The sequence below is a fragment of the Passer domesticus genome, chromosome 5 (assembly GCF_036417665.1).
Source record: "Passer domesticus isolate bPasDom1 chromosome 5, bPasDom1.hap1, whole genome shotgun sequence".
NCBI classification, from domain to species: domain Eukaryota; kingdom Metazoa; phylum Chordata; class Aves; order Passeriformes; family Passeridae; genus Passer; species Passer domesticus.
In genome coordinates, this window is record NC_087478.1 from 19,071,008 (window position 1) to 19,629,322 (window position 558,315).

General features: G+C 36.8%; 2 protein-coding genes and 8 long non-coding RNA genes across 26 annotated transcripts; 4 read left to right on the forward strand and 6 right to left on the reverse strand.

The window, feature by feature from the left end:
• The first annotated feature begins 12,520 nt into the window (after positions 1-12,520).
• LOC135301777 (uncharacterized) lies at positions 12,521-28,763 on the forward strand. Of its 3 annotated transcripts, none has more exons than XR_010363511.1 (7): positions 12,521-12,846; positions 14,328-16,259; positions 17,158-17,284; positions 21,194-21,339; positions 22,167-22,485; positions 22,571-22,725; positions 25,479-28,763. It is a non-coding gene; the product is annotated as an uncharacterized LOC135301777 (long non-coding RNA). The 3 variants fall into 3 exon arrangements; XR_010363512.1 differs by having other exon boundaries at positions 14,328-14,444; positions 16,027-16,259; positions 21,194-22,485; XR_010363510.1 differs by having other exon boundaries at positions 21,194-22,485.
• On the reverse strand, positions 23,728-45,622 carry LOC135301778 (uncharacterized). 2 transcript variants are annotated; one of them, XR_010363514.1, is made up of 4 exons: positions 45,447-45,622; positions 34,437-34,884; positions 24,234-24,371; positions 23,728-23,851 (listed from the first exon to the last, which is right to left on the reverse strand). It is a non-coding gene; the product is annotated as an uncharacterized LOC135301778 (long non-coding RNA). The 2 variants fall into 2 exon arrangements; XR_010363513.1 differs by lacking the exon at positions 45,447-45,622 and adding an exon at positions 44,703-44,826.
• Positions 45,623-54,911: 9,289 nt separating this feature from the next.
• Positions 54,912-98,144, reverse strand: LOC135301274 (uncharacterized). Of its 2 annotated transcripts, none has more exons than XR_010363013.1 (4): positions 97,667-98,144; positions 77,472-77,572; positions 75,114-75,265; positions 54,912-55,287 (listed from the first exon to the last, which is right to left on the reverse strand). It is a non-coding gene; the product is annotated as an uncharacterized LOC135301274 (long non-coding RNA). The 2 variants fall into 2 exon arrangements; XR_010363012.1 differs by lacking the exon at positions 54,912-55,287 and adding an exon at positions 66,276-68,524.
• On the forward strand, positions 71,687-73,730 carry LOC135301273 (uncharacterized). Its single transcript, XR_010363011.1, has 3 exons — positions 71,687-72,310; positions 73,080-73,207; positions 73,294-73,730. It is a non-coding gene; the product is annotated as an uncharacterized LOC135301273 (long non-coding RNA).
• On the reverse strand, positions 80,392-93,335 carry LOC135301779 (uncharacterized). The gene is made up of 3 exons (XR_010363515.1): positions 88,482-93,335; positions 86,206-86,344; positions 80,392-82,733 (listed from the first exon to the last, which is right to left on the reverse strand). It is a non-coding gene; the product is annotated as an uncharacterized LOC135301779 (long non-coding RNA).
• Positions 98,145-100,257: 2,113 nt separating the features above from the next.
• On the forward strand, positions 100,258-150,624 carry ZNF800 (zinc finger protein 800). Of its 8 annotated transcripts, none has more exons than XM_064422223.1 (8): positions 100,258-100,393; positions 100,974-101,084; positions 103,699-103,794; positions 107,040-107,183; positions 109,561-111,316; positions 129,496-129,539; positions 130,436-130,593; positions 150,496-150,624. In XM_064422223.1, exons 2-8 carry the CDS (start codon positions 101,024-101,026, stop codon positions 150,538-150,540), a joined length of 2,304 nt encoding a protein of 767 aa, XP_064278293.1. In that variant the 5' UTR covers positions 100,258-100,393; positions 100,974-101,023; the 3' UTR covers positions 150,541-150,624. The 8 variants fall into 8 exon arrangements, with proteins under 8 accessions (XP_064278293.1, XP_064278287.1, XP_064278291.1 ...); XM_064422217.1 differs by lacking the exon at positions 150,496-150,624 and adding an exon at positions 133,372-142,400; XM_064422221.1 differs by lacking the exon at positions 150,496-150,624 and adding an exon at positions 131,124-133,512.
• LOC135301782 (uncharacterized) lies at positions 114,381-117,935 on the reverse strand. Its single transcript, XR_010363516.1, has 2 exons — positions 117,686-117,935; positions 114,381-114,975 (listed from the first exon to the last, which is right to left on the reverse strand). It is a non-coding gene; the product is annotated as an uncharacterized LOC135301782 (long non-coding RNA).
• Positions 150,625-150,833: 209 nt separating the features above from the next.
• Positions 150,834-454,096, forward strand: GRM8 (glutamate metabotropic receptor 8). 4 transcript variants are annotated; one of them, XM_064422214.1, is made up of 10 exons: positions 150,834-151,345; positions 204,818-205,034; positions 282,769-282,904; positions 283,380-283,534; positions 284,464-284,601; positions 333,535-333,735; positions 388,241-388,377; positions 410,762-411,697; positions 448,204-448,499; positions 453,530-454,096. In XM_064422214.1, exons 1-9 carry the CDS (start codon positions 150,836-150,838, stop codon positions 448,492-448,494), a joined length of 2,721 nt encoding a protein of 906 aa, XP_064278284.1. In that variant the 5' UTR covers positions 150,834-150,835; the 3' UTR covers positions 448,495-448,499; positions 453,530-454,096. The 4 variants fall into 4 exon arrangements, with proteins under 4 accessions (XP_064278284.1, XP_064278283.1, XP_064278285.1 ...); XM_064422213.1 differs by having other exon boundaries at positions 448,204-448,450; XM_064422215.1 differs by lacking the exons at positions 448,204-448,499; positions 453,530-454,096 and adding an exon at positions 411,989-412,541.
• LOC135301784 (uncharacterized) lies at positions 241,514-258,779 on the reverse strand. Of its 3 annotated transcripts, XR_010363519.1 has the most exons (6): positions 258,544-258,779; positions 249,062-249,187; positions 244,948-245,052; positions 244,560-244,614; positions 244,340-244,396; positions 241,514-243,517 (listed from the first exon to the last, which is right to left on the reverse strand). It is a non-coding gene; the product is annotated as an uncharacterized LOC135301784 (long non-coding RNA). The 3 variants fall into 3 exon arrangements; XR_010363518.1 differs by lacking the exon at positions 244,560-244,614; XR_010363520.1 differs by lacking the exons at positions 249,062-249,187; positions 258,544-258,779 and adding an exon at positions 246,410-246,525.
• Positions 453,561-460,806, reverse strand: LOC135301783 (uncharacterized). Its single transcript, XR_010363517.1, has 4 exons — positions 460,206-460,806; positions 459,669-459,761; positions 458,002-458,058; positions 453,561-453,699 (listed from the first exon to the last, which is right to left on the reverse strand). It is a non-coding gene; the product is annotated as an uncharacterized LOC135301783 (long non-coding RNA).
• Between the last annotated feature and the right edge of the window lie 97,509 nt (positions 460,807-558,315).

Below are 558,315 nucleotides of genomic sequence, written 5' to 3' on the forward strand. Positions count from 1 at the left end.
AGAGGAGCTAAAAAAATTGCTTAGTTTAGAAAAAATTGTTAGACTGTAACTCTAAAAGAACTGCTTTCTGCTACTGACAAAAGATTTTAGGTGCTAAGATGTAATTGTATGCTAAGAGCCTAATGATATATTGATACCAGTAGATCGTTACACAAACAAAAAAACAATAAGAATTTTCAGATTTTTGCTGAGTGCAAGGCAAGTACTAGTTAATTTTATTTTTGTCAGAAAGACTCAGTTATATAGCAAGGATTTTTTGTTTTTAATTTGCAGTCTTATTTTTTGCTACAGATGTTACAGAATATCTGGTCTTGGAAGGGACCCAAAAGGATCATTAAATCCAACTCTACAGTGAATGGCCAGTATGGGGATTGAATCTACAGCCCTGGCCTTACTAGCATCATGCTCTCAATAGACCAGAACTGGCTGTGGGGAGGTTGTAGAATTGGGGTTGTCAAGGAATTAAAGAGTCAATTTGAACATTCTGTCAAGAATGTTCAAATTACTGTTAGTCCTGCATCAGTGTAAGGGAATAGACTGAAAACATGCCTGGGGTGTGATGAACACCTGAACCACCTGGATGTGTCTCTTCACAGAAAGTGAAGAGAGGCACTATTATGCAGTGCACAGATTCCAATTTAGCTCCTCCAGAGTAAAGTGGGAAGACATTTTTAGGCATCTGACTCTAGTTTATCATCAAGATCTTTGCATTGCTATTGCTCTCTTATGCCCAGTTTATCATGTTCCCCATTTCATGTTTGTGAGGATCATTTGGCACAGCCCCTCAGCCTATGTGCAGGTCTGCTATGAGCATGGTGCTGCCTGCCTTTTTCTCTAAAGCAAAGGCAGCTGCAGGAGAGCTTGCTTTCATTCTACTCTGCCCTTATCTGCAACATCTTGCTCTCAGATGTATCACCAGGGAAACTATCCTAGGTCAAAAGTAAGAGGATTTTGTTATTGGTATTATTTAGGAATTCTTGCTATTCACTTGTCTTTTGCATGCTCCAGCAACCTTCATTTTTGGGCAGCATAGAGAAGGATCCTTGTACGTGTGAGTTTCTGATGTAAGTGCACTGCCAAGAGTGTAACACAAAATCCTTCTCTTTGCTGGTCAGCTTGGGTCACTAAAGCCTACAAGAGCTTTTTCTTACCAAAGACTTCATCTGACTTTATAGGAAGATATCCATACATTCCCAGTGTCTAGTAGGATGTCATAATGTTCTGTTCTTGTTGGTGTCCAGTGCAGCCTTGGGTTAACACAGTGTTTTGAGTGTGTTAGAAAGAAGGCAGTGTAACAAAATGTGGTGAAGGATCCTCTGGTTGGCTACTCACCAGTTTGCTGTCCAGATATGGATGCCTCTTTTCTGTGCTCCCTTCGGAGCCACTCTGAGAGCTGCAGTGCTCCAGGGAGACCCGGCTTCCATTTCTAATGCTAACATTCAGTAGACCTGCAGGATACCTGAGCAAACCAGTTTTGCACGATATTTCCAGGCCTATTTTCACTCGGGGGGTCCAGGAGAGATCCCAGCCCACCTCCACCACGCCAGGAGCCCCCGCAGCCGGGAGCCGGGAGGGCTCATTCACGCCCAGTCACCAGAGGGCAAATGTGGCACCTCTTCAGTCCTCTCCGGTGTGGAGGACCCCTGCCAGGTGACTTCCGACCAAAATCAACTTTTCTTTGCTCTCTGAAGCAGGAGCTGGTTTATTTCAGATGGTGATTACATTTCAGTGGGAGAGCACTTAAGCTAATTGCTCGGCATTGTTAGCTCTGTGCCAACATTCCTCTGAAGCTTTAGTTCAAAGACTTGTGTTGCAATCAAAATACTTTGCTGTTTGACATAGATATACCCGGGATTCATCAGCTGAAAGAGAATGACTTCATTGTGTGGACAGTGTGAACAGATATTGTGAAGGGAGCAGGTAACTAAGACTAAAATCTGAGGGTGAGATTTCCTGTCTGGGTTCCTGAGGATGAGCAACTGAGGAGCCCTTTTCCTTCAGCTGGTGCTGTACCGAAATCTACCTTCTCATCAGCAAGATTTACTTTATTGCTCAATTTCACATCTTGATAAAAGCAGTGGAGATACTTCTATACAGTTCATTTGTTCAGCTTGATATGACATACAGAAGCAGTGAGGCTGTTTCATTTGATAGAATTCCCACTGTAGTATAAAAAGCAAAATATCTGCAAAACCGGGTCATTTTGCTATTTACAACACATGCTGAGGCTTTTTGCTGCGAAATATTTTGACACCTATCAACAAAGGTTAGTGCAGACAATTTCTTGGGAAAATGTGTGAGGAGTATGAAATTCCCAGAGCACATACAGAGGCAGTATGGGTGGAATAGTGGCTTTCTAGAGAGACCATAGTCCATGAATCCATGAGTCCATAGAAACAGTGAGAAAATAGTCAAAAGTGTATGTTTTTCTGATTTTCTCTCCTCGTTTAAAATACAATTTACTTATTGTGGTGGACTTTTTTCCCCTAAAACATAGCTTTCCTGTGGACCATGCCTTGTAAGTGCATTTTGTGAGTTCTGTACATGTGCATTTAAACACAGATGTTTCAGCATACAGCACATCTTTGGTTAGTGACTTCCTTTTCCACCCAGGTAAAATCTGAAGTGCTTTCCAAACTTTAAAATGGGTTGGGGAGCCTTTTTGCTGACATGTGTAATTACTTTGCCCATTTTTACAGGGAAGCTGTTAGCATACAGCTATGCTGCGCAGTAGTTGAGAACACTAGAGCCAAATGAAATTATGGTGGGAGTTTTTAGCAGACAGGCTGTAATTATTCAGTTTGTAATTTGATCAAAGTGAAATAGAAGCTTGCCTACCAATAAACATATTTGAAGTACCATGTTTTTGAAGCTTTTAAACAAAGAAGCTTGCTTAAATGGTGTAAGTGCAGGATGGGAGTCAGAAAATCTGTGCTGCTGTGGCATACATTTAGGACCTATACTGGGAATTATTTAAGCTTTCCCTCACCCTTTTATGTTTTTTTCCCATCAGAAAGCAACAACAGAACAGGCCCTTGCCACCTCTTGTTCTCTTCATTTTTGCCCTGTATTACCTTGGAAATGATGATGAATTGACAGGAGTATCTTTTAGCTTTTTTTTTCTGGTGCTTACTGGATTCTCACCTGTGACTCCAGAGTGGCCTTGCCTCTATTAATTCTTTACTATGGCAAGGACAATTGTGTGAGTGTTTGCCTGGCGTGGCTCCGCCCTGTGCAATTGTCTATAATTTCAGCAATTATTTCATTTTCAAAGCAGGATTGACATTACTTTTTTATTTCAACATAGTATTTTCCCATGATAGGTTAGTCTATGGTGGCTGTGAGCTGCTCTGTGCAGACACCTTCTTTGCTTAGGATTTTCCCATTGTTCTGCAGATCTGCTTGCAAACCTCTAGGAAGAACAAACTATGCAAGCAGCTAACTGTGGAACAGCAATCCAAACCAATGTTTCAACTTCAAAAAGATATGTGAAAGTGAGGTTTTGTTTTCCTGTTGAAGTTTTGCCCATAATTTTCATGCCAGTATATGCTTCACGTGATTTTTGAAGCTTTCAGATTTTGCTGTCCACTAGTTTTGGCTCATGCAAGAGAAGGACAGAGCTTTAGCAATGCACAGGATGAACCAATGTACATACATATCTTGTAGTGAGGCAGGGCAGAAGGGACAAAAGATTGATTTGCTCACAGCTGACCTCAATTATTGGTGTGCTGCAAGGCATATTATAGGGCTAATTTTGCCATAAGTGTCATGGCATGTGAAAATGGCAATACAGGACGGTTGAAGTGACATCATGATATGCAGATATGGATAACTAATGGGAAGATATGCAAGCAAGAAGAGTGTATAGAGGCAAACCCTGTAGCCACTCAGGCTCAGCTTCTGGATACACTTGAAGAAACCTACCTCTGGAATTCAGTAAAGGTGAAGCACTTGAATCTATACTCAGCAAAATTAAAGTTTTGTGACAAAAATCAAATGCTTTTCTAAATTAAAGGTATTTATTGCAAATTATACCAAGTTAGAAGGATTGGATCTTTACTGGTATTGTCTTCAGTCAAGAATCTCCCAGGACACAGGAAACAGCTCTCTATCCATGCATTGTGCTGCAGCCAGGCTTAGCACAGGACCTCCCTCTGATTCTATCTTCACTGTGACAGAAGCCTTTTGAATTATCTAGAGAAAAGTATAAATTCTAGCCATGGACTTTGTGTAAATGAGTCAAAAACAGTTCTGACAAGATGGAGCAGATTTATAACTTTGTGAAGTGGAACAATCTTGTGATGTTGGAGCTACACAGCTAAAAACACACTTGAATTCTTGTAGTCACCCTGAGAACATACCATACATACTTTCACACAAACAAAAATCTAGACATATAACCTTTTCTCCTTGAATTTCTTCATTTTCCCTACTATTTCACAAACTAACTCTGTTTTCATTAAGGACAAAGTATGTTATGAATTTATCGCTCAGCTCAGCACACTGTCATTCTTGTGTTGCTTTCAACTTAGTACTTTTGGTTTTTTTATTTTAATAGGACATTATGTAAGGTTGGATTCTGGTCTTGGTTACTGTGGTAGTCCCAAAGGCTTGCCAGTGGCTGTAACTTGCCTTCAGAGATAATTAGGCAGCATTGTGCTTCTAAATTTTAAATCTGACCACCCATATTCAGATGTCTGATTCTATCAGTTAGAGAAACTAGTTCACGTTTGCTGTCAAAGTGGTAACAAAAGTAGCTCCCCAAAGTATTGGCTGAGGGAAGACTTCACACAGCTGAGCACTAATTTACATTGCCACATATCCCACTATCCTCTTGGACTGTATAACAGTGGTTAGCCACCATGTCTGGTTTGAAAGCTTTTCTAGATCTGTGTTGCTGGTATTAATTCTGTTTATATTTACAGCACAACTGAGTCTTCTATTTGCTTAAAGCAGTAAGAAAGCAATAGTCTATCTGTTAAAAAGGAACACACAGTACAAAAAGCTCAGCTGCTGCTTGAAACATTCCAATCATCAGAAGTGCTGCTAATTTAGGTAGGCAATAAATACCATTGAGAATATTTATGAAGACTTGTTTGTGCAGATGGACAGGACAATGAGAGAATTCCTTACTACACGAGGAGCTGGTGTTTATCACATGCTAGTTTGGCAGGTATTTACAATGTTTCCTTTCAGCATCTACATTTAATCTCTAAGTTAGGGGCCTAAACCTGGTTTTGTCTCATCTGACTTAAGCATTTAACTAATGTGGGTTCATTAAATCAGATCTGTCCTGGTTCAATTAAGCAATCAAAGTGAGAGTGGGGAATGGGGGGGTGAGTGGGGGAGAGGGGGAGGGAAAGAGAGAAAGAGAAGAGGAGAGGAGAGGTTGCAGGAGAGGAAGAGAAACACTTCTGAGAAAAAGCTTTTGAAACCCTGCAATCCAAGCTGCATTCTGGAGAAAAGATACTTAATTCTCCACTGATCAGAGTGATTTAGTTAAGTAAGTGCCTGAAGTAATGTGGAGCATACTTACATCACCTGTTAGAGTAGCCCTCTCAGTCTACTTACTACACGTGTAAAATGGCCTCCTTAGTAATTTAGAGTCTGATGATTAAAGTAAGTTGCATGAATAGTCCTATCCAGACTAGAACTGGTAGGAGGGAAATGGTTGTGTGGGTTATCCTTACCTCTAGGCTGTTTGGCCTAGGGGAAGTAAAATGTGGTAGATTTTGGACTGTTTGGTCCCAATCCTGTTCTTTCATTAAAAGAACCTTCATATGACTTAGGAGAAGTATTTATAAGAAAAGCACTCTTAAACCACGTGTGTGTGATTCAGGTTCATCTTCTTAGAGAGGCTTTCCCACTGTGACCCACTACAGCCAGAGGAATGTGCAGAGAGCTAGAAAACACGTTTTCTGCTGCTTCATCATTACCTACATGGGATGCCCTCAAGGACAAGAAGTTTAAGGAAGTTTTGTGTGTCTGATCATCCTGCCATTAATTTATTTCCAAAATGGTGTGTCTCATTGCAAAATATCATTGGGCATAAGAAAAGCTGAATCAGGCCACAGGACCCTCAGCACTATGTTATTCCTAATATATCAAATGCTCTTTTATAGGAGTTGGGTGGCAAGCGAACTTTCAGTGCTGCAGGGTTTAAAATCCAAGCATATTTAAATAATTTTGAGATTTCATTATGGCCCTTTGTAGATACACTGAATGTGACTAAAATGGTTCTATCCTTCCATCACCATATATTTTCTGGAAAATCATCCATATTCTGCCTGTGATTTTTCATTTTCCAGGCAAATCTGGTGTTGTCCAGCATTCCCATTCTTCATCAACCACCCTCATGATAGCTGTATCAACCAGCTGTACAACACGGTATATTTCCCATTCTGACCGCTGTTTTGGAAGGCTGCAGCTACTCAATGGCAGAACAATATATACACACTGTTCTGCCATTAAATACAATTTTATTCTTTCTTTCTCACATGGGTTTTCTAAATAAAAGATCACTTTCACTTAACCTGGAAAAATGTCATGAAGAGATTATTTATAATTTAATTTATAAGTGTTTATTACATTCTGCTTTTAGTACTCAGGGGAACAGTACAGCTCATTTACTGCACTCTAGCTGATGGTCTACAGTCCAGATTTGGTCTGTGGTGTACTTCCATCTGAGCAGAGAAGATGGAAATGAACTGTTCTTTTTTCTTTAAGGCCAAATTTTATGTTTTCAGTCCTCTACTTTTTTTTCTCAGATTTGGGGAAAAACCTACCCTATAATGCACAGGTTTCACTCAAGTTGTTAATAATATTTATCCCGAGGATAAAATAAACCTAAACCTTAAAAAGTCTGGCAAATTATTTTTCTCTCTTCCTCATTACTCATGTGATGGGCTGAAACTGAAGTTGAAGGAAATGGAAGTGAAAGTCAGGATTATGCAGAAATTGAGTGCAGTGAGTGATTCAAAAAGAAAATTGATTAGGCTCAGATTTTGTTTTGACAGTATTTTAGGTAAAATTTTGCTTTGATGGGGATTGTAAGAAGGTTGACTTTCTGTTCCTTGTGCTGTCTTAACACAGCATCAAAGAAAGCAATTACATACAAAGTTACCTCCTGAACAAAGGCTGATATAAAATGCAGAAGTCATCATTTGTTCAAGTGAAAGTTAATTCAGAAATTATTTCTGGCCTTTTTACTTCTCTCTTGGGCAGTGGTTAGCAAGATGTCAGAAATGGAGGAGGAATCATTCTCCAGCTACGCTAAAAAGAGACAACAACCAGTGCAGTTCAAGGCAAACTACATTCAGTGCCATGCGGGCCGAGGCATCTTTAACCTCCCTTATTGTTCCTGACAATACATACATGTTCACAATCATATTAAAACACAATAGCATCAAGAACGCACACATATCTGCAACCTAATTTCTCTAAATCACTTTATGAATCTGTTATTACTAGATTTTTTCCACCCAGTAATAATTTTCTGGATATCATTTCAATGCATTCTTTGTCCCAGTAAATAAAAGTAATTGTTGTAAAAGCCTCTATTTGTTAATGTTTAGTGAAAGATACAGGTCTGGTTGTTCTAAAAATTAAATATTGTTTATCTCTGAGAAAGAATAGCAGAAAATGAGAGTGTTTTGACTTACCAAACTATGCAGACCCTGACCTAAAAGGAAGTTGAGACTCATTCCCCTATGAGATTTTTTTGACTGATTTCCAGCTGGCAAATATGGGGAGTGTTTTTTTTTAAATGCAGACCCCTGTAAAGAGTAAATGGCTTGAGACTACTCCTTTACTTCACCTAAGCTGCTACTCAGAATCTCCTCAAATTCATGCATTAAATAACGTTAATGAGTTGCAACAGAGTAGATGCCCTAGCATGCACTGCAAAACCACATCAGAGATAAAAATTAAGTATCAACACCAACCATCAGGTACGCATCAATTTCACCAAAAAAAAAAAAAAAAAGTTAAAGTATCATACACTGAAATGTAGAATAATAGAATTGTAAAATGGAAGGGAACTTAAGGATCATTTAGCTCCAATTCCTCTGCCATAGGACACTTTCGTCTAGACCAGGTTGCTCAAAGCTCCATCCAGCCTGGTCTTGAATGTGGTGTTAAACCACACCACCTTTTACACTGTGACTTCTTTTTGAATAATAGGAATAATGTTCTTGCTCTTTGGCTTTCCTTGCACTAAATGGATTAGTGGTTACAAAACAGAGGAATCATCTACCAGACAAGTAGTTGAAGGAATGGATCAGATCTGAACATAGAGATTCTATCTTTTTTTTCCACTCAGGATCTCATAGAATTCCAGACTCTTATCAAGACTCTGCTTATATACTCCTAGGAATAGTGATCTGAAACTGGAATAATGCTTAAGCCAAAACACCAGTGTGAATATTGTCATTAAAATTACTTGTCATCCTTGGTGTTAATTGCTAGGTGAATGCTACAGTGCCAATCCACCCCTCAGACAAAGAGTGCTGCTTATTACAGAAAGACAGTAGGCTAATTGTGCTTTATGGCTCTTTCTGTTGAGCATGTAATGTCTGATGTACTTACTGGTTACTTATTGTTTGTGTTACCTAGATTGGATGGTACACACAGTACACACAGCCACCATGCTCCAGGCAGCACTCTGTACAAACATTGAATTGTCATAACCAAATCATGCTCAGCCTTCTCTTCAATGCCAGAGTGTGGTGTTCTTCCAGATGGCACATTCTTTGACAAAGAACTCCCTGTGCCAACCAACAGTGGGAGGGAAACTTTGTAAGTAAGGGCTGTGGGACCAAGCCAACAGCACTCACAGGCTAGTAATCTGGAGAGGTGTGTGGATACCTTGAACCAGCTGGAAATGTGCTGCCTTTCACTGGTTAGCATGGCTGCACACTCACTGCTTCAGTCTCTTTGAGTCTCACCTTCCCACAGCCCACTCTTCTTTGAGTGACCTGTTGCTCAGTCATCCTGGGCTGTCCTTCCTTTCCCATTTTCAGCTGTGGGATGATATGTATATTTTTAATTTCTTTCCTGGCACCCAGTTTTGTCTGTTACTGACTGCTCTGCCCAGCCTTTCGCTGGATTGTGTCGTTCCTTGCAGATCCCTGGTTTGCCATTATGCTTTGTCTAGTTTACACACTCTTAGTTTTATCACTTCCTTGCTCAAACTGAAAAAATCAAACACAGAGATGCAAAGAAATCAACAATTATAGCTTATTATTTATTTCTGTTTGTGTTTCTGTAATCTTTGTTTATGTCTTCTATTTTTTAGCACAAGGGAAGAATGACATTGAAGATACATAAAATATTTTGGCATTAAATGACTCACAAAAATTATTTATTGCTCTGTATAGTCTTCTGACATTCATAGAATCTTAAACAAAATTTCCCACTCCTTTCCATCTTACATTATATCTGCTTACTTCCCAAGCAAACAAATCATGTTTCCAGTGGATGAAGGTCCTAAGTGAATAACATTTTGTCAAGAACAAGGGGTAACTAAAAAAGTACAAAATTACAGTAGATGAGACTATAAGAAGAGGGAATAATTCAGGGAAATAAGGAGAAGTAGAAAAAGATGCATAAACAAGGTGGCTGCATACTGTGTTAGAACAAGCTCCTCTAAACGTACAGGTCTCTAAATGTACAAGTCTGTTTCTAGAGGTAAAATTTTTGCTTGGTTTTCCCAACCCCCCAAACCCCAATCCCAAAATGTTGGGTGTTTTAGAAAAGCTACTTTATGAATAGACTAAAAATAAAAGAACATACTATTTCAGTGAATTTTTCACTGAATTATTTTCCCCTTATACGTGGTGAAGGCTGTTATAGGAAAAGAGAAAAATTGAAATATTTTATTCAGCCCAGGAAGAATTAATGGTTTAAACTAAAGCAGAAGATTATTTCTTACAAATCTTTATCTTATGAAATGCTCAACTTTAATATGGGCAACTTTTCACAAAAGTCAGAGCTTCTCTTAAGCTGACATGTCCTTACATGCATTTGAAGCTGCAATTGCAGTAGGTGAATGGAAAAAATGAATCAGTAAAATATGGCACAACCTTTGCTTTCCAGAATGGTGTCATATTGCTGAGACCTCTGACTTTCAGAGCTGCCTCTTCTCACCTTAGCTGTGAGCCTGAGTCTGTTTTTAACTCAAGCAAAACCTTCACAGATGTCAAGAAAGGCAATGAATTTTGAACTTGATGATTTTTCAAGGTTTTCTAGTTTGTGTCTTTATAATCAACTTTCCCCCCACTGTAACACGCTGGTAATTTCTACAGGAAATAAGAAAAAAAAAGCATAAAGCCCCTAATGCTTTTAAGGGTATAGAGAACCAAGTCTACTGATATGTTGAGTAGCATCACCTCATACCGTAAACTTAGATGATTAGGAAAGATTTGGCAAAAAATGAAATTAGATTGTCAAACTGATTTCATAGACAGGAAATAAAAGTGCAAATACATTAAGTGAGGTTATTTTTGCCTGCTTTCAACAATCCATAGAAAAGCAAATGTGTTGTCAGTGATTTGATTTACTGACCTACTTTGCAAGATTTTATGGGAAGCTGTCTGTAGATGCTGATCATATTCTTTCAGATGAAATGTTGCTTTTTTGCTGTGTACATAAATATCAAAGTATTGTAATCATCTACACACACAAATGCTGAATCAACTCCAATCTAGGCATAACTTAGTAATGCAATCTCTGGGCTTTGGCTATTGGCAGAAATGTCTGCAGTGAAGGTGTTACAAGAAAAAGGCAGCAAAATCTTTGGCAGTGTCCAATACAATAGCTGTTCTTATTCTTCTCCTTCTAAAGCTTATATGCATTCCTGTCCTGGGTTGGAAAATGCTGCCCCTTACACCTACCTAAAATCTGATAGTTCCAACCTTCATGCCTAGCTATCCTTTAGCTTTAGTGATATGATTTTCCATCAGATTACTACTGAGGGAGAAGGACTCGTCATTTTACTGAAGAAAAGTGAACTACAGAGAATTTGAGTAGCTTCTTCATGGGTCCATAGGGAGTTTATTTTAGGGCAGGTGTTTGAAGCTAGGCTAGTGCTTTAAATATTAGGTCACTGCTGGATTTCTGCTTGCCACGTATCCACAACTATGTGGGTTGAAGAAATCACTATGTTTTCCCCCTGAAGCAGTGTACAGCAGTAATATTCAGGCTTACACATGAGGTAGGAAGTAAAATAAAAATCTACCAAAGCCATAGCGTAACAGGCAAAATTCATAATTAAAAGAGGGGAACATCTCTTACATTTGTGTCTATTATAATAATGTAAGGTACTGCTTAGAGCAAGAATTAACACTGGATATGACAGGAATGAAAGATAGCATTGGAAATGCAATTTGCAAGTAGATTGTGTACCCTTCATCATGCCAGTACTCTTCCACCTTTCCAATGGTCCTTTCTAGGAAGTATCTGCATAAATCAGTGCTTTTTTACTCAGCAGTCTGTTTAGGAAAAATTTCATAGGCTGTCTTTCTGTCAAACACCTCAACAGCTCCAATGTAAGGACCTTGTAATCTATTTTTAATCTCAAAAGAACAAGAAATAAACAAAGCCTTCTTTCACACCACTCAGCTCTTCAGAGTGAAGTCCTTATCCTTCTTGGCAAAGCCAGAAGTTGTCTGTCTCCCCTGTTACTGATGCAGAAGTCTAGAATTCAGAAGCTTGAACTTGGTTGTCTGGGCTGTGTCCTGATCCCTGTATGTAGTTTCTTTAAGAAGGACCCTGTGTTCCTCTAGACCTATGTAAGGTTGATGGACTCTGATATGTCACCTGGGTTATCATATAAACTCTTCTGCAAACACAGTTTTCTTTGTTCCATTTGTCTAATCCATCACCACAAAGTGCATACCAGTGCACTACAACAAATTTGAAAAAAAAAAAAAACCAACAAAAAAATTAAAGCAAATTGTTCAAGTGCTGCAACAAGGGATCAGATACAGAACATTAAGTTTTTTCTAAACTGGAAAGGTAAGCTGTGTGGTTTTGTTACTTGACAGTTGACTCTGCTATATTTTACTTGGTTTTTTTTTTGTTCTGTAAATAGAAGTATGCTACTAACATATAACTCATTCTGGTTTATGACCTAGCAGGGAAAGTCAGCTCTAACACTTTATAGCTCCAAAGCAGAATATTTTTTGTGTGTGGTTCTGTTGTGTTGGCTTTCTGCGGTGTAAGAACTATAAATCTATATCTAGTAAAGCTTTAAATATTTCAATTTTATCAATTAAACATTATTTCCCTCTTCAAGAAACCAAAATATGTCAGAAATTGCTCTGTATCTGATCTGCAAGGCATTCAAGTTTAACATCAATAAACATAGAGGAATGTCCTCAGTTTAGGCATTCTGATTTGTATAGCTTTGTGTACATGCGTGCATATGTGTTTGCAAATATATATATATATATATTCAAAAATTAAATACAGTCTCATTTTACTTTACTGGCATCTATAAAGGAAGATAATTGCTGGGGAAAAGGATAAGGTAACAGTGTGAAACAAAATATAAAGTCTATAATCTTTGAATATATATAACTTCTGCTATATATAACTTCTCTTCTAGAAGAGACAGTCCGTGTTCCCAAACACTCCTGAGGCTCAACGTAAAACAAATAATTCCCATGAATTAAAAAGGCAATTAACACCTCCACAATGTCATCTCTTCAACATGGTTATGTGTGTGAAGTCTGAATGCATTTACAGCACAGTCATGAAGATGAGACCACATTGGCCACTGGTGTGATAGGAGCAAAGACAGTTACCAGTTCATGTCCAGGCTATTGAAGCAAGCTCTCAGAGCAGGTCAGATGTTAGACATATCTTGCAGTGTCTTCTAGGACATCACTTTTTGTTTTGCTTGCCCCAGAGTGTAAAGAGCTTGACATCACATGTAAATGATAGGTTACTTATTATTTAAGCATATACCTAGGTGAGTGTGTGTGAGATAAAAAATCAATTTGGCAATTGATTTTATGTTTCAAAATATATTTAGCTTTTATAAGGAGAAATAAGGTTTCTTGGAAGACAAGCAAATGTGTAATTTTTGTAATAAATTCTACATTCTTTACCCAGAAAGAATCCAGAGGCTTGCAGAACTGGTCATAGTTCAGCAATGGCTCTTAATGGACAAGAAGGCTGAAATAATATGCTTATGAGGAGGGTGGCTGTCACTTCCATCTATTTACCTCTTTGCTAGCCTGGAAAATAACATTTTTCTTTTTCAGGCTTTCTTGGCTTTTACAAATGCTCTAGTAAGCACTGAATGACAACTTCAAGCTGTTTACCAAGAATAGCCAAATGGTTGGCATAATGGTAGCTGTCACAACAGTGGGAAACACTGTATTCCCTTATTAAGTTATAATTTCTGTTAATAAACTCATGTCCTCTTAACAGAAAACAGCAGTACAAGAAGAGAAATCAGCAGAAAAATGTTGAAAATAATACATGTTATTACCTAAAAAAGGCTAACACCAAACTGTGAAAACCATGCAGTTAATCAGGTGATTGAATGTGAGCAAAGTTATAAAATATAAGAACAAACAAACAAAAAAACCAAAAGAATTAAATCAACATCAGCATTTTGTAGAAACATTTCTGATGACCTGAAGAAGTGTTGTCTCTATGGAGTGAGTTGCTACAGACTAGGAAGAAAAAAGTGCTGTGTTGGTACTGTGGAAATATTCCCATGTTACTTGTATACTCACTAGTCTGAAAAAAATAAAGAAATTAATATTATCTGTAAGATATTCTACAAGGAAAGAATGCTCATTTTCAATGTGTGTGTGAGCCATTACCAAAGCTTTTTAAGAGAAGGTATTGATAGAAAGATGGGCATTGATCACAGGTATAAACCTCATGAAGAAACACATGGAAACATTCCAGTTTTGTGGAGAACTAAGCAAGAAAATGTGTTAGGATTTGTTAGGACTATCTTAATATCTCCAGTTTTGCTTCTGAGGACAGCTAACAAGCCATGTACAACAGCCATGGCAATGTTGTCTCTATGAGAGACAGAGAACTTTAGGCTTAGTTCTTGATCAGTCTGGAGAGCCCGCATATGAAATTGAGGAGAGAGAGAATAGTGTAGAGCACTACAGCCTCAGATATTCAACTAACAGCAGGAGATTTTGGAAGCCTGCTAATATTAGAAGATAAATTATATAAATTACAAGGAAGTTGCAATCCTGTGATGATGGTGTATATTTTTTTTCACTACAAAGCTGAGATAAGCTCTAATACATTACCATATTTCAGATTCTAATAAAAGGTTTCTGTGGTTTCAGATCTCTTGGTTCCACTTCCCCATTTCTAAATCATTTTGAACATATTCTGGATTTCCTGAAAAGTAGGATATGCCTACCACAGTAAAGCTTGCAAAGAGATAGGTAGAAGAGAGGAAGGTATGCTTGTATTAAGCAGCACTCACAACATTTGAGGCATCGGGGAGAAAGCAAGCACTCATGTTCTGGGAAGAGGTGAAGAGGAAGGTCTCAGCATTATTCAGTACAGGAAGAAACAAGTCTGGTAAAATTCCTTGGTAAAGGGAATCATTACAGATTTGGGAAGTCTCAGCTTCCCAGGCCTGAGCCATATCCCTGCCTCAAGTTGGGGCAATGATGTTCTTGTTAGCCATCAATGTCTGACAGGGAACTGCAGGGAACTCCTTACCCAGTCCCTGATCTGGGCAGCTGGAGGAGCATTATTCAAAAAGACAGGAGTGTGTCCCAGCTGGTCATCTAGACACAGTTTGAAATGCCAGGCAACAGTTACAGCAGAATGAGCTCTCTGTCTGGCAATATCAGGAGTGCTCTGCTGATATCCCAAAAATATTTCAATCATCCTTCTTGGAAGAGAGATTTTCAGCATTACAAAATTACATTAAAATACAGTTTGATTGACAAACGTCAGAATTCAACTCGGAGATGCAAACTTCATAAACTGACTATGCCACCAGAAAAATGTCCTTGTATCCCAAGCCACTGTTTTTGCAGATGGAGATCAAGAGAGACTGCATATATATGTGTATGCCTCACCTACACATTTACAGGCATTTCAATATTATACTGAAACCTCATGTGTAAGAGCAACAAAGAGGGGAAATCCATATGAGAAGCAGCAACAGATGTATGGCAGGATTTATCTCACCTATCTTTAGACATCCAGAGTGTAGGCGTCTCCATCTGAGCTAGCCAGCCTGTGCTCCATTTATAGTCAGTGGAGAGAAATAGGCACTTTCAGGGTCTGATTTGTCTGCTTTATTTTAGATCACATCCACATTACAAGAGATGAGATGACATGCATCCTGGAAATGCCATTTTCTTTCTATAGATTATGAAAGGACTTTGAAGTATCTAATTTAAACATAAATTTGAATGCTGGCTAAACTAAGAACTAAAAAACTCTTCCTTTTTTTCCCTTTTTTTTTCCCCCAGGGATTTTTTTAGTGTTAGCCTTGTTTCCTGTTCAGTTATCACATGGTGCCATTAAAAAATGTCTATAAGCAAGTGATGAGGCCTATGAGGCCAGAACTCTCTTAAACCATGTTGCTACAGATCTCTTCTGTTCCTGAAACTGAATAATGTTAATCTCACACAGGGATATTAAACCTTTAGAAATTGAAGATTGACCAGAAAAGCCAATCAAAAAAAGCAAAGCTTTATTTAGCTCAATATGCACAGATCTGGTCATCCTGCACCACAGTTAGCTGTGATATGGAGTGGTTAACCAAGTTACCAGCAGATCCAAGGACCCAGTATCTGGCATGGTTATTAGGTTTTCATGGCCAGATTTTTGCAGCAGGGGGGCTGCAGCAGTGGTTTCTGTGAGAAGCTGCCTGATGCTTCCTTCATGTCTGGCACAGCCAGTCCCTGGCGGCTCCAAAGATGGACATGCCACTGGCCAAGGCTGGGCCAACGGGAAGTGGTGGCAATGCCTCTGTGGTAATGTATTTTAAAAGAGTTTAAAAAAAATGTTGTTGCACAGTTGTAATTGCAGCCAGTGAAGAGTGGAGTGAGAGCCCATGACATGAACAGCCATGCATACACAAAGATCAGTGGAGAAGGAGGGGGATCAGGTTCTCCAGACACCAGAGCTGAGATTCCTCTGCAGGCTGTGATGAGACCATGGTGAAGCATCTGTGCCCCTGCAGCCCATGGAGGACCATGGGCATACAGAGATCCACCTGCAGCCCATGGAGGAACCCCACATTGGAGCAGGTGGGTGTGTAGAGGAGGCTAAGGTCCTCTGGGAGACCCATGGAAAGAAGACCCCCTGTTAGAGCAGCCTGTTCTTGGAGGACTGCACCCCATGGGAGAGTGACCCACACCGCAGCAGTCTGCGGGGTGCTGCTGCCCCTGGGATGAACTCATGTAGCAGCAGTTTGCAGGGAGCTGCTGCTCGTGAGATGGAGCCACATCGGAGGAGTTCATGGAGAGCTCTCTCCCGTGGGAGGGTCCCCACAGTGCAGGAAAGGAATGATTCTTCTCCCTGAGCAGCAGGAGAAAGAGTGACTCTTTGGAAGTCTTCCCTCATGGAAGATGGGACTTCCATTCCCATCTCCCTGTGTTGCTGGGGTAGGCAGTATAGCTGGGAAGGAGGGAGGAGTGGGGGTAAGGTGTTTTTAGATCTCATTTTACTTCTCCTTATCCTGCTCTGATTTTGTTAATAATACATTCAATTAATATCTCTGTCTCAAGCCATGAACCCTTTATTATACGTTCTCTCCCCTGTCCAGCTGTAGGGGGAGCGAGAATGAGAGTGAGAGGAGGCTTTAGTGGGTGTCTGGCATCCAGCCAGTGTCAACTCACTACACCTGGTTTGGAATGGGTATATATCTGGCTAATATATACATTGGCTCTTAATGACCAAATTTCTAATATTGATAGTTATGGGTGTAAAACATCTGAAAATAAAAGGATAAAAATCTTAACCCTAATAACTCTGATTTTTAAGACAGAACAGTGTGACTCTTCCCACATCCATATATTATAAGAGATGACTATGAGTAACTTCCTGTAACTTTCAATGTGTCCTTAGAAAACTTTTGCTGTAGAAGGATTAAACTCTATTTGATCACCTTCAGCTTTCTTTTTTTTTGTGTGTTTTTGTCCTCAGGAAGAGTTTTGGTACACTTTCTCATTCAGACAGGCAAAGTACATGCACCTACTGAATGCCCTTCCTGCCCTGCTCATGCAGCCCCATCCATCAGCTGATCTGAGACACCTGGAGCAGTACAAAGTTGGTATGCTGCAGTATGAGCCTCATGGCTCTTCACTTACAATCTCTATTGTGAGACAGATACAGGAGCTAATTTCCTTTAGCTTCTTACTTTAGCTGATTTACTAATCTGATTTCTAAATTAAATATATGACAAGGTGCATGCTGTAGCAATCTAATTGCAGAACTAGAGAACACCAGAAAATCCTCATTATTCAATACTTTGTTTCACATTCTCACACACTAAAATCTACTTTCCCATTAATACTTTTTCTGCCTTTCATTATCAGAAATTCAATGCCCAAGACAGTTATAGAATTATGGAATGTTTTGGGTTCAAAAGAGCCTTTAAAGATCATCTGGTTTCAATCTCTGTGAGAGAAAGACCAGGGTCTGAGCCTAAAGCAGAGAAAGAATGTATTTTGGACTGAGGATATGTAATATCTGTTGATGGCAAGTAATTTTAAGAGGACCATTTTTTTCTGTTTTCTCTCTGCTTTTTCTCCTCTTTCTTTTAGTAGGAGTTGATGCCCCAGCAGTTGGGCACATTTTTTAACATGACTTCCCTGTAAAACAGGCTTCTGAAAAGACTAATCTTAAAAGCATAATTTACCCTGCTCTCCCTACAACCTTATCCTGGATCTGCTGTAATAACACTATGTAAGTCCAGCCTGATTTTCCAGGTCCATGATTAGCAAGGCCAAAGTCCTCCTAGTAAACCCAGCCAGCCATCATTTTACCTATAAACTCAACACAGAACTGAATGCAGAGAAATAAATGATGGACAGTAACTGCAGGTTCCTACAATGTTGTTTTACAAAATCATTTTACTGTCTACCAAATCTGAAATAGTTTTTGTTTTAACAGCATAATTTAAAGCTTGCTTGAGATTGATCAAGTAAATAATAGTCTGGCAGCCAAAATATGCCAAAGGTACTAAAATTTACATTAAACAGAGATTTGCAGGAAGCTCTGGACTATAAAATCTTTCTGATTAAAGTGAGATTCTTGCTGAAAAGTGTGCATGAGAAAATGAAATCCAGCACCTGTTTGATGTTTACTCTAGAGATTTAGAATTTTCACTGTAACCTTATTCTTGTTTCTGCTGCAAAGCTTTCTCAGGTACAGAGGAGTTGTTCGGTTTTCTTTGCATTCCTTTACCCTATTATTAATTCAGTGTAAAATGAAGGGATTGTTCTGTTATCTGAATTTTTGTTGATGTTTGTGTGTACTATTTACAAGTATGATATACCTATTAGCACCTTGGTTAGGTGCTAATAATCAAGGATCAGGATTAATTGTTCCAGTCTCTGCCTGGGAGACCTCAGATTTAAACAGACAATATAGATGTGGTGAAATCAGAAACATAAGAAAATGAAATAATTTTCCTAATGTCTGGCAAGTGGGGGCAAAAGGACCAGAGCAGGAATAATAATCAGTAAATCTGACTCCAGCTCCAAGATTCATTCAATGAAAAAAATTATCTTCTGAGTTTATTTAACAAGAAATAGCCCCTGATCAAAACAGTTAAATCTAAGCACAATGTGGAAAAAAACCTTGCAGGCTGTATGGAAAAAAGAAGGCGGCAGTGTTATGCATTGACCAGAAATTTGCTCAAGGTGGTCTTTCCTGCTATATCCTATAAGCTCTTGTTCTATTCTCTTCCCACATCCCGTCCACCTGGTGGCACAGTCTCCTCCCTCCCCCCCAGGAGGGCAGAGCTCTGTTTTCCATGGACACCTTGCAGGCAGGAGGGCAAAAGAACTGCCTCATTGAGGGGCAGAGATGGTGCAAGAGATGTGGGTAAAATACACCTTCAGCTGAAGAGCCTAGAAAGACTGGCTGTTAGAGCAACTCTGTCTTCCCTGTCAAACAGCGCCCAAATGATGACATTAATTAATTTTTACTTCTCCAGTATTACTATTATTAATGAAGATTGCTATTGCCACTACTCAGGAGAGCAATGAGAATGCCCAGAAATCCTTTCCAACATCTATCATCAGTCTTGCAGAAATCCCCTTCTTGCAAAGAATTGTTACTGCTAGTGATGTTGTGAGCAAGAAAAATACCAGACTTTATTTTCCAGTCCCAGGTGAGCTTTGCAGAGATGCAAGATCATTGAATCACCCTGTGAATGGAGTATATTTGATTCCAAAGTCATTCATATAAGCTGTCATTAAACCATAAAGTATGATTGGCATAATTTTTCAAAGTTTAGTATTTCTATAGATAGCTGCATCTATTATGAAGGATTCTGTTTAGAGGGAAACTCATGCTCAGAACAATGGACATTTACTAGTTTGGATAATTATCAGTGTTGCTGTTGTGCTCAGATTTAACTTGTTGCTCCAAGAAAGTAAGAGTAAAAACTGTCCTGCTTAGAAGGTAACTGAGAAACTTTATCGAAGTGACAAACTGTGACAGCTGAGGAAATAGGCTTTTATGCACAGGGAAACAAGTGTTAAAGTCAAAACCACACAAGGCTTATTAAAACCATGTTGAGTGTTGGCAGTGAATAAGTGCAGATGGCTTTCTGAAAGCAGCTTCCTGATGGTTAAAAGAATAGGAAATAAAAACAAAACAAAAAAAAACAATTAACAAATTGCCCTTGTTGAGGTAAAGATGGGGGAAAATGGACAAAAAAATTACTGAGTGTCAGGGCAAATTCGCTAGTTGGTAATAATACTGCTTAAAAATTAATAGGTAAATGTACAAGTTCTCAGCTGTCAGCTGCCAAGAATGAAAGTTTCACATCTGGCTAATAAATTGGATTTGTTCTTGATTGCTCAGTTTCCAGTGGTGTTAGCTAAAGATGAAATATTCAAGAAGAAAGAAAAAGAAGGTCTTATCCCTAAGGACTCTTTTCTGAAACCCAGAGAAATATGAATCTTCCTCTGTCTATGCAATATCCCTTGGTATTTCCCTGTACATTTCATTGCATCCACAGGAGGGCTAGAATGCCTGTTTAGAAGCCTTCAGTTTTCCTGTGTTTTGGTTCTTGTGCTATCATCCAGGGAGATTTTTGATATACTCTATTGCCCCAGCCAATGGGGAACCTGCTGTTCATGTACGTGCTGAATGTCCTTGCTGCCCTGCCCTCCTGGCACCTTCCAGCAGCTGATCTGTGATACCTGGAACAGGAGAAAGCTGACATTCTCTGTCCTTCCAGATAAAGTGGAGGGGTGGGACAGGCCTGGGAGGATAAGGAGACAGGGTTGAGAAGGTAAGGTAAAGGGTGGAAAGAGAAGAAAAAAAGGGCTGAGATTCTAAGAATCTAACACTGGGGTGAAGGTTAAAATTGAAGGATGTGTGGTAAAGAAATATAGATAGATGACATTGTCTATCAGAGGTTTTGATAATCCCTATTCCAATTTATGATTCACATTATATAACATTTAAAAGCTTATGACAGGTCATGTGATTCTTCTTTCAGTTACATGAAATAGCCCCCTGCCCCCCCAGTGTTGGCATATTCTTTATTCTTTTGTGCCCAAACAGTTCACTCTGACAGCCTATTTATCACTGCTCAGTCTCTGAAGTCAGGGTATTGCAAGTCCCAGAGTTGTCAATAAACTCACTCATGTGTCTATGAACTACTTTTTGTTTCTTCTCACAGGCTCAGGCATTCACTATTGACTTAATACCATTTTGACAGTACTTTTTAGTGAGGTTAGAAGTTGAACAGTTTTACTGCTGTTGGGCTGCAGCCAATGATGCTTCCATCTCAGCTGGGAGGAAAAAAACCCCCAGAAAGTATAATAAATGTGTTTTTACTTAATTTTTCTATGTCAATCACAGCTGCTACATTTACAGAATAGCACAAGGCCTCACAGCCTTCTGGGCCACATGTGACTCACAAAGAGCTCCAGTATGACTCCCAGGCTGGGGATGCATTTCATAACCAAAGGTTATACTCATGTAATCTCTGTCTCAGGCAGGAAGAGAGTTGAAGGAAGTGCTGAAAGCGAGAGAGAAGGTTGCCCTGGGATTCACTTCAGTGTCCAACCCAGGTGAATCATGGAATGGAAAAGTGGGAACTGTGACTACTCCATGTATGTGATGCATTTTATGTGGCTGTTGGTATGTACTTTGATAAAAGTTCAGTATGAAACTTTACTAAAGTTTTTAGTGTGCAGCTCACGAGTTCAGGGACGTTTGTAGTTGCAGCTTGGATGGGAGCAGCAGTTGTGATGCAAATGTGCTTTATAGGGAGTCCAGGGCAGCAGTGCAGAATTTATCTTGATTTGGGCCTGGATTCATCATCCTTCTTGGCTTAGAGCTTTGTAAGTGAAGAAGATGTTGCTGTACCTCACCTACTTGCTGGAGAAAGGCAGGGACCATTTATGTTCAGGATTGCCATCTGAATTATTGCTTAATAAGGTGACTATAGATACAAGCCTGAGCCTGAGCAGATATGAATCATGACAGCTTTAAGGGGTCACTTTTACCTTCAATTATTAGACATGTTTAGTTATGAAGAATGCTGTGATAAAACCCAGTGAAAGTAAAGACTTCAGCGTGTCAAGGAAGCATTTAGCATACCATGGTGTCTCACAATACAACACAAATAATAGAAGGATTTTTTGTAACATGTTGACCATCAAAGTTGTAATTAGTAAACATTGCCAGCTTCAGGGCGGTCTTTCACAGTCCCACTTCTGAGCTGCAAATTGTTGATGTAACAGCCATTTCAGTAAAGCTGGACAAGCCATCGAGGCTGTAAGGATCAGTGTGCATGTAGAAAGAGGAAATAAATAAGACCCTCACAGACTATTAGGTCTTTAATCTTTTCTCCACATTACAGTACTCTTACACCCAGTTGGTTCAGTCACAGGAAATTAATTTCTGTACACAATCTGGAAGGTCGGTGGTTTGATGTTCTTGAAAAACAAGGGATATGCTGTTAGCAGATGCAAGTGGATGGGGAAAAGGCTGGCCTGAGAATCTCCAAAGAGTCCTGATGAGCAGAGGATATCCTTCTGCAAGATGTTGGAAGCTAGAGAAACTGAAGGACAAAACTGTGTCAGAGTGCCCAACTGTGTCAAGACACCCCTTGCACAGAAGTCTGCACAGAGTAAAGCAAAGTGGTGAATGAACCTCAGCAAGCTTGCTGTCAAAGTCAAGGTAGTGACAAGACTGGGCACTACCCAGAGAATGCCAGGAAGAGTGAAAGCAGGAGGAATGGCAAACAAATGTGACCACACAACAGCAGCCTAAGGCAGATAAGTAAGTGAGGAGTTCCCTGCTTGCTAACATATCTATCAGTCACTTCAGCTGGCATATGAACTCCTCTGGTGTCAATGTTTTTAAGGTCTGGCCCCCACTTGGAGATTTCTGAGGCTGCTTTTTAGGGAGGAGTGGGACTGTGACAGAGCCCACCTGCATTCAGGCACTGGTGAGAGGCTATGTCACAGCAGTGGAATGATGCTTTGGAAGTATCCAGCTACAGGCCAACAAGTAGGCCAGGTAAGTATTAAGGAGACTGTAGCTCTGTGAGCACTGCTTTATACAGCACAGAAGAGGTGAATAATGTGATATGGTTGTATCCACACAACTATGCATCCTTGTTTTCCACATTAGGCCCTCTAGTCTCATTGAGTCTTGATTTATTACCCATTGTTCCCACACACTAGTGTTTGTCACATTTTCCTTTTCCTTGTGATAAATCTCTGTGGTTTAACATCTTGGATCAAGTGTGTGAGACATGTCAGATATGGCTCAAGAGTTCTTAGACCACAAGGTTGTTTTCTAGATTTGTGTGTGAGAACTGAAGCTAGTTTTGCCTAAGCTTTGAGAAGCCCTTATTCTCAATAAGTAATCGTCTTCCCTGCTTAGCCGTTTCTTGCAGAAGAATTACATAAACATGCCTTGAGAATCTGCCAGGTGTAATATCTCTTTTGTTGTGCTTCTTGAGATAACAGAATTAAGCAGGAATATCATCAATTTCTTATTTAATATTCTATTACACCTCATAAAAACAATACCGTCTTGGGTATAACAGGAACAGCAACTTTCAAATTTTATTAAGTTGTTTGGCAGCTAAGGAGCCAACAACTCTCCTTAGATTTTAGATGCAGTGCTGGAAGAGAATCCAGATAAATATCCTTTATGATTTGCCAGAAGGGGCAGAATGGGTGCTACATAGCAATGATGAAAATGCTACTAGCTTAATCATTAGCTACTACAATTCACATCTGGTTTAGGTACATAACCTAAAGTCAATGGCAGTTTAAGTTAATTCACTGGCTGTAAACTGCAGCAGTTAAAAAACCTGATTCATGATCCCTGGTGGATTATGCTGTGACAGCTACTGCTCCAGCTGTGGGAGGAGGTCACCTCTCTAGCCTACTGAAACAAAATGTCACAAAGAAAATGAATCAGAGCTGTAAGGCATTTTCCTCTGATTTGGGGAGAGCTTTTTCATAAGGCTTTTTATTATACAGTAAACTTTGTGCATACCTTGCAGCAGTTTGCTAGGCTCCATTCAGTATCAACCACTCATTATTCAATGTTTCTTTTGCATCCTGCTGATCAAATTTGAGTGTTACAAAAGTTTTGTCCAACTCCATGTAGTTGTATATGGCTTGTGTTCCTAGAAAATGAAATTGTCTGTGGCTTTCATGCATGCCTGTCTACCTTGTTGAGTTCCATTATTGCTCAAAACATGTGACTTACTTCTGAAGACACAGTTTATTAAAAGAAAATTGGCAGAGCTATTTGGAGTATACTTGCTGTGTATTTTGGTCTTGGTATGCATATAGTATTTTCCACCACTGATATCTGTACTAATTAATATACATTCAAATAGCTAAGACAACAAGCTCTAAGGTGAGCGTATCTCTTGATAGCAAGACTGCATCTGTGCTGTCTGAATAACCAGAATACAGATGTTTTCCTCCCAAACACAGCTTCCCCTTCTCTTCCTTCTTTGAAGCATTCTAATTCAGTCTTACCAGTTTTAATGACTGACTTACTTTTACCACATAGAATTTCCATTTCTAGATAAATCTTGCAAATGTCACTGGTATCTGTGATCTGAAAGTTGTAGACATCGGGTCCCTCCATTATGTCCACATTTCTCAAAGACTGATGGTGTATATTCCCTGGCCCAGCTGGGAAAAAAAAAGAGCATAAGAAAACCCTTGGCATTTGTTAAGTTTAATTGCATAATTTGCTCTGAGACTTTTTTGCTGAAACTGAAATATATATTTAAGTTTAGGTCTTCCTGTGCTTTTGTAATGCACAAGCACCTGCCATGTTGCTCTTATTCATTGCTTCAGGCCAGAGTACCTGGGAGGGCAGTACAGTTCATCTGACCTAATCCTTGGAGTAATTCATCCAGGTTCTCTTAAAGTCAGTTTTGAGAAAAACACTTCCAATGTATGATTCATTTCATCCTAATATAGATATCCAAAATAGGTCAAGTGTATGCATTCTAGAAATGCCTGAAGTTAGAAAAGCTGAATCTCTTCCCAAGTGTCCCAAGAACTGCAGTCAACTGCAATTCTGCCAGAGAGATTTATTTCCCTGGTGTTGCTGATTGTAACACTTGGTGTCATTGCTATCTGTTGCAAATTCCTCAAAGCTGTCTCCACATTAATACACTGGAATCCTAGGCATCCATTTGGATTTCCTTGAATTTTAACAGTCCCTATTACTGGTTAAACTGATATTCTTCCTTTGTAAATTGATTCCTAGTCATGCTCCCAAGCATCTATAACTACTCAATGCTATGCAATATTAAGCAATGTACCCATTCACTTCTGTAATTCTTGGCTTTGGCAACAATAGTACAGAGCAGGCGGGTCATGTTTAATTTAGCTGAAAGCACATGAGAACAATGCTTAAGTATATGTAAATATGCACTGTAACTAAGTGCAGTTTAACCAAGTTTGGCAGTAATACCTCCTTTTCCCACTCACTTCATTATTTCTATGTATTTTTCCTCACAACAGAATGACAGGTATGCGACAACAGTGTGGTTGGTGAATTGTTTTTAACTATTTCCAAGCAAATTATATTCAGGAGATATCCTAGCCTTCATATGGAACTTGCTACAAGAATGCTGCAGTATATTGACAGGGTTTATTTTCTATTTATGTATGTAGTGTATGAATTACTTGTTCCCCATATAGTTTAAATATGTTAATAATTAATATATTTCTGTATCTCTAATATTAAGTATTCTTCTTCTCCTTGGGACTGTCTCCCTGCTGTAGGCTGTTTTAAATCTGTGTAGCCATGTAGCAAGCACAGGACCTGCAGCCTCCCTGGTGGTCAGCAGTCTGAGATAAGAAATGCCTAGTCATGATGACTGGACCTAAGAAGCCTCTCTTCCACCTTTGGACCCTTGTTACCTCTCCGTAAGATGATAGATCACTTTCCCTCGACCCTTAATACTGGACTATTTCCTAAAACTCCTGTACCCTATATAAACCCTGCTTCTGCTCAGTTTGGCAGAAGAGCTGTCACCAGGACCCTTTACAGAAGACACCAATAAAGGCATCTCTGTGGAACCTCACACAGCCTTCTCCTCTCTCTCCCAGTCTGCCAAAGGCGCTTAGCAAGCTAAGAGCTGAAATCCCTAATGAGCTGATAATCACAAAGACCTGATCTCATTTAAGAGCTGAGCTTGCTAAGACTGCCTGTGGCTCTGGAGCCTGCCTTGAGGGGCCTGGACAGGTCGTGCTTAGCTGGACTTCTCTGTCCTGGACACCCACAGCAGCTGGGGTCGGGGAGACCCCCAAAGCCCCAAAAGCTGCATTATATAGCCATGGCCTGTTATGGTCCAAACAGGGAACTCCTGTTGGAAGCTCCATCAGAAAAGTGCCAGTTTCCCCTTCCCTGAACTATTCTGGTGAATGTACAGCCACGTTCTCTGGAAGATATTTATACCTCTATGAAAAAGCACTGACTAACCTTACCCTGCAATGATTCTTAGGCTGTAACTTACTACCAACTTCTTGTGCTCCTCTCAGAGAGGAGCACAAGAAATGCTCCAGACCCCACTGAATGGGTCAAGAATGTTGGACTGAATTTAAAATTCTGCTGACAATTTGCAATATCCAAGCAGTGGTGCATATAAGTTTAATTAGTCTTTGCTGTTTGCTGTTCCATTTTGAAATCTGTAATGCTGTGGAAGTCTTTGTAACCTGCTGGCATATTCACTGATACCCCATTGCCTATTCATTATTTAGTTTTTGGTTTGCTCAGTGCTTCTGCCTTGTCTTTGCATTTCTGATAGAGCATTCAGGCATTATTTTTTTCCTCCACTGATAGTGTGCTCTCTCATCAAACCTTTCCCAGAAGTATTTTTTCTATATTTAATCTTGCAGCAGCTGCCATCCTCTCTTTCCCTTTTTGTGTATTTGTAATATAGACAGCAATACCAAAACAATGCTTACTATTCATGATGCAGTGGTGTGTGGCATTGAGCAAGAGCTGCTTCATGTTTTGTAGGTATATGGTCACAGCTTGATAACTCTGGGCATACATTTAGATTTCTTGCATAGCTCTGACAGGGGAAGACGGGGACTTTTTATTTCTCCTTTGTAAAAGAAAACTCATATTTACAGTGTATTCAGATTATTTCCCTTATTAAGGTAATATATATTTTTTCCTTCCTATTTTCTTTTTATGTTTATGTATTTTAAAAAACTGAAGGAGAAAATAAAGGCTAGGTTTCTCTATTTAAATTAACATTTTGGTTTGCAGTGGTACAACAGTTCTGAAGTGAAATGTCTGATCACCATGACTTGCTGCACTGGTTTAGTTTGCAAAGCCATGCTGGTGTGTGTCAGCTAGAGCACTTTTAGAGAAAACTAACCAAGAAAGTCTACTTGAGATCTGTATCTAAGGGAGTCAGCACAGTAATGGGAACCCAAAGAACCAAACTGATGAATAGGTCTTAGGACAGCCTTAACTCACAGGGGTGTTTGGAACATTTGGTTATGAATGTAGTCATCTCTATCCAAAATCTTGTAACATGTAGATGTGATCGTTACTGAACTAACTGCTTTGATCTACTAATCTTCTTCTATTGTGATAAATTATTTGGTAATGCAGATAAATCTCAGGCTGTTTAGAAAGATAATTAAAAAAATATGATCAACATGGCCTCAAATTCATTTGTACTATGTTAGTATTGGTACTTAGTAGCAAACAACTTTAAAAAATCCATTAGAAACAATCTACTCCAGCTGTGGTCTGAGAATATTGATTTTGAAACTAGAAAGTTTTAAATCAGATGGTTGCGTATGGGCTTCCCACAAAAATGTTCTAACTTTTAGGACTGATGTGATCAATTTCACTCGAAATGCTCTTGGTTATTACAGCTAGCAGCACATATCCTAGTAAAGCTAATCAATAAGCACTAACATGCAGATTGATACCATCCTCTGTCAGGCAGTTAGGAATTTAATGTATTTGCAGAACAGGACTCTGGGAGTGAAAAATAAAAGAAAAGTACTAGTTTATTGATTGTGCTCCTGTGACCCATTTCCTATACTTTTTATCTCCATTTGTCACAATGCAGCTGGGGTGCATATGCCTGCACACCATTCCATAGCAAACTAACAACTCTGAACTTAATAAATTTGACTTAATAAAACATTAACACCAGAAGCTTGTAGCCTCATCAGATATAATACCAATATTTAGAGAGATACTCAAGGATACTTTGTCAACAAGGGCTATCCACAAGCCAGATTGGAATGCTCTGCCTTTAGTGACTGCAATGGCAAATGTGTTCCATTAGAGAATTTTTGGAATGGAAAAAGAATTTGTTTTCTTTACTGTTCTCATGGTTTAAGGAGATAAAATCATTTTTTACTGAAAATGAAAACAAATGGACCTTTGACAGGCTATTTTTATTACCACTGGAAGTTCTCTGGAAAAATGAAAGAGTTTCACCTTAGCTTCACATGAAATGAATTCCAGTGGTATGGGAAAAATATAAATAGAAAGTAGTCTTTTTTCTGACAGTAGAAGCCTTTAATGCACTTTATGTCCTTGATGACTCTTATTTAACTCAAGCAAAGGAGATTGATTCTGACCCTTTACTGAAATACAGACAATATGAAACTAAAAACACAAGAAATGTCTTTTCAAAGAAATGGTACAAGAAGTAAATGAAATTAAAGAAGAATGTGAATACTGACATCTTAAGTGGATCTCTGAGAAACTAACAGAATTCCTGAGGAATTTAAGAAAGCTTGTCATCTACAGTGAACACATAAACTGTGAAACACATAACACATAAACTGTGAAACAAAAACACATAAACATAGGTCAATCAAATGAACTCTCTTGACAGCAAGGAAAAAAATGACCTCTCAGGAGAAACTGATTTGTTTGTGTTGTCTAAGGAAGAATTCTGCTCATTCTAAGTCACATATACTCCTTCTAAAGGGATATTATAATTGTGCAAGTGCAGCTTTGCACTAGATATGATAACTGGATAAGGAGTTATGCTTATTAATGCTCTCTCTCCCAGACGTAGTAGATTGGACATATTAAAGACTGTAAATAGGTATGGCATTTGGATTTCAACCTCTGATCCTTAATCTCTATTATTTCCAGTACGACTGGCTAATGCTGTCCAGATTCATAACCTGTGAACCACAGTTTGCCTACTGCAGGTATTGTGTTTAATATAAAGATAAGATTTAGAATTCTTGCAGCTTTTGAAGACGATGTAAGAAGTGTTTGGGATTCACAGAAGAAAGAGCAGACAGCAAAAGTTGAAGAAATGTACTGTCTCTAAGATCAGCTGTTACAATACTAGGAATACGTTGCATGCACATCTCTGATAGCAGTCCATGGCTGCAGGCAGTATGTGAGGTTTTTCTGAGGCCATAACGGGCTACCTCTGAAATGAAGTCAATACCTTCTCCACCTTCCATAACAGGGCAAATAAGGTGCCTAACATTGCTTGTTTGTACCAGAAAGCTTGTTATCTGGCCACAACTGGAATGAGTAAAGCTGATTTTGCCCCAAAATGTAACAGGTTAAATAAACCAGGACACAGCCAGGTCAGACATTCATGACTTGTGGGACAGAGTCAACTGGCAAAAATTAGGCATATGGTGCTGTGTGTGTGTCCTCCCCTGCCACCAGTGAAGGACTCCTTTTGGACCCGTCATGCTGTCAGTATGACAGAATAGAATAGAACAGAATAGAATAGAATCATTTCAGTTGGAGGGGCCTGCAATTATCATCTGGTTCACTGACACATCTTGGTTGTCTTAGGGAATCTCAGATGGCATGATGTGAGTGAGTTTGCCTAAGCAACAGATTCCTGAGCCTAGTAGCCAAACAGCACAAGGCACTCCTGAAGTTAACTAATTAGTTTTGGTATGTTAAGCCAGTAAGGTGTCTACAGTTCCAAACCCAAAATGGTGCTTTGGTTTGTTCAGTGTAAATTATGTCTGGGAGTAAAGATGTGATATTTGGAACTTTCACATGCAACAGCTTAACTTTGAAGACAGAAGGATGGATTGAAGAACTTGATGTTCTGTTATGTGCTTATAAATGTCTGAATAAAAGCTATCTTTTCTCAGACTGTTTGGCCTACTTGCAATTTTTATACTAACTAAATTGAAAAGAAAAGGCAGCGCTTCACAAAATAATGGGATGGAGAAGAAAAGATGAGTGAAGATTCTCAGGAAAATGAAATACAAAGAATGATCATGACTAGCCTTTGTTCAGAAACACTTCATTAGTTGGTAATAGAAAACTGGAAACTAATTTTTAAGGCTTTACTTGGGCTAGCTGCTTTCCTATCTCGAACCATTAGAGTTATGTACAAACATGGTGATTCCTCAGATCCAAGGAGAGCATTGACAGAAAGCACAAACATGGAGGGTCCTGTGATGAATACCGGAGTCAGGAAACCAGACTTTAAAGTGATATCAGCATTACCCCATTAAGCCCTAGACTGTGTGAGTTCTTAGAACAGACTCTTACTTTCCATGTTGACATATTTGTCTGCAAAGCTATTCCTGGCATTATAAAAATATAGAATCATTTACATAGGAAAAGACTATTAAGATCACTGAGTTGACCTGGAGAACTAATACTGCCAAGTCCACCATGAAACTGTGTCCCTAAATGCCACATCTACATGGCTTTTAATTATATCCAGGGATGACTCAACCACTTCACTAGGCAGCCTGTTCTTATGCTCAATAACTATTCGGTGCAGAAATTTTTTGTAATATTCAATCTAAACTTCTCCTGGTGGAACTTGAGGTCATTTCTTTTTTTCTTTCTTTTTGCTTGTTACTTGGGAAAAGAGATTGACACCAACCTGGCTTCAACCTCTTTTTGGGTAGTTGTGAAGAGTGAATAAAGTATTCCCTGGACCTCATTTTCACCAGGCTCCCAGCTCCCTCAGCTCCTTACAGGACTTGTGCTCCAGACTATTCTCCACCTTGCTGCTCTTTTTTTGGATGCATAATAATCTAAATAACAATGTATCTGAGTGATATCAAGGCTACTGTAGGATGTTCTCTAGTGGAAACAAGATATGGATAGATTTCATCTGGTATCTATACTCGTGCTCCTCTCAAGATGAATTAATTTTACTCACTTTGGTTTCTTTGTCAGTAGATGTATTTATCTAGCCACTTATCTGATATAAAAAACTGTGGTGTCCATCGCTGTGCAAACGTGACTCATAGTATGGATTTTTAATTTTGACTTGATGTTGCTATTTAATTTTTTACTTATTCATGCTCCTATCTTTTGAAGTCTGACTTGCACCATAAAAGAGCTTCACATGACAGAAGTGCTGAATCAACAGACGTTCCTCCCTCATCCCAATCTTGTTAGAAACTGGCGGTTTCTAGTAATAAGTTGTTAGAAGTATAGTAATACTTTCCATTTTCCCATTTAAATCCTCACTTTCCTAAGTAAAAGATTTCCCATCATACTCCATAGAATTTTTACAGCTTGCTGATTTTTATTCAATTTACACTATTTCTTCTCTGTTTGCTGTTTTTATACTAGAATAAGAAAACACCTTCTACTTACTTTAAAAGAAAGTAGAAAGTGCAAAATGAGAGCCGCATCAGCAAGTACAAAATAAGATCATGTTGGCATGGCTGGCTTGTGGTTTTGACTTTTCTGCAGGTCTATCTGCTGAGGACACAGGGAAAACAACAACCTTAAAATCTATCTGCATAAAACACAGGTGACTAATTTTTCTAAGTCGGAAGCAGCACCGGATCTGTTGAAATCAGTGGGAGGCTGGGTCCTGAAATATCCTCATGCATATGGTACTTAACGATATATTTAGACAGCATGAGTTCTACCTATATCCAAATGTCTTGTCAGCAGAGGAATGTTTCAAATTCACTCACATGACATTATGAGAATTAGACCAATTGATATGGAACTTTAGACAGAAGAACTTAGAATTTAGGCTCATGAACTGTGGAAACCCTGATATTTCCATGGCAGAGATACCTATAGGGTATTAATTTTCAGGGACTCAATTACCTATCTTCTCATAAAGCAGCAGTCTTTGGACACTATCAGCTGAAGGAGATCTATATTACAATTCTGTTAGAGGGAAGTGTGTTTTAAAGTAGAGCTGAGTTGAATCTGCAATCCCAGAAAGAAGGCTCCAGGAATTAAAAACCTGCAGAGAGATTTGAAATGCTAGTGCTGGGAGGTCTGGTAAGGGAAGCTATGAAATCCCCGGAACTCAAGTAACACAAAATGACTCAATGCAAGTTGAGTCAATTAAGATAAGGCTTGAGAAAAAAGCTGAAACCAGTGGCTCTAAGACTGTTCCAGATACCCCTTGGGGGCCCTCATCCTCAAAAGGGCAAAATGTATGTGTGGAACCTCCACAGCTTGAACACAGAAACTAAGTATTTTCCAGGTTTTAGCCAGCTACCCAAACCCTCATGATGTATTTGTCCTCTTGCTCACAGTGTATTCTGAGACAAGGTCTGTAATGACATGGGCTCAAACACAGTACTACAGTACATGGGGATTCTCCCTAAATCAGATGTTTAATTAGCTGGTTTATAGGCAAAAAAGGGTATTGATAGGCAAAATTGTATAGATGTTTAAAAAAATGGAGAATCTTCCTATTTTCTCTCTGAGAGATGAACATTCTGTTTTCAGCTTTGTATGCACAGTCTGTGGGAAATAAATGATGTGTCAGTACTCAAATGTGCCAAGAGAATGCTGATATATTGTGTACTTCACTCTTAATTATCCATGGACTCTTTATTCATGTTGCCAATTAACCATGCCATGGATGTAAAAAAATGAAACTGGCTCTCTGCACAGCTGGTTTGTTTTGGCTTGGATTACTCAGGTGCAGTTGAAGCATTCAATCAGTTTTCATGTGGTATAGACCTGAGACCAGCAACTCACATAAACCTGATCTGCTACTTGGTGTGGGTGTCTCTCTTTTTCCAGTCATCTGTGAAGTGACAGTTCTGGATGGCTTTGGTCAACTTTGAATTCTTAGCTCCTGTTCAGAGCTGATACTGCTGGACCTAAGGGTGGTATTGCAACATCTTACAGCCTCAGATTTTGAGAGGCCTTCTGTGAACAAAGAAGCATGACAGTGGTGGGGCAAATCTGATGTTGTGCTGTGTCTGAGTTGAGAAGCCTCCCTGAGCCAGTAGCACTGGAGGGTGGAGTTCACACATACTGTGTGAATAGTCTGAGTAGGTCTGGTCCTGCCTGGTAGAGCCACCAGAACACCTCTGCTTAATGCTTCCCAGGTTGCATGATCTGGGGTTACCCCAGACCCTGCTTCTCTGACAGAAAGTTTTTACAAGCTTAATTAGTAACAGAGCTACCAAACAAAGTCCTTATTTCATGGAAAACATTAGAGCCACAGTATAAATTAACATGAGTCATTTCAGCCTGTCTTGAGATAAGTCTGCTTGACTCCTCTCATTTTTCATTGCTCTCTGTTTGTTGTTTATATAAGACAAATAAGTTCAATTTTGCTACTATATCAGCAAAACTGTCAATTCTCTCTGTGTTCTAGTAACCCAGTCAGCTAAAATAAGCTTCTTACTTCTCAGCCTTCTGTCCTCTCTTCAGCTGGGGAACATGGGACAGATTTATTTCCAGGGTCATGGACTGCCCATTGGCACTGTATGTGAGGCATACACTCAGCAGCATAGTTGTTACTATATCATGTGTGATGAGTATATTCTCTCTCTCTCCCTAGCAGGTGGCTGTTTCAGGCTGTCCATTCTCATGCCTACACAGTAGTGCTTTCTCCCTCATTTGAAATCAAAGACTCAGTGACAGCAGGGCTGAGTCTTGAAGTTTATGTTCATTAGAATGAACCCTTTCAGTCCTTCTTCTGTGCTGTAACAGGCTGGTGCCACAGTGTGCTATGAGCAGAGCTGCTGAGGTGAATGCATGGAATATATTATTTCGACGGAAGAATGAGACAACTGCAAGTTTCTGTAGAGCTGGAGCAATTGCATAGATCCTTTTTTTTTGGTTTTCAGTTAGCTTAATTTGAAGAAAATTCCATAGAAAAAGGTACTAAATGCAAGATCAGGAAATTATCCCATAATCTTTTTCTATTTTGTAGAAAGAATGGAAGCTCCAGTCCTCCATTTTATAAAACAAGGTAAAATTTCCATGAATTACTTTGAGAGACTGACTAGAGTCCTACCAGCTGTTGGAAAACTACCAAGAGGATAGCTTGGAGGCTAGCTCTTCCTCACGGATTCTTTCCTCTGTCCCCTCCCTCAGCAAGGGGAGGCATGCCCACAGGAAAATTGATCAGGTCTAGTCTGCCTGGATCTGGACTCTTCAGGGAATTTTTATGGCAGCAATCAACTTCTCCTCTGCAATCAGTCAAATGTCTTCTGTCCAGAGCTGGAAGACATTACTTTTGATTGCAGAGTCATTTAGCCAATTTATGTGACTGAAATTATTGATGGCTGACAAAGGAAAAAACGGATGAGTATGACCACATAGGAAATTTCACAACCATGATGATTCTACAGAGAATGTGGGCCAAGGCATCACACATTTGTACTTAAACTATTCAGCTCAAATCTCCAAAACCTTGTCTCTTGACAGATTTCCTGCATAGAAGGAGAACTGACTAACTTTTAGGAGAACATATAAACGTTTAGGACTCAGGCTTCCAGACAAAATACTGTGTTTCAATAGCTTACCGTGCTGAAGTGAGCTGTGGTGACTGTGGGAATGCAGCTGATGCTGTATGGCTTCACGTAACACCTTGGCAATGCAGGCTGACAATCTCTGTATTCCAGCTGAGCAGAAGTCGTCAGGCCACAGAAACTTGATTGGGAGTAACTTGGTGCAATTATTACTAAGTTTTCAGTTGACATTATGGCTCAGATTTTTTCTGTTTTTTGAAGTGAAAATGTGAAATTGTTGTGGTACACAACATCTGACATGAGGAAGAGAAGGCAGAAAGGACAGAGTGTCTTCTCTGAACTGAGCTGGTCTAAAGTTCAAGCCTGAGGAACTATTTGTGGCACAGATGCTGTCAGGACTGACTGTTTTTCATCAAAAACTGTTGGAGATTTGGAGAGTTATAAATAGCACCTACTTCATTAGCTGAGACCTCAAAGACTTCAAGCACAGGTGCAGGGATTTCTACAGGAATGAGAGAGGGAAGATGACTCTCGGTGGAACTGCTGTGTCCTTGAGAGTGAAAAATCACAGGTCTTTCTTTTTTTTTGCTGTTGAGTAGAATATAATACATAAGCTGACATAGGCCACAGAGAAAGAATTAAAATAGATCAAATGTTGATTCTAGTACTACATCCTTGGATTACACTTATTTTTGAAATAATTTGAATAGAAGCTACTGTTAAATTGATAACATCTTGTGAAAAATATGTGATCACTGGCTCCCATAAACAGTGAGAAAAATGGATTAATGGGAAACATGAGCATGGTAATTGATCAGAATGTTAATAATCTCCATGCCTTGTACATTAGACCACAAGACAGTTAAAAAAATTATCTCTTCCATGAACATCTGTTACCAGTCAAGCAAATGCTAACAGCAGTAAGCAGCCTTTCTTTCATCCTGTGCACAGGTTCATCATTACACATCTCCAAGTTCAAAATGAAGGTCAGACTGGAAAGGTGAGAAACAAGAGTTCTACAGCACATACTCCAAAAAACCCCCAAGGTTATAGCTCTGAGCTCTCCTCCTGAGTATCATTCTGATCCACAGCTTGCAGAGATGTCATCTTTGTGGTACAAGCAGGAAGAGACAGCATAGCAACAAAAACATAACAGTGTCTGAGCAATAGTTTTAATGAAGAAGAGGGCAATAAGAAGACTTTACCTATTGGCAACAGAAGAGTGAAATAGTACAGTCAAGGAGCTTCTTAGCTTTGAGAATTTGAACTTTCTTTTTTTCTGTCTGAACTGAAACTTCTAAACACCTATTGAAGCCTATCAGTATGTCATAAGTTACTAAAAATAAGTCTGTCATTGAAACCTATAATAAATGAAATGTTTTTATTAAGGATAGTGGATTTGAAGACTGGGACCTATGCAAAAATAGGTCAAGATTCTTATAGTACTAAATAGGCTGAGATTTTTACAGCACTAAGATGTAATTAAGTATTCTAATTATTTTATAATTGCACAGCTGTATCCAGATCCCTTAAAATTTGTGACACAAGGGCTATGCTATTTTTATGTTTATACATTTTTTCCTCTATTTGTGGTCAAAAAAGCTAAACAAAAGAAATCTCTTTAACACATTGATCTGAAATTAAGATTATTTCTTAAAATTCTTCACATCAAGACTCTCAGCCTTAGATCTCTTATCAATAAAACCTAGTTTATGGTGATAGTACTATAAGTTTAATTTATAATATTTTGTTTGTTTTTGCTTTTTACCTGCATTACTATTTCATACTCCTTTGAGATTTCCATTGTATGGGTCAGAATACTTCAACACTTTGAAAATTGACTAACTTATAAAAATTGGAAAGCTGCAGGGTCAGTTCTGTAAATTCCATTAGAATCCACTTAAAACTAAGATATATTTTTGTCAGAAAAAAAAAAAGAGGAAAGGGGAAAGGAATTTGAGAGGTTACATTCTATCAGGCACTTTTGGATAGTTGCATAATGTAATTAAATTCAAATGCTATGTAAAACCAAGTAGGATTTAATTTGTCCCTTGCTAAACTTCTGAAAGTTAGGTCATCAACACATATACACACACACATATATATATATATATATATATATATATATATATACTGCCCAATGCAAGTCCCTCTTGTAGCTGTATTTATAGCTCTGTTTCTAAGATCTGCAGCAGCTTGGTGGGATTTTTCTCACACTATGAGCTTGTCATTCTGCAACACAGTTGATCAGTGCTGTACACAGTACTCAAAGTCATGAAATTCATTTGGTGACCTTAAGATTTTTCTATTTATTCTTCTGGAAGTACTTCCTGTTATGTTAGGTTCTTAGCCCTCTTTCTGCTAACAAATCAGAGGCCTCAGCTGATTAGTTAGGCATCTCAGTTCATTTCCTCCCAATCACTAAGTTCTTCCCATTTATAGCAGAAAAATTTTGTTATCGCTCTGTAGCAGCAGTATTTTGAAAGACCAGCTGCTATTCAATTACTGTTTTAAAAAAGTCTTCAAGGTTGTATGATATTGCATGAAAAAAAGATACTTCTCTGTATGGAAGAGGCTTCCAAATTTTGCATCATTAATCAAGTTCTTAGAGAAGAAAGCTCCTACCTTTTTTTTTCCCTTGAACTTCTATAAGAAATTATACCTTTCATTTTACATTCTGAACTATTGTCATTAATGAAAACTGATAATACTTCATGTAGTTTTCATAGTTTTCTAAGAAACTGAGGTGGTCATGGCTAAATGGTTTCTTTGTTTTTTTTTTTTCTTTTCCTTGTAGTTTGCCAAGACTTACTCTGTCTCATTCTCACTTTACACTAAATGTCCTGTGTTTGAAGACATCATTTTACTCTAATACTCCTCCCTCTGTCACCACAGTTCTGCATTCCTTGTGGACTCTTCTTCCTTCAGATCTTTTCCATAACACTTGCTATCTTATATTTTCCTTCTACTTCCTGATCTTGCCATGCTTTTGCTTTTTTTTTCATATGGACTTGAAAACTTCAGTAACTACCATGAATTTGAAATTACTGAATGTATTCTTCAACCAAGAGACCCATCTAATGGGACACTTGTGTCACTTGCTCCAGCATGAAAGATATTAATTCATTCTTCTGGCTTTACCAGAAGTGTCTATAACCTTACAGTTTCATCTAATTTGTATTCTTACTAAATGCATCCTGACAAGCAATGCATCTTCTGCTGGATCTGCTCAAATGACAAATCTACAATTTCTTAGCCAGGACTCTTGACTAATGAAAACCTTCATCTCCATGATTTTAAGAGGCTTCAGTTCTTTATTCTCTCTCTTCTGTCTAAGAGTCACGTTTCATTCTCCTCCTCAACATTTTGAAAATCATTTATGTTTCCCTTGGCCTCTCAGTTCTGGCCTTTTTCATTTTAGTGAAAACAGTTTTTCTTTTTTCATTGCCATCTTGCCTTTTCTATTCATTTTCTCATGGAGCAAGTCTGTGTCTAAAATGCTCTTGCCTCATCTCCCCCTGTCCCCATGGTCTTATGTTACCTCCTTCACTTATTTCTGTACTTCAGATTTTGCCAAATATAGGTTTGAAAATCTGAAGTTGTTTGTCCTTTTGGGATTTTTTCTCCAGCCAAACTCACATATGTGTTGATCACTGCCTACACTGGAGCACTGAGGTCCTCTCTCATGAGTCCTGTCTGTCCATACTTCATGAATTAACAGACTCTGTGAAGCATTCACTAATAGACAATTTATATGCTAAAACCTCTGCATCCAGTAATCCTGATGGTCTCAGCAAAACTTAAAAATTTTCTGGCTAAATGCTTAGCCACCATTACTGTATTTTCCTACAAGTTCACAGCTTTAAAGAAATAAACTTCTTCTGGCTTAGCTTTCATGCTTCTATCTTCATGCCTCTGTAAGCTTTTGTCTGGATCAATGCTGCCAGCTCACTGAAGCTCAACAGTTAGCTATTTTTCAGCTGTGATCAGTCAAAAGTTGGAAGATCATTTAACACCATTAGTTGCAATGCCTAATTCTTCCTCATGAAAGAAAGCTGTGATTTGAGAAGCTGGGTATATTCCAAAAAAACCCCAACAACCAAACAACAAACAAAGAAAAAAAAACCCCAGCGCAATAGAAAAGAGAGCTTTAAGCATATTACCTGAGAGGGACAAAAGCCAGTAAGTGAATAAAAAGCAAAATATTCTACTAACTCAATCCTAACATTCCTAAAACTGTCTAACAGTGAATAATCTTTCCTAAATCAATGAGAACAATAGAGTGTGGGTTTTTTTGGTACAAGGTTTTTTGTATATTTTTTCTTTTTTTTTAGTTAGTAAATTTAAAGTTCCAGTTCCCATACAATTATTTTGTGGTGGTAGATCGGTGAGTTTTTAGGTGGAAGCTGAAGCTTTGGTTGGATTATAATGACTGCTGTTTGCCTTAAGTAAGCAAACATACAAATACATTTCTGTAAAGGCAAAAGTACTTTACTCACCAATGCAACTAACCTATTGCTGAATTCCAGAGATTTTATTACTCTATCATTTTTCTGCTATGATATATATCAAAAGAGCTCTGGGCATCCTCCTACAGAACAACTACATGGATCATTTTCATTGTTCTTATTCCTTTTATGCCCCAACTCCCTAATCCCCTCTTTTGCATCATCTCCACAACTTGCATCTCCTTTGGCAAGAGAGGAAACTAAGGAATCTCCATATACTTACTTCAGAATTGATTTTTTTTCAGAGCAGGACTTTTCTTTCCTTTTCTAAGGACTCTCCCATCTGCCTGTCTCCTATTTTCCTCTTAAATGGAAGATCATTATCTCCAGTTACTTTAAATATTATGTGTGGATGTGCTTTCTCAAAATGCAAGGGAATTTTTGGTTTTAACCCAAACTGAAAAGTAAGAGGACAGACAATTTCCCTCTTCTGTACAGAGCCCTCCTGAAATGTTCTGGCATGTTTTCAACTTTTTGTCTTTAGCTAGACAAAAAATTACCTTAAATGATATTGCTAGTTTGTCTTTTCATCTTTATCAACTTGTTGGCTTTTTGCTTATAGGAATAGAAGTATTCCTTCCTCCTTCCTCCCAAGAGTTTTGGTTTTTACAGCTCAAGACAAATACAAGCTTAGGATTATGAAATCCCTCAGAGGAGTAAGATGACTACAACAAATGTCATGAAAGAAGATGAATAACAAAACCAAATAAATGGATTCAACCATTTCAAAAGGCGCTTTCAGCATGATTTCAGGAAGGGATGGTAACATATTGTTTTTTCAAGAAAACTACCAGTAGTCATAGTAGGTCTAGGGATAAATCATTAACTGGGTGCAATTTGGGATTCATTATTTAAATGAAATTAAACCAGTGTATGTAACTGGAAGAATCAGTCCATTTGAGTCTCTTTCAAATAGTAGTTTAATAGAACTGGAAATATTATGTGGAGAGAGGACAGGAGGAATCAAAGCCATGACATCTGATTTATTTCATTAATTGCTCCTTTTGGTTTGCTTTGTTTTGGGGTTTTGTTTGTTTGCTTGTTTTAATTTTGTTTTGTTTGGGTTTTTTGTGTGTGGTAGAATCTCAGCAAAACCAGTTAGAGGGTTAGAGGATTCACATTATATTGCTGTTTTCTGGATGTAAACTGTACATCCAGAAAGAAATAAGAATTGAAGGGCAGAATGACCAGTATTTGCAACCAAGACATGCTACAAAAAGGTGCTGCAGATTTTTACTTTACACATGAAGGGATGACCAATGAGTTTTGCAACTGCAAAGGGACACAATCATTCATTTGGCTCTAAGCTCAAATGTTCATGCTGGGCTTACTGCACTCCTGTTAAATGCCCTCAGGCACATGGTGTAGCTGTTGGGGTTGTCCTTTGCAGTATGGGGAGTTTGATAATCCTTGGGAATCCCTTCCAACTAAGGATATTCTATGATTCTGTGCTGAAACTGGGCATACACCTGGAAATGGATTTTAGAGGTATAAAATTCCTTTGGGTATTCCATCTCTCCAAAGAAGTTCAAGGAATAGGTACTGTTGCAAAGCAAAAAACACAAGAGTTACAAAGTGCCTTCTTTCTTCAGCAGAATGTCCAGGAAGCCATGCTCAGCATGTACAACTGCATTTAACTGGAGTATAAATCCCTGTAATGGATAAGTGCTGTAAAAATCCTGTAAAAGTCTTACATCATTGATACCAGAAGGTACAATTCAGCTAGACTGATTATAGCTCAGAAAGCAAAGGCTCAGTCTGCAACAAGTCAGAGGGGTTACTGTCATCAAAATGAATAGATATTCAAAGAAAGTACTGGATAAAAAGCTGCTCATATGCTCTGTATGATGGAGTTTCCATGGCAGAGTATGCATATTTCTTTCAGGTACTTTTACACACGCACTGTTGATGCTCAGTTTTTTTCTGCATAGCTACTTGGAAATGTCCCATGCTGTTTGATAAAACCCAGATGGTAACCAGATGGCTACATGTGACTCTTTGGAAATGCTGCTACAGACAAGGACTAAGAAACTGAAGTAAGTCTTACAAATACCTTCTTCTTTTTTTTTTTTTTTGTGACTTCCATTAATAGGGAGAGAAGATTACAATACTATATCTCCTCTGGTAAATAGTGTCAGATGTTGTGGGCATTTGCAGATCATTTTTCCATTTTAGGAAAAGTAAAAAAAATAGGCTAACCCAGATTCAAGGCATTTGCCAATGATGACTATTTTATTTACTTGATCTATCCTACACTGGCAAACTTGGGACAGTTTAAAAGTTGAAATTACTATGAAAATCCATAAATATTACACTATCTTCAATAATACAACAAAATCTGCTCTAGCTACTTCCTTTCTAAGAGCTCTCCCTTAGACCAGTTTAGCAGCCACCCCTCTGTTTCCTGAAGGGAGAGGTACACGCTCACATCAGTAAGAGATGACATACAGCCTGTACTCTTCTGTAAATCACCATACTGTTTTCCAAACATAACAGAAAACTATCTTATTTTACAGATTAACATAACCTGTAACACTATACATCTTTCTCTGTCTCTCACACATTGTTCTAGTTTGCTGTCAGTGAAAATATGCTGATGTGAAGATTTAAAAATACAAACGGGGCCTGGAGTATTTAAACGTTGTTAGTCTAATATTGCTGCAATGTCAGGGAGAGTTAACATATCCCAGTTTCTACCTTCATGGAAGTAGTATGCTTTTGCATTAATTTATTTTGGAAAATTCTTTATAAGGATTTATTTGACTCCAGATGGATTGTGTCTGCTCAGTCTGTTAATATTTCCCAATGTTGGTCAGTGATTTACTGTCAAGTTTCTGGTTTAGTCTAATTTTTCCAATTCTGTTTTACCCTAGTACAATCTTCTGTGTGATAAAACACAATAACACACCTTCATAATGATACCTGACAAGAACTTTTCAATGCATCATAGTTCATGGTACCAAAGCTTCTTGGCACCAAACTCTATATAATCTATGAGTACTAAATTAAGTAATTTTCATCTCTATAGGCAAAGGACACACTATGTTGGTTTGTAGCTAAGCACATTAAATATTTATTAGGAAAAGAAAATTAGATAATGCATGTGCATCGGTAGGAAAATGTACATGCATAACTCATGAGACAGAGGAGCAAAGGGATAGAGGGGATACATCTGTGGTGGGGAATACATTTAAATGCAGGAAAATATTGCCACTCAGACTAAGAACAAAGATGTTCTTTTAAAATATCATAGTTGTCATTTTGATGGGAGAAGCCAGTAATCACAATTACATTCATTGCAGCTGAAAGATTTGGTAGGAATTCACCAGGATCTGGTTTATGCTAATATTTTTCTGATTTGGTATTTTTAACTGTTAATGAACTACTTCAGGGGGTTCATTATTTCACCATTACTCTATTTTTAATAACACAAATTTTAATGAGTTTTTCCCTCTTGAATATTTACTCTCTGGGTGTTCTTCATTGCCCACCGTTCTGTGCTTCAAACTGTTCAGTCTTATTGAACAGAATGCAATAAAATGAACAAGGAAGAGCCAGTGGCACTCTGGAAAATTGCCACTGAAGCATTTGTTTTGTGTTTTTGTGCTGCCATCTTGAGTACAAGTGTAAAAACTACAGTTATTATGCACCCAAGCAACCAGGCCTTTGCATGCTTGAATGTGGTTTCAAATATGGCCAAATTAAATCAACTGTGCACTTTATATACAGGGATGTAAGGGAGTAAAGGTAACCAGGTAATCTATGATGATTATTCAACACTACCAAAACATCATGTTCAATAAACAGAAACCGGTATCAGAAATTAAGATGATTATTTGCCATGTTTTTTTTTCTACCAAAACCCAGGAAATACATTTAAGAATTATTTGTTTTCTTTTTAATCATGAAAATATTTTTGTAGGTCTCTGATCTCCAGGAATGTGATGAGAGAATTCTGGTTGGCAAGTACTGAACATTCATTCCCCCTTATTTTCATATTCCATGTTTTATATAACTCTCTGTTCTGGTCTTTTTCTGTCCTTTTCTTCAAGAATTAAGGATTAACCCCACAATATCTAGCTTCCATTGTCCAAACTGGTTCATGATTTTGAGACTAACATGACCCGATTCTCTGGAAGTTTTTAGCCACTTGCTCTGCCCTCATGCTACCTTCAGGATAGCGAGGCTGCTGGCTGGGGAGGCTGAGATGGTGGCTTAGTTAATTAATGCTTATCATTTGAATCTTGCTGCTCATAAGGGCCCATTGAAATGGTTGATCCTGCGTTTACAAGGACTCTTTCAGTGTAGGATGATAATGGCTGTTCATTGATAGATGTATATAAGCATAAAGGCTTACAGTTCTTATTTCTCAAAGCCCTGGCTGATGGTGTATCACCTGACATACATGAATCAAGATCTTCAGAGATTTCCAGATATAAAATGGGAATAAGCCCTCTATTCTCTATAGTTATAGTGATTTGATAAAGTTTTTTGCCCTTCAAGAAGCAGTACTCATAAACAGATAATCCCTTTCAGGAAAAAACAAAACCCAAACAACTTAGCTATATTAAAGGAAAGGCTTGTGTACAAGGAAAAGGCATATTTTAGGACTGAAAAGATTAAAAGATTTCACCTGGCAAGTTCCCCATTTTTCTCCCAGTCAAATATAATGACAGCTTTTAGAGAATGATTGGGATTTTTGTGGTCATTCTGACTTTGTAATAAAGAATAGATGAACAGATATATTTTCTTAATCAGTCCTCCTTTGCTTAAGTGACACATAGAACTCAAATTATATTCCTGTCTGCCTATTTTACTTCTGATTGTACTTAAGGCAGGTACAAAATTATGATTAGACTTTACACATATAATCAGACAATACTTGACTGAGTGGGCAGAAGAGATAGATAGATAGATTATATTATTATATCCTTATCACCAAAAAGAAAAGAAGAATGGAAAACTAATTTGATTACAGGTACATTTGGGACCACTGAAAAAGCTTCCCAAAAGAAGATAACAGGCATTGTCCTAAAAACACATGGTGTCAGGTTCACAGCCATGGGTCAGATTTAGGCACATTTCACTGTACCTTAGAATCTGTTGCACACCTTCAAATGTTCTTATCATTAATACTCTCATTTCAAAACCACCTATCTTGTTTTTGTTTACCTTCCTTTTTTTTCTGTTAAAAGTTTACTTGAAAATAAACCAATTTTCTCAATAGTCTGTATTTGAGAGTCCAAAGAAGAATAAGATAAAGATGCTTCGAAACAGAATGTGAAGTGGTATATTTAAATCTAAGGCAAAAAAATCAAATGGACCAAATGAAGACTTTCAAAATAGTCTTCCACTGTGTAAAACAGGTTTTACTAGAGAATATGATTATAAAATTAAGAAAATAATTTTTATTCTACTGACATAACTGTCTAATTAGGATAATAAAGCACAGAAGCCAAAGAATGCTATGAAATCTCCCGCATCTGCATAAAAGAATCCCTCCTTACCTTTTCTCTTGTCTAATTCTGTGATGTCTAGTAGAAGACACACTGAACTCTCAGTAATTTTCAGACCATTTGATTTACTACTTAGCAATTTAAATTTGGACAAAACGATAAGTTGTCCGTATATAAACACATCTCATTTGCACATGGCAGGTTTTGGCAGTGGGGGGGAGCTATAGGTATGAGAAGCTTCTAGAACCTTCCCACATATCCAGCAGAACCAATGTCAACTGGCTCCAAGACACCCCTCCTGCTGGACAAGGCTGAGGCCTTCAGCGCCTCACAGCTAAGAGAGGGAAAAACCCCACCTGCTCAACTACAGCTGGAGAGAGGAGTGAGAATATGTGAGAGGAACAGCCGTGCAGACACCAAAGTCAGTGAAGGAAGATGGGGAGGGAGGAGGTGCTCCAGGCCCCAGAGCTGGGATTCCCCTGCAGCCTGTGGTGCAGGCCATGGGAGGCGGCTGTGCCCCTGCAGTCCATGGGGATCCATGGGGGAGCAGAGATCCACCTGCAGCCCCTGGGGATCCATGGGGGAGCAGAGATCCACCTGCAGCCCATGGGGATCCATGGGGGAGCAGAGATCCACCTGCAGCCCATGGGGATCCATGGGGGAGCAGAGATCCACCTGCAGCCCCTGGGGATCCATGGGGGAGCAGAGATCCACCTGCAGCCCATGGGGATCCATGGGGGAGCAGAGATCCACCTGCAGCCCATGGGGATCCACGGGGAGCAGAGATCCACCTGCAGCCCCTGGGGATCCATGGGGGAGCAGAGATCCACCTGCAGCCCCTGGAGGACCCCACACCAGAGCAGGTGGATGTCCAAAGGAGTTTGTGACACCCGAGAAAAGCCTGAGATGGAGCAGGCTCCTGTCGAGGTCTCCGGACCAATGGAGAGAGGAGCCCACAATGGAGCAGGTTTGCCGGCAGGACTTGTGATCCCAAGGCAGGGGCTGACACTGGAGCAGTCTGTTCCTGAAGGACTGCACCTTGTGGAAAGGACCCACACTGGAGCAGTTCAGGAATAACCACAACCCGTAGAAGGACTCACGTTGGGGAAGATCGTGGAGTCTGTCTCCCCCCGGAGGAGAAAAAGAAGGTGAAGCATCCTCCCCCAGAGCAGGCAGGAGCAGCAGGGACAGCGTGTGATGAGCTGACCACAGTTCACATTCCCTTGTTGCCTTGGGCTTCAAGAGAGGAGACAGACAACTCAGGAATAAAATTAAACCTGGGAAGTAGGGAGGGGTGGAAATTAAATGTTTTGGTTTTATTTCTTATTATCCTATTCTGATTTGCTTGGTAAGAGATTAATTTTCTCCAAGTCTGTTTTGCTCACGATGGTAATTGATGAGTGATCTTTTCCTGTTCTAACCTCGACCCATAAACCTTTCACTATTTTTTCTCTCCCCATTTAGCTGAGGAGGCAAATGACAGAGCAGCTTTGATGGACAGCTGGCAACAAGCAAGGGCCAACCCTGAGCAATAAGGAACCTTAAAATGAAGGGAGGAGGTACAATTCAAGAAGAAGCTTAGAGATGTACATTTAAGCATTCTATAAATCTGTTTTCACCATGTGCTACATATTCAAACCAGAACATTAAGGTCAAATTAGTGAAACATCAGGAGGAGTGTGTAAACTACACTGAAAATGGTGGCAATTTCCCCTCTGCTGAGAGTTGGTGAGAAACAGAATCCAGCTAACCCCTAAGAAAACTGCCAGGCTGTGTAGGATAAGGTCAAGTCCTAGATTTCTATTCACATTTATTGACTCTTTAAGTGACACAATAAAGTCGCTACATAGATTCTTTCATAGTATTTTTCCCCTGTGGAAAGACAGAGGCTAGGAAGTTTTGGAAAGGGAAGTCACACTAACATATGCTGTCTGAAATGCTTTGAATTACTTTGCTCAGTACTATTAATTTCCAAGCGTGAAAAACCAGTATGACAGGTTACCAAGCAAAAAGGAAAATGGAGCTAAGAAAACCCAAACACTAAGGAGTATCCAATCCTCTTCAAACAAATGGAGGAAGGGAATAATTTTCTACAGAGCACCAATGGGTAGACTTCCACAGAAAAAAATGTAGACAAATGTTCAGGCCATAGTTCTCTGGAAAATGAAAGAAATGAAGGAGATCATGGAAAGGTCAATAGTGAAAATACAGGTTGTCATGATTTCAGACTGCATAATCTGCTCTTTATTTATACACTCTTAACTTTCATTTTTAATGTGGAAAATAGATCTAGATAATGGAGGAAGTGAAAAAGAACAATAATTTTAAAAATCACCTGTCTAATTAGGCTATGTACAACTCAAATATTAAATTTTATATGAAACTACTACTAATGTAGTTTTATATGAAACTACTAATGAAATTTAATTACATGTAGTTACCTTTCTTTACAAAGTTTTTGTGGTGTTTTTGATCAAAGAACAATGTTTGTGGACACTATCATAGGAGAGGAGCTGTTAAACACAAATGCTTTCTTAAGGTAAAGTCTCATCTGAAGTTTAAGAGACATTCGATTCCTGGAAAACTCTATTCCCGTTTTGGAAGGGATGCGGGGCAGCCATCCTGCTGTGCTGTGGTGCAGAGACACTTGATGGTGCTGTTGCACTGCCAGAAGCAGCAGCCCCGGGAAGCTGCTCCAGCTCCTGCTTTGCAGCCAGAGCATCTGAGTGACCGCAAGTCCCAGGACTCCTGCACCTCAGGGCTAGCGCTGCCGTCTAATTAATACACTGAGCAACTCATATGCTCAACATATGGTTCATATATGGTTCCTGCAGACCTTGCTGGAACAAGGAACAGTTTAGGCTTAGTTTGAAGTCATTTAAACAAATCCACTACCATGAGTGCAATCTCAGCAGCTGAACATCGCTTCAAATTAAGGTGTCCCAGGTATCACAATGCACTGGTAATGGATGCTCAAAAATGTGCAGCTCCTGGAACCAGCAGGTCCTGTAAAATCTCACTGGAAATTACTTAATCTCCGCGTCTATTCTGCCAGATGACAAGACCCATAATTTTTCTAAGTCATCGCTACCCTCTTATGTTTTTTTCATACTGGTTGGTAAAAAAAGTGAGCAGAGGTTTAAAGCAGAACACACAGGGACCCAACCAGCCAGCTCTGATGTTTTGGGTAATATCTGTTAGATATTATTGTGTTGCAATCCCAGTCTGCACATGCACAAAGATCAGACACAGCTGTCTGAACATTTTTGGATACTCTGTCTTCCACTGAACTGATCTCTATTCCCCACAAGTCATCATTAATATGTAAATGTCTATGAGCAAAAAGGTACCTGGTTTACTTCACCAGCTGTTCAGTTGCTAGCCTGTTCCTCCTAACCAGAGCTCTAGACCTGAGCAGGTCTGAAGACCTCCTTCTGCATTTAATAACTAATTGATGGTAAAGCCTGGATTATGGTTGCCAGACTAAAGCTTAATCCAGATAAAAGTCAAGATAATGCGAGATTGTGACAAGATAATGGAAAATCTGTAAAGAATTTTTTATGACTTTATGATATAGTACATTATTTGACATCTATGTAGCTGCTTGGTCATTCTTAGATGGCCTTAGATGACAAGAGTTTCTCTAAACATCTCTTTCTAATTTTGTGGCTACTTTTGGAATAAATTATGTTCCATAATATGTTATGATTAAAGCAAACACAAGAAATTTTGTGGATCATTTAGTCAGAAAGTCTGTGATTTTCTAAAACTGGATCCTTTGTTTGAGGGCACATTTAGATTACTTTAAATACTTTTCCATACCAAAAACTGCAGTTGTGAGGTAGAGCTAGCACCAGATTTGTTTGCAGGTCAGACTTATAACCTTTTTCTGCCCTAGCTAAACACAGAGTTTATTCGCCCCATCGGTTTTAATCTGCCATTCCTGCAGTGGTGTGTGTTGTATAGCATGTCTGTATTGTAAAACACAGCTCTTGTGAATGGTCTGGTTTACACTTTCAATCTTAAACTGCAGCCAGATAAATTTTCACACATTGTCAAAAGAAGCCACCACAATGGAAATAAATTCCCAGCAGTAGCACCCTACATAGACACTATTGCCTTTGCTGCTTTAAGCACAAATACACTTCCATAGTAGACACTTTAATTTACTGGAGTCCAATATCTAATTCTAGCAGCAGCCACTAGGAGATATTTCAACGCATCAGGAATCCCGTAGTCTGTGTGAATTACTGCAGGGAAAGAAAGTAAACTTGCAGTCCAAATTATTTTAGGGACTTTCCTTCAGAAAATGCTTTATTGTCCAGAGGGCAGTCAGGGAATTGAACAATCAAACTAAAAACCACAGAGCACCCAAAGGAGGCAGAAAGGGAACACACCCTTTCTAAGCCCCCTTCCTCTTTCTTTTATAATCTATCCCCCAGCTATTAGGACAGACCACTGGGTCCTAGTAACCCTCTACTAATTGAATGTTGTTATCCACTATGCTGCCCAGAGAGGAAGTTTCAATGGTAAAGATTTTTTACAGTCATAAACTCAGTTTTTCTATAATTCTATCATCCGATTTTAATAAAAATATTTTCTTCATTTAAATCTAATGAGCATAAAATGCTCATTTTCCCCAGTTTGCCTTCTTTCTGTTCACATCACTAAACCTTTTTTTCAGGCTTGACTTGATCCCACCTGACCCTCTTCCTACCTTTCCTTTAAATCCCTTCCTGAGCAGAGCTTTGCAATGAAGACAGAAAATAAGTAATGGATATTAAAAACCCTCTGATAAGTTACATAAATGCTGAGTTTTACAGCTTATAAGGAAAGGGTTCCATATACTACAAAGTTTGTATGGAAATATTTGCATCATCAGTGGTGTTGGTGATTTTACAGATTGCTGGGGAAAAAAAACAACTGCAGCAAACTTTTTCTTTAATTTGACATAGCTGTGTGTACAGCCTTATTGTATACTTGGAAAGAAAAGTTCTTTTTTATTAAAAAATATAGAAAAATATCAAAAAATGTAAAACATCCTCAATTTATTAGCATAGAGTTTTTTTTCATTACTAGCTAAGTATATATTAAGTATATAAGTACAGGGGCAGGACTTCTGTCCTCATGTTAAAAAGGTTTTCAGTTCTATTGCTACAAAATGAACTGAAATTCTTCTGACAATAAACCACAAATGTACGAATACTACTTAATAATTACCATAAGTGTAGTTTAATATCATAATAATGAAATGCATAAACCACAGCTATCAAGACTGTAATAAGTGAAATGTTCCTTTGGTGTGTTTTCTCATGCCATTGCCCTGGTTGAGCCTCAGGTTAGGCTCCAAATGGATTTCTCTAGCTCTCCTTTGCTTTCTGTTATATTGGATTTTTCCCTTGCCTCCATCTGTGGATGAAAAGCAGTCTCAGAATAATGGCTGCTTAGCCCCAGGTTAGAGCTGCAGCTCTCCTCTGCAGAAACAGAAATCCCTCAAAAGACACTGCCAGGAAATTGGAGCCATTATCAGTGCTGAGGTTTCACTGCCCCAGATGTACAGCTTGCTGGTGGCTGTTTCCTCCAGCTGCTGACTGGAGGCTGGACACCTACCAGGGCTTAGAAGGAGCATATTACACAGAATCGTATGACACACATCATATAACACAGAATTCTGTGATTTACAATCCATCTGACTTTGCTGATGGGTTTAGATTTGGTCAAGAAACATCTGTGTACACTACCTGAAAGATTTTAATGATTAATTAAATTTAGTGCTTTAAATGTGCTGGCAGCTGTGGTGAGCTAATCAACCAGATGACATTGTGATACCTTTGCCAACAACCATTTCCTCAATAAGTTGGCTGCCTGTTTTTGGGTGGTGGGCTCCTTAGGAGCGTCAACTGCAGTTTCCCCAGTCCCCAGTCTCAGCTAACTTTTAAACCACCTTGTGTCAACCATTTCCTTGGTCTCCTCACCTTTCTTGTGTTCTTTACTGGGGTGGACACAGCTCCTTAGAGCCCCTGAGCAGGGCCAGTAAAGCTGCATCCCTTAAGACCCCTACAGCTCTATGGTGTGAGACAGAGGCAGCAGCAGCTGACTTTGCTCACATCAGTCTCTTGGACAGAGCAAGAAAGACACAAAGAGAGGAAAGGGCAAAACTCTCATGATTTCAACTCTCCCAGAGGTGCAGAAAGATGGCTGCTCTTTTGTGTAAAGGAGTTTGTAGAATGGAGGCCAGGACCAGGTCACAAGGGCTGTCCACATGCCCTGGTGGTATCAGCCTCAGTGCAAACTGTGGGCTGTTGCTACCTCATAAATACTTTACCAGGCAGTTGAATTAAAGAGAAGTAAACAGCAGTAGTGACAAGGAAAGGCAAGTTTTCATTCCCTGTAGACACCTAGTTAGAATATTTTAATTTCTTAAATGACAACCCTCCCACAGCAACTTTACCTTTGTTACAATCCATTGCAGTATTGGGGAGCATGGCTACACCTCCCTTTCCAAAGTCTGTTTGAGTTTATGCTTTAGGCTGGCTTTTGAAAAACAAAAAGATAGATTTCAAAAAGTGTTTAGGTCTTCTTTCATTTAATTACAAAAAAACCCCTCAAACCAAACAAAAACAAAAAACCAATCCCAAAACCCCAGCAAAAGAAACAACTAATGTTCTTAGAAGGAAGATTTATCACAGATTTCAAGAGAAAGCAGAGGCAGATCAAGTGCTTCTGGAAATAATGTATGAATATTTTGGTACTTGCTGTATGTATCTGCCCTGCACCATTCAGGGGATGTTCACACAGGGCTGCTGTATCTATAAGAAAAGTGAGAATTAATGGGAGCACCCAAATCTATATTGGTGCAGTGACAAAGCAGGGAGTATCATTTCCATGTGCCTGAGATCAGTCAGCCAGAACTGCAGCTGGGGAAAGATCTGTTATCCAATCTTATACAATGAAATCCAATTTCACTTTGGAAATTGCTCCATTTTAGGAAGCTTGGAGAAAGGATTTTTATTATATGCCTGCAACAGCTGTGTGTTTTTTCCCAAATTACCCTGGCATGTAGAAAATGGTACTGAATGTGTGTGCAGGGTAAGTCATATGTGTCCAGTGTTGACACACCAGACCTTCTGAGTCTGTATTTGATGGGTGCCTATGCAGATTGAATCAGCACCATGAACACAGACTCTGACTGGAATGGCTCATTGCTGACACACGTATCAGGAAAGAATTCTGCATATACTTTTCAACAGGTGTGGTTGAGAGTTCTTTAAACTTACATAGGGAAACCCAGTGGGCTCTCCAAATCTGCTCAGTAGGCACAAACTGGTGTCTTCATAGTGTTACAGATACTATTTGCTGCTATCTGTTTCATTCTGCCTAAATAAATGGCTTCCTTTGTGAGGCTTTTATAGGCTAGAGGTTTAAGGATGACAAAGATCTGGAAACCAAAATACTATGTAGGTTAGGCTGTTGCTAGTTGAAGGTGGGAGGGACATGGAGGAGTTAATTCATTTTCGTGGGAGCACAGTAATCTTAAATTATGCTGGATATTTCTAGAACCCTAGGTAAAGGGAAAAAAATAAAATGCAAGACTTTGCATTTACAATCCTTTTCTCCGCTCTGTTATAATGCAAGAGTGCAGCTATAATCTCTCAGTATATTTAGCTCTGCTATTTTTCCTCATATTCCTTTTTCTACTTAACTGATGCAGTGATTTTTTGATTCAGCCAAAGCACTGTCCATTCTCTGCTCATCCTCTTTTTACCTTATCAGCTTGCCTTGTGTAGGATATATTTGCAGGAGAACCCATATGGCATCTGCCAACTCCCAGGCTGACTGAACACATTTGTCTCAGGCCATTTTAACATAACAGTCAAGAAAGACAAGGAAGGACCAGAGAGTCCATCAGAGGGCTGGCTCCTTCCCAGGTCAGCGTAAGGGGGTGTGACCAAGAATTGAGTTATTCATTGCCACCTTACATAATTGCCAGAGGTGGGGAAAAGGGACTCCCACTCTCACTTCCAGGAAGAAGAAAGAAGGGAATCCTTTTCCAGTGGAGCAAAGCATGGTGGGGTGGAGAACCCGTCAGCCATATTTCATTATCTCAGGGTCATGAACTGTGGGGTCAGGCCTAGTGAGCATTTTGCATGTAAATCACCCTCTATCTGTACACTTTTTGAGTTAATACTGATGGTCTTTACTGTTTGTTTTCTTATCTCATTGCTGTTTCCAGTAAACTGTTTTTATCTCAGTCTGTGATCTGTTTTTGTTTCCCATTAGAGGGGGGAGGGGAACAGCCTATAGTTTTCTTTTTAATGGGAGTACTAAACTGTACTAAATACAATTTCTAAATCATGACCTTAGGGGACTGAAGCACCTCTCTTATGAGGAAAAACTGAGGGAATTGGGTCTGTTTAGCCTGGGGTAGAAACAACTGAGAGGGAAACTTACCACTGTACACAAATATCTTCAGGACAAGTGTCAAGAGGATGGAGCCAGGCTCTTTTCAGTGGTGCTCAGTGACAGTATGAGGGGGAAGAGGCACAAATTGAAACACAGGAAATTCCATTGGAATATGAGGAAGAGATTACTTACTTTGAGAGCAACAATGTGCTGGAAGACGCTGCCCAGATGGTGAAATCTCTTTCTCTGGAGTTACTCAAAACCCACCTGCACAAACTGCTCTAGGTAAACCTGCTTCAGCAGAGAGCTTGGACTATAGGGTCTCCACAGGTCCTTCCCAAGCCCAAGCATTCTGTGATTCTGTTGTCTTCTTTGGATATTCCTTTCTACAGCTCTGAGTCAGAAGCTTCTTTCTGAAATCTTCTGAATAATTTGGTAAACATACAAATGGTGAAATCAAAACAAGATTTGGAAGTGGACATGAGTGTTCAGTGATAAAAATTTGGTGTCTGTTAATAAGATTACTGACAATTACTGATTTCTTACATCAAAAGGTTTGTTTATAAAACTGAAAGATGGTGCCAACCCTTATTTTTCTGCTGCATGTTTATCTGAAAAAAATAAAGCCTTCTTATAACTTAATTTCTGCTAGAAGAAGGATTAATTTCTGATTGTTAATACTGAAGAAAACTGTATAATGCTATTACAAATCTTGAACTGACAGGGATTTCACTAATGAGTGACTTATGAAGACTCAGTCTAAAGAAATAAAAGCCCTTAGAAACCTTGAAATCTAATGTTTTTACACTGACAATAGCAAAAGAAAGAAAAACTAAAGTTCATCTACAGGACAGATACCGAGTGTCTCAAACTCAGACTGAGTTTAATGCTTAGAGGCTTTGGATCTTGGAAGAGTGTGAAACAACTGTGAAAACTATTTGGTCTGAGCCATTTTTTTCCTGTATGACATTTTAATTCCACAGATTTTGATGAAGCTATTCCAGATTTGCATGCACGTGATGTTAGAACATGGCCTATCATTATCCTTTCTTCAGTATTCTGTTATACAGTTTGAATATGGCATTTTAAACTTCGTTGAACTGATTAGAACTGTAACTCATATGAATGAGAGTGAATTAGGTCGAAACTTGAAACTGCTGACATCAGTGAAGTCCTGGTTGACTTCAGTCTGTTCTAAGCACACACAACAGAAACAATTTCAGTGTGCAAGAAAAATGCACCTTTGTGGAAGATTCATTGGTTTGCTAGTAAAGGCTAGCCAAGACTGGATTTCAGCATGGACACACTCATGTTGCAACAAGGGGTTTTTAGAGAATGTCGAAGGTAATGATCTCTACAGGTGATCTAACTAGGGGCTGTGTTTTTCTTCCAGCCTCCTCTGGGAATACCTACAGCCTGATTCAGTTAACAGGACTTATTTGTTGGGAATGGAGGAGTGATTAGGCATTTCCAGGACTAGGCAAAAACTCCTAAGCATGTGCTTGAAGATCTTTATGTTTAAAATAGATGTTTTTGTAGAAAATTGGACACCTAAAAGTGTTTTTGGATCTAGTCATGAGTACCCGATGTTACAAATCTAGTGTAATAATCCATCTCTTACAGTAAAGATATATCTGGGACAAATATTAATTGAAGTTATTTTTTGAGGACAAGGCCACTTTACTTAAAGTACCTTTCTGTATACTACTCTGTATAAAACCAAACTTCCAACAAAGTCCCAAACCCCTAATTTTGACTGATTCTGGCACTTATTTGTATTGAATAAGTGGAATGACATGCAAATGTTTAGATCTGACAGATTTGTAAAAGCTCTAACTGTGTCTCTAATTGTATATATATTATTTTGCAGTCCAACTGCATCCTTTTTAAAAAAAAGTTCACTCTTAAAATACATTACTAATTTCACATTATTTTTTATCTTTTCTTTTTCCTAATATTACAAATAATGGCTTTCATAATTATGAATTAAAACAAGGTTTGTATGCTAAAAATTAATAATATTTACAAATATATATTTACTACATAGATTGTCAAGGCCTTTGTCTCAGTGGGAGCTATTTCTCTCTCCACAGGAACACTTTCTTGCTACACAGTATTTATTATTGACACTACACAAACATCACATAAAATATGAGGAGAAAACAAATACAACAGCTATATTTAAAGGGTACTGTTCAAAAATCTAAACCCTATTGGAAGTGGCAAACAAAAGCATCCAGTCAGCTCCATCCTACAGCAGATGAGTATAATATTAGTTGCAGGTGCTCAGCTTTTCAGTGTCTCTCTCTCAGCCTGATGTGTCCTTTAAGAGGCAATGGCACATACTGCTGCACATGTTCAGTTGCTCTACCTTTGTGCTGCAGTTTTTTGCTCTATAAAATGTTCTTCTCAGTACACAAAAGCAGCTGCTGAAGAAACTGCTTCAGACAGAGGGTGAGAGAACTGATGGCAGGATCACTAAGCAAACTCCAGTAGAGACTGAGAGAACGAGACGGTGCAGAGACACCGAAGGATCTTCTGTGAAAAACAAAAATATCAACAATATTGCCTGTCATCAAACCCCAGGTGAGATTGAAAAGCCACTAGAGCCTTTTTGGCTGTAGAGCTACGGACCTGAATTATGCTTGACTCAAAATGGTTCACCTTAGATTAAGAAAAAAGGATATTTTGCAGAAGTGATACCAAAAGCTTTTTCTATTTTCTTTGCTTCATCACTGATGATTTTTTTACCCTAGAGAAAAAAAAAAGTCACGGGGGACTTATCTATATATTTTGAAAATTTCATTGCTTAATGTTTAATTAATTAATTGAAAATTCCAATTGACAGAGACTTCAGGAATGTCTATGGCTGGCTAAATTATCCAAGCACTACATCTGTGCCTCCTGAAAATCGTGGCACAAAGCCAAATAGACAAAAATAGATGCTTGGCTACTTAATTTACTTATGTTAAAATATATTTTATTGGAATCATTTGTAGTGAGAGATTTATCCTGGAAGAGCCCCAAAAGCTTCATGTGAAACACGCACAGCTATTTCTGTTAGTGCTTTATTTCAGGCAAGGGTTTTTTGCATTGCTCTAGCCATGCAGCGATCTGTAAAGGGAACCTACTCTGATACAGTTTGAAAAGTGCATTTTGTACTTGGCTCTCCCTTTGATCGAATTAATCTGGTCTTTTTTGTAGTTCTAAATGAGGCCTATGGGCTGACAATGTAGCTGTTTAAAGGGGATTTTAGGGGATAATAGCCAATGCAAATAGTGCCATGAGAATGGCAACTTGCTTTTGCACTTTCAATCACATAATAACAGCAAAGAAAGCTTTTAAAATGAATTGAAATTTTGTGGCTTGCCATCTGGGATTATTTGGGGAAACAGTTCTGAATACTATGGTTGTGTAAAAGAATGGTACTATGGGACACTCTTAAGCTGACATGTTTCAGATGGCACCCTTATGCTAACTGCTGCAAAGTTGGCTAGCATTTTTTTTTTATTATTTTCTTTCTTCTGGATTATCTGCAAAAAATTCTCTTTGCTGGTATTTGGGGCTGAAAAACTTTTCTATTGTTAAAGAATTCAATTCAAACCCCTTGCAGCTGCTGATCCCTTTATTGTTCCAAACGTTATGTATATGCGTCTCAGATGAATGTAGCCAAGCCTTTTAGTGCCTTAATAGGTGTCTGTATAAAGGTCATTTATTCTGCAGTACTTGTTTTAACAAAAGTTTATACACAAACAACAACCACAGCTAAAACATTCACATTAATCAATGCTCTCTGCAGTGTAAAATGCAGAGAGAAAAAGCCTAAGTAGAGGAAGTATGTCCAAACATGAGAACTCTTTCTGTGTTTACCTCTGAAGCAGCATATATTTTAGACTCCATCATCAAAAACCAAAGGGAAAATTGTTACAAAGCCATTCTGAGCAAGTATTGGTAATTCCAGACTTTTCCAGGACAAGTGTAGTTTTGACGAGGTCACTAAAAATTATAATACACAAGAATCCGTGGATATGTGGTAAAGGTGTATATATATATATATATATATATATATATATATTTGTATAGACTTCTCCATTCCAATTAGTTTGGAACTGAGCTTTAGGCTAGCCAGCACCTTGACATTTCAGTTGGCATAGTTGCCTTTTTTTCCTCTTCCTTTTGTCTTAGCTCCAACTGGCTGCCCTTATAAATGGTCCTTGAGGAATTAGGGTGGATATCAGATGTTTCAGATGAGAAGAGTACACTTCTCTGGCACACAAGATTTTTCTTTTTATAGAAATATTAAAATACCATCTGTAAGTTTTAGGAATGTAGGTCATGTCCATGGAGAGTTTCAATTTGAGGTTATGACAGATGTTGGATGGTAAATTAAATATTTGGCTCCAAGTCTGTAAATCAACTTGGTTCCATTTACTTCCCTGGAGTTAGTTCTGCTGACACACATGTAATGAGATCAGATTTTGACTATCTAACTACTTAGTTGAGCTCAGCAGAATATAAATCCATCAGTGATATGAGGGATGAGGCTTGTCAGGAAAATAATGTGCAAGCTATGGTGGGGACACATAAAGAGCAGGACCAGAGAAGCCCAACTGCTTGATCTCTGATAGAAGAAAATAGAGAAAATAAAAAATAGAGAAAGCTGTACTTCCTTGTTTGCTGTTTAGTATTTTTTCATCATTCTTGGGAATTATAGATTGTGCTCTGATCTCTACATATGTGATTTTTTAAATGTATAAGAATGAACTAATTAGTGCTTCTGCTAGGGGCATTAGTGTATACCACTCCACAAGTCTGTGTCAAGAATTATACATGGATTGCAGTTACTCTGTACTTAAAACCTAAAAATCAATTGTTAAAGCAGAGGTTTGTGAAAAATTGATATGGATTCCACTGTGTTGACCATTTGATCTACTGCTGTGGGCTCTGGCAGGTAGGTGAGGACTGTTCTGCCAAGGATTGCAGTGAGACTGCCCTATGTCTCCAGTCTCAGATTCCAAGCTAGCACAGCTCAGTTGCTCTAAAATGCTGCCTCTGCCACAGAGGCAGGCTGCCTGCAGCTGCCTCACGCTTCCACTTTGCAGCCATATGAAACTAGGTGGAAAGTTCAGTGCTGGGAAAGTTGTACTGTGTGTCTCAGAGCCAACACTATTAATCTTATGGATAACTACATACTGCTCTAGCTGAAGCTTCCAGGTGGTCTTCAAACCAGCCACACGTAGAATGAATTGTAATAATCTCATTTGGCAACAGCACAGACACAGCTAGCTGTGGCTAGGTCCTCATCCAAGCAAAATGACTGCAATTTTGCCAGAGAAGACAAGGTGCCAATGCATTGACTAGTGTGGTCAAAATTCCACGTCAGAAAATGCAAATCTTTCTTGCTTTGTCAGGTAAATCCTCTTGCTATAAATACTCTAATTATTTAATAATAACAGCACAGTGATTCTGGGGGAGAGATACAGAGTAGCCATGGCATGGCACTGCAGAATCCACTACAAGAATAGCAGGAAGGATAGGGAATGCCATTATCAGAAGTGGAGAAAAAAATTTCCTCCTCACAGAAATTATAGCCTTAATTAGACTAATAAAGCACAAGGAACTAATCAAACCCAAGCAGAATGTGCTGTCAGTCACAGAGGCATGTTTCCTATATGAGGAACAGAATTTTCTGCGAAGTTCATTCCTCCCTGGAAGGTGAGGAGCAGTAGGCAGTGTCAGTGCTCTGACCTGGCCAGCAAAGCTGCTGCTGTGTGCAGAAACTCTGGGAAGGCAGCACCTGGCACCAGCTTCTTGAGGATATTCTGAATGAGCTGTCTTTTCTGAGAACAGGAGGAAATCCAGCACTATGCTTTAGGTTGTTGTGATCATGCCATTTTTTAAGTCAGACAAAGGCTCCATCAACACTGTTAAATATATTCATTGTTCTGGACAGTTTAATATAAGAGAATTCACAAAATAATTTGATTTTTCAGAAAAAGTGAAGTGCCCACTATTATGTCCATATCAGGTCCAATTTAATAAAATGAGGAATCAGTCAAACATCTAAATGGTTTTTGCAATTCATCTGCAGCCAAGTCTTTAGCTGGTTAATATCCTTTTATCTTGCATTTAAATTGCAGACCTGATCTCATGAATCTCAGATAATCACTCTTTAGTGTCTTTTTATTTCCTGCTTTTTAAGAAATTCTGTTGCTTCAATTTCTGCTGTATTAATGATGCAAAGTATGTGCAAAATAGGTATTTGCATCAAATTAGTGTTCACTATTGCATGATGCAGCAGGTGTAAGGGCAAAATGCATCTCTATTATCTCTGAGCAACACCTATAGTCCTTCAACTTGCTTCATCACTAAATCAGCTGTAAAAGGCTTTATAGCAACAACAAACTAATAGTAACATTTCATATTATATTCTGAAATGATGATTCTGACTTAAAGGCTGGAGTGACCACTAACAAAAAAAACACCAAAACAACAAAACAAAAACATGGATCATGAAGAAAGCTGGTCATTTGATCAGAGGTTTAAAACAAGTAAGGTTGCCAAGTGCTCATCAAGTGCTCAGAAACATGAGTCTACTGATTGGCGGCAGGAAACTTTTTGATTTGCTGGATGATCTACAGCAAGAAAGTTACATTCTTGTGTATCAACTCACACAATATTCTTAATCTTTGTGAGCACTCTATTCTTCCTGATGCAGCAAAGCTAGTAATTATAATATAAAAATAGCTAAATAGCCAGGATATATATAATTATTTTGTCACTCACATCTCAATTATTTTAGTTCAGTATGAACTGTGCATTTTGCCTTTAATACAGTACTTGCATAATGCCTTTACTAAAAATCCATAAACTCAAACTCAAAACCCTGTGGCAGTAAATGTGGTGAAAGTTTTTACATAAAAGACTTACACCAATTAGTTTGTGTATTGGAGGAGTTGGCAGGCTGGGCAAGAACTGCAGAAGTGCTGGGACTTAATATTTTCACAGTTTAATCTCCAGATTCTCTGATTAGATTTGTAGATAAATGATGATTGCAGCTGTTTCAGAAACATGTAGGAATACATGGTCTCTGCACTGATGTGTGTAAAACTGCCAATGTTGTCAGTGTGTGTGAGTGTGTTTTTTCAGCACATAGTTCACTAGTGCTTTTCATGGGAGATATTGCCAGTTGGGTGGAGGTTTTTTTCAGTCTTTCCCCAGTTTCATTTGAAATGTTTAATCTCCCATAAATAAAGCTTTTTTTTTTTTTTTTTTTTTTAATGGGCAAGGTGAGAGTAATAGGTTTAAAGTTACTGGTTCCTGTGATTTGGTGCAGGAATGCACCAATGTTCCTTTGTGACTTACAGCATCATGTTGGATCCATATTAACCAGAATGTACTTCCAGTAAAGAAATTAAAAAATAAAAGTGGTTATGCCATTTCTCTCTCACCCTTCTGTCTAATAAAACTCAGTATTTTCTTTGTCTGGTACCATTCACAGATACTATACTCCAGAGCTCTGAAACAGACTGAACCACAACAAAGAAAATCTTGCTTGATGTCTTAATCCCCTTGAATTCGGGTGAATCTTAACCATTTTGTACTTCCTATCTTAGATACAAATGACTGACACAGACAATAACCTCAGAATAAATCATGACATAGCTGGGAGGGGAAGAGCCCTGTGAGAGTCAAATTTAGATCTTACACTGAACACAGTTCAATTTGTCTAATCAAGGTCTGCCAATCTAACTTGCTTTCTGCAGATTTGAATATCTAGGCTGATCCTATCTCTTGTTTTATTTCCTGTAAATACTGGCATCACAGTAGTGCATAAAGCACATCTAGGAGTTAGTAATGTGTTGAGGAGATGTAGTAATGTTCTTTGATCAAGACACCATTCCTCTGAGCAAAGAAGGGCACACAGCTCTCAGGGAGAGTGCTGAAGCCCATACATGACACAAACTGGGAACTGGAACGTTTCTTGAACTCTCATTTACATTGAAAGAGGAAATGTTTTTTAATGTGCTGAAGGCTGAATTAGTTTATTTAACTGTTGAAAAGGAGCCTACCAATCACCAGACAAGTAAAGACAAGACTATTGTAACCTTGAATGACTACAGGATTTGCTGCCAGTTCAATTTAGCATTCAATTTGTTGCTGATGTTGCTTCTTTCCAAAAGTGCTGGAGCCATACAGTAGAAAACACAGGCACATACTGAAACATTGCTTCCTGGGTCAGCAAGAGTTTATTTAGATGGCTGTTACTAATGTGTCACTTTGCTTTGCTAAATACACTCTGGAAGAGGGTCAGGAAAGTTGGCTTTGTCATTAGGTGCTGAACTTGGAAAGCCTCAGTTCTCAAATCACGCATCTTTGTTCTGGAGAGTAATTATAGTAACTGATTAGAGAAGTAAGTCTTTATGATCTGTGAGGGCAACCAGTAGGGCAGTAGAGAAGCTTGTTGTTATGCTAAAAAGCAAGCAGATCCTGTTGCCTCTTTATCTGTTTTTCTGTAAAGCTTAGCTCCTCTTCTATCAATTTCTCATATAAAAGCTCAGCCCACTGCCAGGATAGGAGGAATGCTGCAGTACAACTTCACTCTGCACTCATCTCACTTTTTTGTAGGAAGGGAGCAATGGAAAAGATACCACATTGCTAGCTTGTTCTTAGACAGCTTTCATTTTAAGCTGCTGTTGTCCTGAAGAGTGATATTTTATTTCCAGGTTCCATCTTACCCTTAAAGCCATCCAGATGGAAAAGCTTTTGTGTTTAAGTTAAACTGCATCTTTCAGTGCTTTGCAGGATGCATTGCTTGCTCCAGTTGACATGCAGATCTCAGGAAGCAGCCTCTAGACATGCAATATGTGCTGGTGTGTATTTATTTTTTAGAACTGTTAGACACCAGCTGCACATGGATGTCAGCAGAAATGAATACCTACTTCCAGAAAGACTGGACATCAAGTCTTCACTTTTTGTCTCGCATTTAGTTCTTCATATCCGGGTGACTTACACATGGAGGTGTAGGTGTATTAATTTAGATTGAACTCTTGCATATTCTGAAAATGTAGGATTGTAAAGATGCTGTCTCAGTTTGGCACATTTGTTACCAACAGGTGTCAGTGTTGTAGTGTGGTTTTATTGCCCAGGGTCTGCTCCTGCTCTGCTTTGCCAGAGAAGCTTTGCTTCAGATGCTTCAGTAGCACACCACACACACTGAAGCACATATGGCTTTGGCACATCCTGTCCTCAAGAACTGCTACAAAAAGAAGCACTTTTTTTCGTGGTCATGCATGGTAATGAAGGCTATTTGGAGAATGTTTCATATTGAAGACTCCTAAATTAAACAAAGCTCATCTAGTGATACAGTAATAGACAATGACAGCGTTTGGGAAGTGAAAGAGAGGATATAAAACACTGTAAGTCTAGCTGATGGCAAAGAAACTTGCAGTACTGGCAGCTTAAATAAGTCCTAAATTTGTCTGTAGTTTCTTGGTTTGATTCATCAAAGGAAAATGTTTAAGTATGTTGCTTTAAGATGTTTATGGAAAAAAAAAATCTTTATTTTCTGTTCAGCAATCAGTAAATATATATATTTTTCTTTTATTCATAGTGACAAGAAGAATCTAGCCATAGAGACTTTTAAGTGAAATTGAGTCTACATGTGACAGTAGACTGGATCATTGCTGGATCGTTTTCAAACGTCAAAGCCAAAATATTTTAACAGTGCTGTCTAAACTAAAGATCTGCATTCACAATTAAGCCCATAAATAACAAATTTATAAAGAGTCTTCATCTTTTCCTTACAAATATTTGCCTTACTGAGTCTTCATACAACTCATAGAGCCTATGATTTGTAGGAGAAACCTGGTGTGGTATCTATATTTCTAAAAGATAAGAGCAGGTAAATTCACGTATTAGCTAAGCAGAACAGCTCAGCATCTATTTCTGTCTAGAGGCCTTCAGAATTCACGCACTGGGTGTCTGTATGCCACCCTGCCTGAAAGGGATGTTCTGAGCATATCTAGCCCACAGTGGCATCACTGAAAGAAAAAGATAAGGACATCTCCATTTCACATATTTCATATATGCAAGAGCAAAGAGATTTCTGTTTTATCTTTTTTTCATTTTCAGGGCCAAAAGAATTTTCTCTTTACTTCAGCATCATATTGAGACAACTCTTCTCATTCTCAATCCCATCTGCTATGACCTGTCAAGCATTTAACAATCTTCTGTCTGGATGAGTCAGGGTACTATTAATTTTTAAAGTTTTATTACTTGCTGAGGGTACTGTTCTGAGAAAAACCATAGGGACAGGTTTCTTTAAGATATTAAAGACTGACTGGAAAATCCTAGGTGGTGGTAAAAAATGGGAAGTTTCACTGGGTGTTGGGCTTAAAGGCAAGGTTTTTTTTTGTGCTATAATTTTGTCAGCCTGAGAAGTGTGAAAGCTATATCTAAGAAAGTGCCTGACTCAGAAAAACGGTTCATGTGTAATAGATTATAATCTGAGAAATTATTCATTTGTCACTAAGTGTTCCTTATTTATGCAGTTGTGTGATGCAGGACTGTCAGTCTCAGTTGTTCAATACTAGAAGCTGAACTCCCAAAGCCTTGTCTTAAAAAAGTGATTTAAAACATAATGGGTTTGTTGTCGTTTTAAGCCCAGCTGGAGATGAAACGCCCTGCAGCTGCTCACTCACTCCCCCTTTACCTCCCACCCTGGTGGAATAGGGAGGAGAATCAAAGTAAAACTTGTATGCTGTGATAAGAACAATTTCATAATTGAAAATAAAGTAAAATACAGCAATAAATGTAAATAACATTGATAATAAAAAGGAAAAAAATCCAAGTGATGCCCAGTGCAATTGCTCAAGACCCACTGACTGATTCCAGACCCCCTTCCTGAACCCAGATTTTTAACTCTTCAGGGTAACAGGGTAATATTCTGGGCATGATGGTGTAGGGTGTTGAATATTGTTTTGGTCAGTTAGGGTCACATGTCCTGCAGTCCCTGCTATGCTTCCTCCCAGGCTGGTTTTTTTATTTGCATATCTACTCACTGGCAGAGCATGAGACAAGGGGAAAAAAAGTGCTTGACTTAGAATAAACATGAATTAGCAAAACCCCAAAAGATCAGGGTGATATCAGCACCATTCTCACTATAAATCCAAAATATAGCACTGTAACAGCTTGTGAAAATAAATTAACTCTACCCTAGCTGAAGCCAGGACAGGGTTATATTTGCTAACTTATTAAAGCTTTTCTTTGTTCCTTTGAAAAACAAGATTAAAACAGCACACTGCAAAGCAGAAAAGATACCTTATTTCCCTCCAGAAGTGGATAAACACACAAGAGTAAGATGGTGGACATGTAGTTAAAATTGCCTTTTTCAGGAAAACTGTTGAATTTGGGAACTAAGTAATCACTACTGCCCAAGAGTTACCTGCTGCAATGTGCTGACTAGGTGCTGTATACAATAATTATAAGGAAGTAAAAAGCACCTGATACTTAAATGTAGCAAAACATATAAATGCTACATGTGCACAGTGCTCTATTGCATTGGCTCCTTGGAAAGGAAAGGTAGCCTGTTTCAAGTTTGTGTAAAGTAAATGAATAAATATCTTTGATTCAGTCCTACAGAACACGTGAAAAAGCTGAACTTGAGAGCAGAAGTTGATAGTAAAGGATTTTTATTGCATTGTGCAGTGTAGATGTTTGTGAAGAAGTAGGTGAAATAAGTAGGTCTATATTGCTACTGCTGCTGCAGAGCATATTTGCATTGCACACTTTAAAGAAACCATTCAACAGAAGTTAACTCATGAGAGTCTAACACTGTTGCTAAGTTTAGCAAGAAACCAGTCCAGAAATGTTGGCTTTGTGACACACCTGCAAGTGTCTTACTGAGCTTATATAATGGCAGCTGTTGCTGTTTTGTATTGTTGATAGAAACAAAGCCAGGGTTGAACTGAAGCCCAGTATCAGAGCTGCTCTGACTTAGATGAAAATCATAAAGATGATGCAGTGGGTTGACCCTAGCCAGCAGCTCAGAACTCGCCTGCTTGTTCATTCCCATATCCCCCTAGTATGAGGAGAAATTAGACAGTGAAAATATTCATATATCGAGATCAAAACAATATAATTGTTGAAGCAAAAGCTGAATATGCAAGGAAAGAAAAAAATAAGGCATTTATACATTGCTTTTCAGCACTTGGAAAGCAGAACCTCTGCATGTGTAATACTACAAATACAAACACCACCTCTTAGTCTTTCTTTCTTTGAGATTTTGTTGCTGAAAACAATTTAATGTGGTATGGAATATCCCTTTGGCCAGCTGTCCTGGCTTAGTCCCTTCTCAGTTTCTCACCTACCAGTAGCCTACTCACTGTGCAGGAGATGTTCAGCCAAAAGTGGAACACTGTTGTGTCATCAACACTGCTTTAGTCAGAGACCCAAAATGCACCAGCATATAGGTGTCTATAGGTGCCTATTAGAAGCTTAGGCTTCTAAGAAGACAGATAACTCTATCACTGCCAGACCAAATACAAATCATCAGGACAGAAAATGTGGGGCATGAAGGATTAATTAGAAATTTGTGCCTTCATTTCTCCCCTTGCCTGCCCCTCCCTCCCCTTACTGTCTGCTGCTTAAAAAAGTATTATCCTGGAAAAAAAAAGCAAGGTCCTCATCAATACCTGTCACACTTCTCTGACGGAAAGTGACAGAGGGTTGTATATTGGTTTGTTGTGGCAAGACATCCTGTTTGCAGACATCTAAATTCTTTCTGCAATATCATGTCACAGCTCTTCTGAAGAAGAATAGTAATTCCATAGGACATGCTGAAGCAAATTAAGCAGGAGTGTAGGTTCAACTTTAATAAAAAAGATGGCAACAGTGCTTGTAATGTGTCACACTTTATATGGCGTATGAAAGAAAATCAAATACCATCTATAACCTCAGTCTCATTCATGTCACTAGAAGTTACAGACACAAAACTGCAAATGCTCAGCAAAAGTAAAATGCATCAGTTATTTACTATATTAGTATAAAAGATGATTGGCATGGTATTGTTATTACAGATGATTCATATTAATATAAAGGATGATAAAGCATAAGATTTATGATTTAGCAGTGAGCTTATTTTAAGGTTCCAAATACTATCTAAATAGTTGCACAGTCTATTGGGGCATAATGCACCTCATGTCTGTAGGGACACACCTGAGTGTAAATAGGAAAATCATTGATATCAGAAGCATTTAACACTTTTTAGATAACTCTGCTGGGAAATGGAATATTATGTTATTACCAATGTAACTTGAGGGACTGAATTTTCTTTCTTAGAGCTGGCTGTGCCACCTAGGGCTTCCCTGAGCACAGTGCTCAACATAGCCTTGCCCTGTTCCTAAAGTCTACCACTGAGCCTTACAAGTATACATTCCTCTGAGGCTTCAAAATACATCCTCCAAACAGAAACAGAGCTGATCCCCTGAAATTCACATTCTAGAAATGTGAATGTTTCTCAAATTAGCAATTAACTAGTTAAAATTCATGTGAAGACACAAGATCACAGGGCAAATTGCTGGTTGATAGTCCCTTGTCTGTTCCTGGAGCTCTGTGAAGTGATGCTTCTTAAGGCAGGGATCACCTCACTCACAACAACCCTCAAGAGTGCAAAGAGTGTCTCCTGAAAGCAGAACTCTCTGGATATGAGTAGCCAGGATCTTTGTGCTTTCACAGACACCTCCTTCAAGGCACCAGCCATGAGAGTTAGACTGGCTCTGTGGGAATTTCCTTTGGGATCAGTGCAATGCATTCCTGTTCTGTCGTGTCCACATGCTGGCCTTGAATCATGTCAAGTAGAGACCCTGATCTGTCCCATTCATCTAGTTCTGTTTGAAAAGTTGCCAGGTGACAGCATTGTTTCTGGTCAGCAATCTGTTAATGTGGACTAGTTTAATTATTCCTTCTGGTTTTAGCTATCTTAAAAGGGTTGTAATCAGCCACTTTGACCAGGTAAAAATTAAATGAAACACTGAGGTGAAGACGATAGATCGAAGGCAAAATGAGCTGGCTGCAGAGAAATACAAGGGAGAAGGCAAGAAATTAACTTCAAATGTCAAGAGCAATACCGTGAAAAAAGGATTTTAAAGTCTTTCGGGATAGCAGTTTAAATAACCAAGAATCATTGCTAGTGAGGGGCAGGAAGCAGTTGTCTAGATAATTCCTCTAACTCCAGCACTGGGCACAGAAACCATGGCTTAACCCCAGATCATTTGCAGAGTCTACCTCCCTTCCAGCCCCCAAAGCACCCAGCAACAACAACATTTTTCTTCTTCACCTGCTGGCATTGAATCTAAATATTATTAATGGGTAGGCTGCTAAACCTGCAGTGTCAGTAGTGGTCCTCCAAAGTCAGTACCAAACATGCAGCCCCCAGAACCCGCACAGCTCACCTGCTAACTGGGAGAATGCAAAGGATCATTGAATGAGCGTTGTATGAACCAGAGTGACGTGGAACATGAAGTCAAGGTGCTAGGAAATGAGCTATATTCTGAACAGCCTATACTGAAATTTGTACTGGCACAAATTCAAGCAAGTAGAGTTAATGCAACAGAAGAAATAACTGTTCATTCTCCAGTAAGTTACTTCTCTTTACAATTCACTGACCATGAGCTCTTAGTCTATTACAGTGGCAAGAAAAACGGTTTATTTAAACTTAAATGCAACCTTTATAGATTAAACTGTCACCTGAATAGGTCACAGCCTTAAGAGACTTTCATCAGATGAGATATATTTTAAAGATTAATTTTCTTGCTGAAAGAAGGTAACTGTTTTTAAAACCTAGTTATAATTGAGATAGTTTATTTCCTATGCATCTTGGTTAATATAGTTTTCTTAACAAGTCTTTTCATCTTTACTATTTTTAGAGTGTATAATCCTTCATAAGTCATGCAATAACTTCTTTTCATGGCTAAAAATGTGACATGACAAACTTGATACTGTGCTCTATTAATGTCTGTAATCTGATGAAGCATATGCTTTGAAGCATACTAATCAAAAATGCAGAATACAAAAAAATTAACCTGAGAACAAAAAAACCTTTTCACTGATAAAGAAATAATTCTTTTTTCTACAATAATAAAATATTTTTAAAATGAGGAAAGCCAGGAGGCAGACATAACAATTTCCCAGACAAAAAGTGTTGAAGCTCACCAGATGTCACCATAGCTTTTCTTGAGACTTTAATTTCTTTTCCTGATGGAATTAGAATACAGGATTTTCCCTTTATTTTTGTTGGGCATGCATTTTAGCGTAAAGAACAGAATCTGAAGGGAAATCAGTCTTGAAGTACATAAAAGATAAATTGTAAGAGAGGTGAGGAGGAAAGGAAAAAAGCATTCTCCATATTCACTGGAGACAAGAAATAGCCATAAATGCTAGCAAGGGAAATTTGAGTTTAATATGGAGAAATTTTTAACAGTCAGAACAAATAAACCCTCAGAAAGGTGGCCAAAGGCACTTGTGTTCAGAATTTTTAAGTGTGGGCTAGATAAGAAGTTTAAAGAAGTTAGACAAGATTTTAAAGATGAGGTTAAACAACTGTAAGAAATTATTTGGATACAGTTGATTCTGCTGAAAGAACTAGGTTGGGTAGGTGGCCAATTTGAGTCTAAATTATTTGTTGAAAACACTTCCAGACAGGCCTGTTGCTGTGCCCTTCATCAGAAGCTCCTTCTCTCCAGCCTTAGGACTGGCCCTGGAAACTCCCGTCTCCCTAAAGGAAAGCAAAATGTGGATATTTTTGCACTGTCTTTGACCCAAGAGAGCTCAGCAAAATATAAACCAGAAATACATTTAACCTATAATGTATTATAGGTTAAATATACCAGAGTTAAATATGTTTAATCTACACATTATTTCTTTGACTCCGAGATTTTGCATTGTGGGAAAGAAAATAGTCTCTGTCCCTCACCTTTCATTCTGCACAACATTGTGCATGTTTACTTTTAAGAAAGAGAGTCACTCATAATGTGGAAATTTTCAGCATCAAAATTTTGTTTTACTTTTTTGTTGATGTGAATTTTAGAGAAATTTGACATCTTGGGGCCTGGTAGCTCAAGAGCTGAACATTTGGGGTTTTTTCTGAACTTTTGTGTACTCATGGTGAGGAACAGAAAGTCCAGTGAACCAAAACTCCTGTCTGCTCCTTCTGAGGATATTTTTTTAGCAAATGAAGATGAAAGCTACAGCATTTGAACATTCCTTGACTGAAATGACTTCCTTTTCTCCAGGCTGAGATTTGCTGCTTGTGCATTTACTCTTCCTTGGCAGGTGAAGTGATCGCACAGTGTAGAAGAAATCATACCACAGGTGTGTTAACCCCAATTTCATCTTTTCTGTGATGCTGCCAACAGTTTCATTTTAGCAATGATCTTGCCAATGGTAGATGACTAAGCTGAAGCACATTTCCAGAATTTTTCTGGAGAATATGGAAGTTATGTCAATTCTACTTTTTTGTACTATTTTTTCTTGGTGTTCTAAAGTTAACTGTTCATTTGTTGGTAGCTTGGTGCTGAATTTATTTTTCTTTTCCTAATGACATTATTCTAGGTATTACCCCTACTCTTACCTTACAAGGATAATTCTGAAAAAGGAAATGAAAAAAGGAAAAGGTTAAATGAAGAAAAAATTATCCTCATAGATTAGGGATTTTTCCTTATCATATAATAATAATAATATTAAGTCTGGTTCCTTTCTTGGGCTTCATCTACATTTCTGATTTTCTTTGATTAAGACCTAACATCTGGCTTGCTTTAAGGAGGAAGGGTTTGCATTTTAAATTCAAATATTAAACTTTGAAAATAATGCAACCTTAAAAAACACACATTTTCCTGCTTTCAGAAATTTTACAAATTTTCCATTCCTAAATGTAGGGTACACCATGTATTCTTGAAGAAAATGGCACCTAAAAGCTTAAAAAAATTGTGTAGGAGGGAAAAACTATATAATTTTAATTGTCAAAGCACTGCATTTGTGTGCTTCAGGATTTAACTGTCTCTACAATGTACAGAAAGTAAGTGCAGGGAAAACAGATATTTTCTCAGATATTTTCACATTATTTATATGCTTTTTTCACTTAAAATTTAGCATTTGATGTCAACAAATATTTCACATCTAATCCATAAATATATGCTGAAACTAACAGGTGGAAATAATTAAGACATTTTTGTTGCTGGTGCCTTGGGATATTCTCTGTAGTCTTTTGTAAAGGCAGGAGTGTCCACAGAAATGTTGCTGGAGAACATCTGATCAATCTATGATTTAAATTTCAAGTAAATCTTCACATCACATTCTGGATTCCAAGGGCAATACTCATACTGGCACGAGTCAGATCCAATCACACATGACCTACATGAGCAATGAAATCTAACTGAAACTTTTAAAGTTGTAGATGTTGGTATGAGCTGCTTGCGTGAACCTTCAGAGCGAATCTTGTTCATCTAATTATCCACTGTGTGACTCTGAGCAACAAATATAATTATATAATTAAAGAAACTGTAAGCTACTCTTCAACAGCTCTTGAAGAGAAGCAAGATTGATCCGTCCGGTTATTTGCAATGTATTTGTTCAGATGTAATAGAAGTGTTATCTGCAGAGGTTCCCTGCAGCAAATTATATCACTACTACTATGATGGCCCCTTGCCTGCTAACTTGATTCCTATAAAACTTCTACTAATATTTAGTATGTCTAGAGAAGGGCAGCAAAGCCAGTGAAGGGTCTAGAGAGTGTCATGTGAGGTGTGGCTGAGGGAGATGTGGGTGTTTAGCCTGGAGAAAAGGAGGCTGAAGGGAGACCTTATAGCTCTCTACAACTGCCCTAAAAGAAATTGTAGGAAGGGGCATGTTGGTCTGTTCTCCCAGGAAACAAGTGACAGGACAAGAGGAAACGGCCTCAAGCTGTGCCAGAGAAGGTTCAGATCGGACATCAGGAAGACTTTCTTCACTGAAAGGATGGTCTGCCATTGGAATAGGCTGCTCAGGGAGGTGGTGGAATCACCATCCCTGGTAACCATGACGGGACATGTCATTTAATGCTATGGCTTAGCTGACATGGTGGTGTTTGGTCAAAGGCTGAACTAAATGATCTTGAATTTTTTTCCAACCTAAATGATGCTATGATTCTATGACCTCCTAATGTCTACAGAATGTTGAAGCCAAGGCTGGGGCTGCAGGTGTGGCTGTGATGGAGGTGTACAGACAAGTTTGCAATGTCTATTGCTGCACAGCTTTTTAAGCCATGAACACAAATGCAATTAGTGTTCAGTGACATTATCAGGCCTTTCTACAGTGTGCATTTCACCATTACACAGAGTACAAAGGTTCTTCTCCTTGCAGTGTATCCATATTTCCTTTTTGATTCTTTAATTATGTCATATATTTAGCACAGGCATATTGGAAGTTCTTGTGCTTTTCACAGGTGATGTATGAGCGATGAGCTCAGTCTTTGCATTCCTCAGGCCCAGATGTCATGCTCAGCACACCTGGGCCACGTGGACCCACTTGTGTACCTGCTCTGTGGGGTCTGTGTGTAGGATGTTTCATTCTTGGTTCCTGACTGTTGTTCTAGGTCTGTCAGCAGGCGTAAATCTGTTTCAACTCCAAATGATGGAATTTGGTATGGGCCCTATCAACTTTCTGCTGTTTTCCATCACATCAGAGATGCATTTCACACTTTCATATTTCACTCTAATGGTATTCATTCTGGTTGATAAATGTTTAGATCATGTAAACATATAATTTTCTTATCGTTTCAAGATAACATACATCAACTTGTTTTCTCATTAGTCTCCTTGGTTATTTTGTCTGGCATCATGATCTGAAGCCTGGTATTTATCTTCATTATTCCTGTTCTTAAATTCCCAATTGTTTTAATTGTGCCACCAATTGAATGAAAGTTGCATTACCCTGAGAAGACAAGAAGTGACTCATGTTGGCAGCAGAAGACATTGCTAATTCTGGAAACTCTAAGTTGTCCTAGGTGCAGGTGCCCAGGCCCAGGCCATAGGGGCTGTGGAGGGGTGTCTGTGGCTGTGGAGAGGCTGTGGCTGTACTGTGATGGACATGAACAGCTCCAGGTGCCTCCAACTGATTCACACATGGCACAGCTGAGCCTCTCAGCCATGCTGGCAGTGCCTCTAGGAAAATGTATTTTAAAAAGGGGAAAACATTTTGTGGCAACGAGGAGTGAGGAAAAAGTGTGATGAGCAGCCCTGTGATGTCATGGTCAAACAAGGAGGAGGGAAAGAAGTGCTTCAGGTGCTGGAGCAGAGACTTTGCAGCCTGTGGAGGACCACTGTGGAGCAGATGGATATTTCCTGAAAGACTGCATCTTCTGGAGAGCCCACCTGGGAGCAGATATTTCTGAAGGAGTGCAGCCTCTTGGAAGGACCCACATAGAAACCGGGGAAAAGTGTGAGAAGTTAGGATTGGCAAAAAGGAGCTGTTCTGTGTTGACCATGACCACAGCCCACAGTTCTCCATCTCTCTGTGCAGCTTGAAGGTTAGGATGGGTGGAAGAATTGGGACTAAAGGAATGAAGCTGGATCTAGGAAAAGGGTATGGGTGGAGGGAAGGTGCTGTTTTAATTTTTTTCTATTCAAATCTAATTTAATTGGGAATAAACTAAATTTTCCCCAGGTGAAATGTGTTGGTCCTGTGATGGTACTTGGTAAGTGATCTCCCTGTCCTTATATAGACTCATCAGGTTTCTTTTTTCCACTTATTTTCTTCCCTTGTCCTGCTAAGGAAGAGGAGGGTGAGAGCACCCAGATGGGTGTCTGTTAGGCAGCCAAAGTCAGCTCATCATACATGTAACGTCATGATGCCAAAGTAATTTCAACTATTAATATATAATTTAAGCATTTTCCTATAAGTAACACTGAAAGTAAAGTTATGACTGCTATTTTTGAAATATAAAAAAATCTGCATACACTTAGGATCTCCTGTGGATTGGATGGATCTTCCATGTTTTCTCTTTCCACTATATTCTCCCTCTTGAGTTATCAAACTTTTTCAAGTTTATAATGCTACTTGTGAAAAATTGCAAATTGTCACTGTATGAATCCTCCTCCCTTGGTCCTATTAATGATTATGTGAAGACCTGCTTTCAAATAAAAAAACAGTTGGCAAACAAGGGCATGCCTTTCCACTATAAAACCAACATGATGTCATGCATTGAATAATGCAACATGCAGTATAGGGTTTGCTGCATTCTACTGACAAGAAAATTTCCATGTTGAAAATCTCTCTATGATATCAACAAAAGCAAGAACTGTGAAGAAAGATCTGCTTTCCTGGTGCAGGAAATAAGAAGAAAGCAGGAACAAGAGACCAGGTCCATTAATTCTGAATACTGAGTCAAGGTATTTTAAGAACTACTTTTGGACTAATTCATGAGGTAGGTGGTCCATTCTTTAATCTGTATATAAATTTTATTTTTTAATGTTTGTAATTCTTGATTTCTATTTCTGTTTCTCTCTTTAGACACCTTTTGTAATAAAGAAAAAAAGAATGGGAAAGCGAGGAGATGCATGACTGCCCTGTGAAAAATACATTTGGGAAGGGAGGAAGAGAAATCCTGAGCCTGCTGGAGACTTGAACATATATAATATGAATATATAATTTCATATGATTTATGCCAACTAAGCGACAATTAGTAAGATATTCTCTTTATATAGCAAAAAGCTTGATAAACTGGCCAAAACCCATCTCTCTGAAACACCATTGACTTTTAAAATATGCTACAGGACTACCACAGAAATATGTAACTTATGTAACAATATGCAGTCCTCACAAAGACTGATTTTAACAACAGTTTTACAAATCTATTATTCTGCTGGTATAAGTATTATAATTGCAAGTATAAATAATGCAGGTATTGGCCTTGAAACTTTTATTTCAAAGCCTTATTGTTCTTTTGGATATGGAATCTTTCATTAAAAAATTAAATCCTACCTGACTGACTTCCTTTTCTTTTGCACCAAGGCCATTTTTTGGATATAATTACAAATGGTACTGGATTTTCTGTGCAGTTTATTAATTAAAGGGCTGGAGGATATTAGATGAAAGACTTGCTTTATGAACAACTGTTTGTATTCAGAAGTATAAACTATGATATAGTATCAGCTTATTGCAAAAAATGCAAAATACCACCGAATCTTTCCCTCTGGAGTTTGAAAAATGCAATGGTTTAATAAAAAGCTCATCAGTTGAGAAGGTGGGGTACAGGATTTTATGCATAATGTAATTCTGATATTTCACTCAGCCTGTGAACTCCTTAGTGTGTCACCAATACTGGCTTTGTTCATATTAAACTAGAGCTATTTATACATTAAGGAAGAATTCTTACCTCTGGTGAGCTGCTGCAGACACCTCTGCAGCACCTACTGCAGCTAGTGAAACTGATCAGAATTGCACACATGGTGTACCTAGCTCCTAGTCTGATTTTCCATGACAAAGCATTTCATTTGGTTTTACTCATGTGAGTGGTGTTTAAGCTTCTAAACAGTAAAGCCAACGAATGATATTAAAAAAATGCTTACACTTTGGAAGAAAGGTTTTACTCAAAATATACACATTGTTTGAGGGGTATCATCAATGAACTCCCACCCCACCTTTCTCTGGTAACACCAAAGCATTCTTGTCACTTAGGTTTGGGAAACAGGCTGGATGGAGTCCTGAGAGGCATCACAGTCCTTAGATTTGTAATGATTATCATCAATAGCACTGAGGTAAAATTTGTGTCAAAGCAGTTGAGTGATGCTGTAGCTATACCTTTGTGCTACTGTATAAACGGCAAGGCTGTCAAGAGATGTGCTTATTGCTTTATATACTGTAGATGCTGTCTGTGCACATTTGAAAAGTATTTATAATAAATATTGGCATTTAATAGTCCCTGACACTTCCTTATTTGGTTCTTTTTCTGTTTAAATTCAGAAATGTAGTGTACATCTCTATATTGCTGAATTAAACAGGATTCAGAGTATCTTAACTGTGGTATGTTTATTTACAGATGTGCTCTCTAAAGCTATCAGCTCCCCCCGTATTTTTTCATTAAAGAAATCCCATAGTGCAAGAGCAAATTGGACTTAACGGTGGAAATGTCTCATATGTTTAAAAAAATAATAGAAATTTTCTTCATATTCAGGCTAAGGGATAGCAATGTGGACATTGTTCAGGATTAATTTCTGTAAATCTATTGCAATAGTGGCAAATGGCATCCTTTTTAAAGGATGTCGACATTTTTCAAAAATTAAAGATGATACAGTCCAAGGAGATCTAAGGCTTTATGAAACCTTTCTTACCTGGTTGTTGAGTAGAGGTTAAACTAGACCAGGAACCCAACAGTGAAATATCTATTGTGCACAGTACACCGCAACAAACTTCTTTAGGAGCTGCATGTTTTTCAGAAACATAGCACCAAATCAGAAAATAATCTTTAAAAAATTGCATGATCCTGTCAAAGAAAAATAAAAAAAAAATCATTTTGTACATATGACTGGCTTAAATTCAGATGGGAAGTTAAATATGGGAAGAGAACATAAAACTTAGCCAGAATTCAGCATAAGAATGCATTACATAATTTTGAAGAGCTGCAATATCTTGTATCTTTCAAAATGTTACTGTTCCATTTGCACAGAATAAAAGCACAGAGGTTTATAAACTTTATGTGTGTTTATTTTATGCAAACATTTTGGGAACAGCATTTCTGTGTTAAACTGACCTTAAAAATTAGACACGACTATCTACAGATAGACCTGAGATGTAGGTGCTAGTAACTCAAAAGACTGTACTGTTGAGGACAGTCATTTTGGGTTTTTCTCGGGTAAAATCAGTAAAGAGCTTTTCAGTAAAGAGCTGCTAAGAAAAGCCTTTAAAGCTACTAAAGGTACTTTCCTTAATGAGGGCAGCAGGCATGTGTGCTGGTTTTGTCTGGGATAGAGTTAATTTTCTTCTAGCAGGTAGTGTGAGGCTGTAGTTTGGATTTATTCTGGAAACAGTGTTGATAATACAGGGATGATTTTATGGTTTTGTTATTGCTGAGCTGAGCTTACACAGAGTCAAGGCCTTTTCTGCTGCTCACCCACCCCTACCAGCAAGGAGGCTGGGGATGCAGAAGGAGCTGGGAAGGGGCACAGCCAGGCTGGGTGACCCCAATTGACCCAAGATATTTTCCAGACCATATGGTGTCATGCTCAGAATATAGAGCTGGGGGGAGAAGAAAGGAGAGGATATTTGGAGTGATGTTATTTGTCTTCCCAAGTAACGACTAGGTGTTAAGGAGCTGTGCTTTCCTGGGAATGGCCTGCCCATGGGAAGCAGTGAATGAATTCCTTGTTTTGCTTTGTGTGCAGCTTTTGCTTCACCTGTTAAATTGTCTTTATCTCAACACATGAGCTTCCTCACTTTCACTCTTCTGATTCAGTTCCCCATCCCACTGAGGGGTGAGAGAGGGGCTGTGTGGGGCTGAGCTGCCAGCTGGGGTTAAACCACACCACCATGGAATGCATCAACACCTGGCTCCTGGCAATGCCACATGTAAGAGTTTATGCTCCATCAATTTCATATTATGCTTAACTTCTCAGTCCTGATTCATGGACTGTTATGGAAGGTGTCCTTTAGGCTTCCACCACAGAATGAGTTTGGCTCCTGCAGTGGATATATACAAAAATGTGGCCAGCTGGCCTGGAGCTGTGTTGTGTCTCATATCGTCTGAGTCCTGCACGTTGCACGTTGTGGTAGGGGAAAAGAGGCTGCTTGTAGACAGAAACAATCAGTGGATTGCCCTTGAACTTCAGGCCCTTTCTTGCAGAATGGAAAACATTTTTTGATTCTTTTTTCAATTAGAAAGCATTGAAGGAACTCAGCAGCTCACACAGTGTATTATGAGAAATTGCAAGGGAATTTTTATAAATGAAAATAGTAAACCAGAAGGTAACATGTTCATATTGCCAATGAACATGGAGAATATTTCTCAGGTACCTCCTGTGGATAATCTGGTCTCTTTCTGCCAGTCTCAAGGTTTGCCTGGATTCCAGGTTCTTCCCTCTATTAAAGCCTTTGCCAGAAGCCATCCAGGCCAATGTATCCTCTCCCCTGCACATTTTGCTGCCATTTTTTTTGTCCACTGTCCTTGTATGAATCAGGATACCAGATGTGTCTGTGGTAATATTTCTCCTCCGACTAAGGAAATTCCAGGGTCTAAACAAATCCCTACAACTGTAGCTATATATTAATATACCAGGTTGCAGCAAAAGATAACAATTTTTATTAGATCAATAAATAAAAATTAGCACAAACTCATTGGAAATGCCCAGGCATTTTTTCAAAATCAAAGAAGGATGACACTTCACCCTACACTTTAGAGACTCATTTTTATCTTCTGGATGTCACAACTACTGTTTCTGCTTCTTGCTTACTACAATAATGTCTTTTACATTTGAAATAGTCTTAACATGACCTGTTTATGATCTAAACTGATCTTAAAAAGATGACACAGGATTCAAATGGTACATATATGTTGTGCTAATTCATGATATTAGATAAATTTAATGAGATATTCATTACATTTGTTTGAAAACCTCAAGAGACTCTAAAAACAGCCACAAAGGGGCAGCAGACATTTGCATTCAAATGTTATGATGCTTGTATGCTTTCCTCACCTGTTCTCTTTGCTGTTTAACAAAAATCTCCCAACAATCTGGAAAAATTATGAGGCTAGGCTTTTCTTTTGGGGAAACACAATCTCCTCTTCACCTTCTTCCTGAAAATATCATAAAAAGATTCATACTAGCTAGAAAAAACTTTTATAATTATTTTTTCCATGGAGGTACAGTGCCTAATATTCAAGTCTAGGTCTATTATGTTACCCTCCTATCTTTTGATTTTCAGAGATAAGGTCAAAAGAACACACAAGAAATTACTGATCTTTCTCTGGAAGAGAAATTACTAGCTTTTGTTGTTTCTGCACTAAAAGCATCAAACAAGAGCTCTGAAAACTCCTGGAACAAGCAATTTCCTCTATAGCAGACAATTTTTACTATTGATAATATTGAATGTCAGTACTAATATAAGCCTTCTACAACGTAAGACAAACAAATCACATTTATGAACAACACTGCTTATTCGCTGATTTTCAGGACAGAAACTTGCAGATATTTTGGTAAACACCTTGCACACAGATGCACATAAAATTAAATTTTTATTATGTGCTTTCTGTCATTTTCATTATTATTACTGTGTTTTACTGTAAAACCTACTATTTTCATTAGTGGTCATGCAACTAAGGTTATTTAAAAGAATTTCAGAGAATTGCAACTCCATTTAAAAACAGTAGCCCATGTACACTTGTATATGGAAGTGTATATGGAAGCCGATGGACTTGCATATCAGTAGTCTAACTTGATAGGATCTTATAATAAACTTCAAGTAGTATAGCAGCTTGCATATCCTTTTCTGAAACAGAACCACTTGAAATAGCAGACATGCAACATTTTTGCATGTCATTTATTGCAAAGTTTGTGTTGCAGTAACAGGCCTCTGAATAAAAGCACCCTGAAATTTTAGTCTTTCATTTTCAGCAATTTAATTTTTCCAGAATGTGACTATAGAAGCTAAAATTCTCACATTTATTCCCTCAGTTATGCATATTTTTCCAAAGTTAAAAGAAAATACATTCAGTTTATTTTTAATGATCTCAGTATTATAAATACCTCGTATTTTTCATATTTACAGAAAATTGTTCAGTTCTTTTTTTCCTCCTGGATAACTCAGAAATGTGTTAAATGTAATTCTTAAAAATTTTGATGAAGAAAATTACTGAGCTGAAATATGAACCTGAAGTATGAAGTAAATATAATATGAATATTTACTAAATTTAAACTGATGTGGCAAACCCCTTCAAACTCTGTGTCTCCAATATCTGTATCTAACACATTCCACACACTCAGTATGTAGTTTGCTACTAGTATCTTCAGATTTTCGTTCTGCAAACACTGATACCTACATATTGATGCATGACAGAGTCATAACTGTGCACACAGAGGCAAAGAGTAAACTTATTACTGTGCCTGAGCAGCTCGGCTGCTGGAGTTCTTGTAGGAGGTACTGCTCTTCTCTTAGCAACAAAATTACACCATAGGTGTTTCCCCAGTCCAACAGCTTGAGCTGCCCTCATTTTTGTGCTACCCATGTAGACTCTGTCCAAGCCGGAAGAAAGGAAAGACTTGCTAAGAAGGACTTTCACTTTGTTTAAATTCTGAGGATGCTGACAAAGATATTGATAAAAGGAAGTAAAGATTCCTTTTTCAATATAAAAAAGAGTCAGCTGTGCTGAAGGTAGAACATGTTTCTGACGTTTTCCCCTCTATTTTTTAATAAAAAAATCACACTACTCTCTAAATGTGATATTGTACCACAAATTAAAAGACAGGTGAAGAAATCAAGTCATGTATTTCTCCTGACCTGCTTCAAAAGGTTTGTTTCAAGATTTATCTTTACTGAAAGAGTAAGTTCAGATAAATTTAAGTTAACTTTCTTCCTCCAGGCAGCTTACCTACTATGAGAAAGGAGCAGTGACCTACAGCAGCTTTGTTAGAGTCACCACATTTTGTGATGATGCAACTAAAAGGAATAATCTGATTAGCAGACCAAAATCATAGCAGGCTGATTCAACTAGGCCCTGTTGGTACTACTGCAATATGTGCATTCATATGGACTTAGTGTACACCTATTCCTCTGCAGTACATCTATGAAATGATTTCCCATCCCCTGTTGGTTTCTCACTTGTGCTGTGACTCAGATTTTTTGGTTCTCATGGTAAACTGGACTAGCGTATTGAGTAGTTGTTCTTCCTGCTAAATTGTATTTCAGTTACATCAGTGAACCAGTGCAGCTTTCCACACAGCCTTACAAAACATTGGGTCAGCACAATGAAGACGGTAAATAAATGTCTAAGGCTGGTGAAGATGATTCTGCAAGGCTGCATTGCTGCAAGATAAAGGTGCATGGGGTCACAGTCTAAATGAGCATTAAGAACATCAAAAAGCTGCCAGTCAAACCTCATAAAGGTTATGGCACTCATGGACACATACATGATGGCTTGATGTATGAAAATGGAGCAAATCACATTTGTGGCAGCTGTTTACAAAAAAGCTGTGCATCTGAAAGCATGAGAAATAAACTGGTTGTTTATTTATAGGCATACAATTAAAATGTGACAGAATTACCTCTGATTTATCCAAAGGCAAATTTGTCGCTCCTAGAGCAGGGCCATATTGCTTCTAGAGGTTGAATCTTGTTTGTGGTATTTAAAAATTTGGGCAGCTAAAAATACTAGTTAACCCATCCACGTGTTCATGTCTTCTGCTGGATCTGTGGATGCTGCATTCACTGCAGGAATACTAAACTACTGCTAAGTTGGCCTAGCCCAGGTACTTTCAGTTATCAAGGCATTCAACCAGTGATTCTGTGAAAGTTACCCAAATAAATGCATATCCAGCAATTGCAGCTATTGTTGTTCATAAATGAATAAGCATCAAACAAAAGGAAAAGTTGCTTGCAGCTAAAAGTAAATGGGGGAGAAGAGGCCCTCAGAAATGGAGGATAAAGGAAATATTACAGTAAACTACGCAGGATGTACATGTGACTCCATTTATTATGACTTGTGAAGCAACATTAATATTCACTTAAAAGATTTCCAATTAAGAAATTCAGTCCAAAGCCCTCAGTTTTTATGTATCAATATTCAGAATGTCTAGAAGCAGAGGAGAGGTTTGCAGAGACAGAAAAAATAGTAATAGAGAATCTCACATGCCTATAAAGATTTTTGGAGCATGTTATCCACAAATACATATTGGTCATGACTAGCGCATGCAAGTGGGTTCAGTAGTTTGGGGATCTCTGCTGAATCAGAAATGGTAAAAAAAGTGCTACTGTAAATGATGTGCATTTGTTCCTCAATCATTTGCCAACTTTTCAATTAATATATACATGTTGTTTACCAAATGGCTTAGATGACAAGTTTTTATTGTATCTTGTTAATAACCTACCCAAACATTTGTTGTTAATTCCTTCATGTTTATGAAAATCAAGTTTCTTCATTACTTTGCCACAAGATAACAGTAACTGTTTATTTTTATGCTAGAGTATCAATTGTTGTAGAAACTTTTTTGCCTATAACAAGTTCTTACCAGGAACAGCAATTTCTCAAACACTGCCATGAACAAAACTCCCTTTCTATAGATGCTAAGAAAAAGTTAATAACAGGGGTCACTAAAAGCATCACAAACCCCAAATGTTTGGAATTTAGATGAAGACTCATGAATACTGCCTTACTAAATGCCATGCCACATTTATGACTTCAGGGCAAAATATATGAGCAACCAGACAATGTGAACATATTAATTAATGCTAATTACATCTCTGCAGTACAGATGGGTTCTATTCTCTTGACATGAGTATGTAATATGTTTGGCATAAATGTCAGTTAACATATTTATGCAGAAAAAAAAATCTGTAGTTTGCAAATACACAATCAGCTGTCTTTTAATTGTGAAGACACTATGTACTACAGCCCGTACACGTTGACCTGCAGTGTCAATGGTGCAGATCTTCACCATCATATGAGCTCTGTTACAATGGCTCCTGTGAATCCTTTTTTGCTGCTCCTGCTATGTGACTACTAGTACAGCATGGATGCTCATGCAGTAAAGGCAAGGGTTGCAGAGCCTGCTCTGTGTCACTCCCTCCTTGGATTTTCTCCTTCAAAATCCACTCTGAAATCCACCCCTGGTGCACATACTGAGAGTAACTCAGAACTACTTCATTGATCCCAGTGTACATTCCTATACTATAGGCACAGCTCTTTGTGCCAGCTGGTTATACCAACTAGTGTGGGTAGGAGGTAGGATTTCTGCCTCCATTCCTCCATCCCTCTGGAGTTCTGAGTATCACCATTACTATCCTCCAACAAGTATTCTGTTCATTCAGAATCAAAGAAACATAGAACCATAGAATCATACTGTGGTTTGGGTTGGAAGAATCCTTTGAAGGTCCTCTAGTCTAACACCTCATGCTGTAAGCCATCTTACAGCATCTTCAGATAGGTCAAGTCATTCAGAGCTCTGTCCAACCTGACCTTGAATGTTTCTAGGAATGGGGCCTCTACCATCTCTCTGGGCAACCTGTTCCAGTGCTTCATCGTATAAAGTATCTGAATAAACCCTCTTTTAGTCTAAAACAATTTCCCCTTGTCCAATTGCCGCAGGCCATACTTAAAAGTCTGTCTCCGTTTTTCTTTCAAGCCACCTTTTAGTACTAAAAGGCTCCAATAATATCTTCCCAGAATCTTCTCTCCAGGCAGAATAACCTCCATTCCCTCAGCCTTCCAGCAGGTGTTCCCTGATGCTCTTCCTGATGTCCTTCATTGTAGCAGAGTTGTTCCATCCCTCTGTTCAGTTTTATAGCCTCCTCTGGCCTCCCTCCCACAAGTCCATATCTTCCCATGCACAGCTGGATGCAGCCCTGCAGGTGTGGTGTCACCAGAGCAGAGGGACAGAATCACTTCCCTCTCCCTGCTGGCCATGCTGCTTTTGATGCAGCCCAGGACCCAGCTGGCTTTCTGTGCTGCAAGTGCACACGGCCAGGTCATGTCTGGCCTCTCATCCACCAGCACCCCCAGGTTCTTCTCAGCAGGGTTGTTCTCAATCCTTCCACCCCCAGCCTGTATTGATAAAGAGGTTTTCCCTGACCTACATGCAGGACCTTCCACTTGCCCTTGTTCAGTCTTGTAAGGTTCACATGGACTCATTTCTGGAGCTTGCCCAGGTCTCTCTGGATGGCATCCCATCCTTCAGGAGTGTCAACTGCATCACTCAGCTAAATGTCATCTGTTCAGTGGATCTGTCTGTTCAGTGGATCAAGACCTGCAGATTTTTGCAGCAGATACAGTCATTTGCATGCAGATATAGTCCAGTACCCAAGTCTTGGTACCCAAGAATGAATTTAAATAAAGGTCAAGCAAAACAAAGACAATTTTTACAGTTTACTCTTATATTTTCTAAGGTTTGGGATTAGATGGCTTATTATCCATGTAACTGAGGGAACCGACCTTCATCTTTCTTCCAACTCCTGCCATAAGACCATATTCTAACTATCCAAGCTAGTTCATACCAAAGTGAAACACCTTGATTGTGAGACAGAGCAACCAGTCCTTGTCCCTCACACACCTCACACTGAACTCCTCAGTTCCTTACTAGGTCACTTCAAAATTCTTGCATAGTCCTGGAATTTGTCTAAAGCTTTTCAGTGGGAAAACACCACTTTCCAGCTCAGTGAAAGAAGAAAAGGAGGCAAAACCTGATGGGATTAGGGAAGTTCCTTCCTCTGTAATGAAATATCCAGGTTTTATTTCTCTATCACATTACAAGTATGAACTGTTTGGGCTTAAATTCTCAAATTTTGTTGCCTTAGACTGACTAATAAAAATTTTACATTATCAGAGGAAGAAACCTTTTCTTACAGGTCCTTGGTCCGGTGAGAAACAAAATCAGGATAACTATTGCCGTAACCTAACTCAGACCCATCCTGCAATGACTAATAGGATGATTAGAATGCTGTTATTATGTCTTGCCTGTCAGTCATCCTAGAGTCCTAAAGGTATTGTTACTCAACCACTGTTGGCATTCACTTTAAGGAATCCAAAGACTGGGTTATTCTTGCAGTAAATGGTAGAGAATAAGCAATCAGCAGTGGGAAACAGTGCAGGAAAGAGAAAGAAGGAAACACTGGACTGGTCTGATGGGACAATCTTAGGAAGTTATTTTACTTTCTGTCTCTGTCACATAATTAAACATTATCCGAGGCTTCTCTTATGAGATGATCATAAGAGAACATGATCATCAATTTTGCATTTGTTTTCTGGATATTGGACTTGAAGAACTGCAATTTCATTTGAGAGAGTGCTCATAGCAACCTCTGAAGTTAACAGATGCACTTAAAGATTAATGAAGTCAGTATTCTGCTGTTTACACTAAAAAATCACATCAGGAGAGTCTCAAAATGACTAGTGAAAATTAGTAAGCACCTTCAGCCTTAATGTCTCTGTGTGTTTAATAGTTGTAAAAGAAGGAGAGTAGTAATCTCTAATATAATTTGTGAAAAAAATGCTTATGAAGTATTTAACTCTTATACTGATGTTATTATGGAAAAAAGACAATTATTAATTCAGAACAGGAGTTAAATTGTGTTCAATAAATAGGGCATAAACTACACAGCACAAGGAGGAGAAAACTGTTTATTGGAGAATTGGTTGTTAAAAGAGCTCAGTGCATTACAAGTACTGGGTGCACATGAGCTTTGCAACTTCACTGTTCTCCTAATGCAGTTTTTATGTTTAATCCTGTAAAACCAATTTCTGAAATCCTTCTTATTGTCTATATATATTTTAGAGTTTTGTGATCTGTGTAGAAAACCAAAGGTATTCCTTTATCTTTAAAATAATTTTCTGAAAATTTTCTTAGTTTCAGCTACAGAGACTCATAAATGGAATTATAATAAGTGAGAAAAAATTAAGCAGTCACAAAGCAAAGGAGGATTTTTGTTTCTATTTGTTTCTCTTAGGTTATCTCCGATTTTCTTCTGTGAAAGAAGTCAGGAGATGCATTTCCTCCTCAGACAAAATATAGGGCTTCCTTCTGCTGCTGGACTTTTATACTCTCACATCTGCTGATAGAAATAATAGGAAGTAGACTCTCCTGGTGCATCCTGTGTGCTCTGCTCTAGTGATCCATAATCCACAAAAAATTCTGCCTGTTCCAGTGTGCAGATGTGGGTATACAGAACATCAGGAATACCAGCTTGCTGAATTCTCAAGACCCATTAGGTGTTTTTTTTTACAAGTAGGCATTTAGTTAAGTGTGAACTCAGGTTTTAGAGCTTTCTGGAAGAAGAAATCTGGTACCTGTTCAGGACCTCCTTGCCTGCTCAAGCTCTGCCTGCACAGGCTGGTTCAGCCCCAGGCAGAGAAGAATGTGCCCCTGTGGAAGAACCGTGCCAAGAGAGTGCAGGGTTTGCTGTGGTGGCAGCTGTCAGTGTCAGGGATAAAGAAACACATATAAATCTTTGTCACCTTGGCTCCTTGTTCCTTGCCTCATCCTCAACTCTAACCTTAGAGTACAAATGCTGCCAACACCTAGTACTAAATTTATAGCAAAAAAGCATTTCTCCCCCAAGCATGATTAAGCAAAATATGTGGGCATCTTGACCTGAGCTTTTAACCAAAGGAATAAATATTTGCTGAGAGAATATATTGAATCAGGGGATGGTATTTATCTTAGTATAGCATGCTTAATTTTTACATATCATGCTTTTAAAGATAAATAAGTAACAAGAAATTTGAAATTGTTCTTATAAAAATGAGAACAAATTACCACTGGCTGTTTGAAAAATGAGTTAGGAGAATGACAAAACACAGGGAATAACACTAAACAGTGAGTGTCAAGCCAATGGAGAGGAATTTGACTGTGAGAAACAGTCGCCGAGCATGTAAATGAAATTATAGATGATTAGAGATGGAGTGAGAAATAAAATAAATATACACAAAGACAGCATGAATAGCTGCATGCCAGCATGCAGTCAAAATAATATGAATTGATCACACACATTTCAGACAAGCCATTCCTCAAATGTCAGAAAAAAATAGAACTATAATGAATGTAGAACACATATAGCCCACTTACTGCACTCAAACTGTAAAGATATGGGTCTAACCAATGTCTTAAAACCCAAGGATGATAGAGATTCTACACTTCCTCAGGCAATCTTCATCAGTATTTGAAATATTCCTGTTAAAAAATCCTCTCTGTGGTCTAGCTTAAATCTGCTTTGCCATAGCTTTCTGCATTTTATTCTTTATTCTTATAATCTACTACACATTTTTTCTTTCTTCTTTGATTTTACCTAAAGTTTTCAGAATACATTAAAGATTTACAATGCTTTTCATGTTTCTTATAGGTCATATTCCTTGGACTATTTTTATGCTTATAGATTTTTTTTCTGGATAATTTTTCTTGAAACACAATGCCAAAACCTGGCCAGTTTTCCAGCTAGTGATTTACCAGAGTTAAACATGAAGAGAAATATTCCTTCAAATTCATGTCTTTACTTCACCATTTGATGCTTTCCATTTTCTCTCTGACATATCTGACACTTGCTCTGCTTGGCATATACTATAACCCCAAGAACCCTTTTTGCAGAACTTCTGTGTAGAATATCACAAGCATTTCACAAGACTCTGTGGTCTTTTCTGCTTGTCTGAAAGGCAGTGCAACCCAGAACCACATTCAAAGCTGAATCCAGAATGCAAAGCTGCCAAGAAAAGCATAACAGTGGTCCTACCTGTTATGTCTTCTCAGTCAAAGTGCTTCCTGGACTGAAGGCCATAATATTTTAGAGCTACAAATGGATTTTGCTGCATCCTTTATCTACCAATCCGTCACTTTTGGAACTCATTTGTTCTTTTAGTTTCCAAAGTATTCTGTGACAATGAGACCCATAACTTATTTATGTAATATATTAAGATTTTGTAGTGTTGATATTGCTCCCTGATAATTTCCTTAAGAGCTTGATAGTTTTTGTGAGCTTAGAAATAACGAATAAACACTCCTTATTCATCTTATTCAAACCATTTACAATTTTCTAGCTCTATATCATACCCCTCTCTAGATTCTCCAAGCATGGAAAGTCTTAGCACATTTTCTTGTCCCTTGTACAGAAGCTGCTGCACTTCTCAGTGACTGTCCCTGTTTTTTAGTATTTAAAAAAAATTCTCTACCACCTCTTTTCAAAACAGCTTATTAGGTATGAAGTGTTCAAAAGAAGGAACAGGATGAGTTGACAGTGATAAATTGGATTGTCTGTTTTGGTCTCCTTATACCTAGTAATTTCTAACACTCTCTTTATTGTTTTTCCCCCATCTCCAATGGTTTCAGATCTCTGAAAGATAATAGATGCCACACTTTGAGACAGATGTTATATATTTATAATTATGGTATTTTTACCTCATGTGCATGTCATTATAGTTGTCACAATTTCATTTGGATGGTTTTACTGAACAGACCTTCAGTATCTTGAGATTTCTGTGGATTTGTTTGCATTCAGTTTTATGTTTCTCTAGCATGGATAATACATCATCATCTGAAAATTTTGTTCTTTCACAATTCCCTCCTTTTCCATATGGTTATGACTATTTACACACCAAATATTCTAACTCAGATTCTTAGGGGGATCTCCTCTCATAGTTTCTTCTCATTTTAAAATCTAATTTTTTAACTTTATTATTATTATTATGTCTTATGTATAACAATGTAAGTTATTTAGGCACCCTGGATAAGGATATCTATGAAAAAAATATTAAACAGATGAAAGGTATTTCCTTCAGAGATCTCTAACAGATGGTAAAGCATTACTCCCAAACAGAAGTTCTGTTGGTTGTCTGTCAGTACACTGCATTTATCTATGTATCTACTTGTGTAATATTTAATTAAATAGAAAGAAAACGGATTGAAAATATTTATGAGCCAGCAGTATTCAGAATTTCTCTTGGAGCCAGTTTTAAGCTTGGTGTAGCATTTTTTAATGTCCAGACAACTGGCACTGAGAGGCTGATTTACACCACAGGTTATATATATCACTACTACTCCTCCTTTCATGTTTGAATTTCTTTACAACTCTGGGTTGATCACCATCTTGTCCTTGTTACTCAGGGTGGTTCATTTAAGTAGTTTGTTCTAAATACATTTTTGTTAATATTTAAATTGAGACAGTTCCTCAAATTAATCACTCATAAAGAGGGGTGCTAAGAATTGATGTGACCTTCTCTTCGGTGAAAACTGATGCAAAGAACTAGCTTAGCTTTTTCTGACATTGTTTATGTTTGTTGAGTGCTGCTTGTGATCACAGATCTGTTGCACTAATGGTCTGGTCAGCTGCTTCTTTTCAGTGTGGTTAAGATGGCTGTGAACATTTATCTAGGGCTTCAAAATAGTCTATTTGGACTTTTCTGTGATTATGCCTTTAGCATCATAGAGATTCTTCATCCTTTTTTTCCCCTCTCTTTTGGACATGACTCCATTTTTATAAAAGTTATTTCTGTATTTTAGTATTTTTTTATAGTTGAAACACACCAATGTTATTTTGGTTTCAAATGCTTTTAATGCTTTTGATGCCTTCCTAGTAGAGGATATTTATTGACATCTGGCATATAGTATGATGTTTTTATAGTTCCCAATCCAAAGTAATTTTTTTTAACTTCTTCTTTCAAATTTTTCTTTTCTTCTAAAATTAGAAGTCTTGTCTCATTTTTGCCATAGCCTTCACAATCTCATGATGGGCTATTCACTCCTGATTGCTGGAAATCTTAACAGCATGACAGCAGATAATTGAAGACTGTCATTATTATAATTTTTGACCTCACGAATTTCTTCATCAGTTTGTAGTAATTGTTACCATTCTGGTAATATGATACTCTGCAGCACTAATATCATACTTCTTTTTGGGAATATAATTCACAGAGGTTCATATACACACATACTCTGTAGCATCCTTACTTAATTTCTCAGCATTTTTTAAAATTACTAATACCTGCATGCCATTCACACCGTGTCTATTCTTACCTTAGAGCAGAATTTCATATTTCCAAACTTGAAATATGCCTAGTGACAAGAGGACAGAGCCAGGTTCTTCTGAATGGTGCCAAGCAATAAAACAGGCAACGGGCAGGGACTGATGCACAGGAATTCCACCTGAACATGAGGAACAACTTATCTACTGTGTGGTGATATTGACCACTGTCACCACTGGAACAGATTGCCCTGAGAGGTTGTGGAGTCTCCCCTCACTGAATATATTCAAGAACTGTCTGAACACAATCCTGTGCTAATCTGGGATGAGCTGCTTGACCAGGGAGGTTGGACCAGATGAGCCACTGTGGTCCCTTCATACATGACCCATTCAATGATTCTGTGGTCCTTCTTGTGGACTGCTCTTTGAATTAATAATATTAATTTTCAATTCTCATGCTGGCCTTCTGTATGCTTGCAGATCCTTCAACTTGAAATAATCTATAAATTGAATAAACATACCTAGTTATGAATAAACATATTTAATGGTATTCAATGCTTTAAGAATTTTTATTCAATGCTTTCTAGTTTGATAGCAAACCACTGATAAATTCTCTTTGCACTTGGTTTTCTAATCACATTATCTTGCCTATGAATGAGAATCCCACATAGAAAAACACCAAAAGCCTTCCTGAAATCCTGCTAGACTCCACTTCTTGGTTTCTTGAGGCCTATTGCTCATTTAGAAGGAAATTAGGTGACCTGTTAATATTAGTACTCAGGAGGTATAAGTTGGCTTTTACATATCCCCTTTATCTTTTAAATGCTTAATAATGGTGTCTTTCACTGCTTGCTTAATTATCTGCGGGGACCAAAGGTAAACTGTCAGGCTTGTAAATTTTTCTCTTGCTCTTTTCCTCTTTTAAAAAATATAAATAGTGAGTTTACCCTATCGCAATGCTTATAGCACAGAATGAGTTAACATCAATAATGAATTAACAGAATCCAACTATTCTTTTGCTGTGCAATAGCCCAGGGCTACCACAATCCTGTATGGGCTGTACATCATTCCTTTGCACATAACACACTGAACTCACTAGCTGTCTGATGAAGTCTGTGCTACATAGTCTATGGAACAGTAAAAACTGTAAGACAAAAATGTTTACCAGACTAGTCATAAGACCAAATTCATATGGTTTTCAGAACCATTCTCTAATATTTATACTGCTTAATACTGTATGACTATTAACTCTGCAGTAGTTCAAGGACATATGTTATAGGCAAAGTAAATGACCGAATTAATTCACCTGAGAGGCAGCTGGCATGGTGCTTGGACAATATCCTTTGAGTGGCCAATTAAATATCACATACAAAGTTAGCTTGAAGGAAATAACAGAAAAGATTGCCAAGCTGATGAATGTAAAATTATGATTTGCTCACCAACTTTTTCTTTAACACATTAAAAAATACAATTTGTAGAACTTGTGGGATAAGAAGTTTTAACAAGAGTCATGTTTGACAAAATATCCTGTGCAAAAATATCCTCTGCCAACCTCAGTTCAGTTCAGTTTCATTAGCAAAAATTTCATTCACTCAAGTACTGTCAAAATCTGGAAAAGAAACCCAGTAGGTCAGCGTCAGAGCAGATCAGTCCTGCTCATTACAGGGATTTATTCTCTGTTTGAGGTTTGATCCCTTGGGATTATTTGTCATTGCCATCCATATTCAACTTGTATGGAGGTTGCTGAAATGTATTTACATGGATATAACTGCTCTCTTTTATTGCTGGATAGTATTTATGGGAGCACACTGAATAATATACTGAATACTATTTATGTAATCACTTATTAATCTTCTGATTCCTGATCTTTTAATGCATATCTTCCTTAAACATTTGTGGATTTTGAGCACTGAAATAGGAGCAGCCTTCTGTCACAATCTTGTCTGTCGCATTTACTGCACATTTTCTTTTACCCAGAACTGTGTTGTGCTTTGTATCTCCCAATTTGTACCTTTAGTTAATTGTGTTGTGCATTGGACTTCCCATTTGTACCTTTAGGTTACTGTCATTGACTTTATTTTGATGAATGTGTCCTTTATTTCGGACTTATAGTCCAAATTAGGCAAGTCATGTTCTGCCATCCAAAAAGCAAATCTAATTTGCAGCACAAATGTAAACTGCATTTAGCTTTAATCTAGTGGCAATCAACAGGCTATCTATCTCTTTTTGCTTTTCTGCAGGTTTTGCCTCCCTTCCTAAGGAAGCAAAATTTACTCTGTTGCACATTCTGTCAGTATAAATCTTGCAATAAGCTTTGGAACCTTCTTTAAAATTTCAACTGATTTTGACAGTGCTCAAGGTCTCAGTGTTACAACATTCCCACAAACTGAGTAGAGCCAGGCAGAGTGTAAGAAACCCAATCAGTCTCCCACTGAGGCCAGAGCAGCACCACAATTCATTTACATGGATTTTCTCTGCCTTAGACACTGTAGACTGGTTCATTACCTGCCTATCACCAGTTTTCCTTAGGCCATAAAACTTTCATTTTTCTTTCAGTTCATTCTGTGATTTATCATCTGCAGTCCTTCTTTATATGAAACAGTAATCTTATGCTGATTGGGTTAATTGTAGATTGCATTTCTACAAATACTTGTTCTGTGTACTTTTGAGATAGTATTGTTTCTGGAATTCAGCAATTGTTTTGTTTTGTTTTCATGGCTTGTCTTCAGACATCTTGAAATATTTGCATATGTTCCTTGATGTTGAGTAATATCTTGCAAGTTTGCTGCTGGAATCACAATATCTCAAAATTTGAAAGGTTCCTACTGCCCTGCATTATAGGACTCACTTTACATACAGATACATATATAAAAGAACATACAAAAATAGTTGCTTCCTTTTGAGTAGAAATGTTCTTATTTCAGTATTTTCTAAGCACTTTTGCTCTGATTAGACCCAGGATCTAGATGTTTATGTTTATGTTTATGCTTCCTTGCTTTTAATACAATACCTAAGAAAATGGTCAGCAAACAGGAGATAATCTCATTGCAAGTCATAGAACCCAAAGAAACCTGGCTTAATGAATTCTACTGCTTGTTCTTTCTTGACTTCCTACTTCCTCCTCTCCTTTTCTGCTATGCTTCTTGCTCTCAATCTTGCCTGCATTGCTTTTAAGCTACTGCGCCTTACTGCATCCTTTCATTCTGAATCTTTCCTGCACCTTCTTTGTCCCCTCTTCTCTTGAATCTCATTCTCCCTTTCCTTGTCCAAGTCTCATTCCAGATATATTTCTCTCACTTTCCTATTTCTCTCACTTACCTCTCTCAATCTACTACTTCCCATCCCTCCCCATGCTACATCCACACAATTGTGTGTGGACATACACCACACATGTACAAACAGAGAAACAGAAGTCCTTGTCCACTTTTCTGCAGGACTTTCCCCTCACCCATACATTTTGAGGTAAGTTTAGGAACATAGTCCTTTGTATTTTCCTCTGAAAGACTTAGAAATCCTTACATCTTCTCTTTACGCTCCTCCCTTCAGTCTTCAATAGTCTAGATCCTTTGCCACCTCCTTCATAAGAAAAAGACAGCTGGAAACACTTGATTTTAAAACTCAGTAGATTCATAATTAGGAATAGGTTTTAAATACATTATTTGGTAGAGAACATGATCACCTTGTGAATCAGCATGCTAGACCAGGTCTGCATTTGGCCTTAATTTGCTTATCCAGATGCATTATCCTCCATTTACCAGTGCACATCACAAAGCCTTAGAATATATATGCCTCAATTCAATGATTTCTGAAAGCATGAAGCTCATTTTGTTGCATATCTGTGTGTGTTTTGTATTAATCAGATTAATCAGGGATGAGAACATTAATTAAATTAACTTTATGTTCACTCTACAGGAAGAGTGTACAGGAAAAAAAAAAGCACTGGACTGGAAGAAAACTGAATGTGGTAAGAAGATGCAAATTCATTATATAATACTGTAAGTAAGTTCTTCATTTTTCCTAATATATTTTACTAGATTAATTCTTTTGTTAAGTAAAATACCTGTCCTGTGAGAACATACTTTTTTTTTTTTTTTTTTACCCAGCCAGGCAGGTAAGCAAAAAGGTGAGAATATTTACACAGAATAATGCCTTTCTTAAGAAAAGGTAAGACAAATTATTTTAAAGTGGCAAGTCATGTAGTACTTGTTAGTGATCTGTGAGGAGGAAAGAAGAATACTTGAACTTCTTGAAGTTGAGATCCCAACAGCACAAGTGCCCAAGTCCCACATAAAACACCCAAACTGTATCATCAATTCATTTAGACCTTTTCTTCCCTGTCTCTTGTAGGACTGGGTTACTGACTGCACTGATCTGATGATGCAGCATGTCTTCTTGGGGCATTCCAATGGTCACCTCTTGTCACCTCAGTTGCTACCAGCTGCACAGACTTTTTCTCAAACAGAGGATCTGCTCTGTACGCTCTCTAACTCTCCTGCCAGAACCCGCTGTCAGAAGGTGCAGCACTGAAATGGGTAGGCTAGATTCCAGCCCCCAAGAAGCCTTGCTGATGGCTGACACCAGCTCATTCTTTCCACAGAACTGCTGTAATCACAAGCTAAATTCTTTTAGGCCAGAAATTTTTTCCTGCCTCTGTGTGAAGCTGTGTCACTGTGCAACCAGGAATCAAAGCTGAAGGGTGTAAAGGGAAAACAACAGAATAGGTTGAATCCATGATCAAATGATGACAAGGACCTCCAGGGGAGAGATGCAATGCAAATTGTTCCCCCTGCTAAATTTTATAGTCATGCACCAGAAAGCACAGAAGGGAATTAGACCTCATGAGAAGTCTAATTAATTATGAGTTTTAATAACTTTGTAAATAAATGAATTGTGGGTAAGACAATACACATAGCAGGGCTTTTTTTTATCCCAAAAGGGTAATGAAGCTTTATGTTAATTGGGGAACAGAGCATGAAGATGCAGCTCTTTGTTAGATTGGAATACACATTGACTAAGATTCAGAATTATTCTAGCCCAGGGATTTTCTGTAAGATACTGTCAAGACTAAGGTATAAGAATAGTGTAAACATTGCAATTATGCAAATGTAGACTTGATGCAAATATAACTGAAATTAATTTTAAGATTTCACCAAAAACATGAGGTATGTAAGTATGCACAGTTTAAATACTGTAAGCAAATTGCATTGGATTATAAAATCATATAATGGTAATCAGCTCATATAATTTCATTTGTAGTACACTATAAGAAAACTTATACTTTTTTGGGGGTGACTGATAAAGGAATAAGCAACATAGAATTGTCTGAGTGATCTCACCTTTATCTCAAAGTTAACATATTTGTGCTCTAAAGACTAGTTTATTCATCTCCCATTAATACATCTTTGGATAGAAATAAATAAACAACATTGGGCATTGCAACCAGAACTCAATATTGTTTTCCCCTTCCTCAAGTTAAGCTCACTCGCAACAGAATCAAAGTGTCTTTATTAATTGTCTCTACAGACCCCAGCTCTTGAATTCCTGATTTAACTGTGCCTTGTGCTTAAAAGGGGTCTCTAACTTGTAGTATAGGATTTTGAAATCAAGATATTCTACTTCCTTGGCAAGTGTTCTATCCATTTGGCCATCATGCTCAGAGGCTCTAACAAAGGAATCTTAATATGCCCAAATCATAGAATATGCTGAGTTGGAAGGGATCCATCAGGTCGACTGAGTCTAAATCCTATCTCTGCATATGATACCCCAAGAATCACACCATCTGCATGAGAGTGTTGGCCAAACACTTCCTGAACTGCCAGTCTTGATGCTGTGACCACTTCCTGAGGGAGCTTGTTAGAGTGTCTGACCACCCTCTTGGTGAAAAACTTTCCTGATATCCAACTGAAATCTCCTCCAACTCAGCTTCATGCCATTCTCTCAAGTCCTGTTCACTACTTACAAGAGTGAAGAGATCAGTATCTGTCCCTCCCCTTCCCCTTGTGAGGTTGTTGAAGACCACAATGAGGACTCACCTCAGTCTCCTCCAAGGTGAACAGCCCAAGAGATCTCATCAGCTCCTCATCTGGATTCCCTCTAAGGACCTTCACCATCCTCGTGGCCCCCCTCTGGATGCTTTCTGATAACTCAGCATATTTTTTAAAACATGGTGCCCAAAACTGTCCCCAGCCCTGGAGATGAGGCTGTCCCAGCTCAGAGCAGAGCAGGACAATCCCCTCCCTTGCCTGGCTGCCAATGCTGTGTCTGATGCCCCCAGGACAGGGGTGGCCCTCCTGGCTTCCAGGGCACTGCTGATTCATCCAACTTGCATTGATATCAGGCCCCTTTCTGTGGTGCTGCTTTCCAGCCTCCTGCTCCCCAGCCCGTACATACAACCAGAATTGCCCTGTCTCAGGTGCAGATTCCAGCACTTGTGCTTAAACTTCATACAGTTGGTGATTATCCATCTTTCTAATTTGTTGAGGTCTCTCTACAGGGTCTCTCTGCCCTTGAAGGAGTCTGAATTTCTCTCAGGCTTCTATGTTTAACTTGTTGCAACTTTTAATAATTAATTTGTTTAATATGGAGTTTCTGAATACACAGTTTTCATTAGATGCTTTCAGCAAGGAAATTACATGAAGCCACATCAAATGAGTAAATAGACTAAAAGTGATACATTAAGGAATGCTGGAATGTCTGTATTTGCAGTGAAACACTTTATGACTATGAATTGTGATACTTCTTGATTAGCACATATTATACGTGAGGTCCTTCAGGGTTAATGCAAATTTACCTTCACCTCTGCAAAAAATGAACTCTGTTCAGTGCAGCATCACAGCATTAATTCACTCCGACTTACAATTATTTTCTCCTAGGAAAAATGACTGTGAAGCCAGGTGCTTCATCCAAAATGCATTCCAAATACAGAAAAAATGTTAGTGGTCATAGCATATGAGGAAAAGTTCAGTAATCAAATCTTACAGCTCTTAGATGTATAAACAGATGGCAAGGCATCTCAGCAGGTGTTACTGCCAGCCCTTTGGCAAGACAAAAACCTCTCAGTGGATACTAAACCTACTATCACAACTGTTTGAGATAAAACTTCAATATCCTCTACCAAAAATATACCTCCCTTGCTAGAATACTTCATATATTTTGAAAGCACAGTCCAGTCACTAAGAGAAACTGTTCTGAATTTTGCATTTTTAAAAGCCATATTCACAATCCAGAAACAATTAAAAAATAATTTGATCATCAAGTTGTAACAGAAGACTTACTTCAAACTTCTCACCATCTCCACATCATCTAAGAGACAATGAATAAATAAAGATTCTGCTCCAAAATCTGCTGGTTATGTTCAGAACATTAGCCAGAGAATGAAAGCTAAACTCAAACCCCCTCCCCTAATAATATATTTTATGCCTAGAATTTACATGAAATGCATTAAAAATATTTTCATCCTTACCTTTGTTGTATGCAAATGCATCCTGTACATTTTACACTGTATCCAGTTTCATTGTGAATTTCCATGTTCCCTGGATACAAGCTAATTATGGATTGTATGAAGAATTATGTATTGTTCTAAAAATCTTTTTCCTTTTAATTGAATCTTATCTACATATGACAAAAAGAAAGTTATTATAAATTTCAATTATTGTTCATAGTTTACAGAGGAATATTCTATTTTTCAAAGTCAGGCAACATCATATGCTTGCTCTTTTTACACACAATGAAACTCAAATTGGATTCAAGTTCCAGTTTAACCTCTTGGATGAACAACTGCAGCACTGTATTGTGAAGTGAGCTGTACTAGAATCTTTCCTAGCCTGATCCAAAATTCTCTTATTCAATGGCTGAAAGGACTCCACCCTGCAAGCACCCTCATGAAGGCACCTTCTGCTAGGTCAGGTGGAACTACCTGATCTGAGCTGGCAGCTTTTATCAGTCCCAGAGACGCCTTGCACATAACTGGCTGACTGGTCAAAATTTGGGTGTGGTTGCTTGCCCATGTTACTAATTAGTTACACTGTAAACTACCTGAGAAGTTAAACAGCAATGTATAGATTAGGGTCTCCCACCCACAACGAGGTTACAAGGTCAACTACATTACTAAGATTTACACATTCATGCAACAGTGCACATTTAAGGTCTTCCTTAAGTTATGAACACAAAGTTCACACAAAGTTATGGAACAGAAAAGTTATGAACATTTCTTTAAGATAGAATAAGATTTCAGTTGCTGTTTGGCCATCTTCCAAAAATATGCACTTTCACCTCCCAAAAAATACAGTAACAGAGACCCTGACCTTAGCTGGAATTTCTAAAATTGGAGAGGGCACATTTTGTATAACCCATGTCATTGTCTTTTATGATGAAATGAGTGGCTAAAACTAGCAAATGTCTGACATACTGGAGGACAGGGTTGCTCTGTGAGGACACCTTCAGCAAGCTGGAGAATGTCCTGACAGGACAAAGCTTTGCACCTAGGGCAAAAACCCCCTGGCACTGGTATAGGCTGAGGACTGACTAGTGAGACAGCAGCTCTGCAAATAGAACCTGTGGGTCCCAGTTAAAAACTGAAATGAGGATCAACACTGCAACTTCGGGTAATTAGCACTAACCACGACACCGTGCCCCGACAACAACACAGCGGGTGAAGGGAGATGGTAGATGGTTATTCTCTAGTTGCCATTTGTGAAGCCATATCTGCAACACTGTGTCCAGTTTGGGCTCCCAAGTATACAAGTAATACTTAGAATATCAAAAGTATCTAGAAGAATGTAACCAACGTGATTCCAGGTGTTGGAGCATGGGACCGAGGGAGAGGCTAAATGAACTTGTCTTCATCTTGAAGAGAACATTGAGAGGACACAATCTCAATGCTTCACTGAATGGGGGGCTATTAAGAAGAAGGAATTTTTCACTTTTTTGGAGGTGAATGGGAAAAGGGCAAGAAAAAACGGCCATTGGCATTGTCTGGATGCCAGTTGCCCTCCAAAGCTGCTCTATCCTTTCCCTCCTCAGCTGTACAGGGGAGGGAAAAAATAACAAAATCTCACGAGTTGAGGTAAGGATGGGGAGAGATCTGTCAGTGTCATGGGCAAAACAGACCCAGCCTGGAGAAATCAATTGAACACAATCAAAATTAGAGTAGGACAATGAGGAGTAAAACGAATTTTAAAAACACATTTTCCCCACTTCTCCCTCCTCCCAGGGATTAACTTTATTCCCAAATCTTTACCTCCTCCCCAGCAGTGGTGCACAGGGACAGGTGGTTATTATTGTTATGGTCAGTTCATCACATAATTTCTGCTGCTGCTTCTTTCTCAGGGACAGGAGTCCTTCCCATAGGCTGCAGTTCTTCATTAACTGCTTCATCGTAGGTCCTTTCTTTCAACAGAGGGGAAATCCTTCAGGAACAAACTGTTCCAGCATGGGTCCCCCATAGGATCACAAGTCCTGAGAGCAAACCTCCTCTAGCGTGGGCTCATTTCTCCACAGGTCCTTCCAGGAACCTGCCAGGGTGAGCTTCCCACAGGGTCACAGCCTCCTTTGGACATCCACCTGCTCCGGTGTGGGGTCCTCCAGGGGCTGCAGGTGGATCTCTGCTCTCCCATGGACCTCCAGGGGCTGCCGGTGGATCTCTGCTCTCCCATGGACCTCCAGGGGCTGCAGGTGGATCTCTGCTCCCCCATGGATCCCCAGGGGCTGCAGGTGGATCTCTGCTCCCCCATGGATCCCCATGGGCTGCAGGGGCACAGCTGCCTCCCATGGCCTGCACCACAGGCTGCAGGGAAATTCCAGCTCTGGGGCCTGAGCACCTCCTCTCTCCCCATCTTCCTTCACTGACCTTGGTGCCTGCAGGGCTGTTTCTCTAACATATTCTCACTCCTCTCTTCTCTGGCCACAGTTACTTCTGTGCAGTAACTTTTTTTCTTAAACATGTTATCACAGAGGCTTTACCACTGTCAATGACTAACTCAGCCTTGACCAGTGGTGGGTCCATCTTGGAGCTGGCATTAGCTCTGCAACATGAGGGAAGCTTCCAGAAGCTTCTGTCACTAGCAAAATCTTGACATGCAAGCATAATATAGGGCACAAGCTGCAAAAAGAGAAACTTTCATTGGATTAGAAGAAGGAAAAAAGTCCTGTTGAGAGTGGCTAAACACAGAAACCCGAATACAGCCAAAAGATTCTAAATTTCCATTGCTGGCTTATGATTTGCGTGTTGATTTTTCCTTTCCTACTTTTTGATCACTGAGTAAGATTGTATTGGTGACACAGCTACTCATGCTCATAGTAAATGTCCAAGATGCAAAGTTAAACTGCTATAACCCTGTTGTTTCAATATTCATTCAATATGATTCAGTGTCATCAGTGAGAATGTAAGATCATCTTTGAGCCTGATTCCCATGTCTCCTGGGAGGTGGGGAATGTTAATTCTCTAAGTTCAGTACTTCTCAGGCTAGTATAACAGTCAGTAGGCTGTTGTGCAGAACTAGAGCTGGCAGCTCTGTTCATTGCACTGTTACCCACGAGCTTTACAGCTTTATCCAAGTGTCCTCTACATAGGCTGAACACAGCTGCAGGGCTGGCAGAGACTATGCCTCTTCCACTGTGTGTCTAAAGCACAGCAGAGCTCAGGATGTAGCTAAACTCAAGGGGAAAGCACCTCTGGACATACACAATGACTTGTGTTTGGTTGTCTGACACAAAGGTTTCAATTGAGTTCTGCTGTTCCTCAGAGTTAAGATGCTATTTGGCACTCAGCTGTTTGAACTGTTCTGTGTCACTTAAGGGGTTTCCAGTTTATTAACCAAAATCCAAATGCAACTGATGGTTTGAATTTAGTCTCATGTTGCTTTGGAAAAAGAAGACTTATTGATAACATCAATGTCTGTATTTTAAAAGAAGACATTTTTGTGTACAAGTTGATGGTCACAGATGGTAAGGTCTCTCCATGTCTGATTTGAGCAAGTGTGAGACATCTAACTGTTGCACAGACTGTGACTTAGAATTTCGTCTCAAACCATCAGTCCTATCTCCATTAAGTGATGCTATTACAAGCCAAAGCTTCACAGATTGTTTTTGTGTTAGTGCCATCACTACACATTTTTTCCTGTGATGATGTACTTACTCCTGACATTACCTTACAGATTTTTCTTTAACAGCAGAAGCCGTTCCTTAAGTCTATAAAGACTTAATCTTACCCTTTCCTTTGGCAAAGGAACCTATTCAACAACCCGAGGTGCCTACAGAAACGCACTAAGACAGCACAGGACTGAACAGGACCCTGTGGAAACGTATCTGGAGACACCGGCTGCCCTGCCACTCACTGCACTACAGCGACGTCCTGTAGCCCGTATTTGGCAAAGACATCACACAATTCTCTCTCAGAACACGAGTTTTTCCTCCAAGTGTTCAAAACAGTAATCTACGCTTTTCCTTGGTAGGTCTATTAGAACAGCCAGTGGTTTGGTTCATAGTTTTTCACACTGTAGTAGCGCAGACCAGGCTGAAAGGGGGCAGAGATGCCAGCCCCAGGGATGTTGGCTGCTCCCACGCGCGTCCTGGCACCGGTGCCCCGGGCAGCGCTGCGCTCCACCGGCGTGCGCGGCGGTCAGCGCGGGCCTTTCTCCCCGCCGGGACAAAGACGGCGCCGGTTCCCGCGCTCTCGGCCCGCGGGTCGGTCCCGTGGCGGGCGCTGCGCCCCAGCCCGCGGGCCGGGGCTGCGGCCGCGTCCCGCACAGCCCCGCGGGCCGCGCCGGGCCACGGCGGCCGCCGCCCGGCACCTGTGCGGCCAGGCCGGGGAGCGGCGCCTGCGCACTGCGCGGGCTCGCGCCGCCAGGACCGCAGTCACTTCCTGCCCCCGTGCCCATCCGGCTCCGGGGTCAGCGGCCGCCGCTCTGGCGGGACAGGGGCGAATAAAGTTTAATTCGGGGAGGGGGAAGCCGCCCGTCCTCTCCAGGTAGGGCCGGCCCGCGCACCCGCCCGTCGCGCCCGCCCCGTCCCGGCGCCGGCGCCCGCTGTCACCTGCGGCCGCGCGCCCCTCCCGCCCGGCCGCGCGTGGCGGGCGCGCCCCGCTCCGGCTGCGGCAGCGCCGCGGAGCGCCCGGCCCGGCGGCGGGCGCGCTGCTGCCCCGGGCTGTCGGGAGCGCGGCTTTCCCCACGGGACCCCGGGGACGCCGTCCCATCGGAGGGGCTGCGGGACGAGGCTGCGAGGTGGGGACGGAACGCGGCGGGGCCGTCACGGAGGGGGCGCGGGGCCGTGCGGCCGGGCCGGGCCGGGCCGGGCTCGGCGGGGAGGGCGGCGGCCTGGGGCTCGCCCCGGCGGCCGAGGCGCAGGTGGCGGCGGGGCGGGAGCGGGGCCGTGCTCGCCGCGGCCGCTGCAGAGGGCGTCGTGGGACCTGCCGACAACAATGGGACTCTCTCCTGCGCCAGGGGTGCCGCTGCCTCCGGCCTGCCCGGCCGTGGGAAGTGGGTGTGCGGGGTTGGCGCGCTCCTGAGCCGCTTGTGCTTCGGCGGTGACTGCTAGTTTGCTTATTTTAGCAGAAACGGGCTGCTGGATGTAGAAGGAAAGTAAGTCGTGCGCACGGAAAATGCCTCTAAGGGACAAGTGTTGTCAGACTGACCACCATCACCATGGATGCTGTGAACCAGGTACAGTGGCGTGTGGTGCTTCGGCTGTTTTGCATGTCTCCTTCTTTGAAAGCTTGCAGGAACTTCTGTGAGGATGCGAATGTATATCATTAGTGTCAGCTCTAAGTATAAAAAGTCTCTGCATTTTGTTTGGAAATAGGTTTTTTTTTTCTATCCTTAAACTGTCACCTTGAAATCATTTCAGGAAGAGAGTATTTTAGTTCCTGCATGTGGGATAATGCTCAGGCCACCACATGGGTGTTGTATGAAATGAGCAGAGGAATGCAAGAGCTCATATAAAACAACTGATCGTTTTGTTTCCAAAAAGTGCAGTGTTCTCATGGTTTTTTTGTAAAATGGTGTTTCTGGCAATTATTTGCATTTGTTGTTTATATTTTTACTCTGTCTTCTCTGTTGAACTCTGGTGACATTGAAAATCTTAGTCTCAGAGGAGAAAAATCCCACCTGGAACATCTTTACATTCCATGCCTGAGTGATGTGAAAGATGCCATCAGTAGAAACTGTGATGAATATTCTGAACGTTCAGCCAACCCGTCAGATGCTTTTGTAATTAATCTGCTTATTATTATAATTAGGATTTTAAAAGACTATTTTGTTTCTTTTTGCCTTGTTGTGGAGTTTATTTGGATGCTTTCACTTGTGTTTTTGAAAGAAAGGTGCTATTTGGATGCTTTCACTTCTGTTTTGAGAAGAAAGTCATCAGTTTGGGGAATTAACAGATGAAAATGTGACACAGTGACTTTGATTATGCCCCTTTAGTAAAATGTAATTTGAGAGTAGATATTGTTCAGTTAGTAGAAACATTTCTTTGTGTTGACGATGAAATGGCTTTGAGTTGTTCTAGTGCTTTAAAAACACTAAAGTATTTTTCTTGCCTGACAAATTAAACAGTGATGTGTTAGGTCTGCTTCACCTGTGTTACTCCTGTTGCTGTCACTTAGTGTTGTACATGCATATTAGAGGCTGTATACAAACCAAAATGTTTTGTTTTGAAGTGTAGGGATTAGGGTAGTAGAATACAATATGCCATTGTGTTAGAGATCCCCAACTGATTAGCTAATTCGTCATGGTTGTTATGTGTTTGTATTTATAATAATATATTATGGGACCAGGATAGTTGGGTGGAATGTTCATTCTGTTGTCCTTTTTTACAGTGCTTTGTTTTCTGATGTTCTTTTCAGTTAGAATTTATTTATAACCTTTTAGCTCAACATTCCTGTCAAAATTTGTTTAGTCTTTTTGCACTTATTATCTCTAAATAGTTTTATACTGTGCCTCAACTGGCCTTTATAAAAAAAAATTTGTTAGAGATCTACATTTGGAAAATAAAACCTTACAGTGGGGTTAAAATCAAACCAAATGGTTAAGGTAGGAGCCAGTTTATGAAGTGCAAGGCTGGCTGTTTAGTCAATAAGAAATATAAAATAAGAACTAACTAATGATTTTGCAAACACATGCTTCAAGAAGTGTTCTTATTCTTGTAAATTTGGGTTCCCTCTGGGCCATATCTATATACAGCAATGGAATGCTATTAATTTTCACGTGCATACATACTGAATATTGGAATTGCTAAAAATTCTGATTAATATATGTATTAGTTTCAATAGCTTTTGCAAAGAATGTGTGCTGGTGGTGGAGAGAGATGGGGAAGACTGATTTGGTGATCAGAATCCAGTTTTATTGGGTGATGCAAATGCTTATATACTGTTTAAGGGAGACTAGTAACGTGTACTACAGTGATTAGGTTAAAGTCACATACACAAACTTTTGCATATAACAACATCTCTTGCTTGCAGAGTTTAGTGGGGTTTCCTTTTTCTGGTAAGCCTGTTTGATTAAATTTTCTTGCAATCTATGTCTAATTTTCAAAGTTCTGTTTGCTTTTGCCAAGGCATCCTGTTACCAAATCTCTTATGTTAGCCAGGTCGAAAGTCCATCATCTGTCTTGTGTCCCCCAACACTCCAACAAATATGATATGGAAAGAAACATCAGAAATAAAGTATTCCCTCAGCAGTTTTATTTGAGCATGAAGAGTTTATTGAATGTAGCTTTTGTGGTTAAAAATACTGTGATAGGTTTTTTTGGTATATGCTATGTAGCTATGCTTGTGCTTTTTTCTGATCATTGCTACTTTAAATTTGGCTTCTTTGTTCAGGTGCATACTGGCAATATTGAAGTCATGTAGTGTGCTGTGAAGTATTTGGTAATGGTAGTAATACAGTATTTGGTAATGCTGTTTTGTACATGTTATTTGGTTTTAGCAATGGAAGTCAAGTGGATTGTTCTGGGGAATTACTTTAATTGATGGACATTTCTAGCGAGTTAATTTGGTGTTATATATTTATATGTTTCTATGGTTTTTTACATGTAGCTTTGAATACAGACATAAAAAGTTACCAAAAGGACAGCAAACTCTCAGAAGGTGTCATAGCTGGGAAATTCAGTGTTGACTTTTTTAAAATTCAATATAAGTGAAAAGTTTAGAGTAAGGCTACTTTTACTGTAGTCCTGGCTGTTCATTGTAGCTAGTTTACTGTATGTATGGAAGATTCCTAAATTACGAAAATTTCCTGAGTGTTTTCTAATGGCTTATTATCCTTTTATATATTTCAGTGCGTCTGTTGGAACCTGGTGATCCTCCGTTATTGCAGCAGCCTCTGCAAACATCAAAATCTGGTATTCAACAAATCATTGAGTGTTTTCGATCAGGTAGGAGACCATGCCTGACCCCGAGGAAGCTCAGCTTGTTAAAAGAGTTATGTTTATTCAGTGTATAAAATAACAGCACCTGACTTTATGCATATTTGCAAAATATTTGTACAATTTTGGAATCAGGTATTCCTCTAATAAGGGTTTTCACAGAAAGTAATGAAGATACAGATCTTGCTGTATAGTTACACTTCAAAAACCTTAAAAATTAAGTTTGTTGTTCTGCCTTGTGTCATTTCTGCTGCTAATACAATGAGTTTATCATAAAACTCCTGAGGTGAAGAAAAAACTTAATCTTGAATATCTTAAATTGCTTAATCATATTACTTTTAAGGTGTTCTTTGGTTGATTTTGGGAGTTGCAATACATAGCAATGAACAGCTAAGCATTTGGGGAGGCATGCTGGGGAAGATTGAAACCTTCAATGTTTTCAAACTGTTTCTACACTTCTGATGTGGCAAGAAGTGCCACATTTTACTTTCATTTTACTTTACAAACATTTTACTTTCACAACTCTTGGTCTTTAGTGCTACTATCTATGCATTTCTAGATTTTTTTTTCCCGTAGATCTTTTAAGTATGTGAAATGTGCCATGTATAAAACACTGCTGCTGTGCAATAAGATGCATGTCTGGTCTGACTCTTGTAAATGGGCACAGTATTTAAGTTGTCCACTAGCGTTTCAATAACTTAATACAAAAACAGGATTTGTGATTATTCATTAGTAACCCTTTTAAGTTTGCTTGAGGCCTCAGAGATGTGTGACAGGCTTCTTTTGCTTGAAGCAGATTAATGGAATATCTACTGGTACTAGCACAAACTAGTTGCAGGTGCTTTGTCTCTGAGATACTTCCAGATCGTCCTCACTGGCAGGTGTTAAATTGATAGCTTACTTTGATATCATCAGTCACCTGCATCAGGGAGGTTGGACAGAAGGCAGGAGGACTTAGACAAAGATTTTAATGGCTAGTTTTGAACAAGCAACATTTCATTATGGAAAGAGAGTATTTGATTCTTGTGGTAAAGGAATAGAAATTTAAGACGGAGTATTGTACATAACTGTTTAAGGAATTTTATCAAAAGCTTCTGTAATTCAAAGCATTAAGAATAAAAAGTGAATTTTTTTTTTTCTAAAAAAGAAACTGGTTGCAAAAGGCATAAATTTTGGAATTTCTGATAGAGGTATTTATGATTGGTGTTCTCTACCAATTTATTGTGACTTTGATGTTATTCTAGCATCAACATTTAAAAATGTTAACAGAGTTCGACAAGATATCACCTGCATTACCATCACAATATACAATTAGATGTAACTACAAAATAGAGAAGACTTCAGTAAGTTAAATTTTTTTGCTGTTTTGAGAAGTTTCTGAATGTCTGCAGTTTATTTCAAAAGGACGAGTTATTTTTTTCACTCTCATCTGTGAAAAGTTTCGCAGATGCATAAGGATGATTTGAAGCCAGAAGGACTACCATGTCATATAGTATGATTTCCAATGTGTCATAAATCCTTTAATCTCATCCAGTAATTCTTAAATCCAGTAATTTGTATTGGAAAAAAAATATTTCAGTCCTGAACAGGGACTCAATATAACAGGGAATGAGGAACCTGTATGTCCCTTGGCTGGGTAGTAATGGAGAATTTTTTTTTTTTGAGAATCAGGCTTGTGGCTAGGGCATGCATGAACAGCATGGAATTTTATCTACATGGAGCATCTTCATTTTTGTTCAGCTGGATTTTCTTTATATGCAGAAATTCAAATGTTGGTGAGATCAGAGTAAACAACTTGCCTTTGGGGGGAACTCTGTACAATTTTTATTTGTTGCTATATCTAAATATAGTAGTATATATAGTAGTAAATCTAGTTTGGTAGTCTGTAAAAATGCAGGTCAAGTGAGGGTGAAGTTAGTAACACTCAAAGAAAGAGCAGTGGATATGGCTTGGGAAGGCATAGGAGGGGACAGAAACTGGTAGCCTCAGATGGCCAAGTTTGGATACCACTTTTAAGGAACTGTTGAAGAAGACACTGCTGTGCTGAAACTCAGATTTAGAAAGCTTTATTGCACCAAGAAATAAGTTTTCACGGTAAGACCCATTTCTACTGAAGAACTATTGCCTATTATGAATTTTTTAATATTTGAAAATTTTAATTTAGAAAATAGCTCTGCAGTGTGTTTGAACTTTGAAAGGAATTCTTAACAGAAGTGTGATGAGATGACAGAACACTTGACCTTGTAGTTCAGCTTGAAGAACGTCTTGCTGCTGCTTTTCCGTAGGTGTTTGATATTATTTATTGATGGTCCAGGTCATTATATTTTTCCTTGTTTGATTAGTTTTGAATATTTAAATTCTAAGAAAAATAAAGATAGGTAAAATAGCTGAATTTGGGTAGTTAGTGCTCCTTTTCTAATTTGGAGTGGGTAAGCATCATTTAGTAATCTCTTGGTAATTTTAGTCCTTACATTCATAATTTTCATGAAATGAGAAATTAAGGACTAAAAGTAAAAAAAGAGCAGGAGCTGGAATACTTCAACAGTGCTAGATCTAACTATCTTTATATACAATGCATAATAGTCTGGAAAGCTGGCACATTTTATCACATTCTATGTTTTAATAGAGATCTTTCAGATTTAAATTGTATCTATTTTCCTTTATTCAGGCTGAAAATATGCCTACATTTCTACTATCTCGTCTAAGTATCATCATCTTAGACTTGGGTCAGATATCTAAGTGTAGTAACATTTCTTGACCTGTTAGTTATTCTCTTTGATCTATTCAGTCCTTTAGCTTTTTGCTTTACCAGGTGCCATTTCTATACGAAATAGCTGTGTGTGTCTTGTTTTGATAGCACTGTAGGATAACCCTAAAGAAAAAAATACTACAGGCTTCTTTAAATGCTCTAGGTGCTTATTCTTTCCTAATGGGCAATTGTATTACAACAACCAAATATCGTAGTAAGAACTCTTCCCTAATGTTAGATGTTAGTTCTCATTGTAAATCATTGTACTTTCTCTGTAAACTGTGATGTGTGTAATCCTTGAGGGTTTTTTTCATCCCAGTCTTGTCTTCATAGTGAAACTTGGAACATGTGTCATAAACTTCCAGTACAAATGAAGTAGCACTACCAAAAGATAAAATGCTGTTGTAATTATTCATGGTCTAAAATGTTTCCACTTTCATGGGATGATGTGAATTAAGAAATGAACAGAAAGCCTTTCATAAGTGTAATATTTATTTTATTACAGGAACGAAACAACTTAAACATATCTTGTTAAGAGATGTGGACACCATTTTTGAGTGTAAATTGTGCCGGAGTCTCTTCAGAGGATTACCAAATTTAATTACTCATAAAAAGTTTTATTGTCCTCCAAGTCTTCAGATGGATGATAGTAAGTCTTATTAATTTCAATGTTTAATTAAGCTATGTGAAGTTGAAAAATTTGTCTTTCATTACTATTTACACAAATATACCTGAAACAAAATGCAAAAATCCAAGATGGATCTAAATTTCTGTAGTAATGTATGTAGATCACTTTTATGTTATTGAAGGAGCTACAGTAATGACAGTAATGACTTCATATGAACTAACAACCAAGAGCCATGCCAATATCATAAATAGATAGCTAGTTTATACATCTAGCCTTTAATTAAATGTCACTCTTTAACACTTTTTATTCCTTCTTCCCCTTTTTGTTTCCCATCTGTCCTTTATTGTGAAAGATACCAAAAGCATGTCAAAGGACTGGGAAGTGAATCTCACAGAAGACAGTGACTCTAACAGGCTGTTTCAGTTTTAGGCCATCATATCTCTGATGAATTTTGGCTGCTCCTGTGAAGTGACCTGGGTCAATCCTTAATATTCTCCTGTACTGAGAGAATACAGTGCTTGTGTCATGGACGCAGTCATTTGGTTTTAGTCAGTATGAAACACAGACTAAAAGTTTACCCTTTTTTTTAAGGATCTGTGCTTGAATAATGCTGTCTCTTCTCCCCTGCTTCACTTCACTGTATGCTGCATTAGCATATCCTATGTGATCATGCCTAGCCCAACATCTTTGTTGTGGAAAATGAGCTTTATTACTAAAAGAAGTTACTTAAATGATGAGAAAAAAGCTAAGAACTATATTTTTTGTGGAAAAAAAAAGTTATTACAGTCTCATTACAGTGATGATTTTTTGTTAATCTGAGTAAAGTTGATTAATTTGGAAATGTGTCAGCATTCAAAAGTGTTTGTAAAGCTAATTATCTTGATCTCTTCTCTAGATCAGTATAGGTGCAATGAGGATTTTTCTTTCCTAATTAATGCCTTCCTGCCTCAATATTTCAGAATTAGGAACAGAGATATGCTTTGATTGTTTTTGCACATGGTGTCAGCTGAAAGGAGAAGGTGAAAAGGCTGGTACTTAAATGAGCTTGCTTGGCCAGTTAGAGAGTCACAGAGCTTCCCTGTGACACGGGGTGACTTGTAGTTTCAAAGCAAGGTTAGAAGTGCATGTGACTTTAGATGTAATAGTTTCTAAACAAAGTAAGATTACCCTGAGCAAAGACTTAATATCCAGCTCCTGGCATTCTAGCCTTCATTTAACTTTCTGATTAACTGTCTTATGTTAATATGAAATAACATGCAACTGACATACAAATAAAATAACTTCCACTGTTCACTATGAGAAGAGCAAATAAAAGGAATAATACTACACAATCTGAATAAAACTGTTTAAGTACTTGTGCTGTATATAAAATTGAGTATAGTTATTGAACTAAGTGGGAGTTTTTTCAATAAATAAAAGATAGTGAACAAAAGGCGGGAATCAAAGTTCAGCACACCATGGTGAAAAATTTATGCACTCAATATCCTAATGAAGCAGTCTTAAAAGGTGCTATAAAATCGAAAGGAATTTTTACTCTTGGTAAAAACTGTATAGATAGGCTCATTTGAAACTGACTGTAAAAGCTGTTAAGAATTCAGTGTTAAAAAAATGGGTTTGGAGCAACAAAACAGCTTATTTTTTGTACTGACACTTTCCATGTATTGTTGGGTGTGTGGAAGGAATAACTCTCACTGTGGGTTTTTAATTAGCTGTTACCAGGACTCACATCTTTAAAATTATCCACAATAATTTGAACTGTGTCATCTCAGTGCCTCACCTTTTTGGTGTAGGACCCCAGCTTCCTGGTTTTGCCATTGCGGATGCTTCGACTGTCACACTGGGAACTAGAGCACTGAACTAATTTGGCATTAAAGAGAGAATATTACTGAGACCTGTAAAATATTATCTACTTATATCTTTATGCAATGCTCAGGTTACACAGATGTTTCATCTTTGGTAAGGATTGTTCAGAATTCACAGAGAAGAGCTTATTTCCAGAATTAGGTTCCTTTATTGAGAGTGCCTATATCCCACAGTAGGAAAATCGGTTTTTAATGATGCTTCAGGCTTAGTTGCACACCTGCAGAAGAAGCTTAGTTGAATGATGTTATTCTTGCAATTGATACAGTTTTTTAAAGACCAGCTTAATTCCAGTCATACAAATTTTTAGTTCAGGTGGCTTTCACATTAGCACGCCAGGAGGGTTATTTCCGATGCTGGCTTTTAATGAACAGGCAACTTGCAATGATTACTCAAAGCTGTTGAGTGGTCAGAGAGTACAAAAGAGGATTTGTGGAAATTTGTGGACTTAATTCACGTACTGGTTAAAAGCTACTTTGAAATTTAAATAATTGGAAATTACCAAATCATTAAAAAATACCCTTTCCTCTTTTCACAGACCTCCCAGATACGAAAGATAAGCAGAGTCAAGCCATAAATGACCTTCTTGAAGCAATCTATCCAAGGGTAGATAAGCAAGAATATATAATTACGTTGGAACCTATAGAAACTAATCAAAATGCTGTATTTCAATATGTGTCAAGGACTGCTAGCCCAGATGAGAACATAGAAAGTAGCCATACCCCTGATCAAGCTCCAGTACAGATCCAGGAACCCAGCACTGAGCAACCCAAGACTGTTTCAGCTCCAGCCCCAGTCCCAGCTGGGGATACTGTAGAATTACCTCCTGCTGATCCTGTTACAAACAAGGTGATACCTACTCCCGAAGAACAGCCACCAGCAGTAAATCCTGACTTGGACTCTCTGGATAATTCTGATTATGGCCACCAGTTGATTTGTTGCCTCTGTAGGAAGGAGTTTCATTCAAGACGCAGTGTACGCCGGCACATTCGAAAAGTACACAAAAAAAAGATGGAAGAACTAAAGAAGTATATAGAAACAAAAAAGAAACCAAACCAGTGCTCTGCAAGAGGACGAAATAAGAATGTTCTTGTCACATTAGGTAGAAGTTGTCCTGTGTGTTATAAATCATTTGCCACAAAAGCCAATGTAAGGAGGCATTTTGATGAAGTTCATAGAGGATTAAGAAGGGATTCCATTACTCCTGATATAGCTACAAAGCCTGGGCAACCTTTGTTCTTGGATACAGTTTCTGCTAAAAAATCTCTTAAGACCAGAAAACAAAAGTCGTCTTCAAAGGCTGAATACAATTTAAGTGCATGCAAATGCCTTCTGTGCAAGAGAAAATATAGTTCACAGATAATGCTGAAAAGGCATATGCAAATTGTTCACAAGATAACTCTTTCTGGAAAGAACTCTAAAAGAGAGAAAGGACCCAACAATACTACCAATGGCACAGAAATACAAGTTGAACCAGCAGATTCTGTAGAACCTTCACCCCCTTCCATTGTGCTTTCTCCACAGAATGAATTAAAGGGAACAAATCATTCAAATGAGAAAAAAAACACACCGTCAGCACAAAAAAATAAGGTTAAACAGGACCCTGAAACCCCTAAATCAACTTCTAAATCAACCACTAAATCAACCTGCAAATCAACCACTAAATCAACCCCTAAATCAACCAATGCATCTGCTGCAGGTGGCCAGCAAAAGGCCAGGAAGCCAAAACTTTCAGCTGGCTTTGACTTCAAGCAGCTTTACTGTAAACTCTGTAAGCGCCAATTTACGTCTAAACAGAATTTAACAAAACACATTGAATTACACACAGATGGAAATAATATTTATGTTAAATACTACAGGTGTCCGCTCTGCTCTTACGAAACGCGTCGCAAGCGCGATGTGATCCGACACATAACTGTGGTTCATAAAAAGTCACCGCGCTACCTTGGGAAAATAACGGCAAGTTTAGAAATAAGAGCAATAAAGAAGCCAATTGATCTTGTTCTGAATAAGGTGACAAAAAGAGGCTCTCAGAAGGATGAAGCAAAACAGATTGGTTCAAAACAGGATGTCACCTCTAATTCTCCCAATAAAAAGTATGAAGGAGCTGATGTTGGCATTGAAGTAAAAGTAACAAAAAACTTTTCTCTGCACCGATGCAATAAATGTGGGAAAGCATTTGCCAGAAAGGCTTTTCTAGAACATCATAAGAAAACCCACAAAGCAAACGTATCTCATTCACCTGAAGAAAGTAAAACCAAAGGCAGAAGTACAAGATCTAAAGCTGTTGTCTGGTGAGGAAAAAGAGAGATTGTTTTGTCCTTTTTTTTTTAAAAAAAAAAAAAAAAACAACAAAAAAACCCAACAATGCTACTGCATTTCTTTTGCTGTTGTTGATTTATTGCTGGCAACCTATTTTTTCCCATAGATTTTATGGTTTAGTGATTTAAATGCAAAAGTAGATGTCAAATTTGTTTCTTTTTTTTTTAGCATTTTGGAAAAGAGTTAAAATCTAAATTTGTCATTGTAGAAAGATGGAATTTAGATTAAACTGTACTAAGTCAACTCTTTAAACTGTCTTAAGACATCTGCTGTAATAAGGCTAATATAAGTACATTTTTAAAATAGTAATTTTTTAAGATTAACAGTAATTTTGTTTGGTTTGAATAACTTAACTCATTTAATTAACTTTGCTGTGACCACTTGAAGAAGTACTAAAAGTACTAAAGTAAAAGCTGATAACAGAAAAAATCTCTATGAATTTACTGGAATTAGCATTAGTAAATTTAAATTTTTATTTTAATGTGCATTGCCAACACACTGTCAAGAAAAGTGCACAGAACAGTTTTTTAAAATGTAATTTGGTTGCTTAGTTGTTTTGATTTAAAATCATTATGAGTTAGGTGTCTGCAAATACCTTTGAAGTCATCAAATTTAGAATTCCATTCTTTTAATGCTTATTTATATAAGCCCAGATTTGGAGACTTGTGGTCATTTAGTTTTTTTAAATTGTTCAAATCTTATCAAGGTTTTTGCTTTAAGCATTGATGTGTATTGATGTCTGCCCTAGAATTTTCTAAACTTTTGCTTATGTGGTGCTCTCGGAATTTTTTACACTTGGAGAGGTTGTATTTGTAGCTACTCAGTTTTCCATAGGCCTTGCCATGGCCTATTTTTAGAGGACCTTTTAAAAAAGAAAATATTTGTGTGCAGTCACTTTGTATTTCACACTGACCAACTGATGGCTGAAGGTTGGGGATTGTACAAAAGTATGATGAAGAGAGACTAGTGATAATTTGAGGAGTTTTTAACATCCTTATGCAGCATCATCTTTCTAGCATATTTGGCAAAAAGAAAGCAAAGTATATGTGCCTTGTCCTATGTTTCAACTCTGAAACTCTGTTTTCTGGGAGGTGATTCAATTTGAGTTCAGCTTTCACAGTGACTAACCACCTGGTTATATTAAATTGTGATGTGGTGCTTTCGTGACCATCTAATAAATCCTGACCAAATTAGGCAGAACTTCAAAAATTAACTGAGTTGAACCCTGAATTATGCTGAATTCTAGAGGGGGAGTGACTTCTACATTTTGTCTACGAAGTAAAAATGTAACCTTGTAAATTATTTATGTTGTGTAGTTTAAAAGATAATTATATGGGTGAACTCAAAGTATTAATTTATTCCCATTTCTCTTCAGATAGGCTCAAGTGATGTTCGGAAAGTTTGAAGTTCATTTGAATGAAAAAGACTTTAGTTTGTTGGTGGAACTTCTAATTCTTGATAATGGTACTATAAGGAGAAAATATTTTCATAAGCTCTTTTTTTTTCCTTACAATATTAATAATCATTCTGACTGCTTGTAGGACAATACCACTTCCCAAAACTGAAGTAGTTGAAGTGAAATGCACATGCCCCTAAATTAGCAGTTATCTCTATGTAGTTGTAGTTTGACCCAGTATAGAACAAACTTCCTGAAATTGAAAAAGAGTATACCAGAGACAAGTTAATGAGCAGCAGCGTTGGAAGAAGGTGGATTTTCCTCATTTAGGAAGTCTTCAGAAAACTCATGGTGCATGCTGGTCCTCCCTGGCAGTGCTAATTGATGGACAGCTCAAACTTTGATGTGATATCCTACTTTGGGAAATGTTGTATTATACACTGTTTTAAATTTATTACAAATGAATGTATAAGAGCAAACAATGTAGTGTTTATTGGCTGAATTCTACTAATTTTTAGTATTTGCCATAAATTCAGTTTGTTCATATTGACTAATTTCCCAGTTTAGGGACATCCTGAATTTCACTGTGCTGAAGTTGCTTCAAAGACCTCCATTTTGTTTCCATATGTGGTTCACAGGAAAACTTTGTAAACATCTAAAAAGTTTACAAGAATATCCACATTCCTCTATTCTTTAACTTTTTAAAAAATTATACACAAGCACTTTAATGATAGTTGCAGTTTATTTTTTCAGTTTATTTTTTGAAAGATCAACACACTAATGTTAATATGAAGGTAGTGAATATTTGCTGATGTATTATAGACAATCTGTGCACAACCACTTATAATGTTAGCTTATTTCATTAAATATTAATAAAAAGGGAGGATAGTTTGGGAGAAACTCAAAATATATTTTCTCTCAAAATCATAAATTACCAGTATGGGTAGCACTTGACTTTGTGTAATTGGAAAATGCTTAGGATACCTTTTTTAACCTTTTAATCAAGATTGTAGTAAAACAGGTGCATGCCTACCATTATGAAGTTCTTGGCAGGTTTCATGCAATCGTGGGTTTTGTTTCAGTTTTTTTTTTTTTAATTGTTGTTTGGGTTTTTTTGTTTGGGTTTTTTTGTTTATTTTTTACCTTTTAGAAAATATTTTGTTTAGTGATTTGTGTCAAATTGCTACAATTTGAAGAGTATTGTACATCAGAAGAAATACCGTGTTTTTTATATCGGTTCACTCCCTTACTTAGGGAGGTGCCTCATGTTCATATATACTTTTTTGTATAAAATATATCTAAATGTTGATCAGAAGATCAGGAGTAAAAATGCTTTTATGGATAGAGAATTATTTGGCCCTGTTAGTGCATTGCACTAAAAATACTGTGAATGGGAACTAAGATTGTAGCTTTGCTCAACATGTTCTATATTGAATGTACATGCTTTTGTTTGGATAAATGTACTGTATTTGATGGAAAATAAAGCAGACTGGAAATGATTTTTAAGTGGGCATAAACAAAAGATGTTGTATTTGTAAAATTGGGATATCTGTCACTCCACAGTCAGAAACTACTTTGTTTGCATTTTGTAAAGTTTTATTTGTTGATCATTGAAGCTAGTTCTTTGTAATATTCTGTTGTAATAAATGTTTTTTTGTTTTTTTTTTTTTTAATTAAAAATTTGGCACTTGTGGAGTGAACACTTCACACTGGTGGTCAGCCCTTGCTGTATTTTTGACAAACACTGCTCATACTGGCATTTTGTTCCATTTTTTAACTGAGGAACTCTTGTTATTGTTACCCTTTTAGAACAAAATACTGAAGAAGATAGGCTATGATAATACTGGTACTTTTTGTTTTGGTGCTTTCTTGCCGTTTCAGTCTAAGGCAGCTTGGATGTATGTGGTCTGTGTTTGCAGCACAAGACTTTCCAGTGCTAGCTGGTTCAGCTCTCTTGCCTGAGCTGGATTTGCTCTTTCACGTTACTTATATGCTTTGAGCCTGACAGTCTGCTCCTTTATTAGGGACAAACAATCTGCTTTGATGATCTTCCATGGCTGTTGATGTTATCTGAAAGAGCTGAGTGGGCTCAGTGGCAGAGCAGAGACCGAAAAGCGCAGTCCAGCGTTTGCAGCAGATCTTATCTGTACACGTGCTTACATTTTTTTCACTCTGTTGCTCAGATGTTTTCTTCTTCAGGATGTTGTGGTTTTGTAGTTCTCAGCTTGTGACTTTCTGCAGCAAACAAAGGGATTTTTTGAAGTTACTGTCTTGTGGCAAGGCAGGTGTGGTGAGTCTTAGACTGAAATGGATGTGTAAATTTTAATCAGCTTCCTTCACAATGTACATCTAAATTTCAACTCCTACTCTCTGAAGAAACAGCTACCTAAGAATGAACAAGCCTAAAATGGGTACATCATCCTTTAAGTGTGTAAAGCTGCATTTTCTATCAAAAATACATTCATGGTATTGACAGATAAGGAAATTAATAATCTGTCTCTGGTATAAAAGTGGCAATGGCTTTCCAAATTCAATGAGACATTTCTCTGCATGGTGTCAAACTGGTAGTACATTAGGTGGTGGCTGGGTTGACAAGGCTTATATCTGTGCTGTTTCAGAGTACTTGTTCCCATTAGTGTAAGCGAGGAAAACAAGGGCCATGACTTTGTTGACCTGCTCAGAGCTGAACAGATCGTGATTCTAGTCTCTGTACATAAATATTGCCATTTGCTTCCTCAAGGATCACTTGCATATGTGAACAAATTAGGCATTGGATCACTTGCATATGTGAACAAATTAGGCATTGTAAAAATGGTGTTTGACACTGAAAAGACTGAAGGGACTGTTTACTTAAGTGTCAGTAATGTCCTGATGCTTGGTCTGGAATCCGTTCAGTTTGTGCAGGTCATTGTTTTTGCAGTACAATAATATGCAAATGCCTCATAAATTGTACTTCATCTGGCATTTGCTATTCTGAGTTACTGTTTAATTATCATTATTTCATGATTTTAACTCCAGAATTTGTGTTTCTGCTATTCAAGATACTGGAGATATTCCACTTTGAAGAGTTATTTTCAGCAAGCTGTCTTTCAGTTTACAGTTACCTTATCTGGGTGCAGTGGTAGGATGTTTGCTTTCCTTGTTTTCTCTCTGTCAATGTAAGTAACTGATCACAGCAATGCAGAGTCAGGTACTCGGTTATCTTTTCACTGTGACTTTCAGAAAGAAATTTTGTCTTGGAGAAATGTACTGAGAAGTGTGGAGGATGCCTTTGAAACTGAGTGCCTGCACAGCTGTGGACTGACCCACAGCTGTGGGGTGATGATTGGAAATGGCCAGCAAACTATTAGCATTCTTGGCTTAAACACAAGACTGGTAACAGACTAACATACTTTTCCATCTTGAAAAGCAGAAAAAAAAAAGTTTTTGTGTCCTAGAGCTAATTTTCTCATCTTAGTAGATTGTTTGCCTACAGCAGTATAACGCCGGGCAATATAATGCAAAAGTAGTAGAATTCCTAATAGATTTTTAAACATTTTTGAGGGGGTAAGGCTCATATGTGAGTTAAGTTCTATTAAAGAAGGAACGGATATAACAATGTCACTTTGATAAGTACATTTGCACAGCTACAAGACAATTATCTTATTCTTTCATAAAAAGTCTCTTCCATTGTGGAAGGTGCTTGCTGTCATTTTTATATTTCCATTACTCACCTGTGTAGTTCCCAGTTCAATTTTTAGTATTTTACTGTTTGGCTGTGGTTGAATTTTCCTGAATTATCTATCTATCTATCTATCTATCTATCTATCTATCTATCTATCATGTTAGCTTCTTTAAACTCCTAATTTTTTGAAGTAGAATTTTTTATTTCTGTTTTGAAAGCTGCTTTAAAAATGCTTGGCGTTTGATAGTGTTGGGTCAGTGGTTTTTTTTTTTTTTCTGGAGGATGAGGTGATCCAAACACCACTGATTTGGGCGTTCAGAGTTTGGTTATGGAGTCTTCTAGAGAGTGATTTTGAAAAAGACAAGAAGAGATCTAGGCAGGAAGAGTGTGGACCCTCTTATATTTATGCCTTTAAAAATAGATTAGAGAAAACTGCCAGAAGTAATATTTCTTTCCCTACACTAGGCACCTGATAAATGGCTCAAGATTTTCAGGCCCCGTCCAGCTCTATTTTCTCACTATTTCTGTGTTCCTGAATTAGAAGTGAAGTGTTTATTTTTCTCTTGTGTTGTGGCTGTTTTTATTCTTTTTCATTTGCAGTTTGGTGCTCTTGGATTGTTTTCTACTTAGTTATTAAACTGTTTGGAGAGGTTGAAGGTAGCATGTAACTAAATTCAAATCATTACCAAATCCTGGTTTCTCTTCTTCAAAGGGGCTTGCTGCCTTTGGAGCTGCACTTTCTAATTTTGGAGCAAAAAATATTGAATCAATAAATAAAATTAATAAGAGTAACAAGGTAACTATGGCAAGACTCATGAAAGCACTTGGTGCTGGTGCTTTTGTTTTGAGCTGCCTTATTCTAGGCGCATGTGAGAAGAAGAGGGTAATTCCTACATCATTCACTGCCTTAAAAAGCAGTTCTAGTCTTTGCCTTGGTCTGAGGAGTGACAGGCGTTGTGCTGGTGTTTTGTTTGTGGGCAGGAGGGGCAGTAGGGCTGTAGTTACCATTGGGCCGTGGCTGTACCCTGCCATAATGCCACATCCTCTTCCCTGGACCACGGAGACTTTGGAAGAGGAGTCAGAAGACCTTGAGCCTGGAAGAAATCTCATTTTTGGAGTGGTGGATGCAAGCAGATGAACAGAAAGAAAATCTTTCTGTGGGAGCAGCTCAAGGTTGGTGAGGAATAAGGTTTTTCAGGTTTGCACTGGCCTTTGAGGAAAGGAGCCCAAGTGTCGGTGGGGAGTCAGTGCCAAGGAAGCCCAACAACACCTGGAGCACACCTCGGTCCTTTTCTGGGATGGAAAGGGTGAGCTGGGCAGTCACCCTGCGCCGCCTGAGCTGCTGCTCTGGCTGTCGGAGAATGGAAGGCAGATAATGGTTTCGGGCTGTGTGGTGGCTGTTCTCGGGGAAGGCCTCTGCGGCGCTCCCGGGCCCGGCCGCCAGGGGGCAGCGCCGCGCGGCCCGCCCTCAGCGCGCCCGGGGCCGGGGCCGGGCTCGGCTGCTGCGAGCCGGTACGGGGCCCTGGGAAAGGTTTGCTTGGGACTGTCACACACGGATGGGTCACTACCGTGAGACCTGTGAGCGGCTCGCAGGTCGTGACATTTGAAATTCTTGAATGGTGTCTGTAAGGATGGAGACTTACGGTTTGCTTGATTGCACTTGCTCTTTGTCCCCGAGGCTGTGGAATAGCTGGGGACAATGCATTGTAGAGGGGCTAGTGTCACCTGCCAAGGTGCTCTCTCAAAATTAGCTGCACAACCTGTGCAGCTCAAAGCACTCCTTTTTTGTTATTTACTCCCTTGCTGAGTATCGAGAGGATTTGTACTTTTCTAATGTCTTTCACCTCCTCTAAGCTTCATTTAACTTACCTTTATGTTTAAAAAGTGAAATGCTGAACACAAGATTACCTCCACCTTTTGAAATGCAGAAACTTTATCTTGGGAATGTGGAAGACATACCATAAATAGAAATGTCTGCACTGTTATGTTATTTAGCGTCTATTAACATGTTGTTTTCAGACCTCAAATACTATTTTATTCCCAGACTTATTGTTTGGAAAGGAGAAACATGGGTCATGTGTGCAGATAGATACCATCTCTTTTATACTTTAGGTATAGATGACCCCTAATTGCAAGTTAACACAGCTTCTGCCAAAAGAAAGAATAATATTAATTGAAAAGCAGTGAGTATGTTTTCCAAATGAGCCTTTGTGCAGTTTTGTCTTGAGGTGGTTGTTGTTGTTACTGTTGCTTGTTTGTTTTTTCTTCTTCAAAATGGAAAATATCTCAGTATCTCATATTCTAAGCAGTAACTGCAGGGAATACAATACTGTGTTAGTAGCTATAATGAGGCATATACAGGTCAGTATATAGTGTAGTGACTGTTCTGTGTTTTGGACGATGGCTAAAACCAGTTGTGCCACATTAGAGCACCTCTTTTTCACAGCTTCTAATTCTGCCTGTAAAGAAATGTGTATGTATACTAATTAAAACATCTGCAGTGAGCTTGATTATTCTGGTTGTAAACAGTCAAATCAGACCTCTTCAGGACATAGAGGATTTAATGTGTAGGTGCCAATCTGTTGTCTGTGGACCCATTTACGTGTGCAAGCATTCTGTAGCTCTTTGTGTCAGATTTATTGGATTCACACAGTGCACAGTTTAATGTTTATGTGAAATGATGAATTTGCTGAAAACGAGCTCTCTGCAGTGGTTATATCTGCAGTTCTGAACTTCCAGAAGTCTTGAATGCCTAAATTGTACACCAAAGCCTAGCATTGCATGGGTACTGTGAGAGTGCCTTGAGTCAGTGAGGAGGCTCCCAGCTCACTGGTGTCATGATCACTCCAGGTCCCAGCTTCTCCTGTGCTGCTTCCTGGGGTGTTCCTGCTGCACCCCAGCTCTTCACTGTCTGCAGCACCTACAGTTAATGCAATATCTTAGCCAGCTTCCTTGATGCTGTGACCCTTTCTGAGAAAAAGAAAATATGTGTTTTTTGCCATTCCCAGGAATGGCAAAAGGCCTTTCCTATTTTGGCCTTTTGTTTGTGTCTGCTTGCAGACAGCCCCTTTCAACCAGGTCACATCTATTGCTCATTATAAGCTTGGAGGTGTGCAAATAGTTCAGACTTCAGCTCCATAAAGAGTATGCTGCAGGCTCTGAAGAACTTTAGATGGAGGATCATTCCATCCTCATATCCATCCCTGCTTTTCCCTGTACAGCTGTTGCAATCACAGAATACACCTAACAACCAGATGTCTCTAACAGACATCTGACAGCATAGGAAGGTGTTTGATTTGCAACAATGCTAGATTAGTTTATTGTTTTCTTACTGTGGTTTGTGTATTCTTAAGGTGAGTGAAATGTTACCAGTACCATCATGATTTTTCAGTCCTTTCTGTTCACTTGGGATTTTTAGATCTTTCTGTTTTAGCTGAAAACAGCAGTTGAGTAGCCTATCTCTGTTATAGTACCCTGCAATTTTTAACAAAGACAACACTATTCAATCAAATTCTGTTTTATCTAAAGAGAAAAGAGAGTTTATATGAGACTAGGCTCTTCTTTTAGGGCTATTGTGATTCTGGTGATATCAATTGTAATATCAGTGATGGCCAGATAGAATCATGAGGAAGAAGCTGTTCATCCAACATGCAGACTATTTTTGTCTGCAGCGGAGGTGAACTAACAGGATGCTGCACCTGCCAGATTGACTGTCATGCTTCCATTATCAGCTGATCTACTAGATGAGTCACTATCCTTAAGGAACTCAGGTTTTAATGACCCCTGAGAAGCTCTGTGTTGTCAGCTTTCCCTCTGGTCACTGACAGCACATGAGCCATGGTGAGGCGCACAACAGCACCTGGTTTTGGTTGTGGTCTGTCATGGAGCTACAGCAGGTAAATCCATCCAAGGTGTTGTAGGAGCTATATGACATGCTTGCAGTGTGGCTCACATTTACATATTTCCATCAAAATGGGCTTTCAAGTAGCTCTAGTATGTAATGTAATATCAGTGCTCATGACAGGACCTTTGACAGCTCTAGCAGAACATGTCAAGGGACCTTGGGACCCCCTGAGACTTACTGACCTTCTTATGGGTTCATACCTCCCTCTCTGACCCTTCCTGATCCTGTAGTAACTGCTGCAAGGGAAGACTTTGCCTGTGTGTCAGCTTTTGTGTAGACAGAAGTAAGCCAGTTAAGATGTATTGCAATTTGCCATAGGGCAAAAGGCCTGGTTGTGTGAGTAAGTTGAGACTTCCACCTCCATCAGATTGTGCTGGAATATGGCTTGTTACATACACTCAGTCAGAACTGTGTGACTTTTATGACTTTTAAATAATGTTCCAGTGCTAGAAATCTGTATGAGGAGATCATATGTTACGAATCCAGAGTTACCCTAAGATAGGAGAGTCAAAGAGGATGATAATTTTGGCAGTCTTGTAGTCTTTTCTCAGAAAGATGCCAAGCAGCTACTTCCTATGAGACATAGCACTTCCTGTGAGGACTGATAGGGGGATAAATACTTGGCTAGAGATGTCAAGATTATAGGTAATACCTTTTACATGTGCCTTTTGCTATCATGGTAATAATGTAAAGGTTTTAGTTCAACTTAGATTTAAACCTCTTCTTGATTTTTTGCTTAGTATTCCCTTTTGTCTTCAAACATGTGTAATTCAGATTTATGAGGGTGGAAAGGACCATTATGATCAGGTAATCGGACCTGAACAGAGTCCACAGACTTTTGTCTAAGCTTGTGTCTACATTAAAGTTACTCCCTCTGGCTGACTTCCAACAGGTTAGTGAAAAAGATCTCCAGTTGGGATTTTAATATTAACCTTCTGTTGCTCATTCTCTCCTTGTCCCCCCCACTCCGCTTTTGTTATATCCTCTGTTACTTGTCTCCTGCTCCTTTTGGCAATTTCTATCATGCTTCATGCAGATGGAGCCCCTTTAATCTTTAGTTAATTGCTTTCCTGTTTTTCTAATAAAGCCTGAAGACTCCTTTTCCAGTAAGGAAAAAGGATTTTGTGTTAATTAACCTCTGCATATGGTTAGAGAAAAAATACTAATGTTATTGTGTGGTGGGACAGTAGGAGTCTAGAATCTAATCTGTGCTGTATGTCAAGGATTCATGAAGCTGTTATATAGCATAATTAATTTCAACTTTTATTTTTCATAGTAGGAGCTATGTTTTCATTATAACCTGAGAAATAAGAACTAGTTTTTTTTAAAAATAGTGACCCATCTTTAGAAGAAACTGTATTTTGATTTCTGATCCAATTATATGTTTGATACCTAGTGGCCCTGCCTGCTGAAATAATAAAAAAATTAAATACTTTAAATTATCACTTTTCTCCTTGATAGCTACTACACATGGAGCCTGAAATGCTGCCTCTTGAAAATATTTAAAGTTTACTGAGCTGTGATGCTTGGGAAGTATCTTGCCAGGTGTACCCCCATTTTATGTTTCAATGACAAGCACATAGAGTGTCAGGACTCCTAAAGGTGGTCCTAAATTCCCTGTCTAGTCAGCAAAAGTGTGTGGCTTTGATAGCTTTTAGAGAAATTGTCTTTGTCCTAAGTTTGGGCATTTAAGTCATCCATGAAGTACAGACAGGCAACATGGTGATGCAGAGTTGGGACATAATTTTACGAAGTGAAAATAGGTGTTTAATTGGACAACAAGACTACTTTGTGTAATGCACAGGAGTGGTGATTGGACTTTATATTCTTTGTATGTTAGGCAAATAAGAGGCTTATGTTTTCCTTGAAATAATTGTTCAGAATCTCAGAAAAATATCCAAGTTTTTGATGTCATCTTTTCCCATAAGTGGGAGCCCCTAGGTATTTCACAGGCAGGCTGGGCTTTTGAAGTGTGCAATAGTTGCTTATAAATGCTAGATCCTTATTTTGTCACTTAATTTACATAACCACCATATGGCAACAGTCCATCTACCGCATACTGGCTGTAACTAATTTTAACATTATTATTCATCTTTTTTCCAGCAACAGAAGGAAAGAACTTCTGCCATTTGGAATTGTATACATTACCTAACGTGTAGTAAAGTGGTGTGTTCTTGCTTAGATAAAATGCAGTCTCATCATTGCAGAGCTGAAAACTGGAAAACAGCACACAGAACTGTGAAACAGGACTAATTCCTGAATTGTTTCTGAGTATTTAGTGACAGTTTGTTTTGATTAAGGCTTAAGGTTTCTCTGCTTACCCATTGGTAATGTAATGGAGATGATCTGTTGAGTCAAGTGGTGCAACTTTGGGAATAGTTGTCTGAATAGGTGGTGGATAATGGAGAAAAATGACTGAAAGGAGGAGAGATGTTGGGCTAAATATTCAGTCTGCCACTTGGAAAGAGCTGAAGAGAGCTGGCCAAGGTCTAGATTAGCTGACTGATCTATAAGATGTAGTTTTGTAGCCAAATCATTAAGCCTTGAAAGGCAGCTATTAATCATCCATAAAGGGTTTTGTGTCCTCTCTAGAGCATTGCTCAGGGAAAACAGAGACAGGCTGGGCACGTGCACAGGGATCCGGAGAGGGGAGGCAGCTGCTCCAGACCAGGGACAGCCTGAGAGCTGGTCTGGGGAAGGTGAGAAACAGGAACACAGCAAGGCATCCTTTTTTAATCTGTGAAAGAGGCCAGGTGGTCATGATGAAGAGATTGCTTTGAAGGATGCAGGACGTTAAGTCTTTTTCTGACAATACTTAGGCAAGCTGAGAATAATGGGGGTGCAGGGAAGATGAGGAGTCTGTCTTTACTATGAGGCAAGGTCAACTGACCTTTTTCAAGGAAGCCTTGTCTGGCCTCTTCTTCAGGCAGTTCATTACATTTCATTATTCTTGCCAACAGAAAATTCTCTTGGCTTGAGGTGGAAGCCTTGGTGTTAAAATCTAAACCTGTTACTTTTTTCCTTCTCCTGGATGAATGTAGGAAACTGTTCAATCTCTTGCTGCAGCAGTGTTTTATGTGCTTGAGGGCTGTTAGCATATCAGGTTTAGGTCTTAAGTTTGTTTGGACTCAAAAACTCACTGATCTGTGTTTCCTCCAGGGTCATGTTTCCTGGAACTGCTCTTGCAACTCTCCTATGCATTCCTTCCAGTTGGCCCACTTGAATTTTTACTTATTTATTTTTGTATTGTGAGAGCAAGGCAGTATCACAGCTGTGCCTTGCAGAGCAGAGGGCTTTTACAGGTTTTGCATTCTGTATTCTGGCTCATGCATAATTCTGTTGGTACCTTAAGAAACCTGTTACAGCTTGATGTTGACTTCTGTTCAGCTTCTCTTTTATGTCATTCAAGGTCCTTTTCTAGACAACTGATTTCTAATTGGCTGTCTGCTGTTCTGTATTTGTGTGGTTCATTTGCTCTTATAATATCTTCACCTTGTCCCTGTTGGGCTGCATTCTGTTTTCTTTTTCCCAGACATTACTTCCTTCTTTAGTCCACAGTATTTTTTCCTTTGCAATAGGTTCATTTCCTTTTAGGTTCTTGCCATCTGTAAATTTAATATGCACTCTCTGAATAAAACCTGGAGTGTATTGCAGGCAGGACAGACCCCTGGTGAACCCCATGTGACACATCCTTCTGTTCTGATGCTTACTCATATATGGCAATGCTCCAGGAGAAAATGCAAATCTAGATTCCCAATTTGAGAATTTTTTGGCCACATGATTGCAATTTTTACTTTCTCTTGGCTTTATGTATTACATTAATGACATTCTCTCTACTTAATTTTGAGTGACACATGTACAGTAAGAACAGCTAAAAGAATGTAGAAGTTGAAAACTGTGTCTTGCTATTGCATATTGTACAGGCCTGCTTGCAGAGAAAATATTGGCTGATATACTGAAAGAAGAAAGAAAGACTGTGATGCTGTACCCCACCCCCCCAACTATAATGCCTTTTTTGAGGTAGAGTTTGTCTCAGCTGGCAGCAGATCCTGCAAACTTAAATGAAGACAAGCTTTGAGATTAAAGAAAAAGGCAGTTGTGGCTCTTTTTTTGGTATAAACGAATTATTTTAAAGTTGAAGTCAGAGTTGTACCAACAAAAACTTGTTTACCTTACAGCATTGGCCAATTCTAACTTTTGTTTTTCATGGAGAGATCAGACGCATTAGAAACTACTTTTTAAGAAGCACTTCTCATTTCCAGCTGCTGAGGGTTAAGGAGGAGTTGAGCACTTATGCCATCTTTTTTTTTAAATATAATTTTTCAAGAAAGACTACTTTTGATGTGTAACATATTTTTTACCATTTCCAATTGCAGTAGAATATTTTTCTCCAACTTTTGTCACTGTTCTTGGATGTTCTTATATCATCTCATGAGAGCAATAGGTGTCTCATTGCTCTGGGACTCAGTATCACAAGAACTTGATTGACTCAGTTTGGGATGATGGAGTTGCCTGGATGATGGGAAGGAAAGACCTTCTTGTATAGTTCTGTTGCTCGGCTTTTTTCTTTTGCAACCAGCAATGTCATGATTCCCAGCTTTCCTTTATCCTTCATTTCACTTCTGACTGCTCTTTGCTTTTCCTCTTCATTCTCTTTTGTTTGTTCTCTTTTGCACCTGTCTTCCCTGCAGGAAGACATTTGGTGTGTGGGGAGGTGAGGAGGCCTGTTACCAGTCAAAATATCTTGTATTTTTCCACTCCTTTCCTTCTTTCACACTTCCTGCTCCACTTCTGACAGGAGTGAAGCATCCCAGTGTGAAGCCTCCCTCCTTGCTCTCATAGTGGGGACAGCACTAAGGGCAGTCATCTTTCCGTCCCTGATGGGACTCTGCAACGGGCAGTCTTGTATTATGTTGTATTCTAAGTCAAGTTAGACTAAAGGTGGGTTTTTGTTGTTTTTTTTTAATCTCAAACAAGACAAAATTTATTTGAACAAAACCTAAAAAACTGAGTTTTTAAATTTAGAAACCCTGGAACTCTTGAAAAAGGCAAACGGGAAGTTAAAAAATCGCAACAATTTCTACTCTTTTGGGTGAGTCCTTGCTTTAGCTGATTCAGTAATTTCCTGAGTTATAGCAAACTCTATCCAGGCTCCTCATGTCTGGGAAATTCCTTTTGTTCTTCCCTGAGCTGGCAGGCTCCTTGGTGCTCCTTGGCATGCTCTCTTTCCCTGCAGTGGTTTCAGTGCTTCATCTATTGTCTTAAGCATCCTATAATCACAATAATCAACTCTCCAAAGATGTTCTTCTCTCTTAAGTTCTGGGTGATACTGTGTTTTCAAAAGAAAGTAAAAAGAGCATAGAAGCAGTATATAGAGAAGAATCTGTCCCACAGCACTTGGGCAAGAGGGCTTGTCTTGACCACTGGTGAGTAGATATGGTTCCAGTTGTTTGGTTAGAAGGAAACTCCTGATAAAATAAAATGAATGTAAAGCAGAATTCTGAATATCATTACTCATCTGGGATTTTGGAAGAGGAGCTTCATAGTTAAATCAGAGTATAATTTTATTTAAGTGTCCCTAGTGATTGTGATGTCATTATTTATTTATGCCAGTGCCTTCACTTAGCTATCCACTTTCCATACATTCAGGAAAAGACAGTCTCTGGCCTGAGAAATTGCAGTCTAAGGCTGGAGAGAGGTGAATATATACAGATTAGCTATATTTGTTGAATTCCTATTAAATCAGGAAGATTTTATTGCTTGATTTGATATGATAATGATTGCTTATCTGATACTAATGGAAAAAAATTGCTTATGATTGATCTATATGGTCTAAGAAGCGGGGTTTTTATCTAGATTAAGAAAGATTTCCTATACTGTAATACAGTTTCACAATTTGATCTGCTTTCCTGAAACATGAGTTATGCTAAGATTAGCAATGTGCAAAAATGTATATCTTATTCTGAAGCTCTAAGGTAAAACCACTACTGCTATGAATTTAAGAGGAACAATTTATCAGGCAGGTGTGATATTTAAAAAAAGCTAAGGTTGCAGTGACACTTGCAGAAAGACTGATTGGCAGGGAGGAAAAGTAAGGTGCTGGTGATCTGTGTGGGAAGGGGTCTTTCTTGTGATGTCAAGTGTTCAGTGTGTTGGAGCAGGGTGTGTTCATTCTCTTTCCTTTTTAGTTCTCTGTACTTCAGGTTTTAGCTTGTCCTCTGCTCCCCCAGGGATATTACTGAATTGTGAACTGAAATAATTTCTCCCACTGGGTTCTGCTAAAACAAGTTTCCCTATAATCTGATTTATTACCATTAAAAATATCTGCTAATATTTTTTTTTCTTTTTAGCACCTGCATAGAAGGTTATGCTTTAACCTTCCGTGTTAGAAGGTTAGGTGCTTTGCCCATAGTATGGTAGGTGGAATGGCTGTGCTTGTTTCACAGTATCTCCTTCTGTGCAAATAATCTCTTGTCTTCAGGGAGTGCTTCATTCTGCTGACTATGGCCCTTTTCCTCCCTGTCAGGCCCTTTGGTAAGTGATGCTCATTCTAGCAAACATGTATTGGTTACAGAAGGCAGCTGCCTGACCACAGCAGTGACTTGAGAGCTGCTTTTTTTCTTTTCCCAAGCTCACAGGCTGAAACCCAGGAGCTGTGAGAACCTCCTGCACAGTGTGAGCTGCAGGACATCCCTGCAGAAATTCAGTGTTGAGTCCTATGTTTGTCACTGAGCTGCAAGCATGCCTTCTAGGAAAGTATGTCATCTGAGAGGCTGCAAAAATTACTGATTTACAGTAATCTCAGTTTAGTTGTTCCAATGGGTAATAAATGTTCCTTTAATTTTAATTAGAATTTCTTTAGCTAGTGATTTCCATGTTAGGTTTTGTTGTGTTTCTGTTGATCTAATAAGCTAAGAAAGCATCCAAACCCTTGCTTTCAAACTGTATTTTTAAGAAATGCAACTCTGGAACATTCTTGTGGTTTGTTGACAACATTTCTTGGCTTTCTATATTCTTAAATACTGACATTGTACTTAGGTTCCAATATCTGAATTACAATCTCAGCTGACAGAAGGTATGGATTTTCAGAAAGTCTTTCTCCCAAAACAGAATAGAAAGAGAAGATGTTGACAATTTCTGTAACTATGGGCTCAAAAATAATCTGACAGCAAACTTGGGACATTTCATTACAGTTTGACTTTTAATAGGTTTTATTTTTAAAATTTTTAATATTATATGATGTCACCAAATATGCAAAAATCATATTATATTTAAAACCAAATAATGTATATTTAAAAGCACAAGAGAAGTGTCATGAAAATCAAAACATCTTCATATTCTTTTCTAAAATTCTTATTTAAACTTCACCTTCCTCTGAGAACATTGAATTTTCTGATGAAGAATATCAGGGAAAAAAAAAAACCCAATTAGCTCGTATCAGCTGGGCAGTATACAGTTGTCCTGCTTGTCAGAGATTCATTCTTATTTACACATCTGAAGTTCATACTATCCCTCATAATCACACAGTTACGTTATGAGTTGGGTTTTTTTTTTTTCCATTGGCTATTTCCCTTAAACCAGAGTTCTTTTGTAAGTCATTGAATTCCAGGGTACTGCTTTTCCAGATCTGGATGTTTGACCTATATTCTTTGTTTGGATGAAACTAGCATTTCAAGCACCACAGCCTCTGTATGGAACTGACCCATTCTTATCCCTTCTGCCATGCTGCCAGAATTTGTACACTAATGCAGTGATTCTTTTGTATTCAGTTCAATAATAAAGGTATTTCTTATAGTTGAGCCAAGAATAGAAACTCTGTGCAACGCCATTTGAAATACTTCTGTTTAGGAATGTACAAACCAACTTTTCAGTTGCAATTTATTTTATATTCAAGAATCTAGCAATGGGTGTTGAACTAGATACTCGTATCAAGTTTTTTTCATCTTTTTTTTCTTATAACTCTATACTTGTTTTTAAACATCTTTTTTAAACATCTTTAAAAAAGATGTTTTTAAAACCTTTTTTTTCTTATAACTCTATACTTGTTTTAAACACCTTTTAAAAAGGTCCTTCACCATGATGTAAAATAGTTGTCAAAGTGTCAAAGCCTGTTACGCCAGTATTATTTACATTGTCACCTAAATTTCTAATCTCTTGCAGTAATGGTATTTGTGTGACAAAGCCTATTTTATGTAATTCTTACTGAATGACCTTAATTATGCTACCATACTCATGGCAAATGACATCCCTATCAGCCTTCCATTGTTTTGTGAGCAATCAATACCAGTCTATCCCTTTAGGTCATCCCTTTTAACCTTCTTAATACCTAATTAACTTTTTGCCTTTTTTTTTCTTCTTTCCACATGATACCAATATTTCTTAAAAATCAATGTTAATCCTCTCCCAAACCTTCTTGTTTTTTGAAGAAACTCAAGGACAAGGCTCTTCTAGCTCCTGTGAGATGCTGAGCTGTCTCAACTATTCACACATCCTACTCTCAGATGCTGGGAGGGTGTTTGATCTAACGTTGTATTACACCTGGACATACACAATGAGGAAAGGTGTTTCAAGTTTCAAACTGTATACTTGTTTGACTGTAATTTGGAGAAACAGGTTAGACTGCAGCCTCTAAAAGCTTAGAGTGGTCTTGGTGAGATCATACACATTTACCTCTCATGTTTGATGGCACGTGGTCAGCTGGACAGAAGGATAAAGCAGCATCAAAGGCAGCATGTGGTAAGTCCCTGAGCAGGGCCCCAAGCTGGGAAACAAGAACTGTCCTGTGTCCCAGCTCACTCTGCCATGCCTGTTCTGTGGGACTTCATGTACCTTGCAGGTAACAAACCTGCTGCTTCCTTTTGTGAAAAACAAAGGATGGCATCTGTGCTCATTTGTTATATATCAAATAGTTGAAGTCTTTATAAATAATTTTACAATTTTGCAAACAGTTTTACAGTTTAAAAATGGTAAAATTGTATGTCTACTTCTTCAGTCTGGTCAGGCTTCTGAGCTACAGCCCACTACCTCAGCTGTGGTATGGAAATACAGAAAACATGTAGTCACTAAATGTGTGTGCATGCTGGGGGAACCTGGTTTAGGATTGTCTTGCACAACAAAGATGTGAAGACAGTAGGGGAGAGGAATTTGCTTTACTTTGAGTTTTAATAAACTTTTTGATACTTTGCAGCCTTGAATTTGGTTTGACCTATTGCAGCAAGGACCTTTGGTGTGGTAAGTTAAGGTATATTCACTGTCATTTGCAATTTGAGATTGGTATGAAGATGACACTAAAAAGACACCAGGTATCTGATGGCCCTATTAGACTCAAGTAGCAGAAAGGATATGTTAACATGTAAAGTCCAAACATGTACAGCATGAAGTCAGCACATGGCAGAAATGTATAATGATTTTCCAGTTTTCTTACTGTTTTTATGAGCCATCCATATACAGGCTTCTTTATCTCCTCTGGCCTGAGGAACTGGACTTGTGACTTGTTAAAACTACAAACAAGAAAGTTTGTTAAGTAAAACAAGTCCATTTTAGTCATAAGTACCTGAATTGATCATAGTATCATTTGTTGCACGTGACAGGAAGTATGATTGACCAGATAAAGATTACATGCTATGCTTTGGACTTCATAATGTGCATAAAATGTTGGTTTTACAGTGCCCAGGATTTAAATGTTCTTCAAATGTCCAGTATTTCTGAAGCACATGGGATTAAATTATTATTTTAGTAAACTGGTCCCCTTGAAGACAACAGAAAAAAAAAGCCTAGGCTAGTTGGCCAAGTTCCTATTGATTTCCAGCTGGCAGGTTGATATCATCTCCTTCTTCTCGCTTACATAATGCAGTCGTTAAGAAGTAATGTCTTGCTTTCTGTTTTATGATTGCATTTGATTTCTCCGAGAGTCTGTTGGAGCAAATGTGTGCAATATCAGCCTTTGTGACATTAAAAAAATATTCCATTTTCTATGTATAAAATTGGATATAATTTCATCTTTTACTTCACTACATCACTAATACGTATCTTTGAAAGAAATGTGAGATCCTTTTGATACTTTGAGGGCAATAGTATGCAAAGCTATCATTGTCACACACTCTTTCAACTTTTTTATTATACTCTAGTCTTCCACAGCCCATTTTGTATCATCTCTGGAACTGTGTGTGTCATCTGGCTTGGGAATATATTTGCTGTGACTACACTTGCCATGGGGTTTGCCAAGCTAAACAGAAACTGGCAAAAGCCTTCTCCATCCTGTGTCCAAAACAAACAGCCTGCTGTGGTAAGCACTTAGTCATGTCATTGTTTAGATGCTTATTTTGCTTACAAATCTCACTGGGTGGGCTTTCACTCTAAAACTAGTGGATTTTTCTCAGAAAGACCCATGAACAGATTTCTCTGTCTGTACAGCTGTAAACTAGTGTATAGTCTGATTGACCTTAAAAAGAGAGTGAAATTGGAGGCAGCCACATCTAACTTTATTCTATTCCCACTTCCTACAAGCCTCACAATGTGCAGCTGCAGAACTAGGTCTGTGCTTTGGCATGGAATGCTTTCCATAGCATTTTATTAATATGTATAGGTGAATATACATATTAATAAAATGCTATTTTATTATCATTATTATATATTAATGAATATATTTTAACTGGTTGTCACCTCTAACTAATTGGTATTTACTGCTGCTGACAGTATCTTCTCAATGTACCAAAATCCAAAAGCAAGCTAAAAGTTTGCTCTTCCTAATGTGGGGTTTGGTTATTATATGGCTTATTTCAGTTGCTAAAACTTTGTCTCCTCTTTCCATGTAAGATGCTACAAGGTACCTGCTGGCCTCTTGCTGCCACTCCAGGGAAGTGAATGTCTCCCGTGGGGCTGGTGGTGATCTCCCACTTGCACCTCCCTTGGGCAGGACAAACATTCCTAGACACCCTTTGCAGTTGGATAACTGGACCAAGCTCTTGGTGCCTTTTATCCACACATCCTGCCCAATGGCTGCCTAACCTTGAAAGTTTCTAAATGTCTTCGGAAGTCTTCTTCAACTCGGTCTGCAGTGCTGCCTCCCTACCAAAACTTCAGCAGATCCCAAAAGTAGGCAGAAGAGCATGCAAAATCCCTTGAAATGAGCTTGCCTGGCTCACTGCCAAAACTGTGTCCCACTGCCTAAACTGCCTAGTAGTAATTATATGTAAAGTGTTTCCAATGGATCTCTTATACCTGTAGCACTCACCCAGGAGGCAGAGACACACATGGGCTGCTCTGCTCCAGCTGAGGGACTTCAGGTTCACAGCCCCTCTGGTGTAGCAAAGCACTGCAGCCATGGGGCAGTTTGATGTCTCCTGGTGAAAGCAGGAGGGTGTGGCTCAGCAGCCTCCCAAGGACTCAGCTGTGAAGAGGCAGGATGTAGTGGAATGGGGGGAGCAGGGCTCTCACTGCTGATCAGGAGTCTTCTTCCCACTGAGTGACCTCTCTCAAGTTGTGGAAGGAACTCCGGTAGCTGACTGAATTTCATTCTGGAAGTCAGCCTGAAAGCTAGGTGTTGGCACCTTTAAATCTTTCACTGGATATAACCCAAAACAGTAGGAAAAAATATCTGAACTGTTCTTCTACACTTCTAATGATTTCATACGTATCTTTGCAATTGTGCACCCTGTAATGTTGATGGGTAAATGTCAGTGCTGACAGCGCTTGTGATTTGGGCCATAACTCTTGTGAAATATGTGACCATTTGTAAAGACCTGGAAGGTAGATGAAAACCAGGATGCACTAAGTTTCCATTAAAAAAAAAAAAAAAAAAAAATTTTTTTTAGGTTCGTATAAAAACCTTGAGAATTTGTCTTCAGTGGAAAGCTGAGGCCCAGAAGATAAATATGACTCCAAGTGTAATAAATGACCAACATTCCTAATTTCAGCTAATACAACTCTGAGCCCTGACATGACTTTTTGATTGAATTGTAGCTGCAGAACTGAACCTGGCAGAGTTATAGAACAGTCTGCTGAACATTAGAAGTGGTAAATGGATGGTGTGGGTACCAGACTGATCAGGCTCGAAAACAAGAAATCTCTCAGGTCATTCTAGAATAGATCAATTAGTCATTCACCTGGCATTACAGGTCACTTAATCATATATAAACTACTGTCTAGAAAACTTTTAAATTAAGCTTTATGGCAAGCCTAACAGGCCTGATAACCTTTTTAACTCTAAGAGAATATTTCAGGGTAATTTTTGCAAGAAGTCTACACACAGAGAAAAGTTTTCTGCTTTCCCCCACACTATTTTACATCATTTTCATTTAATGCTTTTTTCTACTGAAGAATGATTGTGTTACGTGGTACATGCAGGCACTGGTGGTATCAAATACAATGCATCCAGATGTAGTAGTCTTGTTACTACCAAGTATGTCCTCAATAGCTGCTGATGACTGCATAATTTTAAATTTTAAAAAAATTGTTCAACCTCTCTAGTCTTTATGCAAGCAAGTAGTACCAGCTGATTAAAACATGTTCTTTTAGCAAAGCCATTTCTCCAAGTAAGGTTGTTAATGGATGCAAATCTAATAACCTGGGGCTTATTTTAAGTTTTTAATAAGTTTCATGTGTTCCAAATACTCATTGAAGGCAGTGCTATTTTGAAGGGGTGATTGTTAAGGAAAAAAGTCTTTAAGCAAACATCAAATGAGAAGAAAAAATCGGAATGTCTCTATTAGCTGTTCATTTAATCCCAAAATTAAAATTTGCTCCACTGAGAGCTTTAAAAATTAGCTACATTAGCCAAATTAACTTCTCTAGAGATTTTAAATTTAATTGCAAAAGAATATTTTTAACTGGAAAATACCAGATTAAATTACTTTTTTTTTGTTTTTAGCAAATGTGTATATGTTTTAGTCTTAACTTCCTTTCAATCAATTAAACTCTTTTCATGGCTGATGTGACAGCTTTATATATTTCAGTTCAGAAGCAGAAGCATTTCAGAATCCCAGTGAGGTGTGCTTGAGTGAAACATTCCTCCACAAGGCTGCAGTTATGAGTGTTGAGCATTAAAATCCTTTTTATCCAATAGCTAGTTCATGGGATACAGCTGTATTGCATGAAGAAACCTGGACCCAGATGGACCCCCTTCTGGAAAGCTTCTAAAGAATATGGATGTGCTGTACACCAGCACAAGCTTGCTTCAATTTCAGATTCCTCTCTGGAAGGTGTTGTGCAAGATTTTCATGGCCCCTGTGGGCTTGCAGGAAGAAAAACTCATCTGCTGAATCAGGGTAAAACCCTGTTTCCAATTAAGTTTTGTGTCGATATTTCCTTTCCCCAGACTATGTGAGGCTGCAGAGCTCCTCTATTTCAGCTGTGTGAGTACCAATATATCTGTGCTGGCAGTGATCTAGATTAGGCAGAGGCTGGATTTAGGTGGAAGGGGTCAGATAAGATGCCCACACTGGCACAAAAACTTATGGCTGTGTAATCAGAGTACACACAGCCCACCTACACTCTGAGACCGTCCAGCTGGACTGTGCTCCTGCACTGAGAGGCTGGGTGTACCCCATGCATGGGCCTGGGTGCTGGTGTTGGGACTATGCTTTCCTCCTCCTTCCCATGCTCCTGGAGGAGAGGCAGCCCCTGTACATGAAGAGGCAGAGAAACCAAAGCTCAGAGCAGGAGCATCTGAGCTGTCTGTTCTGAGGTTATGGAGGAGGGAGACTCTGAGGCCAGTGAGGTCTAGTCTAAAGATAATGCACCCTTGTCAGTCTCCTGAGACTCCCTCTGTCACCAATGGAGAGAGACTGAGACATCTATAAGTCCATCTACCACCTTTTTTAGGTCACCTCTTTCAGGATGAAGTCTGTTACTGTTTATATGCCTTATCCAGTGGAGCATGTGAATCTTGGCTCCTGGACTTCCTGGAGGATCACTGGCGAGCTCCAAAGCTTGTCACAGATCATGGTGGACTATTCAGCTTAGTGACAAATACATTTAGCATCTCATCACCTGTGACCTGCAAACCCCAGCCTGAAAACCACTGGTGTAACCAACGCATGCTAGTTAGATGTTGTGAAACCAGTTATTTTGTAATGTGGACAAGCTCATTCAATGTGTGCTAAAGCTACTGAAGTTTATTTTTGCTCATTGCTTCATGTGTTTGAAATTTCAAACAAGAGTCTGTGCTAAGGTTTTAAAAGATTGTTAAGTAATAAAGATGCATTAGCATACTTAACATATTTTAATCCAATCTCACTGCATTTTAAAATGAGCATGAAGCATTGCATGTTGCAGTACTAATTTTGTAGCAGTGCAACTTTAGATTTTAGTGAGTACAGTTTGCACTTATACTGGAATACACTACAACTGCAGGAAAGAAAAGTAATTTTTAAGTCTTTGACTCATAAATCCATTGAAAAAGTATGAATAATTGTGTTTCTGTTAATCAACAAACTAGTGTTTTTATACCACTATGTACTGTTTATATGATATTTCCCCTGATATTAGGAAATAGAAGTAGAAGAAGTGATTTTCTGCCATTTCTTCTATGAGCTCTCATCCAACACTTAGCTATAGTGCTTGTGTGGATTTATCTCACAAACAAATTAGTGATATTTTAAAACATCCTTTTTAATTTTTTTTCTGATCTAGAATGAGTACAAGATTTTAAACTTTTCTATGAAGCAAAAATAATGAAAAGAGATGTTAAGGACACCTCAATGCATAATCATTACAGGATAAAATATCTCTCCTGGCCTGAAACTGATTTAAATCTTTGTTATTTTCTCAATGTTTATGCAGCATTCCTGCAACTGAAGGGAACTGGGGCATTATCACTACAGCCTCCTGAGCTGCTTGAGCAAAAAGCAGAATATCACCCCCAGCTATCACATCTGTTTGCGTCCTTTCTTGAAAACACTCTTTGCCCCAGTGGCTGTTTTTTGACCTGGAGCAGGAAACTGCACAAGAGAGGGAGAAAAGATGTGTAGAAAAAGTAATTTAGCACAACAGGAGCAGATCCATGGCATGGGCACTGGGGTCCTGTGTCCACACTGTCCTTGCTCCAGGGGTGTCTCCTGGTCTGGTGGTGAGGTCTGGCTGCCCAATGGAGCTGGGGCACAGTTTGTGTTCTGGCTTCATCAGGGGGCTGATCCTGTTGGTTTGGTCCAGGACAGCTCTGTGGTCCAATCCCAGTGGTGAACAGTGGTGGAAAAGAGTCATCAACACAACAGTCCTAAAGCTAGGATGCAAACATAGCCTTGTGCAGTGGAAGCCATCCTGGAGAGCGTTTGAAATTAGGGCAGTTTCTTGATGTCAGGGAGTGCTGGTTCCAATCATTGGGTGCAAGGAGTCAGGAAAAGGATGCCTTCATGGCAAATGGATAGCATAGATACAGGGTTGGAGCTCCCATCAGTTTCTCCTCTAACTCTAGTCCTTTATTTCCAAATTTCCTATTTGAAAGTGTTGAATGCAAACTAAAAAACCAAAACAAACCAAGAAACAACCCAAACCAACAAAACCAATAACGAAGCAACGTAATAGCACTTAGGTTAAAAAAAATAATGAAGAATAGATATTTTTTGTCTGATCCTCAGTTATTTATTTTACGTTTATGTTGTTTATTGCTTATTTCATCTTCCTTCAAATGTTTGAGCATTTCTAATTTAGTCTGCCAAATAAGGTTTAGACTATGGACTTTCCAACTAGATCATCCTCAGTCTAAATACAGAGATATGAAATACATCTCTAAATACAGAGATGTTCCCAGAGGAATATTTTATTTCTTGAAAGCTCTTGGGTGGGTACTTGAATTAATTCTTCTACTGAGGGAAAGGATTTCAGTTTGAGTTCAAAAGCTTTTTCCTCAGTTTTGCCTGTTTTACTGGGCAATGAGCACACATATTTTTGTAGCAACACTTTGTGGGCATTTAGAGTTAATACTGAGAGGAAACACAAGGCAATATGGGAGAAGCAGCCACAGTCAATAATAAATACACACATTTTTGGTCAATTTTTACAAGTGTAGTTGATGTAGTAGTTGTATTTCACACAAAAAACAGCTCTATGCCATTCCTGAGTTGCCCAACAAGACCAATGAGATGCTGGAAATGCTTCTGCTGCAGAAGCATCATCAGTGTCTGGTAAAATACTCACCTAATTATGCCATTAGTGGTTACCTGTCTTCAGGTCAGTTAAGCAATGAAGCACAGGAAAATAAATCATTAACCTTAATACCAATGACATGGCTTTTACATGTCCTAGGTTATTTTTTAAACACAAGAAAATGCCACTATCATAAGAGTACGTTACAATTGGTTCTTTCTTGATTGAACTACTACCACTCATTGTTTTGCACTTTAGTTACAGTTTAAACAATGAAGGGTTTTATTAAGATGACCTATCATTACAAATTAATTACAAATTAATGTAAGTCCTAAACTAGAGATGCAGAGCAGAACTCTGGATGAATGTTGTGTCGCTGTACACCTAATCTTCCTCCCAACAACCTTGATAGGGAGTTTGTTCTTCCAGTTGCACAGAACCTATAGCAAGGTTATACACACAAACTTTCTGGTCCTCCAGTCTATTAAAAAAGTTCTACCTTCACTTTATAAACACAAGATCGAATTGTGTACATTATTTACAGCTGGTAGCTATTAAATGAAGTGTGAAACTTCCCTGTGAAACATGCCATGCATCATGCTAGCCTTTAATTAGTTACAAAGTCTAGCTCTCAGAGCTTCAGTGCAGTCTTTCAGCCCTGACCCTCAGGGCAATACTGGGACAGTTTTCAAGACTGTAACCTCAATCTGGCATGGGCTATATTTATCTTAACAAGTCACACGGGCCAGCATGGGTCTATAGAGTAAAATATTTGGTGCTGATGAGCTGATGTTCACATCACATGTGGATCACCTCAGATTAGCTTGGTCTGCCAGCAATTGTAATGCTTTGAGTGCAGTCCTGGAGTGCAGGTTCAGCTTCTGTCCTTCCTTGGGAGGAATCCAGTCCATGAGCCCTTAGATTGCTCTGTTACATTAACCAAAGCACATCATAAGAAAGGACAACTGCAAGGTTTACTTCAAAAGTGTGCTCATGATAAGGAGTTTATGTTAACATGAAGTCCCCCCACAAAGTACCGTATGGATGTAAATGTCATCATGTGTGAATCTTGAGCAGCAGCTTACCTGTGTCTTGTTCATGCAGAGGCCAGCAAAAACCTGAACCCTGACTTTCTTTTTCACAAGCAATGAATTTAAATGATTGCTTAATTTTGTAACAATTAGGTTTTAGGGAAAAAAAGCAGAACTGTTTCCTTATAAATATATAACTTAATAAATACAATGTTTTGCTAAGTATTTTCCACTTTTAAATACTTGGCACAGAGTTGATTGACTTCTTAAGACCATTTTGACTATTTGTCAGCAACTCACTGTGGGAAGGGTAGAGGAAGGACTTATTAATGCTGGAGCATTAGCTAGCACCAGAACAAGCACAATGAGAAACTAGTCATGAGCTGGTGGTGTGTGCTCTCAGACCCTGAGCTGCTGTCTGTCTGTCTGCACCTTCCCATGCTCCAGTGGTGAATATACCTCACCTGGCTTTGATCACCTACACTGCAGCCATTTACATCTGAGCCAGTTGTTTAGACTCTTTTTATAGTTTATGGGGAGGAAAGGCACTTCTGAGGCATGATTTACATGTTCTGTTTAGACATCTATGCTAATATCAGGTGACTCACTGCCTGGAAAGCAGCTATTTCTTCCCATTTGTCTATTTTTCTTTTACACAGTAAGCCCAGAGGAATGTTTTAAATACAGGAGTTTACATCTTAGGTGTTTGAGAATATCTCCTGAGGATCTGTATTTTGCCCAAGAAAAGTCACCTCTGAGAACCCAAAAATGTATTTACATGATTCTTACAGAAGAGTTTCAAGAGGAATTGGCTAACAGGGCAGGCTCACACACTCTGATGGATCTGGGCACACAAAGTGACACCATAATGTACCCTTGTGAACTTGCATATCCACTCAGAGAATAACTTTAGGCCAAATGCTGGGCTGGGTATCTGTCTGCTGCCTCTATGGACTCTGTATGGAAGCTGTGGCTTTAGGGGAATTCTCAGAGCCTCATCAAAAATGCTCTCCCTGCTGCATGAGGGTGGGTCTTGCAACATTTAAACTTACAACCACATTTTAAAAAAGGGTTTTTTGGCTTCAAGTGAGTCTCCATTCATTATTTTGATGATTCCTAGAGCTACAATTCTGCTGCTTCTGCAACAAGCCATGAAAAGAAATGACTGTTCAAAATAATGCCTTGAATTCTAGACAATGGATCAATGGTTTGTTTTCCAGTAGTCTAACAGGCAGTATTCAAAGTAGAATCAAAGTTTACTTTATAACAAGCTTTGAGTATTTTATTTTAATCTAGGGAGTACACAGAGATTCTGTACACTTAGTTTAAAAAAAGTCTTCTGCCTGATTCTGCTGTCCACAGAAATGATAGGAATACCAGAGCTGAAGATTAGCTATTTCCATGCGTTGCTAACTGAGAGGATTTTGCCAAAAGTTGACAAGGTGTCTGGAACAAGGCAGAGCCTGATCAGCTCCACTTACCTTTTGGCAAATTACATTGTATGCAAATAACTTATTTGGAAGGGTATAGAAATACGATTTTTTTTTTTACAGCTATGTAAAATATCTGTATCCATCTGCTGTCATTTAAGAGGAAAGGTTCTCATGTTGAGAAGGTAATGTGGCTTGGCTTTCTGATTTATAAACCTATTTTGTACCTCACCTCAAAGATTTCAGCATTTCAAAGGCTAGTGAAGTAATCACTATATATAGCTTTTTATCAGTTTTTGTAAAGTGGCTTAGAGTGAAAGGTACTCTAAACATGATTTCATTTTTCCTTTTACTGAAGGACAAAATGAATGACTAGGGGTTTAGAAGCAGCTGTACGTAGTACCTCTGTAGACACTTAATCAATATAAAACTATATAGTCATTATATTAGAGGACACGCTAGTGGAGACTGTTCCCATTATAACGGTGTAAGAATGGATAACTCCCTTTAGGAATGTTGTAATTTTTAGTTAATTAGCATTCAGTCTCTTTTTAGCAAATGTTTTGTTTCACTGCTGACTTCAGTGTTCTGGCTGGGGTGGGAGAGTATTTTGCTGGCTCATCATCCACTTCTATTTTGGAAACACTGTATTTGATTCATAAATAGACTATATCCTTTACTTAAAAGTAGTATGTGTCCACCATTTTTGACTTCCAGATGTGTCTCCTTCACATTTCAATCACATTGAGAGGCAAATTCTTATATTGTGCATTAAGAAAATCTATCAAATTTTATGACATGTTTGGGATGTGTCACTGTCATCCTCTAGCTCTGTGCAGAAAAAAGAGATGTAAGAGAATATGACACAAGGCTTTGACCAGTATATAAATGAGGGCCAAGAGCCCTACTCTGCTCCCATGGTTTTGGCAGCCAGTAGTCAAGGCAACTCAGACACAAGGCAATGGTGTGACCCCAGGTGAGGCTGCTGAGGAGAGCTTTGTGAGAAAGCTGTGAGAAAGCTGTAAGAAATCTCCTTTGGGCTCCCCAAAGCTGTTTTAAGGTCTGATATTCCTTCTTTGCCCTTCCTGGAGCTGTTTCAGCCATGCTTGTGCCTTGCCATTTACCCCTCTAATGAAGTTTCTGATCTCCCAGCTTAACTTCCTGGCTTGACCTCAGACTTGCCTTAGCATTGTGACTTGTTTAGCAATCTCTGGGATGTGCTGACTTTGGTTGCTGCCACCAGACCTGCTCTGCTCTGCTTCGTAGTTTGGCTTTGGTGGGACTTAGTGTCCCTCCTGTTTCAAAAGTTTCAAAAACCCATTTACCAAACAATGTTCATTGTGCTGCTCCTTCCAGCAGAGCAAAGGTTTCCAGCTGCTAAAATCTTCTAGCATGCTGGAGTTTGTTAGACAGATTTGGAAATTAGAAACTGAAAATATTCTAATTCTGAAAATATCTTGCTGGAAACCAGGCTGCCTTTCCTACATGATGGCTATCTTTCTTTTTAAAGTTTAAGCTTTTACATCCCCTGTTCATTGCTGAAACATTTATTTGAAATGAGCCAGGGTTGGAGCCTTCTAAAGGTATATTGTGGTTGCACACTTTCTTTGGCCTCCACATAATGCTTTCTGTCATAGTTACTGATGTGAAATGCTTTTCTCCACCTTTTCTTTTTTCTTCACATAATAAAATTTGTAAAAAAAAAAATTAGTCTTAAAGAAGTACATACAAAGCACCCAAGTTTCAAGAACTTTTCTTTAATGATTGTGTTTCTTGAAAAAGTCAAACACATTTTTTCTGTAGCACCTTGTAACTCAGAATCCAGTAGTATCCACTATCACTTTAATGGAAGGCAGTGAGTTTGTGGTTCTGTATTCTTTAATGGCTATTAATCAGCAGGCTGTTGCTGAACAGTGATTATTCAAGAGGTTTTATTGCCTTTGTGAGTTTAATTCCCATGTCTGAATAACTCAGAAAGTCACATTTCTCATGTAAGTAGCAACAAAAACCTCATCCAGAACTGAGAGTGTCTTCATACCATTTCAAATTTAAGAAATAATCAGCTCTATTTGAATGTCATTAAAAACTGTACTGGTGATTGTGGTTATGGAAGAGGACCATTGGAATATGAGTTACTTTGCTGAAATCACTGCTTGAATACACAGAGGTTCAACATCTTCTGTGTAAAAGAGGCATAGAGAGGCACAGATGGATTTTGTTTTGCTTGGCTTTAAAGAGATGTTTACAGTAAAAATTTGTTCCAGGCAGTAGTTAACCTGCAGCCTCTCAGGCTGTGCCTCTATGGTCCACTTTAGCATGGCCCTGCCAGTCTCATAACGTGTCAGATGCTGCCTGTGATGGTTCACAAATTAAAAAAACCCCATAATTTAAGATCCCCTTTATGACAGCTTGGTCTCTAGAACTGGATTTCTTGCCTTCCAAGTTACTTGTGCAGGTAGTAGCTGTCACCAGTGCTGACATTAGCCTTCTGTAGAATCTGACATTACCTACTGTTGGGTCTGAATCAGAATGAATCCTGCTCAGAGAATCATGGATATGTTTTGCGTCTCTCCTGTGTCATCTATCCTCATGGAATGGCCATTTTCATGTGAAGCTTCTTATTATCCTCCCTGCCCTGCCCTACCTCCCCTGCCCCCAATTAATTTTCTCTGCTTCATTTAGTTAAAACATAGCAAACTTCAGTTATGCATTTATTTATCATATTCCCACCAAAAAGTCATTGTGGTAATCACTGTAAATATAAGTAAAAGATACCCCCTCAATGCCCTCAAAATGGTGCTATAGAAAAGATGTGGCTGGAAGAAATAGGGGGAGGCATCAGGTTACATTCAGGTTGGTGGCCAAGCTGGAAGCACTTGGAGGTTTTGTATCCTAGTCTTTTGACCCCAGCCTGCTTCTCCAGCTGCAAGCTTCACACAAGAGTTCAGGCATTACCTGTGCCCTCAGGATATCGCTTCCTTTTGCTTTGCTGGACTCTCTGTTAAGCTGCTGGAGAGGCAAAGTATAAATATAGTTGGAAATTGGTCTATCTAACACGGATAACTCATACATGGCTAATTTTCCTGATGGGAGTAAAGGAGGATATCTGTTTTTAAATGGAATTTTGCTCACGGTTGAACATCAGGACATTGAGTCACCTATATGACTATATTCCTGATTTCTGAGATAGATCATTGAAACCACATCTCCATCTTCTGTCATGGAAGGTTTTGAGAAAAAACAAATTGAAACATGAGATAATATATCCTGCCTAAGACCTGGCTGTTTTTCCAGTGCCATTTTGCAATTGTAAGAGACCTTTTGCATAAGAGAAGTTACAGGCTTGAACGACTCATCGAGCATTGTCTGAGTCCCGTGGTTTGCCCGGGGCAGACCTTTAACATAAACACAAGCAGTAACACACAACAAAGATGATCATGGAAGCGCTGGTTGGACATATTTAAGCACTCCTGGAATTCCTCCTTCCAGCAATGATGTTCTAAGTGAGACAGCCCCGGGCAAAGCGAAGAAAGGAAAGTGGTTCAGACCAGCGTGAAGCGGGAGGCTGGAGAAGCTCTGCTTGGTGTCAGGAGCCCGCCGGGCCGGGCACCCCCGGCCTCTGGAGCCGTCCCGGCGCCGCGGGCGCAGTTGCGGGCAGCGCCCTCGAGGCGGCGCTGTCTCCCCGAGGCTGAGCGGGCGCTCCGGGCGGGCGCTGCGGCCCCGCCGGGGCTGCGCTCCCGCGGCTCCGCGGGGCCGGCCCGGGGCTCCCGCCCGGCGGCGGGGGGCATCCCTGTGCCATGCTCGTGTGGTGGGCAGGGCCTTTAGGAGCGGAGCAAACTTCCAGAGCCGTCCGGCGAGGTGCTCCCGGCCGTGTCCCTTAGCCTGCGGGATGGCCCTGGCTCCGCGTTGCCGAAACCTCCCTGGTTTCGGAGGATAAATGGGAACTCCGCCACCCGGCATCCGAGCTGCGAGCCAAAACCGGGGACGGGACAAAGAGCATCGGGAATTTTACCCTGTGGCGGGAGACACGACTCCGCCGCCCGCGGAAGGCGGGATGGGGATGGAGGCCCCGCACCCTGGGGGAGACCGCATTAAACAGACCCGGCCCGGGCCGGTGATCCTCCTCTGTCCCTCTCCTCGCTCCCGCTCCCCCGCTGCCACAGCCTCAGCCTTCACCGGCTTCCTCTGCTCAGAAACCCCGCGGCACGCGTGTGCCGGCACCGCGCCCCGGGCGGAGCGGCAGTGCCGGGGAGGGCGGTGCCGAGCGCGGGCGGGCGGGCCCGGAGCCGCAGCCCGCGACCGGCTGGGGATTCACGTGGAGCCGCCTCGCGCCGTGCCCTGTCCTGCCGCGGAGCATCGCCTCCTTCAGCACCAAGAACAGCTACAAGTGTGGCTACGCGCCCGCCCCGCTGAGCCGAGCCGAGCCCCGCCGCTCTGAGCCGTTCCGTGCCGTGCCGCGGTTCCGTGCCGTGCCCGTCCCGCCAGAGCCGCGGTAAGCGCAGGCAGCGTCGTGCCACTCCCTCCGACGCCCGGGGCTCCGAGCCGTGGGCTCCTGGCGCGGGCCGCTCCGCCGGCGCTGGGGCCGGGCCGGGCCGGGGGCGGGCGGGGGTGTTTTCGTGCTTGGCTGTGAGCGGCTCGGCCGGGGCGGTGCGTGTGTCTGCCGCTGCGACTGAGCGGCAAGGCAGCGGAGGGTTGGTATAGTCACGGCGGCTGAGACACTGACCCCAAAAAGTTACCTTGTGGATTTTGTTTTTTTGGCTGTTGTTGTTTTTTTAGGGTAGGGGAAGAGAAGTGAGAAAGGAGTCAGTGGAGCAGGTTCGGCTTGGCTGTTCGCGAGTGTTAAACAGCACGACTGAAACCGCTCTGCTGGATACCTGTCCCAGGCTGAGCTCTCGCATATTAAGCTGACGCTGCTGAGGGAAGCTGTCTGAAACGAGGCTTGTACAGAAATTACCTCATGCCATTCCCGATCGACACCGAGTATAATTCCAGGGACCTCCACAGTAACATGGATATGCAACTCTTTTCGATCAAGGTATTTGTGTATCTGTGTGTGTCGTCTTTAGTTCTTAATTTAAGCAGACAGGAGAAGGCAAATAATGCGCGTTTTGCCTCAGTTAAGATTTTTCGACTGGGAATCCCGGGCAATCCTCTCTGTCTGTTTCGTGGCGCCGGGAGCTTTTATTTTTTTTGCCTTAATTATTTATCATTTTTATTGTCGATATCCTCCCCCAATCGGATCTAACGAAAGAGATCCCGGACACGGTGCCGTCACAGCAGCGAGCAAAAAGGGAGAATCTCGGAGCTCCCGAGCAGTGAGGTCTCCCCCCGGCCGTCTTAGCCGGGTCTTCTCCCACCCCCAGGGGGAGGGGGATGCAGGGGTTCCCCCGCGCTCCCCGCCGCCTTGTTCACGTTTCGCTGGCCAGGAGGAAAGTGGGGGCTTCCTCCGCTCCGGGGGCACGGGCCAGCCCTGCCCGCGGCCGCCAAGTTCTCCGGGGCCAGGGTCGGGCGAGGTGCCGGCCGCCCGCCCATACCTTGCCGGGTGGGCTCAGCTTCCTTGACTCCGCCGGGGACACCCCCGCGTCCTTGGGGAGGGAAGGAGCAGGAGGATGCCCGCCGAGCTCCGGGGGCTCCTTCCCCCGGGGAAGAAGGCGAGAGGCTGTACCGACGCGAGGCTTAAGTGTCCTCGGCGTGGAGCAGCATCCCCAGCGCCGGCATGTGCTGGTTGCAGGAATGCGAAGTGTTGGCAGGTGAATGTATGACACGGTTAAAAAACCCAAACCAAACAAGCCAACCAACAGCAACAACAACTAAAACCAGAGAAATAAGAAAACCGAGCACAAAAACCGTACAACACAACTCAAGTAGCAAAAATCAATCAGTGACCCAAAGTGCATGGAAATCCGGCGTTGGCGTTTTGGAGTTTGCAAGCTTCGGACCTCTGGGACCAGGGATTCATTAAAAGAGACTTAGGTTTGCATCGAGGGGGGAGCAGAAGCTCATTAAAGCTGACTAGTTGATGCAAGGAGAGGAAGGGATCACCGGCTGCTGGAAATAAAAGGCGACGCTTGTTTTTGCATCGCCGGTGAGGGAGGTGCAGCGCTCCCGGCCGGGGACAGGAGCTCGCAGGGGACCGGCGGAGCCCTGGCTCCAGCCGGGAAATCCGTATGTGCCCTCTGTCCCCCTCACGGGCCGCCTCGGCTGCCAGGCCGCGGCGGGAGGCAGCTCAAGCCCGTCCTACGGCCGCTCGCTGGAAGGAGCGAGGCTACGAGGAGAGCCGCGACGAGGCTGTGCCGGAATCCCTGCACAGCACACGCCAGCTGGGGTACGGATGAGCCTGGGAAGAGACAAAAAATAATAAACCGCTCGGCTAAGTAAAGTGGAGAACAATAGGGGGCTCCCTTCAAGGGAGAAGCGCGGCGGTGATGGGCGATGGTCGCGGAGTTGCGCGGGGAAGCCGGCTCGCCCAGCCCGGGGGCGCTCCCGGGGCCCCTCCGCTGGGCGGGGCCGGCCTGGCTGCGGTAGCCCTTCCTCGGGCCGGGAGAGGTGCCGGGCGCGCCAAGAGCCGGGAAGGCACGGAGGGGCAGCGCGGAAAGCCGGTGCGTGGCCGGCGGCGGGCGGAGTGCGCGGGGTGCCGGGCGCGGGCCGCGCCGAGTGCGCGGTGCAGGCTCCGCGGGGCGAGCTGCGGTGCGCCGGGCGGGCTCCGCGGTGCGGTTCGCGGAGCGCTGTGCGCCGGATAGAGAGAGCGGGGTGCGAGAGCGGGGTGCGGAGCGATGCTCGCCCAGGGCACTCGCCTGGGGTACTCGCCTGCTCGCCGGGTCCGTCGCCGAGGTCGGGAGTGGACACAGTGGGGGACTTTCCTGCTGGGTGCCCCGGGACGATTTCGGCGTGCGGCTGCGTTTCTGGGGGCAAGCCGGTCTTGCAGAGCACCGGACTGCACCAGCCGCGCTGCTCTGGACACAGCTTTGAGGAATGGGAGCGGGAATCTAGTAGGAAGAGGGGCAAATGAAAGCAGAAACAACAACAAAAAAAGGAAAAAGCTCTCCTAGGGTGCATGGGAAAATCTTGATCATCGTTTGCTAGACCAGAGGTGAAACCTTTTTCTGAAGGTGTTAATACTGATGGGGTTCATTAAAAGTCCAAGGGCAGAGGAAAATACTCAATGTAGTTTCCTTTTTAAAAATTGTAGGCTCCTCTTAGTCTCACCCCAGCAGAAGGACCTGTGTTGGATTTGTACAGGGTAGCTTGTTTGGAAAATTGATATTTTTAGGGTAGGAAGTGAAGGCAGGTGTTCTGGGGTATTTGAAAAGGGGCTGATCAGGCTGAGCGTAGACATCAGACTGCACAGGGAAGAAATAGTTCCTGCAAACGAGATGCTGAGAGTGATTCGCCTTGAAGTCCTGATTATTGTGTAAAGGTTACCTCTGTGGCAGGGGCACAGCAAACCATTACAGAAGAGCTGAGGTAGATAAGACTACTTACATCAGTGAAGAATTCTCTTGCAAGTTAGGAGTTGCGAAGTCAAGGCCAAAGGTTTTCCAAATTCCCTTTTGTTGTCAGCAAAACCCATTAATCTTCTATATGTGTCGGGCTACTGTGTGCAGGTGGCAACTCTTTACCTGTTCTGTGTGGAAATTCAGCTATTTTCTCCTTGTGGAGTGCTGTACAGGAGAAAGAAGCAACTTTTGTGAGCATTGAAATGAACATTAGGTGGAGAATTCTTTCATAGTTCAGAGGTGTCAGTAGTAAAATGTCAAAATAATAAAATCTGGGTTTTTTTTCCTCCTCAGAACTTAATAATGGAAATTGCCATTGTTTTGTTTTCATTCAGTAAAACCAGATCAGTTTTGTATTGACTGGACAATCTGATATTTTGTGAATGGGTTTTCACTCTAGAACTTCTTGTATTCTAATTCACAGAATATTTGCTTTATTTTATCTTGGTGCTCTTCCAACTGTGCTTTAAATAAAATAAGAGATTTGTTTTTTTGTTTCAAACAAAATTTTAAACATTTTTTCTGAGGTATTTTCCCCCCTCACTTGATAGCTTATTTTGTCCCTCAGTAAAGGGTTCATGTATGTCTGTCTAGCAATGTCAGCTGTAAAATGTCCATCCTACCTATGCTCCAGAGAGTACTCCTTGCTCCTGCTTCTGTCTGTGAGATTTTTAAAAACTGTATTTCCTGATGAACATATTGAATCTTTCTACATGTTTTCAGTGAAAACTTCCGTGCCAGCTGAAGATGCTCTTTCAGGAACCTCGTTAACAAAATAGAAACATTTCCTATATTTATTTAAGTATCTGTCACTCAACCCATTACTTAGACCTTTTCATTAACATAAAGAGGTTCCATAATGAGCCTTTTAGTGCAATGAGTCTGTGGTTGGAGTAACGACTGGTCTGGGATCATTCTGATGCCCTGGTTCTGGCAGTGTGGTACAAAAATACACAACCTTGAGTACCAAATATCTGATAATGATGAATGATTTTATGAAGGAAGTAATTTCAGAACCAGACACTACATGCAGAAGTTTCCATCTCCCCTGTCTTGCAGTACTCCGCCTCCTTAGGTTTAAAAATAAATATATATTCTAGCAGAACAAGTGGAGGTTTGTGCTGAAATACTGACTTTAAAAATAGCAATATGTTCTGATAATGCCAGATATTTTTAATGAAATAAACCCAAGAGAAGCATGTATTACAAGGTGACTGGAAGAGACGCTTTGTGGTGCACTTACTCTTGGGCTGTGCAGGGGAAATACATGAATTTCTTCTCTGAACTCAAGCTTCTAGTGAACACCAGCTACTACAGTGGGGAACCTGGTAAATCAAGAATATATTTGCATTAATTCAAACTTTTATGGTCATTTGGAAAAGGACAGCATTTTACTTCAAATGAAATCTCTGCACATGAGAAAAGTTCATTCAGGCTTTATAGCCCAGAGGCCTGTGCTTTTTCACTAAAATTCATTGATAAAAATGGAATTAATTTAGATCATATGCTTTCTGCTTAGCTACACAGACTTGAAATGTTCTGTAAAAGGTAATGTTAATCAATATATAAAAAGCAGTGTGCCATGAATAAATTAGGCAGTATAATAGAAGCTTTTATTTCTTAGGTAACATTAAAAAAAGACTAAAAGGTCTTAAATTTTTAAAAAGAACACTTTAAAATTTTATTTCTGTTTTATAGACAAGCAGTGGACACTTGCAGCTAAGAAACATACTTCTTCAGGAAACCATGCAAGCTGAGGCAAAGCAATTAATGCTTATGAAGGCTATAATGTTGAAAAATGCTAATTGCCAATTCATTTGATTTTCAGTCAGTTCCAGATAAAGTATTAGACTGATGATCTTGGGATCACTGTAGCTTCCCTATTGTTGTTAGAATTTAGGTTGCAATAGCTGAATTCATTGCTATTTGTTGTGATTTTTTTGCATGAAGACTGACACTTGCTTTAATTTCTGGGCATTCTTTGGCTGTAAGGAATTAATCTGCGGCTGAGAAAGGGGAAAAAGCTGTGTTTCTTTCCTTCAGGAATACTTTCCCTTTGTCAGTGGTGCTTTCTTGTTCACCATATACTGTTAAATAAGAGTAGTCTTTTATTACCTTAGTGAATTTCTCCCTGCCTTGTTTGTACATACATGCATGGACTACTGAGTTCATTGTGGAACCATAAAGCAAATTGCCTCCATACCTTTTAGGTCTACTCTTTACTATTTTGAACCTTTTTTTTTTTTTTTTTTCTACTAAGGCAATCGAAACAACGGATAACTGTGGCTAGTTAGTAGTTCAATCTTTTCTCTATAATGTGGACCATATGAGAAATATCCCATGGGCCTGGATCAAATTGCACTGTAGTGTGAGTCAAGTTGTTCAGTTTGTGAATGACGCTGAGTTTGGCTCACAGGGCTGAAGCCCAGGCAGCTTTGTAACCTGTGTGTCTAAAAAGAGCCAAGTGAGAATGATGGGATTATCACAAAAACAGCACAGATTTTGTGTCGCTTGGATTGAACTCTGAGCCAAATTCAAGGGAAACTAAATGTCAAGAGGTGCAGTGATTTTATTCATACCCATCAAGTGTTTCATTTTTAACTGATTCTAATACCAGATCATGGTGAGATAGTTTCACATTCAGTAAAAGACTTTCCATTGTAAATCTTTTTCTCAGGTCTTCAAATAGCCATCATTTGAAGACTACTTCAACTTTTGTGAGCTTCATGTTATCATGGAAGAAAAACATGTAACAAAATTAGTGTAAGAACAGGATTATCAATTTGAAGCATTATCAAAGTGCATTTTGAGTTTTGTTACCACATGATATATAAAAGGTTTGTGGTTTTGTCTGTAGTTGTCATCCAGTGTGACCATATTTTTGGTAGTAACCAGTCAGATCACTAAGGAAAAAATAGATATTTACAGATGAGCCTGATGCCTGGATTTTCTGTACAGGCAGTGATATAGGCACTTGTTCAGCTTGATCAATTTCATAGGAAGTAAAACTTTTCTCAGGAAAAGGATAAGGTAAATTGTACCCTAGGATGTCCACTGCTCTCCATAGCCTGTAACAGATGTATTGAGAGACTGGTTCAGATGCAATTGCCCACAGTGTGCCTATCTAGTATCAGGTAAAATTACTTCTCTCTTTATTCTCCTCAGAGGTTTAAAAATTTATTCAGGCACGTATAATTTTGTTAAGAATTGAAATAAATAAATGCCTGCACTTGAGAATTAAAGTGTGGGCAATTTGGAGATATTTATAACAGTCAGTCAGGTGTTTAGATATGTAGGCTGAAATCCTCATCTCGTTAAAATCAGTGGGATCCCTCCAAATGTCAGTGCAGGCACAACATTGTTCCTATTTAATGTGGTCCAAATGCAAGCAGAGAATAGAGAAAATAGACCTTGTTAATGTTAAACCTCAGCTCAAGTCAAATGTTGGAAAAGGAACATTGGATGTTTAGCTGATTTCCTAACATAATATGTTGTGCTCTTTTTACTTGAAAAATCAGCTACCATTTCATAAAAATAAATTAGTGTTAGACATTATCTTGAAGGAGATTTAGATATATAGTTAGGCCCCCCTCAAAGTGAATTCCATTGGAGAAATAACCAGTCTAACATCCAAATGAATTGAATGTGCTTGTACTGCATTGGGTGAAGGGTGTACTTAAATTCAGGCACCCTGATTACTCCATTGTCATAAATGAGACCTCTCCAGGAGTGAGAGTGTAAGTGGTTATTGCACTTCTGTAGGCTGGAGCAGAATAATAAAGTTGAACAGAATAATGCAGCAAAACAGAAAATAGAGTGTGTTATGGATCAGGTTTGTTTCTGGGTGCCATGCAACGTGAAGGTAAATATGAATTACTGTTCAGAATCTGAACACCAAGCTAAGTTTAGTTCCCCTGATTCGGCTCTTGCTCTGCTGGCATCATCAATTTCCTGGCTTATAGTACAGTGCAGCCAGGTGTTCAAATTCACTGAAGGCCAAGATTTGCTAAGTTAAAGAACATTGAAAGTAAAACCTAGGTGATGTAACTGCTATTCAAAAGTAAATACACTGTGTGACAGGTATAAAACTGCTGAAGTAAATGGTATTTCTCACTGTTTTTTAAAATTATTTTTTATTTTTTTTCAGAAGTACCTCAGCTGTAGGGCAAAATACAAGGACATAAGCTACTGACCTCCTTTTAGCATCAGGACCAGACATACTACCCTACTCCTCACCATCAATTATGAGCAATTGAAAAACCGCCTCAGAAAAGCTGATCAACCCGTTCCATCAGTGGACATCTTTTGTAAAACACATTTTATGTACTTCTGCTGAGATCTTCTTTTCTACCTACCCACCACATGGTTCTATATTACTTATTGGGCACTGATGGTAGCCTCCAGAAAGTGCAGCTTCAAATGGTCAGCCTCATCCTTTAGCAAGAAGAAAACCTGGATACTGGATAGTAACAACGTCTTCAGAGAAAATGGTATACGAAGGCAAACGGTTGGTTTCCTGCCATTGTTTCTTCCTGTTAACAGCCAAATTCTACTGGATACTCACTCTGATGCAAAGGACTCACGGCCAGGAGTATGCCCACTCCATTCGCCTGGATGGGGACATCATCTTGGGAGGACTGTTCCCTGTTCATGCAAAAGGGGATAGAGGGGTGCCTTGTGGGGAGCTCAAGAAGGAGAAGGGGATCCACAGACTAGAGGCAATGCTGTATGCAGTTGATCAAATTAATAAAGACCCTGATCTTCTTGCCAATATCACCTTGGGTGTCCGTATCCTTGATACGTGTTCCAGGGACACTTATGCATTGGAGCAGTCCTTAACATTTGTGCAAGCTTTGATAGAAAAAGATGGTTCAGACGTGAAGTGTGCAAACGGTGACCCACCTATTTTCACTAAGCCAGACAAGATATCAGGTGTGATAGGTGCTGCAGCAAGTTCTGTGTCCATTATGGTTGCAAATATTTTAAGACTCTTTAAGGTAAGTAACATTTTCTATCTTTTTTTTTAATTTAAAGAACAATGAAATAAGTGAAGTGGTTTTGTTGTCATGCCTTCAAAAAAGAAAGGACACTTTTCACATTCAAAAATCTGAAATGGCTGGTTTGCCCTTTCAAAGCAGAGGGGGGAAAATTACCTAAAAGAAGTGTTTTCAGACTCCACTTTAAGGTACCAACTGCTTCTCTTAAAGTTCTGAGCAATCTTTGAACATTTTAACTCTTTAGGAATTTGTGTCCTTACTTGTATACTACTCAAATTTGCTCCATGTTAAGCATTTATGCTCATCAAGACTGGGTTAGGATTCATTTCTCAAATTTCCAGGAGAATGAAAGATAAGATTTTCACACAAATAAATTTTTTGGAGGACCAGATAATTTCCTGTCATAGGAAGATATGCCAGTAGTAATCTAGTGCTACTGATGTGCATGTCTAGCCAAACAAATGTACTGTAAAATCTTTGATTTTCTTGAAACTTTATCTCCTCCATATTTTCTGCAAGGTAATATTTTTTACAGACTTTGTTATCACTTTGTGAGAGATTATTTTTAGGCAAAAGTTACAATGGCATTTGTTTCCAAAAACTTTATGAAGCTCAGACATTCTAGGTAATGGAAAAGTAAACCTGCCACTTGTAAATTTACTGAGTTAGATGGGAAGATGAGCACATTCTAATCAATCAACTTGGAAGAAAATGATCAGGCAGCACATATTTAATTTTTAATTCTTTGCAATGACAAACAGATGATGGTAAGCTGAGAGCTTTTTCCTATGTGCAGAACAATTGTAACTTATGTCTGAATCTATTACTGTCCTACCACCCACTGTTCCTTTCATCCATTCAGAAATCTTGCCTTATTTCATACAAAATCCACTTAAAGACCATTTCTTTGGCTTTGGTGCAGAAGATTCTGGTAACGTTTAATATTGCTGTTATGTGTTATGAAAAGTGTTGCACTTGTTTTCTAATTGTTGTAACGGAGATTGATTAGTAGTAGAGAAAGACTGGCCTTTTTATGGTTTCTCAGCAAAGTGCATTTCAGTCATTTGAATGGAGGTTTTCGTCCTTCATTTTGGTTCTCCCTTGAAGGAAATAATGGCGGATTTACAGTTCAGTGGAGGAGCAAAGTGACTGCTGGGTTGTGGTCAGGTTTTCCTTTCAGTCTCAAAACTGATGCTCAGCTGCAGTTACTGCACAGGTTTCACAGTAGTGAACTAGTTCTAGCCATACATTTTACTTGTGAAAATCAAGTACACAAAACTGAGCTAAGACTTAAAAAATGTTCTATATGGAGAGCACCTCTGGAGTTGCTCCTGGTGGGGAGGTTTATCTGTCCTGGGAATCATCAGGCATGTTGCAGGAGTTGTCTATTTTTCAGTTCACATCCTTTTTTGAAGTTGCGTCATCCTATTAAATTATGCATATTTATGAAATAATGATAGATGGAATGGTCACTTTAATACCCATTGTAATGCATGTAGACTACAACTTACACCCAGTTTTGAGTTGAATAGGGTTCTATGGACTGATTTAAGAAACTAAGCCTGGTAAGACATGCATTAACTGTGAATTAAGAGCAGCAAGAAGGAAAGAGGCCTATGAATTGTCTAAGATAGCGGCAATTTGTCTTCTGAAACCTTGACAGCTACCTCCTGATTTACATTATGCAATAAGATTGCAAATAACATTCTACTGCAGTCTTAATCAATAGAGGGTCATGTGATATCCCTTCTGGGGAAAGATCTTATTTACCCATTTAATTGATGTAACACAGCTGCTGGCAAAAGGAGGAGACATCTCTTTTGGTTTTAAATATAGATCCTGTACAAATATTCTTAATAATGCAAAAAAATGATAAATTATACCCTTTAATGTCTGATGATGGACCAGCATGTGAAATCTGTTTTTACACTTTCCTCTCAGAAGTGAATCTCTTCCAGAGTAAAGGCTTCTGGATAAGGCTCTGGGTTAGAAGCACAGTAGAAACCACTCACAATGGTTATAGTCAAGAGGATTAGGAAATTAAGGGTAATTTTCCAGAAACTTAGATGTATAATTCAGTTTGGATTGTATTCAGACCAAAGACATAGGCTGAAATTCTCAGCTGAAGCATCCCCACAATATTGTGGCTGAGGACCTGGACCTTGGCCTGTGCTCATAGAAGCTCCAGGCATGAAGTTGTGTTTATTGTATCTTGGTATAGGTCGAGGTGGGACCCTCAGCTGGGGTAAATGTCTGTATTAAAGTCAGCAATCACTATCATGGAAATGCCTATTTCCATTTTATCAAGGATGGGTGTGATTCATCCGTATTTCTGTTTAACAGTGCTATTTAGAAAGTTCAACCTGTAATTTCGAAGTTCAGTATTGCTTTAATACCTGCTCTGAAGTTTCGAAATGCCAGGACTACATATTTTGGAGAACATTATTATCTGACAAAATTTTAATTTGTAATGAAATTGTGAAAAGTATATTATATCTCTCAATGTGAATACACAAAGATAGTCTAAGAAGTGCTACTCTCAGCAGCTTGAACTTTTATGCTGCTATTTTTCTTTTTCTTGCAACTTTTTTTCTTTCTTTTATTGATTTTATGACAGAAAACATACAGGTCAATAGTTCTATCTGATGATCTGGTGGATAGCACAAACTGATAGTAAATGTATTCTTTTATCTCAGTGTTTCTATGAGAAGAGGGGAGGGAGGCCACCACAGAAAATGACCCCCATCTATAGCTTTTCTCCTGATCAAATGGCTTGCCTTGAATTCTTCTCTCTCCTTTTCATTCTGTGAATTTTGAAGTGCCTTGCTGTTTAACAGGTGATTTTGCATTGGTCTTACCCTTAGTAGGTCCAAAAGACCAAGATACAAATTTGGACAGACTAAATTTCACCCACTGATGGTTTTAGACTTTCTAAAGGCACTTTACATAACACTGAAGCATAGAATTGTGTGAAAGTGGACCTGTTATTCCTTGATTATCATCAGGTTGTTGGTTTTTGCCATAATTTTAAGTTGTTTTTATCAGGAAACATCAGGAGTGGGGTGCTTCACAAAGAAAACAGAGACAAGGGACTGTAGACTGGTAGGATCTATTGAGGAACTGTCTCAAGTTAAGCAGCTCTCACTATCACAAAGGAAACCTTTCTATTGACTCAATCATTCAAAATATTGCTCTTACCTCCTTCCTTATATTTATTTTACAGAAATTCTGTTTTCCTGTAGGGTGCTTAGGCATGACTAGATGGGAACTTTCACCTGTTTTGTGTGACATTTAGGAGCATGTGGGTTGTTTCCCAGGCCCCCCAAACTTGGTTTGGAGGAAACAAGAGACTATGTAATTTAGTTCACTTCATGTATTCTGTACCCTGTATTCAAAGCTTCTACTTGTTTAATGTCTGAATAACTTATATCAGTGGTTAAAATCTGCTGGAAAAAGAGAGGTGTTTGTTTATGCTTGTGTCCTCACATTGAAACCCCACACACTATTTCTGCTCTCCTTGGTACACTCCATCTGTCACCTTCACACATCTTCTCGCCAGTGTCACACTAGGAGCAGCCTGGGGAAGATGGTTTGCATGCAAATTGAGATGGGTGGACAGTATGCTTGGTGAATTGTGATCTCAAGCTTTTATGTATATATTTATGTGTATAAGGCCAAATATTTGTCGACAGCTTTATTCCTTCCTTGCCTTACTTTGCCTTGCCTGGCTTTTCCTTGTGTCGCCTTCTGTTTTCATCAGTTTCCCAAGGCTAAATTACTTATTTCCTCTTTATGGTCAAATTTCCTTTTTGCTGCAGAGCTGTAATCCACTTTAGTAGGTGCTGTCTGAAGGGACTAATATTCACTCCATGTACATTTGCCTTATACATTTCATACACGTTTACCTCTAGAGAAGCACAAGTACAAATGACATTACAGAGTAACGCTTTCAACTTTATGGCATCCATCCAAAATGCAAGGGATGGTGTCTTCCAGTAAATCTAGAAGTGAATATATTAGTTCCTGTAGCATTTTGCTTATCCACTTTGATTGTTTCATTGCCTCATTTTGGATTTTAGTGTATATCTTTGCCTGGTAGCTTTGCACAGCTACTAGGGCTATACTTGGATGATGCTATTTTTATGCTTAGTTCCCAGTCTTTTTATGTTTGCCTGCCATTTGGCACTTTTGCTACCTTGTGTTCTAGACCTGCACAGAGCAGCAGACAACGGGCCTCCCAGAAATGAGGGCACTGCCATAGTACAGAGGCTTATCTCACTGAACTTCACAAATGCTGGACTTTGAATTTAAATTGTGGCAATGGAGTGCATCTCATGAAAAGGAATATGATGTAAATAAAATGTGATATCATTTTACCACCTAATTTCAGATACCACAAACATATTTTTGTGAGGAAACCTGAGGCATACACAGATCCCAGTCTAGACTCTATATCTACAGAAATATTTGCACCTCATGAGCATTACAGACTTGAAAGGCTCTAGGAAGATGCAGGAGTCAGTCTGTTCCATGTGTGACTGCAGGTCCTTTCCATAATGGAAAAGCTGTATTATATACTTTAAAGCAGTAAAGAAGAGACTCAAGAATTTTACCCAGCATATTGGTATTCATTCATAAAAAATGTGCTGCACTAATTAAAATATATCCATTTTCTGTTCACTGTATCCTGCTACATGTGTCAATATTTTCCACTGCATACCATTTGAAATGTGTAATAGGATGATTTTTTTCCTGGTGGTTAAAACATATGTGAAAAACTTTGTGTGAATTGTGAAGAAAAAATGTTGTATGTAGAGAGAAGATGACTAAAACATTTTGAAATAGGTGTTAAGATGAACATATTTATTTCACTTTTGTTCTAGATAATATTCACACTTTCTGAATAATTTTTAACTATGAAAGAAACCAATACATCCCATTTAATTTTACAGTGCTTTTTTGTAGCTTAGTAAATGCATGCATCTGTTTAGTGTCTGAGCATCTTGTCTTGTTATTGACTGGCAATACCTTTATTGTAATTATATATTTTTTTCATAATTGAACTTGTTTCACATAGAAGAAACATTCATCTCTCTTTTTATTTCCATGGCAGTAGACACTTGATTATGCAGAAAACCCCTTTTAACTCAACCATGATTCTTCTGTTATTACCAGGTTAAGTGTGTGTGGTCAAGAGAGACAAATACCAGGTCAATGGCAAGATAAAATTATAGGTACAAGAGGTATTTTGCTAGCATCAATAATGAAACAGTTGCCAAATTTTTTAGCTGCAGCCAGAGGAAATAATAGGTTTTCAGATTCTGTGAAAACTGCTAACACTGATTAGCATCAAATTTTATTTGTGCTAAGCTGCTTGAGGCAAGAGAATGCAGAACCAACTTGATGCATTCATTCATTATTTTTCAGTATATGAGTTTCTTAAATACTCCTCTAAAAGTTTAAGAATTTTGGTTTCTCACATTCCTAGATGGAACTATAACCTGTGGTTAGAGCAAAAGGGTAATCTGCTTTTCTGTGTTATTTTCATTTGCTTGTCATTGGTTTGCTACAAGGCTTGAGAAGCATCTTCTGACCTTTTTGTTCTTCTTCTGTAATTTTGATTTGCTTGTGTTTAAGCATTTCACAGGAACAATCAGAAGCTTGATTAACATTAGTTAAATGTTTGAGATGTCTCCCCTGCTTTTGTAGGCATGTTGAAACTGTCTGAAATGTTGAGGGATTTACGTCATTCCATAAGTACAATACATGAGCACCTCACAAAGAGAATGTAGCTGTTAAAGACCAACAATCTGATTTTCTTTCTACTTCCCTGAGGGCAGGGAATATATATCTATATATATGTACACATGAAGGAAACTGCATATACAGAGAAAATGATTTCACCCTTTCATGGCTGACACAGACAATCCACTCCCATATCACATACTCCTTTATTCCTCCAAATCGTGGGTCTGCATGCAAATTACCAGGCTGGAATGATTCCTGACCCATGATGATTTCTGAAGCCTGTCAGAAAACTGGGAGATTTGGCTGGCACAGGTCATGGCCAAGTTATGGATTGTCCTGACAGTCTGACAGTGGAGGCAGCTGAGCTGTTGCTGAGAGATGTGCTCTGAAATAATGTGATTTACCAGCATAGACATTGCTGCTGATCTCTCAGGACAGAGCTCTGCTGATACGTCACACTGACGAGAAGCCAAGACACTGCACGGACCATTGATGCTTTTTCAGTGCTTTACTACTGCAATGTTAGTTTTATTAGCTACAATGAGAACCAAATTAAGATGACTTTTCCCCCCTGGTGTTTAATTGTTTCAGTACAGTAGCAGTTGGACAATATGAATAGTTCTCCATTCTGACTGTCATCAGAAACCAGGCACTATTGTGTTGCAGCCAAGTAGTAGATTTTGTGTGTTTGCTTATTTCCATTCTCATTATTTTCCCTAAAGCATATTGTGCTTTTAGGATTAAATTGGTTTAGAGTGCTTCAATGTATATCTTTGTGCTTCCTAGCATTTATCAGAGAAAAGTAGTCATCAGAACAAAAGTCTTACTGGGGGACACAAATTCCACAGGAATGAATTAAATAGCCAAGAGGAAAATACTCCTCTGGGCTGGAATCTATATGTACTCCCAGCAAGATATTATGTCCCCTATCTCTCTGACAGGACAATTAAGCATTTAAGTGAGGCCTTAAATTAGGAGGCTGTTGGCCCTTGGCTGTCTGTGTCCTCAATAGAAAGAATAAAATTCTTTCAGAAGGGGTCTGGATCAGGTCTGTGAGTGTGGATGCATCTTGTTTACAGAAAGATTATGGGTTGATGCATGCTTGTACTCGCATCAGACAGAATCTCTTCTCACTGGAAGGCTTTGGAAACCTTTGATGGAAGTGATAGGAGGTTTTATGAGATTTCAAACACTCGAGTTTCTTAAACTCTTCCTCACTTTCCTTTGAAAAGCGTTTTATTCATCTCCTTTTCTCTTTCTTTTCCAACACTTTTATTTCTATCTCTAGGTTAATTAAGAAGAGCTACTTTTTGACTGCAGTTGCCAGTATTTTTCAAGTGTCTATTTAATTCTGTAGTCCTCAAAGAAAATTTTTTTCAGACATGCTGAATAAGCAAGACTCTGACTGAGTCTCGGTTTCTGAAGGTTGTGAGGATGAGTGTGTCAGCAGGAGGAAGAGCTGTAAATTAGGGAACTTATGAGAGAGATCTATCTATGAGTATAACAGGAAAAAAGGGAAATGCTTGTTGAAAGATTGAGCTCTGAAGGGACAAGACTCTCTCTCTTTTTTTCCCTCCCTGTAGGATTTCTTGTCTGGCACTTCAGATAGATACTGGGCTCTATCTCTTCTCTGAAATAAACTATTTCTGGTAGCAATGCTGAGATATTCCATGGTATTGTGAGATCTCTCTTACTATTGTATTTCTTTTACAGATTGAGACTGTAGGACACAAGCAAAAGTGATTTCTCTGAGCTGGAATAATTAATCTTTTGAGTTTTGGCTTAAGTTTTTTTCACTGAAGGTAGCTCCACCATTTAGTTATGTAGCAATGGTAGAGGCAGAATCTCTATTCCTTCTTCACTAAGTGCATTTTGCACATAGCTCTTCTAGAAATTGGAAAGTAGCAAAAGTATGATAGCCCATTTTGGGTATCGTTCTATGAAAAGTGCCTGACCATTTCCATAAGACTTTTACTTTGAGAGTGGCTCTGTTACATTTAAAATCCCACTGCAGCTGTCTTGCAGGCAGGGCAAAATTTTGTTAAGGAACTCCATTGCATTCAGGAACACTGATCCCCCTAAAGTGATAGTTACTCTTATTCAGATAAAATTTCTTTGTGTTTTGCTTGCAAAGTGCTGTGAAATAAGGTCTTAGTGGAATTGAGGTCTTAGTGAAAACTTATGACCACAGTTTTACTTAGGCAGGTCATTGGAGCAGCTGTTGATCCTACAATGGCTCTCTAGGCCTGACACTTCAGAAGCAAAGCCCAGGAAATAAACTGAAGAAAGGGCTGGTTTTCTTGCCATTCTGGTTTCTTCTCTGGGTACCCTGTGTATGCTTTGGTTTTATGAGCAGTGCTGAAACACAGAAAGTGCCCTAGAAGAGCTGACTTCCTTGAGGGCAGCCATCTAGACAAGGACTTACAAGACTAGAGGGTGTGTGGTATGAACATACGTGAGGTTGCAGGAGGTCTCCAGACTGGCCTGCCTATTTGGATCATATGTAAATGGACTATTAAATAAAGTGGAGCATGTTGAAATTCAGCACTATATTAGCACTATTGGCTAATAATAGAAGGGAGAGAATATATAGCATATATATGTGTGCTTTTTGTAAAGGATGTTTGCTGTGTTATTATACTACTGTAAATTCATTGGCTGTGAACCACATAGTCCAAACAAACTCTCAAGACAGTGCTGTGGGAGAAGAGAATATATCTTTGCAATCTGAGACAGGAACAAATTTATCATTAGGAGCAGCATAAAAAACCTGGGGAATTCAGACTGTGCTCACTGCTATGGTGTCTGGGATCAAACCAAAACCACAGAAAGAGACAAATCGGCTGTCAGGGTTGATATCATACACTGAATAGAAAGTGCAAAGGCCTTGGAATCCCAAGACTGTGGATGTCTTGCTGCAGGGGCATGACTTGTTTTAGGATTCAAATTTCTGGCTTTCTCTGTGCTCAAGAGAGGCAGACAAGTAGTGTACGTAGCTGTGTTTTTCTGTAGCTGGCTGGATAGGACCTACTTGTTGAATTCTGTTTACTCAAAAGGGAAACAGAGTCTGATTTTTGTGTGACTTTGTGTGCTTATGTGAGGAAGAACCCCCGAGAGAACAATGAATTCCAGGGAAGCCAGTAAATTATACCAATCTTAAACTGGATGTATCTAGAGGCAAATAATGTCCTATGTCCATTAAATATCCTCTCATCACTGTTAGTAGGCTTTGTATTTGAGTAGCGTTTGTCCAGCAGGCACATAGAAAAAGTGAACATGGGTCCTCTATTGCTTTATGTAATTTTTAGCTGTGATTATGTTGATGCACTTTTAGTAGCAGTCTGAAAATAGATAGGAATATGTTCAATTAAAATAGATTTTTCTCTTTGTTTGGTATGGGACAATAATGATCTTGGGGGAACTGGCAATTTAATCTCCACAGACATGCTTCTCCAAATAATAATTTTATAATATGGATGAACTACAAACCTAAAACTCCAAATTCCACTCATAAAGAGGAGTTAGTAGAGCACAGGCATTTATAGCTAGAGCTAGGATATCGTTTCAGGAATTAAATTTTGGGCTGATTATTTGAAAAAAAATATTGCCAAGAAGTACTCTCTTATATCTTGTCTAAAGTTTAATCCAGTTCTGTATAAGAAATTGCCAAATTTCCTACTTCCTAGCTTTCTGAGAATTGGATTGGATAGAAGTATAAAAATATACATTTTTATACCAGTAGAAAAAATATCTAGGTAAAGTAGCCAGTGTTTTCCACTCCTAAATTTGATGGTTCTGCTTGCCATCTTTTGTACAACAAAGCACAGGATTTAAAAGTCACCAGCTGCTATATTTGCTTTCCAAAGTGTGAAGAAAACATGTATTGTCCTGAGGATTAAAGGGCTGATTCTCTTTGTGCTCAGTTCAGTCTGAACTGAAGTGTTTGTAATGAAAGTAAAAGCTATTAAAAAGCATGAAACATGAGAGAAAAATAATGTGTTTATGTCTTCTTTGTTGGATAGGATTTGATGATGCCCTTAGAAAGTTTTAAGTGTAAGCATTTGTCTTATTAACTGGCATTTCTTTTGTGCATGTTGCAAACACTTCCACTTGCAAATCCTAAGTGCAGTCAGAGCTCGTTTCAACCCACTGGGAACTGTTTTGCCAAATATCATCTGAACAACAAAAACTCATCATCTGTGAGCTAGTTCACATCTCCAGTACTAACTAAACAGCATTTTGGAAACTGGATGTGTAGGATATTAGAGACTACAAAAAAAAATTTCTAGTGCTAGTTTTGGTGATTGGGATAAGACAGGAAGGTAGCTGTGCTGTATATGGGAGCATGAAAAACTTGCAGTTGGAACAGATGCTGAGAGGGCCCTGTGACTCAAGGTATGATTTCCTGACATTCCTGCCAAGTTTCAAAGCTTATGTTTTTTTTTCCCCTCTTCTTATTTCTATTTTTGGGCTGAATAGCAAAGAACTTGTGCTTTGGGAATGAAGATTCACCATTCTAGTTATACCTATTTTGTGTGTCTGCATGCACGCCGAATAATTATTCTGGCCCGCAGGAAAAAATGAGAGTAAAGATGTAAAAAGCTGATGAGAATGCAGGGTATTTTTGGTATGGATCACATAATCACTTGGCTCAATGGCAAGCTGCAAAGCTTTGTGTGAGTGTGACAGACTTCCCTTGCTGTGTGGTAGTGCTCGTTGAAGCCTCACGTCCTTTGTCTTGCCTCAGTACAGTTTTTCTCGGTGACCTTGGGCAAGTAACAGAGCAGCGAATCCTCAGCCCGAGCTCTGGAGGATGCCTGTGGAGCTGAGTGCTCCAGGGCTCTGGAGGGCTGATGTCCAGGCTCACTGCCCCTGCTTCCCTGCATACAGCACTTCTGGGGCTGAGGGGATTTGTATAAAGGCTCCTTGATAATCAGATATAAGAGTAAGGGATGGGGGCATATAAGCACTTCAGATAGCTAGTCCTTAACGAGGGATTCCTTGTATCCTCTTACATGGTTCTCTCCCCTGGGTTTTGCTATGAAAGGAGATTATCCAACTCGCAGTATGGTTTAAATATGCAAGTCATCAGTCTCAGGAGCAAGTGGTGAAGTCTGCCTGACCTGCAATCAGAGGCTGTACATCCCCCTTAGGAAACCATGACAGTCAAAGAAACAGAGCTCCAGAGTCAGGAAAAGGTATTTGGATTTATTGGCCAATAATATTAAAATTGTTAAAATTAATATCTGAAACCTATATTAGGGTGATTGGGAAAAAATGAATGTATGTCATTTTTATGACAAAGCATGAAATTAAGTAGTGTGGAATTAAAGGAAGTTGAGATAGGTATGTGTGCAAATCTACTAAGCTGAGAGGACTTGTATTCTTAAATGTTGGAGAAGAGAAACAACCAAAATAGTTTTGTAAAAGACTTGCTAGCTGAACATTATGCCAGTATGTTGCTTGGTGTCTCAAGAACCATTTTTTTCCTCTCCATTTTTCATGATGATTTCATTAGAAGTTTCTTTGCTTATCTCTAAATTGAGTAAAAATCCCTAAGAATAGGCAACTTCTGGTAGCTCTGTGGTGAACAACTGCCTCATTTATTTACCAGGAGCTAAGAGGAAATTCCACACCTTTTAGAAAAGGTGATTCCTAATTTTAAATTGCCTCCTTTTCAGTTGTTTTTAATGTACCCAAAGCAAGAATACAGTATTGTGAGCAAGGCCCTGCAAATACAGCTGAGCGGAAACTACACATTTTATTCTCCACCAAAATGATAATATTTTACTGAAACTTGGGGGCTTCTTTTTTAGGGTTGGGTTTTAATTTCTTTTTTTTTTCTTTGTTTATTTGTTTTCTTTTTATTTTGGAGATTTTATAATGTAAAATAAAAGTGATAGGTTTGAAATGTCAGTCTTGGGTACCATTCATTAAATGCTGGTACCTCTCTTACCCCACTGTTTGCTCATGACTTAAACAAGGTTCTTGAGCAAATTCTTTTGGATTCAGAGAAGGAAATCAAATAAAACTTAGGAGGTGGCATAGCTCAACTCCAGTCCCCACAGACACAGACAAGACTGCTTTATGGTAAAATTATGAGTTCTGGACACAGAGGGTGAGAACTCTGCAGAAACAGGGCTGCCTTGATATGCTGTATGCAATGAACTTCCACCCTGTGTCTTTTCTTTTTGCCAGAACACGTCTTTTCTCACCAGTCTGCTGTGTGCAGGACTTTCCTTGGAGAGCTCTAATCTCAGAGCTGTTTGTTAAAACAGGTCTCTAATGGTGCATCTTCTTGAAAACTCTTGCCTGCTCTTCTACCTCTAGACAGCTGGATGCATGTGAATGTTGCTGTTGCCAGATGCTGTCTATTCACCGATGATAAGCTTTCACAATGGGAAAATTTTACTTCATCCATGCTAAAATTCATTAAATGTTCATTAGAGTAATGATTTGAACTTAGCTATTCCCATTCCTCACTGAATACTGGACTATACAGTGAATTACTCTCAGGCGGGTCCAATGGAAGTTTAATTGTTTGTGAAAACATGAACAGCTTCAGCAGGAGGGACTTTCATGTCCAAACCCCCTATAACTCAATGGTTAGTTGTTCCCAGCTGAGTACTTTAACCACCAGGCTGTTAAGTATAATTCAGGCAGCTACTGCAGCCTCATTTTTCCTTTTGGAACATGCTTGTGCATTGAGAGGTTAAAGTACCAAAAAAGAAAAAAAAAAAAAAAAGGAAAAAAAAAAAAGATACATGATGAGAGAGACCAGAACCAAAGGAAAACCTTTTAAGAAGTCCTGATAAATGCCATGGGGAGTAAATGCCTAAGAGTAAAGCACATTTGAATATTAAACATTTCTTTATAAGGTTTAGCCAGGGATTGTCAATATTTTTCTTAAAGACTAAGCTTGAAAGTCTTGGCCAGAGAAGTAACACAAAATTCATCTCCCCCACATCTTCAGCTACCTAGCTGAACATAGTTCTCAAGGACAGACCTTGGGATTTTTATGAATGACTGAATTGTCCCACATGAGTCTGAAGTGAAGTGGACTTCTGGAAGTGCCAATGTATATTTGATAGTCATAGATGAAGACACAGTGATTTTTCAAAGACTGGGAGTTTCTAACCACCTCCTGCCATACAGCACTGATCATCTCAGTTCTGAGCTGTCTAAATGTCAGGCATCTCCTTCGGTATTTACGGCTGATATCTCTGCAGTGCAAAACCCTTGTTTCATTTACTTACTCCTATAAAATGTGGATGGTTTTTGTTCGTGGTGTACAGGCTTGTAACTACTTTTGATTTGTTTTACATGTAGGACTTTTTAGAAGGGGTGTAGAAATTTTTGTTTTGAATAGAGAACATTGGAGGACACTCCCACAGCAGCTATTGACAGTGATATTTGTCATTCTTTCATTCTTCAGACTGTTGTGAATATTTTCGTTACTACAGTTATTTAGGCAGACTGATTCATAATAATAAATAATGTATTTAATCTCGCAGTTCCTATTTGCAGCAGTGCTCCATATTCCTCCCTGTAATACACTACAGAACATTCAAATATTAAAACACATAGAAAACGAATCATAAAAGTAATGCAAAATAGTCCAGTTATTTGTTTTATTTTCCTATGATGGAAGCTTTTTTTTCTGAATCCAACATACTAGACTGTCTAAACAGTGATGTGGCATTCCTTAACTGAAGCCTCAGGATGTGGAGAGGCCAGGAGGAGGCAAGGGCAGCAGCATACAGCCAATATTTCTGCAAGTCCTAATTAAATAATACAGTAGTAGAATTTACTTGGGACATTTTTCAGGTCCACTGACTGAAAAATAATGAAGTTGTGGAGTTGGATGTCTATATGAATCTTCCTGATTTTATTAAGTGATTCTGTTCTAAACACAAATGGTGAAAAAAGTAAAAAAACATTATACACATACTTATTCCCACTTTATAAGAGCTGAATTCTGCTCTATCTGCATGATGTCAAATGCCAAGAAGAGCAAAAAATGATGGCAGGAGCCTGAGAGCTGAGTGCAGGCAGTGCTCTGCAGTGCCAGCTGTCACCCCTGGGCACTGCACCAGGACACCTGAGGAGATGAGAAATTCAGTATCACTTGATTGAAGTTGCTATACATTTGGTCAAATAGAGCTGCCCTAAGCCTCAAACCACCTAATGCCCATGCTAATATTAACATCAAATTTTACTGGCAATGTATCAAACAGGGTCCTTGCTTTGGTTTACAAAAACCAGCCATGTGTGATCTTTAATGTGCTGGAGCAGCCTACCCTTAGCCAACGAGTTAAAAATCACCCACCCTGCCTACAGTGGCAGGTTGTCCTTTGTGCCAGCTGCCTGTGGCAGCTGAGCTCTGGCTTTGCAGGACACACATCTCAGTACCCTGGACCAAGGGCTCTCTTGTGGGTATAGGCTCAGTTTCCATCCACTGCAGTGGGAGTGCCTGAAGCTGCTGTAAGGGCATGAAGTGACTCACTGAAATTTAGTGCAGAATGATACGTGACATTTCCTCTTCCTTTGGTTACTGCTGGAAAGCATTACAGAATGGTGTCAGTTAAGAAGCATTTATTTTTACCTTAGGAAAAAGTGAAAGGAATACTTAGGTCTTTTCATCACTGTTTGGGCTAGTGCAGCACTTTGGCATGGATGGTGATCATAGGAATGACTTAAAATTCTCACTAACAAACTTTGATAATAATTCTGAAAAGTGCAGCTACAGACCTGTCCTAGAAAATCTTAAGAGCATTTAATATATTCTTAAGCAAAGGATTATCAGGTAAGCACCAGTAGAAAAGCAAAGTTAGTAAAATTCTGCTGCTAATATAACTGAAAGTAACATTACTTCTGTGTATCCTTGATCATTTTACAGTGCTACATGTGGAGGTTTTTTTGAAAATGATTTAACTTGCTGCAAATGATGTCTGAACTGGCCATCTATCACTGCACAGTTTGTCTGCAGTGCTTAGGAATTTAACACACAGAGTGACAAGTGTAATTACATGCTTGTGAAACATATGCCATAATTTATGGATATTAAGCAAGTATAAACAAGAGATCAAATCCTAGTGTAAGCAGTCATCCAAGAAATCGTCTTGACATTTATTTCATTAAAATCTTTCTTTCAGTATGACAGTCAGAATACCTGAGTTGCACTCACAGCACATCTGCAGATACTTTCCAATTATTGCATGTTTGCAAAGCAAAGGATCAGATACATGCACTCAACTAACATTTAATTTTCAGTTACATTTCACACATGTGGTTATGTAGGTGTTTATCATGCTTATTATTATTATCACCATCATTATTATTGCTATTATTATTAATCTCCCACAGGTGATTAATATACAGCACTTAAATAGCAACAGCCTTTTTCACCTGTTTACGCTGTGTGTTAACGTTACTGTAATTTAAATTAGAAAACTGACTAAAAAAGGCTCAAACCCTAGAGAGCTGGTGGTTTGTTCACTTGAGATCCTGCTAGGAAACGAAGCAGAAAAAGAGGAGTGAGACGTGCTGGGTGAGATGTCCCCAAAAGATTGGTGCTGTATATGGTAGGTGTACTCACAGGTGTGAGCATGGGAGCAGGCTGGGCACTCAGACTCCCAGCTGGGGTCTTCCACACCCTCTGGCTTACTGCAGTGCTTGGAAGGCAGTGGGGTTGCTAATATTGTGTAGATTGTAAAATTGATTTTTATTTCCTGTTGTCAGGAAATGTCTTTATATGCCTTATCCCTCCTGCTAAGTGGTGCTCTATTCCATGAGCACTGCCAGGGAACTAGAATAAGCCAATATTTTGAAAAGAAGGGAAAAAGAAGGCGAATCTGGCAACCAGCCCCTGCCAGGGGCAAAATAATATAACTAATGTAAACCAGTATTAATGTACAATGAAGTATCTTGAATGCCAGCCCACATGGAGGGATGGAAAATAGGTCTTGCCAAATTAACTTGAATGTCTTTTTAGCAAGACTTTGAGTTGTAAAGATAACAGCATTGACTTCTGTAAATCTCAGAATCACATGCCATTCTGTGAGGTACCTTAAACATACTTTATTTAATAAAACCATCATAATTATATATTTAATATTGTCAATTTTATTTTTTTTACACTGATAGTTAATTAGGTAGTTTGGGGTTTATCTGGATAAGCTTATGCTCATGGATGGAAAGGAAAGTCCACAGGGACAAGTCCTTCTCTGCTAGCTGCTGCTGATATTGCTCTTATGCCAATGCCTGTTTCTCTTAAGGAAATGTTTTCTTACCAGGTTGCCAGTGCTGCTCTACAGCCACTCTAGGCACTCCTTTCCTGATTATGAGACAAAAACTGAAGGGTTTTTGCAGCCAGTTTTCCTTGAACCTTTTTACTTATCCAGCTTGTTTCTAAGGTTTTCAAGGAATATTGTGAGACATAAACAGAGCATACTGGTGGGAGCTGAAATCTCCGTATTAGCCAGGTCTCTGATGGCCTTCGAGTGAGATGAGCGATTGGGAGGAAGAAGGAGAGAACATGTGAAAGCAAAAAAAATGAGACTGTGTCAGGGAGGAAGCCTATGGAGAAAATTGCAAATACACCTGGTCTCTGTTGGTAATGCTATCTTGCATTCCTAGCATCAGCTTAGCAAGATGATACCAGTTGTATCATTTGAATGTATTGTTTTCCTGTTAGTTCAGTCAGCTGAGCTATTTCAAGGTATGCACACTGAGACAAAAGAAATACAATTTGCGGGTCAAGATTATTCATGTTATGTATCCTGCAATATAAAATTCTGTCTCTATAACTAAAACCACAAGTAGTTTAGGAAATACTGACTTGATCGAGAAGTTGTTGCTAAAATTGTCCTGTAGCAAGTCTTACCAAAATCACGATGATTTATCAAGAGATTAGGAGAACAGCTACTGCTTAGTTTGTGATTTAATCCTAATTATTGGTACTACATGCAAAGTTTTACAAGACTAGTCTGGAAGAATATGTGAAAATTAGTCATAGAATCACAGAATATATTCTTGAAATTCAGTGGATAGAAAGCAAAATTGTCAGGGTGTGGTACTGTCAGGGCACTGCTATTGCAGCAGGAGGCTGAGGACAGAAGACACATCTGTTTCAGCCTGCAACCACCATGTGAGCAATACTAACTTACTACTGCAATACTGTGGCCTGCAGGGTCCTGAGCCAGAGGACTGTTTAAAAGATTAATTGGCTGGAAAGCATTCGGCACCTGAAATCTATCTCTGCTGCTTGACTTCAGACAGATAAAGTCTCAAGATTCTTCCCACTTGAAATGTCTTTTTTTGGGCTGGAAACAGTGCATTTCCTCAAACAGACAGGAAGTATGCTTGTTTATAATTTATAATTGTTTGTCTTGAGCAGATGTACTAGGTATCAGAAAGTAATTTGCCCAGTTTTCTACATTTATTCAATGTTTTCAAGAATACAGTTATTCCTGAAGAGGGTATTAACATCTCATTTGATTATTCATTTCACCTGGGAGGTTTCTGGTACATGCAAGGTGATGGGAAGATAAGAGATTGCAAAAATCATAGTCCCTCTGCAACATTCTTTTGCAAGGGAACGACTACTATTAATGTGGCTGTCTTAGCCCATTCCCTGTAACATAATAATATCAGCCCTTTTCCAGTACCATGAACCTTATTGGAACAAACAAAATTTGCTTTGGGAATCTCTAGCTTTAACAGGGCATACTCATTATTCCTTAGCTGTTCTTCTAAAAGCTATTGGGTTTTAAAGTACTTTGCATCACTGTAGAACTGGCTGCAGAGCAATTGAGCGTGGTGTAATTTGCCACCAGGCTCATTACGTTTTTGGCTCTTTGAGATCTTTCTCAGCTACACCTCTGGTATGCCTCAGTAATACTTTTAAGAAGTCCATCATGTGAGTCTTGGATTCATCTGTATGTGCCGCAGTTTGGGTCTCACTGCAACCAAGAGCATGACCGTGATCCAGTGATTGTGCTCAGAACATCATCCTGTGTTTCAGAAGACTCAGAGGCACTGGTGTGTGATAGGCTGTTAATCTCTTTTGTTCAACTAAAACAATGTTTACCTTTCATGGTAATAAACATTGAGGCTATTAGGTAAAGAGGAGATTGGTCACAGACAAGCATTCCTGTGTGCTGGGGGACCTGCTTTTGCTCTTGTGCACATCTTGACAGTCAAAAATTTTCAGACCTGCTGTTTCAGACGTGCAGTTCATTTTTTTTTTCCCTTTTCAGTTCAAAAAGTAAAGAATTTAGGAATTAAATTTGAAGAAAAAAATCAAATACATACTGCAGTATCCATTCAAATTCGCTCTTTTCACTGTTTACTAAAAAAGCACAAAACACTGTTCTAACTTTTCTCATAAGCCAAGGAAAGACATAAATCTTTATTATCTCTGTACCAACCTTTCCTATCTCTGATCTTCTGTATGACTTTTAATGTTTGCTTGCTTCATAGGACCCATTTGAAGATTTATTTCTTTAAGTTTTAAAAATGAACCAAACAAGTACTGTCTGTTTAGTTTGCTCATGGAAATTTATACATGAATGGAAAATAGAAATTTCAATGTACGTGACTAATAAATTAGCAGTCTGTGGTCCAGAGAGAAATGGAAAATTGCAGCATTAAATCAATTTTATGTGATAACCTAACAAAACAACAGATTGTTTGGGGTACTTGAGGTAACCACCTTTCCCTGATAATATATGATTTTCAGTAGCACTGAGCAACACATTCTTCATCAAGTTTATAGTGAAAATTTCTGACAGTGGCAGGTGAGGAATTAGTTTTGAGGATGATGTCCTTCTGGTGGCTCATGCTGAGAATGATATTATTTATATTAACTGGCAAAATAGCCTGGCAGCACACAGGCAATTACCTCAATTTTATGTTTAGTGCTCTTCTCATAAATCTGTGTAATGATGGCATCTCTGTTATGAGCTTACATTAACTTACTGGTTACAGTAATTCTATTGAAACAAGTAAATGTCCACTCTGTGATGAAGCTAGTACAATTATGGTATTCCAAATAAATAATGTCTTGAGCTATATATATATGAGAAGAACAGATCAGGGTTTTATGAAAGGAAACATTAATTGCACAATTAAGTAGAGCTTTGGTAGTGATTTTCCTTATGTGAATTTTGTTCTCTGTAAGGATTTTTTTCTCAAGAAGGCAAAGTGTTAATTGTTAATTTCTTTTTTGTCTGCATCCTGTCCTCCCAAAGTGGTGTTTAAAGTCATTAATGGAGGTGAAGCAAAATGCAGTATATGGTACCTTGGTACTACCAAAACCCCTTTATTCCCCATAATAGCTTAATCTGAGATGATCTGTTGAGATGCAAAGGGAGAAGATCTGCTGATTATCTTGCACTTTTGTGAGGTACTTGTTACTGACCACTGCCAAAGAAAGACCTCTGGTTTGTCCCAACATGCTATGTAAGAGGACCTGCAGATCTTTGGTGGGTGAATTGTGTGAAGCTGGAATTTATGAGTGTCCAAAGTGTTAGGCCAAGTAGTTACTGGAGTCACACTCCAAGTAAAATTAGCTTTGTACTTTGTCAGCTAATATATGTGTGCTTTTCTTACAATATATTGAAATAGTTCCTTGGGCATCATGGCAAGATGGGAAATGGGTATCCTTGTATCCTTTCAAATATTCCCATATTAGTTAATAGAGAGGAACTTTAGCTTCAAGTGTCTTAGGGGAAAAGTTAAGTTCCAAAAATATTTTCTTCTTCCATGAACATAAGAAATTTATCTCAGTGTGCTGACCTTGGCTGTGTACACTTGAAGCAGATCCATTGAAGTAAAATTAACTTATGAATTACCCAATCTGATGAACTACCTGACCTGCTAAGTACCTGCAAAAAATTCATTCAGGTATTTTTTGTCCAGAGTGCTTTATTATCTGGTGGTGAGTGCTTCATTATCTGATAATAACTGCTTGGGCTGAGCTGTCAAAAGATTTTAACAGAAAACATTAGAAAAATTCAGAAATCATCAATTACAGGCATTTGACCTACAATTCAAATTTGGCCAAAGCCATTGCAAAATGAAGTAATGAAGTCAGATTTGCCACAGGCAAGGAGTGAGACAGACTACTAGAAGACTCTCTGCCTAGATTTAAAAACAGTGGTGGTCATTTACTTGTGAGTTCTGAACAGATGGTTTCTATGCTCTTGAGACAAATTTTCAAGTGTGGCATTTCAGCAATACTGCAGTTCTTGGGTTAATATCAATGAGAAAGGTTTGGAGTCATACCCTTTTAATAAAAAATCCATTTTTTCCTTGACAATATCCTCAGGTATCTTTCTGGTTTCACTGCTGAGCAACAGCCCTATTAGGATGAACTTCTGGCTTGATGCAGGGCATTTGGTGTGGCTGGGAATGCTCTGTCATCACCAAGGGTTATGCTAAAGGGTTTGGCAGCTTTGAAAGTAGTGTGGAAGCCTCAGGTAGTCAAACATGTGGAAGGAGTTTGAAAGGTTTTGCTTTCACCTTCTCTCAGCCTTATAGTTCACATGATAGCTTTGGGAAAGGTACAAACCAAAGTTGCTGCCCTTTTTTAGAGGAATGGGTACTAATAGGGATTTTGGCTATAACATGAGGCCAGGACTGAAATTCTAGCTGTTATCATTCACTTTCTGGGTGGCAGCTGGCAGGTGAGTGAATATCACAGGACCATGCTGAAGGATATGGTCTGTATTTGCTGGGTGAGGTAGCTTCAAACATGGAGAGGGGTGAGAGAAGATGGTGACATTGGTGTAGCAGTAAATAAAAAGAAACAAATTTAAATCCACAGATCTTAGAAAAAACAGAGGATAATTTTTGGGTTCCTCCTGTTTAATAGTAACAACAACAATAACAACAACAACAATAATAATTATTATTATAAATAATAATAATAGTAATAATAATATGGCTGCAATTTCAATGGGAGAAGTGTCACTGTGTCAAGTTACATAGCATAGAAATTAAAGTTGCTGCTGTGTTTGACATGAGTAAAGTTTTTTCCTTAAAGGGTACCCTTTTGAAAATAGATTTTATCTCTGCAAAGGCAGAAAAGCAGATTTAATATCCTACAGCATTCAGAGACACTGTGAGGTTATTACAGTAACTTGTTTATCATTTCATCGAGAAATGTTATTCACTGAACTGTCTGGGCCTCTTCTTGTCAAAGGAATTTGTCTCGGAAATAGAAGCACAATGGAACTCCGAAAGCTCTGCTTTATGCAATGTCTAGTTCTTCTCTGGTTTTATTTCTGTTATGCTTTTCTCCCTAATCAGATGAAAAAGTCTTCCTACCCTAGGAGATCCTTTCCCCTGAAAGATCACTTGATAACCTTAAGCCTTCCATGTTAGTGAAATGACTGGTTTGCACCTGTATTATTGCATGCAGTTTGAAAAGTTACTGCATTTTCTAATGTTGATGTGCCTATAGTTTGCTGGTCTCACAGATGAAGCTATTTTTGAACTTTTTTTGACAATCATGTTTTCTGGGAAACACCAATACAAAGGCAAAATAAAGGGAAAGGTAGATTGTAGGCAAGTGTTCTTTGACTTAAGATATTTTACAAATAAGACAGGAGTAATGTATGTGTTACTAAATTCCCGTAAATCCCTGACATCTATTTTGGAGCTATATTAAATTGCATTAGCATCATTATTACCTTCACCCTTGCCAACATGTCTGTGATTGCTGCAGCACAAAAGCCCAGACTGGAGACAGACAATACTAAGAAACAATAAGTAAAAGGTGAAAGAAAAAGAGAGTATTATCTGGAGTCGTGGTTGCCAAGCTGGAGAAGGGAATGCTTTTGAGCTGAGGATGGCATTGAAAGATAAGCAGGTGAACCTTCACACATGAAAAGTAGAGCAAGAAATGTATTCCTTCCAAATAGCGTAATTGCTTCCAATTTTCAAATCTGTGAGATTCTAAAAAATGATCTGAAGTGGAAAAAGTAGAGAATTGGAAGGGGTAACTGTGCAGTTTGGCTCTCAGAAATGACTCAGAGTTATACAAGGTTTTCCAGAAGAAACTAAGATAACTTGAAAAACAGATTAGAGACAAAGGGAGCTAAAAAATAAATAAGATATGTATACAATTAAACGTGACCTAAAAAGACCCAGGGAATTGAAGTCCTTTCATAATATTGCCTTTAGCAAGAAATTGAAAGAAAAGGAAGGCTTGGAAATTAGAAGACGTTTAAGATCATGTAAAAACAGCTAGTGATAAAAAAACAGATTTGGGAATACTTGGAAAATACAGAGACAAATCAGTCATTACAAATGATGCTTAATCACTGAGACTCTCTAAATATCTGACCACTTACAAAGACCAGTAACAACAGGGATGGCACCAGAGACTCGGGAAAAGAAAAGGCATTGCCCAGGATCAGGATAACAAATAGATAAAGTGTGCTGTCTGATAAAGCTGTAGAAAGGAACAGGGTGATTTCATCGTGCTCTCGCGAAAGGATCACAACATGAAGGATAGAGACAGCAGTTTATGTCAAAATTTGTGTGATCTTTCACCTATATTTTTCTTATTATGTGAACACATTAGAACAACATTCTAAGGTGAACAACAGAAATTATTGTGGTCTGGAGAAATCATTGGTAGGAAAGATTTAAAGAGCTAAAGTAGTACAGCAGTTGTACAGTGACTGAGAGAAGAAAATGAAGCAAAAAAAATGACTACTTGGAAAATTTGAACACTGAGATGAAAGAAGAACAGAGGTATGTCACCTTATAGGAGCTTATAAGGTCATAGAACATTACCATGAGACTTTGTCCTGGCTGAGAAACAGATAAGGAAATTCCATAAATCTCAACCATCCCTATTTTAAGTAGGTCAGATCTGTCAACACTTAGTTCAGCTTAACCAGTAAACAATATCATAGACCTCTGGAAATCAGGATTAAGCATAAATCCTGATGGTGAATGAAACTGGATGATCTTGTTCCTTGTAAAATATGTACAAAATTGGTTTGGACTATTTGGTCTCTGTTTTTCAACCTTTTTATTTTTATTTTTATCTTTGTGCCAGTAGCTCACGCCTATGCTGCAAAGTATGGTGCCCTGGATGGCCAATACCTGGCCCAGGTTGGTTCCAAGTTGAGACTGAACACAGCTGGTAGCTGTTGAATGAAGCCAAAATGGTGCCACAGGACTTGCTGTTGTTTCTACCATGTAGATGATTGTATACCAGGACAAATCTATCCTTAGCCTTGTTATGTTTATTCCAAAAGCTGCAAAAAGACTTTTAAATAAGAGGAACTGGCATAATAGCATCCAGACTTTGGATGGTGCTTGAGCACCCTTTGTGTCATGTAACTGTTCGACTCTTGGGGAGCAAGAGAAAGGAATTTGTGGGTGTCTCTGAGTGAAAGAAATGATGTGTGTGATGAGGTCAGACAGAAACACATACAGATAGGGTTCATGTTTCCAGCTTTTAGAAAGCTGCTGGGAAATCCATATGCACTCCTAAAAGGGAGACACTTTCTATCTCATTCCTACTGAGTCTCTCAGTGAAGACTATTGTATCTCTACTGTGCAGCAGATCTGAAATTACCAGCTTAAATGCCTAAAAAACTATTTAATGGTCTGTAACGTTTAAGAGATCTTGTAATGACAGTTTCACAAAGGCAGTTGTTGATCTTGGCAGAACTGCAGCCTGATACAATGAAGTTAGGTATTAGTAAGCTTTTTTATAATGTCTCATGAAATCCTGACTTTCATGCTTATTTGAAGTCTTTTATAGTCATACTATACTATGAGTAATAAATATAGGTAAATAATAATAAAATAACAATATACTAAGTGATAATAAATATATAAAATAGTTTTAAATAGCAAATGTATCTGAAAACTAATAAAATATAGAAATAAATATAATACATATACTTTTTAAAATTATACATAATAAATTAGGGGTAATTTTCTAGCAGAAGGCCAGAGATATTATGAAAATGAGCATGGAAATGAGGAAAATTCCCTAGTTTCCAAAATTTATTGGATTCCAGTTCAGGGAAATATACTGGTATTCTTTGTGATGCAAAACAAAAGAATTACAAGATTAAATATCCTTGAAGACACAAGGATGGAACAGAAAGCAAGTCTGATGAGTGATTGCGGTGTTGGAAAAGAGCAAAAGCAGCCTGAACAACATGAGACTGAAGAGCATCAAATAACTCAGGGGAGTAGGATGTCTCCTTTTCTGGTCTTGTTTCAGCAGCGTGGCTGGCAGCCTTTCCAGGCATGCTGTCTTCACAAGAGACTTGCCCACACGGAAGCCCCAGTTAGGAAACAGGAGAAATCAAAGAAACAGAAGGCTGATCAACTTGAAAATAAATTCTACTAGAGTTTATAGGCCTGAATAGTGTGTGTCAAAAAAGTCAGTCATTGCAGGCTATATGGAAATTGGTTGGATGCAGCAGTAATTCCAACGACTATGACTCAATCCATGTGATAGGATGAGATTTTAGCCCTTTTTCTGTATCAATAGGGAAGATAAGATTCCATGAACTATATATTTGCTGAAAAATGATTCTGAATGATTTACGGTGGTCTTAGAGTTTATAACAAGTAGTTAAATTAAATAAAGTAAATAATCATTGACCTTGACTATCTTTTTCTGTCTGCAATATTTTCTGAGACCAACTGGCCTCTGAAGAAGGAATATGTCATATCTCACGTGACATCTAACCTGGACTGAACAAAGTGGCAGAAAATTCCCTTTTAAAGAGATAATCCTGTCCTGACAGATGGATGGACTAGATAGTTAGTAATAGTAATACTTTTATTGATATATGATCTGCTTATAACAGATATAAGCTCTTTCTGTTTTTAATTTATCCAAGTCTTACAGTTCAATATAATACAACTCTTGAAGTAGCAGAGGATTGCTCAAGCAATCCTGAGGACAGAATTAGGCCCTCTTATTCTATCCTGCTTCTTTTGTTCAGTTTAGGCACCTATCTCAGTGTTTACAGTGCTTAAATTCAATCATATTCAGTCATGTACTTCTCAGCCTGGACATAAGAATTCTTTGAAAGGACTGGATCAAGAAATGATCCATTTTGAATCAATTTTAAGAAATAAAAATGCATTCAAAAATTTGGCAGTGGGCTGAAATATCAGTGTTTCAATGAGCCCCAAATTTCTTTTAAAATGTTTCAGTATCTGAAAACAGCATGACATAGGCTAATTTATTTGCAATTTTTAAGCTTTTAAACTGCATCTGATATTTGCTCATTGTCAGTCTCTTGGAAAAGTTATGTCTATTTCTTACAGAAGGTATATACCTGTCAGTAGTAGATCAGAGAAAACAATTGTGAGTCATGATGTGGGGGAAAGGAACTGTTGGCTCTGCACTTCTTTTGGTTTAATGATCCAGCAAACAGAGCTGTGGTTGAAACATGAAGTCTGGAAGACTCTTAGAGTTGATCAGCTTTGCTCTGAGGTTGTTCACCTTGTTAGTAAAGCTTTTATTGGAAATAAATGTGTATTATATACTTGAGATAAAAGAAAGAAATTAGGCAGTACAGTTCAGAGTATTTGCAGATGCATAATTACATGAATTGCATTAATTTTTTTTCTTTATTTTTTCTTTTTTTTTAAAATAGAAATTTGCTTGAATTGTTGGATGAATGTCACAGCAGAGAGGATCTAAATTTATATGGTCTTAAGAAGTTAAATCTTAAGAAGTTAATTCTTAAGCAGCTAATGTCTAAGCTTTTTAAGTTTCCTAATCAGAGTGGCTGTATATAATGAAAAAAAAGCTGAAGGAAAATGTGAATAAAAACCTTTCTATTGATCACAACAAATTCCAGTACAAGAGGGAAGAAATCCTAGTTCTCAATTGTTTGTGGAGTCTTACCCAGCGGTTTACATGGCTTTTGGCTCATAGTCAGTGATACTTTTAGAAGAAATACTCAGATGACATTTGAGCATTGAGTTCTAAAATCTCACTCTACTGTCCCCTTAGAGTGTTTTCTTCATAAGCTTTTCAAATCAATGTTGTGTCTTGGGTTTCTATGGCATTGCCATTGTAGACAAACCATCTGCAAGCAGCTGGATTGTCTTCAACTAAGACTTCTTCTGTCCAGCTAAACCAAGTGGCTCATTTTGAGGTGCCTGTGAGAGAACTTGGAAATGTAAAGGGAAGTGATGCTATCTCTAAGCAGATAACCTAAACCAGGGACCTCAGCTAACCTCTTCTACGCTAAGTAACGTAGCAGCTACTTGTGAGAGTGTGTGGGTGATGTAACCAGAGTATCCCCATCCACACGGTGTGGAATGGACTCAGCACCGCTGCAAGAGGAGCACTGCCAGTTAAAAGGTGCCAGACTGCTCTGAAAATTGGCTCATCTTTTGAAGTTTTAAGACAATCTAACGAAAACTCCTTTGGAGTCCTTATGAGTTATATTTAGAACAAAACAAAATATCTTTGGGTATAGCAGCATCTGCTTGTGTTGTACAGTATTTAAGAAAATCCATTTAAACCGAGGGGCAAACCGTCTGGCCTGATGAACCTGCTAAAGCCTGCCTTTGCTGCAATATGTTCAGAAAGAGAATGTTACCTGAGATAAACTCGGGCAGCCGGTGCTGGAGCAGCTGCGAGGGCTTTGGCTGTGCCACCCGCACACCCTTCAGCCGTGGCCCATCTCAGACACACCAGCACACATCCCCTCATTAAAGCCCCATCTTGCCTTTGCTGTTCCAGATGAAATTCTTGTTTCCCTAGGAGATTTTCCTGATGAAATGCTCAGGGTCCTGCTGATGTGTGCAGTTCTGTTCTGCTGAGTCTTCCCTAGCACAAGCATCTCACACGGTTTTAAAGCAGAAGGCACTCTATTTTACCATAAGGCAAAGATTTAACGCTACTTTGCAAAGAAAGTCCCAGAGCAAAACTTACATGAAGTGAATGGGATCACAGTCATAATTTTATGGGTATTTTAAGCTGCTATTAATATTTTCTATAATATTTACTATAAACATGCCCATACAGGATCAGACCACAAAAAGGGAGATTTTTATAATTACTTATAAGCTTGCAGAAAATATTTCAAAAATAGCTGTATTTGTATTTAAAAATTGACTGTATTTGGGAACAAAGATAAAATATACTGTTTCCAACAATGATCTCTGTGTATATCTGCTGCGGGTAACATTTAAAAATGTTTACCCTCTGCTCCCATTTTTGGAAGATACATGCTTATGTTTTAGCATGACCCCCTTAAATTTAAAATAGTTGTTCATTCACATTGTTCATGACAATTAAGGGAAATAATTTAAATTTTAAAAACTGCATTGATGCTTATAAAAATGCTAGTGGTTTCACAACCATTCCATAACATCTTCTCCAATGTCAATATTCCAAAAACCCCAGATACTGGATCCCATCCTAAAGTGCTTGATTACTATTTTTATGCACTCCAATCAATAGGAGTGTTGCTTGCACTTAGGATTTTGTTGGCATAGCCAGACTATAGCATATTTATTACTGAGAATGACTGAAGAAAACCATCTAAGTTGTTTAGCTGTAAAATTAAAAAGTGCTTTCCAAAGTGCAATAAGCTTATCATTCTCTAATGAAATGAATAGTATGAGATAGTAATTGTTATATTTCAGGATATACTTGGAAAAAAAGATTGATCATTTGTTGTAGGCAAAATAATATTAATAAATTTTATTTGATTCTGACATTCTGTGTTTGTTAGCCTTTGTAAGTGTTCTTTCAAAAGGTAATTGCATTTACAGAAATTGTGATTCAATTTAAGTATGTCATATTTTAGAACATATTTTAGACAAAAAACAAACCACAGGCCGATACCTCACATCTCTAATTGGTGCAGTGTATGAAGTTTAATACTTTGGTACTTGGGCTTAGATAAAATGGACAGGTTTTGGTGCAAGAATGGTTTAGTTAATAAAACCATATTTAAATAGGTAGTAAGAACAACTTAAGCTTACAAGTGGTGTAAGAAGTCAGTTGTGCAACACAAAAAGCGTCTTTGACATAAATAAGTAACTGCTTATGTGAATAAGCATTAAGACTGGAGAGTAAAGATCTTACCCTTCCTTTTAGCAAGGAGTTCTCCATCCTGTTTCTATCTCCTTTAAGAATTCAATAAAGCCACCCAATGGATTGGAAAGACCATAACCTCTACTCTCTCTTGCTTAATTTGACTCCTTTCTAACACAGGCAGCTTCCAAGACGATCCATCATCTGTGTTTGCTCTGTTTTGGCTAGGATTGTATTTTTTTTTCTTTTATCCCTGCTTCCTGTAAAATGTTTTTGTTCAGCTGCCATTTCTATTCTTTGCTTAAAATAGTGATAAAAATTTGTAATTATAGTGATGGAATGAAGCTAAAAGAAATGAAATTAAAGTATTGGTTCCCAAGAAAATTGGTGGGCTAAACCAGCCTCTGAGCAGGAGTCTAAAATTTCCCATGGATAAAATGAATGTATGTTGCTAAACTCACTCTTGGATACAGATTCCCTGGAAGTTTTCTAGGTGCAGGAGTGGTGCTTAGAACAATTGGAGACATAAAAAGGTGGTTGGGAGCCCCACTTTCTGCACTGACACCTAGAGATGCACTCAGCTGCAGTGGGACCTGTTCAGGTGGGCAGTGAGAGAAGTGAGAGGTTCAGATCATTCCTCTCCTTTGCTGTGTCTACCGAAGACTTGTGACTTTTAACAAGGAGCCAACCTAAGGGTCTCTCTTGCTAAAGTGTCTGTCAAATGATGAGCAACCACGACGTCAGCAGATGCTTGGTGAAGATCACAGAGCTCATATTAAAGATGGGTTGAAGCCTTCTGGTGCATGAGATGGTGGTCAGTGGTGTGCTGTGCTATGTGTTTGTACCAGTCTTTGCTAATACAAGGGCAGAGCTTGCACGTGGGCACTCTGTGCGACAGAAGGCAGTGTCCTTTCTGAACCCACTCATGTGGCACATGGACAGAGTGTGCATATGCCCTCAGTAGAGAGAAGGAGTTGTATTTCTCTCTTCCTCTAGCAAAACAATTCCTTCTTCTCACCCCAGCATCCCAGGCACCAGCAAAGCATTTGGCCCTTGCCTGTGTGTGGACTGCAGGAGGCCTGCGTGGCTGTTCCCAGTACAAGGACCACTGTTAGATTGGCTGTGTTTCTTGAGTTTGTTCTTCAAATCCATCTGTAGGGCTGTCTAGAAAAAAAAACAACATTCTCAGACACAGATATAATAATGCATTGCTATGATTAAATGCTATGTTTAAACTGCTGTTGATAGAGGTGATTAGGTTCTGAAAATGAACTTCAGTCCTGACACTGAATTAAGGAAGGTAGTACATTTCATGGGTATATGTTCATACATGTTGAATTTGAGCTAGAGAAAACTCTGATAACGGGAGAAAAGCTACATCTAGATTTCTCTATCCTGAAACTATGAAAGACAGGACCATACTATTCTCTGTTTATATCAATATCAGTACAATTAAAATCCTTTAAGAGTTTTCCTTGTATGTATGGGATAGTGGATTATTGTCCCTATATACTCTTCTTAAATTCGGATGCTTTAAAAATGCCATTTTGGCCACCAGAGGGCAATGATTTCTTCTATTCCTCAACACCAGACGTAATCTATTTCGAATGAGAGTCAGATGTTAATATAACTCCCTGACATTTTTGAGCTTTGTAGTATGTGCACTTTCACCTCTAAGTTCAAAACTGGCTGCTGTTTGTAGTGACTCAGAATTCTTCACTTGTGATAGCTAATTAGTGTATGTGAAGTAACTGTGGTCTTTCCAGTTCATTTTTTTAGATGTCTACAACACGCAGTTGATAGTTGGCCACTGTTCTGGCAGGTCATTTAAGATCAAATGAAAACATTTATGGGAAAAGTAGGCAAAATATAACATTAAAAATAGCATCTCAAAACTCGAGGATTAAAAGTTTGTGTGTGTGTTCCCTGAGTCTCCTTTATCTCTAGGACTTACATCTATCTATCTATCTATCTATCTATCTATCTATCTATCTATCTATCTATCTATCTATCCAAAAACATCTAAGCTCTTTGTCTTTAGACTGAAGAGATACAATTTTTACTAAAAAACAGAGTAAAATTATTTTCATTTTTGATGTCTTAATGTGAATTAGTTTGAATAAGATTTATCCCTATTATGCTGCCCATTGAGTTATTTTTTCTAACTGGATTTTGAGACATTATCATAACTTAAGATTAAAAGAGTAAGTTAGAAGTTATTAATAAAAAATACTGAAGGGAATTATCTCTGTATGTAAACAAATTTCATGCCAAAATGAAGATTTAGTAGACAAGTTGCCTGAAGACTTCTGAATTTTTTGCTACAATGCTCACAGAGATATCACTGAATAGCTGGGGTTAGCAGACTTGCAGCCTTTTCAGGTTTTTTAATTATTTTGGGTGAAGACAGTCTTAGAGTATGCATGACTGATGGATCCATCTGGACCAATGTTTATTCTTCTCGGCCTGTTTTGCAGCTGGGTGGTCAGCTGTCCCATTGTGTTGACCAGGATTCCTCAAATCAGACCCCTTGTCTGAAGTGGAGCACATATATGGATGTCCTTTGATACAGATCCTTAGTATTTTTTTGGAATTATGATCTTGAGATATGTGGAATAGATATAAATAGGACCAGTATGCCCCTGCTGTTTGTATTTGCACCATCTACTAGGACCTCTAGACAGAGGAGTGTGTCTAGCTTTAGAAAGCTTTAGCATCTGTTTCAGAGCAGATGCTCAGCATCATGTGCTACCCAAATTAGCTGGCCACCAGCCTCAACCTTGCTGGAGTCAGGTCCTGTCCTAATATATGAGAGAACAATCCTTTGCAATATGAACTCTTGCTGAGTGACCTGTGGATTTATTAATTACAAATCAAGCTGAGCTGTCACATGAACCTTCTGTTTCTGAGTTCAAAGCCATAAAAGTTTTCACTTAAGAAGTACTGATTGCAGCTAACATACTTTATGAGATTCTTCATCGGTATAATTCCTAAAAACATCAGTGATACCAAAAGAGGTTTGGAAGAGTATTTGTTGTAGAGAAGCATAAAAGATTGCTAAAAAAAGCGAAGAGAGTAAGTGTTTACACTAGTACTGATTTTGAGACTACCAAACAGCATAGTTTGTAGCTGGCATGTCAGGTTTGGAGCCTTTAGTCCTCTTTGTTAGCTCTTTTGTTACCTTACAAGTCTGTGTAAGACTGATGGGGTCATCCCCAGCCAGACTTTGTGCCCAGTCTTAGGGCACATTGAAAAAATTTTATGCAGAGGGACTCATAAATTTTCCCCCTAGCACTATCCCTGCTCCTGCAGCAGAAAGCTAAGGAAAGAGTAATGAACACTTTCCAAATATTTTGAAGGGAAATCCCCAAATGCTGGGAAATTTCTTCCAGGAATGTAGCTGTTTTCCTGCTCCCAGGTCCATCCCATGATGCTGGGAGTACTAAACACCAGTGCCCTGTTAAGAGTCTACTGCAAAGTAGACAGGCAGAGAACAGAGAGAACTGTAGGCAGCAGATATTATGATAAATTAACTTGTGAAATATCCCCGTTTGTTTCACTCTTTCCTGGGGATGGGACCTGGTGGGATTGTGAGCATGAAAGATAGAGCACCACAAGTCTGTTGTTAACCTGGCCAGAGCTGTCCACACATTTTCTTCATCTCTAGTGGTTGCCAAACCTCTGGCATGGTTGTCAAGCATCGGAAGAGGCTGCCCAGGGAAGTGGTTGAGTCACCATCCCTGGAGTTATTTGCATGATGTGTAGACGTTGTGCTTAGGGATATGGTTTTAGTGCTGGACTTGGCAGTGCTGGGTTAGCAATTGGAATTGGTGATCTTATAGGTCTTTTCCAACATAAATAATTCTATGATTCTATGGGGCAAAGCCATTTCAGCACATTAGAGTGTGGTCCTTTGGGCAATGGGGAGTGCCAGTTTCATGAAGCAAAAGGAGCCACCGCAAAGGCAACTTGATTCTAGTTGGGAGGAGCTGGATGATGCTGCATTTGTTTTTATGTATTTTTTCACCGATGGTAATGTCAAGCAAAATGAATGTGGTTTCCAGGAGCAAGATCCGTCTTCCTGAGCTGCACGCTACTAGACAGCCTACTGACTCCCCTTCTCCTCTTTGTCAGTGCCCTGGTGCTGGGTGGCAAGGGCACTCCCCTTCATGTACGAGGTGTGTTTAAACCTAGTCACCCTGATTGCTCTTAAGTTCAGCAGTTACTAGGAATGTGTGTACACCAGAGCCTAAATTGGTCATTTGGGCTTACATTCTGTAACAAAAAAGGAGCAGATTAAAATAAATTAGTGTAAAGAAGTAGATTCAGGATATTGACTATGCATTAGTATTCTAGATGCTTAATTTTAAAAGTTTAAAGCTTTTCTCTAAAACTAAAAACACAGAAACTCTCATGCATTGGTGGAATTTTCCCTACCATTTTAATGATAGAAAAAAAGAACTAAAATTTGAACTAAAATCTGTTTGCAGGAACTGCAAAAACTTGGTGATGCCAAGAAGCTGTGGCATATTGATGTTATCCCCACTATATTTTTGGTATATAGGTGTGAGAATTGTAACTTTTTCAGTCTTGTGAGAAAGAGCTTTGCTATATCTACAAGTTAGCCATTGTTAAAGATAAAATGCCAGGTTTTATTTGTTTTGAATATAAGAAATGAATGAAAGAGTAATTCTGGAAGTGATTTTTTGAATGTTTTTCCAGTATTATATAAAAACTCGCAATTTCCTAATAGGATATTGTGTGTTATGTTTATGCAATACGTATCAAATAGACTCTTTTAATAAATTGCTTTTGATCACGTGATTACTATGGTCTAATGTTCAAAGTGGGAAAAAGGTTTCTCAAGTGAGGTAAGCCCTATTCCTTTTTGAAAGAATCAAAGAATCTCATTAGTTTATGAGTCATAACGTTGACTACATCTAATTAGATATCTGGTTTGAGTGAGCACCACAGTCTGAAACTGACTGTAATTTTTTTTTGATTGACAAATGATTCACTTGTTACAAAATAATAATAAAAAACTCCACAAAGATAAAATGGGATAAAATGAGTACTACATCAACATTTGGGTACTAGCAACTACTCCTTGCCTGGAATTTGATGATGATAATTTCCTTTTTTCTTTGAAAATTATAACTAGTTGAATCTAATTTTTAATGCAAGTGTAAAGTTGTACTAAAAATTTTAATCTGGGAAGTTTTTCAGATCTATTAAGCAGTTTCAGTGCTTACAAACACATATTACTCCCAGATAGCCCCCAGTCCCAACTGAATACTTTTTAGTTCCTAGATAGACATTTAAATTTTGATTTTACACCTTTAGAAACATTGCCTATGTTAGATATAGATTTGTTTTATTTTTGGTGGAAAAGCTGGGCATGTTGTGTTTCCATCCTCATGCAGAACAGAAAATATTTTTAAATCTTGAAATTGTTGGGGTAGAGAGATCTTTTCCCACCCAGCTCTGATAGCACCTAGTTATAACTACTTGAATAAGCATGCATCTGAAAATGCTGTATTCATTGTCTTTAGTATTGCAAAGTGCCTTCCTTGGGGTTTTTTTGTAATTACCTTCAAGTGTCATCAATGATACTTCTATTTGCAAAGATATCTGTGTATATAATTTCTTCCTTGTATTTATGTACTGACAACAGAAAAGAATGGCATAATATACACAGAAAAGCAAATAGACAATGACCATGTAAGAATAACATATTTTGGAGTGGCATTAGGAAATATGAGTGTTGTGAAGGTTGATGTTACCAATCAAAGTACCTTCCATTATGACAATAAATGCTGTTTTCCCAAACAAGGTCTTTAGAGATAATAACAAACTTTTTCATGACAGTTATGTTCTTATGGAAGACATACTTCAATTGCCAAAGAAAATTTTAGACAAGCAGAAAAATACTTAAAGGATTATGTATGCAGGTTGGAGGGCTGGATTGCTGTTAGAAATATGAGGTGATTTGTACATTTGCATTCTGGCAGGATTTGGGAAACAGGATCTGGCCTCAGGTCTAAACTATGATGTGACCAGAGATTCCAGGCTGTCAGCATATATTAACATTTTCAATATTAAGCGCAGAAAATTCCATGTATCAGATATATTCAGAATGATCATTAAATAGATATACAAGCATTTTAGGTAGAAAAGTTGTGGAAAAACCTAATCTTTTGTAAAGTTGTACTCCTTTCCCCACCCTTCCTTTTACTGCAATGCTAAAAAGCTAGTGTTGCAAAGCTCTTTATATCATAGTGACCATTGTGAAGAGATAAGGAATCTGAAATAGTGGAAATTTATCCTATAACTAGAAAGTTGTCAGTTTTCTAGCCCTTAAGGGTTTGATACAAAAAGCAGGGCTACCAATTTTACTTATGGCAATATGCTTGGAAGATGAGAATTCTATTTAAAAAATGACATTTTCTGAATATCTGTACAGCATGCTTCTCTGTCTGTGTGCTCTGATCTCCTCATTCTACACTCTAGTAAATGTGGTCACTTCCTACTTTTTCACTCTTAGGTAGCACTCACAGGGACTGAAAATGCTGTCCTCAAGAGATGTAGCTGCAGCAAGAGGATAGTGAGAGATTAAATAGATTAGTGAGAAAGAGGGGAACTACAGTAGTCTTGTTCACTGTGAGCATGTGATTTAAGATTTCTGGGGCACAAGAATTTCTTAACCAATATATTTTTGTCAGATAACACAATGACTGTGACAAACAAGACCAAATTTCAGTACTAGAGTAATTTCAGGATTTTTCAGATAACTATATACTCCTCAGAAGGAGCTGTCTCTCAGGCAGGCAGAGCTCAGAGTTACATGTATATTTTTCCACATTTGTAATCACATATGCAAATCCTTACAGTAAGATTGGTTGATGAGGGGTAATTTGCATAACTCCAGTATGATTATTTCTCAGTAACTCTATCACACATAAATCCCTTAGTTCTGACAGTTATTTGTCACTATTACCTAATCAGAGTATAAATATTTGTAATAACTGTGATTATGGAAATCTCTGGCTTTATAATCATTGGGATACAGGCAGTAATTGGTTCCAGTTTTTATTTTCATTGGTTAGAGACATTGAGCTCATCCCACTGCTTGGGCTGCACCTTGCTGTGATGAAAACCTGGCTTTGGGCACTCTGAGAGAGGGAGCACAGGTTTTGTCAAGACAGTCATCACCTTTCAGAAGCATTTTACCAAAAGCATTTTGCCAGAGGCATTCTGCTTTGCAGGAGATTTGTCTAGGGAGGCATTCCCTGGAAGCATTTCCCTTGCAGGGACTTGTCTGTAGAACTGTTCCCCTGAGGCTTTTTCCCAAGCAGAAAGAATTATTTATGTCATGATTCAAGTGTTTTAAAAACTTATTATTTTTTGTATTTTTAATATATATTTTTCTATATGTCAATATAAAACAGGCTAGCTATGGTCTTAAACTGATGGATGTCATATGTGTCACAAACAGGTTTCTCCAAATACCTTTTCAATAGTGATATGCTAGCTACAAAAATGGCCACTTCAGCTTCCCACTTCTTTCATTTAGAACAAATTTACTGCTGCCTTCTCACACTCCAGAAGGCATTTACAGAGCCAGACTTGTTCTGCCCTTAATTCACCTACACAGCACTCATTTATGCTGATGGGAGTCACACATACAGTCCAAGCAGGAAGATACCATACTTCATTTAGTTCTTTCAGGCAACAGAAAAAAAAATAATTAAATTCATGGTATAATTTTGGGCTTCTGATTTTTCTTGAAAATGATCTGGGTGAAATGTTCACTTGCATTTTGCACTTTCTAGAAACTCGTCTGTCACCTTTTAGTGAATATAAAACATATTTGTTGTGTTTCTACCATTTGATGCTTTGCAAAAATGTATATACATGTGATGACAATCGTTAAGCAAAACTTGCAAGTGAAATGTGCACCTGCTATATTTCCTTACTGACTGCCTTTACAGAGCCTTAATCTGCTGATTCCTTCAGACTCACTCTTAACCATTACAAATGAAGAATTAGAGCACGCTTTCAGAGTAGGAAATAGGCCATTTCTTTTGTGCCTTCTGGAGCACCTGAAATACCTCAGAGGGGCAAATCTTTCCTGTATTGAAATGTGTGTCTGGGAGAGGACCAATGTGCTCAGCATCAGGTAACTCATGCAAGTGCCTACTCTTTCCTGGACTGGACTCCTAAGAGTTTCTGACTCCAGTCCTTGAAGCAGTTAACTGTAGATAATGCTTTAATTTGGGAGACAAAGTACAGCCAAAAGTAAGGTAATTCTCTTTTCAGTGTGCTGTACGGGAGCTCTGTTTTAGACAGCTGCATCTTTTCACTGCTGCACAGTATTTACCACTTTCCCAAGATGCTCTTGCCCTATTTTCCAAAGTTTCCCTTGAAGTACTACTGATTTTCTTTGGCCTTTAATATTATGCATTATAAATATGATTTGCTTAGAAGTTTGTAATGCCTTTTTATCAGTGGTTGGTATGACTTGTGCAGCTGTTCTGCAATTACATACTATGGAGCTGAGCAGAAACTTTAAGACATGAAGCATTTCTACGGAAGTTTGGTAATTGAAAAAACCTGGCTTAAAAGTGAAACTTCAAATACTGGAAAATGGAAATAGATTTGTCTCTGAAAATGTTATGATGATTTTGAATGTCACTGCATTTGAAGGAATATCCACAAGGAGAGTGCTAGGCTCAGCACCGATTTAAATCATGTTCTCTCCAGTAGACAAAATTAGTTTTAAATGTCATCTGTTTAATTGTTTGTTATGCCTAATTAAAAATGGTAATTTATTTGATTTATTTGTAGCATAGTTAGTATATTGCTTTATTAAAGAAATTATAGAAGTTTAATTTTTAATTACAAAGACTGAGGATTTATTAAAGTATGTATTTTGAAATATTTTTCTTTGGAAAAAATTGACCCCATTTTGTTGATGTGGAATTCTATCATTCTTGAAAAATGAACAATGGGCAAAGGTAACATTATATCTTAATAAGATTATTCTTGCTTTATAGATGGTAAACATGATAAGAAGTAAAAGTAAGCATGATAACAAGTAAATGCTCTTTCTTACCTGCAGAAATATTTAGCAATCAGACCAATTATTTTTACAATGGCTTAGCCAAAGACCATTTGTTGTGGTCTAGAACACACAGCACGAGGCAAGGCTCATCACACTGAGGAGGCTGGAGCTGAAGTGGCACTTGTGCTGGAATGGTGGCTGTATGTGATGACATTGGAAAGCAAAGTAAATCTGACACTATCTATTCTGGAGGAAGAGGTAAATGCGCATGAAAATTAATGGATTTTTTCAAGAGCTTTTTAATGTAACAGTATTTAAGAAAAAGAAATTGATTATATGAGATGCACATTTTTTACAATGAACATCTTCAAAATGATGAGGAAAGGGCAGAAATACAGATATGGTTTTTCATCCCTTTGCTGCAGTGAAATTGATCTTTTTAGCTAGTTGGTGGAATTTTTTTTTTAATTTCTTTTTAATTTCTTTTTTTTTCCCCCCAAATACATAAAGAGCATGTTGCATGTTTTCTGTATGGTGGAGACTGTCATTTTCAGTAGGAAACTGCATCTGTATATGAAAAAGAGAAGGAAGACATGGAAGTAATCTTTCACATTCCCAGTGGTCTTTAGGGCTCGTGGTGCCCCTCACTCATGGCAGAACACCATAGGAACTGGACCTTAGCAAAGAGAGGTGCACGTGCCTAACGTTAGTTTACTGCCCAGGTTATAGTATCAAAATCAGGATGCATGAGAAGCCAAGAAGTTCCTTGGCATTTTGCTAGTGAGGAATGCCACTGGGGCTGCTGCAAGACAGTTACCATTCTTACCAACAGTGCAAATTTACTTTTTTGTGTTGTCACAGCACGCTATTCTTGCCCATACAATTGGAAGCCTCTTTATTTGCTATGTAATCTTCCATGTGTGTTTGATTTTTAAGGTTCAGCAATATTTTGTAAATCTCTTTTACAATTTCCATTATTTACTACATGAAATTTTATATAATTTCTTTTTTGAACAGGAAATCTTAGAGAAAGTAATCCCAGAATCTGACTGTGAAGCTGCAATTCTTAAGGTAGCAACAAAATCTGCATGGGTTTAGGTGCTTGCATGTTTTCAGTGACTGTGTTATATTTACTTTCCTCTGTCAGGACATATCAAAGGACTAAAATTAGGTCAGATGATGCCTACTTCCATTTAACTTCTATATTTAAATGAGAATCAAGGCAAATATTTGCTGCTTCTTTGGTACACAGAAATATATTTGAATATTACTGAGGCTGTGACTTTAATCTTATCTCTGCAGTTACTGGAGACAAATAGGTCTCCAGCAGAGGTTGATTAGTCCATTTAGATGTGAATTGCACAACAGAGGTTCCTGTCTCTCTTCATAAACTACAGAGAACACTTAGAGCTCACTCCAGTCACCAGTAAGGTGACCAGCAGGATAACCCAGGCTCCTGCTCAAGGTCAGCTATGAGATCAGACCTCTTGCTCTTGAATCAGAGCGAGATCAGACCACAGGTCTTGAAAACCCTCAAGAATGGAAGATACTCCCTGGGCAGTGTGTTGCACTGTCTGACTGTGTTCTTATGGTGTAAAAGCTTCTCCTAGTGCTACTCTGAACCTTTATTGTTTCAGCTTTTTGTCTGGTGTCTTTCACACTGCCGCCTCATGGCTGGGAAGTCTGGCTGTATCTTCTGATGTTGAAGGACTGTTTTTTATTTCCTCTTGAGCCAGGTCTGCTTCAAGCTGAATAATCCCATCTCCCTCAACCTCTCCTCACAGGACTTCAGCATTTTGGCAGCCTTTTGCTGAACTTTGTCTGGTTTACCATTTCTGTCTTGTACCTGGGAACCAACACTTGACACAGTACTCCAGTGTGCATCATCATCGACTGTGATGAATGGAGAGTGATAATTCCTTCTGTGTCCTGCTCCTGTTACTACAGCCCAGGATATTTCTCGTCCTCTTTGCTGCCAGGGTGCTGCTGTCTCATGCTGCTATCTTCAGGGGTCTTTTCTGCAGATCCTCTGCCCGTGCATCAGTTTCCAGCCTGTATTTTTGCAAGGACCATTTCCTTCCTAAATGCAGGGATTTGCTTTTCCCCTCATTAAACTTTATAAGGATTCTTCTAGCCTGTTCCTCAAACCTGTATAGGCTCTTTTATATGACAGCCCTGTCCTGCAGTGTATCCACTGTTTCCCCAGTTTGGTGTGAAAATTCCATTGTCTCAAAAACCTGCAGATCACTGGTGAATGTGTTAAGCAGGATGAGTTCCAGAAGAGACCTCTGTGGTAGACAACTTTTTAACCAGCCTCTGTATGGGAGTATGGTCCCTTAGTTGTGACCCTTCCCACATAGTCTGACTGGATTTTTACCTGTCCGTTTGTTCACCAGCAGATTGTAAAGCTGTAACCTGGACACAAGTGTACTGTGTGAGACAGAGTCAAAAGCTAAAGCCAATGTGCATGACATCTCCTGCTCTGTCCTTGACTACAAACCCCATCACTATACTCTAGAGCAATAGCAGGGTGGTCTGGCATGATTTGTTTTCAAACGTGTGTTCCTGGCCCCTCCATCCTCCTCCTGTGTATTGCCTTTTAACCTTTCCATGCTGTAAGTTCCCTGTTCAGCCATGCAGATTTTCTGATAAATTTGATGACTTCCTGACTATCCTTGAGGACTGCTCTTGCATTTGTTGGAGGCTGTCTGACAGACCTGCCAACTTCCCTGAAGTCCTTTTTTTTTTTCAGACCTGCCCTACGATCACACCCGACAGTTTCCCGAGTAAGTTAAAGTCTGCTGACCTGAAGTCTGGACTCTGTACTCTACTGTTTTACACTACATATCAAGTACAGTCCAGCAATGTTTTGCAGTTATTAGTTACATTCAACATTAAATATCTTTATCTTATTTCTAGTCCTAATGTTTTTTCTTTCCTCATTTTAGCTATTGGATCATGCAATGATTTTTTTTTTTAATAAGGAAATAAGTTTTCTGTTCAGTGGAAGAAACTGATGTATTAGACTCTCAAATCACCTCGTGATCTTTAGTTGTTGAATTTACTCTTATCTCAGCTGCAAGGCACTATCATTAAGAAGCAGCTGTACTAACAGGTGACTCATACAAGCAGGTGCAAATTATCTCAGATATAGGGATCTTTCCCTCAAGCAGATATAATGAAGTATTAGAGGAGGGATGGTTTTAGAGAGCTACTGCTGCTGTAGTCAGTTGTGGCGGGGGTGGGTGGGGAGCCTAGGTTTCTATTTTGTTATTGTTTGAGTTAAGAGTAGAAATCAGAACTCAGGGACTCAGTAAGTCTGGACTCCGTAGAACATCTGTTGACTAATCAAAGCAGGTATTGCAGGTTCTACCTTCCAACTGTTCTTTAGATTTAATATTTGCAGTCAATAAAAAGGAGGATATATTTTTTCACATTCTGTCACAGAGTTCAGTATTTAACATGCTGCTTTTTGCATTCTAAACAGATGAAACAAATTAATCTGTTCTGACTATATATCAAGAATTTATTATTAACTCGTAACTTTAAACATATTAATTTTTTTCCTTAGATTTCATTTCTACAGCAGGTATGAGCTGAAGTAAGATAAGATATGGAAATTGATGTAATGTGAGAGGAATCTCAAGTGCTTCCTATTTCTCTACAATATGTAGGTGTAGATACAGAAGTCTTTTTAAAAAAAAGGTGTGTGAGAAGATCACATTTCTGATAATTTGTTTTATTTTGATTTTTTAACTGCTGCTTTCAGGTGAAGTTCCACATCCACGAAAAACTTCCTTGACCTTAATAAACACTTAAATAATGAAATTAAGTAGTTTGAGACTTGAGCATCTTATTCTCTGGAGAATATAAAAAAATAGCATTATTTTGTTTTATATCTTCAAAACCTATAGTACGGAGAGGTTAATGGTTACATCATATGAGAACCTGATTCTTAATTATCTTTCTGGAAGTTTATACCATAGAGCTGAGGCTTCCACAGTCTATGGTGAAATGGTAGCATGAGAGCAACCAAATAGTTCCCATGCAGAAAGGCTGCTTCTGCTTTTCTTATTGTGTGACCCCAATGCACCCAAACTGAAACAGAGGTCTGAAAAGGGCTTTTCTGTTTGTTTCTTTTCTTTCAGGAAAAGATGTGGAAATAACACTAAGAATAGCAATGATTTGTGGTTTGAAGTGAGGAGTCCTCTTGTGGGAGGGGGAAAATAAAAATCACCATGTGGAAAAGTGATGGTATGATATGATTGGTCTAGCTCCTGTGCAAAGATTCAAATAATCTCCTGTCTAGCCAGCTACCAGTAGTTGCAGGGCTTTTTTTTTTTTTTGTGCCCCTATAACTTTGTCTATAAGCTTTAAAGTGATGATACTACCGGTGCACTTAGAGACTCATTCTCACTGATCTCTCCCTGACTGGAAGGACAGGTCCCAGAAGTGCTGTTCTTTCTGTGGCTGCAGATATGAAGTGTTCCATGTGTCCCGCAGAGCGGATCTCTCCTGTGCACAGCTCCTGCCTGCAATCCCACCGGGCTGGATGCAGGATGCAGGGGAACAGCCCTAGCACCGTTCCCGAAGTGCAGCAGCTCAGGGGGAGGTTTCCTTCTCAGGGTGCTAAGAAAAAGGCCAAGCCTTGCCTGCACTCTCGTGGGGGGAGTGGTGCAGCTCCAGCCCGGCTCTGCGGGTGCGCTCTGCCTGCAGCTGGGCTCTGCTGGGATGGGGACCGTGTGCTGCTCCCCTGGTGCTCCAGTTGTTGGCCAGCAGCAGGGCAGAGCACAGGGCACCCGGCCTGGCTTTCTGCAGCTGGCTGCCTGGCTGAGAATCAGGTTTTGCTCTGCAGGTGGCTGCAGAACAGAGCAGGCTCTGGAGACTCCAGCACCAAGGCTCCCGTCCACCAGGCTGTGCAGAGGCTCGGATCTGAAGGTGCCCTTTGCTTCTACCAGGGTGGTAGAAGGGGTCTGGAGCTACTGACTTCCAGCACAGGCACTGGAAACATCTCTGCTTTTGCCCTTGTATATTTTGCACAAAACTCTCTGCATGCAGAAGTTCATTTGAAACAATTCACAGTTTGTTAGAGTATGATTGTTGTGTGTATATAAAGCTAAAACTTTTCTCTCTCAAGTGAAATTTTGTTAATTATTGACTCAGCTGTCTTAAGTGAGTGGAAAGGATATCTGCTATAAAATGTAAAAAATGGAAAAGGGAAAATGCTCAGAGATAAGAAACCAATTGATGTTCAAACATATAGAAGATAACTTATTCCCCTTGTATTCCCCGGAATTCTGTCAGAAATTCTCTTATTCTAATAGGGAGTGAAATTGCCATTCTTTAGAAATCTGACACAGAAGATTTGCAGGTTCATTTTGCAACTTCATAATGCAACTGTATCCCTTAATTGTTTTCCTAGATCTGAAGAGTTGTATTTGGACTATCAAGCCCATATGGAAAAAGTAAGACCTCACAGAACCCTCTTAGATGCCTAAAGGGGCACTTGGGCATCTCAGTCTGGGATCTGTAAAGATGATCTTGGATCTGTTTAACTTATGCTGTCTGATTTTGGCCAGTGAGTTTCTCTTATTCTGTGGCTGTATTTCCCCATGTGGGCTGTCACCTTGTCAGTTACCTACCTTATTTCCTACATACCTGGCAAATATTTTATTCAATGTCAAACGAACCTCAAGAAGGCAAGGCCAGATCCTGGCACCAGGTCAGATATACCTGGGGCTCTGCAACTTTGTACTTGTCTTCCAGCTTTGTACCCAATCCATGCAGGGCCTTGGTACCACGGGAGAGTGAGAGAGTCCTTCCTATCTTGGTCTGGCCAGTGCCTCAGAGCAATCCTTTGGGAGATCTGGTTCTGGCTGCATGCATGCTAAGGGTGATGTAAGAGCCGTGTTTCACACTTTTGCTTTTGCTAAAACTCTGTCTGTATTGGTTTCTAACCTAGAGGAAAGGGACTTGATGATCTCCCATTAGCTCTACACAGAAGAAATGCATCTTAAGTGAAGATTCAAGTGTATAAATGTGAGCTTAGGGGCAAATAACATTTCATAAGAAAAACTAAATAGAGTTGTAAACATTATCCTCATCTCCAGACTTATTTTAGAAAAGATATCTGAAGCACTCTGGTGTGTTGAAGATGACTTTGGGCTACAAAAGAAATATGATCTTGGACACATCCCTTGCTTGGTATTTCAATTGGCTAGCTCAGTAAATATCATATGAATCCCATTCCAAGGTAATGAACTTCTGCTATGTAGGCAACTCACATGTTGACAGAACCCACAAATTCTGTTTCAATAAACCTCAGTGCTTTGTAGCCTTTGTGATTAAAAAGTAAGACTATGAACCGTGAAAGAGAAGACAGACTAAAAACATCAAAAACAAATGCTTCAAAGTTGCGTGGGTTGTTTGGTTGTTTTTTCATTTACTTTTTTTCCTCTTTGAAAGAGATGTAGATGACATTGATACTCCATGGGAAAAAAAAGTGTTGATGTCTTTCAGTTGGCAATTTTAAACCAATTCTTCCAGTGCCTGGAACTGGAAAGGTGACACTGATATGCAGAAATATATTTGTGAAGCAATTTCAGTAAGTAGACAGAAATGGAATTTTATCAGGCTCAGCACAGGCTGGCATTCCCACACCACTTGTTGTCAGGAGCATCCACTCAGGCTTTTGATGTCTCCAATGTTTATTCAATGCACTTGACACTTTTAAATCTAGTTTAGTGTAATTTTGCTTTTGATGGGGTCTTTTAACATATGCAGCAACAGACTGAGGGAGGACAATTTCAAAATAAAAGATGTTCACTCATCAAAAGCTGCTGTAGTATTCAGAAGTGGTATAGTGGCTCTCTAGTCCCTAATACAAATCATTTATGCATAGTATAGGAGAGATTTCCAAAAACTACACTGATGCACTGTATACAGTAGCTGCAGACTGAAGCACTGTCAGGAAAGCATAGGATTGTCTTCAGAAGATCTGTACTAAAGCTGGGTTCAAATAATAGTGTTTTGCATCAGCCATAGCAAAAAATCTTCAACAGCTGATGAGTATTAAGATTACCAATATTTGGGCAGAACAGAGCCAATTGGTTTCTTATTCTGCTAAAGAAATACAAAAATTCTGTGAATTTCTGTGAAACACATTGTGGGCTGACATGGGTAATTCAACCATTTTAGGTGGGAAAAAAGGGTTTATGTGCAGCCCCAGGGCCAAGGTTTACTTTGCTGCCAACTGAAGCACTCCCTGGCTGTGCTGAATGGCAAAGGTGAGCTGAGCCCTGCAGGTGGGAAGTCTGGCAGGAGAGCTGCTTCTCAGGGCACTGGAAAGTGGTTATCAGCAAGCTCTGCTCTGACTACTGACATGCTGTCAGAAATGTGAGTTGTTACTGGGATTGCTGAAATGGGAAAAAATTTGAGTGGGGGGAGCTTTTGAACTTATTGAAAGCTCCTCGGGCCCTCTTCTTTCATCATCCTGCTGAGCTGCTGAAGTAGGATGTTGATGGTGTGGCCAGACTTACAGGATCATGCTAACTGAGGGGGACTTTTAAGAACCTTCAAAAGGACTTATATATCATTCTGTATTTGGACTTAGAGATATTGGAGAGTCATAGCTATGGAGGAAATCTCCACTGCACTAGCCAGGAAGGCTAAGGCTAACACACTCAAACAAGGCTGTATGGTGGTGATAACAGTAACCTGATTTGTAGTTAAATCGCAATGAATAAAAATAGGGAAAAGGGAGAATTTGCAGAAATTGTGAAATGCTCATCCAATATAGGCTTTTTTTCTACATCAAATGCTGCTTTTGCTGACTTTGCTCTCTGACTGCATTGAGACTATGTCCACAAAAAATATCTATTGTGGGAAAGGAAGCCTTACTCAGTAGAGGAGAGTGAGGAGTGACCCTGTCCAGCTGTATTTAACAGAACACTGCCCTTTCTGCTGAGTATCTCTGAACATGAGCAGCCAAAGGAGGGAAGCAGAGCTCAAACTGAGCATCTTAAACCATTTTAGGAACCAGCTACTGTCTACTTTTCCTTCTGACTTCAGTAAAGTTGTGATTGAGGAGGAGAGAGTGAGAAGAGGTAGGGAAAACCGGTGTAAAGGAAAAGGGGTATCTGGGAGGAAGGTGTTCGTGTAGAGAAAAGAGAGAGAGCTGCCTGAAGGGAGGAGGAAGGAACTGTTAAGGTGGCAGCATGGGTAGCAAAAGGGTAGCACTGCTGCTCAGGCAGTGGTGTAAGTTGGAGTGGCCTTGCAGCAGTAAAAGTGAATGCAAAGAGCAGAGTTGTTCCTTTAGCAGAGCACCCCGTCTTGCTTGCTGCCGAGAGCACTCTCCCCTTCACAGAATCATTAAGGTTGGAAAAGACCTCCGAGGTCATTCAGTCCAACCTTTGATCACCACCCTGTCAACCAGAGCACAGCACAAGTGCCATGTTGTTCTGTCTTGAACACCCCAGGGATGGTGACTCCACCACCTCCCTGGGCAGTCTGCTCCAATGCTTTTTCCCTTTCTTACTTTATCTCATACTTCCTTTCATAGTGATGGTCTCCATAATCAGAAAAATTTCCATGAAAGAGTGCATGTCCCCATGGGCAAGTCTCTGAAATTGCTTGCTATTCTTGCTCTCTGTGGTACAAACTATCAAATAAATGTAAAGGAAACCTGATTTTGGCTAAGGGATACTCTGACCTACTAGGTAAATTTGTTGTTGCTGAATAATAATAAAAAGTTGGCTTTCCTAGTTCAGATTAAAAGGAATGCACATTTTCTGTATATTTTTCTCAAACTAATCAAAAGAGATTAGAGTTCCAGACACTGACATGACAAGCTCTAATGAGGAAAGTAGAGCTAGAAAAACTGAAATATCAGAGTTCACACTGTGCTCAGTAGAGTCTGACACAAGTCTAATGTATTGATACACATAATTAAGTGTGGGTTTCCCTGACAAGTAGAAAGGGAATTTTAATAGTTTAAAAAGTCCCTAAAGCTATCTGACCATCCTTGGCTTTCTGTTTGATCTGATGATTGGAGAACAGAGGGTTCTGTAAAGGAAGAGCTACCAGCAATTCCCAAGCTCAAGATCCCTCTATCCCCCCTCCTTGTGATTTGATCTCAGTATGAATATTTCTTATTTGATCTGCTGCTTCTTCAGTTTATCATTCAGTGCCTGGACCTCAGCTGGGCTTAAAATATTTAGAAAGAGCCTGCCTAAAGATGGTGGATAATTGATTGTGCAACTGCTTAGCTGGGTTGGTTTTCAGAGAGGAAAACCTTAGGATTTAAAATGATGTGGAAATACTGATATAGAACTCCCATACTGAGAAAATGCCATTGTTTAACATTTATCAATAGACTCCCTTGCACAGAATATTGATGACAATTCAAGCTGTCCCCTTAGATGGATTCTCATCCTTCTGGAGTTACATAGTGTTGCACAGTGTGACAAGATGTACTTTGGCTGTAAAAATGTTCCTAATGCATAAATATTCTTTTAATGTTTTGCCCTAAAGTGCACCCCATACTTCCTGTAGTGGTGAATATATTTTGTAAATGCTGCATCTGTTGTGGGATTTGAGACTGGGATATCACATCATCATTATTTTCTATAGTATCCCTTGTGTATAATTAAAAATAATGACTTATAATGAGTCCCTGACCTACTTCAACCCACTGGAATGAACCTAATCAAATTCAAACACTTTTTATTAGGTACTTTTCATTATATACATTCTTCCTTTGTCGCATCCTATTCTTGAAGGGCAGAATGGCAGGTCGTAAACTGAAATACTCTTGCTGTAGCATGTCTTGTTAGACTTTGTGAAAGATACTTTCTGGCAGGTGGTGATGCAATGGAACTTTAATAGTTTTTCAGCCCATTATCTGACACTGTACAATTACATGTATTAACCATAAAACATTACTTTTACTAGGGTAATTCAGTTTATTCAGACTGCTGTAGTTGCTAGCCATTTGACCACCAGCAATATCCTCAGAAATAAGTATGATTGATAATTACCCTGTTGAGAGCTAAAAAAAAGAAAAAATCAGTAATGAAAGAGGATTTGCATGTTTGATTTTACCCTCATATTTCCACTGGGCTAGCTATTGCATCTGTCTTTGCAATTTTTCACATACCAGACCAAGTTATGTTTGCAGAAATAATTTTGTTGGCAACAAATGGAGCTGCATTGATCCTCATTTATGTGCTTTCATGAAACTATCAGTGATGATCATTGAAATTATATTCTGTTCAGGAATATGTCTTCAGAAGGTAACTGGCAGCAGAAGTAAACTCGGTGAAAGACAGATAGAAAGAAAAAAGTACAATAAACTACCTGTTCCAGCTCAGAAGTATTTAGGTATGATAGATCCCTTTTCTTTCTGTATTTGGGGCAAAAAATAGCTATGTTGTGTTTTATCACAAAACCCCATATCTTTGCACAAAATCTGTACAAATATATGTGAAACTTCCAAAACATTTCAAGCAACCTATCCATTGCCTCCTCATCTTTAGTTGTAGGAATTGCAGGCACCCTTGACAGGAACTGCTATGATATTTACTGCAAATAGAACGACTTGGAATAATTCAAACGGTTTTAAAAAATCCTGCCTAGCAAGTGAAATTAGCTAATGACAGCTTTCTGATTATACTTTTATTCTTTCTGTTTCCAAAGCTTTTCAAATTCTACTAAACTTTTTGAACTAAATACATTTTAAATCCTATTCATCTGGGTGAAAAACATACTTGTGTTTTCTTGCTTTTGCTCAAGTTGATATCAACGTAATTTTTTTGGGGGGAGGCAGAAATCAGTAGTAATTCCTGAACAACATGCTTTGCTTGACACACAATAAATATTCTCATTGAGGGTCCTTAACATCCAGGGAAAATGTATTCATCTAAATAAATATAGATTAGAATTGCCGGAGTTTATAAATATAAATGAATACATGAATTTGTCTACTGAGAAAATATATTGTTGTAGATCACTCCTTCTCACAGTAAAATCCATGGAATGAGGCTGATTCAAAAAACTTCATATGTTGAAACTTTTCCATAACATCAGCTCTAGCAAAGTTGATTTGTAGCTGGAGTTGTCAAGGTGTCACCCTGCTGTGAGCATTGAATGGGCCATCTCACATCTCCAAAGGCATTAGTCAGTCTTGATGTGTTGGTCTGACAGGGTGATTTAATATTGGTTTATTCTGAAATGAATGAAACGAGGTATCTAGTGATGGCATGGGTGACCTCTCCAGTGTTTCTCATAGAGGGAAGGATGAAGACATCACAGGAGGAAGTTGAACATGAGGTGTCTTAATAATCATGTCTAGTCAAAGTGAGTGGGATTGTGAGATGCAGTGCAAGACATGTAGCTGTTTACACTATTGTTCTACATAGTGTGTAGAACAGTTGAATTAATCTCCCAGGCTCCCTTTATATTAATGTTCCAGGGTGCATTTCACTTTCTCTTATAGTTAGTAATAAAAAAAGACATTTTCAGTATTGTTTAGTATACAGTAGGATGTTATTAAGCTTTATCAAACTCTTTTGAATCTTGAATGTCCTTCCTGAATGACTTTGGGCATGACTGTGTTGCAGGCTGACATTTTTCAGAAGAAAAGCAAACTAAGATGGTGCTCTGGCTGATGGCAATTTAAAAATGTCACTAATAGCCTAAGCATGGTGACCTTGGCTCTCCTCCTGCAACTATTCAATATCTTGGCCCTGAGGATTCATTTCACTGCTGTGAATTTTTTGGACTCACAAAGAACTCTTTCTTGCTGTACAGAAGAGGGAATAAAAATCTTGAAGAGACGGGGCCATTAATGATTAATGATAGACATTTAAAATTCAAAAAATCATCAAGTTGAAAACATGTTTCCACAGTCAAATTTTATTCTGAGTACTTTAACTCCTTTGCTAGCTGTATTAGTTGGTGATAAAATGCCAGCTGATACTGAGTAGTCATTAACTTAGTGTTTATTGGCTTCACTTTTTTTAGTTGCAATTATTACTATTTTTAATGTACTATTGCTAATATTCCTAGAAAAAAAAAAAAGGGCTCAGTGATGAGAGAATGGAAAAGAGAATAAAATGCTAGTTGATATATTAAAGTTAGTAATGATAGGACTGAGTGGGTAGTGAAACTGAAGACATGAGTGATTTAAGCCCATTACTCTTGGTGACTGTACAACATAGTTACTGCTGTGAGCGTAACTCATAATATCTAATTTTTAAAATTGATAGTGATTCCTTTCTCAAGCCTTTTTCCTTATGAGCTTTGCTCATTTCACTGCCTGCTATTTTGTTCCCAAATCATGCTTTCAGCTGGAAGACTGTGTAAAGGAAGATGGCATATGAAATGGCCAGCTGATGCTTTACATTGTCAAATGTAGCATGCAAATGGATTTGAAAGCTCAGTAAAAGGGCTGTAGTGAACTTTTGCCTTAAACTTGGAGAGCATGTAATTCAAGAGAAAGCATGTTAAATCTGCCTGCTTTGGTAAAGACACTTCTGGAAGGCCACAACTAGGTCATGTTGTTTCCACTGCCGTCCTCAGTGCAGCTCTTCTGTGTGTTAGGGTTTGGATCCCAGCATTGGACCCCCCAGACACATCCATAGGAATGTTCCTCTGTGAATAGTCCTGGATTCAGGAGTGTAGTGGGTGGTTTTTGTTTTCAGTGTATGAGAAACTGAAAGTGGTTTACCACTTGGCTGAAATAAATGGAAAGTTCCATTAGCTGCCTTTGACACTCCTGAAGTTGTCCACACTTCCTGAAGTTGTCCACACTTCCTCCAGGAGGGAGTACAAGTCTGTTTTATAGTAATGCTTGGTGCTGGTCTTGTACTGATGTCATTCTCTTCTGGACTGCTGATTTTGGCTTGAATGAATCTTCAAGGATTAGGTGTTCTGTTTAGTTATCAGTAACTTTTGTGTGTGTGTGTCTGTGTGTTTGGGTTTAGTTTTGTTTGTTTTTCTCCAAATTGTTCTATTTTTTAAGCATGCTGAATAGTTTTCTGATGCCATTGACTGAACAATAGAATGAAATGAAGCCACCACTGACTTAGATTAAAGAACTGAGGGATCACAAGTAGTTTCTGCAGTAGTTCAGTAGGTGTCAAGGTTAAGACCAGTACAAAACTAAAACTGGATATTGTTTTAAAACATCACACTAAGACTTTTTGTTTTCAACATTTAATAGATAGCTTGAGGTTTAAAAATAATATAAATAGGTCTTCTATGAATTAATCTATATAATAATTTCAAAGATTTCTAGTCTGTTACCCACTAGAAGTTGACTTTATCAGCATGTTATAGGTTAATGGGAGACAGTGGCCAAACCATAGGGCAGGAAAAAATAGAAAAATCCTATCAATGAACAGTCAAACATGAATTCTTTCAACAACTGCCAGTGAATGTGACAGATGTTGTGCAAGAACCAATTCAAACCAATTCAAATGTGGTTATGTAATCAATTTTTTTCCCAAAAGAGAAGGAAATATACCATTAACACTAATATATGCCACTTAAATACAATGTAAATGTTACAGGTATTGTATTTAATTTTGAAAAATTACATTGAGAAATCTAGAATGAGAAAAAAACTCTTTCTTTACAGGTTTCTTTCAAAATGCAAATTTATGTCTCAAGAGACCAGTGGAACTTAAAGTAGGAATACAGTCTGTGTTTAGGGAGTTTAAAAAACACACATTACTGAATTGATAGAGCATAACAGTTCCCTTGCTTAGGCAGCACTATGCTCCATCTTGTAAATGTACTTGGGGAAATGTAAAATGCTTTATTAAACCTACAGTCCATAACTAGAGTTGTTACATTTTAATGTATATATTTTTCATTCATGGATTATTGAACCACTAAATCCAAAGAATTTGACCTCATGCCAAAAAATTTCTTTGAGTCTCATGCTGAATGTTTTTACTTACTATGTAACTGGAATATAAACCAAATTCTCAAATTTTAAAGCTATTTTTCAGAGCTCCCCTATATAAAATTGTACATTTAAAAGCAGGCAAGGAAGGAAGTTAATATTTACTTTTGTGTAAACTGCTTTCAAAAAAAAAAGTCCATGAAGCATTTCTGGCTGGCAGTTTGGCAATTCTGGGGAGAAAATTCTTGATGGTGGTGTTGTTTATAACCATGAGGGACATATACAAAAAGAAATGAGGAAAACAATTATATATTTCATTGCAAGAACTGATTTTTTTTTTCCTCCAAACTTAAGGTTGGTTTGCTGTTTAGAGAGTGTCTTTCTCTCTACTTTCACATGACTTATTGTTCTTTCCTGCTCGTGAAAAGCTGGCAGATGTTATAAAACAGTAGTGATTTAAGCTTACCAGTGTGGCAAGTGATTTCAGAGCATTGTGTTTGTGCTGTATTTGCTTTCTGTTTTCATTGTTATTAGAAATAACTCTAGGGAAGAAGCTGGACTGCAAAGAACTGAAAAGTAGGAAAGGACATCTCTCCTCTGCATTTTCCAGGGCTCCAAAAATGTGATATTTGCAGTACATAAAATATCTCTATTGATCTGAAACATCTCATTGCTGTGCTCCAACCAACAATTCTCCTACAAAGACACATCTAGGGTTTGCTCTTCATCTCATGCCTGAAGAAAAATGAACTGAGAGAGTTAATGGCTATAAGTCTGTGGTCTAGGCTTCAAGATTTTCACTGCCAAAGTATCAGTCTAAAAATTCTTACTGGTGTTGATTGTGTTGACATTATTGATGAAATAACATTCAGCAAAGGAACAATTACATAATATTTGAGAAATGGAACAGCAAGGAGCAAAATGAGTCAAATCATAAAGATTGTCTTTATTGTTTTTACATCTGTAAAAAAAAAGACTGTTTTAGAGAGAATAGAACAAGTTTAGAGAGGCAATGATATGTGCTTGAAATAGGTATAATTGTCTTATTACAGGCGAAAAATATTTTGTCTGTAAAGAGGTAAAGATATTTCAAACACTTTCTGAAGGAAAGAGAATTTATACAAGGCAAGTTTTATAAGAACAGTTTATCCTTTAGTTTTACTTGGTATATTTTTTCTTTGTTAGTAATAATGGTTTCCATGAAATATAAGCTCCAACTTTTTCTGTGATCCTCCCTCTCTTTTTCTTTTCTGTTCTCTTCAGTTGTTATCATAACAACATTTCGGATTTTTGTTCTGAGGCATTTCCATATGTAGAAAATTTGTAAAAGAAGAATACAGCCAAGGTACATAAGAGTTTATTTTGTTAGTTTCTGACTGAGAAATGATTGTGCCAAGCCTTAGGCAATTAACTGTTTCTTCAGGCTGTGCAAATATATCTGCACTGTCTGTGCAGGTCTGGTTAATGACCAGACTCTGAATTCCTTACATTTGCCCCCAAAAAGTTTTTTACTTTGTACTGATGAGGAAGCACTGAACAGGACATAACAGTTGCACTGAAACCTTCTACTCTGACATCAAATGTGACAGAGAGTATTTACCAGAACACCTCTTGTCTGGCCTTGCTCAGTTTGGCTCTCAACAAAATCAACTTAGGAACTCCATTCAGATTGTTTTCTTGAGGACTGTTTGTTTTGTGACATGAATTGAACACCTCTTATTAATATAGATCACAATGCAATGCAATATTTGGAGTATCTTTTATTTAAAGCTAATGGCTGTTTAATCAGTTTCACCATTTAAAATAAAAAAAAAATTCTCCTTTTAAGTTAACATAAATGCAAATGAAATTTTCTTGCACCAGAAATATTCTTCAAAATAAGTGAGTATTGCTTACAATGTCTCTTCTGAACATTGCTGAACCATCTGTATAAGACAAGAGTTAACAGAAAACCTCCCTTGTTTTTTTTTTTTACTAAGAGAATAATAATGTATTTTAAAATAAGTTCCAGTTATTTAGGTTTGTTTCTACAAAATTTACTATCTTTGTAAGCTTTCTCCTTTTGTATATGGATACCATATATAGGTAATTTTTCTAGGCATGGGGTTTTTTTATCAGATCAGATAGCTTTTGCTATTTAATACATAGCCTTCATGTTCTTAAATCATGCACAATGAACTATTAAAACTGAAAATAAAAAACCTTTGGCAGAGAAAGCTTGAAAAATGGTTATAAAATGGGAACACACATTTTCATGTATGTGAATAAAGCAAAGAAATGGAAATAATCCACATTTTACTTGTCAAATTTCAAGAATCACAGTCATCATAACTGACCTTTTCATTTTCTGTGGTAATAGAATGAATTCTTCCTTTTTCTTCCCCCCCTTTTTTTTTTACTTCAATTGTTTCTATTAGGGCCAGAATAAAAAAAGAAGTTGTGTTTACATGTCAAGAGTCATGACATCTGGAGCACAGCTGAATACGTTATTTCTTGGTGAGAGTGTTACACAATAAAGCTTGACTGACATTACACGAAATCCGAGATGCTTTCTGATCAGCTGATTTAATTAAAGCAAGATACTTGGTTCTGCACAATGCCTGTGTATAATCTGTTACAAGCCTTTCAAAGGTACAAGTATGTAGTGTAAAATGTTGTTAGATTGGCTTGCATGACTTGTCATTCTGTTTGCAGATACCTCAAATCAGCTATGCATCCACAGCTCCCGAGCTGAGCGATAACACCAGGTATGACTACTTCTCTCGAGTGGTCCCGCCAGACTCCTACCAAGCCCAGGCCATGGTTGACATCGTGACAGCCCTTGGGTGGAACTATGTCTCAACACTGGCTTCCGAAGGCAACTACGGAGAGAGTGGTGTGGAGGCGTTCACGCAGATCTCCAGGGAAATTGGTGAGTGTGTGCTTCTCAGGTTTTGTATTTATAGCTGCAGAGCATCGCTGTGTTCTGATTAGGTGTGTGCAGCGTGATCAGAACACCCGTGGGTGTATTACCTGGACTCAAGTGGGTGATTTTGCTTCTTGCATTTCTGCCAAGGTGGCAATTCTGGCAGCAGTTTAAGAAGAGAGGCAAAAAATAAATATCTTTCAACTCTTTTTGGAAAAGGGAAGCTCCTTGATGACTTAGGGGCAAAAAGGAACCAGATGCTGAACTACAGCCAGATTTGAGGAAATGCAGTTTTTGATTCAGCTTAGGAAAACTATGGTCCAGTGAGAGCTTTTTCCATGTTCCAGCACAGATAAACCTGGACGTTTTAATTTTGATGAATGTTAAAAATAACAAAATCACTCTGAAGTAAAACACATAAACTTGCCATTTTCCCTTTAATAAAATGTGCTGTACAAATATAGGCACTATGAGACGTATATTTAAGTCCCTTTGATCCTTCAAAATTTTTTTTCACACTTTTATAGTTTTTTCTGGCTGGAAAAAATGGTTGTTTCCCAGGTTTTGGACACCAAGAAATAAGATGGTGAGTAGCAGGTAGTTTGAAAGAGGGTGGAATCAGTCTTTCACCAAGTACAGGGTTAAATAACAAACAATTTTACTGTCTTTCCTCAGAAGGAAAGGAAAACAATTTTCCTTCCTTCCTTCCTGGGTTAATCTACTAGATTTGGCTTAGAGGGCATGTACATATAAATTCCAGCTCTTTTGAATCAGCTTGGGTGAGAAAATATGATAATATCTCCCACTTTCAGTAACTGCATGTGAATATAGAGAGCATCTCTACCTACAGGAAGGCACATATGTGTTTCAGGTGTTTATGCTTGAACCATAAAGGTAAGTGATTACTTACAAGAACCTGGTTGTAGGATGAAACAGCCATTTTTGACATTAGGGAACCAGTGCATGCAATATGCTTACTTGTTTAAGTGATAAATGTTCTTTTTCTAGTTTCTGATCATTGCTGTCAGCTCCTAGGTGTGTTTATGGAAGAGCCAAAGCTGTCTGCTGTACGTCGCTTTGTTCTGGGGTTAGCAAAGGAACGGATAATTCTTTCACAGTTCATACCCTAAAGAAATGGTTCATCTATGGCAAATAAATTGGCCTCCCCAGACGCCCACTGAATTCATTGCCTGAAAAATCATTTTTTCTTGAAACCATCTGCAACATAGCTAGTGCTGAGTTCTGAAAGGAAACAGATAGAATACAGGACTTTTTACTGTTTCCCATTTCCAGGAGTATGAGAGAACTTCAGATGAGGGCAAACAAAAACTTTAATTACCTTAGAATCACAAGAGTTTGGATCAGTTGGATCTCCATTGATCCTAGAATAAAAAAAGACTATTGTAATTTGATAAATAATTAACACAAATAAGATAAATATTATTAAAAGGATTGTGAATCCAAAGCTGTTAAAATCATCATGTGCTAAACATCATAAGATCTGTGTAACACCAAAAAGCATGGTAAGTTATGATTAGTGGTTTGGGGTTTTTTTTTGTTTTTTTTTTTTTCCCTTGTGATTTATGTTTTCTATTAGAACACTTGGTTTTTGGCAACCTCTGTGCTCCCAGCAACTTACCAGCTACTGTAGGTATCAGGGACTCTAATGGTTCTAAAGAAGGAAAGCAGAGGGAACCAGGCCAGACAAGCAATTTTTATTTCCTAGAAAAATACTCAGGTAAACAATCAGGTAAATTATATGTAACCACAGGGACATGACTGATAACCAGTGCAAAATTGTCAAGAACAAATAGTATCAAATCCATCTAATAATTTTCTTTGACAGGATAACAGCTTATAGCTGGAGAAAAAGCACTTGATGTGTCACATCTCTCAAATTTTGTAGTGTTATCTCAATTGTCACATATAGTATTCTCCTGAGCAAATTTGGCAATTGTGATCTAGGTGTAAATAGGCTGGATGCAGACCTATTTAGAAAAGTTTTCTCAGAGAGCGATTAGCAATGATTTCTGTTTAAATGAAAGAATGTGTTGTGTGTTATTTGTCAGTTTAACCTGGATCAGGTACTTGCCAATAATTTCATGTTTAACCCAGATGGGCTTTGAATGAAGATAATTGTAAAATCTGGGGGTTACTTTAAGGTCAGAAGGACCGAGTCTAGGACTAGGAGAGTATCTAGAAGAAATCCTTAGAGTCCAAATCCAAAAACACTATCTGGAAAAGGACAAATTTAAGACACCCACAAGGCATTTAGCTTCTGCAAGAAGGATCTGTACAATGAGGAATTCAGACAGAATTGTCAGAAAGTACTAATTTAAAAAATGATGCAGGGATAATAGTAAATTATAACCTATATTCCTAATTTTTTAATGGAACATGCAGGTAGGCATACCATCTGTAAAATAATTTGAGTAATCCTCCAAATTGTCTGTCAGTTGTGGAAAGTCATTTTGACTCAGTACAGGTTTTATCCCTCACTTCAGAAAAAGTGAAACTCCTCAAGCAAGGAAGAACAAGGACAAATCTCAAAAATATGGTCTGTGAGGAACAGCTGAGCAGGGAGGCTTAGTTCAGCTGAAGAAGTTGACTAAGATGAGGTGATAGAAAATAATATTTTCAGATAGGCTTTTGCAGGAAGGTAGAGCACCACTTGTTCATCCAAATACAGTATACGTAAACAGAAATATGGAATTAATCTCTAGCATGATTGTGTCTAGGTTTGGAGCAAGCCCCTTGTAATGTTGAAGACATTGAGTATTTTATCAGCTTACCTGGGGACATTTTGGAACCTCCATTGATAAGGATCCATGAGAATGCATTAGGCAAACACCTGCCCAGTGATTATGTAAGTGTACTTAGCTCTTGCTTGGGGCTGGGGTGCAATGGATGATTTCTTAATGTCCGTTCCAGCCTGATCCCATTATCCACTGTCTTCAGACTTTTCATCTGAGCCCTAGGGCTGGAAATGCTTTTAAAATGGAAACTCAATAGCATCTGACTATGGAGTCTGAGACTATAGAGTCTATGTAGGTTTACAAAAATCATCACATAGTATAAGACTACACACAACAGCAAAACCTGCCAGGTCTGTGTTAATGAACTGTGTGTTAAGAAAACCTGATCAGGGCAATGTGCTCCTGTGCAGCTGGCATAGAAATGTACAGGACAGCTCAACTCCTTGCTGAGTACCTTATGTCTGGTTTGAGATAAGTAGCTAACAACTGGAAGCAAAATGAATGTGAAGGTCAGCTAATGAAAAGCAAACAATTGAGAAAAGGGTGTGAAAAATATTAATTTCTGAAAAAAATTCCGTGTATGAGAGGACATGGAAGGTAGCAGATTTGAAAATATAAATAGGAAAGTTTGTTCCTTTGGTTTATTATTTGTATTGTTTTTTAAAGGAGAGGTGAAAAAGGGCTAGGGTTTTACCTAATTTTAATAGACAGTTTAATTTAATATACTTATTTAATATGATGTTGACCCTTTGTCTCTAATTTCCAGTTTGATTGGCCCTCTGTTCAACTTCTATTTCTTGATCAGTAATAGAAGAAAAAGGAAGAAACAGGCTCCTGAATGAAATGTGGAATACTGAAAAGGTCAAAGTGGTGCCACCCTGACATGTCACCAAATATATTACATATCAAAATCTGCTCTCATTTTAATGACAAAGATCCTGTCTGGGACAAAGCAGAACTGGAAATTAAATATTTTACATGACAACGATTGGAAGGAGATTATTCCAGCTCATTCTTCCATGCTTTGTTTGAAGACAATGATTAAATTTATAGAATTTTCTATTCCCATTAAAAAGTTAATGATACCATTGTAATCATTTTGACATCATGATCAAATCATTTTGGTACATTGACCAAAGGAATGAATTTCTACTAAGTGCTTAAGAGTTTAAACATTGAACTGAAGCTTGACTCACTGATACAAACTAAAATGGGGGGAAAAAAGGAAGTGCGTTTTACCAAGTCTTCATTAAACTGCCGTGCTAAATATTAGTCTTCTATTTACTTTCTGTTCATTATCTTTGACCAAATAAATGTTGGAAAGTTTCTGAACCAACTTTCCTTTAATGGTTCATTTCATCTGTTATTAGAAACCAAATGAATTTACCATTAGAGGGAAAATCATGGGATGCTTTTCCTTTGTGTTTTTTTTTTTTCCCTCCAAAATACAAAAGCACTTGATTTAGACAAATTTCTTTGAGCTCAGAATACTTTCTCTGTGCGATGTTTGTACTGGAAAATGTAACAAATCTACAAATAATATATGGAATGCTACATGACAGATTTCTTTCACCACTATTGGTCAATTGCTGATAGGTACTGGCAGTGAAACACTTATGAAACTTTTAGAAGAGGAGGTAAAAGTAATAAAGGCAGGTGGTGGAGCTGATCATTAAGAATATGTGAGAAATTTCATCACTGCTTGCCCCTTTTTGCTTGTAAGTTTATTTTGCACATCTTGACAGAGGTGTAGAGAAGACAGCAAAGAGCATTAATCAAAGAATATTTAAAAATCTTTGACTGGTCAAAATAACAGCTTCATAGTAGCTTTATTCCAGAAGAGAATGGTGCATTTAATATCAGGGTGTGACCTTGAATACTTGTTTGTAGGAACGAGGTTCTGTAGTTTTACCTACTCCTTTTATACTGGTAAATTGCAGTTGACAGCATTTTTCTGAGGAGGGACTACAATTACTTGATGATCTTTCATAATATTGTATCGTTACAGTGACAATGAAAGCTATATATTAATGGTAATGAATGCTTGTGCTGAATGAATGCTACGGGAGCTTTGTTTGTTTCAGACTTCAACACTGGTAGCTATATTTTGTTTACATAGGAAATGGTCTGTGACATTTCTTTGACATGGTTCTTAAATCATGCTTGTCTCTTGTCAGCTCTTTCAGGGTGTTTACAGTTGTGCATTGTACCTCTGCTTTTATCCAAATTATTGGATTGCTTCTTCACAGAAGAATCAAAGAATAGTTGGGGTTAGAAGTGATTCTCAGGATCATCTAGTCCAAGCCCCTTCCAAGGCAGGGTCACCTAGAGCAGATTACTGAGAAATATGTCCAGATGGGTTTTGAATGTCTCCAGAGAGGCAGAATTACCTTTCACAACTTTTGGACTTCATATTTTCAGTGGAAAAAGTGGAACTGTTTTGGGAAATGGGGAGGGCGTTTTGAGCAGGAAAAATAAAACTTAAGGGGTGTGGCATTTCCTTTTCACTTAAACTTTGATAATTTAGAAAGAAGATTGGTTGCTGTTAAGATTAGTTCATATTTCCTGCAGTAATCTCTGCATACGTTTGATATAAAGCTAAAGCTTTTTGTATTTTGTTAAGATGAATGGACTTCTTCCACACCCCCAAGATAGTGTTTAATGGAAGATTAAAAAATCTTGCAAAGTGAAGATGAAAGAAATACAATACATGAAATGTAACCTTTTCCCCAGAGATATTTCTGCTTTAAAGTCTGTTTTCAGGCATAACAAATTAATTTTCACAACGAATAATATTCTAACATACCCCCGCTAAGGGTAAACAGTTTAATTTAATTTAAGTTTTATTTTCATATTTATGCAGATAAAACTCTATTGATGGCACTGTATTTCAAGCTGCAAGCTGTAATTAATAATAACACTATATAATTGGCTACAGAAGCTTCAAAGTAATGTTGAAAAATTTCAAAATCAGATCGTAGGTGTATTAATATTGCAAAAGCTTGCAAATTACTCCAGCAGTTTTTAATATTTGTACCAATTAGTACCTGATAAAGAACAGTATAATTTCTAGGGATTTAAAATGAAGAACTATTTTAATTTCTCTCAGTGGTACTAATCAATGTGATATTCTTTAGCTATAATTATTTCTTTTCTCTCTATAGTTTTAGGCAGATAGAGCATTAAGCATACTTTCTGTGTATGCTCTCTGACCCTCCAGTAATTGTAGGCAGAGAGACTTTAATACTCTTGAGGTGTTTCTTCTTCAGTCAATTAGTTAAGGCACTTTTAAAATGTCCTATAGGAAGCTTAATAGTTGTAGTAGTGTGAGTACTACAGAAGTCTCTATAGTAGGACTTTTTCCTTCCTTTTTGTGAACATCAGATGTTTGCACTGGTTGTGAACACGAATTCAGAGTAGTAAAGATGTCCAGAAAACTTTATTTCATCAGTGCTTTTAGTGCTATGACTTGTTTGTAGCCATTTCAAACTTCTTAATTTAGTAATGATTTTTAATTCAATTTTTAAATTTGTATAAATTTAAAAAAATATAAATGTGATGATGATAATTTTAAGCAGTCTTATTAGATTAAAAATTAGATTCAACAGAAATATTTTTATTGAAATATAGTGTGTGATGGCCTGTGCAGGGATTGAACCTCCACAACCTTGGTGTTATTAACATCATGCTCTCACCAGCTGAGCCAATCTCAGGGTCTTTTGTGGTCTAGAATCAGTTGCATTCATGTCAAGAAGGTACATCTGATAAAGAAAAATTGCTGAGGCTCTTGAGTTTTCTGAGAAAATATCTTCTCTCTCTATGCCTTTTTGCCTTGAAATTATTTCTATTAGTTTTAAATATTTAGCATTTTTTAGAAAGCTTTGCTTTCCACCTGGAGACTTGTAAGTTTTAAAAATTGTGTGAGCAATGCCTCCTGACTGATATTAGCAATATACTCCTAGTATCAGCTCTTCTGTGATCTGTGGCTGCAGTTAAAACCATGAAACCCTGGAACTGCCAGACTGAGCCAGACACTGCAAGTCAATATCTTGTCTCCAATGGTGGCCTCAATACATGGAACAGAAGGACACCAAAATCTAGCTTAGTCACTGGCAGAAATACTTATCCAAGGAGTGTTCTGTAACCCTAGGTGTTTAGTGGTTGATACTTAAATTTCCTGAAGCATGAAAATTTATATCCATTATGATTTCTTTCTGTTACCATTTCACCATTTTAACCTCACTTGTTAAATATTCTTTTGTTTGGATGCTACAAATGGTGTGCAGGAGAATCCAGTTAACCTCCTTCATAGTGTGCCTCCATTCTAACTCTGTTATAAGATATGAAGTAATTTCAGTTTAATGGTTTCTGTTGTCGCTTCCTGGATCCTTTATTTCATTTATATCTCTGGTAAGCTGTGCAGCCATGACTGAACACTCTAAGTAAAGCTTTACTGTTGATTTATGTAGTGTCATTGTAATCTCATTTTTATTCTCAGCCCCAATCTTTATGCATCCTGACAAATGGTAAGCTTTTTCTGTTGGCTGCTGGGTATCAAGCAAATTATTTCCAAAAGCAATCTGTTCTGACACTCAAAGTTTATTAACAAATGGCAACAGCTGATTTAGAACCCAATGATGTGTGTGAACAATTCCAGGTATTTCTGCCAGCCTGCTCTCCACTGTATTTGTCAATAGTCAATATTTTTCTATGACATACTTGTTTATCTATCTTTGTGAATACTTTGTCACTTCTCTCTGCTCTTTTTATTTCAAATAATTTTATATCGTTTTCAAAATTTCCAATCTTGCAATTCAATACACTCCCTCTCCTTTTGAAGATATTTGTGTTAAACAAATCAAACCCTGGTAGGCATTTCTAGAGCACAAGTTTATTAACCTTTTCCAGTGCTGAGTTTTGGCTGTTTCTTTTTATTCCTTCTGCTCATTTTTTTTGATCCTTGGGAGTCCTTTCCCTCTCCCCACTTCCCAATTTTTAACTGTTCATCCAAAAGTCTTCTAAAAACTCTATTATGAATGTTAATATTTAGGCAAAACCAATATATCTGTTTTAATAGTAACTACTGTTGCATGCTATCTAAGTACTAAGAGCAGAGTGCAGAGAGATTTGAATTTACCTTATAAATGTATCTTTTACAACTGTATGCTCCTCCTGAAAGGGTTTATTCTTAAGGTGCTTTAAACTATGTAGGATCAAATCTGCTACTGTGCCAGTGGTACTGTTAGTTGAGACTGAAGGTTAGTAACTTTGCTAAGTTGAATTCTTGTAATTGTCCAGCTGCCCATGAAGCCACTGACTCAGTCACGTAGCCCATGGTCTTTCAAATGTTAGATTAGCCCTAAAAGAAACTTGGAATTTATCTTTCTTCAGAATTCTTGACAACTTATAGTTTATGAATTGAGACAGAGGGAAATTGCATTATGATTTCTGTACAAACTTCTGTATTACAGCTGAAGCATATTTTGTTCAGATCACAGTACAATTTTATTTTTGATAGCTATAAAATGAAACAGAACATGAATATTCCATCTGATGTGTTTGCAATTATGCCTTCTGATATTAAAAAGAAAAAATGAACAAATGCAACTGAGATTTTGTTTTCAAGATTTTTCGACAGTTTGGTCTGAATGGGAATATCTGTCAGAAAAAAGTAATCATAAACATTAATGTTAGTCAGTAATTATCTTTCCTTCCTTTCATAGGCTAAATGTTGTTAATAAATCGTGTATGTGCATGATATATAGTTTACTTTCCTGAGCAGTCCTATGGATGTCTGGGAAAATGTTAAAGCAGACAGTGCTGGGTTTTTTTTTTTCATCTGAAGAGAAAACAAAGTGAGAAAACAGCTATTCCTCATTCTGTGTTTATACAATAGATGTGTGATTTCATGCCCACTGATATTTACTGTACTGTGATATATCTACCTCAGTAGTAGGTAGATGATAGTAGGCGATGCCCACTGTCTTTCTTCCTTTATATCGTGGTAAATTTCAATGTGTTCTGGCTTTCACCAGTGGGATTTTCACTTCTCATTTTACTTCTTTATGACTTTCCCTACTTGTTCTACTGTTTATATTGTCACTGGCTGCTATTTTTGATATGCCATGCTAATACAAGATTCTTGAGCTTTGCTCTGCTGAATGATGTAGAAGGGTTGACTGAGTTGGATGTTACAATGCTGACAGTATTCATGCAAGATTAAATGCAAAGAATGTCTGACTGTAAATGTCAAAGAAATGTTCTTGTCTTCATTATACTTATTTTCTTTCTGTTGTTGAAGGCCAGGGGCCCATATTGTGCCCTCAGTCACAGTAAGCACGTGTTTGCTATTAAACCTGTACTGGGGTGGCTTAGCAGTAACAGCTCTCTCTCGGGTGTTCAGACTGGGGTAACCCTTCAGATAAAAGTCATTCTCTTAATTCTATTACCTAATGAACTTTCCACAGAATTCCAGAGAACTCTATTAAAAAAATAGTATTTCAAGAATTGCTCACATTCGTTTCAGAAAAAACAGACATATGTGAATGCCTCACTAATATTTAGAAAAACTCCTGCATTGATTTTTTTCTGTTATAAATGCCTGATTTTTATGCAAATTGCAAGCTGTGATACCACTACTTTAAACTGGGATGACAGAAATATGCACATTGTGAAAACTTACAACTTATGAAAAGAGATCATTTTTTTCTCTTGCTAGAAAACAGTGTTTCTTAGATCCTCTCAAGGACAGAGTTTTGTATGATGAAAACAGAGTTGTTTATTCCACTACTTTCTTAAATACATAATGATTAGAGACTTTTCATCACTTTCTAGAAGAAACTAAAAGAGAACTAATTGTTTAAAATGCTGACATTCTAACAAAAATGCCAGTCTGTCTTTAACATTCTTCATAAAAGCAGGATATTTGGACTAGGCAATTAATCAAGAGAATGAGTTACAAAACAATACCCTTGAGTAGCACAGGTGTCATGCAGATAAATCCCTGTGTTGCTCTATCTGTCCGCATCCCAAAATTTTCCTTCTGGAGCATACTCTGCAGTAGCATACAGGAATGCACATTGCCCTTCACGTGCCTTCATGAGTCACCTTCTGCTTGGGATGCTTGCTGAAGTGCTGTGAGTGGGTTGTACTAGAGAGAGGAACAAAATTTCAAACCCCTTGTAAACACAAGAGCAAGGGGGTTGTAGATTTCAAAACTGAGGACTGACTCCATTGAAATGCATGCATCTGTGTAATTTGTAGATGTAAGGGGAGGGATGGAGGGCTAAGAAAACCAAATATATCTCAACACTTTGATGATTCCTACAAACATTTATGCTGGAAATGTTCAACTGCCATTAAGGGATCCATGAGACTTGCATGATGTAATTAATCCCGAGGATGTTAATGCTCTCCCAGGTAAGATCAACCACACCTGTTTGCAGGAGTACCATGTTAAGATCTGTTTTATTTTAAAAATGGGAGCAAAAACTCTGAACTAAACTTGTAGGGAAGGAAGTTCTTTATTTTTGTCGGGATTCCTATTTTCCTTTTAACCTATTTTACTTTATTTTGAGGGTGGGTGGGTGGATGTCTGCTTATCTTCTGCATGGACCCTGTCCTTTAATACAGCATGGAAATCCTGGAACATCTTAGGCCCCAGAAGGATGAGAGAGAATGGAATTTTTTAGTGCCAGGAAACAAGCAACCTTCATTTTATAAAAGTTGAAAATGAAGTTTGGTATGAGTACCATGAAAACCTGCTTTCACAGTAGAATGGGAGCCTATATAACTTGTCAGAGCCTGCCCAGGTCTTTGGTGATTTTGCAGAGTTCTCATGGATAAGGGGAATGAAGCACAAACGGAGCCCCTTTGTGCTGCTCTGCTCAGATGAAGGCAGTAGGTCTGCATGCACTCTGCCACGTGCATTGTCATACATTCATATTGGATTTGGCATACATTGGCATGTTGGATTTGCTGTGAGATGCATTACAACATTTGCTAGGACCAGTAAATTGAGTTATGTGATTGTAAGTATTTTACCTAATATGGTAGTACACTTAACAAAGTGCTGATAATTATGCTGCTCAATTTATAAGAATTGTCAAACCTCTTAATTGATTCCGTTATATTATGGTATTTTATGGATTAAATCCTTTCAAAGCTTATTCATGAGGTAGAAATATTAACAATATTTGATGAAAATATTTTGATTAGTTAATGTTTTTGGGTTTTTTTTCACAGAATCATTAGCTTTGTAAACTGTTATGCCACTTCCACAGAAGTGAAATGTTAGAGCCAACCTGAAGATATTGTTTCTGTTACTAAAATATATGCAAAATATGTGTTGGGTTTTTTTTCCTTTTTTTCTTCCAGTTAAGTGCAAAGAATTTGCTTTCATAATTTAAAAGTAACCTAGAGAATGGTATTCATGGCATAGGTTTTTACAGGCTTAGGTATAAACTTTTTATTGTAATTAATGTGCATTTCATTGTTAAATCCCTTAATTGCTTTGATATTTTAATTAATCAGATGTGCATGAGTTGGCAGTGATGGCTGTACAGAGGCTTTTAAAGTCATGGTACTTTGAGGATGCTTTTCTTCCTATGTGGACCTTGGTAGAATCTAAACTTTAGGTTGGGTAGGGAGAGGAGGAATTTGTGTGATGGCAAATGTTCAGCTGAGAGGCAGAAGGACTTCTCAAAGAGAGAGCAATGGTAATGGCAAGTTTTTCACAATAATTTCCATGAAATTGTAAGTTTCATTAACTAAGATGAGTTTAAATGTGGTTGTCTTATCTTTCTTTGTCTTTCTGTGGTAAATAACTTCAAAGGAGACAGGTTTTTGGAAGAGGACATTTGGATGTGTTTAGGAAATGTGCTAGTGATGGAAGAGCACCAGTTCCCATCTGTACACTTGCCACAGGCACTGAAAGCTTGTGACAAGCCCCTCTGGGCTACCTACACATCAGGTGCTTCTCAGGAGGAATGGTGAAAGGCATTCAAGGACTTCTGTGCTGGCTAGAGAATCACTTTCTGTTTCCTTCTAAATAACTCTTGCTGCTCATTTGTTATTTCTGTTGTTATACTGGCATAGAATACCTTGTGTGAGAAAAAGATTATGTACAGGCTTAAATGGTAGAATACATATTGTTCAAATGCTTTTTTTCCCTAGTCCAATTACATAGTTTACACAGAAGAAAACAGGGCAAATGAGAAGAGAAAGAGGGGAAAGAAAGAAAATAAAATGAAGAAATGCTTGGTGGGTATCTTCTGTTATCTGTTATCAGCTTTCAGTTTACATTATGTTCAGATTAATAAAGTGCTTAACAAAATACAGTTATGTTTTGTTAGGAAGTGATATTCTAGGCAGTGCAATATATTTCTGAACAGGGAAGTAAGCCCCTGAATTCTGTCCAGTTTGGTTTAACTTATGCACAGGAAGAGAAGGAAAACAAGGCATGATTCAAGAGTGGATAGAAGCAGTTTATAAAAAGGATTGTTCAAAGCATTTGCATGAGACAGAGTGGAATTGGACTCAGAAACCCAGATGATCCTTTCTCACACTCTTGGTCTTAGGATTTGCTCACGGTCAGAACAGCTGTGCAGGATCAAAGCTTGAAAGTTGAGTTTGGGTTCCCTCTGCCCCTCAAATCATCCTTTCTTCCTCAAGCAATTTATCACTTCTTTAGGAAGGTATTTTGATTGATGACCGGGTAATTTTATTCCATTTTAAATGGATCTATTAGAATGAAACACAAGTCTTGAGTAAATGTTTCTTTTGATGGTGCACTAAATCCCTATACTCTGCCTCACTCTGTCTTACACAACAGAAATGAAATACATCCACAAATATTTTTTTCACTCCAATTTTGAGATATGATTTTCCAATCCACTTAAAAATATGTAGCTTTTAGCTTGGAGAATATGTTTTATACTAAATCATGTTTCACTTAGAAACAGGTTGCTCTTGAAGTAGTTGTAGCTTATGGATTATTGAGCATATCAGATATGACTGCTTTTTAAAAATTATGGTTAATTAATTAAAAACCCCATAAAAGAATAAAAAGGTTAATGCAACACCATACATTCGCCTGTGCAACTGAGCTTGAATCTTATTTATTTGTGCAAAAGCTCCTTTGCTATCTCCAAAGGAGAGGAATCCCAGTGTTACGAGATCTTCATGAGTCACCATTTAGCAGACTGTACCATGTGCAGTTGACAGCCTGGTGAGAGAGTTTACACAGAGCTATTGCTTTTGCTTGCTCAACATTATTAATTCTTTGCTTCTAGAATCAGAGAATTTCCCACCATTCTAATTCATTCCTTTCCATACATGTGAATAAATAGATTTTAGACAATTAAGCAATTGAAATAAGACTGACACCACTAAAATATAGCATGATGAGACACCAAGATTAGCCTCAGCCCTTCTCCAATTAATTTGCTCCATCAACATTTTATTCTTACTGAAATCATTCGTCACTGCTAACCGGATAAAAAATAAAGCAAACATTCTATCACAGAGGCTGTGTGAGGGGATAGAGGGCAAGAACCTGTAATTTTTGTATTAAAGTAATCCTAATACTGCTGAATCTGCAGGAATAAGGTAATGGATAAAACAATGCTAAAATGGCGTGTATTTGTCTTATCTTTTGCATTTAATAAAAGTTCATTATAAAACTTAACATTAGGTTTAATCTCTTGATTACTGATTGATGTTATGCATCAAAAGGAATGAAATGATTGAAGTAAAGCAACTTTTGGAAGGCAGAAACAAACCTGGTTTTTGTGCCTTTAAGACTTACGAAAAGAAAGGAAGTAAAAGTATCTCATGGACTTGCACTATTTAATACATCAAACCAGTTGCCAGCATATAGTTACTTTTGATTTAGTTTTAGATGCAACATCCTGTGTTGTGTTTTCCAGTAACTGAGTGGTTCCTGCTTTTTCAGGTTTTGTTATTGATTGTGTTGAGTTGCAGAACTTAGGGTATGTATATATAAATATTTGTGGTGGCAGTGGCGAGTAGAATGAGTGGTCCTTGTATAAAAGAAGAGACAGAGATCAAAATCCCAAAGCTGGTGGCAGAGTACTAGGTGAAATGAAAGCATTACCAATGCTTATGCTACCACAGGATCTGTGTGTGGGGGAAAAGCTTTAACTTCTCATAACTTGCTCATAACTTGCTCATGGCAGCCTCTCAGATTAAGAAAGGATGGGAAAGGGAAAACAAGAGATGCAGTTGCTTGATGATAAAGAAGAATTAAGGATGAATAATAGATAATTAATTCTGTAGTATGACATGAGGTCAGAGCCCCAGATGGCCTTCCAGCTGTCATTTTTTCCCACTTAACTCTTAGATATCCAATTAATTCTTTTGAAAGTTCCTGCTTGAAGCTTCTGGTTGCAAGCATGCCATGTCCTCAACACTTCAAAAATCCTCAGAGAAATCTGAAACAGTGTCTGTGATCAGGAGTTTTATTTACATCATTTGATGCTGTGATCATCTGTGGGGTTACTCTAGCACCAGTGGTTGCTGATTTTTGGAGATGTGTGAATGACCCTCCCAGAGCCTACCTGTCCAGGAGGGTGTCTTTATCTGTTGGGTTACACACATGTGCACTCACAGAATGTGCAAAACCTAAACATTTTTTTGGGAAATTAGTTCAAGTGGCGCCTTTTAATTTGGAATACCTTAATTTTGAGAGTAGCAGGTGTGCAGGTTTAGACCCACAACCTCAGATATACAAACAGAAAAACAACATCTGTAAACTCAGAACCTTATTTGGCAGAAAATAAAATACAAGAATATGAGCCTACAAACTTATTTATTTTCTCATGGCTTGCCTTAAAAACAGTTGCTGTTTAAAAAGGATTTCCGCTATGAACAAAGTATCACATCTTATTCAGTCCTTTGGTAATTTAGCAGCTCAGTTTCATCAAACAGGAGTTTTCCAGGTTTACCTGTGGCAAAGGAGTTACCCAAAATGTGGAAGATCATCCAATTACAGTTTAAAGAAACTTACAACAAAGAAAATTAACTAAACATAGAAGTCTCTGAGAGCATCAAGAAAAGAGAATAAAAAAGTGTGGCAGGGGTTGTGTGAGAGCAAGAGCTTCTCCTATGTCTGTGATTGAAACAATGGGAATTACATCTCTTTATTTTTGCAGTTAAAGTAATCGAGATCCCTGGTGTTGGGACACCTGCTTGCCTTCCTTTCTTTCACCTCTTTTTTTCCCATTTCTCTCTCAATTTGGTATGACCAGACCCCATACTTATATGAAAAACTGACATTTGACTGAAATTGAGTGGTTTTAGATTTGTACATGTTAACAAAAAGGGATCAGTAGTCTGCTGCAGAAGGAGGGAGGTGCAGTAGGATAATGAAATCTTCCTCTGCATTTTTCTATTGACTTCCTAAATACTTTATAGAGTCAATTTAAGTGGACTGAGAAGTCCCCATTTGGGTCCAGGATCTTAAAATTTTGGTCTGGCAGTGTCTAACTTGATAATCTCAGTAACAGGATTGTATTTCATCTCATGTGTATTCTGTGACAGTAGAAGAAGTATTATAGGAAGGAAATCAGGGAGTTTTGAGCAATCCCTTGTTTAATATTATGAAATGAGAATGCCGTTTCATTTAAGGAATGTGGTAGCAAATACCTGATTTTTTCTTGTAAAAGCGCTCAGTGAAATTTAATTATGATTAAAGTAATTATCTAGAATTCACATAACAGCCTTAGTGCACCTGAATGGGGACTAATAAAAGGTTCCAAAATCTCAGGTCTTTGTCTGTGGCTAAGGCCTTCTACAGAAATAAGCCTCTGAGGTTTTATATATCTAGATATATGTAGAAGCTGATTCACCAACATTTCCTAGACAATGAAGTGTAGTTGGGCCATTTTATTAAATAGCCATTTGATCAATCCATGCTTCTTGAATTTATTAATTTTTTGCAGGAGGATGAGCATATAGAAGCTTTGGGATTTTCTAAGCTGCAAACATCTCTGGTTCTAAAATTAAAGAACAAAGAGTTTCGTCAAGTAGGGGCATAATGTAGTCTTATTAATATGGCTTAATATGTTATGGTTGAATTGGGTTGAATTGGAGAGCTTTAATCAAAGTTTTATCTGTTGTTGGAGCATTTGATGTGACTCTGTCCTGTGTGGGTGCTATGGTGTCTACCAAAAACTGAGATTAGCCTTTCCTCAAGGGAGACCACCTAACTGAATCTCTTCTCTAATCAGCCTTGTGCTTTCACAAAAGATGAATGTACTTAATAAACTCTTGGAACTCTACCTCTCTGTCAAATTTGGCAAAACTGTGAAAACAGCTGGTAGACCTCTTGCAATATGCCAGAAAAAGGGTACATTGCTCCATACAGGGTACCATGCCTAACGGTATGGGTTCTGTTTCTTTGGGAAACAAACAAAAAAGAAAATATTTGGAATGTGCAAAGTATGCCGATAATGTGGTCAGAACTAGTTTCTGGGGTTTTAAATGAATGGCCTCTTATTTACCTCTGAAATTAGGGTTCTTGCAGTAAAAACTGCTTTTTTCCCCTCTTAGTAATTATTGAAAATAAAATGAGAAAAGAAGTTTCTTTCCAAAATTATCTTCCTTCTTGCTCTCCCCCTCCTGCCCAAGAGAAAAATAAAGGCATCAAGTAAAGGCTTTTATTTTTGATGATTTATACATTGTTTATAAGACACCATCAGTGCCTACAACTTTAATGCATGGCAATATTTACCTTCATCTAGTATTTGTAACATTCAGAACTCAATGTGGCATACTGCAAAGATCAGAGTAACTGTAAGTACTGTGTGTGGTAAATGTCAAGATTTTAATTGCACCTAAGCCATAGGCTTTTTATTGCTTTTTTGGAGGAAGCATGTAATGAGCATCTCCCCAGGATGCTACATGATGAAGGGATTCATCAACATACTTTACCTGCTGCTGCTCTAAGAGTAGAGTGGTTAGTGAGTAGCTTTAGGCTGTAAAAAACAGACCCTGAGAAAACGAAAAAGGAGAAATGTGTTTCTGTGATAGTGTCTCTCCTACATACACAGCAATTTAATATCACCAGAGTTAAATAAATTGTCGGTGCCATAATGTGGTTTTCCGCCTAGGTGCTGCCTAACCTTTGCAGGATATAAATAAAGAGGCCATTGTTGAAGACAGCAGATGGAAATAAATAGTGAAGGAATTTAACTCTCTGCACTATTTTCAGCTGGTGTAAGAGTGTTTTCTTCAACCGTGAACAAAAGTTAGTTGTTAATATGCAAATCTGACTCAGTCCCTCACAGTTATGACATTTGTGGGCATTTTTCACAAAGATGTAGATAGCCCAAGTGCTGCCTGAGTAACTGGCTGATTTGGACTAGGGCAGGTAAAAGGTCTCAGTGATGTGCTAAGCACAGGCTTCCACATCAGTTCATCCACTGTAGTTATCAGTGCCCAAGATGCATTCATTGTAGGGGTGTGCTTGGGGTGGAGTTACAGCAGGTTCAATGTAATCTCCGTCCTTTGGCACCACAGATTAGAAGAGAAAACACTTTTATCTGAGTCAATTTTACACCACCCTTATATTTTCCTTAATTCTCCAGCAACAGGGAGTGTAAGGGTTTTTCTCTGGATGGATCTTGTCTTATGCAAATATTTCTTGAGGGGCTAAGTGCTTAACCCTCTTCTCCTTCATGTGCTCTCCAGTGTTCCTGTGATAGCACTTCATAGATGTAGCCTCAGCTCCTCCAAAGCAAGATTCTGAGTGTTGGGCTGTGGACCACCAGTGGCTTATGTTGAGTTTGCTCCTTGCTGTGGCACAACTTAGGAAGAAAGAACTGTATCTTCTCCCTCATGGGTGTTTCTGTCCCTGCATCTATCTCCCAGTTATGTGAATAGAGAGCTGCAGGTTAGCTCTGGATGTGAAAAAACCCCAAACTTGAACCTCAGCACAAAGGTGCCCTAGGAAGCAAATTTGCTATTGTCCTGTTGAAAAAATTTTCCCTGTAAGCTCTCAAGCCCTGACAGTGGGTTTTATATATTAATTCCAGAAGCAAGATTGCTCTTAAGCATTTTATATTCTGTTGCATTGTGTGAATTGCTGTAATGCTTGGCTGTTACTTCTTCAGCTTCCTGATTTTTTGAAAGTGTTTGGAGACAGGCTTTAAACTTTTGGTTGTTATTGAATGAGGGCCCAAAGTGATGTTCAGTGAATCTGTTGCCAGACAGTTTGCTGTCACTGAGAATGGGCTTGAGGACCCATCCAATTCCATCTAATATCATGTTCCTGTGCACTCGAGTGCAGTGTCCTCTGAATGACAGAGAGATATAGCAAAGCTGTTCTTTTCTAGGCAAGCAGAGATTTTCCAGCTTTGTTAGGATTTCTCAAGAGAATTAGTCTGTTATAGGTGACTAAAGAAATACTTATGTTGGTCATGTTTTCAAGTTAGCGTTTTATGAGATTTTTCATAGCATTTAAGTGATAGTATTACTCCTTTTCCAGAGCTCTTAATTGCATTATACATCATCTGGGTGCATAGAAAAAAATATGCTGAAATCTGGAAATGGATGAAATGAATACTTGAATTAGTCCCATAGCAAAATCTTTTGTTCTAGAAAGAAAAAAACATCTTTAATTCTTTACACCGTAGGAGAAGAGGAAGAGCTGGTTTGGATTTACATCCATTATAATTCTGCCCCAGTGACTTCAACACATTGTATTGTGTTAGGCACTCATGTTCAATTATGGAAATGATGCTTTAGAAGAGGGTCTTTTTAATAAAATGCATAGATGTTTTGAAGGAAACAGGCTGATGATCACTGTAAGGTGACAGATGGAGGGAGAATAAGCAATTCAGAAGTAACATTATGGTATTCTGTGGGTTACAATTGGAATCTGGGTCATAGACAGACTGTCTAGTATACATATTTGAATAGGCTTTGCAAGTACTTCTTGCTGTTGACTGCATTAGGATCCCAAGACATGACAGCACTGAAGGAATTGGCCAGACAACTTAGATATGTCTGTCTCAGTTTTTGTAGACCAGCGAGTATATCCTGCTTTTCAGAAATGAGTAGAAAATGGAGCTGCAGTATAAAAGTAGGTACTACTTAGTTTAATTAAGAATAGTTTTTGATGCTCAGCTGTCTGGGTGATTTTTCAGACTAATTATTCTGGTGGTGTAAAGAACAAGAGACACAATGCACTCTTGTGCTGCTCCAAACAAGATGCAAGCACCTCTAAAAGTCACTCTCTAGAATGCAACGTGTAATCAAAAGAGCCTTCTGAGCCTTATTGAAATGAGAGGAGAAATTTCATATCTAAAAGCCTTTCTCAGCCTGTCATGATGGGATCCAAGAATGGCATTGACTTAAAAGGCACATCCTGTAACTGCCTCTTAAAGGCAGCATGGCAAATGTTAATAATGATATCCCCTGACTTGATAACGGCAGAAGAGCAGGTATGTGACATTCATTTTCCTTCCTGCAGAGGCACATAATATTATGTGCAGAATCACCTATTGCTTTCTTTGGGATCGTGACCTCTTGATGACAGCAAGAATGACCTGACTCAACACTGGAGTTTAGGATATCTGACATAATGAAATGGGCCATACTGGAAGCATTTTCCCTCAAAGCTTGTTGAAAATAATCTGGTCCATCTGCCGGTTGAAACCTTGATGCTCTGATATTTTCAGTAAGAACAACTCATTCTTAATCTGCCTATCAAGAAATATTCATGAAAAATAATTGGATACACCAGTTTTGAAACAAGAGTCTAAGAACTGCACACTAATTGTGTCAGTATTCAAGCATAAGAAGAGATAAAATTCAATGAATAAATGATTCCTCATTAATTACTGCCATTTCATGGGCACTCAGAGTATGATAGGGATGTACAAACCTTTGCCTAGAAATCATCAGATAAAAAAGAATGTGCTCCTGATGATTGCATGAATATTAGGTGTAGGTCTCATCAGCAATTCAAGAATAACATTTGTTTTTGTGTGAAGTTAGTAGCCTTTTTTCAATCTAAATCTTACCATTATTCTCTGAAGTCAATGGTCTTTTTTGCCTCACCCAACCTAATTTAGTTTCTTCTAATCTGCCCAACTTTCAGATTCTCTCCTGAGACATTTCTGAAATTCTGTGAGGAGTTCATGCCTTCAGAACCAAGACAATGTAGCTGAATGTACAATCTTTTTTTGTGGATGTGGGAGAAGAAATGGGTTTTGCAGAATTATGGGATACTAGCATTGTGTGTCCAACATTACAAAACAATTAATACAGTTATCTTTTTAAAATAACATTATTGGAACATTACCTGTGTATTTATAGAGATTAATTTATTTACCATCATATAATTAATTGAAAGATTAGTGCCATTAATGAAGCTTCTGCTCTTGAAATCTCTGTATTCATGTAAAGTGGTCTCAAAACACTTCCCTGATAGCAGGTCTGAGGTTACAGGACAGAAATGTTGCAAATTCCAATATTTCACTGTCTTTAATGGTACTGTCATTTGAAAGAAAATGAACAACTACATCCTCTTTAAATGTGTACCACTCTGTAGCATTAAATTTTGTTGTTAGTTATTACAACAGACAGTGCATGCCGTGATGCCATGTGTAGCAGCTGTCACACAATATCATTGGGAACAAATTTTTCTCTGACTGTAGAACATGAACAGCTAAAGAAAATGTGGAGCTGAGTATCTGAAAAATACAAACTGGGATGTATTTGGACAGTCCTTTCTGGCAGTCAAAGGAATTGTGCACCTGTTGGTGTCTTTTAATTCAAACTGAAATTGCTTTCTGGATATACTACATACAGATGATTTACAGCTTTAGAATCTGTTATGGAAGTCCCTGAAATAATTCAGTAAAGAAGTGGAACTGGTTGGGTTATGGACTATGACCAAAAAAGTTACATTTTCTACATTTTAAATCCTAGTCTTTCACTTTAATTATGCAATTAAGATATAAAGAACAAATGGAGACAATGTATTAAATCTGTGTTGAGACAGCTAAACTGAATCATAAAAAAGACTATGGAAGAAGATGTCATGGTTAAAGAACTACAAGACTTCTTGGGAGTGAATTTTAAGAGACATTAAAGAGTGTTGGACTGTATAAAACTGAGGTCATATCTGCTGCTGCAGGAATCAGCCAAGGTGCCCATCTGTCAGGCCCACTGGGATGGTCACAGAGCACAGTAATAACCCAAAGGCTTATCTGAGCTGCAGCTCAGTTTGTTGGTCACTGAGCCAAATTTCCCACTACTAAATATGAAGAATATCTTTCTAACAGAGGAATCAGTATGTAGAGTATATTCATGTTTTCTCTTCTTTTGAATAACTGGGAGGTCCCATTCATTCACTGCTTGCGTAAATCAGAAATGTTATGAGGGTAATAAGTAACTTTGTACATTTTTTTTTCTGAATTCAGAAAATCTTAGATCTTTTGATGGTTATTGTCCTGTGTCAGGGTAATAAATATGGAACTTATCATGAAGCATTTTTTTTCCCCCTTAACTTCTGGATTACAGAACCCCTGGCTGGTGTGATTTAGACTCTGGAGGCAATCCATCTGGACTTTTTAGTAGGACTGTGAGAAGACACTTCATCATCTTGTCTTTGCATCTCTATCTCTTCTATTGGCTTATAACAAAATGAAGCTTCCAGCCCTTTGGTCTACTGAGAATATTCATGTTCTCACTGTTAACTCAGAGGAAAAGCAGCAACCCCCCTGTGTAGGAAATAGTGGTGGTTTTGGTATTTGTGGTTGTATAAGGCTTGTAGAAAGTTCAACTAATCACAGATAAGTTGTGTCTGTTGTAGTTACTTCATGTTTTTCCAGGTTGCAAAACAAATACCAGGGTTTTAAACTGTACTTTAAATTTGGTGAAGTTTTGATAATACTGAACAGATAATCTTTCTTTGGGGTAAGAAAAGTCTGTAAATGAAAACAAAGTGCACTTACAGTTACTGAAAATGGGAACTTGAAAGTGATAAAATTTAAATATTGGGGAAAGCCCTAATATTTTCAAGAAAGTAGCTTAAATTCTGTGAAGAACAGATCATACATGTATTTTTACAGTATGTCATCTGTTGATAGTGTAACTGTTCTTTTGAAGATAGTCTCTCCAAAACTAAATTGCTAGGAGATGCAGATTAAAATGTCTGCAGGTGAAGAGATGAAGTATGCGCTGAAGACTTCACTAAATACAAAATCTTCATACAGTGGTCTTTTTGAAAGCCTAAAATTACTTCTGTCATTTTGTAAATTCATTAGTCCTTTTTTTATTTGCTTGATTTCTTAAAATATATTTGAGAAAACAAGCCCTGTGATATTTGCTCATTTTATGATTCTATTTCATTTTTATTATTGCTAAGATTATTTTAAACAAGAGGGCTATTAAAATGGGCAGATGAACAATGAACAAATGCTACAAAGATTCTGTCTGACAGAAAAGCATAGCCTGAAACCTAAGGGATTTGTTATTTCAGTTTTACTTGTAGTATGTTACAGGATGCTAAAGATATGAATTACTGAAGAACATGAAAAGTCAGTTATAAAAGGTTTTCACAAGCAAAAAAGTTGAGGCTGTCTAAGCATAAGGTTGCCTGTCTAGTTCAAGTGGAAGTTTTAGCATTTGGAGTGCCTTCTGTTACTCCTGGCTGTAGATCTTTAACGTGACACACAAAAATTAAACACAGTGCTTTTAAGTTCCCTGAAGCAAAACCAACTGATTATCTGTTCTAAGAATATCTTCTATACACAAAGGGACCTTTAAATATTTTCTGAAATATCGTGATTTAGTATGTGTTTCATGATCATATGCAGGGATGTCTTCCTTCTGGAAAGTCTTTTTAAGTGGTAGAAATTTGCCTGTGAGAGAGCTAATTTTTACATTTCCAGAATGCAGATACTTGAGGAGTGGAATGTGCCATGTTTCAATAATTACAACACCTAAAGCAACGATTAAAGAGGAAAAGATAACGTACTCTTGGGATGGAAAAAAAATTCCTGAGGAAATGAGAGAGGTGCTATAGTTAAATTTGGCCTAACTAGTTAAATAAGTATCCTAATGACATATATTTAAGCATATCAGAAATATAAGATAAAAGCTACCTGTTGAAAGAGTATAGAAAATGTTATTTCTGATGTTGAGAGAGAGTTTTAATAAAAACAAAAGAATGAGAGGAAGATTTTGTTTTTAAAGGTCTAAGGTAAAAGAGCACTCTGACCTTTTAGGTACATGACTACTACAATTAATACAATATACATGGCAGTGAACTGGCAGCAGAGTGATAGATCTATTAAGAACTGAGAAAAGAGAGAAGGACAAAATGCTTCTGTCTTCCTTAATATTTGGGTATTTTGTTAATTTTGTTACTTTGGCTTCACTGTGTTAATAGTACTAAAAAATTGCTAAAAATAGAAAAGAACTTGTAGCAGTGAAATGAGAAATGAGTTGCTGTGGGTACTGAGAATGTCTGTATCACATAAAGACATTTTTTGCATTGCAAAAAGAGGAGAAGATGCCTTGGATAATATGAATAATAAACAGGTCTGTTTCCCAAGGGACATTTTGTCTCTTCCAATAGTGTGTACCATGCCCATGGCCATCCTGATGTTTAGAGAGTATTTGAGAGTAGCAGGAACAGCAGTAGACCAAGCCGACAGTAGACAAAGACCTGTCTGTGTTCATTTCCCTTTTCTCTATACTCACATCACAGGTACATTAACAGAAAGGTCTTCAGCACATCTTTCTGGAGCAGACCCGATATCTGGAAGTGCCAGAACTTGTCTTGGCTGTAGATAAAAGTCCTTGTTGTGTGATAGAGAAACCCACTATTTCAGCCCACTGACTGTTCATTTCAGTGCTGGTAAGAGGCTGCTCTGGATGCATTGAACAGTGAAAACTACTGTTCTTATGTGACAGACTGTGTATTTATTCCCATGGGCTGTCTTGTCCTGTTATTCTCATTGCCTGTCCTTCTTCTTGCTCTTTCCCTTCCCTCATTGTCCTGCTTCCCTATTTGTTGGCTTTCTCCTTCTAAATTTTCTTTTTCCTCCTAACCAGCACACCAAAGGCTGTTGATATGCCACTAGCTCTTTCCTATGATGTATAAATTCTCCATGTTTTTGTGATCTTTTTATTGGCTCAGGGGTTAGCAAGGAACATAGTTTGTCCAAAGTATACAGTAAGATGGTACAATCCTGTAGGTGTTACCAAAAGGTAAATAATCACTTAAATAATAATTCCTCTATTTCTTGTCTAAAGGTCAGAAAGCTGTGATCACTGTGAATGCACAAGACATCTGTCATGGTGCTGATAGTGTTGGTAGACAGTGTAATCTAAATGCCAAAATTAAATAAGAGCTATAATAGAAAACAATATGAAAACAGGGTGACAGTGACAAAATTACAGTGGTACCCTTGTTTTTTGTCTCATTGGTGTTCCTTTCAGGAGAATGTAGGGTGTTTTAGTTTAACCCCACCTGGAGTTAAGCCCTACACAGCTCCTTGCTCACTTCCCCAGTCTGCAGCAGGATGGGGGAGAGAATTGGAAGAATATAAGTGAAAAGACTCATGAGTTGAGATAAAGACAGTTGAACATTCAAAGCAAAAACTGTGCACACAAGCAGAGCAAAACAATGAATGAATTCACCACTTTTGAGTGGGCAGGTGTTCAGCCATACCCAGGAAAGCAGGCCACCATCGTGTGTAACAGTGACTTGGGAAGGTAAATGTCATCAGTTCCAACATCCTTCATTTTCTTCTTCTTCACCCAGCTCTAAATGCTAGGAATAACTCCATATGGTAGGGAATATCTTTTGGATAAATTTGGGTCAGCTTCCTGACTGTTTCCTCCCATGCCCTCATGCACCCCCAGGCTACTGACTGGTGGGCTGGAGTGAGAAACAGAAAAGGTCTTGACTCTGTGTAAGCACAGCTCAGGAGTAACAAAAGCATCTCTGTGTTATCAACACTGTTCTCAGCACAAATCCAAAGCTTAGTCTCATACTTTGGAAAAACCCCATATCCTAGTCAGAACCAGCACATAGGGTAAGAAATGAAACTGCTTTATATATAAAGTGAGGGAAACTTTATCTCAGGCATTTTCAGGTGTAAGTCTATGTGGCATAGACTTACACCTGAACAGGTAGGCAGGCAGGGTGGTGTTCACCTGTCCTAATTTAAGGTTTCAAACACTGTGTATTTATGATGATGTTTGTTATCATGACCTGCCTGACCTCATTCAGCTTAGAAATTTGAAGGCAGCTTCAGAAATGAATTTATTTGACGTAGCTTAAATATTTGAAAGGGGATGAGATTAGCACCACTCTGGTAGGGGCTTGTTTCTTCCCAAGGATGATAAACAGAGCCTGAATGGCTATTTTGTATTCTATTATCTAACTTTTAGACACTGGAATTTCAGTGATGCTGCTGTCATTTGTGATTACCTGATTTATATATACTTTTTGGAGAAGAGACAAAATATTCAGGCCTAAGGCTAGAGGAACATTTTGACAGTTTGTTTTTGCTCCCTATACGGTCTCATTCCACTCATACTGCTTCACAGCACAATGAAAATAAGGGCAATGAGGTCTACATGGAACAATCACATGAGTGCCTCTTGGCACTAACAGATGTTCAGTAGTGATTCTGATTTTGATTTGCTTAGGATGCACTCTTCTGCTTTCTACAGCTGTCTGCCCAGCCCTACTGCTGTACAGCAGAGTACCCATAATAAAGGTAATAGAAAGGGTTGTGTTTCTGGGTCTCACTAGCCTCTAGGGTACAATGAGCTATATCAATAAATTTCTGATAAAGTGGTTTATTTCTATTTTATCTCTGCAGTGGTGCAACCATAGCATAAACACATATTATCTGGCAGAGAAGAGGGGTGGTCTAATGCAGTGATCTCCAAAGTGGGGTTTGCACACCACAAAGGGTGAGCAAACCCACCTTTTGGACAGAAGAAAGATTTTCTTTTTAGTATTATTGAAAAAAAAAAAAATAAACCCCATACATCAAATGTAACAGTAGTGTTATATTTTATTTTTAACTTACCCTTTTAAAATTGTTGTTTCTGGATATTTTTATAATAATACTACAATATTATTAATAATAACAGATTTTATATATACACAGAGCACAAATGTACATGTACAGTAGCACATATATATGGTCTATAAATAAATATATATTTAAGTGTGTTCTTGAAATTTTTACTGATAAAGGCACATGATCAAAAAATCTTGGAGACTACTGGTGTAGTGGATTTGAAAATATTTAAAATTTTCCAGCAATATTTGCTAGAGGATGTTTGTCAGAGCCCTTCATGGTGTTTTGATGGTTTTATGAAACTGAAGACTTCTGTTCTGCTGATCTCATCAGATGCAGAAATTGTGTCCTGTTTATTCGAGGTAAACGAAGCAATCTGTCACCTTGAGCAATGTATTCTCAAGGTGATGGACCTGTCACCACCTGGTGGAAAACACAGTGGTGGCCTCTAATGGACTCTAGAAGGAGCAGAATGTAGGCACATCAAAGCAGGCATTTTAAAATATATTTAAAGTGTGAATCATGAAGAAACAGACCTTGCTAAGAAGTCTCTGCTATGAGGTTTTAAAAGTAACAAGACAGTCATCTTATTGGCAGGGTTGCCTATGGGGCAGACGAAATCGATTGGGAGTTTATCTGTGCCTCTGTCGTTTCAGACAGGCAGGCTTGCATCCAAATGAAGCCAATGGTTTTTATCTTCTTCTTTGTGGATTTAAGCTGAGGATAAAACCTGATATTTCACCTTTTTTATCACATTATGGGTTATCATAAATTGCTTGTGTTTCAAATTTGAGAACTAGGATCATGCTGGGAGGCTAGTAAAGGTGATAGGAAGTGGTGTGTGTAGTTCTTATCAAGTGTCAGAAGTTGTCAAGAAGGATCAGTGAAGCATCTTGGAGAAAGAATAAGAAGGATATGCACAGTGGTGCTGTAAAGTGTGGTAAGTTGTCACTAAGCTATTTGTGAGTTTGCCTGTGTAGGAGGAGTTGTCCTGTTTAGCCAGCAGCAGAGCCTATCAGTCCCAGTTTCCTACCAGGATAACTCTCAGCCATGTTGCATAACTTTCCAATCTTCTAGTGTAGGAAGAGACTGAACTTCTTGTAACAAGGGAGAATGTACCTTCATGCTGGTTTTTTCAATGTAACCGTAACATTTTTAGTGCAGTTTGGGATCTTTGAATGCAGTTTTCAGGACTGATTTTCAGTTCTGAGAACCTGAATTTTCAAACGAAGCCATTAATAGTGCTAGGACTTAACATATCTGAAAATCCTCAGAGATCTGAAATTCTCTAAATTCTCTAAACTCATAAAGAGTTCCTTTATGTGTCAGTCATTAGTTTTGTTTATTCCTTTAGAGGTTATTTTTTGAAAGAATAGTTATAAAAGGACTGCTTTCCTCATGTGGGAGAGTGTCTGCATTTTATCAATAATCTGCTGTTTAAAGCTACAGGATGTTGATGTGACTCAGGAGCCATTTTCTTAGAATGATGGGCATTACTCTTGGGTTTTACTTGGAAACTGAAAACATCTGACAACCTTTCCTTAGGTTACTTCTGCAAATTTCCCAGCTCTCTTCAGATCTGTCCAAATTTCTTAATTGTGCTTTTCAAGATTCGAATGCTGAAACTCCTCCCGGGAGAGTTGTGAGCTTTCCAGCAAGGGTCTCCATTTTTGTAATTCCATCATTTATGAGATGTCACTTTAGGTAAATACACATTAACAAATTATGAAGGGACACAAATTTAATGCATCACTTAGAATACTACAGCATCAGCCTGGATATGCGCTTATCTCCTAATGTGATGTAACTTGTCTCCAGAGCATGTATGTGACTATCTGTTGCAGAGCAGTGGAAAACATTTTTTTACATTAATGTACCAACATAGCTGATTGTAATTTGCCTATGTAGTAGTGCCATAGATAACCAAATGACCTGTACTGTCCAAGCCTGAACTTTTTGTATGAAACTAGTTTTCACATTACTCTAACTCCTTTGGTTTTAGTGTCATGATGGCTTGGCTCGCCGTCTAATTTTTGCCTGGCATAGTTCTCTTCTTGAAGTGAGAAACACTCATTCTCCTTCTGCTCCTATACTGGGGAGCATTGATAGCATCTGTGTGAAAATCTGTAGATAGATAACACCAAAAAAAACGGGGATCAAAGACTCTGAAGTTAAAAAGAATCTAAAAAAATGCATAAAATGCACTTTGAAACCAGGGCTAACAAAATTTATTGCTGGTCTGAGTTCTGTTGGACGGTATTTAGGACATACACTTGGTTGAAGTGTTTATGGCTTCCATTTGCAGGTGTGCTCAGGGATCTCACCTTTCAAATTAACATATTTAACCCAGGTATGAAATGTACTGTGTATAAAGACGTGATGGAAAATATAATTAATGTCATCTGTGAAGCAAAGTGCATCATAACTTGCCAGTTGTCTTCCCTCATTCTGTTCTGTGCCTCTTCCAAGTCATTCAAATTCAAGAAAGGTCTTCATAATATGTTTTTATGACCTTTATGTATAATCAAACTGGTGGTTTTCTTAGATTGCTTCATAAGAATGTATTCTTGTTTTTTTCTATCTTAATTCTGTGAGCTAGTTTTAGTTCTTTTTTACTCCTAATAACTTCCAAAGATTTCAATAAAAGTTAGGTTCCTCACATACTGCTTACTGTATTGATGAACAGAGAATGTCCCTATCCAAAGACTTCATAGCATAAGGAAACAGGATGTGAATTACTATAAATTGTGGCTAGAAAAATTATGATAATGAATATTGAGAAATATAATCACTGTCACTGCATTTCAGTTCTTTCATTTTAGTTAAATATAGCTAGAGAATCCTTTCTACTGAGATTTGCATTGATAATCAACAGATGATTTCAGAGGGGGTGTAGCAAAAGTATATGTTGAGAAGGTTGTCCTGTCCACAGGGAAGAGGGAGAAGTAAACAATATAATAAAACTTGACTGGAGCATTTCTTTTTAGAGGGGGCTTTTTAAAATGAACAGCAAAATTTGGATGTCTTGATGGAGTTGAGAAACTGAAAAAATATTCAATGCCCTTTTTTTAGAAGGTACAGACTGTCAATGTCTTATTTTGAACCTGCCCAGGAAAAATGCTGCCATTTGCTGTGCTCATTACTGAAGCCTCGGATGACCTGAATCACAACAAGGGTCTTACAGTGGAAATTTGTAAGGAAACTCTAGTTCAGATTGATTTTATGCTGCATTATAAAATAAAAATTGATATATAGTTTTCTATAGAAAATTGTACATCTTGAATACTGAAAAATAATTTCTTTTCACCAAGTTTATATAGGATATCACAAGTAAATAAAGGAAAAAGAATTATCTTGTTTGTTCAAGTTGCAGAGAAATTAGAAAAGTAAAGCATGAAATAAAAAATGCTTTGCCATTGAGATTTGTCAAGGTAATACATTTTATAATAATATCACCACAACAAGAAAAAACTTAAAAACCCCCAACCTGGTTCCTTAGAGTAGGTTGATTTTGGATCTTTTTTTCTTATTGTGTAGAATGCATGTGTCCAAAAGTACAAGGTTTTCACAATCCAAAAGTAAATAAATACTCAGAATTTGTTTTACAGCAGTAAGAATTTGACTGATTTTACATTGCAGCTATAGCTGGTCTGTATGGAAATTAGCATGCAAAAATGAATGTGTTCTGTATTTCATGGTGTTAAATAGGATTCTGCATAATTTCTGAATTTCTAAGTAGGAGGGTTCCAGAGATGAAGGGACTGTCTGGCCTCAGCAGTTGGTCTCCTAATTCCCTGCTGTTACTTCAGAAACTTGTGGGTTTCTGGTGTGGCTTTCTCAGCTTCTTGCTTGGTGCTGTGCCTGACATGACCTGGTGAGAGGGACAAGGTCACAGTGCAAACTTAGAGTGGGCTGAACTCGTCTGGGTGTGTGAACTACCGGAGCAATCCCACTGCTTTTTGCAATTCAAAAAGGTGACACTGGCAGCAAGTGGCTTTCTGTGTGACCTTCTCTATGCCTTTGAATCATGATTTTCCGTTCCTCACTAAAGCAATCATCTTTATTTTACCAGGAAAGAATGAGAAAATGGTAATTGTACATACACATACTCTGTGGACTTTTTAATGTAAAACCACTAAATAAGTATTTGACAGAACTGTACTGGCAGGATCCTAGAGAAGATTTAAAGAATGGGCAGGAAATAGGATTGATTATATCTGGGCAAAATATAATCCCAAACAACAGGAAGAAGACTGATGGAAATCAATAATGTTGAAAAACAGACTTATGGGCCATAATAGACAATTAGATATAAGTTTGTTGTGAAATATGGCAGCAAAAAGTCAAAGACATTTAGATTTAGACATATCTCAGCTAGAACAGGAAGTGACAGTGCCCCTTTCTGAGAGCTGCTAACACTGCTGTCAGAAAAAAAAAAAAAAGTTACAGTTCTGGGCACTTTAGACCTAGAAAGACATAAAAAAATCAGGAAAATTACATGGATAGCCATTGAGGTCTCTAGGAACTCAACACTGTTACCTTGGGAAAGAACACTAACGACTGAAATTTGGTTTTGACTAATGCAACTGAAAAATTTGGACTTCATTTGTGGTGGTTATAGTGGCTGTTGGTGTTGTTTCCATGCCTCCCAAAAATAGCTTTATAAATACTGAAAAAAAAGCTGATATAGCAAAATCTCTATTTTTATCAAAATGAATTTTTAAATTTTCCTCCATTTTTTCTTCTTTATACTTTAATTTTGTTAAAGTCATATATATTGTTGCTACATTAAAAGAAATTTAATTGATATGTTGTATTTTTATTTGTTACGTTACCATTTTTTATTCTGTGCAGTGATATCCTATTATCAAAAAAAGAGCAGAATTCAGTGGCTGAAAGAAAGTTAGTAATATTTAGGTACTTTTGGGTTGGTCATTTTGCCTCCAGCTGTGGCTCCCAAAAGACATGGGTTGCCTTGTCTTGCAAGGGCAGAGTCGGTACCTCAGGTGCTGCTGTGCCCACAGGAGGGGAGGCATCTGCAGCCCCTAAAACTGAGGTTTGGATGTCCATTTTTGTTGACTGAATTCTATGTAAAGGATTTAATAATTTCAATTTCTTCATATTTTTTCCTTAATTTCTGTTCTTAGAGAAGGTGGTAAAAAGAACCCTCTCCAAAGACCAGAATTTGTCTCTATTTCCAATAGAAATACAATAAAATAGTATAAAGATACAGAAAGTAAGAAAGGTTAAGAATGCAACATAGAATCAAAGAAGGTTTTTTAGGATGTCTAAGAGTTGAGAAGGATTTTGATGACTGTTAGGATAGCTTTAGGGATTGCCTACCTTCCTAGAGTATCAGCCTGCATGTTAGCTGCTCAGCCACCACATGGGAGAAATACTGGAATTAAATGGCTGGTTTTTGTTTCACTTGATACTTCTATGGTAAGCGTAGAGCATGCCAACCAAAGCAGACATCAAAGGTGGATTTACTACTGCTGCAAGGTGACCATGGGAGCCACAAGTAGGTCTGAAGTAGGGATGTTCCACTGCTGAGCATACACGTGCTCCAGAGGGATGTAATTTTAGAAATGGAAGGAGTTTTGATCTCTCTGTACACTTACAGGACTTGCTGTAAGAATCCAAGCAAACTGGTTTTCTTGGTTGCTCTTGTGGTATTTGTACTTGAGACATTAAGTGCCTAAAATCCCTGTATTTCAAATTAGGATTATGTAGCATAGTCTGGATCTTGCTCATAGTGAGAGATAAGATGAGGCTAGACACCTCATCTACAGTTGCCCTTGTTTTTCACCTGTGAAGAATCTGGAATATTGTTCACTGATTCTTTCACAAGCATTTCTGGGTGACTGGAAGTGGCCACCCTACTGCTATATCTGGAATACTCCAATGTGTTAGAAGGGAGGAGATGGTAACAATGTTACCAGGAACTTAGTGATAAAGAAGGGAATTAAAGGTTTTTATGTGTACAGTGACAATATGACACCTTTTTCCTTTTCCTCCCAACCCATCTACCATGTAAGATGGTCAATTTAAGAACATAGGTTTTACGGAAAACCCTTAAAAAAAAAAAAGCAGGATAGCATCCACAAAGAAAAGTGTTCTGAGAAATGAGTGAATTACTAAGAAACAAATTGTTCTCCTTCTCTCTCTGTATGTAACTTATGTCCCCTTGAATTCTCTATATGAATGTACCCTTGAATGTTTGGTCTCTTTTCTTTAAAAGGACTTAAGGTTGATCCTGATTTTTTTTTTCTGGTGCCTGAAGGAAAGGAAATAAATTAATATTAGCAGCATATAAACCTCTTTTCTTGAAAATCTTGAAGCCAGTGATTATAATATAAGTTATTTAGACTAAATAGCACTGAAATATGTGCTTTGGAAAAAAGGAGTCATATCCGGTAAATATCTTTAACAGAAAAATATTTCTCCAGCCAATGAATTTTTCCATGGATGAGGACTGGGGAAGAGGAATAAACCATGTTGAAATGAATGAATAGAAATCACTTTGCCAATGTTGCTACATGAAATGCTATTAATGCAAGGAAGAAATATTCACATTGATTTAAAACAAACATAAAAAAAGCATCAAGATGTATGATCAGTTGTGACAAGGTGCCCAACTGAACTGTAAAAATGCAAAGGGTGTTGTAACAAAATGGAATGTTACTCTATTTTAAAAGTTTTCATGTGCATGACAGCAACTGGAAAGGCAGTTGTTTTGTTATGTTTATATGTTTTGTAATGTGCAACATGAGCTGTTTATATAATCAGACTGTACAATTGCTGTGGTTTGATCCCAGCCAAGAACCATGCACCAATGAGCTGCTCACTCCTTTCCCCCCAGTGGGATGTGGAACAGAATCAGAAGGGTAAGAATGACAAAACACATGGGTTGAAATAAAGACAGTTTAATAAGTAAAGCACACACAAGCTATACAAAAGAAAGAATTTGTTCACCACTTGCCATGGGCAGGAAGCTGTTCAGCCATCTCTAGGAAATCAGGGCCCCATCAGGTGCAATCGTTACTTGGGAAGACACAATTCCAAATGTCCTCCTCACTTCCTTCTTTCCCCAATTTTATCTGAGCTGAGCATGATGCCATGTGATCTGAAATATCCCTTAATTCAGGTGGGGTCAGCTGTGTTGCCTCTCTGGCCTCCCAACATCTTGTGCATCCCCAGCCTCCCCACTGGTGGGGTGAGGCCAGAAAAGGCCTTGACTCTGCAAGCTTTGTTCAGCAATAACAAAAGCATCTCTGCATTATCAGTGTTTTAATCACAAATCCAAAACAGAGCTCCATACTAGCTACTGTGAAGCTCAGTAACTCTATCCCAGCCAAACCCAGCACAGCAATATCAAAAGATGCATATGATTTTACTTACAATTTTTCACAATCTGTTGTATTACTTACAATTTATTCACAATCTGTTCATATAATTTTATGTAACTACACCAGACTTAAGATCTGCAATGCAGCAACAATTATTTAAGGTGCTGGTAAGATCACTCAGCATCATCAACTCCCACTGACATCTTCTCAGCTTCAGGAAGCTTCTCAGCTTCAGGAAAAACTGTAAAATGCTATATGTCGCCAGTCAGAATCACTGTGATGAGCAAGGCTAGGAAGATGTTGAGAAATGTAATTTTTTTGGAACTTTTAACCTTACTTTTTATCTTTGAATAAAACCAAATGAAAGTGTACTTGCTTAATAAATTCTCCATTTCTATGTCTTTCCATTTTTTTGGTGGTTGAACAAATGCTCTTGGATGAAAGGCTCTTGGATGTTTGTAGAACCTATGAAAATCAATTTCTTCCTGCACGTGCACATGTTGTAGCTCTTAGTTCAAGCTCTTAACTTGAACAGCATTTAAGGTTCCTCAAAATGAGTGGATTTGCATTTAAGATTTAAAAGAGGAATCCAGAACTGGGAGAACTTGTCATGCAACCTCTCTTCCTAAATCTAATTTAACTGTTTTCACTTGATGAAATAATCAAAGATGTTTCCTGCAGTGTTGACATTGTTTTGATCAGGTTAATAATCTGACATATAAAAGGTGGTTAATAATCTGGTATAGAAAAGTTTTATAGTAGATAACCTCAGACCTCCCAGTGTGATTGCTTAAGCTTAATTGTCAAATTCCACAGAAATGTTACGATTCTGTTTGTGTTTTTGTGCATGTAAGCACATACACATAGCACATGGATTTGCAGATATTTGAGTGTGTGGATATTACAAGAACATTCTTCAAAAATACTAATCAGGGCTTGAACTTGGAGTTTCCATTCCAATACGATGAATTTAAAGTATTTTTCAAGTCAGAAAAAGTAGCAAGAAGATCTGTCTTATTAATAAATTGTGCAAAATTGAGTAAGGGTCTGGCGAGACAGTTTAGGGCTCTAGTTGTTTTTATGCTTGATGTTGCCTTTTGCAGCTCACAGTGAATCTCTTTCAGACAAACCCTAACTCCTTTCTCATCCAGCTCTGCAGAAACAGGAGTGCAGACAGTGCTACACAGCTGTGGTACTGCTCTATGGGTGTCTTATCACATGAAAGAGACTGCACATGGAGGTAGGATGAAGACAGGAGATTCCTGTGGTCTAACTTTCATCGTCTTACTTATTCAAGATGCAAGGCTAATCTGTTCAGGTGGCCTCTGAAGTCTGGAAAGGATTCGTTGGGTGGGGAGCTGTTCATGTTTATAGCTAGTGCAAGGGATAATGAAATGGTAAAATAAAGTCAATTGTGGAACGTTCAGAACAAGTTATACCAATGAACAATATGGATCAAACAGAAGAGATGAATGCATCTAAGCCACATAATTTTGAGACATTTAGATGCAGGGTAGTACAAGAACAAATATATCCAGTAAGGAGCTTTGGCTAGCTGGGTTAAAGGCACCATTAGATATGTAAATGAAGTATTAGAATAGCAAAGAGATATTTCCTCTATCTCTGTGCTAGTGAGACTAATACTGAAATAGTGTATTCAGTTTTGAGTCCTGCAGGTAAAAGAGATGATTCAGAGAAAGAAAATGTTTGTGAGCTGGAAAGTATATCTTATGATGGGAAACATAAGGAGCTCACTGAAGAGAAGGTCAAGAGGTGATTTGAAGTAGTCTGTGTGTCTCTTTTCAGGAAGTGAAGATATCCTTTATAGAACAAAAAACATAGCATCATTTAATAGCTAAAACAGTGCTGCAGAAATTCAGGAAGGCTTTTTAAAATCAGTGTTATTATTTAAGATATAAAAAGTACAACAGATATAAGATAATTCCACTGCTGAATACTATCAGCCATATCTGTAACTTTTTTTTACTGAATGCTGTAGATGGCTGGTAGTGTGGTAACTATTGTGCAAAAGATTTCTGCATCTGGGAATTCAGAAGCTAAGCAGAAAACAAAAGAAAATAGAATTCACCATTTCAACCTTAAGTTCTGGGTTTAAATTGGAAACTTTTAGGTGATGTAGAGTATAGTGTGCAGGAGATAATACCAGGTGTTAATAATAAGTTCTAAATTTTCTTTAAAATAAGAGAACTGCATCTCAGAATAGGAATTGAATGAAAAAAGGTCATATAAACATTTTCATTTTACAAAACATTCAACACTGACTGCTGCAGTGGAGAGAGATCAGACATGAAAGACTTTCTGATCAAGGAGGTTCTCTAAGTAAACTGCCACCCACTCTCCAGTTACTAGTAAGAGGCCAGAATGCTGTTTTCATCCAGAATTCCCTCAAGTACTCTGCCAGATAGGGGCATAACATGGGGAACCTCCATACAAAATGTCAGTGTGACTTGACAAGAAATTTGTAATATAAGTTCTTTTTATTGACATAATTTCTATTCAGGGATATTTGAATCAAGAAGCAGTACTTTAATATGCTGCCAGGTATTAACTGTCCAGACATGAAGTGTATTTGGTCACATATTGTGGCATCAGAATCTCTCCTGGACATACTTAAATGCAAGGAAAAAACCTCTCAGGAGGTGGAAAAGGAAACAACTGGGCACCAGATAAGTGGGTAGAATTAGAATACTTTGAAGATGCTGTAAGCTAGATTCTCATTGCTTTAATACCTGTGCTCATGGGAACAATTTCTTCTGTCATTACTTCCTGTATGGACGTTAGGGAAGGGAGAATTGCATTCCCTGTGTATACACTGTGTATATACTGTGTACATGGAGTTCCTGTCCTAGCTCCTCGAGTGGCGATCTGCAGTGGCATGCAGACCATGTTTACATGTACAGGTTTGGACAGCTGTGCTCCCATTCCATCTGTGCCCTCAGACAGCTGAATGCAAGCCAGCAGCATGTGCTATCATAGTGCTAATCCTAAAAGAATAACCAGGTAACATGGTTCTGTAAGTTTTGTACTGGACCTGGCCTGTGTCCGGCCAGCTCAGACCTGAAATGGACAAATAACTGCATCTGCTTCTGTGGATGTGCTTGTACAATCACACAGGATTTTGTGCATCACCAGGACATTAATATCTTGTGCTTTCTTTCAATCTGTTGTTGAATTAGGGGGCAAAGGTAGGGCGGGGAAAAATTGGAAAAAAAAGTCATTCACTGATGTTGTGCTGACAGTAAATCAGCTATTCCTCAACTAATTTTTTTGGGGCATTATACTTGAAGTTAAGTATGGTGCATTTTATCTCAACAGCAGCTCTTTAGCATTCTTTCTTTCTCTTAGTGGAGGAGAAGGAGAGAGATCAATAATTTCTTGGTTATCTTAGATTGTCAATGAGCAGCAAATTTCTAGCTCAGAATATTTTAATAGATGTTCTTGGAGATGGAACTTGAATATGTGCACATAAAGACTGCAGATTTTGTTTATTTTTCTTTTTAAAATTGCCTGTTGATAGGGTTTCTTCAACTGAGGCTGATAGAATTGGTGATGACTAAAGAGGCAGTTTAATCAAGGCACATAATACAGCTGCTTCCTTTTTTTCTTCTCTGATGTGTGTATAGAGAGTGTTTTTTCTCTAGCAAGGTCTAAACTCTGACCTGCTGTGAGAAATTATGGCTTTTGGCCTCCAGTTTGTTCTGATCATCAGTTGTCACAACTGGGCCCTGTTGATGACCCTAAAGTGGTTCTCAAGATAGAAAAAGGGGGTTTTTAGAAGGTGTAGAAGAGCAAAGCAGGCAGCCAAGTAACTGTGCATTATGTGAGCTGGCCCTCTACATACCCATCCATGAAGGTAAAAAGGCTCATCCCAGGAAGCAGCAAGGTAGGAGGAAAACCTGCTTGACCTTCTGTTCCAAAGAAACACTGCACTAGAGTATGGGAAACTGAAAAGTCCTTGACTTAGGGTCAGCACTGCTTAGCAACAACAAAAACATCAATGTGTCCTGAACATTTATTTTCTATTAAAACCAAAAATGCAGCACTGTACCAGCTACTAGGAAGAAGTTGACTCTCATGGCCAAAACCAGGGCAATACATATTTCATGTGTTTTCTGTCACAGCATGAGAAAATCTGAAAGCTCTTGTCAGAGAAGACAGAAGTACAGGACTTTGGTTAACACACTAACTCACGCTAAGGTATCCCAGTTAAGGGAAGTTACCATCCCCATTATGAAAGTCATTGCCAATGAATGTTGCTGGACCTAAATGTGTTCACTGGGAGACATCCTGATTAAGCAGATCTCCTGAGTGTATATCCTAATTAAATAGTGCATCTAATAATAGATATTGTAACAGGTCACTGACTGGGTGACAGGATATTCCTCCTGAGCAGGAATCTTGAAATCGGGTTTATTAATTTATTATGAACCACTGAGAACAAGAAAAAAAAATCATACTATATAATGAATTCTGAATGTCTCAGAAAATGTTCCAATTTCTATATTGAATTCAATGATTTGTAGAACTTAATAAAGAAAATAGAGAGAAACTACTATATTAGCGATTAATTATGTAATAGATTAGTAATAGTAATTTCAGCCAAAAAGATTGACACAAATTGGTGAACCAGCAATAACAGACATGGTTGTGAATAGTTAGGTGAAAAATACTGGTTTTACTGGCACTATATGCTGGGAAATGTTGAATAGGTGACACATCTCAGGTAGTTAAATATTGTTTTAATATATTTATGGAATTTCAAGGTAAAATTTCATGGAAGAAAGTTCCGAGCAAGATATAAGGAAATCTCTGTGTTCCCCAGCTTTCACTGGATGTCACAACTGTCTGTTACTGCCAACTCCTGACTTCTGAGGGAGATGATGATCCAGATACTACCAGAAGGCTGAGTGCCACCAGGAGCAGCACCAGCCCCAGTGGGCTGGGGAGAGGTTTCTGAGAGTCCATCAGGGATTTTGCAGAATTCCCTGTCCCTTCCTATGCTCCTGAGCAAACTGAAGTCAAACCTAACACCAAAGACTTGCTGGTGGGAGAGTGTTTAAAAGCTCTCTTTTTTCTGTACTGTGATACCTAATTGCTTTGAGTTGTTCTCACAATAAAGAGTTAATTATAATAGATGAAACTGTAATGATCCAGGCCTTTTTGAGTCTGAGAGATGTAAATTCTTTTGTTATAATCCTGTAATATGGAGAAATTCTTGATAGATCCACCCAAGGCTCTGTTGCATGAGGAAGGAACAGCGGATTTCCAGAGCTCACAGTTGTCTAGAAAACAGGAAAAAGGGAAGATAGAAATTGTAAAAAAGATTTCAAAGACAGGGTGATAATGAAAAAAAAATGAAAAAAAGCAATAAAATATTGAAATATAGAAGTATTTTGAAAACATCTCCAAAATTATAACAAATTGAATGATGAACAATTGACAAACAAACAAACAAAAAACTAAAAAACTTTCCAATATTAATCATACTACTGCAAACATTAGAAATTACTAAAAAAGGAAGGACTCCTAAGTAAAGTGCATGTTTGCAAATGAAAGCAGCTACTTTCTGCTAGAGCTGCTTGCCATAGTTTGCAGAACTTGAAAAAGCAACATTTTCCTTTCCCCATCTGGCTACCAGATTCCAGAGGTTTCTATTCTTCAAGCTACTTGTGCTTTTGATATTTTCTGCTTGTCCAGAAAACTCTAAAACTGTTTTGAGTCTGTCTTTTTCAGAGTACTATTTGTAGGTTTAAGGATCATACCTAGCTATCTTAAGTCTTATTTTTTGCTGTAAAAAAGTCTTTTTAATGCATTCAGGAACAAAGTTTCAGAGTTTTACTTGTTTCATTCTTACCCATTAGCTGACTATAAGCTTTTATGAACTAATTTTTTCATGCCATTGACATTTCCTCTTTCCTAGGTGTCTGAAATATAGCGTATTGTATTATTGTTCAATTAAAACTGTTGTGTTTTATTTATTTCTTATAGTTTAGTCTTTTACAGGGTAAGATGAAGTAAGCTGTGTATGGTGTCCAAGGAGTCCCCCTTTGAGGTGACATAAAAAGGGAATCCTCATTGTCCTGACAGACCTATGAAACACATACCATGCATGGTGGGAAACACGGTGAAGTTTGCATTGTTGATTCAGGTTTGATCCTCTGCTGAAAAATATGTTCAACATGATAATGAATAAAAAAATGAAGCTGAAGAGGTATGGGTTAAAGTCTATTAAAATACCATTTTCTAGGAAAGTGAAATTGTGGGTGTAGTGCACAATTAAGCTGAGAAAATTCAAAGGATAGAGTAGAATAAAAGTTTTCTTACACTTTTAGCCTGCAGAGATCAGCAGAAAATCTTTGTGTGCTTTTCTTTTTTACCTCTAAAAGAACAGAATTTTTTGCTTAGTACAGAAGAACATACTGTAGCTCACAAAGTGATGAGGCATTCCCTGAAACACTCTTAATGTAAGTGCTGCTAGTTTGAGAATCAACAGAACATCTTTATTAGAGTATTTAAAGTAGCCAAATTAATTTGAATCTTTGATCACCTCATCTTTAATCTGATCGTTTCTCTAATAGAAAATCTAACATTTAATTATAGAGGCTTACATTAAAGTATTAAATAGCAGAGCGTTTTACTGATCTTTTCCATGTGGCTTTGAAGATTGGAAACCTTGTTTCTTTTGTAACTGTCATAAGAGAACTTTTCTTACCTTCCTTGTCCCTATAAAGAAGGCAATTTGTCCATTAATCTTTTTTTAAGCACAGAGGTTGGATGTCTTTTCTTAACTTTTTAATCTTATGGACTATTTTATAACCTGAAAATAGAGTTAGAATTTGATTATAGCAGCTTTTAAGTGACAGGGGCTAGGAGAGACTAAAAGAAATTATTCTTTGCCAAATAATTCTCAGTAAAATATTCTAAAGTGATGAAAGAATAAAGAAAAAAGGGGTGTGTGTCATGTGAAAAGGGGAGGTTTCTCTCACCCTTTCTGTGGGGAGATTTACCTGACACTTAGTGTTTGACTCATCTGTCATGGGGTTTCAGCATTCCAGAAAAGCTGGAAAAGACCCTTTTGTCTGACCAGTGTGTGATGGGGACCCTTCACTGTGCAGTCCTGCTGTCTTGGAGGGTGGTTTGACTGACTGAGGGAAAATCACCAGCAGTACAAGGGAGACACCTCATCAGGTCTACCTTTTATATTCCCTGCTGTAGGCAGCTGTCAGTGCCTCTGAGAGACTCACAGCAATGGTTTATGGAATAGCACTCTTTAGTTGGTGATAGTGCTGAGTGCAAAAACATACTCAAAGCAATACATTAGATACTCTAATCCCCAAAAAGTATTCAGCACATGTAGAGTGGTTCTTACCCAATAGACATCCCTATAAATGTCCCTATGAACAAGACATGTTCAGCCCATGAACAGATCCCACCAGTTACAGTGGAGTTTCCTCTGACCTTTCCCCATTCTTGACTTACTTTCACACTAGTTCTTTATGTTTAGGTGAAGCTTCAGTGACTCTAGTCATGCATACCTTTGTTACTAATTAGTGTAAAATTGTCTCCCTTCATTTTTATAGATGCAATCAAAAAGAATACAAAGCACATGCCCAGTGAGGGGTGGTCATACCTTGGAGTCAGGTAACGTTGGGATATGATAATATTACCCTTAGGCTTTAGTGAGCCATGTTCATTTGAGGAGAGTGATTTCACCACAGCTGTTGGCTCAGCAGCAGGACATATTCCCTTCTCTCCCCTGGCTGACAGGTGACACATGGCTTTTCAGCTGCAAAGTACCATTGAGTTCCCCTCTCTACAAGGATTTCAACAGTGCCTGGCCATGATTTCTCTGCTCTGCTCTACCCTCCATTCAATCCCCCTTAGCACATGCTCCCAGTTGCAGATTGTGTGTATGGGGATTGTGGAATAGGTTTTGGGTACGTGAACCACATTCCATCCAGGAAACAGCAACTACATTTTATCCTATAATTTCCATACTGTTATAACTTCTGTTAGGATGCAAATGTAACTCCTCAGTTTCCTCTAATTTTATCCCCATTCATCTTTTCACAGTGTGGGAGAGGGTTACAATGTCTTTGTGGATGAGCTTTTTTATCTGCCCAGAGAAAAATGTTGCAAGACAAGAGGTGCTGTTAAACACAGAAATGTCATACCAAGTTGCATTCTGCTAGCAGCACAAAAGAGCATAATCACTTTTCCCTGCTCCTTGGAGGCCTGAATACACATCCTCATTCAGCTGCTGCTGGGCCAGCTGGGAGGGTTATAAGCCCTGCAACAAGAGTCATTCTCCACCTTCATCCTTTCGTGTAACAAACTCAATTGTTCATGGTATTATGTCCTCACCATAGAAACTCAGGTTGAGCTCAGCTAGTGCAGGTAGTAGCAAATAGCATTACTGGCGTTATGACTACAGAAGCTTTTATAGCTTGGATCGTGCCTTTGGATTGGGTTATTATGGTGCCAGTGCAGAAACAGCTGCGCCCTTACAGAAACAGCTGCACCGGCAGGTCAGAAATGCAGTGTAGATGTAAGGGTGCATGTGGGGGTGACTGCACATGGTCATTGCTGGAGCAAGCTATGCGATTGCTGCCATGGTGCTGTGGTGCTTTGGTTCCCTGGAACATTGATCCAGATTTCGTTGGGTTTCTCCTCCTGGATATGTGTGTGCTTTTAAGGTTCTTCTTACTACATTTCAAATATTTCTGACATCAAAATATGTAGCTAATGGTATGAAGATAATCCCTGGAGAAATTGAAGCTGTGGGTACAGGAGATATGTCTAAGTCACTTTGCTATATGTCAGTGGCATTTTCATTAATATTTTAATGATATCTTGCTATTATGGATGAAAATAATATTAAGAAATGTTACACTATGTAGCTTTTCTTTATAATTCTTTTCACCTAAGCCATGTGACTCATAACTTTTATGAGTTTTTAAATCCCAGCTGGGCAAGATGAATAAAAGCAAATGTCTCATCAGTTGTACTACTGGTTATATTGGATGCTTTTGCTTTCCCCTGCATTGTCCCACTCCCTCCTTAAGAAATATCTCCTTAAGAAGTATCAGTTCCCAAAGGGTATGCTTTTTGTTAACAGTTCAAATAGTAAGAGATAAGTTCAAATAGTAATTTAGAGGGTAGTATAAGCTTTTTTTAGCCCAATTTTTGAACTTTGTATTTTCCATGCTTCTTGCACATTCTAGCATGTCTGGGGTAGAAAGGACTACAAGAAGTTACTTTGTCTGTCTCATCCACATCAAGAGTGGCAAGCCCTGTAATACTTCAAGGGAGATTTTTGTTTGTGCTTTTGGATATTTCCAATGACAGGTGTGTCACAGCACCCCTAAGCACACTGCCTGAGTGTTTTAGGTGCCCTGGTTCTTTGGATGATTTTCCTGTTTCTAACCTGAATCTTTCTTGCTGCAATTTAATCGCATTACTTTATGTCCTTTGTACCATGGGTGTAGAAAACATACTGTCTTTTGTGTAAGATATTTCATATAACATTGCATTTCATCTGTCATTTAGCATTGTGAATTAGCAGATAGGTGTAAGCTTTTTAAGTATGACTAATTTGATTGGAGGATTATTGATTTAAATGTCAGAAGGAAAAAACAGTAGGCGAGATATCTGCTAAAACCAGGAGACTTATATGGACATTTAATGATAAGGAATGCCAGTGGAAATGTAAGATACTGCTGTTTGACAGAAGTCTGCATGATAACAAATGCTATTAACAGTATCTTGTACTTGACCCAAGTAATTTACTGGGAACGGGAGAGAGTCAATATAAATATCCAGTCATGAAGGGAAAGAAAATTTGGATTTTTTTTTTCTTTTTTTTTTTTAATAGTTATTACAACCAATGTTAAGAAAACAAATTAATATACCTGTATTTGATTATTGTTGAGATGTTCAGGCATAAACTATTCTACTGTAACCCGCACCAAGTTGTCTTTCATTATGTATTTCCAATGGTAAAAGTACTTTTACCAAAATCGTTATGAAAAATTGTTATTTCTGATGTAAGCATAGTTAAGCTTTTTGACACTGGTAATGTACAAACTCCTTTGCAGTGATTTCAAAAATACCAGTAAGATGATTTGCCTACACTGCTTCTTAGCTGATCAAGGGCTGTAGAACACGTTGTAGGTAGACAGTGAACCCTGCCAATCTCTGGAGCAGATTTTAAAGAAGCATCAATTGATAGCACAGAGCAGATTAAATGTTTGTTCCAAGAGTTGCCCTCTCTTGCAGTCATGGTGTTAAAACATGCCTCATCACAACTTGGCTTGCACAGTGGAGCTTCTGTTATCTGTAAGGAATAAAAGTAACTAGTTTGTTTTAAAGTCTGGTGAAGGGATGGCTTCTGGCACTTTTGCTCTTATTGTGAGACTTTCAGGAGGCATTGTGGATCTCACAGTTACGTTCAAAGATAAAAGATCAATAATTATGGGGTGGTATCATTAGCAAATTTTTTTCTCTTATTTTTCTTTCTTTTTTTTTTGATAGAGACTTTTACAGCAGTTCTGTTCTGCAGAGCTGTTATGAAGCTGAAAGGTTGTTCATTAAGAAACATTGGTCCATTTCTGCAAACTGTTGTAATTTTTTTAGCTCTACCATGTAGCTTCACAGTAGTTTTCCTGAGAAAGCTGAAAATAGTTTGTGGAGATATTTCTTGTGCTATTTCTGGTTTTTCTGCTGATGTGACATACTGCTTTGATATCCCCTGCTACATAACAACTTAATGTCATCTGCAATGTCTTCACAGTGCAGGGAAAATATGTAAGTTTGCAATTGTTTACCTGCTGTGCATATTTGATGGAAAGTTTGCACTGGGTTAACTCATTCTGTTTGTCATGGCTTCCATTTATCTGAGATGCACTCTGCAGCTGTGCTGGCAGCACTTCAAACAAGGGATATTCAGACCTCTGTAATATGAAATGAAATACTGAATTTCTGCTAATATCATAATATTAAAAAGTAGTGTAACCTTCATTAGCACATTTTCAGCATGTATTTTATGGAGGAAAAAATAAATAAAATATCCTGAAGCACTTGGCAAAAATGCCACTGATTATGATACCTGTGTGGGTGCTCTCACCTTGGAAAGGTGATAAAGCCAGTATATATTAACAATGAGGGAATCTTTTTGCTATGCAGCTCTGTTTTAGTACAGTGCTGACAAATGTATTCAACATATTTTCATGCTGTCCTATATTTAGTGATCCTCTGTAGTATTTGCAGCCAGGAGCTGTATGCCTTTAGATATGCCATGCAGAAAAGAAAGGAAAATATGAAAGTAGGGAAGAAGACATTTTCTTAAAATAGAATTTCTTAATGGAACCAAACCATTCTTTGCTGGTAAGTGGAGCAAATAAAAGTGATGTGATACAGAAAGATGGTTCTCATCTCTCTTGTGCATTTGCCTTTTTAATTAAAATAAGTTAACAACTATGTACTATTTAAAGCTTTTCTGCACATGCCACAGGGCTTTCAGTGTCCTGTCATAATGAATCATCATGTATTAAAACATTGCTATGTCAGACAGACTTTGCTGTTTTGTGATAGTGTCGATTCAGCAAATGTAGGATTTGGGGTCAAGCAGTAGGGTACCATGAAAATATAAACCAACTCATTTCAGAGGTGCGATGTCACCTTAGTGACACGAGCAGCTGGCAGAATGGCCTTGCATTCAAAATATGAGTGGTAGGTAGTCACCCAGTCCTCCTGGCAATCCTGGCTCACACCTTCAGAGGCCTCATGACATTCAACTCTTGGTGAAGAGCGTGTTCTCAAAATCAGGAGCAAAACAAATTATTTCAAGAATCAATATGTTTTGTTCATGTATTAGGAATAGAAATGTGTTGACTCTTCAAAACATGATGTTGACATTACCTAGCTCTTTTTTCTGTATAACTCTGTGGTGTTAAAAGAACAAATGAGTAAAATCTTGAGATATTCCTAGGCGCTTCTCTAGTAGTTGTACTTAATGCTACCCTACTGCAATGAATTTGCTTGTAGATCAATAGATAAACTGTGGCCTAATAATTCATAAATGTCAGAGTATGTGTGCCTGTTGAAATAATATAAGATCTGTGCTCAATTTTGGGCACTGTAATTGATATCCCCATTATATGACACGTGTACAGCAGAACCTGGGTTTATGTGTCTTTGGCAGCACTCCCATAGAATGATTTAGTGTAATTACCCTCATCTGTAATCAGGGGGAGTTTTATGTAAATAAGAGAGAGATTGAGATGGACACATAGCAGAGTATGAAAAAACCCAATTTTTAAAATGAATTATGTGATTAAGGTTGAATTGCTCTGTTTGCATGTCTTCTGCATTTGCTTTCAAAAGTGCTACATTGGACACCATGAGTCCCCATACAGAGATTTCAAGCCAACCACCAAAATCAATGCTGTGATCAAAGTAGAGGTGTGTCTTGCATGTTAGCCTATAACAAGGCCAACAAATTACATGGCAGAGTACACTTAAAAAAAAATAAACAGGCCAGAAAACTACTAGAGATGACTTTATATCTTTATTTCATGAATAATATCAGGGCCTCCTATTTTCCTTGACTTTAGCTTATCTGGTTAAGAAAAGCAGAAACATTGCTGTCTTTCTTTACGCAGCACAGCTGCTGAAAGGACCACATGATCTTCTGGTAAAAATCACACATGCTTCCAGAACTCTTAAAAAATTAAATAAACTGATAAATAAACATGGCCACTCACAGCCACTCACTTTTAGAGTCAACATGCATAGAAAGAAGCAGATGTATACAGCTGCTGTGCTTACCAAATGTGATTAAAAATGCAGAAAAAACCAGTCCATCCTGGAAATTTCCTCAGAGCAGTTGCATCATAAAATGTCTGTTTGTTTAGCTTCACTCAGAACAATTTTAGCTTAAAAATTTTTGCGTGAATTTTATAGATTTGTGACTAAGTTCTTGTTGGACTTTTGGGGTTTAAAATCTCTAATTTTGGGACTGATTCAGTAACTAGACTTCCTCCCTGCTAGAAATGACTGGTTCCTGAAAAAATGGGCCCCATGAAAGTGCTGCTTCACTACTGCTATTAGCAGTAAAAATGATGGGAACAGAAGTTTCACTGAGCAGATGCACTATCTGCTCACAGTAAGCAAATATCAAGCTTCAACCCCAAATTTAGATAAGAAATTTAAATTTCTTGATAACCAGACATATTGTGTTTATCTGTCTAGTCCCAGCTCCTGTCATTACTGTAAGTATTTCAGATAAAAAGAAGCATGTGCTTTCCATGTAAATAAGAGATTAATGGCAGGTTTTCAGTTTTGAAGATCTTCTTCAGTTTGTAATAGCAGTCAAAGGGCTCCTGCAATTTGACTTCTTAATATAGCTTTTCCTCTCCCTCTTGTTCTTCCATTTCCTCCCCTTACAAATTGAGTACAAGTGTCTATGGTTTGTACCCAGCTAAGAGCTCTTCCCCAGATACACTTGTATTGAATGCAGTTTTTCTAGAAGAGATTAGTCTCAGCATATGGCTGGAATGTACAAGTTCCTTCCCATCATATTTAGCAATCCTGGGGGTTTTTTTGCATTAATCTAAGTCTTGTTTTCCTGTAAGGAATGTTTCTTTCTTTTCTTCTTCCACCTCCATCACAAATGTTTTTATATTCCTATGCATTTTACTTAATTCTTGATCTGCAAGATAATGTGGTTTGTGCAGAGGTTGAATACTAATGATAAAAGTTTTTCATTAATAAATGCTCAAATTTCAGGAAATTTGGATGAATAAAAATCCCAGTATTCAAGAGCTATTTCACTGATACCACTTGCTATTAGTCCTATTAGTGATGATTTTGTATTTGGAATAATAAAGTCAGTAGTTTTGCTCCCAAATTAAAGCATGTTGGCAGATTTTCTGGGTGCAAGCTGCAGTTTTACTGAACTGCTTATGATATTTTGAATTCTCCTTTTGCATGAGGTCGAGTCTGCAACACAATCTGTTCTCAGAGAGAGTTACATTAAAAGCTGCCTCTCTTTTCTCAAAATGGGAAGACATTAACAGGTATAGAAGGCTGCATACTTTATTGCCAGTTCACATGGCAACCAGTTAAAACAAAACAAAAGAAAAATCCCAAACCTGAACATAACATAAACTGAAGGAATGAAAAAGGAATTTAATGTCTGTCTTGAGGGATAGTCCATCCTCCTTTGCCACTTTATTCTGCTACTGTATGGCATGGAAATATTTCTGAATGTGAAAATATTTTTTTAATTGACAGGAACAATATTCAATATAACCTATCCTTGTAGTAACAATGGAAGTACTCAGTTTTGGAAAATTAGGAAAATAATGAAGCTTAAACAAACCTTGCAAGGCTGCTTCATATATCTCAATGGGATTAATAATAGTGAAAGGAAAGAATCTATACTGCAGTCACAGCAGAGACCTTCTCATTGTTTACAGTGCAGGGGCAGAACAATCAGAAGAAATGTAGAAAATTAACTAGGCTGTAATTGAACATGTTTGAGATTTGAAATATATGCTGAAAATATTAACAGGAAAATGCCTTGCATTTTATTTACGTGTGAGTATGGTTGGTGGAACAGTAAGTAAGAACAAATTGTTTAGAAAAAATTCAAAGTTTGTATTTTAGCTGCAAACACTTTCCCCTGCTGGCAGGAGCTAAAATTAGAGTAGATACATTTATATTGTTATATAAATGCACATTTTGCAACAACTGCGGATGCTGCCTGTCCTTGCAGCAACTCAAAGAGACATCAGTAGGCACACAGGATGGTGAGGGGAGCTTGCATATGTTACATGAATTCCAATCAATAATACAGATTTATTCTGTAGTTAGGAAAATTGCTGTATTGTGAATATTTCTTGGCAATTATTTATCTACATTTACTGACAAGTTTTCCAACATATACCCTTCAGCCTCAGGACAATAGTTAAATTTTAGTGACTGTGCCTTGACCAAAAATGGATCCACTTTATCAATCTGCAGGAAGAGGGTGGAATATGACTAAACACAGAATAAAGAGGCCACGCTTTTTATATATAGAGAAACTCCCAGGATCACTTTGAAAACCTGTCAAAAAACACTGCAGGTAAGAAGAGAGGAACTGAGTGTACATGCCTTAACTCTTGGTCTTGCTAAGGTGAGCAGGACTGAAAAGGCTCCAGGGTTCAGAAGTGACTCAAGATGCACTGAAATGTCATGAAGATACTTAAGGTCCAGCTTAAAAGGATGGGAAGCTCTGTACGTTTGCAAGACTTACCTCTCTCCAGAATCATGTATTTTTTATACTTACATAGAGAACAGTTTTGCTTTTAGCTCAAGGTGTTGAATACCTCCAGTGTGACATGGTTAGGTTGAGGAATAGCTCTCCTGTCTTTTTGGCATGCAAACTGGGGAGACAACTGGCTGGTGGAGTTGAGGGATAATCTGTAAGGTTAGCACAGGGACACATGCTGGGAGATTAGTCAGGCAAGTCCTGCTGGATGAGCCCTGGAAATACTCAAGGAGGGAGCAGTCTGGAGGAAATTGTATGAAGCAAAACTTGATCGGATCTGGTGGATATCATATGAAGCAAAGCTTGATCAGACCAGTGATGGAGCTGGCTAGTGAAACTATGAATGCCACACGCTTGAATGGTTCCAAAAAAGCAAAGCTTTATGGACTCTTCATGATGTATGCTAGCATTTATTTAGCAGCCAAGAGGGTCAGAAATATTCAGTAACTTGAATTTCTCTGTGAACATTTGTGTTATCTCCACACCTCAACATCCTGTTTTCTGTAGAGAGCAGAGGGACACTTACAAGCACTTGTTTACAGTATTTTCCAGCAGCATTTTCCAAAGTATTCACTCATAGCTTTACCCTGCTTGAGTAGTATTTTTTGATAGGACAAACATCCTGTGTCTCATGAATAACTAAGCTCAGTGGGGTGGGAGAGCGAGTCTGCAGCTCTGTGATTCACCTGGGAGAGAAGAGGCTTTGATCTTAGCTTTTTCTCTGCTTACCTCGATACACGGAATGCACACATCTGGGCCAAACTGCATAAGCCTTGTTTGAATGTGCACTGGGGACTGCAGGGGGCTAAAGCAGGTTGGGCTTATTATACTGTGTTGTTATGGTGTTTGCACACAAGAATTGGCCGAGAAAAGGCATTGTGAGAACAATAAGCAAACCTCTGTAAACACTGGTTGTCTTTGCAAACTGCGGCAAGTGGGAATGTCAAATTGCTCTCGTTCCGCTTTGAGTTCAGCTCATCTCTGAAACTGTGAATTCTCATCTGAATTACCTTGATCTACATGTGTGACAGACTGATGTCTCGTGTCTCACAGTCTTATTGGACTCTCTCTGTTTGAAATCTCAGTTGTCCTCTTTTCTGAGATTTTTAGCTCATATTCCAGGAATAGGAAAATACATGCTGAGCAAAAGGTGGTTGGGTTTTTTGTTTGTTTGTTTTCACTTGTGGTTTTTTTTTGTTTGTTTAGTTGTTTGTTTGTCTTGTTTTTGTTTTTGGTTTTTTTTTTTTTTGTTTTTTTTTTTTTTTTGAGAGGGAGGAGGGCAGAGAGGAGGTGTGGTATGGTTTGTTTTTGTTCTGGTTTTTGTTTTGGCTTGAAATACCCTAAGCCTCAACTTTGAGTTTCCAAGTAGTTTCTAATTTAAAGCTGATGGATTATCAGTAGACATTGGTTTCAGCTTTTATTTTGTGTGTTTTCCTGACTAATATTCAGATGATTTTCACTCATAATTACAGACTTCAGCATGATTAGCACACAACCCTAACACTATTCAGGATGCTCTGTGCTTGGCTGCAGCTCTGTTTAAATGGAAATAATGGCCTTTTACAAGGTCACAAACAGTTTTTCACCTTTCTTATGTAAACTTTAATATGCAGAGAAGGTCATTCTTCTCAATACCACCCTCACTCAACAGAACTAAGTCTTAAGTGAATGCTTATTTAGCCTAGTGCCTGAAGCTGAGCCAATACAGGAGTACATGAAAAATACTCTATGACTGGTGTCTCTGAAGATGAAGAAAATAGACTGCAAAGCTTTTTATTTAAAATTACACTGTATATCTGATGTTACATTGACTTATTTAAATAGTATTTCTTTTTTTAATAAAACTGTCTAATGGTGATACAAAGCATAATAGCTGAAAGTGCTTACAGATTTAGCTATTTCTGTTGAATCATATTTTTGCATTTCCTTCAAAGATGTATAGAATAATTTTTCTACAGTACTTGGGCATTATTTTTTCGTTATGCTAAGTGAGTTTGAGATCTATAACATTATTTGATTGCTGGCTTTATCACACATTGTAATCCTTAAATAATAGTATGGTTGTATGGCTGACTGTACTTTAGATTGCTTATTAATGACTAAAATTGCTTTTACTCTGTTGTGGTTTACCCCAGCCAGCAGCTAAGCTCCACAGAGCTGCTGCTCACCCTGCCCCGGCGGGACAGGTAGAAGTGAATTGGAAAGGTAAAAGTGAGAAAAGTTTTAGGTTGAGATAAGAACAGTTGAGTTATTTTTCTTTTAATAATACTGCTAATAGTAATGTAAAGAGAAATAATAAAGAGACAGGAATAAAACTCCAAAAAGACGAGTGACACAAATGGAAGCAATTGCTCAGCACCGACTGGCTGACGCCCAGCCAGTCTCTGAGCAGTGGCCCCTCAGCCAACGTCCCCCCAGTTTTAGTGCTGAACATGATGCCACATGGTCTGGAATGTCCCTTGGGTCAGTTGGGCTCAGCTGTCCCAGTTGTGTTGCTTTCCACCTTCTTGTGCACCCCTGGCCCCCTCACTGGCAGGACTGTATGGAAAGGCCTAGACTCTATGTAAGTACTGCTCTGCAATAGCTAAAATAACTGTATTATCAATCCTCTTTTCATCAGAAACCAAAACCACTGCCCCTAGTAGCTACTATGAAAGAAATTAACTCCATCCAAGCCAAAACGAACACACTCAGACGTGTTTTAATTATGTTTCCCTGTAGGCCACACTACAGTATCAAACTGTATAAGTATTTCATGGGGGTTTTTTTGTTTAATTAGCAGAGGCAAAGTCTTTAGCACAAATGGATTACAATTCCCAGTACTAGATGAGACTGCTTTAGAACCACAGCATGCTTTTCTTTTGTTTGACATCCCCTTCTCCTCAATGTTTTTCTAATCCTATTATTTCCTTTCTTCAGAACTACAGAATACAGTAGTTGCATCCCTGAGAGGAAAGGACAGACTGACAAGATGGCTTGCTGCTTATGCTGAGTTGATAGGTTGTTTAAATCCTACATTTGTAATGAAGATGGAAATAAACAGTTTCTAAGCAAAAGCTGATTAAAGAATTTTGTTAGAATTGTGATTTCAAAATCAATTGCTCACTTGAGCAAAATGAAAACATTGATAGGGCCCAAGTGATTAACCAAAAGTCCTCACCAACACCCTCAAAAACCGAAAGCAAACCACAAAAAAAGTCATAAAAGCCTTGCCACATACAAGACCCCCAAATGACCAGTTTCATGATGAAGTCACTAAACTTTATTAATTTAACATGAGGGTAAAGGATTTGAAGTACTGACCCCATGGGATCACATAGCATTTAAGAGACTCGAACTTCAGTTGTGTAGAGGCGAGAAGTGCCTATGGTGAGATTTACTTCTCCCTATGGTGAGAATTACTTAAACAAGCCCTGAAGCAGGATGTGTTTCAAGGTAAACAATTCAGTGAGTCAGTGTGCAAAAAATTTTTCTTTTTCTGTTATGCACATGCAGAAACTGTGAATGTAAATGAGATCCTCAGCTGCTAGTTAGAGCTGAGCCCTTCTATACTCTTGACCTTTTGGCAACTTTGGGCTTAGAGTCAAAATCCTACACTGATATTTTGATTATTTGGGTTAGATCTGATTTCTGTATGGGGATAAGAGAATTACAGCCAGATATGGGTGTGAACTCTTATTAGCCCAGACAGTGATTTGTCTTCTAAGCTGTTGTTTCTGCAGTGCTGTCTATTCTCCACTAACTCATCAATAAAGCATATTTATTGAATTTAGTTTATTTTCTTGAATTTTCTGTGGTCTTTCTTTCCTTTACTGTGAATTTATTAGCTTTTGTAATAAAGATCAGTTCTTTAATATATTGCCTTTGGCTTATTTAGAGTCATCCTCTGAAATGTCCCACAGGGAGCTGTAATTTAACTTCACTTTCTAGAAACAGAAATCTGAGTATCCTGTTAAAAGTGAAAGTTTAACACTGGAGGCAATCTGTGAATTTTAGGCTAACTAGCTGGATGTATGACTTCAACTGCAAAACATATATGAAAAGGTCTTAATTGAATAACATACTATAAAATCAGTGTTCACGGGAAAAACAGAGAAGAGTATAGACTCCTTTGGGTAGCAACAGAGATACAATTTTATACATAGCTTTTTGATATTTTGGCTGACTGTTAAATACAGATAAGCTGCATGCTAATCCCAACGCTTTCTTCTGGGGATGCAGTCATGAGACAGCATCCACAGGCAGTAACAAAGCAGCAGACAAGCAGCGTGCCAGCACCTGAACTAAAAAGCAGCTGTGACGGTGTCAGTGGCAGAGCCATTGTTTGATGCAGCAGCCAGCAGCAGCTCAGTGCCTCCCAGGAGAGCAGGTGAAACTGATTTTGTTCCACCAGAGATGGCAGAACAGCCCTGGCCGAAGTCGTGTTTCTCTTGGCAGGGGCAGGAGCGGAGGAGGATGGAAGTGAGTCAGGAGGCAGAGGAGAGAGACCCAGAGAAGCAGCCGTGCTTCTCCTGCTGGGGGCTGCGGGGGGCAGAGGGCAGCAAGCCCGTGTGCTCAGAGGGGTCCAGCTCTGCCCTCCAGCCTGCCCGTCCCCGCTGCCACCCGCACCCAGACACACACCCAGACACACAGACACACACCCAGACACACGGACACACACCCAGACACACAGACACACTGGCGGTCCCCGCGGCGCAGCAGCCGCAGTGCGGCCCGGGCTCCAGGCCGGCCTCAGGAGGCAGCCGGGCCACAGGCGCTGCGTCATCCCCGGCCGCCTCGCTCGCTGCTGCCAGCGGCCTCTCGCTGGTCTCTGCCCTCTCTGCTTCTGTCACCTGGCCTGACGTGAAAATGCCTGCTGGGTGTGCTAACAGAGTGAGGAGACTGCGCCCATAAAAACTGAGATTTTGGGATTAAAAGCACCCTGTGAAGGTAGTTGAATGTTTGCTGTTACTCTGGTATCTTAAATCCATACGCTATTGATCCTGTACCTACCTCTGATGGTGATAAGTATTTATTTCTGTCACAAATGGAAAGCTTCTGGGATGGTGATGGGCCTGAAGAACCACGAGAGATGAACAGCAGAGCAGAGAACTGAATCCCGGTCACAGCTCAGCCCCCTAGCCCGGAGCATGGCCTTCGTTTGCTCGCAGCATCACAAGTGCTCCTGGTCCGCACTGAAGGAATGGGGTTCTCTCTTACTGCCTTGAGCTCTGCGAGCATCTCTCGGCTCTGTGAATGTACCCAGTTGAAGAAATAGTGGGCACTGATTGGAGTGATTGGGATATATGATCCCATGCAAAAAGCGGTTTAGATCTCTCTTAAAACCTCTCTTGGCTTTATTGCTCTCCCTAAATCTACTGAAATAATACTCTCTCTTTCATAGCTAATTAAGAAGCTTCTAATTTCTAGCCTAACCATGGCCATATCTCTTTTTCTTCATGTCTTAACATTATAATTTATGTAAATAGCTCTTTTGTCTTGCAATATTTTTTCTGTCACTTTTGGGAGAACCAGATTATCATAGTAGGACTGAATGTGAGTAGTTTAATTCAGTGCAGAATTTTATCCTGAGTATTTTTTGCAGCTGTCATGCAGAATTTGTGTAGACAGAGATCTAAATAAAGTACTTCGAAAATATTAATTAGGATATCCTGTCAGCTTCACGCTTTGGTAGATAAATATTTTGCCGTTTCATAGAGTGTGGTCAAATGCAGTATTCTTGTGTCTCACCCTTGAGAGGCCTTCCATATTTGACTTTAATGTGCTGAGTTTTTAAATATGCAACCTAGAAGCATAACAGAGTACAAGATTTGAATATAGTTTTGTACCTGATTTAATAATTATTCCTGTAGTATATGACCTTCTAATATCACTGATTAGGAGTTTGGGTAATTTTTTTTTGGCTGCCTCCACTTTCAACATCCAGAAAGATGTCTTAAAATAAGAACCTGACATTAGAAAACTCTTAAAAAGCCTTGTTCACTTTTGCAGGTGACCTACCATCTGTCTTTTCTTTCCATCTCCTAATTTAAAACCATCTTGATGAATATAATACAATTCTTTCAGGCTATTATTTGATCCTAAGATGACATACAGTGAGATTGCATTATTTCCATCTTCAACTAGTGTAAAAATGTTATATTCACAATTGTGTTATCAAATATATCTGTACTGACAATCAAGGAACTATGTTGATTGACACCATCCAGGGCTTATTCCCATTTTGCCTAAACAATACCAGTGCAGGACTTTGCTAGAAACTTAAAGAACTTCTCCCCTACTTACTCTGTGATTGATACAGTGCATCCCTCCATGAGTAGGCTTTCATGCAGCAATCATGAATTTGAAGAATTATTATTCAAATTATTAGACCACAGTAAGCATATTCAGCCTGTGTTATTTGGCTATTTTGACAATGTCAGAACCCTGGAATTGTTTAGACTTCTTTTTAATGATTGTAGACCAGACTAGAGTGACTGTAAACCATAGACTGTATTCTGCACCTTAGCTGCTCATCATAAAATGCAACTCTGGGAGTAAAAAAGGAGTATAATACATTGAATACATACATCTCTAAAAGATTTTTGGCTATTGTCGTTGGTTTAACCTTCTGATACGTGCAGGACTTGCTTTATAAGTATTTCAGGGGAATAATTGTTAAAACATTGCTTATGGCAACAGATACAGTACTACTGTAATAAGTATTTTAAATATAAACTATATTATGCATTACAAAACTATATATTCAGTATAGTTTGTAAGGTATTTCAAAAGAAAAATATTTGGTTGATTCTGAATTATTATTTTAACCCTCTGGCTGTTGGTATTAAAGAAATAGTAATGTAATGTAAGCACACTTGGATCCTGGTTTGGCTTCTACATATGCCTGTAGGTGCAAAAGAATTTCAAACAATTGAAAAGAAGAAGCAGTGTAATGAGGAGGCTCTCCTAAATCTTGCAGTGCTTATATTCTCGTTCCCAAGATTTTGTGTTGTAAGAAGTTTGCCAACTGTGCTAAAGCAAAATGGGATGATTTGGGGAGATGTGAGTGAGGGTGAAACCCCAAAAAAGAGGGTAGGGTGAAGAAAATAAAGTGAAACACAAAAGTTTTGGATGTACAATTGAACTGTCCCAGGAGCTGTTTCCCATGGTGTATGATGATCACTTGTCTAAGCCCTGGTGCAAACTCATCTGAAATGTGTGAGTTTAGCATGCGTAAGAGAGACAAGATTTAGCCCCATATGGCTTTTCACTTTGATCTTCAAAGGTCAGTTTTGCATTGCTGAGCCAGTATTGAATAAGTCCCCAATTAATTAGGAAGAGAAAACACTTCTGTTCAGAAAAAAGGTGCATCTGCTCAGTGTTACTTTTTTTGCAGCAGAGAAATTAATGACCGCAAACAAAACAATGTTTCCTGTTCCACTCCCTCTGTCCTTACAGAGCAGCACTAATGCAGGATACGCCCTCAGTAGCTATTCTGACAGTTTCATCATCTACCCTCCCTGAATAACAACAATAATAGACATAAGCCTTGCATGAAGCGGACTTTGTTTCCTTTTGTAAAAAGAAATTAGATTATCCTTTGCTTTTTGTATAACATCTTTCATGTAAAATACATTGTAAAAGATATTGTAGAGGAAGAGCAGCAACAAAGAAGAAAGCAAAAAACAAAAGTGTGAATACTAGTTATAGACAAGAGAGAAAACACAATCTAAAAAGAAATTGTATGTTAATGAGATTGGATTTCAATTTCACATGACAGAAAAGACATTCACACTAGAAAAAATAACACTAAGTGAAGAAGCAGAGAGACCTGTGTTAAATGAACTGAGGAAAAAGAGAGCTAATAATACCTTTCGCTGAATTTGCTGTATGAATAATTAAGCAAAACCCCTTTGAAATCCCAAAACCCAACTCACAAGTGTCTTTCTGCTATTTTGCAATGCTCAGGTGGTTTCTGTGGTGGGATGGAATAAGCCTGGGAAAACTGAGGGTTTGTTTTTGTGGTTTTTTTTTTTTTTTTTTTTTTTTTTTTTTTTTTTTAAATTCAGATTTTACTAATATTTTTATTTTGGATAATCTATTTCACTTCTATAGCATTAGAAATCAATAAAACTTTAGCCTGCTTGGTCTACAAGTGAAATAGGAAATATATTTTTTTCTACAGAGAGAGAGGAAGAAGAGGATGTGATTCTTGAGAGTTGCTTTTGGGTTAGCTAGAAACACATCCTCAGTGTTTTGACTGGAATGACGTGACAAACAATTTCTTCCACCACAGATCACTCTCCCAATTGGTTTTGCATGTCACATGAATGAAAGAGAGGGTTGTTAGCAGATATATTTTGCATTTAAAAAGCTGAGAATTTGCATTTTGTTTATGTCAGACTGCAGAATTTGGACTTTAATAAAGCCTCTCCAGGAATCCTCTTGCACTGCAAGTCAACTTGAAGCAATGGCCTGAACAATAAAAGCTGTAGATTTAAGACCCATTCAGCAGGAGACTGATGTGCACATTACTTCAGATGTATTCAGAATCCCACAGATGCTTCCAGTGCCTGCGTGTTCACATGCTGGGAAAAGATCAAATAAGGAAGGCAGTTTGAGATTTATGATAATGCCAGTACTGCAGACTTCAGAAGGAGTGGTGCAACATGTCCTTAATATTATGCTTAAATTCTCTGGAAGAAAATACTGTGGGGCATTCTGTGTAATCATGGACTTTGGTTTTCCTTGCCCAAAAAATGTGTAGGGAGGAGTAGAGGAGATCCAGGTGGATTAAAAGAGAACATTCACAGTTGAACTGAGCTCAGCTGGCTGCCATAGCTAATGTGATTTACTCTAACCATAGGTATTTCAAAGGAAGGGATTCTAAGTCCTTTAGGAGGCATTTACCAAAAAGATTTGACTGCAATAGGATTTTACTAATTATTATTATACAGATTGTTGCTAAAATAATAATAAACCAATGTGGAGCAAAAGCAGAGATAAACTGAATTTTGAATCAGTGGAGTCCTTGGGTTTTTTGTCTTTTCTTTTGTATACTGTATACTTGCCAGGAACACATGCATAAGAAATTAGTTCCTAAGCACAAACCATTTTGTATGATGTGAATGATATAATGATGAATCAAAGATAATTTGATTCATATGGCATTTTTCCACACACCTACTCATCTTGAGGAAGGAGAAACGAATCTGCCTTTCCACCTACATAACAACACAAGGCGCCTGAACTTAGGTAAAATAGGCTCCTAGTGTTGATATAGTTGCTTGGATAGTTATATTTATCATGTTCTAAGTAAATGTGAAAGAAATGCCAAAGAAAGAATTTGCTGTCCCAAGGATGGGGTCAGAAATACAAAAGGTCAATACCTCTTGTGCTTTCCTTTCATTTACCATCAGCAGGCTGATATTGGATTTTCAGTAAAAAAAGTAACCAAATAACTTTTGTTTGTAATTTCTCATCATTCTGGGAACTCTTTTTTGTTATTATCATTAATTGTTCTAAACCATGGTGAACCTAAAGAAGAGTCTTTGAACCTGCTTTCCTTAAAATACAGCTCTGTGACAAATGCTTTCTGTTCTTATTTAACAGATATTTTTGATTGAAGTTCAGATGTTAGGATTTGCCCTAACTTCAGAGAGCTCTAGTTGCACACTGTATAACAATGAGGTAGAGTAGCTGCCTATAAAGTGGGTATCTCAAACACAAGGGTATTTCAGAAATCCAATCATGCTGTTTCATTCTGAAAGCACAATTTTATTATATACCACACAGGAATCACAATTAGTCAAACATACATTCTGTGTCTGTGCAGCATTTATTTAATTTTTTTTCTCTTATTGGGCAGAGCTTAATGTACTGTCACAGAAGATCTTCCTGATTTAAGTTATCAAGCAGTTTATGCTGACGGACTTGTTAACACGAACTTTTTTTATTCCCTCTCTCAGAAGAATCTCAGCTTTGGGGAAAGGGAAAGTAGAGGTAAGTAGAAGGCTGCAGACACAGTCTCCAACCTTGACCCACCTGGACAAAGTGTCCATCCTGGCCCTGGACAGGATTGGGATGCTTGCAAGGCAGCCCCCCTGCCACTGTGGTTTGTGCCTTCTGAGGAGGCAGGGAGGAGGCCAGTGTATGGCTGTTGCTCCTGACAGCTCAGGCTGCCCCTCTGCTCCATCTTGCTGGAAGATCATGCCTGTCTGTTCATGAGGAGCTGACACCAGCTCATTTTGATACTGATGAAGTGGTCCACAGGACCTGCTTCCAGCCCTCTCACCAGTAAAAGCCAGCTGCAGTGGTTGCTGTGTGGCTATTGGATAAAGGGAGTGATGAGAACAAATCACCTGCCTTATTTATTGCATTTTAAATTGGACAAAATTTTCCTCTTTTTTTTTTCTCATTTCCTCATTTTTTTTCCTCATTTTTCCTCATTTTTCTCCAAGAAATGAGGAGAAACGAGAAGAGTGGCTGTTTCTATTTCTAATGGCCAAGGTTTCACAGTTCATTGTGCTGCACTCTGGGTCTGGATTGTGATTTTGCACTATATTGAGTGAAAGGCCCTTATGTTACTGTGTGCATTCACTTTGGAGTCTCATGGAAACTTTAAATCACTTTCTCCTTTCCTTTATTTTTATTCCTTTCCCACTGTATAAAGTTGAACCTATTTAACAGAAGTATGATACAACCCAAAGGGGAAGGAAGTTATAGATGAGGAGTTTTGTGAGATACATTCTTAAGCAAATGCAACGCACCTTTGAATTAAAAGGACAATCAGAATAATGATCACTTTAGAGACAGTTAAATCTGGTGAATTGTAAAATCTCTTTTATCAGTGGTTGTGGTGAGCAAAGGGTTTTACTTATTCCAACATTTTTTCTGAAGTCTATTAATAATAAGGTAGATAATTATATGTATTTTATATGTTTGACCTTTCTACATTTAAAAAGAATTTTTCTTTATCTTAATTTACCACAAGCCTTGGATAAATTTGATCAATACAGTTTTAGGTATTGCACATGAGAGTCCATGTGAAAATGAGGGAAGAAGATAATTTATGCTTTCAAATGTAGGTGTATTTCAGGGTGGTGTATAAGATTTGAAAGCAATACACAGAGGTTTTGCCTTGCTCACTTGAAACAAAATGGTCATTTCATACCTTAAAGAAAAATGGTATAGGAAATAAAGTGAAGAAGTAAATAGGCTAGGAACACATTTTAAGTCCTAAAAAATATCATCATCTAGTTCAATTGATGTCTGATTATGTGAACTGTACTGAGAGCAGTCTGGACTGAGAAAGATTGCTGTGGATGTCACTCAAGAAAGGGTGGTAGACAGGGAGCTGGTTTCACAAAGATACAGGAAAAGAAATTATGATACCATATTTTGTCCAGTTTACAACTGAATGGATGGTTTGATGGAAGGTACTTAACATTTAATTGTATTCTCTTCAAAATAATCTGGAGAGCAAGGCTTCTCCCTAACCCTATAAATTACTAGCTGGGTTATGCCCTGGAGTATGAGAGTTTACTGCCCTATGAAATTGTTTTTGTTCTATCTACTGTAGCATAGTTTGTTCTCATTTTTCATATAAATATCTAATGAACATTACAAACTAGGGAAAATGAAACCCTTTTGGTGACTTCAGAGGGAGCCATGCAGTATGAAATAGGACTTCTAGAAGCAAACTTAATGAAATTGGCAAACTCAAATCAGTAACCAATTTTGTCTTGTTAAATTTATTGTTATAAATACAAGTATTTTAGATGCATGGGAAAATATTTTTTCAGCATCTGAGAACTTTACTTTAAAACACTGCAGTTGCTTGATAGGTCCAAACAGAAATAAATGTAGAAAATCACCATATTTGAATATATAGCAAGAAGGGGTTCAGTATGTACCCATAACTGCTAGACTATTGTAAAAATTCACTAAGAAAATATATCTGAGATCATTCTGTAATTAGTGTTTTGAGTCATTCATAAAAAAATAAAGTTCCCTTGCTTCTGGAGCACTGAATTACTTGTCAGATATATCTGGTCCTTGATTTCAGTTGTCCTAGAAACTAAAGAACTTGTTACTTCAAAAAAACTTTCATGCAATCTTTAGAGATGTACGTATATGCCTGTACATTCAGATTCTTGCATATGCTGTTTTTCTTGGCCAGTTTTCTGGGGTCCATGAAAAAAAAAATCTGCAGACGCACATATGGGGATATAAAAATATATCTACGGTTTTAGATACTGGAATATTCTGGGAAGCTGCAGAGAAATGTATCTAAATATACTTGGCAGATCTGTTCCAAAAAGAGGGGGGAAAGTGATAGATATACGTGATGAATAAGACCACCAGCTTAACAAGAAGGCAAAGCTGCAAAGTACATGCAATGTTGGGAAGACTTTGCCATGGCATTAGGATCAAACTATGTTTGTTGGAGCTTAAGTCTGTAATAATGAAAAAAAACTAAAAGGAAAATTGATCTTTTACAGGCACTGTAATGTTTAGACTTATTGATGTTGAGGGAACCCCTGGACCATCTACTGTAGCTTTTAGCTGTCTTTAGGGTACTAACGAAGAAAAAAGTCTAGCAAGGACTTTTGATGAGCATAAGGGCATCTTCTCTCAAAAAGTCCTTGAGCTGGAGATTATTGAAGGCTAGAACAATGTGTCAGCACATATGTTTGTTCTTCCACTCTTACACTATGAGTCATAGCCAGAAAAGGACTATCAGGAAGATGAACCTTTGGCCAGATCCATGGCTGTTCTCCAGTAGAGATTCCCTTGCAACTGGAAATCCAGTGAGCTCAGTTAGCAAAATTTAATTAAATGACAGCTGGCAGGGAACTTTCAGCTACAAATGTGGGGGGAAAAAAGAAAGACTATTCAGAATAAAAATATGCAACTAAATCCTTCTGCAGAGATGAAAAACAGTATCCTTTCCTGTCATATATACAATTTTATTAGAAGGAAAGAATTTTGTTCATTCTAGACTTCAATCATAATAGTAATATTATAATAATAGGCTTTTTTCCTAGTCCTTCAATGACAAAATGCAACAAATGATTTAGTCTTTGAATTTCTCATTTTTCATTATTAATTATCAACAAAGTGTGTAAAGGTGGTCGCTGCTCATATGTGGCCTGAGAAGTGATAGTGAGAGTTTTCATCTCTCTGAAGATTCTGTGAAGCCAGCCAAGGAATGAATTCGTGTTCAAACTCCACTGTAACTGCCCAGGGACATGCTGTTTTCCTGTAATGAACAGGGCTTATTTCTGACAGAGCATTGCTATCCATCTCTTAGTGGGGTGGAACTCTGCATACCCAGTTGCGTTACAGTAATTTTTTTCCAGCTGCATCCTTGTATGCGAAAACTGATTTTGCGTGAGTCATTTAAATCCCACTGTACTGGTTCATGCTTGGAAAGGATGACCCTGACTTTGTAGACAGAAGTATCTGAGAGGAATTGAAGAGAGACTCTGACAAATATTTTAAAAATAGTTTGAAGGTGCTCAATGGGAAAATACCAGGAGTCTGGGGTATAATTAAAATATTTTCTTATACCCTCCATTGCTCGTCACTAGATTTAGCACTTGAGAGAAGCTGGGCTTCTTCCTGGCTAGCTCTGAGAATAAAATCAAAGTTAATTATTAAGACATGATCTTGATAATTTCTCAGAATTTACAACTTCAGAAGGCAGCTCTGTGTGAATGTCCTTGTGTTAGTTTTTGATAGGTCCCTGTCTGTTTAATTTCACTGCCTCTGTCTCAGGGACCTAGATTGACTGTAAATTCTCCAATGCCATAGGCATCATTTCACCGTGTCTTGTTAAAATAAAAGAATCATCTGTTGGCTTTGATTTTAAATCAGGTTCTCACTGTGCCCTAGTCGAGCTTGGCATGCAATGCCAATCTGAGGCATGCAACTTGGAGGAAAGCACAGCAACACTGTGAGAGCAGGAATTCAATTTAGGAAGTCCCATGTGGGATTGCCTCTGGACTCCTGTCATCTGCAGCATTGCCCTTCAGCTTCTAAAGGACTAACCTGAATCTAACAGCCACACAGATGGTTAAAGGTGATTTCTAGGATATTAGTATATTATTTTCCAATTAAAAAATCAGCATCAAACTAAGCTGATCAATAGCTAATTCTATTGCACATAGTTTTGTGCTCTTAATGTCCTTTTTCCAGGTGGGATTTTACAACAAACACTTGCTGCTGGAATCTCTTTAGGTTCATGACAGATGCAATTCCTTCCTTAAGTACTTTTGGTCTTGACCACAGTTACGGTAGTGAGGAGACTAAACATTCCTGTTCTGTTTCGTATGTGACAGCATAGGACAGTGTCTTTCTCATGGGACAGAGGGGAGGTATGGTATGACACAGACATAGGCTCTGTGAAGCCTGTGTATAGAATGAGAATACTTACTCTGTGGGTATTCTCATCTGGAGGGAGTTTCCAGAGAATAACACTGCATTGTGAATGTGTTTGTTGCAAATAGGAACTAACTAAAAGAGAAGCTGAAGATCCTCAGGGTCCCTTTTCTGGTCCTCTCCTCCCTACCAACTGTAGTCTCATGCTTCATGTTTTTCTTCCTATGCAAGAGATGAATTGTAACAAGTGAGTAGAAGTTTCACAGGAGAGGAAAAATTGTGGAAGTCTGAGTGGGAAATGGCTAGACTTTGGTTACTAGGAGAGCTATGCACATAGTTGACTTCATATGGAAAACCTGCCAATGATTGGCTTCTGTATCAAGAAGTAAAATTGTCATTGTGAAAAGGCCTAGCTCAGGCTAAACATTTTACAGTTTTACAAAAACTCAGATGAGGTATATTTGGACACTGAGATCCTTATGCATTTGCACAAGGAGCCCAAATCTGAAGCCTGAAGTTGGGCATGTCTTGCAGATTGTAGATAAACGTCTGGAGTAGGTTCCAGTAGACCTTGTGTGCATGTGCCCCTGTGTGGAAATGCATGAGCACAGCAAAGTCACTGTCCCTGACTTGTCTTGTTATAAAGAGATGTTCTACATGGTGGCTTGGGTGTCTTAAAGGGGCATATGTATATAATGCTGCTTACTTCACTGCAATTAAATTTATTTTCAGACAAGCTATCAGGAATGGTATGCTGCAGTTAATATCTTGTTTTTTTCCTGCCATATTCCTTTCATTTTCATTTTTTTTTTTTGGCTACTCTGTTCTAAAATAAATTAGACCCTCTGCAAGAAACAACACAAGGAAAAAAAAAAAAAGAACAGATTTGCACCCTTCAGAGCTTTCTTTTGCTTTTTATTTGTTGTGGTTTAACCTCAGCTGGCAGCTAAGCCCTGCACAGCCCCTTCTTCATTCAGTCTTGCATCAGGATGAGAGAGAGAATCAGAAGGGTAAAAGTGAGAAAACTCACGGGTTGAGATAGTTTAAAAGGTACACCAAAAGCCATGCACACCAGCAAAGCAAAGCAAGGAATTAATTCACCACTTCCATGGGCAGGCAGGTGTTCAGGCATCCCCAGGAGGGCAAGGCCCCATCATGGGTAACAGTGTCTGGGTAAGACAAAAAACATCACTCTAAATGTCCCTCCCCGTTTTTCTCCCCCCCCAGCTCTATATGCTGAGCATGACCCGATATGGTCAAAAATATCCCTTTGGTCACTTGGGGTCAGCTGTCCCTGCTGTGTCCCTTCCCAACTCCTTGTACACCCCCAGCCTTCTTGCTGCTGGGGTTGAGGTGTGAGGCAGAGAAGTCCTTGGCTGTGACTAAGCACTGCTCAGCAATAATGAAAGCATCCCTGTGTTATCAACATTATTCTTGTCCTAAATCCAAAACATGCACTGCACAGCCTACTACAAAGAAATTTAACTTTATTCCAGCCAAAACCTGCACACAATTGAAATTTATTTCCTTTTTTCCATCCTTCCATCACTGAAAACTTTCTAAATGGTGGCAAAGGGACACTGTCTCTTCTAACACTGAATCCAGTGGAACTTCATATATCTTTAGCTGATTGTGATCTTTCTAATATAGAGAAAATATTCTCAAAGTTGTACTATTTTGGCAGCTAACAGAAATCAGAATATGATAAAGTAAAAATTTTAATACTTAAATCTCTAGTAACTTTTATTGAATTCTTCTGGGATTTGAAAATACACATTTGACTTGAAAATTTCAATGCAAACTCTCATAGTAGGTTTATTATGAAGGGTTTGGAAGACCCTTGTTACTTTACTTTTTCTTATAGCAGAAGTATGTATTTCACTGGGGAAACTTCTTTAAATAAGCAGAGCAAGAAAGTTCTTTAGAAGTCTGGAGAATAAAGGATTTATTCCCATTTTTTTTCCTCTTCAAAACTTGACAGTGATTAATCATAAAGCATTGAAAACAAAGGTGTATTATTATTCTAGCAGTAGGCATTTGCCAAAGATTTTGTTTTAGGATCAGCAGTATTATTTGTGCATTACACTGAACAATGAGTGATTGTAGCACATCTCTCCAGTCCTTACTTGCTTTGTTATCTTCTCTTTGTCTTCTATGTTATCTTCATTTTTTTATCCTCACTCGCTACTTTTGTCAAAAAATAGAATGTATTTTTTGTTACTGCAAGGTGGAATTTCTTTCTCATGAGTCCATGGGCTAATAATATATCTTTATTCAAGATATAACCCAGAGTAAATTTAAGTACCTTCATTTTCCCCATTACATCTTTTAACAGATTTGATGGGCATTACATTTCAGAATTAATTAGTTTTTAAAACATGTATTTCTGTATTTTTCTTTTATAATATGTGACATATAAGTGCTCCATGAATAATAGATTTTTGTCTGGTATAATTTTTGATATCTTTTGGGAGAAAGAAAAATGGATGCTTAATGGAGGAGGCTTAAAAATGTTACATATGATGAATTGTCTCAAATTACTGAAACCGTGTGATCAGATGAGTAGTGTGGACAGAGAAAAATCCTTCAGGCCCTTGATGAGATAGTTTGTTGATGAGAGGTCTATGTGCAGGAGACCACATGCTCACTGAAATAGGCTTTTATTTAATCTCGTATTAACAGCATTATAGTGTCCACCATTGTGCAATGCTCATAAAAGCAATTTTGTACTTGGTGACTATATTTTTTGTGTCATTGTTGGCATGTTTTTTTGTCACATTCTCTAAAAAATGAGGTGCATGTATCAAACCTTGTCTTAGAAGGGGCTGAAATGCAGACATCTTTTGTCAGTTACTGTACTCCATGAATACATAATCTGTGACAAAGCAACCACTTCCTTCCACTTCTTTTACAGCTAATGATGATTTACTTTAGTACAGCTATTATTTGCATGAAAAGAGATCTGGAGTATTCTAATATTAAGTCAGATGGAAATAAAGCTATAGAGCGCTTGCAAGTTTTCATCTCTGGTAAAACGAAGAGTGCTGCTCTGTGGCAAGTGTTAAACTGTCATCCAACCACCCTCCTAGTGTTTGTTCTGTTTTCCATGTCTTAAGCCTTTCTTCCATTTGATAGCTACATTAGTAGAGGTATCTAGATTTCCCTTTTACTGTAGTGTTAATTCTGAAGAGAGTTTCAACCATTCATCTGATGTCACTGAGCAGCTTGGATGGGGTTGAGCGAGATCCAAATATTCTAGCTGTCACTTTCCAAGTCTGGACTTAGAGAGCAAAACCTCTTCTTCCCACTGGCTGCCATTCTTTCCAGGAGATTTTACACTAGCTGTGCACATGCATGGAAAGAGCAGATTTTTTCTCTTTCTCCCTGCATGGATAGCAACTTTCTTGCCATGTTTTTCTGACTTTGATATTATGTAAAGTCTTTGTTCCTCTTGTGATGTTAGTGAAAATGAAGCCATGTTTCTTGCATCTGAAGAAAGGATAGGTAGGGTTAAATCCTGTCCCAGTACAAGTATTATACTACATAACATTTCATTCTGTTTCCTGGTTTCCTGATCCTTTCCCAATAAGGCAAGTGCATCTCCACTGTTAAAGAAATAATGATCTGTATCAGATAACTCATCAGACCTCCTATCCAGAATCCTTAGTATATGTCTGCTGTATTATTTACAAGGTAGGATTAATTCAGAATATTAATTTCATATCTGTGTCCTCAAACAAAAACACGCCAGATGTAACTAGATATTCTATAAAAGTAAACACTGCTGTATTTCTGCAATTCATTTTATATGTTAAGGTAGCTTTCCTCTCTGGCCATCCCAGAGTCTCTTTGGTAGTCACTGTCAGACCACCTGGATTCCCTGCATCATGCCCTGTGCTCACTCCACAGTGAGACAAGGATTCCTTACCTTTTATATTTTGAGTGCCCAGTCACCTGGCAGTGACACAGGTCCCCATGCTCTTTGTTGTGCAAAAGGTTGGCAGCAGCTCACTGCCTCTTGCCTCAGGCTCCTGCCCCAGAGCTCAACCTGCATCTCTCTCTGCAGCTGCTCACTGAGCCACCTGCACTGATGCACGTACATAGAATCTTTTGTCCAAGAACAGGCAAGTACCTTTTCAGCATTTATTATACTACAGAATTAAAACTGTTTCATTGCTTTTACTCTTGTCCCAATGTTTCTGCATTGTTGTTACCTGCCCTACATGCCTCTGTTCAGTATGCAATCTCTCTTTGTTATAGATGCATGGGTCTTCTGAACACTTTCCATTGGCTTCCTTCAGCTATAAATTCTCATGCCTGTCTGAGGCATCTGAGAATGTCTCCTGGTTAGTCACTTTTGTCCAAATGCTTTTTTTTTTTTTCCTAGACCTTTATGAATTCAGTTAATCCTTTATCCCAACATGCTTCAGGAAATGCCAATTAGCTGATCTGATCACTCCTGGACTTCTTCTCAAGAGACATTTTACCACTTATTATTAAATGCAGAGATACAGAAGCCCCTTGGTATTAAATGCATAGAGACAGTGCAGAAAACTTTCTTAAACCTACAGGATCTGTGTGGCCAACTTGAATTCAGTTACATTTTTAAAATTAAGGTAGACTTCTGTGAGTTTATGTATGTGGACAGCTTCAGAGTCACTAACTCCTTAATTTTACTGCTGTGTTACAGAAGAAGTATTACTGATTCTTAATATCACTATATTTTCAACTGGTGGAAAAAACATAAAGACTTGAAGCCATAGAAAAGATTTAGCTTTATTCTCTCAATTTTTTATTACTCACAACGGTGAGAAGTCAGCAGATAAACTCCCTTAATATTTTTAGATTGTAATTGTGTTTTTACCCAAGTGCACAGCTCTCAAAGAAATTTGAAGTCAGGTAAATACTTAGGTGCTAACATCAAAATAGATATATATATAGAGAGAGATAAGAATTTTGAAAATGTAACTTGCAGCCTAGATACTTAATAAAATAAAGCCAGCCTTCCTAATTTTTGATATAACTTGATAACAAAACTTATTAATATACAAGTTAGTGTGTTTGGAAGAATGAGGGAGGTAGATGTCTGTTCATCTGTTTTGGTGAAAAAGGTGTTCTACACTGAGTTGTTTACAAACTGAAGTTAGAAACATTAAAAGTTAAACAGATTAAGAGGGACTTTTGTCAGTAAAGATGATTATAAATAATTTCAGAAACTTCTACAGCAGTGTGGGCCACCCTTCATGCCTTAAAATGCTCATTTTTCACTATGTGCACTATATGGAAACCATTTTATCCAGACATTATAGGGTAGCATTCTTTGACTCACTACATATGCAACCACTCAGAAATTGTATTTCCATTATATTGAAAACTCTGATACTAAAAAGAAATTAAATATTGAAATTTGTTTCGTGACATTTCAGAAATACACAGAGAAATAAAACATTTCTTTCTCAAGTATTTAATTGCTTTGTCTCTGTAGTGCTGACATATTATTTTGTCCTGAGTTAAAAAAAATAAACAAGTAACAAACCCTCAAAACTGTCCATAAAAAAATCCCATTTAATCTTAATGTTTTAATATTGCTAAAATAGGAAATCCAACCACTAAGTCATTTCATATTTTAAAATATTGTCAAACAAGTGCAAAATATTTAATTTTTAATGAAACTGCCTTTCCAAAAGCTAAGCTAGGCCTTTGAAAAATATTCTAATCACCCTTAAGTGAAGAGGCCAAGGTAGATGGTGACAATTGTCCTTTAGGCCTGAAAAATCTTTTCTCTTTTGGTCTAATTGGTGAACAGAGCTCCTCATATACGATGTTATCTCTGTAGGATAATCATGACTTTGAAGGAAACTTCAGCTTGCTCCTGCATGGCTGAAGTCATCATGGCTCCTGATGAAAATTTCTGTGGAAGTGGACAAATTCCTCATATTGAACTTTAGGTCTACAGAAATACATTAAGAAAGATAAAAATTGACTTTGCTACATATCTTGAAGATAGCAAAAAGCAGAAGGGCTTTTTAAATTTTTTTTTTGAATACAGGAAAACTGGGATTATTTTACAACCACAAAGAGGAATGTCTTCACAAAGCAGACCAAGAAGTTTCAGGAGGAGAACATTAATTACAGCTGCTATTCTTCTTTGAAGGCATGATTAAAAGTTGGGTTGCCCTGCCTGTGTACAGAATTTCAGTTCAAAGGAGGTGACTGAATGCAATCCCTGAACATCATTATAGCATTAAGAAGCATGCAAGGGAGAAATAGGATAGCAGCCTACTATTAAAATCAGGCAACCCAGGAGAACTTAACTGAAAACAGTCTTTTATTACACCAGTAAAATATTTAAAATAAACAAGGCGGAGAATGGAATAAAATCTGATAAACTAAAGAGGCCTGCAGGGACCAAAGTATCCTAAAAAGAAGAAAGATTATTTAGAAATAAATGTTTTAACAAAATTCAGTCCTTCTTGTGGTGGACTTTCTTTTCCTGCATAAACATATTTATAAAGAATGCTGTAAGCTCCCATGTCATCTTCACAATCTTCTATGAACTATTGAGGATTGTGACTTGGGAGGTGAGCTGATGATTTTTATGTCTGAACCTTCTCTAGAATGTCTTTGAATTGCCTATTAGCATCTCAACTACCCAGAATATCAAATCCAAATCTTTGCAACTCATCAGGCCCATTAATATGGGGAACAGTAGAGAAATGGAGGAAAGAATTTGGACCATATTTAAGCAAATTTACACAGGCCAGGCTTTGAGTTTGTGCTATTTACTTTAATATAAATCAGAATTGGTGTTACTTTAAAAGCAGTATTTGAAAATATTTTAGAATTTATGCAATTTCTTTTCGTAACTTAGGTTCTCCAGATCTTTAGAAAAAAAACCAACCAAAACCCCAAGATATAGAGGGTCTCCTTTCCTCATTAAAGCTATACTTGGCATGTAGCTAGAAAACAGGAAATCATAGGGTATTTAATTTTTCATATTATGCCTCTATGGGTTCTAAATCTGCATGTAGCAAGAACAATGCTTCCCCAGAGGGAAATATCTATATCCACTGTGATGATAAAACGACACAGCTCTGAAAGCATTGCAACAGCTGACCAGTAAATGTAAGTGGAGGCCTATTTCAATTACGCTGTTTTGGAGTTTGACTGGGCATCCCATATCCTTTATGAAGTAATTATCTATGGAGTCACTGTGGAGAGGAAACATCCTCTCTCATAACCTTCCAGAGTTCATTCTTTTCAGATATTTTTTGGAGTGGCTAGGTGGTTTTACCCATTCATAAACATCTCCACTACAGATTTTCCGTTCAGCCTTTCACTTTCAAGGCTGTGAAAGTTGGCTTTCATTACACAAATAGCACTGAAAATCAAAGGATAAAAAATGTGTTGTTTGTAGGTTGGGTGTTTTTTTTCAAATCTGAAAAAAAAAAATCTGTAGGTCTGGAAATGGTGGGAATATTCTTTGCAGTTATTTTCCATCAGATGCTGGTGTTAACAGAATCTGTAGTGCTACATTTGGAAGTGTTTCTTCTGGGAGAAAAAAAAAAAAAAGAAAAATGTAAAGAGAATGTTTTATTTTTTCAGAATGGAAGTGCAAAATAGCAGATCTCTCCTGTTTCATGTCACCTCAGAAACTGACTCTGGTTACTGAAGCCAGTGGTCTCACGTAGCAAGACAGCTGGATTATTCTTTCCTTTTCTATTTTAGAATTAACATCTGCTTTGACCATGGTGTAAGGATCTGTGTGAGCACATGTGCTTGTGAAATATGCATGGCTGTATGCCTGTGAGTACATGTAGGAATGTGAAAAACAGGTTCAAAAGGAATGGGTGAGTTGTATTTACCAGAAAGTAGTTTGTTCATTCATGGTCTTGCTTAATACTTTCTAATTTTTTTTTTTTGCAAGAAAATTAATAAATGTAAGACCCACCAATAAACCCTTTGCTAAAAATCCTTTTCTAAAACACTATAATAAAAAAGAGAGACTTTGATCTCTTAACAGCTGTTAGTTTTGAGTAGAAAATCTCATAATTGTACCTGACATGTTAGTGAAAAAGTATCACCAATCTGTTTGTGCAATAAAAAACAATCTTTGTCATAATTATTAAGGGATTTTGAGAACATGCAGTTTTACTTAAATGAAGGAAATAAGATACCAATATATGAGCTTGAAATGCAGAATGTTTTTGTCTGTTCAAAGGTTATAAAAAAATATCTCATCCTCCATTATATTTAAGTGTACTAGATATTAAGTGCCACTTTTGTCAATTCAGAGTAAATTCCTGCTTATGTTACTTTTTAGAAAAAGTTTCTATTACCTTGCATCAAAAAGCATTGCCACTGTTGGCTGAATTGACTGCCTTTGCAGAAGTAAGTCAATGAATTTTTTGCTGAGGTGTTTGGTGATCTTCTGGGGAAATGAAGGGGGTGGTTTATTTTTGGAGTCCAGGTAGTTTGTGAGTGCAACAAAAGAGGTGCACTGGAATGGGATTTTATTCAACCAGATTGGGACATGAATAGCAGGCCAGAAGCCATGGCATTGGCTTTGGTGGAAGCACAGAGCATGCCGAATGCTCAGGTTCTTACCCTTTAAGCTAAATTACCCTGAAGTCTGCACAGTGGCATCAGTGAGAGTATCATTTCTTGGGGTGTTAAGTAAAGGTATCTCTGGATAAAATGCATGGCTGCATTCAGACCTCCCAGCAACAGCACTTTGGCATTAAGGAGACATTTAATTTTGAATTATTGCTTGACAAATTTTATCTTCAACTTGTAATTATATCTTCCTAGGTGTCACTCCCTGTTGACTCATACTCTAGAAAATTATTCTTAAGGGAATCTAGGGACACACAAGAGGATGGCAGGTTGGTTTTAGTTTAAATAATGATTGCTAGAAGTGACTGATTATCAGCACCAGTAAAAGTCCCATGCAGAAAAATAACTTACCTTTTCTTTAACATTCTGATTTCTTACTGTCCAAGTTTGAGAAATAATGAACTCTTTGCTTAAAAAGAATGTCTTAATAGATTCAATAAGTGGCATAGATATTCTGATTTTTGTCAACAGAACTAGAGTTTGGACCATCTTGTAGTTTTTAGTATCTTCAGTAATCTTCATATTGATCTAGGTTCCTGGAAATTGAAACAGTCTTTCCATATAGCTGGGTCAAGATTTTCTAGACTTTCAATATAACCAATGGAAGGAGTGGAAGAGGAGGGGAAATGCACTTGTGTGTTTTTCCTTATGTTTTTCTGTGTCATGTCCTATTGTCAGCAGTGTGCAGTATTCCATCAGACAGAGGCTCTGTCTGCCTGCAGCAGCACCCTGTGGGTCTCAAAGGAGTTTCTTGCCTGGGCTTCTTCTGAGTCTCTGACATCTGTTCCCCTTCTTGGAGAAAAGGAACTTTTCTGCCTTCCTATATTTCTGTAATGTGTTCTGGAAACTTTCCACAGACCTACATTAAAATTTTGTTGGCCTAATGACCAGTGACCTATAACTCATAGTAAAAAAAGGACTTGTGTACTTGAAGGCAGCTGGGAAATTCCTGCCAGGTAGGACTGGAACTCAGATATGGCCTGGCTGTTGTCTTGAGCTTTTTGAGGAGCAGTGTGATTTGTGATGAAGCTCTCATGAAGTAACTGACTTGCAATGCTGTGTACTGAGTCAGGTGAGGTGCACCTCCTTACGCTAACAAATAGATTGTCAAAGTGCACAGCTTCGTCCCTTCCCTATTACATGGTAAGGCTATTTATATTTATGTGGGGAAACAGTTTAGAGGGTAAAATAGCTCTGAGTAGTACGATTGAGGTTGTGATCACTTGATGACTGGTCAGCAGTGATCACTTGAACTGAAAACTGTTTTCAACTTTCTTGATAGAAAACCAGGGGCCATTCTTATATGTCCTATCAGCTGATCCATAAGGTAGTGCTGAAGCCTGGCTGAGGTGGGAGACAATTCAGCCCTGTTGTTTGCATTGAGCTTCATCATTCAGTCTTTTTTTCAGGAAATTAATTTGTCTGTACAAGTTTTCTACCAAGTCTGCTTGCTGTTTTCCAAATGCACTTTCAACATCTTCTGACACACAACTTCACATAGTCGAGTATTTAATGGTTTACAATCAGCATGGCATCTTGTGACTTCAAAACCCACACAGGCAAAAATCAGTGTTTATTATTATAAATATTATTGTGTTTACCTACTAAAATTATGTGGGTACTACCTATCAATTTTTTTCCATTTGTCTCATTGTTGTGAGACCACCAAAAAAGGGTTATTTATCCACTGTACTGACAATATCTTCTTCGGTTTGGTTTGGCTATGTTTGTTTGTTTAGTGATAACCTGTGTTCCCACAAGCTCTGTTATACAGAGTACCTGTAACAATTTTTTTAAGATGTGATTTTATCTCAACATAGATAAAAATGTGTTGTTGTAGACCAGGTCTAGTTACCAGGTCTGTTTTTAAAAGCACATGAATTTCCAGCTGTAACCATGGTGTAGAGTGTCTGCACTGAGTCCCTTATCAGGAATAAGGCAGCTCCTGCCTTGAGCCTGATTTCCAGCTCCCACCTCTGCTCTCCTTCTATTTATCATCCCCTTGCCCCAGGTGCTGGGTATGGCACTTCATAGCTGCTGGACAGAAGACAAATGGATACTTGTCAGCACTGACACAAGGTAGTTCATATTGACTGTTTTATTCCTCCAATCAAGCTCTGGGCTGACTGAGGACAACCTTGGCTTTACAAATCTGAAAACTGATGAAAGAGGTTTAGCAGAATTTGGTAGTAGGACTTTATTTTCCCCCACAGTAGTGAGAGCTACTTTTCCTCAGTGCCCTCTTAATGTCTTTGAAATATGTGATAGATGCAAAGCGTTAATTTCATCTCCTGTGTCATATATGAATTAGGGAATGGATACCATAGCAGTGGGTACAATTACTGATGCCTGTTTGTAGTAGCTACCTGAAATTAGTCTGTCTGGCTCTCTCCCTTTTTACCTCAGTAACTTTAGTGCAGCACTCTCTGAAGCCTCATCATAGGTCCTTTTAATTGATGGGGCTTAAACATATAATTTTCTTTTCAGTAAGAGGAAAGTAAGCTCTCATTTCCTTATACAAATGCAATATTTATCATCATTTTAGCCAAGGGAAATTTAGACCAATGCAATTTTTTTAAAAGTACATATCTATACAATAAAGGATCTTAGAAACTAGCAACAGAGACAAGCAGTCATCATGCCAAGTCAGTCAGAAATGCTGATGGAATGAAATATAATTTGTTTTTATAATTCAGAACCACAAAGTCTCTTGAGACCTTAGATGTCTGAACCATCTGCCCTTGGGCACCTCTGTAGCAAGTGGTAAATCCAGTGGTATCATGTATGAGACATCTGTTCTCAAGCCCTATTTATTCTTGATTTTGGGAATTCTCTCTTTTGTTCACACTTCATGAGATTAATCCTAACTACTGGCCTTAAACTTGTCCTTTTAGTACCTCTGCAACCTATTTTGGAGGAATAATTATTCCTTACTTAGTTTGCTGGCTCATAGGAATCCTTTTCCTAGGCTTATCTCTCTCTGTGTCTGGGCACTTAGCCCAGGCTGTAGATTTCAAAGGCAGCAGGGTGCCAGGAGGTTAGACACTGTAATGTTGTGAATACCTTTGTGGATCCAGCAATTCATCATTAGCTGAAAATTGATATCCTGTTATTTTTTTGAGCAACACTTGTATATGCCATATATAGGTAAGGATGTATACAAAGTGTTTTGTGAGTTGGAGATAGCCTACACAATTAATTATAAATATAGCAACGAGGCTGAAGTGCATTTTATTTTGTTCCTGGTAGTACTTAACACATTCTTCAATGCAGAGATGCCAAGATACACAGTACAGTCATGACTGAACTTGCTGCTGCAATGATGGAATGATGTTTCTTCCACACTATTTTCACTGAAAATAGCCTTTTTAGATACTGCAGTTCTTCATTGCTTGATATCCATTTCACAAAAATTGTAGATGGATGTACATAGTTTATTATATATATGCATTTTGTAATATTTGCATTTGATTTTTATGTGAGTAGAATGATTTTTTTTTTCCTTAAGGGCCATTGCATGAGTAGAAGTAGTTGAAAAATGCTCTTACAAAATGTATGAGGTAAAAAATTATTCCTTTATATCATTTTTAGGATCTATTTTACTTTTTGTGCTGAATGACTTTGGGGACAGCTGAGAGCTTGGCATTTTTTTGGAGCATTTCTTTTTGTAACAGTGAATTGCTGATTGTTAAATTTACAGGATATCTGCTAAATATTTCTCTTACATTTCAGCCTTGGTACTTAAGAAAGAAAGTAAAGGACTTTGAAGTGTCTATCACTATAGCCTAATATCAACTTAGATAATTAGTTAAAGCTTTTCACAGTAAAGTGTCCATTTTTCATTGCTGGATTTTCAAAAATACCTGGTAAATATAAGGATCATCTGCTATAAAGGCTTATTTGTTATAGGCAAATTAGTTTTCCATCATGGGGAGACAGGATATTTGTAAAAATGTGAAGAAATTTGTTGTCATAAAAAGGTTCTATATTCCATTTTATAGCACATAAGAGTAAATTATTTATGTAATATATTGTTGCGCTATTTATGGATGGCAAGAACCTATATACAAACAACTTTTCTTAGAAATGGCAGGTATTCTGACTTGCAAATATTATTTCTTTCATGTAAAGCAGGGAAGAATTCAGGACAAGCCTGTGCTATAGAATGAATTTCTCAATTGAATAAAATAATAATGAAACATCCCAAGTAATTGATGCATAACTGAAAAAGGTGATATGCTTGCCTGTGACTAAAACTGGGTGATGTAATTTGAAAGTTGTTGTTTTTACACGGGCAGTTGCTAACTGCATGCTTCATTTATGCCATGCCTAAACTTGATTTGAGTTTAGGATTTGCCTGTTCAGAGAGCTGTTGAAGTCAATGAGATTCTGCAAAGGCAGCACAAAATCTGATAATGAATTCCCAGCATTTTAAAAATATGACATGAATAGAATAGAATAGAATAGAATAGAATAGAATAGAATAGAATAGAATAATTTCAGTTTGAAGGGATCTATGATGATCACGTAGTCCAACTGCCTGACCAAATCAAGGCTGACCAAAAAGCTAAAGCAGCTCATAAAGTGCATTGTCTTAGTGCCTCTTAATCACTGACAGATTTGGGACAGTTTTGAACCATTCCTACTAATTTTTTGAATAAAATAAGAAAAATACCTTCAGATATAACTTTGTTTTGTATATTTTGCTTAAAGATTAAATACATTAAGCTTGAGAAACCTTACAAAAGGGACCTTGGTAACACCTTCATGTTAATCTACATGCCATGCTTCACCTGGCTGGACCCTTGTTTTTGTTCAAATCCTACCACTGAAGGTGTTCATCAACCTAATTTGTGAAGTACTTTGGAAAAACAGAATTCTAGCATTTTGATAAGAGGAACAAGATGGATGAAAAAGTTGGAAAGCCTCCCCAAACACACAACAGCCATCTGACTGTGATTTAATTGACTAACTGCATTTAATGCAAAGAAATTTATGTGTTTCAAATGATCTTAAACATCAGAAGATAAATACCAGCATTCATTAAAAATAGAGTACCACTTTTATAACTCATTAAAAATAGAACATCTTTTTAAAAACATATTCTTATTCACACTGAAAACAATCTTCAGTGTAGAAGTATTTAGATGTAGGGATACAAAATGTAAAATTTGCTTGCATTTGTCCAGTATTTTGTCACATTTGGTCAGAGGTAAATATTTTCTCATTTTCTTAATTTTCTCGGTTTATTAGTGATTAGATTCCCCCCAATAAGCTCTTGTGGTTGGAATAACAAAATTCAAGAACAATCATTGGTGGGTGTTAGATGTAGCAGTGAGAATCAAGCAATAGTTCTTAGAGAAAAAAAAAATAAGCAAATTGGCAAACAATCAGAAAGATCACCTATGGTATTGGAAACTGGTAGCAATATAGACTCAGTGATTCATGAAATAGGCTCAAGAAGTTTTTCTCTTGCATGCTGAAGCACAGATAATAGTGTTGTAATTGGAGAGTAGAGATTCTCCATAACTGCTCTATTCTATGAAAACTAAGAAGTCACTAAGTTTCTGTAGAAATCAGCCCTTTTTACTTGAGAGGTAAAATGCAAAGATTTCAATCAGCACCCTCTGTCAGGAAGAAATATAAATATAATCTCTGAGTTTGTGTTCATTTGCTGATTAGCAGTTTAGAATATTCAATGACAGCTTCTTAAATAATTAAGACAACTCAATTAAGAATGTCATAATAACAATTAAAAGTGATCTGTATATATTCTCTGCTACATGCTCTGTGCTGACAAATCAGAGGTGTGTGACAGTACCTGATACAAGAGCCACATCATGAACATGAGGTAACTGTAAAACTGTGGATCCATGGCTCAATGCCGTGCTGTGGCAAGGCTGCGTTCTCAGTTGCCATGGATTAGGTAGGTCTGGGGAACTTGGTCCAGTTGAGCCAGAGTGTGGTGCTTGACAGCAGGTCTCAGAATGTTGTTTAAAAAGGTACATAAAATATAAAGTAACAGGTAATTGTTGTTACTCTTTAATGTAGCATTAAGTGTGTAAGCCTGTACAAAGCATGTTTCGAAACACATAGGAAATGTTACTTTTGGCTGTGCTGTTGTATCTCAGATTATCACTTTGCTTTGTCTGCTTGCCTGGTTAGCTAAGAGTTTTTTGAAGTGTAGATATTTACTGTGTTAAAATTCTTTTTTTATCTTTTAATTTTTCCTAGGAGGTGTTTGCATTGCTCAGTCACTCAAAATCCCTCGGGAACCAAGACCAGGAGAATTTGAAAAGATCATTAAGCGCTTGTTGGAAACTCCAAATGCTCGAGCAGTGATCATGTTTGCGAACGAAGATGATATTAGGTGCCTGTTTCCTCATTTTATGTTCTGAAGATGTTCCTCTTCACAAAGATGCTTGGTTGGCTGGTGAAAAATAGACTAACAGAGAAGTTTCAGACTCAATCCTATGTAAAAAATTCTTGGAAATCTGATGAGAAGAAATGGAGTTGTAATTATAGAGTGGGCTGGTCCTTTATTCTGTGTAGTTCCAGACTTCTCCTACCTCCCAGGAGTGAAGTGCCAATAGACAGTTATTTGGCTACTGAAAAGGAAGAAACCAATAAGAATGCTAGAAAAATATGTCTAAAGATGAAACAAATTAACTTATATATTACTGTATCTTGAGTTTATTACAGCTGTTGTTGAATATGCCTTAGACTGTGAAAACTATAGATTAATTAATTATTTTAAGCTTATGCATAGCCAAAATAAATGCTGGGTTTCTCAAATTCTTTGTAAATGGAATTTGTTTAATTGGTTATTTGTTGTTTGTTTGTAGGAGAGTACTGGAAGCAGCCAAAAAAGCTAATCAGTCTGGACATTTTCTCTGGATTGGCTCAGACAGCTGGGGGTCAAAAATTTCACCAGTCCAGCAGCAGGAGGAGATTGCAGAAGGAGCAGTAACCATTCTACCCAAAAGAACATCTATAGATGGTAAGGATGTGGCACAAACCTTTCATTTTCTGTCAAAGTTCAAGTACTCTAGGTCTCTTTAAAAATAATTTAAAAATCAGGTAGTCCTTGATTACAGGGACTTCAGGAAAAGTTACCTGAGTTGGTCTGATCCAAAAATAATTTAATATATCTGCTGAGATGAGGAGATGCTGAATCTGCAATCAGGCAATCTTGTAATTGTCTAATAATGACACTTGGAGTTGAGAGCTTCTTAACCATAGCCTGGTCATTTTTTGGGACAAGTAAGGAGAGTATTGGATGAATGATAATGAATCAGATTATTCTGTGGGGAGGAGATTGATCTGTGCCCTGCTTTCCACTCCTAAACTTACTTTAAGAAGATACTGTATTAAGAAAGATTCTTTCTTGGTGGATGAAGTGGAAGTTGATTTGCAGTACATTATTCCTGTGAGAGTACTGGATATAGTAACATCTCTTATGTCTAGGTAAGTATGCTAAACTGGTAATTGATTCAGAAAAATGAACACTATTGATGTTACATAGAGAATTTAGCCACAGGGAAATACTTGTAAGGAGCTAATCCAGATGGGATGCGTTAATCATGATTTCATTATGACAGCTGGATTGCAGGGGTAAGGCTGGTGATCATCAGGTTTAAGTAGGAATCTTTAGTTTCTCAACTAGAGTCATTAACTATACAAATAGAAGCAGAATTACAAGTGTCCTAGATGTCCTCTTATTCAGCAAAGAATTACCTCATGATTTTATGTGGCCTTGAAATGAAATATAATCCTTAGATGCTATTATGTTCATAAAATAGTTTGTGTCTAAAGCTTTTTCTTGTTCTTATATTTATAAAAAATCTGACATTTTCTTTAAATTTATATTTTTGTAATATTTTTTTACATGTAATACTTTAATGCTTCTTTTACTTCTCTTCAATGTAGGATTTGATAGATATTTTCGGAGCAGAACACTTGCTAACAATCGAAGAAATGTCTGGTTTGCAGAATTTTGGGAGGAGAATTTTGGATGCAAGTTAGGATCACATGGAAAAAGAAATAGCAATATCAAGAAATGCACAGGTAACTGTGAAAGTAAAACATTATCTGTAAATTGTTTATAGGAGTGACGGAAATGAGCTTTCTTTTCTTTCTTTTCATCACTTTTCTGTCTCCGGTGCATATTGCTGGGTTGTAAGAAAAGTGTGACATTTTTTTTAACCTGAAGAAAAAAATCATGGACAATGTAGGAGAAATTTAGTAGTTAATTTGCACAAATACAATGATGGTACAGATTTTATTAAAAACCAGTGGAGGTGGTTCAATTCCATTTATGTTTTCAATGAACTCTTCTCTCACCCTATCTGTAGTTGTCAATACGATTTTTTTTAGCAAGTGTGTGCATCATGGTAATTTTCATATTGTTAACCCTGAAGTATATACTGTGAAAATTAAATGTATGTTTAAACTATTGAGGTCTTGGTGATAGGTCAAGTCTTGAACTCCTTATTTAGTTTACAAACTGTGTTTGAGGATGAAGGAAAAAGCAAATCAATATGTTCTTATTTCTTTCCCCATGTGTAAAAGCAGGAACCTGTATCACATTATGAAACTGAAAGCCTCTAAAAGGTTTGAGCAAAAACTTGAAGTAATTGTCACTAGTTTTTGCAAACATGCTTGCTCAGGCATCATACCCAGATGCAATTGTCATGGCACCTTATATAGCAGACACATCAGCAGCTGACTTTGTTCTTCTCTATGAGATGCTGTTCTCTTGCTGTTACTTGAAAAGTTTATTACAAGAGTGTTACTTTGTGTGGCTACAGCAGATTGTTTATGTTACTTTTTGTGTAGACGCTTTTACCTAATGCCAGGGCTCCTTGTGTCATTTCCTTAATTACTGTCACCACTCCCAGCATTGCTGGCTGTGACCATCATCTGTGTGAGTAGTGCCAGCAGCACTACACAATTTTGCTGCACTACGTACATAAGTTGTCTGTGATGTGCCTTGATTTTCCTGGCAGTCTCTTTCACCACATAATATTTTCCCCATGGAACAACTTTTTTTTTTTTTTCACTTGCTGTCGCAAGATTTCTGGCTGCTTGCTGACACTTTCATGTAGCCTTTGTTATAGGGCTACCCTTCCAAACTTTCTTCATGCCAGCACCCCACTTCTTCTGGGCTTGTCAGACAGAAGCACTGTGAAGTCTCCAAGAACATGGATTCCTGCACTTTCTGGGCCATCAGATTTATTGTATGTGTATTGTGCCATCAATTCAAACGCTTACTGCACTGGGCTTAACAAGTTGCAGATACAACTCCCACAGAAATATCAGAGCCATGCATTCACTCTGTCATTTCAGCAATGCCTTGTCTTCTGCCTTTTACCACATATTTCACAAAAGAAGGGTAATATTCAGTTCCTCACTGAGCTAAATGATTGCTCATTACTCTAATCCTTTACTCCTTGACCTTGATTCATATAGCAGTAAATCATGGCTGGATAGTTACCCACATCTGGAAAGGAATTATTTTGCCATTGCTATTTTAAGTGGATAATAGGTGAGTTTTTTAAGTTCTTCAGGTGGAATGACTGGTGTATGTGTTGTAGTTTAGGAATCTCTAAATGGTACCACAGATGGCTGTATGACTTATCTCAGCCTCATCTCATCTGTCAAATTAAATTACCAAAAGTAGTGTATGAAATGCATAAGATGTATCTTGATCCAAAATAATTTCTAATTTGAATCAGATATCTGCATATTTTATGAAAAAAAAAAAACCAAAACCCCACACCTGGTATATTCTCTGAACCTGAAAGTAGAATGAAAACATATTTCTTGTGCCCAGAAAGATAACATAGTGCTAAGTGATGGGACAGAGACATGGGAGGTCTCATGGGAAGAGCAGTTGTACATGCATTTTAACTGGCAGGGAAAAAAACCCAATGAATTCTTCTGCAAAGTAGCTATGAGTGATAAGACTCCTGACTAAAACCACTTAAAAGTGGCTTGCCACAATAAAAGTCCCCACTTGAACAGAAGCAGATCTGACACAAACTGGCAATTCATCATAATCTGTATGCTTATCTATCTCAAATTTAAAAGGTTGGGTAACAAAGGTACTCCAGATATGACAATTTTAAGTAAACTGAATAAAGAGATAGTGGTGGTGGTAGTAAGTTCAAAATAAACCTCCTGTGATTTAAGGAAAATGATAGGTAGAGAATGGGGGAATGACCCCCAGCCCAATTTAGACTCAGAGAATTGCAAATAATATCTTGATGCACCCCAGTTCATTTGTCAGGGGCCTCTCATGCTCAAAAGAGAGGCAACAATGACATCCTGGCTGGTTCTTCACACCACAGCCCTCAAAACAGTTGAGTGTGTACCATGATCTCCTATGTCTGCTAAAAATTAGTCTCCTACCCATGAATCTGTCATTTCCTTGAGAGGCCAAAGGCATTACCTCATGGCCAGGTCTGTTCTGAATCAATGGTGGCAGGTGAAAAAATCCCCAAATATTAATAAGAATATAAGAGTTGTTGCATTTAGTAGTTTTTAGCTTAATATTGAAAACCTTGAAATTCCTATGGCCTATCCCCACTGCCATTTTTCCTTGCAGTGGGCTTTCTCTGATATTTTGAGTGTAGTATCTTGGTCCTGATTTTCAGCTCAATTCTTAAAAGGCATGTGCAGGTGGCCAAGCATAGGAACAGGCTGACCACAGAGGCTGTGGAGTCTCCCTCACTGGAGATATTCAAGAGCTGTCTGAATGCAATCCTGTGCCATGTGCTCTAGGATGACCATGCTTGAGCAGGGAGGTTGGACCAGATGGATCACTGTGGTCCCTTCCAACCTGACCCATGCTGTGACTCTGTGCTTCTGTATTCCCATCTCTAGTTCAGAACTTGAAGACTGAATGTAAAAACACCATTTATTCTAATTTTCCTGTATTTTTATCTGGGCACTGCAGAAAATAAGATTCTCTTTGTGTTTTGCCCACAAGTCCTGTTTGTAAATCACGTCACTGTCTGTATAAGCGTTGAAGATGTGTCTGGATGTGGCACTTTGGGATATAGTTCGGAGGTGGTTATGGTGGTGCAAGGTTGACAGTTGGTCTAGATGATCCTGAAGGTCTCTTCCAACTTTGATGATTCTGTGATTCTGTGATGTTGTGATGTCAGTAAGCAGTAGTACACTGAAAGAAATCCAAAAGGATCTCTCTCTCCAATGATATTAAAAGGCAAACTGATAGATATAAAGTTTTCTCAAGCTTGAGATGTATTTTATTATGCCTTCCTGTTTATCTTACTTAGGAGGTACTTGAATCTTTTTCTCATATAACATTTGTAATTCCCAACAATAAAACTGATATCCCTGGTCTCTATTTAGTCAGGTTATTCATAGCTATAAATTTTTGCTGCCTGCAGTGAGTATGCTACTGTTCTAATCCAATTTCAAGCATTTTTTTTCCCCTATGAAGATACCAGAAAATGCTTAATAGTGAAAAACCTTTCTCTCTTTTATTTTCCATGTAAAATCAACAGTCTTTTAAGCACTGGAAGTATGAAAGGAATTTATCTTCCTTTATGGTTAAGAATTACACAAGGGCATAAGCCCTTACCTTTTCTTTTCTTATGCATTACTGGCTATTGCAGTCTAGCATTGTAATATCATGAACAGTTTATTTGAATTTTGAAGTCCTGTTTATTTGTGGTTGCTCTTGCTTCTTATTCTTATAAGAATTTGTGCTCTGGAGATACATAAAGTGATAGGTTTCTTTTGAATTTGCCCACTTATTTATTTTCTGATTTTTGCCATTTTACAGAAAGCAATGATTCACCTAAACTTTGTAAAGTATTTTTTTTGCCACTATTGATTTGAAACTAGCTCTGTGTGTTTCTGAATGTGAGTGTACATTGATCAAATCCTCAATATTAGAATAGTTCAGTGAAAAATATTTGAGATTTCTTGTTCTGACTTCTCTGGAATTAGAAAAAAAATCAAATTGGGTCATTAACTTAGTAAGCATGAAACAATAATTCAATGACTACCCTTAAACTATTTTACTTGTGGAAGAAGAAAGGCCTTTGCAGAGAAAACTCATTCATCTTACTGCAACAAAATGGAAAAAAAAGGAGCACTACCAAGATTAAACCATATGCAGAGGTTACAAGAAGCCTTACTTTAAATATTTATTCAAGGTGTATGTTTTCTATATTCACTGAAAACTTCTTTAGTGAGACATGATCCTTTCAGGGGTCTTCAGTAATATTTTTCTAGCACTGGGTTCTTTGTGGGGAGGAGAAGTGAGGAGATGGAAAGGTTTTCACTCATCCCTGTGCCCCAGCAGGAAAATGTGAAGGCAGAGACAGTATTTCATCCTTTGATTCTTGTTGACTCTTCAAGAGGAAGGGCTTGCCTGGTGGTTTCAGGAGATGGCAGACACTCTACGCCTCTTGCTCTACTTTAAATTTAACATCCTCATGTGTAATTTTTCCACACCCTCAGCTTCACAGCTGACTCTACCAGGGGGCCAGTGTTGGTAGTTGGAAGATTTAGCATTACTTAGAAATAATGTGTGCTGACCAGACTTGCTCTTTGCTCTGACTCTTGGTTGTTGAACTATTACTTGTCAGTCCCACCTTAATGTAGATTTCTAGATCTTGTCTTCCTTAAGAAGGCTACAAAAGGATGAATACAATTATTTGAAAATCGAACAAAGATATTGCAGAATACTCTTTTAATAATTGCATTGATTAGAGACAATATACAACATCACTTTTTCCAAAAAGCAAAAGAGTAATAGTAAAATAAAGCAGTATTAATGATGAAATGAAAAGAGAGAAGAGTAAGAATTAAATGAAATCTAGTTAGATTTGTTTTCATTAACCTCACAGACTGCTAATATTTGATTTCAAGCTAACAAAAATTTTGGAAGTCCTCTTTTTGTATTTGTATGTATTTGTTTGTGTGCACTCATACAAGCAGATATGTGTTTGTGTTTATATGCTTAGCAGATAGAAATGTAACATGAAAGTCGCTTACTGTGTCATGTTTTAATGGGAAAAAACATAGCTTCAGCTTCAAATCTGACAAAAGAAGTCACAATTCCATTGAGATTTGTTCTGGATTTTGCCCACAGAATCCCTTGAAGGCATCCATTATGGTCTTTGAACAGCAAAATGGGGTCCTTTAATAAAACATCAATGTAATGTGCACTTTCATAAAACCTCAACAAAAATGTTAATTATAAATTTTCTTCATGCACATCCCCACAGAAGGAGTCTTCCCCCTGTTTTGTATGTTTAGAATTCTAACTACCCTGTGAACCTAATCAGCCTTTAACTGCCTATAATGTCTCACTGTGCTGCTAAAAATAATGATGGAAGAGTTTCCAAAAGTATAGAGACCTGTGTCAATTAGCCTAATTTCAATTTGCTCCATCAAAATGAGCTGTTTGTTTCACTGAAAAAAAGTCATAGTGCAGTATAATAAAAAACATGCATACCTAGGAACTTTTCAGAGATAATATTTATTTTCTTAACTAACCTCTCTGAAATTACAGTTGCCCCTAAAAATATTAACAGGAAGAAGTAAATTTACTCATGTGTGTATGCAGTCACATCCTGAAAAGTTTATAGGACAAATTGAAAACCAGAATGTGAATCTTTTAGTGTCACAATGACTTGCTATTTTGTTTGAGTAATGGTTCCATTACCATCAAATCACTCCTAAAGTAGTTTCTTTTCTTGATGAGACCTACAGAAAATTAAAAAAACCAGCACAGATGCAGTTGAGATACATGAATTTAGCACAACTCTCAAGAGGCACTAAGACTTAGGAGGGACTCTTTTAGAGTACACAGAAATAGCTGTTGCTCTCCCTCTTTGTGATTTGTGAGTTGTAACTGGGATGTTTAGGCATAAGAGTTAGAAAGGGCAGTTCTTATTATTTCTATTCTTTTGTTGTTGCTTGCCATTTTCTTGATTCCCAAATGCATCTTCTGCACAAACCCAAAATAAATTTTGACATGTTATTTATATTTCTGAAATGTCTATTGCTGTTTTGTGTGAGTACAGTAATCTGATATAAAAATCATGGTAGTCGCATTTGCAGCATTAGTAGGAGCCAAGCTGACTGTGAAATCTTTGCTACCAGTCACATCCATTGGACACAAAAGACTTTGAGGGGATTTGGAGTGACTTGCAAATAAATTGTTGATGCAAAAGTTCCCACAGAACAGTATTTTCTCTATTAGTTAGTACTTGATCTACAGGATATAAGCAATTTAAAAAATATGAGAAAAAAGGAAAAGCAAGTGGTAAACTAAAAGAAATTATTTATCTTTCTATTGTGATTTCTATACTGATTAATTTTTTAATATTAAAATATATTTCAACTTATTTTGATCTTAGTGACCACTAACACAAGAAATAAACCTATATATTTTAGTAATTATATTAATTTTTTTATATAATTGGTAAGGGTAAATGAAGTTATTTCATCATTTCATCAAGTAGAAATGGAAATACTTAGGGTTGCTTTTACATTATGAACATTTTCAATACATTGAGAATTTATTCACCCATGAAATGTCCCTGATTTATAAGTGATTGCTCATCTTTTGTGGAAGAGAGTTCAGACTGGTCACCTGTAAACAGATGTAGATGCTTTTAAATCTACCAAGTAGAATTTTATTGCGGAAGTAGTCCATGAAAAATCAATGGGACGTACACAATGAACTTTAGTATAATTCAGTGTAGGAAAGGAGGTCAGAATTTGGCTTTCAATGGTTACGTGTAGCCATTAAATGTACCAATTATAGTTCAGTATTTCCAGAATATTATTTGTATTCAATATTTGAGTTAGGTGTTTTTGTGTGAAGGGCTCTTAGGAAAGGTCAGATAGAAGCACAGGTGTCCTTAATTTGTGTTAAAATCAGGGTACAGGGGACAAAAGGTCTATTTGTTATATTGCGTTCACATTGGTTTAACTGCATGACTGGGCATAATGATTTGGACTCTGGACTAATGCATATTTAGGGCTTGCAGGCTTGAACTTGGAAGGAGCTCATGAGAATGGATTTACTTAATTCTCCAACTTCTGGCAGGCCACCTCCGTATGTCTCTGTAAACTGCTTACACTGGTATGACTTACCCTGTGAGGATGCCCATCTCTCTTTACAGATGAAAATAGTCCTAGATGACTAAACTGGATCAGGTGTCCCACTTTTAGATTGCTCAAACCAACTGAGAATGGCTCCCATTCCGTGATTGCTCTGATCATCACTTTCTCAACAAAGCAATCTTCCTTCCTATTTCCTGTAAGATCCAGGTGATAATGCTAATATTTTTTAATATTAATTATGGATATTAGTTAAAGAGATAATTTATCATTCTTACAGGCACTTTCACACATAGAAACAGAAGGGCAGTCAATCGTCTGTACACAGATTATCAGAAAATATTCCTCAAATCTGAATATGTGACCATTTGCTTATTGATAATACTCCAGATTTAAAGGATGCAATATCCTGTGGACTTATGCAAAACTATTTTAAAATGACTTGTTGAAAAAGATTTACATTTCTGTTTTATATTTAGGTTTAGCTTAAAAAATAAATATTTAATTATTCTGGCTGAAATCCTTTTATGCTGTGAAGAGATGTTACCAGGAGACAGAGAAATTAAGGATTTAAAAACTTTGATGAATCTACATAATGTGTGTGATCTGTCACTGAGGCAAATACAGCTGGTGCTGTGATCTCGTATACCCTGTGGAAAAGAAATGACTTTCAGATTATTAAAGCAACACCGTGGAATGAGGTGTGCTTCCTTTACTGGCATCTCTGGTTGTAACAGTAGACAGTGGGTGTTTAATGCTCTGGGATTTTTCTACTCTGACTGAAGTTTTGGCAGCCAAGAATGGTCTTGGTTTGATTTTTTACTTTGTTAAAATGTAAAACAATGAAAGGGAAAGTCTATACACTACATACACCTGACCCCACAAAATTAAAAGATCCAAATGCATTCAAAGCTCTGCAGTGATGGGGCAGGTGGTGTGCTGAGGTCATGCTCTTCAGGGTTCCCTTGTTTCCAATCTGTTCTTTACTTTACCATGTGCTTAAATATAATACATTTGGGCCAGAGATTGATTTTTTTCAGTTTTTGTTGTTGAACAGACTTACCTGTTCTATTCTTTCAAACAAAGAAGAAGAAAAGAGAGGGGGCATTTGCACATCATAAATCTGTTTGTATGAGTCCACCGAAACTTAAGTGCCACATAAACATTGTTTGGCTCAGAAAACATGGGCGCTTTTTTGCTCTTAGTGCTAGAATCTGACTATTGGTAGACTTTTTCCTGAGCTGTACTCTAGAAAGAACAGTTCTTCAAACACACTCAGGTAGATCAACAATTATTCTCTCATCTTGAAATGAACAAATAATTTCCAGCATTAGAAGCACTTCAAGATAACTTTTTAAATTGACTATGGCTTTTGAAACTACAACAAACAAGAAACAAATTAATTTCATTCCTTTTAAATTTTGGAAAATTGACCAGGTATCTAAAAGAGGCAGTTTTAGGAGCATTCTAAGTGCTGGCTTGAAGAGTGATATCTGCAATTGATATCTGCAATTGCTTGAGTATCTGCAATTCACAGAACCACTGTAAAGAATATATTAGAATTACAAAATCATTAAGGTTGGAAAATATCGCTAACATCGAGTCCAACCTTTGACCAAACACCACCATGTCCAGCTGACTCAATTTCAGAAATGACCTTTTATATTTCATATTAAAATTTGAATTTTTTAGTCACTTTCAATTTTATCTGAAATTTTTTTACCTATTCTTCTGTGAAATAGTCTTACATGTAATTTATGATGATAATAAAGGAAGCAGGGTTTGAAACACCAGACCAAAGATTTTGCAACTTAGTTTCACAGAGATAAAATACAAAGGATGTATAGCCAGATCTTAAATGCTGTACATGAGTGTTGCTTTATTGACATGAAGAGTTATGAGATTTGAGAGGATATGGCCCCCCAATGATAGTAATAACTTGATTCTTTGTGGAAATCACAGAGTGGTCAGTAATCAAAGGCTGAGTAGAGAAGAAAAGCTTTAAAGGAATGATCAGAAGGAAAGCTACATTGCTTTTCACTTCAGAAGACAAGAGTTAGATCTTATGAGTAGGGTGAAAATAAGCAGAGCTTTGTAGTCAAGTTGAATAGAACCTTGAAATAGAGACAAGAAGTTTGAACATCCCATCAAAAGGGTAACCAACCAAGAATTTGATCTCAGCAATACTATAGTCTGAAATGTTCTAGTATCAATGAAAGCAAAATTGGTTTTGAGAGTGGACTACAATGCATATTACTCCTTTGGTCTGCTGTTATGTAATTCTGTTTTCCCCAGTGCATGTACATATAAATATATATATTTGTTTTTTTCTCATTTAACATGAATCTCTCTTCTGAAAAAAAGAACTAAAACTTCTTGTAACCTCCTTCACTGTAGTATTAAATCATGTTGCCTTTTGCTTTTGGTGCCTTTAACATAAACGCTTTATATTTAGTTCCAGTAATATATGTTACATTATAAAAAAGAAAATGTGTTTTTAGGATATGATTGGTGGTTTTACCACCTTCCTCACCTTTTTACAGTGCTCCTTAAATAACAATTTAAAAAAATTCCTATATTATTTTTTTCCTTGGTTTATATATTTATTTTTATTCAATTTTAGAAAGTTGCATATGAGCATATTTTGGTTGTTATTACAAAGGTGCTCATTTGTAGTTGTATTTCAGATTGTGTCTAGAGAATTCATCCACATAAAGGTTAGCATCCTTTCTCTTCTTGGGATTCTCTGTTCTTTTTGGTCTTTTACAATATCTCTGGTTGGTGCTTCATTATTATATTTGCTTGCCTGAAATGCGGCTATGTGAAATTTCAAACAATCATATTTTCATTTTCTTCTAGTCTTTAGTAACTCTTTTATGAGACTATGTACATTTTGCTGTAGCTCAGTTTATTGATTCATTTACTAACACGTGTATGATTATTTTTGGTTGTTTTTTTTTTTTTCTCAAAGTGCTCCTTTCTTAAAAGAAAAAAGTTTTTAACGGTAGTTTAAATTAATTCATAATTCACTGTGAGAAATTAATTACTTCATGATTAAGGATTTTGGGTGTAATTGTGCATACAAAGAAATTGCTATGCAATATTTAGAAATAGAGCTCCAGTCATGCAAGGCAGGCTGTATGGGGGCCACTTTTGCATCAGTGCAGGACTGCACTGGGCTCAGTAGCATTTCATAGCTGAAGGACCTTATGAATGATCATGACTACCTAAAGAATGTCTTAAATATATTTTCTACTCATGTAGAAATGTTCCATAGTCAGTCCCACAAGGAAATAGCCATTTTGAGTGCTTGCACTTTGTGTTCTTGTGATACCTCCCTAGGGAGCAGGGAGTTATTGGAAAAGATGTGTTATTAAAATTTTCATTGATCATATGTTCTTCAACTTTGTATGTTATTGACTTTCAGATCAAATGATGATGATACAACCCTCTTCTTTTGGTTTTGGCATTCATACAGACCTACTCTCCTCAGCATTCAGTTTTTAAATGTTAACATGGTTTGCAGCATGCCTGTACATATGTACATGTATGCATTGCTCTCCTGTATAAAATCTCCTTTCCCTTAATCCCTACCTGTATGCAGGTCTACAAAGGATGATTTTGGAGAAAAAACTTTTGCCTTTTCCAATGCCCTCTCCTATCTCTAATCTTTGTGTTATTGATCTTCAATTCATGATAGAAAATCTCAGTGCGAGGTGAAGGACTGAAGAAATTATTGAGACTCATAGCAGGCAGCCTGGAGAGAGGGAACCTGATGCTGTGGGAGCTGGGCCTTAGGGCTGGACCTCTTTGTCTTGGCATGCACTGCTGGCCTCAGGAGAAATGTTTCCAGTCCCCTCTCCCTTGTTTCTAATCTTAGGTGAAGGAAAGCATTTAAAATGACTGCTGTTACACATAAGGAGCCTATTTTGGAAAGCAGTGAAAAAATGTAATTAGGGTCAAAACCTCTATTCTTAATTTATTATTCAGGAAATCCTCTTGAGAAGCAGGACTGCAAAGAAGATCAATCTTTTATTTTAAAAAGGATTTTGGCATTTGGAATTGAAATTAAACCAGTCCATTTTACAATTCAAAGAAAAGAGAATTAAGCCTTATTTCATCCAATGAAAATACTCTAGTGTGTTATCTAACATAAAAATCAAATGCATGTAACCAAAAGTTTCAAACTGGTTCAGTTCTAAAATGCAACAGCTCCATTTTCAACATAGTTCTGGTTTTCTCTACCATTTTCCCTACAACCCAAATGTTGCTAAGTATTTTAGAAAGTATATTTAGTGTAATGGAGCTACATTCTATAGAGAAGTGTAACCCTGTAACAAACCCTCCCTGTAAGTCTATAGCTTAAGATGAGGACAAAGATGTATGATCTGGGACCCAGGAAAAAAAATAAATTAGCAGAGCAGCATATAATATTTTATTGTGTAACAGTACATGCATGAACAGTAAATATTTTTCTAGCACACAGTTGATGGAGACAATAATGATAGTGTGTGTGAATGACATGCTGATTATGATGAATCACACAGATAAAAATATTGACATTCATGTCTTGTAGTTTTCCATGTCTTTGGACAGTGGATTTTTCCTCCTAGAGGGCTATTTTTCAGCAGAAACTAGCTAAATTGGGCATTTGACCTCTTCCTCAAAATCAAAGATATGATTGTAGAAGTGGAATGTCAGGCAGGAGCTGGGTAAACTCACCACTCAACAGTTATGTATTTCCTGAAAGCCAGCTATATAAATTCCTGCAAGATAATGAAACACTGTGAAAAATGTAAATTTAATGCTCCTGTAGAACTTTTTTATTTTAAACATTTCCAAAAATTGGAACATTTATGGCTCTTCTTTTGTACTGGCCTATTATCCCTTGAAAAAAAATAAGATGAAAACTTGAATGAGTTACTGCACACGTATCACAGGGATGGGTTGTTCAGCTTTTTTTGAAAGACTAATTTTTGGCAGTATGATGACATCAGAAATGGAGCATATTTGATTCCTGATGAGTTATCATTCAAGAAAGAAGTGATTTCCTTGGTTTGTTTTAAATTGTGGTTATTGTGGAAAACTCATCTTTAACATAAGCTTTCCTATATCAGATGATTTCTTGATGTCCTCCCCTATTTGAGGGATATGATTGTGCTCAAACCAGAGAATTTCTAAGGTTGGAAAAGACCTCAAAGACCATCTAGTCCCACACTGCCATGTTCACCACTAAACCAGCTACAGGTTCTTCTGATCTTATTAAAACCAAGCCCCCCTTTCTGATTGATGGGCTTTCCTCAGCCAGATGTTAAATCAGCTCTTTTTTAACATTGCAGTACCTATGCCATCCAACAGACAAATTCTTGGTTACTGAGGTAAGATTGCACACAGCTATGTGGACACAGGTACCATTCCAGCTGTGCAATTATGTGAGCTGGCAGGTTTTGGTGGAGGAGAAGCATCTGGTGGTTGTGGAGGCTGAATGGTTTTCAGGGCTCAAAACAAAGCAAATTCTTCAGTCAATCAAGAGGATATTTTACTTTTTGTTAGACTGTGTGCAAACTTCCAGATTTTTTGTTTATGCATTGTATTACTGCTGTGAGGTTTCAATGCCACTTGGAATTGTTAATTTAGGTACAGAAATGTTCCCACAATTAAAAACTGTTGATTCAAAACCAGACAGATTAGTAATATAGTCTGTAAGAAATATGTAAACTTAGGTCCATTGTCTATTCATACCTTCCAGAAAGGAGAGAGAAAAAAAGGAGGTAAAATGTAACTTCTGTCCTGTCCCAAATCATATGTTGCCTACCCGTTTGATTGTTTATCTGTTGCATGCTGTGGTTTGTTAACTGTACTACCCCATAAAAAGACCTGCCTGGCCTATCTTCTTCCACTTCTCTTGGTCTATGTCACTTACATAAATTGACCTTAATGAGGTGATTCTGAAATGAATTTCCTCTTTTAAAGGTTAAATATTCTCAATGGAACTGAATTATGATGATAATTCATAAAGTGATGCCTTAAGTTTTAGGTTTCATATTTTTCAGATTCTGTGCTGCCTAGGTGTGTAGTTCTAAGCTTCATATTAAGTGCTGGTAATCTCTCTTCACAGAGTAGGTAGATAAAACAATTCATTTTTCTAGCATGGGACCAAGGACAACCATTACAAGTTTCAGGGCCAGGAGGATAAACTGTGGACTGAAGAGAGAAAACAGGGAGGATGGGACTTCATAATCTAGGGCTGTAATTGGACAATTACCCAATGTGAAAATGAAGTAAAACTTATAAAATCGCGAGACCTCATGACCAGTCATGCATTTTGTCACCATTTTGGGTTCATCTTGGGTGTAGCCCTGGCCAGGCTCTTGTGCTGCCCAAAGTGTATCCATTAAGGCCTTTCAATAAATACCTGCTTTATTCTTTAATCCTGTCTAGTCTCTGTTTTAAGTCAGCCTTCTCAAAGCAGCAAAAGAACTTGCATGGAGATAGCAGCCTTGTGTGGTCGTGTATCATACCTCATACTTCCTAGCATTGTGCTGGTAGGCTCTTAGCTTTGGGAAGTGGATCCATCCCTGTTTTCACCTTATCTGCAGCATGTTGCTTCATACTACTGTAAATCATTCTAATTGCAAGGGGAAGGCATTAGTTTTCAAACTTGCCTTTTGCATGTTGTTAGAAAAGCCCATTCAGAGAAGAGAGGAATTGGAATTAATAATTCAGGTGCTGAACTTTTCCTTTGAGATGTGAGTGTTTGGGTAAAACTCTGAAAGAAACAGAAATTTTGGCACCATAGGACTCAAAAATGTGTACAAGACAGAAATGCAAACAATTCTTACAATGAAGGAGGAACCCCAAAGAACATCAGAGTTTGACACCTGAAGGAGAAATTGCTAATTTACCTCAACTGTGAAATATAGATTCGTTGGGCCTTAGAACAGATGGAGAGAATTATACGCATGTCACTGTGAGAAAGGGAGAAAGATTTTTTTAATATTGTCTACTTATTTAATGGTTTCATTTCTTTGTTATTTTTATGTCTTTTCTTGACCTTCTGCTTGCACCATTAATCCATTCTTTCTCCTTTTCTTTTAATTTCATCTGTCGAATTTATCGAGCTATGTCAAATCACTCTCTAGAAGCAACTTTTGGATTAGTAGATTTGTTGGGTCCTAGAGTATAATAATTAGGTACATTCAGGTAGGCTTGAAAAGGAACAAATAGCATGAGTTTTCACAGCAGCTATTCAGTGTGCCACTCCTATGTGTAAGAATCGTTTTGACTTTTCTCACTTACAGATGCCAGTAGTCTTTTGTAGCAGCTGATCCCCAGTCGAGACTTACTCTCCTTTACAGCTTGAATGCATGACTTGTTTCCATTAGCACTGTCAGGGTGTTTAAAATCGACTTGCAATTTTGTTTCACCTACATGGTGACTCAGTGGTATAAGGTATTAATAAAAGTTTAGAAATAATAATGGTGTTTACCCTTGAATTTAGAAGACTTTGAGGATGTACCTTAATAGTGTCATAGAACTGGTGTAGGTTCACCCAGGAATAGATTTATTTCTTATGCTCTGCTAAATTTCCTGTGGAATGCTGAGTGCATTAGGATCCATGGTAACCAAGTCTGCTGCAGTGCTGTATTTCTGTGCTGTTGATAATGCAAGTCCATCTAATTAGCACCAAATGTCAGGGTACTAAGAGGAGCAGGTGGCACCATTTGTATCTGAAGGAAATACAAACACAGTATTTATGTGCAAAACCGGGCAAAATAAAGCCTTTTATAAAGTCAGTTATAGATGGTTTGTGTGATTAATAAGGTCTGAGAGAGAAAAGATAATTATAAACTGTGACCCATGAACTGATAATTTTAAGTCCAGGTTGAACCAACTGCTACTGATAGGAAATATTTTTAAACTTGAGCCCTTGAAGAAATATGTTCTATTACTTTAGGAATACAGACTGTAATATTTGGCATTTTTAAAGTCCGTGGTTCATTCCCAGTTTACGTTATGTTTTAAAAGTTGTTAAGAGTAATGAAAATTTTGAATAAAAAGAAAGTGGAGAGTTTTAATAACCTTGGTTTTTATGAAAGCTTAGAGACTGCAAGCAAGACCTCCTATGCAGTGTCTTTAAGTGACTTGAAAGACCCATACAAACCTCTGTGAGACTCGTAGTATACATAAAGACAGTGTGCATAGATCTGAAGTGAAAGGCAACTGCTATTGATTTGTCTAGATGCCTTTATAGACATAAAGAAAGACAAATGTCTCCAGAAATTGGACAAAAATCATTGTCCGGAGCTGCTTTACACTGTTGTCAAACAAGAAATACATGTTCAGGAGAGATGCAACTTATGGGCTTTAGTAAAAACTTAACTGTAATCCATAAAAACTTAAGTGTAACCCATGTTTATGCCACAAAATATTGCAAGGCCAGGAGCAAGAATGGGACTGAAGATGCATTTATATATCAGAAATGGTTTTTCTCCCTTGTCAGGTGCCAGATTTTGCCAGGAACAAAAATAGTCCAGGATGTGCAATCTCTTGTGTCTCATACCTGATTCTGTCATAGACAGCTTGATTACCAGGGTGGGACTTTCCTCTGGTGCAGCTAGAATGCCGTATTCCATCATAGAGCTAAACTGGTGCTTGGCCACCACTTTTATAGCTCCATGGAAATTTAGAAGGTAAATAACTGAAAGGTATGGGGGCCTTTACATGGCTGAGTCACACTTTGCAAATTTCGCCTATGATGACTACATTGTTAGCCTGACTGCAAACACTAAACTTCATTTTTTATGCTGTATCAGTCTAATTAATCATCTCTTACACAAATATTCAGTAAAATGAAAGATAACATTTATATTAAAATTTTAAACTTTCTGAAATAGCTCAGTAAATCTGGCAACTGATACATAAATAAGATTTGCAATTCCATCCGTACTATGAAAATACTGTGCTTTTTTCCATATTACAATTTAATTAAAAATATTTGCTATCTCTTAACACACTAATAAATGTATTTTATTCACTTCCATTTACAAATTAGATATTAAGTATTCATTTTCTTTTTCTTTTTATTGTTTCCATTAAAGGGAATTTGATGTTGAGACAGAAAAGAAAGGGAAAACATGATGAATGCTTTAATATATTTTATGAAAACCCCAGAACCTGAAACATAATAATTGTAAGAGGGTGAACATTTAAGGAGAGATAATTATGTAAAATTAGTGTCTAGCAGATTTGGAAGTAGAGAACATATTGTACAGAGGAAAAAATAAATAAACTTCCCAATGAAAATAACACCCAAACATATCCAGAAAAGATTAAGAGACTAGGGTAAGTAATAAAGAAAGAATATAAAAGGCAACATTTCCAAAAATAATAACATGCTCCTCCTTGTAGCTATAAAGGAGAGCAAAAGAGCCAAACAGCTTAAGGGGAAAAATGTAACTGGGCTTAAAAAAGCAAGTAAAGCTATTTTTTTAATGTTAAAAGTTGTTATCATTAAACAAATATTTCAATTCAAGGCAATTGCAGAAAGCCATCAGATCCTTAAAAATAATATTCAGAAAGATAATCTTCAGTACAAAATATCATTTGGTTAAAAAGGAAAATAAATACAGCTGATTTTTTACATCATCATCAGTCATGTTGTCTTACACATCTCCTTTGCAGGCTGTAATGTATGACTTGTTCTGCTCTGGAGCAGTTAGGGAGCAAGCAGAGTTGTAGGTCACAGACTTTGTTCTCTTTTTCTTACTTTGGAGAAATAAAGCCTGCTGCTGGTTGAAATTTGTCATGGCATCTCCAGTTTGTTGATAAAATCCATACTTCTAGTGACAGCCCGCATCTCCCGGAGTACCTTCATATGTTTATGAGTCCAGAGAAACCCTACTTCTTTAAGAGTGATTATACCAGTGACTGACAGCATCTTACATCTTTGTGAGGCAGCATTTCCTGCTGCTGGCAATATCAGACACTTCTATTTGCATAAAGTAAATGATGTTCTTATGTCCTTCCAAAGAAAAGCCTCTGTTCCTATTGGAGTCCAGCTCTGAGGCTGTCCAAAGTAATTCTCTTGCTACAGAGAAGTGTTAAAAGACAATGAACAACAGTGGCCTTCTTGCCTCAGAGAAACAGTGATTTCCATCTTGGTTTGCCCTACAGCACCCTTGGAAACTTACAGAGAACAGATGATTGCTCTTTGGACAAGATTGCTGATGTGACTGGGTTCCTGTAGTCAGTCTTAATGTAAATGCCCATCCCTCCAGCCCTGAAGAAGTCAATGATATGTTGATTTTCAAAATAATAAGTATGATAAGTTGTCATGCAACCGTGTGCTAATTTCACAGGGGCCAGATCAGTCACTGGAAATAACTATGATAAATACCCTCTCCCACTCACTTTATTGTAGGTGTGCATGAAGGAATGTGGCTGAACAGCAGGCAGGAAGGCTGCCTGATATCAGTGCTCATGCTACAGCACCAGTACAGTGGTACCAGCTAGAAAGTAGGGAAACTGCTTTTTATTCTGGGGACAACTGAACATGGTCAGGAGGGACAGTGAGATAGGACAGATGTGGAGTGATAAATGTCATGAGAGGGGATGCTGCTGCACAAATCCAGGCTGAGAAACTCCTGAGGGGGGGCATGGAGCTGGCAGAAATCTGTGTGAGGGCTTGCAGAACCTTCCCTGAAGGAACAGGGAACCTAATGGGGATCCTGAGAAGACCACAGAAAATTTGCTCCAGTCCAGGAGGTTGATAAAAATTGTTGACCTAGAAAATGAGAATGGAAGTATCTAGTCTGTGAGGTGCAGTGAATAAGGAAAAGATTTGTTTGCAAACCCTCTTATTTCACTCTGTCTCACCATATTATACTTAACTGGACATTCAAAAGTCACTTGCTTTAGTGTGTGTTTTAATAAATCATTGATGCCACAAGCCATTTTAGTATATTTAGTCTGGTCACTTTTAAGGGAAGAGTACCGTCATTCCAACTTCAGAGTTATGGCCAGCTGAGAGCCTGTCACAATAATTTTTCAGTCACTCTCTCTCCTGTCCTGCTCACTTGCACAAGGGCAAAAAGCAATGGCTTTGCAGAACCTATTAGCCTCTTCTGCACTGCTTTAGTTAACTGCCTAAAGAAATAAAAGGAACTTTTTATGACTCTCAGTATTTATTCGGGTTTTACTGTGCAGAAATATAACCATCAGGCTTTTATATGGATAAGGATAAACTTAACTGCATGCAAAGTCACATAAAGAGATCTTAGCAGGAATGTAGAAATGTTTAGAGATTCTCATTGATATGTGTCTGTTCTTTAAATTAGATGAATTCAGACTGTGAATATTGAAAATGACTAAACTGTAAAAGATAATGGCCACCTTTTTAGTGTCAGAGGAAATCACTGATCTGTCATCCCTGTGAAAAATCTATAAATGTGGTTTAGATCACAGATCCATCAAATTATTCAAAAGCAAATTACTTTATATATAAAAAAAAATCTTAGCAACCCCTGAAATCTAAGTTGAGGACCTACACTGTTCACAAAATTTGACGAAAAGAAGAAAATGTTGGGTCCTAAATCTGTCATTTGTGCTGCCAGCATTTCATGTGCAGACTCTTTGAAGATTTCACAGTGAATGTATGAATCTAATAACAGGCATGTCACTTGGTCCTACTATGCTGAAAGTGATCCTTCCTGCAAAGAAGTCTGAAACAAGCATTATGTTCACAGTTATGTAGAAGATAGAAAACCTCAAAGTTGTTCAAAAAGAGGGAGGAGAAGCCTCATTTATAGTGCAAGTGAGAGAATTTGTGTCAGGGGAGGTTAGGTTGGATGTTAGAAAAAGATTCTTCCCCCAGAGGTGGTTGGGCACTGGAACAGCTGCCCGAGGAAGTGGTCACAGCTCCAGCCTGACACAGGACCATCCCCTGGAATGATAAAATCCGTGGTGTGATTCCAGGGGATGGTCATGTGCAGGACCAGGATCTGGACTCCATGATCCCTGTGGGTCCCTTTCAATTCAGCATATTGTGTGATTCTGTGAAATCAGCATTTTTATAATCCATCTCCAAAGGCAAGCAGGAGAGAAGTTGAGGCTGGAACTCTTACTGTAACTCTGGAGGCTGGAACTCCCTTACTGTACTCTGTTCAGAAACGTTAACTGCACTGGAGCACTAAGTGGCTGGTGATTTAGTCTCTAAAAAAATGCCACAGTTCATTAATGGCTATGGTGTTTGCATTTGAAGATCCTGTGACTATAATTTAGTTGCCTATAATTTTCAAGTAGTTCTTCACCTGAGATCCTGGAATCACACAGTCCTTTTCCCTTGCAAAGAATGTAAGTAGCAAAGAAGGTACTTGTAGAAGGGTTGATTCATATGAGCTGAGGGTGGTAGTTGGGTAGTCAGTGTAGACTTCACCAAGCCTTGTTTCTCACTAAAAATAAATCCTGCTGATAAAAAACCCAAATGGGTTGAAAGACAAAGAAGGGAGAGTATCTCTGAGGAAAGATAATTTTTTTAGAGAAGGGTCTGTTCCAAGCAGACCTGGGCTGAAGGCAGTAGGTTTGTAAGTTTAACTTCCTCATTAAGACTCTAAAGTTGTACAGTGGTCAAAGAAGAAGTCAAGGGAAGCAGAATTTCAGGAGTAGGTGGTAGAATTGTTCAAAGTCTCATCACTGACACAGATGCACCAGTTAATAACCAGCAGCAAAACAGTCAGCTGATTCTTAAGTCCTGAGAACATTTTACATAATTTGTATTTACCATTTTTAAAATTGTATTTCCCTTTCTTAATGAAGTATCTAACATTTTCCTTTGCTAAATGAAAGCTTAGCCATGACTAACTATAGAAGTTATGTGACACTGAGACCTTTTCTGCTCAAAGAGCAATGCAAGTTTAAGAGTGCTGCAGTGTTTATGCTTGCTCAGCTTGTGATTTCTGGAGGGTCTCTGGAGTTGGCAATTACACCCTTAGAAAGCTGTGGGAGTCAGTTTGAAGTCTGTAATACCAATGGAGAGGAATTGGCCTGAGTGGATCGGTATAAACAGTGCACAGAGGAACACAATTTCAGATCCAGGGATTAAATCACAGGCATGAAAACATTTCTTTCATTACGTTTATATCTGTGTCATCCCTGTCATGTCACGTCCACAAGGTGAAAATACAAAAGCAGTGAGATAAGTAGGACGACTGGAAACAATAGATGAATTTAACACTTAAGCAGGCACTGGCAAACACTGTGTACCTCTCTTCTGGAAGAAAACTAGAAAAGTTTTAAAGAGTATGAAGATTTTAAAGCATTTCAGAGTAGATTTTGGGTTTTTTAAAGAGACCAAGAAAGTATGGATTTCAAAATCCACAGCGAAGAGAAGTCTCAAAAGAAACAAGTAAAACTAGGAAATAAAAACAATTTAAAAATATTTAGTTGGTTCAACTAAAAGGACAGGGAGAAAATAGATTACTTTTTTCTGTTTTTACAGAGGGTACCTAAGGTAAGAATCCAGTTGACAAACTCTTGCAGAAGATGATTCAAATATTTGATGCTTAAAGATAAAGTGAGTAATGAAAACAGCAATTAAAGATGTTTTGTAACATGACATATAGAATGTATTATAGAATAGTGATTATATCCTTTGCATAAGAATTTTGTCCTGAATGGGTTCAGTTGAAAAGCACTCATTTACTTTCACCTATTTACTCTCACCTATAAATAGCAGCTGTCACATGGGTAAAGAGTACAGTATTTACATAGGATGACTTTTAAAGTGCCACAGCATGACCAGTCATTTGTGCCAGCATTTTTTTTTCTTATTCTGTCTCCACAATATTATGTTTTTCTTTTAAGTTCTGTTATTATGTTCTTATATTGTTTTATTCATGTTAGTTCTGTAACTGTGTCTAAAGGGCGCATGAAGAATTAATTTCAAACACTTTTAATCCGCCTATGGGTTACTGTAATCTTCCACATCCCATTAGCAGTAACCTTCATAGTCCCTTTTCTTGAAGACAGTATGGCTACCTCTGCAGCTCTTGAAGCACAGCCCTGTGAAAAATCTTTGATTTTCTGCAATACTGCTTAAAAGATGGAAATGTCAAGCTGGATGATGGCTAATGAACTGAGTGTTCAGTAGTTCCTCACACTGGTTTTACCAGAAATCATTTAGTAACAAATTTGAAATAATTATCTTTGGCAGCATGAGATCACTTGCCTTCTCTGACAGAAGAATTGACACTAGTCAGAATGGCAACTGTCACTGGAAGGGGCAAATCTAACCTTGTAGTTGCAAAGTGTTCTGTGAAAAGAAACTTAGCACCATTGTGCATAAATTCATGATGAATCTGATCTCTGCAGCTTTGGCCCCAGTGAAGACTCAAAGACATCTGCTCTTCAGCTGTTGTGAGTTACTCCTGTTGACTGAATTTTTTGTTTGGTAAGGATTTAAATGTGTATGTGTCATTTTAAGACATGGGGAACGCTTTACAGCTTATCAATGCTTGTGTGGGAGACCTGTTCCACCTTTGGCCAGCAGGAAAATAGAGTTTGTTTCAATGCTAAGCACTTGTGTCTGAAGAGGTAAACACAACACCTCAAGCACTGTGAGGTGCTTGGTAGTTTCCTCAAGAGGGAGGAGACTTTCATTTTTCTAGACAAGAGGTTTACCAAACCATTGTCTGCATGTTCCCCAGATCACATGAATCATCTCTACATGTCCATGGGCAAACAAAGATTGCAGCTGGGAGTGTTTTCCTGACTCCAGGCACCAGAGGAGCTGCTGCCAGCTCCCCCTCATGATTGTGAGCAGTGTCTCAGCTCTTGCTAGATCCTGCCTAGAAAGAGAGGAAGAGGTCAGGCAGAGGTGATTTTGTGCTATGCATTTGTGTTCCAATCATGAAAATATCCAGAGTGACTGCAAGCAGGAGCGTGTGAGGAAAGGATGGCATTGTTCTGATCTCCAGAAAGATTTTGCTTTGAGGTTTCTGTTACACTTCTCTTGGGGAATGCATTTGCAGTTGCCTGTTGCCTTTTCTGCTGACAGAACAATGTATCTTACTCAATACCAAGACTGATATGATTCCTAATGGGACAATGTCATTATCTTCCTAAATGAATAAGCAGATTCTGCCTGTCAGTTTTATGGCCACAGCACATCGTGGGGGAGACTACAGAATCCATCTTATACATGATTACAAGAAAATGAGGTAATTGAACTGAAATTTTATTTGAGGTACCTTAATCAAAATACAAAAATATGATTGTCTTACTACGTTTACCTGACATTTTTCATAATTTTATTTGGAAACAGACACTGATTTCACACAGTGAAAAAATGTTTTTATTAGAAAGGCTTGGCAAGCGCAGCTAAAAGAAAGCATGCTAGGAGAAAATGATACTTTAAAAGAGGCACTTTTCTTGTGCATTGAGGCCTGATGTTGAACATTTTCTCATTTTTTATGTTGGAAGCTTTATGGATAATTATCAAGAGGTATTTTTCATTTAAATGTTCTTCACAAGACCTACGATGTTTTTACTATGTAGAAATATAAAAATATACATCAAAGGCAATGACCTTACATTACACTGGTTCCTGTTCTGTGGTATGGCAGCAATCCTCAATTACTCATAACAATCAGGAAAAAAAACATCTATGTAAGATAAAAGCTCAGAAGAGATCTCATGGGTCACTGATTTAAATTCCTGGTAAATGCAGACTCTTAGATCACAGAATCTAATTTATGAATTTGATGGTTTGTTTTCAACTATAAAGTTTCCTCCATCTCTCTGTTTTGCCTGATATGGGGAAATGGGATTTTGGAATGCTCCAAATGCAGCTCCCCTGGACAAGTAAAATCTTTTTTCTATTTTTTATCTTTTATTTTATGACTCATGAGTCTTGCACTCCCTGTTTCATGGGAGTGTTCTTCTCCAGGTGCAAGACTTTGCACTTCAAATGAGTCAAATCACAAGAATCATAAACTTTAGAAATGGACAGTACTAATTTCTGTTTTTTATTTATCTAAAATTCTGAATCAAATTTCCTGTGAGTTCTTGGCATTAAAAATGTTATTTTTATTTTGGTGAACGAGAAAATACTTGGAAAGGGTGTCAGTGACTATTAAGTTACTATTTTCTTATTCTTTTTAGGCTCTTTATTTAGGTGGAAAAAAAATATTGACATTACAGTGCAAATTATGCAGCTGTACTACCAAAGAATGGATGTATCACCCCAATTCACTTTAGGAAAGAATTGCCCTGACATAGACATATAGTCACAGGGATGCCAGAAGAAATGATTTTTTTGCTATGTTTGATGTTCAGAACAAGGAGGGATGCTACTTCACAGGCATGGATTTGAGTGTGACTAATAGAGAGTTATGCAGTTCCTTTCTTCAAATTAACACTGGCACATTCAGAGCTTGAATTTGTTCTCAGGTGATGTAGGTACAATTGTGCAGGTACATGATACTACTGTCACATTTGTTGCTTTGTATTTTCTCTCAACATTGAATGTTTTGAAAAATGTGATCAATATTTCCTCTTACAAGTCATTATTCTTCTTGTTTTATTTACTTTAGCTACAGGGGCGCTTTTTTGTGCCTACCCCACCAATTTTTATATTTTCTTCATCCTGCCTGAGATTTCTGTTTTCCTGATTTTATTAGAGCTTTAGGACTGTCTAGGTTGTGTAGATAGTAAACATGCATCGGCAAAGAAATAGAGTGGGGTGTGTTTGTATGAGGAGAAATATGTTTCAAAATCAAGATCACTCAGGATAGTATTTCTAACTGCATTAGTTATTGAGAAATAGAAAGAAGGAAGATGTGATGTAAGTCAGCAACAACTGAAGAACAGAATTCAGGGTGTTAGATAATACAGGACACCAAACCTCATCTTTACTTGCTTCCCTTTCCTTGAGCGTAGCTCTGCTCTTTCCATGATGACTGATTTTGGTACTATAGCCTAAATTCATTGCAATTATCTACATATATGGACATTAATTAATCCTCATTTCTGTTTTAAGCCCTTTTTTAAATGAAAGTTGAGATTCTCAACTCATAATATTATTCCCAGTGTCCTAATCTCAAATCTATAGTCCATAAAAGATAATCTGGTCCTGCTTGACATAGTCATGTTTTTTCCTTTTATGTTTGCTTTTTTCTTCAATAAGACAGTTATATTTTGACATGTAGATGATTTGCAAAGCATGAAAAAAGCCATTGATACAATTTAATTTGTATTTGTTCATACATTTTAATTATGTACCTCTCAGCTCATAAATATGAGAACTTTCAAATGAGAGTTATCTTAGCAGAACTTTGTTGTTCCATTTTTTGGGTTTTGTTTTGCTTTTTTAAAAATAAGGTTAAATAATTAGCAGGATTTTGCAAATTTACATAACTGCTGCTTTTTTCATTTTATATTTTCTTGTTGCTATGGCTTAACTTTTTTCAGCTTTCAATGTTTATTTTTACATTTGAAGCAAGCTTTTCATCTATTGTGATGCATACCTGGTACTCATAATAAACAAGAAGTCAAAGGAATACATTTTTCCCTTGGAATTCAGTTGACTTTTAAAATGCTCGAAATTCTAATCTGTAAATTTATGCAGGAATTATACTGTGTTTATTGCTGGCAAGAGTCTTTCAGACATAGCAGCTGCTTGTCTTCTTAATGATAATTCCTGCTTATAAGCACACTCACAGCAGGTTGAGGGATATTTACAGCTCTGCATTTTTATGATCTCTATAGTCACCTAAATGAGCAAGTTTAATTCTCTGAACTAAATAGGACTAGTTACATGAATGAAATTCCTTTCTGGAAAGCTGCCTGAGTGATTAGATATGATACTGCCCCAAAAACAGTATGTTTGCCTTCTTTTTCCAACTCAAACACTTTTGAGCAATTCATGTACTTTCTGCTCTCATCTTACTAACTAATTTTCCTTCTATAAGCTGTCTTTTTTTGTGCTCTTTTTTGTTTGTTTGTTTATTTAATGACAAAGGAACCTAATTTTCCAGGAGATTTTTCAAGTGTTTAACATATAACTATGGAAGTGCAGGGACACCTGAGTTAACAGCACACCAAGAAATGGGGGATATATACCAATATTACTCCAGCGCTGTGTGCTAGATAACAAACTCTAATAAATTCGAGGTCATGTGCCAGGTGAAAACCTGGAGATTAAGCTACTGTATAGCAAGGAGCAACAGCACCACCACCAGGTGTTGAAAGAAAAGAGCAGTTTTAGAATCTTCAACCTTGAACATGAAGCAAAATGGAAGAAGATGCCAATGGACAGCTCTGGCTCATTCCTGTACTCAGCATTTTAATTGGCTACTGCTGCTTTTGGCAGCTGTTTGTGTTTATAGCTATTGCAGGTTTCTAAGTGTGTTTATATCTACTGCAGTTTTTAAACATTAAGATCATGTATATTCTTCTTTTTGGGCATGAATGTGGTTATATTAGGAGGCTGAGAATTTTGCTGGGCGTATGAGGATTTCCAAAGGGATATACCACTTTCTTTTTTAAATTTTCTTTTTTTTGTGACTAAATATTTTTTACTGGTTTTAAGTTCTAAAGTTGTATGGAACTTCACAGCAATGATATAATCTGAAAACAGTTTAACAGTAGAAAAAGAGTCTAAGATAAAAACCATCCCTCCTTATTAAAGGATGTGGTATTTTTTACTCAGTTCTAACAAGCTGTGAATCAGAATGGTAGCATTCATATAACTTAAACTCTGATGCAGATTTACAATTAATAATTTCAAATGTTTAAGTAGCATGGAGATCCATAACAACATCTAGAACTACAATACTCAAGAGTTTCTCCCACTGTCAGCTTTATCCTTGCTGCTGTTCTGTTTGCTCTTCAGCCTCAGAGCACAGTTCTGTTTCTTCTTCCACTACATCTGCTACAATCCATCTCTCATTAACTTCTCCTTTTCTCTTCTCCTTTTTAGCATCCTGCTAATGTCTCTCTTCATTCCAGCAGTCTCTCTACTGATGAACTGACTGGCAGATTTTTTTCCCTGAATGCTCCAGACTAATCTGATCTGCACAGCCAGCTATCATCAGTATGCTCTCAAGTGCTGCCTGCTGTGTGCCAATGTGTAGTCTGTGAAAAAAATACCATTTTGTTTTATGTTTTATATAGACTAGAGAGTAGAAAAGGCAAAGGATTCTCAGAGATCTGCCAATTTCATTGAAACAGTCTTAATAACTGAGTGCCTTCTGGGCTTGATTTCATTGCACTTACCCTTTTTTTTCAGAAGTTTTTGTAACTGTCACACTTTGGGGGGCACAGAGCTTCCCATAACACAGAAAGTTGCAGAAAGAGCCCATTTCTCCCCTCCCCCCACTCTCTTATAGTTTGGGTCTTTGCATTTTGATTTCTGAAATATAAAGTATTTTGGTAATAGTGCTACTGTTATCCATCTCCAACAGGATCTGTGCAACACTACTTGTTTGACCTTCAGATACTGCAGCTTTCAAGTTTTAAGTGAAATTTAACAGAAACCATCTTTTTTTTTTTTTTTCTGAAAACTACCATAATTTCCTGGCCCTTGGATTTTTTATTTCATATTTATCTTTGTTTCTCTTTACTTTGATGATTGAACTTATGTTATTAAATACTAATGTAAAAGTGACACGATGAGTATCTCACTGAAGTGACAGATCAAGATAAAAGGCCTCTACCACTGAAATGACAGATAAAGACTAATGCCTAGAGGAGCGGGATAGATTCATGAGGTTATCAAGATTACTTTTCTTTTGTTCTATTTATTAAAAAATACACCCTGTAATTCAGCTTCTCTGTTGTGACTCAGTCTTCCCATCCATTTGTTGCAGAAACTACAATTTCCATTCTTCATGAAGGTAGACCAGACACATTTAAAATAATACTTGATAGCTCTGGTTTTTTTGTAGCTGAATTTCTTGGAGCTGCCTTTGAGACCTGAATATCCAATTTCCAGCAGAATGACTGGACATGAGGCTGCTCTAAAAATATGTGTAGTTTTACAGATGCCAGTGTGTATAAGTGACAAGGCTAAACAATCACTCTGAAATTCAGAGCAACTATTATGGTTCTTGAATGTAAAGACACCCCTGTGGGGTTGATTTCACATTTTTCCTTTAATCCATACCTTTGGACAGATTAATGATGTGATTTATGGAGAAGGCCTGTATGTCAGTTTGGTTTATGAAGCATCTTCATTGATGTGTAATTTCTCTGATTAAGAAAAAGAGACACAATATTACAGAGGGTGGCATTTGTTAACTCAGGACTGCTCAAAAGGTGCCTAGAATTACACTAATGTGTTGCCAAAGTATTTTTGTTTTACAGCACTTTGTGCCCAAAATAACTTCAACTTTTGAATCAGCACAATGTCATGTTACAGCTTTGTATCACTGCTATAGTGACAATGTAATTGAAATAGAATTCTCCCTTAAGGAGAGATGCTCACTTAAAAATCCGGTCTTTCATTAGATGAAGAGAAGATAAATAGTAAAAGTGCAAAGAACCTGCACTTCAGATATAGTCTCAGGTGCAGTTGGGATCTGGCAGAGATGTGAAAAAAGCTGCCAAGTTCTGTCTTTTCCCATTCAAATGGCATGTTAGCTGAACCCCATAGAGCCTCACCAAGTCATGCATATGCTGAAGATCACTTTAAAATAAAAGACTTGGCATCCAGATGGGTCTGTATTTTAAAAAACTTGATTGCTGCATGTTTATTAAGAATTTAAAAGTCCATACAGAACTTTAACAAATTAGTAATTGATGATAATCAATGCCATTTGGTAAAAAATGTCCAAATTTTTTTGGGTCCTGTAACTGACCTTTGAGTGAGTCATGACAAGAGGTACCATGTTATTTTTTTTGCTCTCTACTAATCAAAGACAGAATATTAGTGAGAAAAGTACTTTGTTTAACATTTAAGTGGGGTGAAAATTGAATTATTTTATGTTGAAAAGGACTAATTCTCAACCTACTCTGCAGCTCACCCCCCATGAGCAATGTAAGGCTGACACAGTTGGCACCAACATGTCTACTCTCAATAATTCCTTTACTATTAGCTCTCCTACACACCCATCAGAGATGGTTCTAGAATCATCATAATTTTCAATTGCCACACTTAATGTGTTTCCTTCTCCCATAATCATAGAAAAATTAGAAATTCTTTTGAGATGAGTAATAAACAATACTAGTCAGTAGTTTGGTATGGTTAATAGCTTAGTTAATTGTTTTGATTAGCTCTGGGTCTTTGCAAAGAAAGAGAATATTATCTCTGCATAGCACTTCATTTAACTTTGACAGCATATTCACATATCAGTGTTCAGTGTAATTTAGTTAAGCGTGGCTGAGCTTCCTTCTCCCTCTATCAAAGCTAAATATATATGGCACTAGAATTTTTGCAAGAGCTTTTTTCTGCCTCAGTTACTATCACTGCTCTGCAGTAGAAAGCAGCCATAAACTCATCTCAGCTGGCTGCTTATGGGTTCATCCTACAGAATCCTTAGGATGCTACTGAGACAACAGTATTTTACTTGGAAGGAAGGCTTGGGGAAGCCTTGGGTTATTTCTCATTCTCTGGGTACTTAAACGTAGAGAAAACAATAGTAATATCTTAGTTATGCCAGACAGTTCTGCTTTCGGGAGACCAGAGAAACTGTAGGATTTTATGGGAGTATCTAAGCTCCTCGGTATCTGTGTCTTGTTTTTTAATTGTCTTCTTTTTACCATAGTTTGTGTCAGTCTGAATAAGTGATGCAGGATGGGAATAGGGAGGAAAGGAATGAAAAACATTACCACCTCAACACACTAAAAAGCTATGTGCTTATCACTCACCTTGTTTCTATATGTAATACAACTGCAATGAATTTTACTGGGCTGGAATCTTTACATAGAATCCTGTTACAAAAAGGTAGGTTAATGAGACTATCCTTCTGCTAAAAGTTCTTATTCCTCTGGGAGACTACACAGAAAAGCAGAATGCAAATGTGTGTATATATATGAATATATATACACTGAATGTGAAAGAAACTTGTTAGTGAGAAAGGTGGGCTATTTTGAGGATATGTCAGGTACCTAAGAGGGTTTATGATGACTGCTGCAACCATAGTTCAGAATAGTCACTTTTTCTCTGCTCTTTACTGATTTTTCATATTACCTGTAAGTCTGTCTAAGTCTGTGGCAGTAATGAAATGGGGATGGTGTAATTGCTTTCCTTAAGCATCTCTTCTTGGCCGTGAGCTTGAGATGAATCCAAACCAGTAATAAATGTAATAGCCTTGTGGAGTGAAGAGAGGGGAATTGAAATCCCTCCCACCTGAAGAACACCCTGTGCATGTCTCCTGATTGGATACAGGGCATACACTCAGCCCTGTATCATCGACATCTATAATACGTTCTTGGCTCATTCTGGTCTTGCAAAGGCAAATGCTACTTTATTTATGTTGTAACTTTGATTCATTATCAAGTCAGAGGGAAATTCAGGGAAATTTCTGTGGCTGTGTACAATTTGTGGGTTTTTTTCCCAGATTTTAACTCTTCATTCCTAATCTTTTTGTTTCCCTGTACCCATCACAGTCCCTGAAATATGTGCCTCATTAAAAACCACAAAAGAAGCTAATATTGTAGTATAGATGAGAAAGAACCATGATACTTTCTTTTTGACAGTCATATTTTCCAAATCTCAAGTGAAAGTGAAGCATAGCATGCTTCACATGACACTCCATCATTAAATAAGGAAGTTCTAATGAAAATAATTGAGCAATGGCTGCCCTTTCTGTGTCACTTTTGTATGGCCCATTAATTCTGCCAAGTCTGTGTAAGAATCACTATCATCAACTTCACAAAGATAATCAAGCATTAATCTTAAATCAGTAATTCATTATTTTAAAACTCATTTTATGACTAGTGAGTTGACTTATATGATCTAATGGGGTGCTTCTTGATTTTAATGAGTGAGAAATTTTACTTTAGAACTGAGTGAAATGAGAGACCTGTCAATATATTTTAATAGTGCTATTCTTAAACTTAATAATTAGAAATTACTCTAAGACAAAAAAATTAATCTTTCTGTGTTTTATTTTGGAATGGAGAAATAGTATCCCACCAAAACATTACCAAAATATTTTTGGGAATTAAAGCTGAAGACATTTCAGTGATAATTTCAGTAAAAATGGAACTACTTGCTGATTGAACATGTTATTCACAATATGTCATATAAATGTCTGGACTTGCTGTTTATTTTACTGAGTTTTTCAGAAGTGTGTCATACAAAGGCTCGCTGAAATACAGCTAGTAAATCACTAAACTCCAGAATTCTACTATTGATGCAGTTTACTGAAGTGTACTCGATAGAGTTTATTTTAAGCCACCATAGGTGTCATGCAGTACTTAGATATGACTGAGTCATATCTAAGATATTTCATAGGATATTTGTTTTCACAAATTTTTCTTAGTAAATACCAAATTTTGCTCATTCTGAAGCTAGACAACTTTGGGATCAAATTTTCATGCAGTCTTATGAGGTTTTTGGGCCTCTTATGACTATTCATAACCAAATATTTCAGTGGGCAGCTTTAAAAGCTTAAACTTTGAGTGATGATACTAGTTTTATTTCCCGAAAACTGTATGACAGATATGTGCTGAGAGAGCTTGGAAGCAAAATTTTTTAAATTTGTAAAGCTGTGTTTATTAGGATTTAATGTAAACTACTGTCCATATTTGAAGTAGTTTATTACTTTCATCTTTTGAGGTATAAGGTCAGATGTTTTGCTGAAATTTTTCTGTCAGGTTGATAGAGTTGTAAGACTCTTATGAAGGATACTGTTCACCAGATTGCATAGGAATTAAAAGCTTTTTACTCACATGCTCACCAGCTATGATTTCCCCACTTGTACCAAGAAACAGTTTATTAGATTAAAAAAAAAAAAATGAGGACTCTGAAATGAAACTAAATGCAAGCTCTCTCTGTTCTGCTCAGAAAATATACTTATATTAGTAATACATTATATCTGGCTTGCAAAACTTACAGTTTAATTAACTAGAGTGTTATTACAACTTCACTAACATGAATACAATCAGAAAATATCTATTTAAAGGCAAACCCAAGCAATCCTTTGGAATTGAAAGAACGAAAAGATTTTCTGTTTTTTATGAAGCTACTGAGCAATAGTTCCATAGTTAAATGAATAAACATCTCTCTCAATACTGTAGTATTTACACCAAGAACCAAAATGTAAATTAGTTGAATCCATTTCCATTGTCCAAAGTAGCTGAAAATTGAAAAGTAAAAGCTTAAATGAAAATATATAGTAAGAGCTGGGAAATTATGTATTTATTTTTAATATCTTTGTCTTTGGCTTAAAATATTCTGATAAATATTTACTGCATTTGCATTTGATGCAGCTTGGAAAATCACAATTCTACAAGAAGGATAGTCATATAATGCATTGCAAAGAAATTATAAATACAGGTGACTTACGGTGGATGAAGATTCACCCCTTTTATTGTATATAAATATGTTGTGCATAACTGTATGAGTGAGAAATTTTGTAAATTCTATTATATCTGTAAATGTATTGTATCTGTTCAGAAACAAAACATTTATTTATAACATTTAATGATGTTGGAAAACCATAAAGCGCATATTTTCAAAGTTTCAGTTCTTTTCATTAGAATAGGTATTTTTGATACACATCTAGAATATGCATACATATATATTTTAGTGAAGACCTTGTTTGCTGATAGTGTTCCATTTTTATCAGAACAAACAGCTGATTAGATTAATGTAGTTTTTCCTCTTTCCAGAATATGTTCTACCACTTAATTCAAGTGTTTGTATGCTTAAGCTTATTCTGTCCCTAAGAGGGAAATTAATCTTCCAGGCAAGGAGGAGTGACCTGGCTAACCCCAGAGAGCAGGGAAGTTGACACTAACCAGTTGAGACTAGTAGTAATCTCATGCTGTGCAGAAGGTCTAAGTGAATAGTCTGCAAGGTTAATGTGTTAGTACTTCAAGACGGTGTCCTAGGGAAAAAAAAAGTAGATAATTAACTCACCCAGAGCCAAAGGCTATTTTGTGTTCCTGCTGTCATTATGATGATAGAGATAGACTAAACAGACTTTCTGTTTTGAGAGTCTGTGCTCTGATGAATTATAAAAGCTCAAATCAGAGCAGTGCTTGCCTGTGAACTTAATGAAGTTAAACAGCAGTAGAGCAGAGGGGTGTCCTGAAACTCTTACCTGGTGAACCTTTCTTGTGTCTTGGTAGCAAGTGTGGTAACTTTGCCTAATGTGTTACAACAAATCTACAATTTATTTAACAATTATATCTACAGTCATGTTGTGGTTGCATGCTGGAATTAATATTTTAAATTAGATTTTAGATAAAATATTAGATTTTTGGTAAAATAATAAATAGTTCAGCTCTTTAAAGAAAGACTGCAGTTGTCCTTTAAGAGTCTAGAACAAAGAGAAATAAAATAGGTAAGATTCTTTGATTGTACTAATAAGGATGCTAAAATTAAAAAAAAATAAAAAATCACAGTCCTCATTTTATCCCCTCTCTTAAATACTGAGTTGTTACAGGAACAGCTATCAGCAGTAGAGGTTTAAAAAAAGTTGAATCTTGTGAATTGTTTTATTCAGAGTGTGTGTGATGTTGCCAAGTGGCGTAGAAATTGAAAGCTGTCAATATTCTTGTGACATCAGGATAATAAGATCAATTTACTGATATACATAATTATTTTTGAGATAGCAATTGAGAACAGTGGCTTGAAAAAAAATTAGCGTAATCTCAGTCCCCTAAAGGCAGAAGTGATGCCGTTGAATCCTCTAAAACGGTTACATCCTAATAGCATGGGGGGACTGATGGAACTTCTCAGAAGAGTCTTCAGTCTTTTTGCCACTGTTCTCATCTATACATCAAGTCTGTGTTTCAGAGAAGGCTTCCTCAGCCATGGCTCTCCTTTGCTGGCATCTTCACACTTAGCCTTTGTTTTTGGCTAAAGGATTAATATAGTGTGCTTTCTGCAGACTGGTTGTTCAGAAAACAATTTTGAAGACCAAATCCTGAAAAAGGATTAGCTAGGTATATTTATTGATAATGTTCAGGGAGAGTTTTACCTGAACCCAAGTCCTTGCATAATACTAATTTTGTGCATTGCATTATAAGATCCTTTTTACTGTTTCACTGAGACCAGACCAATTTTACAAGTCCACTTGAAGTTATTTCAGATATAGTGGGAATTTATTTTCAATAAATGGATTTAAACTACAGTGCTCCCATTGCTCCTATTTAGCTGCCTTGGTTATGTAGCCCTCTGAAAAGATTTTATGCATTTCTGCCTGCAAACTTTCTAAAGCAAGCAAGGGCAAGATAGCACCAAATATGAGCTAGGCAATGTCAAGGTTGTTTGGACACTTGTCCATGCCTCCCCAGCTGAGCAGCCTGGAGAGGCAGGCTCAGAGTTATAGAAACAGTGGCTTCAGCTGATGAATGTGTGAAGTCATTTGTGGTAATGACAAATGCTGCTTCCATCCTTTTCATCTGTTGTGGACAGTGTTAGAAACAAGTTTAGTGTTTCAGAGCTCTACAACATTTCTATCCTTCTCTTTCTGACTTTCTGTGGTGTAAGTGGCTCATTCTGGGGCAGAAAGAATTGCTTTTTGCCTACAGAGTAGGCAAAAGTAAAAGAGTATTTTGGTTTTGCTTGGTTGTCTTGAACTAGCTTTTCACACTGGCATGTCACATGTCACAGCTATTCAAACATTTTTCTTCAAAAGCAGCAAACATTCTGTCACTGATGTCTGGTCTCCTGCACTGATTAAATGCAAGCACCTCGTTCAGTACAACGCCAGGCCTGTTTAGTCATTTTGTAATGGCAATTTTATTTTTTTTTTTAATGCACAGCCTGACACTCACATTTTCCATGTCATGCTGGCACACATGTATTTTGAATATGAACTGACTCTTCCTTACTCACAGTTCTTGTCATCGTTTTTATCTCAGCCAGCTTTACTTTAATTTTTTTATGAGCAAATAACATCCCAACAATTACTTCCAGAAACCTCAAATAATGCAAAATAAATACAGGTCGGATTCTGCCACTACATGTGCAAAGCTGATTATTTTATTTGTGAGACATTTATTGTTGGATAATCTGTTTTATAAAATAATTTACACCAAAAAAAATGCATAGTAAAGATATTGTTCAAAGACTCTGAAGATTAAAAAAAGCTTAATAAAATCTACTCCTCCCAGGCAAGAAAAAAAGTAAACAAATAATCAGTATCTATTATTCACTCAATTATATGCATATATAATGTACATGTAATTTTCATATTTTTGAGAAGGAATCAGTCTATCATAGATGATAGTGCCATTTTTATCTTTATATCTTTGCATTTCTGAGAATGATTTTTTTTGCAGTGGTGGAAAAATGTGTAAGAAAGCTGACTACATCCTGTTCTACCAATCACCAAAATAACTAGTTTTAATGCTCTGTATGTAGAGTACATTTTGTTTGATTCTATTTATACAATAAATACTGATGATAACTAATAAATATATCAATAAAAAATCAATAGGTTTGTTAACTTGAAAGAAATAATCATTCAACTATCACTGTTTTCTGCAAATATTATTGGCCAAGTTTTCCACTGATGGATGTGGAATGGCATCACTGGGATGACAGTAAGATTTCATTTGTTTTCCTTCAGTGTCCTAGCAGAGTATATGTATAAATCATTGGAGAAAATAGAATTCTGAAAATGTTCTCTTACTTGGAAGGACCTACTTATAAAGTTCCTGTCTCTCTTTGTGTGACAAGTTTTTCTCAAAGTCAAGGCATTAAGAGGTTGAAATCATAATAGAAGATAACTGGATGTCTTTTTCCTCTTAAGAAGCGGTGATGATTGTTTATAAGTGAATTTTGTAAAAAAAAAATAAATTTGTTTTCTATTGAATCATTTCTCATGCACAGTATGGAATCAGTTTGTCCTCACATGTTGCCTTATTTTAATTAATTAATTAATTAATTAATTTTATTTGTCATTCTCCAAGGTGCTTTTTTTTAGCAAACTGGTTTCACCATAGCATTACGTCTGGCTTATGTCACTGATCAAGAGCTGCAGCCTAAGAAATACAGATTTCCAATTCCATAAGGGCAATATAAGCCTGAAGATAAAAAGCCTGAAGATAAAAAGCCTGAAGAGAGAACAAATATACAGCATAGAGCAGGGGCAATAGCAATTTCTATCTGTTTGTTTAGGTGTTGCCTTTTTTGTGGGGCCATAATTACATACTGATTACTGCCAGAAAAAAAGATTCTCTCTATCCTGAATGGTAATTACTGTATTACTGTGTTTCACTCCCATCCCTTTCTTTTAATCTTTTTGACCGTTATCAGCTCTAATTTAGGTTTTAACATGGCTTTTGGGAAACATAAATTTCAAAATATTGTTTACATTCCTTGAAATTATGGTCATCTTGTGAATTATGTATCAGCTAGTATATATTACTAACTAATTAACTTAGTGTAACTGTGCATGTACCCATGAGACTGGAGAATGTTAAAATGAAAGGTTGACTACAGCTTCCTTGAGCTACATGATCTAGGTTGTGTTTTAATTTCTATCCCTTCAGGTGACGTCTCTTTGATTAAATTAAGAGACCATCTGAGGCATTCTCCTGTAAGGAAGCAACAAATGTACCCTAACAGAAAATAGTGTAATTTTTCTTAAAGAAAAATAAAATTCTTTACTTCTCTGACATTCTCACATTATGTCAGATTTTGAGACGAAAGTGGAGGGACCATAAATCATCTTTACTCAATTGACTTCCATTGGAACTAAGATGATTTAGGCCAGCAGAAGAGGTCAGTGCCAAGAGTTGTGAATACTTTCAGTCATGAAACAAGTCACTTGCAGATCATTAGGATGGCTTAAAAAGGATCTTAATAAAGTACCTTCTGGCTTTTTTCTGTCTGAAACTTTGGTATCCACTGAGGTGACAGTGACCTCTCTACTGATGAAAATGTTTGCAATGTGTTTAAAAAGAGACCAGAGTTCTCACCACCACTTTCCATCAGTAAACCTTTTTTCCTCTGTCACAGAATTCCAGGCTCATGGGAGTCAATGAACATAAGGCATATAATTATTGTACTGAGTGGTATGGTAGTCACAATAAAAGGCATCCAAACTAGCAAAGCTAAATGTAGTGTACCCCTATCTATGTAACACATCCTTAGATAAGCAGATACCTTACCTGGTAAGGTCAAATATAACAATAATTTTTAAATGTGAATTCACCTGGTTTTCTCTTTGCTTTGAACTGTTCTTAATCACCTAAGGACTGAGAAAGTAATCAACAATAGTCCCTAGAACTCCATATTTTGTGGATTTCCAAATCTTATCTGCAAGAGCCTGTGCACCTGTAGATATGCTTATGCACATAGGCACTTGAGATTGTTCAGTAGCATTGGCTATGACATTTCTGGTGCAGTGGCATCTTAATAGTGGATCATAGGATATTTCAGGTTGGAAAGAACTTCTGGAGGTCTCTAGTCCAACCTCATGCTCAAAACAGGATGCTAATTTCCATCCAGGCTTAAGCCACAACACAGACTCAGTGTGGGGTTGGATCTGGCTAAGTTAGGACTTAATCCATTCAAAGTTTGAAAATCTTTGAGCATCAGGAGAAACTGAATACCTTCTATGGGAAGCCCATTCTGTGGTCTGAGCTACCTTATCGCAAAAAAGCTTTTACCAGTCTAAAGCTCTAAAGTCATAGTGTTTCACACTATGCCCATAATGTCCTGCATCACATACCATAGTGGAGAGTATTGGTTCATCTCCCTGTTTGGATCTGCCCTTTGAGGGACTTGACTCACCATTTTTCTTTAGGCTGGCCAAAGCCTTATCCTTCATCCTTTCCTCACAGGGCATGTAATTCATCCCTGTGAACATCCTGATGGCTGTCTGCTGAACTAACTCCAGTTTATTGATGTATTTCTTATGTAGAAGGGCTCAAAACACATTTACACATCTAATGTACTGGTGAAACACCTAAACGATTTGGAGAATTTTCCCATCAGCCTGCACACTAAAGGTTATAATACAAGGAGAAATTAAACAGCCTTGGTAAAATGAGTTGAAACTTCACTTAGTAAATTGGAACGTGAACGGCACAAGATTCTGGCATTCTGCAGAGAATCTTGGATTTCTTCAAAAGTAAATCCATAATTGAAAAATATATTTTAAGTAAGTAAATGGAAACATTTCAGTTTTGTTCAAGTTCAGGACTGTTGGCCAGCCTTGGGTTCCTAAAATAAGCTTATGACAATGTAGTGGTTATTATGGATGGTCTTTTTTTAAAATTATAATAGCAGAATACCTAAAAATTCCTCTCCTTCTCATCTGATTTTCAAGTGCATGAAAACCAAGCAAGTTCTCACTGTCTCAGTATTACAGTGACATGCACACCTGATTGAAGATCTGCTTTTTTGGGGTACATATTGCCAGAAGTCTTAGAATACTGTTAAAAGATTGTAGACTGAATTGCAAGACTGAAGTCTTACTGTGCTGACAGCTGTTCATACTAGGGGACTTGCTGATTTAAATTTGCAAAATACAGCAATATGTGTACTTCCTATCAAGAGAAAGACTGTGCTTTAGCAGTACTTTGCATATTATTATTATTATTGTTGTTATTGTTACTATTATTATTACTATTATTATTATTATTATTATTGTACTAGCACCTAAAAAGAAGAGATTTGATTGATGAGGAAGTACTTAATCACTAGCATTTTTAAGCAGAAGATGAGTATCAATCAGGTGCCAAACCAAGCGTGAATTTGGTGGACTTGGATTTATTTGTTGAATTCATCCCCTGTGAGGAGTTAAACTTGTTTGTACCCTGAATTCTTGATGGCCCTTGGCAGAGGGTAAAGTCCCCCACATTCTCAAGATGGCTTTGGTTTTAGTTTTGTGAAATATATACTTCAGATATTTTGGTAGAGTATTGAGTTTTGAAGGTGTTTATGTGGCTAAACACGTTTTTGACTACTTTTTAAATTAGATGCCTAAAGTGTACTGTGGGGAGCTTTTCTGGGGGTTGTTTGTTGCTTAGTCACGGTATCTTGTTCAGCACCATCTAATTTAGCATGTCTCAGCCAAGGTAATGCTCAGATTTGCTGCAAAAGCCCTGACAGCATATCTATTTCCCTCCAACTCCAAAACACCATCTCCAGACAAGCCTCATGCCTCTCTCTTCAGCTATTTGTAGATAATTGTCCTGATTCACACAGGGGGAGCAAGTAGGGCAAATTGATTCTTTCTATCCAAAAGGGACAGGACTGCCTATAAAGGAACTTTTCTTTGCATTTCTTACTGTCACTGTTTTGGCCCAGTGAGGATGGGACATGTGCAGCTGTAAGAGTGCTGCCAATGGAGTGTGTACAGCCAACCTGCTCAAGGAACAGTCCTCTATAACGTCCCTAATTTAGCAATTTTAGCAATGAAGCCAATCAGTTCTAATTAGTTTGTGATTAAAGAAGTAGCTGTCTTCTAGGCTGTGCAAAGAGTACTGGGTAAACTGTCTTCCAGTTTTAGACTGAAATTCTCTTCCAGAAGGCAATCGTCCATGTCCTGTTCATGCCATCAAGCAGTTCATTAACTAGCTGTTTAGTCCTAATTGATGGTGCTTTTATTTTTATCAGGTTCTCCAAAAACACCTTTAATTAGACTACTGAGGAAATTACAGATTTTCACCTGTGGAAAATAATGAATTTCAGTTGTCTACACATCTTGTAGAAGAAAATTATGCTTCACCATCTCCAGTAAATAACATAGGTTTCCTTTGACAGTAATACATGACAAAATTATAGCCTATAGCAATCCAAAGTTCTTGAACCCGTGTTTTCCATTTTGACTGTCAAATATTACCTCTTGTCATACAGAAAAATATGAAACAAAATAAAAGTATTTAATTTTCTATAACCATGCAGCATCTTTCCTACTGGCTACGCAAAGTGAAGTCTACTATTTCTTTTCCTCACCATACCCTACTTCTTGCAGTGTGATGGGTTTATTAAAATGGGACAGAGAAGGAAGAGAAAGTGGATAGGGAAAATACAAAAGGTAATGCAAAAGTTTCTTCAGCTCTTAATATTGAAAAATGTTACTATTGGATCTTTTACATGCTTAAATTCATAGTTGTTCCTTTGCTGTGAAAAGTATGATTTCATTGCTTTCCTTTTTCAGTTGCAGTTGAAAAAATTCTCCCACTACTCCTTCCTGAAAAAAACCCACTCTTTTCTCACATAAAAATTCTGTCATGAATACTTCTATCTTGTCTAGCTCTAAAAATTTCCTCTTGGAAGTTTGATCCTGTGAAACCCAGCAGCAACTTAGAGTTAAATTATTTTAAGATTCATTATTACATTTATTTTAATTTTGAATTTTTTTTTTTTACATTTGTTTTGAAATTTTTTTACATACTTGTCTCCTTAGCAGTAACATGGATCCCTGTGAATTAATTCAAATGTGACATATAGCTATTGTCAGTCCTTGCAACAATTGTAAGAAAATAGAACAACTTAATTTTTTCTTATTCTCACAGCAGGTGGCTAAACAGTAGGTAGTATGTGAGCTGTTTTAAACATATATATTTATCTTGCACAGCACTAGTTCTCTACTAGTTAACTATGCAGTTTAAGCTAGTTACACAAGAAAGTCTTTTCAGGGAAGCACTTCAACTTGTTTTCCTAAATGCTTGCTTTTGGAGAGGGTGTTTTCTTTGAAATAAAAAACTTTTCTTTAGGTTTGACAATTAGCAGTTACATTGCTAAAGCTGCATGAGATGCATCTTACCTCAGCAACCAACCACAAATATGCAGAGCTGATGAAAGCTCCCTTCCAGGAGCGACCAAAGTTACTCAGTACTTCATGTGAATCATGACATCAAAACACTTAGTCTGAGTAGGAAATCACAGTACATTCCAAATCTATATTTAAATTCTCTGCATCAAAAAGCTATCAAATATTCCTTGCAGAAATGGCCCTGTTAAGATGCTGCTGTCCCTTAGCTTGCAGACTTCAAGCCAAGCCAGAGCACACATCCAGCCCACATTACCTTCATGATAATTCACCCCAGCACTCTGATGTCAGAAAAGGAATTTTTACATAAAGCTCTTTCCACTGAAGATGCTCCAACTGAAGGGGCCTTGAATTTCTGCCGTATCTATAGCTGATGAAAAGGGCACGGAAACCTCTCAATATGCTACTTTGATAAATAGCTGACTACAAACAGTTTGCAGCCTGCATTGTTCTGCTCTTTTGGAATTTCTCATGAAACCAAAGAAAGTTGCTTAAACCTCTCTTTAGTAGTAGTTAATATGATTAGTTTAGACGTTACCGTATTTTTGGAAGCCTTGATGCAGCTTTACTCTTTAGTCTCCAAATAGACTCTTAAAAAATAGCGGCCACAAACGCTTCAGGAAGTGATGTGCTTGGATACTTATTTTTCTGAATATACTTCCAAAAAGTGCTTTCTAGTTGAAGGAAGTCCTTTTCTAAGCATGGTGTCAATAAAGTTTATAAATAAAAATAATACTCCTGCGGGCAAAAGTCCTTTCAGTTGCTTGCTTGTATGAACCTTATATTTGAAAGCTCTCATGGTCACTAAGGAGAAGAAAGGATTTTTGTACGTACTGCTGTGTGTGCTCAAGGCCCTCTGAGTTTAAATGCTAGCAGAAAATTAATAAATTCAGTTACTTGTACTGAGTCTTTACTCTTGCTGATAGCCTTTGCTGTAGGCTTTGGAGTTATACACTGTAGTCTGCATAGGATTGCTTGCAGCCTGTGGGGTTTTAAAATGGCACCAGTTATTTTAACCTATGTGCCTGGACTAGTTACATTAGCAATTTCTTCCATAGTTAGAAATTCCCAGGGTAATTTGTGTTGGAAAATGTAGATCCTATCTACATACTTACCTCGAGTTTGTTACAAAATTGAGAAATTCAGCAAAATATTTGGTTGCCTGTTCATGCTATCACTAATACTGACAGTATTCTGAGGGAGAAATACGGCACCTAAAGTTTGAACAACATTGAAAATGTTTTCACTAAGGTTGTCCTTAGATCTTCATGTTAGCGAACACTAAGAAAGTTTTTGCCTTTATTTTAGTGCTATTTTGTTCAGAAATAACAAAATGAAAACTTTTGACATGGTTTAATTATGAAAAATGCATCTCTTTTAAATATAAAACATTTTTCCTATACTGTTTTTGTTTGGTGAAAAATCAGTAAAGCAACATTTCATATTCATAAATCAAGCTGACAAATTTTGAGGTTGAAATTCCTTATTTTTGCTTAGAATTTAAGGAATGTTAATGGTAAAACATAATTTTAGATTTGAAACATAATTTCATGTGTTACTATATATTGATATATGTACAATAAAATCTTAAATGTGACAACATGACCTTGTGCATTCAATTTTTACTTTTACAAGTAAAGAAAAATAGATATGATTAGAGGGTTTTTAAAAGTGATATACTATAATAAGATAGAAACAACTGCCTAACAGTTGTTATGTACTAAAGCTAGAAGTATGGAGGAATGAAAGAGACAATGGATCACAAATACTTCTCAATGATATGTAGTATGAAATTTGCAGAAATATAAGAGTCTAGCAAAACTGATGCATCTCTGATTTCAGTGTCTTTCCTAAAATAAAAACAGAAGAAGCAAGAGGGGAATGAGTGATATTTAAATGGCCATGTAAATATTTAGGGAACTCTCAGAATACATGCAAATATTATACAGAAATGTTTGCAAAAGTTGGCTGTGGTTTGCTCTCTGGCTTGAAAGCTGGACAAAATCTAATGAAACCTAGTATGATGTCAGATTTATTTATTACTCTGCATCCTTGCTTAGTAATGAAATGGTCGTTCTCCCTTTAATTTAAACTTCCAAGGTGTCTTTCTCTTTTTCTGCAGTTGTTTTCTGATCTCAGGTTGTCAGACACATGGTGGTCAGAAAATGAACCAGTGAACCACATCTCTATTTTTGTAGTTTCCAAGCTGCAATCTGTTTATAGCAAGGAAATACAACTTTTGAAAATGTTATACCCAGTATCAAGCTCTGTTCATACTAAATATTATGTTCCAACATGGGCAATTCCATAGACACTGACTAGTCATGTGCCTGAAAGGAATATTGCTTTTTCCACTGTATTATTTTTTACACATTTTCTTTTAAATGCATGGTGTGGTTCTTGTGGTTGGCTAAGGAGACAACATATCTTATGGTGTATCCTTCTTATTTTAATGCAGACATTAGAGTTTAGCTAAACATTGTCATCATAGCAAATTTTGGCTCATCAAGATAATTTACACAACAATGTCACTGTTAGTTGTAGCAGACTTGTTTTTTAAATGTATGAGAACTCTGAATGCCTGTGTTCCCCAACTCTGTACACTGTTTCAAGAAGCTATAATTAAGCAATATTAAGGCACTAATTAGGATAAGGAAATTTTTTCACTCTGATAATAACATTCAAACTGTTGTTAGAGACTCTTTCAAAGTACATAAATGAGAAAGTTGAGAATCTTATTTTAGCAATGCAACCTTAGTTTGCTTTCCTAAGAGAAAACACTAGGAAATGTCACAAATAGTGATAGGAGCAAAACACTCCAATATAACTATGATAGTGCTTTAATTCCACTTTGGTATATATTACTGTGCAGTTGCTAGAAGTGTTTTTCTGAAACATGTGTCTAATTTACTGTGAAAGTTGGGAAAAAGATTATGATATTTCCAATGAAAAATGTTTGTGGGCAGGCCAAGAATTTTTTAGATGCTTCAGTTACAGGATGAAGCAAAAAGTTAGTTTTCCATTTATGGTGATGTTAATGTGAAAATTATTGTGGCATATTCACTTAATGTGAAATATTCTTTTTGCTATTTTGTATTTTAAAAGTGTTTAAAATATGTGAAGTTTCTGAATAGGAAATTCTTTTAAATAACAATATAATTGTAGGGATTTAAAAGTTTTTTTTTTCCTCAGACTTTTTATAATTGGTCTTGTTGTCTTGTAGGTTTTTTATTTTATTTTGTATTGTTGGGATTTTTGTGAGTCAGTGTAAAGAGGCATAGCCCCCAAAAATTACATCTAGGGACAATTCACTAAATCACAAATCCACATCCATCAGTTGCTGGAGAACAGCAGACAGTTAAACTGCTTCATTTCACTGTCTCTGCTTCTACATTCTCAATTTTCTTATTGGAATGGCTGAGAAAATTGATATAATCCTTGGCTTACTCTCTGAATTGCTTCCTAAACTGACACCACACTATTACAGAGAAGCCTCAGGTTTTGTGATGCTCTCTGCAAACTAACTCATGCATCACTGTTACCAAACAGCTATTAGAAAACTCAGCTCCCCCACCATAAACGTATATCATTGCCCTTAAGTTTCAGTAACAGAAGATGATGATCTGCATTATTTGTTCAGAGAGATCAAACTCCATAATGTGTGAGGAAAACAGCTGAATAGTCAGGAAGACTTCAATAGGAGCAACATATGCTCCTGGTGCTTCCTGCTGAGCCTGCTGAAGTGGCTTAGTTACAGATGCCAGCTTTCTGTGGAAAAAACTCTTGCTGCAAAGGTGGGGAGTTCTAAACAATTCTGACAAATAGAAGATCATCACGCCTGAGCTGAAGAGTGGGAGACCACTTACAAATTACTGTGTTTTAGTTGTGATTGGGATTGGCCCACAGAAACAATCAACTGAACACAATATTTGTCTTTGACTTTCTTTGGTTCCAAGTGCAGCTTAAGTAAAACTGTTTTGAGAGCCAAGTAATGGGGATAAATAATTTAGCAGTAAGTAAAAAAAAAGTAAATTGCAACTATGAAATAAAAATATATTACTAGATATCCAAAATCCAGACTTGTAAAAACAGAAGTTTGGAAAAATACCCCAGCTGTTGCAGAGATGCTCCAACTGTCTTTGAGCAGTAATTCTGCACAAGCATGTATAAAAAAAGGCAGGTAAAGAGAGGCAAAAGGAATAAAAGCTGTTCATGAGAAAACATTCTAAGACCATTACATTTTTTTCTCCCCTCTTCCACATTACTAGTCCTCCCACCATTATCCCAGGAAGATTTCTCCCCTTATTCAAAACACAGTCCATAAAAGATTTGTTTCCCAGCACTTATGAGAGGGGACAAGGTCACAAAAGAGTTGGTGGGATTGTGAACAGGATGGGGGAATACAGGCTCTAGATAAAGATCTTTCCTTGCTGGTGACAAATCCACAGTTAGGAGATTCTTGACTCTCCTTGTCACTGCTAAGCAAATGGTTCTCACTGGGTGAAGGACAAGACATGCCAGTCTAATATTTTGTTTAGTAGGATACTCTTCCTACTCACACTGCATCCTCATACCAGCTGTCTTTACTCTTCTAAACTATGCAGCCCTTCTCTTGTGTCCCAAAGCTCTGTAGTGCCCAAAACCTTTCTCAAACCCTGCACCATTACAACATTGTTCCAGTTTGATGCTCTAACCAGCTGTTGTATACAGCCTTTTGTTTTCAAGTAACATAAATTAAGATTTTTACTAGATATATGGGATCTAAAAAATATCAAAATAATCAGGAGAGATAATGTAGGCTGCATTTACATAAATTGCTTTCAATAATACTAAATGGAAACAGATTTGTGAGACAGAAGGAATGGGATTGCTCTGAAATGTTAGGAGAACTAGTGATTTTCAGAAATGGGGTAGGAAAATAAAATGTATTGTTTTTCCTCTATGTCACAAGTTACAAGACAGGTATATCCACTTGCTTTATTTAGAATTTTTTATGTTCTCAAGAGAAAAATTACTAGGAACTTTGCTCTGAAGTTTTCCTATTGTCATGGACTTACATGTGTACAGACATTATTTCAACATGTGCTTTAAGATTGTCATTAAGAATAAGTTTTCTAGAACTTGGATGAATTATGCAACATTTATCACCTGCCAGATTATTGCCGTTCTGGTGAGATCAGCAGCTTAATTTTGATTGTTTAAGATACTTGTTCCTCTCTCATAGGTGATATCATCACCCATGTATGAATTCATTACCTCAGCTATCTTACATTAATCTTTATTTACTTCATGATCTTGAATTTTTAATGAAGATACATTTTAGTTTATTGTTGTAAAGGCCTAATTTATCTTGATTATGTTCCCTGAAATCTCTTGATTCCCATTTCATGCCCATGGAATTTACAATACCACCTGCTTCACCTTCTTCCCCCTCAGACTAGTAGCCACAGTCACATCCCTATCCACTTAATCAATGTCTCACCTTCCTACTGTTATGCTCCTTATCTTTCCCTGCGAGTTACACCGTCCTGAGCAGGATGCACATTTATTCCTGAAGCGTAAGAAATATAGGATGAAAAGGGGAAATGAAGTGCAGGTATGGAGGCAATACCTCCAGCAACAGTCCAACTTGTCATTCTTGCTCAGGATCTGCAAGAGTACCTGTAGTAACTCTTTCACATTTACAGTCTTTATGGGATCATTCCTTTGGCTTGTTCCCAAAAGAGGTTTCCAGTGGATTGATCCAGGAACAGCTGACATTTCCTGGGCTAGTTATTGCTCTCCTAGATCTTCTCAAACCCAAGATGATAGCATTAGTACTTATATCTACACTCTTTCTTCATTGGTTGGAGAAAATCTTGACATCCTGCTAATGTCAGGTTTGCACTTTTCAACAGCTGGTTTGGAAGACCTGCTGGAAAACACCACAGCACATTTCCCTGGATTTCTGTTGTTTTGGAGATCAGGAAGAGATGGTCAGGAACTGGTGAGCGCAGTTCTCATCTCAGTTCTTGACACTGTCAGACCATGGGTCTGCCAACTGCAGGTTTGAGAACTGGGAGTCTCTCCTCACTCTTTTTGATAATGACACATCTTAAGCAATTTTCCAGAGGAAAAACTGTAGGATGAGAAATTGATCATTAAGGAAGCATTAAAACATTTATTTTATAGGGTACAAATTTTTATGTTCCTTCAATCACCAATGTGTGTAGAAACATGCCTTGTAGAGCAGAGGGTCAAGCTATAATAAACAATTATTGCTTGGCATACAAGTCTGAAGAAAAATTATAATCATGTCTTCCAATGAATTAATATTATATCTGGAGGAGCTGACCATATTTATGGTTTAGACAATATGCATCACTTTGTTGCTATACATAAACATCTATTCAAAGCAGTGCAGTGTAATTTAAGTTGATGAGTTCTTGTCATCCTTATAAATTGTTAGTTTAGATGTTTGAGAATCCTGAAAGAGAAAATGAAGATAAAAGTAAAGAAGAAAGATCTTTTTTTTCTGTGATTTTTAGTTATGCAAAGCACAGAGACTCCTCTTGTCTGTTGCCTTCTGGGCTTGACTGATTTAAATATTGTAATTCTGTGATGGTCCGTATCGCTTTGTATGTATAGAAACACATTAAATCCCAATAAATTAGTTTTTTCCTCTATAATTTACGTAATACATTAATTTGTTGTAGCATATCTGTGAAGAGTGAAGGTAAAATCTCATGCCGTGGAAGAAATTTATGCAAAAATGCTTTATATCTATTTAAAGTACATTATAACATAGGGAAGAATAAAACTTTTTTTTGCCTTTTAAAATCTGTATCACTTAGTACAATATACTTTTTTAAGTGTTTGCAACATTTAGTGTTTAATGAGTTAGAGTTTATTACAGAAAATATTTCCGCTCTGTTTTTCACTAGGTCCCCACCCCTCAGCATACACATATATCCATTTATGTGATGGGAATTATATTTATCTTGGCAATAAAAGTGGATCTCCTTTTAACTCCTCCTGTCCTGACCATCGTATTTAGAGAATGTGGAAGCTCTGGGAGTGCACCCAGGTTACTGACTGCTCTGTGCCTGCAGCAGTTCTGTAAACTCTGTCCTTCTCTTGTCCCAGAGTTCTTAACAAGGCAGCAGCAATTAAAGTGGAGAGCATGAGTTCTACCCATCATTTGCTGTTGGAAGGTAGTTCCCAAATGAAATAAGTCAGTAAATTTGTAAACTAATTAAGCTTCATGTTTTCCATCCTTCATGTCCTCTTTTATGTCTGGGCAATGCACTGCAACTAATTGTGTAATTTTCAGCATGTTCAAGGAAAGATTTTTCCTGTTTATTTATTTTCAGTACAGTTGCATTATTCATTAATTATTTGTCATTCATTAGAGAGCATGTCTTAAAAAGTGTCTGTAAAAAGCCACTTGTACAAATCACAAAAATGATCTCTGCCTTCCTCTTCAAATGGTTTTTAGCTTTTCAAGAAATAGTGATTTTATGTGTTTTTTTTTTACTAATCCCTGAGGAGAAATAACAGCACACCATGATTTTTCAAGGCTATCTATCGCTTCCAGTGCTCAGGGGTGTTTAAAGCACAAACCACTACTGCTTGTCAGATTACAGATTTGTTCATATGTTATTACTGTAGCACAAGATGGAGGTATTGAAGTGCAGCAGACAAATAGAAGAAGAAAGGTTTCTGAGTATGCTACCTGGCTTTTTTCCCTTGTCATAGGTGCTTGCATACTTTTTCTAAAGAAAGATCTCGTGTCCACTATATTTTCAGGCACAAAGAGTGTACTTTAATAAATTTGGACTCAGCAAAATTGATACCTTGAACTGATAAAATCCTGTGTTTAGATCTAAAAACAGAAACAATAAAAAAAAGACAGAGGTTTTTTTTTTTTTTTTTTTTTTTTTAATTATGCATAAACTTTTGTCTCATTTCAATATAATCTTAAATAATATGATTGGATTATTTGCAAATGGAATGAGTTGATAATCTGGTAGATAACCTTGGGGTCTGTTCTGTTCACTGAGGCAAGAGGAATTTCACAGTCGATTTCAGCAGTGCAAATTTCACATCAAGATTTGCCAATCACTTTTTCCCTGAAAAGTGAAGATTTGAGCCTTTAAAATCAGCATGTGAATTTCTATATAGAACATGAGATTTCATTTTGATTCTTTACTTAAAATATAATTTTTCTGATCTTTCTATTTAGCAATTCTACAAAGTAATATCACCTATTAAGATAAAAGTTCCCTTGTACTTGGATGTAGATGATGAATTTGGGCAATCGCGCACAATAAAAATTATATGAATGGATTGATTTGTTCTCCCTCTAAAGAATAAATGTCCCTGTAGAAAACAGCAGAGAGTACATGGTTCTCAACGTGAAGCATTGTTCACTAGTAAATACAGGAAAATGTCGTAGAATAAGCAGTTTTCACTATGGAGACAGATGGTCACATCACTTGGCAAGCATTCAGCTTTTTTCCCTGAGATGTTTAAATAATGTTTATCAAACAATAGACAGGGATAAAAATCAAGGTAACCTTAAATTTATCTAAAACAGAACAGCAGGCTGCTCTAGAACTGTCCTATAAATAACAATAAACAGCTCTTGAATGAAAATCAATAAGGTGGAAAGAGAATTTTTCTACTGGGTTGTAGAAATACATGTATCTACATATCTTTTTCTTGTAATGAAATGTTCTGTCCTCTTTCCTAGCCCGGAAATCAACATACTGTTAACATACCTGGCAGAGTGTACAATGATCAGAGGCAAAACCAGATGGCCATATTTTTCCTTGTCTTGTTTATTTAGATGATGGATAGACAAATCCTGACTTTACCTGTCAATCCAGCTGTAATTATTTACATTCCAGTGTGAATTTTTGCATGCAAGTGCTCATGCCAGTACACACTTGAGCACACACCAATAGAAGTAAACTCTTTTCTCTTTCTTCCACAGGCTTAGAAAGAATTGCGAGAGATTCAGCCTATGAACAAGAAGGAAAAGTTCAGTTTGTCATTGATGCAGTGTATTCCATGGCCTATGCCCTGCACAACATGCATAAAGATCTCTGTCCTGGATATATTGGTCTGTGCCCAAGGATGAGCACAACTGATGGTAAAGAACTACTTAGCTATATCCGGGCAGTAAATTTTAATGGTAAGTTGCAAGTACTCTTTTTTTGCCCCTCTCTTCTTTAAATGTTCCAGAAGTGACAAGTGGGGTTTTATTCTTTATATAGGATACTTCAAGGCACAGTGGAAAACAGGATTAGAAGCAGTTCTCATTTAATCAGAACTGTGAGTTTTTCCACCTGCTCTGAAAACCTCCAGTGTATTTTTCATCTTAACATTTTTCATCCTAACATTAAGCTGCTCCCAAAAGAGGCAGATGTTAAAAATATGAATCTGTCGATCAAAATATTCCAGAGAAAAGCTGCTATTATGGAAACAAATTGAGGACTCATACAATCTTACTGACAGAGTAAAAATCATTTGACAGTGGTTGCTTATGTGTTTGCAAGAGAAAGAATTTTAAAAATACCTTTTTGAAAATCTTCTTGTAAAATTAATTAATAATTTCCTACATAAGCAGATGATGTAATTGCTTACTTTACATATTTAAATTTCAATTAAAACACTCACTAGCAGTGCCAACTTCTTTTCCATTTGTTTTTGACTCAGTATTTTAATGAGCTTTAACACAACTACAATATCTATTTTTAAACAACACTACATAATATTCTGTGGAGTTGGGATCTGCTGCTGGGAAAATGTAGTTACAGGTTCTTATGCTATTAACAGTAGAGGCCAATAACAAACAGGATTAATTGATGAATGTAGATTTGAAATGTGATGCATATACTTGATGGTGAAATAAAATTGCCAAAACCCTAAATTGTTTTATTAGAAGTCATAACTATTATAGACAATATTTGCCATTATTTTGCAAAGAAATGGAATTATGTACTTTGGTCTGTTTTGGTTGGGATTTTTTCCTCACTTGGTGGTAGTTCATATCCTACACATGCCTTCTAACTATGCAGAGAGAAACACTCTCTGTCACAATTTATTCCAATGACCTCAGCTGCAAGCAGTTTTGAAAAAAAGTACAAGGTCATTTTGAATTTAACTTCTGAGTGGAAGCTTTTTTGCTTTAGGTAATACACCAGACCACTTGGTTGATACAAATGTTGGTTATAGTTCACAGTTTTTTCTTCCTATGCAATTTTCATGCAAAGGGAATCCCTGCCTCCAGGAATATAAAGTTAAAAGTCTAAATGATTCTTTAGTGATTTTAAAGAACACCTGGAACATAGAATGTTGCTGGAAAATGGGACATATTTTGATGATGAAAAAGGTAGGTAGCATATTGTAAAGTTTGCAGTGATAATTACCTACATTTCCAGTAGATATTTTCTGTTCTGGGTCTGTGTTGTTAAAGCACAAAGTGATCTATTTTCATTTGGTGAGCATGAAAATTTAGCATAATATAATAAGCTGTACATTTTTATATGAAAGCCTTCACTCCCTAGATAATTATATTTCATCAATACCTGTCACGATTTCTGTTGCTGACTCTAAGTACGGCAATAAACAGAGATGAAAGCATTCTGGACACTAAGAAAAATGTATTTGATTTTGAAACAGTGATTTACTGAAAGAGAGGGGGAAAAGAGAAGGAAGAAAAAAACCCCATTTATTTGAGGTTAGCTTCCTGTCCCATGGATTATGTTTAATATTCCCCGTACTAGGCTAGTCCACATTACATACCACTGTGCCAATTGTTTGGGTGGGTTACATGCCCAAACATTTTATTTTCTTAGTCTTGCATTCAGAAACATAAGAAGATGGTCTTAAGCACTTTGCCTTTTCCTATTAATCCACAATTCTTGTCCTTCAAGGCAACACTACTGCTGTGTCTGACAGAGGTGAATATTTTATATAGGCTACAAAACTTCCTGTGCTGGGAGTAAAGAGTAATGCTGTGTGATGTGATGTACATCAGTTTTGATGTACGTCCTAGACTCAATCAGTAATAATATCTCATATTAAAAATTAACTGATAAATGAAAGGAAAACCCTGGATTTTTAGCCATTCAAGATACCATTTTTCTATCCTAGCAATCACAGGAGCACAGCCCATCTGAAGCTGTCAAAGGCCTCCACCTACTCTAACGCTCTGTCTACTTCAGGATCAGCATAATCAGTTTCTATAGGACCATGCCCGTCTGGGTTTTAAATAGCTACAGAGGTGGAAAATCCTCCAGAATTCTCTCTGAGTAGCCAATTACAATATATAATAATATTCACAGTAAAAAATTATATATTTATATATATATATATATATATGTCAAGAAGTAACTGGCATTTTTGAGACAGGCATTTTTTTCCTTTTCAACAGTATTAATTTCTCCAGATGATTCTACCCTTATGCATATTAAACCAAATTCTCACCTCAATTCAGTATATCCCTCTTCACTCATGTAGTAGTGAGTAGGTTCAAGTCCAGTTAATATGCTGACACATTCAACTTCATGGTTTGTACCTCACAAAGTGTGATCTGTATTCTGAAAGACCTCTGTCTGTCTTATGGAGGACATTTGCAAGGGTGAGAAAACACATTTTTCTGTTTATTGGAGTAACTGATTTGCTTTTGATTGCAAGAAATCTCTTTGAAGAGCATTTATTTTTGTTTACTTAGTTTATTTTAATTTAAAAATTATGAAGATTCACTTCCCTGAGGGATTCGTCTGTGTAATATTCCATTACACCTTTATGAATGAAGGGTGATCATAACCACCAGGGTACATTGAAATGATGTGATTGAAAAGACATTTGTTCCTGCTTAAACATTCTTTCACTTGTATGCTAAATGCAGAAAATGTCATAGTTCATAATGATTTTAAATTGGAGAAAACTTGATTGGTAATAGAAATAAAGAAATTTATTTGCACTCAAGATGTGAGTTAATGCTGAGTGTGATTTCTCTTTGCCTGTGTTTTTCACAGGAGAGCTAGGAAAGAATGGTCTCTAGACTCAATTAATTTTCATTTATAATGATCATTTTAAAATTAATTTAATTTAGTAGGAAAAGAAACTTTTAACATGTAACTAGTACCGATTATTACTGTGTACATCTAAAGTGTTTTTAAATGAAAATAGAAAAGCAGTGTTTTGAGATAGAGCATACTTAGTACCTTGGGTTCTTGATGGTTACTTTTAGTAGACCATAACCAGCCCATCTGTTTCTTTGGTCAATGAATATATTCTTTGATCAACTTTTTAAAGTTTCATGGTCCTATTTATCTTTTTCCTAGGCAAAGAGTGACTATTATAATTTAAGAGGTTCTTTTAATAAGTTGCTACATTTGAAAGATTTTTGCTATCACTTTTTGTATCCAAATTAGATATTTATGCAAAACTGGTGTTTCGTATTTAAAGTTTTGTAAAGAGAAGAGTTTTTCTGTTAATTAGATTTATAAATGGCAATATGCACAATAGTGTAATTGTGGCATGATTCAACATGCTCTCCCATGACATTACTCTAGTGTTCTCATTCTATTTAACTTCATTATTCTGTCTACAAAACAAGCAGGTGTTTTGTAAGAGTTTTTACTCTGGCAGGTGCTGAGTGCTTCTTGAGAAGTGTTCTGTTGAATTCAACATAAGTGCTCATCAGTTAACAGGAACAGGACTTGAACATGCATTTGCAGTGGATGGAAGTGTTTCAAAGGTGGTTTTGTTTTGATTTTAAGAAAAAGATTTATCTTTGTACTTCCTTCCATGCAAAGAATAACAGCATGGATACAGTGCTATTTCTTCCCACCAACTCTCTTATGTGTGTTTCTCCTCCCAAGCTCTCTCTTTATAGGCAGTGTAGGGTAGCTGTATTTGGTCTACCTTTAGTCATATATTTGTATTTATTTTTACATTTGCACAATTTAGAACTTTTAGAAATATATGTACTCTGTAGCAAAATATATTTACAGATATAACAATATGAGTTTTAAACTTATAAATTTTTATATACCTTATAAAGGTAAGGGCAGCATTTGACCTCTACTCACATACTTGAAGAGAGACATCTTATTTGCTTTGGTGGGCTATTTTTCCTGGAAATTAATAGGGATACTTGGTAATATTTTTATGAAAGCAGGGATAATAGAGAATGGAGCATAGGTGTGGCAGTACAGCAACTGTGTTGCTTTCTCACATTTTGTGACAAATCTACAATAACACTGGAACAGGCTGCTTAAAAAAAGGTGTGGAATCTCCATCCTTGGAGACACTCAAAACCTGGCTGGACACAGGCAGCCTCCTCTAGCTGAGCCTGCTCTAAGAAGAGGGGCTGAAATAGGTGATTTCCATGGCTCCCTGCCCACCTCAGTCTTGCTATGATTCTATAGCATTTTCTGGACTTGAAAGAAAGAAAAATACTATCACCTAACCCCACTTTACAATGTTTTACTTTATTCTTCTGGAACTAATTTCATAGTCTGAGTGGACGAGAAAGCCTTGCTGTTATTTGTTTTTTAGATATGTTAATTTAATGCCTTTGAGGAAAGATTAATTTTGGCTGAACACACTGAGACACACTGCAGCATTAACCCCATTTAAAAAGGGAAATTAAAAAAAATTAATCCTGAAAGGGCAGAATAATACCGGAGAATGAGAATAAAAGAGCAGAAGATAGCAGGCTAATTCAAAATAAGGTGTCAACTAAAATAAAAAATAATGATCATTCTACATTGTAATTTTTTTTGAGAAGATAACATCTATACAGAACATTTAAAGAAACCCCAGAAGAATGAGGTTTTTCATAAAGAATTTTGAACCCTCTGGAGAATCATTATTGTGGAATCAGCTGTTTACAAAATTAATCTTCTTTTGCTATCTTTTGAAGTTGCTAAGATATCAATCTATGCAAAACTCTCTTAATATTCAGCTCAGACTGTTTTAAATGTTTTCTTCAAGAAAGCTGACACCTCTCTATTCTTTTACCGAGTACAAAATTTGCATTCTCAAATCATTATTTATCATTAAAACAGAAGTTTAAAATGGTGCACTTTCAGGCTGATAAGTTTTGACATTTTTTGAGGCATTAAGCACAATAGAACTAAACGTCCCCCTTAAAATATACTGGTGCTATGCTCCTCACTCAGGTTTTTAAAATTCCTCCTCTCAAGTCTACAACTACCCATAGAGCAAAAAAAAAAACTTATAAAAATAGTTTAAATTGGGCACGTCTTGAATTTTTTTGCAAATTATGAGTTCTTATAGGCAACTCATAATTTAGAACTTCTTACTGTCAGAAACACTTAGGAGCAGAGGATGCCACTGGTACCCTATTCTGATAAGGTCAAAAAAGTATCTAAGTATAATGTGAGATAATAGCAGATGAGTAGATCAGATATGAATAAATAAGATTAACAATGAGTTGGGAAGGGCAGAACCCTGCTGACCTTGCTAGGACTCACTGTGGTAGCAAATCTAGTTTCACTAATCTGTGCTGTGTTAAAAAAACAGATACAGCTTTCAGTTGCAGAAGTGGGAGTGGCAGGGGGAATGTCTGCTGGAGTTTTAAGATCTGTGATGTTTTTTCTATCATACCTACATCGCATGTCATAATTCTGTGTAAATTTTTTAGAAATCTTGGTAGTACAGAGAAATGTTTGGAAACATGTCTAAAGCTTAAACAAACATAGACCTGAATTCATAAAATTCAATTCAAAATTCTTTTTATGTACTTTTGTCATAGTTTCAAAGGCGTCTGACTTGGTTTGCAAATGCATTGGAAACTAGGGCACACCACTTGTAACAAAGAATCCTGATGTCCAATTTCCTAAGCCTTTATGTTAAATAAATTAAGAGTTGTTACCAGTGTTAACTTATTATTGGGAATTAACAGGGAATGATTTCAAATTAATTCTGCTTTGGCATGCTAATTATTTTAATGGAATTAATCCAAGTGGCTGTACAAGAAACCAAAATTGCAGAGTGATCTGAATCACTCTTAATGGATTTAAGTAATGTAAGGCCATAATGTAAGCAGGCTCAGCAAGCAGAGCTTGGAGCTGCTGTGATTCTGAGGTGCACCACGAATCCATGTGATTAAAATCAGTGATTAAGAAAATTATTGGTGTGAAATTAGAATGTAGAACCAAAAAGCAAGTGCAATTTATAGCTGTGCTTTTGCTTATGTACAGGTCTTAAGTACTGATTAATTGAGCAATATATATGCTCCACATACAAAATTCATGATGCAGAACTTGACTGAGACCAATTCTGTTTTGAGAAACAAGGTCTAATTCATAAGGTATTTTAATAATTAATATGTTAGGCAAAGTGATAAAGGATTTACTCACATTACTCAATGAAAATTGATTTGCATCTCCTGATAGGTACGGATATCCAGATATATCCTTTCTACTATGATCAAGTGAAAAACTCAAGCTATAGCAAAGAGGCTGAACAAATTAACCCTTGTCATTCCAAGCAAAAATGTATCTGAGTGCAAAGAAATTGTAGCTTTTTACAACCTTTTAGTCTGTGTTAGGAGCAATACAGTTTCAGTTCTGTAGCATTTTTAAGCCCTTCTGATATCCTTACCTTTATTAACAGGAAGAAGACCTGACACATGTTTTGAGGAAAACAATACCTTGGAAAGCTTCCTAACTTGAATATTTAAATTTAAAATCTCCTCTTAAATCTATCAAATTGAATGAGAATGTTTGTACAAATTTCTAATTTTCTCCACTTGTTGATTTATGACCTGTTTGGTAACACACCTGTTCTGCAAGCCATCAGGACAGATGTGAGGGGAAATAGATTGGTTTTAATACCTCTGTAACTGAATAATATGAGCCTTTTTATTTTTTTACAACATTTACTTAAAAATGAAATAAGATGCATTAGAGAGAAAATAGAAGAAAAAAGGGAAAAAGATTTTTTTGATGGCATTTGATAGTATAAAGAATCTCCATTTAGAAATCATTTATGTAAAAAGTGATCTATCTATATCTAGTAATGGTCTATAAGTTATAAACTCAATGGTCTATAAGTGATAAACTCAAAAAATAGAGTAATTATTTTGGAGAGTCACTGTCAGTGAAATCATCTTGATAAATCTTACATTCTAATATAGAGAAAAAATAAAATTTCTTTATATTAAAAGGAATGACAGTGAAATCATTTAGGCTAAATACTGTAGCATAGGAATTACAGTGTAGAGAGAATAATTTTAAAGTTAATACTGGCATCATCAGATGGCACTGTTCAGTTTTTTCTGTTCTAGAGAGATGTACTCAGCAGTAATCAATCAAGTTCAGGTGCATAATCAAAGAAGAACTGGATTTAAGAGCAAGTTAGATGTGTTAGACTCTGTTACCAGATGTGACCTTAAGCAAAACCGAGGAGAATCTGAGGAGACTGAGCAAAGTGTTCAAGAGGAAAGAGACAGGATTCAGCTCATCCCATACAGGCCAATTGGTTTCCCTGTTTCAGTAGCTGGTAATTCCAGTATGTCTTGTTCTTCATGTAACTGGGAAAGGCTGGTACCTCTCAAGGCTACCAGAGACAGCCAGTCTATTTGCATTTAGGCACCATAGACACTCATCTGCTTCTGTGTTTTCTGCAGCCAGCTGCGAGTCAGAGGTTTTCTCAATGGCTGGTTAAAGAATATCTAATAGTATGAAATATTAAGTATGTGGAAGGGAATGTATATTAGAAGCTTCTCTAACCCAGCAAAGGAAGTATTTCTTATTATTTCTGAGGATTAGGGTATCCAATAATTTTGGCAACATGGCATATTATGTTTTATGTTGAAGAGATTGGACCCAAAATGTTATGTCTGTTCCTGAGTACTCTTTGGTATTCACAATTCTAGATATATGCTACCTACATATCTCCTTATAACATTTTCCCACATGTTCTAACTTAAAGTGAAGAAGGATTTGGAGTTGCTCAAGAAATTTGTAACTAGAATTTAACAATAAAACAAATAATAAAGAAGTAGAAAAATTATATATTCAGGTTAAATTAATCAAGGAAAAATGTTCTTAGAGGATGATTGCAATAATTTTATCTTTAATCTGTGATCTTGTACTACAAGAACAATCACATTCAAATATCACTGCAGTCAGAAATTGACTCTAGTTACTACTGTTCAGAAGTTTACAATGCTTGGAAGAATTAAAACCCAATGAGCCAACCCAAATGCTGTGAGATCATGAGTATTTAACTGAATTGAATGACTCACCCTTTTTATTTTACATTCTGAAATGGAACAACATCATCAGTTTGCACAAATATTTCTTGAAAAATGAATATTAAGTTTTATCTGTTCATTGTTTAGTTGAAAAAATGAAGAATTCTATATTCTAACCAGAAAATCTCAGAAATATTATGTTTATCAGCACTAGGTTTATAAAGTTTCAACCATACTATATTAGATAGAAAATTTAATGTTTATTTTATTGGGTCTGGAATACCAGTGTTCATCAACCATACTGCACACCAGCTATAGAAAAGTAATCACTTAGCAGGCTCTAAATTATCCTTAAAAGATAAGTAAACCCAAAATCCACGTCAATTGGAAAGCTAACAGATAGAAAAAAAAATTGGATTAAAAGTTATTTATTTTTATTGTGGGTATCATCTAGTCACTTAGATGTGGATTGAGTTCAGGTGTTGTACCTGCTCTATACTGGAAGATATTTCCTAAGAGCTTGGAAAGAATCCTAAAAACACAGAGGGTACCTGAGCTGTCTGAAGAATACAAAATATCTTGAGATTATAGATGTGCTCTCTGCCACATATATTTATTTCCAGGAGCGGAAGGGCAGCACAGTGTCTTTGTTCTGGTTTAGGGCAAATTTAGGGAGGGAACTTTCAAAGGGGTCCCCCTAGAAGGCCGATTGAAGTGGCCCCTCCTGCAACCGGTTTGGGAGGTAAATCTCCTATGAGAGAAGAAGAAAAAACTGTTTATTTTTAAAAGTATTCACAAACATGAGAAAAGGAATAATATTAAACAATGGAACTTCTCATTGTTCTGAAGAGATGGCAAGTTCAGAGAGAGGGTCTTTTCTGTGGGCTGTAGCTCGGCTTGCTCAGTCTCTTATCTGTCCCTCCTGTGCTGGAAATGCTGCACCCCGGCCCCGGTGTGTCACAGGCATGAGCTCCCATTCTTTTCTGGGTTTTCAGTCCAGAGCAGGGACAATCAGTTCCAAGAAGAAGAGTCACATTCTGGGAAACTCTTCTGCCTCAGCCGGCAAAAAAAACCCAAACAAACAAACAAACAAAAAAACCCAAAAAAAAAACCTAACTGAAAGCAAAGAAAAGCTCTTTCCTGCTGTCTGTGCTGAAGACAACATGCGCTGCGAGAGAGAGAGAGCTGAAGCTCTTATCTCTATGTTTTTGAATACAGATGCAAAAATATTCCACTGCTTTTCCTGCTCCACCCTTTTGCTCTCCAATCTAATCTTAAAAGCATGAAACTCAATGTCTAGCATAAGCAAAAGAGACAAATGGAGATACAAACATCATAAAATCACCCTAACACACACAGTAAGAAATAATCCTTGACATTCACTAAATGAATATTTCCCTGGAAGCTGTATGTTTTTCAGTGGAAGGGAGTTTGTGCTTACTTGTGGCAGGCAGAGGATAGAGTTTGTACAGACTTGGTGGAAAGGAGGTAGCTATATATCACCCACGCACTGTACTCTGCTGCCTGCTCAGAATTTCTTTTTTCTCAAGGTTTGCCATACATACACTCATCAAACTCTTTAAAATGAGAAAAAGTACAAAATTCTGTATCTTATGGAGACCTAGGTAATAGATTTCTTTCTTTTGACTGTAAGGCCAAGAAAACAGATACAATCACAGAAGATACATTATTGCTCACCCTGAACTCAATGTTTGATTTCCCTGTGTAATTCTTCAGCTACCCGAGGACTACCCTGGACTTGCTCCAGTATAGCTTGACTCTGATTTCAGAGACAAAAATGTATTGGCAGTGCTCCTGTGTCACACATAATCACATTTTATAAATATATCCCTAGGTAGCATCAAGTCACAACTCATAATACGGCCAGTTATGGTAACTGTGTCCCACTTTTTTGGAATGATTATTATACATTTCAAGAGAAGGCAAAAATTATATATGCAACCTCAAGTCATCATCTGCATGCAGGATATGCAGCTACAGGGCAGTTAGACTCCTCAAAACATGCCAGATTGTACAAACTAGAAAGGCTTGTTTAGTTCAGTCTTTGGTGTGGCTCTCCAAGTCCTACCCAGAGATCTGAAGAGAAAGCCTCGGGATATTAGAGTCCACTGCTTATCATGTTAGAGAAAAACAACTAAGGGTGCTTGAAAATAATCCTTATATTGACATACAGCTACTGTGGGAAGGTTTCTGCCAAGCCAGCTGGCTTTTAAAGGCTCCAGCTTTTGATAGTTACAAATTGTTGTATTGATCCTCCTTTATGCATGGACTAATTGCAGCTCAAACACTGATAATTTTTTCTGTTTGTCACTTTCACCATTTTACCAGCAAGGGATATTGTTTATGCACAATGTGCTTAGGCAATGTTTCTTTCTTCCCTGGGCATAAAACACACATGGCTTTAATAAGTTTCTTGTTTTAATGAGTGAGTTCTTCTAAATCTTGAACAGTGAAACAGAAAATTCCGAGCAATGTGTGAAATAAAGAAAGTAATGTTCAAGCAGATGTTCCTAAACCCAAGTTGTTAATTCAAGTTCCTAATGCATAGATCAATTTGCACAGCAAATATGAAGGGATAAAGTATGGTTTAGATATAGTGCTTTAGTGAATTATTGCATGGTACATGGACACAACTGGCTGCTGTGTTTGGGCAGGGCTCCCTTGTGCCAGGGTGCTGCCGTGACTGCAGAGCTGAGCTGCCTCCCTCAGCATCCAGGATCCCTGTGAGTTTGTAGCTGCATTGCTCTTGATTTCTGTTCAGAGGGGACAACTCAGATCAGAGAAACAAGTAAAAAATAAGTGTGCCTGCCCCTCTTGGATCCAAGCTGCAATGTGGGTGAAGAAGAAGCTGTGTGCCTCACTGCTTGGGCTAAGGAGTCTCTGAAAAGTTAATTCAGTAACTTAGAGATGCAAATTGGTGCCACATGGACAATTCTTAGATAATTAAATTCCACTCAGATCTTGGTCACTAAAAACATCATCTGGAGCCTGGCCCTTCCTATTGTTCCTTGTCTTGTAAAAATGTCATTCTGTTTTATATAGATTATTTTCAGATTGTGAAGTCCTTGGAGTCTGTGATAACACAGACCTTGTAAATGTTGATGTATAGTGGCTAAATGGGTGGTGATCAAAAAAGGGAATAATTCTTATGGGGTTCAGTATCTTCCGAGATCTTTTATTGAGGATCATATATGAAAAATTAACACAAATGTGTCTACCTTTATTTTCTCAGTTTTGTATGTCCTTCTGGCACTTTGAAAGTTGTAAAGATGGCTATAAATTCTCTTAGATTTTCTTCCTTGCTACTGATACAATTGGTTCTTTGTCCTCCCTCAGAGATCCCTCTGTCAGAATCAATAACAACCAGATCAATGAAAAAAAATTCTGAAAATGTAAATCTTTGATCTTCATGGCCCTGACTTGATAATGGTTTCTAATGAAGTATTAAATAGGTACGAGCACACATCTTGGTATGAATTGCTGGACAGATATGTAACAGGGTTTCTGAGCAGGGAAATGTTGAAGGATGACGAAACCTGACAATAATAGAAGTCTGTGGAAAAAGCACTGAGGGTGACAGAAAATGAACATGATTCCTATAGAACAGGGTCAAAAGCCTGTGCCTGCACCATATGATTTGTTGCTAGGAAATGGAAAGTAATAAGGTTAGGCACAGAAAAACAGAAGGGCTTATAACTTCAGTAGATTGACACACCACAAATATTGAACAGTACATAGATTAGAGACAAGGACTACTTATTGCTTTTTTTTGTTGTTTTTCTCCATGAGAAATAACAGAAACAGTACAGAAACATGATGATGTAGGTGATAAAAGGTGCAGTTTTTCTTAGTGCTGTGAAAGGTCGTAGCAAAACCACTATGATGTACCAGGTTTGCCTTATTTTGTGTGTGTCATGCAACTAGATAACGTGGAAGAGGGCACAAGTACAGAAATGGAATAATACAGGAGCATGGAGGCTTTAGCTATTCAAATAGCCAAACAGTGTAGGAATAGAATTCAATTTGTTTCGCATTAGATGTGATGAGTGCAGCTGTCTACACATGAGCTAGTTGATTACAGAGCTTTTAGAGTGAATGGCGAAAAAGTCATTTAGTGAGGCATGGTTTGCCTCATCATTTAATTCTCTAAAATATGCCAGATGAATTGGTCTGTATAGATGCCTCTAATGACAACAGAGAAAATCTATGAAACTCTGTGAGTTATTTATTTCCAAAAACAGGTGAGAGAACTGCTATATTATTCTGATTTTCCAGAGAAAAAATGAGTTGAAGGATAGAAGCTAGGAATAAAGTGATGAATTTTTATTGTAAATCACCTGAAAGATGTCTGCCAAATAAAAAAAGAAATGGCAGGAACTTAGAATATATGCAAAAGTAATATCATAACACTATTTGCAGTGGGATATTAATCTAATGATCAGTAACAAATGCAGTAATAATAACCATAAATTATATATTAATAAAATTAGACTATTATTTATGTCTGCTTTAAAAGCAAAGGAAAAGCAATCCACATGGAATTCTTCCATGCATGCACAGAGATTGTATAGACTAATTAAGACGTAATCAAATGCTAAAATCTTCTTACAGACAAAATTGTTAATCTTGAAGAAGATTGTTTAAATGCATCTTGTGAAACAAGGTTTTAAATTATGCCAGTATGAAAACACCTTTAAAACTGAAAATAATCTGCCATTTGCAAAGCTTACAAAAAGAAAGGAAAATAAAAAAACAGTTTAGGAAAAATAAAAATAAAATTGGTTATAAAAAACCTACCTTCCTACTGGTAGGAAGAATTGGTGGATCAAAAGATGTAAATACAGACATTTGTGTGTCTGTAATACACTTAGAAAAGTAATTCTGACAGTAAGTGACAAGGGTTGACAAAGCTGGGGAGCAGAACATTAAAGAAATAAAAAAGAAATGCTTGGGAGCAAGCAACAGTACTTACAAAGCTATTTAGTATTTGGAACTTAAGCACACTGGAGAAGTTACCTGGGAAAAAGGACCGAGTGTGGTAGAGGAGTCTTCTGTTTAATTCTGGAGGCTCTGGGGAGCCCAGAGAGATAATGTTATGTTTCAGTTGTCATTTGTCAACTTTCTTTTGCTAAGAAAGGGAGGAACTTTGATAGTCATGGCTAGAGAATTGAGATGGGGAAATTAATTATATAATTAATTGTTCTGTAGCATTCACCCTTTCTATCTTTACAGCATCTCTCCACACAGTGCAAAATGACCAATCATTTCCAAGAAAAAATGTAGCATATTCTAAGAAATATATCTAAAATCATTTGATATATGAGAGAAAAAGAAATAAGAATGAAGATGTGTACAGAAACCTGGATGCTAGATTTAGAAGAGATTAATTAAAATGTTTAATGACAGGTTGTCTTTCATGGCTTTATATGATGGCCTGTCCAGAGATCTGAGGAGATCTATATAAAATCATTGCAAGATTTAGTGCTCTGGCATTCTAATAAGGAAGGTCTACACAATAAGACTGGAGAAAAGTTTGCATAATATAGTGTATTCCAATGTAATTATATTAGTGATAAAAATAATTTTATGACTTTACAAAAGTAGATTGTAAATCCTTAATTTGCCTGAAGAAAGAGACTGAAGAGAAGGGCAGGACTCTAGTGTGAGACTTTTCTGAACTGTTGCACATTTTCTCTTCTCTTGTTTCTAGAAACACCAACACTCTGTACTCTTAGCAAAGTTCCTGTTATTAGCCTGTAAATGCCTCAGGATAAACATATAATCTTATTTTTACTGCCTCAGTCCTAAGATTACCCAAATTCTGCCATAGGTGTTTAATCTCCCTCCATGTTACCAGTGTATCCCATTCATATTCATTCTATTGTTGCATTTCTTTAGTGCATGTATGTCCCAAAAGGACATTTTTTTGCCCCTTGAGGGCATAGTCACTGGTGAAAACACTAAAATTTTCCAAAATAGACTCTGAAGAGCTGCACAGGGAACTTGCCAATACCAGGACACTTTCAGCACAACATGTTTGATCTCCTTTTTGATCCACTTTACAGTCCAGCTTCTGATCCCCACCTTTTCAATTTTAATCAGTCATCTCTTATGGAATACATTTCTGAAATCCAGAGAGATTGTATCTGTCAGGCTTTCCTTGTAAATAAGTAAATAATGTCTGTCAAAGGAAGACACCAGGATTTTTGGCATGATCCATTTCTGAAAAATTTATGTAGCTTTTATCCTTATTTGCATTTCTGTCTGTTTCATCTACAGAGATTTCTATATGGATAAAATAACTATTGATCATGAAAATATAGCCTGAAAAAAACACATCAATAAAGTATAAAAGGAGGAATTAAGAACATGTTTGAAGAAATAAGAGATTTACTTGTAGATAAGTGATTTTGGCACAAACCTCATTCTAGGTTTTATGTGTTCAGGGTTGTCTCCTGACAATACCATGGAATTATTTTGGGAATCCAGTCAAACAATATGTCAAGAAACCTGACCTCAGTGATTTTTTTTTTTGCAGAGGACATCAGGCAGTAAACAAGGTTTTCTGAAGCACTAATTTCAGAGCTGACTCTGCCTGTTGGCAAACTGGATTTAACTAGTGGTATCTGGAGACATGTTAATGAATTTCAGATTAACACAAGTGCTAAACCTACTGCCATAATTAAGAAAGGCCTGCCAATCACTGCCTCATTTGCACTGGCACAATTTATTCCGTAGATTTCTGTTGCAATATTAGCATCTAGTGAAGACAGCAATTAATTACTAAATGAATTAAAAGAGCAGTTCACAGGAATCAGAAAAATGACTATCAAAAGATTTTTGCAGCCCATTCCACTGTGTATATCCTAAACTTATATCATTTTTGTGCAATTTTCCAAATTTACCTCTCCAATCTCATTCTGGGAAGCGTGTATTTTCAAAAGTAGCACTTCTAAAAAATTTGTCTCCTTTAATTGAAATAACTTATGTTAATTTCTGGTAATATTTTGTGCATTATCATAGAATCATAGAATCCTTAAGGCTAGAAAATACCTCCATCTGTAACATACAAGATCTGTGAAATTGTAATAAACGTTTCCATTCTCTCTGTGTTACATGCATTTTTTCTTAATTTCATTGGACCTGCTACATGTATTGTACTTTCTGCTTCTTCCTCTGTTTGCTCAACTGAAACTGAAGGAGTCATTGTAAACTTAATTTGATTTTATCTGTGTTTTATGCACTTTTAAAAATAGAAGAAAATTACTTATTAGTTTCTAATTACAATCTAGAGCTGCATTTTTACAAAGAGAGATTTGTTTCCATTTACACATATTTAGTTAATTAGTCAACCTTACTTCTAAGAGAAAGTATTATAAATTTCCATGCCAGAATAAGCATAAGAATCATGCATATGATAAGTGCCTTCACTACACTTGCAATTTTTTGAATGTCTGACACTTTATTAGTTCCTCCAACATAAAGCTATTGAGGGCTGAGCTCCTGAAGCCTTTTCACCAGACTGACAACAACTAATAATGGGGGTGTTTCATTGGTTGTCTTCTAGTCTTATGTCATCCAAAAGTATTGCCTGTGGTTCTTTTACACCTCTTTTGGCTTGGTGGTGCAGCCAAATGGTTCCAAATATCATGCCATTGTGACTGATAATTTGCAACTTTCTGAAAGTCTGGGATCACTGGATCTCAGAAACAGTTACTGCTCACAAAACCAGGCTGCTCCTCTGGAAATGTCTAGTACAGCCCCTCTGCTCAGAGTAGACAGCTACAGTAAAATATCTCCAGGGAGTGAGACTATTCAACCTCTCAGAGCAACCTATTCCACTGTTTGGATTTTTGCACACTGAAAGTTTGTTGGGGTTTTTTATGCTTAAACATAACTTGCTCTGGTTTGATATGTACTCATTGCCTCTTGTCCTGTCTCTGGACATGACTGAGAAGAGTCTGCCTCCACCCAATAAGATATTTACACATACTGATATAAGATTCCCTTCTCAAGTATTCCCTTTTCCAAGCTGAAAAGTTTCAGCTTGCTCAGCTTCTTCTTGCATAAAAGATGCTCTTTTACCATCTTTGTGACCTTTTGTAGTACTCACTGCAGTACGTATATGTGTCTTACTGTGGAGCCCAGAACTGGATGCAGTGTTCCAGCTGTGGTCTCACCAGTGCTCAGGAGACAGGAAAGATCACCTCCTCAACTTGTTGCTCAGACTCAGCACTTCATCTACTACCACCACGCTGACCCTTTTGCATCAGGAAAGAACTTTTTTCCTGCATTTGTCAAGTCTCTGGCTTGGACATGCTGTGAGTCTCCATTTCTGCACCAAATAAGCACAGACTTTCTTGCCCCTGCTTTGTCACAGCTCCCCTCTACTTGGTGGATGGCCCCTCAGTAAGGAACCTGCAGAGCTGCACCATCATCCCTTGGGAGGTGGTATCTGATATGCTGGGCTAGCTGCTCTTTTGTGTGCTGGGGATGTGCTGTGTCACTCCTCCCCACTGCGGCACACAAATTCTCTCCTCAACATCAGGGTTTGCAGAATGCTTTTGCACATCATCTGCAGAAAATGCTTCTCTTGGAACTTCAGGCTGGGCTGGCCCTTAAGCTCACCTCTCCCAGAACCTGCTGAAAGGATACTTGTCTCTCCTTGCTCAAAGCTCAAAGCACCCTTTGATCATGAATAGCCTCTTTACAAGCTGCTGGGAGTCACAGGCCCCATGGCTGCTTTTTCCTGATGAAGCAGGTGCCCTGACATTCCTGCTGGAGCTCCCAGAAATCCCGGGCTATCCCAGAAGGGGTTCACAGGCTGTACACAAGCAGATCCCTAAAAACACTAAGCAACCTGCTGTGTCTGTTGCCTGCCTCTGTTAGCTCTGTTTTCCTTGTCCTTTTTGGTCCCTTAGCTGTTTTTCTTTTTCCACTTAAAATAGGTGAAAAAAGAAAGTGGTATCACTTCTTGTATTTGGTTTAAGCCTCATCTGTGTTACTGAAGCATTTGAGTTTTCCATGTAGATGAAGATGACATGGTAATTATTGCCTCTAGAAATTACAGGACATTGCTAAATGGACTTATCCTTACATGAAAAAAAACCTAACTCATTCTTCTTTACTATCAATAGTACCCTTATTGACAAGGATAGAGGTCTTATGCTAAAGGAACAACCAGGTAATATACATAAAGATATTCAGATTTTTACCTGTTATATATTTCTGATGAAATGTTGAGACACAGCAGTGCTGGTATACAGTATTATTGCTGTGCAGTCCTTGAGTGTTACAGTGGTATCATAATAACTTATTTCACATGGTAAATATCTTGATGGTATTGAAGAAAAATGAATTTCAAATTTTTCTTGAGGAACACCAAATAACATATAATCAGATTTAAAAATCCATGTTATAACCCTTTAATTAAGCAAGCACTTAAGAATCTTCTTAAGGCATAAATTGTAGTTAACAAGCAAGCCATCTATTGACTCACTGAATTTAGTGGCATTATCCCTGTAAAGTTATGCAAGTGTCTTAACTGTATTGTTAGTGGCCACCTTAATGGAATTGTAAGTAGCACTCAGCTACTTATGTGATTAAGAAATGTGATTAAGATGCATTGTAAGCATGATAATAACTACTTTTGACACCAAATAGAAATAAATTTGACAGTATAAGAGGTTTTCTCGAGGCAATGATCTGAACATCTTTTCTTTCAGGAAGTTTTAAGGAACAAAAGAAATGTATAAACAGTAGAGATGACACAGAAGTGGTAGAGATCATTATACGGTTTCAGTTGACAAAAATAACCTTTTTTAAAAAATGTGTCATCTGCTCAATATTTACAACTAAAGAACTTTAGTCAGAGTTAAAATTATTCCCTTTTATTAACTTGCTTGAGGTTCTGAAATGACAGGTGCTGACCACTGAACAGAATTGTACTAATTTGCTGTTAAAGGACAATGAGGTTTCCAGAGTCAGAACCATCAAAAGCAGGAAGAAAGAGTAGAAAGCCCAATGAAAGAGAGGAGGAGGGAAAGCAGGAGCTGTAAATCACTGTTGCTGCTTTGAACAGACAGCCTGTCTTATGGCTCCTTACCCACTGCAAATCTGGCACTGGCACTGCAGTCAAGACTTGACATTTTCAGATGTTCTTGGATATTTTGTGAATCACTGTTATCTGCAGGCTTGAGGAGTTAATCTTCTGAAAGAGGACATGGGCTCTGTTGTTGAGAGAACATCAAACTGGTATCTTCATAATGCTCAATATTTGCTCTGCTTATATAAAGACTTAATAACTTAATAACAATGTTTATGAAAGAGTCACTCAAACACGTTAAAAAAATAGAAAGATGACCAAAAAGGTGACATAATTAAATTTAAAATTCCTATTGATTTCAGATGTATGATCTTCATCCTTGAGTTCTAATGCAAAACTAAATCACTTTTGCGCAGACTTAGATATTTCCCCTGGGCTCACCTCAGACATAGAAGTGTTTGAGTTAGCAGTCTGGTTATGACTGAAATCTCATTCAGAATCACTTTTAAAACTTGTCAGACAGTTTTCTGCAGGTGATAATGTGAGAACTGAAGTATTTCTGTTTCCCTTCCAGCCACATAATGTTGTGAGTTTCTGAATAATTAAAACTGAAAGAAAAAAGAGAGTTTGGGTTGTGTTGAGCTTTGTTTATATTGGTTGGTTGGTTTGAGGATTTGTTTTTGTTTGATTTTTCTTGTTTGTTTCTCTCATTTTAATGGAATCAGTATTACAGTACATTAAGCAGTAATGTGTGAATATAAGTCTAAAGAAGAATGATATTTTTAACTGCTTTACTAGAAGCTTGTTATATGTGATTTTGAATTCACGTCATTACTCCTCACATCTATGCTTAAAATTCAGACACTCATTTCATGATTTTTATAGTTTCAGACCTTGAATTATCAAGTTTCAGCACAAGCCAAGCCTAATTTATGAGTTTATTTCAAACTCAAATTCACAGGGGACAAAAAAAATGAGCTTTTGCTTTCTTATTATTCCTACTTTTTAATATTTTTGATATATCATATTGCCCCTCAGTCTCTTCTTCTCTTGACCTAACCAGCCTGCTTTCTTTAACGACTTACTGAAGTTTTTCTGTATCTTCTCTGGAGTTTCTCTTGTTCCATATCTTTCCTAAAATGCTGTTCTCAAAATTGGATATAATATTCCACTGAAGATCTTGCTTGTATTGGATAGGATGGAAGAGTTTTTAAAACCTTTAAACATTAAACTCTTAAAATAAGAGTTTTTAAAGTTTATGTGGTAATATTGCTCTTTCCAGTTGTTTCCCTTCTGCACTGAACTGGTTAATTTTTCTACAGTGAAATGCAGCACTTGCCCTTATTTGTACCTAATTTTCTTCAGACTTCAACTTGTTGAGATCAATTTGGAACAATACATTTGCAGCTCTCTCAGCATGGTGTCTGTCAACTTTGGGATGCAATAACCCTACTTTTGATTTCTTTATCTAAACTATTAAAGAATGTAATGGATGCACTCCGACCCCTGTGGAACAGTACTGCAAACCCTTGTCCAGCCTGACAATGACAACAAAGCTCCCTGATTCCATCCAGGGAGTGTTTCCCTAGTTTGCTTATCAAAAAGTCATGACAGAGAACATTGGGCAGCTTTCTAAAGGGAAGCACAATGACAATGTGACTGCTTTCCTGTATGCAAAAGGCCTATTTGTCATCATGAGGAAAAATAAAATTATTTTGACATGGCTTGCTCTTGATGAGTCCACTGTCACTTCTACTCATCTTCACAACTTTCTTATCTTGTAAGTGCTTAAACAGTGTTTGATTATTTCTTCTACCACTTCTAAGGAACTGAAATGGAGCTAACTGCCCTTGAATTTCATGGCTTTTCTCTCCTTCTCTAGCTTTAAAATAAGAACTATGTTTATCTAATTCCATTTTCCTTGAATTTTATCTTATCTCTGTCCCTATTAGGAATTGTTTCCTAATGAGGAAAAATGTAATTTGTTGAAATTTGCTAAGATCACTAAAATCTGTGAGAGTTGTCATTATTATATTAAAACTCATAATTCCATTGTAATTGTATAAAGTGTGCCCTTAAGAAATGTGGGTAAAACATGGGGGTGTGACCTAAAATCTCTATTCTATATAACACATTGTGATAAATTCTATATATTCTATATAACACATATATGATAATTTATTTGGAAAATCTAGAATTGTTTTAGAACAGTATAATATTTAGGAGAAATCTAAGAATCATGGAAGATATAGTAAAAGGCTCAGACCCAAGATGCTCAATCCTTGCGATATTAAGAAAGACATTTAAGGTGTGATCTTTAAAAAGGCAGAAACATCTGCTGTTCTCATAAAACTATAATCAATTTGCTTTTTGTGACCAACAGTTTTGAAACTGTTCAATGAGAAAACTTTTTTCTCAGTCCTTTTCAGAAAATTTCAGTGCCAATTTGCTTTTTAGATTCTCTATAGAAAAATTCCAGAATATTCATATTTAAGGCTGATAAGTGGATAATGCAGGATAATAAAAAGCCCAGCAATGGCCAGCTGGTCCCTATGGACTAATTTTTTTATAGTATGTAATGAAAATAAATAATATTTATTGAATAAAATGTCTTTAATTATTGAGGAAGCAGTCTAAAATGTAATAATTTGATAACATTAAGAGAATAAAATAAAAATATTAAATTTATTCATCAGTAATTAAAATGGAAAACAAAGCAAGGTTGGTAACAGACATTCTGAGAGTACACTGAGCTAGCAAATGAGTGAAATGATTGACAGCACCCAGCACCTGGCCAGTGCTGTCATACTGCATCTCTACAGTGTTCTCAGGTACTGTTTGGAAACATATTCATTGCCATGAATTCACAAATGTGAATTTGTAATTCACATTCCAAATATTTCAAGTGGAATTTAGTAGGAATAAAAAATAAGATTTTAACCACCATTTTCTTTCCTTGCTGTGGAACATTGCCTCTTTTCAACAGTGAGGCTCAAGATTATTTTGAGGAAAATTGACAATGCTAAATGATTATATGAATTAATTAAATTACAAATCTGTCCGGTTTAGAAAATCAACCAACCAACCAACCAACCAACCAAACCTACATAATGAACATCTGTTTATTCTAAATCTCGTTTTATTCTAAATTTCCTTATTAGTTGCTCTTCACTATTGCATGTCCTATGTTGGTAAATTCTTTTTATGTTTCTTGTCGTTCAAAAAGAGAAAATTAAATAGGAAAAATAAAAAATATTAGTCATATATTATTATAGATTATTATTATTGCTGTTATTATTATTATATTTTATAATCAATTTGTGAGGTAAAATCATTAATATTAGTACCTTTGTCAGAAACACTTTACATGACATATTCAGGACCTTTCTGGCTTAGGAATTTTAATATAGAAGATCAGACCCTAATCGTTCATGTGCCTGTGTGAGAAGGGGTGGAGGGGTGAGGGTGGGTGGTGCAGGGAAGTGAAGTAGCATTAATTCATCCTATTAACAATATTCAAGATAACTGAAAATTTCTATTTGTGTAGATGATGCTTGACTAGAATTTAATGTAAAAGTATAACATCTGAGCTTTCAGAGAGTGTTCAATGTGAATTAGCATGACTGGGTTTTTGTGAAACTTTCCATGTGAAATGTTTGCTGGGCTGTCACCCTCATGCACTAGGAACTGAAGCTGAGGACCTTTGCAATGTACAATAGATTGTACATCTTTAAATACCTTTTTATTTCTATATCTCATTTTCATCCTGTTAGTTTTCTCTCAAAGTCATAAACCTTCTATCTCTGCAAAGGGAGAAGAATTAAAAAGAAAACAGAAAAGAATGAAACCTGGTTTAATTGTAGGGCTGAAAATTGCTTCAGATAAATTTTGGAGCTGCAAATTATTCTTAGGTGGAGGTTTTAGGAGGGTTTGCTTGTATATTGTCTTTTTTTGGCAGAATTATTAAAATAAAATAACATATTGGATTTCTGTAAGAAGCACTTTATAATAGGTTCACTTTTACTGTTGAGCTCATAGCACCATTAATAATTTTCTTAACTGCCTTTTATGCTGCACATTTTCACAGGATTTACTGAATTTGTTCTCCTAAAAATGCTAGTTTGCTGGAAATGTACATAGATGAGATTTTTAATGCATTTGTCTCAAGCAAAAATTAATATGTAGGTTTTTGCATGTGCTTGTATTCATCACCAAAATCACAGATGTGAGGTATATGCCTGCTAGATTTTTATATGTGTCAAAGTAATAAAACTCAATCCTTTAATTGTTTAACTTTTTACTAGTTCCATTCCTATTTAGCACATATAAAAGTGGTGCAAAATCAAAAATGTTTTGGAGGGATTAGGAGCATGTGGTCAGTATGCATGCCAGGGTTTAATCTCCCTAAAGGTTTAAAGAACAGTGATAAAAGCCAAATCCACTTTCTGCTAAAGCTAACAAATAAACAAGAAAAAAATATATCCAGAGGAGGAATAACCCAATAATAAATGGCTTTGCATACTAAAAAGAAGACCTGCTAGCCTGCTGGAGGTGAGGAGGGATTAGCATCAATTTGTGTTTTAGCTCTGCAGGGGGTTCCTAATTCTATGGCAGCTCCTGTCAGACTCGACCTAGCAAGCCAAGGACTGAAGCATTTTTTCCTACCTAATTCATACCAAATGGCAGACTCTTGTAAATGTAAGCAGAGGAAAAGAGTACCCTCAACACTGAGTCAGCATCAGACCTGTTTTTAAAAGTCAATTTCACCCTGCTCACGTTGATGCATGTTTTGTTCTTTCATTTCCATGAAAATTATTTCTCAATAAATTTTATATTCTATGTATGCATCTTCACCAAAACAGTATTTTCTCTTGTTCCTCTTTTTCTGGCTAGTCATAACAGGCTTCTCCTTTGGATAATTTGTGACCTATCTGATACAGCTGTATCTTTTGAGAGGTAAAAAAAAAGAAATGATAAACCCAAATACACCAATTACATGCCATGAAAATAGTGCTGCATTGATTCTCCAACACTTCTGCTGATCTCTTTTCTTTGGCTTCCGGGTAGTGTTTTATCTGAAGAATAAACAATCTCCGAACATTCAGTCTAAGGTAGCTTTTCTATTATCCTGAGAATAATGAAACTAGGTGGGCTTATAGAAGCCAAAGTTGTTAGGATGTTAAGATAGCATTGTAATTTACATATTTTAAAAATGACTTATTAATTAGATGTGTCAGGTTCAATACAGAGTTTCAAATAGACAGAAATGAATAAGAACCCTTAGGCTCCTGTTTTAGAACAGGGCGTTTCTTCCTTTCAGTTTTTAGTGATATAAAATTGCTAAATATAACTATATATAATATAATTAAATTATAATACTTAGAATAAATATAACTGTAGTACAATATATTTAGCAATATAACCTTGCCTAACCTTACTATGAAAAATGGAAGTTCCATTTCCCCAGGATGTTTTATTATAGTCACTTCTCAGTAAATGCAGATGGATAAAGATAATACAAGGGGGTGAGATGAGAAAAAATCATGATGTACAGATTAAAAAAAACCCTATTTGACTGGAATGTGTGAGACCTCAGTTCAGAGAAAGACTGGAATTGGTGATGTATTGGATCCCACAACACTTAGCCTCTCTATCTTGCTTTTTCTAAAGAATCCACGACCACTTAAAATTATTCCATTTTATGATAGATGTGAATGCTGTAATCTAAAATATTTTTATAAAGTTAATAAAGTTTTAGCCAAGCTTCCTGTCAGAAGTTTAACTGCTCAGTGCTGTAGCAGAGACTATGCTCCAGGAGAATCTTGATCTAATTAGCATTTACTCGGTATTTGACTGAAGGGTGTTCTCTGTAAGAATAAAGCTTTCTACTCCTCAGAATAATGTGGCACTGCATTTATGCTATATTAGAAGTCCTAGTACAATTTTGAAGGTGATCAAAGTTCTATGTGCTCAGTTTTAACAGTGCCAGTAGTCATATTGTTGGAGTAAATCTTTATTCCTTACCCCCTCATCCCTCACCCAATCTAAATTAATGAATACAGGATGCAATTGTTTATCTTCCGAGTTTTATCAAAAATCAATTTCTAATGAAATATTAATTGCTAAAGATGTGCAACACTTAATTGTGTTTGTGTAACAATAATGTAGTTCATCTTCATTATATAAACACTTTGAAGGAAGGCAGAAAATATATTTTGTTTTGAGGAGTAAAACTGAGTTCATGTGAAGCCCCTGGTAAAGTTTTCTGGTGTTCAGCTGTATGTTGTTGAGATGCCTCATATCATTTATGTCACACTGCATAAAAGAACAACAATAATATCACTGGATATCATCATTGTCTTAAATTCAGAAATTCAAGGTGACATGAAATGTCTGAAACAATCTTGGGGTGGGGGGAATCAATTATAGTGCTCCAATTTAGAAAGCCGCTTTTCTGATCTTGTATGAGGGATGTGAATTGCCCAAGCACTCCTTTAACATTTTAATGGTTATGTGTGACTGATGTTATGCTATCACAATTCTGTACTTCTCATAACATGCTTTTAATTTTTTTCTGTTGTCTCTTTGAACATTTAGATACAAATTCTCATCCAGCTGCACAGTTGTTCATTGTGCATGATTTGTGTACCAGAAATCTTCATTTATGCAGTGATATTAATACTTGGAAGACACAATTTGCTTCTCAGGCTGCAAATGGTATTTTCAGATCAAACAGAACACAGTTTTCATAGTAATTTTTAAAATAATTACTTATGTGGTTTTTTGGCTTGCTTTTCATGGTCTGTCCCCTCACTGTTTTTTTCTAAAGCTGCCTCTTGCTGCTTAGAAATGCCTATCTGTTTGTGGGTTCTTTGAATTTGCAGAATGCACACAGAAATCAACGTGTGTTGCTCAGAGAGCACACACTCAAGTTTGCATGTGCTTGTAAATACTTTTTGTTTGCATATGTGCATCCTACAAAATCTGACATTTTAAACACAGAAACTGATTTTTGAGCATCCATTTTCTTTAGAGGTCTTTAGCAACAGGTATGTAACTGCACTTCCAATGTAGGAAATCCGGAGATTTCCCCCATAGTCATTATAGATTATCAGGGCTAATAGATTTGGTAGTGAAAAAAACCAAACACATTATTCATTTAACTGTCCTGTTTCAAAACTAAATATGTTCATTTCACCCATTTTTTTTTCTCAGGGCCAATAAACATATAACTGGCCTAAATTTGGTAATGAAAATCTAAACTTGAAGTGATATTATTTAAGTCAAGAGTGTGATCTAGATTTTCAAGACATCATATGTATCACATCTGACCATTTGTCTTCAAGAGACATTAAATTAATTTCATTTGCTTTAATCAATCTTCTTCTCCTTTATGTTTGAAGAAGCCCTTGGGCAGAATTTAGTGTTGTCAAGGCACAGAGCTAATTGCTGTCATTAATTCACCACACAGAAAGTAAAAGCCTGGTGTCACAGATAGGAAAAGGGATCTCAGCAGTGTCATTATTAAGCATTTTAAAAAACAAACTGAAATATGTAATAGCCATTGATTGATTAGATAGCATGAATAATGAAGAAACAGATATTAGAAACTGGTGTTAAGGATGCCAATGAAGATAATTTTAGGAATGATTCATCATCTGGGACTGAGGTTTACATTTTCCAAACTAGAAATCTCTGAAGAAAATTCAGCCATCTCACAATTTCCTTGAATTTTTTTCAGGCAAGAGACTGCCTTTTACCTCAGCATCTTCTTGCTGAAAAGCTACACCCGCTTCTTATTGATGTATTTTTGGCATAGTATGTTAGTACAAAGTTTTGCTGGTGGCTTAGGGAGGTTAGCAGTTAGCAATCCACAGTGAAGATGTGAAATAGCTGCTGGTGCCAAAAACTCTGTCAATGGGCTTTATTTAAGCTCAGGCAGACATGAAAATGTGTGTAGAGTTGCTTGTGTGCTGACACAAGCGTAAAAGAAAAATATAGTTATTGAAATCAATATGGCTTTATCAACATTTTGTCAGTGCTGCTTGTTAAAGGATTGTAAGGCCTGACCTTGTCCTGTTTCTGCCTCTGATTTCAGTAAGAGCAATGCCTGCACAAGCCTAATTTACTTGTTTGTTGTATGATCTATTTATATACTGTGTATATGGCTACAATTTATTACCTACTTCCAAGGTGTCCAAGATACAGAGTTCTGTGGAGAAAAGTATTATAAGCTATTATAATTACTTTACTTTCCTCATCTATGTGATGACAGCAAAGCTCAGAAAAGAGATGGGTAAATATTTTTGTCATAGCAATGGGCAGCTTGGATACAGTATTACCCCAGTTGTTGTGCAGTGTAAATTGGCTGTGGCCTCTGATATGCAAATTGAGGACTATTTTGATAGATGCATTTTTTTACTCATAGTGACAACTATTTCAATGACCTAAGATCCTACTTTGATGCCAAATCAAGGAATTTATAGTGGTATATATTCTGGAAGTCCTTTGCACAAAGTAGATGCCAGGTGATTAATTTCTTTCACTGTTTTAGACTCTTTGACAGTGATTACTTGCCAGTCATAGTTAGTTCTTGACAGTTTACCTGAAAATGCAAGGTTTGATACACTCCTTTGGGCACCACAGTGACTTTAAACAATGAGCCCTCTTATTTCAGTTTTCCTGTTTCTTCCTGACTCCTAGTAAGAATCCTCTTGTCTTCTGAAGGCTGCTTCACTGCCCAGATAACTTAAACAGCATTAAAATTAGGATCAATGGTTGCAGTTGTGTTTTCTTCCTGTCTTCTAAAGTAATTATCTCATTATCTCAATTTTATCACCCAGTAATAAACTAATGCATATGCTGGGTTGCTCTGCTTAAATGCATAAAATTGTATAAAATATCCTGGGAAATTTTAAAGAATGCAGGATTAATAAAGATGGTATTTACGCTGGCAATTGTAATATATTTTCTTTATGGGTAGATTTTCTGCTATGGCTCTTTCATCTACTGATATCCAAGGCAGTATTGAACACAGAGGAATGAAATTGTGAGTGCTATGAAAAGAACTAAGTATGTGGATAGTGTATCTAAGCAGTGGATATTTGCCTCTATGACCTAAATGTGAAATAAAATAAAATTTATTGTAATTGTAAACTTATGGATAATGTTTATGCTTCTATAATTGTGTTTTTCCTTTATCATGTTCTAAATAGTGTGAGGTGATTCCTCAAAAGATTGTTTATTCTTCTAGTACTGTCAGGAAAAATGTATTTAAAAGTCAGGCAATGCCACAGTCTTTTCCAAGCAAGTAGGTGTTTTTTTTTTTTGTTTTGGTGTTTGTTTTTTTTTGGGTTTTTTTGGTTTTAATTTATTTTATTTTTTTAATCTATTTTTTTAAAATTAACAGATACCGCAACATATAAATAATTCTCTCTCAGCCTGCTTTTACACTTTTACTACTTGAATCAGAAGAACTAATACCTGACACAGGCATTTCTCTGGACAGGCAGCACATGTTTTGGTTTTTTTTTAAATAAGACTATTTAAGTTGCTTCTCCTGAAAAATATGGCAATATTCTATTATTGAATATTTAACTCCTTACACTTGTTTTGCAAACCCACTGTTCCATTAGTGTCATTTGGATGTCAAACTTTTCATTATTACCAGACAGGAGGAACATGTTAAAGGCCTGCTTAAGACAGGGCCTTCAAAATTTTCTTTTGCATGGAAAATTTTGTTTTAGTCAGAATTAGCTTTACTTCTATCCTACGCAGAGAAGCTATGAGAGATGTTTACATATAAAAATATTAATCAGAGTGAGCAAAAAGGGGAAGAGAGAAGTTTAAAAAATAATCAAGAGCTGACAACTGAAATAAAGTTTTAACTTTGGACAATCAAATTTAACTTTTGGACAATCTATTTTCTTGTATAACTCAGTCAACATGCCATTGAAATTAACTGAAATTTTTATTTTGGACAGAAATTTAATCTTTTCTCTAGCTAAGCAAGGTCAGGAGGTAAAACTGCAGCACACTTTTGTGGTAGTCAGGTTACATTGTTCTGCATAAATGTGAGAACAACTTTCTTATATGCCACTAATTTTACAAAATTAGATAACAAAACGAAATTCTGGAGAAAAAAAGAAAAGTTCAAGCAGAAGTAAAAATATGTTCTGATAGACAGAGGAGGTATCAAAAGCACAGCATTGCTCTTCCTTAAGGCTGCCCTGGCTCCCTTCTGGGAATCTCATGTCAGAGCTAATGGAATTCTGTCCTAAGAGCCTCCTGTGCTGAGGCTCTCAGTCTCTCTGCTGCCTTAGCCAGGGCCCTCATGAGCTTTTACAGAATTGGATGATGCAGAAAACAGTGAGAGAAGCCTCCACAGAAACAGAGGGAGCGACAGCTAGAACTCAGTTGACATTATTTCATTGCTTATACACTTGGTGTTTTTCTAGATTTGATTTGAAAGCAGATATTGTTTAAAAATACATATATATTAATATGTTATGCTTGTATTTTTTCCAGGTCTGCTAAATGACTGTTATAAAATATGTGTTCATATGTGCTGTAATGATTTAAGACCTAATTATATAGTTATCCTCCTACAATCAGAGTTCAATGAAGTGCTCAATTTCATAGCTCCATTTTGTAAAAATGACTTTCAATGTGGAAAAATCTCATAAAATTCTTTGGCAATCACACTTGCCTGTTAAATTGACGTCAATAATGCATGGTTGGTGTGATATTTCATGCAGTAATTAATGGAGCATAACTCTCTTACTCATGTTTAGCTAACGATCAGACTGATTTCTTTGTGTCTGTACACACCCACTCACCAGACTTTACAAACAAGTACAATTACTTATGCATAAATATACTTATACACACACATATATATATTTTTTTTTATATATATATAAAATATGGTAGTTTGCCAGTGTCTAATTTCATAGCTTTATCAAACAATGTTTTTCAGTTTTCTGCAGAGATTGGGCATTTGGATCCCATTAATTAGCCCTTACCTTTAGACTATTTTTGAAAGTTTGAAAATTCTGTAAGAATATTACCCAAAACTTTTTTCTTAAATGCACAACAAGGAAAAGTATCCTGTCATTCTGCTGACTGGCGCCTTTGAGGTTGGGATAGTTATTGGCTGTTAAAATAGATCAGAAAACATGCACTCCTGAAATACAGTAATCTAATTTTTCTTTTTAAAAGCAGCCTGGGAGCTAACCTTTGGTTGTATCCTAAAGGAATTAGGATGCTGTGCCTTTTTAATAGGTTTTTACAAATATTTAAGTTATTGCCTTCTTAGGGAAGACATTTTCAGTGCATCTGGAGAAAACAGATAAAGTGAGATCTATTAGAGCAGTACACCAGTCCTGAATTTCACATTCAGTGGATCTGACTTTTATATTTATTTCTACATTTTATCCAGGAAAGACATAATCCTTAAAACAGTAAGAATCACCATAAGGAAAAGAAAAAAAAAAGGAGCAAAGTGCAACTTGGCATTTTAATAAATGACGGGCTAAACCAGATCTTGCCTGTTTTTATATAATCTCAAAGTGAAATCTAATTTTAATTTACAGATGTGCACAGTAGAAATACATGGGTGCTGAAAAATAGACCTGCGACTACTAGTCAAGTTGAATGCAACAAAACTAGGAGAGTGTAGTGGGTCAGCACTGGCTGCGTGCCAGGCTTGGACCAAAGCCCCTCTCTTGCGCCTCTCTGCAGCTGAACAGGGGAGTAAAAAAAAAAAAAAAAAAAAAGGGTTCATGGGTTGAGATAATGACTAGAAGAAATCACTCATCAAATACCATCATGGGCAAAACAAGCTCCAGTTAGAGATATTAGTTGAATTTTTTACTAACTAAATCAGAGCAGGATAGTAAGAAGTAAAATCAGTAAAAAGCTTCATCCCATGTCTCCCTCCTTCTGAGCTCTATCTTCTCACTGCCAGCAACACAGGGAGATGGGAATGGGGGTTATGGTCAGTTCATTACTCTTTGTTTCTCCTGCTGCTCAGATGAGGAGTTATCATTCACCTGCTGCACTGTGGGGTCCCCATCATGGCAGACAATTCTCCATGAGCTTGTCTAGTGTGAGTCCATCTCACAAGCAGCAGCTCCCTGTGAACCACTGCAATGTGAGTGCATCCCACAGGCAGCAGCACCCCTCAGACTGCTGCAGTGGGGGTCACTCTTCCATGGGGTCCTGTCCTTTAAGGACAGGCTGCTCTAGCATGGGCTTCTCTTTCCATGCACCTGCCACAGGTTCACAGCCTCCTCTCAGGCATCCACCTGTTCCAGCATGAGTTTCCTCCATGGACCACAGGTAGATCTCTGCATCCCCATGGATCTCCATGGGATGCAGGAACATAGTTTCTTCTTCATCTGCACCATGGCTGATAAAATAATCTTGGCTTTGGGGCCTGAATTATCTCCTCCCCTGCCTTTTGCACTGACCTTGGTGTGTGCAGAGTTGTTGCTTTCACATGTTCCCACTCTGCTCCTCTCTGGCCACAATTACAACTGTGCTATAACATTTTTTTTCTTCTTCTTCTTAAATCTCTTATGTGTTATCAGAGGTCTTACCACCATTTCTAATTGGCCCAGCCTTTGGCCAGCAGCATGTCCATCTTTGGAACCACCAGGGAATGGCTCTGCTGGACATGAAGGAAGCTTCTGGCAGCTTCTCACAGAGACCACCCCTGTATCTCCCCCACTACCAAAGCTTTGCCATGCAAATCCTATGCATACAGCTGAGTGAAGCAGCTGCTCTTGGACATAACTTCCACTGTCAATTATCTTGGCAACAACAGCTGGCTGGTGATTTGTTGGCAGGATTGCATTACTCGATAAATTTCCTGTACAAAATGAAATTACATAAGAAAGTCTGGAGATGCAGCATTACATTCATTCGATTGCCTGCTCCTTTTAGCATCTGCAGCTTTTTGCAATGTATAGTGAGAATATGTATGTGTACACTGCAGCACCAATTTGCTTCAATTGCTATTAGCCTTTTTATAAGGAAAGTTTGCCTTTTGACTCAAAAAGATACTTGTGGGCCCTATGGATCTCTTACACTGAAAAATAACTTTGGTTTTCAGAAGCAAAGTAAATATCTGGGGGGAATCTGCTAAATTGGAAAAGAAAAATGGATAGCAACCATGAAATTAGGATTTGTCGTTAATGATTACCAAGACTTGAATTTTTCACATTGTGATAACTACTGCTATATATAATGAAGGAAAGTCTTTAACTGATAAGGAGGTTGCTCAGTTCAAAATACCATCTTGAAATTAAATCCTATAAAAAGAAATCAGAAAATATAGTATGCTTGAACCTTATCTTCCTGAATTGATGACCTCTTTTTCATCTGTAGAAAAGAAAATTAATTTGAATAATTCAAATTAGCTTTTTATTTCAAAAGTAGATTAATTTTTATCATTTTCAGGTTGGGCTTCTTTTTTTTTTTTTGCCTTGAGAAAATTAGCCATGATGTAGGTCTCATGAGCTTTTTAAACTTATTTTACATATCCTAAATATTTAAGACACTAGTTTTGTTTCACCTAACTTTAACAGCAAAAGCAGGCATCCAGTTTAATGTAGTGATTTAGAATCTTTCAACAACTTATCAAAAATTTAGGAAATTTCAGAGTGGTATTCGCCCACTTGTATTAAAACCAATTTTAGAATAACATGAATCACACTGGCTATCTCTTTCCACTTTACATATAACAATTAAAAATAGCTAAGTGAAGTGATGAATCCTACCTCTACTGATTGAGTGCATGCTCCCTTAACTAATTCATCATATGCCACACAGATGAAAATGCCTCTTCTGCCCAGCAGACATGTATGTGAGGCAGATTTCTTCAAAGGCTTTCCTTTGATAATTTCCTACCTGGGCTGTAATGTATATGACTTTTTAAATCATTTGATAATTGATCCTCTTTGCTTTTCTGAACAACTTGCAAATGAATCAGTAGATTGAATTTTATGTTTTCTACTAATTTAATTTTCTTTACACCTTATATAATGTGGTTAAAGAAGACATTATATTGATACTCCCTTACTGCAAGTACAGATAAAACATGTAAAGCAAAGCTAGTTTATATTTCACAGGAAAGTGCAAAAGTGAAGGCAAACCTAATCATGCTTGAAGAAATTTTTTGTTATGCTCTAACAGAATCAAAGGTATCTAAGCAGTCACCTTGGGCATTGAACAGGTGTATCTGTATTTGCACCCTTTCAGTATTTGCTCTTCTATTATGCATCAGTGGAATCATTGCACTGCATTTTTGTATGGTTAACAGCACTTTTCAAGCAAGCACACTAATGAGTCTATCAACATTTTTGCAATATGCTTATGCATCTTTTGATATAAAAAGACCCATTTCTCTCACTTTACCAGGACATGAATAAATTAGTAATTTTGCTTCTTTGCTATCATCTCTTAATGATTCATCAAGTTCTCTACACTTAAGAAAAAAATGACAAAAAAACCAAATTACCTCAATTTCTTGTATGATTTTGTTTGTGATTTTTTTCACTCTGGAACTTTTTAAAAAATAAAAATCCCACAAATATATAATTAATGAACATAAAATTTTGTCCTAAGGATTGAGGAACCAGAAAACAATTTAGGACACAGGGCAGATAGTCATCTGAATCTCAGTTCATTGGAGAGAATTTTAGTGAGGAAACAAATGTGATTCTGAGTGTATAATAACAGAATGAAAAGTGTAATTAAACTTACTATCTTTGGCATTTGAGTGTTATCATTGAAAGTCATTATCCATTTCTAGTCTTCATTGCTTAAAAATGGTGCTTACCTACTGCAGACATTAAAAGAAGTGCTACAAGATTTTAGCAAGCACTTTGTACAATGACAAAGTTGAGAATTTTATCTAATGAAAATTTAAGAGGTCTTTTGAATTCTTTCTTGTCTCATGAAGAAATAAACCCCGATAAAGAAGAACTTAATTTTATTGTAATCTTGCAAGCATAGCAGGGTTTGAATCCTGAAGCTAGACAAGCTGAAACTAGAAATGCTGTTATATTTTTAGAGTGTGAAATTGCTCATAAGTCCCTAATTGCAAGAAAAAAAGTTAACCTGGGAAGCAATCAGGTAAAAGCTGAAAATGGGGCAGAAAAAGAAAGGAGAATGTCTCCACAGGTGAAGACAGAGGGAACTGATCTTGAGAAGACATCAGCAGAGTTTTCCAGAAACTCGTAGCTAGGACTTGTGGAGACAGGATGGGTAGACTGCAGAGGACTTGCCTGCTCAGTAGGAGAGAAAGGGCATCTTGCTCTGCTTTGCTGGACAAGGCTGGGAGAACAGGGGCATTTCCCACTGCTTGAATTCCTTAACCAAAATCAGGCTTCTGCCTAAGGAGCATTGTCCAGTCCATCATTATTGATTTGAGGCAGGAATCACGTGTTCAAGTATTCTGGTACTTGTCAGGCAGGATGTCACCCCTCTTTTAGTACTTGTTGCTCAGAGCCACTTTCAAAATATCTTTCTTTTGGTGTACTGTTGTTGTTCTGCTGAGTGGATGTTTATAGCTCTTCCAGCTCTCTGTGGTGTGCATTTCTAAAGGAATTTTTGTGTTTAGGCACTTACAGAATGTTCCCCCGTGGCATACACTTTCAATGGAAAGTTGCTCAAGTAGAAGACAAGGATAATGAAAATAGGTGTGATTTCACTGCTTTTGTTTTTAGACAATATGTTTTCAGTAGGATGTCTTTAGCTAAAAGAGAAGAATGAGTGCATCCTATGACATTCCATCTCAAGCTTGGTAAATCACTTCAGTAGCTGTGTTCCAGCTAGGAAATAGGTTTCCATTGCTATAAAGTAAAGGCGAATTCACTTAACTAGATTAACTCAATTATGAGCAGATTAAGAATTGCTTAGGCATCCATTTTGTCATCTCCATTCATTAGCAGTTGACTTAAGTTTGTAGGAAGATTGCTGTGTATAAGATAAATGCATTACCATTTTACTCATTTATTCTTCAATTAACTTTGGGGTTTTTTTAAGGCAAACAAAGATAAATCAAAGTTTAAGCTTGGAAGTTACTTCCATGTAGGAAAAATGTGATCCCAACGAAATGTCTTCCTGCAGCTTAACTTGAGACACCAGTGCAGAACTTAAGGGGTTTTTATTGTTTTAAATAAGTTAGGCAAAACCAATCCCTCCTTCCAGTAGGGTTTCATTTTGCCATTTGCATTCTCTCTGAAAATGCTATTTCAGACTCATAAATATTTAGCCAGAGCTTACATGTATTTTAGTATTAAAATGCCCCTTATGTCATGGGTTCTGTACCTTGTAGAATGGCCAGAGAGATGATGGAAATGTGGGAAGTTGGGAATTACCTAACTTCCTTGGGTAGAAGTCTAGGTGTGTTAAAAATGTGCCAGTGTTCATGGTAGTACTTGTGGGCCACCTGTTTTAATATAAGACATAAAATGAAAGCTAAGTACCTTACCACAATACAGCTGAGATATACAGATATGTTCAGCAAGAACAAGGGAAAGTGTATGCAAGTATCTCCCCTGCTACTTTCACTTCACCTGTTTTATAGGTACTTTCTGTGGGAAAAGATATTTTCAATAATGTATTAAAACCTCACAGTTAAATGTCTTGTACTTCAGAAATTTTTATATTTGCCAGGTGAACAGAAAATTAAGAAAGGAGCAAGCATGAGTAAGAAAACCCCAAATCAGTGGTTATTTCTTTTTGGGCACTGAAAGGAGGACAGCAAAAATAAATTTATTAGCTAATGTTTTGTATGTTAGTGATATTTCAGGTTAGTGTCTGATGTGTGCTTTGAATTATGTCAACAACAGTTTTGTACAACTGTTATTATACTTGGTTCTAAATGCAAAATTTATATGTATGTCCAAGATGCTCGACTGTGTTTAAACTAATGGTAAATGAAAAAGAAAATTAGCTGGTGTTGACTTCAAGATTATTCAAAGCCTTTAAGTTAATAAATTGATTAATATGATGAATATGCATTATGGATACAGATGAAAAACTTGGGACTTAAAAAAACATCCTTAATTTAAAATGTTGATGTTTAGGTTTTATACCTAAAATAAAATCATAACATTTCTTATCCTGAACTACCTGATATTGAGCAGGAGTCTTTAATAAACTTTCATGAACTGCATCTTCAATCTGTTTAATATGTATGAGAAATGTTTTGATATATTAGCCAAACTTTAAAAAGTTTGAGCTAGTATTTCATAAAAGAGAATGCTTAAATAACTCTCCCCAATTTTTAATTTTAAATTTTAGCTTATATATTAAAATTTCTTAATAAAAATTAGATATTATGCATATTTTTTGTGGTGATGAAACAGCAACTTCTCTATTTCTGTAAGAAAAAAATTAAATTGAAAACAAATGAAAACAAATGAAAACAAAAAGACTTTAAAGACTCTGAGAATAATTTTATTGGCAATATTCTTTACTGCAGACTTCTCTCTTCCCTTTCACTTGAAAACTTTTGCCTTTAGTTGCATGATTTGTCTTTTAGAACATAAATATTTGTAAAAATGCATTAAGGATGGAAGCAGATATTGTGTCATTCTGTCTTCATTTCTACAACTTTCCATGTAAGAATGAAGACAATTGGTTTGTCTGGGATAAAACCAATGTGAATACAAAATTACTATAAAATGTGGAGATATCCACTATAATTTGAAAAATTTGTCTTTATGCAATTAATATTATCCTAAGTGTATAGTGAAATTTTTTCCCTTTCTGCTTCTCCTTCTTTTTATAATTATTTCAAACTTTATTGTAAAATAGGCAATGCTTCTTTACTTGTTTTTCAATCTGCAGCAAATATTTTTTAATTTGCCTTCTCCTGGAAGCATGCAAATAATGCTTACCAAAAATTATGGCTTTCATTTTTAAATAGCAGACACTTAACTCTTCTTAGGAAAGAAACAGAGGTTAAAAAAAGGGAGAATAATTTTGCCTAGATAAACAACTTCTGATAATAAATTTGAGATGGAGAGCTAGATGCAAAAAAATAACTGTATTTGACTTTTCTGTTTCAGTGAACTTGGCATTGTCTACAGAGTGGAGTTGATTATGAAATCAGGTTTTGCTACTGTGTGATGATGGAGTCTATGCTGCCAAATGAGAAACAGTCCCTTATTAGAAACTGGTTTATCACGAATTCTGTATTCAGGCAAAATTCTGATGGAAGATAATAGCTTTATCAGTTTCACTTATCCATCATAACACTTTTGGGGAAAATACACCTATTCCAAACTCTAATGCATGTGTTGTATCACAGTAGATTTTTTTGTAGTTTGTCTAGTCTTTCTGTTTCTGTTCACAGTGCATTTGGTTCAGCTGTGGTTTAAAGCCATCCTTCATTTATATACAGATCAATGAACAGGGATGTCTGTTGGCATAGCATAGGCTGAACATAAATATCAGTCATTTCCATGTATATATGGATTCCATGTATTCATGGATTTCTCTTCTCTGCACTGAACATGAAGTGCATTCTAGTCTCAGTATAAAGCTCTTTGTCTTTTAAAGCTCTAGGAAAGCATGGTTCTTCTTTTCGCTGCTATTGACATTACCAGAAAAAAAAAAATTTTATTTGACAACCTCTGGAAAGCACAGTCTAAGGAGTGCTGCTTTGTCTCTTATTACACCCACAGATAAATTCCATAGGATGTCTTTGAAACTGTGCTCAGTAACCAATAAAATGTCTTTGTAGCACTATGCTGGCAGTGTCCTTTTGCAAAGAGGAAATATGCAGTAAATTTTAACAAATCATCATGTTGAATTTTGAAGCCTATCTAACTAGGATATATTTTATCGGCCTTTCTGTGAGATTTTATGTGCCTATTTCTGAAATTTAGTATTAAATATGCTGACATTAAAAGATAATATTAGGGAAAGGCTTTTTTTATTTGCACTTGAAAAATTTTATTTGGAAATGATAACATTTTATGATTTTTTTTCTTATTTTGATGATTATTATAGATTTTCTGCATTTGATAATTCATTGCATGTAAACCAAACACTATAACACCAGGAAAACCATGCCTTTGGATTTCTCAGTTAAGAACAAAATTATGATTTTATCATGGAATCATAGAATGGTCTGTCCTGGAAAGGACCATAAATATCAGTTCCATCTCCCTTGCCATGGGCAGGGACACTTGTCTCTAGAACAGGTTGCTCAGAGCCCCATTCAACATGACCATGAACACTTCCAGGGATGAGGCATCCACAGCTTCTCCAGCCAACCTCTTTCAGTGCCTCATCAGCATCACAGGCAATAGATTTTTTTCTAATCTCTAACCTAAACCTGTCCACTTTCAGTTTAAAGCCATTGCCCTTGTGCTGTCACATGCCCTTGTTAAATGTTGTTCTCCAGCTCTCTTGTTGGCCCCTTTAAGTACTGGGAGGCTCCAATCAGGTCTCCCTGGAGCCTTTTATTCTCCAGCCTGAACAATTCCCTCAACTCTGTCTTCAATGGGAGAAGTGCTCTGTCCCTCTGAACATCTTCATTGCCTGCACTGGACTTGCTTCACTCCAACAGGTCCATGTCATTCTTATATTTTCTTATGGTGAAAAGGAATTTGTTTGAGTAACTTCTATTATATTGCACAACACCAGGAGAGAAAGAATTCATTCATTCTTTTTTACTTTTTGCAGAATATGGCAAATGTGACATTCATATGAAGTGGGTTGCTGCCATAGGAATTGACAAACATCTTTCACAGTACAATAATACATTCCTTGGGCACTATAAGAAGGCCAGAAAAATGGCCTCCGTGGAGTTTCATGTCTCTAAACACCAATTTCTGTGCACTAATTTCTAATAAAATTTCACACAAGTTGCCTAATGATTCTAAAATTGTTAATAAGTAAATAGCTGAAGGGTTAGATGATGTGTGTAGGTCAAGAAAGCTTCCAAAGTGTATTCTGCTTACTCTGAGATAGCCCAACGTTTTGCACTTCAGTTTGGCCTAGAAAACTTGAGCATGTAAGGATGAGGTTTGTTTTCTTGTTTTCTGAGGTGCATCCTGTCTTAACTCAAATAGATTTCTTTTTCTTTAAATGTGCACAATTTTATATTAATTTATGTAATTTTGATAAAACACTTTTTAAAAAAAATGAATAAATTTTTAGATTTTCATGGAAAAAAATATTTGAGGATTTCCAGTGAAAAGCCACAAAAAGATTTTCGTTGAAAAGGGGTTTTGGTTGATAGTTTTCTTAATAAAAATACTTTTCTTTAAATCTATTTTTAAGTTCTGATATGAAGAGTCATTTGATTGGTATTCCTTTTTCTTTAAAAAGATTTACTACAGGATTAAATAATAATCAACAAATATTAGAAAGTAGGAATTGAACAATAACATCCTAAGTTCAAATCTGGTTATTGTTTGAATTGTGCTATTAAACTTAGAGACCTTTAAACTTTAAATATATTGCTGAAGAGTATTTTTTCTCATCATGATATAAAGTAATTATGAAGAAGAATATTTCATTTTGTACTTTAACATGTATATTATATCACAATTCAGAGAAAAAAAGCTGAAATTTGTTCAGCAGAAGTAAATGGGAAAAATTCCTTATTTGCGAGTAAATGTTTTGATGTGGAAGAAATAAACAGTTTATAGGAACATTGGGGGAATATTTACATAAAGCAGAATGTAATTAATTAAATAGGACTTGGAGTCTAGTACCTGCAGCATATCACAGGAGAGGTGTATTGCTGCAGGTGTGAAAGACTGTGTTTTCATATATTACCATGCATCACTGATTAGATTTAGGTCACTATATTAGGAAATTATCATTATAGACTTAGATGGATACTGTGATGCTCTCTTCATGGTGTTTTGAATCATTATCCTGCTCTTCTAAATGTTCTTCATTACTTCACATTCTCAATCCTGGAACAGATGGTGTACAGGTGGATTTTAGCTCTCATGCATAGCTTGACTGGAGCAAATTAGGATCTTCTTTTATAGAGCTTACAGTAACTGTGGGGAGTCTGTATAAAAAAATTTGAAGCCTTTTTAATATGTTGGATTATATCTGTAAAGAATATCTTCTCAATGACCAGACTTTTGCAAGTGCTTTTTTGCACTTTGGGTTTTGTTTGGTTTGGTTTTGTTTTGGTTGTTGTTGTTTTGGTTTGATTTGTTTGGGGTTTTTTATTTTTATTTTTAACTTTAATGGTTTAACCTCTGGACACAATCTATAAATATGATACTGTGAATAAATTGTTTTCTGGACAGACTTTTCAAAATGTTATGAGTCATTTATCAGAAATTATTTACTTTGCTTTACTCAATAAACATTATTCTTTTCATTCAAATGAATCCATCAGATTATCAGATAGTGGAAATCAGTTTAGATGGATGGATTTCAGGAGACTATTTCCCAAGAAAACAACTCACATGGTTTTGGTAATTACCCGTATTTATATTTATTCAAGAACTCTTTATGAAGCTGAGCTCTACCCCACAATATGATTTTGTTCATCCTAAAGAAACCAGCAGTAAGAAATTAAAGCAGAGCAAGAAAACAGTGCAATGATCACAACAAGATTTTATAATAATAAACCAAAAAATGTCATTGTGAGAAAGAAAGTGGAAAAAGAATGACAGAAGGCAAAATGTGAAATATCATCAGACAGATAGGAGGTACAATCTTCCAGAAACATCCGGTGAGACCAGTCCATCCGAAGCTTGGCATGTGAAGGCATATACTCTCACTGCAAGAAGGAAGGTGAAGAAAGGTGAAAATTCTCAGTCTGGCACCTTTACACCTGGAGGATTCACACTGCTTGCAAAAAAATAAACATGTAAACTTTACAGAACTGCATATAAAGCTTTCAGAGGTCAGAGTGCAGTGAGGATGCAGTGCTGTGATGTGTGGGTGCCTTGCCCTGACCCTGTGTGGTGCTGAGAAAGCTCTGCTGGCTGTGGAGGTTGTGCTGCCAAGGTACAATGCACTGTACTGAGTGGGTGTGTTGGCACCTCTCAAGAAGCTCAGGGGTACTTTCCTCCAGGCTTTCCTGCCTAGATGAGTTTGGACAATCAGCTACAAAATGACCTAATACTTCCTTGGACTGTAGAAATAGCAAAAAATCAGGTGAGTTTCAAGGAAACAGGATTTTATGAGCTTTACTTTTTTTATTTAACTAATGTTTGCAACAGCTTAGCCTTAAAAGAAACAAATCTGAATGGACTCCAGATAATTGCAGAGATAGAATTAAGAATCTGAAAAGGCTTTGTAGTATTTTCCTCAATAAAAAAAATCATACTTTTATTTTTCCAATTTGAATTTTGATGGGTAATAAAACCATTATCCCAGTGGAAGAACATATGATATGGGCATAGAAAGCAGCAATATTTGAGTGGGCAAAAGTGTTGGAGTTTTTACTTTAAGAGAAGCAGCAGAAATCTGACAGGCCATTGTAATGGCAAAGTATTCTTTCTCTAGGATAGGATCCTTCCTTGAAACAATTTTTATAACTCTTAGGCAGTTTCTGTAAGATCAGCATCTAGAGTCGTGTCTTTGTAATTATTTGGGAGAATTAGTCTGTAAATCATTTTTTAATGGAATAATTCAATAGAATTAAAAATCTCAAACACAGCTTATGTAAAGTGATTGCTGTATTTCACACAGTGGGATCATCAAATCCTAAATCTTCTTCTCATAGGACTTAACACTACCTTATAAATACACAGATGTAACTTTGAAGAAAGTTTGTTCAAGTTGTAGTAATTAACACAGGCTGTGTCTCATTGCAGTTGTTTAGGCTATAGTAAGCAGGGATTTCCACTATCATACCTTACTTTTACTGTGTTTTAATCACATAATCACACCGAGATGTGGACATTTATTTTTTAAGGGGATTTGCTCTGCTCTGAATACTTCAGAGGCAATAATGATTTTTACTCTTTTGGGCTACAGCAGTCCAACTTTCTAACAAGGGAACAGAAAAAGGAAATGAGAATCTCTACAAGGCCCTTTCCAGTTTAGCAAATTAGGGGGGTTATGTGGTCTTTGAAATAGTGGTAACAGTTAGATCTTCATATTGCATCACAGTTATCAGTGAGAACAGTAAGTTTGCTAACATTTTAAAAGTCTGTCTTGTCCGTGATGGTAAATAAGCAAACAATGCTGTTTTCTGTGGCTATTATTTGAGACTTCACAAGCTGGCAAAACTCTGCTTATATTAAATACCTAGAGAAACTATGGCTACATGAGTTCCAACAACTGCATTGAATCTATGATTGAATCTAGGTACTAAATTTTAGATTATGAATTATCTTAAAATGCCATGATCTTAGATTTTGGATACCAAGGAATAATCAAATGAATTCGACAATCCAATTAAAACTACCATCAAGTGAGTTCTAGAAGCTTATTTTTTAATGTTCTGAATAGCACCAGAAGCAAGATGCTCTTTTTCTTTCTTTCCTTTTTAACTTCTTTTCATGTATGAGTCTTTTTCTCAACCTAGTGTTGCTGGGTTCAGCCTGCTTGCCAGGCTTGTTTTTTGCCAGCTCAAGGTGTGTGATTTCATCTCTTGGCAATTCAACAGCTCCCTGCACTCCATGAGCTTCCGACAGGCTGACATTTAAATCAGATAAAAACAACCCCTTTGTGACAAGCAGGTAATCAGGACAGTGTCATTACTATGGTTGAGTATGGATTCAAAGAAGAATGGTGTCTGGTTTGCCCAACTGTGAAAATAGGATCTTTTTAGGGACTTCAAACCAAACCAGCATGTTAAATATTAAAATCCTTGATAACTGTTGCAAAAGAAAAAAATATGGACGTATATTTTTATGTTACTCGGATTGTACAGTGATAAACTAGAAAGATTTATTTTTGGAAATTTTGAGCCAAACAACACATCTATAAAGTATATCTCTTGGGTTAGAGATTTTTTTTTTTAAATATATGGGTTTTTCCACAATGAAAATCAGTTGCAAAACAAATTTAATTATCTAGTTAAACAGAATTTGACTGTCTTCTTTATGATATTGAAGGAAGAAATCAGTATTGTTTGATGTATATGACTTTTAGTCACTATATATTTGAATTATATAGGGAAGATAATGCCAAGATTTGAAGGATGTCTATGTTACCATATTTCATCATATCATTTACTATAACTAAGTGTTCCAATACCATGAGCTCAGATGTCTTGAGCAAAGTCCCCAAAGAAACCTTTAAAATTTAAGATTAAAAATACCTTTGGAGAATTTCTTTTGCGCCATCTGGGTTTTTTTGACTAGGAGTTTGGCTGCAAAAGAAAGCTTTTCTCCATGATCCAGAGGATTCAGAATTTTTTTAAAGCAAGCTAAAAAGACTCTCTCATTACATTAATTTAGTATCTGGGATCCAAAATGAAATTTTTTGAGATTAGCAGTAAAATTTCAGTAATACTGAAGATGTTATTATTTCTACTGACAGTTATTACTCTACTAATAGTTATTTCTACTGACAGTTTTATGAATGTGAATTTCTCATGCCAGTAGATAAGATTGAGATGTGCAGCCTCAAGCCTTACTGGATTAACAATATGGCCTGTGTTCCTTAATATTAATACAGAACAGCACCTGTAAAAAATGTCTTACTGAAGAACACTCATCACCAGTTTCCTTGAATGGAGAGATCAGCTGTTCAGAGAATATATTGTTCTTCTAATAAAGACTTGTTTTCCTGTTAAAAAATTGTCCCCATTTGTCTTCAATAAAAGTAAATTACTGCCCCAGATATCAACAGCTTCAAATATGATCCATTTAAACAGGTGAATAACCTCATATCCTAGGCAAGAGTCAGTGAAGAAAGTCCAGTTATACTCCTTTACAACAACCATAAAGGTGTAAAAATTAGTATAGATATTGGTATATAAGTTTCTGAAAAATTAATAATGAAAGATTCCATGGACTGACCTCCCAGATAGTCTGTATGATCTCTAAAGTAGGGTCTTTAAAAAGTGAGAAGCATGGGAGTGAGTATATAGGTTATAGGTGTTTTAAATTACTCCCAAATTTAAGTCAGTTTTTCAGTAAAACTATGACCCATAAATGGACTCTAAAACATTGTAAACTAAAACAACTTCTTAAATGTTTTATAGCATTAATATAATTTTATGTCTTTGGAGATTAGTAGCTTTACAATTGCCTTAAAATAACCATGGCAACAGAGTAAATTTTCAGTGGACATCAGTTGCTCACTAATGGTTGTTGTAATTGCAAAGAAACTAGATAGCAAAATCCTATAAATTACTTATTCTTTGATTGCAGTATATTAATTATTGCTGTACAGACTTGAAGGACTCAGGAATTTAAAGCATTTTTTGCTTGCATATCAGGCTTCTCAGTAACTCCTTTCTAGTCTTTCCCTCCTTCTGGCACAAGGTAATACTTTAATGAATAAAGTAACATTTGTTGGGAATTGTATTAGATGGTTTTGCATTCTAGAAACATCAGAGAATAAGATATGACCAGGTCATAAGGCTGAAATAATATTACCTTGGATACTTTGGAAAATTTAAAGCTATGATTCTGAGAGTGATGTTTCTGCTTGATGCCTTTCCAAATTTTTTGTGGTAGAAGAAGCGTGACCTGCAGTTCTATGTGTGCGTATGTGTGTACAGTTGTGTGACTAGTTCATTTTTGATGTAGACCACATAAAAGAAATTGAGCTACAAAATGGTTTATGGATATTTAGTAGTTCCTGTTCAGAGCATGGTCCTCCCTAAATGTCAGAGTTTAAGCCCCAGCTGAAGCACTGAAGGAGGGTTGGTTTTCATCCCTGACAAATGATAGAAATCAATATTAGGAAATGCCCTGATATACTTTTAACCCGTTTAATTATTTTAATTGACACACAGCTGATTGCATTCCAGGAAAACACAGGATATAGCTCAATGTCAAAGAGGATCTTGTTCAGCAAGATGAACTACCCTCATGGGTGACTAAGTACATCGGTCATAATAAGCTGCATGTGAAGCTCGGTTAGACAGAGAAGAAAATGGCATTTAAGTTTCAGGTGTCTGCTAACTAAATGTTAATGGAATTATATCTGTTACATAATGACAATCCCAATGAGACAATGTTAAGGACGCAGATGTGTCTTGTTTGAGAAATCTTTATTTACGTGCTTTCAGAACATTCTTATTGCTGTTGGCTGTGGGTTTGTACATTGGGTGTTGGATTTTTTTGGTAAACTAACTAGACTTAATATAAGCCTTAAACAGGAAATTGTTTAATTCCTTTTTTCTCTCTGCAATCCATTATTTCAACTATGATTATGTGACACTGATTTTGTTTGCCTGTTTTCTGTTCATTTTTATTCTAGCAATATATCATATCTGGAAAAATATTGAAGGCTTAGAAAAGAAATAACAGAATGCTAAGATGTCACTAATGATATCTGAGAACTATGGCCATGGTCTAAGACTTCCAAGAGCCTGGAGACAGAGGAGCAAAATCACAAATATAAGCTCTCTTGGCATTGGCAAAGCAATCTTTGTTTTGGGGATGAATCCTGTTAGCTGGACCATTTCCCATTTTGGTGACATTTTTACAATTACTCTAAGGATGGTTATCTTTACTCACCAGGATGCTGCCTCGCTTCCCAGGCAGCTGTTACCTGAGGCAAAGAACTTTTATTTGCTTTTCACTGGCCTCAGGAACCTATTAATACAGAGTCTGCTTGAGAGGCTGGTCAAACTCTAAAAACATTTGTTCAAAAGTACCTAGAAATATAGATGGCTCTTCAGATGCCCACGTTTTCTGCAGACAGCCCTTGCAGCTTAACTAGTTCCTGCACATCACAGTCTGCATTGATTCCTATAGTGTGTGGCTTTCTTTGATCATCTTCCTTGTATGAGCCCCACTACCTTTTGGGCACTTTCACTGAGCTCCACATTTCTCTTCTCTCATGTGGTTCTATAGCAGAGGGATTCTTCTGGAGTTGAAAGGGAAGAAATCTTTCTTTCTGAGACTGTACAGGCACTTGTGAGTTACTAGTATTAACTAAGTTGTTTCCTTATCTAATGCGCTTTATCTTTGTGTCCTTTGACTCCTGAAGTTCACAGAGGTATGTATGTATCTGCTTGGTGTGTTTTCATCCTGGCATGAAGTAAATGCTCAGACTGGAGTCTGAAGCAGACAGCTGTAACTCCTCTCTGCCTTCTCACATTCAGTACATGCAAGCTGATGAGAAAAGTCTGGTATAATCTAAAAGACACTCTGTCAATTGTCAGCTTGATAGGCTCCTACCTGAAACCTGACAAAAAATATGTGACTGTAGTCAGCAGTGTTGAAATAAGTGCATCTTTCTGGAACTAGTAAAACAAAACCAACAAAAACCACCCTGAACACAAAACCAAAACAACAACCTTCCCCCACCTCAAAAAAAAAAAAAAAAAAAAGGGGATTGAAGCACAACAAAATCCTAACCAAACAGTGCCACACAGTTGGAAAAATGGAAGAAGTAGAATAAATAGGATCCTCATTATCTCACAATAGTTATTGGTAAAGACAGATACAGGCAGGGTGCACCCAAGCTCTTAATGCCACGTAGTTCTCAAATATGTCTTGGTGAGTCCTTGCATACACTGAGATAAACAAATGATTTGTGGTCAGAAGACAATTATTCTGTGCTTCCTAACTAATTAGAGTTTTAGGTAAAAAAGGTTGCATAATATCTTGGACACTCCTGAATATCCTCAATGTCTTCTGATCTCTTTGAATGGCTTTATATAGCTACAGCTTCTTGAAAGAAGTCTGGGTTTTTTGGGGGTTTTTTTGTTGTTTTTTTTCCCCCAGAAGAATCATGACAACAGAAATAAATGGTATGAAAACGCTTTTAATCTGGGAATGTTCCCATATTGTGTTTCCATTGCTGGGGTCTGCAGGTGATCCCGATTTAATGGAGAAATTCATACCTACTTAAAGTGTAATCATTTTGGTAATTCTAAAAACTTACTTATGGTTGTATTTGTGGAAAAGATTCTTCACACTTTCACTCCCACTTACGTCCCAGCATATGTGTCAGCTACTTTCTTTTTTTCTTTTTTTTTGTGTGGAAAATCATAACCATGAACTCTTCTCAGAGGGACTAAAAGAAATATGCTTGCTACTACTTGTGCTGCAAAATATATTTTAAAAGAAAGAATGCCCAACCACAACATTTAAAACCAAAATGTGCACATGTACTTGATAACATTAAAATCACCATTTTCCACCAAAGACTATTTGATACTATCCAGTCTATAATACTGTGCAAACAAAACTTTATGCATCTATTCACACATTTTTATATGAGAAACCGAACCACCCTCCTATAACTTCCTCTTTCAGTACAAGCTGTTAGCTTGTACCAGATAATGTCATATCACCCTGCTACTATTTTAGTATGTTACTAGAGTAGTCTTTATCTCTCAGTTGAATTTTATACCATGTGTTGATCTTTAGGGGATTGAGTGATCTGTTCCTATTGCATACAATATCCGTTCCCTGAGCCTGTTGGCTTTTTTGACTTGCTGGATTCTTCAGCTGTAGAACTGAATCAATCTTCTCTGGCTCACAATATATGCTGGAGATTTTAAGATGAAAGCTGTCTCTATGGATTTTTTGAGAACAGAATAAAAAGAAGCTCTATTCTTTCAAATATGCTGGTAGCACTGAGCTTTTTGGCTATATGTAGGAAACAGCAAGCTTTTGTCTCACTCTCTCCCTCCTCTCTTTTCCTTAAAACCCCCTCCTGCATGTGGACAGAGCTGTCTCTTTTCCAGAGGTGAAAGGAACAAAGCTAAGGTGGCAGGAAGGTTCAAAGGGACTCGTTTTCTGTTCTTCAGTAGCTCCTTCCCCATCAGAACCTCATTCATCACATTCTTTTCCTAGGATTGATGGATACTTCTGACAAGGCCACAGTGATAATTCCTGCCTTGCTGTGGCACCTACCTTGAAGTTGCCCAGCTACATCTCCTACCCCTCCCTGCTCGCAGAGGAGGAGGGAAGGCCATTCACACAGCATTGTCCCACCACTGGGAGGAGAGGTCAAGGCATAGCCTTGTTGAGCAGAGAATGGGCTGAGTCCAGACTGGGAGACACAAAACTGCCTTCTCAATTTTCTGTCACCAATTTTAATTCTTTATCTGGCAAAATTCAAAGTTTAATCTGTGATACAGTCGTGTTGCAGGTATACATATTTTCTGATAGTAGACTCAAGGTGCTGTAAGGAGAGGAGCTAGAGTTCTGTGATTTTATATTCTGGGTGGTTATTTGTTAGAGGGTAAGAACAAAAATGTCACCATTGTAGTATATGTACTGAGAATGGCCAATAGCAGGTTCTGGGGGCGAGAGTGTAGAGAACAAGGAAAATGTAGATGAATTTTTCTCCTGTATATACTTCTTGAAGTTGTAGCTGAAGGACTGCATGAACCAGAGTTTTGGATCACTACTTTTAAAACCCACTGTTACATCAACTAATTAATGATGGGGCAAATTGCTTTTTACTACTCCTGTACTGTTGATGGCTAGAGTTCTGTCTCATCTCTAAATTTTATTCATTTAAGAGTAGGTTTTATGATGCATGTCTCTGTGTTTGATGTGGGAAGAAGCTCTAATAGATTCTGTAAGGAAAAAAGCTGTACTTGTTATTTGTTATTTTAAATATCATGGGCTTATGGTACTTGCCCTGGCTGATGTTATACAAGAGTGGAATGAACTGTTCCTTTCACAGAAATACACAATTTTAATTTTTTCACTATGCTGAGGATGAAGACATCAAATAAATTATACACTTCTGTGCAAAATCACAGTCTAAGTTCTCATCCATCAGCTTCAAAAATGTAAAGTTGTGCTGCCTGACCTGGAATTCATTTATATCAGTTTATTCCAATACCAAATTGTTTATTTTCTCTATAAGCCTTGCAAAGGGTACCACCATAATTTGTATTACATATACCCTAAATCTGTATATAATTCGTTTCTTGTAGCGCTCCTAGTTTCTCTTTCATTCTATTTTGTGCATTCATACATGAACAGCCAGAATTTGCCCTGTGGTAAGTAAGATAAATTGCCTAAATATGGGCATCAAATGCCATTTAAGATACCCCAGGGTATCCATCTGGCCTCCAGCTGCTGCCTCAGAAAGGCACAGATTCTCTGTCATATGCATATTCTGCATATCTGTGTGGATGTATCCAGTATCTTAGGATATTTAAAATGTCAGAAAAGGTCTGTATTTAATTCAGCTGGATGAAAACTTGTTTTATTGTCCTAATCTTGAACTGAAACATGTAGGGTAAGCATGAAGTCATTTCAGCTTTTGAATAGGTGTAAGAAAATAATAATTTTATATTTTAGTAACCATGTTGCTCACTGCTTTAAAATGTCTGCTGTGTGGAGATTGAGCAGATAATGGCTTCATTTGTTACAAACCTCACATAGCTTGGTACGCTGTATATTTCTCTGACAGCCTGACATTCACAAATTAACATTTGCTAGTTCTGATTAGTTGTTTATAATTTTCTGTGGTTGTTTTTCTATTAAATGTTATAACAACCTGTATTTACTCTTTCAATTTATTCCATTTCAACCTTCTATTTAATTTGTCTCATTGACTAACATTTTGCTTAATTTTTCTTTATGCATTTTTCTTCTCTGGGAACTTTTGGTACTGAAAGTTCAAATGGTTATTCTCCCTCTTTTTACTTTCCTGTGAAATATTTAATTCATGTACCTCTCTGTAGTAGTTTTTCTTTTTAAAATCGACTTAGAATGAAATGATCTTTACAAAAAATCTGAACCCTTAATTCTGGTACTTGAAACTATTTGCATGAATTAATGAAAGAAGAGTTGATCCTATAAATCTGAGGAGTCATTCCATAAAGCTGAATGCTAAGAGATGCTGCATTCTGAAATTTTGATACAGAATAGTTAATTGTATTATAGTGCACTACATAGCTGCTTGGCTTCCATTCTCCTAAGCCTACCATTGAATCCAGGCTTACTTCTTTAGACTCATAGCAGATAAAGTAGTTTATGTGGAACAGGTCAAAGGATGAAGACTCAATTTAAGTAACTTTAATTTCAAATTTTAAAAAAAGAAATTCATATAAATCCATAGACATATGATTTCAGAAATAAAAGATTTGTATCTGGTATCATGCTTTATAATGAAATCTGTTCCACTAGAGTTGGAATATTCTGTAAATGGCAGTTGTGAGACTTATCAGCACAACCACTTTTCTACACTTTTGTCAATGTACTGAAGTAACAGGGCCTCATGATAAAAAAAAAATAAAATTTTCATATAAGAAGAATCCAAGTGTGTTGATTTAATTTAAAATATTTTTAAAATAAGGCTCAGTGCTGTTCTTAATTTAAGAACTTTTATAAATTAATAATTTTTATATGCACTTGGCCAGTAGTGCACATGAACCAGTGGTTTACAAGTAAATCCACTTTTTTTCCACTTCATGAAATGTAGAGAATTTCACTGGAGGTGTTGGCCAAGTGCACGCTGTAACATCACAGGGATCTAATATTACAGTCTGCAGTGAAAGAGGAGATATTTCAGAATCATGTGAAATTTAATTTCACAAAGGTGGCACATGAAGGATTAGGTAGTTTCTGAGCAGTATCTCAAGAATATCAAGGTACATGTTTAAAGATTTCTTCAGAAGAATCAGAATTTTCAAGTCCAGTGCAAAAAGGACCTGAACTACAACAGCTGCTTATCAGAAAGTGTCCTCCTTGGTATCTGCATAAGGCATTGAAAATTCAAAAGGGTCCATCACAGCCTTAATCTGATCTGAATCAGATTTAAAAACCTCATACATGTTGCCATTTTTTCTTCCCTAAATAACTTTTCTGGCTATTTTAACCTGCATTTTGAAAGGCTCATAAACAGCTGAGATTCCAGAAACATTCTGAAATGTCTAGCTGAAGTGCTAGTTTAACACCCAGTGTTCTTTAATGCTGATTGCTGCAAAGTGGGAAGGAGGAGAGAGAATTTCTTTCAGTACCAGAGTATTACTTTATATCTAAAAATTGTAAATAAGTCCTTTGCTTAGCAAAGAGATACTTCTGAAAGAGATCTCAAAATAAGTTAGTAACTATGGCTGTATTTTAAAAAACCCCAACTCAACCCAAACCAGACTGAAAAAGATTGGTATGAAGAAGAGATTAAGAATGTAAAAGGTCACACATGCTTTCCCATAGTTAGCCAAGCTTATTATTATTATGTAGTCTGGAAATTCCACCAGGTACTTTTGTACTAGGCATCCAGAATAAATTAAAAATTTAGTTAAAATGGTGACAAATTGAATGCAATTACTTGAGTCATTCATGAGTTAAAATTACACAGGGCAACATAACCACATATAGAATAAAGCATGAAAAGGCTCAAAGACATAGTTCCCTCATTTCTTTTTAGCTATTTTATTAAATGATTGCTTTAAAAATATTTTTTAAAATTAAATCAGTGAAATTGTTTTTTAAAAAAACTAGCCTGCTTTCTCTGTTCTCTATGGTGGTCTACACTAGCATTATAGGAACATTTATCTTAAGCAAAAGGAACCATTTTCCTGTGATGGTTTCCAATGAATGTGGTTCCCAAATGAAGGTAGCCAATTTCGTTCTCTAGTATAAATACCCCACTCAAGAACTGTTTGTTGTGGTTTCCCAAAGTACTTTTTATCTAAGCTGGAATTTATGTAGGCTCACTACCTCAGGTCTTTGTTGTATCCTGTGTTACTTTCTCTCCACAGTATGTTAAATTTAAGTTTTGCGGGTAGATCTCAATGTTCAATAAGAAGAGCATTTAAATTCTGTTTTAAGATTGAACTACGATGCAATTCCCTGCAATGGTAATGATAGAATATATGTGGCAGTACCAGATACCAAGAGTGCTCAGTTCTGCATATCTGGCTGTCAGAGACACTTGTATCCTTTCATGGCATTTGTTCGAGTACCGTATGCTGAATCCAAGTTTGCCTCCTCACATGAGATTTGTTGTTATGGTCAGCTACAGTGTTTCTCCATATGGTTTATTATCTGCTCTCTCAACAGTGTTATTCAGTTTTTCCACAGAAGTATGCACTTTAATTTGATGGACTATCTGACAAAGTATATTTTCTTAGAAAACCTTTTCAATTTGAGAACTATCCATTCTCAGATGCACTCTTCATTCAGGTCATTCACCAGGGTATATTTTTCTTCAGATGAGATGAACATTTCTAATGAATATTAATTAACCCTTGGTAGTTTGTTTATAGCCTTGAAGCATCTAGTTTGTCTTACATTTTCATTCTGTCCTTACACTTTCAAGACTTCTGCAGTCATTATTTTGGGAACCACTGGTCAAATCCACAGGTTTTCTTCAAATGCCTTTAACTTTGCTTTCCTGGTTATGCAGCTAATAGTTTATTAACACAATCCAGTCATGCATACTCCTAATTGTAGTTCATTAAAGGTTGCATTCCACAATTGAATATGAATATAATAAAACATGGATTAAAGCAATAGTTTACTTGTTAACAAAATATACAACTTATGTCAGCATTGCTAAAACACAATCAAATATACTTTAGAGCAGGCACTGTGACTGTTCCTGTACTTTCTAAAATTCGCTTTTAACAAAAGGATAGTGTTTTTTTCTCAGTGTTAGGGAGTGTAAATCTTCTGTGATGTATTCCAGCTTTTAGCAAGCCTGATTTTATTAACTTGGCAAAGGTTGTTTGACTTTTGCCACATGGGAAAAATCTTGCTGGACTCAGTTGGAGAGGCTGCTGAATTTAGCAAGTTGCAATGTCCCTTGTTGATTGTGGTGCTCAGCATGAGATGCTGTTGTGCTCTAGCTGAGAACAGCACTACACCAGAAAAGAAAGATAGTTCTGGTTTGGACTAGTCAGTCACGTTGTGCGTGTGTTGTGGATTAACCCCTGCAGCTGAGCATCACATAGACTCACTGCTTCCCCCACCAGCTGGACTGGGGAGAGAACTGGAAGGGTAAAATTGAGAAAACAGATGGGTTGAGTTTAATAAGTGAAGCAAAAGCTGCACACATAAGCAAAGCAAAAGGACTTCATTCACCACATGCTATGGGCATGCAGGTGTTCAGACATCCCCAGGAAAGCATCACACATAGAGTGAGTGACTTAATGGCATGTCCCCAAATGTCCCCTTCTTCCTTCTTCTTCTCCAGGTTTATAAGCTGAACATCATGTTTTATGGTAGAGAATATCCCTTGAGTCTTTTGGGGTCAGCTGTCCTGATTGGTCCCCTCCCAACTCCTTCTGCATCCCCAGCCTCCCCAGTGGTGGGGTGGGATGAAAAGCAAAAAACGCCTTGACTCTGTGTAAATGCTTCTCAGAAACAGCTAAAACATCCCTGTGTTGTCAGCAGTTTTTAGCACAAATCCAAATCAGAGCCCAAATCAGCCTACTGTGAAAAAAATTAACTTTATCCCAACCAAAACCACCAGAAGATATTTCTAAAGCCACCCATATATTATAAGCTCACACTCTTATTGCTGAGCATAATAATGTTTTAAGTTCCCATTGGTCTTAAGGTATACCAAGAACATTTCTTATCTGTTCATAAAAATGACTGTTTTTCCGTGAGGTCTTCAAATGCTGCTGAGTGGAAAGATGAATTCTAGTGTTACTATACAGTAATGTTTTGAAGGTTACCTCCATAACTATATACCAACAACAGCTGAGTATGTTATTGTTGGGTGGAAGAAATTTATTGCATCAACCTGCTGTGTGAGCAGTGAAGAATAATTTCATTGCTTGAAGGATTGTAGACTGGGATTTTTCTTGCCCTTCATTCTGTCAAAAGAATTGGGAGCAAAGCATGAAGAGCTTTCCAAAATTTTCTGCAGAGTCTCTTCTATCTTCATGGGGTCTTAAGTCTTTACCACACATAATTTTTGAAACTCTTCTTCCATGGTTGCTCACGTCCAATTTTTGCAGCCAGAATTTTTCTGGCAGAACTGTGAAATTGGCACAGTATTTAATGTGCCACTTGTCACTCTCAAAACACTGTTTATTTCACTGGATATCAATTTTATATGAAAGCTGTTATACAAAACAAAATGCTTTAGAGAACAAAATACTTTATGGGAGAGAGACAGACAGACATACAAGAATAATTTATGTTGAAATCTTGGAGTGTGTAGACTGCTCCTACTTCTACTAGCTTACTTCTGCTTCATAGGTACCCATAATTTTAAGCTTTTTTTTCATTTTCTGGAAACCACTCATACTGGACTTAGTGCCTCTAGGTGATACACTAACATGTGTAATAGTGTAGGAATTTACTAGGAACTGGCTATTCTTTTCTTGGATGTTTACATGGAGAAACATGAAAACATTGTGGGGGCATTTTTTTGTGGTTTGGGTTTTCCCCCCAGTAAAGATAAATTTCATCTCCAGTCACTGCAAGAGAATACTAGCATATTTGAATTTTTCTTCAATGGACTTCAACTATAAATATGATTCATCTATATATAAAAATTTGGGGAAGGGGTGTAGCTTTTGAAAAGTCTCTGCAGGAGTGCAGATCCTTGATGTCACCTTGAGGGAATCCATCAAAATGTGTTCTAATATGGCTGGTCTGGTTGCCAAGGTAGATGCGTAGTTTTCAATCTTTGAACATTTTGTTGATCGAATAAGAACAGTGTCGATTTATAACTTTTGACAGCTTCGGCAATGGCCTTTTCTGTCAGGCAGTGTCATGTGTAGAGGAGAGAGCAACAAGCACAGCTGATGTACTTAATTTATTTTGATAAAATACTTTTTCATAGGTGGTCAGTGTTAGAAACAGCATACTTACCATGACACAATTTAAAGATTTGCATCTCAAATTACTTTATGAGTATTGGCTCCTAAGTTGAGGATATTAACAATATTTTTGTACTTAACTGGGATATTTTTAATGTAGTTCATTGCAAGATTGCTGTGTTTTGCCTACTGCCAAGTATACACATCCTAAAGTGAAATTATGTCTTTCTTCATGTCAAAATAAATTTCTTCATTTCTGTTTTTTCCTAGAATTTCCTAATGTTCTATAATACACACACAAAACACCCTCAACCAAACAACCACAGAAAAGGACAGCAAAGGATTAGATTTTAAAAGTATTTTCATAGAATCATGGGGTAGATTTTGTGATGATGATAATAACATACATTTTGTTTTGGGGAGGTTTTTGAATTTATTATCATATTATATTTGCATTATGAAGAACCTGTTCAATTTCTAATTAGTATTTTTTCTTTAATGTATATTTTTTAGATTCCTTTAAAGGTATTTATTGCTCTTAATATTTTTTTCAGGGAGTGCTGGAACACCTGTTGTTTTCAATGAAAATGGAGATGCTCCTGGACGCTACGATATTTTTCAGTATCAAATCACCAACAAGAGTACAGAATACAAAGTAATTGGTCAGTGGAGTAATCAACTTCATCTAAATGTAAGTACACTATGTCCCTTAGTATTGTCCTGCTGAAACTGGCTGCTCATGGCTTGGATGGGTACACTGTTCACTAGGTAAAAAACTGGCTGGAGGGCCAAGCCATCCAGAGATAATAGTGAATGGAGTTATGCCCAGTTAGCAGCTGGTCACAAGTGGTGTTCTTCTGGTGTCAGTACTGGGTCCTGTTTAATGTCTTTATCAATGATCTGGACAAGGTGATCATGTGCACCCTCAGTAAGTTTGCAGATGAGACCCAAGGTGAGCAGGAACATTGATCTGCTGGAGAGTAGGACAGCTCTGCAGAGCACTCAGGACAGGCTGGATCAATTGCCATGGCCAGTTGCATGAGGTTCATCGAGATGAAGTGATGAGTCCTACACTTGGGTCACAACAACCCCAACACTCTTGGGGCAAAGTGGCTGGAAAACTGCCCGGTGGAAAAGCTCCTGGGAGTGTTGGTTGACACAGCTGATTAGGAGCCAGAGTGTGCCCAGATGGCCAAGAAGGCCAATGGTATTTTGGCTGTATCAGAAATGTTGAGGCCAGCAGGACCAGGGCAGTGACTGTCCCTCTGTACTTGGCGCTGGAGAGGCTGCAGCTGATAGAATCATAGAATCATTAAGGTTGGCTTAAACCTGTAAGGTCATTGAGTCCAACTGTCAATCTAACATTGCTAGGACCACTGCTAAACCATGTCCCGAAGGCCACATCTACAAGTGTTTTAAATACCTTCAGGGATGGTGATCTTCCCTGGGCAGCCTATTCCATTGCTTGACCACCCTTACAGTAGAAGATTTTTTTCCTATTGTGAAATCTAAACCTGAACAACTTGAAACCATTTCTATGACTTGATACCTATGAGAAAAGACTGACCCCCACCTGTCTACAATTTTCTTTCAAGTAGTTGTAGAGGACAGTAAGGTTCCCCTTGAGTGCTACATGACACTGAGTGGTTGGGGCATGTCCAGAAAAGGGCAATGAAGCTAGTGAAAGGTCTGGAGCACAGGTCTTGTGAGAATTGGGTGAGGGAGCTGGGCTTGGTATTCTGCTAGGTAGAAAAGGAGCCTCAGGGGAGAACTTACTGCTCCCCTACAACTACCTGAAAGAAAAAAGTGATAGGACAATGGAAACTACTAGAAGTTGCACCAGGGGAGGTTTAGATCTGACATTAGAAAAAAATTCCATCACTGAAAGGGTGATCAAGCATTGGGACAGGTTGCCCAGGAAAGTGGTTGCCATTGCTGGGGATACTTGAAATATAGGTAGATGTGGCCTTTAGGGACATGGTTTAGTGGTGGATTTGGCCATGTTGGGCCAATGGTTAGACTTGATGATCTTACATGTGTTTTCAACCTAAGTGATCCTATGGTTCTACCAATCAGATTATGATACTGACATTGAGTATGACACTCATGATACTCATTTGAGTATTAAATTATTTTAAACACTTAAAAAATATTATTCATTCTCTGTCAGTTGGCAGAACAAAGCACTTCCCCCCTGTTCTTGAGAAGAGAGTAAAAGATTGCACAATAGCCTGAATCAAATTCTTTATATTTTCAAGTCAGATGAGTTGTGTAGTTATCAGCTCGTTCAGATGATATTTTCGAATCATTTTATATCTGTTATTCCTCAGAGAGATTAATAGGTTAGGCAAGAAAACAATAACTCTTTCTTTAAAAAAGGTATCAGACAAAATGATGGGGACAGGTAAATTGCCCAGGTATTTCAAATAATATAAGAGGATGGAGATGTATTTCATAAAAGACAAGTTTGAATTCTAACCATTTTTGATTTAGTTAAAACATTGGGATGATGAACTACAGCAATAAAAATATTCCTTGAATATAAAGGGAGACTTTGGTGGTTTTCTACATGAATAACAAAGATTTGTGTTGCCCCTTATTACTTCATAGCAGAAGGAATAAAAAAGCACAATTTACCCATCTTTAGATGTGTTTTTAATTGCTGTCTTAATCTCTTTTGCAAGTTTTGGGATTGTTAAATTCCATCTGTTCATGGAATTATATTTGGGTTTAAAATTGCCATCCCAACAAAATTCAGAGTATATATTACATAGATTTGTATGACAAATAGGTATCAAGGTTTAATTTGAGAAATTTTTGTGTCCAAGGTACTTTCTGGAAGAAGATGTCTTCATGCAAAGAGAAAAGAAGAAAAATGAAGTTAATATCTTTCCTTATTAGATATGCAATATACTTGTGTTAGCCATTTGGGTACCCCTGCAAATACCAATGTTGTTTTGCTAAAGGCTGATGAGAAGGGCAGCAGTGTGAATTGATGACTAGATACACCAAAGGGAGTTTATGCAGTGAATTCAATCAAACCACAAAAAGAAGGTATCAAATGTCTCTGGTTTTCCATGTGAGAGGTTCCTGATGAAGAGTAACAAAGACAATGTAGGAAATATTTACAAATTATTCTCCTGTTCAGACTATTTTGCAATAATTATCTGAGTGCTATCCACAATGACACATATGATAGCTCCCCATTTTCATCCACAGCTGTTAAACCACTTTAGCATATCTACAATTTAATATCTGTAACTACTTGTCAGGGACTCATTTATTTAGGTATTCTACCCAAATAGAGAAAAATTGTTCCAACAGATGCTGTGTGTTGTAGATTGTGTGGCAGTGTTATTTCCCTTCACTAACCTGATATCTGTCTGTTGAAAGGCATGAAAGGAAAAAAAAAAAAGGTTAAACAAGTTTAATATTAAACATTAATTTCTGGAAAACATTACAGTTAAATCCTTATCATAACTATTGTGGAATAGATTCCATATTTTGATAATTGTTACCTTTTTCTGAAAAGTTAGTGTTTATTAAATTAACTCAAAAACTGATACACACATTTTGCACAAATGCTTGTACTAACATAACAGTTATATAGTAATATCAAAAAACATGCATAAAAATTTACTTTAATTTTAGTTTCATTATGATTTGCCTTTTTCTATCTCCCCCTAGACTTCTAAATTTTTCATTAAGCTTGTAGTTTTTCAGTTCCATTATTTCTGCCTCATGTATATGTACTCAGGGGAGCTCTGAAATATGATTGGATTGATGGGTACTCATACTACTGAAGCCACATTGTGCTAACCACATTGACCACAAATCTAACAGGAAAGGATTTACCTAAGGATGACCTCATTAACTCTCAGTAGTTAAGGATATGTTAGAATGTTGTTTGGCTGTCTTTTTTCACCACCATGAGCTCATGTGATGGATGCAGCTGTTTTTTCCAACTCTCAGGCAGGCTCTATCTAGTATGTGGAGTTGTGAAGATAGGAGTGGGCTGGCACAGTGCCCGGCAGTGCAGGTTTCTGCTCCCAGCCTTGTGTTAGGGTCCTCTCTTGCCCCACCACCCCCTGCCCTGCTGCAGAGCTCCTGCTCACACGGGCCAGGATGCAGCAGGCACACAGGGCTTGCTCCTCCTGCACACTCACTAGAGTCTTAGCAGGTGTTGATGGCAGTCATGACAGATGATGATCTGCTGTGGTAAAGCTGCTGCCTCCTCTCACTAGACAAAATATATTAAAACCAAGTAATCTTTTTGAACGATTGTCAATACTCCAGATCATCATATTGCAAATTAGGAAGTGCTTTTGATTGCCAATGAATCATGGGGAACACAGTGGATGTTTTCATTAGTTTCTGTGAAAACATCTATATTTATTGAAATTGAGCAGTATTAAGATGGCAGAACAATTTTTACCCTGCTGCTCTTTCAAGGAGATGCTTTTAAAATATACTACTTCCCCCCACCCGTATCCTTTCTCCTCTAGTTTGCTTTTAATGAAGACACATGTAACTACGATTTTTAGGGAATATTTGTAAGCCAGATCTACTCTGTAGATACCTCTACCCTGTTTTTTACAGATATTTCTTCCTCAAATTGTGTGGTAACATGTTGTAGCTATGATGTGTTTATGAATATGTTCACCTATGCAGCTGGTATTGTGCTTCAGAAAACATAGTTTTTGTTCATGTGTTCATTTTCACAGTCAGAAAAATAAATCTTGAAAGTATCAGGTTTTTAGTACAGTTCAACCCTTGGAAAAATTAATGTAAGACAGACTAGAACATAACTTCCATCTAAATAACTTAATCAAAATGTTTCCCTTTTCTATTTCTGATTTTCTCATTTCCCCTACCTTTAAATTTTCCTTTTACTTAAGATTCTCTTTGCTAATTTATATCATATTTTGGATGCAGATTTGTTGTCTGGGCTCTGGCTTCTCACCTGGTAGCCATCTCCAGTCTGTCTTTGGCCACCACCCTCAGGATTCAGGGTTGCTCTGCTGATGTTTCTGGCTCCTCAAAGTTTCACTGACTCTGCAGGGTCCTTGTCAAGCTTCAGACTTATTCCTTTCTCGTTGCAGTGCTGGTTTTCCCTTTGGGCAGAAAGTGCTGACTGGCTGGATAAAGACTCTGTATCATGCTCCCTAAGGGGCTCTTTCTCAGCAGGCTTCACCAGCTGCAGAGACCCTTCTAGCTCTGGTTCCTTCATGGAGACTTCAGTAGCATTAATGCTCTCCTTTAGGCTAACTGACCTTTTAAATTTCCTCTGAAGCAACTATAGCTTCCAGACACAGGCACTTCATGACTACTGATCAGTCCTACTCTTGTAATTCTTACAAAACAAATGCATGACAATGCTGATACAGTAGATAAATTAAATTAAGAAACAATAACAAACTTCCAAATTAAAATTTTTGCATGATTATTGAGTTTGAATAAGGTATCTCAGTCTTTGACAGACACAAGAAAACTGAGAAATGAAATATTTAGAAATGTCCAACAATCTCAAAGAACCTGCTTGTCTGATGATTCTGACCATGTAAATTTGCACCTCCTTTAGTAAAGTCCTTTTACTCTCCAAGGCTTCCTGACTTTAAGTGATCTTAATATACTGGAAACAACCAGACCTTTTAAACTTTTGGTATGATTTTAAAGGAAGAAATAATTGCCTTAGAACGTCTGCTCATTAACGATATATTAACTGTCATGGTTTTCTGTTGTTTACTTTCATAATTTTCTTTTTTTATCAGTAGAAAAAGATAATTTTCAGAGAAGTCTGATAGTTAAAATGCTTTCTTCAAAAAAAAATAAAAATCTGCTTTTTATGATGAATAAAAATCCAGGCAAAGGTAGCTGTTTCTGGAAAAGTTATGTTTTATTCATATTGCAACAGTATTTTGCATACCAGGTCACACGTAAAAGTTCTCTACAAATGTGTGGGTTTAGCAAATTTGGGCTTTCAACCATGTAATATCTATACAAGTAAAGTTCTTAGAAACAAGCTTGCTTTTCCTTGCATTTATCATTTGAATCGAGTTCTTTTTATGATTAATAAATTCACCCTTAGAATTCACCCTTCGAAACTCTGTTCTGTATGGCATCTGTTATTATAAGGGCTACACTGAGATGTCGACTGGTGGCTTTTGTCAGTGGCAGTAGCTGGAACTAGTCCCAGTCCTAAAGTTTTATCAATGACTTCCTGAGTTACTTTCCGTAGAAATCCATTCAGCTTGTTCTGGTTAATTTCTCTTTTTCTCTGAACATTTAATTTTGCATGCTCTAAATGCATTTTAAAATGCTCTGGTTTTAAAGCTAAAACCAGTTAGAAAAAGAAAAGTTGAAATTTAAAGAATTTTAAAATGTAATATTTGACTAAAAAAAACCCAACACGTGTTTTAAAATACAATTTGAAATAATCTCAGATTGCATTTCAAGCTTATACATTGTTTCAATCTACCAAAATCTGTGTTTAAAGACCCCATTATGAAAGAAATATGTTGATCTAAATCCATATTCTTACAAGTTAGTGATTTTGATCTTCTGATGAGTCTTCAGGCAGACACAATTATGGGTGATTTCAAAATCACACATTTAGCTGATGCAGTTAAAATGCTCAAGTGGATATCAATTTACATGATACTATTCCTTAAGAAAAATCCAAAGCATGTAAAAACCCTGTGTGTTTCCTTGGAGCTGTTCAAGGCTGGGTTGGATGGGGTTCTAAGCAACCTGGTCTAGTGAAAGGTGACCCTGCTCACAGCAGAGGTGTTGGAAATAGATGATCTTTTAGGTTCCTTTGAACCCCGGCCTTTCTATGATTCTGTGTTTCAAGTGAATACAGTGAATTCTAAATACAGAATTCACTTGTATTTGTTTTTGTTTGGTTTGGGATTTTTGTGTGTTTTGTGTGTTTTGTATTGGTTTTTTTCACCAGAGCACAAAAGTTCCGTTAAAATAAAAAAGAGATTTTACAATAACAGATTTCTACCATTCTCTTAGAAATAATAAGATGCATAAGCTTTCACATTTATGGAGTGCATGCACTGAGGATATAAATGACTCAGGGGCATCCATTTTTCCATAATGATCTTGATTTATGACGAAAACTATAAATTAAAATTACACTGATGTGGTGGAATATCAGAGAGACAGCCATACCCACCATCAGCCTTAAGCACAATGATTGGTGAACTAGTAAAAATTGGGAACCTCACACTGACAGTGAGCTTTCCTTCAGGCAGCCAGATCATAAAGAGATTTGAATCAGTATTTGATTTCTCTTTTCTAGGCCTCATGTCTTGTATCTAATACTGAAGGAATCTATCAACACTGAAATTAGTCAATTATTTTTGGAAGTTACAGATTCAAAATTCATTAGTTCCCTTTCTTGTGACATGGTAAAAGAAAATGACTCAAAAAACTTCTGATGTTTTCCATAACTGCATTAAATAAGTTTCAAGCTTTGCTGTAGGCCACTGTATTTCATTAAAGAAGTCAGAAAGCCTCTTCTTCTCCTGTGGTAGCTATTATATAACTGATAGATGTTTTTAAAATGCTGAACCTAAGCCCTGTGTTTAACAAAAGAACACAGTACAGTGAAATACACAACAAAAGCACTTAGTGCTGTATATGATTATATCTATAAACAAAATATGACAGTCATATGGCCTGCAGGGTGTTCTTCTGCCTGCCTGTAATAAGACAGTAAGAGTTCAAACTTTCACTCCAACAAACCCATGTTATTTGACTGAAAATTGTTGATGTCAGCTTAAAAATAAAACTAAATGAGACAAGCAAAAATGTTTTAGGTTCTATTCTTCTCAAAATTGTACCGCTACCTTTCTTCAGTCTACATAAGGCTGAAAATAGAAGAGACTGTTATGGTTTTAGTTAGGTTTCACAAAACTAGTGTTGATCTTAGCACTGGTCAAGAAGTATGACTCAGGAATTTTTTCTTGCCTACTGTTAATGTCTTAGGTCAATATGAAAATTGTATCTGCTAAGGACCAATTCTAGATTAAAAAGATAAGTCAACAATAGGCTACAGTAAATGAGAAGTGGATACAAAACAAAAATTACAAGAAACATGGAAAAAATTGGGATTTTTTGGTATTGAAAGGTTACAGGTTTTATTGATATAAAAAGCTTTGTGATGGAGAGGAAATAGGCTGAATACAGATGTTAAAAGAGCATTAAATGATTTTAAGAAGTGTCCATATTAGACAGAAACTATTTCAGACATGACTGAAAATCAAAACAGAACCAATGACCGTAGAAGAACTAGAGAATGACAACTTGTCTTCCTTTTGAAGTTTTTTTACTTTGGCCCTAATAGTCTTTTTTCCCCCTCAATGAAATAGACTTCTTGACTGATTCTCTACAGAAAAACAAACAAATAAACAAAAAAGAAAATGGATAAAATATGATAGCTGCTGGGAAAATGTCGTGAAATTTGATAGCCATTTTTTCTTCATTAGAATGATAGGAAATTGCCAGTGAAACACTCTCTGCTTGAGAGTTAGGATGTATAGTGACTTTTTTCTCACCTTGTCAGGGTGAGTGAAAGTCAGGTTCCTCAAATGAAGCATGAAGTTACAGTTGTATGTTTGGCTGTGAATTTGTCACAGGATTCTTGAGTGGGTGGTAGATATTTTATAGCTTTTTGTCTTCATCCTTTGTAAAAGTGGTATGATTAGAGTGAATTGTTCTTTGAATAGCCATAACCAACAGGACTAAGCATTACGGTTTTTCAACAAACTGGAAAGGAATGACAAGCATAACATTTATGTTTTAAAATATTCTTTTCTCTTTCACAGTAAAAAAAAAGTGAGCAGTGAAAGAACAATAAAAATTCAGGAGCTTTTAAATTAATTCCCAGAGAGTTTTGCATTCATATATAGGACTTCAGAGCAGGACTTAGCTACTCCCCTGGTACAAGCTAATATGAGTTTTAGCATTGACACCACCCCAAAATTTATATGTGTCATGTAATTTGAAAATTGAGCTGCCCTATAAAGCTTGAAGCAAATTGTTTTAAAGGCCTTAAAAGCAAAAATTGCAGATTAAATGATTAAATTAATTATTGTTCATTTGTGTTACATGATGGAAGCCTACCACTAAATTAAAAATCATTAAATAGAAAATGACAAAGGCCTTCAATGGTTATTATATGATGAAAGAGAATAACCAGCAGTTAGCAGAACATTACTGTATGATTATTTTTTCTGTTTGCTTTGCTGCAATTTTCTTCATCTTGCGCTAATATTATTTTAGTTACTTTAGGATAGTCATCTAATATTTATCCAGGACTTTTCATCCTGATAAATCCCCAAACACAATTAAAAAATATTTAAAGATAGGGAATTATTTTCTGAATAACCAAAATGTATCACTAGATTTAATGGTGATATTAATACATCTTAACACAGGGAATGAAGAATGCATAGCTAATTTGATTGTAACTTCAGCTTGCAGTAAACAGATTTAGTGTTGAATATGTCTATAAAATATGCTTGAAATGACTGGGTCAAAAAAGGAGGATTGCAGTGCTCTTTCTGGAAACTGCAGGAGTTGAAGTGAACTCCCCTGTTATGGAAAACTTGGGCATGAGGCTAAGTAATAGCTTTAGAATGGTTATTGATTTGCATCACCAGAGGCCATTAGAGTGAGAAACTCCTAGACTTGTGATGTAATTCATCTGTTCTCTTCTACAGTGCTGTGAGCTCCTTAGCAGAGCTGTGACTTCCGTTGGAAAAGTAAAGGAGCTGGAGAGAGTCCAGCTGCAAGCAATTATAATGATCAGCCATCTAAAAGTGTGCCTTTAGGGAAAGATTGAGCAAACTAGGGTTGTTTAGTCTGAAGAAAACTGCACTGAGGAGGGTTGTGTTAATCTCTTCCTATACAGAGAGGATTATTCAAGAAAAGAACTATGTTAGGCATAGTTAATTTGGCTATTAGGAGAAGTCGTGGATTTGAATTACAGTGAGGGATATCTAATGCAGACATGCTAGAAGATTCTAAGGATGAGGATAATTAAGTACTGGGCTGCCCTGGGCTGGTTGGAGCAGGTGAGCTGTAAATATTGATTTTGCATAGTGATTCAGAGATGGGGTCATCACTTCTAAAGTTTTCTGGCTTTCATTTGTTTGGCAGGTTTGATCTTCTAATAATCCTCTTGGAGGCAATGTCCTGTATCCCTTGAGCAAATGTTGGGAGGCATAGAAGCTACTGGAGTCCTATACTTGGTTTTATGCAAAATACAAGACTGTCTTTAGCAGTGTTTAGCAAGAGCTCTAGAAGAAATCCATGAAAGATTTATGGAGTTATAAACCTGGTTATTTATTTAGGATCTTCTTTTGCTGCAGGTTGTGAATCACTTTACTGGTTAAGGACAAGCTCTCTACCTGTTTTCCATTCGCATATGGGACTCCAATTTGGACTTCTTTTTTACATGCTACATGCTTAGTATATCCCAAACTGATTTAAGTTCCCTTATGTGGGAAACAGTTTATTATTGTAGCAGTGGTGATTTCTTTTACTTAGAACTTCTTTTCCTAATACTTAGAGAAGCATTTGCACTGTAAACAAAACCCATTTACCATACAATATTTAAAATGCATCATTAATTATGCAAGACATGGGAAAAGTAGGATCATTACCATTTCTTGTTTACTTTTTTCTTGTAAATATTTTTCCTAAATAGGTATTCTGTAAAATTGCAAAAGTCAGCCTAAAGAACATAGCTGCAGAGAGAGTACATTCACATTTTTCTATTTTCCTATTTATTTAGCCTAGTTATGATATTTTTATTTGTTCTCAAAATATTTAGTACCTGAAATCTGCCTTTGCATTTTAGAAGACAGCAAAAGGATCTCAAGAGACTTTCTAGCCCATGGATAAAGTTAACATCTTCTACACTTATATTGTTTTAAGGGTGAAGACTTTGCAGCTTCTGAAGGCATTATCTTCATTTTTTAGCTACTCTTATCTCTCCAAAGTGTCTTAAGAATACCTAACTTTACTCCTTATTGCTATAGTTTCACTTACTTTATTCAGTGTACATGGTGCACATCCTCATCCTTTTCATGTATTTGAAGACTGTTGTTTTACCTCCTAGCCTATGTTATTTCTTCAGGCTATACAAGAGGAATTTGTTCAATTTAGTCACACAGATCGTGTTTTCTAGGCGTGCTTCTGATCTTTGCAGATTTCCTCTGGACTCCCCATTTGATTCACCTTCAAAGGGAAATACAACGACCTAACCTTCAGAAAGTGTTCTGACTGCAGTCTCACTAGTGCAGAGTACAGGAGAGACATAATTTTCATGTCGTCATGATGGAGAGTAGAGGGGGAAGACTGTTGTATCTATCTGCATTTATCTGGCATTTGCCCCTTTTGCAACAGTGAGACATTGGTTCAATATATCACAATCTACTGGAGCTCTGAGATCTCTTTTTCTTCTGCAGAGCTGCCATCTCTGTCCTTCCTGACCCATAATGTAGTGCTAGTTGTCCCTGTTAAACTGTATGCCTCATTTTTTCAGACTCTGCAGTATCATTTGAAATAAGTATTCTGACCTTCAGCATGGCTTCAGCCTTTTCCAGTGTTACTGCCCAAATCTGATCACCCTGTACTCTATTTTATGATCCAGACAAAATGAGTGGCTATTACAAATATTGAATAATAGCAGACTAACAATAGACCTTTCTAGACCACACCCAGTGCCATTCCCTCCCTTCTGACAGTAAATCAACTATGAATTTTATCTTTCCTCAGCTTTCTGATATAATTTGCACCTAGCCCTTAGGGGCTAAATCTGTTTCACTAGGTTGCTTGTGACTGAGAGTGTAATTTGAGATGTTGTCAAAAATCTTTCTAATGTTAAGATAAATGACACCTGGCTGCTCGTCTCTCATCCACATTGCCTGTTACCCTCTCACTGAAGGAAATGTGACAGCCCATTGATGACAGATCCCTTTTGGCTGTTACTTGTCTTGTTTGTTTTCTCTGTGTTTTTGAAATGTGTTTGTTTATTTCTTTCAGGATTTTTCTTGGAATCCAAGTCAAAATGAATGATTGATAATTCCCTGGCTTCTTCATTCCCTCCCTTATCAGCATGTAAGCACTAGGTTTCCCATTTTCAAATTCTTCATACTTCTCCATAAAGTCTCAAGAGCTTGCTATCTACTCAATTCTGTAAATATTATAAAATAAATCCCAATGTTTTCAGTCCATGTGGAGCCCTCTCACTTTCTCTCATTTTGAAAATCTTCACCCTTATTTCTTTAGTAAGAAGTATTTTTGGGTTTGGTTTGTTTCTTCCTCTCCCCGCCCCCGCCCACCTCCCCCCCCTGGCCCATGACTAAACATGTTGTGTGGCACTTTCTCTAGTTTAAACTTCTTCCTCATGCTTATTTTTATTCCTGCCAGACCACTAGGTCTTTCTGCAGAATTTTAAATTTAATTATTGACTCTTCATTCTAAGCAACAGCACTAACTTGGCAGCAAAACTCTTCTCCTGCTGCTGGAAGTCTCAGTCTACAGTCTGTTTTCTGCCTGTTCAGACTTAGTTCAGACTTTCACACTTTTTGTGTATGTGGTCTTGCTTCTTGTCTGGATCTGTGTTTAAAAGGCTAGTGTGATTTCTTTTGTTTATGTAGTGCTGAAAATTCAAAGTCTTTAGCAGGAAAAGATCTGACTCTTCATGAAGAAGAGCTGGAAAATAAGATATGCGCCTTGAAGTAGGAAACCATCTCAAAGTATTGTTCTGGGGTTTAGAGTTTGATATGTTTCAGAGTATCATGTACTACGGCTTTCCTTTCCTAAAAACAGGTTAGATAAATGTATCAGGAACAGTTTAGGTCTAGTGCCTCTTTTTTTATTCAGACAAGTAAATAAATATGATCCCTGTATTTCAGCTGAGTTTGTCTGCTCCTCTGTCAGAGTCAATGAAGGTTGCTGAAGTGAGGGCAACTTTTCCCAAAATTTCAAGTGCTTCACTTTGCTAAAACATTTTTTAGAAGCTAAGATGCACAGGACATTTCAGCTCTGTTTTGTGGTACTATTTGAGAGGTCACTGGTGAGGCCAATGCCTTTGTGCTGTCTTATGCTTGGATGGAAAGCTCAGTAAATAGATACAAAATTGTCCTGGTTTCCTCTTTCTGTTACCTCGTTAAAAATCTTTTTTGGCAAAATTTCCTCAAAAAGCCCCTGTTTGAGATGGCTGCTGACTATCATGCTGGTCTGTGTTGCCTTAATAGTTTTAGGATGGTCTGTTCTGTATTCTGCCAATACTCTGCTCTCCTTTATCTTATAGTTTGACTGTGAATTCTTTGGTATTGAGACCATAATCTTTTCTTGTGGATTTGTATAGCCCTTAGTGCAAATGACATCTTGGTCTGTGAGCAGAGTGGGAATAAATGGAATATATTAACTGTTGGTATTAATTTGTAGGAAGGATTGTGCAGGGTGGAATTTAGGACCATTCATTTTTCAGTTTCATGCATACAGCACGTTTTGCTCTGATCAAGAAATAGGAGGTAAATTAAACCATTTAAAAATAGTGGGGGAGGATTAAAACCTAAACTTAGCATTTTTCTTTGTATTGAACTGAGGCTTTTTGTGATTCCCTAATTTCTATTTTTAAAATATTAAAGATAACAAAAACTGTGACAGGTAATCCCCTTAAGAAATTATAACTTGTTAACATAATGGTCCTAAACTTACTGGACTGAACTAAATCAGCTGAAGGTTTAGCCCAGTACATTTGTTTCCCAGCCCATCATGACGAAGTTTGGGGACAACAGCTCTCATTTTGATAAACTCATCTTTAACCAATACAATAATTAAAAGCATGTAATGATGAATATTTTTTATGAAACAAATGGGATTTATGAAATTATATAGTTTTTTTTAAAAAAAGAATCTGTATTAAATTCAAATGGCACCTGTGCTGGACCCCTTGTGTTCCTTTTGTCTGTGCTGAGTTGTGAAGTGAGGAAGAATCTGGGGACCATTGGGTTTGAAAGGCACCTGACACAGATTGGAGGGAAACACAGTAGCTGTGGAGCACTGGGCTTGGGAAAAGCCAGCTCTACCTTAGGTAACTCTAGCTAAAAGAGCTGGATTTGGGAGGGAGCATGTTTTTTTATGGGTATTAAAACTTTCATCAAGAAATGCAGCTATGCTATTAGACCAGTGATGGGCCTTGGGAAGAACAGAGGAGATTCTCCAGGCACAAAGAAAGTGATATTAAAAAACTCTTTGCCAGAACTATGCTCCCTTTCTTTTCTCAAAGCACTAAATTTTTTAAGGTATGCTTGCAGGCTATTTCTGCATGATCAACTGCAGGAAGTAAAAAAGTACTTCAAGCATTATGGTTCACGTAGCCTTAGTACTAGAGCTGATCAAAACCAATCAGCTGACAAAAAATATGATGGTGGAAGATTTTGTCTCAAAAGCCCATTTATTTAAAAATCTAAATCTGACAAGTTGTTGGGGAATTTAGTTAGTTTGTTTTTAATTTGAGTGTTTGTGAATAGAATCACAGAATCATCTAAGTTGGAAAAGACCCTGGAGATCATGGAGTCCAACCTAGGACATAATACCATCTTGTCAACTAGACCATGGCACTTAGTCTTTTCTTAAACACCTGTTTAATTATGTATGCAAAATTATGGCACAATCTGCTTTTGGTAGCGCATAATGACTTCAATTCCTGTGTGTACATAATGAGTTTTATTTATAAATGCTCATAAAATTCTTTTCAAGTGCATGCCAGGGACATGCAGGGTAGCAGGCACCTCTAGGTAAGGATATGCGAGAGACATTTTCTATGTGAAAGTGGTCTGCATAAAGAATAACTTTGGAAATCTGTTTTTCAGTCTGATACATTGGTACTAATTATATGTTTTAAAAATATAGAAAGTAGACCACTGAAAGAGCTTTCAAAAAATCTGAAGTCTGCCAATGTCATCTAGAATGGGATGTTTCTGTGGTGGTGTGTTTTGGTTTGTTTGGCTTCTTTGATTTGGTTAGGGGTAATTTTTTTGTCTCCTTTGTAAATAAAGAGGCTATCTTCATAAAAAGTGCTTGAAAATTAATTGTGGTTCATGCTTTCAGTAAAGAAAAAAAAAAATTGCATCTATTGAATAGAAGTGTCTGCTAGATTTCTCTAAAATTCCATTTGGTGGTTACCCAGTGCTGTAACAGTAGTTTGTTTGACAACCTGCTAATCATTGCACTTTGTGTTATCTACTCCCCAAGGCATTTGAGAATAAAATGATGTTTCCCAAGTATTCCATCCATATTAATGTTTCTTGTTTGGCAAATTGAAGAAGGTATTATACTTCAGCTCCTCATATCTTTGTACCAAGTATCTTTTAAGGCCAGCAATTCTGAAAGAATCAGAAGAAACCAAATCATGGGAGAAAAAATTTATAAGTAAAAAACAAAACAAAAAAATCCCCAAAAACTCCCAAAAAACCCCCAAACCAAAACAAGCCAAGATCAGCTAAAAAGTAAAAAGTAAGCTACATCCCAAGCTGTATAAAGGCTAGCAGTTTAAGACTGTATAGCACTAATAAACACTCTCTGTATATTGTGATACTGTGACATGATTATTCCCTGTTTTAGGTTAACACAGTGTGTTCCTCTATGTAAGTATTCAGCAGTCATGAATTATATGACTTAATTAGTAGGGTTGGTTTCTTTGAGGTAAAATTACAGTATCAGCCCACTAAATAACATATTTGCATTAATAAAGCAAGGCAAGTATTTAAACTTTTCTATTTATGAACATAAAAATCTTCATATTTTTAATAGCATTCTTTTCAATTTTTTTAGAGCATTCTTCCCTATAAGTATTTTTTCTATCTAAGAATGACTTGTTAATATGTTCAGAACAATAAAAATGCATTCTCTTTATTTTAGTAAGAATATCCACAGATTGGTGATATTGCAGTTCTCAAAACTGGGGATGACAAGAGGGATTATGACATGTTGAGAAAGCACAGAACTATGATGATGTTTTTGGTATTGACTCTTTGAAATTATACTGCTCAGTTGTAAAAGTTGTTTTAGGCAAATTTGCAAAACTATAAGTAATCATTGGGCAAAAAACCTTCTAAACCTAAGAGATGGACATCACTTATATGCCCACTTGAAATTTCTAGCCACATTTTCAATTAAAGTGTCTCCACTCCTGTCTGCATGGCAGCTTCTCTCCAGGGGACTGAAAGGTTGAGATTCAAGAAGGTTAAATCATTTTCCCAAGGCCGTGGACTCAGATGTATCAGAACCATATAGGCTCTGTCTTGGCTTAGAGACCAAAGCTGCACCACTAATAATATTTCCTTCCTTCCTTCCTGAACATTTTATATCATACTTGCATAAAAATAATTATACATACATACATGTAAATAGTATGTAAATATTCAATTGTAAACATTCAAACAAAAATTATGTTAAATTTTACTGGTTTTCCTTTAAGAAAGCTGTGAGAGAGGTAAATGGTTTCCCTAGGAGGAAATGTGGGTAGGTGGATTTTACAGTTAGGAGGAATCAGTTTCCATCTGGATTCTTTCAACAATCTGTACTTCTGATGCTAAAGAAAGAGAAAAAATATCTGTCTTGTAGTATTTCACCCTTATCCTTTCATACTCATCAAGCTTCTCAGACTCCTCAAACTGATATTAGACTGCATTAGTTTTAACCAGTACATAGTAAAACCCAATATATAATTCCATGTTCTTTGCAGAACTCTTGGAATATCTATGCCTAAAATTTAAAAAATGACATCTCAGTTGTTAGGAAAAACATCTGTATAAGGTGAATTATATAAATAATTTACAGCAATTGTGGCAAATTTGGTAATGATAGTGATCTTATACTGGCATGGAAATCTGGTGTAATTCTCAGTTTTGTTTTATTTTAATATAAATTATATTTTTTTGTCATTGATTTATTTCCCTTCTGCACATGCCTGCTTAAATAGTTGTAGGTATATCCAGCTTTTCTCTAATGGGATAAGTCTATCTGGCAGTCAGAATGGAATGGTAATTATATTTAGAATCATAATGAATTTATTTAGTTGAACCTGTTTCAGTTCAATTTTGGGGTTTAATGGTTCAGATTACTTGATTGGACAAGGTACATTAAAGAATAACTTTTACTGTGAGAATAGATATATAAGACAATTTTAAAATATAAATGCTACATTAAATTCCCTTAATTCACTCATTTGCTATGCTCCCATGATGAGCCTTTTTTGTCAGAAGGTAAATACTTTCAGGAACTTGAGATAAAAATAAGAAAAATTCTAGTCATAGTTGGAGGTGATATTTCTGTTCTTTGTCGTTGTTATAGCTAAGAATCTCAATATCTGTTAAAAGTCATATGAATTTATATGTAACACTCCTGATCCTTCTGAAAGTCTTGGCTAACTGACTACAAGATAAGATGTCTGTCTGCTCCCACAACTCTTATAATTACCATTTGCATTACTCTATCCAGAACTCACATAATTCCGTTTGTTGCAATAAGACAATTAAACATTCATTTTTCATTTTTAAAATGAATATCTGGCTCTAAGATTTGAAAGAAAAATGAAAATTCTTGCAAGTGATAGTATAGCGTAATCAGAAACATTTAAATATTACCCAAGCAATGCACTCTGAAAAACCCTTGGAAGGTTGTCCAGGTGTCTTTGTATTATTCATAGGTTGCTGAATTAAGTAACTGGTAAGTTTCTCCATGATAATTAAGAACAGGAAAGAGAGTGTTTTTGTACATATATATTGGACACGTAATTAAAAAATTATATGTGACCTATTAGTAGCATTTTTGATCAGTCTTATCCAGTTGCTGAGGGCATTGCTAAATGAATGAGTTGCCTGATTATTGGAAGAATGTGGGTTCCAGGAATATCAATGTGCTATTTGTACTGTATCATGTCAATCTTGTATTCTTTTAGCCAAGTTCTCACATCATTAATTTTTTAGCTCTATTATTAGACATTAGAGGGAATTGTGTTTGCAGTGTTCATGAAGGACAGAGGTGTTTATTTGGTTTCAATATGAAATGGCATTTTGTCTGTATTTTAATGGTTTAGTGAACTGTGAATCTTAATGCTGCACATTAAAGCAGATTGCAGCCCCATCAGGCAGATATCTCATGTAGAGACGATTTTTATGTCCATTGAAATAGCAATGAAGCCATTCTCTTTTTGTATCATGATGCATTTCATAGCAAAAGAATACACATCTTGCAGACGTGCTGTCAAAGTATTGCTGATGTTTTCACTCTGGTAAGTATTGGAATAGTAGGAAATGGAACCACATCTTGGGGAAATCTGAGGTGTTTAATAATAGCAGATCAACCTATCAGGCATTTTCCAAATTCAGAGAAGCTACTCAAATAAAATTGAGATAATGTGTAAACCATTGCTAATACTAGGTACAGAGCTAGGCTATCCCAGTCCAGCTGAGCTAGATGATATCAGATACCTTTAGCAATGAACTTTGCGTTATAATATACTGTAGTGAACTGGATCTAGAAGATGTCACATGAAAATGAGATGACAAAATAAGTCTTCCAGAAACCATGTTTATCCAACGCTACTTAACAATCTGAGATCTGCTCAGCCCTGGTACTGTGTGAGCAGTATAAAGAATGCTGCAGACCCAGACATTTTAATCAGTAAGAGCTGAAGAGTTGCAGAACTTAATCCTTTTTCAATGTCAAAAAGCACCTTCTTTTCTGTGTTTCTTTTGTCTGACTTTGGCCTCTTTGACAGTTTCTTTCCCCCATGAGAATCTTTAGAAATGTGTGCCTAAAGATAAGATCCCCTGAAGTTAGTTTTGTAACATTTGAACTTCTGGATCACTTTAGGCCAAGTTTTCCAAAGTATTTATGTTGTGAAACCTGCAGATGGAAGCATAGTGGGATTTTCAAAGGCAGTTAAACAGACAAGGCACTTAACTCTCATTTAAATTAATTAGCTATATTGAGCAAGTTCCCCTTGGCACTTTTGAAAGTTCCACTGCTAAGTGTTTATGTCTACATAAAAAATTATGATTTTCAGAAGAGGATGAGCATCCAGCAACTCCCTTTAAAGCTTCACTATTACAGGTTTTCAGTAGTTCTGGAAATTATAATTGTCCCTTCTTCTATGTTCCCAAATGATCCTCCCTTGTTTTGTAGTTTCTTAACAGTTCCTGCTGTCATATATTGTACAAAGTTAATCTCAGAGAAGTAGTGGGATCAATAATACTAGCTCATAAAGAGAGAAAAGTAATTACCTGGGTGAATCTTCTGCACAAGTTCAAGAATCTGGAATCTTTGATACATACAATCAGTGAAAAAACTGATAGATATTTAGGGCTATTGTAATTATGTTTTGTACTGCATTTACTTATTACTTTTATGTTATGCAAAATAATAGCTCCAAAATACATTACAAGCAAAGACTGCTGCAGGTTGTGGATAGCTGGGAGTGAACCAGATGACCAGAATTAGTACAACTTTTTAGTTATTAAGGTCTGCATATACAGAAACCCTTCACAGACCTGTTCAAGTGTAATAAAAGCACAGTGCTCACTCTGAGGTATAGTTTCCCCTGCTCTGTTTTCTGCCCCTACTGCAGTATTGTCCAAGTAGCAGTCTGAGGATATACACACATCAACATTTTGCTTTCAACCAAGAGTCAGCTTGTGAAAGGAATCTACTAATTATTCCGACTTAGCAGACTCGCTCATTGTGGAGTGGGTCCTGTGCTAAGTGAACTGGGTTGCTTTTGGCTGAAATGAAAACAGAATATGCTTTCCAGAAGGACAGTTAATCTTCGTTAATGAAGCTCACCGAACTATGTCAAAATTAGGTCAATACAACCTTCTTCTGTAGATGTAATTTCAAATACAGACCAACATTATCATCAGTCACTCAGAATTAACAGCTTTGCTCTGCCACTGATTGTTAATGGAGCTATAAACTCCAGCTGTAAGATGGTTGTGTTCATGGGAGAATCATATCTTTGCACAAACTTCCAGAGTTATCATCCTAAAATGCCAGAATTTTCTCAGATGTACAGGTATTTTGAAGCAATTTTCAATTTCAAACACTGGCCAATGTTTCTTGGGACTATATCTCCTCTTCTTAAATAGTAGTACAAAGGTACTACAACTATTTGTACTAGTACAAAACTAATGAGCAAGAACCAATAAATTTTTTTAAAACTTTTAGATAAATCTACATGTGATTTTTTGCTTAAAAAGTTGATCCAGAAATCCAGATTTTAAAACATAGGATTTATACCCTGTAAAATCCACCTGCCCCAGCCCTTCATTCTGGTTATTTTCTACATTGATTTAGAACTTTCTTGTGCCTTAAGATTCATTTGTGTTTGACTTTTTCTATTGCTAACCAGTCAATAGTGCTTATATTCATAATCAATTTATTAGGAAAAAATTCGGTATGCAGTGAGTTTTTGAATATTCATGAATTTGTATAACTTTATATGCTGGAAATTATGTCTTTTTTAGTTTGTGTCAGATGTATCAGAGTGAAAAACAGATATGAATCTTTGTCAGTTAGCTTCAGAAGTAGGAATTTATTATCAGTTGTTGCCAATGTGAGGTGTAATCTGAAGCACTTCCAAGTTTTGCAAACCTGAAGAGATTTTAGACATGTTTTTAGTCAATTAAAATACTGTCAGGACAAAAGTATGTGAAATCATAAATCGCTGTAAAATGAAAGGATTTTCTTTTTTTTTTATTTTTAAATTTTCTTTTTAGTAAGATAGAAGCTCTAAAAGACAAAAGGGAATTTTCTTTTATCTTATCTAAGCAATAGATTCACAATACAGTAAATGTGACCTTAGGATGCTCAATGCCAGAAAAGAACCACTGTTGTCTCGTGGTATTAAAGACTGATCTGGTATAAACTCACCTTGCTAATTCAAATGTGTTTGAAAATGGGATAGCTAGGCTTTATCCTGTCAGGCTTTCTGCAGGATGAGATATTGCCTGTCCATGCCATTCTCAGTTTATGCTGGATAAGGTGGTGTCTGCTCTCCTGGTGATTCTGTATTGTGTGCTATAATCTAGCCAATATGTACTACTGTCGTTTTCTGAGTCATTCCAAACTTATCCACAGTTGTGGATTAATGACCATGGTTTCCTGTTGCCCCCCATTATTGTAGTTGGTGACTAAATCACAAGATTTGTATTTATTCTCCTAGCAACAGTGTGAAGGCAAATTGTCTTCACTATCATGCTGATTTCATCATAGCATGTTTTTTCTGACATCCAGTAGATGAAACAATAAGGGGCTATGGGCTTTTAGGATTTCAGTGATTAAAACCAGGAGATTGTAATAGAGGTGAATCTTTTCTTAGTGTATCAAGTACTCTGCTAGAGCTCTATCAAAGCTATTTCATACAAAACTGGGTTATTCTTGTGCTTTTTAGGAAGCTAATTGCTTAAATTATTTTCTTTTCCATAGTCAACAGATGATGTATTTTGCATAGTCATCACAATCCTTGATATAAAATCTGGTTGACTTCTGGGCATTCAGGATCCCCTCCCACTGAAATCACTGAGAGACTGAGGGTTCACAGAGCTGGTTTTGTGAGTGATTCTTTTCTCCTTGTTACTCTGTGGTCCCTTGGAGTGGAGAACATCATCAAAGTCCTGCACTGATGGGGCACAGGAGAGCAGGAGTCTGGCTGCTTGTTGCTGCTTTAGTCACCCTGCTCAGGGCTGTAACTGGTGCTCTGGCTCTCTGGGGAAGGCAAATAAGGCCAGCAATGCTACACTGTGATTTCCTCTCAAGTCTGTTGAAAAATTGCTGAAAAAATAAACTTTAAGGGCCAAAATTACCCGTTTTTGTAAGCTGTCCTCATTCTGTCCTCCTCCAGAAGGAACTGAAAACATTCCTGACGCCTGAAGTTTTGTTACTGTTGTTTCTTTTATGAATAAAGCCTCCAAATGAAACAAAAGTGCTAAGTACTTAATAGGCAAGAACACGGAAAGTGCTTTGTCCTTGAGTGCTCACCACCTCACAAAGGAATGAAAGGTGGGGCCTGGAGCAACAAGGAGTGGTTCTGCTGCCCACCAGGGGCTCTGCTCCACCCACAGCTCTGGTTCACTCCCAGCGACCTCTGCAGAACAGGGCTTTAGTAAGGGTGGGCTAAGGACAGCTGGCACCAAACTGAGTGATAATTTAAAGTAGGAAATTCTTTAAATCCAAGAGTTCCCTATTCAGATGTCATTTGCGGGGCATGCAGGAAGAATACATAGGTGAATGGAGAAAAGTATATTTTGCTAATGTGCTGCTGTGGAGAAAGCTGGGATTTCTAAAACAAGATTGCATTGTTCTGTGCTACAAAAGGATCCCTGGACTTACTATATCAGGAGAACTAAGGCAGTAATCATGACATATTTTTCTATTGTTATTCAGAAAGCAGTATATACTTATTTTAATCTTCTAGAATTGCAAACAAAACACTTTTGAGCGTGTCAAGGCATTGAAGGTGGAAAAGTATAAAATATCCACATTTGTGGAAGGGATGGCATCACAGACCGTGAAACTCTTTGTTTTGTGAGAGCTGATGCATGGAGATTTTAATCTATTTCTTCACTGTACCAGAGCTGCTCTGAAGCTCACTGTGAAAATAGACTTATTTCGTAATTAAATGTTTGAGAACTACTGATATTTATACTTGCATGTGATTAACTTTTTACAGCACTGTGTATGGGGCTTTTTGCTTTTAAACTAGCCTGGAGTCAATAAATATCTTTACAGATGTCAATTTGGTCAGCAGTAAAGAGGTAAATAGAAACTAATGACACTCATCAAGCCTGTGGCATGAATGATTTATTGGACACAATCATTTAACACTTTTTTAAAGTCAGTGCAAGGGAAAGAAGCAGGTTTCTTATTATGGTAAACTGTATTTGTGCTGTCAGCAAGTAGTGATTTATGACAAACCTGTGGCCAGGATTAGGATATTATAAATGAAGGAAAATAGAAGTCTCATTAATTTTTTATACCCACAGGTAGAAGATATGCAGTGGGCTAACAGAGAACACACTCATCCAGCATCTGTCTGCAGCCTGCCCTGTAAAGCTGGGGAAAGAAAGAAAACCGTGAAGGGAGTGCCCTGCTGCTGGCACTGTGAGCGCTGCGAGGGCTACCACTACCAGGTGGATGAATTCAACTGTGAACTCTGTCCCATTAATAAGAGACCAAATGCCAACCGTACGGATTGCCAGCTTATCCCCATAATCAAACTGGAGTGGCATTCTCCTTGGGCCATCGTGCCTGTCTTCATAGCTATTCTCGGTATAATTGCCACCACCTTTGTGATTGTGACATTTGTCCGCTACAACGACACGCCGATCGTCAGGGCCTCTGGGCGGGAGCTCAGTTATGTGCTCCTGACTGGGATTTTTCTCTGTTACTCCATTACTTTTTTAATGATTGCAGCTCCTGATACAGTGGTCTGCTCATTTCGAAGGATCTTTTTAGGACTTGGCATGTGTTTCAGCTATGCTGCGTTACTTACCAAAACAAACAGGATTCACAGAATATTTGAACAAGGTAAAAAATCTGTCACAGCTCCCAAATTTATTAGTCCAGCTTCTCAGCTGGTGATCACTTTCAGCCTCATATCCTTGCAGCTTATTGGAGTCTTCATCTGGTTTGCTATTGATCCACCACATACCATTGTAGACTATGGAGAGCAGAGGACACTTGACCCAGAAAATGCCAGAGGAGTTCTCAAATGTGACATTTCAGATCTTTCTCTCATTTGTTCCCTTGGATATAGTATTCTCTTGATGGTCACGTGCACTGTTTATGCTATTAAAACAAGAGGGGTTCCAGAGACCTTCAATGAAGCAAAACCTATTGGATTTACTATGTACACAACCTGCATAATTTGGTTAGCTTTTATTCCAATCTTTTTTGGTACGGCCCAATCAGCAGAGAAGGTAAGTGATGATGTGTTTACCTATCAAAACACAAAACACTGCTCTTTTTCTATTTTCATCTCAATAATTACAGCACTAAAACATTTTCACTCTTACAAATGAGTAATTCTGAATGGCAAACAAAACATCAGAATTCATGGACAATAAAATATATGTTTCAAAAAGTAGGTTTCCTCTGTATTAACACAAGAAACTGATTGTGATTGTTGTGTGACTGGCATAAAAATGTTGACAATTTCTCAATATAACCTTTAATGACTGTTTCTTCTAACATTTGTTATTGCCCTTCAGTGATGCTGTGGCCTGTTACATGAAGCACTATCAATCTTTGTTATCATCTACAGATCTGATAGAACTGGTTGCATTCCACAAGCCTAAGAAGATCAACTTACATTTGTCAAAAATAATGAAGAAAAATGCCGGGGCAGGATGAAAAGAATTACTTTTGTCTCTGGTTGACACAAAAAACTTAAAAAATTTAAAAGAACCAAAAATAGAACAGGAGGAAATGAATGGTGAATGATGTGTGTGTAAATTCATGTAAGGCATAATTCACTAATTATTATATCAATGCAAAAAGAGAACACTTTCCTGATAATTTAATAAGAAATGAAATGATTGATACTTAGATGCAAACCACATCAGACATGTGGCTCTCCTCTGTTTTAATGGGAAGACACAGGCAAATGTCATCTATGTGAGTATTTATTGAGGTGACAGTGGTGAAAATGACAAGTTGGGCAGGGAAAAGAAATAATACTAGCATCAATCTTCAAAACTGCAAATATTTGATATATGGAAATTCTTAAAAATAAGAAATTAAAGTTACAGTCTTTCACATAAATTCCTGTCTTTCCTTCTAGCAGGTTTTGTATAATGTTTTCAAATATTCATTTAAATGTAGTTGGAAAAGTCAGCATGTGTTCACTTATAATTGTGGAAAGGTTTGACACGTCTCTAGTTTAGAGGGCACCCTTGTCTGTGGAGTTAAAGAACACTTCTGTATACCTTGATGAAACACTTTCTAATTCAAGCAGAAGAATTTTATGGGGCAGTGAGTATGGCAGAAAAAAATATTTTCCTCCCTAGAAATTGAAGCAGGCTTACTGAATTGGATCAGGTTTATTTTCATGGCTTTTTGGATTAAGTTGGGGAGGTTGATGCCTTAAGTTTTAGCTTTTATATTTTTCAGCTTCTGTACTGCTTTAGTGTGCAGTTCTGTGGTTCATATTAAGGGATGGTAAAGTCACCTCACAGTGTAGCTAGACAGAACAATTCCTTTTCTAGCAGGGGACCAAGGAATACTGATCCAAATTTCAGGCCAAACTGATCCAAATTTCAGGCCAAACTGATCCAAATTTCAGGCCCAAGAGCATAAACAAGGACTGAAGAGAGAAAAACAAGAAGGATGGGACTTCATAACCTAGAGCTATCATTGGACAATTAACTCCAATATGCAAATGAACCAGAACTTATAAAAGGAGAGACCTCGTGACCCGTGGTCCATTTTGTGATCATTTTGGGTTCATCTGGGGTGTGGCCCTGGCTGGGTTCTTGTGCTGCCCAAGGAGGATCCATTGAGGCCTTTTAATAAATACCTACTTTATTCTTTAACTCTGTGTAGCCTCTGTTCTAGGTCAGCCTTGGCAAGGCATCAAAGTGAGTACCAAGGTAATGGCTTATGACAGATAGTGTAAGTTAAAAAACCCATTTGACACAGGAAAACCTGTTTAGGTAAATTGTTTTTTTCTATTTGTAGGCTTAAGTCACAAAAATGCTTTGTTGCATAAAGGTGTGTTACTTTTAACAGCTTGGTTTGATCAGGTTTATGGCAAGTACTTGAACCAAAAGAATTGAGTCTTGAAATAGGAAATACTTCTCTGCTGGCAACCATGCAGTGACTTGGATTTACACCATCAGTGCACCTTGGCTTGTAGTAAAGGATTATTTGGTTTCAACCTTTAAAGACATAGTTAACAAATACCTCTTTTGCATTTCTTTTTTGAAACCCAAGACTGAACACACAAATGATGCTAAATCACACAGCTTCTGACATTAAATTTCACTTGTTAATTGGCATTTTTTCTTTCTAAATTATTTCTTTTTCTTTCCTCTTCTTTATGGAGGCGAAAAGTGCTAATACAGTAGCTCTGTAATTCAAATAATTCTTTCCAAAGTGCTTCTTCTTTTTGCTGCAAATAAAAACATGCTTCTACACAGACTCTTACAGACATCTTCATAACAATTTACATATTCCATACAATTTAAATACTTCTCTGAATAGGATAAAAATGTGTAACTCTTACAGCACAAATAGGGATGGTCTGAATAAACGTATAGTTTCTCAGTTGATGTATAACACCATAATAGCATTTTAAAAACAAGCTAGTGTATTCTAGAATATTATTTGAAATTTTATATTATGATCTTTTTGGAGGATGAAACAAGTTAAAAACTTACATGGACTTTTTTGGTGCTTACTTACATTGCAGTTATTTTAGAATCCTGAAATTTTTTTTTTTTTTTAATGGCTTAAGCTTACTGAAAGAGAACAGAGCAATAAAAGCTGGGGATTTTAAAGTGCTGTTTTAAAGCAATGTTTGCTTTATGAAATGTTGACAGTAATAAATGTAACATGACATTCATTACTTGCCAGGGGTACTTCCACTTGCTAACTTTAGATACACTTCTTTTGGAATAACGAGTGATTAAAACTTTTCCAAAATGTTTTGAGGAATTCAGTTTTCCTAGACATTAGCAGTACTTGCAATAATAGCAGAAATTGCTAAGCATTTCTTGAAAGAAATTGTACACTTAAGTATTCAATTAACAATAATTAAATAACAAACCTAATGAGTTGGTTTTATTTCACTGTCAATACCACTGATAAGCAAAAAAAAAGTACCATCAATGCTGAAAATAGATGTCTAGATCCAAAACTCAAAGCTCGTCCTAGTAAAATTACCCTTACATTTAGTGGCCTTGGGGATCAATTCAAAACTATAGGTTTCCTAAGAGATTCTGTAAGTAGTCTTGAGGGGTGTAAACATGTAGAGGCAGCACAAGTCCATAAATTGAGTGTTGGTATCAATCAAACTTCAAATATGCATGATGAAAGTAATTAAAATAAGCATAAGTACTTATCTGCAGACAGACTAGGAATCTTGATGATACGTGCTTGCTGTGAAGCCCAGAATGGGAAACTGCTCTCTTTCACTCATGAAGAATCTTGGTTCTCTAGCTGGTGAATGCAGCTGAATTAAATGCCTGAATTTGCATGCAGTGACATATCCATAAGGAAACATGTAGTAAAAGTTAAGGTAACTTGACAAGATGCCATGGCAATATGTTGATTTCTAGTGTTGACATTTGTAATATTTTTAACAGACCTTCGTAAAAAATGCTGTTTTCAAAATTTTTATTATCTCAGTTTACATGTAAGTTTGAAACTAATATAAAATTGAGAAAACCACTGTATATTATTGAAAAAATTAACATATATATAGAAATAACTAAAAAAAAGTTAAAGTACCAATCCAAAATAACATGGCATAATTCAAGCTTGATGGTGTGTATTTATCTCCATGTTTACTAATTTGTCCTTACTTTCAAGCAATAATATAAATAGCAGAATATAAATGCCCTATGGTACCAAACAAAACCACTATTTTGATGTTATAATTCTTACAGATGTCCTGTGGAGAAAATATGAACATTGACTTTAGGTTCTATGTGATTTTTTTTTTTGTCTAGTTCATGATTTTGTCCATTCATGTTCATGCCCGTTTTGACAGCTCATTCTTCATGGAAAGAACGTACTACAAAAAAGTATATTTTTCCAGGTTATCATTAAACTGAATGAGAAATGTCCCCCTGAGACATAAACCACGAATTTTCTAACACATTAATGTCTGTAAGGTGCTTTAGAGGCAAAGGAGAGAAATTCGGTGAGAAAGCATTCTGTGAATATAGCTTTTCTCTATTTCATGTACATGATATAGCAAAACACTGGAAGTACTGGAATAATCTAGGATAGAGATGTCTGAAATGTCATAGTGACCAGAATGCCACCAAAAAATATATTGAATAGATGAGTGATTAGAACAGGTGTTTGAATTCTTGTCTAAAATAAAGTTAAAATGGCAGATTGCAATAAAACCTTCTGAGGATAGATGGCTGTCTGAAGTACAACCCTATTTAATAAACTGAACTTTGTAAATTCCTTTCCTTTTAACATTTTTGACAGGTGGATAAATCATTTTTGTTCACAGATTATTATCACACATTATTATTATCAAACGTAATTTATTATATTGACCTGGAAATACTTTGCTTCAATGAGAAGATGAATACTTGTTCCCCATACTGTGAATGAAGAGATGTTTTACTTTCTCCTAAGCAAAGACGATAAAAACACTGAATAATTTCTTCCATCTATTCTAACTGGAAGCAATTACAAGGTGTGATCTAACAAGCCAGATAAATTTTAATGTATTTTCAATTATTCTTACAACTCTGACCTCTATTTTCATAACTGCAATATAGAAAAATTGTAATTGTATAATAGAAATTTTCTCATAAATTATTATCCTTATGATCTTACTATTCCAGCTCTTTGCATGCTGGATTTATTGTTCAGTGGATCTCATGCTTACATTCATCTGTTTGTTAGTAACACTAAAAGAAGTTAGAAACAATGCCAAAAGTATTCCACTATTAATTTCACTTGTAAATTACTTCTGTAATTGTCAAGATAAAGAAATTCAATTCTCAGTGGGAGGAAGAGCTAGTTCCATCAGAGTAGTAATATATGTTCATTAGTTTAAAGAAAACAACTACTAATGATAGACTTACTTCTCCCATATTTCTAAAGAAAGTATACAAATAATCTTTTGTGTATGTTTACATTATGAATTCTTGACTAAATATATTTCTGTGACTGCAAGAAAACAGTATTTTAAGGATTCCACAGGCTGCTAATGAAGGGCACAGTACTGAGCTTGTTCTTCAGCTCAAAGCATTCCCTTCTAATCCTGATTGTATGTGGAGATCGAGCTCTGCAGGTAGCCTGGTGCAATACACATCATAGGAAAAAGTCCAGAAAAGTAACTTATAAATTTAGCATTTCTTTCATTTTATGAATAATTTTTGGCTTGATTAAACTAGAATCTCTGCTTCCAACACTGTGCATAGCATGAGGATTAATCTGAGGGATATTTGAAACAGTTTCTCATTTTCCTTATTACAGGAGCAGAAGGTACAAGAGTGCTGAAGTGATACATTCCACATTCAGCAGTTTATCATTGTTCAAAACTCCATTTCTGTGCTCCTAATGTTTTTATTCAGAATCTTTAGAATATGGGAATACTTGCGAGATTATAAAAAAATATCTTTAATTGAATTTTTGCATGTCTAAAATACAAGATTCATAAGGAGCAATTCAGAAAACTGGATTTATTTATCTTATTACTACAACTTTCTGTCACAGAGAGGGTGTTGTTTTTTCTCCTAGGTAGCAAGTGATAGGACAAGAGAAAATTGCATCAGGTTATGGCTGAATCTTAGGAAAAATTTCTTCACTGAATGGGTGGTCGAGCATTGAACAGGGAAGTGGTGGTGTCACTGTCCCTGAAGGTGTTTTAAAGACATAGATGTGGCATTTGGAGACATGGTTTAGTGGTGGACTTGGCAGTGTTAGGTCAATGATTGGATTTGATGGTGTAAGAGGTCTTTTCCAGTCTAAATGACTGTATTATTCTGTGTCTTGAACAGAAAATTAGTTAAAATTCACCAGATTATTTGACAGAAATATCCCTCCCTCTCACTGGAAATCATATTAAGAATGGAGAAACTTTTTGTCCTTCTTATTTCATGTTTTTTCAAATGTAAAATTTCATGAGCTAAATTGTTTCTATGTTTCATAATTTCCTCCAACTTTTGATCTAATCCTTGGTGGAAATTAGAACTTTGCTGTTCTACTGTAGAAGCAGAGTGTTAAAAGAAATGCGAACAAGAGTGTGACCAAATCACAGTTTATTTCCCAATCTTCCTCTGCTCCTTTTCTGTCTGAGAGGAAGTTCCTTGCTCCCTGTTTGTTGCTGAGACAGCCTGTTCCCCTCTAGCTGGAAGATACTCAGTGCACTGCAGGCCACGGTCATTGCTGGGTCATTGCTTGTTCACCCTCTGGCTGAACAAACCATTTCAGCAGCCCCCAAATGTGTTTTCCCTCCCAGCCTCCCCTGAGCTGGTGTTAGAGGACAGAGGAGTAGTCATACTTCTCCTGGGTGGCAGCATAAACTGCAAAAGGTACCTGTAATGAGAAGCCAGTCAAATATAGAGATCCTCTTTTCTTTCAAAAGTTGCTTTGTGAGAAGCCATTCCAAAAGTTATTTCTTAGCTAAATAATGTGATTATATTTTTCTTTTTTAAAAGTTTATTAGCTGATAATTATGTGAGACAAAACTGATGGATTGGGTAATTTAAAATATTGTATGCATTTTCAAAGCTTTTTTTGAGTTTCAATCTTTTCTATCCTTGTAAGTTTAAACTAAAATTTTAAGCAGAGCAGTTCTGATATTTCAAGAGCATAATGTCACAAGTTTTAAACCGTTTCCACTTTCTTAAACTGAAAAATGTCTGGACTGTTGACTATAACACCAGCCTTGCTTTAAAAAAAAAAACACCTATGAAAAGATTTTTGATGAGTTTTTGGGCCAAGTACTTTTTTAGAAAATACTACTTTTTAAAATTTATAGCCCCTGTTTAGATATTTTTTTTATTCAGCATAGTGCATACCTCAGTTTCAGGAAGTGTCCTTGCTGAATGGCTGACTGTGCAAAGTTAAAGCATATATAATTTTAAAGACTGGACTTTATTGTTTTAAGACGTGCCCATTGCCTTTAGAGTGAGATTTCATTTCATTCATTTCATTAATGAAACTACAAGGATTTTGAGTATGTATGCTGAGCACTGATTTTAATAACAGAATCACAGAATGAACTAGGTTGGAAAAGACCTTTAAGATCATCTGGCCCAACCTATGATAAGTTTTCTAGGACGTTTCACAAAGAGAGACAATGCCAGCTCCTCCAAGAAAGAAGGGAAGTATTTAGTAAAATATATCTTTTGGTTTTTTAGCCCAGTGAAGGTCATGTGTGCACCTGAGGGTTGCAAACCCTTTTCATTTCTGCATAGCTGCATGTCTGTTCCAGCACGAGCACTGAGCTGGCATACCTAGCTGTACACATTGAAAAGATGTGCACCTGCCACATAATGGAAAACACTGGCATTTTGCTTGTCTGACATGTTTGCTTCTGGCCCCATCATGAATGATGGCTTTTCTCCCAAAGTCAAGAATGAGCTGCCAGAAAAATTAAATTTGCCTGTGATCAACATCCTACCCCATCCTGGAGAATGTCAGAGAGTTGGTAGCATGCAGGTGAAAATGGAATTGCATGCTAAAGAACTTTAAATAGATCTTTTTGGCTACTTGCTGGCTTCTGTGGTAAGTAATTAATCCTTACTGAGAAGCAGAAATACTTTTGTGAAGCACAGATACCTAAATAACTCATCATCTTTTTTGTTGAAAAAAGGATCAATAATCACAGAAAGCAGTTTGTGACAGACCAGAAATGTTTTATATAGATAATATTGAAAAAAATATAGCTTAACTACTGTATTTTTAAGAATGAGATTCACCTCACAAAAATATTGATTTTTTGTCTCTGATTTCTTCTGTGCCAAAAATCCAGTTGTCTTCAACAAGTGCAGTTTAAGATAAATCCTTCCAGCATTTAGAAAATCTTAGGTTTTTGGGGCACTGTAAGGGCTGGTTTAATTTGCGTAAAGTAAAACCACTGATAACACAAACCATATGGAAAATATCTTTAAGCAAATTTATCACTTAGTGAAAAATGTTTGTAAGTAGACGGGAAGAGAGATTTTTTTTTTTCAGCTAAGAATGATTTGATAAATCCACATCCTGGGGAAAGAAAAGCTATGGCTAAGAGAAAGTTAATTGGAACTATCTTTAACGCTTATACTCTTGTTGAGACAAATAGAAAATCTTTAAATAGAACACTGTGTAGAAATTGTGTGGAACTGTTTCTGGGAAGCTGTTGGGAAAGTTCATGTTCTTGCTAGCTCTTGCCAAGGTGGAAGCAGTACGTCAATAGCCTTTGTTGTAGCTTTAACAAGGCATGTACCTTACTGAAAGCAAGTAAACACATTTATGAAAGACACAAGAAACAAACAAGTCTTTTAGCTTGGCTCTGAGTAGATATTCAGCTTCTTGTCTTTCTTATCTCCTCCTACAAGAATTCCACATTTGAATAGGATTCATACCAGTGTCAATATTTTGACCTTACAGATAGGACTGGTGTGGACTGGTAAATTGTAATGCATAGACTTAGCATAAATAGCAATGCTTGCACAAGCTCATCACCTACCACATCTTGAACTTGACACCACACCGGTGAGCTTGATCCCCATTAGGTGATCAGCACCTAATGAAAGCCATATTACCTTGTATTTCCTTTAGGCAAATAACATTTTGAAGGACAATTATGGTGACTCAACTAAAGTGTTTGCTAAGCACAGTAGGTTGATGTATGTTTCAGCCCCTTGTGACCATTGTGTTAAAGAATTGTCATAATTTGTACAGCTGGGAAGATGAGAACAAATTGGACATCCTATCAAAATACAAGATCCAGCCAAAAAAAATCTAATGAGATATAAGCCAGTAAAATTTGTAACAGAATTGATAGATTCAATAAAATTCTAAAATTTCATGTAAGTGAATTCATGCCTCATATAGGTAGAAATAGCAGGAACAGGAAATCATGAAAGTCTGATTTCACCATGACTACTGAGCTTTGTGCTTACTCTTAAATCACAAAACTAATCTATTATGGGATAAGTATTTCAGTAGATTGTTAATACTGAATATGCATGTGAGTGTGTGTGTACAAGTATTTATTTTCACATAACTATAAACTCTTTCTTGCATGGAATGAGAATAGCTAGCTAGCTAGCTAGTATAGAAGTATAGCTAGTATAGCTAGCTAGCTAGTATAGAAGGCCCAGCAAAGCAACAATTTTAATACATATATAAGAACATACATATATAAGAAATATCTGTTTTAAAAAAGTCTTTAATTGGTCAAATAAAACTATTTTTTAAGTTTGTCTTTCAGTTTACAGTGAATCTTCCTGACAGGGAATGAAATGACAATAGCAAATAGAGAACCATATAAGCTCATCCAAGAGAGTCAAAATTTAACCATAGCAGAAAATAGATATATTTTCTTTTAGCAAGCCAAATAAAAATAGACTAATTATGAAATATCTTAAGGTTAGCCATTTATTTTCAGTGTGTATATAGATTTTGAATTTTTATTTTCCTGAATCTGAGCTTTCCAGACTTGAGAGTGACTTCATAATAAGTCAATTTACCAGAAACATGACCCTAGTAGAATGGTCAAATGATTGTTTTCATGGTGATTACCAAGGTCATGTTCATTTGATATTGTGAAGCATATGGATGGGATTGAAGTGGTGTTATCAGGCTCACTGATAGAACATGATGACACAGCACCTGCAAAAATCTATTTTCTGCAGAAAACATCCTTATTTCTTCAATTGTACAGTAAGAATAACTGAACAATGAAGGGAAGAAAGGCAAAGTACTTGATTTTTTTTTTCCCCCACTGAACTCAGATGGAATAGATGAAGAGCAGCTATTCAAAGGTATTGTGAATGCCATTCATTCAGGTACTGCAAAACACTTCCCATTTAAAAAACAACAAGGTCAGAAGGAGATTAGAAGAGAAGAGGGGAACTACTTACAAGATGGTGTTCAATTGAAAATAGAGGAAAAGATTTTTAGCTCTGATGCTGAGGAACACACTACATTTTGCAAATGTCTTTTCCAGAAAGTTAGAAGTCATAATTGAATGAGGTATAGCAGAAGAGCTCGCAGCAGGCAAGGCATCTATCTCCTAATCTAGTCATCAAAAAGACACAGACAAACCAATGTGGCATGATGCTGAAATTGGTCCCAGAGCCCAAAACTGCTTTACTAAGTCTCTGTAAGGGAATTGTTTGCACCATATGTTTTCCTTAGGAAGTGATCTACTGAAAGGGTGCTTTAGATTATGGTACAAACTGCAGCATCTTCCTCCAGAGCACATCAACCTCCTATCCTTTTGAGCCATCACACTGCATAAAAGTTTATTGATCTACAAAGATCACATACCTCAAGGCTTCCACATTCCAAGTTGGAAATTTCTCTGCTATTTCTCCAAACTATTTGCCTTGTCAATGAGCCTTGTAATTTCTTTGTTTCCAACCACCACCAAAGATATAACCTTTGTCCTTTTCAACCTCAAATTTTTGCTGTTCAAATCCTCTTGTTTTCCTGCTTGCTTACTTGATAATTTGTTCAAGAGACAGCAGTCATTGCATCCAGTGCTGCTTTTCTTTCTATATCCCAATATCTTATATTCTTGGCATCTTATATCCAAATTCCTAGTTCTTTTCTGTGTGACTTAGGATTTAAATTCTTAGCTTATCTCTGTGTCTCTTCCTCCTCTCCCTCACTGACATTGATGACTGCATTTAGTTATTGGTGTTTACTACTTTCACTCTTAAATTTAGATGGTTTTACAAACATTTCCTCCTTCCCCTCCCACAGCATTCTCAAATTTGTTCAAGTTGTATTTCCTTTGTTTAGTGATCTACTTCTGAAAGGTTCTGGTAAAGGCACAATCAAGTGAGTGAGAGTTTTGCCAGTGATGTCAAGAAACATTGATGCCTGTGCTGTTCCTTTAATACTTCATCTGTATGCATCCCATCTATGTTTCATGCTACTAAAAGCTTTTCTAAAGGGACCTGTGTAAGCTGGAATTTTTGTGCATCTGTGTTATATAAGAATATAACTGAATTTGACATTGTAGTTTTCATTTTTTATCTAAAATGTAGGTCATATTGGACTTGGCTTAAAATTGAGCTGGCTATCCTGTACTTTTGTGTAGTTTTAATAAACAGCCCATATGTGTTTGCAATCTCCTGCACACAAGGAGATGGCATAAAAAATACATTACAGACAGTTCTGGTTTTCTAAGCACCCACAACAAGGAAAGTGTTAAGTACATTATGTCCTTAAACATTGCTTTAGCAGAGCAGCTTTTAAGCACAAGGGAGGCATAAAAGGAAGAGAGTGAAATATGTGGTGTGCTTCCTCCTCTCTCCTAGGCAGGGCTGCAACAAGCAGATCTGGTTGACTGACTGTTTCTTTGGGGTTTTTTTTGGGTTTCTCTTCTCTTTGTAGCTCTGTATGATAATCTGGCAGGTAGTTTGCTAGACTGGGGGCTAGAGGGAAGTGCTGTCAGTTGGCATTGCTCCAGCTGAACTTGCTTTGAGAAGGTGGTTCAGAGCCAGACATTTTAGGATTTGACTATATTTCCTCTCAAGGTCACCAGAATATACAAGGAAATGTCAAAACTACATTTGAGCAAGCCTCTTCTCTGTGACATAAGTTCACTGCTGGAAAAAGTGATTTGTGTTTCAAAACAGTGACAGTAGGCTGAAGATCTACTCATTAGAATATTTTTTTTAAAATTGCAGTGAAGTGATTTTAAGTGCTGTCAATTTCATTTTATAGCGTGCACTAATACCTTTCAGAGCATTGTTTGACTATAAGCCTAATTAGTAATTTCTGTCTCCTCTATGTGAATGAAATAAATGCTTTTGTAAAATTATACTAGACTTTTTACCTATTGAATGAAGGGATTAAGCCTGATTTTAATTGTCATCTGAAGATTAACACAAACTCTTTGGGCCCCTTTAAAGTTGTTATGCACACAGGTTGACAGAAGACTAGATCCCTACAGTTGTAAAATGAAACCACCTCTCCAGCACATGTAATGCCTGAGAGCCAATGCTGAGACCTGTTTTTTACTGCAGTTAACACTACCATGCTGTTTCAAATGACAGAGTATAAGCAAGTAACTTAGATCTAACCTGTCAGGTTAGCCAGCAGTGATGTGATTCTGAGCAACAGAGTGCTTATTTTCTCAGTGATTTTTCCTTTTTTATTCTAGCTTTTTCAGTGCTGGTAAACTGAATACTCTCCTCTTCCTACTAAGCCACCCACTTGGGTGAAGTATATTTCACAGACACTCCAAACTCTATGCTTTATTCACTTCTTGTTGAAATCACTTCTTCAATATATTCACAGCTCATCTCTTTTTTTTCTTCCCTTAACCAAGGCCTATTTCGCTTATTTTGAAGAATCACACTTCTTAGGAGGTCTTCCCTTAGGAAGTTTAAGTGTGCATGTTTTCTTATTCAGGTGATGACTGTATTTTGCTCACAGTCTAATTAACTGTGTGAGTAATATCTATGTTATAAAAAAGAGAGAAAAGAAAAGTCTTCTCTTACATCCTAGAAGCTTCAAGCACTTAGATTTGTCAAAGAACATTAAGGAAACTGGAGTACATGCAATTTCCAAAGATGGGCCCTTGTTGTCCTGTTTCTTGTTACACAAGTCTCCCCCAATGCAGTCTATTAAAAAAATACTTGTCTGCAGTTTCAGATATAATTTCTGCTTATTTCAGATGAATAAACAGCTGTCTAACAGGAAATGTAGCTATTTCAGAGATACAAAACTATGGTTGAGGAAATATTTTAACAGATTGTGTTTGGGGAGCTGTTATGGCTGCAGAGAACCTCAACAAAAGGAGCTAGTTTTCTAGGAAAGCCTAGGAATGTAATATTTTAATATACCCAAGATATTCTGCTATAAATTCAGCCATATAGCACTTGATTTCCTAATTCTGACAATTTTGTATCTACAGCACATGCAAAGTCCAGCTCCTTTGTATTATTTGTTTATCTGTGCTCCATATGCAAAAATGGCATATTTCTTTGGTTTTGTTTTGATATATTCAGTTGCCTTCTAAGGTTATTGAACAATTTTGAGAGGGAACAAAGTATCCAGTAGCTGTTCTGTAAAGTTTATGGAGGCAGCAGATTTGTGTTTTCACTGAACAACCTTTCTGGACTTTTTTCATATGAGTGATTAGCTAAAGATTGTTATGAGAGGTCTCCTAGGACTGCACAGGGAGAATGTTTTAATAATGGCTTTCTCTTTTATTCCTGTGTTCTGATTTAGTTATGCAAATGAGGAGAAAGTAGCTGTCAGTAGAAGGCAAATTATGTGTGTATATTATGTGAATATGGAATTAATTCTCAGCAAGTGGTGTTTGAATCACTTATAACATTAATTAAGGTGGGCAGGACATTTGGTGAAGTCATTGTCCTGAAAGTTTGCCATTTGAACAGACTTTCACATGATCACTGAACAGAAAATGTTGCTGCTTTGTACATAGATCCCAATTTTTTTTCACAGCATGAGAATGCCAGGTCAGTGGTCTTCATCTCTGTTGCCAGTATTCCTGCAAGTCCAGGCATGAAGATCTACTTTCAAATTTCAGTTTAATTAACAGTTTTCCATGTTGGTTTAAGGTATGTTAAGCCACTTTTTTGAGTTCTTATGGAAAAATATAATTCCATGATGCTCTATAGCATGTTCATGAAGCTACTGTTCTGGGAAATATGAGACCAAGTCCCTCCACTCTCAAGAATGGTTATGAGGCTAACCAACAAAATCCTAATAATATTTATGATGTAAAAGGATGCCACCACCTCTTCTGTCTCTCAAAGCTGTATTCTTTTTTTTCTTTCAAGGGCCTGAAAAGAAAATATATTATGCAGAGATAAATAAAATACTTTTTTATTAAAAATTGTTAACATGATTGAGTTTTTCTGTGAGCAGAGCCAGAATAAATGCATTTGATTCAATCCCAACCAATTTTTAAATTATAGCTTATTTGCCAAATTAGAGGTAAAAAAATTGTCATTGATTTAAATTCACTCTCTTGCATCCTTCCTTCATGGAGTGCCGTATACAATATTTTACACCAGCCCTAGGGGAAACACAGCCTTCAGCTACAACTGCTTGCAAATGGGAACTGATGACTAACATAGAAAAATTACACAGCTCCTTTCCAGGAGATGATGGATATCTCAGGATATCTCCACTGAAATGATGGCTGCCCTTGAACCCGTTAGTGCCATTAAGAAGGGTGACAATGGTCTTTGTTGCTGTGATTCCATGCAGAATGCAGTGCAGGGCTCACTAAATCCTCTGGCACCCAGGGCAGTTCTTGCTCGCCTGCAGCTCTGCCCGGCGTTCCCAAGCAGCTCAATTCCTCAGCAATTCAATAGAGCTTCAGGATCAAAAACCCAGATGTATCTGAATATGAAAATGCAGAATGGGTGCTCAGCTCTAATTCTGAAGGGATTCTCTGTGGTAGGAGTTCTGTCTATCCAATGGATAAGTGTTTTACTTTTATAATGAGTGCAGGACCTGAATGCAGAGGAGTCAGAGCCCAAACTCTTGAGTGCCAATGCATATCACTTTGGTATGTTACACACTCATAAAAGTGTGGAGATAGATCACAAAACAACCATTCATTCTGCACATACACAGATAGGCCTTCACACATCTGGCAGAAACCAAGAATCTCACAATATTAAAAATATATATATAATGGTAAAAAAGTGCCCAGTATAATTTTTTAGTGCTAGAAAAAAAATTTAGGGGATAAAATATCATACTTGAAGGCTTAGTGTAATCACTAGTGATTAATAATGAAGAGGAGGACTTCAGAGAGTTCCTTTTTCTATGACTAGGCCTCTTTTATACCTTCCTCTAAAGCACCTTGCTTTGTCCACTCTTTAAATCATGGTATTTGACTGCATGGATCACACTTCTTATCCACTCTGGTAACTTCTACATACTTTAACATTAAAAAAAATAAGGTATGTTTCATTTTATAGTATATAGTTCTAAAAATAAAATAGCTATTTGTTGTAGAATATAACTGTGGGGGTTTTTCATATCACCATTTTTCCCTTCTTGTTGGTTTCCCATTATATGCCATTGTTGTTAGTGTTTATGAGCTCCCAAAAAAGCTTTTATGAGCTTTCGAATTTTTGTTCTCCATCTGTTTTTTGCAGCCCTACTTTATGTGAGAGATCTGATCAATCATTCCATATAAAAAATAATATAGTAAAACTAAACACCATCACCTCGCCCACAATCATTAGTAGCTGTGGTTGTAAAAAATATTCCTTCATATAGAATTGTGTCTTCATTTCTTCATGTCTTTTTCCTGAAGTTTGAAATTTGTATTCTCCGCAGCTAAAAAAATATGCATCTGTAAACATGCTGTGATTTTCCACTTGCATAGCAACAGTATACTTTTTAAGTGGAAACAACAAATGCTCAATTATTTGTGATTACTCCAAGATGCTTTCATCTGATAATGCAAACCACTGTGTTTAATACCTTTCAAATGCATAATGTATGACTTTTCATCCTAGTGGAAGCTTTTAGGTTTTATGCAGTTCATGAGATTTCCTAATCTGACATAATTGTTGTGGCACCAGCAGTTTAAAAAGCACCTCTTCTTGTAGAGGAGTCTCCTAATCTACAGGGGGCCTGCTCTGACAGAAGAGTGCTGTGTGGCTTGGGACAGACTGCTCAGTTACTGCCTTGGAGGTAAAATAGGGACACAGCCTCCCTCACTTGGCCTTCCTTCCGGCTCTGTCTGTCTCACAGAAGTTTTTTTCCCTTGGTTTCAGCTAGCTGCTACAGTGCTGTGGTTTTTAAAATATTAAAAATGTATAATTACTGTAGGAAAACCAGTTTGCAGAGTATTTCAACAAAAAAAAGTTACATGAGGCAACCCCCTCTGTGCTTAATAGTCACGTGGTATTTGTACAGAGCTGGTGGATGGAGCTCAGGGAATAAAGGAACACAAGATCACAGTGACCCCCTTGTAAGGGAGCCAGATAATGCAGTTTCCTTATGGCAATATTTGTTCTCCAGACAGATAAGCTGTGATTTATTTGACAGTATGCAGACATGTAGGGTATGTGAACACAGTCATCCTGGGTTCCTAGTCAGTATGCTGAGTTCCAAGTCCAGATTCTTACTAGAAATTACATTTAGAATCACCACAGAAATGTGTGTCCACCTGCTGATGGCTTGTCTGTCATCTTTTACAAGTGCAGTATTTATCAAACATTCTATCTCTGAGCATGCAGTGTATGGAAGCTTTCAAATATAAAAATGAATGTTCCAACAGCACAGAAGCTACCCTGTTACATCTACTAAAATGTTTAATATATAGTAATTACCTGGGGTTAAAAAAAAAATTTAAAAAATATAAATATATATATATATATAAAACAATTGGAATCATTATGCTCATAGGACTTCAGTGGTCTGAAAAAGTGACCTTTAGGCAGGCAAACACTTACTAAATTTTATAATAATTTTACTAAATATCTTAGCTATGTCAATTTTTTAGCATTTTCATAAGCCATAAGCATCAACTCTGTAGCTTATATTTTTTATAGAGAATATGACTGTGGTTGTTGAATTCTTTCACAGGAAAAAATAGCTTTAAGGAATATTTCAATTTTTTCCTTTTTTGATTATTAGAAAACATATGATTTGATGTGACGTCCAGAAGACATTACTATGTCTCTGCATGTCTCTGATATTCTGTCTTACTTTGCTTTGATAAGATAAGTGTTTTGGTAGTTTATTCCACAGACTGTTTCAGTCAATCATATGTGCACACATATAATCTGTCCCTTTAAAATCTGTTTTTTATTGTTAGATCCTTCAACAACCTGTAACTTCTGATAGTTTGTAGGTCTGAGTTATCTCACTTTTTAGTATTGCAAGAAAGAAAAAATAAAAAGAAAATTAAATAATGGAACAACTCTGGCGCAGAAATATGAGTAAGCTTTGGCAGAATGCTAGGAAGATATTTTGTTGTCAGAGTGGCAGTGGAAGTAACTCCCAGTTTTGTTACCTGTGCATTCAGAAAGGCCTGACTGCTGCAGAGTCATAGGGTTCTGAAAGAATGAAAATTAGGGTACTTTTCACCCCCCCAGAGGCATTGTCAGAAAACCCTCAGAGTGCAGTACTCTCAGGAAAATAAAAACTTCAAATGATGGCTAACTTGCAAGGTTTTTCACTGGAAGAAAGAGACATTTGTGATTTTAAAGTACACTGAGAGCCACGGTTGAGAGTTTAAGGAGTTTTATGATAGCATAGTACCACTATTCTGTTGAAACTTTGAGATTCAGAATGTTCTGAAATAAACTTTTTCTTTATTGCTTTATTTAAATGGATTTCAATGTTCAGTTAATGGGTTCAAACAAAAACTTTATATTCACACTCCCTTCAGTCATGTAATCACTGCCATCAAAATCTTTATTATTTTCCAGAATCGCAAATAACAAATTTCAGAATTTTCACATATATCTTTAGAATCCCTAATTAAAGGGTTATATGTAGTTAGCTTAGCAGTTATGTAGGTATATGTAGCTAGTTAAGCCTTTGTACTTCTGTTTGTTTGAATTTAGTTTCTCTTTCTGAATAGAAGTGAAAATATGAGTAGACAAAGATTATTTATTTGGGGAGGAAGTATTGTTAGTGGGATAATTTATAAAGTATTGGTAGCTTAAAGCATAAACCCACACATATAATGTGTAAATTCCTTTACTATGAACAGAACTATACTTTTGTTTCTGTTTCCTGGACCCATTTATAAGTGATAAAGATCATCTGATATAGATCTAAATTTTGGAAGAAAGCCCTAAGTCTACTATGAAGAAATGAAATGTCTGAATCAACTCCACCCATAGATTAGGAACAAGACTTTTTCAAACATTTGACTACTTTATAAATTGTATTGATAAAATATGAAAGAAAGCTCTTTTGTTCCACTTAAAAAATACATTTTGTTTTTTAAGAATGAAGAGGTACAGATATATACTAATGTAAAAATACCTATAGACAACATTTTATGCTATGGATTCCCTTAGATCTCTTGTGTTCTCAGAAACTTCCTTTCAACAATCCGAAAAATGGTAGCAAGGAGTTTAGTTTCCTCAGAAATCAGAGGTAGGTTTTAAAGACTTCAGCCTCTGCTATTATTGCAGGCTGATGTGTTCTGAGTCAGGATAAAGGTAAAATGTAAGAAAGGTAAAATGCATCACATTGTCTGACTAGTGCTCCAGTTTGTTGTTTTTTGTTTTGTTTTTTTTTTTTTGTGTTTTTTTGTTTTTGTTTTTTTTTTTTTTTTGTTTTTTTTTTTTTCCCCCAGAAGGCACATCATGTAGTTTTAAGGGCATTGGTTGAGTTGCATTGACTTCACAAGTGGCAGCAAAACGACATCCATTTCCTCATCTCATCCCTTTTGGTATCACTACTATATACTATACTACTATATCCCTTGTAACTGGGATCATCAAAAATCAATATGATGAAGTCAAGAAATAAGGATGACCATGACTTGATTTGTGCTTCACTCAAAGCTGTCCATCATGCAATGTGGTGTAAACAGTTTAGACATGAACATCCAGCATTTAAAGAAACTTACATTTGAAATGCTGCATCTGAAATGCTGAAATTAGGGCAGGTTGTATGTTGGCAAAGTGAGATTACAAAATGATTGATAGTCTATCACATAAAAGAAAAATCAGGAGTGTCTGGTTCACGTGTTGCAAGCTTTCACAGACAGAATGCTTGCTAAAGAATCCACTGATTGGCTGAACTATGTTGCAGAGACTGATGCTCATGTGGAGATGCAGTCATCGACTAAGTCCTTGCAATGGCATTGTGAGCTGGTTTGGATAAGGCTCCCTGAACCACTATTTTTCTGGATTCACCTCTTCAGCAAGTTAATGAAATTCTCCCATTTTGCAAGGCTGATTTTGGACTGTTTGGGAACTGATGACTAAGTATGCTGCATGTCTCCAAAACAAAGCCCTGCTTACTGAGCTACATCACGATTATATGTAAAGTACTAACCTGAATTTCACCCTCATGTAACAAAATAATTTGAATTCCACAGATCTTGCCACACTGTTAAATCTTTTCCAATTTCTGAGCTTAGCCACTCTCTGTGAAATGCGTGTTAATAAGGCACTGAAAGCAAAAATGGAGCAGAGTACTGCAGCTAAAACTTACATAATGTGTTGTGTTAAAAACCCTCAAATTCATTTTCCTGCCCTGTTGGGCCAAGATGAAGAAGCACATATGGTGAGGAAAGCCACTTGCTGTTGGGAGATCTCTGCATTCCCTCTGCACAGGGAGGAACAATTTAGCCTCATCCCTCACTCTCTTCTGTTAATCTGGCACAAATCAAATGCAAGAGACAGAGCGTGAATGTGGATAAGTGAGAAGATTCAATTTCCTGTCTCATGTGGCTAAACGTTCCTTGTTAAGTGTCAGGTTTAGAGCTGAGGAAACAGTGGAATAATATATTTATGGTTCCGTTTATACAATTTGACTTGTGATTCAGTAAGCATTCTCCATATTTTCTTACATTTCAGTTACAACTACAAAAACTTCAGTTTTGCTTGCATACACATGGAAACTAAAGGGGCTTTCAACCCCTCTTTAGCACTCCTGTTTTTTTGTAGATTTTGTATTTTCATATGAGTGGAGGAAAATTATGAGTAATATGGATAAAAAAGTGGATTGATGCAAAATATCTGCGACACAACATCAAATAAGCTTTCTGTATGCACAAACAATAGAAAAATTACTTGTGGAGAGAAAAATTGCATACCATCTCTTTCTTCAATATTACGGTGCAAGAGCTCATCAGTTGAGGGCAAATGCCCCATGGACACTTTTGATTATGCTTTAAGCATGCCTTGGAAGTATCCAATGAGTAAAATCCAGGGGCTGCCAGTGATCAGGGTGAAAAACATTGGCAAAGGAAGGCTGAGAATGGTAGCAGAAATAGCAACTGACTGGTAAGAAAATGATAAGCGAAAGGGAGCTGCAAAATTTGCTAAACATTGTATCTGATTTAGATTTCACTCCCTTTTTTGCCTTTTGAAGGTAGGAATACAGCTAATATAAACTCTAGAGTTCCTATTTGCAGCCCAAAAGAAGCAAAAATGTATTATTGCAGGGTTGAGGGGAGAGACTGTGGGGAAGGACAGGAAATTATTTTTAATCTTCTAAGTGTTCCCATACTTCCTGTCTCTTATTATATCCTCCATTCTAAAGTACTCTTAGCCTTCACCTCAACAGTCTCAGGGCATTAATAATGATTTCATTCAGCACTCCTGTTGGCAAAAATTAGGCCATCCAATCAGGGAAGGCAGTGAAGGCAGGATACTATGTCAGTGATGCAGGCAACCTGTCAGATAATAACAATCTAAAAATGCCTTCAGAGATAAAAGCAGAGGTAGGACACAGGGGAACAAAGTATGTGTCCTGAGCTGAGGGTTCATTCCGAAAGGCTCACAAGCGAGACAGTGGCTAGGATCACTTGTGGTTATTAGATTATTTGTGTAGCTGGTAAATAACAGGGCTTTCCTTTTCTTAGGTATGTTATCGTGCACTATATATTATTTTACCTCTTAGTGAAGCTCAATAGATAGAATACGATGGACTTATTAGCTACGTAACACCAGCAAGAATGTATTTTAGTTAGAGTTGTCATGGGTCCTCTGTTACTTCCATACAAAGTATTGCCTAGTACTATAATAGTCTGTCAAAAACACAATTTACACAAACTACTACTGCATAAAAACAATGGTGTGCTAAATTTGAGTGGACTGATCCTACCCCAGGCCAGATTATTTATACAGTTATAGAGCTAAATAATGAATAAAATAGCTACATACATCTTACTGCACCATGTTTATTCTTTGTTTGCTATTTGTGGTGATTCTTGCCAAAGCATGAAAAAACAGCTTCATTTCGTTTAGAAAATTAATATTGTAGATGCCTGAAATACAGGCTGGATTTACTAACCATTGATAGCATAACAGCAACAACTAGTTGGTTCTCCAGGTTTATATTAATGATTGAAGGAAATACAATAAAATCAGTGAGCCTAACACAGGGACTGGTGAGGTTCTGCCAGATAAAATAAGGTATGGAAAGTATTTGCAGTTGTATATCAAAAATATTTTGAGTTTACATATGACCAGCCCTAGTTAACTTATTTCCACCACAAATTAAAAAACCCCAAAATTTTGTTCAGCCAACTTTTATGTAGAAGTGTAGTTCCTAAACTGACAGCTAAAGAAGAGACAAACAAGCTGTGGTGTGAGCCACACCTGACAAGACATTACAGGTTATTATTCCTCCACTGCCAAAAAAACCCAACTATGAATAGTCTAATATAAGAAAATCTTCATATAATGACTATGGCATTTCTCATCAAACAGCTAGAAGAGACATTCCCAGTGAGCTGTTTGTTTTTGACCAAATCAAACAGATGTCTGTGGTCCTGAAGCATACTTTTTTAATCTTCCGGGACATTTTAGTAAGTTAAATACCTTATATAGATGGAAGGAAATATATATATATATATATATATATATATATATATATGGAAATACCTTATAGATGGAAGCTGTTGTTAGCTACCATCTTGATCATTAATAGTAGTATTCTTAGGCCATATCTACAAAGAATTGCTGACATATCTGGAGAGCAGAAAATAAAGTTAACCAACCCACACTCACATACCAAACCTGACTAATATAGTTACACTGGCAAAATCCCAATGTGTGGTTATGCCAAAAGAGGAAGGCTAATGTTAGTTTTGCATCTGTCATTCTGTGAGGTGATGTAACTGTGCTGGCAGGAGAGTATCTCTTTTTGGCATACATTGAGGGGATTTGACAGCACAGCCCCAGCAGACTAGCTAGTGGCAGAGGCTTTTTTTGTTTAGACAAGCATTACATTTTGCATTGAAGAATGGATGATCTGGCAAGATAAAGTACTTAAGTCAGAATAGTCCAAGAAAGCAGTTAAGAGAACCAACAAGACTGGCCCTTTTGTCTGGCCACCATTTTGCAGGCTGAAGGCCATTGAATCAGGCTCACTGAAAGCAAATTGATTATCTCATTCGTTTAAAAGAAAAAAGAGTGTTGATCCCTGTGTTTAGATGCATTGGAACCATAACTAACAGATCTAGTGATGGTTCTTTTTTTCCTTTAATGACAGAAAATCACTACCTAGTGACTGGCAATTGCATGGTCATGTTCCATTTGGCATGCAATTGCTCTTCGTAAATTAGTTATACAATGGCAGATATTACTTATAGTTTCAGAGTAGAAAAAAACAAAAAATGCCTTTTAAAATTTGTTTTAAGGAAGAGGAAGGAAAAATACCTTTTAGTTCTTTCACTTAATTGAGTTGGTTTTCCTCCAGAGATTGAATGTCCTATTTAATCATTACAGCAGCTGGGCAACAACAACCTGAATATATATGAATATAAACCAAAGGGATTTTCTGTTTAAAACATTGGCAACGTCGTAAAATATACAATCTCTTGAATTCTGAGTTGGCTTTGAGCAATGGATATGCGGTACTGAACAAAAGACTTCACATTAATAAGTAACATTTATAAAATTCTTTGAGGACTTGAAATCCTTAATTTATGTCAAGTATTCAATTAAGATATACCATAAAAATAAAGATAATTAATTGAACTGATCATAACCCCGTGTGCTTTACACAGGTTTCACCATATTTCATTGTTTTACTTTGAATATTAATTTATAATAACAATTATTGAGATAATTGTTATTTAGGCTGCTTAAATATCCATAATTAGCAAATTGAATACAATTAAAGCAAATTAAAATATGCTCTTATCTCAGTCTTCTTTTTTTGTTCAAGCAGACAGAAGAAAGGTCAAAATGTCAAGCATATACCACGGAGACAGAGAAAGAAAAGTATTAATAAAGTCATTAGATTGCTCAGTAACACCACTCCTTTTTTCATTTCAGACAATTAAGCAACATGTCTTAATTACTACTACAACTACTACAGGATTTGTGAAGCAACACTTAATTATAACTACCACTATTATTTAATTTGTGGTGACACCTTTTTTTCCCCCATATTCAGATAAGTAACTAGGTAGTACTCAATTTTAAAAACACTTTTAAAAGATGAAAACATTTAGCTATATAAGAAAATCAATTTGTCTCACTTTGGTCCTTGGAAAAATCATTGACCAAGCCCTCTCAGAACAAATTTCTGGTCTCGTAAAGGAGAAGAAATTTACTGGAAATAGTCAACATACCTAACCAACCTGATTACCTTCTTCAATGGGACATGGGTGTTTGTGGATGAGGGGAAAGCTGGGGATGTTGCTTACATTGATTTTAACAAGACTTTTGATACTGTGTCCTGCAATATTTTGGTACCTAAGTTTAACATGTTATGGTCTTGGTGGGTGTGCATCAGACAGGTAAGAGTCAGTTTGGATAAAAGGGATCAGAGAGTCATAGATCTATGTCATGCTCTGTTTGAACATCACAGGAGATCTGTTCTGGGACCTGTTTAATATCTTTATCAATGGCCAAATAGTAGATGGTAACAAATTGGGGTATAATTGCTTATTTGTTAGAGGAAAGGGTTATCATACAAAGACACCTAGACCGAATGTAGGAATGAACCAACAGGAAACCATATAAAATTAACAAGGCATGATGCAAAGCTTGGCACATGGAAAGCTAGAGACCTTGCAATGGTACAGGGTGAAAACTGACTAAATGGGTAGAAGTTCTTTAGAAATTCTGTATAAAAGGCCAAAAAAGCCTCACAGACGTCAAACTAAACCTGAGTTAACAGACCCATGGTCACAAACAAGGCCATCAGCCTCCTGGGCTCTCAGAAGCAGACAGGTAAATTGAGGGCAAGGATTACCACTCTCTACCTGGTCCTCGTTAGGAGATATCTGAAATACTGACCTCCCAGCACCTTCTAAGAGATATAGCAATAGGCTGGAGCAAGTTCAGCACAAAGACCATCATGATTGTTGGTGGCTGGAGTCCTTGCTCTGTGAGGAGAGACCGATGAAGCTGGGCTTGTCCAGCCTGGAGCAGAGACAGCTTGGGACAGAATGAACAGCAGCCTCTTGTGTCTATATTTTGGTCACTGAGAGAATGGAGCCAGTCACTTCACAATGTGGGTGCTAGGAGAGCAGGAATCCATGGACATAAATTGAAACAAAAGTAATTTAGTCTGGCTAAAAGGAAAAAAATGTTTTTCCCTCTAAAGGCAGTGAAGTTCAAGAGGCTGCCCAGAGAGGCTGTGTAGTCTCTCTTCATTCTTGGGGGTTTGAGAGACCTGACTGGATGGAGACCTGAGACACCAGGTCTGACTGCACAGCTGGCCCTGCTTTGAGGAGAATGTTGGACTAGGGACCCAAGGACCCTTCCACCCTGAGCTAACTATACTTATAAACGAAACAAAGTCTTTTTGGAAAGAATGCAATCAAATTATTCAGTTAAACTGATTTGGATTCTTGTAAGGTTTTATGGATTTTCAGTTCAAAGTCTTGATTTGGTACAAAGCCACCTTTTAGCAGAAGTCTCACACAAGGGATGAGCCATTTCCCTCTCAGCAGTAATCCTGACACCATCATATAACACAGTAGATCAGGGTATTGTAAATGTTAAAAAGCTAAGAGATTATTTTACACCAGCTTCTCACGGCTCAGGCCAGCATATTCCCATATTTAGAGTTCAAATTGGAACAGCTGGAAACTGATTTCAGGAAACTGAAATCTATTGGTAGCTGTATTTCACATTCTGCTTGAATCTAGGTCTCTTCTGCACATGTAGACAACATTTTTTTAGGCTGACAACAAACTTCTCCTGTCTTGTGGAAGATGATAACAGTGATTGTACAGGAAGTATTTCAGATTTCTGAAGGGAAACACACTGGCTTATCTTCTCTGTACAGTGTTGCCATAGCAAGAATAGATGGGTGTCTGAACATCCCGGTGTGCCAGATTCACCTTGTATGATTAACTGCATTTGTGAGAGCAACATAAATGTTTGGGTCACTCATATTTCCCCTGAGTATACCACAGCCAAGGCATGCTAGAGCCAGCTCTGAATCAGTCACAAGCCCTCCGTGTTGTTGGTTCTGCAGTGAAATTAATACACATTTACTGCTGCATACCTTATAGACATAAGTTTCTATCTTCTGGCATTGCTCCCAGAAATGTTAAAATGTTAGGGTTTTTATTTCAGGGTTAATATTCTTGACAGGTAGGAATGACAGAGGAAAGGCAAATGTTGGATGCTGACATCAGAGATATTCTAATATTGAATTTGGTATGCAGCATTGCATATTTTAATTACCTATTGTACTTATTATGCAGTATTACCCATTGTAATAGATAGCTGAGATTGTAGCTGCTGAGGGTTCAAATATATAATAACATATAAGAATTGTGGAAGGACTACACTGTATTCACTCTTATTATTTGGGATAAACTAATTGAAACCTCAAGGGAGGAGGTTGCAGTTAAATAAGACAAAACAAAATAAAACAAAAACCAAAAACACAACTAAAAAAACCCCCAACAACAAAAACCAAAAAACAAACAAACTAAAAAAAACCAAAAAAACCCCAAAACAAACAAACAAACAAAAAACAAACAAACCCCCCCCCAAAAAACCAACAAACAAACAAACAAACAAAAAACCAAAAAACCAAAAAAACACCCAACAAACCTAAAAAACCTATATTCAATTTATCCTGAAGATACAAGTAGAAAAAGAAGGTGAAAGTTAGAAGGATAGTTTGCACGGGCAGGGCAGGTGAGAGGGGTGAGAGGGGGAAGGTATACCATGTCATCACTACTCTACCTTGTTGCTCTTCTGAGATTCTCTTCTGAGATAGCACAGAGATGGTCCTGTAAGGTAATATTGCACATTTTTGTAGGAGTCAGCAGAATCCTGCTCTGCCTTAAGAATCATCCAGGTAGACAAAGAAGAAATTTAAAGCTTATCAGAGTAGCACAGAACAAAACATGTTTAGCATGCAACAGAGGTTCATTCAAAAATCTTATTTGAAAACACTTACTTTGAAAATCTTTTACAGTGGACTTTGAAAGGGCTGTGGGTTAGCTGTAGAACAGAATGTATTGTGTTTAGCAACATCCCTGCCCTCTGCACTGAATCTAAGAACCTGGTACCTGCTTCTAAAATCCATTTCAGGTTAGAGGATGTTTTTTCCTGCTCCAGAGTGTGTTAGGGAATTCACAAGGGTCTTCTGCAGTGAATAAATCTAACAGAAAATCTGTACTGGAGTAATGTCACAATCAATTATGGAATAAAATAAATCAGAATGACACCAAGGCAAGTAAACACTCAAGTGAGACCTTTAGAGATTAGTAGCAACAGAAAGGAAATAGTTTTATAATATGCAGATTTTAATATCTAATTTATATTGCAATTAATTTAATTTTGCTAAAATATCAGAGAGAAAATTAATGAAAAATATATTTATTCGTTTTTAAGTTTTGATCAATTCATCACTTGGAGTAATACAGTGTAAATTCATTGAAGCCAAGGAAACAGCCATCAGTGGATTCATCTGGCTGCCATTAAATTTATTCTGACACAGGGAATGAACACAGCAAACATTTCTAGATAAGACTAGTACTTGAGTACAACTGTTGTAAGATTTCTGTTCACAAATTGCTACTGAAATGCTTGCTAAGGGCTGCAGGGACATGTTTGATTGTTTGTTTTTCTTTTTGTCATTCCGCTTTAGCTGCTTCCTTGCTCATTACATTGTTCCCATTAGCATAATGTATTGATTGTGTTTGCACAGCTTTTCCTGCCAAAGGCTGCCCTTCAGTTGTGCAGCCATTGGGGTAACCAGCTGTTACTTGTTTAAGCCTCCATCATTTTGTATGACAGAGTAACTTAATTATGCCCTGCTTGAAGATGCTAAATAAAATTATCTTCTGAGCAAGTGTACTTCACTTAATATTTGTCTCTATCAGGTACTTAAACTCTGACACTTAGGCTATGTGCACTAAATAAGCAAACGTATTTTAGAACACAACCTGGTAGCAAGTTAATTATTACAGAGTTAGAGGCTGTTTTACAGTATTTCTAGACACAGTTATCTCTTAAGCTCAGGTATTATGCCTATTTAAGAGACTTCAGAAAAAAAAATTAAATGTAGTTAATAGTGTAATAAACCAGCACTTAAGGTTAACCTTTTTCTATGCTTTATGAGCATAGGCAATACATCTTCAGTTAGCATTGGGAATTTTAAAAAGACAGAACTGTAATACTCTATGTATTTCAAACCTGGACAAGGAAAAATTCCTATTCAGTGATATATTCTAGTTACAAGAATGTGTCAGTCAACATCAATGGCCCTTGTGTTATACAGAACAATTTGTTCTTATTTTAATTCTGGTATTTTAATTAAATTCAGACAATATATTTTATTGGCAACATCTTTCCTTAGTTCACTATAAGACAGTTTTCTTGCTTTCCCTTTTTCATCACAATACAATTATGCATATGAAAGTGACAATTCTGGGGTTGCCCACTGGGTCCTTGAGGGTTAAGTGTTCTGAAATGCAGCTCCCATGTTTTCAAAGGGATTATAATTGAAAGTGTTAGAATTGGCATGAATTTATTTTAAACAGTCTACGTGCCACATTTCCTAGATTTTAGCTTTAGGGTAAATTCAATCTGTATTCAAAGTAGATACCTGAAGACCAAATTAATAATAAACCACTTCTATAAAATAAATTTTTGTAAGAGTGATAAAATTTCAAAAGTAAAATTTTTCTCTAAATTCTGCTGCATCTTATCTAGATAGGTTATTCAAGTTAGAATATATTTGACAAAAGAGAATTTTAATTTTGGTGTATTTGAAAGGGATATGAAAGTCATTTGAAGGCTCTTTGGAAATTTTATAATAAAGGACTATTTTTTATTAAATAAAGTTGAAAATAAGGTTTTATAGAGCACCCAGCTATTGCTCAATAAATATGTATGGGAGGTGTGTTGTTACTAGAAAAAGGCTGCAGACTTGATATTGTTGTGTCAATGTGGGCTTTTGGGATATATTTTTAATATCTGGAGCTTATGATGGCTGCAGTAGCACCTGTCCAGCTGTGGGGAGAGTACTGCTGGACCTGTTCCAGCCCAGGGCTCTGAACACTGGACATGGGAACCATCTAACAAACCTGCAAAACCACTCACTAACAAAGTAACTGGAAATTAATTTCAAAAAAAATCAATAAGCAGGTAATGGGCACAGATAGACTGAGTTTAGAGGAGAACTCATTTTAAAAAAGAGGAAATAAGGACACAGTATTAGAAAATGTGAGAATGCAACCTCAGCTGGATCCAAGACTAAGGGAGAAGGAATACCAGACATCAACATTAAGGACTTGTGATACATAATTTCCCCTTCTTTCTATTTGTCTTGTGGAGGGCTAAATCTGTTGGCTTTAGGAACCAGAGGAGCAGGGACCAGGTGTGTATCACTGCAGAAAAGGGATTGATAGTGAAAAGTTTATGTGTATACAGATTTAGCTATATTATTAATGAGATTTTCCTGTAATAATTAAATGATATGAAAAGAAAAGCTAGTATAATTGTAATTGGATTAATAATAAGATTTGCTATGCTTTTAAGTAGGCTGTTAAGATTTTAATTAGATAGACAATAAATTCTTTGTTTAGGATTTTGTCAATAAGAAGGTCTTAAGTTTAACACAATATTCCATAAAATCCTACTGGTGGGTTATGTTGAAGATTAATGTATAAATAAGAACTTGTTTAATTAATTTCATTTCTCAATTTATCCATGAAGCACAGTCTTTTTCTATTATGTTTTTACATTTTTGTTTTTTTTTTTTTTACTTGTATTTGGAAGTACTTTTAGCTTAGCTTTACAAAACATCAGTACTAAATTTCTGTTTTATCTTTTGGAGCTCTGTATTCCTGAATATCAGGACTGGCATACACATTACAACAGACACAACAGAGATTAGTTTTTGGTCAATTACTGAAAACGGTGACTCTATTTGCAGCAAGGTTGATGGAAGGTATGGCTCACATGGACTTTAAAAACCACAATACCACAATAAATTGTGTGCTGTGGTATAAGCAAGCTATATGATAATGTAATATATGAGAAGTAAAATGAGTTATGTTATGAGAACTTAGGAGAAGAAATAAAAATCAATTTACATACTGATATTTTAAATTACTTTGAAAGTCTGCAAGGCACTACTTAGGATTTTTGATGACATATATATCCTGAGGAGGGATAACAGTGAAGAGTCAGATTTTAGTTTATTACTAGTTTAATAGGACATTGTAATAAATGTTGCAGATGAAGTAAAGCTGAACATTTCTTTCCTTTCAAAAAACTTGCTAATTTCCAATGGGCAGAATGTGTGATAATGCAACACTTGTTTGTCTCATCTTCTCCAACTTTTGCCAAAAACCAGCATAATTTCTGATGCCAGTGTTCTGTGTTGTTATCTGTAAAAATGTCTACAGGGGTTACACATCAACAGAAAGCTTTTGAAATTAGCAGCTTTAGAGGAACTAAAGCATCTGAAACTGGCATATTGAAACAAGCAAAGGAAAAAGAAGAAAAATCAAGGAATTAATAAAAAAATCTATTTGTCTAGAATGTTATGCTAAGAGATTACATTTACCAATAGAAATTACAATGGACATTGTTGTCTGCCATGTTTAGAAAGTACCATGTTACTATGAATCATGGAATCACAGAAAAGTTTGGGTTGGAAGGCACCTTTAGAGATCATTAGCTCCAACCCCTCTGCTGTGGGCAGACACATTGCACTGGGCCAGGTTGATCAGGGCCCCATCCAGCCTGGAATGCTTCCAGGGATGGGACACTTGCAACTTCTCTGGGCAACCTGTGACAGTGTCTCACCCTCATGGCAAAAGATCTTTTCCTTATGTTTGGTCCAAATCTGCCTACTTTCCTAAGACACTTTCCCTTACGCTGTCACTATGGGCTTTGGTAAAATCTCTCTCTCTCTTTTACACCCCCCCCCCCCTCCCCCACCTCACTCCCCCTTTACAGATTGAAAAGCCACAAAAAAATCTCCTCCTCTTACAAATATTGCAGGTAAGGTCAAAATTTGACTTAAGTGGAAAATCTGAAGTGAAATAGTTACCATAATTCAGTTTCTGAAAGGCAAGCATATACATATTCCACCAAGACTCTGAGCTTTTATAGCTCCTCTCATATCCAAGCTTTACTGGAAGTTCATGCTTTTTAATATGGCACACATTTAATTTGAAATAAGTTGTTAGAGCTTTCCTTTCTCATAACTTTTGAAAGCAGTGGAAATTTAAAAATAAAAATAAAGATTATATGTTTTATCAGGATTTGTTTTCTTTTGCTGTGTGAAGAATCATAGCCTACATTTACTTCTTGAGGTAATCATTTTACAGATGTTGTTTCATTTTGTGAGAAGGCTTTCACTTTTCCTCTTTAAGCCTCATTTTAATTGCTATTTGGTAAGGAATGTTTTCAAAAGGCTAAAAGATATTTAAGTACCATAGCTTCCCATGTTTTCTAACTGAACAAATGTTTGAAGAAGACTCATTCAGTGAAGTTTATCTTATACCTGGAAAATAATCTTGTTATATGAGCCAAACAATGACTGAATGGAACCTGTTATGTTTTCCTTCAAAAAAATTTCTTCCCACAGATCAAGACAGAAAAGTATGTTTTGCAGTGACAGCAATAAAAACCTGTAGATGTCAGCTTATGGGGTTCTGCAGAGAAGCATGAATCCTTTGGTTAGCTTTTGGCTCCTTGTCAGCATTGTTACCTGCTGTTTACATTCTCCTGGTTTCAAATGTATTTCATATATATTTGTCTGGATACAGGCTTTTCCCTGTTGCTTTTTGGTGTGGAATCCATTACATGGCATTTCTTTCTAATTTGTGAACAGGACTGTGAAACATTATTTTTGTCAGCCGGTCAACTCTTTAGCAAGCTGCAACACACACGAAAGTAACTGTAGTGTATGGCATGTGCATTACTTTAAAAGAAGAAAGGGACTGTCTTTTTTCTAAGCCTTCTGTGTTCTGCAGCACAGGGAAGATGCCTATGAATGCTTTCAGTGTTTTCCTGGAAATAAAAAGACTCATGCTGTCCCCACCATAAAGAAAGAAGGCCCATTTTGCTGTCTTTCCCAATATGAGGGATGCCTGTAGATGGATGATATGTATCTTCATTTTATGATGTATCATTTATCTCCTGGATAGAAATGATCTGGTAAAGGTTTCTAGCAGCTGAGAAAGAAGGGAAGAGTGGAAGGAGGGAATGAGATCAAAAAAATCTATTGGGAAACAAAGCTTGCTGCTGTTCTGTCCTTATAATATGAAACTGGCTGAAGCAACTGAGGAGATTCACATAAGAGACATACAGAATTTGATAACAAGGATAAAGGGAAAATTAAATCATAATTCAATCTTCTGCTCTATTACTAGCAGTGTGGGACACGTTCAAGAGTGCCTGTGTTTATCTGTCTCAGCAGGATGGTTCAAACTCCAGTGTTTGATACCAGGGCTATTGCTCTATCCTGTGGAGAAAGAGACTGGTAAAGGGCAAATTGTATAGAATTAGTGAATAAGAGTCATTAGACCAGCTGTGTCCTTTCAAACATCTACCAGTCTCTTTGGACTGCAAGTAGCTGAGTTGAGTCTATGCTAGGCACACTCATAGTTTGAGATGTACCAAGACTTTCCTCAGTGAATTAGCTCTTCACTCACTGCTGGACATTTTTTCATTTGTGTTACAACTACCAGGAGTTACAGAGTTTGTGCCAAAGTGGAAAACAGATTAAATTTTCTCAAGACATCACAATATACATATGACTTTCCAGAATATACTATTGAAACCAGATTGGGGAACAGTCTGTTCTCTATTTGACTTATTAAACTTGAGTAGAAGAGAAAAATAAATAGCGTGAGAAAATCAATAATTCTGCAGAGACTCTGAATATTATCTTGCATGTAAAAACAGGGGAGGACTCAAAACAAGGAAGCAGTCTGGACAAGGTTGTGACATTACTACTTTTCTTTTTCCTTTAGTGAAAGCAGTTGCTTTGTGTTGAACTTTGCCTCAGCTAACACCCAACAGATGGGACACTACTGGGGACTTGAGGAATATTTTATTTCCAAGCAGTGAAGCCTAGCTGATAGGCAGTCATTCAGCTGCCTGCTCTGGGACAATTCAGTGTGCACACCTGCTTTGATACTGAGAAACTTTTTCAGCTGTCCAAGGAGGCAATTTAATTTCAAGTACTTTTAAACTGGAGAACTCATTAGAGTATCTGTGTTTTACTAAAATAGCATGTTTCATTGGCCCAATGTTTCCTGTGGAACATTTTAGGTTCAAAGTAGAAAGACACACATAGTCCTAGAATCAATGGCCATTATCTATTTTAGTTGCTGAGTTAGGATAATCTGAAGGCTACGCTACCAAGCTTGTATGAACCTTCTGATGAGGAAAGGGTCCAGGTCACTTGTGGGAGAGAAATCATGTGTCTGAGCAGGGATCTGAATCTTTTTCACAAGGGACTGTCTATTATGACAAATCCTTTGTCAGTTGTGGAGGTTAAAATTGTACATAAAAAGTCTTGTATCAGTTGTGGGCCAGGGTTGAGGTGGAGGATAGAGACAGGAAAGTACTTAGGCCTCAAGTATTCCCCGTAGTTTAAAGGGTGTTTTTCCTTGCACTACTGTGATTTTAGTTTTCTGACATATCCTCTGACTGTTAAGAACAAGGATAGATATAGCAGTCTTTGTTACATTTGTGAAAGGCATTATCAGACGAAAAGTTTGTAGTTCAGAAGGGACTTTGGTGTGAGGAGTGCTGAAATTCATTTTGTGTAACTATGAATCATTGTAAAAAGGGACCTTTATTGTCCTGTAACTTTGAGTGAGCTACCACTGTGAGACACATGAAAAATTACTCAGACCTCATATCTTATTAAACTGAACTACTTTGGTTGTTCCTTATTTTTAGAGCATCTAATTCTGTAAAAGTTACAGGTAGTTATCTTCCCAGAATAATAAAAGTACCCAGAATGCACAGCCATAAAACATCATTGTCCTCTTGTCAGGAATAAAACAAGGTAAGAGTCAGACAAAAGTCAAACCAAGTGTGTGTGGTATCCTTTTGCTAGACTTGGGCTTCATTGGGCTGCAAGAATGGGGATTCCCAAGAAAGGAAGGATTAAATGCAAGAGTTATTCCCATCCAATAAAAAGATTCTCAGCCTTCAAATGACCACTTAAAAAAGTAGTAGGGCTTGTTGAGATAGGACAAGGGGTAGTGGTTTTAAAATACAAGAGGGTTGATTCAGACTAGTACCAAGGATTTGTTTATGATGAAGGAGGTGAAGCACTAGAACTGCTTAGCCAGAAAAGGTGGTAAATGACCAATGCCTGGAAACATTCAATGTCAGGTGCTCTGAGCACCTGATCTAGTTGAAAATATCCCTGCTCACTGCAGAGGGGCTGAACTAGAGGTCCTTTAAAAGTCACTTCCAACCCAAACTATTCTATGATTACAGTATAGAAAAAGGAATCAGACTCAGACTGTCATGGACAACTCAGCCTCCAGCTGAGAATGCAATTGCATTAGCCTATGAAATCAGATAGACACACACAATGTGTGTGTACATGTAAGGATATGTTCAAAGCCTTTCCCTCGAGGTTGAGCAAGTGTCTTGAAACCCTTCTTTCTCATTGGTTTTATTAAAGAGTAAGTGGTAAGAGGGATCCATGAGGATCCCTGAGTCTGAAGCTCTTTAAAGACTGTAATCACTCTTTGAATATTGTCCTGTCAGAAAATTCCCAGTCCACCCTAGAGTTGATATTTTCATAACTATAGTGGCTAGTTCAAAACCACAGAAATCATTAGAAATAAACCCCACTGCATATGAATTGTAATCAGCAATATGAAACTAACTGTGATTTGCATTTTCTAAAATAGGTTGTTGTGCTGATCAGCAGTTAAGTCCACAGAAAATAAATTAGATGTAATGATATATGTAATGAAAAATACCTGCACTGAAACCTGTAGGATCTTAATTTTTAGGTGTATGATGAGATTCAGGGTTGTTTCATTTACGTAGCTTAGTGGAATGTAAACATCCAAGCTGACATTGGCACACTAAGAGAAAGCTCTTTAGTAAGATCTTGGCACTGTGGCACCTCTAATTGCTAGAAAGATCATTGAGATCTACTATAATGTATAGATTTGTTAATGTTAATAACAAAGTCATGCATGTATTTTATCCTATAACATTTGGAGCTTTAGCCTTTTTACCACGTCCCTCTTACACTGAACCATGAGAGAAAGACAAGTCTTAGAACTTGAATACTTGATAAGAAATAAAAACTGCAAACTATATTTAATTGCCAGGCATTGTTGCAGAATGCATGGGTGAGGCTTAGGTAGCACTTAACTGCCATGACTTGGATTTTAAAAAATGCTAAGTCTTCAAAAATAATTTTTATGTTTAATGGAACTTTCATACACAATACAGTTTTTAAAATGTATTGCTTACAATGATTTCAGTTTTGAGAATCAGGAAATATATTCATATTTAGGAACCAAAATACCTTTGCTTTTGGATGCCACATACCTAAATGCTTAACCCTAAAAGCCACTGCTGTACCAGTTTGTTTGGAGATCAGTTTGGTTCAGGGAGCAACAGACATGTATTGGTGCTGTCTGCATGTGAACATGCATCTGCACAGAAGTCCTTCCACAGAAGTCTGAAAAAAACTTCTTTATTAGTGTGACCATGTAATGTTTTCATTAGAAATGTTCATGCACAATATAGCTCTGCTTTCAGGCACACCACTGTAATTTTGGAGATTGATGGGATAGAATTATTTCACTAAGAAAAGAGTGTGAGAAAACAGTATATTATTTCCTCAAGTACTGAATTGATGTATGATCCAAATGAAGGAAGGTTTTACTCCTGTACGTTTCCTCAGCACAACAGATAGTCCTGATTGTCTTTTCAGGCAGGTGCTGTCCCTGAAAGTGGGTTGAGCTTTTTACAGATTTTGAGGAATTGTTAATATTTTCTTGAAGACTAGATTGAACTATACTTCTTTTTATGGTAGTATTTGGCATAGTATTTGTATTTCTGTACAATTATACAGTTACTTAATAAAGTAATTCAGAATTAATGTTTTTTCCTTACCTAAGATTGCTTTAAGTAAGAGAGCACAGTTTATTTGTGATCCCTAAGGAGGAAGTATCTAATGTAAAAACTTTGTAGGCTGAAAGACATTAAAATGTTCAGCTATAATAGTGCACAACAGTTTATTATATTTCTACTTTTCTGCCAAGGGCCAAGTCACCCAAGGGCACTTCATAAAAAATGATGATCTGAAGCTGACATTGCAGACAGACTTACCACCTTATCTTCAGGTTAATGTGATAGTGTTGGCCAGTGCTTAAAATCATGCCTGACAATGTCACTGAATCATCTGCGAAGGCACTGAGCATGTTTTACTTCAGTATCTTTTTCAATATAACAAGGATTACTGAGAGATTTCCTACTTAACACAGAACTGTAAAGTATTTTTTGTAAAGAATATGGCTAATAAAAATGATTTCCTAAAAAAAACCTGTTGAGCAGACCTACAATTAGTATTGGTAATATACTAGCTGAATACTTCATCAAACAAATTTCTGTCTGCTGTTCTTATGGGGTGTTTATTGGCATTTTCTTTTATGGTATTATGGAATACCAGAATTACTTTATTTTTGTAGGTGATAACAAAAAATAGACAGACTCACTCTGAAATGCCAGATTCTTCCTTTCTATCTATAGGGAACGGAGGTCTTCTGTGAGATAATTTCATGGTTCCTCAATTTTCTGATTTCTTAGTTAGGACCATGACATATTAATAACTTTATTGTGTGCCAATAGAGCATTGTGATTAGAATTCAAAAGTAGGATGGAAAATAAACAAACAAACAAACAAACAAACAAATCAATCCCCCAACACCCTCAGGAATATTCAAGCATCACTATGGTAAACTAATTTTTTTTCCAGCTTGAAGCTCACAGACTGTATAAAAGATTCCATTAGATTCTGCATTATGCTGCTGTCAGTTGAGCCATGCTGCACACACTGTTGAATCACCATGTGGCATATTGGTGTAGAGGCTTCTGTCAGTTAAAATAGATGACACAAGGCTAACTCTGTTGTCATTCCTGTCTTCTTGCCCAGACATACTGGTTTTTTTTTTTCTAAAAGCATGTTTGCTGCATCATCTTTGTTACTTTTATGAGAATGAAGTTTCATGAATACTATGTTGTTTCTATCACCTACTCTTAAGATTATGAGCCCAACAGGAAACAGCCATACTCTGCTATAATTAAAAACAACCATAGCCAAGGGTCTTTTGATGCTCCCTTTCCACCTAGTACTTTTAAGATAGCTACTTTGTTTTCCTTCTTATATTAAATCAATATAACAATGATTTTTATATTTTTCTTTCCTTCCCCAGATGTACATCCAGACAACAACACTGACTATCTCCATGAGTTTAAGTGCTTCTGTGTCTCTGGGCATGCTCTACATGCCCAAGGTTTATATTATAATTTTTCATCCAGAGCAGAATGTTCAAAAACGGAAGCGGAGCTTCAAGGCTGTAGTGACAGCTGCTACAATGCAAAGCAAACTGACACAAAAAGGAAATGACAGACCAAATGGCGAAGTCAAGACTGAACTGTGTGAAAGTCTTGAAACCAACAGTAAGTCATCTGTAGACTTGGTCAAGAGTGGCAGCACATCTTAATAGCTGTACGTTCAGAAGAATGCACTTTCTTTTAATAATAAACTTAATTATTTTTGTTGCTTGTTCTGCATGAATCCAGAGATGTGTCAGAATTCATGTACTGCTGAATGCAGGAATGTCTAGATCTGTTTCAAAGAAATTGATTTTCACAGGAGGCTAGTAGGAAAAAAAAAAAGCACAAGCAGATTTTGAAACACCACATCTTCTAAAAATTGTTTGTTTTAGCTAGTGCTATTTTGATGTGTTGTACATTGCTGTGCCAGTGGTATGTCCTGACAGTTCATGAGGTGTATTTATGGTCATCATTGTATATTCAAAACTCAAAGGCTGTTGAAAAAAAAAAACCTATAATGAAAACAGCTAGCATTGTTTTTATTTTACAGTCAGATATGGAAGTGAAAATAATGCTTTTTACCTTCCTACCTTAATATTTCTTGGAATGTTCACTTATCACAACTCATGAGTAACACCTCCCATAATGCTGGGAGCACTTCCCATAATGCATAATGCTTCCCATCAGGTTTTTGTTCTGGTCTCACTCATCTTGGTACAAAATCATGATAATTTGTGTGAAGCTTAATTACAACATGTTCTGATATATTGTAGGTTTTTAATGGGAAAAAAATTCTTTCCCACATCAGGAAAGTTCTTGAATCTTGCAACATCTCAAAGTTGCTCTGGTACAGGGGAAAACAGAGATTACAGCTCCCATTCCACCACATGACATACCATTTTAGAAACTGGACTTTGTAATAAAAATAATAATCAACTATAAGCAAAGACATTAACCTTATACCCAATGCTGAGAAATGGAGAACTGCTTTCTTCTGAGAAGTTAGATGTTACATTAAATGAGCAGCAGCTGTGACAGCTAAGCTTTTCAGTCATTTTATTGGAAACAGCATGGCTGATTTTTAATTTTTTTTTTGCTTTTGGATGATATTGGTGTTTAAGTAGTACTGTTTTGGTTAAGCACATTGAGACAAGGCAGTACAAAGTTTGCATTAAAATATTGTATTTATTTCTGAAAAATGAACCCCCTACTGAAATCTAGCAGAGTTTGCAGATTGAAGATTACATAAAAGCAGTCCATAACTCTACCATACTATACTACACTATACTATACTTGCTGATGCATGGAGGATACAGAGTGCAAACTGTTTCACTGGAAAAACTCATGCCCCTTCAAAATATGTAAAACTGCTAGAGTGAGCTATGGACTTACAGAGCTTCAGATTGAGACGTGTAACAAAGGACAAACAAGAAAGGCATAGAAAATTTGTGGATCAAATGATAGAATAGGAATATGAAAGACTCAGTAATTTTGCAACTCTTCAGAAAACTCAGATGGAAAAAAGGAAAAGAGACATGGATTTTGCTGAATGTACAAAATTATACACTTCCAAGGAGAGGATAAAGCAGGGTTTTCACAGTAGGGTGAGAAAGAGTGTTAATAAGAAAGTCTTGAGTATCTGATGTTTATCTACAATACCTGACTAAGAAATGCTGTGACTGGTATTCCTTAAACTATGATTATGCATAATTCATAGAAACAGATGCTACTGGAAGCCAGTCTGCTTCTTAAATAGTCCAATACTGCAGGGTAATGCTTATTTACTGTGCTCTAAACATGATTTTAACAGTAACACATCTATATAGTTCTGAGCTCACTAGGAGTATATCCTAAGTTTTCATCCATCATAATATTTCATAGGCAAAAATTCAGTCAAGTCATCTGCACTCCAGAAAGTTCTCCCTATGTAATTGAGTTCTAGGCCTCTAGATGGCCTGTACCTTTCTCTCTTCCCTGAAATAGTTATTGTCAAAGAATTTGAAAGTTCCTGTGAATTTTAAGCGCACAATGCAGCATAAGTCCTTTTCACTGTGTCACTTGTAACAACTTCTCAGCACCACAAAATTTCTTCTTGCAGTTACTCCATGTGAGCTAGATCTTTCTTTTCAGTGATAGCATATGAAACTGATTGCAAAATAGTAGTCTACTTCTAGTATACCAGAAGCGAGCAGTGATTGTTTCCCCTATTTACCAAGCACAAACACTAGAAATGATAGCAGTGCTCATAACTAGGTGAGAAGCAGGATGAGGTAGTCACGTAATCCCTTTCGCTTCCCATCCAGACAACTCCTCTCTATCTAGTTTGTTCTGTTTCAGGTAACACACCTTATTCTATGTTGTCTTCCACATGAATATGTTCGTGGGTTTATTTGTGGGAATAGGTCCATAATCAGTGAAATAAAAATTGTTTCTGGGAAACAGGATAAACATACCCATCCAGGTGTGGTCACAGAAGGCAATGACAAGTACGTTAAATGAATATAGGTCAGATCACAATATTCATTCTACATTGCTCTTTTATTTTCTTCCTCTTTTTGTTTCATTTCAACAGCAAAATAGCAATTGGAGCTGAAAAAGAATGTTTATTCTCAGAAATATTTTGAGCCAAGTCCGTTAATTTTCTGGCCATCCAGGCCTGCCAAGCGTGGTTCATGTTATTATTATGAAATGCTAAAAGTCTTAAAGAGCAGGACACCAACTGCTGAAGCTTTCAGGTCCCCAAACATGAACTCTAGACTTATTCCACAAAACTGAAAAGACACATACAATATTTATAAAGCAAAAAACCACAAACACTGTTTGGACATGAGATTAATATATTTCAAACCACTGTCTACAATAAATTTCTGGGTTATAATTTTTTAAAGTAATAACACTCAGGAATCAACTGGATAATTTTTGTTTCTTGATCAATTCTAGATTAATTCTATCAAAACTCTTTAATTCTCAGATACACAACAAAGTTACAGCAATTTAACAAATCATATCAGCTGAGGTGTGGTAGCTACTATTTTTGTATTTTGTGTTGTATTCTTGCAAATGTGCTCACATAATTCAGCTTACTGGCTTGTGATAAATCTGATTATGTTACATTGCTTTGGGCTAAAAACATGCGCATGTAAAGTTATCACAGAGCTCAACTCAGCTCATACAGGATAATGTGGTAATCTAACAACCTGATCATGTATCTGACCCTACTTTCAGGGAAAGGGGAAAAAATAAGCTCTGATCTTTCTATCCTTTTGTTCCCAAGTGTGCAGAGTTTGCAGATGAGCATCTATCTGTTACTTACTAGCTGGGAAAAAATCCTTCTATGCTTGAAGATCCTGGTGCCATTTCATCAGTCCTGCATTATTTTGAGTAGGAACTCAGCAGGCCAAAATTAAAAATAGAATCCTCTCAGAAATCCAGCTGTGGGAGCATGAGAGAGTTCAGACGGGAGCAGTACATCCCATTTGAAAGATCTGAAAGATGTAAATTATGCTATACTTGCTTCAAGTGTCCCAATACATGCAAATAAAGCTATTTCATGTTGGTGCTCGAATATTGTGATCAAGTATGAGAAAGACTTGCTTTGTGTGCCAAAAGCAGTCCTTTCATGAATTAGCTTTCTCTAGACACAAAGTATTGGAACTACCTGTGCAAGTGAAAGTAAGAAAAATTATATTTTGCAGCTTTTGTTTGATTATTCATGCTTGTATATATATTCTTAGGGAAAAGGATTATAGTAGTATGTGAATTAAATAGTCTGGTTCTGTTGTGTCTTAAAAAATGGCAAATGCAGTATTAGATTCAAATTGCTCAGAAAATCTAAGAAAACATGACAAAAATCAAGAAGCAAACTTAGCTATACAAACCATTATTAATTTGCATCCATTTTAGTGATTCTTTATTTAGTTTAATCCATGATGCAGAAGAGAGAAACTGTCATTTCTCAGTTTCTGTAGACTGTTCTTTACAAATCATCAGATTGTTGGGCTGAACATAGGAGTTAGCATGAAGAATGCTTTTCCTGTCTATCTCAGCTGTTCTCACCAGACTCTGTATAGAAAAAGGAAAGAAATTGAAGAATGATATGAAAATATACCTTTCTATACTTATATAGATCAGGAAACTTTTTGCCATCACGTTATTTTCATCTTGCTAGCTGCAATCTTCACTATCATAAGCATGATATCTATCACTATCTTAATTATCACTCTCTTCACTGTCATGTTTGTACCAGACAGAATATAAAACATATTTAGAAAGTCAAATTCCTCTTTATGCAGTGTAACATAGACCTTATTATAGAGAAATAAGAGACTCAGTCCCCCATCAGTCTCATTTTCCATGTACTCAAATGATTTAAAATTAGAGAACTATGAGACCAGCTGTAATCACTTTTCTCCTCCAACCATTACATTTACCTTGAGTGATATGACTTGAGTCATATTTTTATAGCATATTTTTTATATTTCTTAATAGCAAGGATGTAAGGGCTAGAACCGGAAACAAACTTTCTTAAAAGATTCCTAGTTGTTCAGTTTTGCAGTAGTAGAGCTGTTTAATTCTCTCAATATATTGCCTCATTCTGAACAAGGAACATCAGCTCTGATCAAAAGAAGCATGATCAGCTGACCATCAGCATAAGGAGACCATCATTTTCTCCAGTTAATATGTTCTGTTTGGACTATCTGCTCAGTTTCTCTAATTTGAAGAGGGTTAGGCTTTGTTCCTTTTGAGGAGGATAAGTCTCATTTTGGATGGACAAACCACCACTAACTGCAACGTTGTCTTCAAACAGTAGAAGAGAAAAAAAAAATCCAGTCACTAATGCAAAAAAAAAATTTATATGGAATTCAGACAAAATAATAACAGATGTTGAAATTCTGTTGTGGGTATGCTGAAACCACTCATCATTTTTCCTTTCTATGGATCTCTGCTTTCCCAAGTCATAAACAAAACAAGTGGTCATGAACACAGAAATTAGGATCCAGTTTATACACTGCTTATATACATCCTTAAACATTCTTTATTCCATGAACATGGACCATATTGTTCGGAAATACAGTAGTACATTGTCTGAATTCAAATGCTAAATATGTTTTTTCCCTCCTCTCTTGATTCTAAAAATCCTGAACTTTTTTTTTTGTTGTTGTTGTTTGTTTTTGGTTTGTTTCTTTTTCTTTTGATTTACAGCCTCCTCTACCAAGACAACTTATGTCAGTTACAGCAATCAGGCAAACTGAGCAGGGATGAAATTCACTGGAAGATCTGCAGGACTGGATCTTGCAAACATAGACTTTACCACCACGAGAATTCAGTCTTGAAAATATCAGTAGTCTACATTCAAATCGATAGTCAGTCTTCTAGAGAACAAGGATTAAACAAAAGCAAAATGAAAAAAGAGACAGGGGAAGGAAAAGTCCAGTTTTATAACTTACAGACAGAGTGTCAAGCTTCTGAACTGTTCATTCACAAAAGGAAGCAAATCACAAAAGGAAAACAAATGTTAGCTTGTGAAAAAAAAATGCTGTTGAAATAAATCATGTCTGCTGTTATATTTGTAAGTACTTTTTTGTGATTGTGACAATTTCCTTTCCTGTCCTACATTGTTCAATTCGTAAAAGAAGATGAGTTTGTTTCTTGTGACGGCTGACTGAATTAAGTCCTGGGTTATGCTAAAATAAATGCAATGGTCAATGCATGCTAATTTTTATACAAAATAATTTATTTCTAATAATAAAGGAATGTTTTGCAAATGTTGAGGCTTGTTTTGTTGCAGTTTTAAGGAAAAAAAAGTCCTTACACTGTTGTCTATTGTTTGTTTAGAATGTGCAGTAAAGGTGGGTGTACAAATAAAATAATAATCATGGCATCAGAAGAATGCAGTGTAAACTCTAAGCATGTGTGTATGTATGCGTGTATGTGTGCACCTGTGTGTGTACATACGTGCATGCCTGCCTGCATGCGTGTGTGTGTGTGTACTCTGCAGTGTGTGAATTTATTTGTTCAAAGCTTTGTGACTATATTTTCTAATGGAAGGATTTTTTCCCTCTTCTTACCCTCAAAGTAAGTTCATTTTATATGTTTGTAAAGTAAAGGAGTCCTGATAGTAATTATTTTGTATTATTGTATTATATTTTTGAGTCTCCACTAATAATTTTGATCCTTTTCATTTCTGGAACTTACAGTTTGTAAGACTTTATGACAGCTAGACTGGATTAAGCTGAAAGTTTATTCAGCCTAGTATCCTGTCTCTGACAAGAGAATGTAGCAGATGCATATCTCAATAAAGGTGACTTTGAAATAACAGAAGAGAAATCAGTGGAGAATTTGGAAAGCTGTAGCCTAGCGAATATATGTACTATTGCCTTATAAACACTTACAAATCAAAGAAAGAAATGCCAATCTACAATCTAATCTTCTTTACATCTTCTAATTCCCATCATTGAGTGAGGTCAGAAACAACTATGCAAAGAGAAAGAGAAAATCACATCTATATCTATTGTGTTAACGAAACCCTCCAAATAATTAAAAAAATACAGATGGTGACTGTCCCCTTTGTTATTACACCTCTGGTGGATGTTCTGTAAGACTTTTTCACTCCATAAAGTACTTACCATTCATCAAGTCAATGGGTCTTCACATGCAGCTGATTATTAAATGTTATGTCTCCTGACTTAGCCTGGATGGCTCCTTGTGATTTTTATCCTCACAGCAGATGTATTTTTATAACATATCTTAAGGGATCTGTGGTGGGTCCTAAATTATATAAATGAAAGTTGAAGTACCTGAAACTGAATCTCTTTCTATTACAATGCCAGTATTTAAACTTCAGTGTGGCTGGCAACTGTATGACAATGAGTGTCCATTTTCAAAGTATTTGATAAAACATACTTAGTGTTTCCCAGAAATTGCATGTCTGAAGTATTATCTGATGATTGCTATGGTATATATGGTATTGTGTGCTTGGTATGATTGATATTTTGTATGAAATTTCCTCTAGTGACTATTCCACAAGCACATCAAAGCCAAAACTATAAACTAACATATGCTTATTTTAAAGCATATAGAAGATGCAGGTAATGCAGTGAAACCTGCAAAAAATAATAAAACAGTTTTAGTTCTATTTTGTTAGCCAATATCTCATAAAATTGAAGTTTTCTTGTGGAAATAGATTGATTAGATCAATTTTTGACAAGACAGATTTTTGTGCCTAGGATGGATTTCCTAAAAGAGAAAGAAAATCTGTTTTATCTGAAAAGCAATATTTTGACAGAGTTTCTTTTCAAGAAGCCTTTGAAAAGTTTAATTCTCAATACACAATGAAAAAAGTTTCAGATACTTTGAAATAGCTATACCTATTACTTTAAGCATAACCCTATGCATTTGAAAAAACAGTACATGGGAATTGCATTTAAACATGTTGTATACACATAAACATATGTTACATATACATAAAGATTAGTATATGATATATAAATCTCTTCCAGCTTCACAGTAGTCTGAAGAAAATGTTATTGTGAACAGATTTGCCAGGATCAACATAGATTTTCTTTTGATTGAATAGTAGGTTAAAAATGGAATGTGAATTAGTATGTGCATTTCTGTGTAATTCTCTCTGAAACATGGAGTACATTAAGGCTGTAAGTCCCACTGGCATTAATGTAACTAATCAGATAAATGAGTACACAGTATGAATTACAGAACAGCACTGGTCTACAGGTTTCCCTTCAATGGGGTGGTTATGTGCAGTTTGTGAAAATGCACAGAATAGTCCACTCAGATTTCACAGTCATTCAGTAGCTGAGATCTTGAAGTTTAATAACTAAACTTTTGCATAGGTACAATACTTTTTTCATCTAAAATTATAAAATGTCTTTATTCTACAAAGTTAGGGTTCAGTTCTGCTCACAGAGAAGCAGGCTATTCAATTGCTATTACTGATAATTTGTGTGTGACTATGCTGAAGCAAGTCCATCAGGGCACACAACTTATTTTTACTGACAGCAGAAACAAGTCCTTAATGTTGTTTTGTGACTGCAAAATAGATACAATGACTGAGATCTGAATGACTCTTTGTATCAGGTCAATGAACCAGGAATCAAACAGAACTAACAGACAATACTTTTCTACAGAAAGAGTAATGAGCCACAGCATCTAAAATCTCCTTTTCCAGAAATGCCCAAATAACAATTTCCACAAAAGGGTTTTTAACTAATAACATTACCTCTCTTCCAATTAATAGATAATTTTTATTACTAAACAAGAAAACAAAAAAAAAATAAAGCATTGCTAAGAGATATAGTTTGTAAATATATTTTATTGGTAGATAACTTATTAATTTATGCATCTACTTCAAGGCAGAATGTGAAGGCAGAAGACATAAAATGGTGTAGGGAGCAGTAGGCTTTGTTTTGGAAATGTGCATAAATGATCCAGTATATTTCACCTCCACATCAGCCATTAAATAAAATGATAGCTTATTATGATTTCAATTAACTTATGTGCCATGTGGCATAATTAGGAAATTACATATTCTGGTTGAATTTTGAAGAGCAAAATTCAATGTCAGAAGAGGGAAACATTACTTTTCCCAGTTTTGATACTATCATAATGGCACCTTTAGCACTTGTGATGCTGCAATTATTTGTGTCCAGGAAACACCAATTTATATGCATGTTTCATTTGCTGTGGATTATTACCTCTTCCAGTCTAAATGTGAAAAGGTCTTCTTCTCAGTAAGAAGTCATTTCTTTTAGACTTTCTCCTGAAATTTCAGTAGCTAATAGGAAAGTAAGGTATGTATATCACTAATTCTTATTCTGCTTACTGGACAAGTAAATTATTGTTATTAATGGGTTACTGCAAATGCAAGAAGGAACAGATCTTCTCTGTGGACTGCTCCCTACACTTCTGAATATATGTAAATTGTATTGTCTGCTACTTAGCTTAAAATTTAGCTTCTTTCTTAGCTTAAATTTACTAGTAAGATCATGAGAACTGAAAAATATTTGGTGGAAATAATCTGTTGCATCTGTGCAATGAAAATAAGCTGGCTGACATGAAAGACAAATTAATCTGGAAACATTTTGGTTATAATAACTTAAAGGAAATTGGAAAACTTACTATTGAGTATATTAAAAATTTTATCAGGGAATGAACTACAATTAGGTGTGTGCTTAGCTTGTTTCAGCAGAATCTTATGAACATTTTCAGGTTGTCTTAAAAGGTTATTGTAGAAGTCTTTGCACATTTCATACATTTTGATAACTGTAAATTCCTCTGTCACATTTAAACACTAAAATAATGGAGAGCAACACTTTTTCTCATTTGACATTAAAGTGTGACAGCAGGTCATTAACTGCCAGGAAGTTAATATTTTAAGTGGTACAGCAGCAGGGAAGAGAAAACAGCATTGTCCCAAAAGCTGAAACAATGCTGAAAGTACAGTAAGATGCACAGTGTCCTTAATGACAAACCAAGCTCCTGTTTGTATTAAACAAATACCTTGTCTCCTGGTACAAGTGGAGTATTATAATATGCAGAGGAGTATGGACATGAAAGAAAAAAAGAGCAGTGACAGAGTCAGAGTGTCTAAAACCCTTCCATAAGCAGCACAAAATATTGAAAAGTGTTAAAGGACTGTACCAGCTCCAGACACTGACCTCTGTAGAGAGCACACTCCATCCCCAGAGTGTGTTCATCGTCCATCCTCTGCAGAACTGCAGTGAGAAAACATGACAAATTAATTAATGGAAGCCATCAAAGTTAATGTTGGAGGAGGTAGTAAATAACAAATAGACTCATTTTTCTTTAAAATTCAAGCAAATATTATCATAGTGCCGAAGGAATATGCACAACTTCTGCAAAGACCTGCAAATACAAGCATGTTAACATTTTTTTCACAAGGTGTAAGCTGCGATCAAAGGTTGCAGCATCACAAATAAGACAGCACCTGGCTCATTCTCTTTTGTCAATGAATACTTCAGTGCCAGGACTTCAGAAAAAAACTGGAGATTTCCTGGTCCATCATAACCTAGTCTGAGAAGGAGCTGGATGACAGTTTCCAAAATAAAGGGAAAATTTCTCTGTAAAACTGATTTTTTTTTTTTAACTTTAAATTTCCAGGTCACCAATATATTGAGCAACACTGCAAGTGCAATAACTTCATAGTCCTCTCAGAGGAAGGAAAATATAAATTGCATGGCTGGTATCATATCCTGCACAGGTGTTTTTGACGTTCTTTGAATAAGTAACAAGCCAAAGTTAAACATTATTCTGAAAAAATTTCTGCAAGATTGATGTGATTAAAAAGTGCTATATACAGTGCTAGTTTAAAAGCCTTTATTTGCTTCCTGTTTACCTGATACATCATTTGCTCTGTTTCTGGAAGCCTACTGTACTCCCTAAGTTGGCTGAAGTGTTTTTACTGTCTTTGTGATCACTATCACATGAATATCAAATAATTATGACCTTTAATAAAATAAACTATATTTATTTAACTTACAAGTTTTATTTTTCCTAATCTTGCTTGAAAGTTTGAGGAACTTTTAAACAGATATGGTCTGATTTATGACTGGTCACAATCTTTCTTCAATACAGCTTCCAGTGTTTTTTTCTTACTCCATTTAGAGCCTTTTTTCCAAGTATTTCCTTTGGTATCATGGAAGAAAGCACATCAATAGAGTAAATAAATGTCAATAAAAGGAGCAATATGAGGACTAAGAGGGTGAAAATTGCTTAAAGAAGATAACAAAACTCCAGACAACTGACTTCTTTTTTTTGCGGAACAGAACAACCATCCATATCTAAAGACAGTTTCCACAGGCTGCAGGAGGAAGTCTTCGTTAGTGGCTGTTCTCTTAGAAAATCTTATCAACTGGATTGGAATGGTATTTTTTTGCATGCAATTTTTATAAAATAGAAAAAAAAAGGAAAGAGAGACTGAACAGGTGAAAATGAATGTTGGAGATGCGTAAGATATATTGAACTGCCAAATTTTTGAGAACTTACCTGTTACAAGAAGAGTAAAATTAAATAATTAAACTAGTAAATCAGAGATGAAGCTATCAATACTTCTATTTATCTATCAGTTTCTTTACATCTCTCATATATTACAGGCTGTAAAGAGTACCTCAATATTACTTGTCTGCTCTTTTTAAATCAGAAGTTCAGTTCTTACTGTGTGCATAATTCCGGGAGGATATAGAGTAGTAAATATAACTGTATCCATATTCTGTCTTAGCTCCACATAGTTTTTCATCATGAGTGCTAAACACTTCTGAAAAAAATATGTTATTTATTTCTTAGTTTCTATGGTTCATACGCTTACCTGAAAATACAGAAGGAGTTGCAATCATTTTGATATAGAGGTTATCATTTCTGGTGAGAGCTCCCATCCTTTGTCATTGTTTGCAGTGTGACACTGAACAAGGAACGACAGAAAGATTAGTTTTATACAAAATTCAGGATATTCTTCACTGAATGACAGCTATGGAGCACACAATTTGCAAGATATAATAACAATAATGTGATTATTTAAAATGCCAGACTGAGGGTACTTTATAAATAACTGTCTAAAGCACTGAAAGTTTAGAATAGATGCCTGAAAAGTGTGTTCCAGAGATAGTTTCAAATGTCTGTGTTTCAGAACCTGTTGTTTCATTTAAGAAAAATGAGCTGTTACTTCAAGAGACAGACCGCACAGAATACCAGAAAGGGAGAAACAGCCCTGGCAACACCATAAACATTACAGGTGAAATAAATGAACCACTTGTTTTTTAGTGAATTTCATAGTTAGGTATATTGCTTTTCCACAAAACCAGAAATGAGTCAGCATAGATGATATGCTCATGAAAAATAATCATACCATACTTTCTCCTTCTTCTACACACAGAGGAGAGCTACACATGTATGTATACTTAAAATGTATGTGTACTTAAAATCCTATGACTTCCTCCATGGCTTTTTTCTTGAAAGAATCATGCTCATGATCCCCTTGTAATTTGTTAAAATGCTTTCCTTTAAAGAGCAAGGAGGGGCAGCTGTTTGCATGCAGACAGCCCTGTGTGTCCATTTGAGGGAAGTAGAACTGTTGGGGCAGCTGCCTACAATTTTTCCATCACTGCATCCTACTGTATCCGATCTCTTAGCACCATGACACTTGACACAGCTCACAGCCTGTGTTTGATGAGGTTTTGCTGAAAGCCAGGTTTTCCCTAAGCAGCACTAATGACAGCAGAATGTTTTTTGTGGTAGGAAAACATCACTGAAACTATTTCCCATGTGGGTGAATTTCCAATAGATAGGGAGTCAGGGATCAAAGCAAGATCTTTTCTGGAGAGCAAAAGTGTAATGTCAGCTTTCCTGCCTGGTACAGTGAATTGAACTACCAGCTGCCAGGGCAAAGGGCTGGTGTGCTACTGATGCAAATGAGACTCACAGCTCTCTGGCCTGGGAAAACCACATGAGTCATCTGAAAAACATTTGCATAACGTGGGACTTGCAGCACATCCTGACCCAGGATGTAGATGTTACTCTTTATCAGATAAAGTGACAGTAACAGGTAGATTGTGAGTTTTGTTTCCATGGGATAATGAAATTTCCAATAGATAAGTCCCTCTAACCTCATGGCGGGGATTATGAAGTTAATTTTACAATAAATGAATGCACAGTTACTTGTAGACAGTAAACTGAAGAGATTGGTATCAACTTCGATCATATCTGTTTTCCACTGAAAATTGGACACAATCATATTTGCAATACTCATCCAGGATTGCAAATTTTACATTGGGTAGACTGAGTCAGACTTTCATATGGGAAGTAAAAAATATAAAAATGTAGGTTGATTGACATACCAGGTATCCCTGGTTGCTATTTCATTATAAAACGCAACTAGAAATGTGCTGACATGCAAAGAGATCAAAGTATTCAGTAAGCCATGTCTTTGCTTAAAAATTAAATTAATCTACAGAGGTACTATCCTGGAAAGAAAAAAAAGCATAAAGTGTCCTACAGTAAGATAAAACAAATTATCCAACATTCTGTGAAATAATTAGAATATCCTACAAAGAATTGCTGGCTATTGGGATTTTGTACATGGTAATTTCCATATTTTATTTAAAATACTGCTGAACCTGATGAATATTTTAATCACAATAAAATAGCAACTTTTTTCTACTGCAGTTATACTCCTTACTTACAAACTTATAGCTTACATCAGCAAGTGACAGTCCTGATACTAACATAGACCCAGGACATAAACAGAAGTTGATCCATATGGAGCTGAAAAATTTCAGGCAGGTTCTTCCCTGCATGTAAGGATCAAGATAAATCAGCATGAGCAAATCATCCCTCAGAGACCTCCAAGAGAAGATAATTTAGAGATATCAGAAGCTGGTTCTTGCTTTCTTTATAAGGTCTCATCACCACTTCAAAATGTCTTGGTCTGGCAACAAGTCCCCATTCTGCATGCTCAGAAGCTGACCAAAGCACATAAATCCATAGAATCTGTTCTAGAAAATATGGCCTATAAGAAGTTGAAGAGGAGCTTCAAATGAAGCATGTACTGTTCATACCATTGAAGTATATCTTTTCACTTTTTGATGTTGATTCTCATGGTTGAATACTCTGGAAGGATGGTATATTCTAATTACCAGAATTCATTATTAACATTATTAACATTAATCTGTATTTCATCAGCAGTTTTTATACATGGATCTATATTTTGTCAGCAGTATCTGAAGAAGGTATCTGAAGTATCTGAAGGGCATACACAACTGGCGAGTTATTCTTAAAGATAATTGTGGCAGTACTGAGACTCTTAGATAAGTTCCCATTATTCACCACTGCTGTAGTGTGTCATTTCCCTTCACTTTCTGAGGCTAATCTGTGATTTTACTTGATTTTGTAAGTATTCTAGCCTGCAACTGAGACACAGCGGATTTGCAAAACTCCCTGTCTGTGATTCGTAGAAAAGTGGATAGAGGTGATTGGCAGACATCAGCTCCATTCTGTAACAGTACTATCTGCTCAGCTTCTCTGGGATCAGCAACTCCAAGACAACCCAGGACTAAAGAATTTCTTCAAAGAAAAATGTATGGTTGGGTTAGAGTGTCTGTTTGTCTGCCTGCTTCTTTAGAACAACCCAGGCTTGTCAGGCCATGGTGATCTATCTGCAGCTGACTTTTATTAACTGACCTTGTCACAGTAGCCTGTATTTTGATAATGCAAACCACTAATTTATAACTACAATATGCAACATGAAGCTGAGAAACTGAAGCCTTTTCATCCTTCAGGAACTTATTCCCATTCAGAGCTCCAGTCTCCCCCAGGGAGCCATCCAGTGTAATTGTTTCTTGGATGGCTTCAGTGATTTTGCTTTAATAGAAATGCCCGCTAGGATGCTCCATGTACTTATAATTTTTTCCATGAAAAATTATTTGTAGTTTCCGCTGTAGTTTCTTTGGAGTTTGCCTTTTTTTAGAAGCTTATTTCCAGAAGCTAAGAAAAATTGAAACTTTTGATTCTATGTATATGTCACTTTTTTTGATTATGATTTACTGGGAATTCTTATATAGATGGGAATATGTTTTCCAGAAAGCAACTAGCTTTATCATTTATAAAAAACTGAATTTTTCTCTCTGTGGAGCTAATCCAAGGCTTTCTGTAAGATACTGGTGCGTCCTGAGAAATGACAACATCTAGTTCTCCCTGAAATGTCCAGGATACAAATTTAATAGGAAGGATATAATTTCCAGGTTACTAAATTATCAGCATCTAAAAAAATAAATCTGGCTGTTACAATAGCTTGCCTGCCACATCCAGATCCTGAAGCAATATTTTCCGAAGAGTTGGGAAATAGAAAGAGAATGAATACCTGGGAGCTGTGATGGAGGTTATGACTTGGGCAGAGTGCCTGGTACTGGTAGCAGTGCCACAGAGTTGTTGCTTTGAGGTAAATGCACAAAGCAATTTAGGTGTTACAGTGCTGCAATCAAAGGATCATATTGAAAATTAAAAACTGCTAAAGTCCAGTTCAAACCAGCCTGAAACTTGTTTTCAAATGGCTCTGAACTGGAGTGAAACTCTTCACTGAACACAAACTGATGCTAAATCTGCAGTAATTCTCCAGTACTATAGTTCAGCTAAAAACATGATTCCAAGGGCAGATGGCTTGGATGCTTTCTCTGTGTGTATATGCACTTCTGTTCCATATGGGAAACCTTTCTCACAAGCAAAAATTTGCATAGATGTTCCTTTATCAATCCTGTGACTAGTTCAGCAATTCAAATCTTACCAAGAAACTTTAAATAGTGTTCAGCTCTCAAATAGTTGTATTTTTTCAGTTACACTGACAAAATTGAAATATCTTTTGTTCAATAAAAATAAATACTTGTAGAATGAGAGGCATCCAGAGAGCAAATCTGTTGCAGACAGATATTTCCATTGTGAATACAGTTATCTTTAACTTATATAGAACTTGTCTGAGGAAAAAAAATCTCTTTAAAACAGAATAATATATTCTTCCAGTAAATGGAGCAGCATAAGGATAAGAAAATGATATTATAATTATGCCACATGATAAAACGATGGCTAAGAATATAAAGCTTGTGAAACATAGATAAGAAAGTCTTAAACAAGTTCTTGACAAGAACTCTGATTATAGAACAAAAATCCAGAAATTCATTCAATGTGCATGCCTACAATGTGTGTTAGCATATCACAACTGTGTTTATGATGACAAACTAAAAGTACCATTGGACATAAAAGTTACACAAAATGTATAAATTACAAAAATGCATAATGAACTAAAACCCCCTAAAATTACTGACTGTGTATAGAGGTTTTCTTTATGAAGGTGATTATCTGCAATTAGATCTGAAATCTCATGGCTGTTACATGATGAATTACCCACCTTCTCAACAACTGCTTTGTTATCATTTTGTTTAAAATGTTGATAAAAATTCTGTCTTAATGTTCCTTTAACAATAAAGATTAAAGCAATCATTTTAAATAATGATAATGATAATAGCACAACCACAAACTTGTTAGAAATTTACCTTTACTTAGAGATATTTGCTGCTAAATATTTTCTCAAAAGCTTAGTTTTAGCAATTTTTCTGTTCAGTTATATTAAAATTCATGGTAAAATAGAATGCTCTATTTGCTTGACAGTATAATGTAATCTAGTTTTGTGAAATATCTCAGAAAACTGGGGACCTAGAAGTTCCAGAAAGCACCAATTTGAAGTCAAGGCAAAGAGGACAGAACCAGAATCTTTTCAGTGGTGACCAGTGAAAGAAGCACAAGTGATGAGCACAAACTGAAACACAGCAGGCTCCCTCTGACCACCAGGGAACACTTTTGTCCTGGGAGGGTGACCAAGCACAGGTGAAAGTTGCCCAGAGAGGTTGTGGAGCCTCCTGCCTTAGAGATCTTCCTGGCCAAGGGTGGCCTTCCTTAAGCAAATGGGTGAATCAGGTCATCTCCAGAAGTGCCTGCTAGCCTCAGCTACTCACTGATTCAGTGATTCTGTGAAACATTACCCATTAAACTTTCAAAAACCTGTTTCAACACAAAAACAACCTTTTAAAAGCCAAACAACTGACTACATAGACAGCTACTTGGAAAAATCAATATCATTTCACATGTACAAATGTGATGGGCTTATTCCTGGGAAGAATAAGTTGTAAATGTCTTTAAAGCTTAGCAAATATTTGTAAAATTTTGGCAAGTTTTCTTTTAAAGCCTTATTTTTTTTCTCTGACTGATATAAAAAGAAAAACAGACATCTGTCAGCTTAAGACTGGTTTAAGTCTCTGGACTTCACCTCAGTTTTTACTTCAAGGGTTTGCTAAGGATTGTTGTGATGAAAGAATAAATTGAAGTGTGGAAGGGAATTTTTCTTAAAAGGTAGGAAAGTAACGTGAATTATTTATTTCTGTAGTCTGCAGGAATCAATGTCTAGAACCAATATTAAAATACATATCAGCAATATTTCTGGCTGTTGATGAGCTTTGAAGCACAAGGTTATATACAGCTAATATCCGTAACAGACTGGCTTCAAATTGTTCAGGTTAAAAGCTGGGATTGTAATAGACCTTGAACCTGAGAGATTTTACCAAAATAAAATGGAGTACCCAATGAAACTTTCTTTATTCTTCTTCACATGCCAATTTTATTTATTTATTTATTTATTCATCTGGAATAACTATGAAATCTTTAGAAACCTTGAAGGACCATAATCTGAATATCTTTTATATGTGGAAGAAAAGCCTTTAATCATGAAATCAGCTAATTGACTGATAGTGGATAAAAGTGACCATGAAAAGTGACCAGTGTGTGTGTTAAGGAAAATAAATTAATAGTATAAACTACTTATATCTATATGTACATTACTTGAAGGAGGCAAGTTGTCCCACTGAAGGCATTAGGAGCTACAGTATTTTACTGTACTACATAAACAGATGCCTCATCAAGGACATGCTCATGTATTTGAGATGTCCACAATACCAAAGGGAAGAAAATCACAGTGCACCTGGATTTGGACATATCACAGAGATTAGAATACTACCTTGGCTCTTTAAAGACTTATGTTACCTTTGCTTTATTGAAGATACCATTGATTTTAAAAACCCAGAAACCCGTGTGGAACTATCTGCTGAATTTTTACCATAGAATGGACAGAGTCATGTTTCTTTATTCTATATGGATGTAACCAAGGCAAAAGCATAAAAACTGTAAGACATTCTAGTATTATAGCAAGTGGGACCATAAAAATATGCTTCCAACTGGGCAAGGAAACGCACTTAAAAGAGGCAGCAAAATTATTTCTCAATTGGGTAAAATAGCTGAAGTCAAAGCTTGCCCAAAACAGGAGAAATTGCATTCAGTTTTCCAGTACCATAGAAGATATGCTTGTGCATTCAAATTATATGTGAAAGCTTGAACTTGACAGAAATTAAATTATTTATTGCAGGTTCTTTATTATGTTTCTTGCACTGATGATACTTATTCCTCTACTGAATAGCAGTCCCTCTCTCCTTTCTCTTCTGGGAAGATAGGTATTTGTGATTTCTCTTTGGTGATAGGAAGTGGGTCAGGTTCATCTCTAAGCTTTTTGACATGGGTTCTGTGAACATTTAGGAAGGTGTTCTCTATTATAGCTGATGTTTTGAAACTAAGAAACATTAATATGTTCATTAAAATAACCCAAACAGTTATTTGTGTGTCTAGCTGGCATACAACACACAGTTGAATTTGTACATTTTAATCTCTCAAACATATAATAATTAAGAACATTAAAGATATCATATATTTAAATGAGAAACAGTAATAAGTGTGTCATCTGGTTTAAAGTTCTTAGGTTAAAATCTTGTATAGAACATTAAAGTAATTTCCTATGGCTTCAATACTATTGTGTTGATATAACTTTAACTTGCATGTTCTATAATATTTTAATTACTCTGTTCCTAATTCAATTCTTATTTCAGTAGAAGAGCTGAACATCTGGGAATACAAGAGGTTTCCTTTTCTTGTAAACCTAAGCAGCTGTTGATGAGAACATGATACTAAAAAGGTTTAGGAGATAATTTATCCAAATCAAACACCAACAAAAATTCCAGGTAGAATCTTTTTTACATGGTCAAGACATTACATAATCTTGATAATAATCACAGCTAGGAAATAAAGGTAAAAAAACCACATTACAATTTACAATGAACTGTATTCATCCAGCTCTGTAAGCACTGATTAACCATGCAATGAGATGGTATATAATAGGGATCACTTTAGTCTTTTGTCTCTGCAGAAGAATCTAGAAACCTGAATCAGCTGCACAAATTCCTCAAGAAGAGAACCTGGAGCGTGTCACTGAATTATGCCTATAAAAAACAGGGTCCTGTGGGGGAACAAGACTACATTAATTAGTAGGAAATGCCCAAGACAAGAGGTATGCCCTTATCATGGCAGCATGGGACCTTTCAGCTGCCAGGGATTTACAGCTCTAGTCTCTAATTCTTGAGGACTCCTCATGTGTGGAGACATGAGGCTTGACTCTTATTTTCAGAAGACTGGTTTATTATATTATGAAATATATTATATTAAACTACTACATTAAAACTATACTAAAAGAATAGAGAGAAAAAAATCATCAGAAGGCTTGAAAGAAAAAGAATAGAATAGAATAGAATAGAATAGAATAGAATAGAATAGAATAGAATAGAATAGAATAGAATAGAATAGAATAGAATAGAATAGAATAGAATAGAATAGAATGCACAACAAAATCTTGTGACTGCTCACAGCCTCAGCACAGATGGCTGTGATTGGTCATCAAATGAAAACAATTCACATGGACCAATGGAAGATGTATCTGTTGCATTCCACAGCAGCAGATAGTTATTGTTTACATTTCTCTCCTGAGGTTCTCAGCTTCTCAGGAGGGGAAAAATCCTAACAAAGTATTTTTCGTAAAATACTATAGGGACATCTAATCAGACAACTTTTTTAGGAATCTAAGACATGGAAATCTAGTTAACATCAATCTTTCTGGGAGACATGAGAGGAAGTTGTCAGTGCTGAGGCACTCACACGTATCAGAGAAGTAAGTAAACCATATATTTGGAAGCATTCTGTTTCCACCTCTTCACACAGTGTAACAACTCCCAGGCTATGGAGAGCTGTGAACAGTGAGGATAGGGAGGAGACAGAAGACAGTATGATAAACTTCTGAAGTGTTTCATTGTGAAGAAAATTATGATAGATTTGTTTGGTTTCAGAGAGGAAATACTCCACAGAATGCCTCAGGTCAAACAAAAGCATCCACAAATGTAACCAAAACACAGCTCTTTGGAGCATCCCTTTGCACCTCTACTGGGATATTGAGACAATCAAATGCAGTGTCTGTACACCAATGTGTGCAGGATGAGCAACAAACAGGAGGAGCTGGAGATCTGTGTGCAGTCACAGGGTTTGGATCCCATTGCATTTACAGACACATGGTGGAGTAGCTCCCAGACCTGGAATGTTGTCATGAAGGACTACAGCCTCTTTAGGAGAGACAGACTGTGAAGGCATAGTGGTGGACTGGCCCCCTATGTGAGGCAACACTTGACATATTTTCATCCAAGTGTGACAGGAAACAGATAATGCTTTGAAATATCAATACTTTCTAGTCAAGGGCTCAAAACAAGAAAATGCCTTTAATATATTCAAATCAAATGATAAAACACATACTAAAAATTCAGAGTTTAATACCAGAAAGGGGAAAATACTGCAAAACATTGATTTTTCAAGCCTTGGGAAAAAAAACAAAACAAACCACACTATTAAATCAGAAGAGATATTCACTAGTAAGTAGGGGAAGACAACTTACTAAACTAATCACATAAAAGTATATTTCTGTCTTTTATTCATTAATTATTCAATAATCTGAAATATATGGGTGAAAGGTTTCACTCCTTTAGAAGGCAAATACTTCTGATGCATTATTTGAGAATTTAACAGTATCACAGCTCTGCTGTTCATTTCTGGCAGAGCATGGACAGACTACAAACAGAAAGAGAGCTGGAAGGTACAAGTTAGGAAATGCAAACAAGGCAAAATATAGACATTGTATCTAACTTGGTTTAGTGGTAATTGAACTTACCAGGTGTAGCTCTTTGGGCCTGTGTTTCTTTCAATTAACACAAATGACCTACAGAGCAGTACTACGGAAAGAAATCAAACCTGCTGATGATGCAGAAATCCTTAAAACTGAGAGCCCAGGTTTTTTGGTAAGCCAAATTAAAAGCAGTAGTAAACAAACAGATGAGGCAATTTACACAGACGTGATGAACATCAGCTTTAAAAGCAAACAAACAGACATCTGTAAGTGATCTAAATCCAAATCTTAATCTCGTATATGTACTTTTATTGCTGTATAGGTGAGGGAACACACAAAATCTTCCACAAACAGAAAAAAATTTTTGCTCTGGAGACAGACAGTTGTGCTGGAGGTAATTTCATTCTAGATGTGCAAAATGATGATGTTCTTTATTTGATGTGCATAGTTAATGGATTTCTTACAACTCAAAATTCTGAAGCTATGGTAGGGACATGTTGCTATCAATTTTTTCCTTTATTTGAGTGACAAGACCTCCTCTGAATGTTTCTCTTCTGCGCTCATCAGATAGGGAGCAGGTAGAAGGTTCATCAGAAAATTAATTTAGCCTTTGATGAAGCTGAAGGAAAAGCAGCTTTCTGACCCCTCCTCAACACAGCTGGATTGTGGCAATCTTGGCATATACATCAGCTCTTGCCACGTAAGTTGACATAGAACCCCATAGAACCATAGACACTTCAATTTTCCAGTGGATAGAGTATTTTACTGTCATAAACCAGTATTTTCTGTGTCTGGTTTCTTTATTTGATATCTCAGTGAAATATAGTAAACTCATATCCTTCAGTATCCAACTATTTACAAGAAGAGCTACTAACATGACTGAACTGCTTAGAAGATAGAAAGTGCTATGCTAATTGACAATAAAATAAATATAAACATTCTGAGATAAAAGCTAGATAAATGTTATTATTATATATTCCTAAAATATACAGAGATCAAGGATTTGATTCTGCTTTTAGCATGTTCTACTATTAAAAAGGAAAGCTTAAGAATATTAATTCCTAATACAAGGTAGATAGTTTTCAGCTCAGAAATAACACTTGTGATTGTTATTGGGAATAAAATGAGAAAAGGTATAATGCAGCTGCTTTTCTATCTTGCCTTATTTCAAAGCAAGCGAGGCTAACACTCTGGACCTATCAATTTAAAACGTTAAAAATTAAAAATTAAAAAATTAGAAAATATTCTGGCTAATTTTTCCAATAGACAAATAGCTACAGGCTTTAACACAGAGTATCAGTTTTCTCAATAGAAGACTATAAACTGTTCTCTAGGCAGTGTGTGAGATGATGGTTACAGAAGCAGTAGTATTTTAAACTTTACTGGAGCTTCTGTCTGGGCAAACAGACCAATACCATTCTTGCACACACAAGAACTGGCATGAGTGATTGGAGATTGGGAATGTGTTTTCCTTGTCAAATGGCTTCATTCCCAGGGGTCTGATTCCTTGGTCCACTCTATATGTAACTTCGTTCATTCCTGAAGTCTCTTTGGAAGCAAACCTACTGGTTGGTTTTGGATATAATCTAGATATGGTACTCTCATTACTTTGCTCCAGGCACCATTCTATATAGGGAAAAAAGGAATGGAGCTGCACAAAATTGTGCCTACTTCATCCTGCCTTAGCCTATAGGGCCTACTCTGATTCTTGAGATTTCCACCATGAAAGGAAAATAGGTATTTATATTCTACATATGCTTAATGTTATACCTGAAACACAGAAATATCACTTCTGAAAGCCAATGAAACAATACTAATTTTCAAGCATTACAGGTTCATCCTGAGGCCAAGAGTGTATCACAGGAAATCCAGAAGGCACTTTTGTCCAATACAGTGCAGTGTAGCAGCACTCCATGATGAAGGGTTCATCACCCCTACAGACAAAGGACAATCTGCAGCTCTTGGCTTGGAGGCCTGGAATCACTCCTGGACAGCACATCTTGAGCAGTTTAAGTAGAGTCTGTGTGTTTTTTACTGAGACAATGACTTCTGCAGCTTCTGTCTGTATCTGATGCCTCCATTCCAGAATAATCAAGAAAATAGTTTGTTCATGGCAGAACAGCAGAAATGATCAAGAGTAACTAAAAGTCACATTGTGAAGGACTCCAGAAATTCTATCTCTTTAGTTTAACAAGAAGGAGGTTAAAAGGCAACCTCATTACAACCTATAAGTAGTCACAAAGAGACCAGAGATGTCAGCGTGCCAGCACATCTAAGCAGAAAGTAGAACATAAATATATTCAGGTTAGGAGAAGAAACACTTTTTAAATTTTTATTTAATAGTGAAGATATTAACCTTTGAAACATATTACTGAGAGGAGTGCTAGATTTATCATCACTCAGATTTTTTAAACTGAGATAAGATTTTATTACATTTTTCCAGAGGACTTGTCCTAGTTCAAACTAGAATTAATTTAGGAAAGTTCTTTCCTTCACAGAAGACCAGCCTATATGACCCTTTCTTGATGGGTAATCTATTAATCTATTAACATAACAGCAAATAGTGCTGATGGTAGAACTTAACCTGCCATTTGTCCTGTTGATAGGATCCATCCCCTATAACATTTAGACTTATGATGATAGAATAACATTTAATTTTAATCATTAAGATTCTTCTTATTGGGCTGAATGACCATCTCTTTTGATTGTTTAACCCACAAAATAGCAGCATCCTAGTTCTGTTTTTCCTGCATGTAATCCGTATTTATTTCTATACTGTTACTGAAGCTTGTGATATAATTACAACATCAAATCTGTTTTAATACTTTTCTACTTTGTTATTTTTAGCTCAATTGACTTGACAGTATCACCTTGAACATTCTATCCTCTTTCAATTCAGCTTTCTGGCCTACTCTGTTGTCCTAGTTATGTTTTCCATTCAATAGCACCCTTTTACTCACTTCTGTAGAATACATATTTTCTCTTCTGTTTCACATTTCCCTCCCAGCTTGCTAATTTCAGATTGTTCCTGCATGATTGAAAATCATCCTATTGCATAGAAACAAAAGAATTTATGTAAATATCAGATTACTACTTAATTTGGCATGTGAAAATCAAGATTTTTATTTGTATGTATGTATATATGTCATTATTCATAACTACTCTCATCTCTCAGGGAGACATTAAAGAAGAAACATGTCTGAGTTTGCAGCAGGAAAAAATTAAAGTATGAAAAGTTTAGTTTTCATGATTTAGAAAGGCATATGTAGAACGGATACAGAGACATTGTTATCCTCCAACTTTCGTTCATTTTATAACATGTTGTGACTACAACAAATCAATTTCAGTAGTCTCTATACACATCTCTTTGTTTTCATCTGCCATATCTCACAACCCTCTATATAAAGGACATTATATGTGAATTACTATTCTGCACATGGATTTGCTATTTTCTCAACAAAATGTATTAGCTTTGCCATTTACAGGTATCAGGGAAAACAGAAATAAGTTTTGCCTGCCTAACTTCAATACACCCTTCATTTTCTTTTATAAATACACCAATCAGACTTGATGCTTCAGAAACAGTGAAGTGACCAGGGATGGAGTGAGTGGATTTTGATATTTGTTTTTCTTATTTCACATTGTTCTATTCAAATAACCATGGAAAGAGGGATCTAAATTTTTGCAGGAACAGCCCATTTCTGTAGCAGAGATTCAGTGCATTTATGTTCTTTGAGTTTCTGATTAGTTTTCAGTGATATTAGTTTTGTGAATTTTTTCACTATGAAAAAGAAATAGAATTTTAAATTGTTTTGATTTTTTGATAAAACTTCTCTTTTTTCTTTAAATATATGAAAGGGTCCACACCACTCAGACTTTACAGTTATCAGTCTAGCACATTCAGATGAGCATTACCTAAGATGCTGATTAAAATGATGCTTTTTTTTTTTGATTAATATAGTTCTCTCTAATTTTGACTGAGCATAACTTACAGGATACCAGTATTACATATTCTATGACCTAAATACCCTTTTCCCATTAAATATGCTCACATAGTAAGAATGGGTTATATCCATGCAATTTTTTAATTATTTTTATTATTTTTTTCTGTTCTTGCACTACTTATATTGCATAAATTATGTCCTTCTATATGACTGAGTGAAAGCTCTTTCCCTTAAATGTACTGTAAGATAAATAAAGTATATATGCACCCATAGACAAGGGTCACATACAATTTTATAATGGATGCTTTATTCCTCATGTGACCTCCTGGGGGGCTGGTCAGGAGCTTTACAGCAGAAAAATGCAGATTTTTGTATCCAAACATCTCACATGGACATTAGATACACACAAAATCTTGCATCTTCCGTCTTCCTCTCTGCTCCTGGACTCCTCTCCATCGCTCAAGATGACATGCAAAATTTATTCTATTATGGTTTGGAGCTTTTACCACATCCACCTGGAACAGCCAAATTTCCCTTCCATTTTTCCTTCCTCTGGCAGCCTTCCCACCGCCCTGTGTAGTTCATATAATAATGTGGGTTAAATGAAATTGAGGTATTTTTACAAGGTAAGATTTTCCCTCTTCTGTACCTAGCTGCTCTGTGGCCTGTTGTTTCAGATCTTGCAACACAGTGTGAATAATACTATTTCCTACTGATTAGGTGGGATTGTGGTGTGTTGCAAAGACTCTTAGGGAATGAAAGTCTACAACCAGAATCTTAGGAAAACTGATAAGCAGCATAGTCATGTGGAACTGAGCAGAAGTTAACATGTTTAGAGGCACCTGTAGTTGCAGAATCAATGTCTCATACAAAATATTCAGCAGGAGTGGCCAACAGGACCTATAAATCCCTTTAGAGCTCATACTCATCACACTATGTTAGGCAAGTGTAGCCTAATTCCCTCCCCTGCTCCCTGCAAGTGGAAAAATTGAATTTGCTGATTGAATATCCTGTTTCCCTGCAGATTGCTATAACAGCCATCATGCCATATGAAAAGAAGAATTCAAAGAGATAGCTATAGGGCTTTTTTTTTTGCAAGTGGGAATAACTTACCCTGTGGTGGATAATTACATTTCTGTCCTTACCTGTTTGTCCTCCTGAAGCAGCTTTAGAACCACCACAGTTAAGTGAACTGGAATTCAGTTCATGGATTTAGTGAGTAGAAGTGGAGTTTCTGAGGCCAGATTGCTGCAGCACACCTGTTTTGGCTGATTTTGAACTGCTTGGCTATGAACTTCTTGGCACCTGTTTCATAGGCAGCTCTGTCAACAAACAGGACCAAAGAAATCCAATACAAATTTGATGCAAATAAGCAGATACTTCTTTACTGGGGGCACTCAGGACAGAAGGGATAGCTTCTCTAAAATGTGTCCCACTTAACAAGCAAAACCCACCCCTTTTATATACTTTTTCTGGTTATATACTTTTTCTGGTAAATCATTGTTACCTAAATTCTTCTATAGGCTATGCATACTATGCCCATTCTTTAAGCTTTACATTGATTGGTTCCAATAGTTAATAACTTCATCAATATTCTTATCCTAAAACAATGATTGGCTATTTCTTCTGAGGTCTTTGGATTGGAATCCGTGATATAAAAATCAAGATGGGAAGGGAAATGGATTTTCAAGAAGCATAACTGGTGAACATAATGACCTCCATAGTTTTTTAACTGAAACATAAAGGTCCAGTGACTTCTTGGCAAGGTTTCTGTGGTTACACATTCCAAACACAGCACTCCTGATATTTCTATGCCTGATATGTCACAGTTTTCTATTTATAATCACAGCTCATAATCATAAATAGTTTTCAGATTTGATGGGTTATTTGATCAAATATTCATAAAAGTTCTGTCAGCTGACAGAAGAATGAACAGTAATGAGTTGCAGTCCAGCCAGTCTTCAGAAAGCAAACTTTCAGTCTCATGAGGTAAAGCTCTAGCTTCCCTCATGGGCTCTTCCAGAAGGCAGGAGATCCCATTGCACTCCAGGGCCAGTTTGGCTTTGAAACATATATAATATTTTACTTGTTTTTTGGTGGCTCTAACCTTGATAATGCTGCAATTTCTAATTACACTTGATTTTTTTTCAGATACCCTTATCCTTTTTTATATGATGAAAATTGCTTTGACATGAGTGACTGCACAAAACTGTGCTACAGTTTTGATCAGGGTCCCAACCCACATTAATACACATAAAACAATAAAAATAATGACCTTTATTAGTTTGCGTCACCTATAATTACATTTTGACTCTCTGTATTTTATGAAAGAAAATGTAAGTTGTTTTTATTTTCTTAACAAATTTTCTTAATTGTATACATTTTTGGAGAGGAATATATAATGCTTCAGCTTCTTACACTGCTTCATTGTTCTGAGTTCTAGCTTTTACACAATTTCATAAGGCACCAAAATATTTGTAGCATGGATGATTAGGTCTTGTCAGAAGGTTCAGAACAATCAATCCCATATTTCTTTATTTTTTTTCCCAGTTCACATTTTGAAGGGTAGCATTAATGATATTTTTACTTAGAAAATAAATAGTTCCTAAATAAACACAATGGCTAAAATCTACAAACAAACAGTAAATAGAAGAGGATATGCAGAGTCAGTTTAAAGACAAATATATACATGTTTTCAGTTGTTTAAATAAAAATTCTGAATGTTTTCAATTACACAGGGATCTGAAATTGTAACATTGTTTGAGTTTGCTGAAAGTATTTGGAATTTGTGTTCCTAACTATGCTTTTTGTTTCATCACAGTAGCTATCTATTGCACTCTAGCAGATATTAATTCATGCTAGATGATATGTCACTGTTAATTTTGTAGTAGTAACTGATAAAAAAATTTCTTATAACCATACATATTTTTGAGTATATTTCTGCCATGGAATGAGAAAGTGTGGTAGTATATGAGAATCTGCATTTTAGTTGAACTTTCGTAATTTTTAATTTTGATGAAACAGAAATTTTTAACCTGAAAAGAAGTATCAGAGTTCACAGGAGAGAGTTTAAAAAAAAAAGAAAATTTGGTCACTGACCTCAATTTTTGTACAAAAAATGATGACTTGTGTGTTTTTCGTTGCACGTTTTTTATGAGGAAATGGACTATGCAGTCAGTTAAAAAACATCATTGCTTGTGAGCTGTATCTGGAAATGCCAGGATAATGTTCATTGTCCCAAGTGACCAGGTACAGTCCCTGACCAGGGAAACTATGGAATGGGAGAAAAAGCTGAAGGCTATACCCCAAGGACTCTGCTCTTCCCTGTGTGTCAGCAGCAAACACAGCATCCAGCCACAAAGGTCATTACTTTCAAAGGAAGAAGCAGAAAACTCTGAAAAAGTGAACAGATTATGGAAGTAAACTATTTATGAAACCAGAGTTCTCCTAATGGCACAAAGGGGCTGAAGCTTGCTTTGCCCCTGTACTTCCCAGGATAATTACTTGTGCCTGGAACTCAGTGAGCCCATATCTGTTGCACTGCTGGCTGTGGGGCCAAGTGTGAAATGTCGAAGGATGGGAGGTTGGAGGAGTTCATTAAATTACCTCCCAGTTTATCATCTGCTCTGCAGCTCTGTGAGGCAGTTCAGTTTCTTTGACAGTCTGACCTTTCTGTTTAAATAGGTTGGCCTGCCATGGAGATGGTCTTCTGGGGCTTTTGAGGCCAGAAATATTTTGTGCTTAGTAAGATCCTTGAAGTTAAAACTTCCATTTGTAGTCTTTACAAATGGATTACTTTTAGCTGTCATTCATCTCTTGCACTTATCCTTGCTTGTCCAGCCTTGCTGATTTCTTTCTTGATTTTTTTAAATGCATTTTTTGTCCAGATAACTTCCTGAAGAACAATAAGGATCAGACATGGAAAAGTTCAATGCCTTTAGGCAGTTTCGCTTTTTTAGTTCTTTTTCCAGTTTTCTGAGAATCAATCAAGATGTGCACTCCCTCCCTACCCTTTCAACAGAGTGCTCAGTAACACCTCCAGTACCTTTCCCAAGAGGTTAATTCACTATTTCTAAACCCAAGAGTAAGACCTTACATGTGTAATTTATATCTGGTTTCTGAGATAAATAGATCTATATACATATACATATGCAATTTTTTTAGGGCTCCATCTGTTTCTTTGCTTGCTTTTTAAAAAAAGCCTTGGCAAATGCCCTTGTTCTATGCTGCATCTTTCCAACAAGTTATTTCACCAGTAAAGGCAGGAAATGAAAAAAAGAAAAACCCACAAAAACTTGTAAAATAAGCAGCACAAAATACAGCATACAAAAAATAAGAGCAACATTAATTAAAATGTGGTCCACGTCATTCCTAACTGCATCAAGTGTCAGAAATAGCAAGCAGTCCAATCACATTTAGAAATAATTAATGGGAACCCTGTAGTAAATTAACATAATAAATAACATTATAATTACAGGAATTATACATACAATTACTAAGAAAAAATCAACATTAGCAAGAGACATTTGTTACTGCATTTGTGTTTACATAATTCACTGTTGCATCACTCACTGAAAGCTATCCCAAGACAAATGACAGCTAACCAGTATTAGAAAATATCAAATCAGTATTCTTGGGATACTAGGAAGCCACAGTGGTGTTGAATGACTGTTTTTTCCTTAGTGAATGGTTAATTCACCAAAACACACTCTATCAAACAAAGAGTTTGGCTTGTCTCAGAGCTGCTGGGATTGAAGCTGGAGTACTTATACAGCATTTCTGAAGGCAGCACATTTGTTCAATTTAGGATTAAAAAAAAGTTACATTTTAAATCAATACTTTAACCCACCCCACCTACCTCACTCAAATGTATCCCACCTTCTCTTGCTCTTCTTTTTCTGTGCAAGGATTGAGTTTGTGGCTCTAACTTCTCTGTTGGTTTTATGAAGGCATTGCTTTTCTGCTTTCTGTAAATAATTTGAATGTATAAAAATTGGAACTCAGTTTTTCTACTTCTGTGTTCTATTCTCCAGGATAGCTCACTGCTCCATATCTCACACATGTCACACATACCTAATTTGAAATTTTCTGAAAGACTGTTAAACTGTTCGCCTGAAGCAGAAGACCTAAGTTCAAATTTGTTCTCCCTCTAATGCAGGAGATGGAGCAGAATCTATTTTTTCTTACATTGTCTACATTTTAGTAAAATGAGTTGAGCATTATGAGAGAGAATACCCTTAATAATCTCTTCATGGAGTTTTATCTGTTCTGGGAAATACTCAGTTATTCTGATACCTGTAGGAACCTGGCTGGACCCTTGTATATATTACTGGCATTTAAATAAAATTCTCCTTTCCCATCTCTCAGCAGCATGTTTTACCTACTCAGAACTTGCGTGTCTTCAATTTTCATTCAGTTCTGTAGTTATCATGAAATTGTTATGCTTTCAAGACACTAAATCTAAAAGAATTTACTGGAATTCAGCAGAGGCAAACACAGGGTCACTTGTAGGCTGTTTACTTCTATGTGAAATGAAGTTCTAGAGATGTATAGGACTCCGTGCCAAAAGCTGTAGAAGTAAGATTAGGTTTTCAGTTCATTATGCATTTAAACTCATAATTAAAATGTTGTCCATATTTTAATTTGTAATGAAACAATTGGGATTAAGAAGAAATAGAATGGTTATAACCATGGAAAGACAACAGGCTTCTGTGTATTTTATATAAAACACAAAATGCTGTCATAAACTCTGAATTTTCTCACAGGGGAATTTATGTTAAATCTACAATATGTTAAATGTGAATGGAGAATACCAAGTTAGTGTTGATGGAATTGAAAATTAATTTTCCCACTTTGAGAGGAAGTCAAAATATGCTTTCAATCATATTAATGGATATTATGATGCTGGTGCTCCTTAATAATTAAATCATGCATCAAAAATTACCATGCTATGCTGAATTGCTTTGCTCACAATTGGAAATTCTCAAATGGTTTATATTACTGCAATAGCAGTCTTGTATTGTAATCTAATAGTTTGTATATATATATATATATTTTAAAAAATAGGGTTTATTGACTTAGTGGAACTTCCACTCTCTGCTTTAGCTAGGTAAGGTAGCCAGCCAGGATCCCAGCACTGAGAACAATCCACCTCAAGATCCCTTGAACCACCCTCTGCAGGAACTTACTCCAACCTGCTGATGGTAAAGGCTACAGAGAATGCCTTAGCAAATGGACAATTCGGAAGGCCAAAACTGAGTGGTGTCAGTGCTCATCCCATTTCAACACCCAGCATGAGCACACTGGCTCTATATACAACAAAAGTAACACTTGGAAAAAAACTTGAGTTCCTGGTGGCTGTTTCTTCCTTGTTTCCCACTTCCCACTTTTCCTTGCAGTTTCTTAGAGATGTAGACCAAGAATTTAAAATAAATTAAGTGCTTAAAGTGTTAAACTGATATCTAAAGGGATTTTCAAAAGTGTTTAATTGCAATTGGAGTTAAAAGATGTATCTTCAAAGGAACCTGGAAAGAGAATTTTCATTTAAATCTGAAAATCAGAAAATTCTTTACCATAATGAACTCCATGAGGGATTCCTCCTAAGGAATATAGTAAATTATAAGATGCTAGGCTGCAGAGGAGCAGCTATACAGCAAAGCCTATCAGTTCACATGGTTTTAACCATAAACTAATTAGGATTGACTGTGAAGAAATAGGAAAGTCCACAACACTGTTTCTGAAGAGAAGTCTTTCCAGTCTCTGTAAAGGGCTTGATAAATATAGGTTACTTCATCCATTCACCCTACTTTGTTTCTGACATTGCTAATCCTGTTGCTGTAGCTATGTAGTGTTTTTTCAATTAGCTTTGTGAAGAATAATCTGTCATCTCTTCTGTGGAGCAGGCTTGAGAGTTTGGACTTAGTTTCTTCCTAGAGAAATTAATTACTGTGATAAACCTCCAGGTAGCAATTGTCTTTCCTGGGAGATCTTAAGCCCTCATTATCTATAAGAGAGGGTTTCACCAGTTGCTGTTTTCTTGCTAACTGCTTACTGTTGCTTGTCTGTGCTCCAAAACATTAGTGGCAGAACAGCGTATTTTATTTATCTTCTTAGGGGAAGAGCCAGTTTTGATACTCTAGCACAGATGTGCATCTTCTGGTTGTGTATCACTAGGCAGACTTGTCCACAGAGAAATTAAATTTTGTTTTAGTAGTGGCTATAAGAGAAAGTACTGACTTGCCCAGTTCCCTGAGTACAGCATCTTGTGGTTAACTTTCAGAGCTTAGCTGGTCCTCAGACACGAAGGAAGGCAGTCACTCAGGTCAGAGGAAGAATCTTAAGACTGGCAGAGCAGGTACTGAAAATAGCAAGAAAAACACTCAAAAATGGCATATATTAGATTTAGTTCATCCAAATTTAATTTAAAAAAATGCTGCTGTGTAGAAATAATAGGAGAAGGACCAGTATTAAGAAGGATTTGAGGTATGATTTAAAATTAGTAAACAATATTTTTATTTTCATTAAATTAAAGGTGATGTGTATGTTGCTGCTTAAGGATGGCTATTTACACTGTTAATCTATCACTGCTAAAACTCCCAACTTCCTGCTTTTCTGTATGATGTTGAACATAAGGGTGTAAAATTGACTCTCCTTCCATTTACCCTCTTGCTCCAAATTCTTTTCTAGGGAGGCTTAAAATGCATCAAATTCTTATGTGTCTTGAACTCAGAAGAGTAACCAACTGCTCTAGAAAGTATGAAGAAGCAACACTAACTAGTTGATATACAAGAACTAGTTTCTGGGTAGGTGATTCAGATGAAAAGGGATAGGTGTACTTTTTTGCCTAGCTCACCAGTAAGTTCCAGAAGCAGCAAACTGTTCCTCATGAAGTAATTGAAAAATAGAGGGAGAGGGGAGAAAGAAATACTGATTAAATAAATGCTGCAAGAGTTAATAAAGGAAAAAAGTTTACAAAAATGTTATCTCATTGCTGGAATCCAAAAAGCAGATGGAACTGAGATTCCAAATAAATCATAATCCTGTATCTGTTGGAGAATCTACCAGACGGAGAAAATAGGCTTCAGGAGGCAACCTCATTGTTTTGTTACTTGCTCAGACAGAGCACAGAGAAGTCAACTGCTGGAAGAATTGTTCCAAAGGACTTGTGCTGCTGCCATCACCTCATAGATCTTTAAAGCGCCAGTGGCTCCAATTAAGAGAATAGAAAAAGCATGTTTCTTTTTTTAAGGGTGGACTAGTGAATATGTGTCCTTGCAGCTGGGAAGCTTGAGATGTAATGAGGCCTAGAAGTCCTCTGCTTTTTGTCCACAGTTCAGTTCTATATAACTGACACACTGTTTGAGGAAAATGCAAAAGAAAAATGAGTGTCCGAATTCTGTTGTTATCAACTAACACAAACAGATTTCTGGGTTTTTTCCTTTCTTTTTCTTCCTTTCTCCCTTTAGTTATGACTTGTGTTACAGCTTGTTAGTTAAGGTCAGCTCTTCACTGCAATTACTTCAGTAAGAAAACGCACATATTTTCTATTTTTTTCATCCATTCTGCCTTTTTATCTGTACAGAAGTGATTAGTGCTTTCACTGAAAATAGTTTTGTTTCTCCATATAATCATATTAGATAATTCAGTTTTACCTTTTCTGACATACAAAGCTTTTGCTCAGGCTGGAAAGTAATTATCAGTGATGGATTTTTTTAAAAGGTAGTTTATTCTGCTAGCACTATTAAAAAACTTGTTAATTAAATTCTTTGCATTCCTGTGTTCCTCCTAGCTGAAAACAACTTGAAGCTATTACTGTTTAGAGCAGGTTTGCGGATTTCTGTAGACCTCTATTATCCTATTAAGCCTTCTACCAATAAATCATTTGGAGAAAATGGGGATGGAGGCAGGGAGTAAAGATTAAAGATAATAATGAGGGAGCAAGAAATTTAAGATTAATATGTCTCAGGATTTCTGCATCAGACAAGATGTGGAAATGTCTACTCATTATTTCAACAAAAGCTAGTGTGGAAGTCCTTGCTTTGGAGTATTTTGATCAATTTCCAGCAAACAATTGACTTAAGAGTGAGAGAATGCTCAGTTGCATTTTAGGAGCATTGTATCTGTTCTCTTCACCATTATGAGTGCAATAGATGCTTAAGATGGCCTGCTATATCTGCAGAGTTCAGAAATGAGATCAAGCATATGTGGCACAGATATACAACAGAGGAGACATAAATTGCTCAAGATTCAAAATAAAAAGTTTATTATTCCACTGAATGTACATTCTTACTAAAAGAATCTTGTATACTCCTCTGTAATCATAATATGAACCACCACTCAGTTAAAGTAATATTTTTTCCATGCCATTGGGTCAGATAGAGCTCACCCAATACGCCTGGTAAGGAAATAAAATGGGATACAAATTTGTGTTTGAATGGTAGGTATTATACTTCTTTGTATAAAAAGTTAATGCACTTTTTATTGAATAAAAATAGAGACAGGGGTTACAAAAAGCTTGAATCATTCTTAAAAATGGAGAAGAGAACATAGTTCGTTCTCAAAAAATGCTTTTATCACTGGGTCAGGGAATCGATTGTCCTCATGAGTATTCATTCTTCCTCTGATTCCAGTTAATCCTCTAATATGCCAAGCAAAATGAACAACTGCCTTATCTCTTTTTAAAAATATATTATAGCTTAATGGTTTTAGACTGACCTTACTGAGTCAAAAATGTGAATTTAATTCCAGTCAAGAAAGAAAAAAATTGGATGCAGGTACACAACTGCCGATCTAAATGTCATAACTGTTGAGCTGTTGACTAAAATCACTTGGCCTTGATTTGAAGGGTGCACTTGTCCTCTTATTTTGTCAGAGGAGACTTGGACTGCACCCTCACTGGAGGCCTGAGTAATTTAAGGGCTGAGTGTAGTGCAGTCTTTACAGCTCAGGGATGCCCAGAGTGGGGGAGGATTTGTGCATTTCCATTAGCCAAGAAGGTTCATTTGGACCTCCCTTGTGCCACCTCAGCTTCTCCTGCCAAATGGATGCAACAGGGGTTGGTAGGATTCTGACCACGCAGCAAAGCAGGTGGGGAAGATAGGGTATTTTCTGGTTTTGTCCCTCTGCAGGGAGGCAGAGTGGAGTCATCCTGGCACAAACATTATCACTCTGCAGCTCAAGCCACGAGCTGGACCATATTAGAACACGTTCTTCAGCTCTTGCTCACCATGTTGACTCTGCAGGATTTTTTTTTTTTCTGAAATACATAAATCTTGACTGTATAAACTGTGTAGCTCAGGGCTGTGGATTTTCCTTTTGTTCCCGTATCTCATTTCCTTTCTAAATTTAAATTGTAGTTTTCTTCAGAAGCTGTGGGAGCTGGGCTTCTAAGAGCAACTGCTACATCAGCTGTGCAACAGTCTATTACCCATGAAAAGGTAAAGTGGCCATGAGCACCTTTAAAGAGTATCGCTCATGAAATCATAGAATGGTTGGAGTTGGAAAAGACCCAAAACATCATCTAGTTCCATCTTTCTGCCATGGCAGGGGACACCTTCTACAAGACCAGGTTGCTCAAAGCTCCCCCCAGCCTGGCCTTGAGCACTTCCAGGGGTGGGGCATCCACTTCTGGAGCCTGCCTGGCTTCTCTGGTCAATGTCAGTTCAATGTTATTCCTTCTGTGGTATATAAGGAACAAACAAACAAATGGTATTTCTGAGTAATTCACGGGTCTAATGGCAAATGCTATAATATTACAGGTGACATGATTTTACAACTCCATACTCTACTGGTATGATTTATCATTTAATTTTTACTAGAACTTTCTGTATTTTGATATGCTAGACCATGGTCTAAAGGTCTAGACAAGTGAGAGAAAAGACCCATATAATTTCTTTCTTTCCCTCAGATATTTGCATTTTGATTTTTTCAGATATATCTTATTTTTTTAAATTTCTTATTATTAATGAAGTCAGGTTTTGTCTCATTTTCTTGGAAATTTCTCTTATAACTTCAAACATAACATTTTCCTTACCCCTATTTTAGCTCTGAGTGGGTTTTGATGTTCAAGAAATTGTATTTTCCCACTTCATGATGTGTATAAGTGAGCACATAATTGTCTGCACAATTATCTTGTATCATAATGTATATGCTAAAAAATAGATATTAGTAGCTGACACTAATAGAAATACTCTATGTTATCTTGTTATCTTCTAAAACACAGAGAAGACTTTACACTAAAAGTCTTTACACTAAAATTTACTTGTTTGGGTTTTTTTTATTTGGTTTGGGGTTTTTTTGCCTATAGAATATATTATTCCAGAAAAAAAAAAAGGTAAAGAAACGATTCTTGACCATTCTTAAGCCTCTACATTCATGCCATATGTCTCCAGCCATTTCTAAATCAGTGCAAGTCTTGAATATGGAAAGTCTACAGTTCTTACTGAATTTTAAATTGTTAAATCAGTGCTATTTCCACATTGGTCTCGCCTGAAACATTTACAGTAACATGTTATTTTCTCTGCCAGAAATCAAATGTATTCCATACAGCATAATGAAGGACTGTGTGTGTTGATTTCCAGCTTAAAAGAAATAGTTCCATTTGACACTTTGAAATATTGTTTTGTATGTATGAACCAGCAGAATATGGTATGCATAAACACAACACTATCTTTGCCAAAAGATAATCACAAGCTTTGAAACACCACAACAATAACTCTTTCCAGGATGCTGTGATTAGAGGCCTCCTAAACATTTATGGAAAAGAAAAAATATATTACAGTTTAGATGATAAATAATAATAGGTTCAATCTAGAATTACCAAAAAGGAAATAACCTTTTTATTTCTTGATATGTATTTTAAATATTATGAAGTTGATGTTTATTCAGCTGTACCTGAAAAAACCAATACTGCTATTACACTTCTTCTGCAGCTAACAATATATGCTTTCATTAAAAATCAAGTTATTTTATCTTTGGTTTAGAATTTTGTAGGGACATTCAGATCCAAACTCTGTGCACAGCTACAGTCCCACAGAGGCAGTCACCATGCCACTATTATGTGTGGGAGGATAATTTCTTTCTGTGTATTAGCAAAGCTGTATGGACTGGGGACTGTTGTTTCTATCCTTTCCTTTTTTAAATGAATCTTGGAAATGCACATTTTACATATAGGAAGGACATGGAGACAATACGGGGCAGACGTCTAAAGTGTCTCTTCACAAAATTAACATTAAGATTTTCACTTATGGATATTTTATTGATTTTAGAGCTTATATGTTGATGGAAGACGTGCAGTCAGAAAAACAAGTGCCTTTAAAATACTGCTGATACTGAGAGAAAAGAACAGTAATGTAGATAAATATTGATTAATTTCTGTTTTCTATCCAACTATAGTTAAGAAACTTCCCTGGCTCCAAAATTACATAATAGTATAGATTAATAGTCATAACTTCTACAGAACTGACTGCACTGTATGCATTTTGTGTAACTACTATGGTTGCCATGACATGTGCAATATTCACTTAAATGTCTTTATGCTGGGTAATGGATGATTCTTTCTGTTAAGAATTCCAAATTATATGTTAAAAATACTTATTGTAAAACAGTTTCCTATGAGGAATTTGTTTCTTTCCAATGTTATCAGGCCTTTCCATGCTTCAAGCTGGTTCTGTCATACTTGAAGTCCTGAAAATTGACACACATTAAATCCATGATATATATTCAATTATTGAATATTCAGAAACAACTTACTGTTGCTATAAGTGTATAAAATGACCCCATCCTTTATTAATAAGAAAAAAGTGCCACCATAATCTGCAGGTGGGCTACAATCTATCAAAGCAATTAGGTTTTGTATAGTTCTAACTGTAAAAAAAAGGATGGTTGCTATGATTGCACTTCCCCTTCACAGCATCAGGTGACCATGCAACAGTTGTAGGAATAGTCCCCACCTGAGAAAACTGAGCAAATGTTTATGTAAGGATGTGTGGACTGTGAGACCCTCTGCTTCAGTCTTCAGTAAGATTGGCATAGCAAGGAACTTTTACTTTCAATGGGTTAATAAGTGAAAGGGAAAGTAGTAAACAAAATCACAGAGTCATAAACCATAATAGAAACTGTTCAGCTGCCATTTGGTGGAGCATAGGCTTGGAGAAGACCAGCCTGAACTTTAAAACTGATAAGAACCTGAGCTTTATGACTTAGAAGAAGGCAGAAATAATATGAACATGAGGATTTGGATATTTGAAAGACCCTGTGGCACTAGACAAAACTTATCGAGAAATGTTTAAGGTGCATTAACTAGTGAAGAACAATAGGGAGAAGCAAATATTAAAGGAGATTATCATGTAAACAGTTACCAGTCTGCTCAATAGCTGCAGCTATCAAATCTTCTTTCTGAACCCATTCTTAATGGTCTTTTGATGGTCACTTTTCAACCCATGTGTGAGTATTGCAGCGTCTAAGGAGTCGGAACACTTGAGAAATACCAGCAACAGGAAAAAGACCCTGGAGAAAGCCCATGCATTCATGGTGCCAGTACCTGGAAGGAGCTCAGAGCTCAGAGTCAGCAGCTGGAAGGCATATGGGTCTCAAAGTTCCACATGTTTGCTGTGGAGCAGCTGGAAGTTTGCAGTGACTGGTGCAAGTGCCAGAAATCAAAGCCAAACCTCTGGCCACAGGGCCCTTGTGCCCATGGTGCCAGGCAGCTGGAGCAGGGGAGGATCCCAGCACCAGGTGGAGCACAGGACGACCCATGTACCTGCAGGCCAGCACCACAGGGACCACTGCCTACACAGCTGCCCCTGAGCTGGTGTGTGTGTGGGCCAGGTGGCAAGCGGGTGGTGCCAGAACCATGCAGAGGGTCCATGCTAGCATTGGTGGGGGAAAATGAGGGTGGAGACTAAGACAAGAGGGAGAGTCCATGTGTGTTTGCCAGACATCACCAATCTGCACTAGCCAGTGGGTGGGAGATCAATGGAGCAGGTTAGAGAGTCTAGAAAGGGTAGAGTCAGACAGAGGATGGTGATCCTCCAGGGATTGGGAATGTGTGTGCAAGTGCATGTGTAAATCCAGAGCACAGGGGCATTTGTGTGAGCTTCAGGCCCGACTGACTGACAGACTGAAGCACAGAAATGGGCTGTGTAAGGCTGTGTGCTACATCACTTCTGGTAACTGACATAGCCCCAGTACACGTGGGTGTTGTTAAATGCCACTTTTACCTGGCTGTGAGGTAGACAGCTCTGTCAGTGTCCTCTGCTCATGGCTGGGAGGGACACAGCCTTGCTGCTGGCCTGACTAGTAAATGAGATTGCAGCATCTGTGCCCACCATCCTGCTCAGTACAACCCTGAGCTTCAGGGCACCCAGGCTGGGCACTGGCACCTGGGCAGGAGGAATCCCTTGGTCCTCTGCTGGTCCTTACAGCCTCCCTCGGCAGCTTTAACATCCGTGGAAGTGCAAATGATTTGTAAGCCTAATAACAACTTTCTAATCAAAGCACCTCATCTGTCAATTTTGCAAGAAATTCCACTGTTAGGAGGAGCAGAACCTGGTCTAATACCACCATTTGCAAAAGCACTTACCAGATAAAATATTGACACATGTGCATGCAATGGTCTATTACAGACTTGAATGCATTGCATGGACTATTACATGCAAGCAACCAAAAGATTGGTTACACCAGGTTTTGAAAATGCTGACTGGTTTCTTTACACGTATCTATAGCAATAGCCAATAAATGTTCTGTATCTGTTTGCCCAAATCGACATCAAAGTGACAATATATTCTTGGCCATTGTTGCATGCATACAAAATTGAAATTTGGGCTAATATTAATGAAAGCAAGGGGTTTTTTTGCTTTATGAAGGAAGCCAGTTATAACAAATTACAGAACTGCAGAATTAAATAATTAAATTTTGTTTCTTTTTCACTGGCAAAATTAAGAATGTTGACACTATTTTGTTGAAACTAGCTAAGATTAATTTTTAAAGGCAGAAAGTGTAGGCCAGATGCATTATTTGTGTTTAAAATATAAATGATGGTCACATACTACATATACTCAAGATTGCAAGAGTGGATGTGAAAATTAATGTACACCATGAATAGGAAACCGTTTCGTTTTTTAAAGTAAACATACATATGGAGTAGTGATGGGTATATTCAGTCTCACAACCTTACCACTTTATGAAAAACAAAATGCTGTACTGTTTTAAATTACTGTTTTTAAGTAACATCTTTAAGTGATTGAATATTGTACTGTTCAAAACTTTAATAAACCAAGAAGACAGGTGCCAATTTATGGGTCTCTAGTCTACTGTATGAGATCAATAAAAAAGTACTGATATGCCAATAAATGATTTAAATGCTCTGAGAGCAGGATTTTTTTGTGGCTTGAGCCAAGCAATATGAGATTCACACTATCACAGAAATTAGAGTAATGATCTTGATTGAGATATTAAAAGCATAGCTTTCTGTATTTCTGTACCCTGACAGCCAGGTGTGGACTTTATTAAAATGCTAACAGTAGCCTGCAGTAGCTCCACAATAAAATGTAGTGTTAGATTTCCTCTGTGTGTAGAATCAGAAGACAGATAGAGAGGCTCTTAAAATGCATTTGTATAAAATGCTGGGTTTTTATACCTCAGAATTAAAGTGTAAAAATGTGGATACCATAAAAAATTAAAAAGAGTTAGATTGAGAAAAATCTTCCATGCCTTTATAAAAATTAAAATATATTAAATCTATAAAGAAGAAATGCAATAAACAGTTATAATGCTCTTTGGAGGTGGGCATACTTATAGTAAACAGCCTAGGTAAAGTGATGCATGTATATGGTGTATAGCAATGACTGTATGCACTGTAACAAGCTGCAATATCTAACATTTTTCATAAATGCTTTACATCTGTAACTGTGCATCAGAAAATGAAAAATGAAGCATAAAGTACTACTTCCACTGTGAAACTAGACATTCAAAATAGAATAGGGAGCCTTGTTGCTCTTTGATACTGCTAATGTTTGAGGGTTTTCCACTGGTTATGAAATTTATTTTCTTCAAGTAAGTACATCTTTCTCCAATTGCTGAATCTTCACTTAATTTGTTCATACTGTAATAAACATACCTGATGTGCAATTATATTTTTATGTGCCTTCATAGTGTTAGTCAAAATAGCAGTTGCTGTGTCATAGATGTCTCTGATATAGGTGAAAGAGGAGAAAAGAAAAAACTTGGATACAACAAAATCAATAAATGATTTGCAGTACTGGCAGCTAGGTGACTCATGAGGGTCAAGAACAAAAAAAAAGAAGGTTTTACTGCAGGCATTCTGGTTTGTAATCACTTAGTGACACTTTTTTTTAAGCTGTCCTTTTGCCTAAGGTATAGCTAGAGCATGGACTCTTGTCATCACATAATCTATTTTTTTCTAACAATTAGAAGAGTATATATGAAGTAGAAAAGAAAAATGCACTGTACCACCCTTTGAGGTCACTTGTGAGAGATTAACAGGTCTTCACTATTTGATGATCACTTTGGAGAGAACCTAATCAGATAAAACAAAGGAAACCCCAACCAAACAAAGAGAAAATCTTACTTGCTTTAATTTATGACAAGTAAATAATTATGTTACAAATTTTAATTGAGTCTTTTTGCTGTTACAAAAAAAAAAAAAAAGAAAATTATGTTTGAGTAATTTTTAATGCTATCTAAAAGAGAGTATAACTTGAAGTTTAAGGCATGTTCAGAAGAATTCTCAGTTGTGCTAGCACTGTTTTAATGATACTGTGCTGCCTGATTTTCCATCAAATCCATTTTGTGGGAGTTGTGCTACTACTTCAAACTCAAAACAGACAGGTCAGGAGTTCATGTTTCTGACTGTATTTCAGTCTGATATATAATAATAACTTCTGTGATTTTTTTTAAGGTGGAACTAGGCAGAGGACAAGAAAAAATACAGCCAGATTAGGCCATGTTTAATATGGTGAACTGGTCTTTGTCCTAGGAAAACTGTTACAAACCCAATATTATGTAATTCTTTAAAATCAGAGTATAGAGGATCATAATATTTAAAAGCAATAGGCATGCCTGGTTTCTAAAGCAGGGTCTTCCTGCTCAGAACAGAGACTACATGGCACAACCCATCCCTCATGCACAGTGAGAAGAGACTGCCCTGAGCATCACATCATGATGTCCCTCAATTTTCTTCTAAAGGAAACAGAGAATGGCAGCAGAGAGGGAGTGATGGTTTGCTGTGACATATTTCCCAGGAAGGACAAAGGCTCGAGACTACAGTTCAGAGGTGTTGACCAGGACACAGCACTCATCCAAGGATGCAGCAAGGATTCATCCGGGGAGATGCGATTTCTGTTTTGGTTTGGTTGATTTTTTTTGTTTGGTGGCTTATTTGGGGTTCTTGTTGTTTTGGGTTTGCTTTTTTTGTGTATGGTGTGAATTAATTTTTCTGTACTGATTGTTTATGGATATGCAATATGTTGGAGAAATATATATATATTTTAAAAATGTCTGTTTGTTAACTTCCTCAGAATATTACAGTAATCCAATCCCTGTCATCTAGCACTGTCAACAAGAAGAAAGACAGGAGTGCTCTGTCACCAGAAACCGGTTTCATAATAATGCAGAAAAAAACCCCAAAAAATGTATAATAGCAAAACAGAAAAAAAATTTCTCTGCATTGATGAAAGCAACAAATGCATGTGCTTTACATTCTTTTAAAAGTATGCTATGTTTATACTTTCTTTGCATTTTCAGACTTCTGTATAAATGTTAAGTAATGAAAGGACTTCAGGGCTTGATATTATGTGGCTACTTATCCTATCACTGTAAGATCAGAAGAGAGGGAGTTTCTGCTTTTTACACAGAATTCGGACAGGTAGGAAACCTCACACAGAGCTTTGATTTCACCTAGAACCCAAAGCTCTTTTTCAGACAAGTAGATAGACAGACAGACAGATAGATAGATGAATAGATAGATAGATAGATAGATAGATAGATAGATAGATAGATAGATAGATAGATAGATAGATAGATGGTATTCTGTCCTTATGATTCAGCACCTTCTGATGCTCCCAAAATTTAAATATATTGCTATGTTGTCTAATGTAGGTTTAGGATTCTCTATCCATTAACACTGACATCCATTTCATGGATCATACTGAATTAAATTTTAAGAGTTACTTCCATATATGGTAAAAAATTTTTAACTTGGAATTTTTGTTAGGTTCTAATTTGTTGATTGCTCAGTGGTCTGCAGATGGTGAGGACATGTATTCTTCGTATTTATAAAGCTTCTGAAAATAAATACCACTGCCTTCATACTCCATTTATACAGGTAAATTTGACAGCAGTTTAATGATTTTCTAAAGAGGCCAGAGTCATTGAATAGGTGGAGAGTACAAATCAGGTTTCATATGCTATTCAGAGAGTGCCTTATTGTTAGATATGCCAGGCAAAGAGAATAATTCCCTCCCCAGTGATTGTATGGCAAATATTTAATATTCTGCTGAACCAAAACTTGCCATAAAATTTTTAGAAATAATTTAGAATTAAATGTTCTCAAATCCATTTTTAAAATATCATTCTTTGGAACAATAAAACTTCAATTAAGTGTAAGTCTGGTAATTTACAGGATCTAGGCACCAAGAAGGATTTAAACTATTTCATAGAGTTAAAAGCATAGGATGCCTGGATATTTTAATCATAATTTCAGGTATGTTGCTAGCTAAAAAGTGATACAGCTTTTTCCTTTATTAAAGCCTGTCTAGGCTCAAATTTTAGATTGCACTGTAGAGACAGAAAATCAAGGACCATGAAATCATGGTTTGGAATAAGATACAGCCAAAAATTTCAAGAAAATGATCCAAATTTTGTCACTGAAATGGTGATTTCTCTGCCAATCTAAAGAAAAATTGTTTTCCTTTCCAGATTGGGATTTCATTGTGATCATAACTTGCTGAGTCATTCAAGGGAATTAAATCCTTGAGACACTGTTGTCTACTCTTTCTGTAAACTTTAGGATAGTCTATTTAGTATAAAATCTGTAATGCTTCTTAGGGATAAGAAAAGAAAGAAAGAAAAGCTGGTTATTTCAAGTCAGTTCTGCAGGAAAAGAAGGAAAAAGTAATCCTGACTCCTACAGGAACCCAGCTGAAGCCATGAAACACAAGATTGGATGATACCATGTCTATGTAATGCTTACTGACAGCGCAGGTGATGATTTATTCCTGGGGGCCCTATAGAGAAACACTAAGGGGGACACAAATTCATCCACAGTGTTGATTGATAGAAAGGTCTATCAGGAATACAAAAAAATATTCCAACCCCAATATCGTACAAATATTTTAACTCAAAACTTGAGTCCTCTCTTTATTGGGAGGGGAAAAAAAAGTACAAATACAATTTTAAGTAATTCACAGTGTATTTCCATGCACTTCAGAGAGAGTTTATACATTGAAAACAGTTATGACTTTAAGAAGGGTATGAGTATGCCAGTGAATCCAGTGACCACACAATATGCATTATTAACTTTTCCTTCTCAATATTTTATATTCTTTGGTGTACAATTTTCAAACATTTTCAATAAAGATTTTCTATATTTATTTAGATGATAAAGAAGTATTAAGGAGTTAACCAAAAATCTGTCACTTAGGGATCCCCAGCAGAAATGTCCCTGCTCATTATTACATCAACTGTGACAATTATATTTGGAGATAAATCAGTGAGACAATTTTCAGTCCCTCTGATGTTTTACTGATTAATCCCTAATGAAATATTAATAAAAATGTTATGTAGAATTAAAATGCCTTTGAGGACCAGGTGTGTCAAAACAACAGAATTGCTTTTATGAATGTGCAATTTTGAAAAAAGAAAAAATCTTGTAAAAAACTCTAAGACCTACCTTTCATGAAACCATGCTGGCTTTAAATCTTTATTAGTACAATACAAAAACAACCATTTGGCTATTTTACACAGAAGTAACACCAAACTGCTGTCCTCTGGTTTATCCTCTGTTATCTTTTTATAGGATTAAGCATATGTTATTAGGCCTTTATTCCTTAGCATTGTTCTGGTTTGCTAAGACTTGCTAAAACTGAGTTGTGCAAAGAGCTCCCAAGGTAATGGCCTTATGATGCTTGACTAAAGTATCAGGGATTTCTGACTTAATGGGATAAAATTTAATATTGTATCACTTCTTTATTTGCATAAGCATATTGTATAAATACATCCTTTTTGTTTTGTCTGAAGCAGAAACCAACATTCAACTTGTGAGCTTTTCCTGTACTGTTTTTCCAGTGACTGAAAGCGTTTATTCTGCCAGTGAAAAACTTTCAGTGCTGTATTTGCCATTTTATTGCCTACAGAAACAGAAGGGAAAAAAAGGGCAAATCAGAGGAACTGCTGTTTTGAATTTTAATGTAGCTAATAATTTTAATGTAACTAATAACACTTCTAAGTCTTGAAGAAGTGTAATAATGAGTTAGAAGCTAAACATATAATTCAGTAATGACAAGTCTTTCTTATAGACTTTAAGAAAGATAAGTCTGGTCTTTACTTGTTTCCTAGAACAGATATCAACACTGAGGAAGTTTCATTGTAATATTTAGAACTAGGTAAACCTCTTTCACCTTAGGTATCCCATATATACTGCTATTAAGGACTCTTAGTAAGAATCTAGTGTTTTTAAGATTCTAGTTACCCTGGTGAGCATAACTAGCACATGGAAAGAGAAAGACATCTATAGAGAATGAATCGCAGGACTGGAACCCATTTCTGATGGTGTCAAGCTTATTCTGTGTAGTTCTGCATGACTCTAACACAGGTGACGCAAGTACCAAAAATTATGTGGGAAAACATCTAAGAAACACATTAACAGACATCTACAACAAATACTGTAACATACGTTAGTGCAGACCTTTTAAATATCACAAATAAACATAATTGAAGAAAAAAATTGTTTGATATATTTTTAATTTAACCATTTAAAAGAAATATGTACTGATATATCAAAAATATTGCTACATAACACTGAGAGGTGGATATGATGCCTTAAATCAATGAGGTTTATGTTTTACAGCATGAAGATGCTCAGGCACCTTTCCAAACTTATTTGGTTGTATAATTTTCTGTTGCTGAAGGACTTTAGGGCCTTCCAGAGGTTTTATGCCATCTGTTGCATGTGATATGTTTTTTTGCCTAGATCCTTCTTGATATTTATTTAGTTTGAAATCACTATTTATGGATGTAATGATTTAATTCTCTAAAACCAGAATTATTGAATAAAATGTGTGAAAAACTAAATAAAAATGAAATTATAAGATATGCAACTTTGTACCAGGAGCAGAAAGTAAAAATGAAAAATAAATGTGGACAGTATATATAAACATTTATATATATTTATATATGTATATAGTTCTATAACATAAAAACCTATCAGATTCATACTAATTTTATAATTGCAACAGTATCTATTATTTTGTACTCCCAAGGACTATCAAATATTTTTGTCATGGGTATCATATTCTCATTTATTTTTGTTTGTCTCTAAATATACAGGTAGAAATGCTTTTTCATTTGCAACCTAATCTACTTCCAAACACTGGAACAATAAGTGATATTTAGGCAAACAGGTTCAGATCTTGTTTGATTAACAGAAGAAACAGCAGATGTAGTAACTGTGGAATGATTTTTTGTTGCCTTCTTTTTGCTTCCTGTTGAAGGAAAAAGTTTCAAGCATGGAAGGAAAATTAGGGGCTTGGACTTGAGAAGCTAAAGGGGGTTTAGATTGTGCTGGATAAATCAGGGCCTTTAATTCAACTTCTAGACCCTATGGCTTAACTCAGTTCTGTAGTAAGAATTATAAAAAGAAGTGTAAAGTTCAGATTTAAATGACTGTCAATAAAAGAAATAGTGTATTTGTTACCTGTTCTTCACTTAATTTCCTATTTTGTTCAAAGAATGTTATGATATCTGTGTACATTGAGTTACATAAGTCACAGAAATCATGTTTTCACCTATATTAAAGTATAACACACTTCTTTCTGCAGAGCATGGCCACTCTTCTATTAATACAACTCATACTCTTCTGTCTGCATTCCAGTACGAAATCCTGAGTACTTCATAAACTTCACTAAATATGACTTGTGCAAAGCTCTATAATAGAGATGTAAACCTGATAAAAATTTCAAGACCACCAGCCATAACATTATATTGCTCTACCAGCAATAAGTTTAAATGAAGAATAAATAAATACAAAAGTCTTCTGTGTATGAATTTTCGTACCTAATGGTGATTGGGTAGATCATCAGGTCAATCTGGTGCCAGATAATAATTCAGATTGTCTATCTGGTTCATGGAGATACATACCATAATTATTAACTAACATATATATTTATAAAAATAGTTAACTGACTTCACCTCCACTATTTGGAAAGCAAGACAGAGCCAGACTGCTTAGTGCATTTAGGATGTTGAAATGAGAAAATTAAATCTGTGAGATTATTTTTCCAGCTGTGACCTCTGTGCAGTGGTGAGCAGACTGTAGTGTCCAGTAATGTTGCACTGAAGTCTAGACCCATCTGAATGCTTGCTGACCACTTTCTGCATTACAAAACATAACACTGGCATACAGATATTTGGTGGTAGAGTCAATTTTTTTGTGCATCCCAAGAACCTGGAGTAGAAAGAGATGAAAAGCCCACTAGCAGATGTTTAACAGTGAATATTCAAGTGAGGAAAGCCTGAATGAAAACACATAAAGATTTTGAGACCAGTAATTGTCATGTAGAGTTACTTCATCAACAAATGGGAAGGAAAAAAATTAAAAATTAAATACGTTTCATTATTTAAATATAATTATTTTTACAGTGCAATAGGGCTTAGATCAGTTTATATAGAAAGCCAGAGTCATTCATTCTTCATGTGATCAAAATCATAATTTCTGCCATGAGGATAAATGGACTTTTAGGAGCTAATTCACAGTAGCTGTGTATAACTTGTAAAGAAATTTTACTGAGTATCCTTATAGCTAGTTACTCTTCTAACCTTAGAATAGATTAATCCATTTTCTGAATCACATTAAAAAATTAGAAACTTCATACCATCCTATGAGGCTGCTAGGTTCAACTGTTAGCTGCTTTATCAAAAATAATCACCCTATTTTATTTTAGTCTAAATGCAATACAGCACATTCAAAATATATTTGGTTTAGTGTCATCAGATGGAAGAATAAAAGTGACTACGGGACTTACGAGATCCATTCTGCTTTCCTTACTCAGACAAAATTTGCAGTGCTTTTCAAAGGACTGTGAAAGATAGAAAGTAGTTTTAGGCTAACCAGCAATGTTTTGCAGTCTGGCCTACCAGAATAGCTAGATACATTTTTTTCAGTCATTCCCAGGAGGAGGTCATATTCCCATTTATCTGGAGTGACAAAAGCCCTTATGCAGTTAGTTTTCTGTGATGGCACTGATGAACATTTGGCCTGCATCTTTCCTTTTTTGCAGCTCCCACTTAGATGCTGTTCCAATTTGTTCATAAATCCCAGCTGAAATACCTATCATTATTCTTATAAAGACATACAGCAATTTAAAAAACCCTTTATAAATAAATATATATTTGAAGAGCTTTTCCTATTGGTTCTTTCATATAGTGTCATTAATCCTTTAATACATACTGAATTTCATGCAAATAGTTCCAGCAAGTAGAGAGACATCCATGAAAGCCAATCCTAATATATCGTCTCAAGATGGATTTCCCAGTACCTTACTTAATTAGAAATGTTATCCTAAGTGAATCTAATTCTATTAGTGCATATAACATTTCCTGCTTAGAGAACATTAGGCAATTCTGATGTTTAAGCAATCAATGAGAAAGGTGGAGGAAAGTGGGTTTGTGTTGGTTCCTTTATCATAGTGCTTCAGAACATGTATCTGCAAGTTTCTGCAGGACTTCACGTGCTGTTTTCCAAGGATATCTGTGCTGCTGGTGAGAGCTAATAAGAGAGTAATGTTTTGTGTGTAGAATCCAGGCTAGTATCTGCTAATATTTGTACTGGAAAAACTGAAGGCGTATGCACATTATAAGGAGCTTTTGCAGAATGATTGCTGAAATCAAACTAATATTTTTTATTTCAATTATATACCTTAGAGAGCAGAGAAAACCCATCACCAGTTTCCAAGGTGGAAATTATTATTATTTAAATACATTAATAAATTACACCTATTGAACTAAAAAAACCCTTACAGTATTGAATTGCTGTAAGAACTTCAAGTTTCTAATTTCAAATCAGAAGATGCATGCAGGCCACATGTGATTTTTTCCAATACGATTTCAAAGATATTTTTGGCATGAGACCTATGGAATCTCCACCAGATCTTTTCCTGCAGTAACAGAAACATATCTGAACTTCAGAAAGGGAATTTTATTTATCCTCATTCTGTGGCAACAGTAGATCTTTACTGATACTTAGAAACTGGATTATATAATTTCTATTCTTATTGCAAAACCCCCACAGTTCAGAAATTTGACTTTTTAGAACTATAAAAAATTATGCTTTTTAGAACTATACGTATGCATATCAAAATGGCATCATATAGTCAAAAATGTATGACTCTTTTCAGTTGTGCAGATCTAAAGAACTCCAGTTTTTGTATGCTTAGCATCATAGAAATGTTTGTCATAAAATGTTTTATAATATAAGTTCTTCATCCCTCACCTGATCTATCTCATAAAATAATATGCAAAAACTTTCAAACTTGCACATGAAAAACTTAGTTGGAACAATAGTAATTAGTACCCTGTATTAATTAATAACAACACTTCAAAATAGTATCCAGAGTGGTTTGAGGACACGTAGCTAAGATATACATATTAGAACAGACAGAACATGGGGAATACATTAACTTTAGAGCAGCAATTAATGCTTTGTTGTTGAAGGTAAAATAGAAAATTATCCCTGTTAATATCATATATATGAAATAAATTTATAATGTTCTTTATATTTAAATTTAAGAGATTCATCCCCCTTGGGATTAGAAGATCCAAACCAAAAAATTACAAAAAAGAAAAAAGGAAAAAATTTAACTCTTGAGGCAAAAGAATTATTCCACTCTTTCAAATATTCTCAGACTTCAAAAAGAGAAACAGGAGAGTGAAGAAGCCATTATACATGACAAAGAGGAATTAAATTCAGTCATAAATGTATTTTGTCCCTGCCAATTAAACAGCAGGTAGATAATCTGAAAATTCAGTAAGAAAACCAAAATTATTTTCAGGTGGCAAAAAAGAGCAAAGATGATGAACAGAAAGGAGGAATATCTAAATATATAGAAAACACAAATCAAATCTCCTTGAGAATAGTGTCAATTTCTTTTTACACTGCCTTTTTTTTTAGTAGCTTCAACATTCCAGTTATAAATTCTCTTTTCCTATTCATGGGATCTCTGTCTGTTTAAAATAATTCACTTTCTGTGATGCAATTCATTGTTGCACAGGTAGTATTTTAGGGCTTTATAATGGTGGAATGTGTGGAATTAAATTTTTGTTCCTCTAAGGAGAGTGGAAGAACTCTCTTCTGATGACTTTAATTGGTGCAGACTTCAACTTTGAGTGTAGACCCTCCATTGGTTCCCTCTCTTTTTGCTGATATTTTTTGAAAAGGGATCAATCCAGTATTGTCCTTATCATAGGAACAGGGAGTGGCTGGTTCTAGAGACAGATGCCAAAGGCAGGTTGTCACATCAATTCTCAAGCAAAATTAAGATCTTTCTTCTTTCCCTTTGCCTTCAAAAAAGGAGAAAAAGTTCCCTTTGCAGAAGAGATTTGCCTTTCTTGCTTTGCAGACACGTTCTATCCTCCTCAAGGTGAATACTTTCCAAGCCTTTTATAGAAGATGTACCTGAAAGATTTAGAGCATTCTCATTAGAACCCAAAAACTTATCAGTGAGTCATAGGGCTTTTTGTCTTGTCTCAGAGGTAAAAATGCAGAAATGTTTCTTGTTTGCATGATTTTGCCAGACTGGAATTAAAAGTGGAGTACTCATATATAGCCAGGTTTGCACAGAATATTATGATAGGGCTATTCTGTATAAAAACAATTATCAGATTAAAGCTCCAATATGGAACAAATTTACTGAATCAGACCCCACTATTGCTGATTATTTGGACTCATTTGTTGTGTTAGGTAGTATAACACATAACAGCATTTTACAGGTCTGATAGCTCATCATCAGGGTTAATTGAATACAAAATGCTTTTTGTCAGGTCTGAAGTCAAGTATTTGCCATGTGGCAAAACTAAAACCACTACATCTTTATTATACTGGCGTGGCCTTAGGAGATGGGTGTTTGTAATGCTGTTGTAAATATATAATGTTATAATAAACATAATTACCAGGAGAATCAATGCAAATGGAAGCTGGTTATAGAGCCATCAAAAGAGCATACCACAACTGTTAAATTAATTAGTATAATTATTTCTAGAGTAGGAGGAGTAATAAACTTGTGCACCTTTTTCCATTCTCCAGTCTCAAACAACAAGCTGAAAACAGCTACTTGAGATGTCTACCCATTACTATTTTTAAAAGATTCCTTTTATTTTTCAGTCATTGTTTTATATAGAAAATAGAAAAAACATTTTGGCACTTTTCAAAACATATTATATTATACTCAAAACATATTATTATACTTGATATACATTAAAATGTATTCTCTACATATTCTATATTTTATTTGTATTCTTTATATATGTTTCAATAATATCTGGAAAACACTTTCATATCTTACAGACGCTACTTATTCATAGGGGCAATAAGCAGTTACATTTAAAAAAGTCATAGAAGGAATTAGTTTGGGAGGGACCTTAAAGATCATTTAGTTCCAAGTCCTGCTGCTTTGGGCAGTAACACCTTTCAGTGGACCAGGCTGCTACACCTTTAAAAAATCCCTCTCCAGCTCTCTTGTAGCCCCCTTTAGGTACTGGCAAGCTCCTTTAAGCTCTCACTGGAGCTTTTTCTATGTTTTAAATAGCTTTCATACCAGGGTGAAAATTGTTGTTTAACTCTGGTGCTCCTAGGAAATCCATGGTATGAAGTTTTGTGGGTCATATCTTTCCAGTTAGAAACTGATGGTGTCCACATTTACTTTTTTGGACCCTAGCAGATGTTTTAAACATGCCTCTCATTATTTTTGTGACACATTTTCCCAAGTCCTGTTTTCTTGGACAAGTAGATGAGGAATAAGCTACCCCAAAGGCGGCACATGAGACAGGCATTCACTTCCTCTATAGTCTGATCCAATAGATTTCAATTAACCTAACCCTTACCCTAAGATCCTCAGGCATCTGCCCTCAATGCACTCAATCCCTTATGTCTGCTCAAACTCTTTTTTCCTCATTTAAGCACTGAAGACCTTTCTTGTCATTGTTGCTGTTATTAATTAGACACCCATCTGTGATTTCTTAAATCTTTTACTAAACTTATTTTATTTGAACCTATGAAGCACAATTCTCCTTCTATTCAATTAGTTGTTTTTAATTGATCTAACTGAAGCAAGTTCCTAACCAGTTAGCTAATTTCTTCAATTAATGAAACCAGCTGTCTCAGAGTCGTGTTATTGATCATTTTCAGGCCTAAGCATCTGTTATTCCAGGCATTTTAATGGTCACTTCCAATTGCCTCAGATATCATTATACACAATCATTGCACTGTCTTTTAACTAATTTAATTAATCCCAGGCATTTTCACTTCTCTTATTACTCTAACACTCCAGCCTGCTATTCTTTAAAAAGAAGTACTCTTCTATGGCTAGGAAGTATAAAAATACTGATTCTCATTTCTTTTTTTTTTTTTTTCCAGAACATATTGCTGACCTAATGCCTACAAAATCCTTCCCTTAGTAGGGAGCTACTGCACTTCAGTGTTAAACCAATGCTTCCCACCTTCTGTTCTTCCAACCTTTACAGCTTTACTTATTAAACTACAATATTTTTAGGTACACTCTCCTGGTAATAAATTTTGAAAATAACCATTGTTCTTTGATTACTAGTAGTGTCCAAAGTATTCTAATGAATAATGTTTTACTAGCTGGAACATACATGAATTTAGGAGACAAGAATACAGACACCTTCTGCTCATGAAGCTCAATTATTCTGATCACTGGTCCATAAAAGAGGATAGAAAAAGTAAGTTTGTGTTTAATAACTTTCAGCAGTTTGAGACCAAGACTACCTAACTGTAAATCTCCTTTAGTCAGTGTTTGCTTATCCAAAGAATGAAAAAAAGAAAAAGGAACTGCAAGAGCAGATTAAGTTATTATGAATGCTTAACCTCACCTGCAAAGTCAAAAGGATAAAACAGAGGAATGTATTGCTGTGTGGATCTGGTATCTTTCACAGAGGTATTTTTCAAGGTAATTATATCAAGAGCATTGTGGGCTTGTATCTTGCCTTTTTTTTTTTTTTTTTTTTTTGAATTAGGATTCAGGATTAATCAAGGATTAAAGTTGCTACTACTTTTTAAAATAATATAAACCCAAAATCTTTTTTCAGCAGCCACTTGGGTTTTGAAAGCAAAGATTAAACTCAGACTGTACATGTTACTTAAGAACACACAGCATTTTAATTACCTGAATAATCCTTGTAAATGGCACAGGACTACAAAGGTAGCACAGATAAATACATTTACTTATTTACCTAATGTCTACCATTTAAATAAGAACTTGAGAACAGTGCCCCAAGAACATAGCAGAGTACTCAATAACCTCATTTAACCAACCACTGGTTATCCAGAATTTGTAAAACAGATTGCTAGATTCTTTTGATCTGGCAGCCAAATATATAGTTATCTGGCTTTTTCCATGTTTATCAGATATTTTACATGACAGAGGATATAACAGAGCAAAAACAGACTCAATTTTTTCTCTTTGAAAAAAATGGAACAAAGAATTTATTTTGCTACATTTGTATAGCGCTAGAAGAATTACACTGCTAGTGACTTATTTCTATCAAAGAAACACAGCAGACAGTTCAAATAATGAAAAAAAAATCTATATTTTCTTCCAAAACAAAAACGCAAAATTCTGTATGTAATAGCAACTGGGTAGTACTTAGTGCTGCAGACAGTGCATATGCTACATGATGCCTTTTTTCATCCTATTTAATCTTCCAACCATTGGGATAATCCAGCAAGGTTTGGCATGTGCTGTGTGCTCCAAGCATTATTACACTACAAATAGGTCTTTTCTTCCACTGCACTTTGCAGATTTGAACTTTTGCACTTATGGAAATCCCAAGGCACATCACCGGCATTGTACTCTTCATTACTGCCTTTAAAAGAGTCACTGCAGACACCGCTCTCCTGCAAGACAGTGGAATGAACAATGAACTTGAAGCCTTAAGGAGCTGGAACAGAGGCTAGATGGAGTTAAGAGGAATAAAGTGGATATTTAGTGAAGTGACATCAAAGGCCACACCCTGGAAGTACCAGAGCCACAGTCGTGGCTCTGCCCAGATGGCTCCAAGATGGAAGCAAAAGACAGCTTGGTCACAAGATCTCACTTTTTTCTAAGTTTGACTCCATTTGCATGTAGGAGTTAACTGTTCAATTAATAGCTTGAAATTATGAAGTTTCATCCTCCTTCCTTGCTTGCCTACCCTCCTTTTTTCAAGTTGTTTATGCTTTTGGCCTGAAGTTTGAAGAGATTGTCCTTGAGTCTCCAGCAAGAGCAGGATTGTTTTGTCTTCACCACCCCGTGAAAAGATCCTAGCAACACTTCATATAAAGCTAAAGCTGCACACCGAAGCAGAACAGAAAAACTTAAAACCTAAGGTATCAAACTCAACTTAAGGAACAACATGGAAGTACAATCTATTTATAGTTACTTTTTCACAAAACCAAGGACACACTGGAGACCTTTGCTAACACATTCTTTCTCATAAGATGAAAGGAAAAAGAGAAAAATAAGTGAAAATAATAACTGAGCTTAGTTTTTAAATTTTCACATGCCTTCCTTTCATTCTTCCTTTTATGGCTCTCCATTTTCATCAATTTGAATATAGATTTTAATGCTGAACAAATGTAAAGTCTTAAATATTTTTAAAAAAATCCTTCTGTTCTCTGGGCATATGCTAAAAAGTATGCACCTATGTATGAAAGCCAGAAAGTAATCTCAAATGTTAAACTAATTCACTTTCAACTGAAATAAAAAATAGAAAATGATAAAAAATGTTTTGCATTCTTCTTATAAACTGCAATTTCAAGTGAGAAGTGTCAAGGGTCAAACTGATCTAAGGATTTGTCAAAAAGCCTCTGCATAGAAGAAATTGTGGACACTTCAGCAAAATTCTGTTGCTCAAACACTTTTAAGAATGCCCCTTGCTGATGCTCTAATACGTGGCTGATTGCAATGTGATATCCCCTAAGTATAAACTAATATACTTCTTCCTGTTCCATAGTTGCAGTTGACCCTATTAAAAAGCTGTTAATGATTAACTTTATTAGCATTGCTTGTTGTTAAAGAGGACTAACATGATCCTTTGAACTGAATATGTCAGTAGCATGCAGGCTTCCATCTTGCACTTCATGAGGCAAGACGTTGAAACACAGTGAAGATTAAGCCAGACTGATTTAGTGTATTGATTAATATAGAATTATGCAATAATTGTTAATGTAAATATGCAATAATATTGAGTATTTATACATTAAATTTCACAGATATGTTCAATAAATAGAATAGACAGCAGAATATTTTTCAGCTGACTGTTGTGTCAGTGTAGTTAAAAAATACATAAATGTTTAACTGTTTAATGGCACTATTTGCAACACGTATCTAATTCTGTTTCCCATGTGTCCTTCGGTGAATCTAAAGCCTAGTGGAGGAAAAGACTTTTATCTTAGAAATTTCTGCTGCATAGGTCACACATGTTGCCTGATGTGATTTTTTTACTCTTCAAGTCACTTGTCTGCCGTCCCAAATCAGCCAACAGCATTGCCTTGGGTAGAAAGCTCTTCAGTATTCAATGATGTACAACAGCACACACAATGGTAGGTAGCAAATTTGTGAAAACCTTGTGGTTAACCTTTCCTGTTAACTGCAATACTGTAAAGCCTTTATGGCCACAGGAATTGCTCAGCCTTTGCTGACACTGAAACAGGCAATGGTTATTGCTGAAGGCATCTGACCTAACAAAGTTTCTTTGGGAATAACAGAACAACTGGAATCCTGAATAAAAAAATGTGTTTTCATATTGCTTTATGGGGGTATTTTATCCAATAATCTTAACAGCCTGTGAGAATATTCTGTATATCGATTTTTTTTTCTTACACCAGTTTCAATATTTGCAAATACAAATAATTTCAAGCCTCAGTGTTTGAAAACATTTTGCATTGGATCCTATTCAATAAATCTTAACTAGAAAATTAACAACAAATGCTCAATTTGTCCCCAAACAGGCAAAAAAGTCAAAACACTTCTTTTCAATCAGGTGGTCTCATTACTGTAGAAGAATAATATTTTTTGTGTTAGTTACTAGTACTTGAAGATTCTGAGTATTAGAAAAAGAACCATATATGCTAAAATTAAACAGACTGTTTTTCTTCATAAGAAAATCTCTAAAATTTCTAATGAAACAACTGAAAAATAGAAAAGTTAATAAAAGTTGACTCAAAACTGCTGCATAGTTCTGAGAATGAATTGTGCACACAATATAACAAAGAAATTGTACACTTAAAAAAGATGAAATTTTAATTTTTATTTTTTAATAAACTCCATTATACCATTTGTAAAGTGCTTTGTGTTTCTGCTCACAAATTTTCTAATGATTTGTTTGCTGGATAATGTTCAGAGAATGAACTTAGAACTGTTGCAATTGTTTTTAGAATTGAAATTCTGAATATCAAAATAGTAAAATTAGTTGTATGTGATGTTATAATGGAAGAGAAGGAACAAGGTATGTTGTTTATATAGTCTGTGGTACTATACGACAGTGATATTAATTGTTTCTCAAAACAAAATGGTAAGAAAGAAGAGAACATAGTCAAATAGTTTGTCCTGATTTCAGAGATATTTCCCACATGGACATGATGTTTATATATTTTTACATAATTAATAAAAAGTGTGTAAGTTTGTATTTAATTTAAAAAAACATCCAAACAACTATTAGTGGTTATTCTAGTGACTATTTATTTCAGATTATTCACCCAAACACACAGGAAAGCTCTTCATAGCAAGACAGTCACAAGTTTTTTCTATTGACAGAGAGCAAGAATGTTTTTTCCAAGCTTCTGAGTCTTCATTATTTTTTGCTTCTCCCTTTTCTGATTTTATCTTTTTTTTCTAGAAGTCAATAAATCATGTTGTCCTAGAAAACATATGGTTTTTCTTTATACTTCACCTCTTGTCTGCCTGACTGTAACATAAGCACATTTATACTCTGTTCTGACAAAGCTTGTAGAAATACTGCAAGCAGCTCTCATTCATTTTAGGGAAAAAACCCCCATGGATGCTGGTATGAAAACACCATTGTAAGACTTCCAAACCTGTTTCTTTCTGTCTGTTTTTATCTTTGACAACTTTGCATTCATCACTAAGATTGCAGAAGATTATGGTGCAGGATTTCAGAACATTTTCAAGAAAAAAAGGATGTTTTGAAGAGTGCTTGTTTTCTTAATTGGAAAATTGACACACACAATTTTTTCTTATTTTATATTAATTCAAATAAATCTATTTCTAAACAACCCAATGGAAAGTGCATTAATGGATAAATGTGTAGAGCAGTTGTTCATCTAAGTTCATCTTAGTTACTTGTCTCATGGTGTGAGAAATTTCATGTTGTTTAAAGCTGTGAGTTACTAATATGAAGACTTATGTAAAATGTGTGATTTTTATGAAAAATTAATTCTCCATATAACATATATGAGGTGTTTTGATGAATTCTAGGAAGGGGATTTCCATAAGATTTTTGTCTTTTTAAAATATTATAACTAGATATGCTTATCCAAATTATCATTTCCATGTGCAAATTCTGAAGGACATGGGATTCCTGCTATGGCTGTAATTCATGGGTTTTAACCTTGCAAAAGTTGTCCTTGGGTCTAGTAATGGCATATTTTGAATTCCTGGCACTAAATGTATTGCAGGCTGGAATGTTGGTCTTTTCATTTTTTAATGACTAGTTGGAGCTTTGTTGAATAATTCTAAGTACAACTTAATGGAAATAATATACTGATGATTTTTTAATTAAGTAGAAAACCTGTAAACTAAACTACATGCATGTGTGGAAAGTTAAAAGTCAATTTAATATCTTAACCTGTTTCCATAGGAAATTTGGTAATTAATTCTTCAAGCATTAGGATTGACAAAGGAATTAGAGAGACCTCAGGGACCTAATCCTGTAATCCTGTAGTGCTAATCCTGTAATCTCGGCAATGTCTACTGCCTTAAAAAAATGCCTAACTGTGGAAGTGTGTACACAGCACAGCACTCTGTGTGTGTGCACAACTGCACAACATTGATGATATTTAAAATACTCAAGGTGCTAAAAGGTACTCCTCCTGTATTTGTGCAGCACCGATTTCACACTGGCAATAATAGGAACCTCCTGCTTGTCTAAAACCAAATTGTTTTCTATGTGTAGAAAGACATCCCATTAGGACAAAATCCAAGTAGCCATTTTCTGAAATTGCTGGATACATGCTTTTTAGATAGACACATAAGGTAAGCATGTTCTTTTCTTTTCTTGAAGTGAGTAGTTAATAGCATCAAAAATGTACAAGATATTCAAATATTAATCTCATATTCCTGATATTGTCCAAAGCAGAGAAAAATATAAAAAAAAACCCCAAAAAACAAAGCAACTAAAACTCAAAAAAATTCTATTTTCTTTGATTCAAATTCAGTACTTGTCATCCACTATTTCTATTAACAAATGACAATTTCATGTGCCTGGAATTGGTTTCACGGAGATCTCCTACACTGACATGCTCTATCAGGTACTGTTCTGGCTGTTGAAGTACAAGTGAAGCAAACACACCAGTCCTTGTCATCAGGACCCTGATTTTCTTTAGTGATATATTTTTTTTTGGTTTTTGGGGTATGTCCCCAAAAATCGTTGTTCTACTTTGAAGTTTGTCTCTCTCTTTTCTATTGAAACAAAAAATACAGAAATGCAATTAGGTTTCCAATCTCCACTTTTTTTTTGTTTTATTTGAGGAGAATAATGTACTGAAGCTGATTAAAATTAAAGCTTGAAGCTTCTTTACTCCATTTAATATTTATTAGTGTTTTGATTTTATTTACCATTAGAGTAATCCAGGTAGTGATGTCTATCCATATTCTCAGGCTAGGATTAAGTTCTGCCAGTAAATACATAAAATATTGAATGCATTATGAACTTAACTTGTTTTTGGAATTTCCATTTTCTGGAAATTTCAGTCTTTTCCTCACATTAAATATTAGACAAAATTTGTATTTCTTGACAGCATTGACTTCTGAAAATACTGTTGAGATTCTATGATTAAATAGTTTATTTTCATACAGATCCTACATTAGTAAGCAGATTTGTTTCTTGTTATCACTTTATACACATTTGCCCTTGCCATGTTGCTAGTTTGAAGTAAATATATAAGGCAAGAGCTAAAATAGAGAGCTGGGATACATCTCTCTATGTTTGGTGACAGCTAAGGATTCAGCATTACTTGTGTAGCTTGTCTGATCATTTGTACCTCACTGAGATCCAGACTGCTCATGATGTTTTGCTAATAATATCCGAGTTAGCAATATAAACTCATATGTCTGCACTACAGAATTGTTTGTGGTACGGTACAAATTCCTCAGTGCTGGCAGGTGTAGGGAATAAAAATGCTAAATCCAAAGTACTAGTCATTGAATTTTAACAATTAATATAGGATTAGAATAATTATGTTAAAAAAAGGGGCTACTGTATCTTTTTTCTGTTGTTAAAAAGGATTTCCAAACCTTTCTGAATTCAATTAAAATAATATTTTGCATTACACGTATCTACATGTAATTTGAGAATGCTAATGTACTGTGTAGAAGAGAAAGGTAAATAAAGGAAGATAGGTTGTCTTCCAGTTCATTAGAAACTCTGTAGAGGAAAATCAATAATCACTAAACAGAGCACAGGAAAGGCAAAGAAAAAATCTGTCTCAAACATCTTGCTTAAAAATACTGAGTATGTTTCATTAGCAGCTGAAAACACAGTGTTGTGTAAGTCAGCTAGCATAGTAAAGCCTTATGAAATTTAGTAAAATCTGATGTTCTTCTGCAGAGTTTTAAAAGTCGCTATTAATTTTCATTATATAATAAAATTTCAATGATTATGAGGGTATTATGGAAGAATTATCAGTATGTCTGATATATAAATTGGAAGGAAGTAGAAAGCAGGTCTTAGAACTAATTTGGTTTGATCATTTGATTTTCAGACTTGGGACATGGTTTTATGCATGTCAAAATCTTCTCTGTAGATATGCTAATCTGAAAGGCATCAGTGGCAAAAGTCCAGTTCATTCCACAGAACTAATGATTTTATCCTTGAAGTTCAGTCTAAAGTTAAATATCTTTGGGGATTTGCTTTGTTTTGTTTTGTTGTAAGTCAGACCACATTAAATCCAAACTGGATGTCATAAAGCTATGCCCCAAAGCAAAGCAGAAGATAGTGGTTGAATGAGCGAATTTCTGTGTGAGATTTTATTGTCTTGATACAGTAGATCAGAATAGAACCAGAAAACTATTTTATTGACTTAGGAAAACTGAAAACTATTTGTGCTGGATTTTATGAAGTTTATACAGTACAATATTTTTATGGATTTCTTGAAATGTTTTCATTTATCATCATAAAAAACCCTAGAGCTATCTTTCAGAAATGAAGTAAGAAATCAGTTTTCATTCAGTTCCTGCTAGCAAACTATCACTTGCCATATTAATAGCATTATCTTCTTCAAATAATGCCAGATAATGTGATTTTAATTATTATTATTTTAAAAAGCAGCAGCAGTTGCCATACAGTGTAATGCAAACCATAAGCAAATGAATGAAACACTAAACCTTGAAGCATAAATTTGGGACAAAATTGCATCACTTAGAACTGCATATGAATGATTAGGACATACATTTTTGAATCTAAGAAAGAAGAAATCTATGTATTGAAAAGTCAGTAGCTGCAAGCATTAACATTAAATGGTATTTTAAATATAAATTAACTAATGATCCATCCAGAGTGGATTTTAAATTAAAGCAAATAAATTTCCCTAAACCAAGACACAGGGGTTGACCCATGTATGTATATATAATCTAAAATATATTGCAAATTCTGATTCTCATGGGAGTGTAGAACAGCCACTTGAAATAGCACTTATGTCATATCTTTAGCCATTGCACTGTTGTGTCAGCTGCTTCTCTGTCTTCCTTCCAAAGCAGACAAAGCAACACAGGTAGTTCTGTATCTTGATTCATACTTTCCTAACCTAGGTCTCTTTGGTAGGATGAATGATCTTTTGAAGGTAGCTTCTTGAGGGACTTAAATACCCTACATTGTGGCATTAGAGCAGAAAATGTGTGAATTTAACAACAAAGTCTAGGTAAGATGAATCATACCTCAATAGTAGCCATATTTTAGCACATGCTCATTTTTACTTTTTGTAAGTGATTCCAAACAAGATTTGATAATTACTGATAACATATTCCCAGTATGTAAAAAAATAACTTTTTTTTTTGTGATTTCCACTGGGAATAGACATCTGTCCTGTATTTAAGCAGAAGCATTTTTTTGGTGATTATTATGATCTTAAAAACAGTTATTGCACAAACCTGATTAATTTTTGAGTTGTCAAGGATGTCATGGTTTAACCCCAGCTGACAACTAAGAACTATCCAGACATTCACTCATTCACCCTGGTAGACCACAGTAGCTGTTATGAGGAGAAATAACTCTATCCCAGCCAAAAATCAGCACAAGGGACGAGGCCCTTAAGGTTTTTAGAGAAAAACTCATGATTAAACCATGGTTTTGACCTATTTTTTCACCTAGCATAAACCTCTGAGATCTGTCTAGCAGGTCTTTAGATATGGATCATAAATCCTAGGTAGTAGCATTGTCCTGTCATTGCAAGAATGATTACATTTTTAGAGTAATTAAAGGAAGACTCCCTGTTTTCTACAGGAATATTAGTTCACAGTGTACTTTTTCCTCTAATATATATTTGAGGAAGAGGTGACATATTTCAAATGTTGTTTCTGCCTTAATTTTTGTGATCACAGATTGTCATTTAAAATCAGGAAAGAATAGTAAGAGCATAGCAAAAACAGAAAGGTACTACAGGAATTCTATAGCAGCTGGTAGATTATAAAAGTAAGTGATTCAATTGTTTACTTTTTCTACTTATCTTTTGCAGCCATAAAATTATAAAGCAAGGAAAAGCAAAATTGCAGATTTTTCTGTGGATCTTGGCACCCAAAGTAACTGAAGAATTGCTAAATGAGATGTTTGGAAGCGTATGCTCAGTTTAGAAGACAGAGAAAACATATTTTTACTTTATTATAATCATAAAAAGGTTTAGAAAGATAAGAGAGGTGAGAAATTTTAAAAATTGAATAGATAAAAGGAAATTTACAAAATTATCTGTGAGCTGAACTACCTTATTTATTTTTTTTCAAACTGCAAAATACATAACAAACCCAAAAAAATCTTCATGTTTGCTTAGCTATTTAGTTTGTGGGTTGGGTTTTTTGGTTTTTTTGGAGTTTTTTTAGTAGGTGTCTGTAACACATACGGAAAAAATAACTTTTAACGCATAAAAAAAAGAGAGACAGTAGAAGATTCCACAGCAGGAGGCAATGTTGCACACAGAGCAAGTACACTTTTAGAAAGGGTGCACATTTTCTCTTTCTTTACAGTGTCAGCATTGGGGGTTTATCCTTTAAGGTGGGTAGCCAAATGAAGATAAACAGTGCTACTTCATTATTTATCCTTAGTATGAGCAATCTTCTTCTGTCAATTTCTTCGTCTCCTTTTTTCCATCCATTTTCATTAGCTTCTGGTCAATTGTTATTGGTTTCCTTCGTTCCTGACAGCGTTTCTTATTGCAAGTTTTCTGTTTCCTGCTGATTTTGATTCAGTTCTCACACTGAGAGGTAACACTTATACTGGACACATGAGACATGCCAAAAGCTTTCGTTTGACACAGAAAACAGACTTACAAAAATGTATTTTTATAGTTCACTATCCTTCTTCACAGTGGTTCTTAAATGATTGGGACAAGAAAATAGGTCACAGAAATTTATCTTATATAGAGCTATATAATATCATTAAAGCAAAATGTTACTGATACATGAGATGAATTATCAAATAAAACACAAATGCATAGTTTCAATCTAATTTCATCCTAAGTGCTAAACAATTTTCCTTTCAATATTCAGTTAGTAAATATAAATACACAAATGGCCAAACTAGTACTATATTTTGGCTACTTCATCAAAGAAGAACTTAGAAACTCTATCATAGAGATCATGAAACAACTTTATCTGCTGAATACTAAGCATCCCATCTAATCTAGTTGTGGAATATTTGTCTATGGTTGCTGGAGAGCAAAGAAGCTTTACAAGGTAGTTTATACCCTAAATTAAGTGCATGCAGTAGATGGGATTGCCAAGTCTCTTTGTCTTCACTGATTCTATAAGGAGTTTTAAGCTGGTGCCTAATGGTACATGTATTCAACAATATAAAATGCTGTGTGATACACAGTCTACTCCTAACCTTGTTACTCATTGGTTTAGCACTTCACACCATAGCCATCTGCAAGGTAGATGCAATATGATCTTGTCTCATTTGCAAAGTTGTCTCAGGTGATCTTTTGGGTGAATTCTGCCAGTCTTACTTACAAGTAATTACTCTCACACCTAAAAAAATGCCCAACTGCTACTTTATCAAAATGCATTACGCTCTTGTGAAGCAATTAACTGTTAAGCACTTTCATAACTGTGATTGGCATTCACTTATAAATCTGCAATATTTGCATGGGTTCAACATTTGGTATTTTGAAGCACAGTGAAGGAAACCAGCTAAGATTGCCTGGAGAACATAAGGGGTCATAGCAGCTGCAATGATCATACTTCTCTCCAGACACAAGGAAGGACACTTTGTATGCTGATCTCTAAATAGAGAGACTGCACAATAGAAACCACTAAACATTCATATGATGAGATAAATTTCAGAATCTTTCTGAAATTACAGTTGAAAATATCTTTCAACATGTTTTCATGTACGTTTTCTTGGAACAAAGATGTCTTCTTAACTTTCATAACACAATCAATAAATAATTCATTGAAGTTAAAAGCCACTAACTTTAGTATTTCTCCTGTCCATTTCAACTTCCTGTATAATTTCATAATAAAATGAATCATAGAGCTTAAGATTCTTCATTGCAATATTTTTATGACTTTCAGTCTGTGTGTATATATCATAATGTGAATTTTTAGAGGAATTATTTAGGAAAATAATTTAGAAAACATTTAAAACAGGAAATGGTTTTACTAAATTCTCTACATGTTCTCTTTTTTTTTCTTAGATCAGAGCTTTCTTTGTTTAATTCCCATTTTCCTGTCTCATTTTCTTTTTAAATTGATGACTTCACCAATTTACTGATAAAAAAAAGTTGCCCCAAGAGAAAAAATCAAAATCTCAAACTCAAGTTCAAACCACTCTTTGAACTGTGCATTGGACATCAATTCTTATTGAATAATAGCTTCCCATATACTTTACTTCGAGATGTTAAGTACAGTTTCTATTGGACAGTTTAAAGAATTAACACGATTGGGATTGTTAAACACTATTAGTAGCCTGTCTCTGACAAACCACAGAGTTAAGCAAGTTTTTCTTGATGGAGATTTGCCCTTTCCTTAACCTGGGTAAGTAAAAGACTGGTTTTCTACCATGCTTAACATCATTAGCCACAAAGAGAGAAGGATGCTTTTCCAAGTGATGCTCATTTTCCAAACTTTGCTTCATATAAATGTAATTTCATATAAACTACCTGTCTAATTCCAAAATATTCAACCCAATGTATGCTGTCATAAGGAAAAATCAATATTTTTGATTTTCATATTTTTGATTGAAAAGTTCTGTTTATGTTTCCAGGTTTGTAATTAGGTCTTGTTCTTTAGTTATCTATGCTGCTTGATAGGACTGCGGAGACAACACTCAGCACAAGTAACTCAACTGAGCATAAGGATTTTGTTACCTGCTTTTGCCAAGAAAGGCACCTGGCTATGCTTATATTTCAACAGCTGTTTAATACTACTCCCCAGCCAAAGTAAGCCATAGCCATAGCTTTACTGAGGAACTCTGGAGGGAATCTCTCAGGCACAGTGAGCTCTCATACCTCAGAGAGTTTCAAGACTTTCATGGTGACAGGTGACCAAGTAGGTCATATAAACATATTAAAAAGAATTTTGCCACTGAAGAATGATGTTGGATTGCATCAAGGCAGGAAGAACGAACTAAGGAAATCAATGTTTGTGGCAATTTTAAATTTTAAATAATGGTATTTGGTATTCAAAATTTTTTATCTATTATAGTCTCTCTTTTAACAGGCAGAAATCACTTATTGAACATCTTCCCCTACAGTAATAATTGACATCAGTCTTGAGCTGTTTAAAAGACCCACAAAGGCCTTGCTCTAGTAGGCCTATTTGTGAAACTCTGAAGGGTGGCAAAAAGTGATTTATTTGACTAATATTGAGTACATTCTTGTTTTAGAAAGTTAACAATTGCTTGATATAAGCCTCCCTTTGCATTTTGTATAAGATTAAGTGTTTTTGTAAGGATAGTATGAACTACTGACCATATTATAACTCTATTCAGGCTCTATTCAAAAGTTTAAAATAAATATTGACACATTTTCAGGGGATTTTTTTCACATGTCTAAGAATGTAGAAATGCAATATATTTGGCTGCCTGAATCTGCTAATAAAATGCCATAATATGCCAATATTTGCCCTCATATTCATCAATTAGTTCTAGGCAGTTTCACACTGAATGTGTTCAGTTCAGACAACCCTTTGCTGGCTGTTCTGAGCACATATTGGTGAGATGTATAAACAGGTGTTTTAGGTGTTTCAATTACTGTTTGCCTGGCAAGTGACAATAGAATGAATAGCTCCTGTGTGGGAAGGAGGTCACACAGTAAAAGCTTTAAATGTGTTCTGACACAGCCTTCTTTGAAAATTGATGTGCTAATAGTAAGCAGTGGGATCACATCCACCTTTAATTATTTGTGTACTCCAGTTAAATTTTTTACCTATCAAAGCCTGAGATATATATGCAGTTTGAAAATGGTGTGACAGACCAATTGGAATGAAAACAAGCTGTACGCTTTCTATAACATAACACAACAGGCATTTAAAAAGGAAAAAATATGTTAAATTAAATAATTTTTTTTCCTATAAGCAAGTGTTACATATTTTTTCGGTGGTTGTAAGGGGAAAATACTTTTTATGGGTTGAAACATTATTAGTGCTATTACTATTATTACTACTACAATTATTTCCTTTCAGAGTGTAGATTATCCATTTTGTTTCATGGTGATACATTTCAAATTTTATTGCTGTTGAGTAAATAATTTCATTGCTCAGGGGAGGTGTTAAAATTGGCAGTTTCTTCTAAGCAGTTTTTTTTTCACTTAAAAGTTTCAGACAGACCTACTAGAAATGAAAACATAATTAAACACATTTTATATTTATTATTCCTTTTATTATTTACAATTATATTCATAGTGATAATTTTGAATAATAGTTTGCTGTGAAATTCCATTTTTTTCTGTAGCAGTAATGTAAAGCAAAATCCAAGGTCCTCTCTGTGAAACTGTAGTCATTTTTTCACAGTGATAGTGCTTAAAGTTTCCATTTTTCCTGTTTTGCTCTGAGTGCTTATTGAATAGCTTCATTTAGACAATAAAAAAAATTTATAGACCTTATTTTTATTTATATATAAGTAATATAAGTATTTAAGGGGAATAAGCATATTTATGGACTATACAATTACCTGACTTTTACTGACTCATGAATACCATTACTTTGACACTTGGAAGTTAATATTCCCTAAAGAAAAGAAATGTATTTTGCCATTAGTCAAGAAGAAAATTTTTTTTTTTGGTTAGTGTTCCAGTGTTTAACAAGGTTATTGGTGCTGTAGTTTACTTTATATACTAATGCATACATGTAGATGCATATATAAATATGCATATAATATATAAATAAATCCACATTATAAATGCTATAAGGATTAAGTGAGCCATTACAGGTCAGAACAAGTATAGATTTCTATAAGTAATTTCTATTTTTATACAATTTTCAAAGATATTTTAGTTGCTAAACATTTCCATATCATTACACAAAGAATAGATTTAAATAAAATGTTATTTTGGGGGCTGACTGGAATTCCTCTGTGCTACTATACTTTTTGAAGTAGGTTGTTTCTTCTGTGATATAGATGTACCAGCAATTTTGATACAAATTAATATTTTTGCTTCTCCATACATAGAAATGAAGTTGATTAGTTTTGGATTTTAGCATTTCTAACCTTTAGGCACAGTGCAATCTGCTATAACTTTGGGTCCCAAATTTAGCAGCCAGACTTCTTATACATAATATGAAAAACAAGGTGTCCACAAGTAAGATTCACCCAAAGCTGGCAGCTGTTCACAAAATGAGAATGCCAAGACATGGGAACACTCTAAGACAAGTATCAAGAACACCTGGTATTATACATTTACAATAAAGTATCCTCTTCAGGAAAAAAAAAATCCAGTTCCAGTTCAGCTGTCTCAAAAATCTTCTGCTTCACAAAAACTGTTTATTTTACTCTGCAGTTCAGAGTTCAAAGCATTAGGAGAGAAGAATCTGTTTCCAAACATTTGTGCTTGCTGATTTGGAGTTCTGATTTGATGAGAGGGTTGAAATCAGGTCTGTTTTAATTGCAAATAAGTATTCTAATCTTTGCGGTACTGGATCATCTTTTGTGAGTTTGTCTTGAAGCAATTTTATTGTGTATAAATAATTAAGTATTCACTGGAATAGGAATGGAAAGAGAGGTTTCCAGTATCCCACGGGAGTACCCTAATCATCAAGATATTGGATATCCTAGTGTGAACTTCTCTCGGTATACAATTGAACCTATTTCTCTTTGTATAAATAATTAAACTAGATTTTGAAGCAGAAACTTGTAACCTGACTTTTCTGTATCCCACAGGAGAACACCAAACAACAAGCTGTACAATCAGGTTTGCAGTTTCTCCTTCTCTTTCTCAGTCCCATTGAATGTTCAATTATTTAATAGGGAGGGAAACAGTCTCAGCTGGAAAAATTGCTAATCATACTACTTAATAGTCTAGATGTGAAGAGTGCTTTGGAACTTTAACTTTTTTAAAATTCATCTGTCTTTATATAAATTAGACAAAATAGGAATTTTATGATCCTAAATGACAAAATCTTCTTATTTCAGTTTCCTCTAAATAAAATCTCATATAGCTCAGGACTGAGATGGCAGGAGGGAGGAAACAGTGGAAAAGACCTTGAACTCTCCCATAGAAATGTCTAAACCCATAGTGATTCTGAAACTGTAGAATAGCACCTTCAGGGCCTACAAATCAAATTTAAGTAGCAGAAAGGAAGTAAGGAAATGTTACCGGAAACTTATTTTAAAATACTATTTTTAAAGATTTGGTGTTGTATTCAATACTTCTAAATATATGTATTGAAACTATGCTTCAATAATTTCAGATTCTTCATTGATTTCTGTCTATAAATTGTAGATTAGTATATGTGTATCTCAGTAAGAATGCCTGGAATATGAGCAGGATGTTTGTACGATAAAACATAAATTCTCTCCATGAACGTGGATGAAAAAAGAAGGCCTTAGAAGCTTGAACAAAGATAAGGAAGTATTCAAAACTCTAGTTTTAAGCAATTGAGACTGATACGTGATTGTTCACAGCAGGCAAATTTGGCTGGCAGCTTTATATGTTTTAAACTCATGTTTAATTGTCTAAGGAGCAAAAATTTACCAATCCACTAATTATAAGATGTAAAATATGAAAGTTGAAATTTTATGCATAGGCAAAAATAGAAATTATAGCTGCAGCAGAATGAATTATGGTTCCTAACTGTTTGTGCTTTGGTTTGAAAAATGCCAGTACTATAAATTGCCTAAATAAAAGGGAATTTGATATCAAAGTGATTTAGGGTCTACTGACGTCAAGATCCTTGTGATGAAGTGACTTTCTTGTCCTCTGTCAAAAGAAGAGAAAACTTAAACCGCATGCCTTTAGTGAAAGTACGGGAGAACCAAGTTTCATACCTGGAGTTCAAATGGAACCCAGACAGCAAAGGATTTTGACTTGAGCTGAAAGAAGCAGAATTTCCAGAGGAATTGATTCAAGTGGACTTACTTCAGATGATTCCAGCAATTCCGGAAATCAAAGAGAAGTCTGGAAATTAAGTAGTGATTATAATTAATATTAGTTGAAATATTTAATAATAAGTGTTCATCCTAACAGTAGTTAGTACTGGGAGGGGGTGCTCACTAGCCCAGGGGGCTCACTAATGCTTGAAACTCTGAAGCCTAGAAATTACTACATAAATAAGGAAGGATGTTGTCACAGACCGGTACAGAGTAAAAAAAAAGTCTGGCCTAGCTCTACTTAGTTTGAATGTTGACTAATACTATGGTAATATTCCCATGGGGATCAATGAGAAGTAGGGTAAAATATCTTTAGAAAGCCTCCATGAAGAAAAGATACTCTTCAGCACTCAAACTACTTATTTAGTTGTACCTAGGGTACTTCTGAATAAGCTCGGTCTTGAAAAAAAAACCTATAAACCAAATCTTCTAATTTGTTATGCTGTTTATTTATGGTGTTTTGGTTTTTTGTTTGTTTGTTTGGGGGTTTTTTTTGTTTGTTTGTTTGTTTGGGTTTTTTTTACTAGAATATTTTTTTGGCTGAGATCACACTAGGTTGTCACTTTTCTTCTCATTTTTCCATATTCACTTTGAGACTGGGCATTATGTATATGTCTTCCTCACAGCTGGTGCCACAAACTGCTAGACAAATTTTGTGGCAGGATATTACACAATGAAAATATCATAGCTTACCTTTGAAGAGGCAGACTGAAGTATTTAAATCTTCAGTCGAAGTGCAGACAGCACATAGAAAAGAGTCACTAGAGGTGCTCTGGTAATAGTACCCCCTAGACTATGTCTGTACACATGCTTGTGTGTGCACATTTTATAATGTAAGCCTAAAAACTTTTAAAAGTGCAAGAATCAGCAGTTGCCAGCATAAAGATTTTCATCTCTGTTTGGGCTGATCTTTGGATATGGACATTGCCTTCAGTCATCCATGCTTGTCACACTTGCTCTATAAGTTTCTGATGTTCTCTGCAGAGATATCACAGTGTGCATATTCAAAATATGCAAAAGGCCCACCATGAGTGCTGTCTACCTAAGTCACATTTCTAGCTGAGGACAGGCTATGGCTGAACCATCCTGGCTTCCTGGCCATTTTTTGGAAAGCTTAGTTGGAAGGGACATTACTGTAAAAGTTGTAAAGTTTAGGAAGTCTTGTCTACAGATGAGATTGATAAGTTTTTAGTCTGTTATAACTGTTGCCATCTTCCAAGGAACTTAGGCTAAGTCTGTGTTTTGAATGTGAATCTATCAACAATACCAACAGGTGAGTGGGCTTATAGAAACCTATGCACACCCTTGTCAAAAGGCAGATATGCCTATCATGTCACCTAGATTTAGACACATTTCTGCTGTCCAAATTGAGCTTCTGTTTATAGTCAATGGCAAAAATCCTGACAAACTCTTGCCATCAAAGATGTGTACCACAAGAATATGCAAACTATGTCTATATATGGCCAATACAAGAAAGTCTTTAATGTAGTCTCAAAGTATTTACATCACAGGCCTATGTATATCCCTGCACTAGTCCTTGGTACTGGTAGGCAACTCAAGTCCTTATCTACAGGAGGTAATTAACACAAAAGTTGATATTATCTGCAGAAATGAAAAAAAGAAATTTTTAAGTCCCAGAGTCACACATGTATGAACTAATCCTATATCTCTCCTGCATCTGATTGATGGAACAGATGGTGAATATCTCATGGGCTGAGGAATTAAGCTTTTACGGAAACCTGACCCACTCACATCCTGAAATGTATCTTTTTTTCTGTTAATGTTGAAACAAATATTTTTTTTCTGTATTACGTGAAAAATTTAAGAGTGAAAAGGTTTCTACATTTTATTGATGGTCTGTTAAATGGTGTATTTAGGTACATAAGACCATTATATCTCTATATCCTTGTGGTCTCTCTCTTTCACAGCATCATAGAATCATAGAACTCTTTGGTTTGAAAGGGACCCTAAAGTTCATTTAGTTCCAACCCATCTGCCATGAACAAGGACACCTTCCACTAGAGCAGGTTGCTCAGGGTACTGTCAGACCTCATATTAAACAATTTCAAAGATGGACCAACTTGTCTGGGAACCTGTTCCAGGGTACAACCATTGTTACTGTAAAAAATGTCTTTATATTTAATCTATCCTCCTTCAGAACAAATCCATTGTGCCTTTTTCCATCACTATAGGTCCTTGTAAAAAGTCTTTCTTTGCCTTTTTTATAATTCCCTTTATGTAATGAAAAACCACAAAATTCTCTCTCTGGAGCCTTCTCTTCTCCAAGATGAACAATGCCAACTCTCTCAATCTTTCTTCACAGGAGAAGTGCTCTAGCCCTTTGATAACATTCTGGCTCTCCTCTGAACCCATTCCAACAGGTCTACAGTTTTTTTTTTTTTGGACTGGGGACCTCAGCTGGAAGTATTCCACCTGGGGTTTTATAAGAGTGAGGTACAGGGGTAGAAGAGCACACAGAGGGAGGGACTAAAGTCCTGTTTTCTGATTATACAGGTTTTTATAGGGAAACAGGATCTTTTTGGCTGAGGTCTCAGCTTTTTGTGGTTTGTAGAGGCTACTGAGATACAAATAAATAACTGAGTTAACAACATTTTTATATTTTGTTCAAGATATTTCATCAACCCAGCTAGTGACACATGAAGAAGTGCAACTGTTTTAAGTTAGGTCATGCAAAAAATTAGTGATCTCATTAACATAATCACTGCAGCCACCTTTTTCTGCAGCAGCTGTGTCATCAGAGTCTCTTTAGTTATATAGATTGTAGCAGCAATAACAGGCAACTGCTGACAAAGAGAAAAGGTCTCATAAAGGATGATGAACCTCTGAGGTTATGTGAAAGTGGTTAGATGATTGACAGGAAATATGGTGCCAAATGGGAAGTGAAGTCATATTTCTGTTTTTTATCTGGTAAAATATCACAGGCAAATGTTGGATTTATAGCTTGATTGTCTCTGATTTTTTTTTTTAATTTTTCTCTTGACTTTGATATTTCTTACCTTTCTTAATGTAGATTTTATAACATATATAAACAAATACATATGTACGAAGCCTGTAATAATAAATATTTTTTCAATAAATACTTCAAAATTCATAAACAAAAATAAATAAATTTTTATGGAAAATTTGATCTTAAACCAGTGTCATTTCCTGCCAGTTAAGTTTTTTTTTTAAACTGAAAATCTTCCAGCTTTTAGTTCTGGTTGTTGTCAGAAGGCATACTCAGGACAGGTACAGGGACATGACTTCTGCATTAAGGAAGGCTGCTTTTGAAGCACAGCCACCTTTTTACAAGGTCCAGCTGCTCCTCGTTATGTGAGGGCATTGTTTAGGTTAGCTTATTGAGTCCTTCCCTATGAGCATTAGGCAGAAGAAAACTCTTTACTGGCTGCTTCCCAAGATAATATTTTACTGTGCCAAAGAGTTGGCACAGTCCTTATGTGGTGGGATGAAGTAGAACCGCAACTATCATCGGAGTTATTAGGAGTTTCACCATTTTTCTGACTAGATATAACATTTCATCAAGAGATTTTGGGGCAATTTTTTCCTTGATAATTTGTTATTTTAAGCAACAATCTGTCTTCTTTCTGCACTTCCTCCTGTGAGGCACACATTTTATTACACTTAGTAGAACAATAATCACAAAAAATGTTAATAATTTAAATATAAATATAAATAATTTAAAAATACAATTGTAGGGATTTAAAGCTGGGGCAGGCTGGCTGAGCCACTGTTGAAAAGGACCAGGGTGTGCTTGTGGCCATCAGAATGAGCAGGAGCCAGTAGTGCCTTGGCAACAAAGGTGGCCAACAGCTCCTGAGCTAGCAGGACTTTTCAAGAGGTTCAAGTAAGAAAAGTTATTCTACCTTACTGGGAATTAATCAGGTTTTTTTGGTGGGTGTTTTTGTTTTTTTTGTTTTTTTTTTTTTTTTTTTGTTTTTTTTTTTTTTTTTTGTCTGAAGTAAAAAAATGTATAGGGACATTAAATAGCAGCCTTCTGATGCCTACTAGTATGTAACCAAAGAGATAGAGGAAAGATTTCTACTCAGGGACCCAAAAAAAGAACCAGAGACAGGGGACAGGAATTGAAACAGAAGAGGTTCTGAGAGCCTAGCTAGAATAAAACAAACCAAACCAATAAAACATAATCACTATCAGATTTAATAAGCTTTTGTATAGGTTGTTTAGAAAATCTGAGTTTCTTTGAGTAAGTCAAGGCTCTTCTGAAAAAAAGTTCTAAATCTCCTGTCTGAATTTAGAGCTGTCTCTGTTTGAGAAGGAAGGTGGATTGGGTGACTTGTCAAGGTTCCTTCCAGTATGAATGATTCAGTGATTCCACAGTTTTTATGACTATTCAGTAAGACCAATTTGACTCAGTAGCATGAAATGTCACGTTGTACTGGTACTCTGAATGATTATCAAAATATAAGCTGAAGGAAATCAATGAAAGTTGTATGCGTTTATCTTCAGGAATAGCTGAGTCTAATAAAGCAGCATTTATCAATAAGCTCCAGGCAACATGGCATTTTTTAATATAAATGTTTTATCTATTCTGTCACCTTTGCCTGGGATGTTTCAATTGAACTAGAACTGAGAATTTGATTTTCATTTCCTCTTCTCAAAATGATTACATATGGCTTCCTTCAAGTTTAAGATGATTTCTTATGGTCTATTTAGATGTAAGGCAACTCATTCTTGACATTATAGAAACTAAATTAAATTTTAGCTGTCAGTAGTCTTTGAAGTGTCAGTTTTACTAATACCTCCATGTGTTGGCAGAATCAGTTTTTTGATTAATTTTTAAATTCAGAGTAAACCTATATCAGTGCCAAATGCTACTGTGGTTTCGTACTTCTATATGCTTGTGGTGTTCAGATAAATACTTAGCATATGTTCATTGCAAGACAGAAATCCAGCCTTTTGTTCTTTTATGGACTCTGCATAAACCAGATTGAGATGCATAAGTTTGCAAGGACAAAAGGCTGAGCTAATATCTAGACCCAGCACCTGAGGCCATGCTATGAGTTGTCACCTATCACATCTGAACTGGGAAATAAGTTGACATTGCCTGAAGTTCTTTTCCTAAGGCACAGTGAGTCAAATTACTTCACTTTTATGTCCCAGACCTCATCTACTTTGCTTTGGACTTGGGTCTTTGGACATCCTCTGGACCTGGATCATCACGTGCATATGTTTGCATGTGATGATGGAGTCTGTTGATGGAATTGTTACCAACATCTGGCACTGCCTGTTGTGCCCATACCCCATGGGACTGTGCTCCTTGGTGCCTTTGACCTGTCCTCCTGGAGCTCCTGGTTCTTGCTGCTCCCTGGCAACAAATCCTTACTTAAGTATCAGATAAGTTTATATCCTGAGTGCTGTCTAAAAGAGCCCATGAGGCCGGTTCTCAACAGTTATCACAGTGCAGATGACTCTCGGCTAAACAAGTAAAAATAGAATGTAATTCTGGTATCAAGAGGTTTCTTCATTTTTTCTGTCAGAGACTGTGTCCAATATTTCTGACACTGAGTCAAAAGTGAATGTCTAGGGAAAAGAGAAGGACAAGGAAAGCACACAGTTACAATTTTTCTGACACAATCTTTTAAAATTTGCATCTGATATGCTTGAGACAAAAGTTTCTCTGAATCTCCTCAATGAATTTGTACAATCAGTTTTAGAACCCATGTAAACTTTTCATGCTTAACATGTCTTGTTACAATGAGCTCTAGATTTCACCTTTTGTTTGCAACCTGTCACGTTCTTGCCTACTTTGTGAGAAACTGGGAATAAGTGATTTCTCTCCTACTCTGTGCAAATAACACTTTGAGACATCCCTTTTTTGACAAACAAGGCCAAAGAATCTGTGTGACTTCTATTTGCATGGAACTCACACTATAGGTGAAGTTATCCCATTTCCTTCCAATTAAAGCCCTCCATGCTTATACCTTTCCAATAATGTTCTTTACTTTCAGAGATTAACTGTCAAATATTTGTATCTATTATTAATTTATGTTCTGGTATAATGATGTTTCATGTTTTATTCTCTGTCTTGCTGTATTAACTGCACGATATTGGGGGGTTTTTTTACTTTTTTTTTGTTTTGCTTTATTGATACTGAACAGTCTTCAAAGAATTATTATAACTTTTCTTTTTTGGTTTTCCTGCAGAGATAGTATCCAGTTCAGAGTACTCTTTCCTCATACACTTTACTTGTAATTTATTGCCACTGAATGTCATCTGCCTTAGAGTGATAATTATTAAGAAATCTTTCTACAACTTCTCATGGACATAATAAAACTTTATAAACTTGTTATTCCCACCATTTGCTAGTCCATTTATGACTTTTATAAGTAAATATACTATTCTGTTCCATAAAATGATCATTGAGCCAAGTTTTATATGAAGATTATTAAAATTTTCCTTAAGAGCAGATTTTATGGGTGAAGGAAAATTAACAATGAGAACTGGCATGAAGCAAAATGGAGAATAAATGCAATAGGTCTATAACAGACTGCTTTAACTTGTGTTTTTTGCACTAAAGTAACAGAAGTAAGAGATTAAAATATTTAAAATTATGATGAAAGGTCTCACTCACATATTTTAATATCTCCTACCATGTGAAGTACTAACAGTTACTGAGATGGATTTCAAATACATTATCCAAAGTAACTTTGTTTGTAAAAAACTTATAATCACATTCTGAATTTGAACTATTCCCACATATTCTAATTTTCTCCTGATGGATGAAAGAACATATTTTCCTTGCAAGGATTTTAATAAACACCTTTTAGTGAGTTGATAACAAATCTCATTGGATGGACTGGTAGAAGTATCTAAATCTGTACATAAGTTTAGCTCACTCCTAAAGCTGAAGTACAGTGGGCACATTTCTTTAAAAATATAGGAATGTCATCATTTCAACATTTCTTATTGTTTAATGTAAAGCCTTTGCTTATGTCAGTGATTTCTCACCAGATGTATCTAATTCTTCATTGCCTTGAGATCCTAATTTAGTGCTTAATATTATAAAACCTAAGCCCTGTAGTACACAGTCTTAAATTTTTTCATCCTTTGGAATAGGAAAGAACTTCTAGAGCAGAATAGCAAGTATTTCCAAAAGGGGACATTCAGTATCCTAGTTAAATAGAAGATACTGTTAAAAAAATACCTTGAGAATATCTTAATCCCCAGGTGGTCCAATTAGTGTGGCAATTACAGGATTAAAGAAAAAAAAAAGGCTAAAATAGTCATGATAAATACATATCCCATTTAAGAAGTTTTGCATTACTTTATTTCCAAAGTAAATGCAGAATAACATGAAAGCATGTAAGTGTAGGAAGATGTGCAGAGAAATTAAATGTCACTTGCAAGTGTGGGAAGACAATCCTGTTGTGATACAAGAAGGAAGTGGAGATCAAGTTGATTTGTACTTTGAGCTAAAAATAGCTTCAGAAAATCACAGAACCATAGAACTATGGAAAGGCTTGGTTTGGAAGGGACCTTAAAGATCATTTATTTCCAATTTCCCTGCCATGGGCAGGGATGCCACCCACTAAATCCAGTTGCTCAGGGCCCCATACAACCTGTCCTTGAACACTTCCATGGATGGGCCATTCACAAGTCCTCTGGGCAGCCTGTTTCTGTGCCCTCTGAGCAATTCACCCATCCTAACGTTTGATCCAATCATCTTTTAGTTTAAAACCATCCCCCCTTGTGCTGTCACTATCTGCCCAGGTAAAAATCACTCCTTTTTCTTAAGAGCCCATTTTAAGTATTGGAAGACCACAGTGAGGTCTTCTCAGAGCCTTCTGTTTTCCACGCTGAAGAACCCCAACTCTCTCATCACCATAAAACTGCTCCTGTCTTTTAATTGTTTGCAAGATACAAAATCTTTAATTATCTCTCTCTAGTCATTTTTAGCCATCTTCCTCTAGACTTCTTTTTCTTGGACAGGCAAAACAGACTAGTTGATAACATATATTTCTTTTCTATCTTTGCAATTATGTGGGCTAAAAACAGTTTAACAAGAACATTAACAACAACTTCATCCATAAATAGCATCCAAGATTTTTATAAGATCAGAATAACGTCACTTCTTTTTGAGGTTAACATATAATGCAGTACTGATGCATCATTATGATCCCTGCATTTTGCAACTTGCAGCTGCTAAAACAGCCCACGGAGGGACTGAAGACAGAGCACGATTCCCCATATTTCTGAGGCTAGCTTAGGAAAAGGACTGCTGTGAAAGCTTCTTTCTCTTCAAAGGTCTCTCATTGAAATGGAAGGGATTGCTGCAACTCCACCATCAGCTTGAATTCCTCTCCATCTAGGTAGTTACCTACAGTAATGGATGTATTTGTTTACAGTGATATTGCTCTCTTTTCTGAGTCACTACCTGGAATGTCACTGTGGTGCAAAGTTGCTAATACAAATATCTATTTTCCATGTATTTTCACTCTGTCATGAATGTCTCAGGTGAAACCTAATGAACTAACTTTTTCTTAGAGGTTTTTTACTTTTTGTAGTTTATTAATTCTTTTACTTCTTTCTCTCTCAGTTTGTAAATTGCTATTTCCAAATGCCTTCTCAGATTTCTTAGGTGCATTTAGCTGACAAACATGAAAAACTGCTTGAATTTAACGTTTCACATGACAATTATGAAAGAAAAGTAGGATTTTTCTTTTTTCTTTTTTTTTTTCCCAATAGATGATGCCAAACTCTTGCAAAATAGATTGTGCAGCAATTTGATTGTTCTTCTTGCTTCTTTTAAACTTATTTTGATTACTAAACACATTGTGACATGCTGGTAGCCTTTGCTTATCAGTCCTTATTCTCAGGAGACATCCAAAGAGCAACTTTTGGATTTTCAGGTTTCAAGATGATGGAAATCTACTTTCAGCTTCCAAAGACAGAACTGTTTGCTCAAAAGCTCTTTTAACTCCTTTAATGAGAGATGTCAAAAAGTGAAAGGATATACACAGTGTTCACTTCTGATAAAGGTTCAAAATCCCTGACACAGGAGTTTTAAAACAACTTGAGAAAACAGATGGTAAAAAACCTGTCAAAGGCAGTATATCAGACCAATTAGAAAATAAGCTAGAAAGAGAAATCACCTAAGTTTGGTTGTAAAGAAAAACATATTAGACATTTCTGCACTTTTCTTATCTATGTAATATGTTTCTATTAAAGTTCACACTTGATTAAAATTACAATGTTAGGTTTGCACATTTAAGCTATAACTTTTGGCAGTATGAAAAACATTTGGGCCAATATGAGAATATCAATATTTGCAGGCTCATGAACAGTAGCTTCTGAGAATAAAAACTAAGAACACAAATATCTGAGAAAGAATAATAATATAAATAATATTCAATATAAAAATGTTAAACCAAATCAAAAATTCTGCTTTCTAATGTGAATCTGTTCTTCACTTGGAGACTGATTATTTGTTAGAGTAATTTATCCAGTTGATCTCAGAGACAGTCCAACAATAAATATCATAAGTACAATATATACACTTAAGAAAGCTTTTAAAAAGTTAACTTTTGCTGTAGAGTTATAAAACTGAGAAAGGGAAAAATACAATAACTACAGTTTAAGAATTTTTTAAAATTTCAAGACTTTCATTTTCTATCATGCATGAATTTTGCTTCTTCTTCATTGCTTCTTCTACAGAGATAGATTCAACACTTTATGGAAAACAAGAATAATTTTCACCAGCTTTTGTAGACTGATTACTGGAAGCATTGTGATGCTAAAACCCATGGATTAATGTTGCATGTAAAAGCTACATTGCATATATGTGGATTTTGAAAGTAAAAAACAGCAAAACAGATTTTTTAACATTTAAATTTATTAATCCATGAATATCTAATGTTATTACCAATAGGTAGTCCCATGATGTTCCACGTGAGTATATTCACTATTCACATATATTGATTTAATGATTGTTTGCAGCGCTATCTGTTTGTAAATTGTAAAATTTTACTGTGCATTAGTGCTTGTCATATTGGTTTTTTTGCTTTTTTTCGAGATTGAATGAACATTTAAGAATTCATTTCAGAGGCTAAACAAAATTTGAAAATTTTTTTGCTTGTGTAAAGCTGAGAGTTCTCATGATCATCAACTCTTTTCAATCATCATGTTTGAAAGTTCAGTAACAACAGAATCCCTTTAATAACAATCAATATAATTTAATTTATACCTGGTATATAGAAATGTTGTTCCCTCCTCCACAAACCTATTTTAATAAATTTATGCTATTAAATTCCTAAATTGTATTCTTAAAATTAATTCTTTGCAAACTTCTTTTGTAGCTCTTGGAAAGAACTTCAATAGCATAGACTTCTCAAGTGTTTTAACAGCAAGGCAGACGTGGCAACTATTATAATCTGCTGAGAAAAGGTCTTATCCACCAATTTTGTCCTTTATAATGTAAAGATCATTGAAGGTTTTGTTGAAGTTATCTCTATACCCACACTGAGTGGTCAATCTTTGGTTCAAAAAATGGGGAAGAATCACAAACGCTTTGACTCAGGCATAATTAAAATGAGTCTTTTCAATTATTATTTTGAAGGAAATATATTTTACCATTTTTGTTGGGAGGCAATGGATTTTTTAATAAACATATGGAACATAAAACCTATTCTTTAATCCAAAATATTTCCAGTTAACCAGCAAAGTTACAAGAGTACAAACTGCTGCAAGAACAGTTATATGTGTATATTGGGAATAATTTGTTCTCATATAAACCTATACATTTTTGATTTGCCCTCTTTTTCAAAGCATAAATCACTGAAGATAAATCTCTACATTTTCTGCTTGGAGCTAGTTCTACTGCATTACATTTTCTGCTCAGTCAATGTGCCTTTCGTCTTCCCTTCACATAGCTCTCTCAAGTGAGTAGAAAATGTTGTTGATATTATAACACCTGTGTTATACACTGAGGAAAGAATAAAACATTTCTGTGGTTCCCAACTGCCACTATAGAAGTGAAACTACTGAGGCAAATATACTTTGGCAACCTGCCTGTCTCAAAAATTAAAATATATGAAACATACCAGAGAATCAGAAAAGACCAACTGAATAAATGGTATCCTTCATAATTGAGAGCTTAAGGTGTAGGTGATCTTCCAAAGAAATAAAAAAAAGATTTTGTACCAGGACACTTAAAGATAACACAAGAAAGCTAAATAACAGCTCTTTTATGGCACCAAAGGGAGCTTTAAGCCTTGATTGCAAAGCTCATTTTTCCACCTATAGGTCTATATGTCATTGCCTTACATTCACAGTGTGCTCTGTTCTGCTGTCTCTTCTGATGAACAGACATGCACAGAAGCTCTCTATTTGGTGATGATTCATCTTTGCCATCTCACACAGGATCACAGTACCACTTTATTTCCTGTGAATAATTTTATCATGTTTGCTCTTTGGTGAACTGTGATTCATGGATGTCAGCATTTCTTTTTCTTCTTTTTCAGCTTAGCACTCCGTTACTTTCACCTTTCAAAAGTGTAGCTATGGCACAGGCAGAGCAGTTTACTGCTATATGGTGCAGATATACTGGGAAATATGGATCAAGAATTTCAGCTCTTTTCAGAAGAGATAAAGTCCAAGAAAGTAGAGAAAACTGGACTGAGGTTAATAAATGTTCTTTCCTGAAAATCAAGGTTTGTGAGTATGTGGTTAGTAAAAAGGTTGTGCTAAAGCTATTTGCTGGTGAAATTCCTTAGAACTGAAACTTCTATTGAATAAAAAGGAGGCTTTTTATTCAATAAAATACAAACATTTTTAAAATCAGGAGAATATTGTAATAAAAATGTGTTATTAAAAACACACATCTGTTAGTTTAAATGTTCGAGATTACTCTTGTTTGTATGGCCAGAACAGAAAGGTGATATTCTGAAAAAAACAAAAAACCTCCTAGGATATACAAATGATTGGAATAAAAGCAAATTAATTGTGTTTATAAATTTCTTTGCATTCCTCAAGAGGCACTAATGGTCATCATTTATCTCTTCTCAGCATTCCATCTCAGATCTCTAGAAAACTGAGAGCCTTTTTTTCTCCGCTAAGGAGATTTTTGAGCAGGATAAGAACAAGATTCTGACTCTAGAAGAATTAAAAATCTTGTTAAATTACCTCTTCTGAGTAAATTTTTCCAGATGAAAAGAGAGGTTATGATGCAAATTGACTTTTCATTACATGGTCATTATCCAGTGTGACTGCAATCATACACTAAATAATGAAGGTCTGCCTCTCAACGGAGGTGGTAACTTTTAGACAGACTATCAGGATAAAACCTAGATATTCTTCTGCAATTACTGTGTACAGATAAATGCTCATAACATCCTCTCACTGCCCCTAATTAAACTATTAGTAGATACTGCAGGTTTTCTTTGTGTAACATACATACCTTAATGGCAGAGAGGAATTATCCCACAGGAGCACAGTGAGCAGTGCTGCTCAGCATTACCTTCAATGGCAGCATTCCATTAGGAATTGCCTGCTTCCTAAGCTCTACTTGGATCTTACCTCAAAAGTGCCTCCTTGAAATTCTCTATTTTTTTTTCTGACTGATTATTATGTCTCTCGTAATGATTGGCTCCTGCAGGAAGGCTTTCTAGTATTTTCTGAGGGGAGATTTTTTTCCTTAATGTATGGCTTAGGACATCCAGACATGAAGATAAAACAACAAGCATTGCCCAATGTGTGCTGATCTGTACAGAGAAGGATAAAAGACTTGAAGCCATAAGAAGGAGTGAAACAGACTGTCTGATCAGAGTCACTTAAACTTTCTAAGTCTGAAGAAAGTGTTTAACCTAAAATATTGAAAGTTTCCTACTTTATTTTGGTGGGTAGACTCACAACTCTTACTGCTCACCCTTTTCTACTATATAGACAATAAAAATGGAATGCATGTGCTTAGTCTTTCATAATTAAAATGGCAATTTGCATGTGAGGGTTTGCTTCAATGACTAAAACAAAGTATTTCTCCCTTTGTTCCAGACATTGGAACAGTTGAATTGACTTTTTATATAAATGGCCTGAAGCATCTCGTAGATTAAATAATATATAATACAAAGTTGACTAGGGTTGTAAGAATACTCTGACTATTCAATTAAAATACTCAGATATCTCATTAAAAATCATAATTACAGTAATAGTTATGTCAGTTTTGCAAAGGAGAAGCAGAGCAAAAGTACACAGAAACAGAACAAAGAAAACAGCACTACTGATAACAGCCTATGCACATTTTTTCTTTGGCATATTATGTGAAATGAAACATAAAACGATGACAAATGACACTTAGAGTAGGACTGTATAATGTGTCTATCTTCTCTTTTCTTTAGAAATTTATACAAAAATATCATCACATTTACACTAGGTTGCCTAAATGGTAGCACGGAAGTTGCATCTTAAATACTGAAATATTAAAATATCACTGTGTTTTTTTGAAACTAATCAAGTTATTTTTGACAGAGGATTTTGCATTTAGTGCTACAGCTTTCAGTTGCCATTTTTAAAATTCTCGTATTTTTATTTTCAGGTTATAAGGAATCAAGTAATGTGTAAGAGTGCTTGCACTTTCTTTTGCTTTTAATGGTGTTGTCATGCATAGTAATAACCTCTCACTTGTTAACACCTTCAGAAAAAAATATTTTTAAGACTGCTTGGGAAAATTTTACAGAGAAATTCAAACTACAGAAAAGTATGAACTAAGTCCCAACATTAATTTTAAAAGTACCATCTTAGTAAAAATTGATATCTACAAGACTGAATCTAAGCAAGAGATCATGAACGCTTTCTTATTCTGAGCTTTTGATATTTCTTTTTAGCTTTGTTGCACCACTGATATTAAGCTCGATAGCATGAATGTCTCAGCATTTCTGCATTTCCAGAATATATAAAGACACCTTACCTATAAAGATAAATACATAGCAGAAATAAAAATTAGAAAATGTTGAATATTTTCATTTTGATTTTATTTATTTTATTTTGTTTTATTTATTTTTATGAAGTACATCATGATAAAGGGGGAATAGTGAAAGATAGAACAAACTGAAAGATAATCATTGAGGCCCAATGAGTTTTACGTACACAACTGAAATTCCTAGGTGACAGTGTCATGATGCTTTCATAGACTTTTGAAGACAAGTGATTTAACATTATTGCTCAAGAAAAGGGATGGATCTGGTAACTGACTATAAAATATAGTCATTTTAGTTGGGCTGACATGCAACATTATTATGTGAATTATCTCAGTATTTGGGCAATTTCTTTTATTAAGGATTCACAAAATGTAAATTTTTGTAGTCTCAGTCAGGTGAGATTGTTGAAGAGCCATGAAGATTGATATAGTAAAAAACTTCGGAGTGCAGAAACTCTAATTGTCCATTGACATTTGAATTAACTGACAAAGGGACCAGGGAGATGAATTATTTCCTTACTACTCCTTCAAGGAGTTCCAGGTTCATGATGATCATGAGTGCAGAAACATGATTAATTCATACTCCTGTGACATTTAGTTTCATCTGATATCCAGGATTCAACAGGCAGAAGTGCTTCAGTAGGCTGAATTTAGTACTATTGAGTTATATTCCAATGTAAATTATGTTAGAACAAGAAACAGAAGAAGAACAAGCTTGTGACCCAGGTCAGTAAAAGTGTAAATATCTCCTCTTTTGCCCTGAAGTCCTTCCTGTTTTCAAATAACACTAAATTAATAACATGAAATGTTTGTGCCAAATGTTTAGGCAGATAAGATGTCTCCATCAAAAACAATATCTTGAGCGGAATTAAATGGATCAACAGCCTGACCTTGTCTCAAATTCAATTCTTCAAGACAGCACTGCTATGAAACCCCTTTGGTTTATGGCAACAGTCTCTAATAATTCCATAAGAAATGCTGGAATTTTCCCTAAAAAAAGATACTGATAAAGTAGCAAGGAAGTTTTATTTTTCATGCCAATTGTATTGTTTCAGTAACTTCTGTCAAACCCAAGACTAATTGAATCCTTCTTTTTGTCCTTTCCTTCATCTATTTTCTTTGAAACCATAATAATCCACTCCATAAAGATCAGTTAATTTATTCTTATCCACACACAGAATCAACTTTTGATCCACAACAATTAATTTCAGTCTGGTTCCAAGGTTAAGTTTGTTTCTCATGAATTTGGGAGTTTGAAAAATCATAGAAATTAAGGTTGGATGATTAGAAACATGCTTCTTATTTTTATCTTTTACACTGAATAAATGACTCATTAAACACTTTGGGCCCCATCACTGCATAGCACTTAAACACCTTCTCACATTTAAGAAAGCCAGAATGTCTAAGACAGTGAACTTAAAATCAAATGGATATTTATATTTTAAAGAGTGGGATGATTATCCACTAGCTTCATTTATGTGCATGCTGACATGAATATGCAAAATTATGCTGGGCCAATGATATGCTAGAATCATAGAATGATTTGGGCTGGAAGGGACCTAAAAGGTCATCTGCATCCAGCCTTCCTGACATAGCAGGAACACCTTCCAGTAGACCAGGTTGCTCAGAGCCTCATCCAACCTGACCTTGAACACTTTCAGAGATGAGACATCCAAAATTTCTCTGGGCAACCTGTTCCAGTGCCTCACCACCTTCACAGCAAAGGATTTCTTTCTGATATCGAATCTCACCCTACTCTCTTTCAGTTTGAAGCTATTCCCCCTTGTCCTGTCACTCATGTAGAAAGTCCCTCTCCAGCTTTCCTGTAGTCTCCCTTCAGGTACTGGAAGGATACAGTGAGATCACCCTGTATCCTTCTCTTCTACAGGCTGAACAATCCAATTATCTTAATCTTTCTGTGTCAGAAAGGTGCTCCATCCCACTAATCTACTTGGTGGCCATCCTCTGGTTTTGCTCCAATAGTTCAATGTTCTTCCCTTGCTGGGGACCCCAGAGATGGATACAGCTCTGGACTACATACATGAGTCTATTAATATTAAATAAACCAATTATATTTTTCTAAGATACCATATTTCTAAACAAAATTTAGCCAAAGAAAATCTTCTTGATTTTTGAGGAAATACATGGCAGACAAAGGTTGAATTGATTTTGATCAAAAGCACATGATATTTAGCTGGTTGAATATTAGAAAAGAATATTTAAAATATATAAAATATATGGGACTTCAGTAAGCAATCATACATTTCCTAGATGAACTGTAGCTGGGAATAGTTTATGTAAAAAATGGTCTAGTATATCCTTAATATTCTAGTTTTAAAATATATGCTTAAATTGCAATATTTAGTATTAAAAAAAAAAAGTAATTTAAAAAGCATGGTCCAACCTTTTCTGTATTTTGATATCTATTCCATTCTTAGAGGGAATAGATATCAAAATGTGGGTTGCTACCACTTAAAAGTGATATGGACCTGCTGAACAAACCTATTGAACATCACTAAAATCATACAGTTGAGGTTTACCATCAGCTGTTAAAGGGGGATGTGGCAAATTATTAGCATTCTGATACAGCACTTCTCTGGCAAACTGTCATGAGAACAATGAGGCATCACGTCTATTGTAAGGATAATTAGAATAATGAAAATATGAAATAATACAGATGTAATTGCCATCCATTATAAATCTTAAAATTAACTTATAATTTGTCTTACCCTCATTGAGCAGTGTAAAATATTTGAGGAGACTGAAGAAATAAAAAGCATTCACAGCTATATTTTGTGGTATTTAGTTGGATTGGCATGAAATTTCTAAACCTGTCACTAACCCAAGCTGGCACAAGGAAATTACAATTATCAACCTTGTTGTTAATGTCTAATACTGGTATTTACATATACGATATGTAAAAAGCCAATGTGCAAGCAATGAAATAATTATATAGGGTAATAATGTAATAATTATAGGAAAGTTAGAACATTTGAAGATAAAATATTATTTCTGAAATCTGAAAATACTTGCTGCAAATTTTAAATGAAAGTGTTGTTAATTTCCTGACATAGCCCTGTGTTTCAGTTTTTCCAAAAATTTTGCTTTGAATTCAGCTTTCTGAATTAATTATTTCATTGTTTTATTTTCTGCATAATAATATGTATAATGAAGCTGAATAATAAAATCACCACAATAGCAGAAATTGAGCCTGAACAAAATTAGAAGAGAGCTTTTACTCTCACCTCCTTTGCAAATGTTGGGTCAGCTGTATCTGTGCCTTTTCTGAGCAAACACCTTTGCAGCCTGTTCTGGGGAAGAGGATCTGGGGGCGTTGCCACAGCCCCTCAAAAAACGGCTACAGTACTGCTCAGTCCTCACGGCTGCACAGCCCAACACAGACCTTCCCTTCTGCTGTTTAGTGTCTGATCTCAGATAAGTTTTGAGTAAAAATAAACTTCTTAAAAGCTACGTTTTATACATATGAATGCTGCTACTGTCTTTTCCTTTCCTTCGCCTAAATATACTTAACCCTTTCATCTTCCTTTTGGTGTTTGATTTTTCCAGACCTTTGAAAAGCCCCCTGCTCTCCCTGAGGATCTCTTTAGTTGAACCACTCCCTTGAACTTGTATTGACCCACATTTGTAATGTCAAGGATTTATCAGCTCTGAATGCAGTAAAATTGCTGTTTTATACTCAATATTTCTACTTGTGGACCCAAGAATAGTGTTTGCCAACTAATGCTGCAACCTGTTACTCTGGAAAATCCTGTTCTGCTGATTTTAAATATCCTGTCTTATGTGGCTACTAATGTTATCAAGGGCAACAGGAGGAACATGTTTTGACTTAGATTTTCATTTTGCTTGCAGTAAACTTTTTAGTGGAAATATGCATCCAAAACAGTATTAATTTTTTTCCAGGTATTCATTAGATGGCATTATAATTTCTTTAGCCTTTTAAAGCAGTAAATCTATCTAGGTAAGGAAATTTACCTAGGAAGAAATTATCTATGTAAGAAAATAGGTTTTTTTCTTTTATTTTAAAGCATACATACAATATCATGTAAAAGTATAATGCAAAGAAGATAAATTTTATGAGTTTCTGTGGAATAAAATTGCTTTATTAATATAATATCTTTTCAATGTTGTATTGAGGGAGGAAAATAAATTTTATTTCATGTTTTGTGAAAAGGTTTTCTCATTCAAGCAGTGGATATGTTTGCTGAAACCTGTAACATTTTCTAGTACTATTTTATCTATTTTAATCCACACTAGAAACAATTCTCCTCTGTACTAACCTCTTCCTCTGAATCAAAACTCCAAAGATTTAATACCAACATTTGATTATGTACCCCTTCTGAATGTCAAAAGAGGCATAGTGTAATGAAGAAATGCGATCTTCATAAGACAGAGGTACAAAATTCAAACACTGTTATTTAAATAAATAGCTAAAATGATAAGAAAGCTCCTGAAGAAAGTATTTTGAGTTTCTCTCCACAGTGATCAAGAAGTAAAATTGTGGATAGAAAAGTTTAAAAGTGGAGGCTCCGAATGGGACAGTAACTTAAAGGAGTCATTGCGCTACAGAAGCCTCATAGGTCATTAAGCTAAAATAGCAATTATTGTTTCAAAAAAGAAAACCTCTGCCATTTACATTTAAGGGCCAGGGTTTATAGAATGACTCAGCTACCTCTCCACAACAGCCTCATCTATTTTAGTTCTTTGTTTACGACTGACTCATTCATATTCAAACACGGAATAGCAGATCTGTTTTTAAATTAAACCATGCAGAGAGGACAAGTGCCTCCAAGTAGCTACTTTTACACCTGATGTTGTAAGTGGTGTCACAACTGAGCTTTTTGTAGCAGTGACACAGCACTGTGCAGAAGAGGTGGTAGCTGTCTCCTTGGGGACTGCAGCTGATTGTCACCTGACTAATTGAAATTCCTCTGCAATGCCAACTGCTGCTGGGCTGCTGTGGAGCTGATGGTCCCCTTCCCTCATTTAGCAGCTACTGTAAGTCTCAGTCCAAGTGGAGCCACGTCCCCAGGCGGGCTCTGAGCATGGTGGGCACCAGTCCCCAGGCAGGCACGGAGCACTGGCCGTGTGCCCTGTGCCTCAGCTTCATTGCCATCACCCTGCGCCTCAGCTAAAAACACCTCCTCTTGCACATCCAAAGATGGAATTAAATACATGTAAGATGCACACGGAACCTTAGGAGTGTGTACCTAATTAAGTCCCACATTTTCATTTATAAATGTCACTCAAGCAGTCGCGGGTGAGGAGTCCAACCTAGAAAATAAAGTGACAATTTGAAAAGAAGGTTGAAAATGAGTCATCAGCACCACAGTCTGAGAGTTTGTCTTTTGTTTGTTTTGATTTCATTACATTTCCTTTTTTTATGACTGCATTCCCTTGCTTGTTGAGCTATAAAAAAGAAGACATATTTTGCCTGTTTATACTCTGCTCACTCCAAGATGTTAACTGAGTCATCAATAAGCATTTATCTTGGCACTTCCCAAGCATTAACTCTTCACATTTGTCACAGAAAACAGGAAAGATTTTCTCTTTTCAAAGCTGAGCTCAAGGTTATTCTTGAAAATGGCAGTCTGTTTAAACACCAGAATTTAATGGAAATTAGTATTGAAATTTTTACTTTTTAAAATGACATTTTAATTTCAAGCATCTGTAAAGGATAGTTATTGACAATTACCTCAAACCATTTTGATTAAAAATCTATAACTTCAGCAAGTGTTAATAGGAGTTGTAAACTGACTATGTCAATGTAAAAGCAGCAAATGCCATTGCAAACAACAGTACTTTCCATAGGATTTTTAGTGTTAATTTTTCTGTTTCTGTGTGTGTGGTTTTGAAACAGCAGTAATACTGAAACAATTAATGGGAAAGTAAAGATAAAATAATTGGGACTTACATAACTCAAAATCTCAAATTGATCTAGAGCATACACCCACTCTTCAGATACAGGGCGACCATATTCAGTGTCTTCCTCTACCAGAATGTGGAAGATGAAAACTCTGTCGTCCATATGAATACCATAACAACCAGATTTGGGACTATAGAGAGGAAATACACACAACACACTAGTTAAGCAAACACTTTTAAGGGTTTGACCACAGAGATGAAATAGACATAAAACTATTTTCTATGATCATACTTAAGACATTATTTTACAAATCATGAAAATTTTTTTATGCTAAATACGGAGAGTGATATGTTGTTTAGGAGATGGTAATTAGATATGGTGTTACTCAATGTGGTATTGAAATATACATATTTGAAGTTAGAACAAAATTTAGATGTTTATCTATAAAAATTAATATGGTCTAAAAACCTAATTCAGTCTCTAATTTCCATTTTTTCCCTGTATTTTTCAGGCTCTTTTTTTTTTCCCTCAGCTACAAACTTGTTCCATCAGGTTTTCAGTGACAAAGGCCCCAACTTTGCCAGGCAGTCTGTTTAATGGCTACCACCCTTATCATTAGCAAAATTTGTACTGTTGCACTGCAATTTAAGGTGGTTTTCGTTTTGTTTGTTTGGTTTTTTTTTTCCACTTCCCATCTGCCATGAGAGCATTCCATTACTTTTTTGAAAGTCTTTCCTGTTATTGAAGTTGGAACATCATCAGGGTTGGAAGGCTGTGTATTACATAAAACAGGTTTTTCTTCTTTTCTTTTCTTTTCTTTTCTTTTCTTTTCTTTTCTTTTCTTTTCTTTTCTTTTCTTTTCTTTTCTTTTCTTTTCTTTTCTTTTCTTTTCTTTTCTTTTCTTTCCTTTCCTTTCCTTTCCTTTCCTTTCCTTTCCTTTCCTTTCCTTTCCTTTCCTTTCCTTTCCTTTCCTTTCCTTTCCTTTCCTTTCCTTTCCTTTCCTTTCCTTTCCTTTCCTTTCCTTTCCTTTCCTTTCCTTTCCTTTCCTTTCCTTTCCTTTCCTTTCCTTTCCTTTCCTTTCCTTTCCTTTCCTTTCCTTCTTTCTTTTTCTCTGAGTCTGCTTCTCTCTCCTCTATTTATCTTTTTCTTTCATTTATTTCTTCTTTTTTGTTTTAATTTGCTTGCCCTGTTCATATACATCTGTGTGCTGCTTTTTTAATTTCTCAACAGCATGATACTGTTGACTCATGAGCTAAAATATTTTCTGAAGAACTGTTAACTGAGCCAGTCATTTCCTGTCCGGTGTTTATGCAATCGACACTTCCTGAGGACATCTGTGAGCTGTGAACCCTGCTCTACGGACCACCTGCCAGTAAATTATATGTTGTAATATTCTATACCAATGCCAAAGTTCTTTTTGGAACTCTACATGGATTGTGGCATTTTTTTAACCTCTCCATATCAACACTGAATTGATTTTTAGACAATGTCATTCTGGGCCTAATATTTTGCTGTTTAACAAAATTTGCAAAAGTATAAGAAAGTGAGGCAAAGTGAGATGAATGTCTTTCCTACAGATATAAAACTCATCCAGAAAAATAATTTTGTTTCAAGTTTTTACTTTTCTAATAGTCTGGTTTCCATCCTATAGAAAACATGGTGATTATACAGATGCATGTGGACCCAGGAGTAATACAACACCAGTGTCCATTCGCTGGTAGGTTCTAGTGCATTCTCCTGAAGTGTGTAAAACAACTCAATGGCAAAATAGCTCCAGAACCTCCATTAAAACAGGACTTTGTCAACTCCTGTTCTTTTGGGGTTTTTTCTCATCTTATTTACCATGAAATCATCTTTGTTCTCTGAGAGAATTCTAGTGAGTCCAGAATTCAGGACAGTACAATTGCCCAGTCACTCTTTGTATATGCAGTGAGACAGAGCGGTATTTTCTGGTTTGTGATCATGGATGTAGAACTGGATCCACTACCACGTGCCAGCTCCATGACAGTAAACTGTTGTCTGCTAAAAGAAAATCATGAACAGGAAGAGTGTCCCAGAGGGAGTGCTGACCTGCATACCTTCTCCATAGTCTGAGCATACTCACAACAAACACTCCAGTCTTTCAGTTCTGTCATTGCTTCAACATATGCTGCAGATCAGCTCTTTTTATGCTCCTACTCATTCAAAACCCAGACAGCATTTCTCTTTTAATGATTTATTTTGCTCAAGCCTCAGTTTTAGACCCAGAAGTTCTTGTGACAGCCGAGAGTGGTAGAATAGAAGAACATTGGAAAAACCCCACAATATTTGCCATTTACATACACAGAAATACAGGCTATCTTTTTATCAAGATACAACAGGTTGCAACACAGTACCTGAACTGTGTGAGCACAGGATAACAGCAAATACTTTGACAATACAGCTGCAGATGAACCCAGGGCTCTGGACATGCAGCTGCAAATCAGAAATAGTCAATATCTCATCACTAGAGGAAAGCAGTCTTGAAAGCTGGGCAGAGCTGGTTTTAGACCAATGAAGAGAACAAAAACATACGTGCAGCAAATGTAAATCACCCCATATGCTGTCAAAACAAAGGTAACAACATGGAAGTTAAATGATGAAGGAATGGGTGATGAAAGAAAAAAGGAAAGGAAATATAAATACTTCTAGCATTGCCCCTGGTTTAAGGATGATATGTCTCATCAATGCCACTATTTATCTGCAGAAATTCTTCTGTTCTGTTTGCCAGAAAAAGAATATTGGTTTTTTTTTTACTTTCACACACTCTATTTTTCTACCTAATTATATATAGTGTGATATATACACTATATATATACACTTTTAAACTTCAACTCGGTAAAGAAATCAAGAATTTTTTAAAGTTGGTCAAGTGTTTTTGCTCCAGTTTTTATAAATGACAAGGTGATTGATACCATAGAACTGAACCAGATGGGTGATGCCCTATAGATAGCTAGATCAATAGATATTTCGATAGATTGATATTTCCCCTGTATTTGATATTTGTTTACTGGAATGGAATCCTCCTCTCTATAACTGATTAACTTCATTGATTTAATAAAACTAGAGGGATTTATTAAATATTGTAGACAAGGAGAGAAGTAAAACTAAGATATTGCAAAGATATAATCAACATATATCAATAAAAAATATTACTTATTCAATACTAAAATAACCCTCCTCTATGTATTTGTTTTTCAAGGCTGTAAGCTAACAAAATTTGTTGGAAAATACATATCACTAAAAACCAAAGTTCATAATACTAAAGACAATTTCAAGGATTAATAAGTTCCTAAGAATAAGAAATAGCTTTTGCTGCATGGATATTAATTTGATATATATCATTATCATGTCCACAAAATTCAATTGAGAATAATAATAAAACCTGAAACCTGAAATCACTAACTTGATGAAACTCAGTCTTTATGAAATAGAGTTCCTGCTGCTTATGAAATACTTGAGCAAGATTTTGCTACTGTGAATTTCTATCATTTATGCTGTCAGTGAAAAATCTGGAATGTAATACTTCTCTCAACTGCCTTCTCAGGAACACACTGAAATAGAATCAAAGAATCATGCAAATTGAAAAAATACCCTTAAAATCATTGAGTTCAACCATTAACATAACACTTGCAAGTCCATCACTAAACTGTGTCATAAATACATAAAATAATATTTTGATACTTTTGGTATTAGTAGGTTTTTAAGATGGGGAGGCACTTTTTGTTGATGGCATAGAATTATAAATATAAATAAATTTTTAAAATCTGTAAACACATATATGCATATATATGCCTCTGCAAAAAAACAGACATATGAAATACTGATCAATGATAATGAGACACTGATTCCTCACCTCCTTTCTTTTCTAGAGTTCTGCATTTCTTAGAAAACCAGATTAAATGGAAAATGCTAGTATTTCATACTACCTAGTATGTCATACTAGCAATGGTCATACAATCTTAAAGGGGAAAAGCATAAGTAAAAGAAATGTATTGTTGAAATATGTTTCTCTATAGTGCAGAAGACAACACGAACATGTTAATGTTCCAGCAACTGAGTGGTCACAGCAATCTGAGATTCTTTGATGACTTTAATCATTGGTACTAGCACAAGGTACTGCCTCCAGCATTCACTGGGATCAACCACGAAACAGCAGCAGAACTAAATTGTTCCTATCAAAATTATGAGAGAGGGAATTCTTCTGTATGAGGAACTGGTAACAGTAACAGACAATTATTTTTTGGACTGTGAAACACCCAAAAGTAGACACCAGCCTTTGAACCAGACCTAATCATGATGAGGAATGACTACAACCCATGCTTTAGTAAATGGATAATCTCATGTTTCTAACTTATTTTCCTTTGATTTTTTTTTTTTTTGGGTGAGGATTGTAACTCCATCAAACACAGCCTGAGTGGTACCAGAGTTTCTGAAGAACTTGAAATCAAAACGTGTAAAATACTTCAAAGACTTTTTTGGTTGCCAAGTTAGCTGTAAAGCTCTGGCCTAAGTAGGAAGTGATTTTCTCTGTTGAGGAATATTGGTCATTAGAAATACACTGCTTATATGCCAGACCTGCTTCTGGACTATGACCTGTGAGGTGTGACCACTTCCAACAAAGGCATGTCCACCACCCTTCTAAGTTTTATAGTCTCTGCATGATTTATTCTGCAGTTAATGTTTCCCATACATCATATTCTCATATCCATGTGTCCAAGATAAAATACAGTCAAAATTATTTATATGTAGATTGCATTATTTCACTCACTTGTGAATTCTATGTGAAGTAAAAAAAGTACTGAAATAGTAATGTATCAGTTTGAGCTGGTGCGTTTCACAAAGCCATTCTTTATCTATTTATTTTTATTATCAACTCTGTTAATGAGGGATCATACAAGAAAATACCTAAATAAGAGCTAATTGAAAATTATTGCTACTTTGCGTGTTTTCGTTTTCTATAAGATTATTTATAAAAATGGACATGTTCAAATTTACTCAAATCCTTTTTAGATCTTAGCAATATGAGTATGTATAGTACTGTAATATGATCTATGAAAAATATACTGTGTCATTCTGAGAATCCTCAGCTGTTTTCTATTCAGAGAAACACACCTTGACCTTTAACAAGAGCCAGACTAAAACTGATAAAACCCCAGGAGTACATATTGTTTTGCAACACAAATATTGCATTATTTGAGCCTGTCTATCCCAGAAATTCAATTATACTGTCATAAAGAAAAGCTTTGCAACCTCCCTATGTTCCAGCCTTTCACTTCAAGTTGTCCTGACTTTAGTATCATAATAATGGTAACACAAATGCTAATGAAATGTACGTGACTATGGCTACTCTCATTAAATTCTCACAATAAAATAAAATTTAATACAGCTTGACGACTAATTAGAAAGAATATCACAAAATGGAATAATTTTACACTCTAGATAATAGGACAAGGACTAATGGGTAAAACTGAAAGAGAGCAAATTCCAGCTGGATATTAGGAATAAATTTTTTCACTGTGAGAGTGATGACAGACTGGAACAGATTGCTCAGGAGGTTGTGAATGCCCCAACACTGGAAGTGTTCAAGGCCAGTTTGGACAAGGACTTGAGCAATCTGGTCAAACAAGAAATGTCCCTTCCCATTCTGGGAACTGGGACTGGATGATTTTTAACCTTCCTTCCAGACTGCAACATTTTACTTGTATTTGATTTTATAATACAACTTTTGGCTTAGACGCCCAAAGGTTCAGACAAGTGTAAACAATATCTGTAGGGAACTGCCATTTACATGGCTGAAACTAGTTAAAACTGCATGATCTGCCATCTATCAATTCCCAGGTTTTCCGCCTTCACTATTAAAATCTGTCCAGGTTTTAGTTATTTTAGTATGTCTGGGGAAAAAAAAAAAAAAATTACTATTATTGTACCATTTCTATGTATGCCTGTATCACTGGAGAGTTGGAAATTTGAAGATGACAATTTTCTTTTTCTTCTCACATTTTTCATCTTCCTTGCATTCATCTCTATGAGGATACATACGTTCAATCAAATTTTGCTGCCATGTTCTTTTGCTCTTGAATCAATGGTTTATTTTTCCCTTCAAGATGATAAATTTTTTCAAGCACTCTTGTCCCTGAAAAATAATTTGTTCCATGTTAGTTCTGCCTGTTTCCTCAGCTCTTTTCCTACCCTATTGTGCTTCCTTGTTTCTATTTTTCCTCAATATTTTTTTTGCCTTCTACATCACTCAGCATCTTGATAGCCATGGTTAATTACTGCTATCAATACATTTCTATTATTCACTATTACTCTCCATAGGGCACCAGCAACACAATAAAAGTATTATCCCACTTTTTCTTTTTCTGCTTCTTGTAACATCAGAAGCAATGGCTTCATAATATTTCTGTCCAGGTACTGTTAATCATAGTTTGCAGGTTTTGTCTGTTAGAGGAGAAATTCTGTCAGTTTTTCATGAGACAAAAAGTGTCTGAGTCCTAGGACTCAAAGGACCTAGCTCTGATAGGAATTTTCTTGCTTTCAGATGACAAATTCCCATTGATTCTAATGGGACTTGAGACCACAGTCCTTGATGCTCATGCATGCATGACTCTATACTAACTGATCATATTCACACTGCACAATCAAAAGCAGTCACCCAATGACTGAAATCCATCAAGTCCAGTCATACAAAGAACAGAAAAGTGCATCAGCAGGCATGTCTGACATTGATATCTGTGTACATATATGAGTACAATAGGAGACAGCAGTAGCAGTTTAGAGGTAACTAACCAGTGGTGCTACAATGCTGGCAAGATCAAAACCTATTTATTCTAATCAAGTTTCTGATTCCTTGCCTACAAACATTCAAAGGACTGATTATATATAAGGACACTAATAAAGTGGACAGTGTATGTGATTCTACACTGTAAAGGGACAGTGTAATGTGATTTCACAAATCAAATTTTTCTGTTAAAATGTAGAAAGAATGAATGTCATGTTTTGGAGAATTTCAGCTGCAAGTGACTACGATCCCAATTTTGATAGAGATGCACATTTACAGTCAGCAGGAGTCAGAGATCTTATAATGCTGTCATGTTATAATTTTTTTCCCTTTCATTTTCATTATTTTACAGCACAGAAGGCTTGAGACTGATACAATATGAGGAAAAGGGAAGAGTTGTTGGCTATTTGAAGACTAGTAACTAGAATTTACATACTATTTAGCAACTGTGATGGAATGATAGAGTTAAAAAAAAGTTGCAGAAGTAAAAAGCTTGTAAAGAAGCACCAAATGTCTGATATTTATGCCCAGATCTGGAATGGTATTCACTATTTCCACAGGTAAAAAGTTTTCTTTTTAGGGAAAAGGGATTCCTTTTTCTGAATCATAGAGTATTTTATGTTACAGAGATGTCTGGAGATCTCCTAGTCTGACCCTCCCCTCACAGAAGATCCAGTTAGATCAGGTTGCTCAGGCACATGTACAGATCAGTTTTTAATTCAGTGATTGAAATACCACAACAACTTTGGGCAATCTGTTCCAGTGTTCGACCATCCTTATGAGAAAAAAATTTGCCTTTTGTATTCAAGCAGAACTTTGATCCAACTTTTATCGACTGCCTCTCTTCCTGCCCCTGTGCACCTTGGAGCAGAGAGTCTGGCTCTGTCTTCTCTTCACCCCTCATTGGTTGCCTTGTTTTCTTGAGCTTGAATAACCTCAGTGCTCTCATCCTTTCCTTCCACATAATTAACCTTCAATCAACTTGTTGCCTTTCCATTGGACTTGTTCCAATATGACAATGTGTTTCTTGTTTGGGGGAGACCACAACTGGACACAATACTCCGATAGGGTCTCACAAGTGTTGAACGTGTGGAAAGGTTCATCTCCCTGGAGCTACTGGGAATAGGTTGGCTTCTTTGCTAGAAGCGTTCAGCTCATTCAGCGTGTACATCAGCTCATTTTCCTTGGCATTGCTTTCTTTCCAATTTCTACTGTTCATGTGGTAATTTCATCACAGATGCAATGCTTTGCACTTGCCTCTGTAGAACTTCATGTTTTTTCTGTCAACCAATTTTTCCAGCGAGGCGAAGCCCTTTGGAACCTACAGCATAGTGAGCATTCCACCTAGTCAAGTTTGCAGTCTCAATGAGAGAGCACTCCATCACATTGCTGAAGTCATTAATGAAGACAGTTCATCACAAAGGTTAAAATATTTTTTTTTCACAGATAAAGAACAGTGGAAAAAGAGGAGTGCTTTCATAAGAAACAGCATTTCCTCTGTGTAGCAAATAATTCTGAAGCAGGATCTTTACTTGTCCATTTGGTTATATGTTTATATTGTTTATTGTATTATATTTATATTATTTATAAGTTGTTAAAATCCTCAGTCAGCACTGTTCTGATGTGACATGAAAGATAAGAAAGAATAAGTATTATTATTGTGTATGGCTGCTTTAATTTATTTTTTTTTGTGTGTTGGGCCTTAACAAAATGTATAAAAATTGAAGTACCAGCTGATTTTCATCCTTACACATATGACCAGTGAAATACCAGTACTGTTTAGACTGTGATAGCAACATCATCCATCATCTTAATCTCCTTATATCACCTTCTAAAGAACATCTTACTGAGGAAAGGCAATGATTTTGTGACAGGTCATCAGCCACTGTTTTTATACAGTATTCCCAGGATTTTGTCTGCCTGCTTTCCAGCTGGTTGTATATGAAGATCTGAAAGATACAGAAATATCATTTATGTTAGACACCAGTTAATTCCACATTTTTTCTCTCAGTATAAAAGGTATTACATCTACCTAGTTAAATCAAGCTACTTGGTATCCATGTGAAACAATGGCTCCAACACAAAACTCACTCTTGCTAAAAATGAGTTTACATCTAATAAATTTAAGGTGAAATGAAATAGTTAAGAAAAATAATGAAGAATTACCATATCAGGATTTCTTCCCTTTTCACCATTTTCCCACTAATAAGCAGGTGCTCTGACCAAGAACTGGAGTTAGTAATTCAGAGGATTACAGGGCACTGAAATTTCCCAATGCATTTTAGAAAAGCTCTAGGTTCCATATGTCCAGTTTACTGGGACATATGAATTAATCTCTCTATGAATTAGAGATTCATATTTCCTAACATATCTGTATTCTGCTGAGGCATGAAGAGTGATAGTTTTGTGGGTTTTTTCTAGTGATGTAACTAAAAAAATACATAAATTCTTATTGTCTGTGCTTTTTTTACAGTGTAGAGCATTTAACCAAGTAATTTATTGTACTACATCCTTCAGTTCACAGTGTTCTAAAATATTATAAAAATAGTAAATTAAAAAAATTAACAACTTCCGCTTCAGATATATATATATATATGTGTGTCTATATATCAATATATGTATTGGGAGTGAAAGAATGAAAAAACAAGAAAGTAAAAATAGTTATTATTATATTTGTTTTATTTAAGTATATTTGACCTGAGAATATTTTGCTGCATGGGCATAAGCAGAAATACACTACTTTAGCAAATACCTCCAGTTCAGCAAAAGAACAGAAATTATTAGAGTGTATTTTTTTAGTCCTTGTGTTATAGAAGCTGTAATTCAGTCCACTACTCTTCTATAAATCATGCTTCTTTAAGAACTAGAACTTCAAGACATAATATAGCTGATCTAGCAGCAAAAATATATGAATAGGATAGTAAAAGCAATGACACACAGCTCTACTTCTGTTATGAGAAATATAACCAATGTGGAGAATTCTACTTTGCACTTGACTTTTCTGAATTCTGTTGATTTGTTATAGGTAAACTGGAATTGCAATGATTTTTTTGTCTTGTCTTTGAGAGAGACAGAAAAACATTTTTCTTTTCTCAGAAAATACTTTTTTTTCCCTTAAGAAAATCCACTGAAAAATTATTGGATTTTAATAATACAAATTAAAATCATGTTTGTTAGTCTTACACTGGGAAGAATATCCAGAGGGTGGTGACATGACCTCTAAGATTAGCCATGTCTAGTTCTGAATATAAGCATAAATTCCACTTATCTATATCCTTTGTCTTTTAATACCAAGATCTCCCAGTGGATACTTTTACACAGGGATTTCAAGACTGGAAATGATAGAGTAAATAAATGCACTAACTCTTGCAACACATCACATTGTCTTTTCTGTAGCAATCAATGACTTTTGTGAATGTTCTTCAGGTGCAAGTGTTCAGGGAAATTTAATTTCTGTCACTTTCTCTAACAGCTTGCCAGCATTTAAAATGACAATTTATAAGGTATCACTGGCTGTCTTTTTCCACATCGTGTAAGCTGCTTTTGTGGCTAACCTGGTGTGACATTTAGTAACTCCCATTTTCAACCAAACAAAAAGAAGCTGAACCATTGATTAAAAAACAAAATACAAACAAACAAATTTTAAAAAGGAAGTTCTGAAAAATAAACAGGAGGAAAGAAAGAAATTAGAGAAAAATGAAACAAAGCACCAAACCAAAACCAAGAGCAAAATTATTTACTGTAAATTATACTTATACATAGACATCATATACACATTCATCAGTTACATATAAATAAGTTTCATATTCACTTATTGCAGGTATAAGTGACTTTTTAATGAGTAATAAATCAAAGAAAGAACACTTACAAGTCAGAAGCAATTGTCTGAGTAAAAACTCTTAATATCAGTGACATTTAGGAGATAATTAACAAAATGTTGATTGGAAAAATGAGTGGTCTTTGACAAACTTATTATTAAAATTTTCTTTAGTATAATATTTCTATAAAATACCCTATAAATTAGATACCTTGAAAAAGTAAAGAAAAAGTTATATAGTAATAATATTTTTAATAGCATATTGATAGGCTGCTTAAAGTTTTTGTACTAATAAATTACTTTTCTACTGCAGTTGATAGGAAAAGAGCTTCAAGCCAGTGATAAATGAATACCTGCAGGTGATAACTAGTTTTGAAAGTGGAGACAACAGATTTTGGAAAATCCCCAGCCTCCTACTTCAGGGTGTCTTGGATGAGGCAGCTGAAAAATAAAGGTCCTTGGGAACTCAAGGATGGAGGATTTTGTAATCCTACTGCTAAGAAAAGGGTGTGAACAAGCCTAAAACTAACAAGGAAAAAGAGCGAAAAGGGAGCTGGTAAAAAAAACAGTTGGGAAAGTGAACTTCAAAATTCATTTGTCTTGTTAGCAGGTCTCATGGAAATATCACATTTCTCTGCAAGTTTGATCTCAACAAATTGTGGCAGAATAAGGTTACAGTAATACAGGTTCTAGTGGATTTTCTAGTAAGCAAGACAAAGAATTTAAGAATGGAGTTTGGGGAGTTAAACAATGACCTAAACTTAGTGTTCCATGAAGCTCCATGGTATGCTAGGCAAAATAATTTTCTGAATTTTTCTGGGTCTCTGCATTCTATGTGCTACTTATGAGTGCCTTAAAAACCTGGATATTTCTGGCAGAAATTCTCACAAAAATTCTGTCAATGCATTTAAGTTATGTATTCCATTTAAAGAAAAGTAAGGTGCAAAAACCCATGCATAACTAGTTTATATAAGGACAGAACATTACACTGTTCATTCTAGCATCTATTTCAGTTTACCTACTGAAAAGATAATGGAAAAGTTGTGTTATAAAAGTGGATGTATTGATGCCTCTAAAAGACGTCAGCATGCTAGAAAGTGATGAGCACCATAAAAGGGAAGAAATTCTTCTTTCTTCAAATCATAGTTTGGGTATTGGGCAACAGAAAAATCCCTAGTCTTAAAAACTTAGTATTAATAAAATTAATAAAATGCTTTCTATGATGTTAATTGAATGAGAGGCTAGGTGGGAAAATATGCCAGAGAAAATGTGACCGTATAAGAGAAGATTCTATCCAAGTGCAAGTACATAAAATTATGCTGTTTTACCTGCCATATACATTACATTTCATTACTTTGAAAACATTTGGGGGTTGAACAAGATCTGTAAAGGCCCTTTACAGTCTATGACTCTATGACTGTGATAGCATTGCAATGTTGATTATGTTGTTTCAGGTTCAGGCTTTCATGTCTTCACAGATATTTGCTTTTTTTTTTTTTTTTGAGAACCTAGTAACAGGCATGCTCTTCATAACTGAAAGGAGAGTTTACAATTAGTAATACCTACCCATACAGATCCACAGGTCCCCTCTAATGATTTCTCATTTCATATTTTCAGTATTGTTTGCATTTTCACAAATTCATACTATGATTCATGTTTTATTTAGAGTTCTTTATGAAGTATAGCAAAACATTTGTTAAAAATCTCTTTTAGGGCTAACTTGGGTGTTGGTGAAAAAACAGACTTCACACACAAGATTGTCAAAGCAGCAGGGATTTGAAAGTACTTGAACAGAAATATGGAAAACCAGCATAGCAGTAAAAATTAGGGGATACCAGGCACAACAACATCTCAAATTTTACCCTCATTTGATCTTAGATTACTGAATTTTGGGCCACCTTCTATGCAGAGTACTGAAGCACCTTTGGAGAATAAATATATTTTTGAACAGAACATAATAATGATAGTACTCACTTTTTTACATAACACCCAAGAAATGGGAAATTTGAGTTTTTCAAATCAATCATGAACTGCATTCCAGAGCCGTAATTACAGTATGTTATTTCTAGATATAAATAAAAGAAAACACGCTGTAGCACAGGTCCTGTATATGATACTGCATAAAAAAGGACTATAAGAGACCAAAAGGAAGTTCTGGATTCTAGGAACCAGCTCTTGAAGGATACACTGGCAAGTTAACGTCAATTCCCAGGTCTTGCAATATTTAATATGTTTAGCATTTTTGAAAATAGATATATTCAAAGATCGCAGAATGATATCTTTATGCCAAAAGTACAGCCTCAACACTAAGGGATCAACCTGCCTCAGTGAAACATTAGGCAAGATCATTGTCTTAGGAAATCTAGTTTTGAATCATTTCTGTGCCTAATTATTTTTATCACTTGCTTCCTCAGAGGGAGGAACTAAACCAAAGGCTGTTCTCCAACATGCCCAGATCTTTCATCCAGCTTAATGAAATCATTCACATCCCCTGTGCTCTGTGCTGAACTTTTGCCTGTGGCTGTTGTTAGGAAAGGACAGAATAGACCTGATAACATGTCCATACAAGGAATCATGGTGTGTGTAGATTAGAGAAAACTTTGCCAAGGTGATTGGTTTCAGAGCAGGATTTTGAAAAGTCACAAACAGATAAGTTCTAGACAGTTCTTAGTTTGCAGAGGTAGCATCTTAGTCAGTTTTAATTGCCTTGACAATTAGGGAGCAATTCATATGTATAAATAAGCATGCCATTTAAAAAAATATTGTTGCACTGGTAGTCAAAAAATTTTAGTCAAAAATTTCTGTTCCCAGAACAGATTACAATGGTTTGGTGGTTATGCTGATGTATCTGTATCTATCTATATCTATGCTAGATCTATATCTTTTCTATCTCTACCCAATGTAGAATCTGTTGCTCTCTATTTCTGTTGCTGTCTCTATCTGTTGATATTTACATTTAAGTGGGGAATTCATTCATTAATAATGGTTTTGGATAGTCTCCCAAAGATGAATGAGTAGATATTCAAGGCTAAACAAGCCACCCCACAAACACTTTACATTTAGAAGAGCGAGAAAAGTACCTCCAGAGTTTGATTTGTTTGATCCTATAAAAAGCATCTAAATTGAACTAGATAACTTCTGTTTGACTTTTCCTCATATTATTATTCACCCAAAGTCTTTAAAGGGCTTCTAAAAACAAGTGAGACACACACATATTTACATATCACTATACAAACATACTAGAGATTATTATGGCCCCTGAATTATTTTTCTTTTAGGGGGAAAAACACTATTACATTTATGTATATAATTATATATGGTCATAAATATATATAAATCGATATAAAGTCTATATATATAACTGAACTTGTTTTTTGATTGGTTTTGTTTTGTGTTATAGTGTATATGTATGTGGACACAATACATAAAATGGTTGTCAAAACAAAGAAAATAGTCTGAGGTACCTCAGCAGCAGCTAATTCCAAATGTGACGTTTGAGGGTAAAGTACATAGTAACAGCATTCATTTCGTCTATAGATTGCCAAAATCTTACAGCTACACTATCTCTTCAAACAATGGCATGCTGTGCTCGTTATGTATTGCAGAGCATATCAAGTAAGTTCCTATAGTTATGTACATATTGTTTCTCCCCAGATGCATGCTGTGTATCATCAGTGACTTCAGCTTATTTTAGCTAATATAAATTAGGTTAGAATCCAGACAATAGTTGAAGTGCAGTTGTACCTTTCTTGGGTAAGCAAATATCTTTATTTTTGAAAATCAATGTTTAGTGATAGAGGATATTTCATTTAATGGATAAAATTATTTCTAGATTCTTAACATAACAGGGCTGGTGACCACAGCTTCCTCCAAGCAGGCTATAAAATTGTTTTTATTTGCTTAGTCTTAACTCTGTATTGTGTATATACGTCAGAGCCACAAAGTTCTGCATAACTTTGAAAGCACCTTGTCCTTGAAGTAAAAAAGAAGAATATTTGCTTCAATTTTTTTTTCCTTTTTTTTTTCTGCTTTTCTCATCCAGCAAGCTAGTCAAATAGACTCTGCTGCATGAGTAAAACAGATGACAGAGGAACACATCACACTCAATGTCCTTGGGCATATTTTGTTGACTTTAAAAAGTATCTAGCACTTCATGACAGAAAATCATTTCCATTTCAGAACTTTAAAAGCTGAAATAACAGAAGCATAGGTAGGCCTATAGAGGTTCACTAAATACACGGGAAGAAATGCTTCAAAATATGTCCTTGTCTGAAGTCTTTCATGCATCAATTAATAAGCTGAGAACCTGAATTTCAGGTACTCTGTTAATAGTAAAATGGAACTTCTTTAATTTTGATCGCAAAAAACCCTCTTGTGTTCTCTCTCCTACTGAACTACACAGAAACATGCTAAATAAAACTATTCACATTTTATTCGTCTGGGAGGACAAGTACAAGAATCTGCCACAGCACATTGTTCTAAAGTAACAATTTATTAGTGAATGTGTGTTGGCGCTCTTGTTATATTAAAGACTTGTGTATATTTGTCTGTTGAGGAAAAAAAAGGATGAAATTTCCATTCAGTTTTTTCTTTTCAATAACCTTTGTGCAATGTGAGTTATTTTATTCTATCAAAGTTTAGAAGTATAGCCTTTCCCATGTGACATATGAAATATGCTGTAAATTGTTACAGAATGCTATGCTTGCATCTGCTTTATGAAAATTAAACAATTTTCAGCCATTATAAAAATACGTTTTTCTCTTCTTGTCCATTTTCAAATAGAGATATTAACTCACCTAAATTTAGAAAGTGTCTGCATCCAATAAAGTCACTGAAGAGAACAGGTTCTTTTAAGGTGTCGTCTGATAGATGAGTATGTTCAGATGACATTACATTAATTTAATCCTAAAGTGTTTTCCTGTTCCTGTTGACTATAAAGGAACTTCAGTTGTCAGTTTGAGACACAGCAGGCTCTACATTGGTCAGATTAATCCTGTTAAAAGTGTCCACTTTCCATCTACAGGGTCAGTCAAAATGAGCCAGTACAAATGGAAGAAAGAGAAAAGACACTCACTGAAAACAGAGCCCAGGGAACCTGCCTTCTTTTTCTGCTCTGCCTGCTGATGGTAGATTCTTTGCTTGTGCAAAGCATGTGCAGCTTTAGAGTGTCTGTCCTATCAGCAGCCAAGACATTCACCAATACTCATGTACTTGATTTCAATGTTCTGAATCCTCACAGACAGAGCAGTTTAAAGCTTTGCCCTTTTTGACTAATGAACAATGAATTGTCAATGTGCTTTTTCCTGATAAAGCTTATTATAGATAAGAAACAGTGTCACATGTGTTTGCATGAGTAGAAAATCAAACACCAATCAAAAGCTATTAATTCTCTAAGATATTATTTCCAAAGAAATGTTAAGAAATATTGATCTTTTAGGGAACAATCAATAAATTTTGAGAAAAGAAAGATAATATAATCAAATAAGCAATGAATTGTGAAGTGCTTTCCAAGCTGCAAAATATCTTTAAAGTCAAGACATTTGAACATATAAATTAAGTATGTTTATGAAATAAAACATTTAACTTTACATACTTTATTTTGAAGTTTCTGCTGTATATTCTTAAGCACAAAATTGACCATATGCTGACATGCTCTTTTGATTTGGTATAGTTTATCTATTTATATATTTTATATATATATATGTAAAATATATACTTTTGTATATATCTATTTATACATATGTGGGTAGACTGGAAAAAAAAAAAACACATGAAAACATCTAATACATGACCAAATTTTCTACAGGATCAAAATAAATCCCTGTTACAAAGTATCAGGTCTTTAATAACCTATAGCCATAAACATTAAAAGGTATTTGGATATTTATAGGTGACCACTGGAGAACAACTTAAGAAGCTATTTTTCAGTGAAAATGTAATTTCTTTAACAACCATATGTAATCTACTGCAGTGTAAAGTGAAATGGATAAAATGTAAAATGAAATTTTTCTGAGTGCAAAATAAACCATTTTTATTTCTGCTTTGGATATGTCAAGAATGGGCTGACATTCTGTTACATTTCATGGAATGAATAGAGATTTAAAAGAAAAGGAATCTATACAAACCAGGTACAAAGCAATTGATTTTTTAATACTTGGATAGCATTAAGTATTTCTCAGTGCATCAGAAAACGTGTAAAACAGTGCTACCTCAATGAAGTCACCTCTCCTCCTAAGAACAGCAAACAGAGAAGCACTTAACCTATTGTGGATAATACACAATAAAAGTTTATCTCAATTGACAGGATGTTTTCTCTGTACAGAGCAAGACATTACTTTTCCTGTATTTTGAGCCTCTCATGTAATAATCTGCACATAGTTACTATGGTGGAACTCTAACCTTGGCACAACAGCCTTGATCTCTCAGTTGTAAATTGTTTCATTCCAGTATTTGAGAGACTGGCTGTCAAAAAAACCCCACTCAAATCCTTATTTCAAATGAAATATAACTATTCAAGTGTATGAGAAGAAAATCTAGTAAGAATAAAAAACAAAAATAGTGAAAGATCACATTCTGGTTTATTTTCTCAACATCCACAGTTTTAACTCTCTGAATTCCTGTCACAATACATATGTAGAAGCTTTGCAAAATGGCTCTTTCTGTCAGTAGTGTAACCAACAATACTTTGATTACTGCAGGTTTTGTTTCTTTATGTTGAAGTTCTGTGTGGATCCTCAAGAGACTACTGTAACCTTTTCTGTCTTGCAGTGTTATCTGTGAGCATTAGTGTGTCTCTTCTCAGTATTTAGCCACCAATTCTCGCAAAATTTGCTGTAATCTAGTCCTTTTCCTTTTTTTCTGTTACTTATGTTCCTCTGAAAAAATAAGACTCAAACTAGTCACAGGTTCAAAAGGATCTGGTTCTTTAATGTGGTTTGTGGACTTTTTCCTCTTTGTTTTGGTTTTGGTTATTTCTGAGAGTTTTTAATGGGGGGTTTGTATTGATTGTTTATTTTTTCAAACAAAAGTATAACATGGTCTTATTAAAAATATTTTATTTACTAAGGGGGAGAGGGGGAACAACAGAGACCCAACACCCTTGAAAATAGAGAAAAAAATACTCACTATTATTACTGATGTTCTGAAAGCACAACTACTTTCCTTAGAAGCCTAGTGTGCTGATAGCATAAATGTGCATTTAGAGATCTCATTTCTATAATCTGCAAAGACTTCTCACTCACCAGTAAAATGTTTTAAATTGCATAGATAAATACATATTTTTTTTTCTAAAAGGTTTTGATAGTATCTTGAGGCCTATTATATTAAATTAGATTTTATTTCTGGATGACCCTCTACCAAAGGTGCAAAGATATTTAGACTATTGCAGGCCTCAGGACCCCTTTCTGTCTGACATATTTATCTTAAGCTCATTCCTGAAGCAGTCCTCAATTGATTTTATTTTATAAACAATACCAAAACATTTTAAATTTGTAATCTGAGTTCTTTAGAAAATCACTCAGAGCTGGGCTCTCCAGAGATATGACCTAGATATAGGTCATAACATATGGTAGAATGCAATCAGTTGCTGAAGCTGTGTTTACTGAAACTGAAAAAATAGGTAAAGAAGTGATGTCTATCTATCTGTCTGAGCCTACTCTTTCCTTCCAAAATAAACATGAAGGAGACGAGGGAATAATCGTACAACAAATGGGATGTTGTATAATCACCTTCCACCTGGATCCCTAACACTGGGGACTTCCTTGACTGGGGAGGCAGCAGAGTCCCACAAGATTAATGTAACGTGCATCAGTTGACAGATTCTTTGGTGCTGTACAGCTGTTCTGCATCAGATCTCCAGCAAAAGCTGAGTTAATTTAATTAGTGGGTTCAGGCCCTACGTAAATGTAAACATGAGGTAATGTGATAAACACACACAGAGGAGTGGTTTGGGTGCTCTGTAGACTGCATCTAGACCCCATTTGATAGCAACATAACTATGACTCTCTTAAGACAAGGCTGTGGTTGTAACTGGGCTCAGCTGCAGGGGTCACACCCCCCTGCAGTCCCACCAAATATGCCCAGGGGTAGCTGAGTGGATCTCTGCCCCAGTGTTATGTGGTTATAATTAATCTCTCCCTTTTGCTTGCACTCACTGACCAGAGATGGCACTAAATAAGATGAAATAAATTTATGGTAACAATTGTAATGTGTTTGTTTCTCAGAGCCTGGCCCATGGGTTTTCAGTTGGGCACAGCTCAAGAGTTACTGAAGTGATGCTGCTGGCTTATTCTACCCTCACACTGACTGACTGATTTGACCAAAGTTGACAAAATGACCCAATTGACAAGCTAATATATGCATTGAGGGCCACACAGACCAGTCCTTTAGATTGGAATGACATTCTAGCTACACATTTGATGACAATCCACAGCAAACTGGTGGAAGACAAAATTGTTTTGATGAGATTGGAGTTCTATAACACTGTGGAACTTGATATGGAGGGATATTCATCCTTCCATCTGGTGGGAGGGCTTGGCCAGGTATCCCAAGGTACCTGAGGTTCCCACCTCTAAACCTGCCACGGGAAGAAACATCAGCCATGGTGAGGGAGAGGGTGAGAGTAGCAATGAAGGACAGGACACTCTCTGATGCCCACCTCAAGAACAACAGTGGAGAAGATCCGGGACAAAAGTCCATCATGTCCATGCCGTGGAAACCAGACCTACAGAGTGCTAGGGCTAAGTGATCATTTATAAAGATGCCATGGGAGATTGTGTTCTAATGTGTGAAATGAGGGAATACAATTAGAAAACATCACAGTATACCTGCCATTTCCCACAATGTAAAAGGAGCTGCAGAAATGGCTCCCACTGGAGAATGGGCTTGTGACGTGTGTGGGGAAAGCTTTAAAACAAAGAGTGGTGTGGGACAACATAAAAAATTAGTGCAACCTGTTGTAATTAAGTAATTCCCTGTTTTGATTAGAGTTTTAGCCCCTAAAATTCTTTTTCCATACTGAGTATAGAAAAAGTGTTGGTCATTCAAAAGAGCCAAATATAAGAGTATCCTAAATTGTTGCATTTCAGTAGAAGTTTGGGATACGTGTGAGACAGTTCTGTATTATAAGGAACACTAACAGCAAAAGGCTGTTTTTCACATACAATTCTGAAAATTGCATGATGCTCTTCTCTAAAGAAAAGTTGCCGTTATTTAGGAAGTAATTTTTCTCATTGAAAATCACAATACAGACTATATGGTCCAGAAAATAAATAATATTACCCTTACAATATCATTAATAAATTAGTAAACAAATCACTTGATAATTACGAAAACTTTAAAAAATTAAGTCATTATAAAAAATTTGCCTCAGGATACAGTCTATGTTTTCTATTCCAACAATCTGCCAGTTCTTTCTTTGAGAAATAGTTTGTTTAGAGGAACTGATTTAATAATAAAACTAAAATTAAAATCAAGAAAAGTTTGTCTTCCTGTGTCAGTTGGAGGTTAATGAGTACATTTTCTTCTCAGTAGCTTGCATGGGGTTATGTTTTGGATTTAAACATCCTGAACACTGGGTTGATAACATAGACACATTTTTGTTATTGCTGAGCAGGGCTTACACAGAGCCAAAGCCATTTCTGCTTTTTGTGCAGCCACAGTGGCACAAAACTTGGGAGTGCATGGGAAGCTGGGAGAGACACAACTGTGACAGGTTATCCCAGCTGACCGAAGGGATATTCCAGACCATATGGCATGATGCTCAGTACATAATGTGGGGGGAAAAGGAGGAAGGGGAGGTCATTTGGAGTCATGGCATTTCCTTTCCAAGTCACCATCATCCATGATGGGACTCTGCTCTCCTGGGGATGGCTGAACACCTGCCTGCCCGTGGGAAGAAGTGAAAGAATTCCTTGTTTTGCTTTTGTGTCTGTGTGTATTTTGCCTTTCATGTTATACTGTCTATATTTCAACCCAAAATTTTTTAGATTTTACTCTTCTAATTCTCTCCTCTCTCCCACTGGTGTGAGATTGAATGAACCTCTGCATGGGGCTTGACCTTTGGATGGGGTTAAACCACGACACTTCTTTACTTGATGCTTAGGCTATATCTTACAGTAATAGAGAACTATCTCTGCTGTTATTAAATGTGTGTAAGGGATTCACATTCCTGGGAAATGAAAAAGAAATATTGATATTTTACATCACATTATTCATATAATTGATGTGTGGAAACTCTTTAAAAAATATTGTTACCATCACACACTGTGTTTTTTTTTAATCTTACAGGCACCCCAGAATGGGCTCAAATGTCAGTACATATTTCTGTTTTAAAGTAGATTGTAATAGAACACTGTTAATGAAGATGTTGAATATGCGTTGTGCACTTACATGTGTTTGTTTTATTATAGAGAGTGTGAACTAAAATAGTTTCTTCTCAAAAACCTTGCCTAGCTATAAATCCTTGGTCTAAAATATAAGGTTTCATATCCTGAGGGTCCTT

What these genes read in the sequence shown, in the direction of transcription:
- ZNF800 (XM_064422217.1), top strand. Translation starts at nt 101,024, where the DNA reads ATGCCTCTAAGGGACAAGTGTTGTCAGACTGACCACCATCACCATGGA. An exon ending in CATTGAGTGTTTTCGATCAG is followed by an intron (nt 103,795 to 107,039) that starts GTAGGAGACCAT and finishes ATTTTATTACAG; the next exon opens with GAACGAAACAACTTAAACAT. An exon ending in AAGTCTTCAGATGGATGATA is followed by an intron (nt 107,184 to 109,560) that starts GTAAGTCTTATT and finishes CTCTTTTCACAG; the next exon opens with ACCTCCCAGATACGAAAGAT.
- GRM8 (XM_064422213.1), top strand. Translation starts at nt 150,836, where the DNA reads ATGGTATACGAAGGCAAACGGTTGGTTTCCTGCCATTGTTTCTTCCTG. An exon ending in CAATATCAAGAAATGCACAG is followed by an intron (nt 284,602 to 333,534) that starts GTAACTGTGAAA and finishes TTTCTTCCACAG; the next exon opens with GCTTAGAAAGAATTGCGAGA. An exon ending in GTAATCAACTTCATCTAAAT is followed by an intron (nt 388,378 to 410,761) that starts GTAAGTACACTA and finishes TTATACCCACAG; the next exon opens with GTAGAAGATATGCAGTGGGC.